This window comes from Poecile atricapillus, chromosome 10 (assembly GCF_030490865.1).
Source record: "Poecile atricapillus isolate bPoeAtr1 chromosome 10, bPoeAtr1.hap1, whole genome shotgun sequence".
Taxonomy (NCBI): Eukaryota; Metazoa; Chordata; class Aves; order Passeriformes; family Paridae; genus Poecile; species Poecile atricapillus.
In genome coordinates, this window is record NC_081258.1 from 13,771,282 (window position 1) to 14,325,855 (window position 554,574).

At 47.7% G+C, this 554,574-nt stretch overlaps 24 protein-coding genes and 6 non-coding genes across 61 annotated transcripts in view; 21 read left to right on the forward strand and 9 right to left on the reverse strand.

Moving 5' to 3' along the window:
• The first annotated feature begins 761 nt into the window (after positions 1-761).
• On the forward strand, positions 762-78,068 carry NUP93 (nucleoporin 93). Of its 6 annotated transcripts, none has more exons than XM_058846379.1 (22): positions 762-823; positions 6,214-6,427; positions 6,981-7,098; positions 48,129-48,191; positions 49,082-49,210; positions 55,671-55,745; positions 57,855-57,944; positions 59,280-59,419; positions 61,499-61,631; positions 62,597-62,754; positions 64,276-64,441; positions 65,290-65,383; positions 66,449-66,640; positions 66,868-66,994; positions 67,107-67,179; positions 67,510-67,554; positions 69,020-69,136; positions 69,767-69,885; positions 71,793-71,910; positions 72,285-72,368; positions 73,078-73,206; positions 77,835-78,043. In XM_058846379.1, the coding sequence occupies exons 2-22, from the start codon at positions 6,249-6,251 to the stop codon at positions 77,943-77,945; spliced, it is 2,460 nt and encodes an 819-aa protein (XP_058702362.1). In that variant the 5' UTR covers positions 762-823; positions 6,214-6,248; the 3' UTR covers positions 77,946-78,043. The 6 variants fall into 6 exon arrangements, 4 of the variants coding, with proteins under 4 accessions (XP_058702362.1, XP_058702363.1, XP_058702364.1 ...); XM_058846380.1 differs by having other exon boundaries at positions 773-828; XM_058846378.1 differs by lacking the exon at positions 762-823 and adding an exon at positions 917-1,242 and having other exon boundaries at positions 77,835-78,068.
• Positions 78,069-83,787: 5,719 nt separating this feature from the next.
• SLC12A3 (solute carrier family 12 member 3) lies at positions 83,788-92,398 on the forward strand. Of its 2 annotated transcripts, none has more exons than XM_058846046.1 (26): positions 83,788-84,127; positions 84,388-84,546; positions 84,776-84,851; positions 84,982-85,077; positions 85,228-85,367; positions 85,580-85,690; positions 85,897-86,008; positions 86,262-86,392; positions 86,646-86,730; positions 87,087-87,241; positions 87,567-87,674; positions 87,882-88,005; positions 88,103-88,204; positions 88,299-88,454; positions 88,532-88,631; positions 89,051-89,162; positions 89,713-89,853; positions 90,037-90,143; positions 90,287-90,369; positions 90,525-90,593; positions 90,773-90,874; positions 91,049-91,160; positions 91,456-91,542; positions 91,611-91,767; positions 91,864-91,931; positions 92,221-92,398. In XM_058846046.1, the coding sequence occupies exons 1-26, from the start codon at positions 83,834-83,836 to the stop codon at positions 92,360-92,362; spliced, it is 3,129 nt and encodes a 1,042-aa protein (XP_058702029.1). In that variant the 5' UTR covers positions 83,788-83,833; the 3' UTR covers positions 92,363-92,398. The 2 variants fall into 2 exon arrangements, with proteins under 2 accessions (XP_058702029.1, XP_058702030.1); XM_058846047.1 differs by having other exon boundaries at positions 91,632-91,767.
• Positions 92,399-93,020: 622 nt separating this feature from the next.
• On the reverse strand, positions 93,021-97,166 carry TMEM170A (transmembrane protein 170A). Its single transcript, XM_058846048.1, has 3 exons — positions 97,002-97,166; positions 96,742-96,912; positions 93,021-96,208 (listed from the first exon to the last, which is right to left on the reverse strand). Exons 1-3 carry the CDS (start codon positions 97,123-97,125, stop codon positions 96,078-96,080), a joined length of 426 nt encoding a protein of 141 aa, XP_058702031.1. The 5' UTR covers positions 97,126-97,166; the 3' UTR covers positions 93,021-96,077.
• A 240-nt stretch (positions 97,167-97,406) lies between these two features.
• Positions 97,407-159,611, forward strand: CFDP1 (craniofacial development protein 1). The gene is made up of 7 exons (XM_058845880.1): positions 97,407-97,564; positions 97,630-97,738; positions 98,450-98,681; positions 100,448-100,548; positions 114,663-114,767; positions 153,732-153,890; positions 158,879-159,611. The coding sequence occupies exons 1-7, from the start codon at positions 97,498-97,500 to the stop codon at positions 158,967-158,969; spliced, it is 864 nt and encodes a 287-aa protein (XP_058701863.1). The 5' UTR covers positions 97,407-97,497; the 3' UTR covers positions 158,970-159,611.
• A 6,224-nt stretch (positions 159,612-165,835) lies between these two features.
• BCAR1 (BCAR1 scaffold protein, Cas family member) lies at positions 165,836-172,599 on the forward strand. 2 transcript variants are annotated; one of them, XM_058846087.1, is made up of 7 exons: positions 165,836-165,955; positions 166,770-167,459; positions 168,652-168,813; positions 169,038-169,142; positions 169,562-170,710; positions 170,919-171,008; positions 171,324-172,599. In XM_058846087.1, exons 1-7 carry the CDS (start codon positions 165,944-165,946, stop codon positions 171,837-171,839), a joined length of 2,724 nt encoding a protein of 907 aa, XP_058702070.1. In that variant the 5' UTR covers positions 165,836-165,943; the 3' UTR covers positions 171,840-172,599. The 2 variants fall into 2 exon arrangements, with proteins under 2 accessions (XP_058702070.1, XP_058702069.1); XM_058846086.1 differs by lacking the exon at positions 165,836-165,955 and having other exon boundaries at positions 166,568-167,459.
• A 442-nt stretch (positions 172,600-173,041) lies between these two features.
• Positions 173,042-174,069, reverse strand: LOC131582666 (probable D-lactate dehydrogenase, mitochondrial). Its single transcript, XM_058846095.1, has 4 exons — positions 173,939-174,069; positions 173,698-173,810; positions 173,338-173,479; positions 173,042-173,254 (listed from the first exon to the last, which is right to left on the reverse strand). Exons 1-4 carry the CDS (start codon positions 174,050-174,052, stop codon positions 173,057-173,059), a joined length of 567 nt encoding a protein of 188 aa, XP_058702078.1. The 5' UTR covers positions 174,053-174,069; the 3' UTR covers positions 173,042-173,056.
• Positions 174,070-174,642: 573 nt separating this feature from the next.
• On the reverse strand, positions 174,643-176,796 carry LOC131582668 (chymotrypsinogen 2-like). Its single transcript, XM_058846097.1, has 7 exons — positions 176,730-176,796; positions 176,504-176,607; positions 176,305-176,384; positions 176,109-176,187; positions 175,435-175,615; positions 174,904-175,037; positions 174,643-174,826 (listed from the first exon to the last, which is right to left on the reverse strand). Exons 1-7 carry the CDS (start codon positions 176,794-176,796, stop codon positions 174,665-174,667), a joined length of 807 nt encoding a protein of 268 aa, XP_058702080.1. The 3' UTR covers positions 174,643-174,664.
• Positions 176,797-177,461: 665 nt separating this feature from the next.
• LOC131582667 (chymotrypsinogen 2-like) lies at positions 177,462-179,627 on the forward strand. Its single transcript, XM_058846096.1, has 7 exons — positions 177,462-177,528; positions 177,651-177,754; positions 177,874-177,953; positions 178,077-178,155; positions 178,649-178,829; positions 179,233-179,366; positions 179,444-179,627. The coding sequence occupies exons 1-7, from the start codon at positions 177,462-177,464 to the stop codon at positions 179,603-179,605; spliced, it is 807 nt and encodes a 268-aa protein (XP_058702079.1). The 3' UTR covers positions 179,606-179,627.
• Positions 179,628-180,200: 573 nt separating this feature from the next.
• Positions 180,201-184,999, forward strand: LOC131582662 (probable D-lactate dehydrogenase, mitochondrial). Its single transcript, XM_058846089.1, has 11 exons — positions 180,201-180,331; positions 180,460-180,572; positions 180,791-180,932; positions 181,016-181,157; positions 181,407-181,566; positions 181,643-181,842; positions 181,915-182,043; positions 182,704-182,831; positions 182,907-182,997; positions 183,076-183,187; positions 183,263-184,999. Exons 1-11 carry the CDS (start codon positions 180,218-180,220, stop codon positions 183,426-183,428), a joined length of 1,497 nt encoding a protein of 498 aa, XP_058702072.1. The 5' UTR covers positions 180,201-180,217; the 3' UTR covers positions 183,429-184,999.
• ZNRF1 (zinc and ring finger 1) lies at positions 183,874-204,018 on the reverse strand. Of its 2 annotated transcripts, none has more exons than XM_058846094.1 (5): positions 203,410-204,018; positions 186,257-186,352; positions 185,513-185,618; positions 185,329-185,419; positions 183,874-184,953 (listed from the first exon to the last, which is right to left on the reverse strand). In XM_058846094.1, exons 1-4 carry the CDS (start codon positions 203,852-203,854, stop codon positions 185,362-185,364), a joined length of 705 nt encoding a protein of 234 aa, XP_058702077.1. In that variant the 5' UTR covers positions 203,855-204,018; the 3' UTR covers positions 183,874-184,953; positions 185,329-185,361. The 2 variants fall into 2 exon arrangements, with proteins under 2 accessions (XP_058702077.1, XP_058702076.1); XM_058846093.1 differs by having other exon boundaries at positions 183,874-185,180; positions 203,410-204,012.
• Positions 204,019-204,731: 713 nt separating this feature from the next.
• On the forward strand, positions 204,732-259,828 carry WDR59 (WD repeat domain 59). 6 transcript variants are annotated; one of them, XM_058846081.1, is made up of 27 exons: positions 204,732-204,804; positions 208,984-209,033; positions 210,642-210,777; positions 213,925-214,010; positions 214,908-214,988; positions 217,037-217,074; positions 225,346-225,434; positions 225,901-226,017; positions 226,982-227,059; positions 227,778-227,934; positions 229,596-229,675; positions 231,831-231,963; positions 234,996-235,120; positions 235,992-236,156; positions 236,941-237,036; positions 238,451-238,607; positions 239,888-239,957; positions 240,228-240,381; positions 243,987-244,043; positions 249,978-250,111; positions 251,179-251,260; positions 253,085-253,197; positions 254,208-254,355; positions 254,448-254,520; positions 255,566-255,692; positions 256,115-256,257; positions 258,135-259,828. In XM_058846081.1, the coding sequence occupies exons 1-27, from the start codon at positions 204,751-204,753 to the stop codon at positions 258,368-258,370; spliced, it is 2,979 nt and encodes a 992-aa protein (XP_058702064.1). In that variant the 5' UTR covers positions 204,732-204,750; the 3' UTR covers positions 258,371-259,828. The 6 variants fall into 6 exon arrangements, 5 of the variants coding, with proteins under 5 accessions (XP_058702064.1, XP_058702066.1, XP_058702068.1 ...); XM_058846084.1 differs by lacking the exon at positions 204,732-204,804 and adding an exon at positions 205,060-205,196; XM_058846082.1 differs by lacking the exon at positions 204,732-204,804 and adding an exon at positions 205,113-205,201.
• Positions 259,829-263,980: 4,152 nt separating this feature from the next.
• Positions 263,981-276,111, forward strand: FA2H (fatty acid 2-hydroxylase). Its single transcript, XM_058846091.1, has 7 exons — positions 263,981-264,327; positions 270,266-270,361; positions 272,069-272,211; positions 272,326-272,432; positions 273,658-273,830; positions 274,318-274,570; positions 275,226-276,111. The coding sequence occupies exons 1-7, from the start codon at positions 264,061-264,063 to the stop codon at positions 275,303-275,305; spliced, it is 1,119 nt and encodes a 372-aa protein (XP_058702074.1). The 5' UTR covers positions 263,981-264,060; the 3' UTR covers positions 275,306-276,111.
• A 785-nt stretch (positions 276,112-276,896) lies between these two features.
• Positions 276,897-283,066, forward strand: MLKL (mixed lineage kinase domain like pseudokinase). The gene is made up of 11 exons (XM_058846090.1): positions 276,897-276,997; positions 277,653-278,213; positions 278,404-278,517; positions 278,620-278,794; positions 278,896-278,993; positions 279,116-279,251; positions 279,808-279,892; positions 280,285-280,433; positions 280,632-280,681; positions 281,162-281,302; positions 282,407-283,066. The coding sequence occupies exons 2-11, from the start codon at positions 277,757-277,759 to the stop codon at positions 282,457-282,459; spliced, it is 1,458 nt and encodes a 485-aa protein (XP_058702073.1). The 5' UTR covers positions 276,897-276,997; positions 277,653-277,756; the 3' UTR covers positions 282,460-283,066.
• Positions 283,067-283,678: 612 nt separating this feature from the next.
• RFWD3 (ring finger and WD repeat domain 3) lies at positions 283,679-306,618 on the forward strand. The gene is made up of 13 exons (XM_058846088.1): positions 283,679-283,712; positions 285,994-286,375; positions 287,804-288,054; positions 289,754-289,851; positions 289,947-290,144; positions 292,364-292,455; positions 294,557-294,671; positions 299,267-299,495; positions 300,696-300,846; positions 302,957-303,133; positions 303,751-303,965; positions 304,221-304,438; positions 305,045-306,618. Exons 2-13 carry the CDS (start codon positions 285,996-285,998, stop codon positions 305,186-305,188), a joined length of 2,268 nt encoding a protein of 755 aa, XP_058702071.1. The 5' UTR covers positions 283,679-283,712; positions 285,994-285,995; the 3' UTR covers positions 305,189-306,618.
• A 7,146-nt stretch (positions 306,619-313,764) lies between these two features.
• Positions 313,765-391,216, forward strand: GLG1 (golgi glycoprotein 1). Its single transcript, XM_058845663.1, has 26 exons — positions 313,765-314,102; positions 351,596-351,628; positions 354,322-354,408; positions 357,827-358,042; positions 364,604-364,807; positions 365,444-365,515; positions 367,691-367,874; positions 369,615-369,829; positions 375,202-375,323; positions 375,953-376,054; positions 377,930-378,083; positions 379,762-379,899; positions 380,691-380,777; positions 381,674-381,736; positions 382,400-382,513; positions 382,912-383,000; positions 383,863-383,980; positions 384,978-385,070; positions 385,608-385,745; positions 387,022-387,145; positions 387,491-387,633; positions 387,850-387,951; positions 388,589-388,696; positions 389,312-389,432; positions 390,336-390,442; positions 390,920-391,216. The coding sequence occupies exons 1-26, from the start codon at positions 313,791-313,793 to the stop codon at positions 391,085-391,087; spliced, it is 3,414 nt and encodes a 1,137-aa protein (XP_058701646.1). The 5' UTR covers positions 313,765-313,790; the 3' UTR covers positions 391,088-391,216.
• A 5,294-nt stretch (positions 391,217-396,510) lies between these two features.
• Positions 396,511-423,776, forward strand: PDPR (pyruvate dehydrogenase phosphatase regulatory subunit). 3 transcript variants are annotated; one of them, XM_058845581.1, is made up of 19 exons: positions 396,514-396,595; positions 396,800-396,969; positions 397,358-397,657; positions 399,944-400,077; positions 401,081-401,162; positions 401,253-401,416; positions 402,380-402,501; positions 403,325-403,442; positions 404,797-404,946; positions 407,924-408,116; positions 409,867-409,991; positions 411,639-411,794; positions 411,897-412,030; positions 412,415-412,563; positions 413,854-413,966; positions 414,318-414,412; positions 415,024-415,113; positions 415,385-415,567; positions 416,434-423,776. In XM_058845581.1, exons 3-19 carry the CDS (start codon positions 397,431-397,433, stop codon positions 416,836-416,838), a joined length of 2,640 nt encoding a protein of 879 aa, XP_058701564.1. In that variant the 5' UTR covers positions 396,514-396,595; positions 396,800-396,969; positions 397,358-397,430; the 3' UTR covers positions 416,839-423,776. The 3 variants fall into 3 exon arrangements, with proteins under 3 accessions (XP_058701562.1, XP_058701563.1, XP_058701564.1); XM_058845579.1 differs by having other exon boundaries at positions 396,511-396,969; XM_058845580.1 differs by having other exon boundaries at positions 396,511-396,969; positions 397,361-397,657.
• Positions 423,777-424,356: 580 nt separating this feature from the next.
• Positions 424,357-437,291, reverse strand: ST3GAL2 (ST3 beta-galactoside alpha-2,3-sialyltransferase 2). Of its 2 annotated transcripts, none has more exons than XM_058846035.1 (8): positions 437,145-437,291; positions 429,041-429,310; positions 428,543-428,968; positions 428,243-428,436; positions 427,830-428,009; positions 427,605-427,650; positions 427,339-427,458; positions 424,357-427,062 (listed from the first exon to the last, which is right to left on the reverse strand). In XM_058846035.1, exons 3-8 carry the CDS (start codon positions 428,873-428,875, stop codon positions 426,889-426,891), a joined length of 1,047 nt encoding a protein of 348 aa, XP_058702018.1. In that variant the 5' UTR covers positions 428,876-428,968; positions 429,041-429,310; positions 437,145-437,291; the 3' UTR covers positions 424,357-426,888. The 2 variants fall into 2 exon arrangements, with proteins under 2 accessions (XP_058702018.1, XP_058702019.1); XM_058846036.1 differs by lacking the exon at positions 437,145-437,291 and adding an exon at positions 434,134-434,366.
• An 835-nt stretch (positions 437,292-438,126) lies between these two features.
• On the forward strand, positions 438,127-445,736 carry FCSK (fucose kinase). Of its 3 annotated transcripts, XM_058846153.1 has the most exons (23): positions 438,127-438,199; positions 438,286-438,443; positions 438,561-438,611; positions 438,697-438,822; positions 438,944-439,016; positions 439,273-439,370; positions 439,520-439,600; positions 439,689-439,808; positions 439,989-440,130; positions 440,463-440,590; positions 440,693-440,794; positions 441,243-441,413; positions 441,487-441,554; positions 441,698-442,068; positions 442,302-442,512; positions 442,608-442,774; positions 442,875-443,102; positions 443,237-443,380; positions 443,537-443,656; positions 443,729-443,916; positions 444,094-444,193; positions 444,711-444,934; positions 445,121-445,736. In XM_058846153.1, the coding sequence occupies exons 1-23, from the start codon at positions 438,127-438,129 to the stop codon at positions 445,235-445,237; spliced, it is 3,261 nt and encodes a 1,086-aa protein (XP_058702136.1). In that variant the 3' UTR covers positions 445,238-445,736. The 3 variants fall into 3 exon arrangements, with proteins under 3 accessions (XP_058702136.1, XP_058702138.1, XP_058702137.1); XM_058846155.1 differs by lacking the exons at positions 438,127-438,199; positions 438,286-438,443 and having other exon boundaries at positions 438,589-438,611; positions 438,697-439,016; positions 440,463-440,620; positions 440,696-440,794; XM_058846154.1 differs by lacking the exons at positions 438,127-438,199; positions 438,286-438,443; positions 438,561-438,611; positions 438,697-438,822; positions 438,944-439,016 and having other exon boundaries at positions 439,025-439,370; positions 440,463-440,620; positions 440,696-440,794.
• Positions 445,737-446,060: 324 nt separating this feature from the next.
• COG4 (component of oligomeric golgi complex 4) lies at positions 446,061-461,199 on the reverse strand. The gene is made up of 19 exons (XM_058845535.1): positions 461,012-461,199; positions 460,462-460,544; positions 459,675-459,789; positions 458,685-458,859; positions 457,890-458,083; positions 457,344-457,449; positions 456,112-456,269; positions 455,516-455,574; positions 453,941-454,074; positions 453,300-453,418; positions 452,794-452,960; positions 452,029-452,194; positions 450,546-450,608; positions 449,978-450,094; positions 448,285-448,377; positions 447,891-447,974; positions 447,485-447,586; positions 446,992-447,120; positions 446,061-446,783 (listed from the first exon to the last, which is right to left on the reverse strand). Exons 1-19 carry the CDS (start codon positions 461,156-461,158, stop codon positions 446,649-446,651), a joined length of 2,346 nt encoding a protein of 781 aa, XP_058701518.1. The 5' UTR covers positions 461,159-461,199; the 3' UTR covers positions 446,061-446,648.
• Positions 461,200-461,325: 126 nt separating this feature from the next.
• On the forward strand, positions 461,326-489,973 carry SF3B3 (splicing factor 3b subunit 3). Its single transcript, XM_058845534.1, has 26 exons — positions 461,326-461,533; positions 462,194-462,306; positions 462,699-463,025; positions 464,121-464,293; positions 464,664-464,805; positions 465,782-465,894; positions 466,601-466,738; positions 467,894-467,997; positions 469,249-469,414; positions 469,845-469,940; positions 470,471-470,543; positions 475,808-475,959; positions 476,366-476,521; positions 476,881-477,036; positions 477,193-477,336; positions 478,199-478,321; positions 479,637-479,791; positions 480,898-481,072; positions 481,686-481,891; positions 482,788-482,944; positions 484,287-484,412; positions 485,423-485,635; positions 486,565-486,663; positions 487,081-487,224; positions 487,986-488,090; positions 489,067-489,973. Exons 2-26 carry the CDS (start codon positions 462,237-462,239, stop codon positions 489,205-489,207), a joined length of 3,654 nt encoding a protein of 1,217 aa, XP_058701517.1. The 5' UTR covers positions 461,326-461,533; positions 462,194-462,236; the 3' UTR covers positions 489,208-489,973.
• LOC131582852 (small nucleolar RNA SNORD111) lies at positions 463,343-463,424 on the forward strand. Its single transcript, XR_009278395.1, has one exon. It is a non-coding gene; the product is annotated as a small nucleolar RNA SNORD111 (small nucleolar RNA).
• On the forward strand, positions 466,050-466,129 carry LOC131582855 (small nucleolar RNA SNORD111). The gene has a single exon (XR_009278398.1). It is a non-coding gene; the product is annotated as a small nucleolar RNA SNORD111 (small nucleolar RNA).
• A 2,681-nt stretch (positions 489,974-492,654) lies between the features above and the next one.
• On the forward strand, positions 492,655-498,150 carry IL34 (interleukin 34). 2 transcript variants are annotated; one of them, XM_058846322.1, is made up of 7 exons: positions 492,655-492,736; positions 493,676-493,857; positions 493,950-494,053; positions 494,346-494,423; positions 494,511-494,684; positions 497,449-497,587; positions 497,687-498,150. In XM_058846322.1, exons 2-7 carry the CDS (start codon positions 493,830-493,832, stop codon positions 497,704-497,706), a joined length of 543 nt encoding a protein of 180 aa, XP_058702305.1. In that variant the 5' UTR covers positions 492,655-492,736; positions 493,676-493,829; the 3' UTR covers positions 497,707-498,150. The 2 variants fall into 2 exon arrangements, with proteins under 2 accessions (XP_058702305.1, XP_058702304.1); XM_058846321.1 differs by having other exon boundaries at positions 492,663-492,736; positions 493,516-493,857.
• TRNAG-GCC (transfer RNA glycine (anticodon GCC)) lies at positions 494,898-494,968 on the forward strand. The gene has a single exon. It is a non-coding gene; the product is annotated as a tRNA-Gly (tRNA).
• TRNAG-GCC (transfer RNA glycine (anticodon GCC)) lies at positions 495,565-495,635 on the forward strand. Its single transcript has one exon. It is a non-coding gene; the product is annotated as a tRNA-Gly (tRNA).
• TRNAG-GCC (transfer RNA glycine (anticodon GCC)) lies at positions 496,606-496,676 on the forward strand. Its single transcript has one exon. It is a non-coding gene; the product is annotated as a tRNA-Gly (tRNA).
• TRNAG-GCC (transfer RNA glycine (anticodon GCC)) lies at positions 497,306-497,376 on the forward strand. Its single transcript has one exon. It is a non-coding gene; the product is annotated as a tRNA-Gly (tRNA).
• Positions 498,151-499,541: 1,391 nt separating the features above from the next.
• Positions 499,542-502,250, reverse strand: LOC131582632 (C-signal-like). The gene is made up of 6 exons (XM_058846025.1): positions 501,870-502,250; positions 501,293-501,344; positions 500,868-501,055; positions 500,626-500,784; positions 500,401-500,511; positions 499,542-499,692 (listed from the first exon to the last, which is right to left on the reverse strand). Exons 1-6 carry the CDS (start codon positions 502,005-502,007, stop codon positions 499,579-499,581), a joined length of 762 nt encoding a protein of 253 aa, XP_058702008.1. The 5' UTR covers positions 502,008-502,250; the 3' UTR covers positions 499,542-499,578.
• An 83-nt stretch (positions 502,251-502,333) lies between these two features.
• Positions 502,334-515,243, reverse strand: MTSS2 (MTSS I-BAR domain containing 2). Of its 13 annotated transcripts, none has more exons than XM_058846020.1 (15): positions 514,911-515,243; positions 511,154-511,215; positions 510,973-511,046; positions 509,127-509,211; positions 508,853-508,944; positions 508,694-508,768; positions 508,428-508,436; positions 507,824-507,981; positions 507,638-507,745; positions 507,464-507,561; positions 506,759-506,885; positions 505,946-506,023; positions 505,551-505,727; positions 505,290-505,455; positions 502,334-504,584 (listed from the first exon to the last, which is right to left on the reverse strand). In XM_058846020.1, exons 1-15 carry the CDS (start codon positions 514,977-514,979, stop codon positions 503,812-503,814), a joined length of 2,151 nt encoding a protein of 716 aa, XP_058702003.1. In that variant the 5' UTR covers positions 514,980-515,243; the 3' UTR covers positions 502,334-503,811. The 13 variants fall into 13 exon arrangements, with proteins under 13 accessions (XP_058702003.1, XP_058701997.1, XP_058701996.1 ...); XM_058846014.1 differs by having other exon boundaries at positions 505,946-506,020; positions 506,759-506,966; XM_058846013.1 differs by having other exon boundaries at positions 506,759-506,966.
• A 1,654-nt stretch (positions 515,244-516,897) lies between these two features.
• Positions 516,898-554,574, reverse strand: part of VAC14 (VAC14 component of PIKFYVE complex) — a 57,706-nt gene continuing 20,029 nt past the window's right edge. Inside the window, exons 13-19 of the mRNA XM_058845987.1 lie at positions 547,719-547,872; positions 537,697-537,829; positions 522,737-522,911; positions 521,892-522,010; positions 521,009-521,088; positions 519,292-519,442; positions 516,898-517,775 (exon numbers count right to left, since the gene is read on the reverse strand). Of these exons, the coding sequence (XP_058701970.1) occupies positions 517,613-517,775; positions 519,292-519,442; positions 521,009-521,088; positions 521,892-522,010; positions 522,737-522,911; positions 537,697-537,829; positions 547,719-547,872 (975 nt within the window). The 3' untranslated portion in view covers positions 516,898-517,612. The remainder of the gene's footprint in view (positions 517,776-519,291; positions 519,443-521,008; positions 521,089-521,891; positions 522,011-522,736; positions 522,912-537,696; positions 537,830-547,718; positions 547,873-554,574) is intronic.

Sequence of the window (554,574 nt, forward strand, 5' to 3'; positions counted from 1 at the left end):
GACTACAGCCTGTGCCAGCACTGCCTCTGGCCTGGGGACTGCTTTTTACACGGGAAAATTGGGAAATAGGGACTGCATTAATGGGGAAATCTCTTCAGCTTTGAAGGTTTGATGGATGATGTTTTGGAACAGTAGCAAGGTTCAGACATCATCTCTTACACAAGCAGGCTGTCACCTTTCGTGTCCAAGAAATTCCGAGTTCCCGGATTCTGCCTGACAAATCCTGTCAGTGTCATTGGCAGTATCGTGTGTGTGGCCAAGAGGGGACCAAACACAGCGCACCCCTCTACACCCTCCAGACACCATTGTACAGGTGATGGTTAGAGTACCTGCTGGCTGTTTGTTTGCTAGCATTTGGCCATTGGAGGTAAAATCGGGATGAATTCATTATCCTCATTTTACCTCCCAAGGAATCAGCTCACAGATGGGGTTTACCAGCAAGAGTCAGCGCTGACTAAGAAAGGAGAGGGAGAATAGAGAGGAACAACCCCATGCACATTATTTCTGTCTGTATATCTCTTATTTCGGTGATTGCGGCGCGCGCAGCACGGAGAGGCGGGATGCAGCCTCGAACCCGCGGTCTCCAGAGGCAGCCGCCCCCCCACATTCGGTCCGCGCCCCCCTCGGCGCGCCTCAGTAAAGTTGTTCTCGCGAGGGGGCGGGAACCGGCACGCGGCGGAGAACGGCGGCTGGGCCAATAGAAGCACGCGGCTGCGGGACGCGCGGCGGCTCGGCCAATGGGAGCACGGGGAAGGATGAGAGGGCAGCCAATGGGGGAGCGCGGCGCGGGCACGGCGGGCGCGGCGGGCGGCGCGGAGCGCAGGTGAGGTGAGGGTGCCGCGCGGGCGGGCCGGGGCTCAGCGTCCCTCCGCCTCTTTCTCTCGCTTCTTCCCCGTCTCCGGTGCTCGCTGCCTGCTCCTCCCCGCGTCCGGAGCCCCCGGCAGCTGCCCCCGCCCATGGCTTCCTCTCTGGCCCTGCAGGCCGCTGCGGCGGGAGGCTGGCTGGGAGCGCTCCGGGCCTCCTCGTGGGGCTCCCCGGAAGCTGCTGCTGTCAGTAACCCGCGCTAAAGCAGCGGGGCCGGCTGTGGATGCGCGGGGAGGGCTCTGTTCTTCCGCTTTGTGCTGGTCGGCAGTGCCAAGCCCGGCTGTAGAAGGGGAATTTAGTGTTTAACCAAAGTGCAATGTTGGTGCTTCAGGAAGCAGAAGTTGATTGTCTGGGAAGGTTTCAGGAGGACGGGTTTGTGTATGTGTGTGTTTTGGTGTCTGTTTCGAGTTCTGTGCATGGGGGTCGTTCTTCCCCGCTGTGGGTTTGCTGGTTGGTTCCTAGGAATTCATAGAATATTAAGGGATTGGAAAGGACTTCGAAGCTTATCTTTCCACCCCTCCTACCACAGGCAGGGACACCTTCTGCTAGACCAGGTTGCTCAAGGCATTATCCAACTTGGCCTTGAACACTGCCAGGGATGGGCAGTCACAACCTCCCAGGGCAATGTGTGCCAGTGTCTCACCACCTTCACTGTAAAGAATTTCTTCCTAAATCTAAATTTCCCCTCTTTCAATGATTATCTATTACTCCTTGTCCTATTACTACAGTTCCTGACTCTGAGAGTCCCTCTCTGGCTTTACTGTAGGGACCCCTTCAGATACTGGAAGAATATATGAACAGTAAGTAGAAGGGCTTGAATTAAAGTCCAGGTGCAAAGAACGGCTGCTTTTTTTCTCCTGCAGTTTGGTCATGTTCTAGGGACAATAGTTAATGGTATGGAGAGCTAAGGTGATAGAAAGGAACACCAGTTCCTGTGTGCTTTAGTGCTGTTTCACTTACGTAGTGAAAAAAGTTTTCCTACTGCTTGGAAAAACTTACAAATAGAAAAACCTTAAAATTGCTTGGAAGACTGTATGTGATTCTGTCATGTAAATCCATAAGGTTTCTGTGGTGCAGCTATGACAGGAAATTCAGTGAGGGGAGAGGATATGGGTTTTCATGTAAGGAAATTAAAATACTGAACCAAATGCTCTGTCTAATGAGGGTCAGTTTGCCGCCCTGTGCAAGTTATTGCCCTGCTGAGCTGGGTGCTTAAAATAAAGACTAAGTGTTTGGAAAAGAGGGGAAGTGGTAGGATGGCAAAACTGCCTGCTGAGTCAGTTATTCAGAACAGTGGGGACTTGAGACCATTATGAGAAATTTATGGCAGATAAAAGGAAGTGTTGACAAATGTGTGATAGTGTGTTTTGGTAGAAATCACTTCAAATGCCTACTCTTCAGGTGCACTTCAAATAATTAACAGTGAAGAGAAGTGTTCTGTGCCCTTTCTTGTCCTTTCTCACAGTGCAAGTAACCCAATGTTACTGCCTTTAAAACTTTGAAAAAAGCCATTTTTGTTCAACATACCTACTGTAAGGGCTCTCTGGGGTCATAAGAAGGTTCGACTTCTGCATATCTACCTACAGATGAGATGAAGAAGAAAAAATCAGGACTGAAAGCCTTTTTATAGGAGGCAGAGGAGCATTAATTGATCAGTGTTAGAAGAAACAATAGGTTTCTAAGGTTGTGGGATCTACTCAGGGTTTTCCTGTATCTGCCTTTTGTTGCATGGAGATCAGGTTATTATACCAGATGGGGTGCCAAATATAGCTTGAAGCTTTTCGGTATTTGTTTTTAAGGTGGCCTGTTGTGATTTTATCTGGGTTTAGTGTAGTTAGAGTATAGAAGCTTTCCCTCTGTTAGGTTTGATAAACATTGTGTTTTATGGTGTGAAAATGTGCAGCCGGTATTTGGGTTGTACAATTGTCCACCTGCTCTTTGATTATCATCTCTGTGTTTCTTAATCACTTCTCCTGTCTCTAACACAGGGCTTGCGTTGCTGACTTCTCTGAAATGTCTGGATGTCTGCTTATGCCAAGTGCCATGCGAGAGCTGGGTATTATTGCTGCTGCTCAGACAGAATTCCCCAGGCCTGCAAAGTGGACCTTTTACTTATTCATGTTTAGCTTAGTAGACAGAAGCTGTTCCACTCTCTGTAGCAAATCAGGCTTGGAGCCTGTTGAAAAAGCATTTTTATCTCAGATCTTGGCTGTAGGAAGTAGAGCATTGCTGGCTTGCCCTTACTCCTTGAGCTCTTGTGTTTTCTTTCCACAAGAAGCTGATCCTGACTCATCAGACTGGGTCTTTTGAGCACTTTGAGGTGGGAGCCTCTTAGAGAAGCCAACACCGATTTCATCCTTTTTCTTTCCCATTTTGAAGAATCATTCTGCAACTTGTGGAACTTGTGAATGTAGTGGGTGAGGCTTTCCTTCTCCTCTGTGGCTTCTTCCTTTCTTTTTCCCAGAGTGCTGGGAAAACCTAATTTTCTTAGTGTTTCTCAAAGTTAATTGGTTAGTTTACACAAACCTTGTTAATGTGTGAAGTACAGCAGACATTTGCACATGCATTGGAGTATGTCAGCTTTGTGTATTTCTGAATCTAGTACAGTAAAATGTTCATCGTGGTCATATTTGGAGTAGAATAGCTAGTTTTCTTCCTAAGATAGCATTGTAGTGTTTTGAGGAGTTTTAAGTGTTTTTTTAGGTAAGCAATCATCAATTATAATCAGTCTGAATAGACTTAAGAAACCTGTCATATTTTCTGTTTTCTTTGTGGCTTAAACTTAGTCAACTTGTACAATATACAGTGCTTATGTGTGGTTTTAAATGTTGAGGAAATCAAACTGGGGTTTAATGGAATCATAGTCTAATGCAGCAGCTTCTATTGATAAGTCATCAAAGTTGTTTTACAGAGGAGCTCTTTCAGTCCTGGCTTTTAGCCCAAGGTCAATCTGGTTTCACCGAAGTTAATTTAATTTCTGAAGTATTTTCTTTCTCTTAGGTGTTGGTTGTTGCTCCTTCCCCAGCCAGACATGAAAATCTGCCATTGCTGTGCTCGTTACTGTGGAAGCAGTTTCCATCTTGCACAGCAGCATGAAGAGTCAGACTGCAGTCCCTTGAATGCAATAAATTCTTTCAGGGTGGAGACAAATTTGTGCTGAATATACGAATATTCAGTCTAAATGTTTGAATTCTGTCACTTAGAAAAAGCTATTTAGTGTTGACTCTCTCAGTTTTGAGATGCTGCTTCCAGTACTTGGTTATAATCACAGGTACTTTAACTTGCTCCAAAATAACCAGTTTATTCTGTATTTGCTGAATTAGGTTCCGTTTCACAGAATTGTTGCAATTGTCCTACACAGGCAAACTTATGTGACAGACCTTATATGGTATTAACGTGGTGTCTGCAGGTAAAAAGTGCAGGTTTGGGAGCAGTTCTGTAGCACTCATTTTTCACGTTTTTGGTTTCAGCAGCCTGAGAGGTTGGTGCTTCTGACACTCCCAGGTTTTTATCTTGGTAATGAAAAGAGGAGGTGGACCAGATCGGATCAAATCAAGCTGATGTCTGTGTTCTCCCAGTCATTGCTCCTGGAGGATCTGATCAGTCTTTGAATGTTCAGGAGTGTGGCTGTTCTGGTCAGTGTCTGCCAGCAGGGGCTGTTCCTGGCAGGGGTGCATCTGAGTTATTGCAAGTAAAAACTGGGAAGATGTTCTGTACTGCATTGCAGGGCATGAAACTGCTTATTTCCACCCTCCTCTTCCCTGTTCCACTCTGTCTCGGTGGCACGCTAATCTGTTCAAACAGATCCGGTCTCTGCTATCTCACCTGATTTAACAAGTCACTGCAAATACAATTATTCCCTCCCCCAGCTTTCCAGAAGTGTGTGGGGAGTGCTTGTGAAATTCTCCATTCCTGGATGCTGCTGTTAGAGTTTGTCCTGGCACCCAGGCAGGAGGGATCGGTTTCTCTCTCAAACTGCATAAGTCTGAATGAATCATCATGCAGTGCTTTTAAATCATTTGTCCAGATAGAGGAAAACACTGCCACTGCTGCTGGGTAGTTGTACTTGGGAATGGTGGTGAGAACGTGAGGAATGTTCAAATTCTACTGTAAAATTGCTTTGGTATGGTTGAGGAGTACAAAGACATACTAGAATTGCAGGCTATTGTTGATATGTAAAAAATCCCTGTTTTTCTTCTTAGGGGGCATCCCTGAACCAGATAGTGTTCACTGATACTACTTTTGAGCAAATAAACAGTTGGAGTTAGTGCTTGAGATCTGGTTTCTCTTATTTCAAGCCAGGCCCTCTGGGTTTGGGTGCAAAGACTGAGAGAGGGACTGTACTGAAGATTTCCATCTCTGTAGCACCATTCAGCACTACAGATTTGTGTGATCTTCTGTGGCTTAACAGAGGTGCATGATGCTTATTGCATGTAGGTGGTTTAGCTGCAAACCATGATTTGGTGTGTGAGATTGAGGTTCTGGGTTTCATATTTTGTTAAAGTGGACACCGTTGCAGCTACATGTCTTTTTTCACAGTGATCCCAAGCACATATGCTTTTGTCCTTTCTGTAAAAATAACAGGCTCCATTCTGAATTTAGAACTGCATGATGCATTTAATGCCTCTTCTGTTACAGCCCTTGCCTTGTGCTTTAACTTCTTTAATTATTTAGTCACTGAGTCAATGCAAGGAATTCTCACATTGGTAAAACTTCCTGCAGGCATTGAATTTAGACACAGGTCTTCTAAACTGGAAGAACATGCACTTATTTATTTTGTCTGGGGGTTAATGATGTGTGAAGCAACACATTTTAGCAGATAGCTAGTTATGGCTGTCTGTGTGCATCTATAGCTTGACTGTTTTGCTATTAATTTAACTTCATGTTTATGTGTGTTTTCAGCCCTTATATATTCCTGTGCTTGCACATATATGTATCTTTCTTCATAATATATAAAAATATAGATTCATAGAATGGGAAGGGACCTATAAGGACCATGGAGTCCAGTGCTCCAAGCAATCTATTTATGTGTGTATGCAGGTAGTTTATTACTAAATTAATACCAAATTCTTCACAGGTACTTCTCTGCTTTCACACTCCTTTGTTTTAAGGCAAAGTATGAACTGTGATATGGCATCTGCATTGCCACTTCTGACAGGTCCACAGACTGTAGTCCTGCAAGGCAAAGCTCTCTGAGACCACTTGAAAGGATTTCCTTGATGTTTAATGCCTGGGGAGGATAGACAGTGTATCCTGTTCTAGAAGACCTGCTCTTGCTGGTCTGTCTGTGACCCCACAAGCATAGAAACTCTTTATAGCTGACCAAGGATTTTTCCTTTTTCCCTAAAGGTTTCTGTGTGTCTTGAGCGAAACCTGCAGCAGAGATGGACACGGAAGGCTTTGGAGAGCTGCTGCAGCAGGCAGAGCAGCTGGCAGCTGAGACAGAAGGGATCTCGGAGCTCCCGCATGTAGAACGCAACCTGCAGGAGATCCAGCAGGCCGGGGAGCGCCTGCGTTCCCGCACCCTGACCCGCACCTCCCAGGAGACTGCGGATGTGAAGGCGTAAGTACAGAGCACTGACACTGGAGACTCTGCACACCGGCTGGAAGCTGTTCACGGGTTTGGTTTCCAAGGTGGGGGGAGTCCTGCTGGGAGAACTAGAATGACTGCAAAGCTGATTTTCAGAATGACTGCAAGGCTCGTGTTTAATTTTTTTTATTCCAACCTTTCTCCTACTTCCAAAAAACAATAGGATATTTGAAGGATTTATCTGAGGAGCTGCTGGTTTTGATTTTGGACACTAAAGCAAAAAGGTGCAGTACCTTGTTCTGGCTGCTGCTGAAGATGTTTACCAACATGGTGTACATTTTTTTCTGTTTGGAAGGACTTGGCAGCTGTGCAGCACTGCAGTGGAACAGTAGAAAAAGTTGAGCAGGGCTGAGATGTTTACATAGACACACAGGGCTGTTCAGAGTTTGGTTCTGTGCAGTTTTTGTAACACATCTGGGAGCACTGTACATGGCTAGCTGCTGACCTAAATATTGGCAATGAGTCTGGGTTTAGAGTTCTGTCTGTTCAATACTAATTTCTTATCTGTACAATTTCTTCCTTATAGATCGGTTCTTCTTGGGTCTAGAGGGCTTGATATATCCCACATTTCTCAGAGACTTGAGAGTCTAAGTGCAGCCACTACATTTGAGCCTCTTGAACCTGTGAAGGACACTGACATCCAGGTAGGGATATTTCTGACATGTGAATTATACTGCCCTTGCCACTGCCTTTCCTGTGTTGTGGTTCAGAGCTGCTCTAAGGCTTCTGTGGAGATAGTCTTGTGCTCTGTTTAATTCACTGGCTAGAGGAAGTGCATGGGGGAGATGCTGCTTTCAATGGTGAAAGGTGTTTGAGAAGCAGCATTAAGTACTAAGATAACAGAAGTACTTTAAGTTCCAAATGCTTGCTGAAGTCAAGAGGGACTAGTTACATACTTAATTCCCTGTGTGGGACCAGTCTTTGTTGGCCTTGCAAGCCTAAATTGTGCACGGATACCTCTCCCATAGTTTTGATACCTTTTCTATGTCTGATTGGAAAAAAACACACGTGGAACCATTTTTAAGGCAATTTTGAGGTGTTGGAATAGGGGGCATTTAAGTAAACAATCTAAAGAGGTGAGTGTAGCTATTTTCTTTCATTGTGTCACAGATGTCATAACCTTGTCTTGGTGATAGACTGCATTTGCTGTGGTTCAAATGCTTTACCAGATGATTTTATCTTGTAAAGTTTCCTGTAAATTTTCTTTGGTTGCCTGAGAAATTATTGTGACCCATCTGGTTTTGCTTTCTGATCATTGCCTGCCCTTGTGGAATATCTTCATGGTGAAACCTGCAATATTCATTACGCAGTTAAGAGCGGGTAATGGAATTGGTATTGTGGGTTGCATTGAAGGTAGCAGTCTGAATAACTGGTTAATCGTTTTGAAGCTCATCTTTTCTCTCATTTCTGGCAGATGGCTCAGGAGGGTCAGAAGAGTTGTAAGCTCTTTCTTTTTTTGCAGAAGTAGTATGCTAAACTACTTAACTTCAGGAGGGGAAGGGAGCCATGTGAAATTACCCCATTTTATCTAATGTACGTTTCATTTTTGCATTTGGTGCCATCCATTTTGGGTGCCCTTTGTTGAATCTCATTCTAGTGTTAGGAGCCCTGTGGTCTCATGTTTTCAGGCAGACACATTTAACCCCAGTTTTCTAAGGCCTCTCTTTCACTAAAGATTAGTAGTCTCTGGAGACTTCATCTGTTGCCTGATCATAGGGAGAGAGCTCTAAACCTCTGGTATTGTTCACTTTCTGTCTTTTCTCATTTTATCCCTTTGTCCCAATTTCTGATGTTGTTGTCTTTCTAATTGGTGATGTTAAACTTGGTACATGTCTTTCTTGACCTCATTCTGTCTAGAATTTTTTCAACAACTCTTGCCTCTTTTTCCCTTTTTTTTTTTGAGGTTTACTACTGCTGTTAGTTCTTTGATTTCTACTGTTTTTCCTTTCTGTTGCAATAAGAATCTTATTGTAGATTCTCAAGCCCAGAAGCAGTAGAGCACTTGACACTTGGAGTTGAGATTTGTGGCACGTGGGAAAATGGATATGATTGCATAATAATCGTATTCTATATTATTGCTGGTTACCTAACCTGGTCACCAGGTTTTATATTATTGCTGGTCACCTAAAATGTGAAGATTTTCTTCTTCCTTAATTATACCAGATCTCAAGGCCTTATTTGAAATGGTGATTCTGTTGTATTCTGGTAGTGATCTTGGTATGTTTTCTTATCTCCAGTACCTTTTTTTCATCACCCTTGTCAATATTTGAACGTATCCTCCTGTTCAGGAAAAGCTCCAAATTTAACATAAAACCAGTGGTTAATTGCAAATCAATGTGTTTAAATGGCCAAATCAGCCAATGAGATTCAGCCCTTTCTTCAGGAAAACAGCTAAAAAGTACAAATGAGAATCAGGATTAAAATCAATCATTTAAATCAAAGTTCCCTGTTTGCTGTGTTGAATCATGATTAACACTAGTGATTTAATCACTGATCACTTCAACAGCTCATCTCTGAGGTCTAATACTTGTGTGCTTTGAATCTTACATGTTTTTTTGCAGGCTACATTCATAGTCAATTAGCTAAAAGTGATTTGCAAGAGGAAGCATGGCAAGGGGCTCTTCTTCATCTTGGAGGCTCATGAACCGAGTGTCAGTTTGAAATGTCCCTGCTTGTTTTTGTATTTAATGGGTGCAAGGATTTTATGTCTTGCAGAACATCATCCTCTGGTCTGGGGATATTTGCAGTCACCTCAAGCTGTCTGGCTGGTGTCAATTTTCAAGTCTGTTCCTGAAAGTTACTTGCTTAGAATATGGACAAGTCTCTGCACTCATCTGTAGGTTCTGGTATGCAGTCATCAACACTTTTAGAATAGTTTTTGTTAGTTATGTAAGAGGACCTTTGTGTTAGACACAAATTCTCTAATTACCTCTGTTAATCAAGAAGGTATAAAATTATTTGATGTTTTACATAAAGATGTGCTACAAAAGTTTCTTTCTATGTTACTTTTTCTTTTACCTCCTGACACTTGTTGGGATTTCTTTTCCTTGTTCCTAGTCTTCTTCAGATGTGTTGTGTTTGTTTTGGGACAGATGAAGCTATCCCTATGTGCTGTGTAGAATCCTTCCTCCATAAGCTGTTCCCGTTGTATCTGGAAGGCAGTATGCAGAGTGATGTAAGGGAGGGGTCTGCTTTATTTCTTTACAGAACTTTACTGTTCCTCTGCTGATACTCAGTATTTACACAGGTATACTGGTAAACTTTAATTCTGTGGATTCAGAAGGCCTGTTCTGCATCAAGCCCTCAGCCTGTGCCTTCTGGCATTATCATTACTCTTTTTAAGCAGCAAAAATTTCTTCACATATTCTTAATGAACTTGGTCCACATTTTATCATCAGTGCTGTAGGCTCAACTGTCCTTCCTCAGAACTGTCTTCTCCTGATGTTCAACACAGACTCACAACTATGTTTGCAGCAAGTTTATTTAGCCTAAAATCCCATCTGAAACTTAATTAAAATTTATAGATGCTTTAACACTACAATTATTCTTGTCTGTGTGGTTCCTCATATCTGTCCCATAATCTTCAGTTTGAACATGTATCAATTCATAAATACTTTACAACATCATTTTTTTTGGGTAAGCACCTGAGGCTGGAGGTCTGTGCCCTCTTATCTCTGAAGAGGTGGTGGGGCTGCATTGGTGCAGCCTCTGTGTGCCACAGGACAGGAGAAGGTATTGAATATGGGCACTTGTGCCAGAGGCACAGACCTAATGCATAGCCTTTGCTGACTGTTGCAGTTGTGTGAAGGCTACAAACATAATTGAAAGTTTATTGTATGAATTTTAGGGTTCTGCTGACTTTTAAATTTTATCAGAGCTCTTACAGCATGAAAATACTCTTTAGACTTCCTGCCATGTGTTCCCACGTCACTCCTTTGCATCTAGAGATTTCTTTGGCAGTTTGCTTGAGCTTTCCCTGCATTCTTACCTAAAGCATTTATTTATTGTCTCTATTCCTTCTTCCAGTGCAGTCTGTTCTAGCAGTCTGTGGGAGGCCAACACAGAATGATATGCTAGAATCTAATCTCTCAAATGATGGCAATCAGCACTGCAGAAGGAGAATACCAGGAAATACCTTATTTCTTATATAGAGAGTAAAATAGCAAGAAAAATCAGAGGGGAGTGTCCTAGGGCATGAAGTCCCAGGATGTTGGTGTGAGACATTCAGAAGGTGTTAAGAGAACCTAGGAAATCATCTTAATAGAAGTCTTAGCTTGGGTTAACAAGCAGGAGAGACTTTCTGTACAGAACCTCTTTAAATGGTAGTCTATAGTGCTGACTAAAATGTGCACCAAATTGCATCTCAGTTAATTATCTGAATTATTTATCAGTTGTAAAATGTAGATTGCTTGCACATAAAAGGGTTGTGAGTCCAGGAAATATCTCCCACTAGAGCAGTAGGCCGGGAAGATTATGTAAAAGATTCTAGGCTTGCCATTAAATCATAGGAATTTGTATTTTTCCTCTCTCATTTCAAAGTTTGTGTTATTGAATTGCATGCAGAACAACAAACACTTCTTGCAGTAAATCAATTTTACAGTAATTCTTATGTCAGGAGTTTATAAAAATCAAGATTTTTCTATTTTATCAAAATGTCCTATTTTGGCAAAATCTTTTCAAAACTGGATGTGTTAGTCCAGCACTTCTTGGTGTCATATTTAGCATGTATTTATGTGCTTGGGTCTTTTTGTCTGTTTCTTTTTGGCTTTTAAAACTCCATGGTAAGGATTGATCATGCAAATCTGTATCCTGAAGATGGGTTATGTGCATGTAAAGATAACATTGTCATTCTGTTCAGAAAGGTATTTCTTCACTCTTCCAAAGATGCAAATTGTGATGTCCTCTTCTAATGAGCACTGTCACTGCAGATCCTCTCTCAGGCTGCAGTAATGGCAGCCAGAGGAGGAATTATTCTGAGATTGTGGATAGGCTGTGCTATTGTAATGTGAGGTGGGATGTAGCCCCTGCACTTGGGCTGTTTGGTTTATGTGTGGAGGTCAGAGAGAGATTCAGTACTGCTCTGTCCAACTGATTTTTGGGGTACCAGGTAGGAGTTAGTTGCTAGATCAAGGCCTGATTTATTCTTTCTAATATCATTTGACTGGTTACAATATATGTTATGCTTTATTGTGGGCTTTGTATTTTGAACATGTTACTTAGCTTGATACTAGATTTGGTACCCTGTATGCTTGTTTTGAAAAATGTAAGCCCAGAGTTGTGGTGGTAGTTAAAATAAAAATGGTTTTGCTCTCATTTTTCTGGCTCAGTCCAGCTCTCTGCTGATTTGTGAAATGAATGCTAGAAGCAGACACAAGCTCTCCTTGCATGCATTGCTTATCTGCTTAGAAAGTTTGAGGTGAAGGCCTAGCTCCATTACACTGAAGGAAAATTTTGTTGAATTATCTCATTTGTAGAAGTTTCACCTTGGCCTTCTGACCTAGGCAGAACTGAAATGAAAGGTTGCATGGGGTTTGGTTTTGATTTCTGGGTGTGGATATTCAGAGTATTGACTGAGTAGCTCTCTGGAGGTCCAGATGCAGAAATAAGAGCTTTTATCTAAATGAGGGCAGAGGGTTAGACTGAAATCTCTCCAAGTGGTAAGAGAGACAGATTGAAATGAAGTATGTGGGATATTTTGAAGCTTTTCAAAGTACTGTAAACAGGTTTTGTATCAAAGGTAGCTTTAACTTCTGCTTTAGTGTTGATAGAATCTGGGTCCTGGGATGCTCTCCCCAGCCCTGTATGTTCTGTTTGCGTGTATGTATGTCTATGACTCATGATTTAAAAATTCTTACTCTGACATCAGGTACTGAAAGGGTGCATTATTCAACAATTGAGCTCTTATTGCTATTTTATGTTACCATTTGTGATATACTTTGTGGTATCTGCTAGAATAATACCAAAGCCTGTGGTAATCTACTAGAGTGTAACTAAAATCAGAGTTTATAAATGGAAATGCTGACACAACCTTAAAGGGCCAACCTCAAGTGCTGTTCACCATCCATTGTTTGCATTAGCTTAGCCTGAAAATGCATTTTTCCTTTTGCAGATTTTGTCCTTTCTCATTTGCCAAACATTGATTTCTCCCCCCGCCCCCAAGTCCTTCAGTTCTAATGGAGCTTGAAATTAAGGTGGCTTTATTTTTCTGTTGCTTCCTTGTTCACCCTAATCAATGATGCCAGCACAGCTGTGGGGACCTCTTAACCATTGCAGAGCCACAGTGGTAAATGCAAGAGAACAACCTTTCACCTTGGTTTTTTTAGGATTGGTCATTAGCTGTTGTTGGTCTCTTTGCATAGCTGCAGTGCAAATGAAAAATACTATTTGTGGTCATAGTTGGGAATTCTTCAAAAACTGTAGAAATGTTTGGCTCCAAAAATACCTCTTCAAAGGTTCTTAAAAGTAATTTTTCTGTCCTCCATTTACTCTAGTGCATGCTAGTATCAAACCCTGCTGTCTTCTTTGCCTAGGTTGTCTCACTGATTGCATTCAAGATTTGAGCCTTAATGTACACATTTAGGCATGTAAATCAAGAATATAAATATCCTGGTAATTAAATGTGGCTAGAGGCAGTTTGCACACAATTGAAGAAAGCAGTGATGGGAAATGAATGAGTGTTTTGACATGCATCAAATGGAGCCAAGGGATGTAGACCTTGGAAATATAAATTACAGAAACTTCCTCAGCTCATCTCTGCTGTGTTTGATGTCTCCTTCTTCTCAGTAACGTGTAACAATTTTACATAAACTGCAGCCTGCTTGTGCTCTCTCCTGGGTGCTGTGGCTTGCAGGGCCTTGGGCAGCTCGCAGCCCTGGCAAAGCAGCCAAGGGATCAGTGGCCTGTCTGCCACCTCCCTGACACTGACAGTCTCCCAGGGCCCCTCTGAATGAACAGGCTGGCCCAGAGCCTCCCATGGCCTGTCCTGATTAAAGGATGCCCTGGGAAGTATCAAGGTGTATGTAGATTGGGATGTGACTAGGATTTAAGAGTGGAGGCTTCTCTATTTTATAGCCAGCATGCGGATTTGGAGTCTGCTTTGGCTTTAAGTTAAAAGGAATAAAACCCAACAAAACCAACCAAAACACCCCCTTCTTTTTGGCATAAGGTAGGTGAGTGAATAATGCTATAGGAAAAGAAAAAAAGAAGGAAAAAGAACCCCAAAACATTGGAAATTTTTTTTTTGCTTGTCACTTTTCCCCTCATGTTCTAAGCAGCAATTTTTTTTAGTTTTCATTACTGCTTTAGTGGCATGGTTTAGTGCAGTTTTAAATTACCCTGGTCTTATTAACCTTAAAAACAAACACACACACATCCCCAAAAAACCCAGACCATGGTATCTTTAATATAGAATACTCAGGTGTTTCATTAGTTGGCCAGATTGCAGTCATTCATTAAATACTCTGATACTGACTTACTTTAAATTTTGTTTGTTTGCTTGGTTGCATACTAATTGGAGAGTAATTATGTGGTGGTCTTCCAGTTCATCGTGGTTCTGATCATGGATTCCCAACCCTAAGGGATTTGGAACAGGGAGAGAAGATACATGATCTGCCTTTCTCTTTCATCGTGGGTAAATAATAGGGTAGGAAAGATATTTAAGAACTTTATGCTAATGCAAGGTCTTGAGATGGAAAAATTGGGATCTCTGCTTCTAGTAGCTGTATTTATTGATCTTTTTAAATTCTGATATGTCCTGGCACATTTCACATTTCATGTCTGCTTAATCCAGATATGTTCGTTGCATCTCAAATTGGGACAACTGTAAACTTTTAATAATTTGTAACAAAAACTTCAAACATGTTAAAAACAGATTTTGAGTCATAATGCTTGACTTCGTTCCCCCTCTCCTGTTTTTCTTCTTTTGCCCTGTAGCTTTGCACTTGTTTGAGAATGGTTCCAATTTCTGATTGAATGTTAACTCATATTCCTGTGAAGTAGCAAATAGAGTATAAAAAGGCAATTTGGATATCAAATTGGACACCAAAATGCAGCCTCTCTTGTGCTGAGGTATAGACATCTCCACTTCTCTTGTACAGGATCCTTTCGTAGCTGGAACTCAGGCGCAAACCTGCTTGTGAGTATCTGAGCCAGAATTTCCCCAATACCCAGCTTGTAGCAGTGTTACTATTACAGGAAGTACTGTGGGATCATTAATGACTTTCAGGATCTGTGTTGCATCTGACCAGGAGGATGTCATTTCTGGCAGTGTGGTACCTCTTAGTGTCACGCTGTCCCATTAATTTAGTGCTTACTGAGGTCTTGTATTGACTACTGACCTAGACAGTGTGTGCTCAGCATGTGCAAATGAACTGTTGGACCTGGTGTTTTCATGGTGCAGGAAAAATTTAATAGAATGGTTTCATCTCTGTGTTTATACAGATTGGTGAGAAGAAACAATGCTGAGATGCAACCTGGCAATTTGTCCCCTCACATATCATGTGATAGAGCACTTACTTGGATTAAATAAATGGTTTTATTTATTTATTTGAGGCTCAAATGTAGCTTTTGCAAAGCATAACTCCTGATTTGTTTTGTAACATTTTTCAAACCATTACAAATAAAGCATAGACCTTATAGGAGAGGATTTGAAGTTTTCCAGTACCTTTATTATAGCTCTGAAATGAAAGATTTGCAGGGTTGTGCTGGAATTTCACAGTGGAACTGATTATACAGAGAAGTGAACACAGTTCATCTGTGTTGCATTTAAGGGGAAAAAAAAGTTGTCAAAAATTAACAAGAAGGTAAATGAGATTTCTAATATATGAACACCATTTTGTGTAGCAGTAAAAAACTATAATTTGGAGGGCAGGTAAATTTTTTTTTTTTTACCTATTTATTTTTAAAGCAATCCAGTTTTCTCAGTGGACCTTGGTATGACCTTCCAGTGCCACTGTGGAAATTGGAAATGGAAGCTGTTGGCTTTGGGAAGCCCTGCTCACAACCATACGGAGGAGTTGTTGAGGGGACTTCTCACCAATGACAGAAGCTTTCAGTCCCAGTGTTGTAGTGGCTTAATGCAGTTAAGCCATAGGTGTGGGATCAAAAAGTTAACATGATTTAACTATTTAAATCAGTATGGCTTTTTAGCTCTTCTGAAAAAGAGGAGAAAGAAACTAAAGAAAGTTTCCCAAGTGCAGTAGTAAAAAAAGAATTCTGATCTTCAGCAAACTTGGCTGAAATGAGACAAGGGGGGCTTGGATCTGACCTTTAAGAGACGTAAAATTGTTAAGCTTTCTCCTGAGGTATTGTTTTTATGCAGTTTTTTACTAGTCTTTATTATGTGAGTGTTGTCTTGACCATTTTTCTCAACTAATCCCTCATGGTGCTGTGAGCAAATCACTCTTCCACAGGGGAAGTCTGTAATGTGAGTAGGCTAGACTCTCTCGCTGAACTCCTGTGGTCACAAACAGCATAAAACCCTGGACACTCTGTTTTCAGTGAGGCAGTTCATCAAATTTATTAGGAAAAGCAGCAGCTGCTGCAGCTCTCAATTCCCTCCCCTCCTCTCAAGCTCCCCTCATTTACTCAAGCCTCTTGAAAGTGTTACTCGGCTGATGAATTCCACTGGGGTTTATTACTAAACCATTTGCGTAATTTAGCAGTCTGGGAAAGGCCACAGGTATATTGTTGTGCATGCCCTCCTCTCCCCTGTCATAATTAGTCAGGTTGACTCCACATCCAAAACCTTAATCCTAGGCATTATCAAGCTTTGGTTTAAAACAGTCACTAACTAAGAAGTGTGTCAACTGTTTATCAGTGGCTGGGCATCAAACTGTGGATGTACTTAAGCTTCCCCATACAAAACAGCAGCCTGAAAATTTGGCAGTTTGCAGAAGAAATGTTTGTAGGGATGTTTTTTAAAGACTTTTCTTCTTGAAGTCAAAATGAAATTCTTATTCTTGCCAAGATATGTTCCTGAATGAAAGTTGCAGCCTTTTGAGGTACAACTAAGGATACATGCATTTGTTTTGCTCATTTAGATTTTTGGCACAACTTCTGTTCTCACTGTCTCCTGTTTTCTGTCCTTTCTTTCTCATCTTTCTTCCACTCTCTTTTTTTCTTACTTCAGTTAGAGTTCTCTTACTCCAGTTGTTCATTCTCTTTGCTTTTCTGCTCTGAATTTATGTATTACCTCCCCCCAACACTTTACTCAAGTTTCTGCTTAGACACTATTTTGGGTGCAAAAGAGTTATTTGTTTACTTTGAGCTAAAATATTAAACTGCTCAAACAAAAAGCAATTACTGCACGATGTCTCGTTGGTTTTCCATGCATGTGGAAATGACTGAAAGAAGCTTAGGGAGATGAGTTGGAAATTTTCTATACCGTTCCATTATTTGAATCTCAGTAAGTATGCAAGATGGCATGGTACTCCACAGAAGTACCAAAATGCTTACGCAGCATTATGAGCCACAGCTAACAGATCATCTTTTAAATTAACTGGAACAGCATGCTTAATTGTTGCTTGGTAAAAGTGGCTTGAGAAGGTTGGAGAGATCTAGTTTTAAAGTAACTTTATAGAGGAATGAAATATCTTGTTGTCAGGTGGTGTGACTGCAGTGGAAGTCTCTGTGGACTATACTTTTCGAGTATCAATTTCTGCTTTATGTGTTATCTTCAGTGTCTGCTGTGGGATGGAGGGGGGAAAGGGGAGAGAGGTTTTGTCACATGGTTTTTTTGAGGGAGCAAAGAGAAGGTTTGCCGGTGTCACACAAGTGCTGGCCAAAGGCTGATGAATGGGGAAAGGCAGTGGTAAACACCTCAGTGCTTCGTTTCAGTTTGAGCAGCTTTATTAAACCTTTTTGAATCCTTCAGTTGGCTGTCCTAGGCTTTCTTCAGGGATATGGGATTAGCCGATAGTAAAGTTGTCATAGTTGATTTCCTAGATTGCGTTTGGGACACATCTGTTTGGTCGCCTTTACATGTTTATGGTCAGCACTGGATAACTCGGAAGGGAAACACTGACAGGGATGTTCATAGGGATATCTACCTGCTCTATTAGGCTTCATCTTGTTCCTCGGTGGTTAGAGACTGGTTATCCTGAAGCATGAGAAATAATATTTCTTTCCACAATTTCAGTGTTAAACTCAGCTCTAGGTACTGTCAATATCAATATACATACTGAGTCAGTTCTTAATCCCATTATGGTTTTGGCCTTGCCATCTTCCTGTGGCAGTAAATTCCACAATCCAATTACAGATTATGTTAAAATTTATTTCCTTTTATTGGTTTTGAGCTTGGCATCATTTATACAGACATTGTTTCCTTTTTGTTCAGACCTATATGAATGAGATTCCAATATCTGCCCTTCCTAGAACACTTATTTCACTTAAAGTACCAGCTCTTACTTGGTTCCTTTTTTAAATATTATTCATCCCAAAAGTGTTCCCAGACCATGTCACATGCTTTTGACAATTCCCTGTGTCCTGCAGTTTCTCTTTTGAGGGTGTCTGTCCAACTTACAAAGTGTTGTTGATAACACCAGTTTATTCGGCTTTTCTGATAATGATGTTTGGTGTAGCCAGACTCGGTGTGAAAGGAAGAAGTAGTAATCTGTGAAGGATTTGATTTTAATCTTGGATAAATGGGAGTGCATAGGTCGGAATACTGTACAGTATCCTAACAAATCCTTATCTCTAAACACAAGTCAGTTGGATTCTTTGGGCCAGATTCTAATGTATGAGAAAATAAATTTCTGAAGAGTGTGGGGGAGGAAATGCAGAAGGAAAAAAACAAACCACATTTCAACTAGATGATAAAACCTGTGTGTTATCTCCAGATCCTCTAAGCAGTAATTGATTTTGCCTGCTATGGTTACCATACAGTAACTCTGAAACATTCATTATTTCTTTTCTGCCCCGAGGCTTGTAGCAGAAAATGGCATATTTAAATCCTTTTACTCTGTCTGTAAAGTGGATACAAAAACCTGAAGGTTTTAATGAATGTGAAATAAGTGCTAATGCAGTAGTCAAAAGACTCACCATTGTTTTGACTAAATGAGTCTGTGACCATCTTTAGGTTCTAGTAAAAGCTAAATGCTGGAAGCTGGATGCAGAGATCCATCTCACTGTGGAATTACACATTTGAACCTTGTACTCTGGTTTGTTTTCATTTGTTTTTCATAGATCTAACCCTGCTGTATTTCTTTCAGTCCCCCTCTATCTTGATTTAATTTTTCCAAGGTTAAAAATGGCTTATCCAGAAAATTCGCAGGTCATTGCTAATGGTAAGTATGTTGATTACTCAACAGATACAGTGAATCAATATTACTTCTCTTATTTTTGTTTTGCTGTTTGACTTGAGGTTAATATTTTGGCTTCGTATTTCCTGGTAAGATGAAGCGTATGACATTGCTGTGCATAATTAGCTAAAGTTATGCTAAATGTTTTGTTGTTTGTCTGTGGTGTTGTACTCTTAAATGCCTTATTCTCAACCTTTTCTAATGTCCTCTTGTTTTCCTTGTCTGAGGAAAACTTTGGTTTTGTTTTTTGTTTCTTTTTTAATGAATTATGAAAACAAGCACTTGAGGTGGACACCAGCTTGCTGCTGGAGCAGGGGGAAGCTGAGCTGGAAGTGATTCCAATCAACTAGTAGTGTGAAATCTTTGGCTGAGAGTTGATGTTAACTTGTCACTCTGTTACATCCCTGTTAGTCACTATAGCAGAACTGTTAGATTTCCTTTTTCCTTATTTCCTTTTGCCTTGTTTTGGCATTTTCTCTCAGAGAAATCTCTCCAGGATGTAAGGAGTGTTATACTTTGTCTCTTCAAAGCTATCAGAAGGCAGCTGGGAATCTCCAGGCCTTCCTACCCCATGGTGTACGCTGGGTCCACCAGTCAGCGGGGCAGTCTTCTGTGTGAGAAGAGTCTGGGGCTTGGTTTTGAAGGCTGGATAGTTCTTGCTGATATTTAGGGATGTTGGATTTGGGGAGGAAGCATTACATATGAGTCCATCTATCCCCAGGAATGCCAGAAATGGGATGCGTTTTGCAGAGCATCACCAGGAAAAGAGAAGCAAGTCTTGCTCATCATTCAGAAGTTATTCCTATAACGAATACCCAAAGTTAAACTTTGAGAAATAACATTCTTCTACAGCAGAATAGCAGTACAGATCTCATTCCTGCAGGGGGTTGAATCTGCAGTGTGTCTTATAGGGCAGAATTTAGTTGTTTCTGTCACCTAGTTATTTTTTCTCTTGATTGTAAGTTTGCTCTGTTTGTCTTAGAAAATTTCTTCCTTAAACTCTTCGGCCTGTATTGCCTCTGAAGAAGCTGCTGTAACATTTTCTCTCTCTGAGATTAAATTCTAATTTCCAGCCAATATATTATGTATTAGCAGTGCATCCTGGCAACAAATGTTGCTTGAAACTACATATTCAGAGAGGAAGGTGGGAAGCTCAATTCAAAGACTCATGTTGCGGAGACAGCTCAGCAGAACATGTTGCATGTGGGAAGTGCCCCTGTGGATCCAGAGAAGGTTCATCTTGCCATCTTGAAGGAGTTTCTAAATAGTTTGATTTTATGCAGATCTCTGAGGTGGATCCTTTTGCTTTCAGCACCCCCTGGTTGGTGTCATCTACAGGAAAGAACGTGCCTTAGTACTGGGCATTTGCAAACCAGTGTTTGTCTTGTGGCAAGCATGCTTATGGTCATCCAGAAAAAAACATGGAAACTTTGAAACTGAAGGTCAGATGCTGAAAGAGGAGAAGGATGGCCACTGCTTAGAATTCAAATGGCTTTTGCTGGAGCTCTTTTATATGCTGATTAATTTACTTAGAACAGTTTGTATGGGCAAAGACTTGCTGTTGCATTGCACCTGATGCAGGAGTTAAAATCTGATTGTCCATGCCATTGCAAGCTATGCCTTCCCATTAGTAAGGATCTTTCTAGTGTCAAAGGCAATGGCTTGCTGATCTCATCCTTTTCCTAACTGAAGTTCCAGAGTGAACTGAAGTTCCAGAGTAAATTGAAAACTATCATAACCAATATCCTGTACGTCTCTGCTTTATGGAAAATGCATGCAGTAGTCAGTGAAATAGAGTCTCTACCACATGTGACTAAAGAAAAGGTATTTTTGTGTCTCTCACAATTTATTTTTCAGAGGGTGTTGCAATTTGTTTTTGTAAGCTAGATGTGTAGCCAGTGCACTTCATTGAGACACTAAGGATTTCTAAGGAAGTATGTGAATTTGTGCAGGGAGAGTAGGTAGGCAGGACCTCAGAGTTTAAACAACTCCTGAACTTTTTGATTTATTTTACTCAAGTTTTTTACATCTTGAAACAACCTTTTGCTACAGTTATAGCACTGGATAATTTGCCTTGCTGTTTAGTATTGAGTTATTATCTTTTTAAAAAATGAACTTACAGCTTCCAGAGCAAATCAGGTGTGACGCCATATCAGCACCACTGGTGGCAGCCTCTTCCTCAGACAGACACTTCATGTAGTCACACAGTGATGCTGCTTAGTGTAAGGCTGCTGGACCTGAAAAGTGCCAGACCTGAAAGGTTGAAGTACTGACCTTTCTCATACCATTTGTGAAACCAGTGCAGTGAGTTATTGACTGTAACTTTCATTGATAGGCACAGGTTCACAGACTAAATCTTGCTTACTCAGACTGACAGTCTCACAGCTAATTCGCCATTGTGAGTGTAAATAATTTAAGTATAGCACTATCTTTGGAAGTGTTTGTATGAATTCAGAATGTTTTGATATACTGTGGTACATTCCATCAGAGTAATCTTTCCTGTGGGGTCATCAGAACTTCCATTTGCATTAATACCAAAGATTTAGTTAATTGTTACTTCTGATAGCCCAGTGCAACTGAAAGAGCTGGTTTTTGTCCTTTGGGTTTTGCGTATGGTTTGGGTCTGGATTTTTAATTTTTGCTGTTTTGTTTGTTTGTTTTTGCTATTAATCCCTGAACAACTTGCCTGGGCGCTACTAGAGGCATCCGCTGAACAAGCTGTTGCTACCAGCAGTAGAAGCAAAACTCTGCAGGTGCCAGATGCAATATCAAATTTCTGTGATTGGTAGTTAATGTGTTTATTACAGAAAAAAACTTAGTGATTTTTAGGATGTGTTATTAAAATATCTTTTAAAATACTTTTAAACTTTATTTTCAAGAGAAACTTCAGCTGTTTTGGTGCTTAGGTACATTGACAGACCTAGGGCATAGAAGCATGGGAAAATGAAGGCTGAGATAGAAGCAGGTTTATGCAAATCAGTATTGAGTGTAACTGTGGAGATGTCAGGATGGGAATCTCCAGCAGAGCTGCAGTTCAGTGGATTGAATTGCTAGAGTGTGCAGCCAGGTGAGTTATTGGCAGTGCTGGGCTTCTACCTCCAGTTACAGCAACTTCCAGCTTATTGGATGTCACCTACTTTAAAAGTAGGGGCTGACTAAAACAATTAGGAGGTTCAATTGCATATGTTTTCCCCTGGCCTTGCCTTTGACTCCTTGAGATCTATATTGAGATCTAAGCAGATGTATGTCCTCCATAGTTTGTAAGTGTCTAATGACAAATTGCATTTTACATTGTTTTATAGCACACTTTGTGAAAATAAATGAAATGGAGCCCAAGCAATTAGCTGTTGAAGACAGAGGTTATAAATGAGATGTAAAAATGGAGACTGTGCGGGAGTTTCAGGTTTTGATTTTTCATTTGGGTTTTTCAGGGAAACTGAGGGTGGATTTAGAACAAGAGCTCATAAAGAGCCAAGGATATAGGATTTCAGCACTTGAGATTTATCTATTTGTACTTGCTGACTGAAAGCAGCGCATTCAAATCAAGCCAGCAAACCACTGTCAGATGTGTTGTGGATGAACAGGGAATGGGATTTTATCAGAGGTTACACAGGAGAAAAGAAAGAAGGGAATGTCTGTTACAGACTTTGAAAGCAAGTGGCTGAAATACGTTCCAAGAGTATTTTGGAGCAAGAGTGCCAGTTTAAATATTTATGCAGTGTTTTATTGTACTGATTCAAATATTGAATAGCACCTGACCCTTGAATTTTTGGATCCTTGCCTGACTGGCAGCCCGTGATGCATGTATTTACTTAGAAAATGGCCTTCTGTGGCAGCTGCTTTTCATTGCAGGAAATTGGGAAAGCTGGATTTTGATCCAATTTTTGTCATGGTTTTTATGCTTGACTTTGAGTTCAAGAAATGCCTACCTATGCATCGGTTTCTTCAGCTGAGAATTGAAAGTTACATGTACCACTGGCTCACAAGATTGTGAGATTCTGTAGTGGAAGCTTATGTGGATGTTTTCCTTTCTGATATTTTCTCAGACCTCTTTATTGTTCACAGTCCTGATCAATACTGGGCAACATTTAACTGGCCTCCAATTTCTCTCGCTCGGATACCACCAGACCTTGTAAAAAATAAGGTTGTTTCTTTCCATCCGTAGTTTTCTAGTTTGGCAGTGCTAAACAGCACAGTTCTTGGCTGCCCCTGTGGTACAGACAGTCAGCAGAGCATCTTTTCACACGTGAAACAAGAAATTAAAGCTGTGCTACAAACACCTGTTCACTGGCAGCTCTGCTGAAACCACCCTTCTGACATTAAGACAGCTGCAGTGGCTGTCACCAGTCTGGTCTGGAGATCTTTAATTTCTCTGAACTGAAATTGTCCAAAGACTGCTATTAGTTGCTGCTCTGAGCTGGAGTTGTGGCCACGCAAAAACCCTTTAAGCTGGCAGCTCAGAGTTGTAGGCAAAACTTTGGTCAATGCAGCTACTGCCTGGTACCCAATGGAAACATTTTATGCAGCAGTATTTAGTAGTGTGGTCACTTGAGATGGATTATTTAGGATGTGCCTGATGAGAGAGTGAGCTGATGTAGCAAAACCTAAAAGTCAGAGGTCTGGGCTAGGCTGTTGCTACGTGCACAGCCTGTTCCTGAACTTGGATTGTGCGCTGGCAAACTGCTCCATGGTCTGTGAGAACTTGGGTTTTCCTGCCCCTTGCCTGCCAGGCTTGCAGTGTTGGCTGCTTTTGCAGAGCTCAACCTCAAGATGCAGATGTCCTGACTTCAAAATACTAGCAAAAAGTATTTCCCAATTCCCAGCCATACTCTGTGCTTGTTTATAGCTGAAACCCCAGGGACACAAAATGGTTTTAGCAAATAAATGTAAGGGATCTGTGGAGGGATTTCTGAAACAATCATTCTGTTTCCCTCTGTGTATTTGCAGACTCAGAGAAGAAAATGGAGAATTCAGTTGGCTTGTTTACCCAAACTATTAGGCTGGCTTAGCCATTCCATGATGAAGTTCCATTTCAATACTGAGCTTACTAGGCTGTGGAGATAAAAATGATCATTTTGACTGTTTTTGTCCTCCTGGTCTTACATTCAGGTTTTACAGGATTGGATCAATGTCTGCCACCATTTCTTCCTGTAAAGCACACCCTGAATCTTTCTGCAGACATACACAGCTGCTCCAAGCACCTAAAAATTGTGGGTTTTTTTCCACTGTTGAGAAATACAGTGGTGGCTCAGCATTATGGCCATGGCTCTGACTGGGAAACCAGAGTTAACTACATTTAAAGCATTTGTTCTATTGCAGAGCAATATGGCCTGATGGTCACGCTTTCCAGAGGGTGTCCAAAACTTGTGCTCTGCAGAGGTTGCCTTTGGCTTCATTTGATCAAACTGACAGGATAGAAATGTCAAGGGATTGTGCAGAACTGATGTTGTGCAGGCAATTAAAATCTATGAATTGGATTAAAACACAAATGTTAGTATGCTTTGATGGGATTCTTTTTGTTTTCTTTTGATTGAGATGCTTTTTGGAGATAAAGCTGGAAGCAGCTCCTAATTTGCAGTTGCTTGGGGCTTTGTTGTTTGAGGTTTCTTTATTTTGCTGCTCTTACCTATTGACCTGCTTGATTAATTTTGTGTCTGAACTTCTGTCTTTTTATTCCTGACTCTTCTGCCCTGTCAGAACACAATTGAAAAACAAAAATCTGTACAGTTCGGAGGACCAATTAGGTCTAGACTTGAAGATAAATGCTTAATGACTGTGAAATAGTATGTGCTTCATTTCTTGCTTCAAGACTCTTTTATTTTTTTATTAGGAGCTGAGCTTGACAAAGAAGGATGGCAAAGAGGCCAGTGGCAGTTATAAAGGGTGCATTGTATTTTTACTGCAATACTGGAGTATTGATTGTTGACTTATTGATAGGCTTAATGCACAAGCATTTCCTTAGTTAGTGTTTGAATGTCCATTAGAATGTGGCTCGGTGCCAGAATATTGAAATCCTACATTTATAATATAATTTGTCTATCCAAAAGTACTAATGTGGTTTGGATTTAAAAAAAAAAAAAAAAAAAAAAGAGAGAAATAGTCAAGTTTTGAATTTCCTTGTTTTGTGTTTGTTAACCTTCACATACTGAATTGAACCTCTGAAGCAGGAGATGCTGAAAAGAAGACAGAGGGAGGCTGACAGAAATTCTAATGTTTTGAGGTTTGTGCCTTCACCTTTGATCTTCAACATGCCCAGCATTTGCTGAGCTGCTAACAGACATTAAGGGATGGTCTAGTTTATTAATTTTAAACTAGTTATTGTTTTTTCTAGGGAAAAGTTTATTTGTATAGCTTCACAAGTGTGTTGCATGTTAGTAGCACTACTCATAAAAATATGCCTATTGTGGTCTAGCTTGTTTTGGTTTATGTATATCTGTGGGCTTGGGTGGTGGCATGGCCACACTTTCAGTGTAAAATGGCATTTTCAGCTATGTGGTTCTGTCAGGTAGTTTTGCTGTTTGCTACAACCTGCTGTGAAAACCAGTAATTACACAAATACTAAATACTTCACTGTGGCTAGAAGTACTAGAAATTAAGGAAGACCAAAACAGCTTTCTGCACTTCCAGATATGAGGGGAAACACTTGACAAAAGGTGAGGAGCCAAGAGTTTGCCCTCTGCCTACTGTCTCGAGTGTTATTTAATCTTTCTCATTGAGACTTGTAGCCAGGACTTGATGCAGTCCCTTTCCTGTCATTTCAGCTTTCCATTAAATAATAAAGTTTTGTAAGATAGGGTTTTTGCCTGTTAAAGAGTTCACCATTTTAAAATAAATCATTATGATACTTTTGCGAAGAGGAAAAAATTTTTCTCTCACTGGGAAGTAGTGGAAGTTGCTCCATCTCTGAATAAATACCAGTGTGAGTGGTATAATTACCAAGATGAAGCTCGTGCTGGTATTTGTGTTAAAACAGACTTTTAATCTGATATGGCATATCTTGAGTTTAGTGTTTGTTTCTCCAGTGATCTTTCTCCATTCCCCTGTTTCAACAGTCTGCCAGATCTGATACTTCTGTGCAGAGGTGGCCATTGTTACTGTTCACAGTCTTTCCAAAATGTACAAGGATGATGGAAAAAAACTTTCTGGTTTTTGGTTTCTTTTTTCCCGTATGCAGTTCATAGCCATTCAATTACTGTGGTTGGTCTGTGAAATTTTATGGTGATTTTTTGAAAATTTTGAGTTTGGGTGACAGATGATGAAGCAGTTTGGAAATCAGCCTGTTCTCTTTCATACCGAGAGGGAAAGAGAAAACGTAGCAAGCTACTTCAGATTTTCAGCTCATCTTTGTGTGAAGTACAATACAATATCTAAACATTTGTACTCACTGTCCCTGGACTCTTACATGGCATGGTCTCACCTTACCTGACTTATTCAGAGTTCAGCTTTAAAAGGTAGAAAGAAAGGACATTACTATATAGCAATTTAATTAACACTATGGCAACAACTATTTATAGATTTTAAATAATTGCAATGCCAATTTAAGTTGCTCTGTTCTACTTTTTTAGATACTAGCAATAGAAAGAGGTGATAAATTCCCTCTCTACAGGAGGGTGAATTAATAGGTGCCCCAGAAGGCCTGGAAGGGGCAGGATTTGATTGCATTCCTAGAATGTCGAATAACTAAGTCTCCCAAATTGGATAGCAAAGAATATCTCTTGAAAGATTTGACTTGCTAGAAAGGCCCCTGCTGATAATGGAAGACCCTAGGGAAAATGCATTTTGGGTGGTATTAAACTTCAGCAGCTGGAGGATCTTATTTGGAACAAACATTAATAAAAGTTTTCTTTAAAAAGGAAATCAAGTCTTCTATATCTTTGCCTCCAGCATGTCCTTGCTTCCAATAAATAGGCACAGAAATTAATGTTCTTTGCAGGATTCTGGTTCAGTAATGTACATAAATAATATGCTATATCATAATTGAGTAGCAACAGGTATTTTTATATAAAAGTATGTATTGATGTATGTAATGATGACTGTGCTACTTAAACTGCAGGTCTATAAGGAAGTGTTTGCTTAATAGTAAGTGAAGAGTGGTTTGACACAACCCCCCTGCAAATACATCTGTGACCTGTATTGTGGTGCCCACTAACAGTGAGAAGGGCAATGCTTCACTGGATGTCTGTTTTATAGCATGGTGAGGTATTAGAGCTGTGATTCCCTGTGAAAGTAGATGGGAGACACCCAAGTTGTGCTTGATGACCAAAGTTAAAGCAGCTGCATTCTGGATGTATCTCCTGAGTGGTAAACATTATGTGTTTGCTGCTTTTCATTACTGAAATGTATGTTTTGGAATCCTGTCTGCCCTCCTTGGATGTCCTCTGGAAGGATGTTCTGCAGTAAGGCTTCTCTTAATATATATCTGAGTCTGCAGTGCTGCAAGATCTCTAGTGATAACTGGAGCCTCTTCTGAGGCGTGTTGGGGCATTTGCTGGTCTCTTTTTCATGAATGTATAAGTTGTATGACATTAGTGAATCAGCAAAGTCTTTTCACAGGAAAATTCTCTGACAGAACGCTACTGGGAAACCTGCAATGTGATCTTAATGCTTGTTCATAGATGCTAAGTGGGTGTTGTTCAGTGCAATATCTCATAATATGTATCCAGCAACAAATATGTGAGCGCACTATGGTAGAGTATCATAACCAAAAGGAATAACTTGGCCATTTTAAGCAAATGGAGCAGTGCATCTGTCTCACTTCTGCACTCGCTAGGGACAGGCGCTTGGTGTGTGTGTACCCACCTAGGCCCTGGCTGTTCCTCTGGGGCTGGACAGAAAGTAAATTCTGCATTGCTTTCTGCAAGGATCTTGCAATATCTCCTGTGTAGCAGGAGCTCAAGGAGGATTAACAACACAGTTTTGTTTACATCACTAATCAGTCTTTAGATGCTTTAGTCTTGGCCACTACTGATCTAGTTCGTGTTTGAACTAGTGACCTCTATTTGAAAGTCACTTTGTCCTTTTAATAGTTTTCTGAGTCAGCCTCTGTCCCTTCCTGAGAGTCTCTTTATCTATACACTTGAAAAGGTTGTTCTTTTTTTGTGAAAGACTAATCCCCATTTTGTATGGCTATGCACATTGCATTAAAGGAAAGCTCTATGCAATCCCCTCGTTTGCCTGGAATGAGTCCTTGCTTTTCTTCTAATCTAAGAGCTGGTGACTCAGTTTCAGTGGGCTTCTGTTACCTCCAGTTTTGAAGGTTTGGGTGGACAAATGAGGAGAAGGTGGTGGTGAGAGTCTCATCCCCTGCAGCCCATTGTTTCCCAATCTCTACCAAATTTATGTTCATGAGTTTGACCTTTCTCTAGGCATTTGCTTTTACTAGAAGCATCTGCCTAACCCCAGCTGGCTGACCTTAAGACATGTAGCATTGCCGATCCTTCATCATCTTGATTGAGTCTAAGATTCGATCCCTCCCAGTTCTTTTCCTTTTAGCTCAGTGTTCTCACAATGTCTTTGCAAAGAATTACTGGGTTATAGCTCGGAAGAAATGGTGACCTAAGTACTTTTCAGCATCAGGAGGATAGAGATATATACATGGATTACCATTGGGAAAGGTGGAAGGCACATGAATACAAAAGTCATAATTATGGACTTCAGTCTTCTAATTTTGATATCCAGGTGAAACCTCTGTAGACTTAAGATGCATATTTTCTAAGGGATTTAAGGGCAGGATAAGCTGCTCATACCTTTGTTGTCCCTTTTACTGAAATTCAACAGATGGATGCTTTTATTTCCTCTGCTGGAAGTTGAATCCTCAGTATTATCTAATGTAAGATGACAAGGCAAGGAGGTTCAGGCAGAGAAATGAAATGATAAAACTCCAAATGATTTAATTTGGTCCACAAAGGACAGACTTTTGTATGTCTTCCAATCATGTCAATCCTGCATGGAAATGCTGCTGGGAGGAGACTTGGTGCTTTTAATATGTATAGCTGCTTAATCATTCTGCTGATGACTGTGATATAAAACCATTAACCAAGCAGACATGGCCATGCTCTGTGTGAGCCAGGGCTGAAAGAATCTCCCTTCCCATTCACTGGGTGTTTTGTGATCTGCTTGAACACTGTGTTTCCACTCCTCCAGAAATGGAGAAGAGAACAAACAACATTGACAGATGTTAGTCATGTCACTTAATGCAGGACTGGAAGGCACTTGGATATTAATGTAATGAGCACAGTATAAAGACCTGAACAGAGTAAACCTGACTTCTAATTAAGCCCGCTGAGATGCCAGTACTGATTTCAGTTGTACTTTCACCACAAGAACTACAAGGATGGTTTGACAAAGCAGCCATGCACTGCTGTTGTTCACTTTCACCAGCATGCTTGTGGGTGTTCATTTTCCATGCTGGCCAGCAGTTCTAGTGCCCCTTTCTTCAGAGCTGGCAGCTGTAATTAAAGGAAAAGCACAAACTGAGCTTCTCATCTAAGAAAAACCTAAAATGCTGTCTTCATCCTGGCTTTGCACTGCTAATTTCAGAATGGCATGGCACTCCTTTCCAAGCAAACATCCTTGTGCATTTTGGGATTCAGCAGATCTTTCTAGGGCCATCACTAGTGTTTGCTGCCTCTTGGTGCCTTGTGGTTTAATACGGGGAGCTGTCTGGATTCCTTTGGCAGAGAATTGAGCAAGTTGTTCTTCCTGAATGATGGGATGCTGCTAGGGGCCTGTATCTTGCATCCAACTGGCAGGGTAGGCCCGTGCCTTTCATAAGAAGGCTGGGCTGCCCTTTTGGGTAGCTCTCATCATCATAAGAGTTGAATGCATCTCTCTTCATCTGTCTGCTATTGGTGACCAGGCTGGGAGACTCAGCTGTTTCTATGTGCCCAGTCAGACCCTGGGCTGCAAACAGCTTGTGCTATGTGATGTAACATAGCCAAGGATGGTTCTGAATCTGCAGGCAGGTTTCTGTGACTGCATTTTATCCAGTCCAAGATGGATTGAATTGCCGCGGAAATTAAAAATATGGACTTGGTTCTGCATATGTGACTCTTTAAGTGTTGGAAGTCCACATATAATTGCTGTAATGCAGGTGATAAGGCAGAGCATTCTTCTCTCAGACCACTTACAGCTGATAATATAACCCTAAAGAAACAAAGGTAAAAGCATAGAATTGTTTCTGCTTTTATACATGTGTATGTGCATTTCTGTGTGGTGCCTTTTGGATTTTCTGATGGGGAATTTTGAGATATTTTGTGAGAAGCAGGAACATTGATAATTGCATTCTGGTTAATCATCAGAGAAGGCCCATGTTTGCTCCTCGCTGATGCTTTGTGGCTTCCACTGGAGTTAATAATTCATTGCTGGACTGTGTCAAAGCATGCTCTTAAGTCAGGTTCCTCCGTGGATTGCTGGCATCTGTAGGAGTTGGAGGAGATGAAAGATGGGCTTAGTGTTTTACAGCCATTAGTTTGGTGTGGGCTTCTAGGCAGTGTTAGGTTAACTTCCTCATCCTGTGCTTCCCTCTGTTTGGGAATGTGAGGGACGTGGGAATTCAGCTTCCTGTGAAGCTGTGTTAGAATTTCAGTAGCCAGACCAGAATAATGCTGAAATGAAGGTGTGAATATCAGTGGCCATATGGTTCTGGTTTAATAGGCTGTGGGTCAAGAGGATTTGCTTGCCACGATGCTGAGGTGACAGTTTTATAAAAGAGCTATTTCACTACGAGGCTGAGTTGCTTTCCAGCACACAGTGCCAAGCCTCCCAGGGAGAGTGTGCTTTTACCACCGAGGGTTGAATTTGGTCATGTCAGTGCTTACAGTCATCTGCAAGAGGGATTGACGTGCAGGGTTTGTACATAAAAAAGGGGTTAGCAATCTGAATTAAAAATTAACACATTCTCCTCATAATTACAGACTTAGAGCAGGCTAATGCTGTACAAAAGAGGGCTTTCCAGACAGAGTTTAATAGCCCCAAAGCAGAGCCGTCACTTCTCTCCCCCCTCCTTTTAAATTAGCATTGGCATGTTTAAAACACTCCTCAAATTCTGCTGCAAAATAGCTGTTTGGCTTTCAGTTGTGGTTTTTGGTGGTGTGGTTTTTTTTAAAGGTGATTATTCTTTTCAGTGCTAAAGATGGAAAGTGGTTTGCATATTCATGGCACATTATAATTTTGAAAATAATCTCCTAGTGGATATTTAACAATGGCTTTGGGTAAATGGACACTTGTTGCGCTTTGTTTAAACGATTACATCTCAATTATCGCTTGATGGTGAGAGCATGGGTAATACCCTCGGTTCTTTGTCAAACAGGCTCTAATTAAAACTGGTTCCTGCACTTGCCTCTTGGATAAATATGGACGTGAGGTAGTTCAATGACACCCTGTCAAATTGCCGAATTGAGTGCAAGTTCCCCATTCATCCGGACAAATGATACCACTAATTGGGGTGTGGATGGCAGTAACAGCACTGCCAGTGTTGGGGCTAATCCTCTCTGCTTGGCTGGGCTCCCCCCACCTCTCCCCTGCTTGGGACCAGCACTCTTCTAATTTTACAGGATTTGTGTTTCACTTCCCCCTGTATCTGCTTGGTCACACAAAGCTCTGGTCCTCAATCTGTTCTCTCAGGGGTGTTTCCCACTCTCTGCCTTTACATCCTGCCTCCTGTTTGGTACAAATTTAGTTCCAAAGCTGTGTTGAAACTCAGGTGTCCTTTGAGCTCTGAAACAAGCCAGCAGCTCCCAGTGTGAGTGGGTTTTTCCCCTGAAGGACGATGGCTGTCTGTGATGGTAATACTGGATGTGACTGGAGCTGGTCGCTTCCCAGTTCTGGTTTTTGTTTTGACTCTGGATGGCTCCTTTGTCTTAGTCCGTGTAAGTTAGCCCATTGCAATAAAGCCCAAATTCCCTGCTAGATAGGCCAGTAGCATCATAATACACTCAACCTGACTTTTTGCTCTGCTCGTGTGTATAACTGTATTGATGTTGAAGTGTTAGCCTGGGTTTTCTTCCTCTTCTCTTCACCACAACCTGAACTCTCTGGCTGTTCTTTTTACGTCCCTCTGAAGGGGTAGGATGAGTGTGCAGAGCTGAAGGCAGAGGAAGAGACCTCGCCTGTCATTAATGCTGGATAATCACCCTGCTGGCCTTGCAGAGAGGACCAGCTAATGCCTTAAGGCTTGCTCCAGAGCCAGTATGACAGTGCAGTATTTGCTGCTGCTGCTACAGCGCTGGATTAAGCAGAGGATAAATTTTGGGAAGGAGCTACCTATCACTGTTACAATTCATTGCCAGCAATGTCTGTCAGTTTTGCTGGCTAATGCTCACCGGCAATGGCAGGCATTGAAACTGTAGAGCTTCAAAACAGAATAAATACAGGACCAGATCCAGGGATGCTGGTCCTATTCTCCACCTTATCCCTGTTCAGTGAAAGACTGAAAGAAAAGGAGATGATATCATTGATTGCAGGCTACCATGTTTTATGATTTATTGGTGAGTTGTTTTTTTTTAAGGTAAGGGTGATCGCATCTTTTGATTTTTGTAGTTGTGATGAGGGAATCTCCTTCACTCCGGAGATGAAGCTTTACCTGACAAGGCAGGAGGTCATCGTGGACACCCAGAGATACAGTGAGGGAGTGATCCTGACCCAGAGAAAGATATTCTTAGTCCAATGGCTTCTGCATTCTCTTTGCATTGTCATTCTCTTAGAGAAATGATGCTTTCTACTCAGAAGGGTGACTTTTGCGGTTTTCCTCAGCCGGGGCCCAGCAGCCCTGAACAGTGGTTTTCCTCCTTCTCCTCCCACAGTCACATCAGAGTGCAGAAGTGATTGATGCGTGAGCTGACTGAACGCTCCACTAAATTGATTGCCAGTGAAACAGATAGCAGTTCCGACATCTTAGCTGGGTTAGCACTCACAGTTGTTTACACTAACAGCCATTTGGGGTGGGTAGTTCCTGTTCATATCCCTCAAAGCTGTTGCTTTAAGGAATCCATAGGTAATGGGAGACGGTGCTCCGCTGAGCTACACCGGCAAGGCTTTCCCTGGCAATGCAATATGTAAAACAAAGTACAGATATATAATTGTGCTGATTATAATGCACAGATCTGCAGTTGTAAGGAGCTTCTGCAGTAATGTTACATGGCCAGAAAATAACAGAGAATGTCTCTTGATAAAAGCAGGATTTTTAAAGTTGTGGCTAGCAGCTCCAGATGGATGATTGTGCTCCTGAAATCCCTGGGAGACTGCTGTCTGTCCTGAAGAGTCGACTGTCTCTCCAGGTATCTTTACCTGTTTCAGAGTTTGGCTAGGAAGCAACAGCTCTGTGTATTCTCGGTGCTTCTGTCTCTGCACCACTAGTGGGTTATGCAGACTAGAGGTAAGTAGGGGGAGAAGCCATCAAAACCAGAGCAGTGTGTGTGAGGTGAGTGGTAAGTTACTGAGGCAAGCCCAGCAGCAGGGATGATGCCAGACATGGATGCTCAGAAATGCAGGAGGAATGCCAGAGTTAAATTATCCCTGCAAATGTATTAACCTTCCTCTCCCAAAAGGGACTTTGCCTGCACTATGGGGTGTAGCTGGTTGTGATCAATAATTTTCCCTGCAATGCAACTGACTGCAGTTTTTCACTAAGAATGTTGGATCCTGTCTTCTCCACTCATGAAATGCCTGGTAGGAGGACTCAGATATTCAGTATTCATTTGATCACAAGCAGGCAGGGATTGCTCCTTGCACTCGCTTGAGGAAAATCACCTTTAAGATAAAGTTTGCTAATTTCTAAGCCAAAACACTGTTTGAGATCACTCTGCCACCTGTGAAACTGAGTTGTGCAAGGTGCAGTGATGCCTTTGGGGTAGGTGAGCCTGAGCCACAGAGCACCTTCTGCAGACATAACCCTGTTAATGGGAATTTTTCCCAAACCAGAGAATACAATGTTAATTCAGAGACTCCTGTTTTTTCCATATAAAATGTCCTGCACCATATTTTCTGATATTTCATGTCCAACATACACATTGCAGTGTTGTTTTAATTTAAACAGAAGTGGAAATAATGAATTGGTGGCGATTCTGCATGTATATCAGTGTTCACAGTGAAACACTCTTCTGATAGCTTTCTATTCTTCATTAAACGTAGACATCCAAAGTCTGGATTTTTTTGCCTGAGTGTGTTTGCAAATTCAAGACGTGCATTTGTGAGCAGAATTACTGAACTGTGAAATGAAGTAATGTGGCATCAGGGCTGTTGTTCTGGAATTTAAAAAGAATGAACTTTGAATTTGGGAGTGTCACAAGCAGTTTGCAGGCTGGAGATGGGTTGGCACCGTGGGTTAAATGTGCACTTGAGACCTGTGACAGTAACTTCCCAATAGTGCTACACACACGTTCTGTGAAACGCTTCTTCAGGATTGTATGTTTGGCATATTAGCAAGTGCATTCTTTATTCCTTTGGTGCTTCTAATTTTTTTCTTGAAGATGGGGGTGGTCTGTTTCTCGATTTTTCCGTGGCTTTCTGCACTGTAATGATGGCACCATCACCTGACTGCTGGAATACACTGGCCTGACTTTAATCATCGGGTGACTGGCTCTTAGCATGGTTTCATCTCTGCCGTTTTACATCTCCTCTTGTAATTGCATGATTGCTTGCAGCATTGTTTCTCTGTTGGTGACAGTGAAAGGCACACACGAGTATTTATGTAACCTTATACTTTTCCATTTGATGTTTAAAGTGTAGATGAAGAAGTGGTACTTTGCAAATAAAATTCTCTTTATTTGATTGTAAGCAGCATATTTTCATTCCTTACGTGCAATCATTTTATTTTCACACCTCATGTGCAATCATTTGTAAGACAAGGTTATATATACACTTACTCTTAAGTATCATATGGAGGAAGAAGTAGGTTGAGCCTGTATGAATAACAAGGCTGCATTTCTGTAGTGCTGACAGTTTCATTGATGTATATATGCTTAAAATTAAATAACCTGTGTAAAGCTAAAAAAAGAGTGATGTTTAACATAAGTAGTATCTCAGTCTTTTAACTGCTAAATAACCAAACACAGCAAAACAATGGAGAATCAAAGCTCCCCTTTAAAGAGCAACAACACTAATTAATATGCAGTAAAATTATCTGCCTGTACAAGTTGTACCAACAGCTCTGCAGGTCTAAAATGGCAGAAGCTTTCAGTTGCTGTATAAAAATCAAACTACCATTTATTTCAGCCTCATGGTATGTGCAAATTCATGCAGCTCAGTTAAGGGAATAGCTTCACAACTGGTGTTACAATCTGTGGCTGGAGTGCTGCATCACAATGCAGCAAATGCATTTTCCACATTAACCAAACATGACAGCTGAAACGATTATTAACCATGCAATATGTCGGAAGTCATCAAAAATTCACATCAGAGTAATTGCAGTGGCTCAGGGAAAAAAAATAGTAGCATCTCTCTCCTCTTGCCTGCCTGCCGCCTCACCCCCTCCTAATTCCTACATGGTACAGTCCGTTAACAATAAAATATCCTTCTGTAACCTATAAACTGTTACTCCCATCAGTTACTGGTTTCAGACTGATGCTTTCCCTAGAATTTGAATAAAGCACCACTGGAAAAAAATATATAGATGCTTTACAGGCAGTGGTGTTCAGCCGTGGAAAGCAGCTGCTTTCTTATTGTCTTGCTGGACTCTTGACTGTCTCAGCCATTTCAGGACTTGCAGGTTTGATTTATATATATATATATATTTAAGATGAGAAAACTTGAACATTAATAGAGATAGATACAGCTGTGTAAGCCTAAATACCAGGCAGATGAAGTGTGGCAGTTACAGCCAGCATTAACAGGTTTGTAACTCCTCAGTTCTGAGATCTACAGGTAGGAATGTCTATCTTTTAAAATATATAAAATGAGGGTAAAAAGCTTGCTTTAATAAGAGAGAATTTTCCTCGAGGTGTCTTTAATGGTGTTTTTTGTTTGTACTGTTGCTGCAGGTTGTTTTAATTTGTAGGTGAGTAATTAAAGAGAACAGGTGGGTAGTTTTGTAGAAAAGGTCCTTTGCTCACAGAAAAGAAACTGGAAGGTCTGTGCCTTTACCTTCCAATGTTCTTCTCTAGAGCAGCTGTTGGGTGGGGCAGTCCAGCGTCTGCTTTGGGTTTCATTTGTGTTGCCTTTTTAAAGACCCTCTTGACATTGCTGACTTTGCTTTTCATTTAAGCAGAAATACAGTAGCATAACTTTCTGAATGCCTTTATTCTTGTTTCTCTTCCCTAGGCTATGAAAAGTCTATGGAAGTATTTTAAACAAAAAATAAAGATGCTACTTGATTATGATTTTTTTTTTCTCTTGCTTTTCATTGTGGTGCAGAGATGTTGGTCCACTCTGTTTCCCCTGTTCTTACATATTCACTTATGATTTATTTAGAAGACATGTTAAACTTTCTTTAATTTTATTTTGAAGTAAGAATTTCAAATGTAGAACAAAAATAAGAGAGAAAATATTTCTATGCTTACAAAGCAAATGAAGATACTTGGAGATCTGCTTTTTTTTTTGTTGTTAATTTCTTAAATGAGGTGGTGAAGCATATTTGCTTAGTCAACTGGAGTTTGCAGCAAGATCCCACCTCTCTTTTGAGTGAATAGGATACATTATGAAAGGGGTTAATCCAGTAAAGTCATAGTAAAAGGAAGCAGTCAGGGAATTAACATTTATATAAATGTGGTGGCCATGACTAGCTGGGTGGGTGGCAGCTCATTTAATACTCTCAGATCTGGAGACTTAGAGGCTGCATGAAACTGGGAGCTCTGCCTGGCTTTGGTACGGGGACAAAAGTACAGGGTGGGTTGGTTTTTCTCCTTTCCTTTCAATTCTATTTTTGTATATGAAAGGAAGCAGTTTAATAAAACATACTGTGCTGGGTCGGCACCTGCCCTCTTTCAGTAGAGTGGCTTGCCTCCTCTGGGGCTCCCTCCCCAAATATTAAGGTACCTGTGTGCCATGTTCTGCACTCTTTGTCAACTGAGAAATGCTCAGAGGGAGGATGTGGAACAGTGGCATAGCATGGCAAAAAAGTTGCCTCTCTCCAAGCAGATTACCTGTGCAAAGGGGGGTCTTTCCACAAAAGCAGCTCAGCAAAAAATCAAGTAAAGGACAATGAAATCTGTGTTTTGCCTGTGTGAAAACATGGAGGAAACCATCCCATCCCCACTGGCCCCATATGGGAGACGGCTCAGTTATCCTTGCAGTTAGTATAGTGTGGCAAATTATTTTCCTTTGTTTGAAGTGGGTGGGAAACAGACTTCAACTAAGCTCCATAAATTAATGTATGAAAAAATGACTGAGCCAGTGTAATGAATAATTAGCTGTAGGTCTCTTATAGCAGGGTTTTCTGTGATATCTGTTGGCAGCATCTGGACCTGACATTTAATTTACATTAAAGTCCGAAAGCTTGTGTGCCTTGTTAATGCAAGGCGCAAATAAAGGCATGCACTGCTAGACAGTTCCTTAGCCAGGGTGGAGTACAGCCAGAGGAGAAAAATGGAAACCTATTGTCTCTGGTGTATCCTCAGCACACCGGCCTCATGCCCCAAGTCTGGAAAGTTTAAACCTTAGGTTTATTACACAGTAGGAGAAATAAGCTGAAAAAGAGTAAAGTGTTTATTGTAACATATTTATTGCAGCAGAAAATTTGGATGTATGCTTTTCTCTCTGAGCCCTTTAATGTCTAACGTTTTTAAATATAAGTTGTATAATTATAACAGGCGTATTCCAGACTTCTCTTTCTTAGTTTAATGATCTGTAATTAATAATTCATATGTAATTTAAATAATTAACTTTGTGAAATGTATCAGTAATGTAGTAAAGAAAAAACATTTCTAAAGACCATGGCATGTTTAAATTGAGGATTTAAAGATATCGTGACATGTATGATCTCCAAATTGCTTGCTTTCACTGTCGGTAAAATATTTATATTTATTCTAGGGGATAAGTTGTCATGTTGAAGATAGCTATTAGGTGAACAAAGTAGTTATGATTTATTTACAAATACTGAGGAAGAATGGGGTAGCTAACTTGGGCTTATTTTTTAACTCAGGTGGATGATTTTGTCAAATCATCTCATGTTATTTAAGAGGGCTGAACTTCAAATTTGCACATTTTCTTGAGATTCCAGTGTGTATTTAAAAAAAAAGTCTGCATTTTCCACACTACAATGAATGTAATCTTGTCTCTTTGTCATGTTAGCCACTATCAGCAAAATAAAGTAAATTTAACTTGGGAAAGATTTTCTTTCCCTGTATGGGTTTTTCTGAGAGACTTCAAACTGCAGTAGGAATGTTATAGGAACCCCCTTTGTGGAGGTACAGCACTGGGGAAAGCCACCTATGCTGGTTTAGGATTTGCATCCCAGTGTAAGTTGGTTGTCGCATTTCCAGGGCTGACAGGATTTTCATGTCTGAACCAGGCGTTGTCCCTTCGAGGCAATGAGCGCTCGCTGCCTGCATCGCTTTCTGTCTGTAATGCAGATGGAGGCTGGAAGATACTGCTTGGCATTTCTTTTCAAGAAGCACAAAGATAACCTGAGCTCCTAAGGAATGTTCAGGAAGGCAGTATGCAGGCTTTCAGCTCTGGGATGGGGGCATGGCAGCTGAAATCTTTCCTCTTGAGTCAGCCTGAGAACAGGGACAGTGTCAGACTCAGTGCTGCCAGGCTCACTACTTGAATCCAGGGGAGGTAAAGAGAACCAATATTTTTCATTACTGTTTTTTCACCTACAGTTTCAGACTAACTTAAAGGCATTTAACTGTTTCTACTCATCTGATATTGTGAAGGGAGAACTACGGAAATATCAATCACGTTTTGGTTTTCAAAAAATCCTCAGAGCATCCGTGTTTCTCACAACCAAGAAGGTTACATGTTCCCATATTTCATATTCCCACTCAGAGAAGCAGAAGCATAAAGCACTTAACAAGGGGTAAGGGAGACTGAAGGACTACAATAAAATATTTAGAAGTTAATTAGAGGAGGCTGGGTGCTAATGAGTAGCAGATTTGTTTAATAATTTGCCCCTCTTGCTGGTGGTCCATCAGAAATGTCATTTTAGGATAAGGAGTACTTTATTGATTGACTGGCATGGGTGTTTGGCTTTTGGATGTGATCCTGAGAAATTAATTTTCTGCTGCCAGGTTAAGTGGGTTTTTGTAGTTGCTATATGTTAATGCTAATGTACAATTAGTCCAGCAGCAGACACAGCAAGCTTGTCTGTGTGCCTCCTTTATGCCTTTTGCTTCTCTTTTCAAACTACTCCCTTACTAGCCACTGTTTTCTGTGGGGTTTGGAGAGATACCTCCTGTAACAGGGCTGGACACTCCCCTTTCTCAGTTGTATCAATTTTTTCTGTGGTGCTCATGGATTTCCAGTGGCTGGTTTCTCAGCTCTCACCTTCTCAGGAGACCCCTCACCAGCTCTCGGTACAGGGAATTGAGGTGTGGTCCGCAATGGCAACTGTGCTTCATCCCTGCCCCTGCCATTGCAGGGATGTGACACGGGCAGAAATTCAGCGTACAGGTTTCATTTGTCACTGTGTTATTTGAGCATGGTTTCCTCTTAGAGCAGGGAGAAGATACAGCTACTTCTCAAGGAAATGTGGAGTAACCACGATGCTAAAATGGCAGCGAAAGAAATAAGAAAATGGCGTCATCAGTGAAATTGGTTTCAATGGCTTGATTTGAGGGCATCCTGCCTGATGCGAGCCTGTTTCCAGCAAGAGGTATTACATTGCAGCTTTAGTTATGACTGTACAATAAAAGTATTAAATCATTTAAGTCTGTAGGTTTTTTCACAGTATTCCCTTAAAAAACATGATACTGGAGAGGCGGGTATAGCAGCTTATTCTAGTGGATGATCAGAAACTATCTTTGCATGCTATAAATATTTTTACTATGGGGTGGCATTGTGAATCTTGAGCCCACTGGAATTATCTTGTAATTTAATTTACTTATTTAATTTACTTAAATTCCAAAAAACAGGCAAAGCCTTGAGTTTTGTTTTGGTTGTGGATCTCTTGATGTGTTTGTGGTTTCTGTAGGCTTGGATTTTTTAATCACGGTCACAATGTGCGGACTCGTATAGTGCACAGGAGGGGCTGTAGTCACTCATTGTAGCACTGAGCAAAGCCCCACACTAAGGTCATTCCTCTGCATTCAAAAATACAAGAGAAACAGGTAACCATATATTTGGAAACTTGATGAATGAGCTCAGGTTTCAGACTGTGCTGATGCTGTTGCTGATGGTGAAAATCCAAAGGAGATGGGCTTCCCGTGAGTCCTGCTGCTGGTACTGCTGGCCTGATCTGTGTGGAGAGATTCCTTCACTCAACAAATGGTAATTCCAAGTGAGGTGCCATTGTGTTTAATTGCCACTGTAACATTTTGGTTTCTTTGTCTTAAGACAAATGGAAACACCATCTGAGGTATTTTCAGGCGTAATGTACCAGTGTTAGCCAGCTGAACAAGCTCCTTCTTGAGTAATGTCTCCTGCTGCCACATTGGCTGCAAGAGTCTGTCTACCTTCTTTCTAGTTCTCCATTTTTATGTTTATTCAATTAGTAAAACACAGAGATGTTTATATTCCTGATAAAAATATTCAGGAATGTAAAGATGGTAATATCTTTCTAGTTCTAGATTTTTTTTTTCATTGTTACTCCTCCTGTTCTTTGCATGACCTCCCAGCAGGTTAGGGCTATTCTAGACTTTCTATTTTTTATTATACGGATCTCCTTGATGCTTTGTACCTTGATAGGACCTGGGATTCTTGTTGAACCACTCCCAGTTATATCACAGGGTGAAGGAAAATGACTGTATGCCTGGGCAGAAAGACAGGATCACTAGAAAAAGTAGCACTGTTGTTTACATTACTTTTGTGTTGCATTAACATTTTCTGTCAAGAATGATCTGTGCAGTGGAGGCTGGTGATTGTATGTGAAAGAGAACCTCATTGTAATCAACTTTGCTGCAAAATTTTTGATTAAAAAATGTATTATCTTAGTCTTATGTCATTAAAGTCTTTGTGACTTTGAAAAAAACCTACATTTAAAGCATGAACAGGATTCCTATGTGCTATGCAGTCCAACATGACACAGCAACAATTTTTAGACTCTGAGAATGAGAAACTAACTTGTGCAATTGAAGTTATTTTGGTTTCACTGTGATGGAGGGGAGAGACAGAGCAAATAGTATGGATAATTACTAATATTTTAATAATTAGGTATACTGTATAAGTAGTGTATAAATTATATATATTGCAATGGTTGATACACTGTGGTGCTTTTTAAAAGTGTCCTACTTCACTCATTTTAATTGCACTTGAATTTGTTAAATCTTGGAAATGTCTCTGACATATTTTGTAAAATCTAAAATACACGGGAACACTGCAGTGAATTTTCATGTTATATTATGAGTTAAGCCACGTGTAAGTACAGTTTTAAATTAAATTAAATGCTGAAATCTTATAGTGCATGAAGTCACTGAGCATCCTGTGTTGAATTAGAAGAAAGTAAAATAAAGCAGAGTCATGTTTCTTGCCAGCAGTGATGATCTCCATTTATACACGGAACAAGCAGTGCCACATAGCAGAGAGTTCGATTTTGGCGCTGGTGAGTGCCTGGCACAATATTCCTGCAGGAAATCTGAGCAGTGGTATTTTTCTAGACATTTCCAGTATGATAAAGCTGTGCTCCCTGTATGTTTCATGGTAAATTTTGCTTCTGTTCACTGCAGATGCCTGCACTCTCCTTGCCGGCCACATGCTGCAGATGTGTTTTGGAGGACTGCGGTTGGGTGTGGGATGTGGTGGTGCCTCTCACTGCTGGGGATGGTTTGATATTAACTGCTGGTGCTTCCATGTTTACATAGATGGTGTCCTGGCTGAAGTGAGCGCTAGGAGGTGTTTGTATTTTTTCCCTTCAAGCCTATATGTCTGAGGAACACATTTCCAGTCTTCCCTTGCCAGATTCAAACAGGCCCAGCAAGAGTCAAAGAGCGTGCACCATCTGCCCCTGCTTATGTTAGAGCTGATCCGTGATTTTCCCAAGGAATGCTTCTTTCGGCAGTTTGAGTTTCTCCTGTCACGGCTAGAAGGAATAATGATATTTATCCAGCACAGCAAAATCCAATGTTCCTGGATACCATCTTAAGATGACTGTGAAAACTGCATGAGTTTCACAGATCAAACAGTCTAAACCAGTAAAATAATACACAAAAGAGTACTAGATCTTTGCACTGCGGGCACTAACCTGCGGCAGAGAGCTCTTTGTAAATATTTGCTTAAGGCTCACTCTGTAACACAGATTAAAGACTGTGTTTGAACCTGGGCACTGCATCAACACGTGCCGGTGGAGAGGTAGGGGAGACCTGTTCCTGCCCCAGTGCTTGGCTCTGGGAAAGGGTGCTGCTGTGCATTTTCCATGGTGCACACAGCCCCAGGGAGAGCCTTGTGGGCAAGTGGAGGTGCCCCTCTTGTTCTGCACTGCACGTGGGCTCCAGCCTGGCGTGCATCGACTCCTGCTGCCACTGGGGTGAGGCCCAGGTTGCTGCTTCTCCATCACGAAAGGAAGACGGCATTGCGGCTCTGCAAAATTTGATTTTGCTGGAGCAGGAAGCCACTTAAAAAAACCTGAAGTAATTTTTTAAATTGCTACTAGTCATGCAAGGAAGCAGAGATGAAGCTGGGCTTTGCATATTTTAATGATTTACTGCCACTCAAATGCTATTGGCTTGCAGGGTGGGGAAGAACTCCCGTACCTTGACTCTGAAACCAGCTGAGGATGAGTATTGGCTACAAGCATGTAGTGCAGTCACAGTGCATGGGGGGATGTGATTTTTGACCCCTGTGAAGGCAGGTAGCAGAGCAGCAGATCTACTCCAAGCCCAGTGTCTGGCTGTATTAGCACAGTTTTGCGTTCTAGCTATTGCTATGTGCTTTTCCGTTTTCATCTTCAGCATGGCTGTTGCTTTGAAAGTCTCTGATGCGACAACCAACTCTTAGGCCTTCTGGTTTTTTCCTGTTTCTCCTGTTCAGTCAACAGAGAATTAAAAATGTTGCAGGATTTCCCACTCTTAACATGATGGCAAAGGAAGTTGAGAAATGTATGGTGTAGTTTGACAAGTGCAGCTGTCTTAGGCTAGGGAAATTTTGTATTGCTAAATCCTTAAATTGAACAACGGATAGAGCTATGGGATGAGACTCGTCAGACCATCCTTTCCAGTGCGCTTCTTTGTCTGTGTACAGTGATGCATTCCTTGCCTCTCGTGCAGCTTTGAAGTGATACTGGTGAATCACCCTTCCTGGCGTTGTCTTCCTCTCTGCTCTCAGTATGTTTTGGCCCCATAGTAGTTTTGCCATCTGAAGCTCTCCAAGGAGGAAGCCAATTTCACAAATGCTCTTTGCTTGTTGTTCTTGCTAGCTGATCTTTGGGTATCTGGCTTGCTGCTTTGAAGGACACAGTACTGCACAGGCCAAGGTATGTAGTGAAACTTCTTATCTGCATGGCTTTAGCCCAAAAAACCTGATGCTATCTGAAAAATAAATCATGGGAGACCTGTGGAAGCTTCCAAGACACGATGGGATCACACATAGAAAGGAAGAGTGAATGGACTGAAATACTGCTTAGGCTACACTCGTGTCCCCATCCTTGGGAATCCAATAGTTGGCCATGGTTCTTCACCCTTTGGCCAGCCAGCAAGCACTGATGCTTGTGTCAGCACAAACAATAATTTAGATTTAAAATCTGCCAGGTAGTTTTGCCTCCTTTTCTGTTTCCAGAGAGAACATGGCCAGGAGGGTTGTGTACCAGGGTACACCACCTCAGGAGTGGGCTCAGATGTGTCCATGTTTTCAATAGGATTGTATTTAGCAGATTTGTTTCTTAGAATTGCTAGCAGAAATAGTAAATTCAGGTGCTTCACCTGGAGTTGCCAAAGAGTGATTTTTGTTAACTGTCCCTGCTGGATTCACTGGATCTACTGGAAATCCAGCACTTGGAAATATTTTAATCAAAGAGCAATTGACTTGAAATGGTCCCAGATTGTTCATTTCATTTTCTTCTTTATTTCTGTGCCAGTGAAAAAGTACCCATTGCTGTCAACATCCAAGGTCTCAGTATACTATTTGGCAACATTCGCCTTCTCTTGACAGCTTGAATACTAAGATCAAGTATTAAAAGTATGGCCTGGCTGATGAAAGTAATTAAGAGACTTCTCTCAGCCAGGAGAGTTTACTAACCTCATTTACTGCAGTAAATGGAAGAGACTTTCAGTCTCCTGTCAAAAAGAGACCATCGGTGCGTGCATGTGTGCCCTTTTGTACTGATAATGAACTACTGGAACACTCTCTTGCTGGAATTCAAGCTGGAGCAAGGCAGGTGCTGGTTTGCTGTCAAACCAGCCTGTGTCAGTCAGTGGTTGTCTGACATGAGAGGTAATACTGGAGCAAGCACAGGCTGCTGCCGGGGTCCTGTCCTGCCCTTCCACTTCTACAAACCTTCATCAAGTGAGGCTGGATTTCAGCAAAAAAGAGAATCAGGCTGAAATTTGAGGTGTAGGAGATCCAAGAGGATCTGGAATGTGCTTAGGAAAGATGCTGAGAGTCAGTAGACATGTAAGTGTAAGTGGGACTAACTGAGAAGCGGGAACCTGAAAGTGTGACGGTGGGTGTATTTCTATGCCTGTGTCCCTGTTTTGCAAACACCATCGCATCGGATATTGTACAAATGGTGTGTGGGAAACATTCAGCAGTGAGTGTGCAGAGAACTGGGGATGGAGAAGAGTTATGCTGCTTCCCTTCCAAACTAGATGCAGGAAGGATGTGTGGGAGTCAGACAGCAACAGAAAGGAAAATCAAAAGCCACTCACTGAAGTAGGGCAGGGTGATGTGGCATTAAGGCTCTGTGAGCTTTTTGCTTAAACCTGCCTCACGGAAGTAAGATTTTCATTTTCAAGTAAAATCCAGGCTACACTGGGATCCCTGCACTGGCAGAGCTTGTGCAAGGTGAGGTTTTCACCTCTGAGATTATAGCAGTGCTCGTGTTGGCTGTTCCTATCGTTGCCATCTGCCTCTGCGAAATAGCCTTTTGTCTTCTAACAGTCATCTCTGTTCTCCTCTCGCTTTTCTCTTTGGATGCTGAATATGAAGCAACTCGTTACTCGTTGTACAATCAGCAGCATCTCCCCCGAGAGGGCGGCTCCTGCTTTGTGGGTCGCGCACTCCCCGTGCGTGCTGAACGCTGCACCTCCGTATCCTCGTTACAGTCTGCCAGCGTTCGTGGCAAAGTCAAACCTTGCCTCTGGGATTGCAGAAAGCTTTTAGGGCAGATGTAACTGGCAAGCACAACCAGCACTGTTCACAGCCCAGCCTTCTTAAGAGATATGTGAACCCTTAAAGTTGTGACCTGGGATTTCTGAGGACAAAATTTCTCCAGTGTAAAATGCATCTCTGCCATCTTTCTGCCTATCCTTGTTCCGGAGCTCTGCTTTTTCATGCAGCAGAGGTGCATTTGTGTGCATTTTTGTATGTCCGTGAAATCATGTCTGGTGATCAAAGTGTAGTGCACCACTAGGTGGCAATGCGATAAATCCAGGGGATCCAGCAATCAGCCGGACACACCTCACTTTCTTAACGAGTGAAATTCTGGCCACCAAAGCCTGGAGTGACACCTCCAGGAGCTCTTATTTGGCCTAAGTAGAAGCAGCTCACACAAGCAGTAACAGGAGCTTCAGCATCAGTTACTGAAACTCCCTCTTCTGAGGTTTAACAATTAGTCTGTAATTAACTGAAGCTGAAACTGTCATGCTAGAGTCATAATGTTTAACACAAGACATAGGGCAAACTTTTTAAAATGTATTTCTCCTTAGTGAGGCATTACAGATGTTATTTTGAATGTGTGAGGATTTTATTTTGCTAAAGAAGTAGCTTTTGAGATTGAAAAAGACAATTATCATCCTCTAATTGGCATTCAGTGTAATGTGTTTCCTTAAATGGACCTAGTAGAACTCTCTGGGAGCTGGGCAGTTTCATTAAGATACTCAGCCTGGATTTACTGACATCAAGTGAAGTTTTAGCACATCTTAAATTCCTCTGTTGATTACCATCACTGCTGTGTACATTTCTAGGCAGATACCTGCTAGGGCACACAAGCCTGAAAGGAAAGACGGGAAGACCAAAGGCAGGAAAGGTAGGACTTACATTCTTCGGGTTTTCAGGAGGCCAGTGCTCACAGAGCAAGCAGGGAGCCAGGCATCCAGGACCTCTGTAAGCTCACACCCTCCATCACATGCAGATAGCTCTAGGTCTGCATCTTGGAGACAGTGGGCTGGTTTAAGCATTGCTTGTTTTAATTTTAGATAATTTTGCTCCATTTTAGGTTGGAGGGGGGAAAGCAAAAAAAAAAAACCCAAACAAACAAACAAACAAAAAAAAACCCAAAAAAACAAAAAAAAACCCCAAACCCAGAAAACTCATTGCCCTCCCAGCATCCTTCTACCCATGCAGGCAGGGACAAGTCTTACAAGGCACATCTCCACATCTCCATCCCTCTCCTGCACAGAGCCGAGGCTGTCTTGGCCCAGTTAGGTGACTGCGGCAACCCTTGTCTCAGTGACAGCTGCTGTAATAGCTGGTCCCCAGACATGTGCAAGGATCTGGATTTAGCTTCCTTTTTTTCAGGTTGTAACTGTGATTTCTCTGTGGGCATTGTCTAAAAATAAAGCAGGACCTGTTGGCTGGTGAAATGAAGAATAGGCTGGGTAGCAGTGACCGCTCTCTTCCGTGTGTAATTCAAGGGCTCTTTCTGGGGAGTTGCACCGCACGTATCTTTGAGGATGGCAGCTTGTTCTCTCTCTGGTGTACAGAAAGGGGTCACCTTCTTATTTCCAGCTAAAGGGGGTCACAGCCTGTCCCATGTACCTCAAATGCTTGTTCTACATATTTAGAAGGAGCGGGTGCAATGCCCTTTATTTCACATGCTGGTGCTGGGGAGCAGGCAGCCGGCAGCACTCCTGTGTGACAGTGTCCTGCCAGATTGCTTCAGATTGGGGAGATTCCTATTGCTCCTCAACTCCCAGAGCTAAGTATTACTCTGTGATACTTGTGGTTGTATGTATTACTGCTGCAGGGCAGTTTCTAAGACCTACGATAAGTATATTTTTCCAGAAGCCCAAATCTCTGTGTGTCACCACAGGAATTCTTTGCAGGAAGATGAGGAGACTAGAAGGCACAAAATCATCCTGATTTCTGATAAATTCAATTGGACACTGCTGCAGTCATATTTTCTCTTTATAAAAGCATAAAGCATGGTCCACTGAGTTCCCTTTCTCCAGGTTTGTTAGCAGCTTTTGGTTTTAGAGCTGTGGAGTGGGCGTACAGACTTTTAAGATATTAGTGATTAATGGAGTTGATAATTTATAGCTGATTACTTCAGAGGGATAAAAAAGCTTTTTCTTTTTTATGACCTGAATGATGATTACATTGAAGTCTGGGCATACAAATTAACTTGGTTTATTTAATTGGTGATGTAACAGTGAAAATTCAAAATAAAGATATGCATGTTAAAATGTGATAAACATATCCTGATTGTTGTCTGTGTGCTTTACTGCAGTTTACCCCGCAGCTATTTGTTTAAAGTTAAAACTTTATTTTATATTTCTTAGTATAGGTCATAAAAGTAATCCTTTGGGATAAGGACCTAACAGCTCATCTAAATCAATTTGTTCACACACACCTGACCTCTTTGAGATTTACTCATATGCTGAAAATTAAAAACACAAATCTTCCTTTTTACCCACTCCAGCTGTATTCATGGAGAGAAGCTGTGTGGTAAACTTTTTCTGTATGCTTTCCAACTGTTTAGTTATTTCCATCCTTCCTCAACTGACTATTTTTAAGGCTCTTTTTCACAGTTGTATCAGTCCTCCAAGAGCTCCACTTCTGCCTGAAGCTGCCAAGTCAAAGCCTGTTTTATTTTTTTCAGCATACTCAAGTCCAACAATCTTATCTTGGCTTATCGCTCCTACCAGCTTTCATCCTAGCTCCCTCAAATGGAGAGCAAGAGGAAGCAGATGCTGGGACACAGAGATAAAAGAGAATAGAAGCAGGACATTTCACTAGGATTTAATGCATATTAAAAGAGGGGATTAATGCATTTTCATTTTCATGTTGCTCTGGATGGGCATCTTACTGTACCTTTGGTGAAGTAAAGTGACCTTTAAACTTCCTGGGACTGGACTGCAGAGAGAGCTCTGAGCACTTTTCAGAGCTGAAAGAGCTGAGTACAATAATATGTATCTGATGTTAGTGCAAGGCTGATTTTTTTTGGCTGAAGCTCTGTTTCTCCTTTTCTGCAGGGATTCCTGAAGAATGAAAAAGATAATGCATTGCTGTCTGCCATTGAAGAGTCTAGGAGGAGGGTAAGTTGGAAGAAAGCACCATCATTTTTGCCTAAAAACAGGAGAGCTTTGCAGTTTTCTTCCCTTGAAAGGGATCAGTACTTAGTCTGTAAGAAAATGAATTAGCCTTCCCCTCTTCATCTCTTGTATCTTCACCGCTGAACAAATAGTTGTTTTGAAGCTCATCTGAGCAGCAACTTGTTTTCTGATAAGAAATTCATCTAATCCTGTTTCTGAATCGATTTGTGCCTTTGGTATCTGTCATGTTCTGGGACAGTGATTTTCACAATTGAATTATGCAGCATGAAAAAATGCTTCCTGTTGTTTGTCTTGAAACTCCTTCCTGGAACTGTCATTCCATACTTCCTAGTGCTCATGTTAGGATTGTTTCCCTCAATGTATACTGGGGGCATCAGGTTTAGAACTGACCCTGTGTTTCTTTCAAGTGATAAGAAAGAGTACATAAGCATTAATAAATTATTTCAGTTACATAAAATTATGCTGTAACTATTGAAGCATATTTAAAATCCTTTTGAAATTATAATGGTGAAGATAAATGGGTAAGACCTATATCCTGCCATGAAAATATAAAGTGAATTTTATAATGCAACAAAGAAACACAAAATTCCTGTGCTGCCATGCCATGGAAGAGACAAAGTTTCCCTCTTTTACCAGCTGGGGGTATGTGAGAGTTGTCTTAATTCCACATACACCTACTTTCTGAATCCCCTCGTACCTGAACAGGAAGCCTGTTAAAATAATATGCAGCACGCCATTAGCTCTTGAGGGCTGACCTGGTTAATTTGTGTAGTTGCTATTTTCTGTTTCATTTTTGGGCTTGTCTGTTAATAGCAGAGTTAGGCTGGTGTGTTTTGATATGTTTCTTAGCTCTTGTTCTTCTTCACCAACAGACTTTTGCCATGGCTGAGGAGTATCACCGAGAATCAATGCTGGTTGAATGGGAACAGGTGAAACAAAGGATTCTTCATTCTCTACTTGCATCAGGGGAAGACGCTCTTGATTTCACCCAGGAAAATGAGGTAACTCAGTCTTTCTAAATGCTGTGCACAGTCACACACAGCACTGTACACAGCTGGCATTCCAGCATGCTGAAACCACTTCTGAAATATTCTGCAACTACAACTGTGTGAAAATGAAAAATATAAAATCCCTATTTAATTCTAGAATGGCTCTGGCTAGCAGAATGCATTGTCTAGCAGAATATCAAACCTTTGTGATTATTTCTGGGTACAGGCAATGGAGCTGCTGTTGCTGAAGCTGTGTTTTGAGCATGTGTGCTGGCTGGAAACTTAGTCACAAACACATACTAGGTCAGTATACCCAGGGGACAGAAAACACACTGGAGACTTCAGGAAACCTTTGCAGTGTGACACCAGGGAGTTTCTCAGGTGCAACTGTGCTTACACATAGGTCTTAGAGCGTCTCTTCCCCTTATCATTGTGTGCTAGCCTGGATTTATGGCTTTTCTTAGGAGGCTGATGAAGTCTCTCAGGTTTCTTGGCAAAGCCAAATGAATAAACACCCCAAAAAAAACCACTTTCCTTTTTATCTTGCTGTCTCATGCAGAGCAGATAAGAATTTTGTGCTGCTCAGACCTCTAGTGTTCAGGTTAATCCAGCAATGACCAAATCCTTTGGGCAAGACTTACCCCATGTTTAACAAAAGAGATATTGACTATCATCTTAAAGCATTCCTTATCTTCTGTTACAATTTAAACCTTTACAGTTTATTCTCTTAAAGAAAATGTTTGAGTTAAGTGAATAGAACAAAGCAGAGTTACGTGCAGAGTGTTGGGAGCTCAGCTCCTCTGCGCTGAAAGGTTCGGACAGCAGCTGTGGTCCCTGGAGCACAAAGTTACATCACAGCTGCTGCTCTGTACTCCATGAAAATGCTCACCTTGAGAGGAGAGGGGATAGGAAGTGGAGGGATGCAAGCTGCCATGCTTCCAGGCCAAAAAAGAGACACATTTTTTATAGCCATGTTCTTCACCCATTAAAATGAATTCTTGTTCATTGGGATGACCTGCAATTTATACAAAAATAAAAAAAAGCCCTTGGTGCTAATGGGGTATGACCTGTATAGGGATTTGGAAATAATTAAAATTGTTAATGAAATGTCCCTTTCTGATTGCTGTTCTTTTAAATATAGGTTAATCCCAGCTAGCATACCTCTTTTTATAGAGGCTCTCTTCCCCAGAAAATATTTTACTGATTTTTACTGGGACTTCTCAAAGGTTGTCCAATATTAGAAATGCTAAATAATGCAGACTGAATTAATTTAAAACTAGGAACAGCTATCCCGTTATTTTAGGATGTGGATCTGAATACTTGGCAGTTGTACTGATAACTTCTAAGATCTTTGATTTGTGTGCTAGTTACTGGTATGGGGTTTTCCTTTCAGAGTGTGGATGTTAACTGCTAGCAGAAGTAATTTAATAACCCACTCTGAGCAGGTAAAATGCCTATTCTGGTGTTTGATTGTCAAATGGATGCTACTTTCAGTCCATGGGCAAGCGTCAAATTGGTGTGAGGGAGGAGGGGAGGAAACTCAGCTCCTAATGTTTTTCGTGAATGGGTTTAAAGACTCAATGTACACTATCAGTCAGTAATACTCCACTCTCTGTTTCAAAGCTTTCATAGTAGCAGTATGTCATTTCAAGAGCATTTAAAATCCTTGATATATTCTAGTCTTAGCCTCAAGAAGTCAAAGGTCTGAGAGGTTTGAAGTGCATCTACTGTGTTAAAAGCCTGTTATCTAACCTCCCCACAGCAGGTTGTTCTTCTAAAGCCTTGTTCCAGTCAAATAAGTTTTTTGTGTGTATGTGACACAAACAGACACAGCCTGTAGAATATAGTAGAGGTTTAATTGATATCCTCTGGAGATGGAGAATCAGCTGAAAAGGCACAGATCCAAACGCAGCAGGGGGCCGGTCTGCCTGCAAGCCAATTCTCAAGCTTTGGGCAAGCTAATTTGGGCAGAGTGAAATACCAACACATTATTCATGGAAGTAAGACCAATTAACAGGCAAAGCTCATGATTCAAAGAACCTAGTGCAGGACTTGCTGTTAAGGTTTTGTGTTCCCCCTTGTCTGCCAGCCTGGCCACCTTCTTGTCAAGGAAAACCAGAGCTGATAAAACAGTGCTTCTTGTGGGGCTGGAAAGGGATTAAAAGCCTGAATTTTGTCTTCAAGATATCAAACACCTATGGTCTGAAGGTGTTTGTTATGACTGTTGTGCCATGAGACATTTCTTTTGTCCTTTTCCAAGTTTCTCCTTATTCCAGGTTTTTCTTTCTTCCACCCTTGCCGTGAGCTCTTCCACTCCTGCTGTCAAGCAGCACACTCCTGCAGTGATACAGAGACACTGGCACCTCTTGGTTTCTGTTCTGCCTCTCTGTATCACGTCTTCATACCCCTTAAATCCCAGGCTCTGCAAGATGCTTTCCACTCCACCACAGTGTATTTTGATGGGATTTTTCCAGCTTGGTCTCCTGCCTAGATATTCACTGCGTCTACTGGCCAAGCCATTTGGAGTGCTGACAAAATGTCTGCCCAGACTTCTGCTGAGGAATGTGCATATGCATATGAGGGTGATGAATAATGCATCTTTACATGCACAGGGTTTGGTGTGCAAGTGAGGCTGAATGCTTGGTTGAGTGCAAATGAAGGAGGACTCCTTTGAAAAGCAGCATCATTTGGCTAAGTGAATTTAAAAGATAAAAATGTGATGACAGTGCAGCTAAGCTGCAGCTTTGAGAAATGGGTAATATTCTGAATAAATATTACAGTTCTGAATCATATTTTGGAAATACCAAAATTCAGGGCAGGGAAAAGCAAAACCACTCAAAGGTGGTTCAGAAAAACAGCACAAGCCATTTAAGCAGTATCAGACTAGAGACCCAGTAAGATTTCTGTATGTGCACTTACACTCCTGCAGTCCTTTGTGCATTCCCCCACTTTTCTGCTTTTCCTTTTGCTGCTTCAGTTCAACTTCAGAACCTGACCTGAAACACAGTTCTTCTCATATGCTCCTAGCTGCTGTTTTGAGCACAACTTTCATTATCTTTTTCATGCTTGAAACATGGTAAGTTCTTATTTGCTAGCAAAGGATATCCTCCCTCCTCCCCACTTTCCCCCCGTTAGTTTGTAGGGGATGTCTCCTCTTGGGAAGGATTGCCTGCACAATCCATTTCTGTGATTCAGGGGGAACAGTGGAAGTGGCCTTCCCCATGCTGATTCACTGCTTTAGTTTTCCTTTTGAACTTTCCTTTTAGCACAGCCATGAGATAGTTCAGTGAGCTAGTGCTTTTTTGTAGTTTAATAATTCAAAGGTGAAGCCAGAATGCATGCATGAGGTGGGAAGAAAATAGGAAATAAGCTTGCTTCCATGGCTCTTTTTCCATAGGAAAGAAAAGTATAAGAAATCTAGGACAAATTCTAGACTTCCTGATTTTTTTTTCCTGAAGTACTAAGTCAGTAGAATTTAAAGAATTTCAGTGTGGCAGTTCTCAGCTGTTGCAGATAGTTAAGAAGTGTTTCTAAAAGCATAATGGTTAGAGTAAAACTAAAATTGGAGAATGGAAGGGAAAACCCAACCCCAGAGCAGTTACTTCTTGCAGGCACGCCCTTTTGAATTCAGGTTCTTACCTGAATTGGTTTGAACCTGACAGTCACACACTACTCTCTGGAGTGGCGGCCACGTGGGTGCTCTTTGGTGCCGCAAAGCAGAAAATGGAACAGATTCACAAAACAAAGCTCCAATCCCTGTGCTTCTGGTGCTTGGGCACTGGCTGAAAAGTGACACTGAGTCACTATGTACTAGTCTTCACTTGCTTTAGGAGATGAAACCTCATCGGTAATTAATGACAACGTCCATAATTTAGCATTACTTTAAATAACTCTGCATTTTATCTGGCTCAGCACAGGGAAAGGCTGCAAAGCGCTATTTCTGCCATCATGTCTGTTTCCCAGGAAACCTGCTTTAACAGCTTCTTTGTTCTTTAGAACAAAGAATTTGTCGGGGTTTAGGTGGGTTTAAAGGAATTTGTGTCAGATGATTTGTCACCAAAATAAAAATGCAGATGCTTCTGAATATCAGTACCACTAAGAGGGACTCTGAAGAATATTTTTAGTGTAAGTTCAGTTGCAGAAAGAAAAAGTGAAATTGCTTTTGGGGTTTTTGTAAGGCGTTTTTATAGAGCCTAAGGTCTAAATGCACCTGCCTGATTTTGTAATCAGGTTAAGCATTATTTAAATTGCATTATTAGTGAGAAATTAATGCAGTAATAAACTAATTGCAACCATTTTAAAGAATTGTCCAGGTTCATCCTTGGTACCTTCATTCATTTATATTTCATTATATTAGGGGCAAACACCACTGAGTATTTTTTATTCTGTAATCAACTGTTGTATGCTGTGCAGAAAGCTGATATCACAAAGCTCTTAGAATTTCTTGATAGAGGTCAGTGCCCTTATCTTCATGTATAAATTCCTAGCCAATGCAGAACAGTTTCTTGGCCATTGCAACTGTGTACCTTTTTTTTTGTTTTTAAATTTTAACTTGTGAACACTTTACTCATCAGAACTCCTGGACTGGGACAGTGAGAAGTAGTTGTCTTTGTAAGGACACATGCTCCTGAGTATAAGAGAGGTCTGACACAGTAAAAAATATTCCAGGTTAAACTAATACCAAAAAAAAAAAAAATTTTGGAATTACTGAGAGCATGTTCAGTGCAAAACTAATCAGTAACATATCTGGAAGTTCATATGTTTGTATTATTGCATTTTGAAGTTGGGATACAGTTCCCAGAAAAAGTGAGATTCTTTTGAAGACTCTGCCAGTATTTCATCCTCATTTGAAACAAGAAACTGAATGATGGCACCATCTGGAGAAAAGCTATCCCTTTCTGGATCTCTTCCTGAAATCTGCACAAGCCAGGTCATGGCAGGAACATTGCTCCTGCCATGCTGCAGTCTGACAGGTGTCAGCAAAGCTGAACTCTAAAGCTGATTAAACTGGAAGTGAAAACAGTGATTTTCCTATTGCATTTGGGCTTCATGTTGTTTGTACAGGCAGGAAATTGGTCACATTTAAGTGAACTCTTCCAGGCAGGACTAGAGCACGTCCTTAAGCAATCCTTGGAGGTGATCCTGTCTGCACTGCAAAGTACTGGCATTCTGGGTAACAAGTGTAAGGAGCAGTAAAGCTGTTTGACAGTATTGCTTAGGTGCACTGTAACAGCTAATGAGGATGTGCAGCCAGTTGTAACTGACTTTGATGGTAAAAAGCTTAATTTTTAAACTGTGCAGATGTACCTGCCCTTTCTCGGAAAAAATTACTGATTCCAGTTTAGATGAATATCCATGGCCTTGAGTTATATGGTAACAAGCCTGGAAATCTTGCTTTGTTGAAAGTGTGTCTGTTCCTTTTTGCTTGCCCCAACTATGTCAGTTGTCTTCATAATAAATATTATGCTTCTGTACTGAGGTTGTCTTGCTTTGATCTTCAGACCAGCATGGCTTCTGAAGCAGCTGATATTAAAAGGACTGTTTACCTCAAAGGGATCTGTCTTTTAAATGATTGTACTTTATTTTTCAAACTCAAGACTTGCAATGTGGATGCTGAAATGAAGAATTACATTCTTTGAGAAAAAAGGAAATAGCAGAGAGTATTGTTGGGAGTATTCTTTCCTCCAGAGTATTGAACATCTATGTTCAGTGGTGGCTGTACTGAGAACATACCTGTGCCTTGTAGTGAATACCTAAAATCACTTTATGCAGTATTATACTATTTTGGCATGTTGTATTACAAGTTTTATAAGAGTATGAATTTTGTATGCCATGATTCCATTGGCTGTCTCTCCCTGCTCTACACCCAAAATATCTCAATCTTGGCATAGTCTCTGTGGGTAAAAAGACTATTTTTTTCAGGTCAGGATATTGCCAGCATACTTCCTCTTGCAGCAGACCAGCAGTGGGGCACTTTGCAGCACACAATTGAATGCTGCAGTCCTATTTTATGTCTGTATCATGGTACTGGGACAAAACTGGAGTATCAGATCTGCCAGACTGGATCTGTTTGAGCTCGTCCATTGAATTCTCTGTCCTTGCTGTGATGGAGGTTCAGAGTAGATGCCTCACAGCTAGACACTGACAAGAAGCAACCTTTCAAGAAAAGCAAAGAATTAAAATTATAAGGTGCTACCAAGAGACACTGATGTCCTAATTCTAGAGAGTTAATGGTTGGTTTGCGCACTGAATAAGGAGGATTTCTGTCACTTTAGAAAGTTTAAGCTATATTGGGAAGATAATGGGGTATTGCAGTGAGACTGCATTTTTCTCTGTAAATGGTTCAAAACCCTGTTCTTAGTTCTGTCAAGAACAGTGTTTTGCTGTTGCTCTTTAGGAGCAGATGTAGTGGTAAAATGCACTGTGGTAATTCTGTACTTTCATACCTTCCTATATGCTTCTCCTTCCACAGCCCAGCTATGTTGGTGAGATGGGTCCTCCAGGTCGCAGCTCTTTGGACAGTGTGGAGATGGCATATGCTCGTCAGGTGAGTGGAGGTGAAAAAACTTCATTGAACACTGTGTTCTCCATGGAGAGAGATCGGGAAAATAAAGATTGGAGATTAGTGTAAAAGATATGGTAAGTAAAACATGAAAATATCTGCCTGGAGATGAAACGCTATTGACAAACACATGAATCTTGGTGTTTTTAGAACCTGTTTGCTATAGGATATTTTTTGTCAAAAAGAGAACCTGAGCACCGTATATGACTGTAGAAAGCATTTATGCTTGTAAAGTAAACTGAAATTCTTTTTATGTTTTCAAAAGCAGTTTTTTTAGGATTTGTGTCAATGCATAATTGTTTACAAATGAAAGCTTTATATTCCCTTTTTTTTTCATTTGTGGAAGATCAGTTTTGTCATGTATGTGTGTAGGAAAAAATACACTGAAGTGTTAATCCTGATGTTTGTTGAATTGTATCCTATTTTAATGACATTGCTTATGAGAAGCTTTAGTGCATCCGCTATGAATTAATATGCCTGGTAGCATTAGACTCCCTCTGGAAATTTTCAGGGAAAATTGATAAACCTTTACATAACCAATTTGTCACTGTTGTTATTTGAGATTATCTGTTTACCAGCAGTGTTGAGAACAAAATGAAAGAAAAGGACTTGATTTTTCAAAATGGAATATGTGAAACGACATAGACGAAGTGTTGCCTAATTTGCACACAATTACTGTTATTGTGTGCTTTGGCTCAGTCTGTGCTGAGGCAGAGCAGCTTGTGCATCTGTTTTCCTACATCTGCATTCAGTTATTGTAACTGGGAAGAAACTAATAGCAAAAGGTTCATGATTGCACTGTTAAAATGTACATTTGACTGTGTGGCTGTTAATAGTTTGTTAATTTAGTTCATATCTACTCTAATATACGCACACCAAAGGTCTTCTTTAAAGCATAATTGTCTGTGCTTTGAAGCCATCAGTGTTATTACATGCTGGTTTTTGGGTATGGGAAGCCCAGTCTCTCTAGCAGTCCTGGCTCTGGGGTAGCTGTGGAGTCAGCATGGCTGGTGGGCCCTTGTCAGGGTCATGGGCTGTGCACAGACTGCTGCATTGTGTCCTGGAAATGCGGTGTTTGTGGCCAAGCTTCTGCTACCAAAACACTTGGTGCAGTCGCTGAGTGCTCCCAAGCTGGCGTGGCTGAGCTGTGCTTGTGTCAGCCTGCCGCAGTTCAGGAATAACCCAGTGTCAGCAGTCTGTGTGGGGCTCCTGTGGCTTTAGAGAGGAGTTGGGAGACCTGGAGGTCAGGCAGGAGAGCTGGAGATCCATTTATCAGCAGTCGTGAAATGTGTTTTAATTACACTGAAGTGATTAATTGTTCTTCGTGGGTAGTTGAGACTGCCTCACAGGAACATGGTGACATCCATGGACACAGTTTCACTGATGCTGCATTCTGTTTGCAGTCCTGAGCTCTACATCTTGTCTGTACCCTGGGCATGTTGTAGTAGTGCTGCGTGCTGAATGGAATTAAAGTACAATGGTATTGCCTTTCTGGTATTGAGAATTACTATTTTTGGACACAGTGGAAGGTCTTTGGACTGAGAAGAGAATAAACAATAGTAGATGAAGCTCAGTTAAGATCAAGAGTTAAAACGAGGAGGTATGTGTATACCTTTAAGGGCAGGCTCTGAAGGGTCAGATTTCTGTTCATTTCCCTGTCTCAGATTTCCCTGAATACTGGCACAAACCAGCAAAATCCTGTTTCTTTCACATCAGCAGGTAGGAGGCTGCTGTGCAGGGGAGCATCGAAGCCATCCACTTGTCAGGTCACTTCTGACTCTTTATCCTCCAACAATTAGCTGCAATTAGTCTAATGGGGCATTCAGCCCAGTGCTCTGCCATGCAGAACCCCTGAACAGCTGGGCTGCTGCAGGCTAGGGCAGGCCTGGGGCTTTGAGATGGTGTGCAAGCTTGGGTGATGCTGATGCCCATTCCTCTGTCGTTGGGCTGGAAGTGGCTGATGTGGGAGAGAAGCAGAGGGACTTGCTGGAAAACATTTTTTTTGAAGCTTGACTTAGATTTTGCTGCTGTGGCTGGGGATGGAACGGACCATAACATGTATTGTTAAACATGCTTACTTTAATTATGTTTTAGATTTATATTTATAATGAGAAGATAGTGAATGGACATCTGCAGCCTAACCTGGTGGATCTTTGTGCTGCTACTGCAGGCCTGGATGATAAGGTACTGCCAGTAAGTTAACATAAGGAAATGTATTCAAGCTGTTTTCAGGCTGTGCTTAACAGCCTGCTGACATTGGGGGGAAAAATACTGATATTGCCAAAAAAAAATTGCATGGCTCCACAGAAAACACAGAGGCAATACTGGAATTTTCTCCAGTGCAGCAGGGCCCACCTGCAATGAAGTTGGTCATGGTGAAAATTTCTTAACACAGCAAGGAAGAAATGAACCTGGTGTCCCATCATAAGTGATAAGCTGTTGAGGGGGAAATTGCTTTTAATTTTAAAAAGATTCTGTTGTGTTTGGTTTATAAAATGTGGTCTCTTAAAGTCCTTTGAAGATATTTAGTCGGGGATAAAGGGTCTTCAATCAGACTCTGCTGGAGCTGAAATAGGCTCTCATAGGAAAGCACAAAACCCCTAGGACTGACTTTAAATCAATGATCTGCCTACTTTCCTTTTTTTCAATTCCTTTAATTGTGTTGCCTTGATCCACCCCAAAAAAGAAAACACTTGCACAAACCTTGGAGAAATGCCTGGAGGAGAATACTGCAGTAGGGTCAAGCTATGAAAACACTGTGCAAATGGGGAGAGCAAAAAGCTGCTCAGAAGCTGAGGGGCAAACCCTTCACTTGGATCTGAATTACAGATGTGCATCTTCACTCTGAGCAGCTCTTTTTGTTTTGCAAGGGACAGCATGAGGAATTTTAGTGTTCTTGCTGCTTTGAAGCACCGAGATCAAAGAGCTGCCCTTGCCCAAGTGAACAGTGCTGTTAGTTCTCAGTATTTTGCCATTTCAGCAGGGACACCCTAGTCCTGTAAATACTGATAGTCTTGTGAATAAAGAAGTCTAGATGGTTTTCAACCTTTATTTATAACTGAGCCTTTGTCCAAGTGATCGGTGTCCTTTTGATCCTTCTTATCACAGCTGATCACACAGCTTTCCAACAGCAGCCAGAGCCATTTCCATTACATGGAAAGCTGATGATGCTGTGGTATATATTGAGTGGGAAGTGTGAACTAGAAATGAGCAAGAGACTGAGTACCAAGTACCCAGCCTAATTTTGGAAATAGTTGTCAATTTTTGGGAACAATTGCAGGTACAACATTAATAGCTATCTTCTTGCACAAGAATTATGCAAAAAAGACTCTGAAATTTGAATCCCATGGGACAGAGGCAGCTTACCTTCATGACTGTGTCCAGCATCTCCATTACAAAACTAAACTGACATGAATTACTCTTGTGTTCTTATGCTTTTCTTAAGCATCAAAACAACACATAGCTCAAAACATTGTTGCTTGTTATCTCTGTACTGAAGCATGGAATGACTTTTCATAGAACATCTCCGAGATGTGGGCCATGGTGAAACAAATGACCGACGTCACCCTGGTTCCTGCCAGCGATGCCCTGAAGGTCCGGACCAACATGGAGGTGCGCATGGAGTTCGTGAGGCACGCTCTGCACTACCTGGAGGAAAGGTAAGATGGGTGCTCTGCTAACAGACTGGTAGAGTTCCCTAATAATAAGCTAGAATGACCTTGTATTGCACTTAGAGTCAGCTACCTCATGCTGCTTACAGACATGTCTCTTGCCTGTCTTCTTTATTGTGCAGGGCTTAGAGGAGCCACTTAAAAAACTGTTCTAGTTTAACAGTGTTCTAGTTTAAAAGGCCTTGAATCCTTGGGGAGGTTGTTTAGAAAATGCAAAGACTTTTATTCTTTCTTGTGTGTTGCTTATAAATATTCTATATATGTATATATGTGAAGGTTTTTCACTTGAGGAAAGTGATCTGCTTCTCATCTGCAAAAGAATATCCTCTTTTCTGTATGCTCCCTTTTTGATTGCTGGCTGCTGTCAGCAGCCTGTGAGGACAGCATGGGGACAAACCTGGTGCAGTTAATCAAGTTCTGATCATGCCATTTCTACAGTGAGAAGTTTTTGTAAAATGTGAAGAAGCTGAAGCTGAGACACGTAGCAGTGATTTTCAGACTGTAGAAGGTGGTTTGCCATGTGTATTGGCAAGTACCATGGGGGCCTAAGCTCCTTGACCAGTGGAGTTCTCAGAGACCTGCAAGCTGTGAAGCTGCCCAAAGCCAAATGCCCATTCACTGCATATGTGGATATTGCAGTGCCTCTTCTCTAGTAGCTGCAATGTGATGTCAGCGGGCTCTTGCAGCCCATGCTAGCAATAACTGCAGGGTAGTACATGGGCATTTGTAGGGACACAGATTGCACTGGAGCACGGAAAGCACTGCACTCTGACACAGCACTGTGGGAAGAGATGCTTTCATCTCCTGGCACAGCCTCTTCTTGGCCCTGACAGTTGGTTGTCACACTCCATCAGCACTCGGTGTCACCGGGGGGTGGTGGCAGCTGCTGCCTGTGCACAGAGGAGCTGACACATCGGAAGGATCTTCTGTTCCCGGTTCCTCAGTCTCAGCAGAGTGCGATGAGCCAGTGACTCTTAACCTGATTTGCCACCTATCCAATGTGCTAAATTTTCACAGTGCCATTAACTGCTAACTGAAGCTAGAAGTTATTATATGTAGTACTTCCCCAGTGCTCCCCACTGTGGAGATTAGGCCTCTCAGGCTTGGTTTTTGTGGGTTTTTTAAAATTAAAACCTTGCCCAAACCCTGTGCCTTGCTTCGTAGCTTTTCTTCCCTGGTGGGAATTGGCTAATACTAGAGTGTTTCCATGGATCACCAGCCCCTCACTCATATGGAAGGGATGTAGTGCCACTCACAGCTGTTCATACATTAGTTCCTTTGGAGCAACTGTGATCTTAAGCCCAGAGGTGTGTGCCCTTGCCTCAGCCATAATTCTAGTTATCAAGATACTCTGATACCTGCTTATATAATCTTTCAGATTTCTGATGGTGCGCAAGTCTAAGGTGCTGAAGAGAAAGAAAAAGAACTTTGTGTCATTTATTGATGCTGCTTACTTAGGTTTTCCTTCAGTCTCAAATTCTTGATACTCCTGCTTCTAAATATGAGATTTGTTAAATTGATCTGCCTTGATTAAATGCTTTGATGGGTTATTTTAAAACGTTTTCTTAAAGTTGCCTGTGCCAGTTATATTTCTCTAAATTCCCTTTTTTTCTGGGATTTCCTTCCATTTCCTATGGTAAGTCCATAGGCCTAAGGTAGATATTTTTCCATAGGACAGGGAAGAGAGACAAACACATCTGTGGTATTTAACTGTTCCTTCATTATAGGATTAAGAGTTAAAGTGTTAGAGTGGGAAGGCTTTTTCCAGCTATATATTTGAGCTTAACTGTGTATAACAAGAATCTAATAATAGGAACTTCATAATTGAGAGTTGAACCTGGAGCAGTCCACCACAGACTTCAAACATGGTGTCCTCTGAGACTGCTAGATACAAGGATCTTCCTAAACTGACCAAAATTTGTGCTTCATTTTATTGTAATGGTAATTTTTGAACATCACATTAATTTGCTTTAAATTGTTAATTCTCTCAGATCGGAAAGACAGTGGATGTTTTTTGTCAGGTGTCTCTCAGTCTGTTCATGTTTGTTTTGCTTGTATTGTTTTCAGTTACAAAAATTACACTTTTGTGACAGTCTTTGGAAACTTGCACCAGGCTCAGCTGGGTGGAGTCCCAGGCACCTACCAACTGGTCCGCAGCTTCTTGAACATCAAACTCCCGGCGTCTGTCCCTGGTCTGCAGGTATGGCCAGCACTGTCAGCCACCCATCTAAAATAATACAAATCTGTTCACCCACTACAGAGTGGGAACCAGTGCAGCCTGCAGTAGCTTTTCTATTGAAAGCTGCTTTTAGGGCAGCAGGCTCCTAACTCCTCCTCTAGAATTTGTCACTAGGAAAATAAGAGATGACAGACAAAATCACTCTTGAGTTCAGACCTAATCCCAAAGCATGGTGGCTGCTCAGTAGTTTGAGTTCTAATTCTAGAAATTATGGTGTCTTCTGGTTGTCATCTTAGAAATCAACAAGCGAGAATTAAAATGCATAATGATGGTTCAAAAAAGCAGTAACCTAATCTCCCTGTTCTGCTTTTTCTCTTTTTTAACATTTATTGTCAAATGGTGAAACCATCACCAAATGTGTAATGAATTCATCTGAATTGTAGCCTGGGCCTTTTATTTAGGAATCTGAATACAACCCTTCTTACCTGCATGTAGTAAAAAGTGCATAGCTGTGCATCTACAAAATTATCAGATAAGCAGTTTGAAAAATTAAATATAAAAGTTAAATGAAGAAATAATAAATTGTAACACTGGAGCTGAGTCTAGCTGTGCCTTCTTACCTGCTGAGATTAGTGATTAGTTTGATATCTTTCGGTTTCAGTGAAAATGTTTTTAATACCTTGGTGGCCTAATCCAGATCAATCTCCTGTGTAGGGAGGATATCATATGCTAATTCTGGGATTCTCAAAACCTCCCTCAGAACTGAAATCTGGGCAAGCAGAAGAGAATCACACCTTTCACTGCTGAGATATGCAGAGCTTTGCCAGAACTTAACCTTCAGGACCTCTGGCTTCTGTAACAAATAGAATTTTTTACCAATATGAGTGTGGGTATAAGGGCAGAAATAATGAATGAGGCAAAGAATAAAGAAAAATCACTCAAATATGTTGCTTTTAAGAAAAAATTAAGTATGTCCTTCTTTTCAGGATGGTGAGGTGGAGGGCCATCCCGTGTGGGCTCTGATTTACTACTGCATGCGCTGCGGAGATCTGACTGCAGCCATGCACGTGGTGAAACGGGCACAGCACCAGCTGGGAGAGTTCAAAACCTGGTTCCAGGAGTACATGCACAGTAAAGACAGAAGGTAATTGGGAGCTAGGAAGGATCTTTGTGAGGGGTGGGAATTGCTGTGGAGTAGTGAAATTATCAATGGCTTGCTAGAAATACAAAAAACTCAGGTCTCTTCTGGTGGTGATGGCTGCCTGGTGTTTATATTACCTACCTAAATTACATGTAGAAGTTTGCATATTTTAATTTGTGGCTTTGAAGTTGAGAAGTCTCAACAGAGAAAGAGTTGTTTGAAAGCATTCAAAAATTTACATTTCAAAAATAATACCGGGTAGTGTAGCTTTTTTACAGAAGGATAAGCCCAGTGTAACAGTGAGATACAGCATACAATAGATCTGCTAGATCTATTAAATCAATAGATTTAATCTGCTGTCATCAGTCCTGTATCTTTTTATTTCCCCTGTTGTTTATTTTAGCTGAATTTCCTTTGGGGAACACTTTTTACTACACCTGTTTTTCATAAGAATGCTACACAGGAAAAGCAAGCAGTGCTTGTTAGAGGCCTTTAGAGGCATCACTCTCACATCTCTCTTGTGTTTATTCTCCTCTCCCAGTTTTTGCTGTCCAGCACTGAACAGCGGCCATTGGCCAAACTGCTGCTGATGTAGTTGAAAAGTAGGGCAGTTAGTGCAACCTAAGGTGTGCTCTGAGCTCCACAGTAGTTTGCTTTTTCCATCTTTCCACTTGCAGTGAATTTTAAAAAAAACAAACACAAAAAAAACCAAACAAACCAATAAAAAATAACTAACCAAGCTAACAAAATAAACTGAAAAGACAAAAATCCAAGTGGCATTTACCAAATATGGTATGCCATGATATTCTTCTATAAATCAACCTGCTTTGTAGAGAGTATCTAGGAGTGCTCATTATATCAAGGTTGTTGCAGAAACCTTGTTGAAGGTACTGTCACTGTTTTCATTACTAACACTTTCATGAAATACACCATAATAGATTTATTTTGTTTTTATTACAGCTATGGAAAAGTGCTCTGCCTATGGATTTGATGAACAATGCCTTAGAAGAGCACCATATTGATTAAATTCTGTAAAATTCTCAACAAGAGGTTGCAAGAAAAAAGAATGACAAAGAGCATTATGACAGTGTTTAATAATGATGAAGGTGTCAATCCTGAAAGACCTCATGGCACAATGATCTACTCATTAGTACTAGTTACTAACACAAAGACTTCCAAAGATGATGTGAGCTTTCTTTTTCTGAAATGATGTAGTAACAGAATCAGACAAAAATAGTCCATCTGCCACAGTATTAATGTACCCCTAAAGAGACTGTCATACGTGGTTTCTTTCCCTGCAGTGAACATTTGAAGATGATCCTCCATAAATTTAATTACGTGTTTAAATTCACATGTGCAAAATTTTTACCTACAGATATGAAGTGCAAGAAATATTGGCCAGTGCTTACTGTCATTATGCCTTTGCTGTGGATATGCACCTATTTACATTGATTTGTATCCAGGTTTCCTCATACAGGGAAAATGGGTTTCATGTCTTTTCCTTCAATCTTTTCTTTTCCTTAGACTGTCTCCTGCCACAGAAAATAAACTGCGTCTTCATTACAGACGAGCTCTGAGAAATAACACTGACCCCTACAAAAGGGCTGTTTATTGTATTATTGGCCGTTGTGACATTACAGACAACCAGAGTGAAGTTGCTGATAAAACAGAAGATTATCTTTGGCTAAAAGTAAGTCTGGTGTTGGGGTTGTGGTTTTTGGTTTTTCTTTATGCAAGGACAGGTCTCAGTGGTACCACATTTCTCCACTTTCTGCTTCTACCTATGCTACCCTTCCAACTTCTAGATCTGGTTTTTCACATTGATGTATTGCACACTGTGACCTGACCTTGAAGATAAAGCAGGGCTGGGAACTGGAATCCCAGAGCTGTTCTGTTACCCTCTGTACTATCAGGTGTCAGTTTGGGTACAGTTGTCTTCGGAAGTGTCATGTTCTTCATTTGACACTGATCTTTGTCAGCTGTTTTTACAAGTAGTATTAGCTTGCTACAGTGAGGATTCTTTGAATTCTCCTTCCTGGATGAATGTCTGAAATTGTGTGAATTGACCAAAGACAATGTTATCAATGTCTCTGAAGTCCTTGCAGTTTTGGTGAGGGCATAATAGATACTGGCTGGTACCTGTGTCCTGGTTTAGGGCAAATCTGGGAGAAAACCAAGCATCATAAAGTCACCCCAGGACAACCTGTTTCTGCCCTTTATCAGAAAAAGGGTGGTAGAATGATGTATCTGTTAATATTGTATTTGTGGCAAAAAATGCTGCTTGAGAGTGTTCAGAGTCTCAGCATCAGAGTTTGCTGGCATGGATGGAGACAGAACCCCAGGGTTATATCTGCATGGATTTCAGTTGTTGCTGCATTAGGGATCTTTTTTTCCCAGCAGTGGATGGAGTTGATGTTGTGACTAGATGCAGTTTCTAGTTAGTCTAGGAGAGGCTGTGATAGAATGAATTGTCTTCTAAGTGCATTGCTTGTGCAAGGGGAAATACCTGTGCTTCTCTTTTTTGGATGTGTTTTTTAGCTGAACCAAGTGTGTTTTGATGATGGTGGTACAAGCTCCCCACAGGACCGGCTAACGTTATCACAGTTCCAGAAGCAGCTGCTGGAAGACTATGGTGAGAAACCAGGGAGTGTTGTCTTACTTGGGGCTCTGCTTTTCTGCTGAGGACACTTTCCAGTTTTTACTACACAAGCCCTAGACGGAACAAAAACCCTGCAGCTCTACACTAGTGACAGGCATCTTCAGGGTGTCCACAGACAGCTGCTTCCCAGGAGTCATGGCAAACTTTAGTAAGACATGATGAATGAGTCCCATGTTTTCCCAGAAATCCAGAGAGTGACTACTCATTGTGAACACTCCTGCTGTTTCTCACTGATTGCTTTCTCTCACCATAAATATGCAAAAGTCCTTTAGCAGAACTTCCGGCTTTGGGAATACAGAACAGAAAAGCAGTCACTACCTGAAGTGGGCATGTATTTCCAAGCTTTTCCTCTGTGTGCACCTGGTGTTCATCTTTTCCCTTACATTAGTATGTCAAACAAATTTCTGGGGACCCAAGTCACAGTTCCTTCCACTTCAGAAGGTTTTAAACACATCCACAGCATACATTTTCCTATAATCATCTTCCAGCCAGTCAAAATTAAGTCACTTGGAACTGTCCAAAACATACCAAATTTGATTCTCCACAGCCTTCTAGTTTGTAGTATCACTCACACTCAGATAAAAATTTATGGAAAAGAAATATAATGAGCTACTGTTGGTGTCACTGAGTAAGAAAATCGAGGTTTTTAACATTATTTGTACCACTTGACATAAGTATAAATAGAGAAATAGACAAAAAGTTTGTGGTCTTTAGAGAATCAATCAGAGTTGATCAGAGTTGGTGGTTTGTTTGTATGAAAAGAAAAAGGAACTTTTCTGAGTAACTGTTTATTCTGTTTCACTTTTTGAATATGACTTTATGCTGTAGTCCTTCATGATAAATCTGCAGGGGCACGGTTGTAGGTGAGCCACTGATGTGTGGTTAGGAATTCAGTTTTGTGTGCTGTGTTTATTTTGGCTGGCACCTAATAGACAGTAACGTTGCATTGTGACAGGAAGCATCTATTGTCAGTCATCTCTGATTGCAAAATCATGAAAATGATGTGAAAAATGCAACATGTGTTGTGGTTTCTTTCAGGTGAATCACATTTTGCGGTGAACCAGCCACCTTTCCTCTACTTCCAAGTGTTGTTCTTGACAGCACAGTTTGAAGCTGCAATTGCTTTTCTTTTCCGGACAGAGCGCTTGCGCTGTCACGCTGTTCATGTTGCTTTGGTCCTGTTTGAGTTAAAATTGCTCCTGAAAGCATCTGGGCAGAGTGCACAGCTATGTAAGTCCCATTTATTTTACAGTAAAGGAATATTTCCTTACCCTTCAGAGTACCCTCTAGAAACTGTAGGTCTATGTGATTGATCCAAGATCTATCAGAACAATCTTTTAAAAGTTAATTGGTTTAGTTGTATTAGAGCTCTGGATCATGGTTCTGACTAATTTGAGACGAAGATCAGCGTTTTCCTGGCATTAGATTCTCTGACAGTGCTGTTTCTGACATTGCAGTAAGCCATGAAGCTGGTGACCCTCCTGGTATCAGACGTTTAAATTTTGTGCGGCTTTTGATGCTTTACACGCGTAAGTTTGAATCAACAGATCCAAGGGAAGCTCTGCAGTACTTTTACTTTCTCAGGTAGGAGCTAATATATGTCTTTAGATATTCTCCTAGTTATTACTGCTTCATTATTCTTATCTGGAAAGCTGTCAGAAACAGGAGTACCTTCCTCCCTCTCTTTCTTTTATAGGAACGAGAAGGACAGCCAAGGAGAGAATATGTTCTTGCGTTGCGTTAGTGAAATAGTAATTGAAAGCAGAGAGGTGCGTTTGGCCATGTTTTGCCTTCCTCAGTTAAACTGAAGTTCATTTCTTCATTAAAATCTTTATTAGTCAGGATGGTTGTAGAGTTGCTTACTCTTTCTGCCTGATGCAGACCCAGATGACAAAAGGTCTTGCAGTGGCCATATGTTTAAGACATTTAATCATGTCTTTTTGACTGTTATTTAGTTAAAAATACTTTTGACATTAGTCACTGTTTTTCATTCCATGATTTTGTCTTTGTACTTAATAAATATGTTATGAAATATGTGCAATTCATCTCTTCATTTTTGTTTTTTTTTTTTTTCCTACTTTACATCTATGTGGATGTAGTTTGATATGATTCTTGGAAAGCTGGAAAAAGATGGTAGTAGGAAGGTGAGTTCACCATTTATATTTTACAATAAAAGTACAACCTATGTATGATTTCCAAAGTAGTCATGAGGTTATTTTGCTTCTGTTTTTCACTAGCTAAATTGTTAATGTGTTTGAATACGTTCAAGTTCTTCCACTACAAGATCATTTTACAGAATAGTCTGTGACCTGCCCTAACCAAAGGCAGGTCAGGAACAGCAGGACAGACTATGTTCCTCTAGACAGCTGGTGTAACTGAAGGAGCAAATGGCACCAGGTAACTTTAGTGAGGTCAGAATTTCATCTTCCCAGCAGGAAGTGGAGTTTAGTTTAAGTGGGTGTTGTGAGAGTGTTCTGTTAACCAAGGTGAACATGTGAAAATGATTTATGATATCCTCATTCACCTCACCGAAGAAATGTATTGCTTGTAGTCCTTGAAAAATCCTTGTCATTAAAGGAGCAAGGGCTAACAGACCACAAGCATAGCCACAGCTGATCTGACCTTCATATAGGTGAGAGTATTGGATCAAAGTTCAGGCATTTTTACACATGACAGATCTTACTTCCAGTGTGTAAAACCAGTTTGCTAATAGTAAAATATAAAATTACACAGTCAGATGCTAAAGGAAACCTTAAGGTTTTACCTGGAAACAGGAAAGTGCATACAAATGATGAAAATTTTGATCATCAATGAGGTTCTTCTGTTTGCTGTGACAATTTTGGAAGATTTCTTTGTAAAGCAGACTGCAGAATCATTTACATCTTAATTTTAAGATTAGGGCTCATACTGCTGTCAAAAATGGGGGGAACTTATTTCTGGCAGGAATTTCTTTTAGATGACTTTATTTTGTCATGTCAAAAGCAGTGAGATTGCGTACAAGAGAGCAAAATAACTTGATAATCTTTAAAAATATTTTTTTGTTTTGCACTTTTTTTGGTGTGAAACCAACAATTTTAAGTTCAAAATAAATTCTTCTCGATTATACAGTCTTATTTTTGCATCCTCAACTACAGTAATTTCCAGATATTCTTGATTCCTTCATCTCTTTTATTCTACACATTTATTATTTGTTTTAAAATTCTTGTTACCCTTTCATTTATCTGTGTGAGATTTCACTCACAACCTGTCATGCCATTATAAACAAACTGCATCTGCCTGGAGCCCCTGGAATGTTATATGCTGAAGTCTTTTGTGTTTCCTTCTCTGTGTCATCAGCAATTAACAGCTCAAACTCTGAGTTATTTTATCTGGGTCATTTTGAATGAATTAGAAACCAAGGATGTCTCAGGGCTGACTCAATTTAAGAGGGAGTCCCTCTTGCAAGAGCTCATTCTATTTTTATTGTCTCACTTCTGCACATTCCCATGGAAATGTACAGGCCATTCCAATCATAAGCCAACATGTAAAATATTTGTTGCTTTGACAGAATATTCTGAAGCGTTTGAGCCTTCTGATTCCTCTTTTTTCATTTTTGTTTCACCTCTTTAGCCTGGCGTGATAGACAAGTTTACAAGTGACACAAAATCCGTTATTAACAAAGTGGCTTCTGCAGCAGAAAATAAAGGATTGTTTGAAGAAGCTGCAAAACTCTATGACCTTGCAAAGGTATGTGTTTTGTGTGCTGCCTTAAGTATTTACTTGGTTCACCTTTTTCCCTTCCAAACATTCTACCTGTGATTAGGAGGTTAAATTTCATCTCTGAGATTGAATTGCCCTTATTCAAGCAGCTTATTTCTGCTGCTGGAAGAACAGAGCCATAGGCTGCATGAAGAGATGTTTCAGTTAGCAAATCCAGATGGATTGCACTCCAGGGATTCTGATTTAGGACATTGTGGCTCCTGATCAATGTGCTCTTTTGAAGAGAGTGCCCCACACATAATTTAATTCTGTCTAGTGCAGTTATTTGCCTGAAGTGTACTCTTCCAATTTCATAGACATTGAACTGAGATCTAAAATAGTTGGTCTTTATACTGAGTACTCTTGTTTCCTTTTGAAATAGAAGTGGATGCAACCATAACCACTGTTTTAGAGGAAAAACTAGGGGGAAATGCTTCATCTTGTGACCCAGCAGCATTGTGTTGCTTGTAGCTAATATGATCTTGACTCTTTATGGGAGGGAAGTGGCTCTGGGCTTGCAGAAGGCACCACTGCATGAGACTTTTCTGCTTTTTCAGTGACATTAAGACACCACATTCCATCGTGCTCCTTTTATTTGTGTAACTTTATTGCCAACAGAACCCTGACAAAGTTTTAGAACTGATGAACAAGCTCCTTAGTCCAGTTGTTCCCCAGATCAGCACTCCCCAGTCAAACAAGGAGCGGTTGAAGAACATGGCCCATTCCATTGCTGAGAGGTAAGACTCAGGTAAGGGCAGGACTGGGTGGTTCACCTCGACATCACCTGGGAGTGTCAGTGCTGTGGGTGTTAGTTCCTGACATTATTTCTGCAGGTTGGACTGTGGCATCCACAGCAGTATATTTAGAAAGACAAAGAAGAGGTCAGAATTTACCCTGTCCTGCTTGTGATGGCTTGCAGAACTGAAATCAGAAATCTTCAGGGGCAGGTCAGGTAAATTTGGCAAGAAGTTTTATTTGTAGGTGAATCAGGATTGCCAGCTGAAGAGAAAGTCTGATAAGAAGCAATAAATATCATGAATTGTATGTTTTATATTATTTTTTAAGCAAAATATAGTAACAGTTGCTGAGTTGTTGCATGCAATTCACTTGTTTGAAGTAGTATTGAGAGAGCTACAAACCCAGTAATTCTGAGTTGTAACAGTAGTTCAGTAGCTGTCTGAAAACTGCTGCTTTAATGAAAGCCAAAAAGGGAGTATTTAAGATGAACTGTGCTTGCTAATGCAAGCAGTGGACCTCATTTCCATACCAAGTACTGTGTGGTGTCCAGAAAAGAAGGGAAGCAAATGAAAGGAGTGTCTCCTGCCATGTCTGTATACTAATTAGGGTATATGTTTGAGAGGCATCAGTGCTCAAGCTTCATTAGCAGCTAGAAGTTAGGAATAACCAATTCTGAAAAGCTGCATTTGCAAAATACTTTCATGATTTTTTAAAATTGTCACTTTTTGGTGCATCTTGTCACGGTGACTGCCTGGGACAATTCCTGTATTTTACTAGAGGAAAATGTGGATTCCTATGAAAAATGCCTTACTGGTTTTTATCAACCATTAAGCTGCAGAGAGAATAAAAATAAACCAAGCCCACTTGCTGGCACTTTGAAATTGGGAAGACAAATACAGAAATGTATTGATTTCCGTCAGAGGCTTTTGCCTTTCTTCTTTTGACAAGTGGCATTTGCCAGTTGCTCCTTCTAGTCAGCCTTTCCTTCATTCAGGCAAGCTGGGATCAAGTGAAAATTTGTGCCGTATTGACTTAGCGAGAGACTGATTTGGTGGCAGACATTAAAGAGAATTAAATCTATGGCTTGAGTTAAAGCTTCAGCAAAGGCTGTAATGGGCTTTTTTGGTTTGCCACATGCTTTGATGTGTCTGAAAGCACTAAATACTACTGTGCAATAATGCCTCTTCACAGCTGGAAACCTGGGTGATTGCAAAGCCAGAGCAGTTCTGACTAGCACATCTTCTTGCCAGTTAAATGTAAGACAGGGCTTTTCCTTCTGTACTGTCCTGATGACAGTGCTGTAGGGATGCAGCATTCCTCCTCTGTGTTCTTGTGATGCTTTTGGAGCAGGGGAGACACCCAACAAAAAGGCCAAGAGGCTACGTGGTTTCCTTATCTGCAGCACCACTCTTGGGAAAACAACTTCTTTGTGCCCTCATGCAGTTAGGAATGAGAGCAGGCAGCCCTCCAGTTCATCCCATAGCCAGTGTAGCTCCCAAGAGCGTGCAGGAGCTCTTAATCCATCTTTTAAGTCTTAACTTCTTGCCTGAAGCAGGCAGTTGTGCTGGAGGATTGTCTGCTGTAAAACAGCGTGTTAAACATGCTGGTACAGAGCTTGCCTTGCAGGTCTCTGCTGCCTGGCACTGTTTACCCATGAATGTGGGAAATGTAAACATTTTAAAGGAAACAAATGCTGGATTTGATGCAAAACTGGAAGTGATTAGCAGTGTTTTTAAAAAGCCACAACCTGTGAAAATTCTGCCTCCCGGTTAAGGAAAATGAAAGCTGTCCTTTGTTAAATGCCCTCTGTCCTTGAGTTTGATGTCTCCACTTCCAAGAATTGCAAGGGCACAGTTATAAACAGTTACCATTTTGCACAATAAAATTGTAACACAATTTCTTTCAGGTACAAAGCACAGGGGATAAGTGCAAAGAAATCCATTGATTCCACGTTCTACCTTCTGCTAGACTTAATCACATTTTTTGATGAATATCACGCTGGTCACGTTGACAGGGCCTTTGATGTAAGTTTCAAGAGTTCTGTTTGAAGTGTAGCCTTCCTAATGCCCTTGAAAGCCCAGAATGTCTCAAATAACATCGCTTTAAAAATTGCATTTAATGAGTTAGAAGGGACTGCAATGTTATAGTAATTTTAAAAGGTGTTTCTTCCCTGTTGCTTGATAAACAGGATATGATCTTCCTGGAGCTATTTTGTAGACATTAAGCAAAATATTCCTATTGCTCAACAAACTGAGGAGATAAACCAATAAATGACAATGAAATTATTTCTCTCAAATGGAAACAAAAGCATTTCATTAACACTTCAACATACCCTTTATTAGTATATGGTACATAGAATGCTGATTATCTGTCCTGATTCCTGCTATTCTTTTTGAAGATTATTGAACGCCTGAAGCTTGTACCTCTTAGCCAAGATTGCGTCAAGGAGAGAGTCTCTGCCTTCCGGAATTTCAGTGATGAAGTAAGTAATGTCTTGGGTTTAGCCTCCTAAAGCCTTTTGGTTTGTTAAAAGGATCTTAAAACGTTGTCATCTAATCATTCTCATTCTTTAGCAGAGAAAAAGGATGAGATTATTTTGATTTCATACAGGTAGACTCTTTGCTTGCAACTTTTTCTTCTTAATGCTGCTCTTTTGAGCACTAGAATTCCCTACCCAGAAATCCTGTCTCCATTTTGAAGAAGGTATCTGCAGATGTGAGCCTCCCTGAAATTACTGACTTTCATTCAAGAATTCAGAATATTGAAAACTTTTAGCTTGCTGGTGACTTAGTTCTTCTGTGCTCTTAATGGTCACTAAGCATTTGTAGGGCATTTCCTTCCCTCTAACTTACAGGAATTAATGGATTTGTGTATTAGCAAATGAAGCATAGTGGAAAGCTGTTACTGCTCTTGAGCTGTTTTAACTGGAGGGTGACACTTCTTTTTCAGGTAGTTGTTGTGTGTATTTGGGTGCTTTGGGTTTTATGTGACCTGCTGCTATCAAACCTGAAGGTGCAGCCACTGGGCATGTCTGTCTCAAAGCTCTGGGCAGTGTTTCTGCTGGGTGGTGCAGTCATAGCAGGGGTAACCATTACACCTATGACTGTTAGAGGAATCTGTATGGTAAGGCTCATGGTTCTGTCAACCTGCTTTTGCTGCAATGTGTCTTTTCCCCCCTCACCTTTGTATAGATCAAACACAATTTATCTGAGGTCCTGCTTGCAACCATGAATATTTTATTCACCAAATATAAGAGGATGAAAGGCACAAGCCCCACCACTCCTGCCAGACCCCAGCGGGTAATGGAAGACAAAGATTCGGTAAGAACATAATCCTCACTGTCTGACAAGTTTTCCTATATCCTATTCTGCTGGTTTCAAGAGATTGGGCTTCAAGTAACTGTGAATCTCTAATGGTCTTGGTTTTGGCTTGCTCAGTTACTTAGAGTCTTGGTCTACTGAGCTTGTCCAGTTACTTAGTCTCAAGGCTGGTCTCTGATGCCTTCAGCTTTGTGTAAAGAAGGGTTGGAACTGGGTGATCTTTAAGGTCCTTTCAGCCTAAGACATTCTGATTCTGTGATACTGCTTTAAATTATATTGAGCTAAGGGAGATATTACATCTATATTCACCTCCTAGCAAGAGAAAATGAGTGTTCAGTTTGCTTCTTAGTGGAATCTCTGATAGTAAAGCAAATGGGAACAGTGTAGTGTCTCTAGGATGGTTGATGTTGCTGCCTTGACAACTGAGCTGTTGGTTTTTAAGCACCTCATTGCCACTCCTTTCATTTGAGTAAGTGCCCATTTCTGGTGGAAAGGCCTTCCTTGACTCTCTCTCCCCTCAGCTTGCTTCTGTAGTGATGCAGGCCAACATTTTCCAGGTGGGTGGACCTGGGTGAACTGCCAAGATGCTTGAGCACATCCCCTTGGTGAATGCCAGCATAGTTCTGCTGCCCCTGCAGGGAGTGAGCAGCTTGCAGCAGTGCTTGGTCTGGCTGCTGTTGAAATGCATGACAACAGTGGGTTTGACTTCACTGCTCAAGCTAGTGCAGAGGCATTTCCCCAAGCCACTGATGGGACCCTCCACCTTCAGCAAGCTGCAGAATAGGCGGCATTTAAATGGCACAGCCAGGTTTGTGAGCACTCATCTGCCAATGTCTGGGGTTGAGCAGAAGGTTTCACAGCTTAATTCCAGGTTTGGTCTTGTACCTCTTAAATAAGTTAAAGCTGCTGCAGGCACTTGAAACCAAGGCCAAACCGTTCATCCTGCCTTAACAGATTATAAAATAAATATCAGCACCTTTTGAGAGTGAAAAACCAGCTTGGACCATAGCCAGCTTTATTCCAGGCTTTAGTTAGCTGCAGAAGTAGCTTTGATCTGTAAACTGTAATATTGGTAAAAGTCTTAGTAGCATTTTTAAATTACATAGAAAAATAAAAGGCTCAGGTAATGGTACAGCTTTTGTCTTTGAGACACAGCCTGTGAGAGCCTCACGGGGGTGCTTGTACTGCGGATCAGCAGCACTGGAGAAGGGTACACACTGCTTGGGCTTCTCCCACCTTAAACTCTGCCCATGTGAAGTCCCAGGCTAACACAAGCTGTTACCTGCTGTGTGTCTTCACAAGGCTGGCACTGAGCAAAGAGTGCCTTATCTCTCCTTGCTTTCCAAGTGAGCTGTTTGTTTTGATTTTGTGATTTCAGTCTTGTGCCTAATGTAGAAGGATTCACCATCTCCATAGGGGTGGAGTGCTGTCAGGCGTCAGCCCAGGATGAATGCCATGGGCTGATTGGGGATGGGATTAGCAGCTTTGCGTGGAAGGAGGCCACCATATTTTATCATATCCACAATGTGCTCAGTGTGAACACCATTTCATAAACATACTCTGCATTCTCATGCTATCACAGTTGTGGAGATGAACTGATGATGTACCTTGCTAAAAACCCTTGAAAGTTTTCTTTATTTCAGGTTTTGGGTTTTGTTAATCAAGCTCCAGGCCTTGTGATGGGATCTCATGGCAGCAGGGTGTCAGTGATGCTGGGAGCATGAGCTTTCTGAGTCACAGATCTCTGGCTGCTGTGTTCAGTAGAAGCTGTTCCTTGCCATCAGAGGGGACAAGTGTCCACTGCCTCTGCTTGTCAGGGAGGGGATAAGAGAGCAGCTATGTGACTGGATTGTCACAAGGGAGCATAAATCTGCTAATGTAGGATTTGCAAGCAAAAACAACTACCACCCTGTAGCTCCTGTCTACCTAAAGATTTGTATGTGCAAAAAAAATACCAGGCATGGACACATGGAAGGTAGGGTAAGAATGGCTTTACCATGTGTTGCCCTTTTTTCTTACCATGAAGAATTTCTTCCAAGACTGCGGGAGCAGGAAATTTAGATTGTTTCAGTTGGGAGGCAACTCAGGCAATTTTAGTGGGGTGAAGAAAGGAGAGCATTACAGATGTTAGGAGAGAGGCATTTCTTCAACAAAATCTCATTCACCTGGACAGAGATGGCAGACGTGAGCTTCAGCAGGCTGTGCATGACAAGAATTTGTCTCCTGAATTTCCTTGGGAGAAGGGCAGCTTTTCCATATTCTCTGGGGAAGCAAATTTATGGGGAAATCAAGCCCTTTCAGAAGCTTTAACAGCCTTGGCACATTGCCCAGTAGAGAATGCAAGTGAAAAATTACCTTTCCTTGAATAGGTCTTTGAAATCCCTGGCTTTTCTTTAGATCCATCAGAACAGGCAGATTCAGATCTCTCTGTTCATCAGAAGAAAAGATAATTGCTGTTTGTAACCCTGAGGTTTATTCTACATAGCAGGGAGCAGCGTCCCCCAGAGAGGAAATCAGAGCCCTTGAATTTGCCCTCTGGTGCCAAGCACTGCCCTGCCAACCACCCTGAGCAGGATTCTGCTGCCGTGGGTGGGACTTGAGCAGGAACAGCATGGACATGGCAGCAGGGCAGGATGGAGAGGAGTTCTGCTGGAGCCCCCCCTGAACCCAGTAACCCTCTGCTAAACATCTCCTGTCCCACTTCAGAGGAAGACTGGAGTTAGAAAAGATCAGGTTTGGGGTCAGAGCTGGCAGTTCTGCATTGTGTTTATTTCAGAATGAAATCACCCAAGCTGTGTTTTGAGTATTTTTTTCTTTTATGTATATAATAAGTTTCGGGAATGAGCGAACAAAGTCCTGTCCCACTTGGCCTGATCCATTTTGTCAGATTTCAGGCAGAGGTTGCAAGGAGCCCAGCCTGCAGTGTTGGAAACCATGGCTGGAGTGACCCTGGCCCAGATGCTGTGAGTGCATGACAGCAATGTCCTCGCCCCAGTCAGGGGTGGTGAACTCTCTGGAGCAGGCCAAGGGCATTATCTTGGCAAAATTAGGTCATTATTGCAATGGAATTATTTTTTTTATTATCTATGGTCTTATTTAAAATTGCAAGTAACTCTAATGTTCATTAAGTAATTACAGCAATAGAACATCTAGACCTCCAGGCCGCTCTTAACCTCTGCAAACCTCAGTTTGTTCTTCCCAAAGTATGGTTCTGATTTTTAAAAATAGGCCAGTTCTGGTATCATTGCTACTGTAAAGGTAAAGAACAGTAACTCACATCACTCCTCAGCCCTTTTTAGTCATGGTGGGAGCTTTTGCCTCTTAATACTTAAACTCCAAAGTCAGACACCTTGACATGCTTTTTTTTTTCCATCTACCACCTGTTTTGACCTCCACTGAAAAGCAGCAGCTCAGACATAATTACAGGGCCTTACTTTGTCATATTTGGGAGCAGGCTGGGAGACTGTGACTGGAACAGAATGAGGGATTTCCAGGCCACTTTCTCAAGTTGCCAGACCACTGGTGGTAACTGAGAGCTTGGGAGGGAAACTGTCCTGGAAGATGTTAGCAATTAGGTCAGTCTAGGGAAAACTCTCCCAGCTTTTCCATTATCAGCCACCAAAGCTTCTCTGTGGCTATTGAATAACAGGCTGGTTTAACATCACCCTGAAAAAGGGACGGAATTGGCCAAAGAGGCATCAGGGGTGGTGTTTATAACAGTTCCCAACCATGGAATGGGCTATGGTCACTTCTCAGTTTGTAAGTTCCTGCTATCAGATTTACCATCCATGTGCCAACAGTAACCTAAAAACCTTTGGGTTTCCCTGCAATCAGTAGGTGAAAGCAGGATTTGAACAGTGGGATCTTCTAGTACAGTAATTTTGAGATGCTTAATATTTAAGAGGAAATACCTGTTAGCAATCAAAGTAGTCTGAACAGTTTTCTACAAAGATTTGGGTTTTCTGCATTCTCTTGACTCCTACCAGTTATTGTAATGACTTTGCTTTTCCTTTAATAACAGTTTAAACAAATGAAACAAATTATTCCTGAATTCCTTCAGCTGTTCTGTAGTCTTCTGGTGGGCAGGAAGGGGTTTGGTTGCTTTGAGCGAAGGTCTGAGTGGGCTTGATGCCTCTGCTTTCATTGTGTTATTGGCAGGAAGAGCCTTTGAGGAGATTGGTATGTTGCAGGTGATACTGGAGAGCTCCAAATGTGTGTGGCATCTCTGATTCGTTTCTAGTGCTTCTGCTTTGAGAACATTAATGCTGCATTTCAACAGGATCAGCTTTATGTTTTGCAAGGTGGGAAGGAATCCTGTTGCCCTGGGAAAGCCCACTTCATGCAGAAATTACAAGATTGCTGCAGTACAGCAATGCCCCACAGGGCTGAAAAGGTTTTTTTCTTAGGTATTTTCAAATAAATGGGATTATTTTTTAAGCAAAAGGGTAACTTGACATGCTTTTATAATGCTTGGAAAAGGGAGTAATTGGATTTTCTTCAAAATGCAGACTCCTTTTCCAGAGAGCAGCTCTGAGAAATAAAAATTACATGTGCTCCTTTGAAGAGTATTGTATTATTGTGGTTTTTTTGATACTAAAGTAACTGTGCTTTGTTTTTCTCTATTTTAGCAACTTCAGTCTCAAGCTCGTGCACTGATAATGTTTGCTGGGATGATCCCATACAGAACATCAGGAGACACAAACGCAAGACTGGTGCAAATGGAGATCCTTATGAATTAGCAGAGCAGCTTTGGCTGGGGTTGCAGCAGCCTGTGCCTGTCTTTAGTATGTTCAGAGGGCCCATGGGACCAGTGTCATTTTGTATTCTGTATTTTTGTTGACAGAAATAAATTTCTTTGGTTTTGATATTTGTTTTTGACATTTTCATTTTCACTGATTCTTGTGTTTTTATGTTTTTATTAATTTTATTTTCAATTGGTTTACATTTAGAAATTTGTTCTTAATTAGTTAATAGGCTATGCAGAAAAAGAGGTCATAGCTCTGCAGCAGGGACACGAGTATGGAATTTTATGGCAGAAGAGGAAATAGAGAAGAAAACCTTGATTTATTGATTAACGAACTTACAGCTGAGACACTTTAGGAGGTTTTGAATGCATGTTAAGTGTTGAAAATGTGTCTGATGCCCCACCCACCCCTGTGACACACTGCCATCAGTCCATCCTGTTGTCTCATGTGGCGCATGTGCTGCTGCGGTGCTGCTGAGCTCTGTGTGCTGCACAGACCCCTCCATGCTGAGCCAGGTGCTCACAGCCCTGGAGCGCTGCTGAAGCTTCTGCAGGAGCAGCTGGGTTGGAAACAGGTATATTTTGGTAGGAGAGTTTTTTTGTGAGCAACACAGGAATTTTTGTCAGTTGCATTCCAAGTGGGCCCCTGTCGAGTTCACCAGAAGTGAGGAAGCTGAACCAGAGAGGCCCAGGTATGGGTGTGTTGGGTGTGGGTGGATATTACTGTTGGTTTAGCAGGAAACCTTAGCCCTACAAGGGGCTTTAAAAATGATTACCTTTGTTTTAAGCTGCAGTTAAATAAGAGTGAAAGCCCAAGAAGCATGTTACAGTTGAAGTTGTTATTTTTAATATAACTGCCTATCTTTGAAAAAAAATGGGAGGAATATTGGTGGTTACTCTTGCTGCTCCCCTGCTGCTGTCTCATCCTCTAGTGTTACTGGGATATGAGAGTGTGGAGTTTGGAATGCAGACCAGGCAGCAGAATGGTAGGGGCTGATTTCAGCCTTTGTATGTTAATAGCTATCATGGGAGAGAATTTATCCCCATTTTGCAATGTCTTAGTTTACTGGGATGGAGCAATATCTGACTGACATGATGACAATTTTCCTAATTACTTTTTTCACCAGCAATGTTGTAGCTAAGTTTTGTCCACCTTTTGGACAGGAAGGGGCTTGCCAGCCACCCCAATCAATGTCTCTCAGCATTAGCAAACCAGCTGCTGGGTTCTCAGAGGATAGAGCTAGGGATTGTGTACGGCACCGAGTGCTCCTGTAGCATGGCCAGGATTGTCCCAACTGAAGGCTGAGAGAGACTTGGACAACACCCTGTAAGTAAAGGGGAGTTGGTGAGTTACCAAGGAGTTTTTTGGGGGTGGGAGTAGGGTAGAATTGCTTAAAAAACTTGTCAACAGGTGAGTGTGGAAAGCTGTATTGACTATTAACATTTCTGGCATATTTGTGTGGAAATACTTCTTAGCATATCTCAGGTAAGAATTGATTCCACTAGAGAGCAGGGCCCCTTCCCTGTTGTGGACAGTCATGGTGGGGCCAGGGCTGCCCCACATGCAGTCCTGCAGGATGACCCTGCTCCTGTGTTTTCCTGGCTGGTGCTCAGCCCCTGTCCCTGAGTTACTCCCAGCATCAAACACCTCCCATACAGAGTCTGGTGAGTCTGCACCTGTCCTCAGGCAACCACTGACCTGAACGAGGGACAATGTTTGCTGGAGTCTGGGAAGGGTGAGGGCCACCTCCCCCGCCAGAATTCCCTCTCCCTGATCTGCCATTCATGCAGGGACTGAAGTCTTTTGGGGCTCAGCTCTTGCTGCTGCCATTTCAGGACCTTGTTCTCCTGTCTCTTGCCCATCCCCTGCTCAGGAGAGCCATCGTGCTGCCTCACTGGCATGGTCTGATGTCCAGTGTTGAACCTGGGGACCTTCTCTAAGCAGTACATTACCCTTTCTCCATCTGCACTTCGAGGAGGCCATAGCAGGAGCTTTCTGGTGCTTCTCAGCCTTCTTGGGTGTTGGTAAATGGGAAGGTTGATGTCTGCATATAGTTTGCTCCCTTTGTACCCAGCAGTTGTGACTCCAGCCTTTGGTCCTTTTTTAAGCTGATCAGAAACTGAATTATTTCATGCTTTCAAAATCCAAGATGATCCTTCTGTGATGGACAGACGGGAAATAAACCCCAGGGAGTCCAAGTCCCAAGACGAACCCTGAAAAGGTAAGACCAGCCCAATTTCAGTCAAGATACGAGATTGTGGTTATAACAGAAAGTGCCACAGATATTTGGAATTAATTTATTACTTGTTGATTGCCCTGTGATTTCTTCTTAGATGTGTGCAGGTGGTGAATATTACATCCCATCCATCTTCCCACGTTCCCCAGAGTGGCAGGTTCCAGTTCAGTGCCTGAGCCTGGCTCTGACAAACCTGACTCCTCTGCATGACTTCAAGGGCTTTGCTGCTTTGTGGTAGATGCTGATGCACATACTGCTTTCATCATGCTTTGCTGAATAAGGCACCCCCATGGTTTTCCAGATGTCCCTGTTTTCCCTCCACCTCACACTTATTCTACTAGAGAGAATAACCAGAATAATTCTGCTCCCTCAGGTTTTGCACCATCACTGACTTTGCTCATTTACAAGCTTAGCCTTTTCTAAATAGCTGATGTGCTGGAAGGTTTTTTTGGGGTGTCACTAAACTCATGCCTTGTGTTTGGTATAGCCTGCTCAAAGGTGGTGTCACCATGCACTCCCTTTACAACAGGGAGTAGTGCACAGGTGTGCAGCAGAGCTGGGACGTTCATCTGAGCTGAATTAATTCTGAGTAAAAACTGACAAATCTAAAAGTCAAACTAAGTCACTGGAGCTCTGCTCTTTATACACAGAGCAAGCACAAATTAAGTTTAGGATAATTCCATCTGTTTTTTCCTACTGTGAGACTAATCCCTGGCATTAAAGATCCTTCAGATAGATGAGATGCATCTGAAGGGTGACTCATTGGTTTGAGTCAAATACAGCTGAAGCTTGTGTTGCTGCAGGAGATTAGAGATAAAACTAGAAATACTTGCTGTAAACTTCTGCTCTGTGTTACCTGTCCAGTAGGGAAAAAATTAGTTCAAAGTTCTACCCAGGGTTAATCTGATAAAAACTACACTGAACTAAGGGAAGACAGTTCCTGTGGGTACTGACGCTGCTGAAATGGGCTTCAAGGGCCTCCTAAACAGTCAGAAAGCTGGTGTCAGTGGGTCTTGTCTTCTCAGCTGTCTCTGAGGTTTTTCTAGTCCAGACAACAAAATGAATCCTTTTAAGTATATTCACCCTTACCCCAGAGTGTACTGGTCATAGACAGGGCTGTGCCTATGGGTTACATTCCTACTCCTCTGCCTTTTCTTGGATTTCCCTGCTGAATGCAGATTCTGCATCTCAATCTGATTTTTTGTTATTCTACTCCAGACCCTCTGGCTGGAGTAGAACTGCTAAATGAGGTGGCTTCTCTGTTTACCACCATTTCCTCCTACTACTGTGTTTGTCTAAGACACTGCTTGGACCTTGTTCCTCACAGGAGCTGAAGGAATTGTGTTCAGAAAAGGTGAATTCAGTGAACTTCTGGTTTTGTTACTCTCCCAACCCTTGTCACCCCAGCCTCTCAAAGAAGCAAAATGTTTTCCTTCCAGCCTGGAAGAAGGGGATATTGTTAATTCCACTTCTGTGTCCCTGTGGTGGGACAGCACTCAAATACTGCCTCTGTTCATGTCCCTATGTCAGCATTTTTGGCCTGTTCCTGGGTTTAAAGTTGGAAGGATGGAAATGCTGTCTGGAAGAGATGGGAGATGGCCTCTGTGTTCCCACTGGGAAAAGTTACTGGCAGTTGGTTGAATAACCACCTCTTTTCTCTTTCCAGGTTTCCTTTGCTGTGATGCTGAGAAATTGAGTCTGCTCTGCATGGTGGGTTTGCAGTGCTGAGCCCCTGCATCGTTTGTGTGTCCTGTGTCACTCAGGGTGGTAGGTTCCCTCTTCCACAGGGATGGAAACAGGTCAATTAAAGCCTCATTAAAGCCTGTTGGAATATAACACTTTGGCAGTCTTCAAAAGAAGCTGTGTAATGCACTGCATCATGCTCTGCTTAACTCGATTTTGGGTTCATTTGATGCATTTAATATCCAGAACAAACTGGGGGATCGGCTGGAAGTGAGGGAAAGCCCTGCAGAAACAACTTGGCACCTCTTCCCTGTGAGTGGAGGGGCTGGAGGGAGGTGCTGCAGAGCTCCCCTCCCTGCCCGCAGCTCCCAGCGCCGCTCGGCCCGGTATTGTTGCTGCAGCTGGTGTTGTGAATCAGGCCGACGACAAGCGCTTCCTACAATCCGGCTATTTCACTACACCAGGGTTGCATCATACCACTCGCTTCGCTCTTCGCCTGCCTCTGGAGCTCTCCTGTCTCTTCCGGAGCATCTCTGACCGTGCTGTGTTTAACAGACCCCCCCACTCAAGAGACTGATTTGTGCTGTTTTGGGCAAATCAGCGGTTTTGATGAAACAATGAGGTTCTGCAATAAAGCCATTTCTGCTGGGTGTGAGTCTGCTGGTGCATCTGTTGTGAGATGAAGCTGGTGTCGGCTTTGTGGAGGGTGTTGAGTGAGGTGCTGGGGTGAGGCTCTTTCCTCATCCCCCCTGGCCCTTGTCCCCGCTCTGCAGGCTCCGAGGTGCTCTGCAGTGCTGCGAGGGCTGCACGGGTGCAGATCAGGCTGCCTGGCCTCAGCTTCCCGGGTAAGCAGCTGTGCAGGGCTCGGGTGACCACGGCTGCCTGCCCGCACAAACAAGGGGGCTGGAGCAAGTCCTCAAAAATCAGGTCAAAATTTGTGTGTGAATGCAAATACAGCCAGAGGCATCAGGGCAGGCAGGCCCAATTTTCCATTAACTTGCAAAGCCACACGGAGCTGAAATTCCAATGGGCTGCTGTCGAATTTTATTGCTGGCCTTGTTTGCTGTCTTTGCTGATCTTATCTGGAACTGTTTTTGTGGCACATGTGACAGGGGCTGCAGGGGTGTAACAGACCCCATCCCTCCCCCTGTCCTCGCCTGCTGCGGCTGTGGGGTTACAGGATGGGAGCAAGAGTTTAAGTGGCTTATTAACTCGGGGATGGGACTGGGGGCAATTCTGTTCTGGGTGCTTAGTGGTGTTTTGTCCCTGGGTAGGGAGGGGAAGGGGGCTGTGGGCATCTCTGCTGCCTGGTACTGAGAGCTGCCAGCTCCTGGCCCTGGACAAGCAGACTGATTTATGCCACTCTGCACCCTGGCTTCTCCAGCCCCCGGGAATCTCAGTCCCAGCAGGGGCATCCCTCAGACCCCTTGATGTCACATTCCCCTCTTCCCCCTGGTTTCACTGTGAGATAAGGGTGCCATTCCCCTCCTCACATCCGGCCCAGCTCAATGCCACAGGCAGCATCTTGGAGACCAGCCAAGATGATTTACGAGATCTGACGGGTCTGGGGCAGTATCCCAGGGAAGGGCGAGGGTGCGTGGGAGTCTTGCTCCCTTTTTCCATAATAAATCCCTGTGGGAACCGAATGTTCCTGGGTTGGGGCCGGAGGCAAACTCAGCGCTGCATTTCTCTGCTGATCTGTCCTTGGGACTTAATCTCAAATCCGTTATCGGTGCCCCCATCGAGCACTGGGAGGCAATGATGCCCATTATGGTGGTTTTGGTATCCCTTCCAGCTATTTTTTTCCCCCTGACCAGCTCGGGGTGGTTTAAGCTGATTCCTTTCCTCTATTAGCATCAGTGGTGGGTGTGTGCCGGTCACCTCGCTCCGGTTTTGCGGGGTATAAAGCCGGCAAGCCCCTCTCCACCCTGTCCCCCACCTGGCAGGCTCCTGGGCAGGGGCAATGGCCGAGCTGCCCATCCCAGATCTGCCCCCGGCCCGCTGCAGCGGCCGCTTCACCATCAGCACCCTCCTGGCCATGGAGGAGGGAGGCCGGGGTCCCTACACACCCACTGAGGGGTCCAGCTGCGACAGCGTCCAGCCCACCCACCTGTCCAGCAGCACCCTCTGCACCAGGACCTTCGGCTACAACACGGTGGATGTGGTGCCAGCCTACGAGCACTACGCCAACAGCAAGGGGGTGGGCGACCCCAGGAAGGGCAGGCCCTCGCTGGCTGACCTGCACTCCATCCTCAAGGTAACAGGGGGCTTGGCTGTACCCACAGCATCTCCAGAATGCCCTGGCCATGCTGCTGGTCCCCGTGATGTGTCTGTGGTGGGTCACTGTCTCCTGCCTCTTGCTGCCATAACTGGTGCTGTGCTGACTGAACATCCCCAAGAAAGCCCTGGGAGAAGCCAGAGAATCCAGCTGTTTCCAGCTGTGTGCTCAACCAGAGCATTGCCTCCAGGGACAGCTGCTCGAAGTCCACCCTCACCTGCCTTCCCCTCGTCCCACAGCCTGACCCGGGCCGCCTTCACACGCCAGTGTCCGACCTGCAGCAGAGCAATGGTCTGCCAGAGGCTGGGCCAGAGGCTGGGCTGGAGGAGGCAGAAGGGGAGCCAGGCAGAGACTCTGTGCCAGAACCTGTCCGCTTTGGATGGGTGAAGGGTGTCATGGTGAGTGTGACCCATCCCCCACAGAGCATCCTCCTACCCTCTACCCTGTAAGCATTTTACCCTTGTTGCATTTTTCCCAAAGTCTATATTTTTGTAAGCACATATGCTTTGAGCAATTTCCTGGCCTCCTCAGTGGGGTGGTTTTCTCTGAGGAGCAGCAGAGCTGGCACAGTTTGGCCATCCCCGGGTGTCAATGCCCTGATGGCCAGTTCCCCTCTGTCCCCCATAGATTCGCTGTATGCTGAACATTTGGGGAGTTATCCTCTACTTGCGCTTGCCCTGGATCACCGCCCAGGCAGGAATCGGTGGGTGCTGCGGTTCAGCGTGGGCTGGACAGTGGCCCTGGGCCCATCATCACCCAAACACCTGGGGGGTGGTGGGACTCCTAGGGAGGGCTGGAGGATACAGGAGTGATGCAATGCCCTTTCCCCGCAGCCCTGACATGGCTCATCATTCTCATGTCTGTGACAGTGACCACCATAACTGGCTTGTCCATCTCTGCCATATCCACCAATGGCAAAGTGAAGTCAGGTAGTGTGTTCCCTCCTGGCCACTCCAGGATTAACTCTTTATCCTTGGGCTTCCCCAAGGATGTGAGCATCCTGGCATGGGCTGTGAGGTGTGGGGGGACCCCAAAAACATGGGGGAAGCAGTAATGCCATGGGGTGTTCCCTGCCTCAGGAGGCACCTACTTCCTCATCTCGCGGAGCCTCGGGCCGGAGCTGGGCGGCTCCATCGGGCTGATCTTTGCCTTTGCAAACGCGGTGGCCGTGGCCATGCACACAGTGGGCTTTGCTGAAACTGTCCGGGACCTGCTGCAGGTAAGAAAGCGGCTCTGTGTCCTCTGGCTCCCAATACCCCTGCTACCCCTCCATCCCCACCTTCTCCTCGCACAACCTGTGTTGATTATCAATATTTGTGCTATTATTGGACCACTGATAATCAAACAGTGGCTGCTAAAACTCATGAGAAAAACAGTGATTTGGTAAGGAAGAGGGTTATTTCCACATTGTGAATAGCTCCCCTTCCCCAGGAGCACAATTCCCTCATCGTGGACCCCACCAATGACATCCGAATCATTGGGGTCATCACTGTGACGGTGCTGCTGGGCATCTCCCTGGCTGGCATGGAATGGGAGGCCAAGGTAACCCTCACTCCTGCTCACAGTTTTTTCCCGAACTGATAAGAGCTGTCCCTGCTGCCCACCAGGCATCTGAGGAGCAGATGTACCTGTGAGGAGCAGAGCACTTGTATCTCCCCAAAAATGGGCATGGTTTTCTCCTAATGCATTCTTCATTCTTTCTGTGCCCAAACACCCAATTCTTCAGCCGGCTCTTTCTGGTCTGACAGGCACAGATACTGTTCTTCCTGGTCATCTTGGTTTCCTTCATTAACTACCTGGTGGGAACAGTGATCCCAGCCACCACTGAGAAGCAAGCAAAGGGCTTCTTCAGCTACCGAGGTGGGTCCACCACAGTCTGGGGTTGCACTCAGTAGGTCCAAGTACATCTCTGGAGCCTGGCTCTTTGCTGCAGTTGGGGGAGATGTTTGCTGTGGGAGGATGCTCCTTGCTGAGAGATGTCACTAAAAGCACAGTGTCCACTCCCATGGGGTCCCTGCTACCAGCACTATGCCCCCAGCCAGTGCTGAAGTGCTTTAGCCAGGTAAAGTGTAGCTGAGAGGCCCCAAATTCTTCTCCTCTGCTTCCTCCACAGCTGATATCTTTGCTCAGAACTTTGTGCCCAACTGGCGTGGACCTGAGGGCTCCTTCTTTGGCTTGTTTTCCATTTTCTTCCCGTCAGCAACTGGCATCCTGGCTGGCGCCAACATTTCGGGTGACCTGAAGGTGCGTTGTGACTGTTGCTGCCTGAGCCAGTGTTTCTCAGGGCTCAAGCCCTATTTTCCCTGATACTTTCATTTTGATCCAACCGTTAGATTTTTATTTCTTCTGGAAACTTTGGGCTTAGTCAGGAGATGCTCTGTGGCTTTGTGATACAGTGAATTAAAATTCCTCTTGTACAGCAGCCACAAATAAACTGCCTACATTAGCAGTGCTGCTGGAAAGCTGTCTTACATATCTCTGCAACTCCCTTGGGCAGGATCCTGCCGTGGCAATCCCCAAAGGCACCTTAATGGCCATCTTCTGGACCACTATGTCCTACCTGGTGCTTTCTGCTACCATTGGTAAGCAGCACGTCCTCAGCTTCAATGGGTGAGTGGGCTGGGAGAGTGGGCTGGCCCCCTGCCAAAATGAGTGGCCTGGGAGGATGCAGGTGGGTAGGAGCCAGGAGCAAGCTGTGAACACTGGCGCTGATAACCCGGTGTGAGTCCACAGGTGCCAGGCTTTGCTCCTACCCTCACGTGGGGCAAAGTCATCCTTGCTGGGCAGTGGAGCTCATAGCATTGTTCAAAGCCATCATGCAGTGGGGCAGCCCCATGGCAGGAACTTGAGAGCTGTCACAGGCAACAGGATGTGGGGCTGGGCTTCATGAAACCGTGGAGAGGTGCCAGCCCTGCTGTAGCCCTGTGTGTCCCCCCAGGTGCCTGTGTGGTTCGAGATGCCTCAGGCAGCCTGAATGACAGCGTGGCCATGGGCTCGCCAGGCTGTGAGGGACTGGCCTGCAGCTTTGGCTGGAACTTCACCGCCTGCACCCAACAGCAGAGCTGCAGATACGGGCTCAGCAACTACTACCAGGTACTGCTCAGAACCATGACCAACTCCTGTTCCTGCTCCTGGCCAGATTTGTGCTGCAGCGGATGGCTTTCCCAGGGCAGCTGCATGCCTGGCACACCCCAGGCATCCTGGGGGGCACCCATGCTCTTGAAACAACCAAGTTTTAACAGGAACATCATGTTAAAGGATGGCACCAGGGAGTGGGCTTTTGCACGTGGCTGGATTTTGCTGCCTGGATAATGTTAAAGGAGATGTAGCAGGATGGGGCCTGGAAATCCCTCAGGGTAGGGGTGGAGGTTGGTGCACCAGGAATTCTGGGATTCCTGATCCCCTGGTTTTCATGCAGAGCATGAGCATGGTGTCTGGATTTGGCCCCCTCATTACAGCAGGGATCTTTGGAGCTACCCTCTCCTCGGCACTGGCTTGCCTTGTCTCAGCCCCCAAAGTCTTCCAGGTGAGGGGGTGGTGTCTGCACACCCCAGCTCCTCTCCCTGAGCTCAGCAGTGGGTGATGCTCCTTGGTGCAGGGCTCTGCATCCGTAAGCAGCCCTGGGGCATGTGTCCAGTTCAGCCCTTGCTCTTACGGGTGCAGGAGCCACCATGGCACTGCCATCCCATGTCCCTGGCAAAGCCTGCTGTCCCCACTGCGTCTCTCCTTGCAGTGTCTCTGCAAGGACCAGCTCTATCCTCTCATCGGCTTCTTCGGGAAGGGCTATGGGAGGAACAGCGAGCCCATCCGTGGCTACATGCTCACCTACGTCATTGCCATTGGCTTTATCCTCATCGGTGGGTGCTTGTTGCCCCAGTAGCCTCCTGGAGCTTGCTACCAGCAGGGTGGCTCAGTCCCCACCACTGACAGCTCACTCTCCTTCTCCTCCCACAGCTGAGCTCAATGCCATTGCCCCCATCATCTCCAACTTCTTCCTCTGCTCCTACGCCCTCATCAACTTCAGCTGCTTCCATGCCTCCATCACCAACTCCCCAGGTGGGCTGTGCCACGCCACGCCGTGCCCTGCGGTGGCCGGCTCCGCGTCCGGCTCCCCGTCCCGGCAGCGGCCGCTGTGTGTGTTTGCGTGCAGGCTGGCGACCCTCCTTTCGGTATTACAGCAAGTGGACTGCGCTCTTTGGAGCTGCTGTCTCAGTGGTGATCATGTTCCTGCTGACCTGGTGGGCAGCCCTCATTGCCTTTGGCATCGTCATCTTCCTCCTGGGATATGTCCTCTACAAAAAGCCAGGTGGGTGGTGATAACCTGGCACCGGCAATGCCCCAGAAGGTGTCTGGCCCTGTTGCTAATCCATGTTCCCTGTGCAGATGTCAACTGGGGCTCCTCTGTGCAAGCCAGTTCCTACAACATGGCCCTCAGCTACTCAGTGGGGCTGAGTGAAGTGGACGAGCACATCAAGAACTACAGGTAAGAGCAGCTCATTGCAGTGCTGGGCATGGAGGGAGTGGAATGAAGAGCCAGCTTCTGCTTGCAGTAAACCCATGGAGGTTTTGTGCCTATGGCCACATCCTCACCACCATCCTCAGTTACCAGGAGCTACAGCAAAATGTGTCTGTCTCCAAAATCCCATGTCTGTGCCATGTAAGGTAGAAAACTGGGCAAATCCTGCCCTCCTTGTACCAGGCAGACATAGACACACTGGTCTCATCTGATATAGAAAGACCAAAGAGTGAGACTGGACCCTCAGGCCACATAATGCTTTCTCATTCTAAAGACACTCCTTTAGTTGCCACTGGCCAAGCATGGGAGAATTGACATGGCTCATTCCAAAGAGGCTGGATGCCTCCAAAGTACCATTCCTCACTCCCCTTTTCCCCTGCCTGCAGACCACAGTGCCTGGTGCTCACTGGCCCACCCAACTTCCGCCCAGCACTGGTGGATTTTGTGGGGACCTTCACCAAGAACCTCAGCCTGATGCTCTGTGGCAACGTGCTGATTGTGAGTCACCTGCAGAAGCTGGTTGGTTTCTTGTCCTGGGGGCTCTGGCCACTGGTGGGTGGTGGGCTGGGAAATCCAGTTGTATCCAGGTGCACTCACAGGGTGGAGATAGAAGTGTGTCCACTTGTGTACTGCTGGATGATCAAATTTGTCAACTGGAAGCCTCTCTGAGTTGTTGAGCAGTATTGGTGAAGCATCAGGATGTCCCTGTGGCCTTACGGCTTCCCTTTTTCAATTAATTGCAGAAGATTTGGAAGGATAAAGTAGTTGCTCAGAGGACAGGGTGGGTTCTGCAGCCCTGAAGTCTCCAGTGTAATTGGGTGCAGTTAGAACCAGCCCATCTGCACCCACAGGACTGTTGGGATTGTGTGCACTGGCTGTCAACTCCCTGGATTCACTGGTTTTCTTGGCTGTGACTGCAACCCTCCATGTGTGCAGTGGTTACATCTACCTCTTGCCAATGATTTGGGAAGAGAGGAGCTAGAAGTCCTTGGTGGCAAGACCACCAGTTGGAAGGGGCTGCCTGAGCTCCTGCCCCTGATTCCTGCAGGGACCACGGAAGCAGAAGATGACAGAGTCCCAGCTGATGGCAGACGGTCACACTAAGTGGCTAATGAAGAGGAAGATCAAGGCTTTCTACACGGATGTGGTGGCTGAGGATTTGAGAAGTGGTGTCCAAATGCTCATCCAGGTACAGCCCTCATTTGCCTTCCAGCAGCAGAGTTCCTCCTCTTTGTCACAGCCTGGGGGAGCTCTGACCCCCCTCCAAAATCTCCAGGCACTTCCCTTTGTGTTGCTCCCCCACTGAGTGGACTGACACCACCTGTGTCTGTCTGTCCCTCCAGAGGGGTCTCATGGGGACATCTATCTGTAGGCTGCTGGCCTTGGGAAGATGAGACCTAACATCTTAGTGCTGGGCTACAAGAGGAACTGGCGGACAGCATCTCCACAGAGCCTGGAGGACTACGTGGGCATCCTGCAGTACGGCCACGCCAGCTCCTCTGCCTCTCAGGGACACTGGCACCTGGTGGTGGCCCCGCGGTCACTGATGGCTGCAGCCACGTGTGCAGGGTCCAGCTGGACAGTGGCACCCCCATTAACTGCCTTCTCCTCCCTCCTTCCAGTGACGCTTTCGATTTCAAGTACGGCGTGTGCTTAATGCGGATGAAGGAAGGGCTGAATGTTTCCCGAGTGCTGCAGGCACATGGTAAGTGGTTTTGGGCAGCCAGGGATGCACAGACGTGGAGCTGTGGGATGTGCCAGCCAGTACCATGTCCCCAAACAAAGGTCACAGTCCTGGCAGGACATCACTCCTGTGCTGGGATCAAAGGCACTGCCCTTGCTCTTCTCCTCCCTCCTCAGTTAACCCCACGTTCGAGGCAGCAGAGCACCCTGAGAATGGCACTGGCAGCAGAGCAGCCCCAGGCACAGGTAGGTTGGTCATGGTTTGTGACCGCCCAGAGCATCCCCAGCTCTGAGGATTATTTTGCAGGCAGGGTGGGTGTTTCAAGCACTGATGCAGAGTAGGGCTGGGACCAGGAGGAAGTGATTCCTTTAATCTGTGGCCAGCGGTGCCCTTTGCTGACATCAGGACCCTCTTGCCCCGGCAGTGAACCCCACCGCCTTGGCCAGTGAGCAGCAGGCGAGCACCATCTTCCAGAGCGAGCAGGGCAAGAAGACCATTGACATTTACTGGCTCTTCGATGATGGAGGTAACCTTCACCTTCCTCCTGTCCAGATAATGAGCCCAGCACCTCCATTGCAGTGCCCAGGAGGGCTCAGTCCCTGCCAAATGGGGCCAGGGCATCCCTGGCCTTTGGCACCTAGGAAACACTGGTGAGCCTGGGGGTCACTGCTGCATCTCCCACCGGGTGTCTTGGGGACAGGTCTCACACTGCTCATCCCCTACCTCCTGGGGCGCAAGAAGCGGTGGGGAAAGTGCAAAATCCGGGTGTTTGTCGGCGGGCAGATCAACAGGATGGACGAGGAGAGGAAGGCGTAAGTGCTGGCAGCCACTTCACCTCTTAGCCACTTGGCCACCGCCACTGTCCCATGGGTGGTGACACAAGCTGCTTCCCACCCTGCTGAGCACTCCCAGCTTTGTCATAATGGGATCTGTGAGCTCTGACCTGGCTGCTTTGCCTCATTTCTCTGGAAACCAATGTGGCTGCAGAGTGGGAAAACCCAAAGTGCAAACTGAAACCAGCAGCAGGGTTTTCTGCTGTGGCAGGTCCCTGTCAGAGCTACTATTCCCTGCTAACTTTGGGAAAATGTGTCCTTTTCCCTCCATTAGGATTGTCTCTCTGCTGAGCAAGTTCCGACTCGGCTTCCATGAGGTCCACATCCTCCCTGACATCAACCAGAAACCCCGGCCAGAGCAGTAACCACCCTCCTCCCCTTCCCTGTGCCCCCCAGCACCCCCAAATCTGCCCAGACCCTCTTCCTCAGCACTGTCTGCTTGTGTTGCAGCATCAAGAGGTTTGACGAACTCATCGCTCCCTTCAGGCTGAACGATGGCTTCAAAGATGAGGCCACAGTGAATGAGATGAGACAAGGCTGTCCCTGGAAGATTTCTGATGAGGAGGTTGATAAAAACAGAGCCAAGGTAGCACCAGTGCTGGGGGAGCTCCTGCATTTTAGACAAAATTCAGTCTTTCTGGAAACCATTACTTTGCATTTCTCAATGCTCTTTGCTCCACAGTCGCTCCGACAAGTGAGGCTGAATGAGATTTTGCTGGATTACTCACGGGATGCAGCACTCATAGCCATGTAGGTGCCAGTAATGCCCTCATACCCATTTCTTGCCCCGTGGGAATGGTCCCTCTGGATGTTCACCCCTCACTGGGTGGGGAGATACTGCACAGACACCCTAATGCTGTGGTGAGACAGTGCTGCAGCACAGGGAATAGACCCTGGAAGATACCTAGGGCTCCAGACTGGGTCCTGTTGGTGGGGGGAGGATGTGGTGTTGCCCCTTTTTAGGGAAATAACCTGCAATGGACTGAGAAAGGGGCTGTGGATGGCTCTGCCCTGCCTCACGGCCCTCGCTGTGCCGCAGCACTCCGCCCATCGGCAGGAAGGGCCGCTGCCCCAGCTCCCTCTACATGGCCTGGCTCGAGACCCTCTCACAGGACCTGAGACCCCCCATCATTCTCACACGAGGAAACCAAGAGAACGTGTTGACCTTTTACTGTCAATAAAACCTCCTGGATCCCTGATGACTTGGGATGTGAATTTTTCAGGACAGTTCTGATCCTGAAGCATGCTCTTCCGGAGTTTCGGGGAGCAGTGAAGGCAGGATTGTTACCAGCCCTCTTGAAATGTCCACCAAGCACAGCTGCCACACTTGTTTGACTCATCTCGGGCTCTGTAGGTTGTACGTGGATAAACAGCAATGCCAGCCCTGCAGTGCAGGCACTGCTGTGGCCTGGGGTTAGCCAGAGCCAGGCAGGGGAGCTGTGGGGTCCTGCACCTGCATGCCCAGAAGGGCTCAAGTGGTGTGCAGGGACTGAACACTGGCCCCAGAAAAGCCACTGGTCCAGGGTGGGAACAGCCTCAGGGGCTGGGAGCAGGTCAGCACCGAACCTAGGGACTGCAGGGTCCCAGCATGTCCCCTCAGGGACAGGGACAACAGCTAAGCCTGTCCCCAGCAACTGGGCAGCAGTGAGATGTCACCTCAGCCTGTGGTGCCTGGCTGTAGATGCAGCTCCAGCTCCCAATGGAGACAGCATTTACCACCAGAACCAGGACATTTCTGCTGCAGATGGCCCCAAGCAAAGCAGGAGTGCAGCTCATTTGCAAAAGCACAACCCAGGCCCCCTTGTCATGCTGCAGAAGAAACACACATTCATTCACCTCAAGAGTTACAGAATTTACTGATAATCACCACTGGGATTAGGAGTGTCAGTAGAAAAATAAAATGTACAGAATTTTCATACAAAGATTTGTTCATGACAGCTGCAGCTGTGAGCGAGAGGAAGCCAGGTGGGAGCAGGGGATGTCACACACAGGGAGCAGGGCCACAAGCCTTGGCATAAGTGGGTGTTCCTCCAGGGCAGGCAGCTTCTCCAGAAGGTGTTTCTTTAACCAGCACACTGGCTCGGCTCCCCAGCAGAGGCTCACAGCACTGCTGAGCCTAGGACACCTCAGTGTTGATGTTTTTGCCAGCTCTTTGCAGTTTTTTGGCAAGTTTTAGCAAAGTCTACCTGATGAAAACTGAAGGGAGTCCTCCACATGCCTCACTGGGAATAAAGGAATGGAAAGAGAAGGACAAACCAATGACAGGAAGAAACTGCCACTAGTGCTTCAACTGCCAGAATCTGGTGCTTCAACTCAAGGCTACTCCTCCTTTCTGTTTAGCTCTGGTTTTACTGGAGAGGGAGGTTGCCAGCAGCAGCCAGTGGAGTGGAGGATGCTCTGTGAGCATACGGTGACACAATGAACTTGCCTCCTGTGCTGTCAAGACAAATCAGCTGATTGTTCACCTTTTATGCAAGAATTCCCTGAAAATTTCACAGCATCCAGGCATAGACAGACATGGCCAGCTCCACACAGGGTCAAGCTGACAACTCTTCAAGTAAACCAGAACCCTTAAAACAGACTCTCGGAGATTCCAAGGGATAGAAAATGGGAGGTTTTCAGTTCACCCAGCACTGAGTGACTTTACCGAGCAATTTTTCACTTGTGAGCTCTGTAACAGCCCCATTTGTGTCCTGCACCTCTCAGTCCTGTTCCTGCAAGGAAACCTCCTCTTGCTGTAGCACAGGGCACGTGGATAAAGTGCTTTCTCAGTTGCAATCAGCTTAATGGCTATTGAGCGGTGCCAGGCACCGGGGCAGGGTAAAGGAGAGCACAGCAGGTGCTCAGGACATTGGTTTCTGGTGTCACCTGAAAGGTAAAGCCAGACCCACCCTATCCAAATTTCATGAGATACTTTTAATCCATCCAGTAAAACACAGGATAATACCTGTAAATTAAACTGCGCACTCTGTACACATGCTGAAATACAAAGTGGGAAGAGGGAAAAGAAAGAAAGCTTATTCCTTTTTTTTTCATTGTTTCTGCCCTGGCAGGAAGACTGGCTCTCTACAAGCAGCAAAGCACACAGGGCTCTCCACAGATCCAGGGTTTAGTGTATGTTACACCACTTGGACCTCACCCACCTAAAGAGGATTCACATTAAATTATTTCCTAAACTGTGCATCTATATTCCCTGAATTAACATAGGCTAAAATTTAGAGGAATCTCAGTAAGTAGCTCCTGCAAAACACCTCTCTCCATGGACAAACCACTCCTGAGAAGTCTGTGCAGAGAGAAACCCTTTTCCATGATAAAGACTGTCCTACTGAAGGATCACAGAATCAATTTAGATTAGAAAAGCCCTCTGAGATTGAGTTCAACCTTTGGCTGGTCAACACCTCATCATCCAGACCATGGCACTAAGTGCCATGTCCAGTTATTTCAGCACTAAGGATATGGGCTCACGGTAGATAAATGGCCCTAGGAAATGCTGCAGGTACAAAAGGAACTGATTTGGAAACCAGAGGAATTCAATGAAGACACAGATGGGAACTGTCCTTTGAAAGGCTGGACATAGACAGCACTTTCCCTCTGCAGCCCACATGGTGTGAGCTGGGTACAAACACAGACCACAGCAAACCCCTAGGGGTGGCTACACTGACCAGCCACATCCCTGGAATTCAACCTCAGCTTCCCCAAAGAACCAAGCCCCAGGAAGCACCCAATTAGCTGCTTGAGTGCCCGAGCCATGTGGCACAACCCTGGGCACAAGTGCAGAGTTACCAATTAGTTAAAAGTTTCTTAAAACCAAAACAAACTAAAACTATTAATGAGGAGACTACTGCCTGTGGAGAAGGGTTGATTTGGGGCTGTGTTCACATGGACACAGGAATCACCCAGGCTCCTGCCAGGAGCCTTGCAGCTCTCCCAACCCCTGGCACGCTGTTGGCTGGGTGCTGAAAACGCGGCACGCTCCCCACACCGGGGACACGCCAGGTCAGAACCCAGCCTGGCCACGCAGCTCGCAGCAGCATGAGGGATTTTACCCAAACTGGCCAGTGCCACTTCCAGATCAGTGCAGACACCCAGCTCCACCACACCAACATGAACAGCATCAGTGAGTCAAAGGAGAACAGGGTCATTTGAAAACATGAGTCTCCTTCAAAGCCTGAGGAGAAGCTGTGCACGCCCACATGCACACCTGGGATTTCTGGAGTGCCATTCCACTGTGCTTTGTCCCTGGGCAGAACATTCACAGGGCCAGAAAGGCTTTGCTGTAACAAAATTCACAAAATCTTTTTTATACCAGCCATTTCCCCTGTGCAGCATTCACAGCCAGAGCTCCTAAACGCAAATTTGCACTCTCATCCATCTAAAATGAGTTTTCTTCTTGCTGCTCCCAAATCCACTATGGCTGTGACCTGGTATTAAGAAGTTTGGGACAGGAAGAAAACAAATTAACATTTTAATTTAAAAAACAGACATTAAAAGAGCTTCAGGTTCACTCAAAACCAAGCCACAAAGCAGTGAGTGAGCTCTGAGGGCACGAAGTCACTCTGGTCCTGTTCCCACCCCAGCACAGCTGGTGTCACATTTTAGTCATGTCCTGTTACTACAATTCAACACTGGTGAAAGGTACCCGGATCTCCTCCCCTAGTAGCCATTTTCCAACCCTCCAGAAAAATAAAGTTTCACTTGGCACTTAATGTTACCAAAAAGTAACAAATTTCACAATTTTTAAGTTTCAAGCCAGGCTGGAGGCAGGAGCAAGTCCTCCCAATTCCTTAAATCAGTGGAAGAAGCACAAGGCTGGAGCTGTGCTCCCTGTAATTTGTTCTGAGGCAGCAGGTCCTTTGCTCCCCCTCTGGTTTGTGTTCTCCAGCCTCTCCAGAGGAGCTACAGAGTGGCCAGAATGCGCAGGAACGAAACCACCACCACACAGAACGTCTGGCCCACGCCAAAAATGAGGGCCTCAAAGGGAATCATTTTTTTCCCCGCAGCTCTGTAAACTCCAGCAATGGCAGCACCTGTGGAGAGGGGGAAAAGCCGAGATGTGAACGTGAGACAGCTGCTCTGCCACAGGGATGAAGGGAAAGCCTCGGGATGTGAGGCTGGGGCAGAGAACGGCGGTGTCTGAACCTCTCCCTGCACATCAGGGAACCCAGCAAGAATGTTGGGCTGGGGATGTCTGACAAAGTTCAGCCAGTAACCAGTGCATGCCGGTGGCAATGGGGAAACTGGTGCTGAAACTGCTGAGGCCTCCAGCAGGTGTTGGCGTTGGGGTGGTTTGGGACATACCCTTGTCACAAGACCCCCCACCCACAGCCCACAGGCTGCAAACATTACCCCGTTCTGGGCACTGACACCCGACCTCTGTGAGATTTTCCTCCAGGTGCTCAAAACGTGAAAGCCCCCTTGGCTCTGCAGCCGATGGGCACGTTTGCTATGCCCGATGCAGGGCTCGACACGGGCTATGGTCCAATCGCTATTCCACGCGCTCCCGAAGGTAACCTCTGATCACCAGAGCCCCCCGGCCGATACTGCCGGGCACTTGCCGTACTTGTGAGGGTGCCGGCGGTGATGGGTCCCACGATGCCCATCAGCAGGACGCTCACGGACATGAACCTGCCGTACTTGTGGTGCCGGAGCGTGAAGAGGGCGAGCAACGCGGCCGGGACGTGGAAGGCAAGGGAGGAGACGAGTGCCCACAGGAAGACGCCGTACCACATCTCTGCGGAGAGAAGGGCTGTGAGGGCAGCCCGGGGCCCGCGGGCCTCCAGCGGCCCCGGCGGGCGTGCCCCACTCCGAAAAGGGAGGTACCTGGGAAGGTGGAGAGCGGGCTGGAGTAGGTGGTGGTGCCATTGCCCACGCGGGGCACGAGACGAAGGCTGAGAATCTGCTGCAGGAGACCCCCGCCACCACCGCCCGCTTCGCCGCCCTCCATCCCCGCACCCGCCCCGCTGCCGCCATCCGTCACTGCCTCTTCCGCCCGTCCCCTTCCGCCCGTCGCAGCCAATGGGAAGCGTTATAAGATGACAGACATGGCTGTTCACCAATCACCGCTGGTCTGCGGGCAGCCGGGTCCCGCCCCGACCCCGCGCTGCCATGGGAACGGCTGCGGGCCGCAAGGACTGTTGGGAGCCCCGGTGGGGCGCTCTGGCCTCTGGCGGACTCTCCTCGCTGCTCCCCGTGCGCGGCGCCGCCTCGGAGGCGCGGCTGTTCTTCCCGTCCGCCAGGGGGCGGGCGCGGGCGGCAGCGGCGCTCTGGGCGGCGGCGGGCGGGAGGTGCCGTGAGGCGGCGGGGCCGCGGCCGCACCATGTCGGGGTCGGAGTCGGAGCAGGACCAGTACTCCTCGGCCGAGGATGACGACTATGTACCCTCAGGTGAGCGGTGGCGGGCGGGAGCCGGCGGTGCCGGCGATGGCGGCGCTCACTGACTATGCTTGCAGGTGCGGAGTACAGCGAGGATGATGAGAGCGAGCTGGTGCGGGAGGAGGAGCCGGCGGACGGCCCGCGGCCGCCCCGCGGCAGGAGGAGCCCCCGCCGCCCCGGCAGCAGGTACGGCCGCTGTGCTGCCGGGCGGAGGAACGGGAAACGCTGCTCTGCGTTCCGGTTTAGTGGCAGGAGCAGAGAACCTCGGCCCCGACGTCGTGCCTGAAAACCCTCCCCAGCAGTTGTTTATGTTAACCTTTTTCAGTGCAAAGCACGCACATACGGGGTTTCTTACGTTGAGATAAATATATACGTACTTTAGTTGAGGTTGGTTTTTGTCTAGCCCAGGTTCTCCTCCCTCCTCATCTCTGCGTTATCCCAGAAGCACAGGACCCTGGAATGGTTTGAGTTGGAAGGGCCCTTAAAGACCATCTTGTTCCACCCTTCTGCCATGGGTAGGGACACCTCCCACTAGACGAGGTCACTCAAAGCTCCATCTAAGCTGGCCTTGAACACTTCCAGGAATGGGGCAGCCACATCTTCCCTGGCAAAGCTGAGCCAGTGTTTCAGCATATTATATAGTCACAGAAATGCATACAAACGGGCCAGTTCACTTCAGGAGCACTGCCTGCATCAGTCTCACTCTATTTTCTGAGCAGCAGCATCTTTTAATAAAATACATACGCTCCCAAGGTTAAGAGAGAACCTCCCAGCTTGGATGTCTTAGTAAAAATATGAACTATTGTGTTGCTTCACCCAAGATTACAGTTCAGCTCTGGAATAGTAGTGCAGAAGCTCCATATACATTTTTTCTTCTTTTTTGGCATCTGCTTTCAGGAAGAGGAAGAAAGGCGGTCTCTTGCTAGAGCCAGATGAGAAAGGGGAAGAAGAGACCCAGCAGAATGGAGAGGAGCAGAAAGAGGAGGAAGTGGATAATGTAGAGGAAGTAAAAAGAAGCAGAGAAGAAGAAGAAAAAAAGAAAGAGGATGCTCTTTGGGCCAGTTTCCTCAGTGATGTAGGACAGAAGCCCAAAGCAGCGGCTGCCACGCAAGTGACACAAATCAAGAAGGTAACAGGGGCTTGGGCCTGCACACAGGGAGTGTGGGAAGGGCCTGAAGGTTTAGAGCATGCAGCCTTGGTTCTGGCTGGTATCAGGTGTTGGACAGAGCTGGGAAGAGTCTGGTGTTGCCCCTGCCCTCTCTGCTTCTTAAGATTCGCATCCCCTGATGTGCCACTCTGTAAGGTCCTGGTTTCCTTCCAAATGTGGAGGTGGTGCTGCTTTTGGAGCTGTTTGTCAGCATCTTGGAGTGTCCTATGCAGCCCTGTTCACTTCCCTTCCTGGTCCTGGATTCCTTTTTTGACACTGGAATGACGAACTTTGGTCTGAGTCGTGCTTGTGGGCACAGCTCTCCCTGAGGCTTGTGCCTTTCCTGATGCTTAAAAAGATAAATGGGAGGCTCTGTGTGTGTGGATGGGGAAACAAGAGGGGGGGGTCTGTGCTGGCATCTCTGTGCCTCCATCCCCATGGAGGGGGTCTGGAAGGTACTGCATGTTTCACATTTGTAGCAAGATTGAATCTGGCTTTGTGTCGTTTTTAAGCCCCAGTAAGGTGCTCTCAGTGTGCAGAGGTTTTTCTGGAGAGTGAATTCCATGTGTGGTAGTTATTTAAAAGGATTTGATTCTCAGTAAAACCAAGTGCATGTGTTTCCCTGTCAAAACCTTTCACACTTTAGGTGGTAGAAGGGAAGAACATACCACAACTGAGCCTCTGTTGCTAGAATTATCAGTTTGGGGTTTTGTAAATGGTCAGCCAAAATAAATATTCGGTGACAGAAGTCTGGAGTCTGCATGGTGAGTACAGTTCTGACTGTGTGAAGCTTCTTTCTGTGACTGTTGGAAGGTTGCAGAGCAAGTACAGTTTTTGTAATATTTGATAGCAACTTTTGGAAGGAGAGTCCTTTCATCTTAGCCCTCCTGCTTCTCGTTATTGCTAACTGAACAGCTGGGGTGGTTACTTGTAGAGTCAGGGAAGAAGAGAAGCGAACATTTTCTTCTTAGCAGTTCTACTTTTATGGGCACGTTGCTAAAATATGAGATATCTTTGAAAGTTCCTCCATAGCCTAGAATAATTCATAGAGACATGCAGTTCCTCTGTTCTCTTTGTGAACTTCTTGGGCTTGCATTGCCTGCTTGAAGATCTCTGTGGTGTGTGGTTGATTTAGAGCAAGAATTTGCGGTTTGTTTTGGTAACTTACAGTGTCTGAGCTTTTTTATGTATCCTCTTAGCATCTATAGCTGTGACTGAGTAAATTAAGAGGCATTGTTGACAAAATGCTTAATAAAGATTTTTCTTTCTCAAATAAAAGAGATGTTATAGATGACTAGGGAGATCATCGTTGCTTTTTCTGCTGATGAGTTTTGTTCTTCTCTATTTTTAAGTAAAAATAAACATACTTCAGTGGAATTCACCTTGGCAGCTTTCCTGCTTGGTGGTGCTTAGTTTGAGACAACCGCGTCTCCAGGCTTTTGCTTGCTTTGTGAGCCACTGCAATTTATTCGTGCTCCTTCCTACATTAATTACAATTTCACTTCTTGTTTTAGTTTGTTTTGATCCTAGAGCTTCAATGACAGCCTGGAACCAAAATGGGGAATTTCATTCTGGTGGAATTAAATTTATTTATTTCCTTTATCTTGTCTGTAGGTGACTTGCTTTGACCACTAGTCTAAATTGCAGTGCTACCCAAGGTCTGTGTTGGGCCCTCGGCCCTTTGGAATAATAATTTGGCTTGGCTCCACAAATGCATTATTTTGCTTTCTCCTTCATGTATTTTGTAGGCTGAAGAAGAGAACAGTGGGAATAAGCCTCAGGAGAAGCCAAAAGATTCAGGAAAAGTGACAATCACCAAAACGTTTGATTTTGCTGGTGAGGAAATCAAGTAAGTTGGCAGATGTGATATATCCATTGTGGGCCCAGTGCAAACTGGGTGCTGTGGTGCTGGGGGCAGGCTGGAGCTGGGCTCTGAAGCGCAGTGGGTTTTCTCTTTCCTTTACACTGTTTTTTTTCTTTTACTGTGAGCACATATAGATCTCGGGGAGAATGAGGCCAAGATTTTCCTGCATGAGAGCTGCAGAGTATTCTCATATGCAGACCTCAGCCTTTACTCAACTTCAAAACATTCATAAATGTAATTCAAATTCACTTAGGCTTCCCCATTTGGCCAGTGTTTTAATGGTTGGGACAGAGCTCCCTGGTGGCACTGTCACTGGGAAGGTTGAGACAAGGAAAGAAGTGCATCTGGTCCCACAGGGATGAGGGTAACACATTTTATTCCTTCAGCCTAGTCCAGGTTCTGTGCTGTGGCAGGATATTGGCTGGCACTTTCCTTGGTGATGTTCACAATCCACAACAAAGATTTGCAGGCAGTAAGAGGTGTTTTGCTGAGCAGACTTTGCCTCTGAAACAGCTGCAGCAAAGGGGGTGGGCTGGGTAAAACCATTCTTTAGGTTGAGTTTGGCTTACAAGAGGCCTCTCAGGCTGTTCTGCAAGAAGGGTCAGGTATTTTATAAAAGTGTAAGACCAGAACTGAGGGGCCTGGGTGAACCCACCTGAAATCTGACTGCCCTGTGAACTAACTGCTGGTCCTTACGATGGGGGATTTTATTTACATGTAGCAGTAAGCCTGGTTTTGTCTGACTAGCTTGGCCTGTTTCATGTGACAGCAGAGGGCAGCAGTTCCCAGCAGTAACACTCGCCCTGCCTAAATCTGCAGGAGGAGGCAGAGCTGGGGCTTCTGGTGCTCTTGCTTTTCATGTTAGCAGTGCTGCCTGAGCTGTTTGAGAAATCTGAGGAGAGCTGTGAGCCATAGTGGGGGCTTTGCTACTTCCCTAGGCAAACCAAACCATAGGAATACCCCTCTTTCATTGATGAGCTTCATTCACTTAGTTCACTGTCTTTTGAAACACCGGTTGCCTTACGTGAACACAAGTTGTTCAAGGCTTCTAAGATGCTGATTTTGTGCTTTTGACACCAGTATCTTATCTGTAATTTCTAAAGAACTGTAACTAAGAAAAAGGCATATTTTCCCGCACCACTTGCTTTTCTAGTGTCCTTTGTACTTTTGCTTACTGTTTTCCTTGGGAAACTGCAGAGGAATCACTAGAAATATCTTCTAATTCTTGATGAAATAGGCAATAGCTGGAGCCTGGGTGACAATGGGACGGCAATTCTGCAAACACCAAAGCTAATGGATATTTTGTTTACAACAGTTGTTATATCAATTGGTTGCAGGACCAGCAACTGAAGGTTTTCTGTGAGGTCTGGAGCTCTGTTTTCTGCTTGTACCAGAGTTATAACAAAGTTATGTTCTTGAGCTCTTTGATAACAAAAAAATCCTTCAGTGTTTTTTGCCGCCTTGATTTTTGTGATATGCAAAGTTGATTCTTTTATGTTGTTACATCTTGCATCTTTAAATGGTTACGCTGTTAGGGTACAAGGTGTACTTGTTACTCACAGCTGCTGGTACTTTCCCCTAATGGCAGTAGGTGAGGCCCAGAGGGCTGCTCTTTCTTCAGAATAGCAGGAGGTTGTCTTTGCACCACCCCAACGTCTGCAAATGCTCTGAATACCAAACACTGACTTCCTTGCCTGGGGAAGCAGCTGGCAAATCGTTGCTTATAAAAGGCCACCACATGGTAGTTGTGTGTGTGTGCATTTCTGGACTGAAGGAACTGAAATGAGAGCTGTCTCTGTTGCTTGCCTTTCTAAATGGTTTGGGGCTACTGTTGAGTATTGCTCTTTTGAAAGCTTGAGAAGAATTTAGATCAGTATTTATGCAGTGAAAGATTCAGGGCACAAATTTTCACAGTCTGGTCACTGAAGCTCTTAACAGAAGATCTTTTAGCCCTGATCGCCTGTTGCAGAATAATTTATTTTCTCCTATAAGAAGATGGTATGATTTTTCTGGCCTGATTGGAGTAGCAGAAGTGGCTTGAAAGTGATCTGCAGCTACAGTGCTGTACTGGAATAGTAAAGGGGCTTTGTGTTGTTACACAACCCCTGTAGGTTTTTGCTGCACTTAATGTCTGTTTGATGAGTCTGTGCTGGTATCAGTTGCTAGTGCTGAACTTTAGCTTTGGAGTGGTAAGAATTAGCAATTACCAAATGAAAATTTTCATTTAGTAGCTTTTAATTTTAGAAAATATATTATATAATTTTGCTTTGTAAAACTGTAGCTGTTGAATCCTGGAACTAGAAACCATCTTAAACTGATTGCAGTGCTTTCCAGTTGGGATTTGTTTGTCAGCTTTTCCTGCCTCCCTTATATTAAATAGATTAGGAGCAGCAGGTGACTGTCACCCAAATGGTTATAATTGTGGGTAGCAAGAGCAATTTGCAAAGGCAGTTCAGCATCTAAGTGGAAGTTCAAGCCATTTCTCTCTGGCAGAAGAGATTGAAGGTCCTTTGAAGCCTCTGGTTTATGAACTTGCCTCACAATGCAGGATGTGTGTTTGCATTAATAGGGAATTGCGTCCGTAGTGCCAGGGTTTAACTGTTGTGATTTGTAATTGCTTGTTTTCTCTTTGGCACTCCAAAAGGGTTTGGTCCTTGGCTTTCTTTAAATCTCTGTTGTACTCAGTGCATCAAAATGGTTCTTCTGTGCTCTTTCCATGAAAGTGAACTTTGTGTCCAGCTGGGACTGCAGCAGAGTGGAGCTCACATATATGGAGCTGGTCTGGCCCCATGGTGTCAGTGTGACAGCATGTGAGAGAAGAGCAGAGTTATTGATTGCTGTCAAGAATAGATTCTACTTTGAAACATCTTCTGTACCTTAATTTGGCTTTTGGAAGGCAAAACTAAGTTAAAAGGAGTGATGGCTTGGGTGCTAATTCAGGAATGGGAGGCCTGTGTTCCGCACCCTACCTCTTTCATACAGTGCAGATTCCAAGTCAAGGACTCCAAACTAGAAGCTTTGTATTTGTTGCACATGGTTTGTTTGTGTGATTTAAAGCCAGAACTTTACGCAGGTTATTCTAGTGGTGGGAATGCTTTCCTGGTACTGCAGAGTTGCTGTTCTGATGGTGCTGTATTGTGCTGGCAAAGCTGTGGCTTGTGCTGCTTCAGTGACCTGTTTGCTTCCCCATGTGCATGAACCAAGCAGCCAAAGCAAAGCCATAGTAGGGCTCCTCTCTCCATCTGTCAGTGGGAAGAGCCCTGCTCTTTTCCTGAAATCTGGCAAGGTGTTCTTGTCATCTCCTTTTACTTTCTCACAAGGATAGGTGGGGTCCACACTGAACTGGTGCATTGCATGGGCCGAATCAAAGTACGAAGGGCCAGTGCCAAATGAGCAGTGTCACACTGAGTGTGTGACTTGCTGCTGGATATAAGGAATACTTAAAGTTTATATAGTTCTGTAGAAAGAGGTGGGCAAACTCATGTCAAAATAGTGCGTTGAGCTGTTATACATGAGACATGAAGTCTCATCTGTGGATAAGGACTCTTTGTTGTTGACTTGTGAAGGAGACCACATTTGTGACTTGGAATAGCCCCTGGGTTGCTGCTGTAGGACTGCATTTACTCATGTGACCACTGTGCTCTGAGGACACAAGCTGTGCTGGTATGTGTGCTGAGCAGAGTTAAGTGGCAGCTTGTATTCTGGGTTAGGAACATGATGGTTCACAGTGCAGCTATTATATCCTAGAAGTGCTAAAGAAATACGTAAGGTATCTGATTTATAACCAAATATAGTTATAAGCTTAAATTTTTGTAGTAATCACTGAGGTTTATACTGGCTGAATTTGATACTTCATCTGCCACAATTAAAGTATGGGTTGAAAAAGAACCTGATTTTCATCTGTTACTGTTTGTAAGTGGTTATCATCTAGGATGTGCCTGGACAAAATCTCATTGCTCATTCTGTATTGCTGCTTCACAGGTTTTCAGCCTACATCAAGGATTCAAGAAAGATTATTTAGAGGTGATTGTTTTCAAGTTGAAATTCAAGGACCTTAATCTGGATCTTAAGTTGAGGGGTTTAGTAGTGAAGTTCATGACTTTGAGAAGAAGCAAAGGTGAAAGGAGGTGGCTGAGAGCAGGTTCTTGATAATGAAAGCCCTTTCTTGGCCAGTACCCCAAGTCTCTGTACAAGAATGCCATTGACAACGGGAATTGTGCAGGCAGAGCTACAGACCACAGATGGAATTTCTTTTTTTGGTGTCCTGTGAAGTCATTGAGGTTTAGCTTTGGCCTGATTGGGTGAGATGATGAGCCCTGAGCCCAGTCTGAGGTGTTGTCTGGGCTCCTGAACTCTTCGCCTTGGTGAGCTCCTCAGTAGAGTTGTGCAGAACTGGTGAAGGACTGATTTATTCCATTGCAGCAAAAAGTGCTGATCTCAGAGTGGAGGTGAGGTTATAATTCAGTTCTCTGCAGCTGTACAGTACTGCTGCTTTGGGATTTCTTTATGCTGCCTCTCCTAACTGAAATATTGATTTTCTGTTATTAATTTTAGCTCACCTCTATGCTTGTTGGATGGACAGCTGTGTCCTAGACTGCTCACTGTTTTAACTCTGGATCTGCTGTCCTCTTCCAGAGCTTCAGCCACTTGATCCCAGACCTGTTTTAGGAGATAGCAGGTGGAAAGGACTGCAGGAGAAACAGATCAGACACCTGAGAACAGCTTGAGCTTTCCACAGTCCTTGCTCAGGCTCTGATTCCTTATCAGTGGCTGTGATGTTCTCTCTGCTCCTTACATGACTACTAAGACCAACCAAATGTGACAAAGTTGGCAAACAAAGGGTAGGTCAGCCAAGGAGTTTGGGAGACTGTCACCTATTTTGTTGTTTTGCTTTGAAGACAGTTAAGGTCTGAGCAATAGCAGCTGTTTCTGCTTTTTCCTGGAAAGCAACAAGAGTGGAAGGAAAATCCTGTTGCTGATGGTGTATTTCAAGGGGAATGGGTAAAAAGAGCAGGGAACTGACTCTCACAAGTCTCAAGGTTTAGAGCTGGCACTGAGAGTAATTTTTAAAACGTGTAATTGTTCATCTGTATTCTTGCTCTGTGGTCTCAGCATGGCCCAGTCAGACCTGTCAGGCTAACAGCAGTGAGAGAGCATGTGACACCATTAACCCTCTCCTTATCTTGTGATGCTTTTCAAGGATCTCAGTGGATGAATCAATGCAAGGGGTTGGCAGCATGCTCACTTTTCTTGCTGGGTGTGAATCTTGGTCATTTGTTTTGTGCTTGTGGGGTTTTGAGCAATGCTGAGTGAAGCACATTAGCTTTTAAAATCAGGAGAAAGATCAGTAGTTTGGGAGGGCATCTCTAAATGTTGTAGGTGGTGTGGTGCACATCAGATCAAGGCTGATGTGCTTGACATTGTCTATATGTGCTTTTTTGAAAAAGCTTTTGCTGTATTGCTTATACCTGTGAGTGAGAAGGCAGGTGAGCATTACCAGATTGTGTATCTTGAAGCCTGATATTTGGAAAGCCCTGCCTTTTTTGTAGTGGATAGCAAGTGCTACACAGCTTCCACCAGGTGAGGTGGTTGGGTGTTGTCACGCTAGATATCAAGACAATGAACTGAACTAATAGGAGCAGAGGAAGAAACCACTCATATTTTGATCTGCTTTTTGCAGTGGCTTTGATTGCAGTAGCAAGGAATTGTTAGAAAAAGTAAGACAAATGAATTTCAGTGGCCCTTTGAAACACGGCTCCTTGAGGACTTCTGTTTTGTGTTGCTGACTGCTGGTGCCAGATGTCAGTAGGGTTTTATCCTCAGTCCTCCTTGGCTGTTCTAGAGAAATGTGTTCTAGCCACTTTCAGGTGACATACCACTTTCTGAAGGAGCTTGCATGGTGCAAAAACCCTGGCTTTTAAGATTTTCCCAGAAATTTAATCTGAACAGTATAAGCATGGGGATGATGCTGCGGGACCATAAGACAAATCAAACTGTCCATAATTACATGGAATATGAATGTGACCACTCTTTAGAGGTAGCAGACTAAAAAGTGAGTGGTTGCTTTTCTACCACCAAGCACCAAAATGCTGATCTTGGCACACTGGAGGGTAGGCAGCAGCTTGTTTCTGCCCTTATGCTATTGTTTTCCTTAGAGGTCAAAGCATACCTCAGCTATCCACAGTTTATATTGGCTTTTTCCAATTTAAAAAACAACTATTGATTTTTTTTTTTAAGGCAATAAGTGAAAATACGTTACCTTTCAAGAATGCCAGGATCTCAGGGGCCTGTTTTGATAACCTTTCCTCTGTGTGCATCCGTTCCCTGATGCTTCAGAATTTCCCTGGGGAACGCTAACGTTGTACGATGCCGATTGGCATGATGGTGGCCCAGAGATGAGGTCAGTAAGCGTGAGCAGGAGCTGTGCTGTGTGCTGGTTCACTTGTGAGCCATTTGCCTTTCTCAGAGGCAGCTGCAGAAACTGTAACTTCATAAACATCAAACCTAGCCAGGACTATAAGCCAGAGCACTTGCTTCTAAAATAAATCTTTGCTTAATGTGCTTGGGAAAGGGAAATGGGCTAATGAACAGCATCTAGCCAGGGTTTTTTCATTAATAGATGTGCAGATGAGGCGTCTGCTCTGAGGGGCTGTGACTTACAAAGTGTTACATAATAGCCCTACACTCACCAACATGCTGACCCCTGTTGTCTTCCTTTATCTCGACATGCTTTTGAAACTCCCAAAGTGACTGAGCAGATGCCCACCTGAAAGTCATCTTTGGCTTCTAATGTGGCTTGCTGCTTTCAAGGAATTAATTTATGTATGCTGGTTTAATTTGTGTGGTTTTGCTGGTAATCAGTGTTATGAAAAAGAAGGCTCAGCTGGGATCTCCAGAGGTAGGAGGAGTCCCAAAGCATCTCCAAAATGATGGATTGGCCTCCAGATTAACACAGACATTTCTAGGTCTTTTAAACCTGGGGTGTCTGGGTGCTGCATTGGCTTTGGGAACTGGAAGACAAACTGCATTGTCTCATCTTTAGGTTCTTCCATGTGTGTTCTGCCTATGTTCTGTGTAAGTCAGTGTAGAAATACTTCAGTAAGAATCACACCCTTCCCCAGCAGAAGATACCATTTCTTTTTCAGGCTCTCGAGTAGTTTCCTGGCTTTAAAAAATCTGAAAACAGAAGATACTCAGTGACCTATTCAGGTCTCACAGGAGCTCTTCTGCTATTAGTAAGGGGATCTTTGGTCCCTCTGTTCATGCCATCATCTCAGGGGCCTCAGATCCAGTCCCAGCATTTTGCTGCTTGGCCTGTTTCCCTTGTTTCCAAGCTGCTGCTCATTCCTGACAGCTCCAGGCTCAGAAAAGGGCTTTTGATGTCTGGTGAGATGCTGGCAGAGCCTGCTTCACAGGCATTTGGCCTGGGGTTTCCCCTGCTGGGAAGTGCAGCTTGCAAGATGCATTATTTTTTTTCTGTAACTAAGAGATGGTGAAGCAAGAGGGTTTCTGTGTTAGCCTGAAGGGGAGGCAGAGCTGTTTGCTGCCATACTATCTCATTAACACATTGCAAACTGAGCCAAGCTTAGTCTGGCCTTTTCCCCCATGGGGATGCTTCTGCTTTGTCGTGTGTGCTGGCTCCTGTTATGATCTGTGTAACCTTTGTGTCTAGTGTTCATAGCTCTAAGTGAATTTGGAACCCCTGGCTCTTAATACCTATGGTACTCCTGTCATTCAGTGGGAGAGGCATCCATGACATGAGCACTGTGCTGCTTTGAGGGAGGTGGAGGGTTGCAGGGATCTGTCTGGCTTTCAGTGTATTTGCAGGTCATGGTTAACAGGGTCAGGGGACTGTCACACTCACACATGCAGCAGCTCATCTGTTCACCTGGATTACTCAGATCAGAGGTGTGTTTCATAATGTGGATTTAATCCTTTTGAGAGGTACAAATTAAAACACAGGGATGCCTCAAAGATTGACATGCTAATGCGTGGTGGGATTTTGAGGCAGTGCAATGGAGCTGGCCAAGGGAATACTTATCCAGTGAAGCAAGAAGAGACGTGATACTTGGAGGTGCTTAAAACTGGGGTAAATAAAGCTCCAGTCAACAAGATGAAGGCTTGTGCCTGGGCTGTGGATCAGCTTCTCCAAGGAGCCATATTTGGTATGCTCCACCTACTGCAAACCCCAGTGGGAGCTTGGTAACTAGAGTGCTGCTACCCTCTGGATTTAGGGAGCCTCTTGCAGAGTCTGCAAGCAGAAGTCCAAAAGGGGCCTGACAGCTTGGTCAGCATTTCAGGAGGCAGCACTGTTGTTTTCTTTTCATCTGTCACAGAGTCTTTGTCATACAGGAGATGACAGAAAATTGGTCATTTCCTTCAAGGCTTACAAGGTTATGCATTATTGATAGTAAAATACCATTCACCTTTGCTTGTTTTCAGGTGAGCTGGTTTCAGATACAGCCTGGGCTGACTGCTTGGATAGCAGCACTCACCTGCTGTGAGGAGCAGCACAAGCAGGCAGCTTGGCCCTTGCCTGACTGCAGGAGAACTCTCATCACATTTGATTCTTTTTAGAAATTAGCCAACAACTTCTGTCTAGAAACCAGCCAGCTTCTTCTGCCTATCTAGTCAGCCTACAAAATTATCTCTATTCCAGCGTGGTCTTGTCTGTGTTGCTTCAGGGAATAGGCTGAGTTTCCCAGGGAACAGCTTCTCCCACCTGGTTTGAAGAGGAGTGCTGGTTTTTTTCTGAAAGGGGGAAAACTAATATTTTACTTTGAAACTAGAGAAGTGATGGGGACGTACTAATTTTAGCTCTGTCTGCTCTACACCAGGTAATTCAACATAAAATACATACATATGCAGTGTGCAGGCAGATGTGGTCTGGAGGTTCACTTGTGTGAGGATGTAATTCCCTCCTGGAAGGTACCAAACCTGTGCACTCCAGCATTTACAGGACCTTGCAAGCTGGAGGATCTGCCTCTCGTGCACTGCATCTGTCTGTGGAAGGCACCTAGGACATTGCAGGTCAAGCACAAAAGTCCACCAAAAAAATATTCAGAAAAATTATTCCTCAGCTGAAAAGGAATTAATTTTTTTAACAAACCCCTGTAGATGAATATTACTTTCTCCTTAAGTGATCATTCTAGAAAGCTGGAGGACTATTTATTGAGACTAAATACAGATGGGGAATATTGAAAAAGGATAATTAGCCTCATTTTTGTCCCCCTTGGTCTGTGATTCCCCAGAGCTAACAACATTGAGATAGGATGGAAAGTTTTGTAACTGTGTCAGGTCTAAACTGGGGCAGGTTTCCCAAGCGAGGAGTGTGTCCTGAGTAGGAGTGGTAAAGAGCTGGTATTTTCCACAGCTTCCACTCTTGTTCTCCCTTTCTCAGCAGGAAGGTCAGGTAACTTTGTGCTGCTCTGAGTAAAGACTTTAACTGTCTTCTCTGCTCTAAGTCCCCTTATACCCAAATACCAACATACGCTTTCTCAGCCTGATGTGCACCAGGTGTTTTGGTTAGGAGAATGTAGCTGTGTAGAACCACCTGGGGGTAAATTGGAGGGATTTTGGCACTTGGGATGCATAAGGTTGCTATTACATATCAGGCTACAGATAATTAACCTGCAAGCCTTCTTGATATGCTTGTTTGTCTTTCTCAGCTTGCCCTTATCCTGCCTCTGTTTCCCCTCTGTGCAAGGATGAAGTTCTGCTGGTGCACTTCTCCAAGGGCTTGCAGAGCACCTTGCTGCTCACTGCTGAGCTGGGCACTTTGCTGACACACTGCAGCCTTGGCATCCCTTATGCAAGTTCTGTTTCTGGCCAGCAGGACTGGATTCAGCTGTGCTGGAGTGGAGGCATCTGGAGGAAGTCCTGGGCTGTGGGTGTTGTCTTGTGCCATGGATGGATTGGGACCCTCCCCCCTGCTAGCTCTACATGTAGTGTAAGACACAGACAAGCAGCAGACAAGCTGGTGTATTATACTTGCTATGCCACTGAACTAAAGCATGAAAATTTGGATTTAATCCCCTTCTGCAGATTAGCTGGAATTGTCAGCATAATGCTCATTCCAGCATGTATTCTTCCTTCTTTGTAGCAGTTTATGTGGTTAAGGGCACTGCTGGGAGCAGATCAACCACTTGCTCTGAAATTAATCTGCTACATTTCAGTACCGTAAGTGCCCTGTGGAACCCCTTCTGGGTCAGCCTTGATAGCAGGTGTTGTCTTCATGTGGTTTGTGGCCAGCATACATAGCCTGGAGCCTTTTCCATGCACTTAGGTTGCAGCATTTCAGTTGGTAACTTCAAAAGGAAGGGTGGTAAGTTCTTCAGTGGAAGCTGGAACTAACATACCCACCACTGGGCACCAAACCAGCAGGCTGGGTGGGTATGGCTATGCCTAAATGTTTGGCTAGCTTTGAGCCAAAACTTTGAGCTTGGTTCAGAGATGAAGGGTCTTAAGAAGGACATCTGTAAGTGTTTGAGGCACTTAGTGATCCAGTTTCTAGCCTGTTTTCCTTATAATAACTTCTAAATATGGAAGACATTTCTACTTTACAGTTGCACAACACCTTGTACAGTAGCATCATCTGTGCTACCAGGCTCTGACATGGTCCAAAAAATTAATAACTGTTCTGTGTTTGGAAGTCTTATTATGCAGTTTAATAGCATAGCAGTGTAATGAAATCTCTGTGGCAAAGTGATGAGATTGAGTGGTTTTGTGTGTGAATTACAGGGGCTGTAAGTGGGCAAGACACTAGCTACTTGTTTTATTGCTGACAATATACTTATTTTCATGTTTATTCCGGGATTACAGTGTGTGAATAGCATCCCAGTAAACAGTCAGGCAAATTGTTATTTATCAAGTATTTAAAAGCGAAAGGTCTTGTAATTTTCCTTAGTAATGACTGTGATTTCTTCCAGCTAGATTAATGACTCTCATTTCTCCCCATGAAGAACAAGAATTGTTTTGGTTTCTACATGGAGAGAGTTATTGTCTCCCATAATAATGCAGACCAGAGGATTTCTTTTTCCTTCCTGGCCTGGGATCTGGGAAAGGTTGAAATGTGCATAACCTGAATTAATACCTTGTAAAGCTCTTTAATACTCTTCCGTCATTCCTGTTAGAGTGGTGCAGGAGTTGCTGCTGGCATCAGCCCAGCAGCAGCCTGCCTCAGAGCAGCTTTTGTTTCAGTTTATGAGGCTGTAAGTGGGTCTTGTGATGGAATTGCCTTGAAAGGTCACTTTTAATTACATTTCTGTCGAATTCCTCTGTCCCCAGCTGGGCAGTCCTGGTGGAACAGGTTGCATGCAGCTTTGCAGCTGAATTTCTGCAGTGGAAACTCCAAAAATATGTCAGAACAGCTGCTGGCAGGCCAAAGGGAGCAAAGAAAATGGAACTAAGTGTTGTATTTTGTGCCCAGCCATTGTTACTGGTACACTGAGGTGGAGGAGGGTGTGAGAATTGAAGCATAAGTAAACCCTTGGCAGCAACCTGACCTGCATCCCTGGGTAGCTGAAGTGTCTGTCATTGAAGGCCTGTGCATCATGTGCTTTTTGCTTTCTCACCCTTTCTGGGATTGAGCATCATCCTGTTCTGAGAGCTGTGGCTTGTAGTGCTGGTCCAGCCAAGAGTGTGCTCACTCAGTTGGAGTGCAAATCCCTAGAGCTGGTTTTCATTTTAGCCTTGTGCCTTTCTTTTCCTCTGCTGGTAGGGCACACGTCAGTTAGTTCTGTCTCCAGGCAGGAGAAGGCTGAAGATACACAGGAGGTTAAAGCCAAGGGCCCAGGGCTGAGATCTCAGCTCTGACACTGGCTTTGAAGACTTGCTGTTGTGCGTGTCTAGATCCTGTAAGCTGCTTAATTGCCAGATCCCTTAACGTAGGTTTGTGGGAGCTGAGCTGGGCTGTCATCTCTTAGCAGAGCCAGTGGGAAGGCATGCTTTCAGTGACCTCTGCCTCCTTTACCAACCCCTGCCTCCTCTTCAAGGCCCAGACATGTAGGGTTCAACAGCTGGCATCTAACCCAAGAGCAGGTTCCGTGGCTGTACTGAGACCAGTCTAGAGTTTGGTTTTTTCCCCAGGGCACGTGGTTACTATGCTACACCTCTTGGATTCCTGTACACTCCAGGTTGCCCGATGTTTCTCTCTGTGGCTCACGTGCTCCCTGCATGCCAGGGGTGCACCCTGATGGCATGGCAGTGCAGAGGGTGACAAGAGGAGAGGGACCCTGCCAGGAGCCAGCACTGCAGAGTGCACAAGAGAGGATGCTGCTTCTCAGCTTGGCTGGGGTCAGAGCTGCCTATTTAGATGTTGCATTTGAAAATTAATAGACTGTGTGATTGTATTGATCTGAACTCAGTCTCATGGCTGGGGGGAATTCTGTCTTATTGCTGCATGAAGACACCAAGTTTATCCTGTCAAATGAAATCCATGGATGTAGGGTAACCTTTGGTGTACCACGGCTACAGGACACGACCACTGTTGCCAAGGGCTGAGACTGGATGGTGTGTTTAGGGTGTTCTAAATTGTGATGATGCTGTAGCAAGGTTTTTTTTCTTCTTGAACTGTTTTTCTCCTTTTCTTACCTCTTCCCTTACCAATCTGATCAGCAAACACTTCTAAATATTCATAGTGTGGGATTTGTCTCTATCCGCATGACTGCCATGGTTTGAAAGGCATGTGACAATGCAGGGGGGAAATGGGGTTAATCTCCTCCTGCACTGGCAGAACAAGGCTGAGCACTTGTACAGCACAGGCATTTATTCTTGTGCCTTTTTCACTGCATTTGCAGTCTGTGGAGAAGGAGGAAGGAAGTTTCAGATGCTGATTCATTGTCAGGATGGAGACATGGATGCACGAGTTGTGTGCAAGCAAGATTTCAGGACATTGGTGCCTCCAGGGTTACCAGATAACTCCGTGTTGCCTTCCTTGATGCCAGCCCAGCAGAAACCTGTCTGGGGCTGCAGCTCCTGGGGTTTCTCCATGACTATTAGCCAGTTCTTTCGTGAAGGCATGGGGCCAGGTTGGTGGGTAGGAAACAAGCAGTGATTAGTCTGACTTGTAGCCAGGGGAGATTCCATGGCCGGCCAGGCCTTCAGCCCCCACCAGCATATGGTCTAGACCAGGGATGAGCCTGCACATCCCTGCTGGAGCAGATGCAGCCAGAGGCCCAAGCTGCAGGAGGGTGAGATGGAGGATTGTTTCTTCTGTGCTGGCTGAGCTGTGGGCCAGGCTGCCTCTGTGCCCATAGAGCTGCAGGGCCCTGGAGAGGCTCACAGACTTGTGCTCCATGGGAACAAAATTGTTAGCTTGGCAAATCAGGGCAACCTCATTAAGAGCTACTGAGAGCGTGAAAAGCGTGTTGCTGGAGGCAGGTCATGGTAAATGAAGGGGCTAAAGTAGCTGGGGTTTTCTAACAATTAATTATTGAGTGGTTTTCTAGAGATTCTTTCTCATGTTTATAATTCATTCCCTGCTGTAGATGCCATATTGATTTATAATTTTTTGAAGTTCAATATTTTGCACCCTCGGGGCCTCAAACAAAAATTAACTAGAAAATTAGAGTAAATTTCTACATTCTGCCTTGTCAGAGCTTGCTCTCCTGTTGCCCATTCCTAGAGCCAGTTTCCATGCTCTGGTTTGGGTTGCGGATGTTGCCAAGCCCGTGTGCCGTGGGCTGTGAGATGTGGGTGGCAGAAGAGCTGCCTCACTGACCAACAAATGAGAAAATCAAGAGCCCAATTAAGAGCCTGGAATTGCCCCCAGTGACCTGAGGAGAGCATTGAGTAGCTGCTAGTGAGACAGGCCTGTTTGAATGAATAAGCATTCCAGTTTGTTGGAAGGAAAAAAATCCCCTCCTCCCCCAGCTCTAATTAGCTACTCTTTCTTTTTTCTGCCATGAATGTAGAGGGTTTGTCACTGGAATGAAATCTTAAGTTGTGTGTTCTTCAACTTGCAGCCAATGAAGGTGATCTCTGTGCAGGCGATGTGGAGACTCTTGTACCTGTTTTCTGTGTTTCCTTGATGGATCTTTGATTTTACTGTTAAGTACAGATCTTCCTTACCCTCTGGTTTTTCTCTTTTTCTCCAACAGGGTGACTAAAGAAGTGGATGCAAACTCAAAAGAAGCTAAATCTTTTCTGAAGCAGCAAGAGAAACTGCAGTCAGCAGCTCCAGCTTCCTTGCCGACAGTCTCAGGGTGAGTATGGGGTTTCCCTGCCCGGGTATGGGCTTTAGTGAGAAAGATGGCACTCGAGCCAATAGTGCAGGCTCTGCAGTATTTAATGGGCGTTTGTTTTCTGCAGGATTTCAGTGGGAGCAAGACTAGGCCTGGAAGCTGTGATGATTTGGGCTGTATTGATGATTTGGGCTGGAGGGAAGCGGGGGAAGCAAGCCCTGAGTTCCAGTGACTCACTTCATAGGTTCAGGCTCAGATTTTTTTAATCCTCATAAATAATTCATTCTAGCAAGGAAATAGAGGTTTGACTATTTGTCTCAAGCAGCCTGATGAAACTGCAGGTAGCCAAGGAACATGCCTGAGATTTCCTGCAGTTCCTTTGACAGGTGCTTCTCAGGGCTATAAAAAGCCATGTCAGGCTGAGCTGTGGCTTCTTAGAGACTTTGGGTGGGCATTTAAATGAGAGATGTTTTTGCCTCTTTAATGTTTTCTGATATGATTCTGATGTGGATTTGTCAGTTTTCTGTTCAAGCTCTAACACCTAATTCTGAGATTATCATAATGCTTGTCAAAGATACAAGGAGGTCGGGTCCCCTGTGCGTCTTGACATGCCACTCTGGTTCTTGATGAGCTTGGGAGATCACCAGCTTCTTAGGAATAGAGGAGATGCTTCTGTGTTCCAGTGATGATTTGTATTTAAGTCAGTTGTTTGCATTTATATTTGAAAGACATAAGCTGCATATGATTTGATCACACAAAAACAATACCCGTCAAATAAATACACTGTCCTTCCCAACTGCTTAGAGCAGTTAAGGCTGCCTTTCCCTGAGATTCTGTTATTCAGTTGTTGCAGCTGGATTGTCAGTCATTTTTCGAGCTAAGTGTTGCATAGCTTGTACTAAGCTGAGGGTAGTGAAAGCATAGTGTGTGTGTGTGCATGACCCTTGACAGCTGCTGTTCTCTGAGCTGAATGAAGGCATAGATGAGCATAGTCTTCATGTTCTTGTTCACACTGCACAAGGGTTTGTCCCTGCAGGACTCATTAATTGTAACCTAAGTGTTGTGTACAGGGTTTTGTGCTGGAAAACTTGCCTTGAGTTGGGCTGGCATTCTTTGTGCAGTTTTGGTGGCTGCAGTTTGTTCGAGTGGCAGCTGAAGCAGGGGCAGCTCCACACTGTGCACACTGCTGGTGGTCCCATGTCTTCAAACCTGCCTTCCAGTTTCCCCAGCAATTGCCCTGCTGCTTTGAGTGCAGGCAGGTTTGGCAGCCCATGGGGAAAGCTCCAGGGGCTCTTCACCTTCCAGTTCAGCAGAGATCCATGTTTCCTCCTGTGTCTTACAGGCCCAGGGGAGGAGCTGGGTGGCCAGTGGGCCTGTGCAGCCTGGTCATTACCAGGGCGCATGGTTGCTTTTGCTGGAGCTTGGATTGCTCAGGAGTAATAGCCACAGCTTAGTTTGAGTTAATGTTGCAGATATCTGAAGAATTCACATCGAATATGGAAAAAAGTGGACTAAAATCAATATAAGAAATAATGAGTTCAAGGATTTCTTTAACTTTCCTTCAGTGTGATTATTTTGGAAGCAGCTTAATTAGGTCATTGTTCAGCTTGCTGATGTGTGATGTCCTACTGACAGTTGCTTGCCCAGAACATGAGGTGACCTGGCTGTGGAGAAGGGTGGAGGAAAAATATCCTGGGCTTGTATGTCTTGCCTTTCCTCAGAGCACCAAACCCCGATGCAGCACAGCCCCAAATGCCTTCCCTTTCACAACCTTCTGCAGCGCATCCTGGCTTTGTGCAGGATCCTACAGCAGAGGAGCAGCAGTGGTGTTTGGATCAATGTGTGGAACAGCCCAGCTCTCTTGAGGCTTTTACAGGAGATTCTCTGGGGCAATCTGGCCAGCATGGGCCCTCTGATCTGAGAGTGCTCCAGGGTGTCTTGGACTAGTATCCGACACTAATCCCTGAGACTGCAAACATGTTTGTATTTGGGCTTAGGAAGAAGCTTCCAGCTGGGATGCCAGCCAGGGTATTTTCAGGTGAGAAAATTACTAGCAGGCTTGTGGTATTCCTTAAAGCCAGAGGCAAGCCCCATATGTTAAGCAAATTACAAATGTCAGATTTTTAGACTTGAGCCAAGCTATACAGACCCTGCTGCTCTGGAGCAAAGAGTCACAAGGCTTGGTGACATGCCAGAGTAGTGCTTGGGGACTGATAGAGCCTGGCATAGCCTGACAGTTCTTTGCACCTTTTGTCTACTTAAGATAGAAGTTTTGGGGGAGAGGGTACATTTTTCCCTTATGCATTATGGGAGAGCCCCAGTCTATTGCCACAAGGCAGTGAAAAACATGATTTTGGGATCTTAGCTGTGCCTATGGACACCCACTGTGCTGTGAGCCATTGTCAGCCCCCAGGAGCTTTGTCAGCTATTTAAAAAAAAACTGCCTTGCCCTGTGTGCAGGGAATTTGAGCAGCTAAGAGTGGCCTCTCCATCTGGCTTTTCTTTCTTCACCTTGCAGGCAGCACGCATTATTTCTGAATTCAGCCAGCCTACCCTGCATTTATTGAATTTCCCTTCTCTAAACAGACAGAAGTAATCCAGAAAAGCAGTGGTCACAAAAGCAAACATCCGGCTCCATGTCTCCATGTTACAAACCCTTGCAAACTAACTGGTCCAGGGGAGGGGATGTTTGGGGCTGAAAGTGCATTTCCTGAATGTGTTTAACATCCATACCGGATGTGCTATAAAAAGCTAGATTTGTGCTTGTGAGGGACATGGGGGTGGTTGGAGGAGAATAACTTAAACACTTGGCTGTAATTAAAGCCAGGAGTACAAAACAACCCACCCAGTTGTCTCCGCAGGCTTTGCTAGAAAGGTCAGAAGCCCTTGGTTCCCAGGGATGTGATGGTTTCCCAACCTTCACATTATTCCCATCGTGTCCCCCTGTGACACACAACTAGGCAGTGTCCTGTCAGCAGCGGGTATTGGTTTGTTGGAGAGGTTTGGGGTTATGATATTCTGTTCCAGTTGTTTTTGTTGTGCTCTTGGGTTCTGTTAGGCTCTTGCTGATGCCATCAGAGGTATCAGATGTGGTGAGGGCACCCACTGATCCCTTCTCACTTGCTGCCCCAATAAATGGGTGGAAGGCTCCCAGCAGCTAAAAAAAGCCCTCCACCCACCCAGCTAAGCATTCTTGTCTGTGTGTTTTAGGGCTCATTTTCTATCCTTAACCAGTGCTCCAGAATCTTTTGGGGAAAACAAGAGCAGATCCTGTATGAATAATGGCTGTAAATTAAATGCATGACCTGATGGAGGGATCAGTGGGCATTCCTGGTACCCCAAGAGATGTTTTTTGCCCTCTCCTCAGGCCAGGCAGGACCTATGAGTAGGGTCCATCATCTCTGCACTAATAATCCCATTTTACAAGCAGTATTTCATATTCAGAGGATGTTAAAGCAAATTAAATCCTCCAAGCAGCTTACTGCAAAATGACTCTGTGCATGTAGTTGTGAGACTCGACAGGGGTTTGAGCTCCAGGCTGGGAAAGCCCTGCACGGACCCAGCCCTGCGGTGGGAGCAGCTGCAATCTGTCCGTCGGTCATTGGCGCTTGTCAAAGCACGGTGGCACTGCACAGGGCACAGTGCTGTTATAGCAGTCCTGAAAATGGAAAAAAATGTAGTTGGTGGGTCTTATTTGAGATTCTCTTCTAGGCAGCTGTTTTACACAGCCTGAACAGGAGCCAGCAAGAAAGAAAGGCTTTTCACTGGCTTTGTTCTTGCTTTTGCTTATTACTGAAACCATTTGTAATTAAACGTGGACTTGCTCACTCAGCCCAGCTGTTGCTTTTCTGTTTGATCCTGCCTGAAATTACAGTGGTGGATGTTTGACCTCCTAGGCCTTTTCATGCCTTGTAGGCTGGTATAAACACCAGGTACAATTTGCCTTTGAAGCAAGCAGGCACCGTTCCCACAGAGTTCAGGAGGTGCTGTGCTTGCCGACCCCTGGGCTGCATTGAGACTGCAAGGGTTTGGACCTCAGTACAAGAACCAGCAGGAAGAGGCACTGCAGGAAAGCTCTGACCTGAGAAAATATACTTGCCCTGAGCAAAAAAAGTTAGATAAACTCTAGCCTGTTCATGATGGATGCCTTCCTCCCAGAGTCTACTGCAGAGCAGTTCACATGGACTGACTTAAATGGTATGAAAAGCTTCATGCCTTTTCTTTTAGAAATCATTTACTCTGCTGCATGCTAATATTGAGTAGAGGGACTCCAGCAGGAAGACATCTGTCCATGACTTCTCACCCACCTTCAGTGTGCAGGAGGAGCCAAGGTGGCAATCTTTGTGGGAAGATAGGGATGGTGGGAGAACCTGGTGCCTGTTTGCAGCATCCTGACATGTTACTGTGCTTTCTAAGCTGACTTTCCTCTCCAGCCTGGCCCCTCCTAGGAGCTACTTTGCATCCAAAGCTTTTTCTTGCAAAAGATGCTCTTTCTGCATGAGTTGGCTGGATCCCTTGGCTATTATGACCAAAAGTAGTTACTTGAGATCATATGTGGACACTGACTGAGACAGTCACAGGCTCTCAGTTTTTGGAATCTTCAGATGATCCAGAGCACATGCTGCAGTACTTGCATGCCTTTAGGAAGCAATTTCATTTCATAGCAATCCCATGGGCTTTTATTCCTCAGAAAGCAGGAATTTACAGTCTTTAGTTCAGCATCAACTGCAAACAATTATTTAACTAAAACTCTTGGACATTTTTCTTGCATAGGATGAGTAAGAATGCCAGTAAAGCAAGTAATCAAGCTCTTTGTGGGAGCGGGAGGTGAGGTTTTTTCAGCAGTCGCTTAAGCACTTGAATAGTTCTACCCTTCCTAGTGAATTCAAAGCTTCCCATCTTTCTCCTGCTCTTCCCTTAATGTGCTCCAGAGAGTGCTGTTCTCCCAGACGGAGAGATCCAGCCCCTTGCACCACAGCCAAACGTCTGGGTGTAGAAGCACATGACATACTTTCCTGTGAACATGATGAACCAGCTAGAGGCAATACTTTGCGCCCCAAAGCTAGTTTTACTTATTTCCTATTCATATGCTTTTGTTGTGAAAGATTAAATGTGGCAATAGCTGTTCCAAGTAAATAATTTCTTTTCGAGTCTTAGATGCCTTGTTGTTATTAACTTCATTTTAATTATTCATTGATACTGTCTGTCTACTGTTTTACACTCCTTGAATCAAAGTGGTAACAAGGTTAAGCAAGTTTTTGGAGTATCTTGGTGTTATGTGCTAGTAGAACTGAAATCACTCTATAGGGATGAATGTGGAAAGGTGTTTGTATGTGTCAGGAAGGGAAAGTTTGTCGTTGGGAAAAATTACCTGTTCAGTGTTGAAGTGTTTTCATCAGCCATAGTAAATAAGATGCTGACTGTTGCACATTTGCAAATCATGTGAGACACCTCATCCTCTGAGCATCTGTCTCCCCTCTTGAAGTCAGTGTCACATGAAATGAGAACCCACAGCACTGAGGGGCGCCCATCTCAGCCAGTGCAGGTTGGCAGCAGTGAGGGCACCCGCAGGGGTTTCACAGCCCAGCTGAGGAGCCAAGTGAGTCTGTCTGAGCTGTGAGCTGTGGCCACACTACCATTGGATCCTGTGCTGGGGACCTGACTGCTTCCTGCAGACAGGCTTATCCAGGGCTGCAGTCACCTCTGAGGCTTAGCTATGAGTGGGGGAGCTCTGCCATTTTGGGACTTTGCCCCTTTTCTAAACAGTTCTTTCTCTTGAGCTTATGTTAAACTTCTTTTGATAAGAAACAGAGCCCTGAGTGTGGGAAGTTTCATACTCACTCTCCCAGACTCAAAGCAAAACGTGCACTAAACATCCTTGTTTTCAACTAGTCTCTCAGGAGCAGTTCTTTCTTGTTCTCAGGCCAAATGAGTCAATGCCTTCTACCCCAGCCTCTGTTTTACAACAGAAATGAATGAGATTCTTTCACTCTGTGCTGTGCTTTCCTGTGGCCATGCTACCACGCGTGCAGTTGCCTTTCTCTGGGGCAATGGCATCTTATTGGAAAGAAGTTTAGCAATGCCTGTACAGCTCTGTGTCTTACTCCAGTCCTCTGTCTTGATGTGGCTAAGCTGGATCCCTGGGCTGGGCTAAATGGGATCAGCTGTTTCTTTTTCTAGTCTCATTGGAGGTTCAGGAGAATGGAATCTCAGCTATTTGAGGACTTACTTCTCTAAAGCATCTGTCTTATAAAATAAAAACAACCCCCCACTAGTCTGGGGCCTTTGATAATTCCCCAATGAAAGTTGTGGGGCAGTTTTCCCTTAGGGCAATACAGGTTTTATGAGGCTTATTTTCATATTCTTTCATCTCTTGGATCATGAGCATTTCTCTTTCTCCCTCTGTGAAAATGATTGAGGAAATTAACTGCTAATGGGGAATGAAGCCAGCTGTATTTTTATTCCAGACCCCTTGCAAAGTTGTGAAGAGAAACCCCTGTATCTTCCCATGTTGGACTTGCTCTGGTTAGAGTGAGAGGTGAGAAGGGCAGCCTTGCTTTATGGATAAATCCTGGGATTGAAGGTGGCTGCTAAGAGCTCCTGTTCACAGCTGTGCCATGCCTTGGGCATGTGTCTACCAAGAAGATTTGTTTCCACTCCTGTTTTATTTTGCTTTCATAGTGCTTCCTTGCGTATTAACTGAGCTGTACCATGTCCCTTGAGTGTCTGCCCCATACCAGATGCTTATGTTACATCCTCTTGCTTTCCCACACTTGTGTTCCTCCCTTTTTCTCATGTCAAGGAGCAAGTTCAGCTGAATCATTCTTCATAAAATATGAACCAAGTAAGTAAGGCTGGAGTAGCAGTCAGAGTAGAGTGATGCTCCCTGCTCTCAGGCAGTCCTATTGCCCCAGGCTTTTCACATACTAGTGGCTTCATTCATGGAAAATCTCATACTAGTGGCCTCATTCATGGAAAATCAGCACACCGGTATTTTCCAGCACATTTGTTAGCCAAAACTTTGACCTGCATGCTATGTTGTCAGCCTTGTGCAGGACTGTGTTTAGAAAATGGGCATGCTCAGGCTGGCTGGATTGATATCAAGATGTGAAGTCAAGTAATTAGGATTAGTTACCAAATAATGCCAGCTTTCTCCCTTCCTGCCTGAAAGGAGGGGTTGCTGTGACTGAACTCTTGGAGGGTGCTTGGGCTCTCTTTAGAACTGCAACCTCTTCAGCTGGCACCAATCTCTGCCACTGCTCTTTTGTTTGATCCTAGAAAAAGACCAGGAGTGTCTGAGCAAGTGTCTGCCTGGTCCATGGGGATTTCCTCTGCCATGAGGATGGTTAGGATAGCTGGGATTCACTTCAGCTGTTGCTGTCCTGGGAGGGGGGCAGAACCCCCCATTTTTTCCACTGCTCTTATTCCTGTGGAAAAACTGAGCCTTAAGTGAACTTGGGGTCTGAGCAGAAAGGGCACCTTAAACAAGCTCCAGTCTGTCTCAAGCTCTCCAGGGTGCTCTAATCCAGTCTGCCAAGCCATGGAGTACTTTGTTTCCCTATCCAAGGAGTTTCAAAGCCTTACTAATGTGTTGGGTTACAGCCAGTCGTTTTTGCCCCTGAGCCCTTGCAGTTGCGCTTTTCAGAGCGTGCGTGGTCCTTGAGGCTGTTTCTGTACAGAGGGACCCTCTGCAGAGGCAGATAACCAGTCTTGTGTTGGCAGCAGATGTCCCTCCAGGTGTGCAAGGACATGTATGACATGCTCATGGTACCTGCTGAGGCAGGGAGTGGAGGGAACAGATTTATTTGACATTTCTGTTGGAAACCACTCTTTTTTTTCTGGGAAGCTCAGGGGAAGATGTATTTTGTGCCATCTCTTCTCATAACATCTACTGTTGATTCTTCCCTGGCACAGGCTGCCCAGAGGAGCTGAGGTTGCTCCATCCCTGGGAGTGTTCAAGGCCAGGTTGGATGGGGCTTGGAGCAAAACTGGTCTAGTGGAAGGTGTCCTTGCTCAAGACAGAAGGTTGGAATGAGATGATAATTTTTGAGATCCTTCCCAACCCAAACCATTCTAGGATTCTGTGGTTATCAGCAAATAATAGAGGATATATATGAGTGTGATCTGACTTTGTGCAAAAGCTTTGATACCCTTTCCAGAGCTCATACTTCAGTGCTGTTACTAAAAGCCCTCAGGCAGCCAGTGGACAATAATGATGCCTGTTCATCGCCTGACTGCCTGGCTGGAGAACAATGATGGCATTTCTTGAAGTAACAAGTCCTGGGCATGTGCAGGGTTGGATTGTAAAACTTTTTCTCCATTTAAGCTGCAGGCTTGAGAGCAGCAGGTCTGGTTGCAGCACCCATGAATGCAAGTACAGAGGAAACTTGCATCTCTTGGAAAATACTGAAAGAAAGTAAATGGCTGGTTTCTTAGATGCTGCCTGTTTTGCCCTGAGGTTGGGTATGGGTATGTTGTGTGTCACTAGTATGTGTTTGCTGTTCAGAGGTCGGTTCAGATGCTTGTTTAGCAGCAAGGAGGGGGTTAAAGAGAACTTGTGAAGGCTGGCTGATTGCTGCTCATGGCTTTCATAATGCAAAGCCTGTGGGAATTCAGCCTCTTTGGCTTCATCTCCCCCCACCCCCTCCCCTCTGCTAGAGGCAGGATAACCTTCCTGACTCCTCTGAAGCTGTGTCCCTGCCAGTATGGCTTGCACAGGGAAGCTCTGTGAAAACCCAGCAGAGGCATAAGCGTGTGAAAGATGAGATTTTTTTAACTTCTTGGGAGAACAGTGAACGAGTCATTTTTCAGCATGGTCGTGCTGTGTCCTTACACTGTGACTGGGATGCAGCATGTCTGCCTCTTCATCTGTGACCTGCAGATTTCCCATTGCAGGGCGGCTGAGGAAGCAGCTGGTATATGCGATATCTGTAACTCTCTGGAGACTGGAATGCGGGGATGTCCTTGGCTTTGCTGTAGGTTCTGGATGATGCCAGAAAAGTTGTTTAGACCAGAAAAATATGAAGGTGGTTCAGCAGTGGTTTTTACAGCACTCTGCACACTGACCTGCAGCCAGCACAGTGCTGCGATGTGCACCGTGCGACAAGGGGTTCTGCGTAACGTTTGGTATTGGAGAAGTGCTAAACAGAAGTGAAGCCCAGGGCCTTTTGTGTAGCATCTGCTTTAAGGACAAGCACCATTATGGTGTTTTTCCTAATGTGTGAAATCCCTTCTCCCTCCCTGCTGTTTGCAATAACCCTTTGGAAAGCTGGAAAGGCTCTCCATTTCCTTTCCCACTCACACGCGTGCGTTTGTGAGCCTCGCCAGCACTATTTGGCTATTTGCATTGGGAGGGATTTTTTCCTATTTTCCCAAGTCAAAGAAGAGTGTGTAGCATTTGTTTTGGAAACAAAAACACTTCTCGAGAGTTACATGGCCTCTACAAACAGATCAGCACAAAACAGGTCATGTGCTTTGGGCTGTCTTGGAAGACTGTACAGGATAGCTGTCTCCATCCTCATTTTATGGTTTCATGGCCGTTGCATTTAACAAGGACCCTTAAGAATCTTTTGAAGGAGTAGTATAGCGGCAGCTTTACAGGTCCTGTGGGACAGTCAGGGTGCTTAGCAGCTTTCCCCTGGTCAGTGTTGTGATTGCAGGGCAGGTTTTGGATTTTTTATGGCAATAGAATACCTGCACTCAAACAAATGGGGGAGGGTTTTTCATCCTTACTTTTCTTGAAGCCTTTGGAAGTAAAAGTTTATTGGTGAATATTAGTGAGAGGTTGTTGATCATAGCTGCTGGGACACCACAGAGCTGTCTATGTTCTACTTCCTTTGTTACAAACAAATCTCTCATGGAAAAAAGTTTCCTGCTGCCTCCTTCCTTTAGCACTAGGCAGGCTGGAGGGGAAGTAGGTAGCACTGTTGATACAAGAAGTGCTTTCCTGTCCCTGCATGGCACAGGGATCCTCTGGTCAGCTTTGATACCTTCCTGCTCCACAACCTGGCCTGCTCATGTTGAGCCAGGTCAGCAGGTATTTACACTGATCTGTCCTTAGCTACTGAAGTGGTCTTTAACAAGTATGTGACTCAGTGGCAGGTGTCACACTAGATCATTTGGAGCCAGATCTGTTCTTGAAATAAAAGGAAGGCTTTGAGTGCCATCCAGACTAAACCAGCACAAACATCTCAGCCTGAAGCAGTTTTGGGCAGCATGTTCAGCTGTGTTGGAACACAGCGCCTTTATGAGCCCACCCTGGCCTCTTGCTGCTGCTATTTCTTTTGAGTAACAATGAAAAAATGCAAACTGTCAGTGTCCTTTCTTTGTCAGGAGCTATGCTTTGCAGGAGAGACTCTAGGCTTTAGCACTGTTTTCTAGGTAATTTAAGCCAGAACTGGTGGGTTTGTGATGTGTGCTTGAGGGTACCAAAACCCTTGCTGGAATGGATGAAAATGTTTGGGGCCAACTGTCCTGTTAATGTACCCCCTGGAAATGCCCTTTGCCTGATCCTGATCACTGTGCCGTGGTTATTGTCTTCATTCATCCTGGCTGTTAAACAGAAAAGTGAAGGCACACACAGGCTGGCGTGCCTGAGGTTACCTGGGAAGCCTGGTAGATCCAATTTCCCAGATCTGAAGTTGGCCCTGAGCTTTTGGATTGCCTTTCTTGTAGCACTTGCTTTCCGTTTAGCCTTTGTGACTGCTGGGCTAAATACTGCTGCTTTTAGGTGAAAAGTCTGATTGTGCATGAAAAAAGGTTTTCAATAAAACAAAACAAAAAGGACACAACTCCAAAACCCTTTCTGAACTGCCCAACATGGCAGACCTGCAAACTTGCTCCTCAGTCAACTACTGTCAGCTACAGCCTCTGCCTGGCTGATAGAGCTGAAGGCCAGAAATGCTCAGGAGTTCATCTGCCTCAGCTCCTTCATGGCACACTTCTCCCCAGCCACCCCTGTGCCAAACCAGTGGCCTTTGTCTGGCCTCTCTGGTAAAGAATTGTATCTAATTTCAAGTTCTTCAACACAAATAAATAAAGAATCCTCCATTTCTTTGATCTTAATTAACAGCAGCAACTAATTGTTGAACAAATAATTTGAAATAGCTACAAATATGCCAGAACTTCCCAGAATACAGCCAATTTCTTGAGCTCTGATTTTGTGGATCTTATTTAGGTGTCACTAGGATGTGGTTGTGTTTATGCCTGTTTCATGTAGAAAAGATTGCTGCTGCCCCTCTTGCTCTCCAGCTCTCTTGAAGTGCCTGTGTCTGAATTTGAGGATACACAGTGGCTGATTTATGTCATTTATTGGCTTGACCAAGGGCAAACTCCCCAGCTGTATAGATGTGAGTGATTCATCTTTCCTCATCCATGGAGATAAATGTCAGGATGGATGTCAGCTGTCTGGCTGATGCATGAGTGAGTCTGCTTTCATATGTGCACCTTGAGCCAAATGTACACGCATGAATTTTTTACTGTTTGTGATAAACCTGGAAATGCAGATTGTGTTGGAGGAAGAGGCCTCTTGGTTTTAAATATTGATACCAATATAACAGGGCTGTGGCTGTGACAATCTGGGAGCCTTGAAGCATTGGCTCAGAGATTATGCTGAATGCCATGGGGAATTCAGTGGTGTGCAAAATAAAAGGAAGAGCTTTGCAAAGTGGTAACATGCTTCAGATGGAGAAATAACAAATGGGTTCCTCTTGGGTCCACAGGCTGTGGGGCTGAAAGTGGAAGATATTCAGGCTGAGTCTTTGGAAGAGGCCCCTGACAGGTTTTTTATTTACTTTGATTTGTGATGTAACTAAAAAGAGAGCAGCTGCCCAGAAACCTAGGCGCCTATGGATTGATTGCTGTGGAGGAAGAGGTGAAGACCCTGTTCCTTGGAAATGCTCAAGGCTTGGGGAGCTGGATGTGGTAGGTCATCATCATCTCTAGAGCCTCAGTTCAGAGAGTATCAAGTACTTCTGCTGTGTGGTTCTTCATCAGCTAATCAAGTTGAATAGTCATCCAGAAGGCATGCTGAGGGCTGAAAAACTTTTTAAAGTAACTTTAAGTGTTCTCATCTCTCCACTCCCTTTAGGACTTTGAGCCATGTGTGGAGCTAATACACAGTCAGACATGCTGAGGTTCCTGCCTGTGCAGTTGCCTGTTCCCCATCACAGCTTGTGAATAAATTGTAAGAAACCTGCAGACTCCTGAACTGGCTTCACACAGAGTGTACTTGCCAGTTCTCAGAGGGCTTGGTAGCAAAGCATGGCTTTGTGCAGGATGAGCTGTGCTGCTTTCAGATCTGAGCTGGCTTTGTGCCTTCCTGTACCTAGTCTAATCAGCTCTCTGCAGGTGGGATTTGCTGGGCAGTGCTTGTTGAGGTGCCTGGGCTGGCAGCACAGCAGTGAGCAGAGGTCTGACACTTTGAGTATTGCTGCCTCCCTTCCTCCCCTGATGCTGTAAAGGTGGGGAGCTGGCTGTAGGATATTTTCTGGCTTTAACATTAACTGGTTGTAGTAAGTGTCATCTATGACATAGCTAGTGGTGGGTCCTTATTTAACTTTTGCAGGCTGTTCCAATATAGAATGTAGTTCTTTCTACAATAAACCTTCAAAATAAAGGGGTAACTGTTGATGAGGGTAGCAGGGAACATCCAAGCACAACTGGGACTCCTGGACAAGATAAAGCTGTGCAGGAGGGGACTCGCCTTTTGTACTGTGCCAGAGGTATCTCAGCACCTGATGTTTTGGGAGCATCCTGGGAGCACATTGTTTTGAGTTAGGGTGTATGACGGTAGTGTACACAGCCCTGTAGAGTTTGAGCACCTCAGCATGGTTAGTTGGTAAAGGAAAAGCAAATTTATAAACATTTAGGATAACTATCTTCATGTGAAAAGAAAACACTGCTGAGAGGCTGCAGGAGACAGGGAGGGGAATAGCAACCCAGTCTCTTAATTCAGCTGAAGTTTCACTCAATGCAGAGAGAGTAAATGAGAGGAAGTGATTTTTCTCTGCCAAGTCCTTTATTTAAATATAAAAGCTTTTCATGGCTACTTGCAAAAGATACTGTTAACAGCGTGGTCCTTTGCATGACACTTCTTTCAGGCTTAGGCTCCTGCAGCGTCAGCCAGATGATCTGGCCACTGGCTGTTGTGTTCCTACTATTCCTCTCACATCCATGGTCCTTGGATCTTTTTGCTGAGCTATTTCGGTGCACTTAGCTGAAACTAGCCTGGCTGCCAGCATCGCATGCTAAAACAGCCCTGCTACAGCTGAGTGTTGGAGCCAGTGTTATGGAAGATGTATATAGATTTAAATTGTGAAGGAATTTCATTCTTCTAGTTAAAGAATCTAATCTTTCCAAAATGAGCTTGTTTTTTCAAGTCAGGAAACATATACCAAGGAAGGACCATTTTATACTTCCTTCTCTTAGGTGTGTGCTCTAGAGTAGTGGTTGAGGCAAAGTCCTGGATAAACTGGACCTGGATAAAGTGGCCCTTTGGACAATGGCTCACTTGCAGTGAGCAATCTCCTGTTTTGAAAGCTGTTCTGTCTGGGTATATGTGTTAAGGTTACTGTTAGGATAAGTTAATATTAGAATATTAGGATTATCATCTGCTGTTGCACAGAGTTGCAAGAATAAATAGGTCATGTGCTAGCACAGCATCTCTGGAGTCACATACATGCAGCTGCTGGTGCCTGTGGTCTTTGCAGTCAGAGCTCATTCAGAGACCATGATACATTTTTTTCAGCTTTTTAATTAAACAGAGGCTTGAATTCCATATATTTCTTTCCACATTACTTCAAAGCTCTTATGTTTGCCCTCTTCCCCCCACTTCAGCTTTCCCTAGTAGATTAGAGCCTGCTGGAAAACATAGAGCACATTGTGAAGTCCAAAGCAAAAGCTGACTCAGCGATCCTTCCCATTTAGGCTGCCACTTTTCATGGAACAGGAGGTTAGCCTTAAATTACTTCTGCCAAAAAATACTGCTGCCCATTTTATTAACTGTTGCTGTGTCCTTCAACTTTGTTTTTTTAAAAAAGTAGTCTACTAGTGCCTTAACAGTTTGAGTAAAAGGATTTTATTTTCATATTCTGGAATAATTCTCATTTTTCTGTAAGAAGCTTTTGCATCTGTTCTCCAGATCTCTGGAGAAAGGTGCCGTCCTAGGTGCCCCTGTCTCTACTAACAGTGTCCCCTGTCCTTGAAGGCTTTCAGCACATTCTCTCTTGAGGACAAGGGACATGGTTGTGGTGCTGGGCAGGTCCCTTTAGAGCACGCACAGGGCAGTACAGAAAGAAAAAGGCTTCCATGTCATTCCCATTATCCTTACTAGCTGGAGCAGATCCACTCATAACCTCAGAGCAGATGGGCGTCAAAACCTGATCTATGTGTTTGAGTGTGATCTCGCCAGTGGGTATGAGTCTGGTTGCAAACACAGCAGCAGTGCTGGAGGAGCTGGTACTGAGGTGCCACTACAAAGAGAAAAGTGAATCTCATGAAGTTCCTGTGTTCTTCATAAAGCAATCAGTGACAACTTGCGATGATGTTCCAGGGAGAAGGTAGATTTTGAGGAGGGAGCTGGCCAGAGAGCAGTGCTTCATGTGACAGTGGTGGGAATTCTGGATGTCTGTTGTTCCCAGAAATATGCCCAAGTGCCCTTTTTCCATTGGTGTATTAAGATGTTACGTAGACTTAGCCTAGTTTCATTAATGGATTTAAAACAGGTTTTGGCACAAGGCAGCCAAGCACATTAGGAGTGGAACAGAAAATATTCTTCCTCAGTCCAAGAGCATGGAATCTGTCTCTCACACCAACTAAAGCAAGTGACAAATGCTGGTTTTGTTGTAATCTAAAATCTTTCTCTTTTCTCCCTCCCCCACACCCATCGTGTGCATGAGTGCATAGACTATTTATTAGCAAATTTAAAGCCACAGGCACAAAACTACTGTGGAGTCACCCTAAGGCCCCTGCACTGGGGGAGGAACATATTGAATTAAAAGATACTTACCAAAGCAGCTGAATTCAGTCTCATGATTGCCTTGATTCCAGCTAAAGGTACTTATTGAAGCTTTTCCTTTTAACCCTTATTTCTTCTCTAGTCTGATCTGCATTTTTGACAGGTGATTATTATCACTGAAAGAACTGACAGCTCTGGTAGTCTCAAGTGCTGCAGAAGTCCTGATGGTGGTTTTAATGCATGCAGGTTGTCTTTGAATATTTGGAAGGAATGGCTTTAGAAAACTGGTAAAAAACGTATGAAGCGTGTCCGCGCTGCTCTGTTGGCAGGACCTACCCTGGTCCCAGAACAGCCCTGAGATCACAGGGTCTCTTGGACCTCAATGGGGGGCACTCCTAACTCTGAAACCTGAAACAAAGTGATGCCCATAACAACTAGACAACTTCTATCGGTATTCCCAGCACTTCCCTGGCTCTGTCCTTATAAAGGTGAGAAACTCTCTCAGCTTGTGCTTCTTAGCTCTACATCAGAAACCCAGCTTCTGGGTTTGTTCTTCACAGCAAGTGCCTCTTACAAAATTCATCTTGTTAGTGGGCAATCTGTGACTTGTCTGAGTCCAAAGGAGAAGCTCCTTGGAGCCAGACCCAAACCCAGGCTGTCACTGTGCAAATGCCTTCCTACTGTGCTGAAAGACTTCAGGGACGCTCAGACCTGTTGCTCAGAGTGTCTCAATTAAGCCATGTTCAAAGTTGAATACTTGTCATATTTCAAGACCTGTTGATGGGAAGAATATTCTTTGAATCCTAAAATGATTTGGGTTGGAAGGGATCTTAAAAGGATCATCTCATTCCACCCCCCTGCCTTGGGCAGGGACACCTTGCACTAGACCAGGTTCCTCCAAGCCAATCCAACCTGACCTTTCAGAGACAGGACATCCACAGTTCCTCAAGGTAAGCTGTGCCAATGCCTTTCCACCCTCAACAGTGAGCGATTTCTTTCTAGTAACTAGTCTAAACCTTTTTTTCTTTTAGAGCCATTTTCCCATGTCCTATCACTACATGCCCATCCACCATGATGGATGATGAATGTCCTGGTGCAAAGCCTCATGTGCAAGGGTTGAACAACTAACAAATGCTAGGATGAAATTAATTCCATGAAGGGCCCTATTTTTAACTTCTTAACTTACAAAATTCTTTGTAGCTGCAGTTTGGCAGGGTTCTGTCTCTTGCAACAGGGGTCACTGCTTCCATACAGTGCTAGAGTTGGTTTATCCTATTTTTACTAAGCTGCGAAAGTTGTTTTTCTAGTATGCTGTAACTCTGCTTGCTTCCTCACCCTTAGACTCCATCTGTACACTTTAAAATAGAAGGAGGAAGAGAGCAGAGAAAGAACAAAGGCTCATAACACGAATGGAAGGAAACTAGGGAAATTCAGGAGGAAATGGACAGTGAGAAATACAAAAAGATCCAGCTGTGCTGAATGCATGGGGTGTGAGTGCACAGAGATGCTTTCTGCTTGTATTCAGAGCTCAAGACCTGCATTGTGGAGCTGAACTTTCCTTTGAGTCAGTGACCTATTCAGACACCTAACAATGTCCATTATGTACAGTCAGCTTGTTTATGCCCTGTGCAGGGCTTTCATACCTTTTTTCCATGTACAATAAAACTATTTACAAAATGGCCAGGCTGAGCTCAATTTTGTTGTGCAAGCTCTTGACCATCAGCTTTCAGCAAGCATCTTGTAACTTCAGAAAGATTTAAGAGGACAAGTTGTGATGACAAGATGCTCAGGGAGAACATCCACTGATGAAAACACTTCCTAGCTGACTGATAACTAATGTCTTTTTCCTTTGAAGGACAGGGAGAGGGGAAGGATGTAGCTAGAACTGGGTCCCTGCCCCTCATGGAGTTGTAATAACCAAATTGATGAGGTGAGGCAGCCTGAGGAGGCGAGACCAGAGCAATGCTTGATGGCAGCCTGGCAGCAGTGCTTGTGCATTGCTGTGGGATGAGAACAGTGGAGAGGAGAAACCCTGGGAGCTGCAGGAGGACATGTCTGCCATGGACACCCAAGCAGTGCCGTTGCTGCCTTCATCCTTGCTGTAGAATACGTAGGGCTGTCAGCCCATGGGAGAGCTATGCTTGTGTTTGTTCTACAGCTGCAGAGGAACCAGCTGGCCCATGTTTAACATGCGAGCGGAACCCCCAGGAGGCTTTGTATGCTCTCTGTGGAGTTTGGGGCAGCAGCTGCAGAAGTGCCTAAGTGTGCTCCTCAGCAGAGATATCCTCTGTGACCTTGGGCAGCCCAAGGTTTTAGCCCTGTTGCTTGGAAACAGCTCCCACCTCCACTACAAAATTCAGCATGAATTTTTGGATCACATGGTGGCTCTGATTAACATGAGAGTTGATCTACAGCTTTTGAGGTAGGTAGGAGAAATCATTATTTGACCTTAGCCTGTAGTTTTCAGCACAAGGATGTAATTCTCCGTTGAAGGAGGTGCTCTTTGACCCAGCCTACCAAGAAGCAGCTGTAAGCAGTGACTGAAGGCTGAAGCTAGAAATAAGGTACGTATTCAAGGTGAGAGCAATTTGGGCATTGGAGCAAGTCTGTGCAGGTGCTGGTGCTTTCTCCTGTTTAAAGAGAGAAAGCATTTTGGCACCCTACTTGTTCTGTCTTATGCCCTTGTTTAACGACCACTCATTCAGTTAGAGCTACTTAGCAGCTTTTAAGGCATTTCTTTAGGGAAAAAAAAGAGAATTGTACACATTCAGGAAAACATCTGTCATCACTAGGAGCAGAAACTGTAGCTAACATGGTCCCTAGAGCATGTGAGAGAGCTCTAGTTCGTTACTGCCTCTCTGCAGTCACTTCTGAGAGAACAGAACTGGTTGTGAAGGTGAAGGAGGATTTAGCAATGTTGCGCAACATTTAGAAAAAAAAAATCAAGGGGTGCCTCTTTGAAACTTCAAACGTGTGCACAGCACATGACACACAAGGAGTGTTTTTATTCATGTTTGTTCTCAGGAAATTGTGTTGCTTTGTAAGCTGAGCTCTTTTAAGTGTCTTCAGTTTGGCACACTACAAGCTGGGCTTTAGCAGGCAGTTCTGGAAGTTGTCAGCCTGAGCTGTATTTTCCTGACTCAGATCATTGCAGTAAGAACTGAGGAATGGAGCGTTTAAATGGGGGGGGAAGTAGAAGCTAGAGTGCAGCTAGATAATGTCAATCTTGTCATTGCTTTTAATATTCATTGCTAGGCACAGAGATCACACTATGTCAGTTTTAACTTAAGCAACCCTTAGTCCTAGTCATCTTCTGCCTACGTACATGAAAGGGATGACTGAGCCCACAGCTGCTAAAGGCATCTCTCAATTACTTATATTTCACTGGGTATTTAAAGATTAGGTTGGGACATAGAGGATGAAAGGGTTTTTCTTCATCTTTTAATAAGAAACTTGTATTTGCAGATATGAAGAAGACCAAAGACTGAAGTGTCTAACATGCTTCTCTTTTCCCTGCTGCTTCCTCCAAATGGTGTGGGGGTAGGGAAGCATGTGGAGGTCCTACAGGGAATAGAACAATGTTCCTCTTGGTCTACTGCTTACCACAGCCCAACCCTGTTTCCCAAAATTGATGGGTAAGGATGTGCTGTGCTGGAGTTCTCATGACATAGCCTTGCTTGCAATGCAGGAGACCAAGCAATGTACCGGGAATTAAATATATGGGGCTTTGCACACTTTAAATATGAACAACAAAGGGGAGGATGTAATGTGAGAAGCACTGAGAGATTCCTCTAGTCTCTTGCTTTTGCTTTTTCAGCTGACTTTCAAACACTTTTTGGGAAAAGGACCTCTTCACTAGCCTTGTGATGCTCCAGCTCTTCAATCAATAAAGAGTCATGCTTGCAATCTTTGGAAAATTATTTGGCAAAATCAGGGAGGACCAGACTAACCTTGTTCTAAACTTAAAGAAGGAAGCAAGGAAAAGAGTTTGGAGAAGATCTTCTGTCTGTATGGAAGATGGTGGGAAGGGGGTTGAAAGGCATGGATCCCAGTGTTAAACAAAGCCAGCAGCTTTCATATCCCCTTTAAGGCAGACACGTGTGGCAGGAACAAAGATGCTTCTCGTGCTGTAGTTGCATGACCTCAGAAATGAGTAGTGTAGAGACTGCACTCGCCCCAGCGTGTGCTCAGGAGAAGGGTGTGACCTGTTCCCACACAACCATCTCTAGAGCAGCCTGAAACCATGTTTAACGTTCTCCTGCCAGCTATTCATCGTTATGTCAGCAGGTTGAAACAAGTGATGAAGTTGCTTGAAGAGGATTTGATGGTGAGCAGGTTATATGTGGCGTAACAGACCTACCCAGTGTCTCAGGACACTTGCTTTGTTAGTAGCTTAACTGGACATAGAAAACTCTGACTTCATGATCCATAGATTTGGAGATGTGGGGAAGAGCTGGGCACACTAGACTCAGCACCTTCTGTATTACCAGAGGCACACGATGTGGATGAGGAAGATGTGAGGCAAAGCCAGCCTGTCTGGAGAATAATGGAGATGCTGAGCAGCCCAGGCACAACGCTGCTTTGGGGAAGCTGAGTGAATCTGTGCCTCCTGCTGCTGGTGTGCTCCAAACCAACTTGGGTTTTTCATGTGGCTCTCGGTACAGCCACCCTATGCAGGGTGAAGGCCTGGGGGAAACCCTGCAGCTGAAAGTGCCCTTTGTTACTTGTCTGATTTTGCCTTCAGACCCTGAGGCTGTTACAACTGGATAAGCTAAAAAAGCAAAGGAATCGTGGCACAGCAAGGAAAATCCCTGATCTGGATTAGACACATAGCTGAGTTACCACCACTTCCACAGCACAGCCAGGCTTTCTCAGCCAAGCTGCACATACAGGTAGTGTACAATCTGAAGGAAAGAAGTGCAAGGTGAAAAGGGGGTGACCCTGGTAGTCAGGCATAGCTAGGAACCAGTACACATTGGCTCTGTCTCTGAGTTTGCTGTATGACTTCATCTCTGTGTACTGCTCTTTTCTTCCCCAAGTTTCAGGGTGTGCCTCACACCCACAGAGGGCTGAGGGGTTGTGTCTGTCCTCTTCTGAAGGGCAGCATCATTCCTTGTGATGCTTTAACCCTGAGAGTTAGTTCTTCCAGGTCACCTTTCCTGTTACAAACCACCATCACCTGTAACTTTGGCCTCTCTGCTCCTGTGTTCATGCAGTCTTTTGTTGCTCCTGAGTTTGAAAGAAGTGCTTGCTTCTTCCCACCTTCATCTCAACCAAATGTGCAAGGTTAGGAAGCCAGCAGGGAAAGCCAGCCTCATCTCAAAGGAGAGGAAAGAGGTAAAATAAACACTTGCCTTCTGAAGTTTCTACTTGGGACTATACCAATGCACTTTCCCATCTGCTCTGTTCACTGTGGAGTTGAGCACAGGTAAGCATCACCCCACCCGGGACATGCTCCTGTAGGATTTTGCTGTGAGTGAGAAGAAAACTGAAGGGGGTTTTTGTTCATAATCTAAGAATCCTGCTTCTAAGTGGGGCCTTTAGGCATATATTTAAATGGCAAAAACTGTCAGTTTTTCTTCTGTCAGAATTCATTCCTGTTGCTGCATTCAGGCAAGGGTATACTGTGAAAAATGATCGTCTCTAGTGGCAACTTCAGAGTCTTTTGCCATTCAGAATCAGTCTTGTTTAACTCTGCTGCTGAGAAAGGGCATTCAGGCAGTCTTGCTTTGTTTTTGTTCCCTTTGTACAGAGTCAGCATGGCAATGATAAGAGCAGAAAGTAAGCTTCAGTTTCTCTCTGCACATTGTCACCAGGCTGGCTATCAAGCTTTGGGCATCTTTGTATTCTTCCTGTTCTTTGGAACAGGAGAGTAAATTGGAGTCCCCAGGTTAGGTGTCAGCCTGCAGAGATGTTTTTGGTAACCCAGAGGCAAGGAGGAACCCTAATTTGATGTGCCTTCAGTTGACTCTTCCATATTGACTCTCTGCTGTGTCTTGAGTTTTTCATGTTGTGTCAGAAGAGTGTTCTTCTGAAAATTCTGTAGTTGTTTCCATGCTTCTTTGCCAGTATTGACAGTTTTCATACCCTGCTCTTGCTGCTGCCTGGAAGAAGTAACTGTGTTTTTCTGCAGTATGACATTGCACTTCAGCTTCTCCAGCACAGAGGATTTTAGAGGGTCATTCACACGGTCTGTGGCCCCAACATGGTCATTCAGAGTCCCTGAGCAGTTTAACCCTTTAGTTTTTCTGCTGAAACTCTTAAAAAAGGGACTTAGTGAAGAGCACTGATTTGGTGGCATAAACTTTTCCATCAGACTCTCCAGGCTGGGTTCTGGATAACAGCTCTGCTCTACTCTTAACCAACCAGCACAAGCCTCTTATTGCAAATTGAGTTACCCGGTGTCACATTTGACTGATTGTGGAAGGGGGTGATGCTAGCTTTGAATGAACTGCCAACTCTGCAGATACTTGGCATATTTTCCTTCAAAAGCTGAAGTCTTGGGGGAAAGCGATCAGGTAAGAACCTCAGCTTTGGAGCAAGGAAAAGAAAGTTTCTGCCTCTAAAGGCTGGAAGGAAAGGACAGCCACGCTGGCTGCCTTAAGCTAGGGTAGGAAACTAGGAGGCAAATTATTGCTGCTTCTGATTTTGTTCCTTTTCTGCAACGCCTGGCTTCAAGCAAACATCAGCTGGAGGGGGTGCAGAGGCTGACTGGGCTTTTGAACACTGGAGCTGGCAGCTTGAGAGAAGAGCTCCCATGTGCTCTTGGTTACGCTGATGTCCCTGTGCCTGTGAAACTTGGGTGTGTGCTCTGGTTTGCAGCACTGCTTGTTGCCAACATGTGGCTGGATGTAGGTGGCCTGCCCTTGCTGTAATTTGGCGGGTACTAAAACATCAACACTGCAAATCTGCCTTTAGTTAGCTCTTCCTCCTCCCAGATGTATAGCACTGCATGTGGGGTTTAGTTATCTGGAACTGCCAAGGGGGACCGTGCTGGAGGATTGTATCTTGCCCTAGTTCAGTTACATGCTCAGAGACAAGACTATATTGAAAAAGTTGGGGTTTTGCTATTGACTTCTCAGTCTATCCAGCCCCCCTCTAGTCTAAAAAAATTATTATCAAGAATGTTGCTGTCCTGGTTGGAATAAAACTGCTGTGTGACTTCTAACTGCATCCCTGCCTTACCAGCTAAAGAAAGAGCAGATCAGCTGGCTTGATTTAATAGCAGAAGTGGAGGAAAGCTGATGGTGGTGCGTGTATTTTTTTTGTTTGCAGTGATCTTTAGCTCAGAAGAGCACATCTCTGCTAATTGACTATTAAAAAAGATTGCTTGCTGAGGTGCGCTGGCTTGCCATTTCAATCCTTTAAGGAATAAGCCTCTGATCAGCTGCACATAGGGCTCTTAAATATAATCTGCCTAATGACTGGAGGGCTTTGACCTTATGTTATTAAGGCACTGATGTTTTGGGTTATAAACGAAACCTTTAGGGTGGGGGGCTGAGCAGGGGTGGGGTTTTTTTCTGAAATTATAATACTCCAAACAACAAAGGCTGCTTTTTAATCTCAAAGCAAGACTTGGAAGCAGCACAGAGCCGTTCTAGAGATAAGTCTCTTTTAGCTCAAGATTTCTAGGATTGCACACATGTTACCACATGCCTGGACCACCAGTTAGACACCTACCTGGCCACAAATCCTTTGTCCCAGTTACTGCAAAAGTTACCCAGTGCATGCAAATAATGTGTGTTTGCGTGTGTTTACCCAGTTTGGAAAAAATCTGAGCCCTAAGGGATTCAAGCTTCCTTTTGTGTTATGAAAGGGGCCATGCTGAGACCCAGCTGAAGCAATGCTCACTGCCTGCTTTGCAGACGCTGCAGGCTCCAGGAGGGTTTTGAGCCCATGCACTCAGTGTTTGAGGAAGGATGCTTAGTCTGGTGTTCCACGAGTATTCCAGCTGCCATTTTAAAGAGCTCTGCTGACAGAGGAAATCCCAACGCAAGCCTGAAAGATAGCAGCAGCTTGGGATCAGAGTTGGAAAAGGCTGGGAAAAAGGAGGGGCTAGCTGCAAACAGTGTCAGAGTGGCTCTTTCCCTCTTCAAATCTGTTTTGTTCAGCTGGCACCATCCTCCTCCACAAGCACGGATGCAGAGAAGGAATGTTCCTTGTCGTGGCAGGCTTTGGGTGCTCTCCCCAGGGTGTGGGGATGGCACAGATTACTTGGATGCTTTCTGGTCCCGTTTTCCCCCACAGCCTAGTTGGTTTATATGCATCATCCTAAAGCCTTAATACTGTGTGGCAGTGGGCTAGAAATGGCAAGGGGAACAAGATTCACACTTGCTTTTCTGTTTTAGAGTAAATGCTACAGGAACAGTTGGTATTTCATTGCTGATACTAAACCTGGATGTGGGGAGAGAAGGGAGAATGTGGCTAATGCTGAACACCTGCTTCTGACAAATAATCCACTAGAGACCCTGCAGTAATTTTGTAAATCACAAGCACATTTTCAGTCTTCCCAGAAATGTATACTTCTAAATGCTAATAATCAAATGGCCTAAATTACCGATCCAGCAGATTAATCTATAAATTGAGGTGGGTTTAAAATAGCCGTTGGAGAACAGTATTTAGTTAGTGGTATCTAGTTCAGTACTCTCTATCTCTTGTTGTTCTGACCTGACAAATAAAGCAATCTCTTCTTTGTGTTAAATTTATATGTGTCATAGGAAGGCTGTTTAAATGGTGTCTTTTTGACCCATCACACAGCATGTGTCTGTAGGAGAGAGGGCTCCTGCATGCAGCAGTGCTGCAAACAGAGTGGGAGACTGTGAAATGAATGATGCCTAGAGCATCAAAATCCAGCCTGCCTGTTTTCCTTGCCTTTCCTTTCTTACACTTGTAATCAGAGAATATTGGACGTTTGTTGGATTGCTCATAATAAAGCCTCAAAGCAAGGATCAGCAGTGGGAGCAATGTATTTAATTTGTTGCAAACTGAAGTAAAATTGCTCTGTGCATGTTTCACTAAGATGAGTCAGGTTGCCACCTCTTTCTAAGGTGACATTACAGGATGTCTGTCTGCACACTTTGGCCTTTTATTTGGGAGAGGAGAGGAGGGAGTTGGTTTCCTTTGCAGCAACAAGGGCAAAATAGGCTTTTAATAAAGCTTAAATTCTGCAGCTGCTGCTAAGTTAAAAAAAGAAGTGCTGGCACTCTGTCCTCCTGGAGATGAGCCTTTTCCAGCTCTCTGCCATGACCTAGGGATGTGAGCCATCCCTTCTTGTCTTTTTCCCTTTGTGCTGCTTTCTTGGATGAGAATAACGTGAGAACTTCTTCCCTTGGCAAGACTTTACCTTGCTTCACCTTTTCTGCCCATGGAAGTGGTTTAAGTTTGTGAATGGAAGGAAAAGAGTCATAGAAGAGGTGCTGTAGCATAGATATCATGGAGGAGGTTTTTTACTGGTTATAAATAGACTCAAATTTCTGATTATAGACCCTGAAGAGAACTAGAAACTCAAAAGTCAAAAGATAAGAAAAGGAGGAACTTGATATATAACACTTTCCACCAAGGTGCATATGGATCAGCTAAGTGTTGCTGGGGACCTGAGAACAGCCCTGCTGAAATACCAGATTACAGTCTAGATATGGGCAAGAACACTTTGTCCAAACACTACTGTGATTGAGCCAGATAAGGGAATTTTTTTGTTCATGCAGAAAGTTTCCTGCTTCTGACTGGTCTCCTGGGAGGTTCAGCAAGACCTCCTTGTACCTGGCTGCTTGCAGAGCTTCATCCTGGTGCTGGAGAGCCCAGCAGAATGAAGTCAGGAGCAGGGCAAAGCATCTCCCTTCTTCTCTCCCTTCAAATGTATTTTTCTCCCCATTTGCTAATAGTAGCCTCTGAAATGCATCAGGATTGCTCACAAGCAGATTCTCCACTGGAAACCACCAAATGTTTTGAGCAGCTTGAGGCAGCTGGTTTGACAGGAGAGGACTCAGAATACAGACGTAACTGGGTGCTTAACATCAGTGAGCACCCTGCAGTACCAGTGTAGGGATATCCCAAGGTAGCTCCTAGGCAGTGTGTGACAGCCTTGTTCCTTGGTGCAGTTGTCACAGATGAAGTTAGAGACAATGCGGAGTTATGCTATGAGTGAGATTCAGTCTCCTCTCTCTTGCCAAGGACTGCTCTCCAGGGGCTGAGAGTAGGCAGAATGGTGAATGACCTGACTCTAGCAGTGTGGGTCATTGGGTGCTGCATGCTGTGAAGGCTTTCACTAGTGCTTATCTGGGAGTTTTGCCAAGAAACTAGTGCTGAGGGAACAGAATCTCAAGCTATAAGGCAGAGAAACTTTTACTAGAAGATCCGGTTGTAATTGAAAAACAAGGAAACAAAACCAGCTAGAGAGGGTGACAAGGTTCAGAGGATTGCTCGGTAAGTTGGGTAAAAAGCAATTTAGTTGTCCTGAAGCAGATCACAGAAACAGCTGAAAAGTGGGCTGGACAGAAACATGGGAAAGGAGAGTAGCCAAGAAAAGTCTTGAATTTCTATGGCACAGTGCAAAGGGCAGGAATCTCATAGGTTAGGTGCTTGAGAGTTCTAAGTGCCTGCCTGGGTACCCTCTCTGAGCCCCTGCCTTCTCTGGGGTCATGGTGTTTTCCTGAGAGCTCCCTGTGAGCACTTGTGGTCAAACTATAGCCTGCATTTCTGAAAGAGGCATCCACCGACAATGGAAAGACTTAAAATTTAGGATCCACCACATCCTTTGGGAAGCTGTTCCCATGGTTAATGCATTTACCACGTAACTGTTACAGTTCCCTGAAGGAGTTTGAGTCCTCAGCTGGCAACCTGCCTGCCTTGCTCAGTGCTTTAAGTGCACAGCTTTCTGCCTCCTGAGACAAAAGTCTTGCTACGAGGGGGCTAAAGGCCTTCCTGGGATCATGCAGGCTCCTCTAGCCAGGGAGCTGAACCTGTTCCCTCCAACCAAGAGTGTGGAGTGAGTTTTTTGAAGCATTAGTCTGTTCATTCATCAGCAGCCCACTGATCTTGTCTCCTCTCTGGGTGGATGTGTGCCTTTCTGGTTTGCCCTCAACAGCTGGTAGGTCACGCAGGATTTGAGAAACAGCTCTGGCATTGTACCAAGCAGAGGCTGTGGGACACTCAACAGTGAATTCCAGAGATGATGTGTCATGAAAGCCCTGGCCCTGCCAGCCCCTCTGCATGAGGTTGCTGGAGGTAGTGGGAGCCTTGCCAGGTTGCAGTCCCCATGTTCAAGGAGAGCTTTGGCTTTCTGAGGAGATTTTGCTAAGTGGATGTTAGCTGCAAAATCTGTTTGGGAGCCTGCAGCTTTGTGTGGGCAGGAGGGAAGCCTTGCTCTTACCCCTCTGCCTGCCTCCAGCTGGAAGGTGACAACAGAGCTTGTGGCTGGGAGAAGTCAGCTGTTTCCATTTTCTTCCTCTGGAGACTTGAAATCTATTTCCAGTGAGGTGGGTCCCTGGGAAGAGAAAGGGCAGTTCTTCTAAGTGAGTGTTGCCAAAGCCAAAAGGCACTGGGAAGTGGGCTTGCCAGCCTCAGACATTTAAAACACTTCAGTCAAACCCTGGAAGAAAAACAGAGGATAATCTTAGTTTTTCCTCTTATGTATGTTTTGGGCTCTCTGCACTGTCCTCTGGTTTGTTATTAAGCTTTTCTGCAGCCTTGTTCTTGTTGAGAAGAAGAGCACATCCTTCCATCAGTTGACTTTCTATTGTCTGTTCTTTCCTAGCTGGACATCGTGTTTTATATGGCAAATATCTTTAAAGCTTTTAGGGTATTTCTCTTCTTTCCTTACCCCCGAAATGCCCTCTTTGATCTGGATTGTTGGACCAGCTCTTAATCTGGGCTGGAACAGGAGAAAGTAATTGTCGTGGATCCCCCAGTGATATTACCCTTCCCAAAAGCAATTAAATGTGATCAAACCCTCATTTATATTTTATGACTGCTTGTAGCAGTGCCCAAACATTTATGGTCCCCCAAAGTCCCACGTGCTGCCAGGCCAGGCTTTCCACTGGAAGATAATGTATTATATTTATGCTATTGGTTAACTTGCACAACACTGCAAAGCAACCACTCCACTGGGTTCTAGCTTGTTGCTTGTTGTAGTGATGCATTTCTGCTATGCAGCCCTGATTCTCCTTCACCCTCACTTAATTTCCTGGGAACTTTCCCCTCTCCTAGGCTGCTGAGCTTTGTGAACATGTGCCAGAGGAAGGCAGTGTATTTGTTTTAATCAGATCTATTCTTAATGCTGTCAGATTAATTTATGGGCTAGGAGGGGGTCCCTCCCTGCCTCTGTCCTGCCGTTCTCACCTCATTTTGATCAAAGCCTGGCATTGATCTGATACAGTGGGAAGCTAACCAGGACTAAACACTAAGGCTGTCTAGTAGCCACAGAGACAGAGGAAGGGACTCTGCAGTGCTTGGGGGGACACTGGGGGTTGTTTTCTCAAGGGTGATTGGGGTGTTGGATCCTTCTTGCTTGACACACTATGCTGTAAAGAGTGACCTGGGAATCACAGCAGCTGCTCAGCCGTGCACACTCATTCACTTTGAAATCCCTTTAGCACTGGAACAATTCCATTAGCAGAACTTCTTAGGCCTGATTTGGAGGGGTTTCTCTGCCGATTAAAACTAAGTCTGTGCACCAGTGTGGAGAGCTTGTCATAATCAAGACATTCCCTTCGTACCTTGGGGCTGCTTGCAGCTGAAGTCTTGAACAAAGGATCTGCTGTTACACAAAGGAGGAAGGAGTGAGCCTCTGAAGAGGGGAAGAACTTCTTCTCTGTTTGCCAGCATTTTTTTCTAACTATTCTTTTTTTAAGGATTGGTCACCAATTAATCCATGTCGTTTTGCAGACAAAGCTGTTAACATTTTTAAGGTTGCATGGTGAAATAACTTCAGTGCTGTTGGTTCTAGCAGCTCTGAATGTTCTCAAACAAATGCCTTTTAAGATAAAACTGGCCTGTGCTTGATCCCAGCCCAGAGCTGTGGTCGTTACTCTTTTATTTGAAACGTCTCAACTGAACCCAGTGAAGTCAGTGAGAGCTGCAAGTGTTTGAAAGTCAAGTCACACTTGTTTCCATGGCTAAATATGGGCGTAATACAGGGTGTTACTCTAAAATGCTTCAGTGTGTGGCCCAAGTTGGAGCCCAGCAAGTGTGCTGTATGCCACAGACACCACCTGCAGTAGATTCTGACAGCTTTCAAGTCATCAGCCTGTTGGACCTGAGTACCAAATGCATCGTGCCCTCTTATTTATTTTTTGCGCTTACCTGCTGTTGGGTGTGAGATGCCTCACACCCACATAGGAGTATAAGCTCACAGGCAGCTTGAATATGTGTGAATTTCTGCTGATTTCTGTCTGTTGGGTCCGAAGTGAGAATGGTAGAAGCAGGACACCTTCCTCCCCCACCCTTGCACATTTCTCACACAGTGTGGAGTGTTAAAGCTTTATAAGAGGCATTTCTTGCCAGTCTCAGTGGCAGCACTAAGATACAAAATTAAATGTAGCCTGCCACCTTGGCCTGGGGTAGCTGCACTAGTTCTGTGCTGGTGTAGTAAAGTCCATCTGAAGCTGTACATTTATTATCCATAAACATTTGAAGAACTTAAGATGAACGTAGAAGATATATGAAGAACATGCATGAGATTTTTTCAATAAAATTAATTAATACAAGCAGTGCTTTGCAAATGCAATTTAATCCATGTGGGAACAGTTTGGGGAGTTCTGGTGCATGTATGCAGTCCTTCAGTGGCAGGAGGAGGTCTGGTTTGTATTGCGTGGATGCCCTGGGTGGAGGAGAGCTCACATGAGGAGTGACTGCAGCTTCCAGCTGGGAGGGGGCAGCTCCAGCTCCATCAGCATTTGGCTGCAGCTGCAGTGCTGTGTGTAACAGGGGCGTAGCTTTGGCTGTAGACCAAGCCCAAGTTGCAGGTCCTTACCCGTCAGCTGAGCATCAGACAGGGCTGGTTATAGTGCTGGCCTGGAGTCCTTAATGTCTTAACAGTATCAGAAGTCATTTGAATGCTACAGTTCTTTCAATTAAGTTCCCGTTGAACTCCATGCACAGATATTGTAATATAATTGGCTGGCATGCTGCAAGTGCATTAGGAGAGTCTGCTGCTGAAACAGCCTCTGTCTGTGCTCCAGGCTGGAGGGAAGCCAGAGCGTGCCCTGGGCTCTGCACAATGTCATACTGATTAGGAGGGTGTGAGATTTTGTTTTTGCTAAAATAGTTCTGCCAGTAAGCCCAGAGGGCAGCTGCAGTTACACTGGTACAGAGAGGGCCTTATGCTGCTCTGAATTGTCCCTGGCTCTGGGGCGGGCGAGGATGCTGCTGGGAGTACCTTTATCCTGCAGTAACAGCCTGTGCGTGGCTGAGTGCTACCCAGCTCCACAAGTGCAACTTGATTTTGTTGGTATCCACCCCATAGCAACTTTGTCTCAGAGGCCCAAGGGAAATATTTTGCTTCCTCTGGTTGTTAGGAAGTGGGTTCTCCATGGCAGCAGTCCCTTCACAAAGGATTCAGTCCTGAGCAGGAAACCCTGGTCCAATCCCTAATGAGCCCTTCCTGCTGATAAGGGAACCTGCAGGTCAGGGGCTCTGCCTGAGCCGGTCAGCTCCCCAAGAACTGATGTGCCTTTTGATGAGCACATCATCCAGAGCCTGTAAAATGAGACTCCAGGCCCTTCAGAGAAGTGGGTGCAGACCTAGATAACACAGAATGGGACCTGCCTGAGGAAAGAAAGGCCAGCTCTGGCAGAGCTGTGGTATTGCTGCCGCTCTCTGACATTCCTGAGCTAGAACAGCCCATCTCTCTCCTACTCAGCAAGTTTGCCTCTTCCTGTACATGGAGACCCAGCACTGGTTTTATTCCTGGAATGACTGTATTCATGTGTGCAGTATTATATGTATTTACACCTGAGCTCTTCCCCAGTTTGGGAAGTGGACTGGAGAATAAGGTGCTGTCCTGTTTTGGAACAAGGAAGCTCTTAGATCTCTTTTTCCAGCTTTGCACTTTGGAAAGACCTATCCAGTACTGTCCATGACATGAAGATAGGATGAAGTATTTGTGTATCTTGGAGAGTGCACTAAAGAAGTCACTGACTGGTATCTCTGCTGGCAGCCCATGGCATGATGCTCTGCAAGCCCCTTAACCAGCTGCTGTGTTTTGCTGTTCAAAAGCTGGTTCCATGACACTTATTTCCCTCCTCAAGGTGAGGTGCTGTCTGCCAGAGCAGCATTGCACAACTTCTAAAGTCACAACCAAACTCAGTGTGCTGGATTAATAACGAATCCAGCAATAAACCTGGAATACTGGAGCATTACATTATGAAATACTTTTGTCAGGCAATGCTTGCTGTTGTTGCTGGGAATTGGCAGTGACATCGTTTTTTCCCCCTGTGACAAATCTTTGTTCCCCCACTGACTATATTTAGACACAAATACATCCAGAATCAACTGTGCCCATGGCAAACTGTGCTACTGCCTGCAGCAGCCCTCACCAGGGCAACATCACGTGGGCTTTTATTCTGTCACATCTGCCCTTGCCTCTCCACACGGATGGAAAACGCATCATCTCAGCCAGGCTTCGATTGCTGGGCTGCTGGGATGGAGTGGTCTGACTGTCCTTGCCTGATGGTGCCTGTTATTCCCATCTTAAACTTTTCAACATACAACCTGGCTGTGGGAAGGAGAGCTATCATTCTCCCTTCTGGACAGGTTACACCTTCTTTTCTGTCTGTCACACTGCTATTTGAACACTAGTGTGCTTTAGTTGTGATCCTCCTCAGGGATTACCTCCCTGACTCAATGGAGCCAGTGTCAAAGACTTCCTGCAAGTAGAAGGAAGTGAACATCACTGTTCATGTAGGGGTCTCCACCATAAGACTGTCTGAGGTCTCAAGGAGTATGGGGTGGCATTAGAAATCAGAAAGGATCTGGGGCTCGGCTTAGCTCTTGAGATTGCAAAAGCAATGATGACAAAGCAACTTGGGGTTAGCCTGGGTTGGCAAGCCTGAACAAAAGCATGAGAAAAGTTAACTCACACTATCAACTTGAGTTAAAACTCCCATTTCCTTGTTCCTTATTAAGTACTTGAGGCTGGTCCTGCAATAGTCAGATCATGCTTCTTCTGCAAGTGCAGTCAGAACGTTTTCACCAGGAGCTGACTCCTGTTAGCAAAGCCCTCCATGCAGCAGAAGTCAGTCTGCCTTGGTCTGCTTGCAGGATCACAGGCAGGGTAATTCCTGTTTTTCTACTGCACTTGCATCTCTTGCTGCCTCTTGCTGCCTTTGGACAGAGCTGCCCACTCTGCCATGTGCTGTGGGTTTTGTCCCAGCCATGGCTGCTTTTCCACAGTGGTTTTGTGCTTGTTGCTCTTCTGAGTGCAGGAAGTTTGACGGTCCTCACTACAAAGATATAACCCCGTGTCAAAAATCCCCTCTACTCCTAGAGCACTTCAGGCAGCTTCTTTGGCTCAGTTTGTGTGTGCTTTATGATGTACACGCTGGGTACCTGCTACCAGCTCAGCAAGTGGAGCATATGGACAGGCACCACTGGGTTGGCAGTGAGTTCCTTCGGTGGTGCTACCCTGGCTGGGTGGTGGGAACCCATCAGTCCTCTCCCTGCCAGCCTGTCTTGGGCAGTACCCTCCAAACAGGATCATCACCAACCCTCTAGCACCATCCACCCTGCTTTTATCTTCATTTCCTCCTTGCTTGCTTTTTCTTTCCACCTGGGATTTCAGTGTTTGTTTGTTTGGTGTTAAAGAGGCTTTCTTGTTTGCTTTTTTAAATACCTGTTGTGACAGGTAGAGCTGAGAACAAGCCAGGTTGCTCTGTGTATCCACCCGAGAGCCTGTTGGGGAAACAATGCCAAGTAGGGGCAGGAGGGGAAAGTAGAAATGAGGTTGGGTTTTTCCTGGAAGACTTTCTGTCCTCGGCTGGTTATGTGAGGCGAGGGGTGAGAAGAGCTGGTCAGTTTTAGGTTCTGAAGAACAAGACCTGTTATATCGTTCTGGGGAAGATTTCTGCAAGCTAGCAGTACCAGGCACTGTTGTTCTGCTGCTCTCTGCACCGTCCAGCCAGACCATCCTGACCTTAAGGAGCAGCTGGCACTGTGCTTGTCTTCCTGACATGCGCCCCTCTTGTTCCCTGCCATTGTTTTCCCTCTGTTGAGGAAGAGTGAGCAGCAGAGCTGGCACATGGGCACCAGCCAGGTCTCTGCATGCATCCCTCTCGTGCAGTGTCTCTCACACCCTTGCACACAGAAGGAGGAACAGCAGGGCGGTTGATCCATGGTGCTCTGGACAGGAATATCCCACTTTATTAAAATGAAAGTATTTACTGGCTGCATCAGTTGCCCAGCTGTGGTTAGTTTGCATGAGAACCATTTCCTGCACTTAAGGAAACTATTCAGTTTTACAGCAGATGGTGGAAGGAAAAGATACTACAATGTCCAAAATCTTCTCTTTGCTGAGTGGGCAAGTTTTTCACCTGAATCTGCCATCAAAGCACTTGGGGTGAAAGGAACAGAACAGCCATTGCTGTGCTGCAAGTAAATATCACAAGTCCAGTGAGGAAGGGGATGGCAGGGGCAGGAGAGGGACAGTGGGAGAGCCAGGGCTGGGTGGTCAGAATAGTGCTTTAAGGGCTTTGGGGCCTGAGATGCCATCTCTCTGCACTTGGTGACATCTACTTGCCAGCCCCCTGTCCTGATAGTGGGATTTGACATGCTGCTCAGCGCTGCAGGGAGCCAGCAGAGAAGTGGTTTGTTTTGTAGTGTGTGATTGAGTTGGGTTATTCTGCTTGAAGCTGTTGGAAAGCCATTCCTTCATGCTGGATATCTGGGAATGGATGCCTCCTGCTTATCCTATTCTGCCAGATGTCATAAATACACTCCCCTTTGCAGTAGTCTCATCATCTAACACACACGAAAAACTATCCATCAAGTTCTGAACCTTGCTTGAAAGTGGTTTTTTATAGGTTGTAGGTGTAACCTGCCTTTTTGAATGGTAATTGGTAAAGGTGATCTCTGATAATCTGCTTCCAAGGGCTGGAGCAGAAGGCACAGAGGCTTTTCTGGCCTTGCAAGTTTTCCTACTGATGAAATTATGTCATTTCTGTGAGGCCACATTTATTTCTGCAGAAGGAAAGATTGCTCTGCAGTGCCTCATGGAGAGTCACCAGATGTTTTGGATGGATGGTGGAATGTGATGGAGTGTCCAAGACTAAATTGGCTCTGCTCTGGGAGGTGCAAAACCTTGCAATCAGGCCAGAGAAGTTGCCCCACTCTGTTGTCTTGTTTCCTCTACCCCACAGCTGCAAGGTGTGTGGGATGCCATGATGAAATCAGCATAATCTAAAAAAACACTCTTCTTGTTTCAAGTCTTGCAGCAGCTGCTTTGTCACAAGACCCTCACTGGCAGAACAGGTTATTTGCCACAGTTTAATTGGGGCCTAGGGGGCTGGTTTTCATTAGTGGGGGAAAAACAAGCAACTCATTTGTGATTTGCATACATGAGTGACTGTCCTCTTCTGTGTGTTTGCTCGCATTATTTCCCCAAAATGTGGCATAACAAGAAGAAGGGTGAGGGAGCATTGAAATGTTAGCTAAGAATCAGTAATACTCTTTCATGTTCAGTGTTTTCTTACAAATTGATCCCTTCTTAAAACTATTGATAGATGACAGAATTAGGACCTTTCTGCTACAGAAGTTGTTATCCACAGCAAGGAGGATACAAGGCAGGTGAAGCAGCACAGGGTCTGTGGTCTGTGGAGCCAGCAGAAGCAGAGCAGCAGAGGGTTTGTGATCCCCAAGGGTGGAGGTCAAGATAAAGCTTGGGGACACTGCTGGCTCCTTGGCCAACATTTGAGTGTCCTTTGGGTTCAGTTTGTTCATTGGTGTTGGATGTGATCTGTCAGCTCCTTCAGTCTGACCCAACTGGTCCCTGTCCACTTCTGGCCAGTCACCTTGATCTTCTTAGGCCAACTGGTGCTGGTTCAGCTGTTAAATAGTCTCCATAGGTATTTCACAAAGACAGGAGGTGCTTTTTCTTCAACAGCTGCAGCATGGCTGCTGTGGGATAGGAGAAGCTGATTTGCAAAGACATCTGAGATCCACTGTGTCAAGGGAAGTGTGAGGGCAAACAGGAGGACAGGGCTCTGCCTCTGGATAGCAGGAATGTTCTGCATGGATGGAGGAAGAAAGTGGCTTGGCGGCAGTGGAGCAGACAGATATCTTGGTGAATCACAGGTTCAGCGTGAGTCACTGCTGTCACACGGTTGTGAAAGAGGCACACGTCATAGGGGGCCGTGTAAGGAGCTGTGTGCTTCCCAAGGCATCTGAAGCATTCCCCCTGCTCCCAGTGCTGGCAAATCCATCACTCCTGCTATTCCCCTTTTGGATGCTGCGTTTTGAGGAATACGTGGGCCAATAGCCAAGAGTCCAAGGAGAGCAGTGAGAGTCGTCAGAGGGCTGGAAACCATGAGGAATGAGAAAAGCTTGAAAGGACCTGGGATTGTTTAGTCTAGGAACGAGCAAGCTGGAGAGGGGAGCAATATTAAAGGCTTTCAAAGACATAAAAGGCTGCTGCAAAAAGTGAGTGAGTGATCTGTTTTTAGTAGCTTCTAGGAAGAAGATACCAAGTCATAGGCTGAGCAAGGCAATTTAATTATGGGGGAAGACTTACATAAGTGAAGGGCTTAGGAAGTACTGAAACCTCAGTGCATGTGGGATTGGTGTCAGGAGACCTTCAGAGCGCCTGTCTCTGGGTGGGAGAGGAACTCATCCTGCTTTGGCTGGTGGGATGCACTATGAAACCTTTGTAGCCGTGTTCCCAATTGCTGGAAGATTATTTTCTAAAGCTCGTGATGAATTCTGCCTCTTGTAAACCAGCATTTCCCAGGTGCTGCTGACCTTCCTGTTACAAGACATCAGGGATTACATGTGGCAGTGACACTTTATCATTGCTGTAGCAGCAGTTTTCCAAGCTCCTGGTCAGGCTGCAGGCTTGCACCAAGATGGGGGGGAAGCATCATTGTTAAGGACAAGGATACAGAGCATGCTCACCTGTGGTGGGACAGCAGGGAGCCCATGGCTTGCTGCTTGTCCCTGTGTATGACCATGCCAGATGATGCACAGGCACAGTCCTTGTCCTGACAATATTAGATAGTGCAGGGGAATCCCCCCACCAAGGCAGAGCTCCCCAGCTTTTTTCTTTCTTTCTTTTTTTTTTTTTTTTTTTTTCCTGGTTCAGGGACAGATTTTGGCTGTGCTTTGTAATTGTGAAAATTCAGAGCGTGTCTTTGTGTCCTAAATAGGCGATTGTCCTGATCTTCATCCCTGGGATCCATTATGTCTTAGCAAATTACTTTCTCTCTTTTAAATGCCTTAGTGATTAAAGATGCCACAGCAGATACCCTTAATGAGTACAAAAAGGGTAATAATTCCTCTTGTTGGCACTGAATGCAATTAATCAGGCCCCGTTACTTGCTTTTTAAACAGATGAGGCATTTAAGGCCAAGCAAGTTTTTAATTGGACTTTAATGTTTCTCATTTACTTCATTTTGGCACAAGCGTAGGAATTCCCACCCCCAGGTTTGCTGGATTTATTCAGGGTGATAAAAGGCTCAGCGTGGAATGAAGACTCAGCAGCAGACTCAAACATGTCCTTCAGCCTGTGCCTGGCCCAGGCCTGGTCCTGCTGCAGCAGCACAGAATTGTCTGGACAGGAGCAAAACCAGGTTATCCAGCCCAGAGCCAGTTTCCAGCATAGGGCTGACATTGGATATTAATAATATTTCTGGAGTAGTCATCAACACAAAGATGCAAGATAGCCTGCCCTTTTTTGTCAGGTTCCCTTGCCTTGAAGGAACTGTTGACTTGTGGGTGTTCTTGTGATTATCTAGATGCCCTTGATGGAGGTCCATATCATAGCCCAGACTCCATAGCTTCAAACAAGGAGTGAATTAAATGTTTTAATCAATATTCCTGAGATTCATAGCCAAGAGGACATACAGATGTCTTGAGCACCATTACAGATGGATATGAGCATCCAGATGATAATTTATGCCAGGAATTGCCATGGAAAAAAAGACATCATAAGCAGCCCTCATCTAATTTGTAGTTTCTGCTCCCTGAAACCAGCACCACTTCTTCTTCCACCTCTGGCCATGAACCATCTTGCCTTTGATTCCCTTCCCTCCCATCTATCCTCCACTGTGGTTTGGGGACAGCAGTGGCCTGTCAGAGGGTCCCAGTTTGTGTTTCACTCAGAGACGTGTTCAGCAGCTCAGCTTGGCTGATTGGCCCCTGTCCCAACTCAGCTCTTCCCCACCAGCAGCTAACAGCCCAAGGTTCAGCCAAAAAGGATCAGTCTTGGCATGTGTGAGCCTGCCTCTGAGCCTGCTTGTCACTCTGCAGGGCAGAGATTTCTCTAACACCCAGGAAAGATACCAGAACTTTCAGTTGAATTTTTCCAGGTGTGTGCTGTGTCCTTGCAGTCAGAACTGTCTGTATTTCAACTGACAGTGGCTGGACTTCCACCCATGGAAATGTCAGTGGATGTAGATGAGCTGTGGGTGTCCTTGGATAGGTGAGGTAGGTTTTTGGGGGTTTTTGTCCCAAAAAAAAAAACATTTATGAGAAATCTAGGGACAAGGGACAGCATGTGCCATTTCTACATCCCTGCTTTTCCCATTTCAAAGGTAGGAAAATCTTAAGTCCAAGTGTGTCAGGAAAATTAAGTGCATTCAGAGAAATGTGTTATTGAATACCTTGTGTCAATGTAAACACCTTCTGCCTGCCAGGCTTGGGACAGAGGAGCTTTGCCAGCTGGATCAGCCATAGCACTTCCCTAGATCTGTTTCAAGGCATCTTTAAGGCCTCCCAGTGCAGTGTGAGGAAGTGCTGTGCACGACCACCAGGCTCTGCTTTCCAGGCAGCTGCACAACAGGGAATGCCATGGGGGATGCTTGCTCAATGTTTTATTTGGTTCATCCTTATTCTCTGTCATATCTCCTTTCCTCTGACTCCCTCACATCTTGAACACGGCTTGTGTAGTCCTGGGTAGCCAGATGTGGGAACCAAGTCCCTCCAGTTTTATATTGTGCTGAGAACATCTTTGACCATTTTTCCCCCTTACACTATTTCCCTGCCACCTGCAGATAAGGATACCTGGAGCCATCATGCCTTTAAAAGTAAGACAGAATTGGAGGCTGAGGAAGAATCAAGGTTTTATTGTGTGATCATGGTGTGAAGGGCTGTAGACATCTTGATGAGATATTCAGGGATAAAGGCAAATCAAAGCATCCAACTTGTTCTGTGTCCACACAGAGTGAACTGCTGGCTGTTGGCCTGTGCTCCAGCCATGGGACTGAAGGAAATAAGAGGGCTAGGTACTAGGACATTTCTGCTCCTCTGGCTGGTACTGAGTAGGGACAGGCAGCCTTGTCCAGTTGCTATGGAGCCTGCCAAGATGTCCTTAATCCCCAATATATCTATGTCAGGAAGCTGAAACCCCAAGTGACTTTAGCCAGCCATTCTTTCATTGAGAGTCTTCTGGCTGAGGCTTACAGAGTTGTCATTTTCTTTGATTTAATTCCATATGAACTGCAGAATTATTTGCCTTTAGAGGCTTGCAAATTACGGAAGAATAAACCATGCTAATGATCCGATAAGGACAATTTTGGATACGTTCCCAAGAACAGCTACCCCTGGGCAGGAGTGTGCTCAGAGAACACTAATGGAGAGCAATTTGCCATGCTCACCTGGCTGCCTTCCTTGGGGCCCCCCTTCCCAAATTCCTTCATCTCTCAGGAACGAGAGTAATTTCCTCTCTGGCTTCTTGCAGAGGCAAAGGCCCTGCAGACCTGAAGTTATCTCTGGAATGTGTGTAAACATGAGTTCAATGGGATGCTGTTTGCCCCCCGTTCCTGGGGGGGTTTAAGAAGGGTTAATACAAGTTTGTTTTACGTGTTCCTATCCCTGAGAATTTTCTTCCTTAGAGGGCAGCTCGGCTGACCTGAGCCCCTGTGTGTGTATTTCCTGCATAAAGGGGAGATTTGGGGGCCCCACTGCACGGGTAGGATTTCACTCCTCTAAGAGCAAGGGATGAAAGACCAAAGAGATCTTCCTACCAAACAGGGACGCGGGAGGTGGTATGGGATCACTGCACGTGCACTGGGACTCAATGGGCAGCTAACAGGATTTAGATGATGCCTGGACAGAAACAAATCAGGAGGAGGGGGGGTGGGTTACAAGCAGTTCTGTACTCCCATTTTCAAAGAGCATTGAAACGTAAGCAAGGGGACAAAACCTTAGAAGTGACGTATGGGCTGGGGCAAAATGCATTTCAATGAGAGGCATAAGGAGCCCTATCTGTTTGCATAAACATAATTCAGTTCATTAGTGGTGTACAAATACGTCACTAATGAGACTTGCCTGAAGACCAAAGTGTTCTTGGATTTAGAATAAGGAGCAGCAACCTGAACCTAAAACTAGAGAAAATCAAGCATTAATACCAATGAAATAGTTAATTCCTAGATGTGTTGTCAGCACTGGTGACGCACTGAGGCTGGATGCCTTCCAGAAAACAACACTTTAACTGAAGACAAAGAACCAGACTTAGCACAGAGGTGATCAGTGGAATGGCTTGGCCTGGTATATACAAGAGGTCAAACTAGATGATTTAATGATCTCTTTTGGCCTGAAAGCTCTCTGTTCTCTTAAGAAGATAAATGAAAAAGCCCTTTCACAAAAACCAAGCACTTGAGATATGTGTGTAATGAACTCTGCTGCTTCCAGGGGAACAGCAGAACAGGATCTGCAGGAAGCATGACCTTGCCTCCTGCAGGCTGCCTGGAGTTGGTGGCCATCTGTTTGGTGGCAGTAGCTCACCACCATCAAGGCCACCACTCTCACGCGTGACGTTTCTCAGCTCTGTTTTTAATTGCCATCTCCCTGCATTTAACCAACATTTGCTCTTTCATCTCCATCAGGGTGAAGAGGCCAAGTGGTATGAGTAGCCTCCTGGGAAAGATCGGTGCCAAAAAGCAGAAGATGAGCACACTGGAGAAATCTAAACTGGACTGGGAGAACTTCAAGGAGGAGGAGGGGATTGTGGAGGAGCTGGCAATCCATAACCGAGGGAAAGACGGGTAAGAGGGACTTTACCTAATACTAGTCCAGAATTTCCCATCACTTCTTTTACATGTAGGAAGCCTGCTGCTGGCTACAGAGTTAAAAAACCCATGGGATTTCTTAAGGTTTTATTCTAGGGCTACATAAAGCCAGTAGCTGCTGTAAGCATCACAGGGAGACAGGTAAGTCTGTAAACACCTATCACTCTCTGCTAGCAACCTTGTGAGTTCTCTAAGTCCAGCCAGTGTCTGGCTTAATCATCTCTTCTGCTTGTGGCACAGAGCATGAACTGGTCTAATGCAGCCCCCCCCAACAAGGAAACACGGCTGCCTCTGTCCTGTTTTCTTTTTTCAGTTTGGGAGGGTTTTGTTCTGTTCTTCAAATGACATGTTTCAGCTGCATCAGTCCTCCTTTCTCCCGCGTAAAGATTTGTGTAAACCCATAACAGCTGGCAAGGTGCGTTAAGGATTATGGCAGTGCTGGGCGTTGGTTGTGTGCATCAAGCAATGTTCACTCCAATGAAGTTAATGGAAGTATCATAAAAGTAAATGTCGATGCTGTAAATAAAACAGAAGGTTAATAACATGCACTGCGGGAAGCGATAATGAGATCAGAAGCAGCATTTCCACTACAAGTGCTTTGCTAAGCTCTGGGAAAACATAACCAGTTTAGTGGACAGCTCATAAAATGTATATTTTATTATAAGCTGTTCTTTTACTCTGCAGGAAAAACTCAAAGCTTCTGCATTCCAACAGATTGTTTTTTCTGTTTTAAACATATTTTATAACTGTCAAACTATCAAATAGATATTTTCAGTTTGGTCTTGCACTCTTCCACAACACACCTCCATCAAATCTCCCCTGGTCTGTTTCTGGTCACATGCCCTTGAGAAAGGAGAACAATTCAGTAGGAATGCTGGAGAGGGGCAGCTGTTCCTCTGAGGTCCCTGAAGTTCAAGGAGGTGAATGATTTACACAACATACAGGTGTGACAGAACAGTGTTTTGTGTCATCTCTTGTGTGCCCAAATCCAGTATGTCGACTGTTCTTGGCCAGTGCTGTTTCCTTTCCCACCCCATCCAAGCAGGACAGCTTACTCTCCATGCCTGGCAAACCTTTCCAAAGACACTCACGTCACGGTCCTTGAAGGCTAAAGAAGGGATCAGCGCATGGAAAAGACGAGCAAAGCAGAGCAGCAATTTTAAGAGCATCGTTAATCTTGGACAGCTTTGGGTTTTGCTGCCAGTTTTGTCACATCCTAGGCTAGAAAATCTGCTGAGCTCTCTGCAAGCGGTTTTTGTCATTAAACGAATGAGGAACATAATGCCAGGATAACTTTAGACACTCCTTTCAAATATGTTTATACTAGTCAGGCATGTAGCATGAGGGGAATCAACCGAGCAGCTGCTCACTAGGAATTACTTCCACCTTCAAGGTAAAGGGAGAAGGGAGGAGCACCGATGAAGACACAACCCACTGCATTTCTGCTTACAGGCCACCTTGGTGTGAAGGGTGCAGTACCCTCACAGAGCAGCCATCCTGCCTGGGGGGCAGGTCACACAGACACAGCTGCTGCCCGCCTCAGGTCATTTCACAGGAGCCTGTTGTCCCTTCTGCAGCTGCCTCTTCTCCTTTAATAATGTCAACTGTGCTCACCCTTCAGTGGGCAATCATTTACACATCTCTATAAAAATTGTAATGAGCTGTTGTTAACCCTTCATCCCAGGCAGGCGAGAGCGGGGCGCTGCCTTTAATCTCTGGTGCTGTTAGAAACCTCTGCTCCCCACATGTCCTGCTGTGTGATTGTAAACGTCTGCCTGACAAGGAAAGCTACAGCCCACTCCTGGAAATATTTGCTCAATGCCACGCGTTTTGTGCACTTACAGAGATGGTCCGTGCATGTCTCGAGGAAGGCATGAAGCTTTTTGCTCAGAAGGGAGGACAGGCTGAATTTCTTCATTGTGCTAACTCTGTAGAAGTTGCTGCAGCCCAGAGCTCCTCGTACCTCCCTGACCCTTCTCCAGCAACCACACGCTCAGCCAGAACACAGCAACCAGTGGAGCAGTGGGGCTGTGGCCTCTTTCTGCTGCCAGTGCCAGTTATAAGCCAGCCACAGCCTGGGCCTAGAGTTCCTGAGACAGAGGGGACTTGTACTGCCCCATGGCTCTGTCCTCCCTTGCCTCTGATTTTCCACCCCTTGTATCCCCAGCCCCCATCCAGTGATTTGCATTTCCTTAGGTGTAGAATCTGGGCTTTTATAGCCTGGCTGCATCAGGTCCTGAGGGCCTGTCCTGGATTTGACAGGAGGGGGCTGGAGTAAGGAGCAGAGGCAGCTATCCCCTTTGCTGTTCATCTCTCTGATGTGCTTTATAAATGGAAATGTGTAGTGGCCTCTTAATTGGGCCACCTTTGTAGGGCAGCCCCATGGGGGAGCAGCCGGCCCCGTGCACTCCTGCACCGGGTGACTGATGGTGACTGACAGGGGACAGGCAGCACCAGAGACCCTCCCCAGAGCAGCTTGCAGCTGCCCTTGTTAGCAGAGACAGCCTTGTTCCCAGTGGATTTACTTTGCTCTGCTGTGGATCACAGCTGCCCTGTTTCCAGGCAGGTTGATAATTTACAGGAAGGTATTGATTCAGGTAGCAAAGGTTGTTTAGACAAGCGCAGGACGGGTGTTTGTGCCTCACTCATGCACTTTGCACCGTGTTTGGTGGTGCTTTGGTGTCGGCTGCAGGGAGCTGGCTGAGCACAGAAAGAGCTGCAGCTCCAGCACAGGCTTCAGAGCATGGAAGGGCTTGTGCTGACCCTGCAGCTTCCCTGCTGGTGTCCATCTGCAGCCCCAGCCCCTGTGTGCCTGCAGCACAAGCCAGCCAGGCCCCACGAGCCCCGGTGTATGTCCAGGTAGTGCCTGGGGGGTCTGCTCTGGTACCTACAGCTCTTTGCTGTGACCAGCCAAGGGCAACGCCATGGGATGACGTCGCAGTTCCTCCTCCGTGCAGCGCTGCTGGCTGCAGCTGTGAGACCACATTCCTGGTTCATGATCCATATGGATCCCACAGGAGCCAGGCCCTGCCCACCGGAGAGGCATGACAGTCAGGGAGGAAAAGGAGGAGAAAGAGACTGACCCATTGCTGGAGTTGATAGATGGGTGTCACAGAGGGGCCAGAAGAGCTTCAGATTCAGGAGGTTGGGCTGTTGCTGCCCAGGCCATTAGGTTGTTCCCAGATGAACACCAGTAATCCCTGTCCTTGTCTTCCCAGCTGGGGTTGTGGTTGGTGTTTAGCAGTGGAGGGGGAGAAAACCACACGCCCAGTATGACACTGAGAACATACAGCGTGACCCTCAGCTTCCTTCCTGTGGCCTCTCTGAGCCCAGCCCCAGGAGCCAGTCACCTCCCTGCTTACAGGGATGAAGGGAAGCGACACTCCCCTGCCTGCCTTTCCTGAACCAGTGTGGGGAGGGGGCCTCAGTGCACAGCCCTCCTCCAATGGTGAGGGGCAGGGGCCACAAAAATACCTCCTCCCAGCCAGCTCTTGGCCTGCATTGCGCTGTGCTGGTCCCTGCCCCTCACAGCCAGCAGAGATGAGCTGACCCAGTTGTGTCATCACGAGATGGGCTGGAGCTACAATGGGAATGGGGTGACAGCAGGGACGCAAGGGGCTGTTCACCCGCTTGGGGGAATCACTCGCTGAAATGAATCTGGATTAATTCATTTCCAATGATGACTGGATGGGCAGGAGTGTCAGGGCTGTCCCTTGCAGCAAGGGCAAAAGCTCCCTGCTGGGAACACTTTCAGTACAGGTTTGATAGTCTTAGCATAAAGAATTGCAGAATCATGGAATGGTTCAGGTTGGAAGGCACTTTTAAGGGCCAGCTAATCTAAGCAGTGAGCAGGGAGTCTTTATCTAGATCAGATTGCTTAGAGCCCCATCCAGCCTGACGTTGCAGGGATCTCATCACCAAATGTTCATCTGTATCAGAGAGACCGCTGGTAGGAGAGGCCTTGAACCTTCCCATGTGGGTCTTGGGCGCTTTCATGCACACTGCCAGCCACCCAGCAGGCTGGAAATCCCACAGAGCCTGAGATGCTCATCCTCCCTTAGGCTTTGGTCTTGCTTTCAAGCAGTGGGCTGCTCTGGTGAGCAGGAAAAGCAGTGACTGACAGAACAGCCAAATTCAGTGGTTCCCCACACAAGTTTAATGACCTTGTCATGGCAGTCCAGTGTTTGCCACCCTGGAACAAATGCAAAACAATTGTGATGATTCAATTACAGCTCCTGTTTTGAATTGCAATTTCGCTCCCTCTGTAGGTTAATTAGTAGCACAGCCCCAGGCTATCTGTGGCAAGGGTTTCCAGCAAAGTACATTAAAATTCAGCTGCATGCCATTAATGAGCAGCAAGGTGCTTTTCCAGGCGCAGGCGTGCCTTCTTCCTCACAGCACACACATGCCGTGCTGAGGGGCAGCACTGAATACTCAGTGGTGGTTAGAAGGTGGTCTGTGGCTGGGAGATCCCTGGCCTGCATCCCTGAGCTGTTGCAGGCTTCCTGGGTGATGCTTTTTGCATCCCTGATGCTCCCTGTGCCTGTTCCTGGCTTGTATTGTGGGCCTATCAGCTTGTATTGATGGTTGTGGTTGGGTTTGAGATGCTTTGCTGGGTGGTGCAAAGGTCTGCTCTGGTCTCCTTCAAGGTGTCTTAGCTGTAGGAGAAGATCTGAAACCAAATGTTTCTCAGCTGTAGGAAATCTGGAAACAGAATCAGCCAGTTCAGTTCTCTAGCCTGCGCAACCACCAGACCTCTGGGAGTCCCCCAGATGACAGCCAGCAGGCCACAGAGCAGTTTTGGTGTCCATAGATGTTCAGTGGAATGATCAGGAAAGAGAGGGAGGGAGACAGATGGTGCTTTCCCTCCCTGCTCATCCCTTTGGGTGGGATTTTTCTCAGGCTGGGGGTCACACAGGCTGCCACGGGCACTGCTCACAGCCTCTGCCTCTGCCTCCCTGCAGGTACATCGAGAGGAAAGCATTCCTGGAGCGTGTGGATCACAGGCAGTTCGAAATCGAACGTGACATCAGACTGAGCAGGATGAAGCCCTGATGTGCTGGGGTTAGCCATGGGGGATATTGCTCCCTTCTGTGCCCTAGGGCTGGCTGGGGGCTGCCAGCCACCGACAACCACCAAGCACAGAAACTGTTCTCTACCCAAGACTCAGCCTGTATGTCTCAACGTACAGGGTTTTCCTTTTACTGTAATAGTTTGGGGAGGGTATTTGTCAATGGACAGGAGGGTTAAATGGCCCAGCAGCTAATAGAAGACACTGGTGTATTTCTGGCAACAACTTTCCAAGGAGAAGAGGTGGTGGCACCTATTCTTTACCAATCCCAGGTGCTTCTGGCAGCAGGAGGAGCCGCCAAGGCTGGGAGAGTACTGGCATGTTTGGTGGTCAGAGTGGAGCTGCGGGAAGGTTTCATGGCTGCTGTGCATATGCAGGCTGTGGGCTGGAGCCCTTCTGCCTGCTCTGCCAGCCCCGCAGCACTCCCTGCCCCTCCGCCCTCTGCTCCTGTCCAGACAAAGCCAAACTGTCTGTACTTGTTTGTGGGGTCTGATGCTGGGGGGGGTTAAGCAAGCTGGTGAAGAAATCCTTCGTTGTTCACGCTGTCAAGAAGATGGGAGCAGCTGCAGCAGGCAGGAAGGGCCAGGATCTGAGTGTTCATGTGAATAAAGTATTCCATCCCAACACTCTTGCATGCTGGCAGTGTGGTTTGTGCGGGAAGCAGAGGACAAAGAAATTAAGGATCACGTACAGTAAGGAGTGTCTGACGGGGGTCATAAAAACCTCTCTCAGAGGTGCCCAGTGTGTGCCCTGATAGCAGCCTGGGGGTCAGAGCAAGTGCTTGAATCACTTTCCCTCCTCATTAGTGGGGCTGGTGGTGCAATGAAACCCAGAACTGGGGGAAACAGGGTCAGTGTAGTCCTGTAGCAGTGCTTCAGGAGAAAGGACACCCATCCAAAGCATGGCCACGCGGGTACATTCAGCAAGTGCAGCTGCTGGGGAGGCCAGGCCAAGGCGTCTGGGTGTGGAAGGAGCAGCTGGAGCTGGAGACCAGCAATGCAGCGTTATCCCAGCCACCCCTGCTGGCCTGGCTCTGGTGGAGTTGGGCAGCTCCTGATGTTTGTCCTGCGCACATCCTTGGGAGTAGAGGAACTCACCAGCATTTCCTCACGGGATGCTCTGGGCCCGCTTGGTGGGGCAGCCCGTGCTGGTGCTGTGCTGGGGGAAAGCAGCTCAAGTTCCATCCTTCCTGCCCACAGGGTGAGCGATGCCGCCACTGCCCATGGCAGTGCTTGTGGCTCTGAGCACAGTCTGAGCTCATGTGTCTGCTGCTGAGTCAGCCCCTGCTCTGTGGCCTGCAGGATAGACCAGAACAAAACACCATGTGCTCAGGGGAGCTGCAGCCTTTGGCGCCCTGTTCTGTAGAGGATCAGCTGTAATGGACCTGCTTAAACAAGCCTGAAATTGGACAGAAACAAAACAACGGAGTGATGACATGTTTTCATCTTCAAACACTTCCAAGCCAGTTGCTGCTCTGGCTTAGGTTGCAAAAACAACCAGAGTCCCTGTGCAAGGCACTGTTGTGGGGATGTCTCAGCTTGGGGCTCCTGAGTGGCAGTGAATGGCCCTGGCAGGACCTCAGTGGGGGCTGTGGAGCAAGGATGCTGCTGTTGCAGTAGTTGGGCTCCTCTCCTGCTCGGAATGGTAGTGCTGGACCATCTCCAGCGCCTTCTCTCCTTGTGTGCTGTCCTGCCCTCCTTACAGGGCCCCTCCCAACAGGGACCCTAAGGCAGCCTAGGCTTGTTTTGCTGCAGATCCCCAAAGATGGTGAGATGCTGAGGCAGCCACAAGCAGGGCTGGGAGGGCTGGGCCTGCTGTGAGGGCTGAGCAGTCAGGCGGGGAAACAATTTGCCTATTGCTCTGCTGTTGCTGAGTGGAGAAGGAATATTTGGGAACATCTCTGCCCTGTGTCCCACTTGACTCTGACACTGGACAGCAGCAGGGAAGGGTCATGTCACCCCTGCACAGGCTGGGACCTCTTCTGGGGGCTGCTGACCAAAACCTTTGCTGCAGCGTGAGTATCCCTGCTGCATTCTAGGGCCCTTTCTGCTCCAGCAGTAGGTAAGAAATGGAAAGTAAGGTACCAGGTAGGTAAGAAATGGAAAATAATTCTGTGCATTGTATCATGAGCAAGAGCAGAATGAGATTCACCAAGTACCCTTGGAGATCCCAAAGGCCAGAGGCACCAAACCCAGCCTTGTTTTTAAAAGCATTAAAGAGCTCCAGGCTGTGTCCATGGTGAGTCCTGCAGCTGCATCTAGCTTTGAGTGGCTTGGAGGCGGCTTTGGATTCACATGAGTGCTAACAGTGTGTTAGAGGGATATGGCCAGTAACCTCCCCTGGTATGCTGGTGAACTGGGAAAACTGATAACCTCCAATGTACAGATCCTGCCTGCCAGCCCCAGCTATGCTCTTCAGAAACCCTCCGGAGTTTTTTCTTCTCTTCAGCTGAGCAAATGTGGAAAATCTTGAAATCCTGGAAGCAACCTGACCTGCTGGAACAGTGCAGTGTAATGGCAATGGCCGAAGCCTCAACTCCCCTCTCTGCTGGGTTCCCCAGTTCGTGGCAGCATGGTGTGCCCAGCTCATCTTGAGGATGCTGGGCTGTGGTGCCAGCTCCTGGCCCAGCAAGCTGAGACAGGCTTGGCAGGATGGCCAGGAGGCAGTCTCCAGCCTGGGCTGATTCCTGGCTTCCTCCACACTCCCAAGCGTCCCGCGTTTTTGCTGGGTTGGATCATGTATTCCTTGCCTTACTTTCCTGAAGATGAGGAGTGATTTACAGGTCTCCAGAAAACAGTTTGGCTGCTTTTATAGGAAAAAAACAAAACACCAAAACCCCTCATCTATTGCTATTTCCATTGCCCAGTTGCCTTTCCACAAAGGGGGGTGGCCCCAGGACCCACCAGTCCTCAGTGTCCCCACCAGCCCTTGACGTCCCTGGCAGCCCCACACTTTCTGAAAGGAGCAATGTTCTCAGATGTGGGTCCATCTTTTGAGACATTCCCACGTTCAGCTGTCTTCTCTGGACAGCTCATGTGTTCTCCATTGGTTGGGACTCACCCTGGGCATTTGCTTGGGGTAATTTTGGCCTTATAAGGAGTTCCTCATGGCCAGAGTATCACCTCACCCCGAGGAGCTCCCCCTTCCCTGGCTGCCTGAAGGGGCCTCTTGTGCAGCCCCAAACAAGGCTCCAATTGTGTCCGTGTGTCCTGATGGTTGGGGCTTCTGCCGCAGCATCCGTGTGCTGGGGCCATGGTAAAACCAGCTGTGTCCAACCCACATCCACAGGCTCAGCTTTACTAATCTGCTGGGGTTTGTGGGGCCGCGGGAATCATGATGGGAGGTAACACTGTGCAGTTAAAGCTGCTTCAGTGAAAGGGACGCAGGAATAAATGCTGGCTCTCGATATAGGAGGAGGTTGAACACTGGCTGCCTGGGGGTGCATCCCATAGTCCCAGGCTGTCCCAAGGACCACAATGGCATTCATGGACAGAGCTGCCATGGGTCAAAGCCTGGCAGCTGGGAGGAGGGACCAGAGTGTGGAGCTGACCTTAGGAGCATCTCCCTGCAGTCAGGGAAGCAGTTCCCTGAGGGGCAGAGCTGATGCCTGGAAGGTGATGTTGGCAGCGTCATATCCTCTTTCCCAAGATGTTTTCGGCCTCCTTCCAGCTCTCCTTCAGAGCAATGTCCCACCCAGCAGCACAGTGGTATTCTGATTGCAGTGTGTTCAGAACTAATGGGGAGTGGCCTGTGGGTCTCCCACCCCATTTGAGGGTCTCCACCCCCGGGACATCCTTGTGCTGGGGTGGGTGCTGGCACTGAAATTTGAAGCTCAGCTGATGGTGATGGCACAGCCAGCCCTTCCTGCTGTCAGCCCTTCCTGCTCCCAGCAGTGAGCCCCAGCCAGGGCGAGGATCAGTGCCAGCCCTCACTAGGGGATGAATGGGGAGACAAACAGAGCCGCTGCTGTCGGGGCAGCCTGAGGCCTGCAGCCCGCCTTGGCTTTTCTGGAGATGAGGGGGTGCCCTGCCATCCTGCTCTTCAGAAAGGCAAGCAGCCTCCCCCAGCATCTTCTCTCCACAGCTAAGAACCAACCCAGTGCCACAGAGAAGCATGGGGATAAATCCTGGTTGTGATCTTATTGGGTCCCATGATATTACAAGCCAAGAGAAATGTCCTCATTATTTCCAGAATATTGAAGTCTAATAAATCCTGTCCTGCCTTATAGGATTTATTTCTTCATTCATTGCTAGGAGACTCAGTCCTGTGTAATCCTATTGCTGCTCTAGGAGGTGGGGAGTGGCTTTCTGAAGCACAGACCTGGCAGGGCTGTGGGCTGGAGCAGGAAGCCCCAGCCAAAGCTGCTGGTCCTGGCAAACATCCTAGTGCCAGGCCCTTTCCTGGTATGACCCCCTGTCCCAGAGCTGTGCCCGGTGTTTGAAAATGAATCTCATCCAATGGGTGGGGCACTAATGGGACACTAATTGGCTGCTAGCCAATTAATATGGAATGGCTCAGTCTGCTCCCCCTGTCCCTTGTACATCTGCCAAGTTCCCCTAAATCTCACTTTGGAGTCCTCCTACACCTTCTCACACCATATCCAGCAGGAAAAGCTGCAAAAAGCCAGGAATAGCCAGGCCCAGCACAGCCAGTCCCCTGCAGCCGCAGCCTGCCCGTGTGGAGCCAGCCGTGCCTGGCTCACCATACACCAGGGACTTTCTGGAAGACAATGATGGACACATGAATATGGCTGGAAATTTTGCCATTGAAGTGTTTTCCATAGCAACTGTTGCTGGGGCAACCTGCATCCTAAGGAGTATCCATCCCGAAATACCCAGCCCTGTGTCCAGTGGTGCTCGCAGGGAATCACAGCATGTGGGACTGGTGGGACCCTCACTGTACTCCACCAGCAGCAGCACAGGGATGGTCTGGCAGCCAATCCAGCTCTGGGCATCCCCAGTGCTGCAGGGCCCCTGTAATGCTCCTCTTTTCATCTACTTTTTGGCATTTCATTTTCTCAAAGGTAGGAGAAGCCAAAGGAAGACCTGTTGGTGCCTGTCACCCCATGGGTGCTTGGCTGTGGAAGCAGGGATGTGCAGGAACTGTTGCCAGCTTGGGGTGCTCAGCAGATGCAAGCAGTGATTTTTTGCTCTGACGGACCAAAAATGGGATCAAGTTTGAAAGTGAACACTTTGATGTGAGCATCAACACAGGGAGAGGGAAGAGTAAAATTCCCACTGGCTTTAAGTCCAAAAGCAGGAAGTTTATGGCCCCTCAGCACCTGCCTGAAATCATATGGTGGCAGCTTCACCCTGGGGACACCTCAGGGATCCCAGGAGACCCTCACTGCTGGCCAAGTGGACCCACACCAGACTCAGGGTCTCCAAGGCAAACACACCCTGGCTTCATGGGATCAGCTGTAGAGTGGCAGGAGAGAGGCTGGGAAGCTCGGAGTCCATCCCAAGGATGCTCACAGTGCTCAGTGTCTGCACTGTCACCACTGTCATCGAGAGGAAACCACAGTCCTCAGGCTGCTCCCGCCGGGGCAGCTGTGGTTTGTGGGCATGACCGCAGTCCCTGCCACCGGATGTCTCCCACCCACAGCCGTGCCTCAGTTTCTCTTTCTGACAGTGATACACAGGGACACTTGCCTCCAAGCTGGGGACAGTGGTAGTGGCTCAAGTACTGCTTTTTGGGAAGGGCATGTGCTTGCAATCTGGCCTCAGCTCTGCCCCACCCTTGTGTGGCCTGAAAGTAACCCCGGAGGATGAGAGGAAATGCGGTGATGGGGATGGTGGCTGGGAGGCACGTGCACAGTCAGGGGCACATTCCTGGCCTCTCCACATGCACCACTCGCTCACTGGCCTGGGTCCTCACTCAGGCCCACTCATTGCCCACTTGCCCATGAGCCCACTGGCTGCAGGCATCCCTTGTGTCCCTTCCCTTGGTCTCCTCCCTATGTGCTCTGGCTCTCGAAGGCTTGGGAAGCAGCATGGGTGTGCGTGTAGCTTCTGCATGGCCACAGGTGTCGTGCCTCCAGGCAGCTCACGTGTGCCTTCCACAGCTCCCAGCTGCAGCCCCATCCCAGCCTGCTTTCAGCTCTCTGCAGATGATGGCAGGGACTGCAGCACAGCATACAGTGATGCCAAACCCAGGCTTACCAGCTGTTGGGGTGCCCATGGGCCACGTGGCCAGGCTGTTGTAACAGGCCAGGCAGGCAGCCGTGGTGTGCCCCGTGTGCCAGGTGTCCCATGTGTGCCAGGGTGTGCCATGTGAACCATTGCATCTACAGCTACCCATTACCTGTTCCTTGTATCCCCCTGCTATTACACACCATCCCCATTACACACTGCACAGCTCCCCAGTTACCCGTTACCCTTTATTGCACACCCATCGCACACGTTACATACCCATTAACCTTTAATGACCTTTGTTCATTACACACCCATTCCAGAGCCTTTTTCCTTCATTTGCACACCCATTACACACTCATATAGCCTTTGTTGCACACCAAGTGCAAGCCCACCTGTTGCACACCCGTCTGTGCACAGCTGTTGCACGCCTGTTCCGATCCCCTGCCCTTTGTCGCCCTTGGTTACTCCCCTTGTCCCGTGTCACCCCCTTGTCCCGTGTCACCCCCCTGGCCGTGTCACCCCCCGTTTCACTCCCTTCACACACGCCTTGCTCGCCCCTCACAACCCCTGCGCCCCCTCCCGCCCCGCCCCTCGCCCGAGGCCCCGCCCCCTTTCCCGCCCCCCGCCTGGGCCCCGCCCCCCGGGCGGGCGCAGCCAATGGGGGCGGGCGGAGCGGCCGGGCCGGGCGCGCGCGGCGCTATAACGATCCCTACGGCGCCGCCGCCGCCCGCGCGCCCCGGCCCCGCCGCCCCCGGCCCGGCCCGGCCCTCGGCCCCGCACCCGGCCCGCCGTCCCCGCTGCGGCCGGAGCGGCCCCGCGGGAAGATGAACTACCTGGTGAGTGGGGGTACGGGGGAGGACATGGGGGCGTGTGCGGGGACAGGTAGGGCGTAGGGGAACGGCTGCTGGGGGCCCTGTTGGAGGAGGAGGACGACGAGGAGAAAGGCCGCAGCCCCCTCACCGCTCGGCCCAGGCAGGGCCTCTCCTGTGCGGTCGATCCCACTGGCGTGACCTTGGTCGAGCTCCCCCGCTCCGAGGCGGCCAGGCCCAGACCCCGGCGGGTCAGGGAGCTGCGGGACTCCCGGGGGGCCCAGCGGGGCCAGGGGCCTTCCCAGGCCTCCGCCACACCGGGTGGGGCGGCACTGGTGGCGGGCAGGGCCGCGGGACAGCCGGCAGTCCGGCCCCGCCATCCCGGGCGGGCCGCGACCTGTCCGGCCGCCAGGGCCCCGAGCAGCGCTGGCAGGTGCCGCCGTGGCCCGGCTCGGGGACCCCGCGGGGTTGAAGGAGCCCGAGCCTGGCGACGAGTGCCGTGCGATGGCCACGGCCACGGCTGACTCACCGCCCCGGCACTTCCTCCCAGTCGGCGGAGGGAAGGGGCGGGAGAGGCAGAGGAGGCCCCCCGAAACCGGGGAGGCGGAAGGGCCCGGCCCCTTCCCAGTACCACCTCTGGGAAGGGTGGGTTCTGCTCCAGCGAAGAATCCCGCGGTGGCTGGAACGGGGAGATCCAGCTGGTGGGAACTGCGCGGTGAAGCCCCCGGCCCGCAGGGCTCCGTCCCGGTGCTGAGCTGCCGCCCCGCTGTCGCCCGCCGGGATGACGCCCCACCGGCCGGCGGGGCCCGGCTCACCGTCCCGGCGCGGGGCTCTCTTCCAGAACGTGCTGGCCAAGGCGCTGTACGACAACGTGGCCGAGTCCCCGGACGAGCTCTCCTTCCGCAAGGGCGACATCATGACGGTGCTGGAGCGCAACACGCAGGGGCTGGACGGCTGGTGGCTATGTTCGCTCCATGGCCGGCAGGGCATCGTTCCCGGGAACCGCCTCAAGATCCTCGTGGGAATGTACGACAAGAAGCAGCCGCAGCAGCAAACGCCTGGCCCGGCTCAGGGGCAGGCACCGCCGCAGCCATCGGTACCCCAGCCGGCTCTGCCCTTCCACCACCAAGGAGGCTACACCCCCCTGTCACCCGCCTCGCAGTACACATCCATGCACCCTGCTTATGCCCCCCAAGGGGACAATGTCTACCTGATGCCAGTCCCCAACAAGGGACAGCAGGGTCTGTACCCGGGCTCAGCACCCACTGGACAGTTTCCTCCTGCCCCAGCTAAGCAGCCTTCCACCTACCCGAAGCAGGCACCTTCCCACACCTTCCCCAGCCCTGGCCAGGAAATCTACCAGGTGCCCCCCTCCCTGGGCCAGGCAGCAGAGGCATACCCAGGGGGCTCTGCCAGTCCCCCCCAGGATGTCTACCAGGTTCCTCCCTCAGCTGGTCAGGCTCAAGAAATCTACCAGGTGCCACCATCATTGGACATGAGAAGCTGGGAAGGGCACAAGCCCCAGGGAAAGGTAGGATGGGGAGACTGGAGTGGGGAGTGTGTTGTGTTTGTGGGGTGATCTGTGGTCCATGGGTGCAAGTGGGTGGCACAGCTTGGGCTTGGAGCAGGCAGCTCATGTGCCCACTGCTGGGGTTGTGTGGGTATCCTTGCCCACACTGCTGGCAGGAGTGGGTGCACTGGGAGAGTCCCTGCAGTGGTGAGGTGCTCCCGTTGGTGTGAGCTACCCCTCTTGGGGCTGGCACAGCATTTAGCACTCTGGTCCTTGTAGTCTCTTGTGTGGGCTCTGCTGGTGTCACCCAGGGCATGGCAGTGTGTCTGGTATGGACACAGTGTTGGTAACCCAAGAGCTGTTTTGAGTTGCCAGGTTCTGGAGCTGTGGCAGTAGCTGTGGTACCCAGCACAATGCTGTGAGGTTTTGCTCCTCCTTGGAGTACACACAGGAACAGACAGGCAGTGCCAGCATTTCCCGACTGTGCCAGGCAGCCTGCCAGTACTTGCTAGGTATACTGGTGAGGCTAGGGTGAGCCACCAGCCTGTCCCCAGCATGGAGGCTAACGGCTGCATCCCAGACACCAGTGTCCTTCTGGCTCTGCCCCTTCCCTGGCACGTCATCCTGGGGAAGAGGAGTGAGGTGCTTTCAGTATTGTGTTTTCTGGGAAAGCTATTCCAACTTATACCCCTGGGAAGTAGCCAGTGAGGGGAGGGAGCTGCCAAATCACAGCCAGGGCACAAGGAACATCCGAAAAGGAAGAACCAGCCCAACACCTCAGCCCTCCTTGGCACTGGTTGGGCAGGGTGCCATTACCCTCTGGGTTTGGTTATTTTCTGCTCTGGTGTCGCCATGAAATGACCCACTCAGGCATGGAGCTGTGGGCAGGGATCTCCAGGCGTTGGCAGACCCCGGCCCACGCCTGGATCGGCCGTGGCTTTCTGCACGCCAGGGCCGTGCCGGCCGGGCTTTGTCTCTCGCTGAGACTCTATCGCCGCTATAAATAACCGGTGATATCATCCCGTCCCCAGCATCACCGCACACCCGGCCGGGGAGCGCCCTCCCGTGGCACCGGGCAGACCCTAATTCCAGGCAATCCAGTACGGAATCCAGCAACCATCCTCTCTCTGGCCCCATTGCTGGGTTTTGGAGGAATGATGCAGGGCGGGAGATGCTTGGTGGTGCCCACATCATGTCTTTTCCCTATTTCCAGGTGGTGGTGCCCACCCGTGTGGGCCAGGTGTATGTCTATGACTCCCCCAAGGGTGAGCAGGTGGAATATGATTTCCCTCGCCACCTCATCTCCACGGGCTCCCAGGAGATCTATGACGTGCCGCCTGTCCGAGGAGGGGTCCCGAGCCAGTTCAGCCAGGAGGTGAGGTTGCTTCAGGTGTCAAGGGGGAATCTCTGACTCTGCCCTTAAGAATGGGAGATCATCTGTCACAGCCTGAGATCCATACCAGGCTAAATTGCACCCAAAACTGTACTTTATGGACCCCAGTGCTGCTTCTGAGCACCTTCACCTTTCCCAGCTGGTCCCTGAGAGGTGGTGGGTGGCCACACCATCTCTGACATATCGTCCTGTGTCCCCTGCTCCAGGTCTATGACACCCCTCCCATGGCAGTGAAGGGTCCCAATGGACATGACCCAGGGCAGGAGATCTACGATGTTCCCCCCAGCGTGGAGAAGAACCTGCACCAATCTGTAAGTGCTGCTGGGAAGCTCCCAGCTTCTTTGCGTAAGAATGACAGATTTTTACAGGGAGAAAAATAATTTACTAGATCAGTTTCCCCACAGATGTGGTGATGTCCCTGGCACTGGAGGCTTTCAGAATTACAAGGAATAGGTTGCTGGATGTTCATGTCCAGAAGATGAGGTTGGACCAGATGATCTTTGAAAGTCTCTTCCAACCTGGGCTTCTCTAGGACTTTTTGATTCCTGTCCCAGCGGACAGGGGAACCCCTGGGGTGTATGCTTCACCCCAGTGCCCACCCCGTGCCATCTTGTATGCCCAGTGCTGGCACTTTCATGCCCTGCAGCTCAGGGAAGCCAGCCTGCATCTCCATGCCTGCCCCAGGCTGGCTCTCCCAGAAGTGCTGACTGCCACTGCTCTGCCCTTGCAGGTGTACGATGTCCCCCCCTCAGTGAGCAAGGATGTGCCGGATGGCCCAGCACGGGAGGAGACCTATGATGTGCCACCTGCCTTTGCCAAGCAGAAAGCCTTTGACCCCTCCCGCCACCCCCTCATCCTGGCCCAGCAGGAGCCCTACTTGCCAGAAGATGTCTACGATGTGCCCCCGGCAGCTGGGAAAGGTGCTCCTGAGCTGCCACTCTCCCACGAGATCTACGATGTGCCCCCCAGCCTCAAGAAGCTGGGGGGATCCACCTTCCCCTCCCAAGAGGTGTACGATGTGCCCCGGGACCTGCACGCCCCAGGCAAGGGCTCTGTGGACACGGAGGGCGAGTACATCTATGATGTCCCACCACAAGTAGACCGTGAGGCCAAGGGCACTGATGCCAAGCGCCTCTCGGCCTCCAGCACAGGCAGCACCCGCAGCAACATCTCCACATCCTCGCTGGACGTGGTGCCTGTGAAGGAGCCGGCTAAGGGAGCTGGCAAGGAGTTCTCCCTGGACTTGGATGCCGCCATGGAGACACTGGCCAAGCTCCAGAGTGGTGTCAGCAGTGCTGTCTCCTACCTCATGTCCTTCATTAGCACCAACTGGCGCAGCCCCGAGCACATGGAGGTGAATGCTGCCAACATCCGTGGGGCAGCTGAGGGTGTCCGGACGGCCCTCCGGGACCTGCTGGAGTTTGCCCGGGGGGCAGTGGGCAATGCTGCCCAGGCCTCCGACCGCTCCCTCTACACTAAGCTCAGCAAGCAGCTGCAGAAGATGGAGGAGGTCTACCAGGCCCTGGCACGGCATGGACAGGTGCTGGACGCTTGCCACTGGGCCCCCAGTGCTCTGGCCAGCAGCAAGCCGGGCACAGATGACTTGGAGCACTTCATCATGCACTCACGTGGTGTTCCTGATGACACCAAGCAGTTGGCTTCCTTCCTGCATGGCAATGCTTCCCTTCTCTTCAAACGGACAAAGCCGGTGGTGGAGAGTGGTGGCCATGGGCCCCCTCACCCCTCCGACAAGGCCAGCAGCATCCAGTCACGGCCTCTGCCTTCCCCACCCAAGTTACTGGCCCAGGAGTCGCCTGACGGGCCCTACGAGAACAGTGAGAGCGGCTGGATGGAAGATTATGACTATGTCCATCTCCAGGTGGGCACGGGTATGGGGGCCACTTCCCACAGGGAGTGTTATCATGGTGGCTTCCTGGCACAGGGGGATTAGGCAGCTCTGCTTCCACCTATGTTTTGCTCTTACCCTCCAGCTTGAGGGCTGTGTGAACCAGGGATGTCCCAGGGCAGGTGGGGGCTCTCTGGCAAGGCTGATGTTGCTGACCCCCTTCCATGTCATGCCCCTGCAGGGCAAGGAGGAGTTTGAGAAGACCCAGAAGGAGCTGCTGGAGAAAGGCAACATCATCCGGCAGAGCAAGGACCAGCTGGAGCACCAGCAGGTAAGGGCACAGGGGCAGGCAGGTGGGTGCTGCTGCACACAATGCTTGGGGCACACAGGGCTCCGTGTCTTGCTTCTCTTGCTGCTGGTCTGACCATAGCCCTCTTCCCTGGTTGTTCCCATGGTGCATTCTACCTTGCCTTCCATATGGAAGTGTTATGCCAGTGAAGAGGGGCATAAGCACCTTGATATCCTGGAGAGGACTTGTACAGCTGTCCTGGGGCTGGTGGCAATGGCCACCTGTGCTGGTGGCTCCATGGAGGTCAGCAGATGCTGTCTCAATGGTCACCCTGGCCCACGCCTGTCTCTCCCACAGCTGAAGCAGTTTGAGCGGCTGGAGCAGGAGGTGACGCGCCCCATTGACAACGACCTGTCCAACTGGACCCCCCCCCAGCACTACAGCCCTGCGCGGGGCAGTGGGACACTGTGTCCTGCTGACCGCCAGCTCCTCCTCTTCTACCTGGAGCAGTGCGAGGCCAACCTCACCACGCTCACCAATGCTGTCGATGCCTTCTTCACTGCCGTCAGCACCAACCAGCCTCCTAAGATCTTTGTGGCCCACAGCAAGTTTGTCATCCTCAGCGCCCACAAGCTCGTCTTCATTGGGGACACACTGTCCCGCCAAGCCAAGGCCCAGGATGTCCAGCACAAGGTGATGCACTACAGCAACCTCCTCTGTGAGATGCTCAAGGAGATCGTGATGACCACCAAGGCAGCTGCCCTCCACTACCCATCTCCTGCTGCCTCCAAGGACATGGTGGAGCGCGTCAAGGACCTTGCCAACAGCACACAGCAGTTCAGGATGGTGCTGGGCCAACTGGCAGCCATGTGATCGCCTCAGGGCCACTGTCCCCTCTCTCTCTGGCCCCCACTCTTCCCCAGACATGCATTTCCCTCCATGCAAGTCCTCTCCACTCGGTGTAAGCAGACATGTACATAGAGACTCCCATGCACACCGGGGGGCTGGGGCTCTGTGGGAACAGAGGTGAGGGGCTGCAGCCATCGTATCCCTTCCCTCTGGCTAGGGGCCAGTAATGGTTTGAACTGTGCCCATAATGAAGCAAAGCAGGGTGGTGGATCTATGTCCACTCCTTCCCCACTGTCCTCTCTCCATTCAAAACCGGCAGCCAGTTCTGGGCTGAAGGGCATGGGGCCATGTCCCTGGTGAGGTAAGGATGTGCCTGGCAATTTGAGATGCTGTGGCTGCTCTGCTCTCTGGAGGACTCTACTGTGCACTCTGGAGAACTCCGCAGTGGCCAGAAGATTCTAATGGTGTGGAAGCCATCCCCTGTGATGGAGGGACAGTGTGACAGAGATGTGTTGTACTGTCCCCTTGTGTGCTGGAGGCTGGGGCTAAGGTTCCCCAGAGGAGTAAGGGGTGGTGGGGAGCTGCTGGGGTGAGAAGGGGCTAACCTGTGCGTTCTCACGTCTCGGGTTGTGCTACAGTACCAGCTGTAACCGAAACGCGAACCGAAATTGGTGCCTTTTGAACACAGGGGAAGCTTCCGCTGGTTCCCGGAGCTAACAAGTGGCAGCCCCCTCCAAAACTTGGCCCCAAGTCCCTCAGCAGTATAAAGATTTGCCTAGAAACACACCTTATCTCCTGGGTATCTGCATGTGCCTGCTGGGGTGAGGGAGTGGCCCTGTGGCAGGGCTGGGGAGATTGTGTCCTCCTAAAAGATCTCCTAGCCGTTAGAGACTGCTGGTGCACAGAAGGTTAATGGGGCACAAGGAATGGGCCTAAAAGAGTGTGGGGGGAAGTGAGGGATGGCACTGCACGGCAGTGGAGTCACACAGGCCCTGAAACAGTATGGGGAGGGTATCCCTCATACCACCTCCTCAGGGGCCGTGGCCACCATAGGAGCTATGGGTTTGGTGTGGCAGAGAGGATGGTAGCCCCCAACCCCAAGCATTCCTGGTCCTGCCTATCCATCCCTTGCAGAACCTCAGGAAGCATGGCACCCTCAGTCCTAGAGCTACCTCTGCTACTGCCCTGAATTGTAGCAGACCTATGGACACCCCACAGTCCACAGCTCCTCAAGTGTGTCCTCATCCCCAGCTCTTCAAGTGTTGTTGCCCCATGACACCCCTCTTGCCCACGGTATCAACGGGAAACCAGAGCCCGGTGCCACGCAGGTGCTTATTGAGGGCCTTGCGGGTGACACCGGGCTCCACGGTCACCGAGAAGTCCTCGAGGCTCAGCTCGGCGATGGCATCCATGCGGCTCAGGTCAAAGCAGACACCGCCCTGGCACAGGGGCACCCGAAGCTCTGGGCACGGCCGGGCACCGAGAGCCCCTGGGGTGTCAGAGGTGCCGGGGGAGCCGATACCTGCACGGCATTGACGCCTCCTTCCAGGCCGGTACCGGTGCCAAAGGGCACCATGGGCACACGGCAGCGGTGACAGAGGGCTGCCAGCTCCTGCACCTGCCCCACCGCCTGGGGCCACACCACGACATCTGGGGGGGCACAGCTGGGGGACAGGCAGCACCTCTGACCAACTGCCTTAACCACTTGACCTTCCCCATGGCCCTTCCCAAACCTGGGACTTGTCACATGCCCCTTCCTCTCCCCATGGCCCCTTGTCTACCCAAACATTTCCCACATCCCTTCTCTATGACCCTTCCCCCTCCCGTGGCCCTTCCCCTCCCCAGCCCCCTCCCCGGGGGCCCCAGCTCCAGGGGCACTCACGGGTGCATGGACTCATCGTGGCCGTGCTGCTCCCGCACCGCTGTGGCCGTGGAGACATTGGGGGCCCCAACCACGGCCCTCAGGGTCTCCACGAAGTCAGGGGACAGCGAGGGCTGCGGGGGGCAACAGGGAGGACCCGTCAGGGATGCACTGGGGAGGGTCTGATCGCGGCCACGGGCCAAGGGCACGAGGCCAAGTGGCCACGTCAGGCCCCGAGTGCCCTTCGGAGCCCCGGCCCCACCTTGGAGCAGCAGCTGCGGCGGCCCAGGGCTGCCCCCAGCGCCAGCACCCTCCGCAGGGCCATGTCGCGACGGGACAAGAACGGCAACATGGGAGCTGCACAGGAGCGGGACATTGCCCTCCCCTGCAGCCTGTCTGGCCCCCCCCACACTGGCACCTTAAGGTGGCTCCAGCCACACGCGAGTGTGTCCCTGGCGGAGGGACCTGGCTCCCGCCACTGCCTCTGGTCATGTTCCCATGCTGTGTCCCGCCTGCCCGGAGTCACTGCGTTCACCATGGCCCCTGTCCTCGGCCGGGTGTCCCCGTGCCTGCTCAAGTATCCCCGCAGCTGGTCGGGGGCCACATGTCCCCGTGCTCCTCCCCTCCCAGACAGGAGTCCCCATATCCCCCTGCCCATCTGTCCCCATTCCCAATCAGGGGTCTCCATGCCTCCCCCCGCCCCCGTCCCTCTGTTCCCATGCGCAGACAGGTTTCCCCATTCCCAGCCAGGTGTGCCCGAGTCCCCTTGTCCATCTGTCCCCGTTCCCAGCCAGGTGTCCCCATGCCTCTCAGCCTTCCTGGACAGGTGTCCTCATGCCCAGACAACTGACCCCAGTCCGCCGCACGCCCCCATCCTCGGACGGGTGTCACCCCGGCCACCCGCCTGGCCCGTGCCCCGCTCCCGTCCGTCCCGCCATGGTGACAAGGACACAGTGTGCTCAGCGGGTGGCAGCGTTTATTGCAGGCCTCAGTTGGCCTCCAGGATGGAGTCGATCCAGTCGCGGAGCTTGGTGACGCGGGCGTACACGGCGGGCGTCTCGGTGCTGCAGGTGCTGCTGCCCCAGGAGACGATGCCCACCAGGTTCCAGGCGCCGTCCTTCTGGCACACCAGCGGGCCCCCGGAGTCGCCCTGCACGGGGCAGCGGGTGAGCACCGGGGCGGGGCCCGGCGGCGCCGGGGGCAGCGCGGGGGACCGGGGGCACGTACCATGCAGGAGGAGACTCCGTCGGCGCCGGCACAGATCATCACGTCGCGGATACGGAAGCCCCAGAACTCCTTGCACTGGGTGTTGGTGAGCAGGGGCAGAGCCGCCTGCTGCAGCACCGCCGGCGTATGCGAGGCTGCGGGGAGCGGGGAGCGTCAGTGCCGGCACCGGCACCGGCACCGGCACCGGCACCGGCACCGGCACCGGCACCGGCACCGGGAGCGCAGCCGGAATGGGGAAAGGCCCGGCACGGGGATGGGGGGACGAGGAGGACAGGACCGCGGTGATGGTGGAGATGGGGACAGGGCCGGGGATTGGCGATGGGGATGAGGAATGGGACTGGGATGAAGATGGGCGTACGGGAATGGCTTGGGGATTCAGATGGGAATGGGGATGGGGATCTGGACGGGACATCAGCATGAGCATTATGATTCAAATGAGGACAGGGACTGACCATATGGATGAGGAAGGGGACGGGGATTTGGATGAGGCAGGGGACAGGAATGGGGATGAGGACGAGAAAGTGCAGTTACCGCTGGGGTCAGTGAGCCCCCAGCCAGTGGTGACGCAGGTCATCCCCCCCGGGAATTCATCGGTGGCCTTGGGCAGGCAGACGGGGGACACGCGATCCGACAGCTGCGCCGGAGTGGCCAGTTTGATCAGGGTGATGTCGTCGTGGATGGTCAGCATGTTGAACTTGGGGTTCTTGAAGACCTGAAGCAGGCAGCACCGCTCTCAGCACCTGCACCCCCTGCCAGGGTGCCGGGCACTGGGCACTCCACGGGGACCAAAGGGGACCTCGGGGATTGCTCCCGTGGGTCCCGTGATGGCAGGGTGCCCGAGTTGCAGAGCCCAGTCCCTGGGACGCAGGGGAGCAGGGACGCCCCAGGTCACATCCCCTGCGGGAATGAAGTGGACCCTGAGGCCTGAACCCCTATCCCTTGGGAGTTCCTGGGAACATGGGGACATCCAGGCGACCTGACCTGAAGGATGAGTGGGAGCAGGGACACCCCACCCCAGGGGATTGCAGTGCAGGGATGTGGGACACCGTGGACACCCCAAGGAACCCTGACCCTCAGGATAAGGGGAACCGGGGACTCCTCAGGAGCACAAACCCCAGGACAAGGGGAGCCCGGACATCAGCCGCCAGGCCGCCTGTGGCGGCCGTGGGATCCCGCAGGCACACGGACCCCGCACCCGGAGGTACCTTCTCGATTTTCAGTTTCTGCTGATCAGGGCCGGGTGCGTCCTGGTCGTAGGCGCCCACCACCACGGTGTCGGTTTTCCTGGGCACAGGCAGGCACTGAGCACGGGGCGCCGGCACGGGGACACGGCCTTCCTTCCCTGGGCACCCCGTGCCCGTGCCCAGCCCCGGCCCGGCGGGCAGCACAGCCCGTGCCTACCTGACGCCGCAGTGGGCAGCGGTGACCACCCAGTTCTCGCTGATCAGGGAGCCACCGCAGAAGTGGAAGCCGTCGTAGCGCTGGCGGGGAGAGCTGCCCTCAGCACCCGGCACCGCCGCCGGCACCGCGGCCGGCGTGCTCCGTGCCGGGCCGCCCGCACGGCACCCACCCCTGCCCCCGGCCCGCCTCGGGCTCTCACCTGGAGGGACACCTGCCACGGCCAGGACCCTGGCACCGCCGGCTCGCCGTTGACAATGCGGCTGTAGCCACGGATGACGGGTGGGATGGCGGGCACGCCGCACTCTGCGGGGCACAGGCGGCCGTGGGACGGCGGCTCCGGCCACCCCGGCCCCGGGTCCCCTCCCCACCACTGCCGCCCGCCCGAACCCCGAACCCGCCCCGCCAAGCCCCACGACCCCACGAACCCTCAGGGAGGGCAGCACGGGCAAAGCCCGCCAGCGCCAGGCAGCTCAACACCCACAGCAGAGCCATTGCCACTTGTGAGGACGGTCTGCCTGGCACCCGGTGGCTCTTATATGCACCCCTGGGCACCTCCCCGCTGCCTCTGGCCTTGCCACCCTGGCCTTGGGAGATAGCGTGGCACCTGGTACGGCTCCAGGACATGGCCTGGGAGCATGGCACCTGAAGCCACGGTGCTTGGCTATGGCTGTGGGACAGCACTGGCCTGGAGTAAGTGCTGGCTTCTAAATACCCTTGGAATCATTCCAGTTGCCCCATGTCATTCATAATTGGGGTCTCAAAGCTGGACACAGCACTGCATGCATGGTCTCAGCATGGATAGCGTGGCACCTGATATGGTGCTACTGCATATTGCCAGCCCTGGAACCTTCTTCTCACCCATCTCTGTGAGTACCAAGCACCTGGACCTCGATGAACAGGGACCTTGTCCCCCTATCGGGGTGGCAACCTGGAAAGGCTCTGCACACCCAGGCTTAGGTGAACTCCATGATCCTTCCAAACACCACCACTCCATGACACAGCTTCAGGTGCCATGCTCCCAGGCCATGTCCTGGAGCCGTACCAGGTGCCACGCTATCTCCCAAGGCCAGGGTGGCAAGGCCAGAGGCAGCGGGGAGGTGCCCAGGGGTGCATATAAGAGCCACCGGGTGCCAGGCAGACCGTCCTCACAAGTGGCAATGGCTCTGCTGTGGGTGTTGAGCTGCCTGGCGCTGGCGGGCTTTGCCCGTGCTGCCCTCCCTGAGGGTTCGTGGGGTCGTGGGGCTTGGCGGGGCGGGTTCGGGGTTCGGGCGGGCGGCAGTGGTGGGGAGGGGACCCGGGGCCGGGGTGGCCGGAGCCGCCGTCCCACGGCCGCCTGTGCCCCGCAGAGTGCGGCGTGCCCGCCATCCCACCCGTCATCCGTGGCTACAGCCGCATTGTCAACGGCGAGCCGGCGGTGCCAGGGTCCTGGCCGTGGCAGGTGTCCCTCCAGGTGAGAGCCCGAGGCGGGCCGGGGGCAGGGGTGGGTGCCGTGCGGGCGGCCCGGCACGGAGCACGCCGGCCGCGGTGCCGGCGGCGGTGCCGGGTGCTGAGGGCAGCTCTCCCCGCCAGCGCTACGACGGCTTCCACTTCTGCGGCGGCTCCCTGATCAGCGAGAACTGGGTGGTCACCGCTGCCCACTGCGGCGTCAGGTAGGCACGGGCTGTGCTGCCCGCCGGGCCGGGGCTGGGCACGGGCACGGGCACGGGGTGCCCAGGGAAGGAAGGCCGTGTCCCCGTGCCGGCGCCCCGTGCTCAGTGCCTGCCTGTGTCCAGGAAAACCGACACCGTGGTGGTGGGCGCCTACGACCAGGACGCACCCGGCCCTGATCAGCAGAAACTGAAAATCGAGAAGGTACCTCCGGGTGCGGGGTCCGTGTGCCTGCGGGATCCCACGGCCGCCACAGGCGGCCTGGCGGCTGATGTCCGGGCTCCCCTTGTCCTGGGGTTTGTGCTCCTGAGGAGTCCCCGGTTCCCCTTATCCTGAGGGTCAGGGTTCCTTGGGGTGTCCACGGTGTCCCACATCCCTGCACTGCAATCCCCTGGGGTGGGGTGTCCCTGCTCCCACTCATCCTTCAGGTCAGGTCGCCTGGATGTCCCCATGTTCCCAGGAACTCCCAAGGGATAGGGGTTCAGGCCTCAGGGTCCACTTCATTCCCGCAGGGGATGTGACCTGGGGCGTCCCTGCTCCCCTGCGTCCCAGGGACTGGGCTCTGCAACTCGGGCACCCTGCCATCACGGGACCCACGGGAGCAATCCCCGAGGTCCCCTTTGGTCCCCGTGGAGTGCCCAGTGCCCGGCACCCTGGCAGGGGGTGCAGGTGCTGAGAGCGGTGCTGCCTGCTTCAGGTCTTCAAGAACCCCAAGTTCAACATGCTGACCATCCACGACGACATCACCCTGATCAAACTGGCCACTCCGGCGCAGCTGTCGGATCGCGTGTCCCCCGTCTGCCTGCCCAAGGCCACCGATGAATTCCCGGGGGGGATGACCTGCGTCACCACTGGCTGGGGGCTCACTGACCCCAGCGGTAACTGCACTTTCTCGTCCTCATCCCCATTCCTGTCCCCTGCCTCATCCAAATCCCCGTCCCCTTCCTCATCCATATGGTCAGTCCCTGTCCTCATTTGAATCATAATGCTCATGCTGATGTCCCGTCCAGATCCCCATCCCCATTCCCATCTGAATCCCCAAGCCATTCCCGTACGCCCATCTTCATCCCAGTCCCATTCCTCATCCCCATCGCCAATCCCCGGCCCTGTCCCCATCTCCACCATCACCGCGGTCCTGTCCTCCTCGTCCCCCCATCCCCGTGCCGGGCCTTTCCCCATTCCGGCTGCGCTCCCGGTGCCGGTGCCGGTGCCGGTGCCGGTGCCGGTGCCGGTGCCGGTGCCGGTGCCGGTGCCGGCACTGACGCTCCCCGCTCCCCGCAGCCTCGCATACGCCGGCGGTGCTGCAGCAGGCGGCTCTGCCCCTGCTCACCAACACCCAGTGCAAGGAGTTCTGGGGCTTCCGTATCCGCGACGTGATGATCTGTGCCGGCGCCGACGGAGTCTCCTCCTGCATGGTACGTGCCCCCGGTCCCCCGCGCTGCCCCCGGCGCCGCCGGGCCCCGCCCCGGTGCTCACCCGCTGCCCCGTGCAGGGCGACTCCGGGGGCCCGCTGGTGTGCCAGAAGGACGGCGCCTGGAACCTGGTGGGCATCGTCTCCTGGGGCAGCAGCACCTGCAGCACCGAGACGCCCGCCGTGTACGCCCGCGTCACCAAGCTCCGCGACTGGATCGACTCCATCCTGGAGGCCAACTGAGGCCTGCAATAAACGCTGCCACCCGCTGAGCACACTGTGTCCTTGTCACCATGGCGGGACGGACGGGAGCGGGGCACGGGCCAGGCGGGTGGCCGGGGTGACACCCGTCCGAGGATGGGGGCGTGCGGCGGACTGGGGTCAGTTGTCTGGGCATGAGGACACCTGTCCAGGAAGGCTGAGAGGCATGGGGACACCTGGCTGGGAACGGGGACAGATGGACAAGGGGACTCGGGCACACCTGGCTGGGAATGGGGAAACCTGTCTGCGCATGGGAACAGAGGGACGGGGGCGGGGGGAGGCATGGAGACCCCTGATTGGGAATGGGGACAGATGGGCAGGGGGATATGGGGACTCCTGTCTGGGAGGGGAGGAGCACGGGGACATGTGGCCCCCGACCAGCTGCGGGGATACTTGAGCAGGCACGGGGACACCCGGCCGAGGACAGGGGCCATGGTGAACGCAGTGACTCCGGGCAGGCGGGACACAGCATGGGAACATGACCAGAGGCAGTGGCGGGAGCCAGGTCCCTCCGCCAGGGACACACTCGCGTGTGGCTGGAGCCACCTTAAGGTGCCAGTGTGGGGGGGGCCAGACAGGCTGCAGGGGAGGGCAATGTCCCGCTCCTGTGCAGCTCCCATGTTGCCGTTCTTGTCCCGTCGCGACATGGCCCTGCGGAGGGTGCTGGCGCTGGGGGCAGCCCTGGGCCGCCGCAGCTGCTGCTCCAAGGTGGGGCCGGGGCTCCGAAGGGCACTCGGGGCCTGACGTGGCCACTTGGCCTCGTGCCCTTGGCCCGTGGCCGCGATCAGACCCTCCCCAGTGCATCCCTGACGGGTCCTCCCTGTTGCCCCCCGCAGCCCTCGCTGTCCCCTGACTTCGTGGAGACCCTGAGGGCCGTGGTTGGGGCCCCCAATGTCTCCACGGCCACAGCGGTGCGGGAGCAGCACGGCCACGATGAGTCCATGCACCCGTGAGTGCCCCTGGAGCTGGGGCCCCCGGGGAGGGGGCTGGGGAGGGGAAGGGCCACGGGAGGGGGAAGGGTCATAGAGAAGGGATGTGGGAAATGTTTGGGTAGACAAGGGGCCATGGGGAGAGGAAGGGGCATGTGACAAGTCCCAGGTTTGGGAAGGGCCATGGGGAAGGTCAAGTGGTTAAGGCAGTTGGTCAGAGGTGCTGCCTGTCCCCCAGCTGTGCCCCCCCAGATGTCGTGGTGTGGCCCCAGGCGGTGGGGCAGGTGCAGGAGCTGGCAGCCCTCTGTCACCGCTGCCGTGTGCCCATGGTGCCCTTTGGCACCGGTACCGGCCTGGAAGGAGGCGTCAATGCCGTGCAGGTATCGGCTCCCCCGGCACCTCTGACACCCCAGGGGCTCTCGGTGCCCGGCCGTGCCCAGAGCTTCGGGTGCCCCTGTGCCAGGGCGGTGTCTGCTTTGACCTGAGCCGCATGGATGCCATCGCCGAGCTGAGCCTCGAGGACTTCTCGGTGACCGTGGAGCCCGGTGTCACCCGCAAGGCCCTCAATAAGCACCTGCGTGGCACCGGGCTCTGGTTTCCCGTTGGTACCGTGGGCAAGAGGGGGGTCATGGGGCTGGGCATGACAGCACTGGAGGTGCTGGGGATTTCTGTAGGCATGGGCATGTTGGGAGTGTTGGGGTGGTGTCTGCAGGGGTACCCATGCAAATTGAAGTGCCATGGCTCCATTGGTTTTGGGGATGCCCATAGTTTTGTTGTGGCTGAGGTCCTAGTGGTGTTCATGTGGGAGTGGACACCATCCCCAGCTGCCTCCCCTGCCCATCCTCTGCTCGCAGACCCTGGGGCGGACGCCTCTCTGTGTGGCATGGCAGCCACGGGCGCCTCGGGCACCAACGCGGTGCGCTACGGCACCATGCGCCCCAACGTGCTCAACCTGCGCGTGGTGCTGCCGGACGGGCGCCTGCTGCACACCGCCGGCCCCGGGCGCCAGCCCAGGTGGGCACCGGGAGGCCGGGGGGCTGCGCTGGGCCGGCCGTGTGCCACGAGGGTGCCGCTCACCAGCTCTGCACAGGAAGCGGGCGGCCGGCTATGACCTGACCTCGCTCTTCGTGGGCTCTGAGGGCACTCTGGGCTTCCTGACTCAGGCCACGCTACGCCTGCACCCGCTGCCTGAGGCCACTGCTGTCACTGTCACCTCCTTCCCCAGCGTGGGGGCGGCCGTGGCTTGCACCGTCCATGTGCTGCAGGCTGCCGTGCCTGTGGCCCGCATTGGTGAGTGCCCGTGGCCAGAGCTGGGGATCCAGGTGCCAGTGGTGAAGCTCAACACTGCCTCCTCCCACCCAGAGTTTCTGGATGAGGTGATGGCAGATGCCTGTGGCCGCTTCAGTGGGATGGGGCTGCCAGCAGCAGCCACGCTCCTCCTGGAGCTGCACGGCTCCCGGCGTAGCCTGGCTGAGCAGCAGCAACAGACGGGTATGGCTTGGAACAGGGAGGAGGAGGGGGTGTCTGGGGCTGGGGGCTATGACGGACACCCAGGGGTGAGGGATGGGTGCCCAGGGACAGGGGGACCAGGGTGTTTTGAAGCGAAGCATGGTGCTGGGGGACCATGATGTGGCACTGAGGTGAGTGATGTATGTCCAGGACATGGGACAGTGGGACCAGGCATATCCTGGGGTGAGGGATGGGTGCCCAGGGCTGGGTGGGTATTTGAGACCTTGAGGTCATCAGGACGAGGAACAAGTGCCCAGAGCCTAGAACTGGGGGACTGGAGTCATGGATGCCTGCCTATGGATAGGGGATGGGAGATGAGGGGTGTCCTGGGGAGAGGGATAGGTGCCCAGGACCACGGAGAGGGGACCAGCAATGGATGCTTGGGATGGGGACTGGGAAGACACTAGGGTGAGGGATGTGTGTGTATGCTGGGGATCTGCTGAGAGGCTCATAGACATGGGATGGGGGGACCAGGGGCATCACAGGATGGTGGACAGGGACCCAGGGACAGGGGCAGAGGGACCGGGAGTATCCCAGGATGTGGGATGGGTGCCCAGGATGGGCACTGGAGGTCCTGGGTGAGGGCTGGGTGAGGGCTGGGGGTGCCGTGGGTCCTGTCCCAGAGCTCCTGGTCACCATCAGAGGAGATTGTGCAACAGAATGGTGGCTCCAGCCTGGCCTGGGCGGAGGGGCTGGAGGAGCGTGAGCAGCTCTGGTCCATGCGCCACAACGCCTGGTACGCTGCCCTGGCACTGCGGCCCGGCTGCCAGGTGAGGCACGAGGATGGGGGTGATGGCATCACCCATGGTGCCGTGAGTGCCACAGCTCTCCCCTCCCTGGGCCAGGGCTACTCCACAGACGTCTGTGTGCCCATCTCCCGCCTGCCTGACGTGGTGGTGGAGACCAAGCAGGACCTGCAGGCCTCCGGCCTCACCGGTCAGCAGGGTGGGGACAGAGGGGGTTGGGGGTCACCACTGTCCAATGCCACACCTCATCTGACCCGTGACATTGCAGGACCCATGGTGGGACATGTGGGTGATGGCAACTTCCACTGCATCCTCGTCTTCAACTCCCATGACCCGGAGGAGGCCCAGCGTGTCCACGCCTTCACCCAGCGCCTGGGCAGGTGGGGCCAGGGTACTCTGGGGGCTGGGGCTGGATGGACAGACGTCCCCATCCCCTGTCCCTCCCTGTCCCACAGGCGGGCACTGGCAGCAGGGGGCACCTGCACCGGGGAGCACGGTGTGGGGCTGGGCAAGCGAGCGCTGCTGCAGGAGGAGCTGGGCCAGGAGGGCCTGGACACCCTGCGCTCCATCAAGGCTGCACTCGACCCCCACAACCTCATGAACCCCGGCAAGGTGCTCTGAGGGGGAGCACCAGCACTGAATTGGCAGTGAGGAGCCTCAGCCCCTGGAGTCAGGGCCAGGGTGGCATTCTGCTCTGCAGTGCCACTATATGTATCCCCTACAAATCCCTTCATCCCCACTTCTGGGGGTCAGGGATCCTCATATCCCAAATAAACCCTTTGGACTCACACTGTCCACGTGCTGTGAAGTTGTTTAGGGGGACAGGACCCCCCAGCCCCTTCCCAGGAGGCCCCTGTCACAGAAAACAGACACAGCGCAGGGCATCGTCAGGGTCCCACTTCAGCCACTTCTCCAGTGCTGCCAGTGCCAGGTGAGGCTCTATGGGACCTGCCAAGTACTACTGTGGCCATCCCCACATGGCAGGCACAGAGAAGGGGAATTGGCATGGGTGGGGGGCTCCAGCACCCCACTGGCATCATCTGCTTCACCAAGAAAGCCAGTGAAATAAAATAACAGTGAATATTTTATTGAACATTGTTTTAATACCATATCAAAACACCTTGACTAATGAAGGAAGCTCCCCCCAAGCTCTGAACTCTTTTTTTCCCCCGGTTTTTTTTTAATATATAAATACAGAAAGGTTTCCCGCAGGGGCACGGCCACCGGCAGGGGAGGTCTCACCAACGAAAACGCGCCCGCCGCGCCAGGAGGGGACAGGGATGGGCGAGGGGGGTCACTGCCGTGAAATGACACCATCTTGGCACCTCCAGCAAAGCCACCCCTGTGACTAGGGGTGGCTGGGGGCATCTGGGGGGGCCATTTGGGCCTTCCCCATACCCTCCTCAAAAGGGTTCAACTCAAAGCCGATGGAAAAGAAAGAGGGGAGGCGGTTTTGGCAAGAGGAGCCCGGCGAGGGGGCACAGGAGGGGCGGCGGGGATGCTGCAGCTCTCCAGTCTCTGAGTGGTTATAGCTGAGTTAAAGAGTGACCAGTCTGTAAACATCACCGGGGCAGGGAAGCTCAAATTGAAGAACACGCCAGTCAACACGAAGCTTCAGTTGTGGTTTGTTGTTTGGTTTTTTTTTGTCCATTTTCTCTTTTTTTCTTCTTTTTTTTTTTCTTTTTTTTCCTTTTTTTTTCTCATTGTAAACACTTGAAAGACGGACCCCTGCGACTCAGCAGGGGGGAGCAGTGGCCCCGCTCCCGGCGTGGGGCAGAGTCCCCATCTCAACACTGCCGGGGCCGGGGTGGAGATCTCCAAAAGGGAGATGGGAGAGAGGAGGAATTTCCCGTTTAGTCAGTGCAAAAAAACCGAGCAGAGCCCCCGGGCGAGTCCGGGTGGGAGGTGGGGGGGTTGCCGGTGAGAAATGCCGCGTGCTCCGTTTGGCCGGCTGTCCCCCGGCAGCTTTCCCCTTTCGCTTCGGGGAGAAAAGCCAAACATCATGGCAGGGTTTCGGCCGAGGGCGTCCCCGGGGCCTCCCTGGCAGGCAGAGCTCTCCTGGTGACCAGCAGCTGTGGAGGGGAGAGCAGGTCGCTCCGCTTTTCTCAACACTGTTGTCTCCTGGATGTTTCTTTTTGTTTTAAGTCTTTTAAATTAAAAAAAAAAAAACAAAAACCAAACCAAAACAAAAAGCAGAAAAACAACAGAACAAATAAAAATAATAAAATAAAATAAAAACTGCGCCGTTGTCCCAAGTGGATTCAAGTTTCTGGGTTTTATTTTTGTCTTCTTGAGGAATTTAAAGTCAGCCCAAAACTCCAGGCGGGGCGGGGGGGACGGGGAGAGGAGGTACAGCAGGTATAGCAAGGTGCCCTGCAAAGGCAGAGAGAGACCGTCCCGGGTGAGGAGCAGGAGCCCTGGCTGTCATGTCCCACCCTATTCCATGCCATCCTCCACTTCCAGCCCTGGATTTAAACCCAGCATGGGATTATCCCTTCTGAGCAGCCCTCCACAGGCTCACCTTAGAGAGAAGTCAGCAAGCACGCTCGGCGGGTCAATCAGAAGGATGCTCTGGGCAAGATCTGTTCACTTCAAACCATGAGTCTATACAGCTGCAAGAGGAGAGCACGTTACCACCATGCTGCTGCACCTCAGGTGTCCTCACCTGTCCCCTTGCCACCCGTCTGGCTGTCCCCTCATGGTACCTTTTGTGATAAATGCAGAGGCAGGGCAGCCTGGCTATCGTGTCCCCCTGCAGCAGCTCCTCCAGGCAGATCACGCACTCGCCAGCGTCCTTGGTCAGCACGTCATCTGGGAGGGGAGGACAGGACAGCAGTGAGATGGGGACCACCACAGCATTCTCCTCCCTGGGATGGAGGAGAGCCCAGGGTCACGGCTGCGGGGGCAGCTGGAATGGGATGGGATGGAATGGCAACAGTGCTGGAAAACACTGGCAGGAAGCTCATGTAGAGGCACAGGGGGGACATGGGTCTGGGGTGAGCACAGTGAACACAGCCCCTACCCCTGGCTTCCAAAAAAATCACCAGCCAGTACAGGGTGAGCATCACTCCCACACTAGTGGTCAGGAGAGAGGTGGGAGATGGCAGTGCTCAGCCTCATGAGCTGCCCTGCAGCAAGGAGGGGAGGAAGGCAATGACCCTTTGGGGGGCAGCCCAGGAGAGCATGCACCAGCAGGGCTCTCTCTGGCACAGAGGGGAGGGAAGGGGGCCCCCTTGGAATAGGGGGCTGTGTTACAAAGGAGCCTGAAAGCACAAGCAGCAGGCTTGAGCCATGACAGGGGAGCGGAGTGGAGCAGCACCATCCTGCTGCAGCACAGCCCTCGTTGGGAAGCCCAGCCAAGCCGCCTGCCTGCAGCAAATCTCTTCAGCCTGCCCAGAGCCATCCCAGGGTGGCAGGACGCCGTGTCCCCCACACAGCCTGGTCCTTACCGTTGTAGGAGAGGCGAGGTTTGCTCAGACACATGATAAAGTGCATTTCCATCTCGTCAGAAGCCACAGATTTGGAGCAAATGGGGCACTTGAAACCTGGAAGGAGAGCAGAGAGACAAGCCCTTAGTGAAGGCAGGAGTCGTCCACCCTGCATCCCAGGGAATCCCTGGGGCCGTGGTGGGGCACGGCAGCAGGGAGCCTCTCACCTGCTGCCTGCATGGTAACCCTCACCCCACACAGCACCCACTGGGCACCCACTCATCCTGTGCTGGTCACCAGCAGCCGCCAGCGTGGGGGACAGCCACCGAACAGGGGACAGCCGACGAGCTGGTGCGCTGGCCGTCCCCGTGCCCGCCGCGCAGAGGGCACACAGAGTGTGCCAAGACAGTGCACACGTGGCCATCAGCTGCTGCCAGGCCTTAAAGGGCGAGCAGCAGCCTAGGGCACGCAGCACCCAGCCTCTGGCAGTGCATGGGCACGTCCCTGTGCCTGGACAGTGCTGTCCCTGCTGCCAGAGCTCAGCACCACGTGGCTGAGCCAGAAAAGCTGCAAGGAAGGAGTTTTTTCCTATGGCTGCAGCAGGGGACTGGCAGATCAGAGCCTCAAACACAAATGGCTGCTTTGCCCAGCTTTCCACAGGAGTGGAGTGGGTGCTCACCCCTCCAGTGCCAGCCTGCCACCCCAGAAGCAGAGGGACACTGCAGGCTGATGAGCCAGCTTGACCTTGGCCCCGCCTGGTGATCTGGGTTCTTGGATGAAACTGGATGGGATGCCCAGATCTGCTCTGTGACCTTGCTTGGGGTGGTGCCAGGGTGTCACACCAGTGTCATCACCTGCTTGAGCCATGCAGACCACCACTGCATCGTCCCCTGCTCCACTGAGTGAGCCTGCCCCAAACGCAGTTTGTAAGCCCCAAACTCCTAAGGAGCAGAACCCCAAGCAGCCCTGTAGGTCACCCATCTGGATGCATCCCTGCCCTTCCACTGCAGCCAGCTCGAGGCCATGTGGTTTGTCACTGCCCAGCAGAGCAGCGCAGCTGGAGCCGAACACGCGCGTGCCACCACCACGGGTTTGCACCAGAATATCCAGCAATTCCCTGCCTGCAGAGAGGGAGAGGGTAATTTAAGGATCTGCCTTCTAAAAGCAGATCAGGTTTGACTGCAGTGCTGCTCAAGAGCTTTCTTCATATATATGCGAAGGCTGCTCAGGAACGAAAAGAAAAAGAATGTACACAAATTATCTAAGGATGAATCAGGTTCTTGTTTGCCACCACGAGGATGTGGACAGGGCATTTTGGTTTTTTGCTTCTTGTAAGGGAGAAAGTACAGGGTGGCTTTAAGGAGAGGCAGCTCAGACCTCTACTGTACAAACAGCCCCTGTAACTTCTCAACACCCCAGTGCTCATTAGCAGCAGTGATAAATACAGTTTACTTCCCAGGTCCTTGGATCCTGACCCTCCAGAGTGTTGTTATTTCCCAGGAGGGTGCAGCAAGAATGAGCACCATGGATGGTATGGGATTGGCTCTAAAAGGACCTGCTAAAGGAAGGAGCCCTCAAGCCCAGGGATCTTTCCAGTGGGGTGTCCTGCTGGTCTGCAGCATTGCCATGCTGGGAACACATCCCTGTCCCAGCCTGGGGACACAGGGTCTCTACTCTGAGTCCAGCCCCAATTGCACCAAGCCCCAGGCGATAGGGCAGTGCCGCAGCCAGGGCCTCGTGGGCAGCAGCACCGATCTGCCTTCTTCTCTCTCCAGCCTAATTTTACTCCTGACCAATTTATACCTTGTGGCAGCTGTGCCCATTAGCTGAAGTAGCTGGTTTTTTCCTCCTCCCAAGTGTTTACCCGCCCGGTGTATTTATAGAGTGGATAGCTCGGGTGGCCTCCCAGCCTGCCTGCTGCAAGACCCAACTGGCCTCCCCTTGCCAGACACCCTCCCGGTGCCCCGCTGCCCTGGCAGCCCGCCTGTCCCCGTCCCCTCCTGGAGCGGATGGGCTGCCAGCGCCACAGGCACCGGTCCCCACCGGGGGAGCTCTGGGCACTGCTTTCCAGCAGCAAGTCCCTGGAGCGGCTGTGAAGGGCTCCCTTTGGAAAAGGCATTTTGTCTGCAAACTCTGTGTCAGGGCACGGCATTTGTAGAGGTTCAGTACTGTTCCCTGTGCTGTGTGTGGGCAGACCTCGTTTCCTCCGGTCCCCCCTTTTCTGTGCCAATGTGTTATTTTAAACAGCTGTCCCAGATCTGCCAGCTCCGGCAGCACCTGAAGGGATCCTATGAGACGTGCAACCAACGTAAAGGGAAAAGGCCCCAGATGAAACTGCCTGGTCTGTGCCTGCCAGGGCACGGCTGCCAGCAAAGCAGCAGGGCCAGGCAAAGAGCAGGGTCCTTTGCGGGCTCCAGCGAGCGGCTGTTGCTGTATCTCCAGGCCTCTTTGCTAGCTGGGATAGCTTTAGCATGGTTATAAATAGCCAGCATGAACACTCCTCATTGCTCCTCACTGCTCCCTGGGCAGCTGGCTGGGGCACCGGGACTCCTGACACCGCCACAGCCCCGTGGCAAGGACGTGGGGACACTGGGCAGACAGAAGGGCCCAGGCTCAAGCCCCAACATGTATGTGGCATCCCCCAGCCAGACAGGTCTGGGGGCTGAGCCAAGTGCAGGAGCACACACACACTTTCCTGGCTCTGCATTTCACAAGATGGAGGGGCAAAAAAAGGAAAGATGAATATGCAGTTGCATAAATTCCCAAGTCTGAGCAGGAGTGAGGAGCTGATGTGGAAAGGGCGGGGGGCTGCCCTACACCCCAGCTGTCGGCACAAATACTTGACATTGCAAAAGCAACTGCTTGTGTTTCCCTTCATGGCAGGCACAGGAGCCCACCACCAGTGGGAAAGGGGAGGCAGAGGTGAACTCCCTCACCCCTTCTCCTGGTGACCTTTGGGTGAAGGTGACAGGCAGAGAACCAGTGAGGCCAGGGGACAGCCAGCACCAAACAGCAGCAGGCACCAAACCCGGTGCCTTGGAACATCCCTTCAGAGTTCAGGCAGGAGCCTGTCCCGAGGATGAAAGAGCTGCTCTCCACATGGCCAGCCCCCTCCAGGCCATGGTATTTTCCACATTCCCCGAAATCCCCGTTAATTTATCCTGCCTAAGCTGCCAGCCGGAGCAACGAAGGAGATTACATTTTGACAGCTGCTCATGGAAAATTCAGCTCCCTCCCTCCTCCTCAAGCCCTTTCCGTCCTCCTCCCACACGCTTAAAAAAAAAAGAGAAGGGCCCAGCTATTCCTCCTTGCCAGGGCCTCCCACACCCATGGGGAGGCCTGGGGGTTGCCCCAGGGAAAGGCCATGGACACTTCCTCCCCCCCAAGGCACTTGGTGCAGCTGGTGATGCTCCTGCCCATGGCACATTAAACCTGAAGCTGGCACTGTCACCTCATGCAGAAATGTGTGGGCAGCTACCAGCTCCCAACAAGAATAAGTGAAGAAGAGGAGGGTGCTGCAGGAAGGAGGCTGGCCTGGAAAGACAGGTTCAGGTCAAGACCTGGACTATTATACCTTGCAGGAGACTTTGAGAAAGCCAAGGGCTTTCCAGGGCTGCAAGACACAGGCTGGCAGGTGATCTATTCTCTCCAATGGCTTGGTCTAGAAACCAGGAGCAAGTGGTGCTGGTGCTCTCCAGGGGCTACTACCCTCTGAGTATTTTTAGGAAGGGTACATGGTTAATTTTAGAGAGTTGGGCAAAGTAGAGCTGGGAACCTCTGAAAATCCCACCTGGTCCTATGAATGCTGAAAAAGCCTGGTGGTTAACCCTCACAGTGCCAAAAGCACTGCCATAGAACTGCAAGGAATTCAGTGATGGTGGGAGGATTGAGACACCTTTCCAACCTACTTCTAAGTATCCCAAACAAAGCCAATTCTGGAGTTGGGGTAGGAAATTCCCATCATTTGTGTCTACTGAGCACTACAACAGGGTCAACCACAACATGTCCTGCGAGTGGAAGTGGCTGCTCCCCTCAGAGGTGGGTGAGACCATGTCCACAGGAGCTGCAAGCCTGTCCCAGATCCCAGGGAAAGGCATGTGCCACATCTACTTTCACCTGCCAAACCCTCCTCCTGCTGGCTGTGCCTCCAGGCAGATTGCCAGCAGGCGACAGCACCATCAGGAGTAGCCCTGGCAGTAGGACACCCTGGCTCTGTTACTGGTAGGTGGCTGAAACTTTTCTGCTGCACAGCACCTCCAGCAGTGAGGGAGACACCGGTGGGAATGTCTCTGAAGGCAAGAGGAAGCAGCAGCCCAGGCACAACACCAGCAGCTGACCCCACAGAGCATTCACCAACAGGATCCCTGGTTGCCCAGTCTCCCAGTACTGCCATGGGATAAACCAGGAGCCCTGTGAGTGGGAGCAGGAATGCAAACTCCCAAAACATGCCTACCACAGGAGCAATCCCTTCTCTGGTGCCCAGCCACCCCACAGGACACCTGGAGAACCAGGGAGCTTGGGTAAGCTCCAGGCTGCCTAACGATCATGGAAGATCTGGAAACCTCAGCTGCATAGCCTGTCTCTGTGTCTCTAGAGAGCATCCTGGGCTCCCAGCCAAGGGAACTGGCTTATACCAGGTGAGGATGCATCCAAACATGAGATAAAACCAGGGAATATTTGGTCCAAGCATGCAGTCCTGGTGCCTCCTACTTGCTGAGTAAACCATGAGCATCCCACCCTCCACCATGGCTTCCCTAACAATGCCAGCTGAGCCAGCAGCAGGTGGAAGCTTGGAATGCATGGATCATCTTGGAAAAACTATGACTAGTGATTGAAGAGGAGGGAAAGACTGAAGGACCAGTTGATCAGCCTGAAGCATGTGGGGTTGGGTGAGGCAAGGGGGTTCCAAGTCCTCCCCTTCCCCTGAGGGGCCCTTGAGAGCTCCATCACAGCCCCAGGATGGAAGAAGGGATCAGGGAGGAGATGTCCTCCAAGACTGTCAGCCAAGTGAAGGAAATCTGAAGAGCCAAGATATTCAGACCCAACATCTAGAAAATAAATTCCCTGTGCATTTAAAGCAGCCTCATTTTTTTAAAGCAACAGTCACAGAGCAGCACATGGAGATGCTCCAGCATCACTGGAGATGGCACATGGATACCCAGAGCACCTCTCCAGCACTGGGGCACAACAGAGACCTGGCAGCTGAGGACTCCATGAGTGTCCCCTCACCAGTGGAAGCCCGCTTGGAAGTGATGCTCTACCAGCCTCAGCGATGCAGTCGGGTGATGCTGCAGGAGGCAGCATCAAGTGCCTGCAGGCCAGGGCACCCAGCAGAACCAGGCCAGAATCCATTTCCCCCTGCAGAAGGAAATGGCATCAGCTGCATGGGCAGAGGCAGGAGCCAAGGTCCAAGGCAGCCCTGCTGCCCTGGCAGGACTCAAGGCACAGGGTGAACTCTACAATGGGGCTGGGCTATTGTGCAGCACAAGGGCTGACACCAGCAGGGACACGTAGGCAGGAAGGAGTAAAGCACTTAAGCTGCCTCATTTGCCAGCTTTGAAAAAGCAAGCGTCCTTCCTCCTGATTCAAGGCTGCAGAGAGGTGGGAGAGCATAAAGGATGGGTCCAGGGTGGAAATAAGATATCCCACCTTCCTGGGGATGGAAGGGAGGCAGGGCTGGGGGATGCCAGTGAACCAGCCCCAGGTGATCAGCCAAACGGGATTGTGGCTTGGATGGGACATCTTTGGATGGCAGTGCTTGGAAAGAAACTTGACTATTTTTGTTGCCTTGGCAGAGGGATGGTCTTGCTCCACCATTTCCTTGGTGATTGAGTCAGTTCAGCTTGCTGAGAAGGGAGAAAATAAATGTTTATAAGCAGCACCGCAAAGAGAAGCTACATCTGTGCAAGGCCAGGTTTCTCAAGGTGTAAGTAAAGCTGTCCCTGGTGTGCAGTAGCTCCTGGTGAAGTCCCCATGTAGCAGGTGTCTGCTGCCAGGTCAGCCACACACCAGCCAAGGGTGGCAGGGATGTGCCACGGAACACGAAGCTGGCTGAGGGTAGCACCATCCTAATGCTCAAAGCACTGTGTTTTGGAGACACCTCTGTCCACTTCCACCTGACTCAAGCCACAAAGAGGAGATGTAGCAGCAAGGACAAGGCATTAGTGCTTCAGGTGGGATGTAGGGAAGCCACTGGTGTCAGAGAGATGCAGGACACAGAGCAGAGGGGCTGGATGGCACCACGTTACAGAAGCCCAAGGCTAGCTTGCTGCAAGCCAGGAGGCAGAGCTATTTTTTTTTTTGCCAGTTGGGCTCTTACGGAGGTGGTGGGGGAGGACAGGAAGAAGGAGAACAGATTGCAGTTTCTGGGGCTGAGGAAAGCTGGAGAGTTGGAAAGGAGCAGAAGACATGGGAGAGGGAACCCCATAGAAACATTTGCTCCAGAGTACCCAAAGCTATCAATTCTCAACAGATGGATGCACCAAAGCCTTACAAAACACCTCCAGCACAGCCCACAGACACTGAGATGCAGGAGGGCAAAGAGGCCTGGTTAGATGGTCACAGGATCTCCAGTCATCAAGTACCCTCCTTGCCTGTCATTGTTGGAATATTGCCCCTTCCATGGCTGTAATTGCAATTTTTGAACAGAAGCACTTATACTAAGGCAGAAATCATCTCCCTCCTATAGCTCAGGCTATACTGCAGGATCAGTTCCCCGAGACCTGGATGAAAAAGGCAACTTCTCAGGGTCACCCTGTCTTCTGGCAAGTCCTAGTTTACTGCAGAAACACTCCCCCAGCTGCTGGGAACAGGTTTCATAAGGAAGAATGTGTAGCCCAAAGCTAATTTTAGCATCACAGAGAAGAGCAAAGTTAAGCAGAGGGGTCCTGGGTGATAGCCCAGCAAAGGCATTAACACCTCCAACTCCTGCTGTCAGGCTGCAGGGCTCAGATTTACCAAATTATAAGCTTATCCAGGGCTCCTGCTAGTCACAAAACAGGTCTGGGGCCATCTCATGGCTCAGGAGAACTGCAGGGATGCTCTGGTGCTGCCTCCACACCTCTCAAGGTGAATTTGAGCTCAGGTGCTCAAATTCACTGCCCAGAAAAGACAACGATCCTGCAGTCACACCTGGGAATTTCCAAAGGGTTTGCCTGAATGCCTGTTTTTTTCCTCCCACATAGTTCTCATGGGAAGGAGGAGTCCCAGCCAAAGCCCTGCTGTGGGCAGCAATCATCTGCAAGATGCACAGAGCCAGCAGGGTAATGAGGGGGTCCTAGGCGCTGAAATGAAGGAGCACAAGGGATCCTCTGGCAGCACAGTGGAAATCACAGCAATTTGTAAATCAGAGCAGGAAGGGACAGAGTTTGGCACTTTGGCTTGGCAAGGGCTGGGAGGGAGCAGCGAGGCAACGTCACGCGGGGACTGGTGGGGTGAGTCATTTCTGACTAAGACATCCGCTGGGGAGGCACCCACGGAGTCCCCACTGCCAGGCTCCAGCACTGAGGAGCTGCCAGAGGAATTCCCGCTTTTGGAAAGGTTGAAACACCAAAGCCTGACCTGAGCCACTCCCAAACAGAGCCGGATCTGACCCCAAGGGGTGATTTACTTCCTGACCCCTGGGTTTTTCCAAAGCAGAAAACTTGTGCTTTGATACTGCTGAGGCTCCATCACGCCTCAACTTCAGATGATCTCTTGGGAGGATGATGGGACATTCCAGAGGAACATGATGACATGCCCTGGCTTTGTGATGCTGGGAGTATGGCCAAGCGCTTCAACACTGAAGAGTACCCACGTACCTCTATGTGCCAGGAAGTGATCCCAAACACCTCCTGGGACACCTCCTCCCCAGGCATTCCACAGCAGCACTGCACAGAGAGCATGCTGGAGGCTGTCTTTGTGCCTCGGCCATGGTGGCAGGATCACTGAGGCAACTGTTCTTCATCAGTGCAACACTGCCAACCCTCAGGGTGCGTGGAAAGGATGACAAGTTGCTTTTTGGGGTAGAGAAAGGGCAATTTTTATGTAATGGGCAGCAATCAGAGCATAAAAGATACACAGAGCTGCACCCACAAGCAATGCGTGGTTGGGGAACACTTGAGGCCAGTTCACGGTGGTTATTTCCGCAGAAAGACAAAAAAATTTGAAATTTTTCCACAACTGGAAAAAAAAAAATCTTAGTGAGGAGCATGCTGCAGAGAAGCCCTGACCTCACCTGCCCCTCACGTGGTAGGAAGGGCTGCATGGCACAGAGCATCTTCCTGCTCCCCAGGAGGGACTGTGATTGCTGAGGGCTAGTCAGGACAGCAGGAAAAAGCAGGTGCAAAGCTGGGGGGTGATCACTCTTCTCTGTTGTACATGGTGCAGGAGGAGAGGGATTCTCCACAGCACCAAGCTGCCTGGCCAGGCAGCATGAGCACCCCTTTGACAGCCAAAGGCTAGGGATTTGGGAGGAAGATCTATGCTGAAGATGGGGATACACCACTCCAGAGCTTCCTGGCTGCCTTTGCAGCATGGAGGCAGCTGGCAGACAGAGCCAGCTTTCTGCAGCTCCAGGAGCCCTCTGAAACACAAGGCACAGCATCTCAGAGGAATGAGTCCCTCGGAGAGTGGCAGGGTCTGCCCACGCTGGATCCTGCTGGAGGAGGCAGGAGGGGCCACACTGTGCCACAGGCAGGAATAACCTTGCCCAGGTGTCCCACCTTCTCTGTCCCTTTGCTTCAACATGTGCCAACATCCAACATGAAAAGGGCTCCTTCTGAGGAAGGAGACAGTGGAGCTGCAGATGACAAAAATCTCAGCTGTGGAATTTGAAGTTGTCTCTTCCCCATCACAAAAGGCAACACCCAGAAGAGCAGAGTGTAACCCCACTTCCAGAGCTGGGCAGGGCCTTGTGAAGCATCATCCTCCCATGAAACATTCACCCAGGACTAGGTGCAGAGTGCCACCTGTTTTGTACCTATTTACAAAGAGCAAAAGGAAATCAAAGGCATCTATAAACCCCCTCAGAAGGGCAAGATCCAGGCAAATAGCAGACTTCAAGGGCTCTGAAATCAGGGGTGCAATAAGTAAGCAAATGGACATGAGTTTCAAAGCAGCAAGATCTGATCAGAGATAACCTGAAATGCCAAGGCAACCAAGGCAGGGTACTCAGCCTCAGCCCATCCTGCTCAGCACCAGCTCAACAGAGGGTTGGCCCCAAAACTGATCTCAGCCCATACTTACTTGACCTCTCTGCAGACAGTAATTTAAGCCACCTGCCTAGAGCCAACCCCCACTCCTTTTCCCTGGCTACAGATGTACAGGCCTTGAATGCATGGATTGAACAGTGGATCCAATTCCCCTGCAGCGCTTCTGACAAAATGTAGCTTCATCGTCTTGTAGGAAGAGCTCCCAAATGAATTACTGCAATTACCCTGGCTGCAGGAGAAACTGCAGGTTTTCCCCTCACTGGTGACAAAGACTTCTCCAAAAATCAATCCCCCAAACGCCCACCACCCCAAGCTGTAATGCAACCATCCAGGATGTGAAGAGCAGAGTCCCCAGCACCACCCTCAAATCACTGAGCTGTAATCAAAGAAGCTCACAGCCATGGTTGAAAGCCAGGGGAAGAAGGAAGAAAGCTGTCTTTTGAAGCAGCAACAGGCAAAGAGACAAAAAGGATATGGAAATATAAGTGGCCTCATCCTGGAAGGAAATAAAATGCTGGGCAGGGATGTGGGACAGGGTCAGCATCACTCAGTTCTCCTGCCTGACTGCTGTTTTCCCCCTCTTGTGTTGCAGGCAGCTGGCCTCTAAAAATACCCACTGTTGTCACGCCGTCCTGCCTGCTTGGGCCAGGAAACAGCTCTGAGCAGCTTTCAGTTCCATTCTTCATCTGCACTGCTGTGCTTCCCTCACCAGGATCTGCCCCAGCCCCTCTTCTGTGCCTGGCAGGTGACAGTGTCTCAAGAACTACGACCATAACTTGACATAGACTCAATGAGCCAAGGGTGCTAACTGGGAATATACAGTTTTCAGGGAAATTTTTACTAGGAAATTTAAATTTTTACAGGGAAAATTTACTCAAAACTAGCAAAAAGGTAAATATTTCCACAGCATCTCTGCTCCTCTACAAAGACTGTTCCAAGGCGCACAGTCTAGTTTCATGCCACTGATGGGAGCCCCACAGCCATGAGTGTGCATGAGCACAGGGTGTCACAAATTTCCCAAGCTCATTCAGCCCATGACACCACAACTGTCCCAAGGTCAACCTGGCGCTGATGCTGGCCAGTTCTGGTCTACAGGGGAGGGGAGAGAAGAGCCAGCCTCACCTCAGAGGAGCAGTACAGCCTCTCCAGTGGTGAGGTACCATCCCCACTGGCAAGATACACCCTGGATGGAACATCCCCAACTGCCCACAGACCCAGCGCTGGGTCTGAGTGATGCATCTGCTCAGGCTCAGGTGGTGGCACATGGCACAAACCTGGCAGCATGGAGGCACAGGGACCACCACCACAGGGAGCACACCAACATATCAAGCCCCATGCCAGCAGCACCAAAACCAGCCATGAAGATCTGCCTGCTGCTTCTCTTCCACCTTCCTCAAATCCCAGATTGTACAGACCTGCCGTGGGCTGGAAAGTTAAACTGTGACAAGAGAGAAGGAGCCCCTGTCCCACACCACAGGCACTCCCCTCCCCTGCCTGCAGCCCAGCAGGGCAGGAAACCTGCCAGCAGCTGGGCTCTACCCACGGGAAATGCTGTGCAGCAGCACGAGAAGAGGCCCCAGGCAGCAGAGCTTCCTGAAGCTACACCGCCAACAGCCTCCCATGAAAAAGCAAAAGTATTCAGCCAGGCAGCACCTGCAAGGGACAGCAGGAGCACCCCTGGGGGGTACCTCAAGCCCCTAGTGGGTTCACCCACATCTGAAACCTGCCTGGTAGAACTGCTGCAGGGAAGACATTTAAGGCCCAGCTTTAACGACTCTTGCTCTATCTGAAATTTAAAAATTGGTGTCTCTACAGAGGGAGGCTTATTGTACCCCGATGTATAGCCAGGCCAAAGCAGGTGGGCAAAGTGCTCTGCATCAGAGCCTGCTGCTTTACAGCATCACTTGGCTGCTCATGCACATCATTCTCAAGCCCTTATGATTTCAGTTTTCAAGGGAATCAGGAGAAAGCCAGGTCACATTTACTCAAAACCAAGTACTCAGCACATCTGAGGTTTTGATGTACCAGCAGCAGATGCCACAAAATGCCCCTTGTGGTTGCCCACTGTCTGCTTGGGGCACCACAAGGCTGGTCCCTGCAAAGGGAATTTATCTGAAGAGCCCTTTGCTGCCTGTCTGATCTGTCACATGAGAGATTATATCGGAGGGAGGGAAAAAAGCTTTTTTCTTTCTCCTCCTCCAAAGTGGGCTTTTCTCCCTCCCTGCGCTTCTCTTGAAATTAATTTTCAGCATTTAGCAGCATTTTCCCATGACTCTACGCGGCTGCCTTGGCCAGGCGCCAGCCTGATACTGCTCCTCCACCAAAGATGTCTGTATCTGATTGATCCTCCGGCCACTGAACGAGAGAGAGAGGAGAGAGAAGCCTTAATAGCACATTAATAAATAAGAGAAGCCTTTACGGTTATTCCAGTCACCGGAACAAACATCTCAGCAAAACAAACCAGCATGGGATAAACTTACGTCACAGGCCGGGAAGACAATCCTGGCTGGGAAGTGGGTCAGCCCAGGAGCACGAGAGCATCTTTCTCAGCATCTCTAGAAGATACATGTGTGGAAGAGGGAGAGGGCACCCACCTACCCTAGGCTGATTTATGCACAGGTTTATAGAGGAGAGAGCCCAGTTAACGTGCACAGGAATTAGTGCCGCGTTCCTGAGGAAAGCAGTCGGGATTTCATAGGACACTGGGGAGGCAAGGCAGCACAGAGACAGCCTGTGCTCACTCTCGCTGCGGAGACTGAAGATAACTGCCGCCACCGCTGGCTTCTCACGCACAACGCCAACGTTGATGCACTTAAACTTCATCTCCAGCTCTGGTGTGCATTAAAACTGCCTTTGAGTCTCCTGTCTTCAGGTGCTTAGCACTCTGCTCTTCCAAGGTAGCCGCTGCCTTTTCCCCTTGTCCCAGGTGGATGCTGCCCTGGCAGCTGGCTCAGAGAAGGCAGAAGCAGTAAAGCAGTCCTGTCAGACCTGGAGAGTCCAACATCTGAACATCACCAGTGTGGGGAGTCATCAGGACCATTTCTGCATCCGCTTCCCAAATGATCCACAGGTCTGGCAACGATGCAGGTGCTTGATCCGGCTGTCAGACAGCAACCAGCACCAAACCCACAAAAAGATGGTTTGAGGACAGTCATCTCTGGAAATTTCCACTAGCAAAAATAGATTCAGAATGGCAAGTTCGTGCAGACCTTGCGGTGCCCTTCCCCTGGCCTATCTCCTAGAAGTGGGGAGGGAAACACATATGATGTGTGCATGTTGAAAACTTCACAGATTCAGTTGGAAGGGAACTACAAGGATCATCAAGTCCAACTCCTGGCACTGAACAGGACAATCCCAAGAATCACACCAAATGCCTGAGAGCCTTGTCCAAATACTTCCTGAACTCTGTCAGATTTGGTGCTGAGACCACTTCCCTGGGGAGCCTTCCAGTGCCCAACCACACTGGGTGAAAAACCTTTTCCTAACATCCTATGTAAACCTCCCTTAGCACAGCCTCATGATGTTCCCTTGGATCCTGTCACTGGTCATAGCAGAGATTGGTACTGTCCCTCCACTGTCCCTCCTGTGGAAGCTGCAGCCCATGATGAGCTCTGTACTCCGTCTCTTCTCCAGGTGGGACAAGCCAAGTGACCTCAGCTCCTCATGGCTTTCACTCTAGACTCTTCACTATCTTCATGTCCCTCCTCTGGATGCTTTCTAACAGCTTTACATCTTCTTGTATTGTGATACCTAAATCTGCACACCAGACACACAGCAGTGGCCACACAGTACAGAGCAGGACGCTCACCTCCCTTCACTGGCTGGCAGTGCTGTGCCTGATACACCATGGGACAGGGTGGGGGCCCATTTTGGCTGCCAGAACACACTGGTGACAAGCTGGTGGCAGGACAGTCAGGGCTGAGAGCAGCTGACTAGCAAGGTAGAATTCAGCCTTCTCATCCTGGTACAGAGATTGCAATGGCAGAACTATCTGAGGAGCAAAGATTGCCAGGCACCCGTGAGAAAAGGCTCAGGACTAAAAGATGTCAAAGCACAGCAAAGGATCACCACAGACAGACCTCTTCCCAGTTTGCAGAGACTGAGGCTGCCCAACACAGGTGTTCACACACACCTTCACCTCACCCTCCAACAAACAACCCCTATTCCCACCCTGTTACTCGGGAGCCAGATTGAAGAACATTTCCAGCTTTTTTTGCTCTCAAACTGTGCCTGGAGAAGGACTCAGCCCAGCACCCTGGCTGCCATCTCTGCACTAAAAACCTTCCCATCTTCCTCAGGCTGAGCCCTCCTGCTCCAGGAAAGTGCTGCTGAGAACACAGCAGCTCACTTGGCAAAGAAGGCCTCCTGACACCAGCATCCAGGACAAATAGCTTGCTTTGTTAGGGCACAGAAAGCCTGTGACATTCCTGGTGGTACTGCACAGGAGGATGAGCCAGGCATTTCCTTGGGCTAGCCAGTAGACAAGGAGATATGGATTTATTAGAGCTTCAAACACTCAAGGGCTTTGGGTGATGAGTGGGATTTCCAGATAAACTTTAAGCTACTTACAGCCTCTGCAAACTCCCTTAGATCCTCTGATGAAGATGAATAACATGAGATATACTAAGAGAACCACACAAAGCTGGAGACATGAAGCACTAAATCACACATCTCCCTTTTCTCCCTTCTTCCCACTAGCCTTGGCTTTACAGAGAAGTTCTAATAGTCATAAACCTACAGAGGCAGAGTCAAGCGCTACAGGCAAACTCCAAAGTTGTGCAAGACATGTAATTTTCCACTCATGGAGGCCAGGAAGTGGATCTCAGAAACTCTGGGCAGACAGGGAAATCCCAGAGCAGTTTCAGGTGGTGTTGGAACAGTTGTGATTATGGTGGGCATGCCTTGGGAAAATCCCCATCAGGAAACAGGACTCACCCACAGAGGTACTGTCCACTCAAAGGGAGGGACAAGCTCCACCATAAAGGTCAGAGCTCCTTGCCTACCTCATTTGGAAGATACATGGAAGCTTCACTGTTCACAACAGCAGCAGCTCTCCTGCCCTCATCCTGGGACAGGCTAGTGGCCATCAGGATCTAACTGCTCCTGGCACCCCAGCAGCCATAGCGGAGCCCAGAGGGATTCAGCAGTGGGCTCTTCTCACTGATCATTCCCATGCACAGCACCTTACAGTGATGCTGCAGCATTCACTGGCCTTGGGGACCACTTTGCAACCTTCCTCTGCACACACCTTCCAGCACAATCATCCTCTCTTCCTCGCCAGGCACACCTAGCTCTTCTGCAGGCCTTCAACTGTAGAGAGGGAAAGGAGTGACACCAAGCAGGGAAAAGAGCTCATCTGGCCCCAGTCACTCCTGAAGGTCCCTGCTGAGGGGCCTGATGAGCTGGAGAGGCACAGAAACTCTGCCCTGCAGATACAGGGAGCAGCAAGGCGCCAGGACTATCTGTGTGCTCTCGTTATCACAGGCATGCTGCTGCAACAACAGCACCTTATCACTGCCCTCAAGTCAGAGCTCCTCACTGTCCCACTGAGAACTCCACAGAGCTCAGGCTGCACTTTGAGGTCCCAGCTCATCCCCCAAACACAAGTGCTCCCAAAAAAACATGAATGCAATCCACATGTAGAGAACAGCACCATCCAGGTCTCCAGAAAGGGATAGGCAGGGCAAGAATCCACCCTCCAACCCTGTTATCCACAGGGTTTGAGGAGCTCCTCTCCTTGGTATTAGAGCAGCTCAGGCAGATCCCAGAGATCCCCAGGGCGTGCTTCATCCTGGGTGGGTTTGGCACTTCAGTAGGTCCCCTCATCCCCATCCTCAAGTCATCCTTCAAAGGGAGCAGGGACAGTCACGCGCAGCAATGTCAAAGCTGCTCTCCATTTACCAGAGCACTGCTGCTTCAGCACTTTCCAGTGGCTAATGGAGTGGCTCAGCACCACGAGAGGAGCAGGTCGATGGGGAGGCAGGGGGGAAGACACAAGTAGCTCCTGACTGCCCTGCTGGAGGTTAACCAGCTGCAATGGGAGATTATCAGGAATTTCAGCAATCTTGTGGTGGCTTACTTCCCCCCTTCCCTGCAGTCTCCAAATCCTTCATTAACTTCTTACACTAAGAGAGGAAGAGCGCAAAAGTTAAATGAGCTCTGACAAGTTTTCAGAAGGGTCTTTAAGTATCCTCCACTCCTTTTGCTATTAATTAGCAATGAGGAAGAACCACCACCGGGAGAGGCTTCGGCACAGACTGAACAGCTCTTGCTGCTGGCCGCGCACGCTTCAGCTCAGCTCAAATGCTCTCAGAGGGCCCCAAAAGAGACACCAGAGAAACCCAGTTCTTGCAGCACTTCCCACAGCTCACGCTGCAATCTTTCAAGGGCATCATGTTTAACTTAGCAGCACTGCACTAAGTCGCTCAAGTGGCTGAAAAACAGCTTACTCCATTTTGCAGCTGGTTTATTTTTTCTGAACAGGTTTTTGCCTCTCAGCATTGCAGTTTAAAATGTAACTGATACTCTCAGACCAACCACTGTGAGCTGCAAGGTGTTTCTGTAATGAGACCCTCCTCACTCCAGCACCAGGTGCAGCAGAAGCCCCCATGGCACTCATTCCCACAGAGGCTTGTGGAATACCTGGAAGCATGCTGTGCCTCCATCCCTCTCTGTGTTTAGGAACCAGAGCAGAAGCAGCAGTCTGTGCAAGGTCACAGAGCAAGAAAGTTTGCAGGAGCGCTTGGTCTCAGCTCCAGTGCCACATGCCAGCCCTCTCCATCTGCCAGGGAGGATGGCAAGCGCCTGGCTCATCCGATCAATAGGAATTGGACCTGGGGCATTCTGCCACTGAGGATGCAATGCAAGACACACAGCTTCAATCTAATAGACAAGAGCAGCCCCTGGAGACTGGGCAAAGGGAAAAAAATCCTAAGATTTTTTTTTTTCCAAGAAGTAGGAAAACGGGCCCCACGAGACTCTTCTTGCACTTTGTTCTTATCCACTGCTTCAGTCTCAGGCCTTCCTGAAAATGAGGCATTGTCCCAAGGCATATTATGAAATTCCCAGACCACGTCACACAAGGAGAACACAGCATTTGCGAGGGGGACGGGTGGGAGAGAAATCCCAGACTATTCCAGGAAATGCAAGGAGACATCCCTGAAATGACTTCCCCCCTCCAGCCAGGAGGGGAAGGGAGGACCTCCCACCTCGCTCCCTGTACCCAGCCAAAACTAGGTCAGTGACACAGCCCTGCTCGCAACCAAAGCTCCTCTCCAGACACCAGGACACATGGAAGAGTCCAGCCAAGAGGGTGAAGGGGGTAACCTTGCCCCTTCCCATAGCCTTGACACGTTTCCTGCAAGAGAGTCCAGCTGGCCCCTCAGCCCTGTTAAAGAGGCAGGCAGTTCCTCCTCTGCTTCCTCCTCAGCACCACAACACTGCCGGCTGGCTTGAAAGAGAAAACCCACTTTAGCCTTTCCCTGGCCCTTTATCAGACAAAACAAAGGAAAAAATAAAGATCCCCACACCTTGCTTTCAAAGGCTTCTTCTGCTTCTTTTCCAGTTTCTACTGCTGGGAACTACTATACATGACTGGCAACCCTCAAACACCTTCAGAAGAGACACAAGGTGCTCAGCCTGGTTGCAAAACCCAAGGTCTTAAGCTACAGCACCCTCAAGACCAGTATCCCCCAAGTCAAGGGGGGGTGGAGTGGGGGGTGCCACATCCTCTGCTTCATATCCTTGAGCCAAAACACCTCCCTTCTAGAAAGCCTCCTCCCTTCACAGCCCCTTCCTCCCTTGACCTTGACACAGATGCCAGCTCCAGCATGCACCCACCTGTCTGTGCCGGGGAGGGGATGGGGATGAGGGTCCAAGAGGGGGGCAGCTCCCCCTTCCCGGGTGAACCGCGCCCACCGCCGCCCCCGGGCACCCACGGAGGGAGGGGAAGCCGGGGGAAGGCTCCGGGGAGCCGGCACTCACCGCTGTGCGAGCTGAACCACCGCGGTGCGATGTGAAGGGGCAGCGCGTCGGCCAGCGAGGCCCTGGCGCCCAGGTACAGCATCCCGTCTCTATGGTGACCGCCTCCCGTCTCCTGGAAACCGTTGCCATGGGCGTACGTGGAGTCGGAGCCGGGACCGCCGCCGCCGCCGCCCGGGGCCCGCTCGGCCTCCCCCGCCGCCCGTGCCGCCGCCGCGTACAGCCCGAAGGGGACGGCTCCGGCCGCCGCCGGGTCCATGCCCATCCCGGCCACCGAGCTGACGGAGCGGCTGCGCAGCCCCATCGCGCCGCCGCCGCCGCCCGCCCGGTAATGGCCGAAGGGGGGCGGCCCCCCCCCTCCTCCCGGCGGCGGCACGGCGCTGTCATCCGTCGACACCCCCGGGAAGGGGCCCCGCGAACGGGTCGCCGTGCTCTGCTTGCCCCCCATGTGGGCGCCGCCGGGCCGGAGGGAGCCGAGCGACAGCCCCCCGCGGGGAACGGGGCCGCGCCGCCCCCGCTGGGAGGCGAGAGGGGGCGGAAGGAAGCGGGGGGGCACGGGGAGCTACGGGCGAAAACCCATCCCCGCCCCAGGCATCCTCCCCCCGCCGGGCCCGCAGGGGCGAGGGCGCCCCGAGTCCGCCGCCGCCGCCGCCGTCACCCCCGGCGGAAGCCGCCGAGGGCTCCGGGGCCGCGGAGCGGGGAGGGAGCGGCGGGGGAGGGGGGGGTGGACGCCGGCAGGGTCGCTCCGCCCGCCTCGCTGGTGCCCGGGGCGCGGCCGGGAGCCGGGCGCGGATCAGCTGCGGCCCATGGGCGGCGGGGGCGGCGGAGGCGGCGCGCCCCGCTCCGCTGCGCTGGGCACGGCCTCGCTGCGGCCGCCGCCTGGTGCTGGGCGCCGCGCCGGAGACAATAGCGGCCGGCAGCACGCATGCTCCCGCCCCCGGCCCCCCCGGCCCGCCCGGCCCGCCGCCCTTAACCCCTGCACCGCCGCCGCCCGGCGCTGCGCTCGCCGCCGCCGCGGGACGCGGAGTAGCCGCCGCACCGACGAGCGGGCGCTGCCCCGCGGAACACAACCCGCGACCCACGCCACGCACACATCTTGTTCTGCAGCGGGGCTAAGACCACCCGCGGGCCTCCGCGGCCAGAGTCCCTCCGGAGAGGCCGGGCCCGCACGGGAATCACCCTCGGGCCGTGGGACCTCACCGAGCTCCCCGGGACTCGCTGCCCCAGTTCACCGGGCCGGGGGCGGGTAGGGGGTGGTGAGCGGCGGGACTACATCTCCCAGCAGTCCCCGCACGGCGCCCCACAGTGTGCAGCCGCCGCGCAGCTCCGCCGGGGCGGCCCAAGATGGCGGCGCGCTGGAGCAGCGAGAATGTGGTGGTGGAGTTCCGCGACGCCCAGGTCGGGGGGCCCGGGGGCCGCCGCATCACCGCGCCGCGGGGGCAGCCCCCGGCCGGCCCGTGACGAGCGGAGCGGGGGGAGGTCCCGGCCCGGGAGGGCTCGGCGGCCCCGCGGGGCCTTTCGGCGGCGATGGCCGGGGCTGAGGCGGTCTGGAGTCGTTTGCGCGGAGATAACGCCTTAATTCACGGGGCACTTAATTTCTAAACTGAATTAGGTCTTGTATTTTTTTAAAAAATACATTTTTAGGCCTAATATGCGATATTGCCACTTCCCACACGTCTTTCATCATTTCCTTTTGCCGGAGGTGCTCAAGGCCAGTGTGGATGGGGCCCAGAGCAACCTGGTGTAGTGAAAAACGTCTGCGAATGGCAGGGGTTGGAACGCGATGAGCTGTAAGGTCTCTTCCAACACAAACCTTTCTGTGATGTTTCTTTCTAGGTGTTTCCCGGAGACTGTTACTGATACTGTCTCACTGCCAAATAAATGACTGAGTGTTGCTCGATTGAAATAAAAAGTGGGTTATAGTTTTTTGTAAATAGCAAAAAGGTTGTGGTTGTGAAGCTGATGGTGACAGTAGAACTCTGCTCAGAGTTTGCTCACGTGCTGTTGTAGAAGGTGTTCTTACATCCTTGGAAGTGTTCGTGGCTAGACTGGACAGGGCTTGGAGCAACCTCGTGAAGGTGTCCCTGCCCATGACAGGGGCTGGGGACAGGATGATCTTTAAGGTCCCTTCCAACCCAAGCCATTCTAGGATTCTGTTCTAAGAAACATGGGGGTTTAAAGGTGTTTGCAATAGCTTAACAAAGCTGAATACAGTGGGTGAACTATGAACTACTTCAGCAGGAAACAGAAAGATTTTTTAAAAATAGGTCTGGAAGCTCTCTTGTCTCATTTGTTCTCTTGTGCTGGAGCAGTAACAGCTCTACCTTCACCATTTCAAACCGAGGCATTGAATCCTGAGTGCTGCATCCAGCCTACCCTCTGTAAGCTCACAAAGCTTTTCACTTTTGTACCTCAAAAGCTTTGTATTAGCTTTCCTCCCAGAAGCGTTAAAGCAGCCTTATCTGCTACTGAGGATTTGTCCTCAGGAAACCAGTCATGAGATACGAGGGTACATCTTCCTACATCACAGGTTCACGTTGCATCTGGCTCAGGAGATAGGAGGCCTCATGACTTTATTGCTTACTCATAACGTCTGGTGTGTGGGAGCAGAAGGGACAGGTGTTGCTATCCCCTGCTGCAGCTGTTGGTTTCAGTGTCGCTCCTGCACTGGCACAAACCTTGGCAGAGGGTGAACGCGGGGGTTTCGGTCACTTTGCTTTACTCTGGTGTGATCTTCCTGGAGCTGTTCTGACCTGCCTTCTGTCCCATATGAAACCAGAGAACAACTGTGGCTGGGGCTGCCAGACTGCTGCTTCAGGCTAAACTCATCTATATATTTATGTCTGAGATTTTTTTAGGAGTCTGCAGGAACATTTTTGCAGGTGGGAAACCTGAGCTTGAGAAATTGGAGCACCTTGGCTAAAATCATCCAGTACCAGTCTTGAGCTCTGCATGTAGGCCACACTATCTCCAAAATCCATACCCTAAAAACAACCTAAATGGAAACAAGAATCAAAAGAGCGGGCAGGTGTTACATTTATAACCAATACACCTCTGCAAGCACTGCAGTTGTCTTTGTTCATCATGCTGGAGTGTGTAATGAGAAAACTACAGCACCCACCCTGCACCACATCAGAAAATCATTGTGCTTTGGGGCCCATGCTACCTACAAGTGTCATTTTTCTGTACAAGCTGACAGAGTGGCAGTCTGTGTACTCTTCTGATTTAAACAAGACCCACAGGCCCTTCTTGGGCTGTTTGCACTATCAAAAGGACAGTGAAACTCATCCAGTGCTGATACAGAACCATTTGTAGCAACTCAGTATGTGGATGGGAGGTTAGGTATGCAGGGAACTGGTATTGCTTGTTAAGAGTTTGCAGCTCTTGAAAAACAGCATAGCTGTGTCAAATTGGGTTGGTGTGGTACCTTTCAGGTGGAGAGTGGAGCTAAATTGAAAGCTACTGAAAGTTCAGACATGAAGAGGAGTTTTCCTTGGCTTGCCTAGCAGAAATCAAGTGAAATGCCAAAGTAGTTGCTTGAAGTCTGAGAACATGCTGCCTGGGCTGTAGGTTCAGAGCAGGTTCTCAAACGTGCGGTGCTCCTGCTGTGCTTACTCATGTCATTGTTATTCCTGAGCAGCAGTTCTAGCTTTCCACAGTGGTGTTTTAGGATAAAAACAGCTTTCAGGTTGGTTCATTCAGTTTCAACTCCTCCCTTCTGGAAGGTTGTGCTGTAAAGACAGACATATGACTATACCAAGCACATTAAATGACAGCTGTTCGTTTTTTTTCCTGTGCCTAGATAAGACTCTTGTATCATAGGGAACTGTTTGTTGCTATAAAACAACTTGTGACCCATCAGAATAGCGGCCTGACATGTGAAACTTTTTACTTCATTCTGATTGTTCTTTACATTTTATGATGTTTGGTGCCTGGAAGAAAACAGTTTACCAGTGTTCATCATTGAAAACAATTTGTAAGGATTTATGAGATCCTGGTGCCAACACTAGAAAAAATAAACTTGTATATGAAATTATCAATCACTTTAAATTGACATGGTTTTTTTCTGTCTTGAGGAAAGATGGCCCCAGCTGTAGGAAGTATGTCTCCTGACTAGCTCTTCATCACATGAGAAAGCTCTGATTACTGTAGTGGCTTTAGTGATCCTCATTTTAATTTCTCAGAAGAAAAATGTGTACCATCTGGGAAAAGTTATTACTTCTGTTGATATGTTTGTTTGTTTGTTTGTTCTGGTTTTTTATAGATGCAGTAACCTACTTTTTTGCAGGTTTTGTTCTGTGCTTCGCAAGGTGCTGTGGAGTCTAGAAAGCTGGAATTGTTTGTTTATCATTTAGAGATCTTTAAACTAGCTGCTTATTTACAGCATTAGATTTAGGACTAGGGAAACCTTGCCAGAAAATTACTGCCTAGGAAAAAGTACTGAAAAGGGGTTGTTCCTGGAACAGTAAAATTGGTGAAATGGGGTTTGGTTTACCATGAGCTCCTGTTGAAACTCTGCAGGCAGCTCGAGCTATTTGCCATGTGGTCTCTAGAGAAGAATGGGTCCGTGATGCTGGTTTTCCCCTTACTTGGAATATTTGCAAGGAGGGGATGGGCCCTGGCTGAAAAAGCTCTTTTTTGACTATCCATCATTTGTGATGGGTATTCTGCTGTCAGATCTGACTGAAATTGAGTGGGATTTCTGTGTTGTCTGTCAGGTTTTAGTGGTGCTTGTAAGTAGTAACTGTGGGACATCTGAAGTCTCGTTACATCCATGCTGAGAGCACTTAAAATCCTGAACAGCATCAGGAGATACATCCTGAGCCTTCAGAGAGGCAGCTTTGAAGATGACAGCAGTTAGTGTGAAGAATGTGGGGCATATTCTGATTTTGTACTGTGAGTGCTCAAAACCCTATTGAAGTCATATCTATGTTTATGGGCTGAACTGTTCTGCTTTTCAAGTAAAATTTTCCTTTATTCTTTTGGCATTTAAACAAGATGGTCAGTCAGTTCATTCTGCACAAAAAGAGGGGGACACAATATCCACACAGTCCTTTTCTAAATTTTTTTTTTTTCCTAATGGCCTTTAAGTTATCTCATAGCCTTCTTTACAAGCAATGCTAAAGTAAATTCTGATGCTTCTTGGCCATCTCTCATTTTTGGAGACCAGCCATATACAAATGGTTGCACTTCTATCTCCCAGTACATATATAATTAAATCTGGCCCTGCAATGAAAGAGAGAGACTGAGAAAGTTCCTGAGCAGGAGCAGAGGCTGATTAATACAGATTATTAGAGATTGCTGATTGAAAGGCTGCAGCTGTGATTGCTGTAGCAGGAAGAAGGGAGCAAGGTCTTAGTGCTCATGATGTTGTCTGCCAGGTTTTGTCTTTAGTTTATGCTACAAAGGTGTTTCTGTGCGCTGTCCTGCATCCCAAAATCAAACACTCTGCCCATTGCCCCTCTGTACTTTAAGGGGATGTTACTTTCCTGAACTCCTCCCTAAAGCCATGTGTTTTGACTGAGCAGCTGAGCTGACAAGTATTATTTGGTTTTTTTCTGTGTTTTTCTTTAACAGGCAACTGCGATGTCGGTGGATTGCTTGGGACAGCGTGCTGTACTCTCGGGGTGAGTGTGACAGTCCCTGTTAGAAGTGACAGTCATTTCCACAAGCCAGACCAGCAGCCTTCAGGCTGACCTCAGCTGGAGGGTTGATGGATTGTTTCAGAAAGGTGCAGCTGAATTCTGTTCAAGGCTTAATGGAACCGAATCTGGGTCATGTTCCCAGTGGGGTTCAGAATGGAGAGACATCAACAATAGCACAATAAAATACTGGTGTGGCTTTCCAGGTAAATTATTTCCCAAATCTCCATATGGGAGATGGAGCATCGTGAGGTACTACTTGGATTGTCTTGAAATATGGATTAGATTATTTCTTAACAAAACTTTCCCCAAATATTCCCATGGGGCTCTCTGACCTGCTTCTCTGCTGGTTCAGTGTGGGATGATACTCATAAAACACAGTAGGTGCCACAGACTTCCAAGTTGCCCAAGTTTTCAGGAGATCTTGGTCTTATGTACCCACCTCCAGGGCAAGTCTTCAATCAGCTCAGCAGTGCCTTTCCAGCTCCTGCATTTTAGTACTACCAGCTATTCATGTCCCCCTGTCAGTGACACAATTGCCACACGAATTAGGATGTTCATTTCAGAATCATGTGAGTGTAGCTGATCTTTGGTCAGCCTTCAAGTAGCCAAATCCTTTGGTACAGCTTGAACCCGTGCTTGCTTCCATGTAAACCCTTAGTCTGGCAGCGCTGCACAGGAATAACAGGAGGAATGGCCAGTGCTTAGAGAACCTGTATGGTCACTTTGCAGCTGAGAGATGATGCTCATATGGTTGATTATGTAGGGTTCATTATGTTTTGATGCTGGTCTTCCATAGGGTTCAGGCACACAATTATTTCTGGGAAGTTTCTTTTGCTTGTAAGATGAATCACACAGGATGATACCTTGCTTTGTGGAGAATTGGCCACATCCAGCAGGATGTATGAGCTCAGGTTTGCCATCATGCAGAATTATTTCTGCTGCATTTAGAGTTAGCTAAGGTAAGTAATGGAACCAAATCTGTGCAGGACTGTGTCCACCCACGTTAACAAGCTGCTGCAGCTGAGCATGAGCTCTGTGCAGGTGTTTTTGTACTGTTGGTGGAACCAAGCCCTCAAACTGGTGTGGAAAGAAGCACCCACGTGGAATCATCTTTGTCAAGGCTCATTAACTCTTTCTCAGAGCGAGATATCCAGGCTGAAGCTGTTGCATTGCACTCCCAGGCCTGTGCCACTTAAGCTCTGCTGCTGCAGCATTAGGCCTGCAAAGCCTATTTGAATGCGTTTGCATCATTTCGCAGCACTTCCTTTTGTATCCAAGTTATCTGGATACTTTGTATCCAAGTTTTTCTGTGGTGTAAACTATCTATTGCATTTGAAAATCCTGTTTACTTTCACTGTGTCTTGTCTTTGTGGGGGGGGGGGGGGTTGTGTTTTTTTTTTTTTAAAGTCAATTTTGAATATGCAGTCAAATGTAGCATTTTCAGAAATAGTGTTTTCACTTGTCTAGTGAAATGCTTCTCCTCTTTTGGTTCTTGTGCATCTAGATACAAGGCTGTGAGCTCCATGTGATCTTGGGGTTTTGAGATTGGTCCTGTGAGATGCAGCCCCTTTGTGTCTGTGTGTTTTGCAGTCGCCGTTTCCTCTACATTGTCAACCTGGATGCACCAAATGAGGGTCACCGGAAGATCTCCCGGCAGAGCAAGTGGGACATTGGGGCGGTGCAGTGGAACCCCCACGACAGCTACGCCTACTACTTTGCAGCTTCGGTAAGTTTACTCATTTAAAAGCTGTAACTCATCGTCTTCTCTGGTATTTCTTTCATGGGTGAGCCTCTGCAGAGCTGGAAGGCTGTGTGGAGCTGGCACAGATGTGATTCTGCAAGTCACATTGCAAGATCAAGGCCTAACTCTGATTTACTGCCAGCGAGTTGTTCGGCTTGATGGCTTTCAGCTATTGGGCAGTCAGGGTTGAATCTAGTTTTGCTTTCTTGTCATTTACAAAACACTGCCAAATAAATCAAGCATCCAAATGGTCCTTTCCTGGAGTAAAGTGCTCTCTTTCTGATTTCCGGTCTGAGATTTGTGCACTTCTTGAATTTTTTTGCTCTGTGCTGTTTTGTTTTCACCTCCCTGTCTTGCTGCTCGGCTGTGGTGCACCAGGAAGTCTGTAAATCACATATGTCAATACTGGCGTGCAGTCTGGGGTTTGCAGCTGGGCAAGGACTGGATCAGTGGGGAGTTTCATGGGGCAGTGGGCTGGGCTGAAGAAGCAGTAATGGCTGTGTGAGACCAAGTGCAGTTCTTGGCTCTGCTCTATATTTGGTTGTCATGCTCTGCAGTTTGTTCACCCAGAGCTCTGCTGGTGGAAATCTCAGGCATCCCCCACAGCACTGTGGCAATTGGCACCAGCCAGGTGCAGACTGTTCCCAGGGTGAGCTGCCTTTTCTGATGTGTTGTGTCTGCTTTTGTAGCCTGAGAGTCCTGGACTAGCTAGGGATGGAGAAATCTCTCCATCTATTCTTTTGAGAAAACACCTAGTTGAAGGTGATTTCTTAGGATTTTTGTTCCTCTTGCTTCCTGGGTTTACTGTGTTTTTAATTAAAGGCAGTTTTAAAAGTGGACTGGTGCTGTCAGCTGGGAGCCTCTGCCTGTTTGCTCTCTGGAATTCCCCAGCCTGTGTCTTCCCAGCTCTGGCACATGACTGATGTCTTAAAGGTGCCTTCAGCAGTAGTCTGCTTCTGAGCAGAGAGTTAGTAAAACTGGCAAAAAGGTGTCCTTCAATGCCACTTCTGGATACAGCCTGTGGAAATGAAAACCAGGTAAGGAAGTGTACTGGGCAGGCCACAAGCGGAGCAGGAAAGCTTCTTTTCAAACACACTCTGGAGACAGTATCCAGTGATGAGTTCATGCTGATCTGAACAAGACCCTGCTGCAAAGGGGAGCTGTGCCCATCTTGGCCATCTGAGCACGCCTACTTCTTGCTGCTCTGAGTGGATACAGGAACCCATCTTGTTCGAGACTGAAACCAGGTATAGCTGGCATCAAACCTTGCTGCTTCTGTTTATAAACAAAGATGCTATGATGCTCTGGGGATTTGAACATAGTTGCTGACACACACTGGTTGAGGAATCCCCAAGATGAGATCAGGCAGCTTTTTCAGTTTGGGTCAAAAATAACACCTTTAAAGCCATTTCACTATGCTGAAGACAGACCAAGGATCTTATCCATCTGCATCCCTGTGGATAGAAAGGGATGTAAAATACTTCCATCCTGTTTGCCAGCAGCCTCATCTGGTTTGCAATCCTGTTAATTTGTAGTGGTACAGGCAGAGGGGAATCTGTCCTTGTGTTTAGCTTCTTTCCAGAAGAGCTGGAGCAAGTCCTTTTGCTGTGCTTGTCTGTGTCTGCCCTTTGGCTCAAGCATCTTTCTGGGGACTCCTAAGCTGTTGTTTCAGAAATGCTGTTTTTTTCAATTGTAAATCCGTGTTTTTTCTTTTGTGTGGCCACAGATTCTTGAACAAGGGGATGATGAAATTTTTGGAAGTGAATACTGATACTTACAAAAACCACAGTTTTTTAGAAAATGCTCCTGTTGGGAGGAGCAGTCTCTCTGGTGATCATTATCTTGTATCTTGTCTCTGGAGTCCTGGATAAATCCCACTGGGTAATTTCACTCTACCCGTTAAATACTTCTGTCAATGAGAAACATGCAAAGGGTTTTTTCTTGCCCTAAGCTCTTATGCAGCCCTGCTGTGAGCAGTTAGAGAGATGTCATATATTATTGCTGAGCTGGGATGAGACCTTCCTTCCATTTCAAAGAAAGCAGTAATGTTTTATCTATCTGCCGGTTGAAATTCACATGAAGCAGTTTTGGGGTAGGAAGAAAATCCACCACCACAAAAAAAAAACTGCCACAAAAATTGTAAAGTAACAGTTGGACTCAGTGATCTTAGAGGTCTTTTTCAACCTCAACAACTGTGTGTTTCTACGAAGTCTCTTATCTTTTACCTCATCTACCTAAAAGTCTGAAAAAAAGGGGCTAATGAAAATAACATTTTAAGGCCGTGTTCTTTCTGGATTTGCACAATCAGCATGAATTTCCAGCCATAATCCACTGTGCTTGGTACTCTGTATGCACCCACAAAGGCAGTTTCTGCCCCAGAAGGATTAGAGTTGGCCTGGCCTGAAGTGAACCTTGACTGAGACAGAACATGAACTTACAGCACAATAACTAGTTTCAAGTAACTTTGTGCGTGGCTGCATTTGGGCAAGGATTTATTCCTGGAATGAGTGAAGGAGCCCTAAGTAATGTTGTCATTGATACATCTGGTTTGCCTTTGTTTTTTACAGCTAGTGATAAACGCTTAAAGTTTTTCTCCTGGGTTGGCAAGAATGGGGGGAGTACCCTTGAGGAGGTGACCTTGAAAACATTGGACTGTATTGTTTGTATTTGGCAATCACACTCAATTATCCCAGAAGGGAATTGAGGGAGAGCTGAGGACAACCAGTGGTAATCTATCATCCCCCTCACCAAAAACTGCAGTTGTGAATCTAACAGACTGGCAGGGTATTCCTGCAGAGAGAATTTGTCTGCCTGTTGCCTGCAGTTACAGCATGTTGTTAGGAAATAAAGACTCTGAAAACATAATTTTGTGGATTTTGCAGTGTGGGATTTTTTTCTCCCGTTCTAGTTTATCTCTGGTTTTAAGTGGGTGTAATTAAAGTGTAAGCTTTTGAAAGTCCTTGATGTAGTTCATCTTTGCTTTCCTGCTTTGGGCAAGGACTTGGCTAATCACAGCATGACTCATTGATAACTGTGGTTGTTCAAAGTGAAGGAAACCTGGTCCTAACACACAGAACCATGTCCTGCCTTGGTGGTCTGAGACTGTCTCTCCTTTCTTCCATCAAATTGCAGAGCAATCAGCGTGTTGACCTGTATAAGTGGAAGGAAGGTAATGGGGAAGTTTGCACATCTCTGCAAGGACACACACGTGTGATCAGGTGAGGAACAAGCAATGTTGTGGTCTGCTGAGTGGAAAGAGATGCATTGTTTCATAGAAGCTGAATGTTTTGGTCCTGGCTTCACTCAGGCTCTGACCCTGTTTTTACTCATTTTGGATTGGACTGCCTTCCCATTTGGTGATGATGTTATGCATGAAGTGGCTCACCCCCTCATGGCTCCCTCAATATATCAACTTAGCCCTTGATGGCTTGAATGTCATTGCCTTAGGCTGCTGTCCTTGTAAAGAGCAGCAGCCATCATCTGGGAAACAGACAGCATGTTTATGAAGTTGAATCTCAGCTGTGTTTCTGTGTGATAGCAGCTTAATTAAGACAGGTAATCCCAAAGACCATGTTTAGAGAGTGTTACAATGGCGCAGGGGAGATTTTTACCTCTTGTTTTAAAGTCATATTTCAATGCTGTGTTGGAAATGCAGCTGAAGGACTGTTTTTACTCAAGCTTCTGACTGTGTAAAATATTTGCAGCCCTTGAAATGGCAGTTGTTTGGGCTGACTGGAGGCTGTTTGTGTCCCAGGTGCACTTGGTGTTCCCAACAGGGAGGCATCCCAGAGTGAGCAGTTGATGCCAAGGATGTGTGGTTACTGAGAACTCTTTGAGACAGTGTCCCTTTGCCTGGAGGGGAAAGAGCACACACACAGTAGCTGTAAAGTTCAGGGCTAGGAGGATGCTTCACTGGAATTTACTTAGAAGCATTTCATTGCTTCTTGGAATTTACTTAGAGAAATTATTAAGATCTTGATTTTTACTTTAAAAGTTTCAGTAGATGTCATGGAGCTGCTGTGAATTTGTTGGAAAATGTACTGACTGCTTGTGAGAAGTTGATGCAAACTCTGTGTGTGCTTTTCTTTACTGATCTATGATTTTTGTCATTGCAGTGACCTGGACTGGGCAGTGTTTGAGCCAGACCTGCTGGTCACCAGTTCTGTGGACACATACATCTACATTTGGGACATCAAGTAAGAATCAGTATGTTTCTTCATTTTGGGAAAATCACTGGACTCTTTTCCATAATTATCAGCTTGCAGGGCAAAGCACGCCCTGAAGGGTGCTGCTCTTTAGCTGTGCTTCCAGGGACTTCAGCTACTTCCCATTGTCTCCAAGACAACTTCTGCTCTCCTATTTTCAAGTCAGTTCAGAGTCAGTGATGGGCAGTAGAGTGGTACAGTTAAGCTACAATTGTCTGGCTTCACTCCCTCCCCACTTCAGCTATTTCCTCAGAGGCTTTTCCTGAAGCCCAAGGGTGTTCTACTTGTTGGGGTTTTTTAGCTGAATTAGTGAGCACCATTTCATGATCCTATAGCCATTTTCTACTAAATTCAGTGATTGTTGCTGGTTCTCCCTCAGTGGTGGGAAGACTGACAATGGTATTCAGGAAGGTTTTCCTGTTTGTACCTTGCCTTGTTTCCTGGTGCTGCTTTCTGCAGGAATATTTTCAGGGTAGCAGATATTTCCAACTCTGTGTCCAGATTTAAGCCCCACATTTTATACCTGAGAAGCCAGGAGCTGGCACTGTGACTGCTGGGATCTCTTGCTGGCTGTACAACTCTTTATAACCTGCAGCAAATCACTTTCTTCCTGTCTGCCTCCCTTGCTCAGTTATAATAGGAGGATAATTATATAACCCCACTGCACCAGGCTACCCGGAGGCTTGCTTAGCTCCTATGAACAAGCACTTAGATCTTTGGTTAAATGGTGCTTGAGAATGACAATATATTATTAATGTGTAATTAAAAGACATAGAGATAAAATAACTGCCGGTTGTTTTCCTGTGATACTATCTTAATACCAAGCAGAAAAAATAGAGATTTCTGAAGGTTGTTATCAAAAGTCCTCCTTTAACTCTGTTGTTCCCTTCCATTGTTTTGTGTCTGTATCACTTGCTTAGAACTGCTTCCTTAGGCAGTCTCTGAAAGCTTCTACATCCCACTTGTGCTAGGAAAGACTCTGAGCTTGCTGTGGCACTGAGGTCCTGGCACTGCTGGCCTCCAGCAAATTAACATCCTGCTGAAGTGACTGTCTTTAATGACACCCTAGGGAGGTAGCCCTGCAGTAAGGGCAGCTGGAAATTCCCCACTTAATTTTTCATACAAAATAACTTTTTGATTAAGCAGAAACTCTTAGAGGGAGAGATGCAGTCCATTCCGGAAAATGTTCTGCTTTTCAGCAAACAGAAAAAGCTGAAGACAATATTTCTTATTTTCACTGTAACTTACCATGAAAGAGCAGGTGAATTCCTGAAGAGCAAGGCCGGGAAGTAAATTATTGCCTTGATCTATGCCCTGGCTGCTAGGAGTTGTCATGGTGCCGCACTGGTTTCTGCCATTGCAGAATTAGGTTTGTAGACAGACAGAATTTGGTCTGCACCCAGCTGGGCTGATTTTCTACTAATTTTGTTATTATATGCTAGACATGAAGTTTTTACTCTGTAGTAACTGCTCCATCTGCTTTGAATCAGGATTTGCAAAGGCTCGACAAACGCATCAGCGGCTTTTGTCGAGTGCTTCCACAGCTCTGTTTATTCCTTTAATCCTCCTTGGAAAGGCTGTTTCGTTGCTTCCTGCAGCAACAATTTGTGAGCTCTGTTTCCTTGCCTATCCAGTTGCAATATGCCAGACTTCGTGTATGTTTCTCCTCCCTCTAGTCCAGTCCAGCTCTGTCCTCTGTCCTAAACTTCCTGCTGCATGTGCTGGCAAGACAGGATCATAGAATGGTTTGGGTTGGAAGGGACCTTAAAAATCTAGTTCCATCCCCCTGCCAAGTGAGGGGACACCTTCCAGTAGACCAGGTTGCACCAAGACCCATCCAGCCTGACCTTGAACATTTCCAATATGGTTGTTGTCCTCCAGCTGGTCACCTTTATTCCATTTAATGCTGGTGATTTTTGGTAAGCAGAAGGTACATTAAGTCCCAAGGCAGCAATAACGTTAGCACTGAAATAGCAGGGAGCTTGCTGGGAAGGGTGGACTATGCTGTGTATACTCACAGAGGCCACATTGTATTTCAGAGACACCAGGAAGCCCACAGTCTCACTTTCTGCAGTTGGTAAGTCTGATTTGTGTGATGCAGGCATTAAACAACATTTCTTTTGCATGCTTCTACTGTTACTCTTCCCTCCCTTCACACTCTAAGGCCAGGCATGGCAAAGTACAGATGTGCCACCATGTGTGATTGTCCCATGTAGGAGCAGGCTGAGAGGCTCCAGTTCACAACTCCTTTTAGAGAAGCAGAATTCAGAAGAGATGTGGAGCCCCTTGAGGTTTCCAGGCATGGAGGGCAGTTATAGTACTTGGACTTGCTGCCCTAATGTTGGTGAATGGCCATGTGGAGCTTCCTCCCTGCTTTCCACCTTGTTGGGCTGCTTGTCCTGGGTTGCTTGCCTGTAATTTCCTCACGTCCTTTTATGTTTGACTGAATCAGCCAAGGAACTAAACCATGCCTCAGGCAATTCTCTGTGCCAGCCTGTCCCCTCACTCACTCAGGGTTGGGTACAGCAGCTGGCTGTATCCACTTCCCTGCAGCACCTGCAATATGCAGGGAGCACACAGGGTGCTATCTTTGGGCTGTGCTTGTTCTGGAAAGGCTCTTGTCCTGGCTGCTGGCAAGGTGAATGTCCAGCCCCTGTAATACCACCTGCTGGCAGGTGCTGTGTATCTGTCCTCACTGGCTGCAGCTGGGACTGGGCACAGATGATGAGCAAAACGTCCTTTCCCTGAGTTACCATCCCCAGTACTGGAGCAATCCTCACAACGTGTAACTCTCATGGCTCTGCTGCTTACATCTCCTTAGGCTACACATCTGCAGCAGCTCCCGTTCCCCTCCCAGCCAGCAAACCTCTCTGTCACAGAAATGCAAAAGCCTTACTGAGTCAGAGAGAGGCAGTGGTCGGTTCTGATGTCTGGGGTGAGGTTTCATGGCTGAACCAGCCCAGTAGCCTTCTCAGAAAGCCTCCTTCCTTCCTTCCTTCCTTCCTTCCTTCCTTCCTTCCTTCCTTCCTTCCTTCCTTCCTTCCTTCCTTCCTTCCTTCCTTCCTTCCTTCCTTCCTTCCTTCCTTCCTTCCTTCCTTCCTTCCTTCCTTCCTTCCTTCCTTCCTTCCTTCCTTCCTTCCTTCCTTCCTTCCTTCCTTCCTTCCTTCCTTCCTTCCTTCCTTCCTTCCTTCCTTCCTTCCTTCCTTCCTTCCTTCCTTCCCTCCTTCCCTCCTTCCCTCCTTCCCTCCTTCCCTCCTTCCCTCCTTCCCTCCTTCCCTCCTTCCCTCCTTCCCTCCTTCCCTCCTTCCCTCCTTCCCTCCTTCCCTCCTTCTCTTCCTCCCTTCCTCCCTCCCTCATTTTTGGGGTTCTAGACTCTGTTTTGAGGTTCCAGGCCCAAATTTTTTGGGTTCTCATCTCAAATTTTTGGGGTTCCTGGCCCAAATTTTTGGTGTTCTCTACCCTAACCCTTCTCATCCCAAATGTTTTGGCTTTTAGACGCAGAATTTCGAGGTTCCATACTCAGAATTTGGGGTTCCAGACTCGGAGCTTCAGGGTTGTGGACTCAGGTTTCGGGGTTCTGCAGTCGGGGTTTGTGACTCGGGTTTTGGGGGTGTCCTAGTTTAGGGCAAATTAGGGAGGAAAACTCCAAATGGGGATTTCTCCAGGGAAATGCCCCCTCCCCACCAACTGGTCCGGGAAAGGGAAAAAAAAAATAAAATTCCTTGGAGAGAAGTGGAAAAAGCTGTTTATTTAACAGAAATTTGAATAATATTAAATAATAAAACCTCTTGCTGTTCGATGGGATGGGAAGTCTAGGAAGAAAAGTCCTTTTCATGTGGTGTAGCTCGGCTCGCTCAGGTTCTTATCAGTCCCTCCGGCGCTGGAAAGTGCCGAGGCCCAGGCCCCGCTGGGCCACAGGCGTGAGCTCCCGGGGTTTGGCTGGGTGTTCAGTCCAGAGCAGGCTTGCACAGATCCAAGAAAAGGAGAAAACAAAGGTGCAGGGAACTCCTCTGCCTCAGCTAGCTAAAACTAACTAAAAGCCAGAGAGAAGCTCTGTCCCGCTGTCTGTCCGTGCTGCAGACACCACAGTCCAGGAGCAAGATGTGTGGGAGTGATGTTTTTCTTTAACACAAACTGCGGCTTCTTCTTCCCCCTCTCTTGCTCTCAGAGCCAGTCTTAAAGGTGCAGAACTTAATATAGAACATAAACCAGACGATTGGGGATACCAGTATCATAAAGTCACCCCAGGACAGGGGGTTCTAAGTTCGGGTTCTAGACTCAGACTTTGGGATTCAAGGCTCAGGTTTCGGGGTTCTAGACTCAGATTTTTGTGGTTCCAGGCCCAAATTTTTGGGGTTCCTACCCTAACCCTTCTCATCCCAAATTTTTGGTGTTCCTGGCCAGAAATTTTGGGGATTTTATCCCAAATGTTTGGGGTTTTTATCTTAAATTTTTGAGGATCCAGGTCCAAATTTTTGGGGTTCTCATCCCAAATTTTTGGGCATCCTACCCTAACCCTTCTCATCCCAAATATTTTGGTGTTCCAGGCCCAAATTTTTGGGGTTTTTATTTTCAGTGTTTAGGGTTCCAGGCCCAATTTTTTGGGGTTCTCATCCCAAATTTTTGGGGTTCCAGGGCCAAATTTTTGGGGTTCCTACCCTAACCCTTCTCATCCCAAATTTTTTGGGGTTCCAGGCCCAAATTTTTGGTGTTCGCATCCCAATTTTTTGGGGTTCCAGGCCCAAATTTTTGTGGTTCCTACCCTAACCCTTCTCATCCCAAATTTTTGGGGTTCCAAGCCCAAATTTTTGGGGTCCCTACCCTAACCCTTCTCATCCCAAATTTTTTGGCGTTCCAGGCCCAAATTTTTGGGGTTTTTATCTTCAATTTTTGTGGTTCCAGGCCCAATTTTTTGGGGTTCCAGGCCAAAATTTTTGGGGTTCCAGGCCCAAAGTTTTGGCTTCCTACCCTAACCCTTCTCATCCCAAATTTTTGGGCTTTTAGACGCAGAATTTTCGAGGTTACATACTCCGTTTTTTTGGTTCTAGACTCGGAGTTCTGGGGTTCCAGACAACAGAATTTTGAGGTTCCAGATTCAGAATTTTCAAGGTTCCATACTCAGGTTTTGGGGTTCTAGGCTTGGGGGTTTCGGGGTTCTAGACTCAGAATTCGGGGTCCCAGACTCTGATTTCGGGGTTCTAGACTCAAGCTTCGAGGTTCTAGACTCGAATTTTTGGGGTTCTGGCTCGGGTTCCAGGCTCTAGATCGGGTTCTAGATCAGGTTCTAGGGCTCTAGATCGGATTCTAGATAGGGTTCTAGGGCTCTAGATCGGGTTCTAGATCGGGTTCTAGGGTTCTAGGTCGGGTTCCAGATCAGGTTCTCGGGTTCTAGCTCAGGTTCTAGGTCAGGTTCTGGGTTCTAGATCAGGTTCTAGGTCGGGTTCTAGGTTCTAGAATGGGTTCTAGATCAAGCTCTTGATCAGGTTCTAGGGTTCTAGATCATGTTCTAGATCAGGTTCTAGGTCGGGTTCCAGGGTTCTAGATCGGGTTCTAGATCAGGTTCTAGGGTTCTAGATCAGGTTCTAGGGTTCTAGATCGGGTTCTAGATCGAGTTCTAGGTCGGGTTCTAGGGTTCTAGATCAGGTTCTAGGGTTCTAGATCAGGTTCTAGATCAGGTTCTAGATCGGGTTCTAGATCGGGTTCTAGATCAAGTTCTAGATCAGGTTCTAGATCGGGTTCTAGATCAGGTTCTAGGGTTCTAGATCAGGTTCTAGGTAGGGTTCTAGGGTTCTAGATCGGGTTCTAGATATGTTCTAGATCAAGTTCTAGGGTTCTAGATCGGGTTCTAGATCTGTTCTAGATCAAGTTCTAGATCAGGTTCTAGGGTTCTAGATCGGGTTCTAGATCAGGTTCTAGGTCGGGTTCTAGTGTTCTAGATCGGGTTCTAGATCAGGTTCTAGGTCGGGTTCTAGTGTTCTAGATCGGGTCTAGATCAGGTTCTAGGGTTCTAGATCAGGTTCTAGGTCGGGTTCTAGGGTTCTAGATCAGGTTCTAGGTCGGGTTCTAGGGTTCTAGATTGGGTTCTAGATCAGGTTCTAGGTCGGGTTCTTGGGTTCTAGATCAGGTTCTAGGTCGGGTTCTAGGGTTCTAGGTCAGGTTCTAGGGTTCTATATCGGGTTCTAGGTCGGGTTCTAGGTCGGGTTCCAGGTCGGGTTCCAGGGTTCTGGATCGGGTTCTGGATAGGGTTCTGGGTTCTAGACTCGGGTTTGGGGGTTCTAGACTCTGTATAATTTTTGGGGGGTTCAGGGCCAAATTTTTTTTGGGTTCCAGGCCCAAATTTTTGGGTTTTTTATCTTAAATTTTTGGGGTTCCAGGCCCAAATTTTTGGGGTTCTCTACCCTAACCCTTCTCTTCCCAAATTTTTGGGGTTCCAGGCCCTATTTTTGGGCGTTCTCATCCCAAATATTTGGGATTCCAGGCCCAGATTTTTGGGGTTCTCTACCCTAACCCTATTCATCCCAAATTTTTGGGGTTCCAGGCATCCCAAATTTTTGGGGTTCCTACCCTAACGCTATTCATCCCAAATTTTTGGGGTTCCAGGCCCTATTTTTTGGTGTTCTCATCCCAAGTTTTTGGGGTCCCAGGCCCAAATTTTTGGGTTCCTACCCTAACCCTCATCATCCCAAATTTTTGGGGTTCTCATCCCAAATTTTTGGTGTTCTCGGCCCAAATTTTTGGGGTTCCACGCCCAAATTTTTGGCTTCCTACCCTAACCCTTCTCATCCCAAATTTTTTGGGTTCCAGGCCAGAAATTTTGGGGATTTTATCCCAAATTTTTGGGGTTTTTATCTTAAATTTTTGAGGATCCAGGTCCAAATTTTTGGGGTTCTCATCCCAAATTTTTTCGGTTCCAGGCACAAGTTTTTGGACTTCCTACCCTAAACCTTCTCATCCCAAATTTTTGGTGTTCCTGGCCCAAATTTTGGGGGTTTTTATTTTCAGTGTTTGGGGTTCCAGGCCCAAATTTTGGGGTTCTCATCCCAAATTTTTGGGGTTCCAGGGCCAAATTTTTGGGGTTTCTACCCTAACCCTTCTCATCCCAAATTTTTTGGGGTCCCAGGCCCAATTTTTTGGTGTTCTCATCCCAAATATTTTGGGGTTCCAGGCCCAAATTTTTGTGGTTCCTACCCTAACCCTTCTCATCCCAAATTTTTGGGGTTCCAGGCCCAAAGTTTTGGCTTCCTACCCTAACCCTTCTCATCCCAAATTTTTTGGGTTCTAGGCATAAGTTTTTAGGGTTCCAGGCTCAAGTTTTTGGGGTTCCTACCCTAACCCTTCTCATCCCAAATTTTTGGTACTCCCATCCCAGATTTTATGGTTCTCATCCCAAATTGGATGCCCCCAAAGCCCTTGGAGCTGCCGTTCCCAGCGGCGCGAGCTCGGGAAGCTCGGCCTGAGCACAAAGGCATGGATACAGCCCCAGGAATGCCATCAGGATCCCGGGAAAATGGGGAGAGGAGACAGGGAAAGGGAATCAGGGACCCTGGGACAGAGGGAAAGGGATGAGGGAACGGGAGAGGGGATGGGAAGAGATTCCTGCTGTAACCGGGGGGAAATCCATTGAAATTCCCTCTGAAATGGGGGAAATCAGTGAAATTCCCAGTGAAACGAAATCCAGCGAAATTCCCAGTGAAATGTGGAAAATCCAGTGAAATTCCCACTGAAATGGGGGAAATCCAGAGAAATTCCCACCGAAACGGTGGAAATCCATTGAAATTCCCACTGAAATGGGGGAAATCCAGTGAAATTCCCAGTGAAATGTGGAAAATCCAGCGAAATTCCCACTGAAATGGGGGAAATCCAGAGAAATTCCCACTGAAACGGGGGAAATCCAGAGAAATTCCTCCCAGCATTTGGACATCGCTTCTTTGGACTTCCAAAAATTCCCCGAAAAGCCCAGCGGGGTTTGGGATCTCGGGCTGTGCCGGGCGCAGGGAGGAGGAATTCCCGGGATTGCTCCAGGTAGGATCCAGCTGATTTCCAGCTGCCACCGCTGGAATCCCAAATCCTGGGAATTCCAGGGATCCCGGCCCTTTCCCACCCCGTAAATCCCGGGATTTGCAGCTGGGCTGTGCCCACAGCTGGGGCCAGATCCCAGGAATCGGGAGATTCCCTCTGGAATTCGGCTCCAATTCCCTCAGCTCCAGCCCGGGAGTGGGAAAAGGGAGGAAAAACTTCCCCAAATCCATGAAATCCGCGGGAGAGGATGGAAACCTCCAAAGCGATGACGCCACCGGCCTGGAAGGGCTCAGCCTCCCCTGTGTCCCACCCCCGGGATTAACTAATTAATTAATTGGATTAATTACCCGGATTAATCACAGCTGAGGCAGCGCTGGGACCGATCCCGTTTTTCACCTGGAAAATCCATCCCTGCCTTTATCCCAGCACCGCTTGGCGGGGAGGAAAATTTCTTTTCCAGCCCAGAAAATTCCATATTTTTCCCATGGAATTGGGGTTTTTCCCTGCCCTGCTGGGGGCTCCTGTTCCCCCCAGAGGGTGCCCAGGATTTGGATGTTTTTCCCCAAGAAACTTCCCAAGATTTTCCCTGAATTCCCAGCTCAGGGAGCTACCAGGCCTCGGACAGATGTTTTCCATAAATAACCAAACAAGGAGCGCACGGCAACAGGGAAAGCAGATCCAATTAGGCCGGAGGAATTCTCTGGAAAAGGGCTGCGCTTTCATTATCAAAATACCAGATTTTACCTCTAGATTCCAGTTTTTTTTCCCAGAAAGAACCCGGCAAGGAGCGCGTCCCTCTCTCCCTAAATCCCGGCCCAACCTCCTCATCCCAACCCCTCAGAAAAGAGATCGGGAACAACTGAGCCAAAAAAAATAAACAAAATAAAAGCAGGGAGAAAAGGCTTTTGCCAAGGGGAGGGGAAAAGCTCCGGAATTCGCTGGACTTCCTTCCTTCCTTCCTTCCTTCCTTCCTTCCTTCCTTCCTTCCTTCCTTCCTTCCTTCCTTCCTTCCTTCCTTCCTTCCTTCCTTCCTTCCTTCCTTCCTTCCTTCCTTCCTTCCTTCCTTCCTTCCTTCCTTCCTTCCTTCCTTCCTTCCTTCCTTCCTTCCTTCCTTCCTTCCTTCCTTCCTTCCTTCCTTCCTTCCTTCCTTCCTTCCTTCCTTCCTTCCTTCCTTCCTTCCTTCCTTCCTTCCTTCCTTCCTTCCTTCCTTCCTTCCTTCCTTCCTTCCTCCCTCCCTCCCTCCCTCCCTCCCTCCCTCCCTCCCTCCCTCCCTCCCTCCCTCCCTCCCTCCCTCCCTCCCTCCCTCCCTCCCTCCCTCCCGTGCCTGATGCTGTTTAATGCTGGTCCAGACATTGATGTACCCTTCAGTGAGTGGATCAAATCAATCAACTGTCAGTCTATTTGCAGCTTTTTATCCCCCAGAATAGCTTTTAGCTAGGTTGTCAGAATGAATCTGCTCACCATGCAGCAGGAGGTGGGTAGTAGAGGTGAGGAGTAGCAGCAGGCTGAGATCTGTTCAGCTTTCTCATGGATCTCACCTTTCTGATAGCTCAAAAGGTTTGAAAATACTGGTGGAATAAGGATGAGCAGATGCATTATGCTTACAATACCTGAGCAATCCATATTAACTGGAGCTGTGCTTTGTTTCTATTAGAAATAACAACACATTGTCTGATTTGACTGAGTCCCTCATGATATCACATATAAGTTATATCTAGACCATCATCTGGTTTCTTTACAGTGTCATTGGTGTCTTTGATTTCTGTGGTGTATTTTGACAGATGGACATTCTGGTCCATACAGTCAGTCCACCTCCAGCTGGCCACACCCAAGGTCACCTGCACTGCAGCTTTCTCCTACACCTGTATTTTAATCATAGATCAATAGCACTAGTTGCCTATGTAGCAGCTGATAGTATGGGGGGTGGTGGGGAGATGAAACAGGCCCTAAGCACCTAGAAGTAACTTGAATAAAAAGAGGGGATTTGGGAAGGAGGTGATGAACTTACATTTCTGGTCTGGAGGAGATTGTTCCATTGGAACTAATGGACCATGAGTATTCTAATCAGGTACAGCCCCCGGACAGAAGATGTGATAAAGAGCTCTAGGAATGCAGCTGGAACACTTGCTTTGCTGTCCTGAGGGTACAAATGATACACTGAGGAACCAGGAGTTAATAATTTTCATGCCAACCTTTATGCTGGCTTCTGGGATATTCTTCCTCTGAACAGCCTTTCCTGGCCTAAGAGCAGCTCTAGGTCCAGGTGATGGGACTACTGTGCTGTTTTCTCTTTAATTGCTTGTTTTGGCCTGCTCTATTTGTACTGCAGCTGGAGCTTCCCAGGTGAAATGGAACAAGAAAAATGCCAACTGTTTAGCCACAAGCCACGATGGGGATGTCCGAATATGGGACAAAAGGGTAAGCTGAGGGATTTTTGAGCTGTCTGTACATATTCCCACCTACCCAATACAGATACTCCTCTGGTGACAGATAAATACTGAGGAAATGTGTACTACTTTATCCCAGATCTCTCTTGTGGGTCAGTTTAAACTAGAGAGAATTTGGAGTCCAAGAACCTGAAGAGAGCATGTAGGTAGCCTCTTTCCTCAGAGACTGTACCTATTAACATTTTCCTTTTGATCTCATAGTACTTAACTGTTTAACTGAGCATAAAGTGTGGTTAGGGCTGCACTTGGTGACTGGAATTTGCCATACCTTCACAGGATTTTTTCTTCAACTACTTCTGCTGAGCTATTTGCCATTCCCCAGCAGGGGTGGTTGTTCTAACTGTCTTGCCCTGGTTAAAGTGTCTCCTTTTTATGCCAGAGAACTAGACCAAATTTCAGGTGTCCTGTGCTGAGAAGGACAGTGTCTCTCCTTGCAGAAACCCAGCACTGCAGTGGAGTATTTAGCAGCTCATCTCTCCAAAATCCATGGTTTGGACTGGCATCCTGACAATGAGTATACACTGGCCACTTCCAGCCAGGACAACTCTGTCAGGGTAAGTGTTGTTTCTGCGTTTCCTTCTACGAATTGGGAGTAGGAAGGATAGTGGAGCAGATCCCCTTCTGCTGCTGCTGAAGTTTTGGGGAGTGCTTTGCCATTGGCAAGATCTGGATCTTTATTGTTTGGTTTCTGGCCACCTGGTGTGTTGAGCCAGAACTGCACTTTCAGAGCAGGCAGAGGTCATTGAAGAATGGGTGCACATATGTTTGCCACATATGTGATGATTAGGGCAGTACTGAAACTGAAAACAACTGCCTCTGCCTGTTGCTTGCCAGAAAGGAACAGACCACACATGCTGGAAGAGCCTTTTTCCTGAAATGCATGTTGCCAGCCTCAAGCTGATTACAACAACTTGTGGGGAGACATACTTCAGCCCCTGGAGTTTCCAAAGTCATGTTGAACAGGACTATCAATAAGAGACTGCCTGCAAACACTGCTGTGCAGGGCCTCTTACTTGGGGGGAAAATAGTGTGCTTTGTATGTCAGCCAAGTGGAGTTCATTCACATTGAGCTAAGCTCTCAGGCAATTGATGTGTATTCTAGCAAAGCAAAAGGTTAGATTCTTCATTAGAAAATTAGCAGCAACAGCAGGGTGGGCCTGCCTCCAGCCTGGACTGGCACGTTGGCTGGCAGCCTGCAGGGTACCTTGTAACTCTGAAAGCCCAAGCAGGCTGCCTGTCTCCCTGCTCTAATTACTCAAGCTATGATCACTGTGAATATGACCCCAAGTAACTCATTTTCTAAGGGATGCTGCCAGATGCTGATAGCTTGGTATTTGTCCTTTGGGGCCGTCTCTGCTGTTAATGAATGGGATTACTAATGATGCTGTGGGCACCCTGGCATGCTTTTTGGTCTGTTCTATCTGCAAGTCACATGGAAAACTACAGTCTGAAAGTATAGCCAGCTGACTCCTGCCTTTGCTTGCCTTTCTCTTGGTTTGTTGCTTTTTTTTTTTCAAGTTCTGGGATTACCGTCAGCCTCGGAAATACCTCAATATCCTTCCCTGCCAGGTTCCCGTCTGGAAGGCAAGATACACGGTGAGTGAGAAACTCCCACCACTTGTGCTCTGAGAAGAATGCACAAAGAGACATTAAATAAAGAACTGCCATAGGGTTTCTCACCAGTTCTACTTGTGGACATTGTTAAGTTGATTTTAAAAATCCTTCTTGGTGCCTAAAAGGTGTAGAAAAGCAACATCCACAGTGGGGGCATTCAGGAGGAGTGAGCAAGCACCTACCCAAGTGAAGCTAAGGCACTTAACATCAATCATAGTCCTCAGAGATCTGAATGTGGCCTGAAGCCTGTGCTGTGCCTTGAATCTTGATCCCCTTTTTCTGTCCAAGATGAGGAGTGTAGGATTGGTTTCCATGTTCCTTTGACCCTGAAGAGCTGCTAGGGCTCAGTCCCCAGGTAGCAGTTCTTGCAGCTCCAGGCAGACTGCAGTAAGGATTCCCAGTGAAAAGTCAGTGGTGAAATCCCTCCAGCCTCACAGATGAAAAGTAAGGAAGCAGCAGAAAGGAGTTACTCATCTTAAGAGAGCTACATTGAGTGTCTCAGTGTACTACATCTTACCCCTTGAAACAGTTTTTTTGCACAGCAATTGCCTTGGACCTTCCCAGGTTTTGGCCTGGTTCTGTTTTGTGCTGAGCTCATTTAAAACCTTCATATTCGTGTTGGTGGGAAAAGGGAAAAATGAGAGTATGATAATAGCAGCATAACTCTCCCTGGCTAACTGGAAAGGTGTTTCTCTCCAAGCCTTTCAGCAATGGACTGGTGACAGTGATGGTCCCCCAACTCCGTCGGGAAAACAGTCTCCTCCTCTGGAATGTCTTTGACCTGAACACGCCTGTCCACACTTTTGTGGGACATGATGATGTGGTGCTGGAGTTTCAGTGGAGGAAGCAGAAAGAAGGTGAGTTGAATGTGCTGTCTTCCCTACACCGTGGCTGTCAGCTAACCAAGGGTGTGGAGACCTGGCTCCTGATTGCAAGGCTGTTGCTTTTTTAGTCTTGCCTTTCCTTCAAGTATCTCCTGCCCACCTTCGTGCCCTCCACTGCCCCCCTCAAAGTACAGCTGTTCTGAGCTGGTTTTATGGCAGTGCTTACAGAAGCACTGCCTTGTTTCCATGCTAACAAAGCAAATCCACCAAATGCTGAGTGGGTCAGTGGTGACTCTCATTGCTTCCACTCTCCTGGGAGTCTCTTTTTAACTTCCAGAATAAATTGTGCAAATTATTAGATAGGTGCCTGAGTGCAGGTACCCTTTCCCTGCTTGGAGCTGCAGGTTAACCGGTTAACTCCTCATATCATGACCTGGATCAGCAGCCTCCAGCATTTCCCAGACCACAGACCCAGCAAGCCCAACTTATTTGTATGCTGGCCAAGGCAAGGGAGGAATAACATGGGATAGAGAGTCTGCTGTTAGAGTTCAGTCCTGACTGAATTTTCTAGTGTAAGCAGCTAAGAATAGGAGATTCCATACCAGAGGTTGCATAACCACACAGAGCACAGCTTTGTTTCCAGCACCTCAGCTGCCACTGACAGAATGTGCATGTCTGGCTTTGGTGTCACTTGTGCAACAGCTTTGCAGTGCTGCATAAAAGTGCTGGTCCAGCCCTCTGCCATCAGCTGCTGGGGCCATTCAGTTAAGTCACCTCCTTCTCCATTACTTGATTTTCCTCTTTCAAAAAGAGGAGAGCAATGGAGAACTGTGTTAGGATCTGGAGGCATAGTCTAAGACAATTTGTGAACATTTCAGCAGGCTTGAGCTACAGTTGGTTGTCTTAGCTGAGTTAATAGATACATACCCGGGATTGGATGTCTTGCTTGTCTCAAGCAACATGTATCAATCACACAAACATTCCAAGTCTGCTCCAGTGTGGAGACAACCAAGATAGCACAAATTTCCTTCCACAGTTTAGACAGCCCCTATGCCTCAGCAGAGGGGTGTAGGAAGCAGCTGTGCAGCAGCAAATTCTTAAGCATAGCAGCTGTTTGACAAGGGAAACTTAAAACTGCATCACAAGACATAAACATGGACATAAATAGGTCTGTGTACCTCTGCCTGTTGATAGTATGTGGTTAGATTTATTTCCTTACAACCTGAACTTAGCATCATCCAACTCTTTCAGAAGCAAGGAGAGGAAGGGCAGAACCACCTTCTCATTGCTTAAAAATATTTTAAAACATCTACCTCTTGAAACTGACTTGATGAATTAGAAGATATTTTCACTTTACAGTTATAGTTGAGAAACATTTCTTTTTACCATACTATTTCTTCTACTTTAATAAATATTGTTGTGGGTCTTGTTTATTCCTGGTTGTTCATTATGCTTTATGCTTTTGGCTTGTAAATCACAGCCAGTTTAGAGGTGTGTTAACTGTGGTGTGGGGAGGCACAAAGATTTATGTACCTGGGTCAATCAAAGCAGAAAAGGACTTGCTCTGCCTTTCAGTTTGTGCCTTATCCATTTGGATGTGCCTGCTGGCTCGTTTGAATCTGTTTACCCTAAGCACAGGGCTGAGATAGTCTCTGTTTTCCAGTGGGGTCTCTAATTGTTTCTGTCCTCTTTAGGCTCTAAAGATTACCAGCTGGTTACGTGGTCCCGGGATCAGACCTTGCGCATGTGGCGGATTGACTCTCAGTTGCAGAGGGTATGTGGGCACTCTGGCTCTTGAACCACAGACAGATTTCTTACAGGCTGGATTCACGTCCCCTTCCTTGCATTCCCAATCACTCCTCTGGTATCACAGAGCTGCAGACACAGAAGCCAGCTGCTGTTTCACTTTCCTCTACAGATCTAGCCCAAAAACATCACCAAGGAGATCTGTGATGGGTCTTCTCTTTTAAGCCTGTGTCTCAAAAGTTTCTGTGTCTGTGCAAGGCTGCTTTGTTGTCTAACATTAAGTGCAGAAGTTTGTTTGGAGAAGGTGGAGGGCAGTTACTGCCTGCATTGCCTCTAAAATGCTGCGTCCGTGACTCCAAGACTGTATTTCTTAGTTGTTTAGCTGCCAGGTAAATGTAGGGATTGTGCCCTCCTCTACCTCCCCTTGTGTCCATTGCCTCTAAGCCTGGGGTGGGTGGTCTGAGTGTGTGGATCTGCAGCAGTTACAGATTCTGATGTAATTACTAGAATAGCTGTGCTGGCTCATACCAGAGGTTCATATGGCCACAATGGGCCGCATGGCCATGTCACGTCTTCAGCTGATGTCTTGGGAGGGGATAAGAAGGAGGCAGGCATGGAATGATGTTTTTCTCAAATGCCCTGTCAGCCTCCTGCCATTTGCAACTTATAGGCTCATTGAGTCTGTCATCTTTGTATGTGATAGAGCTTGATGAGTGTTGCTTCCATAGACATGTTCTGTTTTTCCTTGGACCTGTATAAATTTTTGTCACCTTAGACATCATAACAGCAAGGAGTTTCATGTTTTTTCTGCATGTTGTGTGGTAAACCAGCTCATTTGTTTATTTTGCCACCTAATTTTATTCCATTGAAGATTAAATGAGTCATATTCTCTACATATGTGCTACTGATGATTCTGTAGGCCTCCATCATATCCTTCTCAGCCACCTCCTTTTTCAAGTCAAAAGGTCTTGATTTAATTCATCCTTTGTACTACAACTTTGATTATCCTTTTGCCTTTCATGACCCTTTTTCAGTTCTAGTGTATACCTTTGGGGATGGGGATCTGAGCTTTGTTTTCCAAAGAATTCTCAGTACTCAGTTTAGTTTATAAGTTGTTTGGCATAATTCCATGAAATCATCAGCTTAGTCTGGCTTCTACCTCTTGTTCCCTCGGCTTTAGCTTGCCATTTTTCACAATGTATGTTGCTTTATATTTATCTGAGCCGAAGTTCATCTTTCATTTTAATACAGTTACTCTTGTAAGGTCCTTCTGTGATTGTTTGCCGTCAGCCACATTTGTTACTGCCCTGAAAAACTTGGTGGCATCAGCAAACCTGGTCATGTCACTATTCACCTCCTATTCCAGGTTTTTAATGAATATGTTGAGAAGCATGTGTCCCAGCACAGATCCTGCAGGAGTCCTGCAGGTCTGTAACAAACTTTCTCTGTGAAAAATGACCCTTTACTCCTACCTGATATATTTGTGAACATTTGTTTTCTTTCCTGTCTTTAAATCAATTGTTCGTTCATGTCAGAGCCTTTATTTTTCCTCTACTGGCTCCCACTCTTGTCCTTGTCTTTGTCTGGATCAAACTACATACATGATGGCATGTTGCTGGTGACCAATGCTGTAATTTGCTACATCACACCATTATCCTTTCTCTTCCCTTCATCTTCCCAGTTTTCTTGTGCTGAACTTAAAATCCAGGGGTTTATAGTCTCATTTTGATACAGGACCTAGAACAGTAAGGGCCCCTTGTGTGCACCTGGATCTCTAGATCCTACTGGAGTGTAAATGTCAAATGCAGAAAGTGTGCTACTATTGAATTTGATCTAAAAAATTAAACAAATTTTAACAAATTAATTCAAGGAATTAATGTAATATCAGTTTTAGTTTTGACTAAAGGTAAACCTGTATTTCTTAGCCAGGCCTTGTAAATTAAGTGGGTTTTAAAGTGAGCAGGAGATTTGCCCAGACTCTCTGAGGTGACAGAGTTGAGGGTGCTGGAAAGTGAAAGATCACCTGTCTTTGTCACAGGAACAGTGCAGTCTTAGTCATGACTGTTGCGTGGATAGACCTACCTTGCAAATCCATTTGTCTGGAGAAGTGAGTTGTTTAGTGGTGGCTCTTCCCACAGCTTGGATTCTCTTGTGCAGCATGTGGGTGTGTTTGTTCTTTTCAGCTCTGTGCTAATGATATCCTGGATGGAGTTGAGGACCTCATTGATGGGATTTCTCATCTGCCAGAGCCAGACAAGACCCTTCACCCCCAGGAGGCGGAGCCCCAGCATAACTCTGGACATGGGGATGAGGAAGGTGAGAGAAGTGATGGCTTGTGGAACCTCAACTTGTGGTGGCTTGGTGGCTCAACTTGATGGCTTGTGGTGGGAAGAAGATAAATCTTGGCATAAAAAAACATAGACAAAGCACAACCTGCCGCTGTTGCAGAGGTTAATGGATTCCTCATCAGGGAGGAGGAGAAACATTAGGGGTTCCTCAGGATGGTCCTCCCAAATTTTTCTCTTCTAATGCAATGACTCTAGCTGTAAAATGCAGCTCTTCCTTGTCATGATTTTCATTTAATTGCATGTTCCCTAGGTTGTAGTTGTGGCTTGTTGCCAAAAGTAAGACAATCAGAATGTAGGTTCTGCCTTTTGAGAAGATAGATTAAAGCTGAGAGATGAACCCACAGAAGAGGGAGTGTGTGAGTATGGCACTCTGACACAAGCTGCTTATATCACACCTGGTACCTAAACAATTCTGCTGGGGTCACTGTGTAAACTGATCTAACAAGGGGGTGTTTTCTGGTGCCTTCACCAGAAGTAGATATGGAGACAGGTCATAAATTTTTGGTCATGTACTGATGAGAGGTGGCTGAAGGCTGGCAGAGCAGAGGGAGAGGGATAATATCCCTGGCTTCTGAGATACAGAGGGGGTGGATGGGAGATACTTTGACAGAAAGTATTTATTTGTCCCTACAGAAAAGAAGGCATGCAAGGAAGGAATATAAAGGAGGGTTTGTGTGGTTAAGGCTGTGGCCAGGTTAAACATTCAGGGTTAGTGTTTGAACAGTGTAAGTACAAGAAGAGGTTATAGCATCACATGCTGATGTGCATGGAGAAAAGTTATCTAAAGGGATTTCTGCAGCTACAATGAGGAAGAAGAATTTGGTGCACCAGTGCCTTTATGTCAGTTTGGGTTTAAATTCACAGCTCCTTTCAGTGTTGTATCTGTGCCACAATGGATCCCCATGTGATGGGTTTATGGGGATGCAATTTGATTCTCCCTTTGGCTTGCCAATACACTGCAGAGAAGGGCAGAAAGTGGTCTAATGTCTGTCCCTTCAATAAAGGAGCAGTTGTGAGGTCCCTTAGTGAAAGCATCTCTTCCTAACTAAAAGTTTTTTGCTCAGCAATTGCCAGTGAAGTTCCTCTCTGCCTCCTGTCCTGTGTATCAGCAGAACAAGTTTCTGAAAGCCATCAGAACTTCTGTCTATGTCAGGGTTCTATAAGATTATAGAAAAAGCCCCAGATACCTGTGCTCCCCATGAGCAGTACATCTGGGGCAGCACAATCTCTCTTGTTCCTGCTGGGAGCATTCTCATTTTGGCTGCCTGACCTCTCTTTTTTCCACAGGAGAGAGTTAACTCTTCCACTGTGAGGCACATACAACCATCCCATGTGGTTTCTTCTTTGGTTCAGACTGTTACGGTTTTCGTCATGGCCAAAGGGAATGAATATAGCTTTTCTGTAGCAGGGTAGATTTTGCTGCAAGTAACATGACTGCAGGATTAGTGCACAAGCAAATTCCTAGGTAGGAATTTCAGTTCTTTCTAGCCAAAAAGCTATTATGGGCTGTTGATGTTTCATCCTGGGGGTGGCTGCATTTCAGCTGCAGACAAAGCCTCCATGTTATGTTAGTCAAGCACTTTGGGGGATCTTTTGAAGAGATCAGCGCTCTGCAGGTGAGTGAGAGAACCCCAGCTGTGCCTTTGCTGCACAGCTCTTGCTGCTGCTTATAGAGGAGCTTTAGGAATCTGTACCAGTGCGTGGCTTTGGAGGAATAAAAACTAATTGGAAGGGAATGGGAGGAGAAGACAAAGGGAGGGTATTGCCCATACTGGGAACCTTAGAGATGGCTTTTCAGTAAGCTATGTGGCGTCTTGAGCTAGAAATAATTATCTTCCCTGAGAGCCACTGATCTTCCTTTAATCTCCTTTTCAGCTCCCTTTTCTGGAATATATCTAAGTGCTGTAATAGAATTGCAAACAAGAATGATTGGCTAAGCATCCAACCTATCCAAATCCAGCAACCCACTGGGTAGTGGTAATACCAGATATCTGTCCCTGCAGCAAAGTCAGTAACTTCCAGGCAAATGCTTGTAAAAGGTCAACTTCTTGCATTTCTTTTCATTTGTTTGTTTTTGCCGGGAGTAGTCTGTGCAATGTGATATTGCAAGTGTGAGAATGACAGCTGAAAAATCAGGACTTCTCTTGTGTCCTTGGAACCATCATCAAAAAATAATATTTGACCTTCTTAAGAAGTGGTGCCACAGCAAAACGCCCTTACGGAGGTACACAGCAAGAAACGAGGCAAAACCCAGGCACAACCACAGGCAGAGACTAATTCTTCTGAAACTCAGTGAAGTTTGTTACCTTAATTCTTGTGTCCTGCAGCGCTTGCCTGGCTGTTTAAATGTGTTCTGGCCTTCAGGGGTTGCTGTCCTCCTAAAAGCTGCTGGAACTGGAGAGTTAGACCCAGTATTTTGATGAGTCTTTAAAGGCTGTTAAAACACTAGAGTGCTTTGCAACATTAAATGCAAATGGCTGCTGCAAATGAATTAAGCTTCTATTAGAACCAGAAATACTCCCTGCTCTTTCCCAAAGGATTGCTGTGCTTTGGAAGCCTTCCCTGAAAGTCAGGAGTGGTGGGGTGTTAGTCCCAAAGACCAGATCTCCTCCTGGAGACTGCTAGGGCTGCAGTTCTTTCCTGTTGAGCAGAGACGCTCCAGTTCAGCTGATTGTGACTCTGGCAGCACTGTGTAGGGAGGAAAAAGGGTCTCACATGATAGGGACCATTTAGGACTGTACAGAGTACAGGCAGGTTCTGTAACCTTTCTGGGAGCCCTCTGTGCAGAAAACTTTGGATTTTTAAAGAGAAGGGTCAGAAACTTGCTTCCAAACAACAGCTGAGATGTTCCAGCTCACAGGTCTTTGCCAGGTAAAAACTCATACCTCCATGTGCCAGAAGAGCAGAGGAAAACCTGTTGTCTTGGCTGCCTCCTGACATCATGTGAAAAACTCTGCCTGTTATAGCTTGTCTCAACTTGTTATGCATCTTTCCTGTCAGCCTTAAAAGAAGATTTCCTGAATGACTCCCTGGTGGGAAAGAAAACCGACCAACTGGGGCTGCCTCAAACACTGCAGCAGGAGTTTTCACTGATCAATGTGCAGATCCGAAATGTCAATGTGGAGGTACAGAGTTTCCTTTTGCTGGCTTGTTATGAGGGGATGTGGGCAGGCTGGCTTGTTGAAGCCTTTAGAGGGGAACCTTCTTTGCTGCAGTGACTGCTGTCTGTAAGCAAGTTTTATTTTGTGCTGTCAAGACCCTCTTGGCCAGGGGTAGTAAGAAAGAGAATAATCCCAGACACTGGTGTGAGAGAAATGTTTCAGCACAGTAAGTACACTGGCTGATTGTGAGAAGTCTGGATGGTGTTTTCTTCTCTGCCTAGACTGCAGAGTGGAAGGTGACTTGTTCCATGCAGTTGATTCATTTCAACTGGTTCTGAGTCCCATCTGCTGAGCCCTCCCTATCCTGAATTCTCTCCCTCACTTTTGCCCTCTCCCTTGCACTCCAAACTCTCCTCTGTGCCTAGAAGCTCACTAGAGGCACAGCCGTGAACTGGGCTGGGAGGCTCGAGGCAGTTGCCTGTCTCCTTTCCCCACCCCTGTGGTTTCACAGCTCATGGCATGATCCAGATGCAGTTTTCTGTGACAGTGGTGCAGGATGTTAGAAGGTGCCTGTTACTTCTGCACTGAGCCTGGCCAGCTCTCCAAGGCCAAGTGAGGTGGGGTGGGGTGCAGTGGCTTTTGGGAGCAGAGCCCCTTTCTTGGTGCTGCTTGGGCTGGCCACAGTCTCTGGATTCTGGAATGTCGGTCTGCTGGCATGAGCTGAGCCTGTCCCCATCTGCCTGGGGCGTTTTGCTGTCACTGTATTCCCTGCCCTTGAGAACAGCATGACTTTGTGTTATGTGCAGAGGAACCAGTCCCTCAGCATGAATTTAAGCCACGACAAATGTAAAAGTCCTGGGAGATCTCACTAGAGAGCAATTGCTTTTTCTCACAGATGGATGCGGTGAGTCGCAGCTGTACAGTGTCGGTGCACTGCGGCAACCACAGAGTCAGGATGCTGGTGATGTTCCCTGTCCAATATCCCAATAATGCTGCACCGTCCTTCCAGTTCATCAACCCAACCTCCATCACAGCTTCCATGAAGGCAAAGCTGCTGAAGGTCTGTGAGGAGTATAGAGTGTCTTTATAAATGTACAAATTATGGATACTTGACGTCTGGATTTTTGAGACATAACTAAACATCAGACCTTGCTAAAGACATACCACAGGTCATGTTGAACTGAAAAATTGTGAAGCCCATAGGATAAGGTTTTTGTTGATGCTGCAGTCCAGTATTTGCCTTTTTCCACTGCTCCTTCATTGCTGCTGTGTTCAGTGTGATGTGTATTGCCTCAGGATCCCTAACATCCTTCTCCTCATGCAGTTGCCCTCAGCCCAATAATAGACAAAATGACCAGTTAAGCATCCGGCTGCAGAATGATACTATTTTTGAGCTGGGATGTTGCTTCCTGCTCTACTACACAAGCTGCTTTAAAAATGAGGGGATTTTTTTACACTGGCCCTGCTAATTCAGACCAGGTGTTTGATCATCTGGTGTAGCAAACCCTATTGCTAATGAAATCCTTTCCCCCGCAACACATTGATGGATCAGTTTGGGTCTCTTCCTGAAAAAAAAAACTGATCCAGTTTGCCACAAACTGGTATGAAACATATGGGCTGCAGTAATATTGAAGCCTGGCTCATTGTGCTGCTAGGTGAACCTCAGTGCTCTGATCAAAGCACAAAGCCATTCCTCAGAGCAGACAGCACACCAGTGGCTCCAGTGGGTGTTAGCGGATGTCTGTTACCTGTTCAGGTCCTGGCATCTAAGCTGCTCTGCAAAAAGGATGTGGGCAAAGTGTGGAGGTAACCATGAATAAAGTTGCATCTTGTATGTATTCCAGATACTGAAAGACACTTCCCTGCAGAAAGTGAAGCGGAACCAGAGCTGCCTGGAGCCTTGCCTGCGTCAGCTGGTCTCCTGGCTGGAGTCTGTTGTGGTATGGAGAGCTGCGTGGGCTCTCTGCCCTAGTTTGTTGCCTTTTCCCATGTCCCACACTTCTGACTCTGCAGTGAGAGTCTGGCCTCGTTAGATGTGTAAATAGACCCCTGTGACTGGCCATTACATTTGTGTGAGCACTTCTGGTTAATGTTGAAGAGCTGGGTGGATGATTAGATGTGTTTTGTTTTCCAAAAATGAGGCCCTGAAGGTTTGCTGCTTTGGGGAACTCTGATATCCAGGTTACCAGGAGTGACTGGAGATTGGAGAATCTTAGTGCTGCATGGTAGCTTCCCAGCTCAGAATATATGTCACTGACTGCCAGGGCATGGTTATCATCTGTGAGAGAAGATAAGAGGCCTCAGGTTGTTGATGGATTAATTCTTGTTTGAAAGGCAATGGCAGATGTCTTTACCTCTTCAGTTTTAGTCAAAGATCCTGCTAGTCCTATTCTAGGACTATTTTATTTTCTTCCCTGAAAAAAACCCCAAACTGTGAAAATCTGTTTTTTTTTCTGCAGCCTTGTGCTGAGGTTTTGTAGGGATGATACTGCAGATAAATCCAAGTCACACTCTGCTCTTAGCTGAGAGATCTGTGATACCTACTCAGCATCCCAGTGTCAGGTATTAGGTCTTTGTGTGGGTGAAGTGTACTGGAGTGGGTGTTTTTAGCATTCAGGAAAAGATTGGAGAGTCTCCTCAGGTTTCTTTTCTGAGAGGTTTTGTTTATTCATCACAAATAAAGGGCTGGAGGTTTTTTTTTTACATGTGAAGGCTTAATTCTGCTTGGTTTCAGCAGTAATATTGTAAGAGTGGGAACTTTCTGTGCTGTATAGAAGTCTGATTACTTGAGCCACCACTACTTTCAAAGAATTCCTTTAGACTGAAGTTGTAGTATTCTTTATCCAAATAAATGCAGATTTCTGCCAAAATTCCTGTGGCTAGTCCTGAGGTCCCCCAGTAATTCACACCATCTGCCTTCCTCACTTGAAGACTCCCAGCCTGTGTTTGACACCTCACAGTTGCGTGTTATTCCCACTCAAGGAGATTTTGTGCATCATTGCAGTATCATGTTCAGCTCAGCTTGCTGTCTTGAGAGTCATATCCAGAGTCTGAAGATTGGATTTTCTGTATAGCTTCCTCCTGTTCCTCCCCAAGTTAAGCTCTGCATTTCTGCATGATTATGGTGGGAGAGAAGTCTCTGGACAGGCAGCTAGAGAAGCTTTTTCCTTAAAGGCAGATGTGCCTGCAAGTGCCATTGCAGTTGAAGCAGTAACTGTGCTCTGAGCTTGGTCTGTTCTGGCTCAAAGGATGAGCACCTCCTGTGAGGCTGCTTGGCACTGCCATGTCTGATGCTCTGGCTGGATTTCTGTCCTGTGACAGCAAGAGTGTGACCTTGGGTAACTTCTGTTTCAGAACCAAGAGGACAGCACGTCCAGCAATCCGTACGCTTTGTCCAACTCCGTAACACCCCCCTTGCCCACGTTTGCCCGGGTCTCCAATGCCTATGGCTCCTACCAGGACTCTAACATCCCATTTCCACGGACCTCTGGAGCCAGGTTCTGTGGTGCAGGTCAGCCCTGTCACTGATACATTAAAACAGGTACCTGGGGAATGGTCCTTTTAGATGTCTTGGGAAACATTTGCCTCTGAACAAGATAAGGCTTTGCCATGCAAGGAGTAAGGAATGGTGTTAAAGTAGTGATATTGTGGTAAATTTAGAGATGAGACTAATTCGCAACTGTTCACAGTTGGGATTGCATGTGGGGCTTTAGGATTTTCAAATGCAGGGCTAGCTGAAGAGATAACCTTTGGCTTGTGGCATGCCAGAGGCATTGACAGATCTCTTTTTATAGAACACTGGGAATAGCTGTTTTCCTTGCCTAGTCCTCTCCTACCAGCATCACATTACTGGGTGTATTCTGTCACTCAGTCTTCACAAAAGTCCTGTGATTTGGGGTTGAACTTACCCTCTGCTGAAACCATATTCATATTTCTAACCACTCTTCTCTCATTCTACACTCTTTCACTTGTCCAAAATAGCTTCCCAAGGTCATTAAGAAACTTCTCCCAAATGGGAGATGGGGTACAATCACATCCAGGTTTCCAGGAGAGCACATAGAGGGTGAAGATCACTAAAAACTAGGTTAAGATCTGAGTAAGAGCTGTTAAGTTTCACTGAACTATTTCAGATGCACAGATGCCGTCTCTGGACCTGACTGCATACCAGTGTGAGCATGTTTTGGAACCTGCTTTCCATACAGGCCTCACTGAATTCCCAAGCAAAAGTAAAACAGAATAATATCGCACTGAATAGGCTCAGTGAAACCTGCTGAGTCCTGAAACTCTTGCAAGAGTAGGTGGCCAAAGACACTTGAGAGGCTAACAGATGGGATAGGGCTTGTGAGAGAATGCTTTGGGGCTGGCTTCAGATGTCTGGGGCTCTCCTGTTGAAGAAGAGAGTTGTACAAGCTGCAGTTTCTCTGCATTGCCAGACATCACCTCACCTCTGGAGTAACAGTGCTTGGCAAGTTCTGGTGGAGAGTTAAAACACGAGCATATATTTGCTCATTTTCTTTTCCTGTCTTTTCTCTAACAGCTATAAACCACTTGACATTATGCATAAGAGAGAAACATCTCAAAAACCCCTTGCTTTGTAGTGGGTTTACAGGGAGTCAATTTGGGTTCAGAGAATGTGGTTGTCTGCTTTTAGTTTATAATCACTAAGGTTAGTGGATAAGAACCCAGCCTCTTGCCTCTGATACTCAGGGAAATGTGGTAATTTAAGCTGAACTGCCCCTGAGTAATCTACTCTTTGTTGCATGGTCTTTATGCCATGTCCTGTCTCTGCAGGGTACCTGGTGTATTTCACGAGGCCCATGACCATGCACCGTGCTGTGTCCCCGATGGAGCCCACGCCCAGGTGAGTGCCCTGTGTGGCGTTTGAGGTGTGCTGCTGTCATGGGCAGGAAAGCAGGAAAATACCAGGTCCTACATTAGAGCTAGTCCCCTCTAGTGTTAGCTGTGCCCTCAGCGCAGAGAGCCTGGGCCCTTACACCACAGGGCCTCAGCAGAGACTTCTTTTGAGACAGTGGCACCATTGCTGGCAGCTTGGGTTAGTGGAGATGTCAGTGTGAGCCTGCAGGACATTTTGATGGGAAAAACCCCTGAAAGCATATTCTCTTTTTCCCAGGTCTCTGTCGGCTTTATCCGCGTACCATAGTGGCCTCATTACTCCAATGAAGATCCGCACGGAGACTCCGGGCAACCTGCGCTTGTACAGTGGGAGCCCAACACGCAGTGAGAAGGAGCAGGTCTCCATTAGCTCCTTCTACTACAAAGAAAGGGTAAGTGCCAGACCAAAACACTGCTCCCAACACTTTAGCTTTCATGACCTGTTTTCCTTTCATTTAGCATTGCTTGTAATAGAAGCTTTGTATTCCTCTCAAAAAGACATCTTTTTACAGGCAGATATGTCAAATGGATTTGGTTCCTATTAGTAACTTCTTTATTGATCCTCTCTAGCATTTGACCTGCTTATTTTGATGTTTCTCTGTGCTGACCATCACAGTTCCCTTTAGTACATTATACTATCTCCCTTTGCATTATGTAGGGTTAAAATCTCACCCTTTAAGAAGTTTTAGTGTTCAGATAAATACATGTACACACCTCTTGCTGTTCTGGGTACTCCCTGATATATATATACATATATAACTGCACAAGGCTGTGACTGTCTGCAGCTTACTGCCAGCCTCTCCTGGACTAAGGGATGTGGTTGGTTATTTCTATTTCAGGTGTCTCTTTCAGGGATATGTGCCCCTTTGAACCTCTTTTTTTAAACAAAAATAATTTCTACATGATTCTCTAAAGATCTTTCAATCCACGTGATTCTGGTTTAGGTGCAGGTTTTGCTGTTGCTCCTGTTTACAAGGCTTCGGAGGAGAGTGGGATTGTTTCCTTCTGGGACATGGTGGGTGAGGAAGACCTGTTGTAATTGTAGAGTGGCTGCAGTGTTAGTTGTAAAACAGCTGTGAGGGCCTGATGTGCCTGGAGCAGATGCTGTGGGAGCAATAGGCTGAGCAGATTGTTAGAAACAAACTGTGCTTCAGCAGGGAGTGAGGTGGCTTTCAAAAATGCAGTAAGCTTCCACTGGGAGCCTCAGAATTTGGGGCATTTGAGTAGTTTGTTCACTGTCCATGCAGAGGACATAAATCTGTTGCTTCAGTAAAGAGCTTCCAGGTAACCCAGGGAAAGCCAAAAGCTGTCTGCACTCTGCTGGCAGAATAGTTTGGGAACTTGTGTCCCAGGAGCAGAAGTCAAAGCCTTGAACACCCATCCTTCCTGGGCACAGATAGAAGTCTTGTTTTTCTGGTAGTTCTGGGTGTGACAACCACCCTGTCTCTGGGACTGTGTCCTGCTTACATGACGACATTACAACTCCCAGCTGTGGGGAGAGCCCCTGTCCCCAGTGCAAATTCTGCTTCTATACAGACCCCAGAAGTCTCTTAAGTCCCCATCCTGGTTTTTTTTTCCCCACACAAACTTTTTTTTTATGGAAAGAGAAAATGGTGCTGCCTGGTACAGGAATTACAGCCTGTCCTAGTCTTTGTAGGAGAGTTTATTTAAAGAGCTACCTCTGTCCTCTGCAGCAGGCTTGTCTCCAACACACAGCCTCTCTAAGATGACAGACAAGGCTAAAAATAACATGTGGAACCAGCTTGGTGCAATTTCATGTGACCTGTCTCCCTAGCCGTTGTATTGATGGCAACAAGATTTTTGTCACAGGGTAAAAGAATTCAAGAGAACAAAGCATGTGTGCAGCCATGTCTGCTGAAAGCCAAGGGAAATTCCTGTGTTCCCCTTCCCCTGCTGAGCTATCTCCTTGCATGCTGGAATAAATGTTAGAACTCTAATGGTTCAAATCTTCTTGCAGATGAAAGAGTATTAAAAAAAACAACCAAAAACCTGTATCTCTCTTCAGCAGAGGTTTTCTGGTTATTCAGGAGTTGATGTCATGGCTCTGTTAGATGAGTGCTACAGCATTTTTGTTATTTCATTGTGACAGTTTTAAAAAGCCCAGACTCTAAGTTTAGTTAACTCCTTGCTCTGAAGCTTGGATTTTATGTTTGCCTTAAATAAAAGTTTAAATTTTGTGCATCAAACTGTGATATCAGACAACTTCATCCCCAAAACTGAATATATCAGCCATAACCAAGTATTTAAATCCACTGTAACAACAACTGGCATCCACTAAGATTAGCAAACCAATGGAATTTGCCCATTGCTAGACAGGAAAGATGTCATATTCCCATGAAGGTAGGGGAGCTGCTGGTTCCAGCAGAGAGCTCCTTACTAAGCCAAAATAAAGCTAAATCTGGCACTGAGCCTTTCTGTGCTCATTTAAGTATATATATATATATATATATATATATATATATATATACACACATATATATACATCTTTCTCACTTTTTATTCACATATGCACACTCCTCCTTTCTTCCTCCCTCTTTTTCACTTCGCAAAAAAACCCCACTGAAGAGCACTAGTCAGCAGAAAGGAGGAGCTTTATCTGTACCATGGCAATGCTGTCAGTGTTTTGAAACTGAGTGTCTCTTAAAGAAGGTGCCCTGGAGTTCTTTTTTCCCCCTACAGTTAGAGGGTCGTGCCAGTGGGGACCTGGAGACAGCTCAGCCTTGCTGTACCTGGGGATAGTGACAGTGGTGTCCTTATGCTTCCCTTCAGGGAACTGGTGAGGGGACTGAGCTTAGTTTTAATGCTTTTCTACTATGCTGAATTTCTTTTAACTAAACCTTTTCTCATTCTCTGCAAGGCCTGCTGGAAGAACCTTTACACATGGCTGCAGCCTTCTCCTCTCCTCACTCTCTTCATGGGGCCCTGCAGCCAGCCTGGTTGTAGGGCTCTTCCAGCAGTGAGATGCAAGGGGATGTAGAGGCTGTAGGCATGGTTGATGGTCCTGACTGTCCATCATCAGCTGAAAATAAAATGCAAAATGCATTGTACCTGACCCAAATATCTCTTTTTATTGTGTTAATTCTTACAGATCTGAACACTATTTTTCAAGTGAGTGTACAGTAATGTGCTTTGAAAAATTCCATTTGTTGTTGCTATAATACTGTGTTGAGTACCTACTGAAATACCTTCAAGTTCCTAATGAAAGCCTATTTTGGAGCTATTCAGCATGGTCAATCAATAGAGAATTTGATTGCTTACTCAATCTGAAGGAGTTTCTCAACCCATTATATTAACCCACGATACCCACATGGCCCTGCCAAGTAGCAGTGTCTCTGCATCCCTTCTAATATTCTGACATACATTTTTTTATTGTTTAAAGTGAAAGTGAACAGTTACAGCAGGTTTCAGTGAATGAAGTTCTGGAGGATGCCAGATGTTAAAGGGAATCTGAGTAAGCAGGAATGTCTATTTAGCGTCCTGCAGATATCTGTGCCATGGCACTGGACAGCTGTCTTAAAAATGATGCAGTTTACACTTGTCTGCCTTTCTGTTCAGGAAAAATGAGTAAAATATTGCAGTTTAGGCATGTGGGGCACTTGGGTGTTGTCCTCTGCTCAATTCATGGTATGAACAAGATCACACGAAGCAGTTCAGTGCTTCTTGCAGTAATACAACTCCATGTGGAAGACTTGATTCGGATTTGAGTTTGCCAAAGTCTTCCATAGAGACTGGTGTTGGGCACGACACAGCAGCCCTTGCTCTGCCAGAGCCATAGGTAATGCTGTGTAATACAATTGTGTTAGGATGAAAGTGGGGCTCATGGTTTGCAACTGTTCACTGTGTACCAGAACCATTGGGAACAGTATCTTTTACTCTGCTGGTTCAGGGCATTTTTCATTTCAGTTTATTTACCTTTGTCTTTAATTTTCTTGGTGTCTTTCTTCCCTTTTCCTGGGTATAATGTTTTCGCGTACAGATGTCTCCTCGCTCTGCCCGGCGACGTTGGTCCATACAAGCAATTAACGACTTCCCGGTACTGTGTGCTGTGCTAATACTGTCCTTGATATGACCCTGTCTTCTGCCCAAGGGCCCAAGAATAAAATGCCACCTGCCTGCCTTTGAGTAACCTGCACAGAGTTGGGGGACTCGCACTCCACGCAGGGCCTAGGGCTTCACAAGAGCAGATGCACGTGTAAGTGGGCAGGAGCAGACAGTAGTTTGCAGGGTGCAAGTTCTGACCTAGAGGATGCCTGTTTCACCTGGCCTTGTGGTCAGGAAAGGATGCCAAGGGGTAATTTGAAGTGTAAGAGAAGATTAACCTCTAAGAAACAGAGTTCACTGTAAAGGAGCTGAGTGATTATTATACATCATCAACCAACTGATGAGACTGATATTAGAGCACCTAATTTCTGAAAAGACAAAGCCTTGCTGGAGAGGGAGAGAAGATCACTTAAGCGCTGTGGAAGAAGCAAACTGGTTGAGTTTCTGACAACAATCTGTCATCTCATTAAAATGAACTGCCACTTCTCAGTGCAATCCATCATGCAGTCTTATATCCTGGGTCAAAAAAATACAATTTCTTCTTAACTTGTGATCTTCTCCCAGCCCTTTGAATGCAGGGTGGTGCAACTCTTTTAGAGTGGTTGCACTTCAGCCACCCTGGCAGGTTCTCTCCTCCTGGCACCTGCCCTGCCAAGTCTGCTTTGACAATTGTTTTCTGATAGTCAGGTCCATGTGTCCCTCAAACTCCAACATCATTCATGAACATCTTGATGATATCGGGATTGCTCAAGCTGTCCTGTAGATGCGGACATTTACTATTTCATCACTCATCTTCCAAGCATAGACAAAGCTCAGAAAACTCAATTTCAATTTAAAGATGATCTCTTTAAGTCTGTTTGTCTTAATGTCTGTACAAACAACTGTTTTTTCACAGCTGCTGTCCTTCATGCTTTCTCTTCATAAGACAGCAGGGAATAAAATAGAATCCTGTAACACCTAATTTAACTTGGTATAATAGGATCAAATTTTTGTAATTACAACAGAGGCTAAGACTGTACTAGCGAATAATAGGTGAAAGAAACCAGAAGTAATTTACTTGACTCCATCAAGGCTTTTGGCAAAGAGCTTTGTGAGCAGCAGAGGCAAGAAATGAAGTTCTGTCTTGAATCAGGAGCAGAATGAAAGAAAGAAAATCAAGCAATGAACTTGCCAGCTTGTGTGGTAAATTGCAGAGCACAAAGGCCACAGTTTAATTTACAATTATCTCTGTCCTGGAAGGAAGAGCAAGTAGTGATGTGATAAAGTTATAATTTTCTGTAACATATATTTAAAAGTGATACAGGGGTTAGTGCAAGCCTTAAAGGATTGATTGTATTTGTGGATAACCTTTGGATGAGGCTAAACTGACTCTCCAAAGGGGGAAGCAGTGCCTAAGGTGAAGACCCAGGCATACACAAGGAGAGGTATAGGTTATTAGTGCAAATCATGTGCCTTCCTTCTGGAAGAAGAGCTCAGTATTGCTCAAGGTGTTTGGGGAAGCAAGAGCTTAGCAAGTTTATAAGAAGCAATAATTCCTCTTTCTTTCTGGCCTCCTCTTCTGAAGTGCCCATCCTTCAGGGCAGGTGCCAGCTATTGATTGATGGAAGCTATAAAGATATATTCCTGCTGTGGGGCACTTGATTCAAAAGGGCCTTGGATTTTTTAGTGCCTTTGTGGCAGGTGCCTGATACTGTGGGAGATGCTGGAAATAGTAAATGTTTATTATTTTGAAGAGAAAATCCAGGCAGTACTGCATGAGCCACACGGGGGAGTTAATCTGTAGGCAGTTGTTTAGAATAAAGGAGCATAGCATTCTACAGGGAGGAAGCAATTTTTGCATTTTATTTAAAAAAATATGAGAAGCAGCTTGAACCTGACTTGAGCAGATTTAACTATTTTGTACATGTCTTACTGCAGCTTAATCTCTTGGCATTAAGTCCGTTCTCTTTTTGTTCACAACCTTTACCTTTGCCCTACTAATGCTAGTTTATACCACAAACCCTGAAATTTTGCATATGCTGATGTGAAACAGGCACTTTACATTTCAGGATCCTACTTAAAGCACTGCCTGCCTCAGCAGGATCCAAAGGCACACACACCCAAGTGTTCAGCATCCTTTCCAAACGGGCAGCATTTTGCAACTCCTGCTGCTGAGTATGCAGTGATGATGGTGGTTGCTACAAAGCAGTTGGTGGCTTATTCTTGGGCTATCTGTTTCTACATGTAACCCATTTACTGCCATCGTTATCACCTCAGATTGCAGCAAATTACAGCCTTGGGTATAGTAGTGCAGGTGCAGGCTGGCTTTTTTAGTCATTATTCAGTGCTGTTCCCTGCTGTCACCTCCAACCCCATGATTGCCATAAATGCTCTGGTTTCTTTCCTTCTCGTGCTCTGAGGAACTGATGAGTCTTAATTTACTTATCACTGTAGCTATTTTCTTTCGTGTCTTCCTCTCATTAAACTGAGGAGCAGCTGGGTAGATGCAGTTCTCCTTGGCATGGATTCTAGGTTTCAGGAAGAGCTAGCAATGTCATGGGCAGTGCAGAAGACCTGTGTCTTTGTCCTTCAGCTGCCAGCAGCTAGCTTGGTGCATGTTGATTTCTGCTTCAGCTCCAAATGTTATGTTCCCTGCTCTCCATCCTGACCTGTGCTCCAGCCCCTAGAAAGAGATGTGTTTTCTGCTCTACCCTAATGCCCCTGAGCCTTGGTGACGCCTTTTGATTACACCATAGTGGGAGCTTCTCCTGGGAGAAGAGGTGGAATTGGAGGGAGGTGGAACTTGGCCAGACAAACCCAACCTAAAGCTTTCTTTATCTCTGGTAATCCCTATTAAAAGCACTCAAATACCGCCTGGTGGAGAGCTACTCCTGTAATTAACACTAGCAATTATTGGATTCAAAGTAGAGCTTCTGTTGTCAATGGTGATGAACTTTACCCCATCCATGATAGTTCTCATACTTCTGATTGCAGCTTTTTTCCTAACTCTCACTTGCTGTAGCTGAGGTAAACCTGAATTGTAGAAAATCCAGACTTTTTTAATGGTGACTCTTTTTCGCTTTATGATTTTTAGCTTTGTAGCTTTATGATTTTTTCCTGTCACAGCTTTAGGAGCTGGAATTGGTGGACATGGAAGTGTAGTACAGGCAGGGCCTGTGGTCATCAACTAACTCCACTCCTGGAGACACACCAGTAAAGAATTAGGGTTTCCTTTTTTGCCAGTAAATAAGCAGAGTTAAAAAGAAGAAAACAGGACAATATTGGGTTTGAGTCCAGGTTTTCAGGGGGTTCTGATACATTTAGTGTTTCCATTTGTCTGGTGATATGCTAAAAGCAAGCAGTGGAAACCATTCATGAGAGCTCTTTTTCATTCTCATCTTCATTTGTTGTCATTCTCCAAAAAAAAAAAAAAAAAAGAGCCAGTTGCCTGTGGAAAATGATGTGTGTTGTCCATGTTTCTAGTCTTGAAATGCCTGTTGGGAGGCTTCTTCAGTCTGCTCTTGCAGGGGGCAGGAGCAGGTTGAATCTGTTTCCAAACACGGGGTAGAGGGAGATCTCCATCAGCTGTGAGTCCTGGGGCCAACTGGCTTACAGATGGTCAGGAGGTGGCAAGTTGCTCTCCAAATTACCTGCCAGGCTCTAGAAGCTCTTGTTGATAGCCCACAGAATGTGGTTCTGTGTCTGCAGGCCTGGGCTGAAACACCTGCTCAGACACAGCACAAATACAGCTTTTGCTGTGAGAAGCCTGGTAGCCCTTCCAGGACAATGCCTGAGCTCTTTCCTTCTGGCATGTCATTGTTCTGGGGCTCCCAAGCTTCGCTCATACACTGATTTTAGTAGCATCAGCAGCTCCTTGCCATACCTGTGAGACAGCATTTGCTGCCCTGAGAAGGAATGAGGTACAGGTGCCACTGTTACTTGGGAGCCTGGTTGTAATACAGCCTACATCCTTCAGCATGGAAAGGGCAGCTGAACTTTTAGGTGTTATCAAAACAGGATTAGCCTGCCCAATGTCAAGAGAGGCAGAGTTGATCCACACTGTGCCTTGATTAGGAACTGATGGGCTGAAGAGAGGGTGGGTCTCCCACCTGACCCCATTCTAGCCACCTTCCCCTGCATAGCGCTTTTCAGCTTCAGGGGACAGATAAGTACTGCAGGCAGATTCCTCTTCGATGAATTAGAATTTGAAGAGATGTGGCAGGGAACTAGTCAGTCAGCTTTTCCAGAGAACTGGATGCTGACAGTCCTGTTTCTACAAGTGTTTCACCCCTCTGAATGTTTGGCACCATGCAAAGCTCTGCTCTTCTTTACTCAGTGGAGTGGTGGACGATGAGGGGAATGGTGATGCTGTGTAACATGGGCATCCCTGGAAAAACCCGCCTTTGCCTCCTTTGAGGCAGAAATGCCTTCTTCACTTACTGTCAAACTGGAGCCACTGATCCTCAGCTGTGCAGTGTTCAGAGAAGCTTCAGGAGATTCTGTTTTGCTTCTTGTGGCATGTTTTAGTAGTATGATCAGGGTGGCAGGTCCTCCTCAGCACACTCGCCTAAGCTTGGGCCAGGCAGGCAGTGGCATTTCTTAAGGTCATGAGTAGTTTTTGAAGGACATTTTGTGTCTGATAAGCCTGCCCAGGTTTTCACAGGACTGCATGGTCATGGTCAAAAGCCATTTGGCACTCAGCCATCCCAGAGCTGGCCTCATACCCACAGTAAAGGTGACCCTGCTTGCAGATCCAAGTCCTACCTTTCCTGTATCCCGGTCTGCTCTTTAGGAGAACCAATGTGAGCTTGTGTGAGCTGTGTCTGCCCTACAGAGCCATCAGCACAGCTTTGCCGGCCTCTTGGGAGAGGGGCTGTTCTGCTTTGAGGTGTGGGGAAGCCCCAGCATGAGTGCCCCAGGAAAGCCTCCCTAACCCAGCATGACCAGGCGCTTCTGTGTGGGTCTGTCGCTCTGTGTGGCAGTGAGGGAACACGCCATGAGAGAGCAGCATTGCAAAGCATTGGAACCCTGCACAGCAGCCAGTGCTTCCTTCAGTAGAGCTCCAGTGCCTTCTGCCTGTTGCTGCCACACATCCTCTCATCCCTCCTCCTCACTCTTGTAGAGCAAAGAGCTGGAAGAGGTCAGGATACCAGACAAATACTCTACAGTGTTTCACACAGCCAAGCAAGCTTTATGCTTTAGGCAGCTTGGCTTTAAGATGTCCTCTGTGTCTGTTACAGGGAGTATTTGGGAATCTTGGCTTCTTGTTTCTGTTCCCTTCATTGGTTCCTCTCCTTTCTTCTCCCCCCTCTTACGTCCCGAGCCAGCTGTAAGTAGCTGTGAGCATGATAGCTAGGGATCCTTGCTAGGAAAACTTGGGCCCTGCTTTATCATCTGCCAGTTGTTTGTTTGAAGCTGTTGATAAAGCAGGACGTGGGAGCCCTGTGCTGGCACTGAACAGGGCTGTTCTCATCCTGAGAGGGCAGACCTAGAGACAGTCTGGAGCTGTGGGCTTGCCCTGAGGCGAAGGGTGAGCAGCAGCTGCCTCCAGCATGTCTCTGTGCTGACACTGGCTGAAGTCAGCAGTGGTCCATCTGCAGAGGGTTCCCAGAGAATGAGAACTGAACCGTCTTCCTGCCAAACTTGCCCAGGTTTGATTGGCATCCTGAAGATGACTTATTCTATTACTGGCTTTCACAGGGAAACTCACAAAATACTTTTTGAGTGAGTTTGACCTTGAGCTCGCTGCCTTGACCTGCTTTTCACTTCCTACAGATGGAGATGCTTGTTCTCCTGGGCATGTCATGGATGTATTCCAGGGTAACAGAGAGCCTTCTAAAAGGCAGGTTTGGGTGCTGCTTGCATTATTCCTGACCCTAGTGCTTTGTTCCCTGTCCCAAGCAGCCCACTGTCCTCTTCCCCAGTAACACTGCCATTCGTTCTGCAGAAATCAAGGAGGTGGAAAAGCAAACGAGAGGGGACAGATACCAGCAACCGACCCATCAAGGCTGCTGGCAAAGTTATTATCCAAGATATTTCCTGCTTGCTGCCTGTCCACAAGCTGCTGGGAGAGCTCTACATGTGAGTACATGTGGGTGGTCATCCCTTCCCAAATGAAAGTAGCTGTCTTTGGCATTGCTGTGCTTTAATCCTGGCATCAGTCAGCATGGATCCATGAATGTTTCTCTACCTTCTTCCTCTTTTCTTGCCTCACTGTTTTTTTTTGGTATCCCTCTGCCTGTGAGAGGGGTTTACCTGTCTCCTGTAAATTTGAAAAGTGTGAGGGAATAAATTTGTGATGAGGTGTGGTCAACAGAGTTTGAAGCGGTGCTTCAGTCTCGTCACTGCAAATGTTACAGGTTCAGATTTTCACCTGCTAGCAAGAGAAATTATTTTTCAAATCTCGTGTTAAATCTACAGGCTTAAAATCTCAGTAAATGCACATTTTCATTCTGTAAAACTATTAATAGCTTACAAAGCTTTTTAATTTCAGAAGTATTCTATATGTTCCCAGTTGGTTGTACATGTCTGTTCTGCAAGTTGTTCTGTGTTAATGGAAAGGATGGAGTTCTGTGGGCATTTTTGTGTTTTTGTTGTTTTTGGTTTTGTTTTTTTTTAACAAAGGGCTTCCTTTTTCCAGACTTTCTAAATTACATGGTTACAAAACCTCTGTTCCTGAATTTTTTCTTTCTTAAGTTTGGTAATACTGGCTGGTCCTTAATGGAATTTCCAGTCTATGGACATTCAGGGAAGATGTAGTTTTCCTTTCTGAGGAAAGAAAGAGAGGAAAGAAACCTTTCTTTCTCTCCCTTTCTATGTTATTTTCAAAAATATTCTTTAAAAAAACCTGTTGGACCTTTCTTCATGGGACATCTTGTGTAAACAGCCCTAAATCTGTCCCAGCTAGTGTGGAGTTGGACTCAATGTGTGGTGTATTAGTAAAAATGAATAGTGGGAGGAGGATGGCAGTGATCCCTGAATAACAGAGAAGGATGGGATGGGATCCTGGCCATGCGAAGAGGCTCATATTCATCAGGAGGTTCTGGGCTGCTCACTGCTGCCAGAGCCACGTTCCCCCTTCCCCCCATTCCTCCCCACCTTTGTAGGTAATGTGCCTGTCAGAGCTGAGTTACCTCCTTTCTTTTCAGACTGAACGTGAATAACATCCAGGAGACTTGCCAGAAGAATGCTGCCTCAGCCTTGGCAGTGGGGCGGAGGGATCTCGTACAGGTACGCCATGGAGCCAGACCTCTTCCTCAGCATGCTGTGCTACCCTCCAATGGCTTGTGCTGTCACTCACACCCAAGTGGCCACTGGGTTCAGCAGCTCTGTCAGGGAGTCTCTGGTTGGTGAACCAGGCGGGTGGAATGGCTACTGAGGTGCTCCCCACCTCGCTGACTCTGGGCATCGAGACTTTCATTCCCAGGACTGCACAAACTGAGTGAAATACATTTTTCAGGGAATTCCTGTAGGCAAAGTAAGGAATGCAGCCTGCTCTTGAGTCATCAAATGGAGTAACTGTGCACAGAGTTGCCTAGCTGCTGTCAGCATTTTGATCCATAATTTTTTTCATACTTATGTAATTGTTCCCATTGTTTGGCATTCATCTGTGTTGGCATTGAGTCCTAACTGCAGCTGTCTTCTCCCAAGAGAGCCTGGGCCCAGGGGCCCCAAAATGGGGCTGGCTATTTGACTTCAGATAAAAATAGGAGAAAAATGGCTATTGTGGCCCATGTTTTTCCCTGTGATTAGTCCGTTGCAACAGGCAGAACATTTGACAGGACATGGGAACACCTGAAAGAGATGGGAGTTGGCAGTGCCACAGGAGCTGTGCACATCTCCTCAGCATTTGGCTCTTACTAGAGCTGGACAGGCAACATGCATAGGCTTACCTGATCTAGGCAGAAGCTGACTCAAGCTGTTGTCTTGCTTCTTGGTGGGTTCTGCAACACTAGCAGAAAGTAGGTCTAGTTCCCCTTTGTCTGTTCTTCCTCTTGCAGTCTGGTTTGTCCACATGGGACCAGAGTTTGGGTGGAGTAACTTCAGCAAGATTTCTCTGAGATAACTCTGTTTCTTGCTTGATTTTTCCTGCTCCTTGTAACTCCAGCCTGTAGTGCAGCTCACAGCAGACATGCAGGCTTGAGTTGCAAGTTACAGGTTTGATGTGCTCTATAGCAGTGTAGGAAGTGGCATCTTTCCTGTTACCTTTCTGCACACTCTCTTACTCAGCCCAGTCCTTGTTTTGGTTTCTCTTCTGTTGCTCTCTCGGGTTTCATGTGGAGCAGCTTTGGGACTACTTTTTCTGGCTGTTTGTTCTTTGTACTTGGAGCATGTGGTTTTACTTTATTGTCCATGTTGTCAGTGCTCTGATTTCTGCTGGGTTTTTTGCACACTTTTTCCTTTCCTGCTCTTTTTTTTTTTGTGCTAAACTAGGGGCTTTCCTTTCCCCTAGAATATTCTAACTGTCCCATTTTTCTAGGCACAGCAGAAAAAGCAGTCCTAGATCAGTGGTATAGAGACTGACAAGATGGAACCATTTTCAGAGTAGAGGATGATAAATGAATGAGAAATTTCATGTGGTTAAACTCTGAAGTAGAAAAGGCAAACAGTGTTCTATCTGTGCCAGGCTGCATGAGGAGAATAGTGCTCAGTGACACCACTAATGAATATTTCTCATGCAAATAATGATTTACCAGTAAACTTTCTGCCATCAGACATCTCTGAACCCAAGAACTGTATCAAATCTAAACCCTTTTGAGGCTTGTGAATATAAAATGCACTAATAGACCATAGACTGTTCAGCTTTTGTGTTTAACCCAAACACAAAGCAAGTGGGACAGGGAAAGCTTTGGTTTTGTGTTATTCTCTGTATTATTTGTGACACAGAGACCGAAACTGTTCCCTGCTGTCAGGGGAAAAAAACTAAAAAACAACTAATCTGAAACAGACAAGCTCCATTATTATCTGTCTATGTGTGAATTTGTGCACACCTATGCCCTGGGAGTGTGGTTAATCCTAATTGTAGCTTTACTGCTTTTCCTTCCTGTCTGCCAGGTTTGGTCACTGGCCATGGTAGCCACTGATCTCTGTCTTGGACCGAAGTCTGACCCAGATTTAGAGATACCTTGGGCACAACATCCATTTGGACGTCAATTACTGGAGTCCTTGTACGTGTCTGAATGCTGGGGAGGGGTTGGGGAATGGTTGCTGAAGCAGAGCCCTCCCTAACTATCTGTATGTAAGGGGTTATTTCAGATTTGGGGTAGTGCCACAGCATGGATTTTTTTCCCATCTCAAGCCTGTGATGCATCACAAAGGGAAATTCCAAATGTGTTTCTGGCATAGAGGAGGCAGCCCTTGACCTTCCATTTATCACTCAGGTCTTCCTTGGCCAGCATTGAGCAACAGGCCAGGCATAGGTGGAGCACTATTTCCATGCCCACAATGCCTGCCTTGGAGATTTGGGTTTCCTGCTCTCCACTAAATCAGCCTGTTGGTTCGGCACCTTTTTTCCATTTTCAGATTCCCTGTTGTCACCTAACTTTACTGGGAAGTTGTTCCAGTGGCTTCAAAGCCGAGTGTTAGCTACAAATGTCTTCCAGGTGGTGAATCTACTCAGGAGGGCACATAATTAGTGACTATTATTTGTTGATCTACACTGTTTGGAAGTGCAGGATTTGTGTGCTGTGCTTTCCATACAGTTGCTTGTCTGAGCTCTCTCCTGCTGCATGACAGCAGTGGGAGCACAGCACAGGTTGTTCTTTATCACTCTCAGCCTTCAGAGAAGACTGGAAACTTCCTAGCCTTCTAGAAAACCTGCACCTGCCTTTTGCCTTGTGATCCAGGTGCAGGATGCTTGCACCCAGATGGCTTTGTCAAAAAGATATTGTGGCTGGGAGTGAGTCTAATGGCGCCAGCATTACATCTGAGCCCAAGTACTGGTGGATTTCCAGAGCTCACATCCTTCTTCCACCAGTTAGGGCATGAGTGTTTTCAGAAGGAGAACTTGGCTTCTCAAAGGTGTGACAGAAAAGCCAACCCAGTCCCTCAGTGCACATCTCCTTTGGGCAGTCATGGCACCTATGTATGCAATAGGCTTGAAATTAGCTGTCCTCGAGTCTCACTGGTTTTGCCATTGAATTCTGCTCAGTCTCACACTGTCTTTTTCATTTCCCAGGCTGGCTCATTACTCACAGCTCCACGATGTACAGACCCTGGCCATGCTCTGCAGTGTGTTTGAAGCCCAGTCAAGGCTCCAGGGGTGCCCCAACTCTTGTGTCCCCTTTCCTCAGCGTGCCTCCAACCTGGCCTCCCACAGCCGATATGTATGATTGCCACTTCTCTCCCATTTGTCTTGGATATCTTTGAACGTCTCTCACATAGATAACATGTTTTATTCTCCTTTCCCCCTCAACAGCCCAGCTTTACTTCCTCTGGCTCCTGTTCCAGCATGTCAGATCCTGGGATTGGCACCGGAGGCTGGAGCATAGGTATGAGTCCTGGCTAGTAAATAAAAGAATCTCACGCCCTTCCAGCCAAGGTTTTAGATGGCTCCCATGGTGGGGAAAGGAGGGAGTTAGTACTGGCTATGATTGCAGATGTGTTCTGCCAGAGCAGCTCTGTGGAGTTTGGCCAGCATGGTGTGACTCCATGGCTGGAAGTGAGCAGGCCTTGCAGTATCTGTGTTGAGGCTCCTGCAGTCCTGCACCTTCTGATTTCAGTAGGTACTTCATTCAGTGAGTATTGAAAATGGCCTCAAAATTAGCCAGCTAATTCCACAGGGTTCAGGGGAAAAGCAATGCTGGGCCTTCTTCTCTCACTAGAAAAAACACAGCAGTTGGAAAGACTGGGTTCTTGGTGCCCTGAGTATTCACAGAAGTTTTTCAAAGCTGACAAAGGTGACAATGGGAGGCTCTGGTGTCAGAGTTGAAAATTTTTGCAGATTCCTAGTGATATACACAGCCTGGGGTAGCATCAGCCCTGTTAGCACCACAGCTGTAACTTTTCAGTGTGATATCATGGTACGTGTGACATGGGGAAGAGGATGGGGTTTAGGGGAGCGGATAATCTTTTGTAGCAGTTATTAGCAGTCATCTCCCTGCCCCCAGGGCAGTACTTTGCATGCAGAGGTCCCTTTATGTAATAACAGCAGTCCTGGTGATGAGAGTCCTCCCTGTCTCAAGGAGGAAGGAGGAACCCAGGTCCGCCTGGGAAAATGTTCCCAAGCAAACTCCATGGGATTGATTGCCTGGTTACTTTTTGTCTAAAGCAGAAGGCAAAAGGGATTCCTCCACATCAGATTTCTCTGCCTGGTGATCCCCATTAAGTGCTGTCACCAAAAGTGTAGTAGAAGCACTTGGCAAGTAGAGGCTGGCACTTATATCTTGGAGGTGGGGCAGTGTTTGTTGGAATGCAGAGGGTGGTAGGACAGAGATAGGACTGAAATGTGGGGTTGCAAACCTGTGGTCTTTCATGTCCCTTCCTGACCCCAGTTTTGAGGGGGGAGATGCACTCACAGCCTCTTGGTGTTTGCAGCAAACAAAGACACGGAGCAGACCTCCACTCCCTGGTGCGAATCTTCTCCAGATGACTTTCGCTATGGAAACCTAATGTATCCTGACCATCGGGAGCGGGAGAAGGACCAGCATGAGAAAAACAAAAGGTAGGTTATTATGGGCCTCAAGGGTATTCAGAGATGCCTTACTTGCAGCTCAGTCATGTGGAACTCCATGGCCAGGTCTCTCATGGTGCTGTGCAGTACCACACCTGCCCCTAGACCTTGTCATTCACACAATTACTTGAAGAAGCATCATCCTGCAGATCAGCGCTGCTGGGATTACACATGATGCATCCCTAAGAGGCCATGGTGGGGGCCCCAAAGGACCCACCCACAGAGTGTGCACCCTGGAGTGTAGAACAAGTCAAGGCCAGAGTAGTTTGTGTTCAGCAATGTTTCAGCAACCTGTGAGAAGTGCCCTGCTGAATTTCCAGCAATTTGAGCTGGTTGAATAGCCACCACTGGACAGAGGATTGTAACCAGAGTCTCTGCAAGTGAATCAGTTACAAGCCTGTTTGTTCCTCTAGGCTGCTGGATCCTGCCAATACTCAGCAATTTGATGACTTCAAGAAGTGCTATGGAGAAATCCTTTATCGCTGGGGCCTGCGAGAGAAGCGGGCTGAGGTTCTGAAGTTTGTCTCATGTCCTCCTGATCCCCACAAGGGAATTGGTGAGTGTCTGGTCTAGTTGCCCAGGCAGAGCCACAGCTCTGCCTCAGGAGCTTAGGAACGTGCAGTCTGCAGGGCAGGATGTGTCATGGACAGAATGGACAAAGTTTATCTGAGAAACCCACCCAGGGAAGTCACAAAGGTTTAAAATTCTTACATAGGTGTAATTAAATGTTGGAACAAATTGTTCCACAGGGTTAATGATGGCAAACCTATTATTTAATATGAATAAAATATGAAGAGTTTATTTAAATTTATGAATATAATGATAATCATTAGACTGAAAAGGCCTTAATCAGAATTACTTACCACACAGTATAGAAAATTAAAACTAGTAATACAACACACTGGTTATTAAATAAATAATATTAAAGCTAGCTTAATAATTATCAGGTCGGCACTGATGTTTACCCATAGCAATGACCATGGGCAAATCTCTCTCACTCAGCTTTGAGGATTGACCTTGATAGGTGTACCCAAGGGTAAGGATCCTCACACACACCTAAGGGAGGTGTGTTAAAAATTTTCCCCATTTAAAATTGGAACTGGTCTTTATGGTATGAAGTGACTGACTGTCAGTCACACCATTTTAGATAAAATGTTGCCTTGCCTGCTCAACAGAACGTGCTTTATTTTTGAGTAAGATGCTATCAGCTCTTTGGTTTCTTCTTCTGTAAACATCTGCCTCTCCCTTCCCTACCAGGCCTTTCACATCTCTGTTGATGCCAGCCTTGATGAGGAAGCATTTGCCCTACCTATCCACGTGATGGGTCTAATTTGGGGTAGTGTGATCAAGCTGGTTTCAGCATTCAACATTAAGAGCAGCAGCCCCCCCCACTCAATCCATCATTGATAGATTGCAAGTAAAGCAAAATGCAAGCTGTTTTACTCTTGCTTAGACAGAGCATCCTGCTACATAGATAAAGTGTCCATTGGTTACTGAAATGTCACTGCAAATGTGGCATTTAACCTCTGAGAGAGGTTACCTCTTCAAGTAAATGGGATTGACTTCTTCACAGTTCTGGGTGGAGATGAGGCTTACAGGTGTTGGTTAAAGGGCTTTGTAACATCTCTCCAGGAAAGCTGGAAAATTCACATACTGCCATGCCAGCAATGCTCAACTCTGTGCTGATGAATGTTCTTTGTTCCCTGTGAGATGTCCTGTCTTCGTCTCTGATCCTGGGCTGAAGTGTCCTTATGCTAGAATTGCAAGATCTCTAACTAGGTGAGCTAGCCAGCAAATAGGTAAAAAGAACTTCTCTCCTTGAATACTTTCAGCAGTGTAGATACCCAGCTTAAGGACAGCTGCCAAATTGTCTTGTTCACAGACCTCTGGGAACAGTTGTCCTTGACCTGGGAGAAGAAAAACAGGTGAAGGATGCTAGAGAAACAGCAGTAGTCTCACCTTGTCACCCAGGACAACTTCTGGGGAGTAACTGGAGTGTAAACAGGTGCCCATGGCTTTTTCCCCTCCATGGCTGACAGTCTGATCCAGGGGGCATCAGGTGGGCTCTCTGATGAGAAATGGAGACTCTTCTTGCTCGCTTAGTGACACTTCCTAGTGGTCAGAGGTGGATGAGAACAGCAGGAAGCCTTAACGAGTCAGTGTCTCCAAAGCTTGAAATCCAACCCACATTTCCAGCAGACAGCTGTAGCCATCCAGGGGAATTGGTGGGCCGGTTCAGTGCCTCAGTGCTCCAGTTGCCTGTTCGTTTAATTGCGTATGGACAACAAACCAAGTTCTCTAAACACCATCCACTCTCCCACCCTGATGGAGCTTTGAGGCAGTTTAAGGGGCTCATCTGCTGAGCAAAGGGCTGCATGCAGGACTGCTTTGTCTGTGATTCTGCCAGCACTAACCGTGTGTTCCCTCTGGCAGAGTTCGGCGTGTACTGCAGCCACTGCCGCAGCGAGGTGCGCGGCACTCAGTGCGCCGTCTGCAAGGGCTTCACCTTCCAGTGCGCCATCTGCCACGTGGCCGTGCGGGGCTCCTCCAATTTCTGCCTGACCTGCGGACATGGAGGCCACACCAGCCACATGATGGAGTGGTTTCGCACCCAGGAGGTCTGTCCCACGGGCTGTGGGTGCCACTGCCTGCTTGAGAGCACCTTCTGAGCAATGGGGACAGCGGGCCACCCAGGAACCGATTGAATATTTAATTCCCAAGACATGTTGAGTCAGTTCTGCTCCTCTCTGTCTGGAGGAGATCACCGCAAGGAGCTGAAGCAGGACGTCCTGGTAATGTGCTGTGGTGATGTTTACAAGTGCTTCCATTACTCCTATGCTTCCCAGGTTGCTTCCAGACCAATTTGACCAAATTCCCTGTGTCCATTGCTGGCAATGGATGCCAGACCAGAAAAATTGCTCTTTCCTGCAGAAGGGTGTGTGAATAATATTGGTTAGTTTGGGATTAAGAGGTTTTTGAAAGCTCCCCTGGAAAGGGTCCACCTGGCAGAGCCAAACTCGTTCAGCAATGTAGAGTCTTTTCCAGGTGCCTCCTTACATGGGCTCAAACTGAGCAAAACAGTTGTTTTACACAATTAAAGCAGAAATAATTCTCAAGCAACAGTAAGTTCTAAAGGTGAGTTGTAAATGGTGCTTGAAGAGGAAATAGTCCATGGAACTGTGCTCAGAGTTTCTCTGGAAGCAGCAGTCCTTATTTTGAATGCGTGTTTACATTGTTTAGATTTCCCCACAAAGCAAGAGAAGGAAATGGCATATTTCAGGATTACTTCTTAAGTAGATTTCTGCTCACTAGTCAGTACCTGCAAAAAGCCCAGACAAGCACCCAAGGTCCCTGGGATTAGTTGCTTCCAGCAGTTTTAGTACTGTTAGGCTTTAAAGTGTCTTCATCTCCTGCTCTGACCAGGTCATAAAATGCACTTTAACTTGTCCCTGTCTTGTTGGTGAGACTTCCTGGTGACTGGGAAAGGCCTTTTGAGTTTGGGATCTACACTGTCTTTTCACAGATGTGTTGCTTTGGAAAGCCTTTTCTCCCTCACTGAGAAAACACAGAGGACACTTACTCCATACAGCTCCTTTTGGCTGTTGTCTCCAGGCACTATGGGGAAAATTATGGGTAATTTGAGATTTGCTGCTGCTGAAGTGACAAGGCTCTTGAACAGGGAGGAAGCAGCAGTTTCTAGGGAAAAAGGGGGTTTGGAAGAATGGTGGGATTCACAGAGGCAAAAGGTTTATGACTTTTCTTACTGTGGAGCATCAACTGGAGAATGTACTGATGGATCTGTTTGGGGCTGTGCCTGCAGGGCACTCCCAGTGCAGGGACACTGCTGTGCACTGTGTGCACACCTGGAATGTGCAGCCTCTGCCTCTCCAGGGCTGGCTTCAGCCTGAGCTTTGGATTTGAGCAAATGTGTGGTCAGGGATGAGCCAGCTGGAGCTACCCCCACCTGTACCAGCTCTGATCCCTTCTCTCATGCTTGCCTGCTGAGTGGGGCCATGTGCCATGCCCATTCCCAACCCCTGTGCTAGCTCAGGCTGTGGGATCCTGCTGTGGAATAAACAGATGATGTATCTTAAACAACTAAAACATTAAAATTATTTTTTTTTTAAGCGCTGGTCTCATAGAATGTGGTGTTGTGTTGCTCTGATGGCTCTCCCTCTGTGGGGGGCCCCCAGCATCTCTTCCTCCCAGTGGGTGGTGGGTGTTGCACCCATGGCCCTCTCCCTGCACCCCAAAGCAGGGGGCTCGGTGGTAGCTGAGGGGTGGCTGGGTCCCCAGCCCTGGCTGGGACAATGTGCTGTCACCTGCCACACCGGCCTGGGAACAGACGGGGAGCTGCCCGCGGTTGTGAGACACCCCTTGGGAAAGTGAAGCCGGGCGGCGTCTGAGCTGCGGGCAAACCAAAGCCCACATCCTGCAGCTCGGGGAGGCCGTGGGCAGCGTCTGCCCCCAGGAAAGCAGGAGGCTGCAGCGGGGTCCTGCCCGGCGCCGCCGCAGCCGCAGGGCCAGGGCGCTCCTTGCCAGGAGCTGCAGGGAGAAGGCTCCCGCCCTCCGCCTCCCTACGTGACAGCCATTCAGCTTGGAAGTATTTTCATTTCCATGCTCGAGTGCTCCTGTAGCTTGGAAGGGAAAGGAGATTTGTTATTTAAAGGTGGCGGACCGACAAATCGTGGTATTTAGTGTGTTATTACAGTCCATTACGGTCCATCTCTGTAGTATGTGAATGCCCCTGAGGCGGAGCACGGCCGGCACTTCAGAGGAAGGCGGAAAAGCCCTTGCCGTGGCTGTTTGTGCAGCCCTGCACAGGTATAGGTGGAATTTCTTCCCGGATGCTGCCAGCATTTCTCTCACACCCTGCAGCATGTCTGGTGGTTCCTTTGGGAACAGCCCCACTCCATGCAGAAGTGATTATTGCAAGGAAACACGAGCGGCTGGTGGTGCCCCATGCCAGCCACTTCTGTGCTGCACACCCCCGACTGCCTATCCCCGCATCCCCCTGCGCTTCCGAATAACTTGCTAAAGTGCAAAAAAGTTCCCCATTGTGGCCAAATCTCGCTCTGAATTGCAGGCTTTAGAGAAGGGAGAGGAGGCAGGGACTGCTCAGGCAGAGTCTGGGCCAGGGTGTGCGCCAGACCGACTCTGGGGATGCTGCCACAGTCAAACCAGGTGAATTGAATAGAGCCTTCAGCTGATGCACAGTGCTCAGGAGTGTGGTCAGTCATGCTGCAGGGGATGACCCATCCATGGTTTCTGCTGGAGCAGGATCAAGGGGGCATTGGATTAAATTGGCTGCTCTGCATGAGGCAAGAGCTCTGCACACCGTGTGGGAGGGGTGTCAAACCACTTCCCTCAGGGCATCACTGGTGCCACGGGTTTGCCGGGGCTCCAGGAATGTTGGACACTGCCAAGGAGAGGAGCTCCATCCCAGGACACCTCCGTCCAGAGAGCCCAGCCAGCAGCGCTCTGCAGAGATGCCCACGCACCCCACAGCTGCTTTGGCACAGGCCGGTGCAGAGGAGGATGCCGAGGGCAGAGGACCTTTGGTCCGACCCTGAATAGCTGCTTGCCAGAACTTGCTTCAGCTAGCTGTCAAATGCATCCCAAGGGCTGTTACCTGTGTATCCATTAGCTTTCCTAAGGATGGGACTAGAAGAGGGAGAGAGCTCCCACAATTCACGCTGTGCCCTAAAGGCCGCTGTCAGTATTTTAAACCCTATTTGTTTTCCTACTGAGGGTGAAACAAGCATGGTGTGTCTTCCTTATCCCCACTGAGGCTTTATGTGCAGAGAAGGAAGTTTAATCCCTGATAATCGAGTTTGGCAGAGAGACAAGGAGTGTTTAACAGAGAGGGAAGACCTTTCGCCATGGAAGCAATACCAAGCAGAGTCTGTATTGGCCTCCTCCTCCTTGGCAGCCACAGCTCCATTATCCCAGCATCAGCCCCTCCAGCACTGCAGGGCCTTATCCTGCCCCAAGCCCAGCAGCACATTCCTGCTGTCTCCTGTGTGCCAGCCCCAGCGTCTGTCCGTCTGTCTGGTGGGGAAACCAGTTCAAGAACTGATGAGCCAAAGCCACTTGGCTGCTCTCATTTCAGCCAGGCTGATCAGCAAACCAGCTACACTTCCTGATCCTGCTTGTCCTGGGGCTGGCACAGTGCAGGGACAGGGATGGGGACAGCAGCAGGGACAGGACCTTGGCACAACCCTCTGCTGCCAATTTGATGCTGTAACACTGGTGTCTGCTGTACAGTTTGGTTCCAGTACTGTCCCTCTCCCAGTGCCACCTGTGCTCAGTGCATTCCTGCGCTGCAGGTGACAGGGTCCCCCTGCTGCCTGGTTCTCACTGCAAAGATGGGGATCGGCTCATCCACTGTGGGGACACCCTTGTGCCTTGCACAGGGGGACAGAGCCCCACCACAGCACCCAGGAGGTAACATGGGAAGATGAAGTGTCAGCTCACAAGAGCCTGGCTCATACCCCTGGGGCCTGCTGTGGCACATTTGAGGACCACAGTTCTCTGTCTGCTTGGGAGAGGATGGCAGCAGGGACCCACAGGTCACCTGTCAGCTTTGTGGGCTGGCAAAGGCTGGACCCACCTCTGCCATGAGCTGTGATTACAAAGGGTGGCCCTGGGCAGCCTGTGTCCCCAAAACCCAAGGTAGGGCTGGGCTGCATAGACAAGAGCATCCGGTGGGGACTGCATGGTGGGGTCATAGCCAGGTGTTCTCTCCATCCTCTCCAGCATCCCATAAAGGGATAGTGGCCATTGCACCTGAGCATGCTTGAGGTCTGGGGTCCCTGGTTTGGGATTGGGTGCAGTGGCCTCCAGCTGAGAGCCCCAGCCCATTCAGATCTTCCTCTGCCCCCCACCTTGTCCTCATGCTCATCAAAAAATCCTCAGTGTCCGTCCAGAAGCCACCCTAATGCCCCAGAGAGCTGCGACAAGCCACTCACCACAACGAGGACCACCTTGGCCATTGAGGGTATTGGGGAACCCCCTTGAGAGAGTGTCCCATTGCAGCACCTCGTTTGGGGTCTCTCAGCAACCTCTCAGGACATTTCTGGCCCACCGCACCCCTAGAAAATGTTTTTATCCTCCACCTCAAAGGACTCCCAGTGCATCCCAGGTGCCCTGCAGCAGCGTGGCCAGGAGCATGCTCACCCTTAAGCCTTCTGCTCCTATTGGGGTGCAAAATCAATCTGCCCACCCAAAAAAGGACTTTTCCCTCGAGCAAGTGGCAGGGCCATTCCAGGAGCTGGGGAGAAGGTGGAGCCAACGCCGACCGCCACAGCAGGTTTTGCATCCACCTTGATTAAAGGCCTCAGTGAATGCCTGGCCAGCGCCCCACAGCACCCCAAAGCCGGGGGGCTGAGGTGGTGTGATGACCCACCCTTACAGGTGGGGCTGGGGGGGGCTCCCCATTCCTGGGATGGCAAACCCCACCTTAATCACTGGTTGCAGCCCAGTGTGGCCGGCAACGCCAAATTTGCTGGCACGTGGCCAGCCCCTGTGGTCAAGGGTGTCACCCCAAAGCAGCCCCCCTCACTTCAGAAGGAAATCTTCCCAAAAAAAATGCATAGGAAACTCCTTTCTTGTCATTCTTTATTAATTATTTGGCTGTGATTCTTTGGGGTGTTTGAGGCTGCCTCCCGCCCCCCTGGCTAATTGCAAAATTAATTAAATACTGGAATAGATCTTCAGACAGCTGGGAAGGGGATGTGGTGCCTGGCAGCAAGTGACACTGGGGTGGGTTGGCCTCTGGGTGACCCCAGGAAGGACCCTGCTCTCCTAGGGCACTCTGAGCCAGGACTTGGGTGTCCCCTGCCTTGGTCATGGAGGACCTTGGAAGGGGATTGATAACTTGGGACGGGTGATTCCCCCAGGGGTGCCCTATACCCCCCAGCTGCTACCCCAGCATGTCCTCAGAGCTTCATCCCTGTCCCAGGGGTGTCCCAGTGCCCCCCCCATAACCCATCCAAGGTTACCCAGACCCCCTATTCCCCCTCCCTGACCGTTCCCATGGGCCCTGGGGTGCACACTCCCCTCCCGTGGGGGTCGCCTCATTTCCCCATTTCCTGTGGGTGTCCTGTGCCCCCTTCTCCCCGTTCTGCCTCTCCACGGATGCCTCATTCCCACTTTCCAGGGTACCTGCGGTGGGGCGGAGCCTCCCCACCCCGTCCGTGCCTGTCCAATGGGCTGTGGCGGGGCGCGTCCCGGGGCGGTGTCTGGCTGCATATGCATGTATGCAGATGAGCAGGTGCGGGCAGAGCTCGGCGGCGGGACGGGACGGGACGGGACTTGGACGGGGACCGGGACCGGGACCGGGAGCGGCGGCGGGGCCATGGCCACGGCGGGGCCGCGGTCCTTCAGCGCCGCCGAGGTGCGGGCGCGCTGCGCACAGGGCGCCTGCCTGGTCTCCTGCCACCGCCGCCTGTACGACCTGAGCGGCTTCGTGCGGCTGCACCCGGGCGGGGAGCAGCTGCTGCGCCGCCGGGCCGGCACCGACGTGAGCGCGGCGCTGGACGGGCCGCCACACCGGCACTCGGCGAACGCCCGCCGCTGGCTGGAGCAGTACTACGTGGGGGACATAGAGCCCGGAGACGAGCAGGTACCGCCGCGGAGCCGAACCGGGACCCGGCTGGGCACGGGCTGTAGGGGAACCGGGGGTATATACAGTCTCTGTGAGGTGCCTCAGGTGCCGGGTCCAGGGTGAAAAAGGGCTATGGGGTGTCCCGGGTCCCGGAACTGCCAGATACAGAGGCTATAGGGTGCCCCAGGTGCTACTCCAGGATGTGCAGGATCTCTACAGGTGGCCCAGGTCCTGATCCGGGATATAAAGGGTCTCTCTAAGGCACCGCAGGTCCCAGGGCTGGCATGTACAGCGTTTCTATAGGGCCCCCCATGTCCAGGGTCTGGGATGTACAGAGATTATAGGGTACCCTAGGTCCTGGGTCGAGTTGTGATAGGGTGCTCCAGGTCTGTGCTCTCTGGAATCTGAGCAGTGTTGGGTTTATAGAGCATCTCAAGTCCAGAGTGCACAGAGTCTAAGCTGTGCAGGGTCTGTAGGGCACCCCGGATCCAAACTGTGCAGGGTCTGAGCTATACAGGGTCTGTAGGGCACTCCAGGTCCAGCTTCTCAGCATCCAAGCTGTTCAGGACATACAGAGGCAGGATAGGCTTTGGGGCGTACATGGCAGGAAGTTTCTGGGGTGCATGTAGTACATAAGGTGTTTAGTGCACCCAGATCTCAGTCTGAGCTGTATGGGACATGGTGTGTGTTGGGTCTGAGCAGGACAGGACCCATAGGATCAGACTCTGTAGGGTCTGGGATCTACAGGGAATGAGGGGTGAAGGGGACAGAGGGTGTTTGAGGCTCCTGGGATTTTGTGTGGGTGGTGCAGGGTGCTGAGGTCCCATGTGCCTCCTGACTCCCAGGAGTTCTGTGGAGTCTGAGGTGCAGGGGACCCTGAGGCCAAGGGTGAGGGTGCCAAGTGCACAGAGCCTGGTACCTACAGGGTCCCATTCCACAGCTGCATCCCACCCTGGCCATGCTAGGAAGCAGGGCTGATGGATGGACCTGGGGTGCCAATGTGGCATGGAGGAGTTTGGGTCTTTGAAGGGATGTAGGAGATGGAGCTCAGCATCAGTTTTAGCAGGACTGTACGGCACAGGGTGGGCAATGGCACAGGACACCCTTCCTGGCACTGTCAGCACTCAACCAGGGAGCAAGGTGCTGGGCATTTGGGTTTGCCAGTGGTGAACAGCCACTGCTGAGGAGAGGAGCACAGCCTCCCTGACTGCCTGGTGTGGGGCATGGGTGTCCATGACACAGCTCTGTCCCCACTGTGCCAGTCCCGTGCTGTCCAGGCGGAAGGGAATGTTCCCTGGGGAAGTTCCGCAGCCTCCAGGTGGCACTGGGCGCTCCTACCCAATGAGCAGCCCTCACCAGCACTCCGTGGGCAGGATGCTGAGCAGCGGGGCCAGCCCAGCCCCCTTCACCAGCCCAGCAGCGGCGTCCCCCTTCTAGACATCTCAGCGAGGTCGGTGACCGGCCGGTCCCTCTGGCTGGTTGTTTGCTCTCGCTGGGTGTCCTCCCCAAGGCGCAGCCTCGGCCCCAGCGGCACAGACAGGGCTTTGTTTCAGCCTCGGTGCAATGCCTGCATTTTCCCCGGATGGATCCCGGCGATGGCACCTCCTCTGTTGGGACACTGGCTGAGCCGCCGCCTCCTTGCAGGCGTGACGAGCCCAGCGGGTTGGGGCGAAGGCCGGTACCGGACGAACGGGTTCTCGCTCCGCAGCCCGCGCCGAGGGGAGCTGCCACCATCCATCCCAATGCAAATACACGGCGTGATAACGCCAGGGCGCAGGGAGATCAGACACTGCCTGGTGCCAGATAAACCATCCCAGGCTGTAACACACAGGGGAGGGATTAGAGCTGCCTGCTGCATGGTGAGGCAGTGTCCAGCATGATGTGTGAGCTGCTCTGCCCTACTCTCAACCCTCCAAAATCCTCTCTGGTGAGAGGTGATGCCCTCGGTGGTGCTTGGGTTCATGCTTTGGGTGCTTTGGGACAGGTGTAGCCCAAACAGCTCTTTGAAAGAAGTGTTACATTGCTCCAGTCTGGTTCCAGATCCCCACAGTTTTGCCAGTGCCTCTCTCTGCCCGTTGGATGTCCCAGGGCTGCATCATTCCTGTATTGAGGGATTCAGAATGCTGTGGTCTCACAGGCATCCAGCATCCTCCCCTGCTTCCCCCAGGAATGTCCAGGATTTTGGAAAGGGTGAAAAATGTGTTAATGCAGGAGAGATAAAGAAGATCCAGCCTTCATCCCGCTGGCCTCTCCATGCCCTTCCTGTGGCTCTCTCTTTCAGCCACAGATACCTTTTCTGTATCACCCAAATCCTTTCGGCTAAGGACAAATTAATCCCTAAACATTTTATCTATGCAAGCAGGACATACAGGGGAGATCAAAGTGACCAATAATTACCTAAACTAGACAATGGATTTAACAGTCTCGCTAGAAGGGAACTGGATCATCTAATTACCCTTCCAGTTTGAGCAATGAGAGACTTTAATCACAGCCTCTTTGGGGTGCATGACGTGGCTGTGAGTCACAGTAAATCTTCCATCCTTCTCAGGTTTAGTGTCCTTCTCTTCCTCTTGCCTATATTGCTGCACGTCAGGCTCGCCCTGGCTTTGCATCCCAGCCTGAGCACGCTTGGATGTAGGCGGGACACCTGGGGCTCCTCTTTGGTGGTGATGTAACAAGAAGTGGCTTTTTATATTGCTACTATGATTAGGAGTTAAATTCACCTCCTCTTAATAGTCCTGCTGCACCCAGTGTTTAATGGGCTAAGACACAGCTTTGTGGGGCTCTGCCAGCTAGAGACCACAGCCCACGATGCCGGTGGGATGGTAGTGCTGGGATGGTGCCCTCACAACCAAAGGCTTTGCTTGGGCTCTCTGCACCTCCTGGGGTGTCCTCATGCTACATGCCTGTACCTGCACTGCCAACAGAGCTTGTCCCATGTGGACATCAGCAAACTGAGCCTCTGAGGAGCTCAGTGAAGGTGCTGGAGGATCTGGAGCAATGCAGAGGTATGATAAGGCTCCTCTGGGGTTTGACTCACTGGGAAAATGGGTGGAAAGTACCCCTGGGTCCAGGCTTTTGGCAGAGCAGCTGTCTGCAAGCAGCATTGCCCTGTCTGGGCTAGGGGTAGGTTTCCAGCCTCTCTGCCCGTGTCCCAAGAACACTGAACCCTGTGCAGGACTACCCCTTCTGTCTGTATCTCTGTATCTGCTCACATCACAGCTGCATTTTGTTTTTTTAATGCCCCAAGCCCTGATGCAGGAGGGGTGGCACAGCCAGTGCTCTCCAGCTGGTGCAGGACCGGTGCTGAGCTCCCCGTCTGACCCACGCAGGGCAGCCAGATAATCGCAGGTGGATGCTGGGTCACCCAGTCACTGGATCACGCCGTGCCCTGGGTGTTTGCCCCGATGTGCAGCACCTTGCTGGGACTGCTGCTCACTTACAGTTGCAGTGCCTTGTAGGCGTTAACTTTCCCTCCCTTACATCAGACCCCTTGTTCATCTTCACTGGCAGGACCTGTTTGCCTGGAGACAGCTCAGATTCATCTTCACCACTCACAGGTGACAGCAGAGCCCAGCTCAGCACAGCCCTTCAGCCTCCTTCCAACCCACCTCCTATTAGGAGGAGAAGGGGCAGAAGCCCCAGCACTGGTTTGGGTCCCATGGGGCTTGATCCCAGCAGGGCCCCTGCGTGCTTGGGGCAGGCAGGAACAGGCCACCCTTTGGGGAGCCAGTTGGGACATGCCAGCGTGGTTTGCATCCCGGTTGCGACACTGCTCCGGGTCCTTTCAGTGCCAGCCCCAGGGTGAGCAAGGGGAGAACCTTCCTCCTGCTCCCCCGCTGAGGAAGAGGAGGGGTAGGAGATGATTCACGTGCTGAGAAGGAGCTGCCATATCACACAGGGCAATGGCATCTCACTGATGTCACCCAGCCCAGGTGGTGAGGTGGGATGTGAGCCCCACAGTCCATCTCCCTGACCTGGGAGGACCAGAGAACCTCCAGCCATGACAGGGTGCTCAGGCATCCATGGGCAGGGGAACTGGAGGTGTGTGAACATTTCGGAAAAGGGAGGAGAGGTGCCGGGCATTGCGTCAGCCCAGCTTTCTTAAGCATCCTTCCTGCTGCTGGCTAGGTTGGTGGTGCAAGCGTGAAGGTGGAGAGCACCAGCCCATTTCTCAGGGCATGGATAAGCCGTTTCACTTTCTTAAAGCCAAATTTTCTTCCAAAGCACCTGCAGAGGGCAGAGGCAAAACCATAAATTCACCATGCTTCACTGGATTTTAAGACATCCCACTTGCCCTAGGGTTTTGGAATGTCTGGCTGAAGGAGAGAGCGTGCAGTGTGGAAAATAGCAGTGGGAATTGTCACAGAGAGGTGTGGTGGCACATAGCATCAGCTCCCTCACGCCATCCCTCCCATCCAAGAGGCCAGCAGAAACATGGCATCAGCTCATATTGGGGCGCTGCCTGCAGTAAAATTGATGCCAATGGGATTCCAGCCTGGAAATACTGACTGGGAATATCCCCTGTCCTTCCCTGCCCTCTGCCCCGGGCAAGGGGCCACCTCAGAGCTGAGTAATGGAGTTCCTGGACAAGCAGAATGAGGCTTGAAATCCATTTAGCCCGGGAAATGGGGTGGGAGCACAGCTTGCAAGGAGTGCCTGCTGTCAGCCAACAGTGCCTGAGCCCTGCCTCGGTGTCCCCAACAAGGCACAAAGTCCTGATGTCCTGGCAAGGTGACCTCGGTTTTCCTGCATCCCAGACCCTCCTGCAGCTGCCGGGGGGGTATTCCCCTCAATAGGGTGGCAGTGCATCCCTCCCGGAGCAGTGGGCAGAGCATCCATTGAGGAGCTGGGAGAAAACCCTTCCTCTCTGGAAGCGGCACAGCTGGAAGCCCCGTCGGGCACGGCTGTGCTGCGGCTGCCGGGCCACGCCGTACCCTGCTCCGGGTTAATGGGTAACTCAAGGTGACAAAGCGGGGGAAAAGGCATGTTTGGCACGTCCTGCACGGGGAGCCGGCGCTGCTGCCGGGGGCACGGCTGCCCTGGGGTTTGCATGGGCACGCTGCAACCTCACCGAGCCCCCCATCAGCGGCACGGCCGGCGCCAGAGCTGGCGCAGCTACAGGAAGGAGGCTGGTGCTGGCAGCTGGCAATGTGTTTGCTTCCAAGCATCAGACAGGGCAGGTTTCTCCTGTTTCTCAGCCCGCCCTGGCAGTGGGACTGCAGCTGGGTCTTCATCCTGCCACCAGTGCACCAGTGCATCCCCTGTGCTTCAACGTGCTCTCCTGAGCCACAAACAAACCCCATGCCTCAGATTCCACAGCCCACGGCAAAGGCACTCAGCCCAGGGTCACCCTGTGAAGGACACTTTGCCTTGTACCCTGGACAAGGTCCCTCCTTTTGTGTTTTTCCTTGTGCTGACAGCCAGGGCGGTGGCACCAGCTCTACCACACTCCCCAGGTCTGCCAGCCCAGCTTTCTGAGGCACCAAAAAGCCAAGCTGGACTTTTGTTGGAGATCAGTGGGGTGGGAGGAGAGAGCATGAACCTTCTCTTTACTGGTGGTGGCAAGGTGACCTCTGCTATGGCACTGCTCATTTGCAGGGGAAAATGCTGCCCCAGGGCCCAGGGTTTCTGCCTTGCCACCCTGAAGCACCCGTGCTGTCCTTGCTGTGGGCAGGGTATTCCTAATACTGGGCTTGACAAGAGGTTCCCAAAGAGCCCTGAGCCCACGATGCTCAGTGCACAGTCCAAAGGGCAGCACAGCTCACTGGCAGCTGCTTTCCTCAGGAAACCTGCTCTGCAGGAACTGACTGACTGAAATTCACCTGAATTCCCCCCATATTTGTTTAATAGGCAGGAGCTCACTCTGGCCGAACCCCTCAGTGCTACAGGCATCACCATCCCCAGCTGAATCCGCCACTGGTGCTTCACCTCAGGGTTTTCCTTCTCTTTTCAGAGCCTCTCTGACACAGTGGATGAGAAGGAGGTGGTTGCTGCAGCTCAGACTCCAGAGCAGACAGACCTCTGCTACAGAACAGTGGATGTGGAGAAGGTAAGAGCTCTGGAGTTTCTCCAGCTGTTTGCCAGAGTGCTCCTGGGAAACACTAGGGCTCCTCTTCCCTGCATGAGTGCTGGATTTCTGCTGGCCTCTTGGATGGGAGGGATGGCGTGAGGGAGCTGAACTGATCCAGCCACTTCTGCCCTTTCTCCTGGTGTGGAAGGCATTGCTCATGCTTTATTGCACAGGTGTGGCCACGCTGGGAGGCTCCCATTGCAGCAGCATGGGAGAGATGCCTTTCTCTGACAGAAGCTGTGCCCTGCCAGAGGGAAATGTTGCCAAGCCACACCTTGCTTTCTTTTATTTCTTTCTTGGTTTATTTATTTTATTACTTTATTTATTTTATTTTTTTCCCTTCCCTGAGCACTTGTAATGAGCAGGAAGGGATTCCCCAGCCTGGGCAGGGTGATCTCTGTGTGTGCAGGGTGCTTCTTGCCCTGCCAGTTGCTTTTCAAGCATGCCACAACAGTGGGGATTTGTCTCCAAGGTGCCTTTGGCTGTCCATGCCCTCCATAGCACCACATGGTCACCACATCTTGCATGATCCCAGTTGGTTGGTGAGCATGCTTTTATCCTGTAGAAAGCTGGGCTTTTTTCAGAGCAGGATAACATCTTTCACCCCACCTTTTAAAAGGTGGGATGAGGACCTTTGAAAGAGAATGTGCCATTTCAAAGTGACCTTTTTAACTTTCCCCCTACCTCCCCAGTGGAGAAAGGCTGTGTTCCCATCCCATACACCAACAGGGGTTGTTTCACCTTCTCTGTGATTGTGTTCATCCCTGCCTGCAGCAGAACCCACAAAATGCCCACAGCCACCCCAGCTCCTTGCCCTGAGATGCCCCAAACTGAGCCATCCCCACCACTGGCAGCACAACCCCAGCTGCCAGATTTCTGTGCCAGTGCTGTGTGGCACAAGCAGCCCAAGGAGAACTGCCAGGCCTGGGGCTTGGCCAGGCAAGCATGGCTTCAGTCCTGGCACAAGGGTGGGACTGAGACCCCACCTTATCTGGCCAGGCCAGCAGATGATGTGTCCAGGGATGATGAGCAGTGGCAGAGGTTGTGCTGCCAGTTGTGCCTCCCTATTTTCATGGCATGCCAACATCAGTACCTGCACAGGTCCCTTCTTACTCTTGCACCTGAATTCAGCCATGCACAACAGCAGTGCTGGAGTTTGTGTTCCCATCCTGTATCCCTGCTCCCCATCCCTTCCCACTTTACTCCTCACTGGGGTGCCCAAACAGCGTTGCCGGTCCATGTGTCCTCTGCACAAGGAGAAATGTCCTTGGCTGGGGCAGTGCCACGGGGATGGGATCCATGTGCCACGAGAGGTGTTCTGCTGGGGAATATCGCTGCTCACTATCTAATCTTGGCAGCAAAGAGCCTCACTTACCAGGGCTGGATGCTGAGCCAGGTCTGGGTACAGCCACCTTCACCTTGATCCGCTGGCAGGTACCCGGTGGCACAGGGGTGAGCTAAGCCCCGTGTTTGCAGGTAGGTGGGGCTGATGTGTGTTTGGCCCCTCATCTGCCCTGTGCTGCTGCTTGTGGGGAGCTCAGGGCACCTTGGAACCAGAAGCAACTGCTCTTGGGTCATGACAAGGGGTTTGCAGCCCAAAATCCTGCAGCAGCAGCTCAGCTTTGTGCCTGGGACTGGGATGGTTTGTGGGTTCCACAGCACTACAACCACTGTCTACTCCCCCAGGACCTGGTAGACTGGCAGAAGCCCTTGCTGTGGCAGGTGGGCTACTTAGGGGAGAAGTACGATGAGTGGGTGCACCAGCCTGTGGATCGGCCCATCCGTCTCTTCCACTCCGATTTCCTTGAGTTCCTCTCCAAGACAGCATGGTGAGCTCACAGGGTCTGCACTGTGCCCTGGGTGGTGCCTGCCCAGGGAGGAGGGGATCGCTCACCAGCCAGCAGGACTGAGCCATTCCTCTGACATCTCCTTCTACCCCATAGGTATGTGGTGTTCATGGTATGGACGCCCGTGGTGCTCTATCTCAGCTGGGTCAGCTACACCTCCCTTGCTCAGGGCAACACCAGGCTCTTCTCCTCCTTCACCACAGGTATCAGCAGCACCAAAGCTTTTGGGCTTCCATTACTCTGGACCCCACTCTGGGTCCAGGGGCAGGACAGCCCTGTGTGGGCAGAGACCTGCATCCCTTCCTCATCCCTCCTGTACGTGCTCACCAAGGCCACACGCAAGAGCACAAGGTCAGCACCTCTCCCTTGTGGCCACCAGCATTTCCCTGCATGAAGCCACCTGTGCTTGCCCACCTCCATCCCCTCCTCTCACCACAAGATTTGGTCCCCCCAGGAGATCCGTAGAGGCACAGAGCCTGCTGACCTGGGCTGCAGTCTGCTGCCTCTTGCCTCCGTTCCCTCAGTCCCCAAAACCGAGCCCTGCCGGTGCTGGGGTGGGTTCCAATCGCGGCTGACGCCCACCCCGGGCCATGGCTGAATGCCGCCGTGGCGGGCGAACAAACCCGGCTCTCAGCGCCGCCGGCGCCTCACAGTGCGAGGCTTGTTTGCCCGAAACGCCTGCCCTTGAATCTCCCACTGTCTGCTCCCTGCTCCCCCGGGAATAACAAGCGTGGCCGGGGCAGGCTGTCTTCTTTGTTGTCTTTTTTTTTTTTTTTTTTTTCTGGGTTCCCTATTTTTTTTGCAAGGTGCCACCCAGTGCCAGCTGTGCCCGGCTGTGGGGTGGGGAGCGCCTGCTGCACAGCCAGCCCCTGCTCCTTGTGGCATTCAGCACCTTGCTGCCGAGTTTTGTGGGTTTTTTTTCCTAAAAGTAAGTGGGTTTTGGGGGAATCCAAATTTTGCCAGGAGGGACACAGGGCTGGCAGCCAGCCCTGAAAGGAGGTGGCTGAAAAATGTTCTGCGGGGGAAAGTGCCCAACAAATCTATTCTTTTTCCCCCCAAAAAATAAACACCAACACCAACAGCACTGTTTTACTGTCACGAGTGCTGCCTGTGCAACTAAGGTCCCTCCTGCCTTGTTCTGGTGGGTGAAGCAGCTTTGTAATGATGACGCAGTCCCTAGAGTGCACATCCAAAACCCTATTGGCATCTGGAATGAAGGGAACTCCCCTCACTGGCTCCCTGAGGCAGCAAGAAGCTGACTGTTCCTGTAAATTAATGGCAATCAAAGGAAAACATGTGCTTGGGCAGGTAGTTCCCTAGAGAAGCTCAGGGCAGGAGGTGGATGAGGGGTGAGAGGGAGGGATAGTGATGGATAAAAGCACCTGCACGTTGCCTGCCCTGCTGACCACTGCACATCTTGTTGTGTAGAGTACTCCATCCCCGTCCACAAATACTACTTCCCCTTCATCTTCCTTCTGGGAATGATCCTGTGGTCCCTGCTAGAGTACCTCATCCATCGCTTTGTCTTCCACATGAAGCCACCTGCTAGTAACTACTATCTCATCACCCTGCATTTCTTGCTGCATGGTCAGCATCACAAGGTGAGTCGCAGTTCCCGCCTCCGCTGGCGCCTGCTGGGCCGTGGGAATGGTGGCCTTTGCCCCACTGGAGCCTGTTACTGCGTGGCCTTTGCCCAGGCAGAGCCTGTTCGTGCCTGCTCAGTGTGACTGGTGGCATCTCAAGCGAGGCACTTACCCAATATCAGCGAGGGCTGCAAAACAGCCTTGGAGAAGCTGGAGTTAAGTTTTCAAGCTCTGTGGTTGGGCAAGAGGGAAGACCAAAAGAGCCACAGGCTCCCTCTAGCTTTTCTGGAGGAAATGGCCCTGTGGAGTTTGGGCACCTGCCAGACAGAACCACCACCTGCCTGGGCACCTTGGCACGCATTGGGGGGCTTCTCTCACCACCGGGTACAATTAAGGGAGGGTTTTTGGTGTTGGCTTCTCCCAGATGGGTTTCCCTGATGCTTGGCAGGGATGTGCTGGAGGGTGAGCTAAGAGCTGCCTGTCCCACCATCTTCTCTGCTTCCAGTCTCCCTTCGACAGCTCCCGCCTGGTCTTCCCTCCTGTGCCAGCCTCGCTGGTGATCGGCTTCTTCTACGGTGTCCTGCGGCTCCTGCTGCCCGAGATGCTGGGGCTGGCGGTGTTCGTCGGGGGGCTCTGCGGCTACGTCATCTACGACATGATGCACTATTACCTCCACTACGGCTCACCCAAAAAGGGCACCTACCTGTATGGCCTGAAGGCCTATCATGTCAAGCACCACTTTGAACACCAAAGATCAGGTAGCACCATGTTCCCCACGCATGCTGGCAGGGGCAAGGGCTGTCAAAGATCAAGTCTACCTGCATGTGTGCAGCTGATTGTTCCAAAATATTTGGGATTTGGGATGAGGAAAGCCAAGCACTGCACTGCTGGGGAAGCAGCATGTGATGTGCTGTAGCCCACGGAGAATATTTCCTGGCTCCCAGGTTGAGGATGGGGAGCCAGAGCAGTGCAGGGGTGAAAGCAGCAGCCCTTCTCACTGGTGGGTGTCAGTGCTGCTTGGAATGTCAGGGCAGAGGCCAAACCCCCACAGTGCTGGGATATGGGTGCCTGTCTCTCCCCAGGACAGCATCTCTTCTTGCTGGGAGGCTTTGGCAGGTGTAGGGTGTGGCCCTGGGCTTCCCCAGATCCACTCCACACTTTCCCTAGCCCAGTGCTTGCTCAACTTGCCCTTTGCCCGGTTTCCTAGGAGAAAACGCCCCATCCAGATAAGCTGTCATCCATGGGGCTTGTTGGCATGGCCCAGCCAGCTCCTGCTCCCTCTGCTCTTTCTCCTTGTCCTCACTTTGCCTTGCTCCCTTCCCAAAATATGGACAGTCTTCCCTCACCATTTAACACAGAGCTCTTGCAACCTCAATGATGCCATGGGCTGAACTCTCTCTTCCCTGCCCACAGGTTTTGGCATCAGCACACGCTTCTGGGATTATCCTTTCCGGACACTCATCCCTGAGGAGACCTTCAAGAAAGAGGACTGACAGCCCCAGTCCAGTGCTCAGCTGCTGGCTCAGTACCCCCAGCACTGGGGCTGGTGTCCCTCCCCAGCCCCCAGCGAGGCCAGCTGGTCCCTGCCCCCTTCCTGGGAGCTGTGCCACAACAGTGACTCCAAACACAGCATCCCTGTGGAGTGCTGTGGTCCAGCTGTGGCACTGGCAAGGGGATGTGGGGCTGAGGATGGTGAGGCAAGGGGAGGAGGAAGCTGTGGGGTTCCCTGATGGACTCCTGCCACTACCTCACTGCCCTCCTGCTCCAGGCTATGGATGCACGGGCAGATCTGCTGCCTGAAAGATGAAGTGCCTGATGCTGCCCTCCCTCCTCTGCCCTGGCACCTTGCCAGAGCCCCTGTCTCTCCTGGGGTGCCCTCTCCCCAGGGCATCCAACACGCTGCAGTTACCCCTATTGCCTAACTCATGCCGAGGGGATTCCCTGTCCTAGGTCCTTCTCCTGGCCTGATCTTGGCACAGGGTTTTCTTGGCCTGCAGCCCTTTCGGGGTGGGTCCTGCAGGTCTGGACTGTGCCTTTTTCTAACCAGTGCACCCATATCTCTGCCAGATTTATCAAGTTCATGATTTTCATAGACATTGGCTACTTGAAACTCAAACTCCAATGAAAAAAATTACTGAGATGCCTTTTTTGCTGATCCTGTGATTTTATTTTTTATTATTTTTTCCCTAGTGTTTACTGCAGATATTTAAACATTTGAAATAAATTTATATGTAAAACTATAGACACTACAATTGTAAATAAGCTGTATATTTTGAAAAATAAAACTTTCTTAAAAGGGTCTGGCAAATGTATCCCCCAGGGCTGTTCTCCCACCCTTCGTGTATCCCTTTTCCAGGTGCTGATGGCCCTTGGAGCCACCATTCCTGGCTCCCCTCATCAGCCACGGTGAGGTAGGAGATTTGCAGGGGATATTCTCAGCAAACCTGTGTGACGCTGGGGCTCTGGGTAAGCAGAAGCTGCCACTCACTTCTCTGAAGTTGGGCAATAGTGTCGCGTGCACCCCAGAGTTTCCCAAATCAGCCTGGCCCTCTGACGAAGCCATCTGCAAAACTTCCTGTGCTCCCAGCAGAGGTCAAGCCCTCTTTCCAGCACTGGTGTCCACAGCCCGCCTCCTTTGGTGTTGGGGCCTCCTGGGGCTCAGGGATGGGGAGAGGAGCAGGGCTGTGCTCTGGAGGGTCTCACTGCACATGCAGGAAGTTCAGCAGGTCACAGAGACCTTGCTGTGAGTGTTCCAGTGCCCTGGGCAAACCTTCCCACAGCTGCCAGCACAGCAGAATGGGTTGTGGTGCTCAAAATAGCAGAAACATCAATACAGGGGGACACAACTTCCCCATCCCCTTTTTCCCACTGCGCTTCCTGTGGGCAATTCCTTCTTCCATCAGGCAAAACCCAGCACAAGGGCATACAGCCCTTGGGAATACCCCAGGCAGCTTTCTGGGAACTGGGAGCTGTGATGGCGTGGGAAGCTGGGTTGCACAATGTCCCTTCCGCTGTGACACCCTTTAAACCCGTGCTCGTCCTGCCATGCCCCTCCAGTCTGCGGAGGCAGCCGAGGCCAGCCAAGCAGGACCAGGTAACAGACACTTTCTCTTGGACAGTGGAGATCCTTCCTTGGGGGCAGTGCTGGAGAGAGCCTGAAGAGAGTGGCTGCAGCTGCATCTTGGGTGTGTTTCTATCTCATTTCCAGCCAGTAGAACCTGGCACCCCTCTCTTAGTGCTGGCTGCATCAGAGGGGCTGCTGCTATTTCCCTGCAACAGGGGTGGTTTTCTGTCCTTGCTGGCTGCATGTGGGCTGGGGAGCAGGCACCATCCCTGTGGGGATGCTGAGCGCATAGAAAGAGCTTGATTCAAATTTTTATGTGGGCAGAACAGAGCTATGGGGAGAAAATGTGGAGAAGCTGGGGCTGTGAAGATGTGCAAGCTTTTATTAGATGGTTGGCCACACAGAGAGACATTGGACAGAAATTAAAATAGATCTTTACAGTCAAAGGTACGGACTCTGGGGGCAGGAACCCAGGGTGATGCAGGGCCCAGAGCCAGGAATGCTGCCCCGGGGATGCTCCTTGGGTCATTATGTCCCTGCTCCTCTGGGTGGAAGATCTCTGGGATGGTTCACACTAAATTAATGTACATAAATCAAGGCAAAACATCTCTTGCTAATGCAGAGAAAGATGTGCCACTACTGCTGCTACTGATGTCTCTGTGTGCCTGCTCCAATCTGCATGAGCAGGTGCAGTGCCAGGCAAAGCAGGGAAAGCAAAGCAGCTGGAGAAGTGAGGGGCTGTGGGAGGACATGTGCCATATCAGGGTGTTCCTTAGGGTGGAAGAGCTGCATCTAGCTGATCTCCGAGCAACGCCTGAGGCTTACCTGCACCAGACAGTGCCAGCCCACATCCCCAGTGGCCAAGCCCTTTGCTGCAAGCATGGACATTTTGGAGAGGGTCCTCTCTGTGGCCCAGGCCATCTATGCCCAATTCGAGCAGGTGAAGTGCTGTAAGCACCAGTGCCAGCGCCTCGTGGAGCGCATCCAGATTCTGCTGGAGCCTGTGAGGATCCTTAGGGCTCAGCCACGACAGCACATCTCCCACCATGAAGAGGAACTGATGAAAAAGCTGCTCCAGGCACTGGGGGAAGCCCAGAAATTGGTGATGAAATACAGCCAGACCAGCTGGATCCAGAAGTTCCTGCGAGCCCGAAGTACTGGTGAGGAGTTTGTCTGGGTGAATGAAAGCCTGGAGGACATTGCCCAGGGGCTCTCGCTCCTGCTGCAGGCAGAGCAGAAGCAGGCTTTCCTGGAAGCTTTCCAGTCAAAGATATGTCGCAGGCAGGATGCTGAGGACCTGAGGGATGACAGAGCTTTCTTGGACCAGGTGATTGCAAGTGAGTGCATTTAGCAAAACCTCTTTGCCTGTGACTGGCGGTTGGCCCCTCTCTCCAGCTGCTGCCTTGATCTGCCTTGATGGCCATGGCCATGAAGAGCCATAAGGACATTTAAACCACAAAAAAAACCAAACTACACAGTCATGCTTGTTCATCCAGTGGCCCAACCTCTGCTTGTTTCTCTCCCTAGGTACTGAGGAGCCCAAAGATGTGGTTGAGAAGATCTACAGTGACAGGGAGTATATAGAGAGCAAGGTGGACTGGATGCAAAGCGAGCTGAACAAAGTCATTCGTGAGATGGAGCGTAAGTCGGTGTCACACCACCTGCACCCTGTGCACTGTGTCCTTTCCCCACAAGCCCTGCCTAATGTGTCCCTTGTTCCCTTCTGGCACATGGTGGGAGCAGGCTTGAAGAAGGTCAATGTTGGTAAAAGAGAAGACATCACTGAGATCAAGAGAGACCACCTCACTTTCCACAGGCACCTGCAGGACACAGAGAGCTACGACCTTTATGAGGGCGAGTACCTCAAGTACCCTGTTGCCATCAAAACCTTCAAGAGGCCACTGACCACTGACCCAGTGTGAGTTGTCCTGGGTGGGAACGAGTGTGGCCCCAGAAGGGTGGCACAGCACTATGTCATGCCTTGTTTCAGGGATCTCACTGTGCTGTCCATTTCTACAGCAAGGTGAGAGACATCTTTGAGAAGGAGATTCAGACCCTAAAGAAGTTTGAGTCTCCAAACATCCTGCGCATGTATGGGATCTGCATTGAGGAGAATGGTAGGGCTGTCACATTAATGTCACCCTTTTCCAACCCTGCCATCCCCGGGGCTAGCTGGTGGCACATGCCTTGTGGTCCCCTCCCAAGAGGTGGCACAAGGCAGGATGCTTTTGCCTTGCAGATGGGAGCCCCTGCTTCTCCATCATCATGGAGTACTGTAAGCATGGGACACTGCGGGATGTGCTGAACAAGCAACAGCATCTTTCCTGGGATATCCGAATTCGGATGGCCTTGGGAGCTGCCAGAGGCCTTTACAGGTGAGCACCTGTATAAATCAGTGAGTAACTCCACCTGATAATCCAAAAGCTGAGTGCAGCTTCCTGGCATCTCAGAGTAAGCCATGGTATCCTGTTAGACACTAATTCCCAGTGACACCACCTTGGGACACTGGAATGGGAGGCTGGTGAAGGGGTAGGATTTGGATGCAGTAGTTCCCATCTACTCTTGTCACTGTCCCCTACATATGGCTTCAAGCCTGCAATGGCCTGGAAGGGGAAAATCCCCTTCCCCAGATCTACAGGGCAGATTTGGAAGTACCCTACAGCATGGCCAGTTATCCTTACAGGTCTTGCTCATCCACAAGGCTTGTGGTTTTGCCCACAGCAGCTCTTCCAGCCCCTGCTGGAAAGGTTGGCTTGGCACAGTTGATCCACCAAGGCAGGCAGAGAGCTGCTGGCTTCTCTGGAAGCATGTCAGTCATTCCCTTCACAGCAGGAGGGAGGGCCAAGGTGGGGATGGGTCAGTCCATCGTTGTCATCATCATCATCATCACCATCATCGTCATGTTTTGCCCTTGGTTCCATCCATCTGCAGGTTGCACCAGACAGGGGAGAAGTCCCGACTCCATGGCTGCATCTGCAGTAGCAAATTCCTGGTGGCTGGGGATTACTGTGTGAAGGTAAGCACCACACCTGGAGATGCTTTTGTGAGTTTTAAATGGTTTTGTGGATGTCTCCACCTAAGAACACTGAAGGGAATTGTGATGGTCCGGGATAAAACAGGGTAGAGCCATCTCCCCAATAACTTTAGGTACTTAAACCTCCCTATCTTGGTCTTATCATCAGCAAAGTGAGTGTTCCTAAACCATCCAGCCTGGGATGAGCTGAAGCTGGGGCAATTCACCTGCCTTCACCTCTGGTTTTGCTTGCAGGAAGAGACCTGTGCTGGGCAGCACACACAGCTGCACACCAGCCTTTGCTGCCCAGGGCACCTCACTCTGCTCTCTCCATCTCAGGTGCAGTCAGCTGCATCACAGGTTTCTACTTCTCTTTTTCTCATTCTCTCAATCAGCTGTCAGGATTTGAGCTGTGTGAAACAGAATCATCCATCAAGAGGAAAGCCAAGAAGGAATGGAAACAAATCTCTATGTTGGCTTACATCGCTCCAGAGAACCTGAAAGACATCAACTACCCTTATAAGAGGCCCTGTGAAATATACAGGTGTGTCTGTCCCTCCCAGGAGATACCTGTGAGTAGGCAGGTGTCTGGCAGAGTAGCTGCTGAGCTATGGAAGGAGGCCAGTTTTAATCGGATACACAAGCAGGTGCTTCCAGTTGGCATAGCCCAACAGTCCTCTCCATTAGAAAGGAAGAATATATGGTGGAATGAATACTGAGACTCTTGCTTTTCTCCTTCCAGCTTTGGGATTGTTCTGGCAGAGATTGCAACCTTCAAAATCCCATTTGAAGGTGAGACAGAAGAATCTGGTTCCCTGGGTAAAAGCCACATGTCACATTGTGGTTCCTGTCCGGCACTGGATGCTCCCTGCTCCTTCCCTGAGCATCCCATGCAGGTGCCAGTTGCAGTGCCTGGTGTGCCTGATTCTGCATAACAGCTTCATAACTTCCCCTGAAACTCCAATATAGTAAAGTACAGCTTATAGTAAAGCAATCTGCTTAAACCACAAACATGCAAATAATTTTTGTTTCTATTGGATGGTCCTGTGCATTTAAGCGTAAACACATCTTGCTCTACTGGAGCCCAACAGTGTCATGCCAAATTCAGTGGGATTCATTGCAGATGGAGTTTGGGTCACTTCCCTGCTGGCTGCTCCCTGCCAAAGGCTGCACGCAGGCTCTCAGCATGGCTTTGCTCTGCGCTTCCTCCCCAGCACCCTCCTGTGGCAGCAGAGTTCCATCCTGACACTCCTGCTTGCACTTCTTGTCTAGGCTGCACTCCTGAGGAGATTGTGGAGAAAATCTGCAATCACCATTACTGGGACCCTCTTGGGGAAGATTGTCCTGAAGACCTGAGGAAAGTCATCGAACAGTGCCGGGCCTTTGACCCTTCTCAACGCCCTTCTGCCGAGGGTAAGTGTCCCAGACACCTGCCCCACAGGCCCTTTGCATCCTTCAATCAGCTACTTCAGCAGGCAGTTTGCCCCTTAATTCCCACATGAATTTGCCTGGCTTTGTGTTTTGGGATCCTGCCTTGACCTTCCTTTTTATGCTAACAAGTTCCCCGGTTCCAGACCTCACACATTAACATGTATTTACCCATGCCGTGACAATAATCACCAAGCTGTTTGTTCATTTGGTATCACATAAAAGTAGCTTTTTCTCTCAGACAAGTACTGAACTGGAAATAGGGGTCTGTGAGTTAATCCCCACTCAGGTCCTGCAGATCCCATAAGCTGGAGGAGCAGCCACAACGCTCTGCAGGAACATCTCCTGCCTTGGCCTTTGAGCAATAAGATGCAGTCCTGGGCATTGCTCTATGACAGGGAAGTTTTCACTCTCTCTGAAGCTGGTTTGTGTCTGATCAGATGAGTAACTGGTCTCCATCAGAAGATACAACAGTTACATCAAGAAATTAGAGAGGAATGCATCTGGTGTGTTTGAAGTCAAGGAGGTCGTACCCTTCCCTTGGTTCATCTATCTAATGGGAAAAAACTTCCTTCAGTCTCACCCACTCCATCCTACAGAACCAGATCCACACCAGAGATGTGGGAAATGTGCCCAAGAAACCAAGTGTCACACCTATGTGCTTCCATTTCCCACCAGCACCTTCCTCAGCAGACCCTGGCACAGGGAATCACCCTGGCTGAAGCGAAAACACCAAAATATCATTAGAGACATTGGCAAAGCCACACTGAGGAAACAGGATGGCTTTATTAGTCTAATATGACCCTAATCCAACACCCACCACTGTGTGGAGCTGAGCTGGAAGGACAGCTTATTGCAGCTGTTCACAAAGGAGTTTCCATAAACACTGCTACATCTGTTTGGGCTGTGCTGTCTGCTCAGGCCTGTCCCCTGCTAATCCCTGCCCGTCTGTGCTGGCCCGAGGAGAGTGTAACTGCATGTCCCGGTTGTTACCAGTGAGGGAAAGCCATCTTCTCATCTGTTAAAAAAATCCAAACAAGCCCACAAGAAATCCTCTGTGTTGATTGATGCCGTCCTTGTGTTTTGCAGAGATTGTGGACTCGCTGGCTGACCTGGAGAAAAGCAGAAACCAAGGAAGTTAACCGTGGAAAATGGGGCCAGGTGACCAAGGGCAGCAAGCCCAGGGTACCACTTGTCCCTCTTCCCCCTCACAGAGACCGATGGTTCAATACTCCTGCGTTTGTTTCTGTGCGTGACAGATTCGCCTCACCAAGGGGCCGTGCCTGGGTGGCCTCGGGGGCAGCTGGGGAGTGAGGTGACTTGAGGAGAGGCTGTCAAGAAGCCCAGGGGGACCAGAGGGATGGAACATATCTTCTTTTACAAGAAAAGGCTGAGGGAGCTGAGCCTGTTCAGCCTCGAGAAGACACGGCGACTGACAGGAGAGCCCATCAGTGAGTGTGCCTATTTGAAGAGAGACTTCAGAGCATGGACCAGGCTCTGCTGGGCGGCACCCAGCAATAGGACAAAAGCCAAAGGGCAGAAAACGATACATAGGAAGTTTCACTTGAATATGAGGAAGAATTTCTTTTCTGTGCGGGTGATCATACACTGGAACATTGCTCAGAGAGGGTGTGGAGTTTTCCTCCCTGGCGATATTCCAGAAACATCTGGATGCAATGTTGTGAAACGTGCTCTAGGACAATTCTGCTTGAGCACGGAGGTGGGACCAGATGACTCACCGTGCTCCTTCCGACCTGACCCGTTCTGTGATTCTCCTCGGGCCCTGCCCACGGGACGCCGGGGCCCGGCTACCCTGGGGCCACCTCCGGCTCCCTTTGGGCTCCCCCCGGTTCCCCCCAAACCCTTTCCGGTTCCACTCGCCGCCCCTCGGGTTCCCCTTGGTTTTCCCCGGGCCCCTCCCCAGCTTCCCCCCCGTTCTCCCCGGTTCCCCCTGGACTTCCCCAGTTCTCCCCCGGTTCTCCCGGGCTCACCCCGGGCCCACCCCGCGGCTGCGGTCCCGCCGCCATGGCAACGCCCCGCCCACCTCCCCGGTTTGAATGAATTTGCGTTCCCGCTCTTTTCTCCCCGCGGCGTTTCCTCCAATGAAAACTCGCTCTCCTGCTTTTGCCCCACCCCCAGCCATCAGGGGCCTCCTTGTCCAATCAGCCGGCCTTCACTGCGGCGCTTTGACCAATCAGAGCACGCCCTACCTACTTGCCTCTCGGCCCTGTCACGCCCAGTTCCGTTGAACAGACGGACAGAGGGACTGGTCAATGAGAAGGCGAAAACGGCTCGGACTCGCCCAATGGCAGCGGGCGCGGGGGTCACAGCGGGCCAATAGGGCGGCGGGGGCGGGGCGGCGCGGCGCTCGAGCGGGCGGCTGGGCCCGGCGGAGGTGAGCGGGGGGCGGAGGGGCCGCCGGCTTGTTCCGGGCCGAGATCGGGCCGGGATCCCGGCACAGCTCGATCCCCCCGGGCTCAGGCCGAGTTCCCAGGCACGCCCTGTTCCCCCGAGCGCTCGGGCTGCCTGCGGCTGCCGGAGGAGGGATATCCTGCTCCCGTGTCATTTTTGTGACGGGTTCGTCTTTAAAATATGCAAGCTCTGTGAAAAAGACGGCAGAGATTTCTCGCTCGTGCAGCGTGTGTTTGGTTTGGTTTGGTTTGTTTTTCTTGTTAATTTCAGGCTAAAGCAGGTACGGCAGAAGCCCTGCGGGCGGTGCGGAGCGGGCCTGGGTGCGCTCCGCCAGGGGAAGCTGCTGCTGCAGCCCTCAGAGCCCTCACAGCCCTCGGCTGCGAGCCCTGAGGCTGCCGGCCAAGCTCGGCCCTCTGGAAGCGCTCGGAATTTCTCATTTGGGCCCGGGAAGGCTGTCTGTGGGGACCCTCCATCTGCGGGCTCTTGCCGGGCCTGCCTGCTAGGCAGCTGGCTGGCTGGAGGAAGCACTGCTCCTTTGGGCCGGATTCCAAGATTTAACCGTGAAAATGCCAGTATTAACGTTTTTATAAATCTCACAGTTAATGCAGGCAATGGGACATGTTGTCCGGGGAGACTGGATGTCCCGACCCTGGAAGTGCTCCAGGCCAGGCTGGATAAGGCCTAATGGGAGGTGTCCCTGCCTATTCTTTATCTTTAACCAATCTCTTCCAATTCTCACCCAAATTCTTCAAATTCTCTCCCATTATGTATCTTTAAGCCATCTCTTCCAACCCCTTAACGTCATGGTTCTATGTTTGGTGAAAATAAAGGGTTTATTATGGTTATATGTGGCAATTCTATCATGAACACGAACATAGGGTTAGAGATGCAGTACTTGATTGTTGCCTATTACCATGTCTTGGCCATGCAGCTGTTCTGGAGGGAGATGGTAGCATCTATTTTTGGCCTAGCTTAGGCTGAATTGATAAACAGGATAGGAATGATGAAATGACTCATAATTTAGAAATTTTTAAAATTTATAAAAATATTTGAGCCTTAGTACAACCTTTTTTATTAATTCTTGTATACATTTTCTGCTACTTTTTATACACAACCAGCATTTGTTCTTTGTATACAGCCCTAGCTGTATACCTTCACCAGGCTGGTAAAACTGGTGTTTGTGCTTTGGGCTTCTAAATAGTGCTAAAAGCCAAGGCTTTTCAAGTTTATGATTGCTTAAGTACTTTTTGGAGAATGTGAATGTTTTCCAGCAGCTTGCAGAATTTAATCCACACACCTCTTCCAATAAAGGACTTGTGAGTTTTTGGTGCATGTGTTCATTCAATGAATTAAATAATCTTGAACTATTTTGTGTGTAAGAACAGTGTGACTAAAGTGCTCTTAATTTGATGGTGGACAGCAGCAAGAGAATTAATAATGCATAAGCTGTTGTCTCTGTTTTTCTTCAAACCCTAAGGTAGCACTCCTGTTCTGGAGGTAACCTGAAATCCATGTGCCAAAGATGTAGAAGGTCAACCATCCTTAATATATTTGCAGTTTTAGTGCAAATTTCATGTTTATTAGCATTTCATGTTATCCAGTCTTGGGGTGAATATGGATCCACAAATGCTGATGCTGCAGATAACTTGGTACCAGTAATTTCTCAATCATGTATGCTGCTGTCGTGCCCCTTCTGTGTTTGCCTGGTGTTGGTAAATACCTGAAGGGCTGTTCAGTGCACTCCAGGTAAGGGTCACAGTGGTCTGTTACAATAAGGCAATTTTATTTGAAGAAACTTAAACATCAGTCCACCTTCTGAGAGCAGTACAGCAAAGGACTGTGTCATAGAGCTTGTTTCTGGCTGTATCTGCAGGTGCTTGTGCAGTGCTGCTCACCTGGGAGAGTCTCACAGATATTCCCAGCTGTTCTTCAAGATCCACATGAATTTACTTGGCAAGTAAATGATGGCAGCAAGAAAACATTAACTTTACGTACTCATCCAAATGCTTATTTAAGTTGATTTTGCAATGTGCCTTTGGTGCTAGCTGCTGTCGAGCCAAGGACTTTGAGCCCAGGACTCTGGGAGGGTGCTCCCAGCTCACATTTGTGTACTGACTTGTGCTTTAGCTCTGCTGCAAAGGGCAGATTTTCTCTTGACTGAATTGTAAAAGCTTTTTTAGTCACCGAGTGCTGTACCTGCTACCCTCAGGCTACAGGTAGGGTACACTTATAATTAAATACTAGTTTTCTTCAACTCCTTGCAGAAATGGCTCAAGAAGAGATGGAAGTTGATCTTCATCCAGTGGCTGGTTACTCAGTGGAGACCCTCCAGACACATGCCCCAGAGCCCTCTGGTCACCCAGTGCTCTCATCCCACATTCCTGTGCTCGGGGAAGGAGGAGGCAGCGCTGCAGCCTTTCCTGCTGACGATGCTGTTGTCACACCCGACGCTGGTACAAGAGAAGCAGCTCCAGATCCTGACCTGCAGACGAGTCCTGCCACAGCCCCCAGTGGGATGGAGAGGCTACAAGGGGTGTTTGATCTGTACCAACCACTGCCTGTGCCACAGCTCACACAGCGTCCGCAAGTGAGGAGAGCTCGCAGGCAGCAGAGAATTGGTGGTTCCCAGAGGACAATCAGCACCAGGTAAAGCAGAAATGAAATTGGGTCTGAACTGCGCTCTGATCAAGTCCAATATCAATTCAAAACTTTCCTTGCTTCCTGGCTTACAGAGCCCAGCCCTAGTGTGTGGCTGGGGCCAAATCCAATCTACCTTTTAAGTTTCAGTAGTAGCACAGTGACTTCTGGTCTCTTCTGGCAGGTTCTTTGCCCTTGTTCAGTGAATCCCCCTGTTTCATGTGTTAGCAGGGGTGATGTTGACTTCTGAGCCCCAAAGCATTTTGAATTTTGCTTGCAGAGCCTCTGCTGCTGTTGCCTCCACACAGACAGATTCCTGTCCATGATTCCTGCAGCAGTGCTGATTCTCAGCAGTTCGAGCCAGCATTTAGCTCAGTGTAGCTTGAGCTCTGATTTACATTTCACCTTTGATTTGGGATCTGCCTGATTACATTTACTGGTGACAGTTGTTACAGAAACTTTCACAAACATACAAACTGATACTTTTCTGTAGGTTGTTTTTCTATTTATTTTGTTCTGTTGGGGTTTTTGTAGTTTGTTTGGGTTTGTTTGTTTGTTTTTTACTTTCAGACAAAATAAAAAATCCTCTCCATTTAATACCATTTGTACTGGGATTAAAGGGGGATGAGTGGGGATGCTCTCTAGCCAGAAAGAAATCCCAATTCCTTGTTTATTTGTTTTTTGTCTCGTCATTCTAGCTTTTGTATGTGCCAAGGGTGAAATTATAATTAACTGAAGCATTGCTTTTAAATTCAGCGAGACCAAGAGCTCCTCTCCTCCCAGTTGATTAAACAAAACTGTATTGTTTGCCCTCGGATTGCCTGTGAAGGTCACTCACAGTTGTGAGGGCTGGAAGGCAACCCAAGAAACTCCTTTGAATCTGAAGGATAATTGAGATGATAGCTGAACTGAAGGGGGGAAGAGGGGAGGATGTTTCTATCTAGGGATGAAGTTCCAGTAGAAAAGAAGAGGAAAGTAGAAAGACTAAGAACAAAGTAGCCAATGGAATGAGGCTCTGATCCAAATGGTGTGCATTTCACAGTACCAGTTCCTCCAGGACCCAGGGCTGAGTTAGTGTTGGAGAGAAAGATTGGGAGTTTCCCTTAGGCTTATTAGTTAATGATACTACTTTGTTTTTCTCCTCTCTAACCCCACCATCCCCTTCTCCTCCAAAGAAGACCATATCATTGTTGTAATGAGAAGGTTTTCTTTGAACTGAGCAAAATGAATTGTTGCTGATCCTGCTGATTGTTCACAAAGTGGGCTATCCTATGTGATTGCCCCTCTACTAGAGAAGCCCTGATGTGATAACAGTGACACCTTCCTGCTGCGGTCAAAGCCTAGGAATTTTCCTGCAAGCATTCTTGGAGAAACATGATGAGTCTTTAGCTTACCTGAAATGACTGTGGCTTTTGTTTCTTACTTTTCTGGACTCAGGGCAGCATTGGACCATTACTTTCAACTCAGTAGGACCCAAGAGCCATCTGCAGGACCAGTTCCACACCTGGAGTTGCCCCATATTGCGAGGGGCACCCAGGAACAGCACCCAGATGAGACCACAGAAGTGAGTGACTCTGACAGCAGCACTTCTGAGGAGGAGGAGGAAGAAGAGGAAGAGGAAGCAGTGGAGGCAGCAGCACCACTGTTACCATCAGCCCAGGAGGCGCCTCCAGCAGCGAACTCAGGAGGTTTGTGCTGTATTGGAACTGTGTAGAGACTGATTGCAGACACTTTCCTTGCTGTTTGAAAACACAGCAGGGAAATCCTTTCGAGCTTCTCAACAGACGGTGCTCAGAGATCTTTGTGCCCACAGCTGACAGGAGCAGGCTGCTGCCACACGGCTTCCTGGCAAGCAGCTCCTAAGAGCAGCAGCAGCAATGGGTGATTGCTACCATAATGTTAAATACAATCTTTTTGCTGTTTGCAGACTGCTGCTTATTCTGAACATTTCCAGGATTATTTGTAACTTAAATTTAGAGATTATTGCTTGCCATGCTTCCACTGTCATATATTATTAAGAAATACTATTGAAGACATCAGGTCACAGCTTGGATATCAGCAAGAGCTTTCAGAGAAGGATCTGATTCATTATTTTTTAATTATTTGAAAGTCCAATCTGCTTCAGTTTAGTTTTCATTCCTGTAACTTGTGACACGTAGCTGAGGAGATGGAGGTGCTTTTTCTTTTTCTTTCCTCATCTCTTTCTGTCTCCCAACTCTTTATCTAAACTCGTGTTCTCAGGCTGACACATACTTCAGTGACATTGTTTGTGATGAACATGCACAGTTTATTTAGGAGTGACAAATAGTTGACTTGCTAGTCAAGGTTATTGATGCCCAGAGAATACAAGAACAAGGATATCTTTTTACTTCAGTCTCTAAGGAATGCCCTTCTGATTCACTCTCTGCCCTCAGTTTTGGTTTGATTGGCTAGCCCACCACGTTGCTTTTTTTAAAAGGATACATCTCTGAGGTGTCTTTTGAACAGATCCATTCTGCTTGCTCTGGGCTAGTTTTACACATGACAGGAGCTCAAGCTGTTAAGTGCTGTATATTATTGTGTGAACATATGCTCTCTGTTGGATTTTCTGGAATTCCCTTGTTGCTTATATAAGCCAGTGGCTCCTCTTACAGCTCAGAACCACAGAGGCTGAAAACTTTATTGACATTAGCCAGGGTTAGGTGATACTTCCAGTGGATGGAGAATATACCTGCCTTGATAACTAGATGTGATTAATAACTCCTGTTTTGTCAGGAGCTAGAGGGGAGGCAGTGATTTCTGCTCCTTTTTTACTGTGCTAGTGGTGATCTCCACGTTCAGTGTGCCCATGCCTCAACAGATGGGCTGACAGGCCCACCACAAAAACACAGGGAGAGTACTAGCAGAATTGGTAGTTCAGGCAATTACCAGCTGGAAAACGGCTGAAGTCAGAGTGAATGGACAGCCAGCATATGGGAAATGCTTCCTTGGCACATGAAATATGCATGCTTAGATCCCTTGGCAGAGCAACTTCTGATATTGCTGTCTGTCTTTCTCAGGGGACAATGATGCAGAAACATAACCTTACATCAGCCTAACTATAGACCAGGTCTGTTTGTTTTGTGCAGGTCAGAAAATTCTGATAACAATTGCTGTCCTTAAAAGGTATCTCCTTTTTCACTGAAATTCTGTTGCTTTTCATAAAAGAGAACATAAAATTCTTCATCACTACTGTACATGTATAGAAGGCCTTACACACAGACTGTGTCCAGGGCACTGATCTGAAGCTTTATAAGTAACCTGTGGCGTGTCACTACTTAACCTGTGCCCTGATGATTTCAGGTCAAAGCAGGAAAACTCCTTTTCTCCCCATTATGAATCAGGTTATTTAAGCAATGCTTTCTTTAGTTTCCAGTCAGGTACAAGCAGAGCCACCTCAAGCTTTGTCTCAAGCTTCTGCAGAACACGAAAGTCATGAAGATGAAGCTGAAGTCCAGCAAAAGCAAGTAAGGTGAACTAAATGCTTTTTGAAACAGATTGTATATGATATAGCCTGCATTTGCTAAAATGGTTGTGTTGTTTTTTTAATTTTTAATCCTAGACAAGTCCAGTAAAGAAACTGGAGCCATCAGTTCCTGTTGCACCCCTGGATGAGGAGGAAGGAGATACCTGTGCAATCTGCTTTGAGCAGTGGACCAATGCTGGGGACCACCGTCTGTCTGCGCTGCGGTGTGGGCACCTCTTTGGCTACACGTGCATTGAGAGGTGGCTCAAGGGACAGGCAGGGAAGTGCCCTCAGGTAAAATGGGTGTTTATGTGCACTGGAAAGCACTTATACCATATGTGCCTAATTTGTGTCTCAGATGTGATCACTGTAAGTGTTACAACTGGCTGCTGTGTGAAGCTGCTGTCAGAAGTAGCAAATCCCACCGTTATTTTGATGTTATTAGGCCAGTAACAATTAGCAGTACTTTAAAGGATGAGTTGTGACTTGGATCTTCTCCCTCAAGTAGAGTATCTGTGAGTAGCAGATGCAAAAGTTTGAGAGTTCAAGTTCTGAACTTGGAAATGGTTTCAGAATGCCCCACTCTGGTCCTGGAGAGAACCACTTGGAATGGAAATAGCAGGTGGATTCCTAGAAGCAATTAACTAAGCATAAAGACCATGTTATTGGACAAGAAATCTGTCTGAGAGCTGTTTTGGAACCACGGAATGGTTAGAGTTGGAAAGGACCCTAAAGATCATCTAATTCAGTTTTCAGCTGATTAATCTTCTGTTTTGAACTGCGTCAGCTTTTGCAGCCTTTTAGAGGACCAGGTTGTTCAGAAAGCTGCAGAGAGCAAACTGAGAACCAGGTTACATCTTTTAATGTCCCTTTGCAAGTGGTAAATTGTCTTTTGAAGGTTTTCTTTCCAGCTTTCTTTACATGCTTAATACTGATCTCCTTCGATGAGGTCTACACTTACTTTTCTGTGATGTATTTTCATTCCTTACTCCTTTTTTCTCCAAAGGAATGTTGACAAAAAATAGGTCAATGAGTACCTTGTAAATAGGATTCAGTTCTGCCATTTTCTAAGTTGGTGGTTGGAAGCCCAGGGTTTCTTTGGCTTTGTCATTTTGAGAGCTTCTGTATTCTTGCTTGACTTTGCAGGATTCCCTCCTCTCAACAAGAAACTTCTTCTTGACGTGTTCTGTGACTAAACCTAAAGAATCCTTGTTGCCATAGCAAAGGCCCAAAGTTGATTTTTCTTACCCCTATCAATTCTGTGTAAGCTTTTCTTCCCCCACTTCAGGCTCACACAGGATTCTGAGAGACCTGTCTGGCATATTTACTCTTTGGAGTTTTTTTGGACTGCTTTCTTCTTGAACACTAACGTCTTAAGGGTTGCTTGCTCCCTCTTTCTCTTCCAATGATACAAACACCAAAAAGTTCCTGGGAGAACATGCTCTGGAGAGAACCTTGAAGCTAAATCACCTACCTTTCATTTTCAATCGCCATCCTTTGCAACTGGGTGTTCTCTGGTTGAATAGCCCAGAGTTGCTGTGCATGGTCTGTATACTAAGTGGCTTGAGTGCAAGTTACTGTGAAATTGCAGCATTCCTGATCCTGCCAGTGGCAGCTGCTGGCTGCCAGGAAAACTGTCTTGGCCATTTATTTACTGCTTGGCAAGGCAGTTTTTACAAAGGGAGGGAGATTGTCTGCTCTGTGACTATTGTTTGTGATATCTTTGTGCTGCTAAGTGTTAGAGAAGTCTGCATTTGAAGCACACATAGTAATTTAATATTTAGCAGAGGTTACTCAATCTGAGTATTCACTGCCTCTTTTCTCATCAAGAGTATTTGCAAAACAATAAACTTGGAAGAAGTTATGGTATCTGCAATTCTAACTTGCCTTCTTTTTAAGGTGGATGTAAAGTACTATATGGTTGCAGCTTGATACGAAAATTATTGAAATATCTGACTCCCTGTGTATCCCTGAAGTCAGTGAGATGTCAATGTTTCATACAACACTGGAACATTTTTATGGATTTGGGCCTGTAGAATTTGATTAAAGGAATACAGTACAGAAATAAGAGTTGAGAGTATACTCAGGGGTTCCTAAATACTTGTCTGCTGGCCAAGCAGCAAGTCTTGGTGTTTTCAGACCTTAAGCTGGGCTGGTGTTTTGTTCTAGATCCTCTTGTTTTCACTATGTCTGATTTGGGTTTTTTGACCCTGGAACTTACCTGACCATGCTGCCTTGCTGATGCATTAGCAGAATCAATTTAGTGGGAAGCAAGGAGATGGATTATTAAAGGTGCAATAGGATATGCAATTTTTGTTGTAGCCCTGATTAGAGCTCTGGTGTCTGTCTGAGGGAGCATCTTGCAAACATGCTTGTAAGTGTTTGAGGCATTGTTTTCCAGCAGGCAGCCTGTCCCTTCAGAGCTAAATAAAACAATACCTAAGGATTCATAGGGATGCATAGTTTGGACAGTTAAATTCCTGCAGATCAACTGAGCTTGTGTTTGATTTTAGTGCAATAAGAAGGCCAAGCGTTCTGACATCGTGATCCTGTATGCCCGCACTTTGAAAGCGCTGGATACCAGTGAGCAGGAGCGCATGAGAAGGTATGGAGTCTCCACATAAAGATACCTGACCCTGAAAGCTCCACTCTGGCTTCTACTTCATGCTTTCATTTCCTGTACTGTCTAAAGCAATTTGTGCATTCCCTTGGGGTTTATCAGGAGTGTAGCTACCTTAAAAAGCCAAGGCCTTGCTGTGTTGCATGTCTTAATTTTCTTTTGGAACAGAATTCTTGAGTTTGCATTTTGTGGCCCAGAAACAGCAAAACCTATCTTGTGCTATATCCTCAAATGTTATCATGGGAGAACATGCAAAGTTAATGCCAAAAAGCTGTATATTGCTAATTCATCATTAGATGGGAAAAGCAAAGCATAGTTAGAATGCAAGGAGGGTGAATAGCTGACCTTTTCTGCCGTCTTTTCTGCATGCATTAAACAGAGTAATACCTCATATGAATCACTTTCCATCTTGCTTTGTCAAACTCTTTATGTAGCTTTACTTGCAAAAGGTCAGCAAGCATTAATATGACTCCCACTTTCCTTTCCCGCTTAAATGTAGACTTTGTACTGAAAAAAGGGAAAAGCAGGTATGAAAATGGGGATTGATTTCTTTTCAGTAAGATGCTGTCACAGATATTATTCTGGAATTAAAAAGCTGCAGATATCTGAGTTCTTCTGAGCCTTGTGTTGAACAGAATTTAATTGGGGTTCCTTCACATGTCTACAGCTATTCTTTCAAGGCAGTCTTTCAACAGAAACCTCACTATCCTGGTAATTATAGATCAGAAATGATTGAGGAGTAACAGGAAGGGAAAAATCTCTCTTCTCTCCAGATTGTCACAGCCTGATGGTGTTTGAAGTGTACCTTTAGAAGGGTCATGCTTCTTTTACTGGATTAACACAGAAAAATAAATGATATATTTTTTCAAAAGTACAGAAGACATTTGGGTGTGTCATGAATTGGTAGTGACTTCTGTTTGTGTCTCAGAACCTCACTGCAGCCATTCCCCACAAGCCCTGCCTCTCCTCTGCCTCCTGTTTTTGTTGTAAGGCAGGGAGCAGTGACTGCCTGTGAGTCCATGGAGCTGCTGGCAGTGGCTGCCTTGTGGCACACAGCCATGAGTGGAGCACAGATGTGTGTGCGCATGCATTAGCATTGTTTGCACGTAGTCTTAAATTAGGTATAAGATCATGGGGTTTGTTTCTCACATTCAAAAAACTCCACCAGCCTTCAGGCTTTGGGTACTGATATAAAGAATGTGTTTGTGATGGTTAAATAAGCATCTCACCTGTTTCTTCAGGGAAAAAAAAATCACATGAAAAAGCTATAAGGAAATTACAGAATTCTGTGCTTTGGAACATGCAAGGCTAGGTCTGCATTTGCAAAATACTCAGGCAAGCTGGAGCTCCCTGCACATGAACGACAGAAATAACTGGAATATTGCAGCTTTTGATGTACAGAATGCAGTGGGCAACGTAGACCAAGTGTACAGCTAATTTTAAGGAGCGTTGGTGTTTCTTTCCCCACTTTAGCTGTTCCTTCATGTAAGCCTGTATGAAAGAGAAATAAATTCAAGTAACTTATCAAAAATGGTGCTGTTAAATGGTATGTATGCACTTTTGGGCCCTAGGTGAGGTAGTAAGTGGGTCTTCTTCATGGGCATTCACAGAGAATTTATCTGTATAATTTTTTCTGGTACAGATATATTTTCCTAAAATACAAGATTAGCTACTGGTAGTAGAGACAAGCTTGAAGATCTTGCTGTTATATAGTTATGCTATGATGTGCTGTGTTACTGACAGTGTATTACACGGACAGGATGATACAGAATTTGCTTAAGTGTTTCTGTAGGGGAAAGAAAATTGGTTTCTCTTTCACTCTCCTCTGCTAAATTAGTCCTTTTGGAGAGGGTGAGGAGAAAGGCTGTTGGAACAATACTTGAAGTGAGTCATTCAGAGCAATTACATAACTGAGTATCTCAAGGTGAGTGTATTGGGTTAATGCAGTACCAGGTTTTCTGTTACTTGTGGATTTGCCTGAATAGGATTTGTGGTGGGATGAAGTCAGAGGGCAGGAGCTGACAGCCCAGAAAAGCATCCTAGGTAATACCTAGTCCTAAGGATTACTTTCCTCTCCTTCCTCCAGCTCTTTAGAAAAGGAGCAGAAGTTGCGGAGACAGGCAGAGCTGGAATCTGCACAGAGCCGTCTCCAGCTCCAGGTTCTGACAGATGAATGCAGCAAACTCCGCAAGCAAGTACAGGTGAGTCTCATACTACAAATACACAGAGTATTTCTTTCCCTTCAGCCTGCCTTTTCCATGTTCCCTTAGTAATCAGAAAGATTTAGTAAACTCAACTGGTGAATCATCCCAAGCTGGTAAAGACACCCTGAACTGGATGTGTGCTACAAAAACACTGACTTTTTCTTGTGCTTTTAAGACTTAATTGAACTTGCAGCCCAGCAGTGGAGTTGTTTGGCTGCTGATGTTGCAGGTTTCTCCTCAGGTTTTGTGGTGCCTGGAAAGGCATGGTAATAAAGAACCAGACTTATTCTCTTTGTCTTTCTTGTAGTTGCATCAGAATAAGCTTTAGAAATCTCTATAGTAAACCTGTAATATGACCTACTATCACTAGTTAGTCAAGAGCCTTTGAGAAGCAGTTTGTGAAGAGGCATGGCTACTTGCAAAATCAAAAGAAAACAAAAAAACCCTAGGGGTATGAGTTTTTTGGAAGGTTAATCAACATTTCTGTTTAACACCTTCTGGTACCTGGCCTGTCAATAGAGGAGGCTGTATATGGGCTGAGCAGCTAATGAGAGGCACCTCTTAGAGCACAAATTACTGAGTATAAACGATGAGTTGTTAAATGACTGCTTCCTTCTCGCTTATGCAATTCTGAGATATTTTGTAACCCATCCCAGCTGCTTTTGCAGGATTCCTATAAATTATGGACTCTGCCAGTGCTTCCAACTGTGAATTAGCTGGCATATTCCACCAGTGCTAGGTTTTCCAAGAGCCTGTTTCATTGCCAGTTTTTGTTGAATTCACCTTTTGTTGAATGAGGCAGATGATACCCTCTTGCTGTCTAGAAGCCTGCTTAATTTTATTCTTTTCTTTATTCCTGGATTTTTTTTATAGCCTTGGCTATTCATATCTGTACATTAAACAACATCCTCTTTGCTGAAGTCTTCCTGTGTGATGTAAGATAAGGCTTTATAAATTCCCTAAATTCCTTCATGAAGCCATATGCTCATCATCACTAATAAGAAAATTGGTCCACTTCAAACTTTGGCTTAAGAAAAATGGAAATGAGCTAAAATTGCAGGTCCATAATGTTTTCCTGCAATTCATTTGGTGTTAAATGATGGAGTATCCAGTCTAACTGAATTGAAGTCACATGTTATGAAGATTAAGTACCCTGTGTTTTTTAAGCTCTGTTTCAGTATTTATACTGCATTCATCATTGTCCTGTAGTGGTTAATGCAAATGCTGGAAGCAATTTTAAGGTGCTTGTTTATACTATTAATAAACTGAAAGCAAAACAATATACTGGGGAGCAAAAAAGTCAGCAGGAAGTCTGCAATAAGTCTTTAACATGTTTGATTGCATTTTGAGCAGATGCCTAATGAGCTCCTTGTTTTATGGGAAGTCATATAGTAAAGCAACTACTTGCCTAGAAGTATTTAGGTTGGGAGGTTTCTAGCCCAGCCCTGGTTGGGTGATTGCAGTGTAGGGTTGGGTTTTTCAGGGTTTTTTTCTTGCTAATGCTCTTGAGCTGTGCCCAGCAGCAGTCATGGCAGTAGTTATGACCCTTTTTTATGTTTGTATGCAGTTTTCTGTGTTCTTACCCATCAACAGTCGTGTTCATTGTACTTTGTTATTGAAGTATGTAACGTTATTGAGACTAGGAAATTGTTTTTAAGTCTTTAGCTATATGAAAATACATGAGAAAAGGAACTTGCAGATGAGGAGAGCTCTGAAAGAAAACCCTCAGGAGCAAGGGCTGTGCTGAGCTGTGTCCTGCCCACCACATGGAGTTTCAGGCTTGTGTTTTGCAGCCAATGCTGCTGACACCTTACTTTTACCTAATATTTTTCCTTTGGGAGCAGAAGGAACTTGGGAATGAAATGTGAGCTACTGCAGTACTCTTCCTGAATCTGCCAGCATTTTCAGTAAAAGTAGCTAATGATAAGCAAATCACCTCTGCCTTCTGGTATTAATATCACTGATCAGGTAGGGTATGATATCTGATTTTGCACATGGGAAGCAGTAGCTCTGTTTGGGTATGGGGCAGGAAAAGGAGAACTGGCAGGGAAATTATAGGAAACTGCATGCTGCTGTGGAGAAGAAAGCAAATGTAATTGTGACCCTTGCAGAGATCAGTTTATATTGTTTGATGTAATGGAAAAGCTTTTTTAAAATAGGATTTTCAGAGCATCCAAAAAAAATTAAATGGAAAAATATCAATAAAAACCTTGTGTATCCAATACCTCTAGAAGAAGAAAATAAGCTAATTGTTTTATTGAACAAGAATTGTTCATCTTTGTGATATCTCTGTTCACCTCCTGTTGATGTCTGGGGAAGTGAAAGCTGGTATTTTGTTGCTATTGTTTATAGTGAAATGCTCAATGTCCATTAGATTGAATTTGAACCCAAACCCCAAAGGGAGGTGGAAGGTGTAATGTCTGCAGTGGTGTACCACAGCTTGAGGTTGTCCTGTCCTGTGTTTCTCTATTAAAGGCAGGGCTGGGGCTGTGCAGTGCAAGGTGGCAGGTGTGGCTTCTCTAAGAGCTCTGTGGGAAACAGGCAGAGAGTGACAGTCACTGATACCTGCCTTTGTCTTGAAAGCAGCTATTAGGGCCATAATCTAATAACTCAAAACTGTTCGGAATTTATTGTAGCTGGTGGTTTTCCTTTCCTGTTCATTGTGCTCTTCTGCTGCTCCTTCTCCTGCATGCTCCTCAGGAAGACTTGTGCTATATAGCCCATTTTTTCCACCTGGTGTATTCATGTTCATTCATCACTGCAAAGGCAAGCTGAAATCTAGAGACAGTCATAGCATGTGCAGAGAGAGGAGTCTGCTCTCAAGGCCTTTAGCTGACACCAGGCAGCAGGAAAACTCTACAAAGCATCTTAAAGGAAAGTATGGCCTTGTACATAATGAACAGAATGTTCTTTTGAACACAATTAGTGGAATTTGTCTGCAGTGCAAGGTTTTTAATCACCTTGCTAATGTGCCTCCAGTAAGACTTCCTGGTTCTGCTCGGTTTGTCCATTGTGTTTAAATGTAAACATTGTACTAATAGTCCTTGTAATTTTAATTGCCTGGTTTCCTTTTTAATAACTTGTGTGAAAGTTGAATGTTGAGTGTAGGTGACAAGGAGAGTTTTATAAGGTCCCCAGAGCAACAGATAATTTTAATCTCTTCTGGTCCCCAGTGGTCGTGGTCTCCCTGCCTCCACCTTTTAGAAATAATGAGTTTATTAAATTTTTGATTGAAAGTTACTTTCTTCTAAGTTACCTGTGTTTTCATTGACTGCTTACTATAAGCCTGAAGCTACAACTTTCATCGTAAGCATCCTGACAAGCCCTCACACCCCTTCTTCCTTGCCCAGGTTGTTTTTGTCTTTTATTGCTCTAATGGGATCATCTGAGGTCTCCAGCTTCCTTTTTTTCTTTTCTTTTTTTTTGTTAATAATATTCCCATGGGACATTTGCAATGTGTTTGATGCCAAAGAGATCAGACCCCTGTAAAGAATCAGATCTGCTCTCCTCTTGAGCAGCTTCCAAAAGTTATAGGTCTTGATAACTATTAATGTAGAGCTTGAACTTTGATCTTGCCTTTTTGAAAACTGCTGCCTATGCTTCGATGTAGGTTAAGTGGTGGTGGCTGTTTCAGTATTGAAGCTGACTTGCAATTACTGATATATTCATAATGTCACTCTTGTGACCCTTAATTGTTTAAAGATTACACAGTGTTTGAAGCAGAACCTGCATTGCTCAGACAACAGAAAACAAATAGCAATTTTCCTTTGGTATACCTTCCCTCTTAAATATCCCTGAGATTCTGTATTGTCTGGTTTTGACCTTGTATTACAAGATAGCCCTTTTTGGGAAGGGACACTTCTAGTGGACTCACAATATGCTGATGCCACTACCTTCATTCCCCTGGTGATCTCGGCAGGAAAAGGAATTCAAGGAATACTTTGTTCCTCACAGAAGCTGTTCTTGGCCATGCCTTTGCTGAGTATCCTTCAGCATTCATCAACTGAGGTGGAGGAAAAGAGAGGAGGAGGTGGTAGAAGACAGGGCTGGAGCTCTTGAGAGTTGTCTGTGTTCCTGGAATTTGCTGCACAAGGTTTACAAGAACAGGGTCATCATCATTAAATAGACTGACTTGTTTCCTGCAACACCCTTTATGTTGAATCTTGGGCTTTTATTTTTTTATGGGGTATTCTGGAATTCTGGAAAATGGTTTTAATTGACTTTCTCTTGTGGTTTAAGGGCACATAATACTTGGCAGTTCATTCTCTTCTAAACAGCATTGATCTGGTAATAATTGTTACTGGCTTTTATGTGTTGCCCAAGAGTCTTCTCTTTCAGGGTGTAATACATACAATAACAGACTTTGAATACATTCTGCCAGTATTTACACAGCATTTGAATGCTTCTGTTGCTCACTGTCATAGGCCATGGACTTAGAAATGTAGCACTTAATAGGAATAGTGTGGAAATGGGACTGTATTTCTCTCTTTTATCTGAGAACAAGTACAAATTGGAGCACCTGAAGCAGAGAGCACAGAAGGTTACACTGCTGGTTATGCATTAAAGCTCTCTGGATTTATTTTTTCTTGCAGGAGCTGAAGGCTCTGGTGGCCCAGTACAATGCAAGCAGTTCACAGCAACCTGGCAGCTCCCGCACCTGCCTCCCAGGCAGCCTCCCCTCCAGCCAAAGCCAGCGCAAGTACCACTTGGAAAAGGCTTTTTTGGTGTCTCAGACTGGGAACTGCAGAGTAATGGCATACTGTGACTCACTGAGTTGTCTTGTGGTATCACAGCCTTCTCCACAGTCTACTTTTATTCCTGGTAATTAAGCAAGTCAGCATTTGGGGGTTAAGAAGTACAAATTAATGTAATTTCTACTTTGTCCCTTCTCCCTGCTTTTCTGATTGGCCTTTGCATGTAAACTTGCCTTGTAAACTGAGACTACTCATAAGGCTGCCCATAGTTCATCTGGCCCCTGCATTGGTGGCTTCTGCTTAGCAAAGGAGCTTGTTTTCCCTGGCACTTCTATGGCAGAGTCCCAGCAGAGAGTCTCCAGATCTCCTGCTGGAATGCCACATCCACAGGAAGTTAAAAGATGTGTCTGGTAATCCTTGCAAAGGTGGACTTTCTGAAAGAACAAGGGCCCAGGAAGTTGACCAATGGTCAAGTGAGAAACACTGCTTCCCAAATTGTAGATGGATTGATGCACATGCAGCTGATTTGTCAGTACACTTAAAAAAAACCAACAAAACAACAGAAAACAAACCAAACCAAAAGCAGACTCCTTCTAATGAGAATGCCTGAAGCACTATTCACTAATGAGGAAATAGGGATCCAAGAAGTCACAGGCAGCCCTGGTTTTGTCTCACTGTTATGTCCAGAGGCCAGTGACCTGACATCTGGACCAGTGCCAGTGGCTTTTTCAGTGTAATACATGTGGCATTAGGAGTCTGAGAGCACTTATGTGCAAAATGCTTTCTGACTGATGAAACTTACTTTATTTGGTTAATGGGTTTGAGGTTAATATGCCTTATCTAGGCATAACAAAGTGGTTTTCCACATTTAACTGGTCTCATTTTTCTGGCATTTGTAGCCAGAGACTGAATCTCTGAATGGAGGCTTTGTGGTGACTCTTGTAGCACACAGGTTAAGTTCACCTGTAACCATTCTTTGCTGTGATGCTTGTTCTCTTAAATAGCCATGTAATCCTGCTCTTTGTGGTTTTATCTGGGCAAGAGTCTCTTTGAAGACGCTGGCTAAAAAGCAGCAGGCCTTGTAACAGAATTGTAATGCTGGTACTAAATTTGCTCTTACTGGCTGGGATCCTTAGGGATTTAGCTTTGTTGCCATTTGAATTAAAGAATGATTTGTGGCAGTTCTTATCCAGAACAGCAAATAACTTACATGTTCATCCCACCACAGGCTTCAATACAGACTTCATAGTTCTAGCATAGAACTGTGGCCAGTTCTATGCATATGCTGTTTTGCAATAATTGTTTTTTTACCCTTCTTCTGTGGCAGGTTGTGGTGTTAAGATGATGAGCTTGGCCAACCTGAAGAGCAGTCAGTACATCCCCATCCACAGTAAACAGATTAGGGGCCTGGCTTTCGGCACTCGAGCAAATGGTTTGCTGCTCTCTGCTGCCCTGGACAGCACTCTCAAACTCACCAGGTGAGCCCTGCTGCCTGTCCCTGCAGAGTATGGCTGTGTGCAGGAGGTTAGGTTGCATTTTGTTCTTGCTGTTCAGCTTTCTGAAAGACGCTGCAAAGATGAGATCAGGTCTGCATATTCTCCCTGCATGTGAGAACTAACAGAGGGAAGGACTTATTGATTGATTTTGCATCTTTAAGGTGGAGGTGTCATGGAGCTACCTCTCTCTGATTATTTTCCCATGGAAAACAAGTAATTCAGCATGGATTGTCTGTGTTGAGAATAAATAACATAATATATAGACATGACATTTACTGTCCACTTGGTTTTCTGTTACAGCAGGGAAATGTGAAGCAGAAATAAGGGGTGGTTAGGCTGGGCTCCTCTTTCCTTGAACTGATGTTGGCTTCTCCTATTTTAAACTTCTTGCAGATCATGGAATTCATCTAGGATATAAAATGCATAAACAGCATGGTTGAGCATGTTCTAGAGGCTCTCCAGAGCTAGCAGAGACTTAAAGCAGCGGGTTAGAAACTAATTATGCAGAGACTGAGAAAAAAGTATGTCCAGTCCTGTTAGAATTTACGGTTTATGAGTGTTTTCTTGCTGCTGTACTGCTCTTCAGTCTTAATCTTACTGTTCTTCAAAACTTATTGGCTGTTTGATTCTTATTGGGTTATATTAACACCTCTGTGCAATCAGTCTGTCAGTATTGAGTTAGGCAGGATAAGTATCTGTTGTTTGACTAATTGGTCTCAATTCTTTCCCACAAGTGAAGCAATGAAGAGAACTTACTCCTGCAACAAACGTTTCTTTCCTGTAACCATGTTGGAAGTTTGCTAGACTAGCATATCTCTGATGCTCAAATCAAGGTGTCAGATTTCTGATTAGGCTGATAATTCTTTTCATGGTTTAATCTGAAGAGTGAGGAGACATTGCAGCAAGGAGCCAGACACTTCCATGTCTACCTCTCACTGCCTGGTGGGCTGCTTCAGTGCTTGTGATCCTCTTATTTTTGTGCTTGATCCCAAAATGTCTTGGAGTTAGATGTTTGCTTCAGCAGCATATGCATACTTGTTTCAGTCTCCCTCTGAAAGAATAGTCCTTCTTTGGCTATCTGTCTTCTCTAGTTACTCATTTCATTGTCATCCTCCCCAAAAGAATTCTCCAAGATGTCTTTATGTCTCCTGCTCTGGATTGCAGTTGTTTAAAATAGCACTGTGAGTTTGTTTTGGTTTTGGTTTTTTTTTCATCCTGTAGTTTTGACCCAATCACTTCTCTGATATCAAACTCCCTATTTCCCCAGCTAGATCATTGTAATTGTTCCCCTTACACTTACCTGGGAGCAATTATATGTTTCTCTGTAATCCTGAGCATAACCACCATTCCCAGGGAGAAGCACATGTGTTATAAAGGATATCCAGAGTTACTTGGATATGTGCAGTCTTCTGTCTCTTGCTGTTCTCAGGTGCAAATGCATGTTGACAATGCTGCCCTTTGCAGATACGTCCTGATCTGATACCAACTTCATCTTCATTCTGGGTTGTGCCCCTCTGTGTACTCTCTTCTTTAGAAACTTGATTTGTAGACAGAATAATTAATATTATAACACTTTCAACTGTCCTTAGCCACTCACTGTCTCACTCTTGCTTAAGATGGATTCTTCTGAGGCATAAATATTGTTCCTCTTGTGTAAAAAAAGGGGAAATAATTAATGAGAGATGTAATCTGAAAAGATGAGCTCTGTGATCTCAGGAATATGTGGTATTACGGGACTACATCAGAGTTGTTTCTCCTAATTGTTTCCAGAAAAGTAACTTAGCTTTCTCTTGCCAGTAAGGCAGCTGAGACCCTGCTGTGAGATTTCCTCTCCCAGTCTCTAAAGATCAATCTGGAAAAAGAAGCATTGGCCTGGAAGAATTATAAATCACTTGACAATATCCAAGGGATTATTCTGTTTGGGTTTTTAGATTCATGTCTGGAGTAAAGGAGGAGTTAATTGAGAATTCAGTCTAAAGAGAGATGCTTTTGTCTGAAGACTTTAAAAAGCTAGATTAGCTTACTTTAATTGTGCTGTTTTCTCATCAGTAGATACTTGTGCAACTGGTCAACACTTTCTTTTCTTCTGCAGCTTGGCAACAAACACCGTGGTGCAGACATACAACGCTGGCCGTCCAGTGTGGAGCTGCTGCTGGTGTCTTGATGATACAAACTATGTCTATGCTGGATTGGTCAATGGCTCTATCATGATATATGATCTGAGAGACACAAACTCTCATGTCCAAGAACTGGTCCCTCAGAAGTCGAGGTATGGCAGAAGGGTTTATCATTCCTCTCAACTAATATACATCAACTTGAACACAGCTTCTTCCATAAATCACACAACAATTACAATAGTTTAAACTGTATTATGTGAATCCCTTGTTCAAAAATTCACATTTAGCACAAATGTGAGAATTATCTCTGAAGGTTGTATGGTGTTCATATATAACTTATGCAGGTGCCAAACACTTGTGCTCTTTTTAAGGCACACAAGGGTCAGAAATAGACCCACTGGTGCAGTATAAACAGAAGACCTGAATTTGTTTTAGAGCTGGGTTTAGTATTTAATTTTGAAAGGACAAATCACAAAGAGGTGTGAAATTCTGATGCTTCTGTTTCTTATACTCTGGGAATCAAACACTGATTTGTGCTCATCTGATCTGTGCTGTCTGCTGCTTCTGTAAAACATAAGGCTCAGTAGTTACACTGGATTTAATTTATACTTGACACATTCATTGGCTCTCCTTGCTTGAAGGACCATCTCACAGCCTGCTTAGGCCCTTTCTTTGCCGTGCAGCTGGGGAACTGGAGCTCTGCAGCAGTGAGCAGGACACCAGCAGAGCTGCAGTTGACAGCACTGACTCTTGCCAATGACCCTTCCAGGTGCCCCATGGTATCGCTGTCCTACCTGCCCCGGATGGCCTCAGCGTCGCTGCCTTATGGTGGGATATTGGCTGGGACCTTGGAAGGAGCCTGCTTTTGGGAACAGAAAGCTGGCAACTCCTACCGGCCTCATCACCTGCCCCTGGAACCCGGAGGCTGCATTGATCTCCAAACAGAGATCAACACACGGCACTGCCTGGCCACGTACAGGCCTGGTACGTACTGGGGTGTCCCTGCAGGCTCTGACCACTGCTTCTCACTGCTCTGGGCTGAGCTCAGCAGCAGCTTTGGTGCTGTGTGCACAGCAGAAACATAGTGCCTGCTCTTACTAGAGCAATGAGCATCTGCACATAGAGAAAAACTGGGAATGGGCAAAAGGAGGCAGCTGCAGGCTTGTGCTGCTTGTATTCTTACAGCTAAAGCCTATCTGTGAGTTTTTCAAAAGTTACCTTTTTATTTCTACTACACAGGTAAAAATAACCCATGTGTGCGTTGTGTGATGATGGAACTGACTTGCAGCCCACTGACAGAGGGCTCAGAAGATGTGGTGTGCTCTTCTAACCCAGTTCAGACTTTCAGTGCTGGGCCCACTTGCAAGTTGCTGACCAAAAATGCCATTTTTCAGAGTCCAGAGGATGATGGGAGTGTCTTTGTGTGTGCTGGTGATGAGGCATCCAATTCTGCTCTGGTATGTCTTGCTCCTTTCAGTGTGGTGTAGGGGTTCATTGCAGTTTTTAGGACAGAAGCCTTATCAGTCGCAGTATCAGTGTGATTTGGTGGGAATTGTCTTGTTATGCACATTACCCTGTGCTAGTTGGTCTGTTGTACTGCTGTGGCAGATGTAACTTCCTGATAGCATGGGACTCCCGGTCCTAGCCAAGGCCTGTGGTCCCTATCCATCAAAGGGCATGTAGGCAGGGAGCCCCTGTTGTCCCCCAGGGGAATGGGGTTGAGCAGATTGGCACGATTGGGCCCTCTGAGTGGTGTAACAGACTCAGCAGGATAGTTAGTGTGGTAAGTGCTGTGGGAGAAGAATGCAGGCTTTTTAGGAATGATGGGGAAGAGAAGGGTTGCCCTTTGTATGAAAAAGTATGAGAGCCCACGAGTGGAGTCAGAGAGGGTGATCAGGGTGGTGTTGTGCTGCAAGTCTGTTAAAGACCAGTCAGATGGGGTGTGGAAGTAGAGAAAGGGTCCTATGAGTAAATTGAGGAAATCTTTTCTGGAGAGAGGAAGGTCTGTCCTGGGTAGGAGGGGAGATTCCTGCATTCCTTGACCTTTTCTGTCCCTCCCGCAGCTCTGGGATGCTGGAAGTGGTTCCTTGCTGCAGAAGCTGCCAGCTGACCTGCCTGTACTGGATATCTGCCCCTTGGAAGTGAACCAAAGCCACCTCTTGGCTACTCTGACAGAGAAGATGGTGAATATCTACAAGTGGCAGTGAGCTGCCCCTACCCTTGCCACAGACTGTCCAAATATGCTGCTGATAACCCTTCACAACTGCTCAGTCCTGCACTTGCTGCTTACAGGAGACAGGATCCATTACATCACCTTTTTTGCAGTGGGGAGGAACTGGGATGTGCTGGTGCCCAGGGCAATTCCTTTCTTCTTCTTTATTCCTCTTTAGGCCTGCCCTTATTTCTTCTTTTGTGAATTTTTTTAGTCAACCTCCACAAGCTGCCTCAGCACAGCAATAATTCCTGGAGTGTCTTCAGCATGTGTTACTGCACTTTTTTTTCCGCTGTGAATACAGCACAGGGACTAAATCTCGGCTACAAGTGAATAAAATAAGAGGAACTTGAAGACCTGAGACTCCCACGGCACTGTCTTGTGGAATCCTGCCGTGATTACTGGGTGATGAAAAGGCATCTCATAGCATTGCTGATACACAGTGTGAAAGCAAGTTCACTGCCATGTGGAGCACACTCCCAATGTTCTGTTGAAGGTCTAGGGTCAGTTCGAAGATATTCCCTAACAAGGATGAACCCAGTTTTGGGGCCATGGAGAGAATATGCTTGGAAAAATCTCCAGAGAACCTTTTTCCTTTGTGGTTTTTTGCCATGAGTATATAATTTGCACTGTAATTCCTTAATTCTCTGCCTTCTTCTTTCCCTTCTCTCCTTCCTGCTTTACCTGTAAGCAAACTTGGACAGTTTAGTCATGGAAAATTAAAATACTACTGGAGAAATACAGGTAAAGAAGAGGGAGATGATTCTTTTACTTCCCTTAAAGACAGGAATGTAGTGAAACAGCCAGTACATTGGAAAAGAATGCTGGCTGCTTCTGTTGTTTGGGGGTAGGGGCTTGGCTTTTTTCTGTTTTGAGGAACCAGTGGAAGCTCAGGGATTTCATCAGCTTGTTTTTACTGACCTTTTGTCTTCCTTAAATGGTAGTTTGCAGCTTCACAACTGGTCACAGAGAACTTGCAGTTGTGTTTGTGTGAGTGTGCTGCAGCCACTGGTTTGTGTAAATGTGAGCCCATGGGGTGGGATCACAGCCAGGGGATGTGTGTGGGCAGGTGTGTTCTTACCACCTTACTGTAAATAAATACTCTGTGGGCTGGGGCGTTCATCTCCAGGTCACATCGTGGAGGGGGTCTTCAGTTCCATTTTATATGTTGCAAAGTCAAACTTGTGAGGATGTTGGAAGCTGCAAGACAAGTTCCCTGTGCTGGAAGGTTATCCCTTGGCACACCTCTGCCTCTGGATGTGGTGAGCAGCAGCTGTCCCTTTAGGGTTGAGTGTGCCACCACTTCAGCTGCCAGGATAATTTTATTTGCTGAAGTCTCAGGCTTGCACAGTGTGATCCTGTTTGTCTTAAATGGGACTGAGAAGATCACAACTTAACTTTATATTTTTCTGTATAATATTTTTTCCTATATTTTTATACTGTAAAAATAAAATGTTTATAATTATCAAATATAAGTGGTGCTGCTGTATTTTGAAAAAAGGTCTCAGTGACATTCACTGCATGTCTTATGAAAATTACCAAGGGTTCCCTTACTCTGGTGAGGTTTCTCTTGTATTATTTCCAGGTCACACTGAGCTTGAGGCTGAAATAGTTAAAGGTTTTAGTGAAAACTAAAAACTAAAAACTTGAACCATCCTGATCTGGCCAGGTGAGGGGAAAGAAAAGGGCTGAGCAAGGGCAGGCTACACACATGGGACATCTTTTAAATGAAAAAAATAACTCACTGACATGAGAACTTTTGGCATTTTAACAATGATCAAGAACTAAGGGTTGGTAGAATGATATTGTGAGAAGGTCTCTGGTAACAACTAAACCAGAAGGAGCAGGATCTCTCTGCCATATTAGCACAATGAACTTCTTGTTCTCAGCTATTTTGAGGCATCATTTTCATTCTGTCAACTCCAACCCCATCTTACCACAATAAATTTGGGAAGTTTTAAACATACACAGGAAAAAGAATTAAAATGGTCTGATTTTTATCTAGGTAGTCTTTTGATTTTTGGTTTTCTGGATAACACTTGTTTCCTACTTTATACCACCATACAGGAATAAAAGATACAAACTTAAATGCTATTAAAATAATGGAAGATGGCATTTTCACATTCTCAGTTTTCAAACCTAGAGTGTTAGAAAACGCACAAAGATAGGTGAGGAAACCTTGTAACACTGTCCTACTCCCAAGTTTGCAACAGGCTGCAGGAATGCGCACCTAACTGCTGTGCAGAAAGCCATCAGCGTTGAGCGCTGATAAAAGGTCAAATGTGTTAATTAAATATTTGCTCATCTCTGTCTGGAGTCAAAGGGGCAGATTTGGGACTAAAGGATGAAAGAAATCAGTGTCTCTGCACTGTGCAAGGCAGCTGTCTTGAGAGGCTGAACTGTTTTGCCGGTGTTTCAGGCACGAAGCCACTGTGTGGCTATTTCTGCCTCTGTCTCTGGGAAGATTCTGTTATCGTGGTGCAGGGTGGCCCCTTGGCAATTCCTGTAGTAAATCTGGTGTGAAGTGATAGGTAAAGCCAGGCAGTGCTGTGGCTCCTGCAGACAGGGCTTTGCTCTTAGCTGTGCATGGGCATTTAAAAATAATTTTCTCCAGGCTCTTGCAGGGCAGTACCTTTCTAAATTTTAGTTCCTTTAAAAGCAGGCCTGGGGGACAGTGCAGTGCTGGCCAGAGCTGGCTGTGGTGGCTGCTTGGCTGGCAACAATCCAGCCCCTGCTGCTCCCTGCTGAGGTGTGGTGTTGTGTTGGGGGCTGGCTGGTGAGGAAGAGGAGGCTGGAGTTGGACAGCCATGCTTTTGGAGAAGGGCTGTCCTCCAATCTTCCTCTAACAGGGATGATCTGGTCTTAGACCGTGGTGATCCATAGGGTGAGGAAGCAGCCAGCTTCAAGCCTCCATCCGCGTCAAGGAACTTTGCTCCTGTAGCACCTACCCTGCTGCTTTAGCTGTTGAGGGGACTCTGGTGAGATTTTGACAAATAATCAAAAATGTTGCAGATGAGAAAATGTCATCTGCAGAGTGTGAGCCGAGGAATTTGCACAGCTTGGTGTGGGAGTGTGTGTGTGTGTGTGTGTGTGTGTGTGTGTGTGTGTGTGTGTGCAGGAGAGGCAGGAAGGGCCAGTGCTTTGCTTGGCTCTGACCATGTCCGCTGCCTCCGGGAGGGCAAAAAAGCAGCTACTTTGTGTCCCACATCAAATTGGATTAAACCCAGGCAATGTAGCAAGTGAAACAAGCAGCTTAAACTGAACTTTGTTACACTGAGGTAGCCAGAGCATCCCAGTGGGATTTCATTTAGTTCTCCTTTTCGGTTTGTGAGGAGACGTGACAAGATTTTCTGCTTCTGTAGATTTGCAGATTTTCTACCAAGGCAGTAAATTCCTTAAAAGACCTACCTTTGTGCTGGTTTGTGAAAGGAGAATATGGGGAAAAAACAGTTCAGCTGCCTTGCAGTCAACTGGAAAATTGAGCAGAGGGGGTCACAATACCTCAGCAGCAGGACTGCCCTTAGCCAAGCTGCTCTTAGCCCCTGTGAGCATTCAGGCATGTTGATGTCAACAGCCTCCCTCACTTATGATAACGATATTTATCATTGTTTATTTGCTTTTATGGTAGTTAAAGATATTTAGACACTCCGCTGAGAAGGCAGAAATGCCTCCTGCTCATGTTACTCCTGTTTACTGAAAGAGGTGGGCTGTGCTCAGATGGCAGCCAGAGCTGTGGGTGCCCTGGTGTTACAGAACACTGGATTCTATGGGCCCGTGGGAAACTGTCCTGGGGTGCGTCAGGCACAGCATCACCAGCCAGCTGAGGAACAGGATTGTTCTGCTCTGCACTGCTGCAGCTTCACCCTGAGTCCTGTGTGCAGTTTTGCTCACTGCAATATATAAAAAAAAAAAAGCTATTAAGCTGTTAGAGAGTGTCCAAAGGTGGGTAAGGAAAATGGTGAAGGGCCTTGAGGGGAAGCCATATGAGGAGTGGCTGAACAGTCTTAGCCTGTTCAGCCTGGAGGAGACTGGAGGCAAAACTCATTGCAGTTGCAACTTCCTTGTCAGGGGAACAAAAGGGACCCTGATCTCTGTGGTGACCAGTGACAGGACCCAAGCAAATGGCCTGAAGTTGTTTCACGGGAGGTATAAACTGGATATCAGAAAAATGTTCTTCATCCAGAGGGTGACTGAGCACTGGAACAGGCTGCCTAAGAAAGTGATCACATCACCAACAGTGCCAGAGTTCAAGAAGCATTTGGCCAATGCTCTCAGGCACACAGTGTGTCTCTAGGGGGTGGTCCTATGTAGGCCTAAGACTGGGACTTGATGATTCTTGTGGGTCCCTTTCAACTCAGCATATTCTGTGATTCTGTGAAAATAGTGCCTTTAATTGCAAAAGAAGGAGGAATTTGGGGATCTATATCCTGGAAAGCTTATCTAATCCTTGGGACAAATTTTACAGGTAACAGGCTTTCCCCAGCATGTGCTGGTCAAGAGAAATGTCTCAAACTAATTTCAGTGATTATCCCACCCTGTGAAGCATAATTAATTTGAGGGTTCAGGGGCTTTGGTCTTGCATCAAGTCCAATTTGGTGCTTCCGCTAGCAGCAGAGGTCACAGAATGGGAGTGAGCCCCTTGTGCTTCTGATGGCGTTAAGCTGGCAGCAGCACTGAGTGCTTGGGAAAGCATAAGTGGAATTGGGAAAGAATTGTGGCAGGTTGGAGGATGGGCTGGAAAATTGCCCATATTTTTTTCCTAAAGGTAGGTGCTAACTGCAACACAGATCTGCATCCCTATGGGGGGAAACAGTCTCTGCAGTTATGGCCTGCGGCTTCTGAGGGTTTGTGAGGTAAAGATGTGTCAACAGCATCACTCTTTGGGGAAAAACAAAGGTCACCTCAGGCTGAAGCTTTGTGCCTAAAAGGAAGATGAGTATTTCCATGGTCTTCTGCTTACTTCCAAATGTAGATGAGCAGCAGCACTGCAGGACTCTGATCTGCAAGAAAACCTGAAACAGTGGGGCTGAACCTGTGTGTATCATGCAAATAAACTATGAATTACCAGACTAGGGTTGTTGCCTTAGCCAGCAAGAAATACCACTGAACAGCAGCTCGACTCAGCTCTCTGCAGCAGGATTTGTTGGTGGCAAGGATCATCCACTGGGAAAGGCAGTGCTGAAGTTTTGGGGGATGCAAAGCTTTGGAGGGAGGCAGCTGAGCCAGGCTGCATGCAAGGGAGAGGGCCTCAGGGCACTGCATGGAGGCTAGGCTGGGATTTGGAACTACCACATGGGACCAAGCAGTCTGTATCAAATTAAAAATTGGAGCAGCTCCTCTGCAAGGACTGAGGAAGAGCTTTTGTTCTCCCTAAAGTGGTGAGCTGGAGAGCAAGGACACTGCTGGGAAGGAGCGAGAGTATCCCAGTAGCTCAGCTCACCCTGGCCTCGCTCTGCAAGGCTGGGGGCCATATAAATGGGGTTTATTACTTAAGGCAATGAGACTGGAAAGTGCTGCCCACTACAAAAGCAGGGGACAGCAAGCTCATAATGCAACACCCAGAGGGTGAATGCCTTGCTGCTGAAATGCTTGAAATGAGGCAATATGGGAATTTCTGCCAAAGGAGAGGGGCTGTAGTTGCAAGGAGCTGCTGGGATTATCACATGGGCAGAGATGTCACTTTGCCCGAAGAAAAACCTCCTCCTTGTTTAACTCATTGTGTGGACATGGTGAGCATAGGACTCTTTTATGAAATGCCAGTTTAACAGTGGGTAACACAGGATGGAAAAATCCAAGGTTGGGAGGTGTTCCTTGAAGAAAAAATGAGTCTCTGGAGATCTCTCAAAGGTGTGGGAAGAAGTAAGCTGTAATCCAGCTCCACTGCTCCATTCTGTCTTCAACCCCTGATGGATGAAGGAGCAGACCCAGCTCTTGCTCCGGGCTAACTCTTCAAATAATTCTCTCTAAACCAAATAGGCTGCCAAGCACGGGCTGGATTTTGCTGGCTTTTGTTTTCAAGTGCTCCCAGCTGCACAGCCCCTGAATGCCAGCACAAAGCCACTTTCCCAAGCGCTGTGTCCCAGTGTAACATTCAAACACAAGAATGGAGACCTTGCTCCTCCAGCTCTTGCCCTGCCTTCATCTGGATGAGATAGCTGCAAGTTGGTGGCCACACTGGGCTCCAGGGGTTGTGTTAGCTCTTGGATTGGGTAAGACAGAGGCATTCCCAAGAGAGGAAGGTTTCTCCCAGGCAGGAGAGGCAACCTGGGACAGGAAGGGAGCAGTCCTACAGCTGTGCTTCACACCACCTCACCGAGCCTGGGAACACCCATGGAGCATCCTGACATGCAGGCAAAAGCTTCTGACTTGGCCTGATGCCAGCTTGTGCTGGGAAAACTGCTCCTGGAGTCAACAAGGAGGGGAATGTAGGTGGGATTCTTCCTATCCCTCTGTTCCTCTGTTCTTCCGTTCCATCTGCTGATGGAAGCAAATTTGATGTTTGGGGGCAAACCCATCCTGTGAGGGTGCTGTGAGCTAGCCCAGTGAGATGCTGGCGGGACATCTGAAGAGTTGTTTTTGCTGAGCTGGTGGTGGACTTGTGTCCTGTTGCTGCCACTGCCCCAACACCTGGACAGGTATTGTTTTACTATTAAATTTTGGGTCTGGCTGGCTGCTTGGGCACATTGTACAGCAGCATTCCCAAAACACTGCTCTGAGGGGGACTCTGGGGTTGCAAACACTGCTTTTAGATGATCCATCACCAAAATCAGCATCCAACCACCACTTATTGCTCTAGGAGGAACGTGCAGATTCCATCTACAATGGGACCAGCCATTGTAGATCCTGTTTTGGAGACCTGATCACACCTACAGCCTATTTCTCTCCATTCACATGGACAAAGCCCAGAGCCACTATGGAGCGTGACATGCCAAATCCCAGCAGCCAAAGCAGAGTGTCTGGCACTGACAGCAGCAGGAGGTGCAGCCAACCCACCAAACTTGAAAATGAGCTGTCTCATGGCACCCCCAAAATGTGATTTTTCTGCCATCTGCTCTCTGCTTCCTGCAGCTACCCCAGGGCTGGGCCACCCTGGTGCAGGCCCTCAGACTTATCCCATCCCCTCCAGCCAGCCCAGTATCCTGCGCCAGGAGAGGCGAGGAGTGCATCCGTATAAAGGCAGAAGATGAGTCCAGCTGATAATTTGGCACTCAGCATGGAGAAATGACAGCAGGAAAGTTGAATGCCAGCACTTTATTAAAGATTTTGGGTGGTTTTAGCAGCCAGTCATTTTTTTGTCTTAATTCTTACGTAGTTTCCCTTTGTTCTTCCGTATTTTTTCTTCACTCTTTAGTATTTTCTCTTTGGTTTCCTGTGGTTTCCTGTGGTTGTTCTTGTGCATTTCTTCTCGGATCTCCTGTATTTTTTCTTTTATGTTCTGTATTTTTTTGTTGATGTCATGTACTTTTTCCTTGTTACGTATTTTTGTTTCATTCTCTGTTTTTACTTCATTCTTCTGTATTTTTTCTTCATTCTTTGGTATTTTTAATTTGGTTTGCTGTATTTTTTCTTTGTTCTTATGTATTTTGTCTTTGAGCTCCTGTATTTTTTCTTTGTTTGACCATACTTTTGTAACATTCTCTTTTTGTACTTCATTCTTCTTTTTGTTCCCTTCGATCTCCTCTAGTCTTTCTTTCTTCATCTGTATTTTCATTTCGTTCTTCCATATATTTTCCTTGATCTTCTCTATTTTTTCTTTGTACTCCTGTATTTTTACTTCATTCTTCTGTATTTTCTCTTTGATCTCCTGCATTTCTTCTTCGGTGTTCTTAATTTTTTTTTTGACCGCCTGCATTTTCTCTTCATTCTTCTGTAATTCTTCTTTGAATTTCTGTATTTGTTCCTCCTTCTTCTGATCTTGTTCGTCATCCAGGTCGCCAGCACTGACCTCCTCAAAGGTCAGCTTCCCCATTACGTCTCCTACCTCCTCAGTTGCTGGAACAGCCGAGGTGCGAGTCGGAAATGAGAGATTTTGGGCAAAAACTGACCACAGCTATTGGACACCCGCTGAGGGAGGCGTGGGACCGGCTGCCGCCTTCCCGGCGGGCTGAGCACGGCCGGGCTCGCCTCCCCGCGTCCCGGGCACCGGCGCTGGCTCGGCAGTGTCGCCCTGCGTGGCTGTGGGGTCGCGGAGGCCGCTGAGGAGATCCGGAGTCCGTTGAGGGGCTCCGGGAACCGTTGAGGGCCTGCAGGGCGACTGACGGGGTGCGAGGCCGCTGAGGGGTGGTGGGGTATCCTGAAAGGCTGCGGGACCCCCTGAGGGTCTGCGGGGCCGCTAGGGGGGTGCGGGACCCCTGAGGGGCGGTGGAGGCCGTCGGAGCCGTAACGCTGCAGTGGCCCCTGAGGTGGCGCCTCGTCTTCCTGAGGCGACAACGGCCGGGGTGGGGCCACGGCGCGTGCTGGAGGAGGGGCCAGTAAGGGCCACGCCCCCACCAGGAAAGGGGCGCGTCCCGCTGGGGCGACGTCACGGGCGCGCTGATTTGCATACGCCGTGCGTGCCGCGGGGTGGGCGGGCGGACGCCGGAGGTGGCGGATCCAAGATGGCGCCGTGCGGACGTGTCCGGAGCCGCTGCCCGGGCCCGGCGCTGCTCCTGCTGCTGGCGCTGGCGGCGCGGCCGGCGGCGCCCGGCCCTGCCGCCGGCCTTCCCGGTCCTGGCGGTGCCCAGCCTGGAGCGGGGCAGCCGGCGGGGCCGGGCGCGGCTGCCCCGCGGAGTGCCCGCGGCGGCGGACCGGGCAGCGGGTGGAAGCTGTCGGAGGAGGCGGTATGCCGGGAGGACGTGGTGCGGCTCTGCTCCAAGCACAGCTGGGCCAACAACCTCGCCGTACTCGAGTGCCTGCAGGACGTCCGCGAGGTGAGGGTCGGGCCCGGGGCCGGGCCGGGCCTGCCCGCGGCGGCGAACAAAGAGCGGGCTCCGCGCCTCGCCGCGCCGCCGCCCCGCGTTTCCCTCATGGTTTATGTTTTAAAAATCGGAGTTTGCTGTGCGGAGCTCCGTGAGGGCAGCGAGCTGTCTGCGGGGTGGCCGTGTGGGCTCCGGTGAGCAGCTCCTCTTCATCTGCACCTCGGGGCTCGGCGCTGCCGCCCGCGCAGCGCCCTCCGGGCAGGGACAGCTCTCGGGGGCTCTGTGTTCTGGCTCTGGTGCCTTGCGGGCTTATTCGTGTCTGGAGGTCTGGGAGAACCCACCCTGCTTAGTGCTGAGCGAAGGCGCCGTGCTCGTAGCAGAAGTGACCTGAGGAGATGTTTTTTTTCACGTTCAGGTTTCCACCTTCGCCTGGAACTCGGCTGCATAGGTGGCTGCTCTCCAGTCCTCAGTTGTGCGTGTATGAAACTCGATGTATAATCATTAGATTTAACTGACTTTATGGGGAGGTTAACGGGGCAACCTGTGTTGTTCCCAAACATCTGTCGTGAGCAGTTTTAAGTCCAGTTCAAGAAAAAACTGAGTTTCCACCTCCGGGTCTTCCAGCTACATCTTTTCATTCATTCCTGGGCTCAATTTTAAGCAGCCTTTGGGAGACTGTCTTTGGTGAGCCGTCCCGGTTTTGAGGTCTGTGTATTCTTGGCTTCTGTGCTGTAGAGTCCAGGAATGCCAGGCTGGGTCAGTTTTAATGGTGTTTTGCCCAATAGGGGCTGCGATTAGAAAAAACATTGGGCTCGTTTCTCATCCGTTATTATGGGGACAGCAGATGGCAGTGGCAATGGTTACTCTGATCGAGGGGAGTCTTGAATCAGTAAGTGTCAGTGATTACTTCTGGCTTCAAATGCAAAGCTAATTTAGATTTTAATCTAACTTCGTGTTTTAGTTTTGGCTGGGTAGTTAGTAAGACACTCATGGTAGGTGTTTTAAATGAGTCCTGCTGCAACATCCGTCACAGTCGTGAAACACTTCTGTATGTGCTTTATGAATAATTTGCCCTTTGCTTTTTCTTTCACCTGTCTGGGATCTTTTGGCCCCCTTTTAGGGAGGCATCCTGTCTGAGAGGATCTCGGAAGCTGACCTCACAGGCAGTGGCTCACAAGCTGCCAGCCTGCCAAAAAGGCAAGCTCTTGTTCCTTTCTTTCCAGTTGCATAGCTCCTCCCTACTCTTTTCATAGTTCCAGTGCTTGTTGGTTTTCTGCCATTTTAGCGAGGTGAACCCTTTTGTGGTCTAGTTTATCAGTTTTCTGCTGGAATAGTTTTGTCATTTTTCTGAATTAAAGCACAGAGGGGGGTGAGTGCAGGGTTGGTACACAGGGCTGTGCAGGAGAGGGAAAAGATTAAATCGAAAATGAAGGGTTGTTTTGCATCACACTTTATTTTCAGCAAGTACAAACCCTTATGCTGGCTCTGCATATCTCATGAGAGCTCCAAAGAACACTTTGAATTCAGTTAAGTCTGCTTGTGGTTTTCCTTTTCCTATTCCTAAGCCTGCCTTGATGTCAGTAGTTTGCTGGCTGTTGGTTTTGTCTAGCTGTACTGCTGTCTGACACCCAGTGCTGAAGGTGAACTTTTTCCTGAGTGACATCCCAGGCAGCGACAAGACATCTCAGGCCTCTTTTGGATTGAATTTTCTCTCTGAAGGTGCCACTCTGTGGCCTTGTCTTTATTTGTCTGTCAGCCTGCACAGAACCCTCTCAGCTGGTCTTAACCCTCAACAGTTTGCTGCCAGTAATGCCAATGTGATGGGCTGCGTCCTGATGTAATGATGACTTCACAGGGTGCTGCTCTGAGAAGTTAATTAAAATAGCTGACTTCTGTGTATCCCTACTGTTTAACACTTGATATTTAGACTGTGAATAAAAGTTGTGAGTTGTAAACATTGTGTAGCATTTCAGCTGATTGGGAATGGGGTCAGATGTTGTCTCAGACATTTCCTTTGCATTGGAGATGACAGCAGTGGAAATAAGTGACCGACTGCCTGTTGTTGATATAACTTTTACTTTTGGCTCTAGAGCGTCTCACTGCTTGTTTGGACGATACCAGAAAAGTGACAATTATGTTTTAAAATGGGTGAGGATCTAGTCTGAGTCATACAACCCACTTAAAAACAGTCAGACTATAGTTAATGGAGATTTGGGGGAGTTTTGTGTGTGATACTGTCAGTGAGGATTGTGGACAGTGCTGCAAGTAGCAGTTAAGATTTTTAGATGCAGTTAGGCTGCAAAAACAGCCTTTTTTCTATAGGTGTTTAGGGTAATTTTTCTCATAAGAAATGTTTCTCTGAAGTGGAGAAAATTTGTTACTATAAGGAATATCCATTGATTTTTTTCTTAGTGTGATACAGGTATGCTAGCACACTTTTAAATATGGATAACCAGGAGAAACAACTGCTTGAAATGTTCCTTTTGAGTGCATAAAATACAGAGAAAAGAGAAGGTGTGTTTGTTTTGTTAGTCAGTGTGAATGCAATCACATGGTTTCAGTATGTGCTGATTTCTAGGTGTGGATGTCTTTGCAGTACATCCTCCCTTGCTTTCATTGGCTAGCTCTGAATCTAAAGGAACAGGAGTGTTGAGTTCATGGTTGACTGGTATAGGAGCCCAGCTTGTAAGGCAAATGTTGAAAGAAGCAATTTAACACAAATATTTAGTACTGAACAGTCTGACACAAAGAGTGAAAAAACACCCCAAACTCTACACCCAAAACCCTACACAAATGAAAAAACCCACTCAAACCAAATCTCCAAATAGTAAATTTTCAGGTTTTGTTTTTGAGAGGTTATTGTCTGTCAATTCAAAGTATTATCAAGAGTTAGTTAGGCACTGTGTATTTTTAGAATTCTTGAAGAAAAAATAGTCAGATCCCCAGACTGACTAAATACTTTTTACCGCTGATTTTTCCACTGAGTCAAAGAAATGTTGAATTAATGTAGTGCAGAGTCCTCTTTCCTTTTGTAGTAGAAGGATGGGAAAGATGCTCTCTTGATTGGAGAAGGAAATAGTCATGGTCAGAGCTACTCAGCTTAAACATTTTTGGCCATAATCAGAAAACAGAATAAAGCCTGTTTTTTTAGGTGCATTTTGCACATGAATTAACTTCATTTTAGTTAGAAGTATTCGTGCACTGGATATATTACAGTGTGTTTTTGAGTGACTTAAATTTTGTCATCAAGATTTTAACTATTATTCACATAATTCTATGTCACATGTAAAAAGAGTAGAATGGGGTAGTGTATATGAGTATTTTTAAAAATTGTGTTCCAAAGTGCTTTTTTCCTCAAAGGATTTAGGTGGCGAACCTGTTTCTGGAAGGACTTCAGAGCTTGTATTTCATGAGCATAGACTGCAGCCTTTAAGCCCTTTTTTTGTGGGTTGCCTGTTAAACTGATTTACATGGTGGTTAAAGTCTAAATAAACCCATGAAATATTAATATATTTGCTAAGTAACGATTTTTGCCTGATTAATGATGATTTGCATTTGAAGCATGACTGAGTTTTTGAATTTGAGGTGGGAAACATTAAAACATAAAATAATCCTAACCAGTGTGGTTCTCTTATCTGGTTTACTAGTGGAGCATAATTTTACTTTTAGAACCTACACTACATCTGGTTAATTGGTGAGTGAATTTGATACCATAATTGTTGAGCATTGTCCTTATAAAGATTGTGTAATATTTAAGGCATGTTCTGTACAGTGTACATGCATTATAGGCTAAGTATTTTTTCTAAGATTAAACAGTTGTGGTTAAGATGGGATTAGAGATCAAAGTTTTGGCTTCCTGCTACTTTCTTCATCCTGAGTGGTTCCGTTTCTTTGGTAACACCTTTATGACAAAGACAGTGTAATTGAACCTTAATGCGCTGTCTTCTGTAAAAAATAGGACTCTCTTAGTGTTGTGGATGGAATTAAGAACAAAGCAAGTTATCATGAAGGTTGTGTATTTCAAGAATAGTATTTTTCATTAGTATTTTATTTCAGAATTGTAGTTGGTGTAAAAGACCAGAAAATTCATTTGATCTGGCTTAATGGACTGAGGAGCTTGTATCATTTGACAGGCTGGGAACAGTCATATTTCTTCAATTTAAATGTTTTATTCCTCCCTCTGTATGTACCTGAGCTCCTTAAGTGATCTTATAAAATAGTGTCAGTGAAATTACTTGTTTTAAAATTATAGATGGAGAATAGAAACCAGATAGTAATGCATGCTTGGAGTCTTCATCTCATTGGGTTATACTGTAATTATAGGAAAAGTTGTGTGTGCTCAGTCCCTGTCCTGGTTCTGTAGTGTTTCTACCTTTTTAGTAAATGGATTGGAAATATAAAGGCTTCCTTAAAGCTTTTTGCTTGCACTGAAATAGATGAGTGTGATCTGTCACAGTAGCCTATTTTATTTTATTTTGTTTTGTTTTATTTTTTTAAATTTTATTTTATTTTTCCTCTTTTTAGCTCCCTAATTTGAGTTAAAGGTCAAAGGTTTTGTTCAGACTCGACATATGACGTTATGTTATATTTGAGCACATTCTCCTTTTATTCCATCTCTCTCAGTTTTCCTCTGCACAGGTGGAGGCTGGCATTTAAAGTACCCTTTTTGAGATGTCTCATTTGTGGCAGCAAATGACTGGTTACCTGTCCAGAGCTGTAAGTAATTGAGGGCTGTGGATTAAACATAGCATGAGGGTAGGTTAGTTCTTAGGAAATGCAAATGATGAAGAAATTCCTGGCAGGGTTGACCATTTCTTATAGCACTTAGAGGTTTTTTCCCCAAAATCTCCAGGCATTCTCCCTGGCCGTTAGGTGGACTGTTTTAAGTAACTGCCTGTTTCTCAGGTTGATAAGTCCATGTTTGTGGGATGGAGGCTGTTCTGGTTCTCACATCATTACTATTGCAAAGGAGCAGGCAGTTAGTATTCCAGTGGTACTCTTAGAGTGCCTACAGCATTATCATCTGGTTCAGATACCAACACTCAAAGGGTTGGTTTTTTTTAAGGGCAATGATCAGAAACTTGAAAGATATACCTTAAGCCTTGCCAAGGGCTTTGCTTACATTTTCCCTTCTTTCTAAGGGATATTGACCTGGTGATCGTTCACAGTCTGAAAAGGACACAGGAGTTTAAGAACTGTTACATTCCTGAGAAAAATAAAAGGAGAATTTTTACCAGTATAATTGAAGTTGAGCTAACTTAAAGGAAAAATGTGTTGCAATGTAAGAGATTGAATTAATTATTGCTCTATAACTGGACTTTATGGGTTGAAGCCTGTGACATCTGAATTAGAAATTTTCAGATTCCATTCTGTCTTAAATGGAATTTAATTAAGAATTTACAATGCTTTGTGGTAGATGCAAATTAATTTGAATGGTTAAGATCGTCCCTCCTGCTTTTAAAATTCATGAAATGGAAGATGGACTATCCAACGAATGGAAGAGAATGGCTGGACCTAGGAGAAAGGATTGAGATTATTATGTTTTGAAAAACACATGAGCAACAGGAAGACTAGGCTGGAGCACTGAAGGTTTTTCTCCTGAGGCTTGACTTCTTACCCGAGATTAGCTGCATTTTTGTTCAGAGGTTCTCTTTTTCCCTTGTGTTTGGATAATGTAAGCCCAGTTTCCTCCTGGCTTTTGTAGTTAAGTCTTAAAGTAAAATACTAAATATACTTTAAAAGTTTGATTTGTTTTTAGGTTGGTTGCTTTGGCATCAGCCTTTGGCTTCATCTCAGGATGTAGCAATATTTAAAAGTACTCTTTTCTTCTTGCTGAAGCCGTGTGAGCTGAATAGAGGGGAAGATGATCTCTCTCATTCCAGGTGCTGGACTGATTGTCTTGTGAACAGAGGATTGAGCACAGGTCCTTAGTTCTCCATATCCTTAGCTGTACTTTTTCTTATCAGAGAGAGTTGTTTTTGTGGGTTTTTTGGGGATGGGTTTGTTTTTCTTAATTCTGTGCTGTTCTTGGCAGGCTGGTACTTGTGGTAGCTGGTTGTATATCAGTTTGGCCTGGGATATTTGGCTCAGTAAAAGAGATTATCTTACAGGTCTGCTTCCTCCAGCGAGCTGGCACTGCTGGCCTGCTGTGGCTCTGCATACCAAGGAGAAAAGGAGTGGAAGTACAAGGGAAGAAATAAAGTTCAGTGTGAGCAGTGCAGCCTGGGCTTGGCTCAGGGTGCTGTGAGAAAGCCGTGTTAGGGGGAGGTGATTTACTGAGCCAAAGAGCTGAATATATTGAAAAGCAGAGACTTGGTCAGTTGTTACAGTAGAGACAGTACAGCTAGGTTGTGTTTTGCATGTACTCTCCCTTGTACTGGAGGAAAGGAGATCACTCTGGTGCTGCTTTGGGTTGTCATGGTTGGAACAGAATGTTTTGAAGAGGGATTATTCTTGGCAAATAAAGTGCTGTATTTTTCTTCTAGTACAGAGATGACTAGGTGTTCTTTATAGTGTAGCTTTCCTGCGTGCATGCACCACTTTTCCAGTGGATTCTGCTTCTTTGGTCTTTGGAAAATGCACACTTCCTTTGGAAAAAGCTTTGCAGTTATTCTTCCTAATGATATACCCCAAAGAATTAGATGAATAAAAGGTCTTGGTAATTGCCTTTTTATTTGAAATCTTGGTTTTAAATAGTTTTTTTCTTTTTGATCTTCTGACTAATTCAGTTTTAAGGTCTGTGAAGTTGGTTGCTATGGCACTCAAATTTTTCAATTCTGTTAGCTGATAATTTTCTGTTATCATGGGATACCTGATTTTCTGGATGTTCAGTTTATCAGTATCCATCACAGTGCATTAGGTGAAGAACAGACATCCTACTTTCCCTGGGTACCAGCTTGTGGCATAATTGCAACCTTTTTTCATCAAGACAGATGAAAACCCATCCTGTTCCACTTCTGAGCAGGGCTGATATTCATAGACACCAGATTCCACTACAGTTTTTGAATGTCTGCAGCTCTGAACTGAGGAATCTCCTTCCAGAGTTAGAAGTGTCTTTTTCTCTGTGGTGTCTTTAGCAATTTTGTGCATGAGTTTATTTAAATTTTTTTCTTTAGATAAATGTGTCTTGTACATCTTACAGCTTTGTGAGCTTAGATTTCACCTGGTAGCATTAGAATGCATTTCTTGCTTGTAATGTCTGCAATCTTACCTTAAACTGAATACCTGATGTCTTTAGTAACAGTAGGTTAAAGACTAATGGTACACATGGAATGTCTCTTTTGCCAAGTAACACTATAGAGAAAAACGGCCATCATCATGCAGGACAGAACTGACAATTTGCTGTATTTGTTATTTCTTTTTGCATCTTTCCTGAAGCAATGCATTGCTGAGAATTGCTGACGTGGGAAAAGGTAGTTAATGTAGTAAGTTTTCCTGGTTTCTCTACATACCTGAAGTATTTTACTCCTTTCCAATTAGTGGTAGAACTGTGTGCTCTTTTGTGAAAAACTTCTTGTAGTTTCCTTAGTTGATTTGCAGGAGTTTTGAGTCTCTTTTAGAGAATGCAAGTGGTTATGCTGATGTAATTAAGTACTCATATGTAACAGTGTGGGTTAATACGAAATAGCTCTTACAGCCTGCTATGCAAAATCAATCAGGCAAATGTGCTGTCTTTTGTTTAAAAAATAATGACTAGCTTAATCTGGTAGCAAGTTTGCTGTCTAGATCTTTTGAATCTTAATAGGAAGCTCACCAGCCTTCATCATGCTCAGTAGTTTGCTAATTGAGGCTTTCTTTTCTAGACTGTTCTGTTATTGCAGGGTAAAATACTTTGCACCAAGTGAACTGCAAAACAAACTCAGCAGAGCATGCATTCTTCTAAGTGTTGAAGTAATTGCCCTACAAAAAGGTTTTGATGGAATTAAATAAAAGACAACAAACCCAAACCTGCTTGGCTTGTAGACTTTCTGCAACAGTCCAGACTTTATTTGAGTCAACTTTTGCTAGGCTGTTCTCAACTGAGTAGAAATAAGATCTGGAAGAAGCTTGCAGTAAGCTATTTCCTTACCAAATTGATGTTTTTTTATTTTATCTGTCTCTGTGGCCTATCTATGTATGTCACAAAATCAGAAAAAGTACTTTCAAGGAAAATCATTGCAATGCTGCAGTTGTCATAATTTACAACAGGAATTGTTCATGAGACTGCAGTTCTTCCGCTGTGTTTATGGTGATCTGAAGAAATCAATATTAATGTGATCCTCTTGTAAAATTCAGACAGGCTAGTCAAAATTATCTCCATTTATACAAGGCCCTGATTAAGTGCCAGTGCAGAGAACTGTTAACTCTAGTTTTATTTGTTAAACATTTTGTTTTGTTATTGTTACACAATATTATGACATTGTGTTGACTTGGATGCTTTTTTGGTCATGGAATTATAGAACCATAGGGCGGTTGGAAGGGACCTTAAATCTTGTCTCATCCTAAGGCCTCTGCTATGGACACTGACACCTTCCACTTGATGAGGTTGCCCCAAGTCCCTGCACGATTCCAGGGATGGGGCATCCACAAATGCTCTTCAACCATCAGCCCCAATTCCTTTCTTGACTTTTCCTTTGGAACTGCTTCTAGGAACACACTATATTTTTCGCTTCAGCATCTGAGATGTGTGAGGGTTGAGGTGCTGGATCTGTCACTGTGACACAGGTATTCAAATTTGTGGTGACATCTGTCTTAACTTACTGAGGCTTATAGAGCTGAGTCTGCAGCAGAGGTCAAAGATTCTGTGAATGTAATAACATTGCTTACTTTTTTAACTGTAGGCTTCCAGACAGTGATCAGCAGCCATCTTCACTTGTTTCTGATCAGTTGTGTGAAGCAACACCAGGTTTTAAAGCCAAAAAAAAAGAAAAGGCTGAAACAATTTTTTATATCTTAAATCTTTCCTGCATTTTTATGAAACAGAGTACTGGAATGGGACTCCAATGATGAATGCTTGTTCTATCTCTAGGAATCACCTGGGAAGGTGTGCTTCTAGGGAACATTTCCTTCAACTGATTCACATCTCTAAGGATGTACACTTGTTTTAATGTTACTGTTAATAGCCTTAATTAGATGTATATGTCCTACTAGCTGTAGGAATGATGGGATTCTGTACTTCCCTCACAGAATACAAAGCTTTGCAGTGTTTCATATTTTTGCTTTGTGGTCTGTGCTTTAGCAGGCATCAAACATATGGTGAACCCTCACTGATAATACTCTCACCTCTAACTCCAGAAATAGCAGCACTGTGTCGGGCAGAGTTGCCCGGAATAATGCAGGGTTTGTTCCAGCTCAGGCACTCGTCAATGTGGCTTGAGCTTGTCCACATCAAATCCTTCCCACGTGCTCTGAGGCTGTGTTGGCTTCCTTTCCATGAGCAACTCACAGGTAAGGCTTACACAAAGGGGAAAAGCATACAGCAAACCAAAAACTACAGGGTTTTTGGTTTCCCTCACACCCTCCAGGCATTTGTGAAGACTTCCAGCATCCTTTTGTATAAAACCATAGTCTAAACTTGTTCTGCTAGGGAGGGTGCTGATGGAATTTAAATTCTTCTCTTTGTATGTCAGCTCTTCCCAAAGTAATTTCCCCAAATACTTTCCTCCCTGGAGGCGTTCCAGTGAAATCCATTATAAGTGTGTTGCTCTCCAAGATTATTTAGTAAATGTTACCCCCCTAATGTTAGTTTTACTCACCAGAGTCTTAGACTACTTGAATACTTGAAAAAGACATTTTCTGAAAACTTTCTAAGAATGCTGGGGAGCTCAGGTAGAATGTGTGGTGCTGGCATGAAGCTGGGAGGAGAACTGAACTTCAATTTCTCTGTTGTATAGTTAGAAAAGAAGATGAGAATCAGTGCTCTAGTTACTTAACCTGTTGGATTTTGCCCCACCACAGCTGTGTTATCCAGTGTGGTATCTGGATTAGTTTAGGGAAAATGGAATAGTCAAAACATTCCTATTGCTTAGAGTTGTACATCATGAATAACTTTAAATAACATGGCAGCATATTGTTGCTATCTTAAAGTGATCATTTGTTGAGAGATGGATTTTGATCTCTAGTTGTAAAGACTTCTGCTTTGCCTACTGGGATCACAAATTTGGAGTTGGGATCTGCATAGAAGATCAAAGTTTTAAGTTAAAAAAAAATCCTTTCTGTGAACCTAATACCAAGTTATTTAAGCAACAATGGTAAAAAAAGGAAGGTGCTAAGAGAAGGTAGCAGAGTAGCTTAGAGGCTGTTAGTTATTACAATACTCGAGAATATTTGTGGATCTTAAAATCTTTGTCTCAAGTTTTAAGGCAGAGCATTATTTCATACACTCTGATTGTTATGGCTTTAAATTGAGCCAGTAGAGTCTTTCTGAACTGATCTTTTTTCCTCAGGAGCCATTTAAAATAAACTTGTGGAGTCTGACTAATACTATGATCCACTACTTTGGGAACCAATGTTGCTGAAAGTACTCCTGGATAGCCCTTTTGGGCTTTGGAATAGTTTTCTAAGTTCTTTCTTTGTATGTTACACACATTTTGTGTCATTAAAAGCTGTAAAACATGTCAAGAGATCGTATTTGAAGAGTATCTAAAATAATGCCTCAAAGCCATCAAAACATTTCACATGAGTAAAATTTGGACAGTGTGACTACAGTGCTATTTGCTCCCACGTTTATAAAGCTTGTTGCTTTGTTCTACCTTCTTTTGGGGCTTGATCCATTGGTAGCACTTCACACCTGAATCCAGGCCTTCAACAATGAGCTTCCTTCTGATGAATCTGAAGGATATGGACAGGGAAGCTGCATGGATTGTTAGGAGATGAGCATCTTTATTGAAGCTGGTTGGGGAAGATGGAGTGTTGAACAGCACAGCCACTTCCTCAGTAATGAAGCCACCTGGAAACAAAGGGACAGACAATGATGTCAGGGTTATTCTCTCCTATAAGCTGCTGTACAGAAGCTGAGAGGATCCAGTCACAGGCAGACAGTGTTCTTTCCTGTTGTTTTCTGGCTGGGACTCTTGCTTCTCATGGGATAGAGCAGTAGGCTTGTGTTGAGCATCTGAGCCTGTAGCCATCATTACCAGCCAAGGTGGACGCTGTTCTTGTTTGGTTGTTTTTTGTTTTAGCTTGGAATTTTTCAAATGAACAATCCAAAGCTATACTAGTGAAGTCATCTAATTAAGACTTTCCAGAGCAAGGTACAGGAACAGTCATTTTACCTTTTTGTTTGGACAGTACATATTTTCAGAGAAATAGACTGTAATATTCCTGATAACACTGATAAAATCACAGAATTGGTGATGATGGTGAAAGCAGTAGCTGGAAAAAAAATACTCATTTTGCAGAGAAACAAATAAGAGGTTTTTATTAGAATTTCTTGGATTCCATGGCATATTGCTGGGATTTTGACCATGAAAGTATTTATATTGAAGTTCCAAGGTTTTAAGTTGGATGTGGTAACAGCAGAAAGATGTCGCTTTTCCCTGGAAGAGGTACATGATGAGGTGAAACTTCCAGAATAGCAGTGACTTGGAGAGTATAGAAATCCTTTCTGTCCTGGTGTTCCAGCCAGCAGTAGTTGTTAGCAGCTCCCTCACTCTACAGCATATCTTGCACCTTGCTCTGAGGGTTGCTACAGCCCTGGTGTGAGCAGAACAACTTCCATGTCAGTTATCATTCCTGTGGAGTTACCTGTGGAGCCATCCAGTTTGCCTGGATGAGGAGTGTGTTAGGATCCTGCCACGCTTTGGGAGCTTCTGGTTCAAATAACTGTGGTTTGGTTTCCTGAGCTACAGTACTTGGCAGCAGTGGAATGCTGTACAGGCTGAAAAGTGTGGGCTGACAGCGAGTCTGTCTCCCTGCCGTGAACAGAGGTGAGGTTTGGTTGAGTTTGTTGTTTTTGCTTTTCAGCATGATATCTTCTGTAACAGTTGAGCTTTGCCCCTACAGTCTTGGGAATGAGTACATCTCCTCTTAATCATGACCAGATTGCATTTTTATTTTTTTATTTTTTTTTTTTTTTGTTAGTCTCTCACCTCAATGATTCTATAATTCTTTGTTTTTTCTTCCTTACAATAAAAGATGTGAACATCTTTAACATTCACTTGCAAGACTTGCTGTATCAAAAGATAACAGGACACTGGGCGTCAATCTGAGTTACTCAATGTTCCACATCCTTTCTTACAGTCTGTTGCTTGCTTTAATCCATGAAAAATGCTTTGTAAAAATGTGGAACAATTTATTTTGCCTGTAGCATCTCAGAGTCTTAAAAACATTGTGGGATTGAAATGGTACTTTATCCCTCTTTTTGAGCAAATGTGCTTCATATTTTAGACCAAAAGGAATTTTAGGACTAAAAGAGTACTAATATGCTATTTCTGTATGAAAATGCCTGAGGCTATAATGAAATAGAAGTGTGGAGTAAGATGTTACTGACCTGAGGTATGTATTTGTTCTTAGTTTTGATATTCACATGCCTGGTAAATATTTGGGATTTGACTGCCATAGGCATTCTTCTTTCCAGAAAACTGCAACTCCTCCTTTTAATGCAACAGAGATACCCTGGGAATAGTTGTGGTGGAGGGAGGGGGCACAGGCAGCTTGTCCTCAAATTCTCTAGACGATGTTTCTGGCAAATGTTTATGAAGTCACATTTAACCTGCAGCAGTCGCAGGATCTACTTGGGAGTGTAAGAACTTGAGGTACATGTGTGATGAATACTGCTCATGACTTTGGGAATTCTGCAGTGCTCCCTTGGCTGTAACACTGTGGATGCATTTGGGTGGTTTTATCAATGAAACTCCCTGTTGAGAAGAAAGTGCTTTCTGAGGAAAACAACAGATAAAGTTCCAAAATAACCCTTGCTCCCTGGAGAGGTGCTGAAGGAGGGAAGAGTTGTCAGTCACACTTTGATTTGAATAACATGACATAACATCCTATCAAATGGTTTAGGGTGAATGGAGCAGGGGGACTGCACTTCCAGCCCCTCAGGCTTACTTTGTGTTTAGAGCTTGATTGCTTGAGTAGGATGTGTGGGATTGAAATGTTAAATTAAGTATAATAGTTTTAAATCTTGGCATGTGTCAGGCTTGTCCAAGCTTAAATAAATTGAGTGCAGAACTAAAATGATGTGCATCTCTTACGTGGATGTGCCATAGTTGAATAATTGGTACATATGTGAACGGGGCCCAATTTTACCTAAGGTGTTTGAATTTTTGCAGCATGACCTAGTGAACCTGAATATATTTTCTTTCTCTGAGCTATTAAACAAGTTGTGAGTAATCTGTTCTTTTTTTATTTCTTAGGGAAAAAGATACTCCCCAGTTGACTTTATTTATGCTGTTTAACCATGTAATTTTTTTTTGATGAATGCGTGTCCTAAATGGTGATTTTGTGGGTGTTTCAAATAGTTTATGCTGTAAATCTGAGGCAGTACTCTTGCAGAGAGCAGAGGCAGTGGCTCTGTCTGCAGAATGACATGAAGGACCATACTAGTCCATCCAATTCAGTAGTGAGTTTTGTGGCAGGTGGGAAATATATTCTAGAGATGTGTCAACAGTTACAGCTAAAATTGCTGTGTGAGGATTTGGGATTTCCCTATTCCCAGAAGGAGAAACAGCTTTAGCTAGGATATCTCTAGTACATTCTCTCTTTTGTTTGTTTAGGGAGTGAGCTGACCTGTCTGGTCACTGATGCAGAAATGTTTCAACATAAGTTTCTGAATGAGGTGATCAGGTGATCGGCTCTTCTCCTGGGAGTGATTTCTCTGGATAAAATAGTGCATGTTTGGTACATCCTTTCAAGTATTGGATACAACTCTTGCAGCCTAAGATCTTGCTGCAGTGGTTTGGAAACAAATGAGGCAAATCTGTTTGATCACAGAGCTTTTCTCTGTTTTAATGCTTGTTCTTGAAGAAGGAGTGGTCTCAAAGATGTATTTTGCTGGTTTGGGGAAGGAGTGAATAGCACACAATTTCAGCTGATAGAAAATTTAGTTTGTCCCCTTCTAATGCTGCACACCATGGCATTCAGTAGTGCCAGTAATATGGGCCAATTGTATGTATGTTTATTTTAGGCTTTTCCTTTCTGAACTAAGTATTTTGTTTATCCTGTGTCAGGGGAAGATGATTAAAAGCTTCTAATGAACTTTTCCTAGAATTTTTTTGTGCTTTTAGTAATAACTTGTTTGTAAGGTCAGCATTCCCTGGAGGTTTGCATGCTGCAGCCAGCCCTTGATATATGTTTGTAGCTCTTGTCCCACTTTTTATGCTGTCTTTGTGATGTGTTAAAACCTCTGCGGAGTGCTTTGAGAGAGCATTTCTGGGAAAGCCATGTCTGGCTTTATTCTGTCATGTCTTGTGACACTCCTAGGAAGAATGTTTTCAGAAGAGGCCTAGGTGTGATGGCTTGCTGGCTAAGTGAGGTTGCTTCAGGCATTCACCTCTCTGGTTAAGAGTCTTGGAGCTGAGCGGATAGAGAAAGGTCCTCTAAGAGAGCATGTCACCACAAACACCCTGGAGGGGAAACAGAGACACGGTGTTAGAATTCTGCATTGCATGTCACCATCATAACCCACGGTGATGGGTAACAGTTGGACACCTGGGCACCTGATAGAGTGAGCACTGTTCTGACTCAGAAGCAGATTAAATCCATGAGTAATAAGTTTCTAACAGTTTTCTGCTTCACTGCTAAAGGCTGCTGCTCCCACGGCCAGGGCAGCTGAACAAAACAACAGCTTTTGTTCAGGGAAAATGGGAGGTGGTTCCAGCGTGCTTGAATGTGAGTGCCAGTGCTTAGGAGTACTTCAGGTGTTTCAGTACTCCCTGTTCATACTTGGAGAGGTTTTTGAACAGTGTCAGCTCATCCAAGTAAAAGCTCGGTGGCTGAAGTTGCAAGTCAAGACCTTGTGGGAGGAGCGTGGTAGTAAAGTCGAGGAGGAGATGTTTCAGTTCCATGTAATGGAAATGGGGTGAAGACTTAGTGAAGCCTTGATGGGAAAAGATGTCCATATTATAGGAAGCAGGGCTGAAGGGGGTTAAAATTTGTACCTGGGCACGTGGCTGGATAAATGAATTCAGATTAAATATCTAGGGAAGCTAATGGAAACATGTTTTAATGAACTCTGGCTAATTACTCTATTTAAAGTTCTTGATCAATACTCAGGAGATCTCAAACTGCTTGCAGATGGTTTTTTTAAAAAAAACTTGCACATATATATATATTTTAAGTCTTCTGCATAAAATCAAAACAACTGGAGTCACTTGTTTTGTAGACTTCTGGTTCACCAGGGCTTTAGAATATTTGGAGATAGTCTGTAAATTAAAGCTGAAGACTTAAGCGTTTTTAAATGTTGATTGTGAATTTTCAATGTGAGGTGCAAAGGAATAAATGGGCTTGAGGGAGCAGATACCAGGACAGAACAGAGTTTCTGAAATAATCTATGGTATAAGAGTGTGACAAGGCAGCTGGTTGCGGTTTTCTAAGAGAGCAAAGAGTTCTTGTAAATAGTTGCTGGTACAAGTGACCTAAATAAATACCACTTCTTACTCAGAACCTTCATTTTCTTCAGAATACTATGTATGAATTTCAGTGCACTCAACATTAATGTTAAATAGAAATGTCAGTCAGGCAGCCTTACCCTGAAGGGATAAACTACTGTCTTTAAATTGATTCATATTAAGGAAGTTTGGATATGTTTAGTCTTTTCTGATTGAGCTAATTAGCACAACTGCATTGTGTGTTCATAGTTAATACATCCCTGTGTGTGCAGATGGATAATGAATGCATAACTAAGTTTAGGAAAGGTAACTCTTTAGCAAACAGCCTGCAATACTGTCTCCTTGAGGCTTGTTTCATGGATTCTTCTGGTGTTCTGTGACAACTGCCAAGTCTTCAGACAAATGGCTTTTATTCATGTTTGTATTCAACCCAGTGCAGCTTTTGGTCTCCCCTTGGTAGCAGCACTGATTGTATCAATGGAAAAGTATCTTTGCACCCTGCTTTGGCTGGCAGGGTGAGGGGCTGGCTATGCACAGGAAGGCTTCAGCAGCTGTCAGATGCACTAATGCTGTACTGCTTAAAGCCTTGCCCTTTTCCTCTACTTTGGTGGCAAAGGGGTCCAAGAAGCAGCATGATCCTTGAAAAAGAAAGTTAGGAGCCTAGTGATCTCATTCAGGAAATCCCAGGTAGAGAGTTCTCTGTACTGATGAACGTCAGGTCACACTGACTTAAAACCACCCACAAACCCCACACTGTAGGTCTCAATGAAGATTGTAAATCCTCACAGGCTCCCACTGAAATGATATTTAATGGTTAATGGGCCGACTGAGCAGATTGTTTGCCTGGGAGCAGTTTCAGAACTGAAACTGGCAATTAGTTTGAGGAGCTATTTCTGAGGTATGAACAGTGTGCTCAAAAGCTTTTTAATTACATCCCAAAATTTGTTATATGGTAGAAAACTTGAGATGGAAGTTGTCACTTGCAGCCAGAGAAACCAGAGCTCAGCTTGGTCTTGAATTTTGCAAGAGGAAAGTTCCTGGAGCAGGCAGTGAGCAAACAGGGGCAAAAGATAACATGGAAATCATGGGACTTTGTGGCAGGATCCTGTTATTCCCCCTTTTACAGGAAACCAAACACACCCTTCTCATAAATTTGAGATCCTCCATTCAGTGGTATCTGAAAGCTGCAATTGTGTAATGTTGTGTTAGCATACTGTTTCCTTGAAGTTCTTGGAAAGATCACAAGATTAAAAAATAGTCAATAAACATGGTTCTCCATACTTCTCCAGAAAAGAGTGGGAAAGAGTCATTGTAGAGCTGGTTTTCCATCTTCTTTTATCTTCCATTTGATGTTGCTGCTTTTGTGCCTAACTCTTGTCTGCTTTGTTTCATTGCTGGTACATCTGTTGTTTAAGTAAGGAAAAATTCCCTGTTATCAGGAGATTGCTCAAGCATGACTAGAGATAAAATTAGCTAACAAGTCGGTGCTCTGTGCTTTGAGGGGTGGCTTCAGATGATGGCTCACATTCCCTGTACTAAAAATGACCTAAGGCAGTGATAAAAAAAGACAGGGGTGTGCATGGGATATCAACTGGAGTGAAACCTTTCATCCAGTGGTAGATATGAAAGGACAAGATCTAACCTTAATCAGAAAATGTCTTTCTTTGTATACAGAAGCTTAACAATTCTTCGACAATTATCACTCTTCAGACCTTTCTGTGCTCATGTAATTCAAAGCCAGTCTGGCTTGTGGCCTTTATGGGGCCATTACTGAAGAGCCTCAGTAAATGATTGTAATCACAGTGATTGTTTCCTGCAATCTTGTTAGTCTCTAGCAAAAAGGTGGGGATCAGATATATTCAGGGTTTCTAGCTGCTGGGTTTACTGATTTTTATTTTTTTTTTAATACCCTTTTCACCTCAATTCTCCTGGGTGTTCTAAAGGCAAAGAAGCTGCTGTATAGCTGTGATCACATCAAAGCCTTCAAGTATACCAACAAATCTTCTGAGATCAGGCAAATCTGTTCTGTAGTTTTAGTGCAGTGAATTCCTAGTGTAGATGCCAAGTACTGGCTGAAGGATTTTCTCTCTGTGTGATTTGGTGTCTGCTTGGATTTCCAATGGCAACTGTTGTGCTAGTGAAAAATCATGTGTCTATTTGATGTGTTTGTAAGAAACATGTAGAAAAGGCCATAGCCATTCAGAGATCCTAGGAACAGAAGTGATGAGTTAACAGAGTAATAGTACCTGGTTTTCGTCCTTTACTGCTTAATTTTCTGTAGGCCTGTGGCTAATAATATTACAGAATTTTACATTTTCCCTCAACCTCTTAGGTAGTTGAAAAAAATGCTTTTTTTTATTAGTGAGTCATCTCCTGGCAATTGTATTCATTGATATAAGTATTATTAAAGTGGCAGCACAACTGGTGGTCCACAGGTTGGTATATTGATGGCTGTGTTCAGATATCTGCTTAATTCAGTGTTAAAGCCAGATGTCTGGATGTGTTGGTATAGGCAGATTCCTTTGCAGGGTGTCTGCAAGTAATTCAAAAGTTGGTGCTTCTTAAAAATCAAAAGAACCATACAGCCAACTCAGTATGAAATTATTTTCTTGGATCTCACAGCAGCTTTACATTCTCCTGCAAGGTTATCCTGGACCACATCTTTGGAGCTTTAGTTAATTCAAGTAGTTTGTGTTTACATGCAATATTTCTTTTGCTGGTTTATGAGGAGCCTTTTGTGCCACTTCTTGTTGCTGTGCTTAGTTAAGCCAGTTGAGCTGCTGGCAGGAGCAAGCTGTGAACTGAACTCCTGATGGAGCAGGAGGTTAGAGGGTGGACCCAAAACTTTGATCAGCCTTTAACTTGAATAGCCCAGCTTCTCAGACAGTGGCACTGGTGATGGTGTTCAGGATGAGCAAAGATGGGGATGCATAAAGAGTGGAGCAGAGTGGATCCTAGAGCCTGATTTGAACTGCTGCGCTTCAGTGTTTGGTCTCCAGAGCAGCATCTGAGCATCTGAGGCAAAATGGGCAAGGAGCTGGGCAAGACTTCTTAGACCAGTCTTAAACACTTAGGAGTGCCTGTTAGAAGCACAAAAGTTATATATGAACCTCAGCATCTGGAAATCTTTATTCAAGTCTATCAGGTTATGGATATCCTGAAAATTGAAGATATAGTGTAGTGTTAAAATGAGGTACAGCCTTGTAGTAGTACTGCTGACTGTTTTGAAATAATTTGGAAGTTATTGTCTGATATGTCAAGTGATCAGTCTTGGAAGTTCTGGAGAAATTTAAATGTTTTTCAGAAGCTGAGGTGCCAGTGAGTCTAATGTATGACAAACAGCGGCAGTAATTCGATTTTATTAGGCATGGCAACATAACACCTCTACGACTAAGCTGAAGGGGCATTTGATTTAAGCATAACACTCTTAAGTATTAGCATATAAAAGAAGTTTCAAAGAGAGAGGATGCTGTAGAGTGTGTTTCCAGGTAGTTAAAATGTCCATAACTCCACTTCTTTCCTTGCTGCCTTCTGTCTTCTTAATCCTGCCACTGCCAGTGAATGTGACTGCTGAGCAGAACCGGATGAACGTGCAGACTTGAGAGCTGCACAAACCTAACCAGTTGCTAAGCTTTCTCTCTGGCATACTCTAACAATGCTTTCTTTCAGGCTTACTCTGTTTAATTTTGTGCTGTGGTAAAAGGAGGCTTTCTGGTTAGACTAATTTACCATTATTTTCTCAAGCATTGCACAGACTTGCATATTTGTTTTGCACATCTCATAAGATGTCTGATATTAAACCAGTTTTAGTTTTTCCAGATCTGAGATAAGCATGTATTGAAATGGATGCTCAGTCAATGAAAGGAGAACCCTGATATACTGTGAACTTCTGGATGGGAAAATGTCCTTAAAAGAAGGATATAGACTTTATGGAAATGCATCCTTGTCCTTTCTAGTCAATACAGAAAGGTTGTCTAGTGCAATTTTCTGGTGACCTGTTTCTAATTAACATGCAAATTAACTGCTTGGTGCTGGAAATCAGGATTGCAAATACGAAGTGCTAATATGTGTTAGGCTGGGAAATCCCCGACATCTGTTAAAGCTCCAGCACTGTCTGCCTTGTGTTTGCCGCTGCCTGCAGAGCAGTTCCCTCTGGAGAAAGAGCTACTGCAACCTGCTGTCAAACGGCTCCTTTGTCTCACTTTAAAGAGAACAGGTTTTAATTTTGTGATGTTGATGCTTATTGCCTCACATAGAGAGTCGTTTGAGTGCACTTAGAGCCCTGGTTCACCAAAACTGGCTGTGGTGAAAACACTCAAGATGGGTTACTTGAATTATTTCCCCAGACAAATTGCAGTGTTTCATGAAATAACTTACTTCTTTGTACTAGTGTTACAAGTGCCAGCTAAATGAAGAAATTAGCATATTTATTAGTGCTTGTCATCACTTAAAATTTGGGTTTTCATTAAACGCAGCTGTATGATTTTATATTTAGAAAAAGTGACTTTGATCTAACTGGTAGAGGTGATTAATTTAGTAAAGGTCTAGTCAAAAGTGGGGTTTTGCCTTTGTCCTTGAAGCATCTGCTTATTTTCATGCCACAAAACATCTTATTTTTCCTCTTCAGCATTTTTGTGCCAACATTACCTACTACCAATGATCGTAACAGCTGATTTAGTAACACATTTTGCCACAAGCTGTATAAGGTACAATAAAACTCCACTCGATTTTTGCATCACAGCTTGTTTCTAGCGCTGGCAGTTAAGAGAGAAAGAAACCTTTTGTGCAAACGGGGCAAATTTCAAGTGAAAAAAATGAAGAAAAAAATGCTTAAAACTCCTTTTCTACATCAAAATGCAGCTAAAGCTCATGCTTTGTCAGAGAACTATGTTGAAACATTGAACTGTCAACAAATTTTGGTCTATTTTTAAGTGGTGGAAAAATGACTTTTAGTTGTGCAGGTCAGTTCAAAGAGTTAATAACGAAATGTTTTGGTTGCAGACTCAGCTCTTTGAATTCTCCCAAAGCAGGTTGTTATCTGGTCACCTGTGAACTGGCTCTGGCAGAAACAGTGTGAGTGTGTGAAGTCAGTCCTAATCTACCCCATCCTCATTATCACTAAACTGCAATAGTAAAGGCATTTGGAAGAATCTGTCTGAAATTTTGACCTATCAAGGTGGGGCAAAGTAGTAACAAAACTACTTTTGTAAAAAAATTGTACCTCAGATTAACATGGAGGCTGTTAATGAGCCTAATTAAAAAGAAAGACTTCTGAAAAAAAAGCATAAATTGCTTTCTAATTCAGTGGTGTTTCTTGCCTAGACTGTTCCTTTTTTTCAGAAGATACTGTAAATCTGCCTGAGAAGAATTAAAGCTTTTCAGCAAACCGCCTGTCTGCACTTTGCACTATGGTGCTGCTGTGTAAAGCCTCAACACCACACACCTTTCCTGTCTCTCCTTTACAGTGCTAAACCTCACTCTGCTAATCCTGCTTCCACCAAAACTTTAAATAGAAGATGAGGAAGAGGGATCAAGTCTTCAGTTCGAATAATTGATGGATTAATTCTGATTTGCTTATCTCAAAGAACTGGCTTCCAGTGGTGAGCCCCACCTGCATTAGTAGGATCTCACTTGTCCTGACAAGGTTTCCTGCTGTACATTGAAGGAGGCAGGCTTCCAGAAATGTGTGGGAAACTACCTAGGTGTTTTAGAGGATGTCTTACTCCAAAAAGTCAGCAAACTTAGTGCCAGGTCTGTGCAATTGGTTTTGTAGGGAAATTTCCTGTTCCAGATGTGTGATACTGCCATGTTGAATCTTGTCCTCCAGTTCTGAAATTGAGCTAAGTACTTGTAATAGCTTGCTGAGTTAAAAATAAGAGCTAGTATTTCCCCTTAGACCAGGCAAAGCATCTTGCATCCACCTCGTCCTTCCCTAAAAGCAAGCCATAATTAATCTTGGTTTCCAGAAGTGATTTTTATTTATGGAGTTGCAGAGCTCTCATTTTCATGCTGCTGGTTGCATGTTCATCAGGTTATCCTTGTTCAGCACTTCACTAGGAATGGGAGTGCTGGGGTCAGTGAAGGACAGATCACTGGAAAGCGTGAGAGAAAAATATATGTTTCAATCATTCTTTATCTTCCCTATTTTGTGTTGCAAGAGCAAGTGGAGCAGCTTGGTTTTCTGTTGGCAGTTGTCTTCTTGTGCAGTAACAACTGGTTACTTGAGGAAGTAGGACCTTAGTTTCTGCAACAGAGTAGCATTGCTTGCACTCAGAGAAGCAGCTTTGCAAGTTGCAATGAGCCGAAGCCTCGGATGTCTTAAATTACTTGCAAATGTGTGAATTTGTGGGAAACTACTGATCTAGTGCTTGTGGTTACAAGCCTGGGAGCTTAGAGCAGAACAGCCTTTCTCACAGGGGTTTAAGTTGGATTTGTTGTAGGGGCTCCCTTGTGGTTGTTGCATATTTCTGTCAACTTGGTGGTTGCCTGCAAAACGTTGGGTTTACAAGTCTCGTGCCCTAAAATGTAATGACAAATATAACTGATGAGGAACAAACCAGCTTTTTTGCCACGCAGTACGTTTAGCACAGCAAGGTGTGTGCAGTACAGTGAAAACTTCAGAGTAAGTCCTGAAACACATTAATCTACAATTCACTCTCATTTCTCATCCAGTTTTCCTGAAGAATTGGGAGTCACTCTAGCACATTGGGCCTTTTTTTTTTTTTTTTTTTTTAATTATTTATAAAAATCATTCTGTTAAGATTGTCAGACAAGCTGTTCTGTCAGCCTGTAAGTGTAACTTCCTTTCAGGTTTGTGGCCTTTGTTTCTTTTGGTTTCTTAGGGTGAGAGCTGCTCCCAGGACTTGAGATAGACAATAAAGAGATTTTTCTTGTTAGATTCTAGCCTGCTTTCAGCTTGAGCTGGGCCTGGGGATTGTTTTTGAGGGAGCAGGTTCATGATGGCTCTGGCTGATCCAACTTAATATTGCATTTACCCTGTGTCATCCTTTCCCCCAGCACCACTGACCCTGGAGGCTGTTGTGTGTGGAATCATCTCAGTGGAAAGCAGGAAACCAGCAGAAAACTCCTTACAGAAGTTTGTGAGGAGAAGCGAGGAGAGTGGTTTGAGGACTTTTTTTGATCCTCCCTTGCCAACCACTGCATGTTATAATTCACCGACTATTAATTTGCTTCCTGAGTCCTGACAGACTTAAGTCCATGTAAAGCACCAGAGACATTTTGCTTTGTAACACAGATGCAGTGGAAAGCTGTGTACCACTGGCCAGGGTTAGATGGACATTTAATTGTATTGCACCTCTGTGCACTGTGAACCTTCAGTTGCTGCTTGCCAAACGTGGGTGACAGTGGGATGTCAGCGCTTCAGCAGCTTGAGAGGTGTGGAGATGATCGGCTTGTCGAATGCTCTGCCAAGCAGTTGTACCACCTTAGTTGTGTAATACTCTTGAGTGTTTTATTTTGAATTTAATTGCTTTGAGGTTTGTCTGGGGAAAAAAAAAATCATTTATTGTGCATAAATAGATGAAAATTAAAGTTATTTCACAGTATTCTCTTCTGGCCTCAGTGTTTAGGCTGGTTTGGTAATTTACTAGATTATCCATTATAAAAATATCCTTGTTAATCTGGTTGCCTTAGGTAATCTGGTAGATGCTACATAATAGTCAGAAATGTAAACCTGAATCTCCTAAATTTGATTTTTCAGGCTTCAGGAAGCCTGAAAATATTACTTCTGGAATGCCTGGGTTGTGATTAAATGAAAATTGTCTGATCATGGCAGTTCTTAATTTGCTCTAAGGCTTTTCTGTCCTTGCTTCTTGTTTTGGAGGGCAAAGAGGATGGAGGTAATGTATTGCTATGTGCTGTAGTCTGGGCAAAGAGCACTGAACCACGCTTGCTGATGCCAAGCCTGGCACTCACCATGAGCTGCATATTTAAAAATGTAGCTGGTAAAAATGCATACAAAGGAAAAGAAAAATCTTTAAATGTCCCTTACAATCCTGGACTGTTCTATGATCCTATGATCATGCTCTCACTGTGTAAGACATATCTCTTCCTTATTGTGCCATCTGAGTTCAAATGTAGTTTGTAGAAGATTTTGTGTGATAACTTTCTAATTACTGGGGGATTGGAAAACCCCTAAGGATTGTCTCTGAATGCTGAGTAGGTGCTGGAGAAGATTCTGCTCTTTTAATTCCTTCTCCATCTGCTCTTCTTTTTTCTAAGTGCCCCAAACTCTTGTTGTGTCACATTGGGATTCTTACTCAAGTGATTCCATTGGACTGTTGAATGCTCACTTTCAGTATATATTTTACTAAGACTTAATCTTCACTAAAAATAAAAAAAAGTAAAATCATAAGTGTCTCCTAAGAGGTAATATCTGTTCTTACTGTGCCAGGTTTTCTTTCTTCATACACATTTATCAGGGATACTCCTACTTCTTGATGTTATTTGGAAATATCCGGCTTCTTCCTGAAGGAGATCTGTTTGATAAATGTAATACCTCTGGTGTTCTGGGGTTTATCTCTCCTTAAAAACTGCTTTGGAAGAATTGTATGTCCATCCTCTACTCTGAGTACATTTTAAAGTTTTGTTTTGCTTTTGCATGGAGATTGACCAGGTTTTTCAGGCATCAGAGTTGATTCTCACCCTGAACAAGAACTCCTCAAGGCTATTTAAAGACATCTCAGGAGACAAAAGCAGGTAGATTTGGTTGCAGTGTTGACCTGTGCTTAAAGCATTCAGATCTCATCTTGCTCTGAAATTTGCACTATTCCAACATTTTTTTCTTATCATGCAGATAGGAATCTGCATACAAGGGATTTGAAGGCTCACATGGGGTGGAAAACTGCTTACCTGAGGGTACTGCTGTCACCTCTTCCCCCGAATGTCCCCAGAAATATGCCACTGCCTTTATGTGGGCATGGAAACCACATCAGCTACATGTGCCACTGGGATAAGAGCAGATCTTGAAGTCCCATTCTTAAGCATTATCTGTTGGGGAAACATCTTTATTCTGCTTATTGATTAGGGCAAAATAATTTTCCTACATTACCAGGTTCTTCAGTGAGGATTGTCTGGGCTTTACCATCAGCATACTGGAATAAACTAGAAAACTTGGTATTGCCTGTTGGGCGTTTCTCTGCCTTCAGAGATAAGAGATTTCCAGCCATGTTTATTTCTTCAGCCACCACCAGGCTTCAGAAGTTGTGCAGCTTGTTTGAGTATGTGTCTTCAAGTATTTTAATAGTGAGTGTGTGACTATTGAAACCATCACCATTCACCAGAGACTAGAATGAAGTGTTTTCTATCAAGTGGTAATCATTGCTGATTGAATGCTTAGACTTTGAAATTCTCTTTTAGACAGAACAGAAAATTCTGTTATAGCAAGAAGACAGCATAGTACTGCCTGAGTAAGTACTCGCTTTCAGCCTTTCCAGCCTGCCCTAGATTTTAGGTCGTTATTCCTCAGCCTTGTAATTGATTTTGTTTGTCAGGAATAATGGTGAGAAAGAATAACCAGCTGTTTCCAGAGCAGTTGAATTGTTGATTTAATTCCTGTGTTTTGACAGGTGAGAATTGTTCTGCAGTGTTGTTGGTGGTGGTCCTGCACAGAGCATTGTGCTGTGTGTTGTTACAGAGCTGTGGCAGTGATGAGCTTATTGGTGTGCTCCCCTCTGTCTCTCTCCCCCATTATTTTCTCTCTGTCGTTATTAGCAGAAAAGCTGTAGGTGTGCTCAGTCTTTTTAATTGCAACTTGTCTTTATTCATAGCTTTTTAAGTAGGAGTTATGGAAACAGTAATTGAGAGGATTTGCAGGCAGGTGTCTGGCTCTCCTGCATCCCAGTTAGACATTTTTCTACTAACATTGCTTTCCAGAAAGCTCTTCAAGCTAATTTCTAAAATCCAGCATCAAATGTGGCTCTTTTTTTTTTAAGTTGCTCCTCTGTACAAGGCTAGTCAGCTATAATTTCTTTGTTTAGCTTGAGGGGAACTGTTACTGACCTGGCTGCTTACCATGGTATCATTTTAAATCCCTTGAATTACCATTACAGTTCAGAATTTTCAAGCAAAGTGCTTGGTTTTATGGCTCTATCTAACTATTGAGCTGAGCAGTTGAAGCTGAAAAACCCTAGTGCTTTTTGGAGAGGAGCTCTCAAAACCACAAAATATGTTAAAAGCCAAGCTTCTATGGCAGAGGAGACCTGTGGGGAAGTGTGCTGCAGCTCAGTGCCCTGGGCTTCTTCTGGGAACAAGGTTAACAACTTAAACATGTGTCTGACTTTGTGAAGAGCTGCAAAACTTTAAATAAGAACATTTATGTATAGTTTTATTTTTATCCTTTATTCCACGAAGTGAACTGAAGAGAGGTACTTGATTTGTTCTTGTAACAGGGCTTTTGTTTGGATATTCTGAAGGCAAGCAGAATTTTTATTTGGTAGTTTGTTACTAACCCCATGGAAACCTTTCCTTAGCACTGGCTGTAAAGACTTATTCAAGTTCATTTTTTCTGTTGAACAAAATCCAAGCTGTTTTATCCAGGGTTTGCTTTTCTTTCAGTTATATAAAGAAAATATTATGATTCATCCAGGTGAAAAGTTCTGCTGCTGTGTACAGCACCATGCTGGTCCTGTGCTTTTGAAGAAATTGTACCTAAGCAAAGGTAGGAAAAAAATACATTTAGTTGGCATTTCAAAAGTACTGTCTTTAAATGACTCGTGGCTTGCATTTGCCTTTCCCCTGTATTCCATACACAGATTCCTAAATAGCTGAAGTGCACCGTGTGCTATGAATCAGGCCTGCCAGTGGGTTGATGACTCATTTCCTTATTGGTGCAGATGTGTATAGTAAATGTTTCTGGATAACTTTTTTTCATATGAAATGTGTCTCCCCTGTGGGAAATGAACACACAGCAATCACTTTCATTAGGTGTGCACAAAAACTTCATCCTGAAAAAAAGCTCAAATATCTTTTCTTAGTGAAGAAAAGGTTATCTTGGAGCAGTGGTTGAGTCTTGGAAACTGCTGTGTGATCCCACAGCATGTGAAGGTTTTTTTAATCTTTCTTCTCTGTCCAGCTTCAAAACAAGCTGCCATTTATACCAGTGCAATTCTTTAGGTAAATGCTATAAGCATTTATTTAAGTTTCAATAAGATTCCTTTTGAGTGGCATGCTCTGCCTTTTGGCCAAGAAGGAATGAAATGCTACTATATTTTTTACATCAGTAAAGGCATTAGCACGGCAGGTTTGCTCAAATTTGTTTCAGATAAAATCTAGGTGTGTGTTGCTGAAGTATAGCAGAAATGGGGTAGTAAAGTAAAATAAAGTGCATTAGCCATGTGACACTGCTGGAGTCTCCAAGAAGAAAAATTGCATTTCTGGTTTGGTGGTGAAGTCTGTGACTGAGCACTGCACCTGGCAGCCCTGCTGTGAGTCACTGAGCCTGGCCGCCTTCACTTACCAAGACATTTATAACTTGGTCTAATGTTGTGATGTATAATCTGTCTGAATGCAGAATGCCTAATGATGTTGTGAATCAGCTGGTTTCATCTTGTCTTTCTGGTCTTTTTCTTGTCATGGCTCTTGCGAAAGGAGAACCAGACACTAGGGAAATCAATTTACCACAACAATTTGTGTGGCTCCCAGGCAGATTGATTTAAATAAGCAAGAAGCTTAGATTTGAATAATTTCAGTCTTGCTTGAACACTCTAGTAATCTTTCTAGAGCTTTCTAGTTTGGTGATATTGTTTTGCAGCTAATCTTAGCTTTTATTGCTAAGCTTGGTGTGTTTCCTGACTAAATTGATATGATCTGTAATTATTTAAATGCTTGCATGTTAATGTTTCTATCTTTTTTTAATAATGTTTAAAAATGGTAAGCCATTATGCACTGAATTACTTCTCCATACATTAAGCTGATTTTGGATAGAAATGGGAAACTTAATTAAAATGTGGAAGATGAGTATTGTTAAAGTAGAACTAAAGTACTCAAATACTGGGTCAGAACAGTTGTTTTACACAGAAAAATGCTTAATACATCAGTTTAGCTTTCCTGGTCATTGTGACCTTTGAGACTTAAGAACAAGGAATTTTTTATTTTTTAAAATTTCTTAATTATTAGAAAGAATTACTCTTTTTTCCTCAGTTCCTGTTCAGAGCCTCATCTTCAAGGCACTGATGTGAATGCAGCTGTAATTGAGAATCTCTTTTGTCTGCACCTGTGGAAGGGGCTCATTTGTCAGAAGCTGGCAATGAGCCCATGGAGCAGGAGGGAGGAGGGCTGCCCTGGAAGTGTGTTAGCAGGTTTCCAAGTGGTGTATTTATGGCTTCAGGAGCAGAAGCACCCTCTGTGACTCCCTTGTCATAGAGCAGTCCTCCAGTATGCTTATGGATTTTGAATTTGGTCTTCCCTAGTCGATTGGTGGTGCCATCCCTCTGTTGGATTTGGTGGTTGTTTTGGTTCTCCAGTGCAAGGCAAAAGGACTCATATTCTGGTTGCTTGTGCTTCCCTGAATTTCTTCTGTTTCTTGCTCAGAGGCAGGTGGTAGGTACCTCTCTGTGACTAAGGCTGCAGTTGGTTTATCTTGATGAGTGGTTTTTTTTGTCTGATCCAGAATACGTTTGTCTAAAATTCATCTTACTGAGGACAATGGCAAAAATGGTAACTAAAGCTGTTAAATTGTGGGTACAACAGGATGGACACTCTGCCTGTCTGCCTTAAAGAGAGTTTCAGAACTTTCTGTTGAGTTCCTTCTAATTTTATTTATAAGGGACTTAAAATTGACGGTAGGTTGTTTTCAGCTGTTATATAGGAAGCACAGCTCAGTACTGCCTTCTGAAGTGCAGGGTATCATAGGGAGCAGGGTTTATTTTGGATGTGCATCTCATGGGCAGCCCTTCCTGTATGGGAGGAACTTGAAATGGAAGCGGGGCATTGTGCTGTTTCTAGGACTCCCTAAAAATAGCCTACAGATCTTTCCTGCTGAGTTCAGCAGGTGATGGTGAGAATCCAGCAAAACGGATCTTGTGGGGGAGACTCATCCAGGGTTGGAGAAGTCCTCTGGACTGCTGAGGCAATGTCCTAATTCTCTGTTGCAGAGTGCTGCTGCTTGCAAGCTGCTGTTGTGGGCTGTGCTGTGAACCTTAATACACGCTAGCCCTTTGTGCTTATTTGCTTATTCCCACTGTGTACAAGTGCAGTGTTGTTCCCTAAGTGAATTTATATTGGCCTCTCTAATGGACTGCTTTTTTTTGATAACCAGAAAGTTTTCAGCAGGGAAGTTTATTTGGAAGAATTGGAGAATGAATAACGTAGCAAGTCTGGCTTTTTCCTGGCATGGGGTGGTCTTGTAAAGTATTTTAAAATCCTGGCTTCTGGCTGGATTGTTAGTGGTGTCAAGTCAAGAGCTTGTGTGGCTTTTGACTTGACATGGCCCTTCTCAGCTCCCATGTTATGTTTGACATAATGAACTTACTTATTGGGACGTGTCCTATCAGTGTTTGCATTGCTGTCACTGTAGCCTTGGGGAGTCTCAAGCTGCCATTGGATTCTCTTGGCAGCTGTGCAATATCTACATCTTTTCCAGTGAGCTTGTGAATGTTATAATAAAGAAAGGATGGACTCAGCTGAGGAAGGGTGATGGCTGGCCCTGGTCATTGAGCATTTGTCATAGATTTTTTTTTTGGTGTGTGTGTTTGAATAGTACTGTGATGAGATTGACACGTACAGGGGATGATAAAGTCAGTGACTGAAGTTAGCACTTAAATGAGAAGAACTGAAACAGTTTATTTTAACAGCAAGGAGTTTTCCTACTTGGGACTCTTGTTCTTCACCTGCTTCTCACTGCAGTGAAGAAGCGAGTGATGTGCTGGGCCCCTGCAGATCTTCTGAAGAAAATTCTAGTGTTATATTTCGAATTCCAGCTGTTTCGAATGTCTGAACACTGGCTGTGTACTCAGGCTGCACTTGCTTTTGAGGAAGACTTCCCCATCACATTTCATCTCACAGCCAGGGTCCAGGAGACTTAGTGCTTTCAGGAAATCTCTTGTAGGGTAATAGCACTGAAAAGCTGGTATGTGGGGTCCCTTGGTACATCCTGCCCCTCTTGTTGGCATTGCCAGATAGCAAAACAGATGTTGAATATTGCATGGGAATTCTGGATGACATACATCATTCAGAAGATTAAAATAGTCCTGTTCTTGTGACAGCCAAGGACTAGTGCTGGGTGTTGTGTAAGAACCTCTACAGGCCTTTTCATCCATGTGTAATGTAACATCTGTTATGTTTTGGATGTTAAATGTAATTGTGCCTCTCACCACCGTCCTGAAGGAAGAAGGGAAGACTTTAAAATAAAATTGTTCTTCTTGTGGTTTGTGGTTAAGGCTGAAGTGGCTTCTCTGAGATATTTGATTTTTATTGCCTTGAAACAGAATAGCTGGCAGGAGTTAAAAATAGCAGAGTCTGCTTCCCACCTGTTTGGATGCTCGTCTTTTGGTTCGGAGGTGGAATGCATGAATGTAAATTGTTAGGATTAAGGCAGTGCTGCTCATGCCCCTGAGCACGGGCAGGAGATGCTTATTGTGCCTTGGTGAGGATGGGCGCCTGATTGATGTGACACATGTGCCTTACTGGAAGAGGGGGAGGAAAATGCTCCTGGGGAGGGATCCTTGGGAGCACTGTATGGCTTTCAGCATGGAAAATTGGAGTCACGGGCCCACATGTTGAATAACAAAGACAAATATGAATATTGGCTGGTGGAGTGTTTAGAGCATTGTTCACTCTGCTGACTGAAGCAATAGCCCTTGGCTGGGGAGCCTAGTACTGGTTAGAGGTGCTCTCCAGCAGTGATGGTGTAATGGAACTGCCAGCAAGAGAGGAATTATAGATGCTGAAAGCAGGCAGGGTGCACAGAGCCTGTGTGAAACTAAGTCACACAAGGTTCTCACTCTGGCCTGAGAAAGCATAAGAAAGAATCTAAACAGTCCTTGGTAAAGGACAACAATCTTTGCAGGTGTTGTTTAGGAAAACAGTCAAGAGGTGGTGTTCCACTTAACCAGTGATGGTGATGTGTTGCATTAATGACCAATAAGAGTTTTACCTCTCGGACCTTCTTGAACATGTCTATGAAAGAAGATCAAGATCAATAAACTTTACTCTCATGGACAATGCAGCTAAGAGAGTCATGTCATACTTCTCGTCGTTCCTAATATAGTGCGACAGGGAATGTCAGTGCTTCTTGGCTTTGCTCTGCAGCACTCCTTCCACTGGGTTGTGGGAGTGGGGCAGTGAGTAAGCAGCATTTGCCCAGAAACCTGCACTTCTCTGCTTTGGTACATGGAGCTTTTGGTGTGAACTGTTTTCTTAGCTCCTTTACTAAGCTAATTTACAAAGGATTTCTCTGGTTCCAGGATGTGTAGCCAAAACATGATTTGCTGAAGAACAAAGCATGGTTAGAACAATGTTTTTTTCTTGGGAGACAGGGACTTTACCACTCCATGTACAACGGCCTTTTATTTTGTGTGAAACTGAATATTGCTTGTGACTCTTAGTGGCTTTTTGGAAGCTTTCTATAAAGTGAAGCTCAACTTGGGGTACTATAGGGTATGTATTGTCAAAAGATATGAAGTCTCTGTATTGATAATAAGTAACAGAATTTGATTTACAAAGCGATTATGAACATATTTGATAAAAGTTCATTAGCTGTTGCACTGAAATTACTTTTTGGGACCTGCATTTCCTTCTTTGCTTGTTTGTCCTCTGCATCACCAGTGAATGCTGTGCAGTATTGCCAATACTCATGCTATTGATCCTTTACTGGAATACTCTAAAGTTTATCTGGGATGTTTCTGGTTGGGGTTAAGGCAGAATGCCATCCAGAAAGGTAGGTTGAAAGTAATGTTGTCTCAGCCATAGCTTGTGGCCCGCTTGATGCTGCAGGTGGAGATGCCACTGTGTGTTCCCAGGAAACTCACTGGTGCTGGGGGGACTCTTCCATAAGCCCATTTGTACTAACCTGGCAGAAAACTCTAAAATGACCAACAGTTTTCTGTTGATTTGCTGAGTTTTGGATGGTGAGATGAGCTCGAGTCAGCTACAGGGGTGAGGAAGACAGCAGTCTCCCTGCTGCCTCAGTTGATGGGATAACAGTTCTTCTTCCCTTGTCCTTTTATCCTCTCTTGTCACTCTACCAGCATCTTTGCATGCCTTTTGGTCTCTGAAGCTTTTTGCTGGCACTGTGAGATCTTTCCAGGAGCAAATCCTGAAACCTCCTGGCAGGATCTGTAGCTCATTGTCGGTGCTATGCTTAGTAGGAGAGCTCTGTTGTGGAGGAGTGTTGTGGGAAACATTATATCTGGTAGCAGTGCTGCCAAACTTAGGTGGCAAACCCATAATTTCAAGGTCTGTCTTGTTCCACAACTCACTGGAACTGCCTGGAAAGCCTTTGAGAGGAGGAGGAGAGGGAGCTAAGGGAAGAACAACCAAGCATCTGGGGCAAATTTGCTTTGATTGTGCTGACTGTTGGAATATGCTCTGATGTGTGAATCTGCGTTGAAAGGAGAAAGGCTTAGGGGCTTTGGAGTCCCCTGTGCAGGGAGGCAGAAGCACCAGGGACAAGAATAGCTTGTGTGAGAAGGCTGTGGCATTTCCAGCACAGAGCAGCTATGCAGCCTCTGAGCACCCACCCTGCAGCTTTGCATTGGTGGGAACAGCCAGATCAAAGAAAGTGATTTGCTGGTAAGAGCAAGCAAACATAATTGGCAAATGGAACCCTTGTTTCCTTAAAATTGCACCTTGGTCTGTGGTCATTTCTGATGCACTGGAATTAAAACTTGAACGTTTTCTGTGCTTTTCCTGCCTTTGGTATTTGCCCAGGGAGGGGTCTCTGCTGTGCAGGAAAGGTACACAGCCTGCTGAAGACCTTGTTTAATGTCAAATGTGAAACAAGCAAAACCACTTTTGACTTCCTATCAAAGCTACAACAGAAAGAGTAGGACTTGCTGAGCTTTCTTGGTGTTTGAAGTAGATACTGAACAGTGGATCCTCAAAGTACCAGGGGACAAGGCCTGCTTCATCCTTGTCTCCTTTTTACGTGGCTGCTGAGGCAGAAGGACACACATGTTGTGCTGTGGTTTTTGATGTTGCTTTGTGCTCTTTTCTGAATAAGTGTACTTTCTGTAATAGTGTCATACCCCTGAAGGATATAAAATGTCAGCAAAGGTGGAAAAGTTTGTGGAATGTAGAATTCAGTTAAAACAGATTAAAAAATAGCAGAATTTGATATTTGGGGTGATGTGCCACTTACTGTGTGTGTGCCATATGAGTAAAGAAATTGCTGCTGGTCCTGATAGTTTCGTTTTTATACACATAGTTCTGTGTATGTTTTGGAGGTGGTTTGGTGTTTGTGTATAGCTTGTGCTAATACATTTGCTTAAAATAGGAACACCTAACCAATGTGGACATAATTATTTGGGTAAATGATTTGCTGCATTGCAGACCTTAGCTCTGTTTGTAACTGGGAAATTTTTTTTTTTAAATAAGCAAAGTATGTGGAAGCTAGGAACTTACAACTATGGTGCATGATATATCTACAGTTAGCAGGCTTTAAAGTGGCTCTTTTCAAAGCATGGATGTAAATATAAAGCTCTTTTGCTGACATGACAACACGGGGTTTGTTTTTAGTACTAAGAGTTCACTGGCATTAGAGAATATTTCAAGCTTGGCTTAACAAGTTTAACTTCCATTGCTCACTAAATGTGTAATTGACATCTCCTCATCTGTTTTGTTCTTAAACTATCACTGGTTTTAACTTTCCTATCACACATGACTTTTTCAGGATTGCAGGATGTGTGAAAACGGTTTACTGTAGCCATATGCTTCTTGGCTCAGAGCTCCAGGATGTTTCAGTAGGTTTGAAGCATGGGTGGTTGTGTGCTGTGTGGTTTTTCTTTTACAAAGCTGTGTTGATTCTTGCCTAGACTACTCTATCTCCTCATGTTTCCAGAAGTTCTTCTGCAGAATATTTTCTAGTGGTTGCAGTGGAAAGGGATCAGGTTTGCAGGAGGGTGGCTTCAAAGTCTGTTGTCTTCAATGTCTGAAGATTATCCATAGTTAGTATTTGAAATATGCCTGTTTCTTGCTTTTCAACAAGTTCACTACTATTCTTAACTTAAAAGAATAGTGGAAATGTCTGCCATCATCCCCATAAGAGTAGTGGAAATGTCTGCTGTTATCTCATCCTCTGCTCTCAGGAGGGATTAAATTTTCGGAATTAAGGCACTTGGGCGGTTTACTTTGTACTCTTTCATTTGCATGACTTTTGCAAGGATGCATAGGAATCTTAATGCTGGAGATGGAAAATAATCCCTGCAGAGTTTTCCCAAGACCTTGACTTTCACAGAACTGTAGAACAGTTTGGGTTGGAAGGGACCTTATAGGTCATCTCGTTCCAACCTGCTGTCATGGGAAGGTACTAGACCAGGTTGCTCCAAGCTTCATCCAACCTGGGCTTGAGCATTTCCAGGAACAGGTCATCCTCAGCTTCTTTAGGCAACCAGCCAGCCTTACCATTCTCATCCATATCAGTTGATGAGGATACTTAGCTTGCTTCTCAAAATCCCATGGTGTGGGTTATTTTTCCTTAGGATGTGATGCAGTAAGACTAAATCAAGTGTTTTGTATACCCAGCTGGAAGGGGCTCTGACTGTCACTGAGGGAGGGGCTCTAACTGCAGCCCAGACAGTGTGCTGTGCACTGGATGGTGATGCATGACACTGGTTCAGTCACTATTACCTGTTCCTATGGCTCCCAGCGTGATGATGGTCCATTTCTGCTGCTAAAGCATTAACACCTTGTAGCCCTTTGGGCCTGGGTAGCACTGGTGGGCTGCTCACTTGCTGTATAGTTTTGACCTAGTTTTTTACTGCTGTCAAAGCAGAGAGATTTAGAAAGGGATGAGGGACTGTCATGGTTTGCTTCAGTGAGTTGAGATTCGGTGGATGGGAAAAGGCACTTGTAAACACAATGGTGTTGATGACTTCAGTCTGGTGGTGACAGGACTTCCCACAAACCTTTTAATTTTTCTGTAGGGTTCATGACACTAATGCAGTGTGATTTGTGGCTGTTGTGTTTGTGGTTGCATGGAAGAAAATGCTTTTTCTGTTCAGGTTTTCTTATATGTGGTGGTACTTGCTCTAAACTCTGCCTTCCCAGGGAGGTAGGAAGTGGTGTTCGTACTCTGGAATGTGAGTGTTAGTGCGTGAAGGAGTCTGGAGAACTTTAGAGAGCTGTAAAGGGAGGCAATATATTCCCACTGAAGCTGCTAAACAGCAAGAGCTTCTGTGAGCCCAGAGGAACACACATTTTCTGTAAAGGCTGTTTTTAATCCTTCAGTTCAGAGATGTATGAGGAGTCCTTCTCTCTCACTAATCGGTGGAATGTCCTTGCCATCAGCTTTCTCTTCTAAAATGCCTTGACTAACATGTGGTGCTGTCTAGGTTGCTCTCTTTCTTCCCCTTGCCCTGGGGGTCTTCTGAGCATCCATGTTCCACTAGCTCACCATGTGGGACTGACACAATGCAGCTTTTCTTGCTCTTCGACTTCCCTTAGTGGTAATTTGAAACTTACTTTTCTCTCACTGCATTCAGCAATTCTGAAACTGCTTGTTTGGAAGGTTTCTTGGGTGGATATAGTGGACATTGGACAGAGGGCCACAGGCATTAGCAAGGCAGAACATGCATGGGTTTCACTGGGGATATTTTTCTTCCCCTTCTTCAATCAGACCTTCATTATATCAGACAGAAGCTAAAAGGTTTGTTTTTCTCCTGTTGATTGACTGTAACAGGGAGAAGCAGGACAGCATTGTGTGAACCCACCTCTCCAACACTTCCAGTGTTAGAGAGAGGAAGGATCACAGCTCTTAGCTAGCAGGGGGTCATCTTGTTCCACATTGAAAGGATTATTGGCTAGATAATATACTTTGCATATTTAAATACTGAGCTGTGAATGAATTCAGTATTGAAGCTTAGTTAAGGTCCCATTTAAGTTCCATTACTCTTCTCAGAAAAATAAGGCTAGATTTTATTTCAAAGAGCTGAGGTTTGCTACGGAGCACAGAGAAGTCTGGTATTTCAGTGTGTAACATTTTATTGTCGTGTACGTCAAGAAAAGCTTGCTTAAGCTTCTCAAGTCAGTGAGAGCCACTATGTTATCTTTTTGGGCTCATCTTTCCAGAAAAAATCCTGAGCTTTAATCTTTGGTGGATCTGAAGCAAAGGTTACCAGGTTGGAGGGTACAAAAATAATTGAAGTGACCCTGAAGGGTTTTGTAGGAGTGCTCTCTGACCCTTACAAATTCTCCTGCCTGCAAATGTGTTAGGAAGTCCTGTCCTCTGTAGCAGAATTCCAGTGCTAGCCTATATATTTTTATAAAGAAACTGTCCTTGACTAAAAGACTGAGACTGCAATTTCAGTGGGGGGCACTCTGCCTCTCAGCTTTTGAAAGTAGTCTAAAACCTTCATCTGTTGCTGAAGGATGTGGGATGAGTGCAGAAAATTAAGAAAAGTACACTTGGTAAGTCACAATAGTGTTGGCCTTAGAGTCTGCTGTAAAATAGAGCCATTTGGGTGGCATCTTAGTTTTCATTTGAAAGAATCAGTTCTGCAGTCTGAGGATAACTAGCAGACATCTGCTAGTCTTTTTAAAAAAAAAAAAAGTTGATATCCAGATTTTCAAATTTATAATTACTTTGGGAGATACAGTTTTAGATCATGTCAGTCTGACCAAACTGCAATTAATTACTGTAATCCTTCAGGTACCATTTTTTATGTTCAAAGCAGAGAGGTGATTTCTTCCACTTACTGCTATAAAAAAAAAGTGCTTTAGTTAATAATGGCTGCAATTAAAAGCTTGGAAATGTTTTCCAGGCTTGCTTTTTTCCTCATAAACTTGCGTTCACTTTCCCCAGAGCACCAATGGTACAAGTGTTGGTGTAACAGATTGTGCAGCAGCAAATGCTTGCACTGAAAAGCTCTGCTTGCTTCCAAAACTGCTGAAATGCTGGTTCTCTTATGTTAGATCCCTGAGGTCTAACATCTTAGTGTCAATGATGTGTTTAAGCCTAGAGTGGTTTTGTGTCTTGAGGCTTTTAAAGCATGTCTGGCATCTTAAGTATCAGTAGAAGCAGATACTGTGAGTCAGGGTTGATTTTTCTGTGGGTGTGACAGCCAGGTGATTTTGTCCTGCCTTTCTGCTGTTCTGCTGTGGAGAGGAGATAGGAGTTTGTATGATTAATGTTTTTCAAGGAACTCTTCACTGCGAGAGCTACTCAGGCTGAAAGGAGAATGGGATGGTTTGCACTTGGAATTCTTTCCAAAGGAGCTCCCCAGGAGAATATAGTGAATATTTTGAAATGATGTATGAATATTGGATGTCACCAGTTTCCCACAGTTGAAAGTATAAATCTTGGGGCTCCTTTGAACCAGCCCTTTTATGTACAACTGAAAGAAAAGATGTTACTTCTCAAATGGGGAATATGAACCTTTCAGTCTGGGGGAGGGGAGCGAGTCCTACCATTCTCCTTCGGTTATATGCACCAAACTAATTTTTCTTTAAAATTCTACTCTTATGTCTTTGTTTTCCCACAGGTGCTATTTTGCTTTCTTATTTGGGCAATTGTGGCAGATGCCAGTGCATTCATTATATTTTTGCTGTGTTTACACAAATTCTGCTAGTCTTGTGCTGTTTTGTTCTGTTAATACAGCATAGTGTCTAAAGTACCTGTTTGTTTTTTGGTAATTAGGTATCATTGCTCTTGTGATGCAGATTTTAAAATTTCCTGTCAATTGTGTCAAGTTGTTTATTACAGTGGAAAAGAGTTGACGGTATTTTAGTTTCAAAAGTTTAGATTCTGTTAAATGCATCACATTGGTAGTAAACTGACACTCCTTTTCTTTCTCCTTTCAGCCAGATAATGAAATCTCTTCAGACTGCAATCATGTAAGTATTGCTTTGTTTATTCTCTCTAGCTATGGCATTTGCACCTCCTATCCCTTGTGAACCTGAGGTATTTTGCATAGTTTGGTACTTTGCAAAGGCTATTAATCAAGACACATTTGGGTTTCTGGCCTTTGGAGGAGGAACACAAGAACCCAGTATAACCACATTGGTCTCAATGGAGACTTCATAGTGGAACATTTTTAAGAACTTCATAAACTATACTTCTGTATCAGGGGAGGACAGCAGACGTCTTTCCTGTTTTATAATTGGGGGGTGGTTCCCGTGAGTTACTGGGAGCAATGTGATGTGTTCCTTTTGGGAAAGATGTGAGCAGTACTCAATTTAAACTCTTAATTTCAGCTGTTGACACCTTCTGTATTACTTTCACAGCTGCTAAATTTTTAGACTCGCTTGGAAAATGCTGTGGGGGTGTGATATTTAGAGGCAGTTTGAGACACTTGGCTGGTTTTAGAACAGATTTCCTCTCAGTACTGTGTTTAACTGTGAGCAAACTATTAGCCAGTTCTTGGGCTGTCAAGCTGACTCTTCAAATCCCAAGACTCTCAGAAAAATAAAAAAAGGAGAAAAAAAATTAATTGCTGAGGTTGGTATTAGGTTTCTTTTGGTTTTTCTCATTTCTATTCTGTCAGCGTACACCATATCAAGATCCTTAATTGCTTGGTTAGCCCTGAACACAGACAGACAAGTGCATGCCTCAGTGACAGTCTTGATTTTGGATGCTTGAGAAGCTGTATTTTGCTTTATTATTGGAAGATATATTCCAGAGATGAAACCTGGCTGTGCTGTACAACTAGTAATTTCCAACTGTGTTTATAAATTAACCTTTAGCACTGCCTGACTTTGTTGGCAGCTGTAATTCTGTTGTGCAGGGTTGGATCAGATGAAGGGCGCAACATGTTTCTGTTTAAGTCTTTTTAAAAAAGAGAAAACTCCAGTAATTAAAATATATCTGCCTGACATTTAAATGTGCCAGCAAAAATTACCTGAATGAAGAAGAAATTGAGAATTCTAGAAATCAAAGTTGGATCTTTCTTCTGCTGGATTAATGATGGCATGTCTGCTTCAAGGCAAATATTGGGTGGATGTGGATTGTGGAAGCCATTCACAAATAAGAACTGTGGGCTAAGTCTCATTTTCTCAGGCAGAAATTGAAGGGAGGTGATAAAAAACTAGACCACAGAGAGATTGTCTCATGTCCAAATGTTTTCTTTGCCTCTCTCTGCAGTACAAGTGCCGATCATCCCCTGGAAAATACTACCTGGTGCTAAAATCAGTTTTAAGCTGCAAGTTTAACCTTCTTCTTTCTGTTTGTGGGAAGGTTCGTTTGGAGAGCATCTCATTTTGAGACTCTCCAAAGTGTGAGATTACAAATGCAGAGATGTATTCTCATCTTGTGTCCTCCTTGTACTTCCAGTTCTGCCTGGGAGAGACCTACAGCACTCTTTGCAAGGACAGGTTTCCTATTCATTCACTTTTACCCCTTAAACACTGTGTTTACAATTTACTCTATCTGTAACACCCTAGCTTCCCATCACCTCCTTTTTTAACTTTTTGCAGCTCCAAAACCATAAGAGGTGTGGATGTCATGCAGCTATGCTGATTCTGATTTTGGTTCTCTCTCTGTGCTTCCACCCTCCTGGAGCAGATGTGAAACTTGTGTAGAGCATGTGATTGTTTTCCCAGTGTTTTGTCTACAATTGAAACATCAAAGTAAAAATTTGACCAAACTTTATCTTTTTCATATTAATTTGTCAGGAAGGCAGAGTTTTTAAAATTAATTTTTAAAACTTCTTAATCTTTAAGTTAATGAAAAATATTTAAATGCAACTTAAGTTCTTGGAAAAGCAGATGAGCTAATAGAACAACCAGGCAATACTTCAGCTATTAATTTGTTGAGGTTTCGTGACCCTACCCTGTATTTTCACTTTATGGTGCCTTAGGAGGACATCTGGGATGTGTATATATATCTACAGGGTGTGACTTGCCCAAGACTGATTCTTGCACATTGACCCTGTGCATTGAGGCTCCTTCATGAGCTCATTGCTGGATCCTGGAATAACAGTCATCCTTACAGAGGCATTTTTGCAGTCTAAGCTCTAACTGTATCATTTTGCTTAGCAAGAGAGAACCTCCTGTATGTTTGAAATATATCTACAGCTAGAAGGTTGTCTGGTTGCAGCCCTCAGAGAAGGATCAAGCTGCTTTGTCTCCTGCCTTTTTCTGCTACGTTTTTATAACATTTTCAGCATGACATCTGCTCGTATTGAGGATTTAATTTGTTCAGTTCACTTGCATCAGACACACACACCATGGCACACAAAGGTGTGGTGGGCTAAAGGTGTTGCTAAATATGCCACAGGCAGCAAGTTAAAGCTTTCATTGTTTTATCCTTTCAGTTATGAAATATTCTTCATTTGTTGTCTTTGCCTTTAATGAGTCAGCTCATGACCTTGCAGAGATTTTTGACAGCCTGAATTTGTTCAGTAGGAGAAAATTGCAAAAATGAAGGGACAAAGGTGTTGTCAAGGAGACTTATTATTGATCATTTCACTGTAGAAGGATGATGATAGAGATTGGGTATAAGTGATGCTTCATTGTTTTCTGAAGCAAAATGTTTGTTATTCTCCACGGAAAGCTCTTAAACTCCTTTTCTACAAATGCTTTCTCTATAGCTCTTGTGGAACTACAAGCTGAACCTGACTACAGATCCAAAGTTTGAATCCGTGGCCAGAGAAGTCTGCAAGTCCACTATTGCTGAGGTAAGCTAGGAGGAAGGCATGGCTGCTCTTGTGACACTGAGGCTTATCTGTTTCTTTGTGATAGCAAATTAATGTGTGAATAGTGATTTGGGGAAGTTCTAGTATCATATACCAAATTTGTACCTGTAATTCATTCAGTCTCCTTGCTGAAGAGGCCAGATACCTTAGTGGTACCTAGGCAAAGGAATGGGAGAAAGAAACGCTGAACTAACAACCCACCAGCTCCTACTAAACCTTTTGTCAGAAATCGATTGTGAATTGTATTTGTCCCCTCGTTATCATGTGTTTGACATTTATAAGAGTGTTGTTGAAGCTGGGGTTCTGCTGAATTTAACATAAGGCTGGTTTTGGACTGTGTGTTGCAAGCAGAAGGGATAAGCACACAGACATCAAATGATGATCAACTTGAGGGGTTTTTTTCAAGTTTCAAAGGGTAGTTACTCCAAGGAGACTATGTTAGGAGCTTCCCCTTTTTACCTTGTGCTAGGAATTAGTGCTCTGTATCTCAGGCATCCACTCACCTTGGTCCAGCTTCAAAGATGACTTGATCAATCATTTCTTTCCTTGTGCTCATGCTCAAGCTCTTGAGCCTGTGTGCTCATGCAGTAGCTAGCTGAGCTGAGGTCTCTTCCTCAGTTTGTGGTGGTTTTCAGTTAGACTTCAGAGAAGCAGTGGAGGCAAGGCTCTCTGCAGCTGTACAGGCTTCAGCTGACTTAATTCAGTCACTAAGCCATGCTCTCAAAAACATCATTTGTATATCCACCAACATAATATGACCTAGCCCTAAACTTGCCTTTTAAAAAAAATTTAGTCTGCTCTAATGTAAGTTGTTTAGTGTAAGGAGAGATTAAAAAAAATACTTACTAAAAGAAGGCTAGAAGATGAAACACTGGAGACAGCTTGCATCAAAGGATTGTGTTGTATTTGGAGTTTGGTAACTCCCAAGAGCAAACACTGCCAAATCTGTTGAAACCCACTTTTTTGTGATCATAGAAAAGATCATGTTTTTCTGGTTTATGTCATATGGCTGCTGCAGAATTTTTACAACCAAGGCATTCTTGAAAATGTTCTTTTAATAGTCTGTTTAATTATCATTTTTATACAGTAGCCGTCTGGCATTGCTGTAAACGATGCCCTGTAAATCTAGGATATTATGTTTAAAAGCAGTGGGAAGAATATACATAATTTTAGAGTTTTGCCATTTGGTGAGTAGTTTTTCGTTAAAGAAAAAGGTTAGATAGGGAACAATAATCTTATGTTTGATCTTCTGGTGTTTAATACTGAGGCAGGTGCCTAAACCATTCCACTAATACTTTTGACAGGTACTTTAAAAGTCTTTAAAAGATATATAGTGGGCACATGTTCCTCCCATGCAATATTAACCTATTAATATTTTCCTTAAATTGCCACTAACAGTTATAGATGACTTTTTGGGTGAATGAGCTCTGTTTAAAGTATTGCTTTGCACTAACAACAAATAAACTAGAAGACCAATTCCTAGAAAAAGTAATTTGGGAAATGGTGACTGACCCAACTGGGTATGGGTATGTTCTGAAAAGTGCAGCTAAATACAGTTTTAAATTCCAATTTATTCTTTTCTCAGCTGTTGTGGCTTTAACAAGTTCTGGCAAGAGCTTTAACCTAGAATTATAGTTGGCAACCAGATAACAGTGGTAGCTTCAGAAGTGGCCTGGCAATAACATGTTCGCTTGGTCGTTTCTGCAGTTCAGTGGCTCAGACCATGGAGATCTGGAGCTGTTTCCAAAGCCAGGCTCTCCAAAAACAGCATGTTGCCATTGTGTGCTGGTTTGGCTCACGGTACTTGAGCTGAAGTAGGGCCAAGCCAAAGATGTAGCTTTCTCTGAGAGCACTTGCTCAACTCTGTCCTGTTCACCCTGCAGTGATCCTATGTGTTTTCACTTTAAAATGTATTTTACATCTTATCTGTAACAATTACACTGACCTTAGTAACTGTGTAGTAGCTATTTAGATTAAATATGTTTTACACATCTGACTTCAAATAGTGATGTTTTAAATGCTGAATGTTTTATTTATCACACAGAAAGTAATGGCCTCATAAGCTGAGGCAGAGATCTGTTTTATTCATCTAGTCTGACCTGTGTGAGTCTGTCACAGGGTGCCCTGAATTATTTTTGTTTGAATTAAAATATATCTTCCTAGAGACAGCTCTCCATTTTTTAAAATTTCCAATACAAATATTCCAACTTGGTATTTGAGAACCGATAAAATGGTTTCCTGCCTGTTCCCTTAGTGCTGCCCTTGCTTGTTATCTGAAACTGCCAGAACTATTGATTGCCATAGATCTTCCTTGAGATTGATGAGCCCTTCAGTATTTTTACAGGGACAAATCTTTGATGCAATCAAGTCAGCCCATGTATCTATTCCTGCAAACCTGTCAGCACTGAACTTAAGTGTCTGCCTGCCAGAGGTTCTTTCTGCAGTGTTATTACTGCAGTTTTCAGCACACTCCTGAGCAGGGGCCACCAGAACTGGGCAAGTATTTCAACATGGACTTGCCAGGGTTAAAGAGTTGTGTAGTCTCGGTGCTCCTTGGAGCAAGGCATTGCACTGCTCCTATCGAAAGATTCCTCCAGGGACCATCCTTAGCTGATAAGTAACCATGTTTTCCCCTTCCTTTGGAAAGACGCTGTCAAAACTGCCTGCATCTTTTACTTCCAGAGGTGGCGGCTTCGGCCTGACTGTCTGCTTCCCTGAGCAGAGCAGGCTGTGATTTATATTGGGGACCTGTCTGTTCTTGTATGCTGCTTTTCCAATCCCTGCACAGCTTTCAGCTTTGGTTAGCTGTGATTTTTACTTTTTTTAGGACAGAGAGTAAAATGGTTTTGATACCAACAGTCAGTTCATGCAAGAGCCTCATAGAAAAGCATTTGACGAGGATTTTCCTTTATAGTATTTTTCATCTCCTAGCAAGTTATAAACAGTTCCATAAATAGTGTTGACTTTTGAATCAGTCTCACTTCTGGCCAAAATCTTATCTTGTATGAGGTCAGGTGGCTAATGGGGGTGTAAGTATGATTTAGAGATTTGTAATATGCTCAGCTTTCTAAATAAAGGTTTGTCAAACTAGCATTTTCCCTACAAGTCTACTTGATTGCAGGGGTTCAGTGTAATTATAAAAGACGATTATTGAGCAATAGAATTTATAATCCTCAAGGTCGCTGTGTTTGCTTTTTTTGGATGCTGGCACACATGAGAATTCTCATTTCTGAAATATTTTCAATTATTCTGACTTACCGAAAATCAAACTAAAGCCTAGAGGTTTTCTTTGCTAGCAGATTTTGAAGCTACAGATGCAAGTTTCTTTGAGGATTTTCTTATAAGGTTAAATTCATAAGCTGCAGCCACTGTAACTTTCTTGTTTTTTTTTTTTTAACAGATAAAGGAGTGTGCAGATGAACCAGTTGGTAAAGGGTTCTTGGTGTCATGTTTGGTGGATCACAGAGGTAACATCACTGAGTACCAGTGCCATCAGTACATCACTAAAATGACAGCCATTATCTTCAGTGATTATCGGTTGATCTGTGGCTTCATGGATGACTGCAAAGCTGACATCAATCTCCTGAAATGTGGCAGCATTCGACCTGGAGAAAAGGTATCCAGAGAACATGTAGATTGCCAATAGATTTGTAAAGTTCATTTACTTCAGGAAACTGATGTGGAGGTTCTGCAATACTATTGCTATCTTGCAGCTGAGAAAATACATGGTATATCTTGTCTGTCTGAAAAGGGTGATGTCATGATTGTTTGCAGTTCCTTTTTAATTAATGTGCGTTTGTTCCTCTGTAAGGAGCTGCTATGCAGAGACTTCTGTCTTTCCACACCCCACTACAAGTGATCTGGCAGGTAGCTGTCTTTTTGATGAGGTCCTCTCAAATTTGACTCAGTACAATGAATCCAAGCAATAGATTTAAGCAGCCCTTTTGCTTGGCTTATTTCACAGTCTGGTTGGGTCTGGCAGAAGGGTTATCAAGGTGATGATGCCTGTGCTATAACCATTTCTGCTTTCTCAGGCTGTAGTTGATAGACTGGATCATCAGCTTTTATCTGTTTGCTTCTCCTTTCCTCTGCCCCTACAAAATCAGTTGAAGGGCACAGGGTATGTGTTGTCACATTTTAGTAGAACACACTTACCAATACTTAAGCAGAGGTTGGTGCAAAGAATAGTTTATAGTGACTAGCTGTGGGATTATTTTCAAGGGACTGTTTTTGCCTGTCTACTTCAGCATAGCTAATGCAGGCAGCAAATATGTAGTGCTGAAGTGTGACTTTTCCTATGATAAGTTTTTATGTTTAGGGGTAAAGTTAAAATTAGCCTATCAACTTTTTACAGTGCTTTTTAAATTATAGCTTTTACGCTTATAACAATTAGTCTCATAAATGAGCTATTAATGAAGGCATTTACAATAAGATGTACATTCTTTGGTTAAAACAAAAGAAACCTTCCTAGTTGTTTGAGATATTCGGAGTTATTAGCAGCTAGTGTGTTAAATTTAAGTTCTAGTGTATTCCAGAAGACTTAGCTGAGCCACAGAAAGCACAAAAATAAGGACTTATTTCTGGAAACAAGAACAAAAGCAACCACAGAAGCAGGAGTTACTTGGATGCACTATAGGTTTAGACAGGTAACAGCTGAGTAACTTGCTTTCTCCATAAAGTAAAGACTCTTTTCTAATACTGGGCTGAAAGACCTCATGAAATGAGAATGAGAAATTGCTTTTAGCAATCCGTATAGAAACAGAAGTGTAACATGAATTCCGCGTGTCAGGTCTGTATGTTACCTGTGGCTTGACCAAATTTAAATAAATTAAAGTACTTACAGTAGCACTAAAAGGATGCAGCAGAGGGGATTTTGTAAGCATGAACAAAATCTCACGTGGTGGGAGTGAAGCCAGTGTGGGCAGGCCTGTGTAGAGAACTGTGCACAACCCACCATATTGGTCAGTTCAGGTGGGTGAGGGAGGAGGATGGCTGGGGTAGCTGAGGTCACAAGGCACCAGGGAAGGGGGAACTTCGGGTCACCAAGTTTCTGTGGGCTAGCAAAGTGATCACTAACCAAACTTCTATGGGTTTTACGATGGCTCACGCATATTCCTCACTTTCTTGGTACCGAACCCAGAATATTGTGCCTTGGTTTGTAAAAGCGTTGCAGCCTGTCATATATCTTTTGTTATGCTGTCATCCTTGGCACTTGGAGCAATTGAAGTACTCTATACTGCTATGGAAACAGCTATAAATGGCTATGCAAGCATTTCTTTTGTTGGTATTCTGTTCTATCCCTTTGCTGCTTCAGAGAAATCTAATTTGCTTCCATCAGATGCTGGTTAAGGTTTTATTTCCACTCTGTAGCTTCTGAGTGTTACCTGTAGAGAAACAGTCATTACTGTTTTGTATGACTGAAGGTAACTGTGAATTTATTAAATAGGACCTGGACACCTGAGGAGGAAAATGAAGGAAGAGATTCTCTTTCTCTCTATTTATGGAAATAAACACAGCTAGACCATGAACTCCATCTACATCAGGCAGCTAGGTGATTGCAGTATGATAGCTTCATCAGAGTAACTGGGGTAAACTGGCATTTTTAACTGTGAAAGGCACGTATGTTGATAATCTGGAATTACCTTGCCCCTTGAAGCTTCTCTGCTAACTATGTTCCTTTTCTATACTTCATTTTTTTTTGTTTCAACTTGCTTGATACTTCCTAATTGAATTCTGTTCTTACTGAGTTTGTTGCTTCTGATGTGGTGATTTCACACATTTCTGGTTGAGTTTCTGCTCTGTAAGAGCATTAAAGTTCAGCTCAGAGGTCTTGATCTGACCCTAGACCTCATTTTGCTGTATGTACAAGAAAGGCTATAGATGGGTCATTTGAAAGCATTGTTTTCTAATATGCCTGTGTTCGGGATGGGGGCTGTGTCTCTTTTTCCAGCTAATGGAGAAACATTTAATAGTAGTTTTAGTCACCTCTCCCGTTTGCTGTTGTGTTTCATAATTAATTTGGTCTCCTGGTATTTAAAAGTTGCTTTATCTTCATGCAATGGGGATCTCATTTGAAATTGAAATGGGTAATTGCGGTGGAGCTTTTCTTCTTCAGCTGCTGATTGAAATGAGCTGCTTTCCCAATCCTGTCGTGTCCAGGATTGTATCAAACTCTAGTGGGTAGTGTGTAGTTGCCAGGGTACTGTTGAGCTGTGATGTCCAAGCAGTAGTTGATTATTTGCCATAATGAAGGCTACATAAGTGTCAATTGTACATCTCTTGTAGTACTTTATCAGATAACAGCATTTTTCCTAAAGGAAGACACCTTAAGAGATTGTTGTTTTCTTGGTTTGGTTTTGTTTTTTACCTCTTTAAATGCTTTGAGTACAGTTGCTCTCTTTCCTTAGTTTCACAAAAATACTGGACACAGAAGAAACTGAGTGTAAAGGAAAGAGGTAACATTCAGCTCAGTCTTTGTTTACTCAGTGTATAGTATAGCAATGTACTACCATCTGAAGTACTGGGAATTAGCTAATCCAGGAGACATCCCAGCATCCCTGGTGTGTTGGTTAGCCAGGTGGAATGCTGAACTGGAGCTCCCAGTAGACCTCTTGGGTGCTTTTCTATAATCTGGCTGCTCGGGCTCCAGTGGGTTGGCACAACTGTCCAGTGCAGGGTGCTGTGCTGATGAGACAGGTTATATTTTACCCTCCTGCCTGCTGCTTCTTTTTACTCTTCATTCTCTCTTGGTCACTTTTCTAGCTTCTATCTGCAAGGCTACAGCTAGTAGCCTTCAAGTACAGATGTGTACTTGAGGCATTGTCAGGTTTCAGACATCCTGGGAAAATTCTGAAAAATGACCAAAAAATCCCCAACAGTTTCAAAGCCTAAACTATACTGGGGGAAAGTGAAATTTCTAATGGAAAATAATATTAAACCAGATGTTTTTAAAATTCTGTTTGGGCTTAAAGCTGCATGCCTAGAGTTTGAATTTTAGGAATTAAAATCTCCCAGTGTTGTGCTGGAGGGGATTTGCTTGGGTACATTTAGAACTAAGTTCCGTTTCTCTGTGGCTCAAAGTGCTGTGGGACAGCACTGGAAAGTTGCTTGTATCTTTTGTGGATCTAGGTATATCCTTTCATAAAGCTATCAAGAGTTTCAAGGCTCTCCAGACTAAGTAATTATCTAGCATGTTTTACAGATATTTGCAACTTTCAGTTAAAATCCTCTATTTAAAACTTGGTAATGGTGGTAAAACTGGGTTCCAAGAACCACATTTAAAACCAGATGGTTCTTAGATTTAATCTCTTGTATTTCAGTGTGTATTGCTCCAGAAAAAATAAGGCCTAGACTTTGTCAACAGGCAGCAGTTTTGTGGGAGTCCTGACTTCTGGAGTGAACTCAGGGGTTTTCAACTCTGCAATGGAGGTTTTCTGAGAATGGGTGCTGGACAGAGGAAAATCCTTTATAGGATTTATTCCACAGTTGCAGCAGGTGTTTCACCCTTAGACACACCAGGCAGCTGGTGCTGGAGCAGGACTGGGAGAGCTGATGCTGTGGGATGATGACCCTTGACTTTGGTGCCTCTGGAGATGAGCTGACTGCCTATGACTGTTGGCACATGGAATGCAGGTGGGAACAGGCATCTCTTGTGGTGGAGAGCTGGGTAGTGTTGCAGGTACCACCAATGTGTATCAAAGTTGTCCTGCCATCCCTGGGAGAGGCCTTGACTGCCAGCTGCCTTAGGGTGATTGAGTGCAGCTGTACACACATTTGTTTTCCCTTCCAGTCTGCAACAAGGGACTGTACAATATTAAATACAGTAGGTGTTACCCTATAATTAAAGCTTGAAGTGATATTTCTCTAAACCATGTTTGTAGAGTCCCATGCTCTGTTTGGCAGTAGTGTGGGTGTCTTCATGCACTTTTGAGGAAATGAAGAGTCAGGCTCTCCTTAAAATTGCTTAACTAGTCAGCACTAGCACACCAGGGACCTGATCTGCCTGAAAATGAACCCTAGATTAGGCCAATAAATCTTCCAAACAGTGTCATGTGGGCACGGGAACCTTAAGGGCACTGCAAGGAGGTGTGTAAATGCTTGATGGTTGGAGGAAAGAGCATGTTTCAGGAGCCAGATGGGTTTGTTTGTGTGTGTTTCTATTGAATCTGACATGTTTTAAAATTGCTCTTAACACAGGGCAGCACTAGCCAGCACTTCAGGATGATCTGCCCAAATGGGAAAACTCTATTAGCAAAGTAATGCAATAAATGAGCCTTTTCGTGTTGTGTCCCTAAAGTATAACAGCAAACTGTCAGCATCCAGCATATGGAAACCTGCTTTCCAGATTTCCTATTAAAAATAGGTTTACTTACATATATAATATCACTCTGATCAGGAATCTAAACCCACACTGCTATGAACCAGGAAACTTCTGATTTTCCTAGCAGGAAAAGCTTGCCTTCTGCCCTTCTTGCTAGCTTGCAAAGGAAAGCTGCAGGTGAGTGAAAGTAAGCTTGGTCTGCCTTGTCTCCCAGCTGGAACTTCACTTAGGCAGGAGCAAAAATGAGCCACAGGAGCTTAAAATTATTGTTTTCATTCACGCATGACATCTTCTCAGCTGTAGTTAGTACCTGTGACTGACCATGAGAGTTTGCAGAACAGTGTTTGTGTTTGATGAGGTTATGGATAAATGGCAACTTTAAGTGATGTGGCAAATGTACTTCTGAGTAGTGTTCCTCAGAATCCACATTTGAGGTTCCGTCCTAAAGGGACTGTTGATATATAATTATATTCTTGAAAGATACGTACTCAGTGTATGGAACTGGCCAGTTCTCACTCAAAGGAGCAAACCAAAATAAGGAATTTTGTAGGGTGTGGGTTTTAGGTTTTCTGCTTTCTTTTTTTTTTTTTAATAGGGGAAAACTGCTTTTAGCCTTTTTAAACTGATGATATTTCTGGGTTGTGTTTACAAGTTAACAAGTAATCAACCAATTCTGCTTGTGCTCAGAGTGTAGCACAACTAAGACAGGCATCAAAGACTGCCTATGTAAGGAGACATGTCAGAACAAAAAGATTGGGAAGAGTTGCATGGCTTTGAGTAGTCATGGACATGTTTTATGGAGGCTGCTCTCTTACTCATGCTCCTGTAACAGCAGTGGATGATCTGCTTGACAGAGCAAGCTGAAGGGATGGCTCTGAAATGGTGACTGCAAATGCCAGGCTGGGTGATTCAGCTGAATGTGAACATGCATGCCTTGTTGCATACTTAGTGTAAGTTTAGTGGTAATATCCTCTCTCAGCAAAGCAGCATAAATTAAGGTGGCCTTCACATGAAAAACTTGCAGAAGCCTTGAGAAATCTGTACCAGTAGAGTCCTTTAGAGGAACCAGACCTTCTAGAGATATGTAGTAGGGAGGCATGGTTCTCTTTCTAAACACATAATGAGGATATAGGAAACTAAATGAAGCTTTGCTGAGCTTTGTCCTGCCTCTTCCAGGCTTTTGAATAAATCACAGGCTCTCTGTGTTTATTGGAAATTGCTGCTCACAGTCCAAGATTGTCTCCAGGCCTGCAGGACAGTGGATGTGGTGCACAGCACTGGGCCAGAACCACTTTGTCAGAGATCTTTGTCTACTCTTGAATGCTTTGCATTTTTTTTATTCTCTTAGTGGAGGAATTAGCATTGAGAAGCCTAAATTGGTCAAAGCTCCTTTGTGGCCTTTTTTACATCACAAATTTTCACCACCCAAACTGAAGTCTTGTCTTGGTGTGGCAAAACTTATGATTTTTCTCTCCCCAAGCATTTTCTTAATGTGATGCTGTTCCTTGCTGTTGCTATGGTTCCAAGAAAGCTGTGTCAGATTAAAGATAATTTGGCTGTTTTGGTAAACTGCTCTGAGCAGTGTGACTAAGTAGTGATAATCTCATTAAATCACATTAAAACAAGCCCAGAGCATCGGAGGGGAGGATTTCATGGTGACCATCAGTGGGATGGTGATGTATAAAGTGTGGTTAGCTCAGGTCTTAATTGTTGCCTCGTCTGAACTTAAATGTGGTTTAGGCTGAATGTTGGGAAGTCTACATGTAGACAGTTTGTCGCTTAATTAATGTGGTACTTAGAATCACAGTTCACTTGATTATGTAAAAGCTTGGTTACAGGTGTCTTGTTCTCCCATAGGATGCTCACTCACAAGGAGAGGTGGTGGCATGCCTGGAAAAAGGCCTGGTAAAAGAGGCAGAGGAAACTGATCCTCGAATCCAGGTTTCTGATCAGTGTAAGAAAGCGATTCTTCGTGTAGCTGAACTCTCTTCCGATGATTTCCACCTGGACCGGCATCTCTACTTTGCATGCCGAGATGACAGAGAGCGATTCTGTGAAAATGTGAGTGCTTTCCTCTTCCTTTCTCTCTACATTAATCCATTTAAAAAAACCCAAAACCTCTGTGGAAAAAGCAATGGAAGGGAACTGTAGACTGGTGCCTCAGTGATATTGTGTAATACAGAAAACAGACACCCTGTAACTGTCATTTTGCAATAATTCCAATATTAGATTCTTTCACCCAACAAACACACATTATTTCCAATGGGTTAATAAACTGAATTGGCATAAATGGTTTAGGGGGCATCAGAGCTGGTGTGATGGGGTGGGGGAGGAGAAAGACAGGGGTGAGTGACCACTCCTTTCTACAGCTGTGAGCTATTGCACAAAGTAAGCCTGCTCTGATTGTACTTGCAGCACTTTTTATGCCTAGAGCATGAGCTGAAGAACTGCATTGTTCAGTCTCAGTTAGCTTGTATTAGCTGAGAGATGTTACACTAAAAGGGTGATATGACCAGATTTTTTTAATGCAATAAAGTTTAAAGGATTTTTATTGCATAGAAGCTATTGCTGTAATTTGAAATATTAACTTGAATATATTATTAGTATAAAAGAAATCTCTTTATGTGTAGTTTAGGCTGCTAGTCAAGTGTTACAAGTATTATCTTTAAGGGCAAATGTTACTGTTCTGTTTCACAGACTCAGGCTGGGGAAGGCCGGGTATACAAGTGCCTCTTTAATCACAAGTTTGAAGAATCAATGAGTGAAAAGGTATGTATCCTGGTGAGACAAATTCTTACTGCAGAAATCATCAGATCATTCCTCGGTCCAGGCTGCATTAATATTTTCCAACTTTAAGGAAAATGTCATCTTCGTAGCCAGATAATCGGCTGCTTTAACAAATGCTTTTACTTTGATATTTTTGTGTTTCAAGTTTCAGTCTTTAAAGTAAAGGATTTAAATAAATCAAAGCTTTTGGTGGGTAATTTGGGGAGGCAGACATGGAGCTCAAGTAGTAGCATTGTGATTGACTGTTTAAAGTAGCAGTCACAGCATGCTGTGGTAAGCCTTGGATAAATGGTGTTCTAATTGTGCAGATTAGAAACAAAAAGGAAGCTGTATTTCTTTCACTTGTGTTTTTAAGGCTGTTTTCAAGCATCACATTCTGTGTGGGAAGAATGCACAGTTCAGTGACTGAAGTTTTCCTTCTGGTTATCTTGAAAATGGGGTTTTCAACAACAGCAAAAAAAAGTTGTTCTAGAAAGCTAGTCCTGAAAAGTTTGTATTAGTATAGGTGCTTTGTTAAGGCAGCAGTGCCTTCAGTGATTTTGGAAGCAGCATCATAGTGTTTACGATTATATGGAATTATAATCTGTCAGAAGGGATATGAAGATGAGTATCTGTAAAGATCTCCTCAAAGAAGATCTGCTGAAGGAGCTTGACTCAGAGTGCTGGAGGGATCAGGCTAATTTATTTTTTGTTAAATGCATTAGCTGTCTAACAGCTTGGTTTCAATTAACAAATTCAAATCTGAACAAGTGATTGCTGAGGGCTTGAAACAAAGCTCCATTTTGTAGAAGTGTGTTGCTGAAATTAATTCCTGCTGTTGCTGAACCCCTTTTTAGTTATACAGGGACACTGGTAGTTTTTGAAGGGTGTTTTCCATGATCAGCTTCCTGAGGTATGAATGTAAGATGTAGAAAGGTTACACCAAGCTGCAGCAGATGACTTTGGAGAGAGAGAGAGGGGTGGATGCTCTGAGGACGCAGTTTGCAGAGCAGAAGGAACACTAAATGTAGTTCTCACTCTTGTAGCTGCCAAGGTTGGACCATCTGCAAAGTCACTGGTTTTGTAGAAGCTGTTACCCAGCAGAGTCCCTCCTTGCCGGTGGCATCGGCTGCTGCATACACATGTAGCCAGCAATAGCTGCTGGTGGGTGGCTTGCTTTGTGTCATCCAAAACTTGCTCTCAGGCTGTATCCAGCCTTTGCCTACTTCAGGTGATGAGGTATCTGCAAGCCTGTATCTCCCTGTGTCCAGACCTGTAAATTTGTCCAGTCCTGGGGTCTGGGACTGCACAGGAGCATGAAAGATGGAGTGGGAATATCTTGGTGTAGGGCTTTCCAGGTCCTCAAGTAGATGTGGGAAGGAGAGGGTGAAGTCAACACCTGATATAAGAAAGTGGGGAGAGGGTTCTAGGACTTTCCTGTTCCTTGTGCCAAGATTGCTCCCTCTTCTCCCTGGTCTATATAGTCACTGTTTTCTTTCCTTTCAAGTGGGCTGGGAATGGACAAATTTGCTTGAGCTATTCTGAGATACCTGCTGCCCTCAAATTTAATTTTCACATAATTTAAACCAAAAGCTATGAAGTGCAGCAGTGTTTTTACAGGTCCTTTTTTTGGATTAAATTTAGAGGGTTGTTCTAGCAGCTGCTGGGTACAGGTTTGGCCACAGTGCATCCTCATGAACCTCACCAGTTGTGGAAAATGGCTAGAAATTCCCATGTTTAGACTGTTTTATCACCTACTCAGCTCATTGTGGAACAAATCCAAGAAATGCTTTATTTTGTAAATGCAACTGGAAAAAGTTATTTCTTGAGGGCATGGGGTGAGATGTACCACAGCTGGGATAAATATCAGCAACCGCTCCTAGTTACCATGAATGAGTCACACTCTTCACAAAAAGCTGGATGAATGTGCAGTTTTGAGAACTGCTCTGCAGGGAGCTGCTCCCTTTGAAAGCCCTGATCTGTTGACCTCAGTGTGCATTGTTAACTGTGTGGTTTCAAGGAGACAAATGAAATTTAGCTGCAGTCCAGCTTAAACACATGAATTTAAAAGCATTGGTTGTTTTCTGAGATGCAACTTGAAAACTTGACAGCAGCAGGTTCAGCTCTCCACCACCAGTGCACAGAAGCTCATTCCACCATCCCGTGTGTCTCCTGCAGTGTCGAGATGCACTGACGACCCGCCAGAAGCTGATTGCCCAAGACTACAAAGTCAGTTACTCTCTGGCCAAGTCCTGTAAAAGCGACCTGAAGAAATACCGCTGCAATGTGGAGAACCTGCCCCGCTCTCGGGAAGCACGGCTGTCCTATCTGTTGATGTGCTTAGAGTCTGCTGTGCACAGAGGTAAGTGGAATTCAAGACTTGCTGGCACCTCGATCTTAAAATCAGGGGCCTTCAGCTTCAACATGTATTTACAGTTCCCTTCTCTGTTTTCCAAACTTTGTTTTAAAGGCAAATTTCCTCATCATGGTGCTTTCATCCCTGTTGTTTTGATGATTAGAATAGCTGAGTAAACCCCTCTGCCACTGACTCCTTTTGTGCAGACAAGAAGTTTAAAATGCAAAAGAGCAAATCCCACTTGGACTGCTGATGTGTAGTTGCAAATCCTTCTATTCACTGTGAATTCAAGCAGCTCCTTTCCTTCATTGTGTAGTAAGCATTAAATATGCTACAAGGTTAAAACTGAGAATAGAGAACCTGTTTATCCTCACTCTGGGAGAAACAGGGATACTCAATCCTTTTCCTGCTGTAAATAATGTCTTTTCTTGCAGTTCAGTAGCTTGAGTAAATACCTTAATTTCTCTGACTCTGGTTTTCCCCTATATAGAAAGAAGGTAAGTGTGAGAATATTATTTTTGATCACTTAGGACACCTCCATCTTACATTAACACGAGCTGCTGTCTCCAAAGGCATTAGAAGGCTCAATGCAGCTGGTCCATGCTAAAAGTTCTCTGTGAAATTGCCATAATGTGAAACAATGTGTTACATCCTCTAGATCTGCATTGGAGGACTGCTTGTTTTTCATCTTGGCGTGCAGCTGGGTGGTTTTAGAGTGAGCAGCAGGGCTGCATGCTGCAGTGCCTCTGGCATGGGATGGAAAGGCTGCCGTAATTCCATAAGCAGTCTGCATTTGTGAGTTTAAATACCTCATTGCTTCTAATTGATGTGGAAATGATGAGCCCTGTTGGTAGAAAAGTTGTGGGTTTGTTTTTGTTTTTTTTTTTTTACTTCTCCCTGCAGTAGGGCAGGTGGTTTCCTGAATTGCATGCAGAAAACTGCCGTTCAGCTATTTCATTTCATGATGGAACAGGTTCTGCAGTGTCTCATGCATGAGGCATAACCCAGGAGGAACACTAATTATTCCACACAGCACCACGTGCATGTGTTACAATGCCTGGCAGCCCCTGTTGGGGTGTCCTCTGTTCCATGGGATGTTGTGCACATATAAATAGGTTGTGATGGGGACTGCAGGAAAGCTTATAGCAGATCTAAGTATTTATCACAGCAAGATTTCTGTGCAGCTGCAGTGGTTTGTTGGACACTCATATACACTCTTGTTTAAGTCTGAGTTTTGTCTTCCTGAACATTTATGTGCTATTGCCCTAGAGAACCTTTTCTGCGGAAAAAGTGTTTAATCTGCTATCTGAACAAATTCCTCTCCCAGTAACATACCAAGCTGGTGAACCTACCAAAGGTGACTTTTGCAGTGGAAAAAGGAGCCCTTGAAGATATGGGGAAAAGCTGTCTTGTGCTACAGAGCTGTGGATCCATGAGTGCTTTCAGCTGTTCTTCAGAAGCAACTCCTATAATGTGAAATTCAAAATCAGATTTTTGTAATCTTTTGGCATTCTTTTTAAAAAATGTGCGTTAAATCTACAGACTGGCTATAATTTGCAGGGTTGTTTAAATGATGGGAGCTACCACAACTGCTGGTTTATTCTCCTGCACGAGTGCTCCAGCACATTTTAGTCTGGTGTTCAGAGTGTTGAAGTTGTGCCTGCTCTTCCAACACACTGGTAGCACAGGTCAAGAAGGGCTCTGCTGAGCATTGAAACTAAATCACATCATCTTCTCTTGACTCAGGTCGACAAGTGAGCAGCGAGTGCCAGGGTGAAATGCTGGATTACCGGCGCATGCTGATGGAAGACTTCTCACTGAGCCCAGAAATCATCCTGAGCTGCCGAGGGGAGATCGAGCACCACTGCTCCGGCCTCCACCGGAAGGGCCGCACCCTGCACTGCCTGATGAAAGTCGTGCGGGGTGAAAAGGGAAACGTGGGACCCAACTGTCAGCAGGCAGTAAGGAGCTTTTCTATCACTTCACTTACAGTTTGCTCAGTTGGTAGAAGCACTGATTTGTCTGTCAGTGTTTTGCCTTGCAATGGAGGTTCTGCTGAAGTCAGCCTGGCTCTGCTGGGTGCCACTGAATGCTGGAAGCAGTTGTGTAATTGCCATGCTGTGAACTTGGTATGTAGCAGCACATCAGTAAGGGTGGTGTTTTTCCCCTCAAAAAATACATTTTGGATTGTTGTACTCTGGGTTTTTTATTGGATCTTCTGTAGTTTTCCACCAACTCTGAAGTCATGGAATTGTCTCCGGGGTGCAGGATGTAGGGGAAACTTGCCTTTTATAATTCTAAAACATTCCTTGTCCTTCCCTTTTCCCCCTCTCTTTCCCTTTTCCCCCTCTCTTTCCCTTTTCCCCCTGTGCCCTGTCTTTGGAAATGCACAAAACCTTTCATGGCACCTTCCCACTCAGTTTTATTTTTGCTATTTCATTCAGCTTTAATGATGGAAATGGAAGTTCAGGGACAGGGAGGTACAGCAGACTGCTGTGCATACTTGCAGCCGGTGAAGGAAATGTCATTTTCCTCCAAAATGCCTCTATAAAAAGGCATATTTCTTTTGCCTTTCTTAAAGTCCATTTGGTCCCAAATACATCCTGCTTATCATTCTTTAAGTTGAAAACAATTTAATTTTTGTTCAAAGTCATTAGTGCTTTTTAATATGAAATTACACTTTTGTACTTAATGCTTGGTTTTAAGGACCCATGAGCCCAAAAAAGTGACATCAGTGATAAAAACGCAAGGGAGTTTTAGTGCTGATGTAGGAGTTTTGGGAGACGTGTGTGTGCTCTTGACTTCTTTTAATAAACAGAACCACCATTCTGTATATTTTTGTTTTAAATGTAGCTTAAAACTTGAGCCTCAGATGATGCCAATTTGTGTGTATTATCAAAGAGAAATTAATATCTGCTAAATTTTTGTAAGTCACAGGGTGCTTTTGTGATGAAGCTTATTTCTGCATAAATATCAGGTGTACTGGTGCAGCAGCTGTACAGTTTGAGTCATTCCTGCGGGAATCTGTAGTGCATGACTTATGCTTTGCAGCCTTTGTGTGAAAAACTGAATATTTGTTTCTGTTTAAATATGAATTTGAAACTGCTGCTTCAGAATTTCATTATTTTCAAATATTCATAAAGATCAGTTAATCTTGGGACTAACTTTTAGATCATGACATGCGTGTTCAGAACAAGTCATAAGTCAAAACTGGAGGCCCCCAAAAGTTATATGGAATTTCAAACTTTCAGAGCAATATATCTTTAGAAATTTAGGGCAGGTTTGGAGGTTTTTTAGTTCCCTTATACTTAAGCTGCTGTTTTATTTTTTTACAGTAAGCTGATGCAATAGTAAATAGTCCATTAGTCCCTCTTCAAGTTACCTGTATTTTGTTCTCTGGGCACAGGACAGCAGAAAGCAAATTAAGTGTTGATTTTATAACTACATTTAGCTTGTCTGGATTTTTATGGGCAAGAGAAAAAGATGATTTCAAGAACAGGATAAACATTCCAGTGTTCTGAATTTCTGAACATTCTGTAGTATGAATTTTGAAGTATGAAATTTGAAGTACTAAATAACTTATTGTTCTTACTTTTTGCATTTGAATGGTAAAGATTGCCTCAGCTGTCAGTGGCCTTGTTGTGTTTTGACTTATTGTATTAGAATGAGCTTTCTGCTTTTACCTTTAAAGGCAGATAAATTATCTTTGCAAGGAAGAGAATATTGTGCAAAACTCTTCCACATACTGTGCAACTTGGGCTAGAGACTTCAACTACTTGTCACATGAGGTTGGCCCATCTGGCAAGCCGTGAAGAAGGGAAGTTAGGGATCCATCCTTTAGAGTGAGCTGTATCCATTTCAGTTCCTTTTGGGTACCTAGAGAACACCTTTGATGTGTGGTTCTTGTGTGGCTCTTAATGGTGGAGCACTTGTCTATGGCACCCCTGCATTTTCACCTGCAGAAAGAGAAGATGGTCCAAGCAGAGCTTGCTGCAGTGTTTTGGGTCCATTTCCAGATGTTATCTTTTCTACAGAGTCAAAAACTTGCATCCTTGTGCTTTTAGCAGTATCATTAGCTAATGCTAGTACAGCACCTTGATTTCTTGGCTAACTCAAAGCAACAGGTGGTGTCCTGAAATTCTTCCTTACAGAAGCTCTATGACCAGACACACCTGCCTAGAAAGTTTGCCGGAGGCAATTGGAAAGGGAAATATCCAATTTAGATCTGGTTTTACTTACTATTCTGTCTGTGAAGGTTTGCTCTGATTCTGTTTGTCTTATGAAAGGAAGATGTTTGCCAGAAGCAATATAAGTAATCCTAACCAAAGAACCTCCATTTTATTTTCCTGTGAGAGCATTGACTCATACCCTTTCTTGAGGGTGGATTATGAGCAATTATTTGTATTTAAAATTTTGAACAAAATGCATTCTTAGACATTCTCAAACCCCAGTATTTTGAGAAGTTCCATTTCTTGTGAGATACCTCAGCCAGGGAGACCTTGCATGTGAGGGTCTGTGCTCACACTTAACTGCTGCTGTGCAGGAAGCACATCTAGACCCAAGTGTCAGAGCTGAGTGGGGGTTTAGCTTAGTTGGAGCAGTGAATTTGCCAAAATGCTGAAGCTCTGTGAATGGTAGAGGACCAGTGGCTCTCTGTCAGCAGTTTGGTCTAAGTTAGAGAGAACCCCTGGGTGTGTGCTGGGCCTCATAGTGCCAAACCATGCACTTAAGGGATCCTGCCCACACGGAGGGTGGGTGTGTGCTGTGGGAAGTCATCAGATAGGAGATACAGTGTCACTTAATTTGAGCATCAGCCCTTCAAAGGTCTGCAGGTGTACTGGCAGGGTCTAGCACCTCTGGTGTTGCTTGGTGGAAGCAATAGTTGATATTAGAGCTGTTGACAAATTGTTTTTCAAATATGTGGATTCTGTATTGCCCTGGTGTTACCTTTGGGTTTTTTTCTGTTCAGACCTTTGAGTGTATAAAACTCCAATCCCTGCTTAAAGGGCATATATTTCTTGCCTCCAATTTCTAATACAACTGTTAAATTGGTAGTTCATTGTTAATTTAGTTCCATGTCCAAGATAAAAGTTCAGAGCATTATAAAGTTTATCCAGCTGCTTTTCAGCTGTAAGGGTTTGTTGTGTGAGGGAGGAAAATTCTATATAACCTTCACTTTCATCACTATCACCAGTGCCAAATTATTCCTTCTTCCCTGCAGTCAGGGCAGCTGGCTTGCTGCTGCACATCGTGCATGTGGTTGAGAATTAAGATCGAGATTTCTTCAGTAGTGCCCAAAACAGGGTGGAGGGATAAGGAGATGCTTCAGTGCTTCTGAGCTGTTGTACCTGGTGTGCTTTGGCTTCTTCCACTTGATAGCAACAAAAATTAAAGTGAGACCAATTAACTGAGACCTGAGAAAGAATCATGCCTACATAATGCTTTGGCAAATTTATTTAATCTGTGTGTGTAAGAAAGTGTTGGGTTTGAGGTTCTATTCACCTGTCTTTTTGATATGTAAGCCACCCGACTTGAAGTAAACCTAGCGCTTTACACACAGAGTATTTCCCATCCATGCAGGCTGTGTGAGTCTCTGCACCAGCAAAATCACAATATTCTTCTTCATTTTGCAGTGATTCTTACCAGGTTTGTAAAGAACACATCCAGTTAAGGTTTGACTTTAAGGTTCTGTTTGACCATTGTCAGAGATGTATAAAATGCTGCTTTTATTATTATTACTTAATGAAAATATCCCAAGAATTTTTGATAGACAGCGCTCTTCTCAGCTGCCTGCATCCCTTAGAAGCTGAGGCTGGGCATAATTAAGAGTGAGTCACAGGAAATCCTGTGTTCCTCCCAGGCAATCTGTGGTCTCTCCTCACGACTACAAGTTTCCTATTGGATAAATAGTTCTAGCTTGTATTTTCTCCAGTTCTCTGATGCTTTTTTCTTGCCTGAGTTGTGTGATGTTAGGGCTTTGCCCCTGAGAGTTTCCTGGATGGTATTTAGGTGCAGACTTTGAAAGGTGGAGGATAAAATTTTAACTGTGCTTTTGATTTAGTTGGGCTGGGGGCCAATGACAAAAACCATTAACTAAGCATCAAGATGTTAAGAGCATATAGACTATTTGATGTTGGTGTGCAGTTGACTTCTCAGCAACCTCTTCCCTCCTCCCACCCCCCCCTTTGAATTTGTCAGCTTAAAATGTTTGCCTGCCAAATGATGATACCAGTCTGCCTTTCATCAGTCCTTGGAAATCCACAGCCTGATGGAAAAAATTAAGTGGGGGATGAGGATCTTTAGCTGAGTTATGGTCCAGAAGCTACCCTTGCCCCTAAACAGATTTACCCAAATTCTTTTCTCCTGGCCTGGCAGACACCTCCCAAATTAATGTTCAGAAGATATGGACTGTATCCACATTTGATTTTGTAACATAGTGCTAAATTTTGTTTTCTTATTAGTAAGAGAGAATTGTTCTTCTGCAGCTTTTGTCAGAATAGTTGTTTCCCAGGAAGAAAAGATCTGATGGAACTGTTCATAATGTATTTACCTATGACAGCTGAAAGTATTTAGAAGTCATGAAGGGAGTGCTGGGATATCAGCTTTGGGTTGGCACACCTGGTCTCTAAACCTTTGTAATATTTTTTTCATCTTTCACTTACACTATGACTTCTCTTAAGTAGTTAAAACGTGGTGTCCTGGATTTATTTTATACCTTAGACACACACAAAAAAAATGTGTACTATAGACCCTGACTTCTAAAAGCTTGAGTAGGCATCCCTGAGGAAATGTTACTTCATGGGATATCAGAACAGGACATTTTATCCTGTATTTCAGTAAAATTTTTGTGTCCTTTCCAGGCAATTAAAAAACTAGTTTATTCTTTGTGGATATAGGCACACAATCTTTAGACATTGATTCAGTATTTTTGATTCAGGTTTCAGTTGTAAATAGTATTCATGAAAATACAAAAAAATTGTGTGTTTTGTATTGTCAGCCTTATGGAATGAGGCTACCATCAAAGTTTAAGATAGATCAAAAATACTGTAGGCAAATCAAATTTTACCTGTTCTATTCTGTTAATTGGTATGGAAGTAGTCTAAGTTCTGTGTGTAACTGGTCCCATACAATGTTCCTGGGCTACTTCATGATGATAATTAGGGTCCAGCAGCGCTAGAGTTGGCAGCACAAGCTCTTAAAATGAAACACTACAGAGCAGAGTTCATGCATCATGGTGTTGTTACCAGCATAGAATTGCCACACTGAGAGGTTGCAAGTGCTCTCATTTATGTCTTTAACATTTGTTTTCCTATCCACAATTCCTTTCTTCCAGCTTCAAACGCTGATCCAGGAAACGGACCCCGGAGCTGATTATCGCATTGACCGCGCGCTGAACGAGGCCTGTGAGTCGGTGATACAGACAGCCTGCAAGCACATACGGTCTGGAGACCCCATGTAGGTGCCTCTCAGTCAAAACTGGTGCTTTTTTTCCTGTTGGCCATCCATCAAGGTTGTGGCTGACCAGTAGAGACACTAAAACCTGTCCAGACCAGTCATACAGAGCTGCACTGAGCTGTCTCCATTCTTGCTGTACAAGCAGGCCAGTATTTTTATAGGAGGATTGGTTTAGCTCTGGTGAAGGATGTAGCTTTCACAGGGACTTACACTTAAATTTGTTACCTTTGATGTGCTGATTTCTCTAACTATATAAGTCTCAAGCAATGTCACAAAGTGACATACCTGGAAAGGCCAGGTAAGCAAACCCATACTGTGGAAACAGGTATCTTCTTTGTCTTCAGGTCTGATAACATATTCTCCCTTGGGCCAGATTTTCTATGGAGTAGTCTTTATGATTTTGTTGTGTATCAGACTTGCTGAGATAACTGAAACCATGGAACACAAGAGGGTACAAATCTGATACACGCTTGTTTTAGATGTAATCTTTGTGAAGAAAGAAAAAGATCTTCACCAAGTTTCACATCATATCTATGGTTCACTGGAGGACTGATTTGGCAACATCAGCTGTTACAAGGGAGCTCAGCATGATTTTAAGTCTGTGGCCTGGCTTTTTCTTCTGTTTGCAGGATTCTGTCTTGCCTGATGGAGCACTTGTATACTGAGAAAATGGTAGAAGACTGTGAGCATAGGCTCCTGGAGCTCCAGTATTTTATATCTCGTGACTGGAAGTGAGTGGTGTAAAACAAGATTTATCTTCACTTGATGTTTGTATTAAGTGTTTGTATGTATTAGCAGTTCCTTGTAAAACAGTATAACTTGTGGTTGTTCAGAAGAGAACTTTCAAGTATGCCAGGTCAGTAGGGTGTTAATGCTTGTGTAGAACACTAAAAGCAAAAGCTACTTAGAAAAGGTGTGATGCCACTTAAATCTGGTACTCTTTTAGAAGTGATGCAGCCTTAAAAAGTGCTCAAGTTTGAGCTCTAAAATTCATTGCATCTTTAATTAAAGAATTCTGTCTGACCATATTGAAGTCGAAGGTCACTTTTTCTGCAGGTGGCAGCCAGTTGTATCTGCTCTAAGTGCTACAATAAAGAACATAAGGAAACCAAGTTTTTAAATATAAAAAAGAATCACTGTGAGAAACTTCCTGCCTCCATTTCTGCCTTTTTTCAAATTCTCTAAGTGTGATTACAGCCTGTAGAGCAGATGTAATACCCTATAGAGCACTATTTTTCCATCTTTCTCATCCAGACATGGCAGTGCTTTGTTTTAAATATATACAAAGTCCCTTGTGTCAGTGTTGGTTAGGATGAGTAGAGAATAAATTTGATAAACGTGACCAGTGAGGAAAGAATAAGTGTTTGGCTTGTCTTCTAAAGAAGATTGAGAGGTGAGGAGATAGACTACATTTAATGGGGTTACTGCAAGAAATTGAATAATTGTTCTCAGTGGCCACAAAGAGTGTAAGGCAAGAAGTCCTGGGCATTGATTACTGCAAGGAGTATTCAAATTAAACATTAAGAAAATCTTGACTCGCAGCAAGTTGTGTATTTATGGACAGCATTGCCAGTAGCTGAGAGCTGATGTGCTCTGTGAACCTTCTTATTTTAAACATAGGGCTTCATGGAGAAGGGAGTTTAAGGCTTTTTGGCTGTTCATTTAGTCTTCTCAATAATTATCTCCATAGGTAGACAAGAATACCTAATTTTTTCCCCCCTTCCTGTTTGTCTTCATTGCTGGGTCTCCTGCCTGTACTGTTTCCAGCAGGTAATTAATTGTTTGAGTCAAACTTAAGTGATTGGAAGAAGGAAGACTGATTATTTGCATTTTCCTGGGAGTAAGAATAATTCTAATTCATAATGCAGGCTGGGCAGCATTAGCTTATCTTTGTTTAACCACTGTTCCCCAGAACTGGCTTATAAATCTGTTGCACTGACTGTGTGTCTCAGAAAGATGCACAGAGTATAAGGGGTTTTGTTGTTACCTTTATCATTATCTATATAATTGTGTCCACTGAAATCAATTGATTTTTTTTCCTACAGTGTTAGTAAGTATGAAGTTTCCATTTTGAAAGGTTAGCAATAGTTTTCATGTAATTAGACTTCATCTGAAGAGATCTGCATTTACATGCAAAGCAAGGGGCACTGAGTTTGCTGTTGGCTCAAATCCAGAGCAGACAATCAGTCCAACTCAGATTTTTATGGAATTGGTGTTTCAGAATGGCAGCAGTACAAAGTACGTGTAAGATATTACACAAGCAGAGTGTGGTATGTACCTGCCTTTCTGCTGCTTCAGGACATCAAGGAGATGATTTCTTTTCTCATGTGTCAGCATTTGGCTGGCATGCTGCAGAAGAAAATGGGAGGTGCTTCAAGAAGTGTTTGAAAATTTGATCTGTAATTAAAGATTTTGGTGTTATTTAGGGTGTTGATTCCAAGTTGAATTAAGGCTACGTGTTGGTTCAGTTGGTCAGATGCTGCTGCTGAGTGGTGTCCTGGTGGTGCCTGAAACTTGAAGTGGATTTTCTGCCTCCAAAGCATTTTAGGATATGAAAAACATTCCCTGTTTGAATGAAGTGCCAGTGATAACTCCTCTGTTTGCAGACTGGACACAGTCCTCTACCGCAAGTGTCAGGGAGATGCCTCCCGTCTCTGCCATACCCATGGCTGGAATGAGACCAGTGAGCTGATGCCTCCAGGGGCTGTTTTCTCCTGCTTGTACAGGCATGCATATCGAACAGAGGAGCAAGGAAGGAGGGTAAGTGCTAATGGGTAACTTGCTGCTTGTTGATTTGTGGTAGAAGGGTTGCACACATGTTTGGAAGTTTGACACATAATGCTAAAACTGCCAGAACTCAGAAAAGCTACTTTAAATCATTTATTGTCGGTGGTAGTTGCAGTGCTTCAGATGCCCAGCTCCTCCTCAAGGGTGCTCTGAAGGTCTAGGTGGTGGTTCTGGTAAGGCAAAGTAGGCCCAGCAGGATGACTGACCCATGTCAGAGGCCTATGGAGAGAATTGCGTGCTGACACCAACTTATATTTCTGTTCAAGCTCAGTACAAGTCCTCCCTCATGTCTTTCCAAAGAGGAATGTGATTCTTGCAGATAGCCAGCATAGATGCAAAATTGGTTTTATGCGAAAAGGAGTTTCAAGGTCAGCTTTCCTCGGCTGTTTCTAATGAAGTTTTGATTTGTGCCCAGCTTCAGATTATATTCCATTTAGATCTTCCTATTCATATAATGCACACTTTCAGTTCTTTGGAGCATGCTGTACTGATAAATGTGCTTATGCTGTCTTAAAGAAGACAGCGGGGATCTGACTTGCTGCCCTGCAGTGTGGAGATCCACCATAATCACATTTGTGGTTGAGAGCTGCTCTTTTCAAGTTTGCTGCCCTCTCGTGCCTTTAGCAGGGCACTCAGGTGAAAGCACCTGGGTACTCAGTTCCATTTCTTTTGGCACTGTAGTGTACACAGTCCCTAGGAGCTGATGGGTTTACACAATGGCCCAGTTTAAAAATTAATTTCCACAGCTTGATTTAAAAGGTCTTTTGTGGCAGAGGTCAAGTATTGACTGAAAGCATCTCTTTTAGGAATATTTTTTTTAAAATGCAGTTTCTTAGTCTGCTGAGTTGAGACTTTTTCATTCCATTTTATATTAGTGCTGACCAAAGAAATCAATAGCCACCCTGCAAATAATCTATCAGGGAGAGAAAAGGTTTTTAAATGTGTTTTTCTTTTGGAAAGGTGGCTGAGGGAGCAGCTGTCATTTTGAAATTTAGTCTTGGAAGCAAACTCATGGGAGGTTAGACCTGTATTTGTTTCCAGTGCTGTTAACAGAATGCTAGGTAGCTTCCAGTGGTTTGGATTTTTAAATATATGAAGCTTTAAGCTTCAACTGGTGCATTTCAGGTTGGATAAGCATCACACCAGTAGCCCTTGGTTTCCTACAGTTTGTTTCTTCCTGTCTTGCAAGTGCTGACTCTGATGTGCTGCAGTGGGGATTGCTGAGAAGAAATTACAGCTGGACTATGTTGCCTTATTCTGGGCTTTCATTTGGTATTAAGGACATGAGCTGCTTTGACTTTCTTCTCCAGAATCTGTCTGTAGCCTTGAGTGAAGGTGTAGCAGATAACCTGGTGACCTCATCTGACATCTTTCATAAAGCAAAGTAGAGTTTTAAGAATATAAAATTAAACTTAGTGGAATGAGAGGAGCCTCTATCTAAACTAAATGACAGAGCTCCAAGTTCTTTTGGAACCCACATTTGTTATGGGGGCCCTGGCAGACCTGTGCTGAGCAATGCAGGACTTCTGTGCCTTCTGGAATTGATGATGGCATTTGTGGTCACTCTCAGAACCTTACCTGACAGCATCCCGCTTGCCCTGTGTGGATTTAAGGAACCCCATATGCCAAACATTCCCTGTTCTCTTCGCAGCTATCACGAGAGTGTAGAGCAGAGGTCCAGAGAATCCTCCATCAGCGAGCCATGGATGTGAAGCTGGACCCAGCCCTCCAGGACAAATGCATGATTGACCTGGGGAAATGGTGCAGTGAAAAAACAGAGACAGGGCAGGTACTGCACACAATATCACTGCTACTTTGTTTGCAAAGCTGGAGGGGTGGGAAGGACAAAAAGGGAATAAAGGGACGTCTTGCTGCCTCTTATAGTGGAGAACGTGTTAAAAATTAGTGCAGGTTGAAACACAACCTGCACCAGACTGAGACAGGCGGTGCAAAGAAGCTTTGCGTGTTCAAATGTTAGTGGAATGAGAAGGGAGAAGGGAATAGTTTACCAGAAGGGCTTTAAAGAAGCAACCTTACCTGCCTCAACCTCTTATTTGTAATATTCTATTACAAGCTTGATATTTCCTACTTAAACTTTTGCTCCATTTCCATTTGGCAAATACTGACATGCTTCCTGTGTTTATAGAACTGAACTAACATCTGCAGCTGCTTAACAAAGTTTCAACAAATACTTTCATGTTAAATTGCTGTGCCTTAGGGAGGCTGTAGCAAAGGGACTGTTCTGCAGCAGATGCTGTAGACACCACAGTCTTTTTGAAGTGCCCATCGTAGGCTGGGTAACTAACCTCTCTTTAATGTTATGGAAAGGGCAAATTAAATGGGATATTCCAGAAGTGAAAGCACATCATGGAGCTTTTGAGAACAAGTGGTAACATCCTAGACCAATATTTTCAATCATGACTGTATATATGTGTTCTGAGAGTGCTAGTGGAGGAGTGGGATTAAATGAGATTTAGGACTTCACAAAAAGGAGGGCACTTTCACATGTGTAACAATGTTTTAAACTCAAAATTTCAACTTGGGTTCTTGGATAACACACTGAAATGTCTGTTTCTGTAGGAGCTGGAATGCCTTCAGGACCATCTTGATGACTTAGTGTCTGATTGCAGAGACATAGTGGGAAACCTCACTGAGCTGGAGTCTGAGGTGAGTGGTTTTCAGCCTGGCGTAAAGGGAATAGATGATCATGTCTAGTTAAGCATGCCATTTTAGTAGTGATGAAAAAACCTGAGGTTAGAGGAGCTGTAGAAATGCAGCTAGGATCTGGGATCAAAATACACCCTTTTTACCCCACACAATGGTAGTTTTCCTGGAGGTTCTTGAGGAAGAGAAATGAACTACAGTTCAGGATTTTAGGCTGTTGATGGCATTTCTCCTGCTTTAAAGATCAATTACAGTACTAAAACTAAAATTTGCACAGGAACCCAGTTAACTTGAACACAAGTCAAGATATGTGATGGGATTTGAGATTTTGGTCTTGCTTGCAAGTAGTTTTGAGTACTGTATTGCAGCTTCTCTCTCAGTCACAAAAATTTTGCAAGCAATAACACCAGGTACATCAGTAGAGATTTCTAGTGATGTTGGCAGCTTTACTTCTTTTATGAAGCTGCATATTTGACTGTTGAGACCCAGACTGTTCCCCACATCTTTTCAAATTTACACTGTGCCCTAGGGAAATTTTCCTTCCAGCAGTTAAAAACTTGGTTTTCTCAGAACTGTGCCAAATCTTCAGCTCCTGCTTAGGCGTAAGGTGATTTCTAATGCTCTAGCAGCCAGTTTGGAGGAGAATGACTGAGTTATCCAAGCCAGGAGTTTCTTTGGAGACCAGGCTCTTCCCTTAAGCTGGAGGGCTTGTCTTGCATTTGCCATGGTGGCAAGAGTGAATCCTGGGATTTCCAGAGCTAAAGGGCAAAGCTGTTTGGATTGTATTTTTCAAAACCCTGTAAACTGGGTTGAGTTTGAGTAGTTATCACAGTTTTTTTCCAGAATATTTTTCTCTTGTGCATTCACTGTGAAAATGAAAAACTGTGTATTTTCTGCAGGACATTCAAATTGAAGCCTTGCTGATGAGAGCATGTGAGCCCATTATCCAGACATTCTGTCATGTGAGTACTCTGTAATAGCGTGAATATCTTTGAGGAAAAACTCAGTGGGAAATGTTAGAGTGTTTTAGTATTAGTTCCTGGTACACTTCAAAAGTAAAATCAGAGGTAATCATTTCCAAAAGTCTTTAATTAAAAAATCACCCTGAAATAAAAATTCTTAGCTCCACCTGGTGTTTCTGCTGTTGTCAAAGTCCTAGCATAAAAGCTAGTTTGAAGATGAAATTTGCTCTGTAATTGGCAAAAGTCACTCTACAGTGAGTTAAATACTAGACTTTTTTCCTTCTCCTTTACATGCAGGCAGTGTGTCTAACCACTCTACTCTGTGCAGTTTCTCAGCACTGCTGAAATATCTTCACTGGTGTAGGGCTGAGTAGTTAAGGAGCAGTGAAGGCACCTAATTATAATGTCATGTAAGCACTGTGTCTTTGCAGTGTGTTCTCCTGACTCTAAAGTGCGTGTGTTTCTGAGATGGTTCTTAACTGTATAAGCATAGTTGTGTACTGGAGTTGTGTGGTGCAACTCGAGGGTGGTCAGTTAATAGTGAGCTCCCCATGGAGAGTGGGACTGTAAGTTCCATATTTCCTAGTCACAGTGGGCCAAAACAGCATAAAACCCATGACTTGTAAAAGTATTTAATTTTCATGCCTTTCATCTCTTCTTCAGGAGGTTGCAGATAACCAGATTGATTCTGGGGACCTGATGGAGTGTCTAATACAGAACAAACACCAGAAGGAAATGAATGAAAAATGTGCAATCGGTGTTACTCATTTCCAGCTGGTGAGCAATGCTTTTCTCTGCTATCAGTGGAAGCCTGTTCTGTTTTTTCAGGGGGTTGCTGGGAATTAGCTAATTATGAAAACGCTCCTTTGAAATAGATTTTCCACTGTATTTAAAGAGCTCTTGTGAATTCAGGCAGTTGTATTTGCATGCCTGGTCATAAATGGTCATTTCTGGACATGATTTCTTTTCAGCCCTTCCTTCCTCCCTGGCATTTGGTAGACAGGTCCCAACTTCTTCAGCATTGCAGCATTCCCCTTACTTCCACATTAATATGTTTGAACAAAAGTATGTGCTAATTGTGTGATTCAAAAAGTGTTCTTTTGGCCAGCGCTTTGCTTCTTTTTTGTTAACTCCAGATGACCAGAATTGTTTTTCTCGCCATTTTTCTCTTGCAGGTTCAAATGAAAGATTTTAGGTTCTCGTACAAGTTTAAAATGGCTTGCAAGGAGGATGTGCTGAAACTGTGCCCCAACATCAAAAAAAAGTATGTAGTGCCTGATCAAAGAGCAATCTAATTGTGTAAATGTGTAATTAAGTGGCAGGATACGTCATGATAGGACAGAAACACTGGACTTCCTTTAAAGGCTAATTGGTTTGTATGTGTTCCCTTAGTTGACTGTGTTTTGTAGAAGATTAAGGTAGAGGCCTGCCTCTTAAAATTACTTCTGCTTTACTCCTGGATAGAAGCCTGTCCTTCTTATTTTATATGCTGTGAAATTAGCTAATTATTACAATTAGTGGATTGCGTGTCCCAGGATGTCTTATATCCTTGCTAGATTCGTTGTCTTCTAAGAGGCAGGCTGCTGTTGTTCTAGGTGCTGATCTGGGAAGGGAAAACATCCCACTTGTTTTATCTGGTTTATTCACTGCAGTCTAAGGGATTTTTTTTTAATGTCCTACTGCAATAGTGTAAAGCTAAATTACACACAAGGTCAGTCCTGTTTATGGATAGCAAGACTATTTGCATTTTATGAGGTAAATGCCCTTCCCATAGTGTAAAAGGATTACTTGCAGTGTTATGTAGGTATTCACCTTCATCTGTTTCTGAGATGAAGCAAAGCTTTTCTGAAGTGCTGACATGACTTAAGAGCAGAAGTCTTGCTGAGCAGAGGGGCTGGTGGGATTTTGAATGTCTTCCTGTTTGCTGATCTAAACTCCAGTTTAAGTTCTAATTTTGATCCAGTTACTCTACATAGAACTATACCCAGAAATTAGCACAGACGCACAAGAACTTTATACTGTGTTTGGATTATTCGAGTCAGTTTCTCTGGGGTGGTAATCCAATATCAACCTTGGCTGGCCTTAGTGAAGGGTGTATGAATAAAAAGATGTGTTCTTTTCTGCAGGGTGGATGTAGTGATCTGTCTGAGCACAACTGTGCGCAATGATACTTTGCAGGATGCCAAGGAGCACAGGGTCTCTCTGAAGTGCCGCAAACAGCTGCGTGTTGAGGAGCTAGAGATGGTAAACATGCCTGAAACTCTTGTCCTCCCCACTCTTTTAGTGAGGTCCTTCAGTTAAAGCTTCCTGGTTTGTCCACCTTTGGGGGGAAAAAAGGAAGCTCATTTGCAAGATGCATCTTATTTATTTTTCCACTTTTCTTACAATATAAGGCTCAATTGCCCTTCACGATGAAAGTACTGATTGTCTGCTTTAACGCCTTAAATATAGTCTCACAGAGGCTAAGGCAGGCTAAATGGTTATTGGAATTTCAGCTAGAAGTGATTATGTTTAGTGTTAGACAGCAACGTGCTACACATTCTGATGCCCTTAACATCTTCTAGGAGAGAACAAAAGCTTCATTTTACAGACTGAGGAAACAAGCACAGATGAAGCAACTCAACTCCAGCTGCTCCAAGTTGCTCAATGGATAAATAGAACTAGTGTTTGTTCTGGTAGGCAAAGCTGCCTCTCAACTTCCTGCTGCAGTGCTTGCAGTAATAAACTCTTAAGGTCTTTGTCCTGTAGATACTGTTTAAGTGTCAAAGCTTCACCTTAAGTAGGTCCATATCGGAAGAGGCAGCACTCTTGCCTTTGTATGGAAAAATGCAGATGTTTGGCATTACCAAAACCATGAAACTTCATTCACATCCTCCAGGTCACCTGCTAGATGGGTGGCTGTTAATGCATCCTTTAGCTTTCATGTGGAAAGAATTTAGTTGTCTTGGACAGGTGTGATGATGCCCTTTTAGGAGAAGCAGTGGAAACAACTTGCTAGCTCTATAATTTGATTTAAATTCTTTCTTCAATCTAAAAATCTGACAGATCACTGCAGAGAATTTCAAAGCTGATTTCCTACTAACACCGCTTTTCATACCCAAGATCCTTATATTCAAAGAAACTGAATACCTGTTGTGAGGGTTGCTTGCTTTTTGTGAGTAGAGGTCTTCAGTTAAGAGGTTAAAAAAGTAAAATAATCTTGAGTCCTACTTTAAGGCTCATATTGTAATTTTTCCTGCAGACTGAGGATATCAGGCTTGAACCAGAACTGTATGAGGCTTGTAAAAGTGACATCAAGAATTACTGCCAGAACGTGCCCTATGGCAATGCTCAGGTAATGGAATTTATTAATAATTTACAATTTAATTTGTACTTTCATTTCAGGAAACTTTTGAAGAACACTTTTGCCTGTGTAAGTGCAGCTTGAGATTTTCATTTTGATATCACTCAAATATTTTGGTAGTACTTTGGAATGTTAATTTCTTTCTTTTCCACTGGCACACAAGCATTAATACTGGGTGAATGCAATGCTGTGAGCTCTTTATTCTTCAGTTTATGCTGGTTTTAAGCTGTTAGCAGCTGGTTACTGCAAATGTTGCTAAAGATTTCATTGGCATAATGTCTGCAGGATGAGATTTGTGGTTCTGGAATAAGTCCAAGAGACCCTCTTCGTCTTCTTAAATCTTTGTGAGAAAAGATGAGCTTAAAGCAAGTCCTGGAAATAAGCATTGGTAATGACTTCGATAAAATCTAGGCATTGGGAACTTAACTGCCCAAATGAGATGAAGGTGATAATTAGGGAAACATATGGCTGTGTATGACAGAATCATATCAACAGTGTGTCCATTATGCCTGCAATATTGTGTTGTAGATTATTGAATGCCTGAAAGAAATCAAGAAGCAATTGAGTACACGGTGCCACCAGAAGGTGTTTAAACTGCAGGAGACAGAGATGATGGACCCAGAACTGGACTACACTCTCATGAGAGTCTGCAAGCAGATGATCAAGGTAATGGTCGTGTGCTCATTTCAGAGGGTGAGGTTGGGATAAAAGAGCTCAATCAGCTTTGAGCTTCCCATAGAGGCTTGTTACAGCATTGCTGTGCTTTTTCAGAAGTATGATTGCTTTTTTGCAAAGTAATCTGTTTCTTAACTCTCAATCAGGCTGAGGTTTCTTCAGGGCTTTTCTCTTTCAACTTCCTAATCAAAGCGTGTGCACTAATAAATTTGTCTTCCTAACTTGCCAGCAGAATTGAGGAGGGAATCTGTGCTGAGGCTCCTAATACAGTTCTCATCCAGTCAGTTTGGATTTGGATTGGCTTTTAGCAAGGATGAAGAAGTTAGGAGTACAGAGAAGAGTAAAATGTTCAGGTCACTGCTGACCTGGTGCACGCAGACTTTTATCAAACTGCTAAAGCAGGCAAAATCATGGATAACTTAGAATTACGCAAGTGGTACCATGTAGAAAGCAGCAGTGAATGTTCATATAAGACACTCTTTCAGAGCAGCCAGAATTCCAAGCCCTGAAACACTAGTGTGTGTGGTCTGTATGCGGTGCCCTGCCTTCATATTTTGGCTGATGAAGAACATCTTGAGAGTTATTTGCTCTCCAGACACAGGGTTTTAAAAAGAGACCTGTGATCTCATCAAAATAGTGAGGATTTGAAGATGCAAAAGCCTTATCTTACACCCATGGAATTAGTTTCTAACAAAATAAATTAGTACCTTATCTGAATTTTGGGTAAGCTGGTTCACTTTTGACTGTCTGATTCAAGGTGGGATGAGCTAATTACTGTCAATGAGCTTCTCTCTGCTATCTCCTTGTATGTGGTCTTAGTTTGCTCTGAGTGATACTGATGAAGTCTTTACTGTTGCTTTGTCCAAGCAGCATTTACACAGAAAAGCAGTATGTGTATAGTCTTAAAAGATTGTTTCTTTAATTTATAAAATAAATGGAAACAAAAGTAGTTGAGAATGAGACCTAATTTGGTGGGTATTTCTTTCCAAGTGCGGTGTTTCTTAAGAATAGAAAATAAAGGCAATTTGCTCTTGATAAGGCCAGTCAGTACTGTACATTTCGGTGCATAAGCAGGCACATTAATGGCCATAGTCAATTCAGGGAGTAGCACTGGTATGTTGGGGCTAGGCAGTGTGGCTCTATACCTCTCTGTTGGACAGGTGATGATTCCCTTCCATGAATTGGAAGCTGCTTGTTGGGTTTGGGTTTGTTTTTTCAAGTGCTTTAAGTGATGCAACTTGTTGGGTTTTGGGGGATTTTTTTGTAGCGGTTTTGTCCAGAGGCGGATTCAAAAAACATGTTGCAGTGTTTGAAACAAAACAAGAACAGTGAAGTGATGGATCCTAAATGCAAGCAGATGATTACAAAGCGCCAGATTACACAGAACACAGGTATCTTCTTCTGAAATAAAACCAGAACTTGCTTGCCTGAGGTGTTCTGCATGGCTGGAAGAGTATCAGTTTTGTTTTATTCTCCTTTGTTGTTTTCTATGTATGCACTAACCTTAGTCAAGTTCTTGAGGGTCAGCATGTGTTGTTGAATCTCCCTTATTCCTGAAGCTCTTACCTCACAATTTGAAATTCTATTATGAAAAAATACTATTTTTCCAAAAAATTATGTTCCTTGATGGTATAATGTCATCCAGGGAATTTCTATCCTATCTCTTTCAGAGTGTTATGCTCTGTAATCTGAAGAGATGTGTACTCTAATGAAGTTCTGTCATCTCTCCTGGTTAGATTACCGTTTAAACCCTGTGCTCAGGAAGGCGTGTAAAGCAGACATACCAAAATTCTGCCAAAATATCCTGAATAGGGCCAAGGATGATACAGAGTTGGAAGGACAAGTCATCTCATGCCTGAAGTTGAAATATGCAGACCAGGTGAGTAGAACTGGTGCCTGCAAATGAGAAAATGTGTAGACTGTGCTGATCAACAGTCATTGAATAACAAATCAAATTTGGGCTTGTGGTGTGTTCAGCGTGTGTATGAAGAGGCTTTTATGTTCCTATAGAAATATTATAGAATACAGGTTAATGTACAGCGTGGTTGATTTCCAAAGATCATTGAGTGAGTTAATGACTTTCTCCCCCAAATAGCGTCTCTCTCCAGACTGTGAGGACCAAATTCGAGTGATAATCCAGGAATCAGCCCTTGATTATCGGCTGGATCCCCAGCTTCAGATGCACTGTTCTGATGAGGTAGGAGAGTAACTCCATAGCTACTTTTTCAGGATGAAAGCTCCCTTTTCATGTAACACACTTTTGTTTCTCAAAACATGCTTTCCTAATAAGTAAAACAGAAAAATTCCTTTGAGCTGCTTCTAGGTAGTCAGATTCTCTGCTTGTGACTCTTGTCTAGTGCACAAGAATTGCAGTTTGCTGTGCAGTGCTAATATGAAGTTAATTTTTTCATCTGGGATCTCATCAGTATTTGTGACTATGGACTTCTTTCCTGCTGTCACAAAAAAGTCAGTTCTCTGGTCTTATCAACCTGAACTGGAATACCATCAGGCTTTTTTAGTTTTCACTTTGGGTAACAGAGTTGGTCATCTTCAAGGGTTACTTATTTCATACTTTCATATTCTTTCCCTGCTGTTTTCTTCCCTGCCCTCCTCCTCAGTACACAGATATTGACTTCTTGCTGCTGGGTTTCAAAGGGTTATGCATATTGCATGAGCCAGGCTGCATTTGGCTTTGGGGATTTTGGGGGGAAGGAATCTCATCATGTATTCTTTAGCTGCACCCTGCGATGAACTAACATATTGAGATATAAATGTGCTAAAAGGCAGAATCATTGTTGTGAACTACTTATGTTAAAACACCTCTTTCAAAATAGATTTCCAGCTTATGTGCAGAAGAAGCAGCAGCTCAGGAGCAGACTGGGCAGGTGGAAGAATGTCTGAAAGTGAATCTTCTGAAAATAAAAACTGAGATGTGCAAGAAGGTAAAGAAAATAAATTGGATGTGCTCTAAAAAGCTCCTATCCCTGCAGAAGTCTGTGATTTTTCCAGATCACAGCCTAGGTCATCTTCTAGCTAGTATGAGGACAGAATGCTGAAATTTCCCTACACATCTCAGTTCTGGCCTGCAGTGATTCAATTCCATTTCAGTTTGCCAGTGAAAATTGTGTTGAAAGTTCCTCCTTTGCAATTCCAGACTTGAATCCTTTCTTGATTATGAAAGGTTGCCAAAGGTTCTTATTACTAACCTGTTTCTTGATGCTGTCTCCATTGCAGGCTTTCCTAGGCCCAGACTGTGTGCTTGAGGGCTGTATGAATTGTGCCATGGCTATGGCACCTCATTTCAGTTCTAACTGAAGTAGTCCTGGCATACTGACTTTGTCTTTTAGATTAATATTTTAAGGAATGTTACAAACCAGGACACTTAATTAAGCCTAAACCAGCATTCATATTATGTCTTTATCTATATATGTCCTTATTGAAGGACAGTGGTGGATTTTCTCATGATCCTGGATTTGAAAAGATGATACTCCTTTCAGAGACATTGATCAGCATGCATTTTGTCTCCTTTTTCTGAGATGCAATTTCCTCCTCTGCAGGAAGTGCTCAACATGCTGAAGGAAAGCAAAGCAGATATATTTGTTGACCCAGTGCTCCACACAGCCTGTGCCCTAGACATCAAACACCACTGTGCTGCCATTCCACCAGGGAGAGGACGCCGTAAGTGCCTGTGCTGTACTTGTGTAACCTCTCAGTCTCGGGATACTTACCCTGCATTTCTTACCAGTGTAATCTTACGTACAAGATATTTCCACCAGTCATTTGTAGGCAGCAGGATGGAACAGCAGAAGTGGTAGATGAATGGGTGTCAAGAAGTCTTTCCTTGTGTCCAAGTCTGTAGCTTAGAGAGGGCTCTGCCTGTAAGTGCTTAAATTGACAGTTGTGCATTAAAAGTCTGGGGTTGGTTTAGCTAAGTCTGTGGCCTTTTTGCTACAAGCTAAATAACTCTTCACTGCAAAGCAGGAAGCATCTAATTAGGGATTAGTCAAGTATGGTAGCATGAATAAAAAATACAAAATTTTATGTCTGTGTCTTATATGAGCATTTAAACAAGCTTATGAGTTAGTTGGCCAAGTCCCTCTGTTGGCATCAGAACACTGTGATCCCATTTCCTTTTCACAGGACTGTGTGAAAAGTCAGGAAGTTAAACCTTTCAAAATATATTGTTCAGAAGAAACTCCTAACAAGCCTAAGGAGATAAGACTGTGTTTTCTGAAGTGAATTTGATCTTAGCTTTCTCTAAAGGCTGGTGGCATGGAGTTCAGGGGGTACAGATCATTGAAAGTGCAGATTTATAAGATTACATAAAATCTCATGTAAACCATGTGAATTATATATTGGATACGTACTGTAGTTTCTTTTTGGAAGTCAAAATTCCTTGCATCTCCAAATGCAGTACTGATCATGAATTTTGGTTAAATTGCTAGCCTCAGGGGTAGTCTGCCAGGTCTGTTTAGAAAGCCTTGTAACCATAAGCCTTCATGAGAATGGAAGAGCCCCTCTCTGCACTGTTATCAAAGCCACTGTTTCTGTTTTGTAACACCCATCTTCTGCACATTACAGAAATGTCATGCTTAATGGAAGCTCTGGAAGATAAGCGTGTGAGGTTGCAGCCTGAATGCAAGAAACGCCTTAATGATCGTATTGAAATGTGGAGCTATGCTGCAAAGGTGAATATATAAACTATTTCCATTTTTCATACCTTTGATCTCTCTGTTGCAGGGTATTTATGAAAAACTTCAGCTGTAATGAAATTCTTGTTTCTGAATGAAGTTTAGTATTTTGAATTTGGTGCAGAAAAACTGAAATCAGGTTGTCTTGGAGGTTACATCCTATTATCTCTGTGTCTCAGATGCGTCCCTAACAATGCAGAATTAAACTATCTTTTGTGCACACAGGGCTTAATCTCCTGCAGAGAACGTGCGGGGCAATGAAATAGGGGAAGGAAAACTTCCTGTTATAAAGATGCCTCCTGAACAGCAGTTCCTTCAGGTGACTCACTGCAGGCCTGCTTTTTTTCTGGTTCAGGACAAGTCTGACAACGACAGGAGGCAATAGCAGTACCTGACACTAAAGCTGGTAAATGTTGTGGCTGAGGGTTGCATGGAAAGCACAGCTTGGCTCATTTATTCCCTTCTCACCTCTAGGTTGCCCCAGCAGAAGGCTTTTCTGACCTTGCCATGCAAGTTATGACCTCTCCTTCCAAAAATTACATCCTGTCTGTGATCACGGTTGGCATCTGTGTACTCTTCCTCATCGGCCTGATGTGTGGACGCATCACCAAGCGGGTGACAAGAGAGCTCAAGGACAGGTAGAGCCTGGATTGCCTGCTGAAGAAATGCCTGCCCAGTGCCCAGTTTTGTACAGCCCTCCTCTGTATAGTCTACCCACCCCCTCTTGTGAGAGGAGAAAAAAAAATTAAAAAAAAAAAAAAAATTAGAAAAGCAGCAGGTGTTGGCTCAGTTTTCCCATCCTGGATCTCATCCATGGCATCTTCATCCTATGAAAGTTTGTGTGCAACATTGGCAGCCCAGCCAGCAGCTTTTGTTACCCCTTTGTTAGCAGACTCTCGTTTACCTGCCTGTAGACAAGTCTCTGTTGTACTGTTGGAACTGCCTTCACTCTCCAAATCAGACTGATATGACCTGCAGCTCAAGCAGTTTTTAAGTAAATTTTTAAAGACAGACATATTCTGCATACCGACTATATGATTTAGGTTATGGTTCATACTGAAATCTAGTCATCCTCTGTGGCTGGGTGAAGTTGAGGCAGGAAATTAAAGGGTAAATTGCATCTTACACCACAGTTGGCCTTGTTTTGGACATCTTGCTCGTCTGTGTAAAGCATCTTCAGAGCATAGTCTTGGACAACCTAAGGACACCAATCACTGGTGTCATCTCCTAGTGAATATCCTGCTTATGTGACTGTGGATTTTTTGGCTGAAAAGATGTCCTCCCTTTCTTCCTCTGCTGCTCGCAAGATAGAATAAAATACTGACCAGGATTGAATTCTCATGTGAACTGTACAACCTGTATTTCAGTAGATTAAAGACACAATGTAGACACAAGGTGTGTAGAGCCTGTCAGTATCCAACAGTGTCAGTGGACAGGAAGTGCTCTGAGCACTCTGAGCTCAGTCAACATTTTATTAGCAATGATGCAGTAAAATTCTAACACTCCTTTTATTTTACCTTGCTGCTGCTAAGCTATTACCCTCCCAAATTAACTATGTGTAGATGGTATTGACAAACTTGACAGTGCAGTGCTCTGTCAGTGATGCAGAAAGCACCGGACCACTCAACATCCTCTCTCTCTGTATAATGGTTACTTGTGGATTAGCACAGTGGTTTGTAGCCACACTCTGGGTCTTACTGGTTTTCATCATAGCATTGAAGAGTGGCTTTCATTTCTACAACTACAACTGATGGTGATAACACCTGGAATTTTCCTGGGATGTAGGACACAGGTGCTGGTCCAGAATGCCAAGCCAGAAGTGCAAGGAAGAATGATAGTGTGGTATGAAAGGCAGAAACATCTGAATTTTTAAGGGAAGTAGCTTTTAGCTTTTGCATAGTTACCATCAACATGTGCATTTGTGCTATGCATAGTTATACTTCCAGGACCTGATACTTGCACCCAAGAGCCCAAAGAAGGTGTTTTGGAAAAGCTGCACCAGTAGTTGTGGCCTCTTCTTACCATCATCTGTGTTCCTCAAGTACAAAGAGGTGTGGAGCTCATAAAACAGGTGCTTTGACTGAAGCATGGAATGTGTTGATGAAATCTAGAAGAGGCTGCACAAGGGTCAATGTGTACAGGAGGATATGTTTTATTCACCTTTTAGATGTGCTCACCTATGTGTGCTGTGGTAAAAACCATGTGCCTGAAACTGTCCAACTTAGGCTGATGCTTGAACCATAACTTTATTTTCCCGTTTAGCACACTGCTAGGTAAGACCTGGCGTTTCTGGTTCTCCGTATTGTTCTCTAGAAGAACAGTGGAGGTGGTTTTGAGACACTCTTGGTGTGGACCAGCTGATTTTGATGATGCTGTATACACAGAATGGCATATACAAAATACTGTGAGCTTTTGCTAAGACTTTTTGCTGAAGCTTTTTGCAAACATACCTTCATCCTGCTCTGAGGATGGTGGCAAACTAATATGGGTTTAGACTTGCTATGCTAGTGAGTCTCAAAAATACTTCTGGTTTTGTAGTAAAATACTATGAACGCAAGCAAGCAGCAGTGAAAGCCTGAGTGATGAAGTTTCAGTGGAGTTAGTGTATGGTAGTATTGCAGTTAAGTGGTGAGGTAGAACTGAATTTAAGCCTGAATTCCTTCTCTTGCCCCTCCTCCCTGGTGCTAAGGGAGCTTACCTGGCTGTCTGTCAGCATGAAGTGGAGCAGAAGAGAAACAGTTAATCGGGTCTCTTGAGGTAGCACAGGTGTGTAACTCCACAAATATTAGTTTGGCAATTAGAAGTGTGTGTTGTATCACTTGACTGAGTGTTGAAATGACTGTTGTCACGATGGGTGTGCTCAAAGAGCTGCCAGCAAGGGAAGTGGGATCTTGGTGCAGCCTTGCTTGCTGGCATGAGTCCTGCTTCTCCAAAATGTCTATCTGGCATAATTAAATTGCCATTGGAGGGCTTTTTTTAAACTGTTATGACTTTTTGAGAAGGCATTTTGTAACCTTATTAGCTTAAAAAGCCTAATTAGATGGTTTGTTGTTTAGAAATAGAATCTTCCATTAAATTCCAAAAGACATTGCCGTGAAAATTGTAGGTTTGTAGCCATAGTTCCAAATGTAAACCCTGTTCAGTTCTGAAGGTGACTTTCTTTACTTTCAAATATAAGGCTTTCTGGTTTTTTTTCTTTTTAATTTGGAGGAGGTTATGGTAAGGGTGCCTGGAGCATGGCATCAGGAGTCCATGCTCTACAGTGGTGTTAGTCTGTGGTTGGTGGTGTTTCTGCCTTTGTCAGGCTCACAGTTTCAGTGTGAGTGCAGTGTGATGGTGTGAGAGGTGTGTGGCCTGAGGCCTTTGGAAAAAGAAGTAGGATACTAAATAAACCTTTTGTCACAGTAGACACAGATCCACCTTTTAAAGGTTGGCAAGGGGCCGAAGCCATTTTATCATTGAGCATGTTATCTTTTCATGTTTTAAAAAGGGGTTTCCTACCACTTGTGATGACCAAATCTGCTTTTTTTCGATTAAAAATCTACCAGTCATTCTTGAAACATTCTCCTCCTTTTCATGCATACCTTAAAATCTAGAGGTTTTGCAAGCACAGAAACCCCCAGGAGTACTCTTCCAAAAATAACCTGGTTGTGCTGTTGCCGACACATCATCTTGCCTGCAGGTAACCATTTTCCACTGCAGGTAAAGAATGGAAGAGTCAGAGCCATAGAACGGTTTTGAGTTGGAAAAGACCTTAAAGCTCATCTCATTCCAACCCCTGCCTTGGGCAGGGACACCTTCCACACTAGACCAGGGTACTCAGAGTCCCATCCAGTCTGGTCTTGAACACATAAGGGATGGGGAAACCACAACCTCTCTGAGCAATTTCTGCCAGTGTCATACCACCCTTGTAGGTAGGTGTGAGAAAGGGTTGTAAGAAACACTACTGTTGCCTTGAATTCAAGAAAGCCTTTTTAACTTCTCTGATTTAACAGGGAGTGTTAGCAGTAGCTGCAGTCAGCCAGGAGAAGTGGGTTAGTGTGGGAGAGCCTGTGGTAGTCTTTTCATGACCCTTACCTCTCACTGGAGAAGTCTGCCTTCCACTGAATGCTGTTTAGGAGATGATTGTTGGTTGGGGGTTTTTGTTTTTCTCCTGATCATCACAAGACCTTCTCTTGGGAGAGCTTATTCTAGACTTGATGATGATGCTGGTGCTCAGGGCATGGATGGAAGAGCTGGATGTTTGTGATCTGGCAAAGCATGCAGCTCTCCATTTGCTTGCTGCTGCTGCAAGGGTTAACTAGTTAGGCTTCCTAAATGATGGCATGTGTGTCCCCGTGTCAGGAACTGTGCATGATGTGCACCTCTGTACTCCACTTCTGCTAGCCTGTTACAGTTCATTCTCATTCACAGTAATAAGCTTATTTATTGTTTACCTTGTGAGTTTAATCAAGTCCTTTTGAGAGTTTCAGCTTGGGATTCTCCTGCCTCACTTTTGTCATTAGGCTGCCTGGAGTAACTCATCTGGGTGGGAACAAAATTCCTGGCACCTGAAGTGTACTGACCAACAGATTGGGTTGAGTATCCCTGTGTCTGTGTCACTGCAAAGGGCTGGAAAGACCCTAGTGAAGGTTGAATAATTCTGTAGCAAAATATTAGCATTTCCTCCAGAATCTGACATGTGATATAATCAGTGTTGCTCTGAAAGAATCCACAGTAAGTGCGTTGTATGGAAAATAATAGTTGTGACTGTCTCAAGTACAGAAACTAACTGCAGGTAGGTAAAGAGGGAAGAAATGTGACAAGCCGGAGGGATCACTGGAATCCCATAATGTTGTAGAGGAATTGTGTTCAAGTTAGATGGCAATTTCTGTTAAACCACAATGTTATTACTTAGTGAAAGAAGATTGTAGGGTTTTTTACTTTATCAGTTTTGTTTGGGGGGGAAAAAAAAGGTAGTTTTGAGGTGTGTACGAGTGCATGAGTGTGGTATGAAACCAGAATATTTCATCTAGCACTTCTGTCCATATTTAAAGTACAGCTCTGTGGACTTAAACAGCTGTAGTGTGGGTTTGTGTAAGAGCACGTTCCTCATTCTGGGGTTCAGATCCTCCAGGCAGCTCCCAGGTACTCATCTTTGCGCAGTGTCCCTGTTTGGGAGCCAAATCTGCCATTTTGCTTCCACCGATGAGTCATGAGAGGGGACCCGAATCACACCTGTGCCAGAGAGAATTCAACTGGCACTGTGCTCTGTCCTGTGCTGGTGGAATTCTGCATCTGTACCGTTGAGTTCCTGAACGCTGCCTGGATAGGGATAGGGAGGAGTAATAACGTTGCTCTTCACTAGCCAGAGGCAAGATTTTCTCCTTGCACAATACCCAAATCTGATTCCGTAGCTGGCCGAACGCAAAGATCCCTGCCAGGGTGAATCGCTGCACCCTGAGATCCCACCCCTGCTGCCCTTGTGTTGACTGAGTTAGATAGAAGTGCCCGCCTAGATCTCGCCTTGGGAAATACTGAACTAGGAGAAAAGGGAAAGGTGTGCCTGCCGCTGGTAGAAGCGGGGGATCGGAAGCTGTGAGTAACGCGTGTGTTGGACTGGGCACGAGCCGGGTGCAGGGGAAAGGGGCTCCCCAGCACCCCGCAGTGTACAAAGCACACCCAGCGGATTCCTATTGTACAGCAGATGCTGTTTGAACGTAGTCTCTCTTTTTTTTTATTATAATTATTTTTAAATGTGACATTAACGAGACTTTTTTTTGTAAATTGTTTCCCCTTTCTGTGTATAAATCCTGGCCGCTCCTTGTTTCAGTTGGTTTTTTTTTTTGTTTGGTTGGTTTTTTTTTTACATGTCCATGCTGTGTAATTTTGAGATGTTACTGAAATTCTGAACATAATAATGTGCATTTTTTTTTTCTGTACAGATGAAATGGGAGAATTTAATAAAAAGAGTCTGCAGGTTTGTACTTGTGGTGGTTTATTTCTGAGGGGACGCGGGGCGGGAAGGGGCGGTTGGTTTAGGGGCGGGGACTCGTGTTGGCCACGCCCCCGTGGCTGGGCGGGGACGGTGACGCACGCTCAGGGGCGGCTGTCGCGCGGCGGCCGCGGCCGTAAAGCGCGGAAGGTCAGCCCGGCCTCCCCCTGCCCCAGGTGAGCCGGCGCGGCCCCGCCGACCCCGGCCTCGCTCCGCGACCCCGCTGTGCCCGCCGCCGGCACCGCTCCGGGCCCTCATTCCCCTCCCGGCCGCCCCGCAGCGCGGGGTCGGGGGCGCCGGCGGGGGCGAGCAGGCCAAGGCGGAGGCCCCTCGCACCGGGGCTCCCTGACACCCCGCGCCCTGACACCCCCGTCCCTCAGGCTCCCGCCACGGACCGGAGGCTGCGGGTGAGGGAACCTCCGGTGCTGCTGCTGGTGGAGCTGCCGCAGCCAGGCCCTGGGCTAAAGCTTATGGTAAAGCTGTTCCCGGAGGGACCTCTCCAGAGCCCTGTGCCAGTTACTCTGACCACAGACTTCGTTTCCTTCTTCAGGTAAAGGCCTGACAGCGTTAATAATCAAGCTTATTTGTGCCCTATTAACTTCTGGCTTTAGAAAACATTCCAGAGCATGATCCTTGCCTGATGGCTGCTTCAGCTCTCCTTGTCACTGGCGTGAGAGCTTTTCCACATCTCTCTGGTTCTTTGCTCATTGTCAAGTTGCACTGTGTCACCAAATGTATAATGCTCTGTTCCTATTTCATGATCTGAATTTAAATCTTAACGGCAAGGTTGTTGTTTCAGGAGTAACTGCCCTCCTGTTTGTTTGCTCATGCGCTTTCTCCTGTCCACTTAGACCGGACACACCACGTGATGTTTCTTGCTGCCAGCCTTATGTGTAATAAGATAAGTGGTAATGTGAGTCTCATCTTTTCCTTCCTAGAAGGAGTGGTACTGAGGTAACGCCTGAACACATCTAGGTGGTGCTTTAGGAAAAGTGACAAAAAGCTGCCAGAATGTTTCTCCGATTGCTGTCTGATATCCAGTGGCGGGCAGCTCACCCGAAGTGGAGGAGAATGACCAGCTCCCAGCGAAGTACCTCAACTACAGCAGAACCTCATCCCCTTTCCCTGCCAGCACAGGCACAGGTTGTCATCTGTGGTGGTGGAATCGTGGGCACCTCTGTGGCCTATCACCTTTCCAAGATGGGTTGGAAGGATATAGTCTTACTTGAGCAAGGCAGGTAAGGATCTCTGGATAAAAACCCAACAAAACAAGACTTCTGTGCAGAACAATATCTGCGGTAATGTGTTGTTTCTGTCTCTTTACCTGAACTAAAGTGAAAACCTGGAAATAATCTTTTCCCTGAGGGAAATAAGGTTATACTGAACATTAATAACACTTAGCCCCTTCCCAAGCACAGGGCTTCTCTGCAAGGTGAAGAGTATCCCTTGTGTGATTGTGGTGGGGTAGCCATGGCTCAGGGTCAGACTCCCACACAGATGTGCCATTTCCCTCTGCAAGACAGAGAGAAGGTAAGCTGAAGAAACTTGTGGATCAGGATAAAGATTTGGAGATTGTACTGCCATGGGCAAAACTGACTTATCCTAAGGACAATTAATTTAAAATAATGACTTTATTCCATGACAGTTGAAATAGATTCAGGTAGTGAGAAACAAAAAACAAACATTAAAATAACGTGGTTTTTCCCCTCAACTTCACTTCTGCACTCCAGGGTTTTCTACCTCCCCACAGTGCCCTGAGAAACATGGGGGTGACACAGTGGGGTGTGTTTAGTACTGGGCTCCAGTGTGTGTCCTGCATGTGCTGCAGTTCCCATCAGGAGAACTCTACTTTGGTGTGGGTTTTCCATGCACCACAAAGTTCCTCTGGGAGATACCTAGCTGCTCTGCTGTAATCACAGGTGATCATGTAAAACAATGCAGCTAGCAAAGATGATGGACCATTTTAAGAGTACTAAAAATCCATATTACTCCTACAGCCCCTGTTGACCTGTCAGAGCAGGATGCCGTGTGAGTCTAAAGCATTACACAGCCAGCAAAGCTTCAGAGATTGCAAGAGGTTATAAGCAGGCATCACTAAAACATCACCCTGTAAGCTGGTTAAATGCTCAGATTATCCAGTTTGTCGGAGGATTTAGTGCGTTTCTGTGGAATAGCCAAGGCTGTTACAGTTTTGCTGAGCAGAAGTGCCCTCAGTGAGTTGGGTCAGCTCTCTTGAACAGAGCACACAGTTCCTGTTGAAAGCTGTGCATCCCAGCACTTCCCCTGTTCTTTTAGACATCCATTTCTGAGGGGCATTTGTGATGCTTTTGTTAAGCAGTTTGGGGATCCTGGGCATAAGACCACTGAGACTTTAGGGTTTGAAAACGTATTTATTGTAGCAGCTTCTAATGCCCTAAATAAGTGCTGGACTGTATATTTATAATCTACTTTAGAGCTTCCCACCTGATACTGCCTTCAGGAGTAATAAGCTGTGGTTCCTGGAGTTTGTGTGGCTGGGAAGCAGCAGGTTCTTTCTAGCTGCAAAGAAAATAAATTGGGTATTTTCATCTGAGACCTTGCAAGTGGGGTCCTTCTGAGCAAAGTGGGGTGCTGGGCTGTGTTTGCAAGGGAATGTCAATTTTGCTAGCTTGCAGTAGGGTACAAACAGCCCATTAAGGATCTGCAGTGAATTAAGATACTGTGCAGTCTGTGCATGCTCAAGCATGAATGGCTGAATCATGCATGCAATAGCAGAAATGTCTAATGAGGAGCACAGCATGGCAAGACTGCTTTGGCTCTTTTGGTTGTCATTGAGTAGGGGTGTAGGAATAGTAAATATTCCTTACCCAACTGAATCTTATGTTGAATTACTGAGAGAATAAAGACATGCTAGGCTGAAAGCAGTTGTGTCAAATGGAAAAATGCAGGATGGCTTTAGCAGCAGCGAAGGGAATTATTGTGGAAGCAGGCTGCAAGGGAGATGCTTACATCTAATTGCCTTGTCTTCCCCTGTCCATGCTGCATGGAATTGTGTAGGTTTCTGTCTCTAGAGCAACCCTTCACCAAATAGCTCAGTGGTAGAAGGGACAAGAAACATGTGCCTATCTATGGCAAGTGAGAGGGACTTGCTCATACTGTAATCATCCAAGATGCAAGACTCAAAACCAGGATAATTTTGATTTGAGGGGAAATCTGCTTCGGAGAAGGAAAGAATCAGACAGCTCAACTTAAGTGTAAGATTTTTATTTTTTTTTACAAAAAATGTTTTATTTGAAAAATGTCAGTGTTTAGGACTTGTTGAAGAGAAATTGTCTTGGAATGCAATGTTTTTTGAAAGTGAGCAAAAGGAAAATTATTCTAGAGGTTGTGTCATCCCTGCATTGTCCAACTTCAAGTGTTGCTCTGATGTGTTTGGGGAGAAGTTGCTGTGTGGTTTGTGCTGACAGTGGAGCTGCTGGAGCAGCCTGGTGTGGAGTGTGTACCTGGCAGCTGTATGAGGCCGTTCACTGTACCTTCTCCTGCAGGTTGGCTGCTGGCACCACTCGCTTCTGTGCTGGCATTGTGAGCACAGCCAGGCCCGTGTCCATAGAGCTGAAGATGGCACACTATTCAAACAAGCTCTATGAGCAGCTGGAACAGGAGACAGGAGTGCAAACAGGTACTGAAAGTGTCATCATGGAGTCATCTTTGGGAAACTGAAGTACTGACACTGAAATGTGACTATGGTTTAACAGTGTCTTAAGGCTTGAAAGTCCTGTTCAAAAACAATACATATGGACGTAGTCAGATGCAAAGGGATGTGACTAGTGTAATCAGAGGGGGGAGAAGAATATTGGATGGGCAAACTGAAGGCAGACTACCTGCAAATTGTGACAGTTTGCATGTTGTCTGTAACTTGGGCAGACACAGGAATTGTCACAAGAACATGGAAAATACGTTGCAGTGACTGGAGCAAGTTTGCCTGTTCTGTGCACTGAATCACATCTCAAAAAGAGTAGGTGGTTAACAGAAGCATTGAAGCATAGACAAAGCTGTGTCAGACTGTGTCTTACTGCAGTCTAGCCCTGGAAATAACAAAAAAAGTTTATGTTGAAGTTCTCCCTCTCCTTCCAAAATGTTTGGGCATGTACCTGGTAGGAAGAACTTGGTCACTGAAAGTTTTCTTCTGACAAGAGCTTGTGATGTATGTCAGACTCAGTAGAGGTTAATAACTATGCCTGCAATTAAGATGAATACTAATTTAATGCAAGTGTTGGAGTGGCATAATATATGCTTTTAGTTGTTGGAGTGACATAATATATGCTTTTAGTTGTTGAAGTTTTATTCTTCTGAGTAGTCATTAGATCACTTTTTTGGCCAGTAACTTCCTTCTCTTTTGATAGCTACCCTGTATGAAATTCAGGGGTTTCTTTTTTATAAACAGGAGCATATGAATTAGAAAGAGAACACAATTAAAAATTAAATTGCTTTTTTGAGAAGTTCTCTCATGCGCATTTTAGTTACTAGCTCAAAAGTGTTTAAAGTTGTTTGAGGATGTGGGATTTACAGGCTCCTGAGTAGTGGAAACAACAAGTCTGCAATTATATTAAAGCAGTGAGTCTGAGATGGAAAGGAATTCAAGATCCTGTCCAAATCTGACTTGACTTTGGTCATTGTCATAGGGTACATGAAGACAGGCTCTATTTCACTGGCTCAGACTCAGGACCGACTGATCTCTCTGAAGCGCATTGCTTCATCGCTGAAGTACGTATGAGCAGGAAATACAACTGGGCTTCAGTGTGCACCAGCTCTCCTGCAAGACAAATGACATGGTGTTTCTTTGTTCTGTGGCAGTGTAATGGGAATACCATGTGAAATTATCAGTCCAAAGAAAGTCTTACAGCTCCACCCACTGATCAACATCCATGACCTTGTGGGAGCCATGTATGTGCCAGAAGATGCACTTGTGTCATCTGCCAATGTGAGTCTGGCTCTGGCAACCGCTGCCTCACGGAATGGTAGGAGCTTTTTTTATCTATAGAGTGCTCTCCTGCATGATAGCTATGTTCTGCATCTCTTTTGATATTCTAACTGAGCACTGAAGACCGAAATTCTGTTATTTCTGTGAAGTTTAGATTCTTTAAACCTGTTTATTTCTGAAAAAAACAGGCTGAATTTTTTACATGCTGAATCTTTACAGGTTTCCTGGGATAGTTCAAGAACCTGTTTGTTCTCCTTAGTGGTTACTTATTTCTCTGAAAAAGCATACACTCCTTCCTTCCTAGAATTGACTCATAATTACACATCAAAATAGTTAATTACCTACAAATGAAAAGGAATGTCTGAATCTTGTGGAATATTTAATTGAGCGTATATGCTTTGGAAATGGGTTTGGAAGTGTACTAATAAATGCTGTTTGCCCAGCACTTTGGCAAATTTGGAGTGGTTTAAAAGCAGGGGGAAAGGTTAAATATGATAAGAGAAAATAAAGGTCATTAAAGATGAAAGTCCATCAGATTGAAAGAAGCTGCTTAGGAAGATACCTCTCCTAGTTTATTTCAGCCCAGCTTGGTTTTGCGTACTGCTTACTGATTTTTTTTCTACAAAATTACTTATTTCCCATAAGAGAACCAGTTATGCCATCTGAAACTACAGATTTGTTGCATAAAGAAATGGTAATGGGAAGAAGTCCATAGCTGAGATTCTTTTTTTTCATGTTGTTGATACTGGGGGTCTGTTTATCACCCAGATTGTCACATAGGAAAAAAACCTGTATCTCTTCACAGTCTCAGCCTGTACAAATTGCACATGTGATGTTTTACAAATAATAGGGTTTTGCTTAAGAATTCCTGGGTCAAGTATAGAAATTTTGTCTCCAAGAGAAAATAAGCATTTTGGCTGAGTATAAGGGTTTAAAGCTAACAGTCTGACACATTAGAAAGAAGGCTCATGGCATATTGAATTTCTGATGTCCTCTCCAGGTGTCCAGATCCACGAGCGGACATGTGTCAGTCATATCACAATCCAGAAGGGTCAAGTGACTGGGGTCGAGACTGACAGAGGGAGGATTCAATGCGAGTACTTTGTCAACTGTGCTGGCCAGGTTGAATTATTTGAATTTTTTCTTTCTTGTTGGTTGCTTAAGAATATGTACACTTCCCTCTGGTTCATTTTTTGTTTTCCTTTTGGGTTTTTTAATGGTTTGTGCTTTGGCTTGCTTACTGCAGTAGATCAAGTCATGTTGTTCGTCAGCTTATCACAGTGGGAGTGTGAAGGAGGAAAAGCAGTGCTTGCCATTTGCTGTGCACCAAAGGCTGGCTGTTCACCTGCTGAGCAGTACCTGCAGCTTGTTGGTACAGCTCTGTCCATGGTGTCTCTGTTGGGAGGCTCACCCTTCTGACAGGAAGAACTTTGCGCTGGCTGTTAGGGAGACAGCCCCTTCTCTCTCACTTCCCTCCCCAGAAATTTGTTTGCTTTTACTCCTTAGTGCCATGTCTTCTCTGCTAGAAAATACACCTGACAATTGCAGTTTCTCAGCTAGCAGCTGTCCTCCTTGTTAGTAAAGGGTCTTAGTACAGGCACCTAAATGCTGACTATTCTGCTTCTAGATGCTGAACCTAGTACTGATTTTGGTCTACAGATCTTATTTTGCTTTTGTTTTGTAAACTGGTACTTCTTAGTTTTGAATTGGTGCCCCACTTTCCTAGTTCTTGTATTAGGGAACAGAAAAACAGTCATTATCCAAAACAATTCAAATTCTAAGAAAAGAGAAAAAAATCACGTCTATTTAATGTCCAGGGGTCTGAACCAAATCTTGGTGTTTTATGAAAGCAGAATCAGAGAGGTGATCTGTGCTTATGTTCTGCTCTTTTCCTGGAGCTGTTTTTTTTCTTTTCCATTCTGACCTGCACTTTTTTTGATTTCAGTGGGCCTATGAGTTGGGCCACTCTGGGGAGGAACCAGTCCATATCCCACTCCATGCCTGTGAACACTTCTACCTCCTGACACATCCTTTTAAGGAGCCTCTGTCAAGCAGCTTACCAAGTAAGGATTCTTCAGCTCTTCTCACTTTTCTTGGTGAATTATACCTGCCTTTCCAAGGTGACCTGTATTTTGTGACAAAAAGGCCAACCTCAGGTTATCGGTTCTCAGCTCATTTGGGATTGTGAAGTCCTTCTCTCTGATTTGCTTTGAATATCCTTTTTCAGTGGTAGAAAGAATATCTTTCTTTACTCTTGGGAAAGCCTTTTATGCAGAAAATTATTTTGAGGGTTCATCAGCTTAGCAGGAGACTGACCTTGACTCTAGCTTGAGTAGTAGTTGTGTCTGAGTCTTGGATTGTTGCATTTCTGGGCTGGAGTGTGCTAGCCTTGGCACTATGTTTTCCTTGCAGGCTGCTGGCCCCAAATGGCCCATCTATTCCTTTCTTCCAACTGAAGCTAAGGCTTTACAATGGCATTTACATGTCTATGAGCTGTAGGGGCAACCAAACACTTGAGGTAATTGCTCCTCCCCCATATTCTGGCTTCTGGATCTCTGTAAAAAAAAAAGCCTTTGAGTTTGAAAACCGTGGTTGAGAAGTAGAAAGCTTTACTTAATTACTCTCAGTTGTTAGCAAGATTTTCTGTTTCTAGTAAGTAATGTATACACTGTCCAGGGAATTGAGATCTCCGGACGGAGTCCAAGTGCTGAACTTTCAGTTGACTAATTAGAACCCCTGTGTGTGTGTATATATATATTTATATATTCACATATATGTATTCTCAGCTTTTCTGTACATGGCAAAAATTGCTATGGAACATGTCAGGTGGAGTAACATAAATACTTCAAGTTGACGCACTACCAGTGGAAGGAGCAATCCAGTCCTGACTGCTTGTCCTCACCCCAGTGTTGTCCACCTTCCTTGTGCTGGTGGCCTGCAGTAAGCTGGATCTGTTACAAATTAACTGTTCTTAGAATAGGAAGAGAAAGAGGGGCAGGGTAGGACCTGTCTTGGTGGAAGGTCTGGTCTTGGGTGCAGTTTCAGTGGAACTAAGCCAGCATAAGAGCTTATAAGTGCCACAAGGATTCTGAATCCCTCTTGTGTCCTCTTGCTCCTGGGAACGCTGTCCTGCTGGCTTGGGGCTCTTCAGGTTTAGTTCAGTTTACTGGACTGTCTAAAAGTTAACAAGTGTGGCTGTGGTGGGAGGTAATGGTTTAATCTAAACTGGCTCACCAGGGTGTCACATGAGAACCAGAATGGGGTGGGGGACCTGAGACTGTCCCTTCTCATGTTGGGAGACTGCTGGCTTGGGCTGGCATGTCACTAGCCCCACATCGTTAGTGTTTGTGGGACAACAGCCTGAGACAGATATCCCTTCTCTCAATTCCCTTCCTACCTCTTTTCTTCTCTCTGCAGCTGTTGTTGACCCCGATGGCAGGATCTACATACGCAACTGGCAGGGTGGCATCCTCTCAGGAGGCTTTGAGAAAAACCCCAAACCACTCTTCACAGAGGGACGGAACCAGCTGGAGATCCAGAACCTTCAAGAAGATTGGGATCATTTTGGTATGTTGGGGAAGAAGGTTCCCACAGTGAAACACGTGGCTTCAGCAGAAGGTAGAGTTCGCAGCAGAGACAGCTGTCATTGGTCTATGGAAAAGAAGAACATTCTCTCAAATTCACTGATCTCTTAATTTGTCAGTAATTTGCTGAAAAACCCTTTATCAAGGCTGCAGCACTTGAAGGGAGCCTATAGGAGAGCTCGTGAGGGACTTTTGACAAGGAGTGCCAGAACAAGGGAGAATGGCTTCAAATGACAGAGGACAGAATTAGATAAGATATTGGGAAGGAGTTCTTTCCTGTGAAAGTGATGAGGCACTGGTACAAGTTGCTCAGTGTTCAAGGTCAGGTTGGATGGGACTTGGAGCAACCTGGTCTAGTGGAAGATGTCCCTGCCCATGGCAGGGGGGGTTTGGAATGAAATGAGCTTTAAAGTCCCTTCCAACCTAAACCATTCCAGAATTCTGTGATGCCCATGTAATGTTTAAAAACACCCACTAAGCTTCAGCATGTATTAACTTCCTCTAGAGCAGTAAGGTGCTACATGAGCTTCCCAGCACTGCTCTTCCATTTTAGTTGGTTTTTGACTGTCAGTGCCACATGCTGCTCCTCTTGTGATGCTGTAGATCAACACTGTTGACCTGCCACATAGCTGTGGTATTTTGTTTCTGCAGCTCTCTTCAGCAGGGACTGACAAGTGCATTTCTCTCAGTGACAGTTGCTTTGTGGACAGAAATTGATATTGTGGCTTCCCAGACTTTGTCCCACCATTGGCCGTGGTGGTTCATTATATTCCAACTGTTCTATCTTTCTCTTCCCATTTTATTTGATTCTGTTTTTATATTCCACTTGTGTTTTTTACATGGAGGCTCTGTAGAAAAGAGCATAGCATGGTCTGTGAAATACCTTTCTTCCCCAACCACTCCTGCCTCTTTGATACCTGGTGATTTGGTGTGTGCCCTCTTATCTTCCAATTTGCCATGTATTCAGGAATCCAGCTTTTCCTTGTGTCAGAGCTCTCTGCATCCCTTGTAAATGCACGTGCCTCTGTGACTCTAGGCAAGTATGGAATTTCACTGATTTCTTTCTGCAGTCATAGTATGTTTTTCCAGCTGTGCTTCAGGTTAAATTGAATAATTTTACTTTGATTTCTGAGAGACACCATACTGATACTGTAAAAGTTTAAACTCCAGGGAATGGAGCCAGGATGGGGTACTGTTTTGTGCTGGCATATCCTAAAGGTTTTTAGATCCCTATATGCCTACAGACTTGCTTTAAGATAGTGGCTTCAGTAATGAGTTGCTCAAGCTCTGCACCCACTTCATTTTTGGTTTTCATTTGGATAAAATGAAAAGGCACTGCTTGCTGGCACCCCCAAATTGCTTAAGCTTCTGAAGCAGCTGCATGCTATGTTCCAGCATTGCCCTTTTATCCGTTCAAATGCGCTGAACAGTTGAGCAGAGTCAGAGCTTACTCAGGCAGTATTTGATCCTTTTCTAGGACTACAGTTCCTGGGGTTTGAGCTCTTGTATTACTGCTTTGATCTTTGTCGTTGGAACACCTTTTGATTTTAAAATAGTCTGTGGAGTTGCTTAAATTGGTCTGGGTATGAGAACAAATCTAGCACTGATCTCTTTTTATCAATAAAAAAATAGCCTATAACACCAGGCTCTCACTCTGGAATTCTAGTGCTTGAGAGAGGGAAGAGAAAGAACAGGTCAGAAAGACTCTTTCTGTTTGTAACTTCTTAGGTAATGTGAAATCTGATTATTTTACTTCTTGTGCATAAAGCTCAGGAGTGTTCTTAGGGCTGAATCTTGAGGGCTTTTATCTGGAGTACTAAGCAGAGGTGGCTTGGGCAAGAAAAGCCAAGTAGATATCTTACCCATTTATTAATGCTCTCAAATGTCAAACTGTGAAGAGTTGCTGAAGGACTTTTCCAGCATGACTGGGTAATGAAGCAGTGAGAAAATTCAGTGAGGATGAATGTGAAGTGACACAAATGCATGGGGGTGTGTGGGGATGGGCTTGTTTTCACGATGTGACGTGATGGGCTTTGAGCAGACCTTGGGGTTGAATTAGTTCTGTTAGTTCTGTGAAGACATCAGCACAGCAGCAGTCAAAGCAAAAGACAAGTTAGCAATTACTGGGAAAGGAGCAGAAAACACAGTTCATGATGCAACACTAAATCCTTGGTTTGCCAGATGCTAGTTCTTGTTCTAGGCTCCATGTTTCCAGAAGGTATCATAAGACTGGAGAAGGCCTGGTGGAAGAGCAGCAAGAGACTGATCAAAGCTTGGAATAGTTTCTAAGAATGGAGTGACTCAGTAGGCTTGGGGAAAGGAGATGACAGAAGGGACATAGAGGTCTATAGAATCTGGAATGAGATAGGCTAGAAGGGGGAACTCCTGACCACTTTCTCTTCTAATGCTGGGAGACATAAAAAGAAATTGAGTGTGAGCTTTAAAACAGAAGGCAGTGATTCCTCATACAACAAATTTTAACATATGGGACTCTTTGTCTGTGTCTATTGGATATTTTCATGAGACTGGGAAAGACTGGTCTAGTACTTAAAAGAGAGACCAATTTAGGGGTTTCTAAATAGAGAAAAATATACCAAATTTTTATGAAATCCTCTGACCTGGTAGTAGGTGGAGGCTTGCAGAGTGCATGGGACAAGAGTCATATACATTTGCCTGTTTGTATTTCTCAGTGTGTATCTATTTGATGTCTGTTCCTGTTGTTTTCCCTAACAAAACTGAACAGTGCTCTTGCACTGTTGAAAGCAATACTGGGCTCTTGGTCTGGATCAATATGGGTGTTTTTATGCTGTGTGATCCATTTTGAGTAGTGTGATTCCAGCAAGTAAACCATTTCTGCTGTGACTGTATCAAAACATGGAAGCAGTTTCCACCTGAGGCAGCTGAAATGTGTTGAGGCTGAAGGCTATAACTTTTTGTCTCTTTATTGTCTTGGGTCCTAGGGCCACTTCTGAGTGCCCTCCTGCGCAGGATGCCAGGTTTGGAGGCTCTGCAGATCATGCAGTTGGTGAATTGCCCAGAGTCCTTCACCCCAGACATGCGATGCATCATGGGAGAGTCGCCCACCGCGCGGGGCTACTTCGTTCTGGCTGGCATGAACTCAGCTGGTGTCTCGTATGGTGGGGGAGCAGGCAAGTAAGTGGTCTATCACTGTTGTGTGTAAGTAAGGCTTTAGCCAAGAGATCGCTCAGATGTTCCTTCTGTGTAGAATGTTCTGGTTGGTATTTGTCACCTCCTCTTGTCACCTCCTCTGACAACTCCTGAAGTCCTCTTTCATTTCTGACTTGAGGAAGGAGAGGACCAGTTGCTGTTTTCTGATTATGTTCTTCAGTGTGTGTTTCAAAACTATGTTGGATTCTCCTCCTGTACTGCACACCTCTCCTCTGGCATCACATCTCAGTGAGCAGCTGGAGACCAAGTAAGCTTTGTTAAAGCTATGTCAGAGGAGGTTTAGGTGGGGCGTTAGGAAAGGGTTCTTCACCCAGAGAGTGGTTGGATACTGGAACAGGCTCCCCAGGAAAGTGATCACAGCATCAAGCCAGCCAGAGTTAAAGAAGCGTTTGGACAGTGCTCTCAGGCACCTGGTGTGATTCTTGGGGTTGTCCTGTCCAGGGCCTGGACTCAGTGATCCTTTTACGTCCATTCCAATTCAGGATATTTTGTGATTCTATGTTTCTATAACTGATACGTGTTTTTTTAAACTACCATGAAGAGATAAAAGCTTAGCAAAGCGTATATTCCCTTATCTCCTGTGCTTCATGATCCCCTTTAATTTATCATTTGATTGAAGTCTTTAGATCATTCAGGTTGACACAGCAGTTAATTCCTCTGAAAGTAGCGTGAATCTGTTGCTGATGAAACACCATGTATGTAGTGCCACTGCTGACAGTAGTTTAAGACTGTCCCCTACAGTAAGATAGGGGTGTAATAATTTAAGGCATTTAAGTGTGATCTCAGCAGCACAGTTGCTGAATGATCATTTTTCCCTCCTATTGCCATTTAGTTTCAGTGACTGAGCGTTCCTTCTGCCGCACAGCCTTCTTAAACTGCTCATTTTCATGCTGGTGTTAGTATCTGCATTTGTCTTCACTAGCTTATGTCCATTGTCTAATAATTTAACTCACAAGAGAAACAACTCATGATTATTTTTTTGTTGTCACATGAAATACAGAGAATCTTTGCAGTGAGGTTCTCTTAAGAATCAAAATAATTTCTGAAGGTAAAAGCACTATTTGTCCATTTGTTGCTACAGCCCCAAAATAAACAGCTTTGCTTGCTAATGTAAGTTTTCATTATCAGTTCCAACCCCCTTTGTTTTGTTGTCTACTGGCTGTGAACAGAACCTTCTGCTGTGCTAAATTCTGAGTTGCCTGTGTCCATTAGCTCTGGAGAATGCCTTCCTCCTTCACTGCTGGAAGCGTAGCTAAACATAGCTTGGCTGGCACCTTGTGCTAAATGAATGCTGTCACTGGTGATTTGTGACAGAGCCTACACCAGGCAATGAGAAATGAGAAAGCAGAAGCATCAAACTCCAACTGAAATCTATTTACACCTCCTTTTGTATCGCAACCCAAGGATTTGACACAGTGTCAACCAGGTTACCTGTCCAGGCTCTGGCTTCATTTAGCACATGTCCTGAACTTCCTGCTGCCCTGTATGCTTCATCCTAATGGGCAGTTAGTAATCTGGAAATCTGGTGGATGCATTTTATAAAGGGAGACTTTTACAGATTCTGCTAGTGTTTAGAATACCATGTTACATGTCTTCTCTCTCCCTGTTGTAAGAAACTCTCATGTCCAAACTGCTTTCCTTCTGACTTCAAAGCTACACTCTATCCCTTAAGATGTTGGCCGATATCTCAGTCTGTCTTTATTTCTTCCATCAGGTACCTGGCAGAGTGGATAGTAAATGGGTATCCATCGGAAAATGTCTGGCCCTTGGATCTGAAACGTTTTGGAACCCTTCAGAGCAGCCGCACTTTCCTCCGTCACCGTGTGATGGAAGTCATGCGTAAGTGAGGTCTCTGCGTTCAGCTCTGGTCAGGCTGTTGAAGATTTTCCCCTTTGCTACACTGTCTCTCCTCTGCCATCTCTCTGAGAAACATTTCCTTCTTCCTGACCTCCTTCATGGCAATACAGCCCCTTCCCAGGAGAATGGAGAGGATGAGGGTTTTTTTGTATGCCAGCATTCTTCTTAACTTTTCTTAAAAAATGCTGTTGGTACCTTGCTCTCTGCTATTTCTGTGCTTTGCCTGTTAATAGGGGAATTTGTATGTATCTCTGTAGGACTCCAGCCTGAAAACGCAATGCCGAGGTCTTAACTGGGAATGCTACACTGTCTCAAAGATTGTTATTCTTTGCACATCATTACAGTGTGGAAATACCTTCACTTCCAACTTACAGCTGGATGACCCAGTTATCTTGCATAATTCGGGAAGTCTTTGTAGACATACTGCTTTCTCCTGTCAGAGTTTGCGATAAATACCTTGCAGAATAGATTAGAGGTGCCATTTTTCTTGTCTAAAGCCATGCTTTGTTTCCTCCTGTTGTTTGAATATCTGTCACATTGTCTGAATATTGTGGATGACTTCTTTTCAGGTTTGAAATAGAAGTAGGAAGTGCTCCACAAGTTGCATAACAGGAACAATTACTTGAATACCAAGTCTAAACTAAAAACATATGTTTGGGTGAAAGCAGAGGAGCTGGGTAAACCTCTTAGCCCTGCTGTATCTGGGGAATAAAAACCTTATGCTGCTCTGACCTTCTTCCCAGAAAAAATCACTTTATACTCTGGGCATTATTCTGCAGTTGCTTTCCAATACAAAACTCAGTTCTGATAGCTACAGAGTCCCTCTAGATTTTACAGAGTGAACAATGTATCCCATTTTTGAAGTTATGTTCCCATTCTAATCTAGTCTTCCCTATACCCTCTCTTTCAGGAGTACCAATTTGAGATATTGCTAATAAATTCATTAAATTATTATCTATGAGGCAGAAATGATGAAAGGGTTCAATAAGAAATATTTGGCTTATCTTCAATTTTAAGCAGTTTCTGACCTAGGTATAATCTTAACATTTATATAGTACTCAAGCTTCCTTAAGTTATTACTCTCCACTGACAACTAAGGAAGATGCTCAATGTTTATTAGGGTAACTTGTTTTCTAAATAAAAATATTCTATACTAGCTGAACAGATACAGAAGCCATTTGGAAAAGCTTCAATGATTACAAAAGGCTGAATTGCCAGTATTTAAGAAGGCAAATTAGATGGTCCCTGTAGCTATGGGCTGACTACCCCAGCATTAGTGTTGTCAAAATATCTGATATAGTGCACTGCTAGGGAAGAATCCTGCATAATTAATGCTAGCCAGCATGACATCATGAAAAATAGAGGTTTTGTTATCTTGCAGAATTGTCATGAGACCATAAATATCTATAAATATAAGTGTTCTGTGCAAATATTGTTACTCTGATTTGAAGAGCTATAAATGGCTCAAAGCAGATTTGTGGATTTTCAAAAACAGGAAAAGGAAGGTTGAAGCTGTTTCGAGGGAGTTTTATTAATGGTTCAGATATTAGTTAGTATTGATAAGCTGGAAGAAAAGTTTAGATAAAGATAATCACTTTGCCTAATAAAGGATGTTTATGACTGTTGCAGCCCTCATGTGTGATCTGAAAGTTCCCCGCTGGGACTTCCAGACTGGCAGGCAGCTGCGCACTTCACCACTGTACGACCGCCTGGATGCACAGGGAGCCAGGTGGATGGAGAAGCATGGATTTGAGAGAGTCAAGTATTTTGTCCCACCTGGGAATGGTATGATCATATTTTCCTCTGCCTAGTGCTTCCCCATTGGTCTATGTAAGGTCTTAACTCATCCAGTTTATGAATTTTTCCTTCAATTTTTCTTTGTATTAGATCTGCTGGATTTGGACCACAGCAAAACCTTTTACAAACCAGACTGGTTTGACATTGTGGGTTCCGAAGTCAAGTGCTGTAAGGAAGCAGTTTGTGTTATTGACATGTCATCTTTTACCAAGTTTGAAATAAGTGTAAGTACCTAGGAAGGGACCACCTGGTAAAGGTGACCTTTAGTTTATTATTGCCTGCCTTTGCAAAAAGATGTGTCCTGTTGAGGATAGATAGAGGAAGTCACACTGTATGGCTAAATTCAGGTTGTACGACAGTATTTAGCACAGATTGGGTTTTGTCTGGCAAGGGCCCAGTTTATAGAAATATCAGCTTAGTCTATACATAGAATTTGACCTCCAGCACTGTGCCACTGTTGTACCCTGTTATGCTCGAGACGTCAGTGTCACAATTGTCACAAATTGAAATAATTTAGGCCAGGATGTTGATGCGATCTTAAGCTGTCCCAGTGGATTTGTTTTGCTCAGGCAGCTTGTCTGACTTTCTCTTCCTTTTGATTCATGTAGTCCACCGGAGACCAGGCCCTGGAGAGTCTGCAGTATCTCTTCTCAAATGACCTGGATGTGCCAGTTGGGCATGTCGTGCATACAGGAATGCTTAATGAGAAAGGAGGGTATGAGAACGACTGCAGCATAGCCCGGCTCAGCAAGCGCAGGTGGGTGTGCACACAGCATCTTTAGCCATCACCCTTTGGGTGTTTGAGCCTTTAAGGACTTCTTCATGAAGATCATAAACTTTCATCACCACCCTGAACTAAAAAGTCTCAGTTCTCCACTAGTATTCCAAATTCAGTAACTCAGGTGAAAGGGAGCTTCTGAACTTACAAACATTGGGGAAAATAAGCCTTTTTCTGGGATTACAGATGAACATAGATTTCCTCAGAATGCTAGACCTTCAGATGTTTAATTTCTTAATTGAGATACAAACTGGTTTTAGCGGTCACTGGATTTGTTAATTTAGGTAACCATTTAAAGTGCAAACTAACTCCTGACCAATGTCCTTACTGGAATTCCACATTGAAAATACTTTCTGATTATTTCAATTTTCATTGCAGTACAATTCTCTAATTCTCTATTCTGCAGTCTTTTATCATTCTCTTTGTACTCCTCATGCAAACGGACACAATCACAGGATTTTTCCCTTAGACTCACCAGTTTGGGCTCTCTTTGGCATCTGATAAAAAACTTTCTCGTTTTTAAGAACTTCATGGCCATGTCCCAGCTGCACGTTGGATTTATTTTTCTGGATGGTTTTCTATGTGTGTTTTCATTGTATTGGTGTGAAAGCATTTTGTTGCTTCTCTTTCAATTAGAAACAGCTTTTCTTTCTCTTCCACTTCCATCTGCATTCATGTGTTGCTTGAAAGTATTGTTCTTCTCTGTGTGAAACCAGTAGCTTCCCTCCTTGCCTAGTGATTTCTACAGATGTTTATGTACTTTAACTCACAGTTTGTATCAGACACACACACAAGCAGCTCATTTTCCCATATGAAGTGGTTTCTGTTTTTGGAAACTGTTGATAATAACCACCATTGTGTGTGAAAAGACTTCTGTTAAAACAAGAAATTGCTGTGTGAACCATCTCTACTCTGACTGTCAGAGTAGAGAGAATCACTGATGGTGAAGAGCTGCAAGTCCCTTCTGCAGACTGGTTGTGACCTTTGAGATATTCTGTCAAGTTTCTGCAGAACTGCCTGTGTTCCACATCTAGTCACTTCTTGTTGCCAGACCACTGATAGTGCTTGAAGTGAGGGATTTATCTTCATGACAGATGTGATGGCATTGATCCAAAGACTTTAGCTGTGGTTTTCACAAACCAGATTGTTTTGGTCTCCTGTTAGCTTGGAAACTGCTGAATGACTCAAGTAGTTGATGAATGAAGAATGAACTGATTCACTTTGTGGTTGTTCTTTCATTGTTTCTTTGGTTTGATTTGTCTGCTCCAGCTTCTTCATGATTTCCCCCACTGACCAGCAAGTTCATTGCTGGGCCTGGCTGAAGAACCACCTGCCCGATGACAGCAACCTGACGATGGAGGATGTGACCTGGAAGTACACAGGTAAGAAATCACTGAAAGCAAACCTTCTCAGATAGCTCAAAATCACAAATGATGTCTCGTGCTGCGTGCCAGTTAATTGTTTAAAGTGCCTGGAGTTATGATTTAGTCTCCTTTCCAAACATTTGGATGAAAACAGCAGTTCAGAGACTTTTTTTTTCTGTCAAGCCATGAGCTAGAAGATACCATTCTTTTACTGTGGATGGCCAGGAGAGTTTAATGACTTGTCTCCCCTGTCCTTAAATGTAAACACAGCTATTAGTTCAATAAGATTTCAGAAATTGGAGCAGCACATTAGACTCCAGGCAAGACTTCTACAGTCTCATCCTAATGCTGTTTTGTTCCCCTCTTTAGCTCTTAATCTGATTGGCCCCCGTGCTGTGGATGTCTTGTCAGAGTTGTCCTATGCCCCAATGACTGCAGAACACTTCCCCTCTCTCTTTTGCAAGGTGAGTGACTTCTGTCCTCACTCTGCTAGGTTTTTCAAAGCATGTATGAAAGGAGAAGAAAAATGTTTTGCATAACTGAGAGAAGAATTAAGATTTACAGGAAGGTTTGCTGCAGTTACTGAGCTAGGCTGGTAAAGAACTCACTCGGCTCACTTGTCTTTGGGTTGTGTTTGCTAAATATATAGGTGAACATGCATTTGTTTTCAGTATTCCTCTCACTTGTAGACTTGTCAGCATTTGTTATCTTGACATGTTTCATATAATCAATTATGAAGCTGTCAGAAGGGCAGCTGGGATCGGGGACTCTGACATCATTGTCTCCTGTCAGCCTGTTGAAAGGCTGAGCAGATAGTTGCTATTCAACTTCTGTCTTGTATCTAGAATACAACCTGTGTCCTGACCTAGTTCCAGGGCTTACTGCCAAGTGTCAAGAAATGATTAACAAGTTTGGATAACGTGACATCACTATTTGAATTTGGAAATTTAAATTGGTTGCAAGTATGTGCAGGTGGCAAAGGGGAGAGGGCTGGGCAGTGCGGATGTGTTGTGCTTCTTCTGGATCTCTGTGCTGTGTTCCATTTGGGATGATTTCACCCCCTCTGATTCTGCAGGAGATGAGCGTGGGCTATGCTAATGGCATCCGTGTGATGAGTATCACTCACACAGGAGAACCTGGCTTCGTGCTTTATATCCCCATAGAGGTAAGAATGCACTGTAGCCTGAGCTAATTAAAGCAGTTGCTTGCATGCATAAATCGGAAACATTTTCCAAGTTGACTCCAGGTGATGAGATGTCTGATTTGCACCACGGGAAAGCTTCCTACAGGCACCGGGGGAGTTTTCCTGCTTAATATTGCATTCCAGTGGGGCAGAACTCTTCTGCTTCAGTGGCAGGGGACAGTGACATTCCTGGTGGTGTCAGATGCTGCTGCACTCTCCTGGTACCATTTTGTGTTTCGCCCTTCCACTGCAGTATGCCCTTCACGTGTACAACGAGGTGATGAACATGGGACAGAAGTATGGAATTCGGAATGCCGGTTATTACGCGCTCCGCAGCCTGCGCATTGAGAAGTTCTTTGCATTCTGGGGCCAGGATCTGGATGCTTTTACTACTCCTATGGAGTGTGGACGCGAGTTCCAGGTCAAGCTGGATAAGGTACACCACCTTCTGCACTGGGGTTGGTGGGAGAGCAAAACCAGACTGAAAGGCTGCCAGCCAAGCAGATGCATGTGTATTTTTGGAGCTGTGAGCAGTAGCTGTAACATACGTTCTTGTACTTCAGAAGGCTGCTAGAAATACAAAAATGCTCTGTCTTCCTCCTTCCTGGGCAGCATTCCCAGTGACCTGTGCCTGATGCTGCTTATGTGTGCAGTGCCCAATGTGGCAGACGTGCTCTGTACCTTACAGATGATCAGAATTCTTGCTTCTCCAAGCAGTTTTCCCAGTCTGATGAACAAAAGTCGTCCTGTGAAACAAGTGATGTTTTAATGATGTTAAATGTGAGGCTAGGTACCAATAACAGGTGTTCTCTATTTTTAATAAAACAGAAGAGTTTGTAGAACAGTGTAGAGTTATAGCATGGTTTTTTGGTAGCAGGTGCTGTTGCTATTGCTGTCATGTTTTCTTTCTTCCATCTTTGTGTGAGCCAAAACAAATGTTTGTATCAATTCAAGAAAATAATGTAGTGGCTAAGGATACAAATTTCATATTAGTTTCAGTTTCCCTCTGGTTTGTAAAGAAGGGTAGACTTCTGGAACAAGAAAAATGGAAAGAACTGGAATTGAGACGTGATATTTTTAAAGACCAGCTTCACAAACATTTCTGTGTCTTTTAACATCTGGAGCAGCAAACATGACAGAAAAGCTGTCTGAGCTGGGTTTCTTATGTATGGAGGCAGCCCATTTTGATAGGGCACAAGTTCCAAGTGTAAAGTGCCCTTGTTGGCAACCTGGTCTGCTGCAGCTCAGCAGCTGCCACAGTTCATGTCCCTCACATCAGCTGATGCTCCCTTTTCCCCACAGGGAATACAGTTTCTTGGCCAGGAAGCGCTGTGGGAACAGAAGCAGAACGGGGTGTACAAGCGCTTTACCATGTTCATTCTTGAGGACCATGACACAGATATGGACCTCTGGCCCTGGTGGGGGGAGCCCATTTTCCGCAACGGTCGCTACGTGGGCAAGACCACCAGCAGTGCCTACAGCTACACCCTGGAGCGCCACGTCTGCCTCGGCTTCGTGCACCACTTTGATGAGAAGACAGGAGAAGAGCTGGTGGTGACAACTGACTTCATCAACCAGGGAGAGTATGAGATCGACATTGCCGGGCAGCGCTTCCAGGCCAAAGCCAAGCTCTATCCCTTCAGCTCCCTCTTCACACAACGGCGCCGCAAGGATGAGGTGGAACTGAGTGGCTACCAGAGGGAGTAGTGGCTGAGTAGACTAGACCCGCCCCTTGTCCCAAGCTGGAGTCTTCTCCCACCATCTTCCAGCCCTTTCTCCTCACCTCATATATTTTTTCTTTTCCTTTCTTGTCTTGCAACTTTTAAACTTTTTCCAGTGTGTTACATTTTGTATATTTTAAAACTTTAATTTTCAAGCCTTCCCAACCCTGTCTGTCTCCCTCCTTCAACCTTTGCCAGGCTTCCCTGTGCCCCAGTGGATGAAGCACAGTGCTGAACATGCAGGGATGCCTGTGTAGGAGTGAACCCCACCAAAGGCCTTGGCCTTCTAGCGATGGGAAGGGTCGGGGTGAACCCCTGAAAACGGCACCCTTCCTCTCTTCTCTCCAGCACCAGGCATGGGACAGCAGGTCTTTGCGGCCTGTGGTTCAGATGATGGCTGTCCTCACCCTGCTCTCCACATACCATGTTGTAGAGGGGTTGGTGTGTTGATGCACACAGCAATAGAATGATCAGCTACCTCACTGGCATGAGACAAAGCATTGTGTGAGCACAGCCTAGAGACAGGTTTTGGTGTTGTCCAGCCTGTCACTGCCCTCCTTTGTCCACCATTTTGGTTTTTTCCCTAGCAGGGAGTAGATTTAACATCAGAGTACTGAGATGAAAGTAGCATTGCTATGTGCGTTGTTGGTGGGATTGGATTTTTTGTGTGGGTCACTGAAACTAAATGGCCTTCTATAAATATAGTCAAAGATCAACATACGCATTTCACTTCTGTAAAGGAATGTTGTTTTTTCTCTTTTATTAGCAAGAGTACTGATTTCTAACAAGGATAGTTGTTAGTGTTTAATGTTAAATAGCAGTGTTGACATGCTGCTTCTGTTTAAGCTGCACAATATACAGTCTCTTTGGGGATTGTCTTTCACTTTGTTTATGTTACTTGGTCAAACTCATCTGGCAAGGTTCATAGAGAACTTGTGTTGGTTTGGGGAACTTGAGCAGCAGGAAGGGATATTATCTTAGCTGGTTCTTTTGAAATTATAGGAAAAGACAGAGCATTTACCTCACCCGTAGTGCAAGAAAACACTGGGTTTTCTACTGGTGGTGAGAAGATGTCTCAGCAGCTCCTGCTGGACTCGGAAGAATTTGTCTTCTGTTTTCTTCCTCAAATCTGTTGCACTTCTTTGACTGTCATTAATACCTCAGCTGAAGGGGTTGAATAAGGGAGTGAAGGGAGCATGGTAGTGGGATTATAAATTGCTTTTCTTCAGCACTGCTCTTTGCATCTGGCTTCTCATACAGATGCTCCAGATGGTGCAGCTGGAAATTTGCCCCTTCTTCAGGTGTCAAAATGTGCCAGTTCAATCAGTGATGGTAAATGGTAAAGAAATGGGGAATGCTGAATTGCCTTGTACACATTTGCATCATCTTTTTCTTCATGTTTTGAGCACAATCAAAAATCAAGACTCTTTTAATTTACTTGAAAAAGATCAGTTAAATGTTTTCCCTGCCTCTGATACCACGTATTTCTCATGGTCTTTCTGCTTCAGCATCTGTTTTGGACTTCAAACACAACCTTGCACTGATGTCTGCCCCGTTAGCTGTGGTGAACACTTTCTCTATGGTCTAGAACTAATTTTAGGCACTTTATTTTCCAGTTAAATGGTGAGCATCAGTAACGTAAATATGAGCTCAAAACCTTCCCTGGTTCTTGTTTTAAGTTTGCTTCTGCTGCTTGTTTTAAGTTGTTTTAAGCTGTGCCTTCAGTTGGGTCTGTGTCTGCCAGTTCAGGAAACTGTAAGGGAATTAAGGATTTGAGCATATGGTATAGTAGGTTGAATGTAGATGTCACTTCTCTGAGCATGCGTTCCTTTGTCTGTGGCAAGTTCCACTGAAGTGTGTGGCTTCTTCCAGGATTTCAAACCTAGTTCTAAATTGACATGCAAAATTTTCCAGTTTCTCAGAAGGAGTGACCACACTGGGGCAGCTTTTTGAGATCTCACAGCCCAGAGTACTCTCTGCAGCTGCTGTAGGCGAGATTCCGCCTGCTTGTCATTTCTTCCAAATTTCCCTATTATTGCTCTCTGGACTGAAATTTTGCCTGGTGTGTTAGAATTAATTGCTTAAATGAAAGGTTCATAAAGCATCTAATAGCAGTTTAAACTCTATAATTACTTCTTGCATATCTTTTCTGCTTAGAGAGCTACCACGATCCCATTGTTCCCATGCTGAATGTGTGTACCAGGGAGGACCTTGGTCCTTCTCCGTTGGTTTTATGGGACACTGCTTTGCCTTCCTTACCCATGGAAACAGGCATTCAACCAAAGAACGAGTGTTGTATGTGATATTTAGGATGTGGAGTAGCCCTTCTGCTTAGGGTTTATTGATCATTTGTTGTGGCTGAGTACAACATGATACTCCTTCAGGAGAAGGCAAACTATAGGGCCAAGGTGTGCTGAAGTTTGTATTGAAACTGCTGAAGAGAGATTTTAGCTCAAGCTGTTCAGTTCTCTGTGGAGTTAGAACTAATTAAGACCAAACTGGAAAGCTAGCAGCATGCTGTCCTTTACCAACCACTTGTTCCCACTGCATTATGTTCCTCCATGTGATTATTTTTCCTTTTGCCTAATTTATAGGTGCCTGCTAGTTCCTCAGGCAACTTTTCATACACGGGTGTCTCTTGCCCAACAGTTCTGACAGTAAATTGTGTTTTATGAGCTACTTTTGTCATTATGTCTGCTAAGGTTTATTTTATGTCTGAAAGGTTTATTTTATGTCTAGATCTATTGACTTTTCCATACCAAAAATAGAGAGTGGAAATAGTTTTCCACCATGATGGTAGATATAGCAACACTTCTGTAATGCTGTGTTTGCTGTTTGAGACTTGGGTGGTTTGGTAATTGTCAGTCTTGCAGCTCATTAACGCCTACTCCAACCTTCCCTGCTATGAATTCTGTTCTTGTTTTATATCAGAACCTGAGAGGTCTTTAACTGCAGTTCAGGCTTAGTCAATATAATTTCTGGTGTAGCTATTTTGAAACTTACAATGTAAAGAGTAGTTTGCCTTTACCGACTTGAACACCCATCAAGAAGACAATTGGATCACATTTTAAAATAGTGATACTGAGTTGGAGGAAGATCCTTCTAGCGTAGTGTTCTCATCTCAAGGTATTAAAGAGTGATGTAAGACTCTAATCCCTTTATCTGATGATTAAAGTAGAGTGCCTAAAACAGAACAACTAAATCTGTTGAAGAGTTACTACCTTTAGTACACCTTCAAATTAGAAAATTAAAAATCAGATCTCAGAAGCTGCTGTAGCATAGTCTTAACATCTAAGATGGTAAATAACAGGGGCTGTAGAATTCTACATCCTGATTATCATCATTAAAACTGCCTTAAAATGCTTTTTGCTAAAAAAGGTGGTTTGTTCTCATTCTGCACAGTAAGGCTATGAACCTTGGATTGGGCAACACAAAAATAGCATCCCTCTCTGTGGCAGTAGAAGGGGAGATGGCCTCATTCTGTGCTGAAGCAGCAGCTGCAGGTCTGCTCTTTGCACCTTGTGTGTATCAGTCACAGGGTTGCTACCAGTTCTGTGAGTCTTGCTATCCAGAATGGGAACAGCACTGTAGATTCTGTTCATACAGGCATCTTTGGAGGGAAGGTAGCAAATGAATCCATCTAAATGTGCATCCATGGGAAGGGCTGGCTTGCCCAAGTGTCATCTGGAGTCAGGGGAACTTATGGAAGACATAGCACTTCCTTCCATTAAATTATTTTTACAGAGATATTATGTTGTCTTAAACCTTGCTGTGTCCTTTCCTAAGTTCTCGTGTTAGTCCTTGAGTGAGTACTGCAAGGCTTGAGTAAAACTGGTGCTAGAAAAGCAGGAGTATATTGTTCATATTTAGTGATATAAGGATAAAATTAACAGTCTATTTCTAGAATTATGTTTTCTGTTTCAGGAGGATGTGTTACAGTCATTTTCACATCCATTTTTGCCAGACTTAAGTTTCTGTTTGTATTTTCCAGTATCTAGATTTGACAGGCCTTGTTGGACAGTTTCTTATTTTGTGGCAAGGAAGGGAGGTTGTGTGACACTTCTGCTGCATCTCCACATCTTGATGTAAGCTTGGATTCCTCTTTTCTGCTGTTGTATTTGAGTTGCCATTGATCATGTTGCTCTTATTGTAACACCTCCAAATTCTGCTGCTGTAGAATTTCTCATGCACAAGGTTCTTCTCTTCCTTCTACCTGATGCTTTGTCATCAGAGCCAGGTTTGCTCTAGATCTCTGTTGTCTCTGCATCAACTTAAGTTATTCATCTTTTAGATGGTGCTGATACCAACATCAGAACTCCAGGCAGGTTTGTGGCTGCTGTAAGTCCCATCATTTAATCCTCCCTTTCCTTGCGCCAGGATTTTCCCATTGTCCTTAACACTTTCTTAGTCTCCTTCCTCAGATGTCTGAGTGCATTAGCTCCTTTTGCCATCAGAGAGTGAGGCATGGCAAAATAAAAACTGGTGAAGGGATGTGAGTGGCTGAGCTTAGGTGGAAGGAGAGGTGCAGTGAAGGTTTGATCCTTTGCTCATTACTCAACTCTTTAAGCCCAGCCTTTTGGAAAAATGATCAACTTCTATTCCCAGCTCAGGGAGCATCTTCCTCTGAAGCCTTGATGTTGGATAGGTGAGAGCCATGGCTCTAGGCAGAGTTGGGACAGCATTAGCACTTCTTTTCCAGCACACATTTGCTCTTCTCATTGGGATGAAGGAAATGGTTCCACACGGAGGAAGTGGGGACTGTGTGCACTTGATTGCCTGGAACACTTTTGTCTCCCTGGCACTGTCTTGTAGCTGTAAAGGTACAGCACTGACATCACCACCCTCATCCTTCCAGCACATTTGAACCAGAATGGTGACATTTTGGGAAGAGATCTGTAAAAATGAGGTAGTTCCCATGTCAGGGGAGTGAGGGAGTTGCTTGCAAGGGCAGAAGTAATTTTTATTTGAAACATAACTCTTGGCTGCTGATAATGGTGAGCAAAATGTTCACAATCTTCATATTTGTCTTCCCAAATGAGTTTATTATAATACTGTGTCAAAATAATTTCTGCCTATTTTAGGATGTTTTCCTGTTTTAAACTAACTCTTCCTTAATTGATTGTTTGGATTAATATTAAAAAAAAAAAAAGGCATTCAGTCATGGAACAAAACTTGGGAAAGGCAGAGGTTGATGTCAGTTTGTGACTTCAAGCTGTCACTAAAAAGCATTTGAAAATTTTCTTTGCACTTTAAACTTTCCTTAAGTATTATGGTTGTAGCAGTGTGCTTATAGCCCTTGGCATGAGTAGTCCTTGCATTTGAGAGAGGAAAAAAAGACTGAGTATTTATAAATGCCTTAAAGCTTTAGGTGAGGTGTTTGGGCACTGGCTGTGCCTGCCATTTGATTTCCTTCCTGGAAAGCTCAGTGCTGTGCACCCAGAGATGGTAATTTTGAGCAAGCACTGGGGGATGGTGGAAGCTGCTGTTGCAGTATGAGCCTGGAATTTGTATGGAGCTGGGAGCCCTTGTGCCTGTCCAGCTGCTGGGCTGACACTTTCCTGTTTGTTTCCCCCTCCCAAAATGGATTTGTTCACTTCCTCCTTGTGGTGTAGTGGTTTTCTTCTTTCTCTAAAGAAGCCTGGGCTGGTGTAGGTTACTCTGTGGGTGTCCCATTGCATTAAAGGAAACAGAATTCTCAGCACTTCCCTGCTGTACCAGCTGACATTTGCAGGCAGGAGTCATGAGAAGCGGGAGGGGAGGGGATCTGCTACTGCCTGGCATGTTTGCTGCGATGGCTCTGAGATTTCTCATCTCCCATTTGTCTCAAAGCTGGACTGGGTTACTGATGTCAAGCTGGCTTCTGGATTACAGCACAAACCAGAGCTGCTTTGCAAGTGTGGCATGCTGGGCTGATGTTCTGTTAGAGATTTTACCTGCTTGGAATAAGGAATCCCAACAGAGAGTATTACGTTATAAAAGAAGAAGTTATAATGAGTACGTTATAATGAGGAAAGTGTTCACATTAATATTTACTGATTTAATACTGGTAACAGTTGATCTTCCCACACAGATCCTTGACACCTGCTACAAGCAGAGCACGTACTTGGGAGTTGTTAGCTATCCTAGGTAGGACCTGATCCATTTTGTGTGCACGAAGAATCTGTGCTGTTGCCTTTCACCATGGCACTGCTGAGATTTTTTGCATGCTAAAATTCCCTCCTTTTCCCGTAGTGGGACAGTATAACCACAGGCAGATTAATATCTCTGAAGTCCTTGACAGGTTCTCCTGCATCTCCTGGTCAGGCTTGCAGCAGGACACTCATCCAAACCTCCCTTCATGCTTTTGTCTCCTGAGACCAGATTTTAAAAGGGCTGGGAAGATTTCTGATGCGTGCTGCTGCCGGAATTTTAAGAACAACAGAAGTTTGAACCTGTGAAAACACTTTTCTAGTGCCTTATGCTTGTGAATGTTGTACAGTGGATGTAGCTGAGGTGGGACAGAACAAGGAGCAATGTCAGCAACATGGCTCCCCATCCACTATGGCCATTTCCCTCTGCCCTTGCAGGGCCCTGGCAAGCAGGTGCCAGCAGGCTGTCTCCAGCAGCACAGCTTCTTCAATCCCTTTGCCATGTGGGGTCAGAGAAAGCCTGTGCCAGGTACTCTTCCATTGAGGGGAACAGTGGTCTCACCTCTGCTGAGTTTGGATTTGGAGCAGTTTACAAGAGACAAAGCTGCTCTGATAGCCAGACCCCATGGCAGAGGATGGTGGTTCCCAAGCGCACAAGTCAGGGTGAGTTTGCTGCTCTCCGCTGAGGCCATGTTGTCATGGATGCTGTATTTATATCATGCTTGATTTCATTTCATATTTTGGTTGGCTTAAATGTTGCTAGGTTTGTATATTAATAAAGAGGCATTTTAACTACTTCTGAATTCTGCCATTAGTTATGCAGGACCCTTGTGTGTCAGAATCCAAATGCCCCTGGTTGTGTGGGTGGGATCCTGCAGGGACACTAGGTTTGTTGAAGAGTCCAGCCCTGGGAGTTGGAGTGAGTTCTGGACATGCTGCATCACCCTGGGGAATTCCCTTCCCTGCCTGTATCCACATTCAAAATTATGTCCTTCAGCAGCTCATCCATGTCATTCCCTGTGCTGTGGTGGGGCTCAGGGACACAGGCTGCGTGGGACCAGAGCCTGTTTTGGGGTCCAGGGTGGGTGGGAGATGGATGTGGGGTCACCAACTGATGGGCTCAAGCTGGAGGGGCTGTGCTGGGACTCTGCTGCTGGGCACCCAGGCTGCCATGGGGTCAGCCTCTGCTCCTGCCCCAGTGAGGGGATATTAACCACAGCTGGAGGCTGGTGCCTGGCCTGGCAGAGGAGATCATCATCTGGGCCCAGCAACCCTCTCATTCCCTTTTCCTCCTCTCCTGACCCCACTGCTGCGCAGGTTTGGGTGCAGGCAAAGTTACAGTAGACAGGGTTGTCAGAAGAAAACCACTAAGCAGATTTGATGCATGATTTTTATTGACTTTAAAAAAACCAGTTGGTTTAAGACAGTTGTGTGCAGAAGTACCCATGTACACAGAGGCTACGGGCCAAGATGCTCACCGGCGCCTAGCCCTAGGTCAGAGCACTGGTCTGTCTCTCTCCCAGCGGGGCAGGAGGTGCTCGGATCAGGTACTGTGTGATGCAGACAACCTCTGCCAGGTGGGCCAGCCCAGGCACCTCCTCCCTGCCTGCCCCCCTGCCCGTAGCCTGTGCCTACATCTCCTCTATGTACAGTACAGTGGTGCGCCGGCCGTGCAGCACGCGCCTGCCTGCGGCCGCCCTGCCAGGGAGACACGAGTGGTCGCGAGTCCTAGTGGGACAGCTTAAATAAAAAATAATAATATAATAATAATAATTAAAACAACAGAGAAAAGAGGAGTAGGGGGAGGAAGTTAGCAAAAAAAATTCCTATCAGGGCAGCCAGGAGCCGCAAGCGCACCTGACACCGGATGCCAGTACTGTGCTGCCGGAGGGTTTGGTTCCTGGGTTTGGTACCCGGCATCTCCGCTCACCCTGTGATTGTCAGGCCTGGCCCTGCTCAGCTGCAACAGGAGCTGGTCCAGCCTCATCACACTGGATTTGGCCTTTCTAGCCACCAGCATAGTGGCCTGAATGTGTCTCTTTCTCCCGGCAGCACTTCCCAGCTAAGATCAGTGTGGTGCAAGGAAGGAAGCGGGTACAACTGCCAGATACATCAGCCACGTCCCTGCTGCCAGCATGGGCACAGCCTGGCGTCGCTGATGGGAGATGGTCAAGGCACTCATTGTTGCTCGTGGTTTTTAATTTTCTTCCCCGTTAAAAAAAACACAAAACAAAAAATCAGCAAAAACCACCTGAGAAGGTGGAGAGCAGGGCTTGCAGCAGCCTGTGTCCTGGGGCTCAGGGCTGCCTGCACCAGGGTGGCTCCACTTCTACAGACCAAAACCCACCACACAACTCAGGAGTTTAAATCCCTGTGGACAGAAAAGCTGAATTTCCCCAGCCCGGGGGCTGCTAAATTGCCTGTTCCATGGGGTCAACCCACACCCTTGTGTTTCACAATTGCAGAGAAACCGCAAAAAATAATAAAAGATCTGAAAAGCAACCAAACCAAAGTGGAGAAACAGGTAAGAGGCTGCTACAGAAAAGCCAGATACAAAAGGGTAAAAAAACATCTCCAAGCCCAAAAAACCCTACAGTGATTGTTCCTCAAATTAACTATTGCAATCAGGCAGCATGGGCAGAGCTTCCCCAGATGGGCACTGCCCCACAGCCCCTGCTCCACTCTCAGCACTGGCTGTGCAGGCAGAGGGTGCCTCTCTGGGGGACTTTTTCCATGGTTGCCTTTTCCTTGAGCTTTCCAGCATCTCCTAAAAAAAACACCCACCTGACTGACCCAAACAAAGTGGTTTTAATGACACCTCTGGGGAGGCAGTTTCCTTCAGCATCTCCCCATCCCATGTCATAGGCTGTCCAGCCTGGGAAGCCTGGGAACCCTGAGGGCACCAGCTGGACCAGACTGGTGTAAACCAAGCACCACCCTGGTAAATGGAGCAAAGACTTTGGGATTTCAGCTTCTCACCAGAGCTGTTTAGAGCAACACAAAAGCAAAAGCACAGTTTACTCACCCACTAATCTCTGATCTATTTTTTCCCAGCCTGAAAGCAAAGGAAATCCTGTCTCCTTGACCTTGCTGCATCCCACAACCCCTTGAACATCCTACACCTGCTTGCAGAGCTCAGTCAGAGTGACCAGGCTGCTGCTCATGTAGGTTTCTTAGCTGCCTCCTGTACAGTCATTCCTGAAATCTGTCCTACCCTTCCCCAGTCCTCAGGTAGAAGAGCAGGGATGCTGCACCCCAAAGCTGAGATTCCCCTTCATCTCCCTGCACAGCTGTGGCAACAGTCACCAGCCTGCAGCAGAGCATGGTCAGCTTCTGAAGCTTCTGGCTCCCCACCATGGATCCATGTGCTGAGACCTCTGTGCCAGGAGCCTTCCCTGGAGAAACGATGACATCGGCTGCCCCAGGGGCGTAAAAGAAAAATACCAAAATAAAGGAAAAAAGAAGCAGCTGGTTCCACTGGTGAGGCTGCGCAGCCACCACAGCTCCCTCAGCCCCCTCGACCTGGACACGATGCTTGAGGGGCTCCCCAAAGTCACGCAGCTTCGGGGTGGGGGGGTTGTCTTGTTTTAAAAAGAGCAGCATTTGGTTTGACTGTAGAGAGATGCAAGGCAGCCACTCCTGCCGCCTGGTCAGTCGCTGATTGTGTTTATAAATCCTTTCTCAGCTGGATTTCTTAATAATAATTAAAAAAAAAAGCAAAAAGTCTCCTTTAGCTCTGAACCTGATTGGCTGCTGGAGGCACCAAATACCACCGCGGTGGCTCTGTCAGCAATGGGGAACTGTGCTGCCCATCCGTGCTCATTGCCTGAGGCCACCAGGGAGACCCTCACCCTCTGCCCCTGCAGGCAAGCAGGACCTGCTGGAGCAGGGAGCTGGAGACTCAGCCCTCAGTTTCCCCGGTAAACCTCGATCTTGCTGGTTTTGGCCAGCATGTCGATGATGTGTGCCTCGAAGTCAGCATCGTGCACGCCCGTCTTCCTGAACTCCCCAGCGTAGCGGTTGTTCTCCCAGTAGTGGTGCCAGTTCCCCCGGCTGTCAGCACCAAACCCAAAGACGTTCACCTGCAGTAGCAAGGGAGGGAATGAACCAGAACCCTCCACCAGGCTGGGACACCCTTGTCTTAGGAGCTCCTGCACTGGTGGGGTGATTTTCAAAGGTGCCCATCCATCTATACAGCCTTCCCACCCTCGAGAGTGTTCATCACTGTGGTGTCAGGCAGCCAGAGTGACTGCTGAAGTTTGACTCAAAGAATCCACCTCCTTCCTTAACCCTGCAAGGTTTGGGACCTCAGTGAACCCACTCCATGCCAGCCAGGAGCTGAAGGAGCCATCACCCACCTCATCGCAGACATGGAGGGCAAAGAAGAGCACCAGCATGCCAGTGGAGGGGTAGCGCCCGTGGTGTTCCGTCCAGCGGTCGTGGATGTACTTGAAGAAGGCAGGATTGTAGATCTGCACCTGGAAGGACAGACCAGGGTGAGCACAGGAGCCCCTTTGGCATCAGCACTCTGTGAAAGAGCACTGAGAACCCTGGGGAGTGATGAGGTAACGGGGCCACGGCCATGGAGGAGCTCGTGGCAGTGATAGGGATGAACTCCACGTACCTTTTCTTTGTCCACACGCAGAAAAGGCTTCACAGGTGCGTATGTGCTGGGAAAAGAGCACAGAGGCAGGTGAGTTCTTAGGAGTCCTATGCCCCCAACTCCAGTCTGACTGGCCAAAGGGGACTCAGAGGGAGTAACAAATAAATCCCCACTGCTCCCAGGGGATCTGTCCTCAAGTTAGGTGAGCCATCAGCCTGGTGCTGCCGGTGCGCACTGGGTACTTACAACCTGATCTGGCCGGTGGAGAGGGCACTGGCGATCCAGAGCAGGTCCAGGGTTTTGAAGGGCACAAGCACAAAGCTGACGTTGGCGGGCAGGTTCTTGGCACTCTCAGGATACATGAAGTGATGTGTGGTCCGACCACCCACATCGCCCTCAAAGCCCACCGTGGGGGCCTGGTTCATCCTGGGAAGAGAGCAGGGAGGATGACACCACCCTCCCAATGCCCTGTGCCTTGCAGACCACACGGGTGATCCCTATAAGCTGTTGAATGCTGCCAAACAGCAGATTCCCACCCAGGGGAGATGGTAAGGCTGGACTCACTCCCGCTCATCCCAGTACCCGGTGGTGCCAGCACCGCCCCGTGTCTCTGTGCTGCCCGGGTGGGCAGGTCCCTGGCAGTGCTCTCTGGCTCTCACCGCATCACAAAGTCGTGCGCGTCGATTTCCGCTCCGTAACCAGAGCCACGTAGATTGCCTGAGTTGCCAACCACGGCGCAGCGGCGGCAGCGGCGTGGGTCACGGGAGCGGTAGGGGTCCTCGCCCGGCACGATCTGGAACAGCTTGCTCAGGACCTCGTGGGTGTTGTGGGACTTGAACTGAGGCTGCAGCATCTGCAAGGAGGGAAGGGGGGCAGGGGTGAATCAGCCAGCGCCCCCTCCTTGGTGGAGGAGAAATCTGTGCCAGAGCACACCATGGCACTCCCGTCCCTGCGCTCACCATCCACCACCTCTGGACGTCCGGCGGTAGGTCCATGTTCTCCTTGGTCCACACTGGGGACACGGTGCCGTCATAGCGCCCGTCAAACCAGTCGGTGGCCCCTGGCTCCTCGGCCGGGCAGCGGCGGCAGGAGCAGCCCCGGGGGTACGGCCCCCCTTTGCTGAGCCGCTGCATCCCGGCATAGCCGGGCACCAGCTTCACCCGGTGGATGCCGCCCAGCCCGCCGGGGTCCAGGTAGGCGATGCTGTGGTGGGAATAGGTGAAGAGGAGGGACATGACGAAGACGAGCAGGAAGGCGGTCGAGAGGAAGCAGAAGCGCAACGAGCACTTCATGGTCGTCGGGTGGCTGAGCCGGGGACGGCGCCCGCTCCGGCATAGGGCGCGGGCATAGGGCGCGGGAGGGCGTCAGCCGGCCAGCGAGGCTCCCTGCAGGAACGAGAATTGTAACTCCCTGCCGTGGTGGTGTGGGGAGGGGGACCCGCCGCACCGGGCTCCTACCTGCTGGGCTGCAGCTTTCCATCCGCGTTGTCCGGCCGCGGCGAGGGCCCCCGGTGGCTCCACGTGCCAGGCAGGGAGCATCTGCGGGGGGGTCCGGCACAGCTCTGCGCACCGGCCTCAGCCGCGGCACCGCGCCCCGGCGGCTCCTCCAGGTCCCGGCCCCGGCTGGCGCTCAGCTGCGACGGTGCTCATCATGCCCGGGGTTTAGCTGATCCGCTGGCACGCTGCCCTCAGCCGCTGGCTCGGGAACACGGCCACCACGACACCGGCCTGGAGCGGAAAGGAGGAGACGGCGGGTCAAGGGGTGGTGATACAGATAGCTGACGGGGGCTGCGCCGAGCAGGAGGAGGGTGCTGGGGCTGAGGACTTTATTCTCCACTGAACGCCCCAAAATGCGTCCCAGCCCGTCCCAGGCACGGGGCTGCAGGGTATGAGCCATCCCCGAAGGGGACAAGTAGGCGCAGGGTGCGCAGGGAGCTGAGATGCCGGCATCGCTCTCCGAGCCTGGGGAACTCGCAGCAGCTCCCGGACTGTGCCTTCCCCGTCTCTGCCAGACAAAGGCTCAGCCATGAACTCGCCTCCGGAGCCAAACAAGCGGCTCCTTTCTGTAGGCTCAATTCTCCTTCTCTATCACGCCATAAGCAGCCCCTCCAAAACCCTCCTCGCCGGCTGCCGCCGCCACCGCGGCAGCCGGGAAACAGCGGCTCCGCAGCCTGACGGGCACCCCGGGGACGGAGGCTGGCGACTGTCCCCCCCGAGTGGCAGCGTCCCTTGGGGAAGGTCACTCGCTCGCTCGTGATCCTGGCGGGTAAAAATAGCCAGGGCAGAGGTGCTGGCGCCTGCGCCCGGGGAGGGGCGGGAGGAGCTGCCAAGCCCCCCGAGCAGGGGGGAGGGCAAAGCCAGACAGCGCTCCTTGGTCAAATTAAGGAGAAAAAAAAAAAAAGCCGAAAATTCCCTTTTAACCCAGTTACTGAGTTGGGGCAGGATGCAGAATCCCAGGGGTTTGGAGACATGAGCTCCCCTCCAGGCCTTTTTGGGGAGGGGTGACCCCGCCCCAAGGCAAAGCCCTGCAGAGGCATCACCTCTGCGCTGGCCCCAATTAAGCCAGTGCCGATGCCGGCAGCAGTAATTAGGAGCTGGCAGGCACCAGGATGCTTCTTCCTTAGGAAAAAACATCTTCTGGAAGACGCTGGCTTGCTTTCCAGGAATGGACTGCTAAGCGCCCAAAAATCTCCTTGTTGGGATGGGAGGAGAACATGGACCCCAAAGGCTCCCCCCGCCCATTGCACTGCCAGGCATGGACACCTCCTGCTCAAACCATTAACCCCCTGTCAAATATTTGTTCAAGTGGGAACAGTCTTTAAAGGAAAGAGCCAAAAACCGAAGGCACATCCCGGTTCAAGTGTTTTCCTGGGCTCTGGCGGGGAATTTTAACACGCCTACATGGCACACGCATGGCTAGCAGTGACTGCAACCAGTTCCTTGGGCTGCTGCCAGCGGAAAAAGCAGGGTGGTTGTTAAACAGAGGGTTTGCGTTTAGGGAGTTTGGGATAAAGCCAGTAAAAAGCTGTAACACCTCTCCCCGCCCCCCAGATGCAAAACGCTGCAAAGATTCATAGGTAAAAGGCAATTTAGGGGCTTCTTTCAGCTATGATGTGGCAAGGCCACCAAGCAGGATGGGTTGATCCCTCTCCCCTGCTCCCGCTGCTTACCATCCCACGGGGCTTTTTAAAGGCTAAAGGAAATGAGCTATCACGTGCTTGTGTTATTTTTGTTCCTGGTGAAAAGGGGAAAATCCCTTTCCGGCTCCCCACCCCAGCCTGGTTCTGCCTGATGCATCCCAGCCCTGACACCATCTGGAGCACATTTTGTACGGCCCCCGTCCTGGGGCCTCCTGGAGCTGCCCTTGACCACAGCGGGGGGAAAGCCCCCCTCCAGCCCAGCTCATGCGCGATAAAAGAAGCCTTAAATCCCAGTGGCTGGTTTGAGTCATCATTTTCCTAGCAGGAGCTGGCAGCTATTTCCATCTGCACTGGTCCTTACAGCCCCCAGCAGGGACAGGGCACCCACACATACAAACATATCCCAGCAATATCCATGCCCTCCCTGCCCAATCCTAATCCAACCCACCTTCACAAATAAAACCCCACTTGCAGGAGCTTTTTGCACCAGATTTGGATGTTTCCTTCTTAAAATAATCAGGGATTTCAGGATTTCTTCTGTGCAAGCTTGGTAACTCAGCGATACCACTAAATACCCTTCCATTCCCAAATTCATCCCCAGGATCTTGAATTGTCTCCTGAGGACCATGTACTCATCAAACACAAGTTTCTCTTTGATTGCAGGAGATAATGAAGCAAAGCTATTAAAAGGTCCTGGTAAATTGCTCTGCTGCTTTTACAGGTGGATGTTTTTTTCTGATCATATAATCTTTCATTTCAGGATGAATGCTGGAGTGGTATAACTGATAACCCCAGGGCCTGGAGGATGCCTGCCCCTTCTCTGTCAGACAAAACACCATCAATACATCCCCACTCTGCATTTTTAGGTCTTGTTGGCTTTGTTTGCTCATTTCTAAGATATCCTGGGGTTGTTGGCATGAATTTCTATGCCAGTAAATGGCAGGGTGGGCAAAGGAAGGAGCCATCACTGGGAGATGGGATGTCATCATGTTTGGGGCAGGGAGAGAAGGAAAGTGGAGGAGCAGTGGCAGCATTATCTACCCTAGCTGCTGCTCTTCCCAGGTATGAATGGTCTGAAAATTCCCCCAGGAGTCTTTGGGAAATGCCACCCTGGTGACCAGGTGCTACTCATGCCATGATCCCTGTGCAGAGAGGTCACTCCTGCCACCACCAAACCATTCACTGGGTGAATGGTTTGAATTCACTGGTGAACCATTCACTGGCCAGAGTGGTGCATGGCTCTTGCAGGTGGAGGAGGGGGAAGCACACAGAGCCCCCTTGGACTGGACTGGCATCTCTGCCATGGATGGAAAATCTGAGAATTAGGGTTGGGTTTCCTTGACAAGGAAGGAGCAGATCTAAACTGAGTCTTCTCCCACCTCCTTCAACACCAGGCAGAAACAGCGAGTGGTGACCCATCCTTGTTTCAGGCACGGCTTCAGTGAGTGGGATTCCTACAAAATATCATAAAACCGTTCCAGTTTCTTTTTGCCCACGGCCCAAGCGCTGCCAGAGGTTGCAGCCCCCGGGCAGGGTGCCGAGGAGCCGCTTGCCTCCGTGGGGCCGTCAGCTCGTGTTAGCTCGGAACAGCACGCGGGAATCTGCCGGGGGCAGCGCAGGAAGGGGCGATAGCCTGTCCCTCTGCATCACTGGGCTTCCAAAGCCAAAGCAAGGCTTGGCGAGAAAAGTGCAGTTAATTAAGAAGGTCCTTTCCTGCAATCCAGAGGGATTATATTTTTCCCTTGAATTTTTTTTCCTCCCTGGAAGCTGGATGGGAAAGGGAGCAGGTAGCAGACCTGGTGCTGGCACAAGGATGTTCCTCCCTGCCATGGGGTGATGCCATGAAGAACTGATGGCCAGCAGCAGACAAGCACCAGGTATTAAGAGAAGAAGCCAATGCCATGCGTTAAGCCATCACCACATCCTGACAGCAGTAAGGACCTGGTAACTTATTCTTCACCCTTTTAATTAATCATAGTCTTATCAGCCAGCTCAATCAGCTAATGGAGACAAGTTAATTTGGTTTCCCATCTTTTAAACCCTATTCGCACCCCTGACTGCCAATGGCAGCAATTCCAGCCTTTCCTCGTGTCTGGCCTCCAGAGGGGTTATTTCAGGCTCATCCCTCAGCGCTGGGATAGGGCCAGGAAAGAGCGTGGAGGCCAAATCCCCAGCACAGAGCTGGGATGGAGCCAGCCACACTGAGGCCATTTCCCATGGGATCTGGGGGCACAGGAGAGTGCCAGCAGTGGGAAAAGAGAATGGAATACTCCCATCCTTGCTGGTAGATGGGCCTGCAGGGGCTGGTCCAGCAGCATCCCAAGCCCCTTGTCTCAATCACAGTGGGAACTGCACCAGCCTGAACACCCTGTGCTGCTCAATGGGGCAATGCTGGGTGGGCACTCTCCCCCCCCAAAATTCACACTGGCAGAAGCAGCCAAGGCAGATGCCCATCCCTGCAGCTCACAATCCCATTGGGCCCACCCAGCCACATGTACCAGCCTGTGTGGCTGATGTCCCTAAGCATTCTCCAGTGCCACAGTGCCATTTCTCCCACCCTCTGCCAGACATTCTGGGTCTCCCCAGGCTGCCATGGGGAACAAGGGACCCTGTACTCCAGGGGTGTTGATAAGCCCAAGGCCATGCTCACAGCATGGCTTTGTCACACTCAGCTCTTTGTGTCAGGAGCAGCAGCTCCCTCCTTGAGGCAGGACAGGCAGGGAGGGGAGTGGGATTCTCCCCCCTGATCCTGAATGCCTGAGAGGTAGAGACAGCCCAGCTGCTCTGCACCCCTGAACCCCCTGTTTGCATCAGCTGCCTCAGTTTGCACCAAATCAAGTCCCACCAGCTCAGGTACCACTCAGCTGGGTACCACTGAACCCTGGGTCACGTACCACCGCACCGGGTGCCACCAAGCTGAGTCCAACCAAGCAGCCAGGTTTGGCCAACAAACCCAGCAGAACAGAGGAGGCAGAGCCTGGGGCTTGCCACCCACCACTGCCTAGTCCTCTCTCCCATCCTCACCCCAGTTCCCTGAGCAAAACCATCTGGTCCCATGGGTAGCCAGCCCCTCACTGCTGGCAACATCTCTGTCTCATCCTCCCACAGCTGCAGGCTGGGTCTGCCTGGTCCCTGTCCCCACTCCTGCCTGTTACAGCAGGGCTGCATCCCACAGACACCCCTGAACCAGTCTCCCTGCAGCCTTAGCTGCCTGTGAAGACGTGGCCACACCGCAGGCAGACACGCTCCCTAGGAAGGGCAGGACCCCTGCTCTCCTTTCACCACCAGCACTCGGTGAGCTGCCAGCAGCACCCTGAGCCTCCCCTCCGGCTGGGAAAGAACCACTTCCCCTCCACCACTGCCGCTGGTTTTACCAGCCTGGGCCCGTTAGGTTCATGCCTGATGCCTCACCAGGAAAATATGTGCAGGAGCGCAGGACAGGCGGATGCTGCACCAGGAGGCGCCGCCGCCGGTTGTGGCCCTTTGCCCGGGGAAGGCGAGAGGAGACACGGGGCCCCCCGCACTTTCTCGTCTTCCTGGAGAGGATCGGAGGCAGTAGAAAACCAAAGGTTCTTCTTTGGCTCTCGAGGGCTGGTTGATGGGTGCTGTGCCCACAGCCGCCCTCTCTCCCCCGGGTAAACCCAAGGTGAGAGCTGCAACCTCAGCACATGCTGCGGGTGGCCCCATAAAGCCACCCCTGTTTGCTCTGCCTGCGGGCAGCACCGAGAGGACATTGAACTCGTTAGGGAAATTGCACCTATGAGATTTCATTGCAGGGAAGTTACGAAAGGCTCCTGAGGCCGGAGGGCATCAATCCCAGCACAGCCCAGTTACAGCAAAGAACTCCCATTAAATGTAAAATTAGAGCAGTTCCACTGGTGACAGCCCCTGACTTCTTTCCACTAGCTGGGGCTCTGCTCAGACACCTGAGGAGAAAGGGGAGCGTTTGCAGCTTCCTAATTAGCCCAATTACTGCTGCAGATCCAAAGTCCTTTGCTGGGGACACGGTGGCACCCGGAATCAAAGTGACTGCAGCTTGTTCTGGTTTCCCAAGAGCAACTGTTGAGGGTGCTATTTTAGAGTTCAAACACGGAACTATCCATCTCGTAAGAAAAAAAAAAAAAGTAATCTATACATCACAAATGTATATATATAAAAAAAAATTATATACATTCACCACTCATCTGGGGGTATCTTTGGGAACTTTGCCTTGGAGCTGGGACCCAAATACACTTGTACTTTCCAAAAAAAGCTTTTGGAAGATACCAGTGGCAAAGAGCGACATGAAGCCAAGAGATACCCCGGAGCCCAGTGCGGAGCCCAGCAGGGCAGAGAGAGGAGGCTCCCAGCCTCTCCCATCGCATCGCAGCCCCTCGGGGTCAGGCGGACTCTGATAAATCCTGGCTCACGAAGAAGCACTGAAGCCGGTCAAGCCACTGGAGAGCAATTAGCAGCTTGCAACCGTGTAAAAATTAAATGCAACGGGAGGAGATGAAAGCCATCGAGCTGCCGGGACCTCGACGTGCCAAACGGGGCGGCATCCGGCGTGCCGAGAGCCCGCAGCAAAAGCACCGAGCCCTCAGTGCCATGGGAGCCTTTCCCCCAAAAGCGGCAGTTTGGAGCTTGTTTGGGCACGAAAATTCGCGCGTTCCCGCAGCATGCGGCTGCCGAGGCTCTCCCTGCCCGCTCTCCCTGCCTGCCTCCGGCGCCGGCGAGGCGTGGGCGGTGAGCGGAGCGCGCCCCGCCGTTCCCAAGAACCGCCATGAGCTCCTCGGAGGAGAGAGAAGCGCTTTTGACGGGCAGCTGCCGCACACAACCGGCAGCGGGGCCGCGGTCGCTGCCAGATGGGGACAGACAGACAGACAGACAGACAGACAGACAGACGGGCACGCGCGCCGCGGCGGGGGCAGCGGGCAAGGCACCCCCCAGCCCAGCCCTCCCCGCTGAGGTCGCGGCTTTTGCTTCTGACAGAAGGGGGAGAAAAAGGAAGAAAAGGAAAACCAAGCCCAAAGCGTTGAAGAACTTCCCGTTGGCGCTCACCGCCAGAGCCACGATGTGGCCGGGGCGGCTGCTCTGGGCTGGGTAAAGGAGAGCCCGAGATAACGCAGAGCAAAACTGCCTTCACCAGCTCAAAGCCCACACGTCTTCCTGGAGGGAGGCTCAGCAAGTTTTGGGGTTTGGTGTGATTTGGTTTCCCCCAGACATGTTTTATGATTTTTGGCAGCTGGCGGAGACGTGGCCCTTCCTCCAGTCTGAGCCTGCACTCTGCTCAAGTCCATCCTCCCCCCAGTATTTTCCTGCTGGCATGGGAAGCCCTCACTCTATGGAAACTATTTGGAATAAGTGCTCTGACTCTGAAGCTGGAGCCTGAGAAAAACCTTCCCTTCCTCCTGCGCCAGCAGTACTTAAGCCCCCGGCATATGTGGGGACCCCTTGAATCTCCAGGCCCTGAAATACGGGCTCGGGTATCAATCCCACTCCGGCAGCCGTGCTTCAGCCAGGGAAACACCCTGGAACAATGGGACAGGGACACCGATGAGCTCTCACACCAATGCCCGCGTTAGTGCCCCCCCCCCCCCCCCCCCCAGACACAGAAGCAGGCAGGGGACATCCCCTGCTCGGTGACACAGTTTTCTACCCTGTCCCCAGGGACGCTCAGGCTGTTCGTGAAATCCTGGCTGCCACTACCCATGCAATGGATGCCGTGTGTCACGCAGCCATGTGTCACTGCTGCTGAGGGACCTTACACGCACATTGGCACTGGTGGGGACCGGGGCCGCTCGCAGACAGCCCTCCCACCCTGGCCCCCGGCTCTGGCCTCAAGATCCCCAGGGCACACGGCTGGAGGGGAGCAGCTGCATCAGCCCCGGCCCCGATAGCTCTGCTAGGGCAGCAACCTCCCCGGGGCGAGCACATCCTCCCCGGGCAGCACACCGCGGCGGGGGCCAGCACATCCTCCCTGGGGACAGCACCGCAGGGCCCGGGCCAGCGCTCCGGACCAGCGCAACCTCCTGGGTCAGAACCCAATGCAACCCGGGTGGACGCTCCCGGCAGCCAGCACCCAAAACCCGGACCTGTACCCCGGATAGGGGACAGCACATCCTCCCGGGGCTGTTCAGCACCCCCTGCATGCCGGGTGGATACTCCCAGCCCCGAGACCTGCACCCAGCCCCGGGAACTGCGCTCAGCCCCGGGACCAGCTACCGGCACCACCACACCGGGGAGGAACCCAAGGCATCCCGTGTGGGTGCTCCCCGAGGCCAGCTCCCAGCACCGGGACCAGCCCGCAGCAGCGGAGCAGCTCCCGGGCGGGCTCCCCCGCCGCCGCCCGCTATCCCCGCCGCCTCCCCGGGACCGGCATCCCGAGCCGAGCCGGGCCGTGCCCGGATCCCCCGCCTCGGGCCCGCTCTCCGCCGCGGTACCTGGCTCAGCTCCGGCATGGCCCCGCCGCCGGGCTCACCCGGGCCCCGCCGCCACCGCCCTCCGCGCCGTGCGGAGCCGTGCCGCGCGGGGCGGGGGGGATCACGGGCCCGGCAGGCTGGGAGATGTAGTCCTGGGCCGCCCGGCGGGGCTTGTGGGACTTGTAGGAGGAGAGAGGGGCCGCCTGCGCCCACTCTCCCACCCGCGTCTCAGGAATGTACGGCGGTGCTCAGCCCGGGACTCACCCCGCCACATCGGCACCCCCCAGTCCTCTGCCCAGCATCGGCATCGCCGGTACTCATCCACCGGGATCCACCCCGGTACCCACCCGGCGCATCGGCAACGCCCTGAACACCCCCGGTACCCAATGCGATACCCAGCTCAGTACCCATCCCGGTACCCATCCCGGTACCCATCCCGGTGCACCGGCATCTCCAGACACCGGCACCCCAGTACCCATCCCCCGTTATCCACCCTGGTATCCACCCGTCGTACCGGCATCTTCCGCTACCCTCCCTGGTACCCATTCCGGTACCCAGCCCGGCACCCACCCCAGTGCATCGACACCCCCCCGTACCCACCGATCGCATCCCTGCATCCAGCGGGCGCCCACCCTGACAACCCACCGGGAACAGACACCAGCGCCCACCGCCCGGGCACCCCTTCTCTCTGCAGAGAACACTGCGAGAAGTCGGACTCTTGACAGGGGTGACCCCGGGCACTTAGGGGTACGCACCGCCGCTAAAGCCCATTTTAGGGCAGAAAACGTCAAACCCCCATACCCCCTCTGCAAGCCCCCGAGATGGGGTAAGGAGGGAAGCAGCATAGGGGTGCGCTGTGCCTTTAAGGGGTCCGTTCCTCGCCGCGCAGTGCACACTGGGAATTATAGTTCTTTAGCGACAAGCGCCCCGGAGCGGCTGCGGCGAGTGGACTAAACATCCCAGCAGGCCCCACGGCGCCAGGCTGGGGGCGGAGGAGGTGCTTATGGCGGCGGAGTGGAGCGCTCTTCTCCTCACCTGCCGGCGGGGCCATGGCGGGGTGTCCGCCCTGCAGCGAGGCAAGTGGCGGGGCGGGCGCTCCCTCTCCCTCCCTGCGGGCGGCAGCGGGACCGGCTCTCAACCCCGCCCGCCTCTCGTTTGGCAGAGCTGGAGGTGCGGCGGCTGCGGGGCGGGCTGGGCCCACGCCCCCCAGCGCTGCTCCTGGCCGTGGAGGACCCCTGGGCCCACCTGGGCAGCGGCGGCGCCACCCTGAACGCTTTGCTGGTGGCAGCCGAGCACCTCAGCGCCCGGGCCGGATACACGGTGAGAGGTGACGGCCTCCGGTGGGTCCAGGGAGGCTGGAAGTCAGGAGGGGATGCTGGAAGTGAGGGGGGGTGCCTGTCCTGTCCCCACTGACTTTTCCCTGCTGTCCTCTCCCAGGTGGTGACCGCTGACGTCCTGAGGGACGCCCGCATCCTCATCTTGCACATGGTGAGAGCCGAGTGGCAGCCCAGCCTGGGACCTCTCATTGCACCCACTCCGTCCCGGTGACCCTCTATATTCTCTGTCCCACCAGGGCCGCGACTTCTCCTTTGACGACTGCGGCCGTGCCTTCACTTGCCTGCCCGCTGAGGAGCCCGGCGCCGCAGCCGAAGCGCTGGTCTGCAACCTGGACAGCCTTCTGGGGACCATGACACACCGGGTCTGTGTAGCCTGGGGATGGGGCCCTGGGGATGGGTTTGGCTCCCAGCAAGATGGAAACAGTGTTGGGATCCTGGGCTCCTTCCCTGCTGTCCCTGGGCACATGGTCCTTCTCTTGGCAGCTCTGTGTGGGCTCCCCACCTGGCGTCTGGGTCTGCAGCACCGACATGCTCCTCACCGTGCCTTCAGCTCCAGGTGAGTGGATATCAGCTTTGGCGTGGGACAGGTTCCTAACAAGCAGCACAGCTGTGCTGTGCTCCCATGAGGGTTTGGATGCTCAGCTGTTGCTGTCCTGTGAATGAATGGGAGCATCTGTTGTGTCTGCGGCAAGGTGGTCAAGGCTGGATGCTGCTGCCACTTCTGCTGCCGTGGTCCAAGTTTTCAGACAGTTGTGCCCGGTGTGAGTACGTGCTCTGTCCCAGTGGGCACTGGTTTCTGTCCCTCCCCCCAGGGATCAACTGGGATGGCTTCCAGGGTGTCCGAGTGATCGCAGTGCCTGGGAGCCCAGCATATGCCAGGAACCATGGGGTCTACCTCACCAATGAGCAGGTTGGGGCAGTTCCCCCTTCAAGAGGCATCTTTGGGAGGTGCAGGGATCCTCAATCCTTTGATCCCTTGGGTGCTGAGATCTCAGCACTGCTGTGGCTGCTTGGCTTGGGGTTTCCAGAAGAGCTCACTGGGGTGGTTTTTGCTCCCAGGGGCTGGTGCATGACATCATCTACAAAGGCACAGAGGCCCAGATCCATCAATGTGCGGGGCCAGATGGCACTGTCCCACTGGTATGGCACAACTCTGGTGTTGGTGACCCTGCCAGCCTCATCCCTTGTGTCACCACAGCTGCAGCCTCAGTCCTGATATGCCTGGCAGGTCTGCGGAATTGTTTTCTTCTCCTCGGATGCTGCCGAGCAGCTTCTGGCCACCCATGTCATCCCTCCTCTGGACGCCTGCACCTACATGGGGCTGGACTCGGGGGCACCACCCATCCAGGTGAAACCCCTTCTGTGGAGGACAGGACCCTTTGCCACTTGGGTGTCGCTGCTGGGCATCTCTGTTGGGTCTGTGTGCCCTCACACCGCCAGATTTGGGTGGGAGAGGTAGTGGGAGGGAGCACCTAGTAGCAGAGTGGGGTTCAGGATGGCTGCACCCAACAAGTCCCTTCTCTCCCAGCTCTCCCTCTTCTTCGACATCGTGCTGTGCATGGCAGGGGGGATGACAGAGGAAGATTTTGTGAAGGGTGGTGGTGATGCCAGTGTGAGGAGTGCCCGCTCTGTGCTGTGGACAGCTCTCCGTGGTTTCCCACTTACCATAGGTGAGTGCTTCCTTCCAACTTCTAGTGAAGTGTCCCTGCATGTCCCTGTAACTAGATGATCTTTAAGGTCTGTTCCAACCCCAACCATTCTATGATTCTGTGCTGTGGTGAGTGCCTGTGATGTGACCCATTCCTGGGCCACCTTCCCTGCATGGAGAGAGATGGGGTGGTCAGAGCCTGATGGTCATGTGTGTCTCCCCACAGCTGTGGGTCCCCAGGTCTTCACTCCCCACCCCTTCAACTGGGGGTGTTCAGCCTAGCTCACATGAGTGTAAGACACACACACTTTTTTTTGTCAATGTGCTAAAAGCTCTCCTGCCCCCCCCCCCCAGCCTGCATTCCCAATGCGTCCTATGACTACATGACCACCTCTGCGAGCGACCATATCCGCAGCCTGACCCTCCTGCCTGGCTCTGCCAGCCACCTCCGATTCTGCAAGACAGCCCATTCCCACGTGGATGTATGTCCTTCCATCCCCAGCCTTGCTCGTGTGTGTTTTTTGGGGGTTGCTCTGGGGTGTGTGCCCAGACCCTGGTCCCATGTGTCTCTATGCCCTTGGCAGCAGCCCTGTCTCCTGGAGGATAACTCTTCAGTCACCAACTGCCTGCTGGAAGGAGCTGTGCAGCTGGCAGCTGGCAGTGTCATCCAGCACTGTCACCTCCAGGTACTTGACTAGGATGGGGGTGATGCACAGCTCCCAGTGCACTGAATGGGCAGCAGGGTGATACGTTGCTGCCTAAGATGGAGAAACCACAGCTGTGAGATTTGGGGTGCCCTTCCTCTTTGGGGCTGCCTTTTGGCTGATGCTGGGCACCCTGGTGGCTGTCATCCTCTGCAAACAAGGGGATGAGGCTGTGGCTTCTGGCCCGTCCTGAGCTGGGAACCAGGGCAGACCCTCTTCTTTGGGGGCTCTGTTATGGCTGTGAGTCCTGGAGGCTGTTACCTAGCCTGAATTTCTGTAGTCTGTGTTTCTGCAGCCTTGTGACAAAATTATGTCCTGCCACCTGGCATGTTCTGGCACCAGCTTGTCTCTCAGGGTGGTTGTCTCATTCCAAGGTCAGGATTTGGCTCTGATTTGGGGGCCAGCCATGCCACTGTTGCTTCTTCCTCAGGGTCCCCTGGTGATCGGTCCTGGCTGCCTCCTCTCAGGCCTCAACGTGGGCTCCTCACCAGCCCTGCGTGGCTATCCCCTGCGTGATATTGTCCTTCAGGGCCACCACGTCCGGCTGCGTGACCTGCCCTGCCGCGTGTTCACTCTCACCGGCCGCCTCGACGACTGGCAGGTGCGGGGGCAGTGAGGTGGCGCAAGGCTCCCAGCAAAGCCAAAGTGTGATCAGCCCCTCTGTGTCCCTGCAGAGCCCTATGGAAAAAGCCACCTACCTGAACGTGCCCTGGGCTGAGTTTTTCCAACGGACGGGTGTACGGTAGGTGCCACATGTCAGGATGGGACAGGAGACCCAGCTCCTGGAGGTGTCATGACCACCCCAACCCATCTCCCATTACAGCTCCCCTCATGGAAGGTGTCCTCGAGCCCCAGGGCAGTGTTGATGGTCTCTCCCTCCATCAGGGAAGGGGACCTTTGGGATGCCGAGATGCCGCGGGGGAGCCGCTGCCTGCTCAGTGCCCGCCTCTTCCCGGTGCTGCACGCCCGCGAGGCGCTGGGGCTGGAGGATGTGCTGTGGCTGCTGGGCCTGGCTACTGTGGCCAGTGAGCAGCTGGCGCGCTGGCGGACAGCCTGGCGTATGTCCTGGCAGGAGCTGCTGCCCTGCCTGGACATGGAGGCTGAGCTGGGTGCCCGCCAGGCCCTGTTCTTCCTGCAGGGCCAGCGCAAGGTGCGGCGGGTGCTGCTGGGGTGCCAGGACAGCAGCCTCCTGCCGCTTGCCCGCAGCGCTGTCCATGAGGGCTACCACGAGGCTGTGCTGCGCACGCTGGATGAGGGTGAGCTGGACTCACGAGCCGCATCTCTCCTTATCAGGACTGTTCAGTGCTCCCCACCCCCTTCATTGATCCCCTCCCTTACTGCAGGACCCCATGGGGGTGCACCTGCAGGGTGTCCAACAAGCCATACAAGCCCTGCTCCCCTGGGGATATTTTATGGCAGAAGTGGGCTGGTTGGGGTGCAGCCTGCAGCCTGGGTGTGCTTTGCAGCCTCCTTCTGTTTTATTTTTTAGTTGCCTCCACAGCCAGCGATGCTGGTATTGCAGCACGGGCACTTGCCTGTATTGCTGAGGTCCTGGGCTGCATGGCACAAGGGGAAGGGGGCTTGCGGAGTGGTCCTGCTGCCAACAGGGAGTGGGCCTCAGCTTTTGGGCGCCTGGAGAGCGGGGACATCGCTGGCGGTGTCCAGGAGCTGGCTGCTGAGCGGCAGAAGTGGATGAGCCGGTGAGGCTGGGGCTGGCAAAAGACAGCTGCCCCATTCCAGGCATTGGTGCTGTCATGGAGACATGGAAATGGGCTCAGCATCTCCCTTATCACAGGCCGGCTCTGCTGGTGAGAGCAGCTCGGCATTACGAGGGGGCCGAGCAGATCCTCGTCCGGCAGGCAGTGATGTCCTCATGCCAGTTCGTCAGTGTGGAGCAGGTGGAACCGCCACCCTTGGGGCACTGGGTGCAGGTGGTGTGTCCAGCCCGCCTGGACCTCTCCGGTGAGCGCATTCCCTGAGTCAGATGATCCTTGTCTCACCCCTGTGGTGCTGGGGGAGATGGAGTAAGGTGCAGTAGGAGGCTGAGGGTGAGTGTTGGCAGGTGGCTGGAGTGACACACCCCCCATCACCTACGAGCACGGGGGGGCCGTGGTGGACGTGGCGGTGCTGGTGGATGGGTGCCGGCCCATCGGCACCCGGGTGCGGCGCATTGTCCAGCCAGAGCTGCGCCTTGTCAGCCTCTGCGGGACACCACGGAGCGAGGTGGTGGCAGAGCTGGTGTGCCAGGAGCTGGAGCACTTACAGGACTACTGCCAGCCACATGCACCAGGTGAGGGGTCACCTGCCAGCCTGGTTCTGTACCTGTGATGTCCCATTGGTGCCAGGATGGCCCTTTTTGGGGCCAGTGGGATGAGGGAGCAGGTAGCACAGCAGGCATCAGCTTTACTTCTTTCTTGATTTCAGGAGCCCTGCTCAAAGCTGCCTTTATCTGCACCCAGGTTGTGCAGTTCCCCTCACAGAGACCCTTGCGGGCCCAGCTGATGGAGAGTTTCGGGGGTGGCTTTGAGGTGCACACCTGGTCCAAGCTGCCCCATGGGTCTGGCCTTGGTAGGTCTGCAAGGAAGGGGCTGGGCAGTCCCTCACTAGTGCTTGGGAGTCTCTCCTGCTGCCAGCACTAGAATGGGGGAATCCCCCTTGCTTCCCCCCAGCCCTCAGGGACACAACAGCGTCTCACTGCCCTGGCCCCACCTGTGCTCGCTGCAGGCACCAGCAGCATCCTGGCAGGAGCAGTGATGGCATCCCTGTACCGGGCAGCAGGGAAGGCTGCCAGCACAGAGTCCCTTATCCATGCTGTGCTGCACCTGGAGCAGAGGCTCACAACAGGTAGGGCCTGGGGGAGCATCTGGCCCGTGAGGTGGGGGTCCCAGCAGTGACTGTTGACCCTCTGCCCTGCAGGGGGTGGTTGGCAGGACCAGGTCGGTGGGCTCGTTCCTGGCATCAAAATTGGGAGGTCGAAGGCTCAGCTGCCACTCAGAGTGGAAGTGGAGCAGATCCCAGTCCCTGATGGTTTTACCCAGACCCTGAACGATCACCTGCTGCTGGTGTACACGGGGAAGACTCGCCTGGCCCGCAACCTGCTCCAGGTAATGCCTCTGGGTGTCACAGGCTGGCCTCTGCTCCCCCTGTGGCCTTTGGTGGCATCCCCTTCACTTGTGCAGAGCTTTGTCACCCCAGAGGAAGCTGCCATGGGTGCAGCACTACCTCCCCAGGTGCTTCCAGAGCCAGGAGGACAGTGACAGGGACACTGTGGCCTCTTGCAGGACGTGGTGAGGAACTGGTATGCCAGGCTGCCCTCCATTGTGCAAAATGCTGACGCGCTGGTGAGCAATGCTGAGGAGTGTGCCCAGGCCTTGAGGCAAGGTGTGAGCCCCCTTCCCTGGGCCAGGGTGACCCTTTTAACAGCTAAAGAAATACAGACTTTCTCGGGGAGAGGCTGTGCAGTCTTGGAAGGGAAAAAGGCTGGGGGGTGCAGGCTCTTGCAGCTGCAGGAACTTCAAATCCTCCCCTGAGCCCACCCTCACCAGGCAATCCCTCGAAATTCAAGCTTGAACAAAGATTTTGAGGAAGAGGGGGTTAGACATGCTGAATCTGATTGATTAGCAGTGTGCCATTGGTGACAGGGCTGGGGGCCATGCCTGGTCAATGCAGCGGGTTTATGTGGCTGCTGCAGAGAGGAAGCTGGAGCATTAAAGCAAGCTAATCCTCCCCCTGTGGAGGATTAAAAATAGCAACGTGACAGGGCTGGGGTTGCCTGCTCAGCCAGCAGAGCTGGGAGGAACTGGAAAAGAGAAGGCAGAATTTAGTTTGGGCTGAGCATGTTTTTGCCCTTTGGGTGAGAAACGGAGACAAGCAATTTGTAATATTCCCTCCTCTGCAGGTGATCTTCTGCTCCTTGGCAAGTGCCTGGACCGCTACTGGCAGCAGAAGAAGTGCATGGCCCCAGGCTGCGAGCCGCTGGCTGTTGGGTGCATGATGGACGCTCTCCGGCCCTACGTCTACGGGCAGTGCTTGGCTGGGGCTGGTGGTGGTGGCTTCCTTTATGTCCTAACCAAAGCCCCTCGGCAGAAAGAGGCTCTGCACCAGATCCTGGCAAACACTGAGGTGAGCTGTGAGCCCCACACTGTTGCAGGCAGCTTGCAGCAGCTGTATATAGAGCACCAGGAGCATCTCTCCCCACCACACATGGGGTGTGATTGCTTGTTGTTCCCATGCCCTCCCTGGGACCTTGGAGGTGAGAAGGGGTCCTTTGCTGGCTCCTGGCCCAACCTGTGACTTTCTTTTTTCTAGGGACTGGGCAACTTCAGCATCCACAGCATTGAAGTGGACACAGGTGGCTTCTCTGTGGAGGTTCTGGGATGTGATACAAAGGACAGTGCTCACCCTGGAGGGGACAGGGCTGTGTGAAGGCCTTCATCCCTGGCAGATAGCCAGAACAGGTGCAGGGAAATCCCTGCTGCTTTAGGGGCAGGTTTGTCAGCCAGCTTCAGCAGGTGCCTTAGGCCTCCATCTGGCCTTTTTGTGTTGCTATTTGCCCCAAAAGCCAGAGCCTGGAGAAGCTGTGACAAGTTGTGCAGGCAGGCAAAACTACCCCTGCTGGGTGGCCTTGCTGGAGGGACAGTTTGCCAGGGCCTCCACCCTGATTTTGGTGTTTCACTTCAGTTTTTACAGTTCTTCAAAGGGAACAAGCTAGCATTTGTGATGCTGCATCTAGCAGGAACCTTCCTGCTCTACCAGCAGCAGGGACCCAAGCTGCCTGTTCATCATGCAATGCTCCTGCACCAGGGATGCAGCTGAATGTAGAATTGAGACCTGCTCCTGTCCTCAGGCACTGTTACAGCAGTGAAATAGTGAATACTGAAAGCAAATTTCTAGTTGTGCAGTCTGTCTGAATAAAAAGCTTGTTCTCAGCATGTGTTTGCACCCCTCTGTCCCTAGCAGGGCTGCTCCCTCTTCACAGGGTAGCAAAGGCGCAGCAGTGCATGGGAAAAGCTTTTCCAGGGGTGGGAATGGCAGAACCTGCCTGCAAGGGCTGGTCAGCTCCCTCTATGGCCCTGGCTGAGGGAGACAGCACAGGACTGCAGCCGCAGGAGGCAGCCAGGCAAGACAAAGAAAATCCTCTGGATGCCCTGGCACAGGGTAGGAGAACTGGAGCAGAGCAGAACTCTTGTCCCACATCTCTCCAGTTCCCTCCCGGCCCACAGCTGAACACACCACTGGAGACTGCAGCTCAACCAAGTGAGGTTTATTTACAGAGTAACTGTACAGAGCCAGCAGGGACACAGCTCCACTTCCTACAGAGGCTTTCTAGTGATTTTCAAGCACCTTCCCAAGGAAATCACTCCTTCTCCCTTCCACAGAACAGTCCCCATCACCACCTGGAGAGAGCCAGGGCTCAGCATTTGTGACTCCAGTAGCTGACCCTTAAACTAGGGGCATAGAGGGAACACAGCTGCAGCAGCAGACCCATATTTGAGCCACACCAGCCCCCACCTGTCCGGGCCTGTGGCCTCCTGCAGGGCAGCAGAGCACAGGGAGTCAGGAGCAGGCACTGGTTTGTGGTCTGAGAAATAGCATCATCCTGCTCTCAGCATGAGAGATTCCTCTGTGCCTTGTTTTTGCTCCCACAGAAGGATGGCAGGTCTTCTTGCCAGGCACAGGAAAACCCTTTGCTCCAAGGAATGTGAGCAGAAGGGCAGACATCCTCCCATCCCCACACCACCAAACAGCCAGCCCCAGGCCAGGTTCTGGGCAGGCTCCAGGACTGCAACCTTCCTGCCCTTAGCTCCAGCGTGGTGCTGATCCAAGCACCCACCAACTACAGGCGCAGCCGCTTGATATCCTCACTGCGGAAGTCGATGCGGAGAGCCAGCACCTGCCGGACCTCGGCGGGAGTGAGGCGCCAGGTGAGTGGACCCGAGTTTGGGCCCCAGTAATCCAGAATCTCTGTCACCTGGGAAAAGAGAGGAGCTGTAAGAGATGGCTCAACACACACTGCCTTCACCGGTACGTTTGAACCCGAGCACAATCAGACATGGGGCAACTTCAGGTTCTCCACGCCCTGTAGGTGTGACAACATCTGGATGAACTCAGTAAAGCCACGTGCAGTGCAGCTGGTGTTCCCACAATCCCCCGGTAGAAGCAGAGCGAGTGCAGCTCACCCTTTCCAGGTTGAGGATGGTGGCCATTTGGGAAAGACGGGCAAACTTGTCACGGATAGTCCACGTGGTGACTGTGGTGAGATAGGCTATGAGGGACCTCAGCTCCTTGTCGAACTGCAGACCACCGAGCTGTGAGCACAGAGGGAGATCTGTTAACTCCCCAAGCAGACCCAGGGGTTGTGCCAAGACACCAATTAAAATCACAAGGAGGCAGTCTATGAGCAGGTAGGTCCCAGTTAAACCATTTATTGCAGGTTTAAGTAACTTATGTTTAGACCCACCTTAAAACCCAGTCCCCTTATTGGTGCCAGCTCTTCTCAGTCCCATCACCAAACCCATTTTGTCCCTGTGGGTGCTGATGTACTGGTGTCCCTGAGCTGGTCACTGGTGGTTGCAGTTTCTTATAGGATAATATTTACATCTGCCCTGCCCCATCCTTTACTGAGGATTTGCAGTCAAGACAGACTACACGGCAGAGGAATGTTTTGCTTACCCTGCTGAAGGTGGATTTGAGCAGCACTTTCTCCAATTCAATGGCTATGAGACTGGTCATAAGACCAGTGAGAGTATCATAAATCACTGGAGACAGTCCAGCCTGGAAGCAGAAACCTGTGTCATTCTGCATTCAGGAAAAACTGAGCAGACGTCTCTAAAGCCCAAGGCTAGAAGAGCTTACAAATAAGGACTTGCAGGCTTGGCAAGAGGGGAGCACCACAGAGGTGATCCAGGTATGTGGGACCTGCAAGCAGGCTTTGAGAATTGCAGGAGTAGGGCATGACTGGATCCCTAAGAGCCCTGCAAGGCACTGAAGTACACCTCTGCTTGCTGAGCAAGGAAAGAGCTGGAGGATGCCACATGGAGGTCTGGCCAGAGCCTGTCAGGCTTCTGCCTCCTCTCACCTTGAACTCTGTCATCTGCTGTTCCAGATTGACGATGAACTGCTGGACCCAAGGATCATTGGCCTCATAGTCGCTGAACTCCTCCTGACAGTGAAATGCAGAAAGGGTTGTTTATGTGGCCTGAAGTAAGCCACAGACAGAGCACAGAGGACAGGAAGGTAGGTCCTTCCTGGAGCAGCAATTCATCTCTTCCATTTTCTCAAGCTCCTCTATAGCCAATTGTCCCTTTCCAAGCTCAGCTGCAGAGCAAGATGTGGGTATTTTACTGATACTCTGTGCCAAGGAAACAGCAGATAACTGAGGGGAAGGAAACAGTGATTGCTCTGACTGTGCTGCTGAACAGAAGACGGAGAGTACCCAAGTACAGCCAGAAGCAGAGAACACTGAGCCTCACCTCTTCGATGTTGTGGGAGACAGAGAGAAATAAGTTGATCCACGGCTTCACCTGGGGTTTGATGGCTGTGCTGTTGAGCTCGTTGAGACCTTCCTGAGGGAGACAGCAAGCAGAGGGGACAGTGAGGCACAAAATTTTTACAAACAGGCTGTCTTGATGCTGCTTCCCATTCTCAGCTGGGAAAACTGACCCACAGACTTGCACAGGAAACTGAACCCAGAAGGCCCAGATCCCATGCTCTTCCGGTGCTGGAAGGCTCTGAGGACAGCATGACAAGAAGAGGAGGAAGGATGTTGGCCCAGAAGCTGCTGTTGTTATGACTTGTGGTCTGGTCTGAAGGGCTTGTGCTTCCCCACCCCACCCCACCCCCCCCCAGCTACAGATTTCCTGGCAGGAGCGAGGCACACAGGGTAGAAAACGCATACTCTGTTTTTTCACTCTCCACCAGCCAGGGCTGTGACTGAACTCAACTGATGCCTCCCACCTCCACTGTAGCTTAGCTCAGTAGGAGAATCTAAAAGGAGGATAAAAGCTGTAACCACAGTTAGTTCCCTGAATTAATCATAACCCCTGCACATGCTATCTCCCCTGAGCAGCAGGCTGTCAGCAAAGGCTGTTTGGTCCCCTGTGATGAGAGCTCTTAAAGCCCTCTCCTGCCAGCCACCCCTCTTTGGCTCAGCAAGGTGTCACGAAAGCTCACTCAGCATGAAACTACGTCGGTACCAATTCTGACTGGCATTTGATAGAAGTTTTTAACTAAAACTGGCATTTCTGAGCAGGGCCTGCTGGCAGTTGTCCTTTTCTGAGGCAAATCCAAGCGTGTGTTACTCAGGCAGCACAGGAGCTTCCTCCTCAGCCTCTGGATTGCTTTGCAGCCACTTTTAAAACTGCATTAGAGTCAGACTGGAGAGTTTTACTCCTTACTGATGAGCTCTTTGGTTTTGACACTGACCACAATGCCCAAGAGGGTTTGCTGGCAGTGCTGAACAGAAAGCATCTGCCTGCCCTAAATGGCAAAGCCAAACAAAAAATAACCTGACCCCTCTGTGAAGTAGAAAGGCAAACCTGGTTCAAAATATTCTCTTTTGCTTGGTTTCTCTCCATATGCGATACCAGGTCTTCCTGCTTCTCTCCCTACCAGAGACCACTGTGAAATTTTAGGACAGCAGGCCCCAGCATGCCACAGGATGCTGGGTTTAGCCAGAGAGTCTTCTGCTCCATGCTGAGGACTATTTGCATTTGGGAAAGAAGGAGAAACCTGAGAAAAGAGCAGCTTTTCTCTACCAGCAGCCTGTCTTCAGCATTACTTAGTGAGGCTGTGGACAACTTGACAGTGTGCTGTGCCACGAGGGAGAATGGAGGAGATGGAAATGCTATTAATATTTCTTCTACTAAAAATGCTGAACCAACTGCAAGTCCATGCTGAGTGAAGAGAAATGAAGCAACATTCCTTCTGGCTCTGCAGCTGCTTCCAGTGCTTTTTATGCAGCCGCCAGCTGGTGTGGCTGTGTAAACGGGCTGGGGCTGTTTCCATGCCTCAAAGCCGATTGATTTGCTCCCTCCTGCACCCTACCCAGCGCTCCTGGAGTCAGACATGGCCTGGCCCTGGGCTGAGGTGACTCCTGCCAGAGTTCTCCCTGAGGACACCAGCAGCCTGTGTTGGAAGCCAGCAGTAATTTGGAGAGACACTCACCTGCAGCAGGTCACGGAATTTGTTGGAGACAGCAGCCATGTCTGAGAGGCAGCTCTCAATCTTCGCCTGTGCTTGCTCACCCCCGAATCCTTGGCTAAGCAGTTTGCTGCAGTCACTCTGCAGGGAAGAGATCCACGAGCAAGCTGCAAATTAATAACCTGGGCAGTTTTTATCCCTTTGTGTTGCTGAGCTCTGGCTGCCCACCAGTGTGTGGGCTAGGACAGGAGCCCAACTCTTACTCCTGCAAAGGCAGAGGCTGCTGGCTCCAGCTGCAGGGAGAAAGGACAGCAAGAAAAGAAGCCAGGGGCTGTCTAGCCTGGCACCAGAGAAATGCAGACTCTCCATGATGCACCAGGTTAGTCAGGCTGGAGGAACTGGTATTTCTGGCTGCTACTATCAGCCGGAAATTGCTCTGCCAGCTCAAAATTGCTTCCCTAAGGCTGGAGGGCAAAGACCTCAGGAACTCGCGCTTATCAAAGTCCAGATGGTTTACTTGACCCCCACCCCCGCCAAGGGAGGATATTACAAATCTGATTTAGGAAAAACCAGTAAGGAATACAGACTGCACCTCCAAAGTCTTCTTTAGGGTCATGATATTTTCACTGCAGACTTCCACATTGTTTAAGGTCACCTGAAAAAAAACCCAAACAAACCCAAGTTGGATTAAATGAAATTTCCCAGCACTTCATCCTCAAATCCACATATTTAATCCATTCCCTGAAAACAGGACAGACTGAAACACAAGTAGTTGAGGGACAGAGTTGCTAGTGAGATCAAAGCACTGCAGATTCACCCAGCTGCATGCAGCTAAACTACAGCAACTGAGCACATGTGCTGAACCCCCAGCTAGTACAGAGTTCAAGACAATTTACTGTTTTTCCTCATCATCCTGTTCATGATGGTGTAGTGAGCCCCACTTGATGATGGATGGAAGTCACAATGTGCCCCAAATTTTCTGTAAGTGTTATGAAGAAGGGAGCAGGAGGGGCTGAGAGTGATGTTTTATACCCTGTGTCCAGAGCAGCAGGGGAGACAGGGAGGCATGGGCAGATAAGTATCTGTTCTCCGCTGAACAGACTGTTCTCTACCTGCTGAAACTGAACTAAATGTCAGTGTAAGGCTGGGTTTGTGCAAACAGGGAAATAAGGCAAGGTGACAGGTGAATGAGGAAATTCAGTGGAAGAACTGACATTTTAAGCCCTTTGCTTCAGAAATGCAGAAACCTGTAACAAAGAATTCTATGAGATTAAGGAGTTCAGTCCCTCCTGCTCCCTTTGTTGCCTTCTCTCTTCATACAGTGAACGTTCCAAGGAACCTCTTCAGCACTTTCTGTTCACAACAGCTTAGAGGGAAACGGATCATGGTGATCCAGCCCCTCTCCAGTGCTCTGTCTCTGCCCACAGGTCTGCTCACACCTGGAGAGACCAGAGCCAGAGATGCTTTCCCAGTGAGTCCACAGTGCAAAGTATACACAGCATCCCAGCATGGGGAAGGACGTGTTACGCTGCAGAAGACAGGAGTGACAAGTGGCCCCTTCAGATGCTCTCCGAGGGGTCTGGAATGCTTCCTGTGCCTGTTCAAGCAAGCACAGAGCTGCAGTTCTGCTGTTAGAAGGCAACAGGAGGATCTTGCAGACCAAACAGCAGACTGCTCTAATGAGAACTCTTCAATCTGATAAGTGAAGGACTTTTTAATCTGGAGGAAGGTGTGGATGAGATGCTCCCCCACCACCTCTGTGCAGAGCCTGTGAAGAGGATTGGCAGACACCTCAAAAGAGCACAGACTCTTCCCCAGCCCAGAAGAACTGTTATCACAGCAGCCCAAGAGGCACTCACAGGCCCCCAGTTGCACAGGCCTGGTGTGGAAGCTCTACAAACGTGAGGTGAGGCAGAAGCATCTACCAGACATCCAAAGGCAGACCACCCACCACACCTGAACAGGTTTTCAGGTTCTCTGAACATAACAATCACACCAATCCTGTTCCCAAGAGTTCCTCATTGTCTTTCTCCCCACCCCAACTCACTCTACACCAGAACAGCCTCTAAACCTACCAGAAAGGACTGCTTGGCTTCGTCGGTGCTTTCAATGCCTTTGGTGTCAAACTTGCCCTGCTGCAGGCTGCTGTGCATGATGTTCACAGCACTGGTCACCCCTCTCTGGAAGTCCTGGAAGGTTGTGGCTGGGAAGCCCTGCTTCAGCTTGTTGTACAGAACCTCTCTATAGGCAAGCAGAACATACCAGGGTTTAGAGCAAGCAACAAAAAAATTATGCTCTGTGCCTGGGGACAGCATTCTGTCGGAGATCTGACCTGAAGAAGGTAGTGGAACTTCAAAGGGGAAAAATAGGCTCCTGACAGCATCTGAATGTTGAAAGAAAAATGTAACCACCCAGTTTCTGAGCTTCTCTGAATATCCTGCCTACAGCTGGATAGAAATGGAATGAAAAACAACAGGACAGTTTCTGCAGTCTCAGCCCAAGTTTGGGTCATTAAGTAACCCAGAGGACAACTAGGAGTGATCATGTACCCTCATGCAGGGAAGGACCCCAATGCTACAAGGCAACTCCATCTCGTAGGGATTGTGAGCCATGAGGTTCTTTTTTCTGTTTGTCTTGCAGGTGGATCACCACTACTGTGAGAAAAGATGCCCAGATCCAGCTTCCCATGCCTGTCACTGCTTCCTATGAGCATCTTCCTTGGAGGTGACAAGCCAGAGGTTCAAAGGCAAAGAACACAAGGAAGACCATCTGACAGCAACCAGTGTTTGCAGAATGTGAGGTGGAGGCATATTACAATGAACCTGGTGTATTTTCATTACCTGAAGTCAGACTCCAGCTCAGTGGTGGAGTGGTTGATCATAGCACAGAGACAGTCTATGCTGGAGCTGGACAGAGCACGCCCAATGCACTTCTTTACTATATAAAACACATCATCCACCATGCTGGAGGTGAGCTGGCCCTTCTCGTAGCTGTCCATGGCAACAGCCTGCAAAGAAAGCTGTCTCAGTGCCCTGAGCTCACTGAGTGATGCCACCCCAGCCGTGCTGAGACCAAACTGTCTGTCTGCCCACTTCACCCTGAGTGGAACTGTACCTGAGGGGCTGCTACCACTCAGACTAGTTTGCAGTAGCCCATGGACCTGGAAGATACCTGGGGTACATCTGAAGTCAAAGTTCAGAAACAGCCACTTGCTTTTCAAGGCCAAGGGAAACAAATGACTTTCCCAACAACTGCAGATTTGCCATGGACGCACATTCCTCCCTTGGGATGCTGACCAGAAGACTGAGGAGCACACACAGAAAAGCATCTAAGAGGTTTTCCCTACCTTGTTGACAGTCTCCCTCATGAAGTATTCCTCCATGGTGATGTAGTAGCCAATGAGTTCTTGCATTGTGCAGCTCAACAGACAGTTGTTGAGGAGCTTGTCCAGGTATTTTTGATGCTCTGTGGAACACAAGAGAGATCCATGGGCAGGAACCCAAGGCCAGGAGGTTCCACCAGGTCCCCTTGCTGCCTGTCTCATGGGACCCAACAGACTCACACCTGCCAAGCCCAACCTAGAACAAATCACAAGCCTCAAACTGTGGAGCTGAATTTGCTGAGCTGGATTTTGCAGGTGACAAAAGTGATTTCCAGAACTCTACAGAGTACCAAGACCTTGAGCCTGTTTTTTCGTGACCTCCACCTTTAGGATTTGTGCCTGCAGTGACCAAATGGCTCTTCCTCTCCGGGGACTTGACTTTGTTATACTCTACAATCATTCTTAATGTTCATTTCCCTGTTAGAGGGAACAACCAGTGCTGAAAACAGGTTTGCAAAGTCTAGGCTACACAATTGTGGTCCACAGAACACTCCCAAAGTGCCTTTGCAGACCCTGTGTCACTCTGTTCTGACATTAATTCAGGTATATCTCCATTTCTGGCTTTAATGAGCAGATCCTATCAGTATTGGTACTCAAGGTGTTACCTTGCTTTACCTCCTCTGAGGCCATGGCATCTCCCACCTCAAAATCAGCTATTATTCGTCTCTTGATGAACCTCAAGTAGAGCTCACTGCGGGCATTCATCAGAGTGACTTCTGTTAAAATAGGGTCAAGCTCCCTGGAAGAAATAGCAAGAATCAAGACAGCAAGACAAAAGGAGATGCACTAACTTAATTCAGTTAAGTTGTATGTTCTCTGTTCCTTTACTATGAGATCAGTACTGCCCCTTTCCATCTGTGCTGTTGAGTGGAAAGGCTCAGCACAATAACTGGTATGTACAAAGCATGCACACACACACAATCAAAATATCCCCCAAAACCATCTCCAAGGAGGTATCTCTACAATATTGCTTTTTTCTCACAAACTCTACTCCAAGATTTAGCAACATTCCCCCTCTTTTTCCTCATAGATGTGAGGAAATCCACGTTGAAATCACAGTGGTAAGGACTGCAAGACGCAAAGCAACCTGATGTAATTTCAAAATGAGCCCTGTTTTGAGTGGGAGGTTGACTAGAGACCCTCACCAGTCCTTCCGTACCTCAGTTTTGCTACAATTCCATGAGCCCTATGTTGCCAGTGCTAGAAATGCCTGGTCCCTGCCATCTCCACATATGTGTTTTTGTGCACAGATTCACGTGTTTCTCTGCAGATGATGAAGAATCTGTTTAAGCTCAACAGCTCAAATGTGAGACAAAAAAAGCATGTTACAATGCAGAACACAGTGTTCAGATCAGAGATGACTACGGAAAAAAGACTGACACATCAGCTTTTTCATCAGCGTGCACAGAAGAATTTTCCAAATGCTGCTTGAAGCCTCATGGTGCACAAGTGGGAGAAGGAAACATCACCTTCATTTTACAGATGAAAAAGAAAAAAAATCAGAAAAGTGGGATGCATGCAGAGTTACTCTAGGCAAATAATAAGTGGATATTACTGCTGAAATATTAATTATGCAGGCTCACATACAGATCTTCCTTGAAGAACCTAAGTTTTCTTTCAAGGCATGTTTGTAAGTCAGGCAGTCCCAGAAAGGCTGGGTGCACTTTCAAATGGCCTTGCTTAAGGGTTATGTAAATATTCACAATAAGGAAAAAAAGAGGGAGACTGAAAGCACTGCAGTTCATTTTTAAGAAACTGATGGTATGGAGCTGCTGCAGCAGCAGTACAGATTAAGTAAGACCCAAAGATTTATTCCTGATTCTGTCACAAATTATCTGTCCAGGGAGCTGCTCTATTTTGTGGGCTCCAAGAACTGTACTCTGGCCATGAAAGGGTAGTGGGCACAGGCAGTTAAAAGCTCAGTCCTTCATGTGCAGTGATATCGACAACCCTCCAGGAATGCTTAGAGCCAAGGCTTAGAATTAATGACTAAGCAAAATAAAGCCCCACTACAGAAGCTTCCTTTATAGAAGGGCAGTGAAGGGCACCTAACAATTGGATTTTATGAATTAATACCCATAAAGTTTCTGGAAGAGTGGGAGAGTTATCTAAATGCTAAGTAGTGTTAATAACAACTCAAGAGTGAAAGGTTAGAGAGCATAAAGAGGTTTTTTTTGTACCTTGGTTCAATCTTCTCTGCAGAAGAACTTCTCATCATGCTATTCTGGACTTGCTGGAACTGCAATCACAAAAGAAAGGGAGTCTTTGCTGATGACTTGGAGTTACCAGACACTTCTTGTGCTATCACCTCAGGAAGTGCTTACTCACTGGATGAAAGGAATGCTTCGCAGGAAGCACAGCCAGAGAAGGGAATCACATAAGTTTATTTCCTCCTCCTCCAAGGCAGGAGATGGAGGATCCTCCATCCTGCCAGGAAGGGTGGTGGGATGGGACTTGACCGGAGGCACCAAGGTATGTGACCATCATAAGCCCTGCATCTAAGCAGGAACAAGTCAGTGGGGAAGGTGTACTGAAAGCACCCTACAGACCTGCATAGCAAGGAGTGCCCAAGGTGCATTTACCACACTCCAAATGGATCTTTCCCTACATCAGCAAGCACAAATACAGGCTCAACCCCTTCAGCTATCAGGGTAAATAAGGAGTAAAGCAAGGTTTCTCTCAATACACAAGGTCCAACTCTGCTGTCTCTATGAGCCCCACAGATCTGGATGGAGGGCACAGCTGGCTGCACCAGGCAGCCCCCCACTGCTCTTACCTGCCTGTGATAGTCCCTCTCCTTAATGAACTTGTCCACCACCTTCTCCACCTGCCGGTCACACTCCACCTGCAGGTGCTTGATGAGGGTGTAGAGCCTCCCGGGACCATAGTAGGTCTCCACAATGGGCTGGTGGGTCTCCACAATGCGAGCAATCCCTGCGGGGAGAAGAGACTCAACCAGCAGTTCCTAGAGCCTGGCAGAGCTACACAGGTCTGCAGAGCAGACCTAAAAAAGGATCACTCATTCCACAGATTGACTACAAATCTCCTGGAGCAGAAGCCATTTTTCTGTCCCTAAAGAGAACTCCTGCCATGCCTTGTGTGCCAGCTGCCCTGCAGCCCAGCAAGATACAAGGTATGAAACTTCCCCAGGACAAAGCCACACAAGCTAAATCTGGCAGGGGGCACAACTACTATCCAAACCCAGTCCCAGCTCTCAGCACCTGCGAAGTTACAGGGAGAAATCAGCCTAGGGATGGCTCTTGGGCACACACTTGCTGCAGAGAGCAAGCATTAGCAAAGGCAAGAACTCCTTGGAGGAAGAGCTCATCTCCAAGGAATTATCTCTACAATATTGCTTTCCTCTCACAAATGCTCTACTCCAGAAGTTAGCAATGCTCCCCCTCTTTTGACACTACTGCCAAGAAAGCTCTACTGGTGCCAGGCGGGGAGAGTAACTAGGCAGGGGTGCAGCCTGGAGCTAGAACAGATTTCACAGAGAAGGTGGTTAATCACCATGGGATCTTAATTACTGTCTTTGGCAACATTCCCACAGAGCATTCATATTCCCTTCTCTCCCTTTCTTCTCTGCTTTCAAGTTCCCATGGTGCTTCTTAAAGAGCCAGGCCTGGAGGCACCAACAGCTGCTCATCCCGAAGGATCTGATTTGTTTGTCTGGAGAGCTGCAAGTCTGAAGAAACCTCCAGGGAATACTCATTTGTTTTGAGGATGCAGAGAACAGGAAGAGTCTGATTCCTGGAGGAAGCCAACAAATCCTTCGCAAATCTATTTCGTGCCTGTACAAGATGTACATAGGAAAATCTTATTGCGATGCCCTCTCCTGGTTAGAATAAATCCTGCTCGTTGTGTCCCTGTCCCTCCAGTGTGAAACACCTGCAGCTCAAAGCAGAATGAAGCATTTTGTGAGCTAAAATTAAAAGCATTTAAAATGATGGACAGTCTCATCATGGACTATTTGCAATCAATCAGGAAAGAGGAAAAGAAGATTACCTTCGAAGAGGAGTGTCAGGGTGTCTGCAAAGATGACAGCAGCTCGACGGTCACTCATGTCTGTCCCCATCACCAACTGCAGGTTCTCTTCTGCTTTGTTGGCCACCTGCATGACAACAGGACCAGTCAGCTAAATACCCAGAGGTATTCTTCATCCCACAGGTCCTCTGTCCTTGCCCTAGAGAGCTTTCATTGGCCCTCCCAAAGCAAGAGCTATTGCTGTTGTTCCTCTTTTGAACAGGGATCCTTTCCTCTCTTAGGGAAAACACAAGCCTCAAGGAAAGGCAGAAACTTGTTCTCTTTCCAGGCTCGCTGGATGATTTTTAAGCAAGTGCAGAGAGCAAGACACAGAAGAAGTCAGGCAGCTCCCTGGATCTGTACTCAGACACCAGAAAGCCCATCCCAGCATGCAAATGTGGGGAAAGATATGAACTAAGGCTAGTGCTATTTTTTAAGGTTAACAAGACACTGCCAAAATCTCCTTCCACAACATCTGTTGACAGAGACTGGATTTTGATTTCCCCTGGGTGTCACAGAGCTTGTTACCTGCTTGCAGAGGTACTCAGAGAACTTGCTCAGCCCATCTTCATGTAAGCCTAGCAGAGGAAAGATCTTGAAGAACCGTTCCACCTGGGGCAGATCACCCTGCTTCATAGCTGCGTCAAATTTCTCCGTAACAATTGTCTTCAGACGCTGCTCTGCTTCCTGCAGGAGCTTCAGGTTGGCATCAATTATTCCTCCTGGTCAAAAGGACACGAAAAAAATGTAAAAGCAACAGCACAATGTTAGTACTGTATCAAGGGCTACTTTTTTTTTCCAGGAGAGTGACCAGCACTGCACAGACCCAAGCTGAGAAGGCAGAAGACACACTAGAGTTCCTCTACAGGCACAGACAGACAGGTTGGTGTGGGATGTGATGTTGTGATTTTGCATGGATGATGACAACACATCCACTGGAATTTTCCTCTTAGGAATCTAGCAATTTACTCCCTCATTTCCAGTTGCTCTCCTTAGTAGCACACCATATCACAAGAACAATTCTCCTTGACAGAGCCTTCTCTCTCACTTCTTCTGGTCTGAACATCTTGTCCTTTTTTTAGTTAGCACCTGAAATACTATTACAGCTGTGTGCCAAGAATTTCCTTTTCAAGTAATGCTAATTCTGGTGTAATAACACTTCAAAAACGTTCACCCCTAAGTCAGTCTCTAAAATGCTAAGATCCCTGGCCAGCATTAGATCTGCTTTGTCTGTTGGGCTGAGGCAATCAATGGGAAATGAGCAGCCTCTAGACATTCATTGGAAAGGCGACTTTCCAGCATCTCCTCACAAATGGTGCTTACCTTCCTTGCCTTGACGACTGAGCTCAATCACTGACTTGTCCAGAGACAGATAGCGATGGATATGAGCTGCTGCTTGTTCATAGTCCTCATTTCTCAGGGCTGTCTGAACTCCATCCATGCAGAACTTCAGGTCAAGGATGTCATCAGCTCTCTGAATGGCCTGATAGAGTCGGTTCTGCAAGAAAGGCAACCAGTAATGCTTCCAGCTGCAGGATGGACCAGAGAAAGGGAATTGCGAGAAGACAGTGTGACGGAAAAGAAGAAACAGACTGAAGCAATACTTCTTTACACAACAAAACTACAATGTAGCAAAAATCCCACACTACTTAAAAAGTGCCAAGACCAGTGGCTCTGCAGGATGAACAGCATTTGTCAAAACTGAGGCTGAACTTGGAGGACACAGTCCTCTGTAACAAACAGGTAGAGACCAGAGACAACACCACACATTATCTGTTTGATCTGAGCAGTTGTGCCGAGTGCTGGCATCGACACCCCTCAGCTTGTCCCCAGACAAGGAATAGAACAGCCAGATTCCTGACCTGGCTTGGGTGACAATGGACATTTCCACTGTCCTCAGTCCTGTGTAGTTGCCAAGATTGCCAGTCACCCTTTTCAGGGTATTCTACCAGGAGCTGCATGCTCAGAAGGGGATGCTGGAGATCCAGCTGCTGTATGGATGAGCATTCCTGGAAGTGTTCAAGGCCAGGTTGGATGGGACTCTGAGCAACCTGGTCTAGTGAAAGGTGTCCACGTCAACAGCAGGAGAGTTGGGAATGAGATGAGCTTTAAGGTCCCTTCCAGCCCAAACCATTCTATGATTCTATCAGTCTTATACCATGCAATATCCAGGAGCCCAGAAAAACACATGTGAAACAAAGAGCATAGGAGTTTCCAGCCCACCTGCCCTCTGAAGGCAGGGCACATCTGTTGTGCTGTGAGCACAGAACACAGCTTGGTGGTGACAAGCTCCAGCCCCCTCAGGCCAGTTACCTTGGCAAGGTCGAGCTGACGGACTTTACTGCTGACGTTCTCAGCCAGGTTGCAGGTGAAGGTGATCATCCCTGCCAGCTGCTGGGCATCCCCCTCGATCAGCTGCAGGTTAGGGCTGGGAACACACAGGAACATGAGATGCACACGTTAACCAGCTGGATGGTGTGCAGAGAGAGTGACTCTTCCTCCAAATACAGCTGGTGCTGTTACAGTACTCTCATTTCATTCCCTTCCTCTGGGAAAAAAGCAGGAGAAAGGAACAGACTGCATTGGGAGAGGCTGCACAGACCACTGTGCCTTGCTACCATGCATGGCATGAACAAGCCACTGGGCCCTTATGACATTCTCCACTTCTGAAGTGGAGGTGAAGACTGCAAACGTTTCCTCTGAGCTTCTACTAGACACAAGGCCATTTAGGATGACTTTCCAGCCTGCCTGTACAAGTTCACCCTGATGAGGCAGTGATATTTGTTCACACCTGTAGACAGCCTGGCACAAGACACCTGATGCAACAACTGATGCTGAAACCTGGCAGCCTCTGAGATGACACTTTCAAGGCTTTTGAGGCTGCTCGGCCTACGCCAAAATTGGTCAGCGTGAGTGAGGGCACAGCTGTCAGTGCTTCTGAAAAGAACTGGGCACCTGGGGACGAGGATCCAGCTGGTGTTCTCTACACAAACTGATTTGAAGTCTGACATTTTCTGAGAATGGATGGGCTTCCCCTACAACAGTGAAAGGAGCAGCTGGGTCATGCAGCAAGAAGGAAGAGGGGGGATGGAACACTAACCCCATGCGATGAAGAGCAACCATCTTATTCTCTATAGTGCTTTGCTGCTCCAGGAGGGCATCCAGCTCTTCCTGCACGACTTTCTAGAAAAAAAAACCCAAAAAACTATGAAGGAGGTGTTGTGTGACTCTCCTCCAGGCCAGCAATTTATCACAGAGCCTACATCCAAGCCAAAAACACAGAGCTAGCAAGGCATTAGTGTTTCCAAGAGCTCATATGACAAATTAATCCTTTCTAATCGCTCTTTAATCCTCTTAATCTTTATGTTTTGCCATTTGAAAACCTCGGTTTTGGAATCCTCATCACACCACTTTTAAGGCAACCCACAAACTCCTCCCCTGGCCGGGTTTCCACTGCACGAGATCCCAGAATCTCCAGGCTACTCGCGATTCAGGGATCCGCGGAGGCGACACCGACCTCTGGCCGGGCCCCAGGGGCGGCTAAATCCGTATTAAACACCTCTAGAGAGTATCCAACAACGACGGGCACAGTGACAGCGAGGCATCCGCTTTAAGGAGCCCCGCCGCCTCCCGTGCCCGGCCCCACACACCTCCTCCTCACACAGCCGGCTGTAGGCGGCCTCCAGGTCCGCCAGATCGGTCAGCGACTGGATCCGCTCCATGGACAGGGCGGAGGCGGCGGGGCCGCCACCCTCCCCTGACGGCGCCTTCGGTCCCGGCGCCGTGGCCGCCGCCATCTTGGCACGCAGCTGACGCGGCCGATATCACCGTGAGGCCCGTCGGGATCGGCAAGGCGGTGCCTGAGCCTTGGCGCCGCTCGGCCCCGCCCGGCAGCGAGGGAATCTAACTCCCCTCCAGATCTCCATGCTAGAAGGGGGCTGAGAGTTTTCTTGGGGGGGCTCTTGGTGCAGGGAGCAGCTGCCATAGCGCCGCAATCATTCAGGCAACGCATTGGCCAACCTCTCCCGCCATACGGCGCGCGCGCGCGCCGGACACGCAGAAAGCCCCGTGGAGAAGGCGCGGGAGGGCAGCGCGCAGGCGCGGCGCTGATGGCGGAGGAGGCCGGCGGCGCGCCCGCCTAGGCCGGAGCAGCATCCGCCGCCATCCGCACGGTGAGCGCAGCTCTGCCCGCCCGGCGGCGGCTCCGTGCCAGGGACGCGCCGGACGAGCCGCTGGTTTGGGGAGGGGAAGCGTCGCGGAGCCCTTGGGGCCTGGGCCGGGTGAGGGCGGCCGGGCCGGGCAGTGACCTGTGGCCGGTTCCCGGGGCGAGCGTTCCGCAGGGCGCGGGGAGGTGCTGGCTCAGTGCCGGGACCTCGGCAAGGCTGAGGGCCGGATTCCCCGGCCCGGGGCGGCCGGTTGGTGCTGGGATTCCTGCCGCCTCAGCCTCGGGGAGAGGAGTCGGCCCTGAGCAGCTGCGGGTGGCTGCACTCACGTTCAATGGAACGGCGGCGTCAGGGATGCGTAACGGCGCGGGGATCCCGCAGGGCTTCCCTAATTGTGTTCGGATCCTGAACAGCTAAAGCCGCGACTAATTAGCAGTAATTACTGGAAGTCCTGCTCAGCCGCCCGGCAGTAAGGAGTTCAGCTGGCGCTCGGCAGCCGGGACACCTTGGGAGAGCCTTTTGCCTCGTCGCGCTAATAAATACCAAATAGCGGGGTGGCAGCCGGGCTCCTGGTGCAATGATCCGTGCACACACGGGAGGGCAGCGGTTCTCTCTGCGGGATGAAAGGCTTTGAGAAGTTTATTTGTGTGTTTGTGTTACTTGTTGCAGAATTACCAGAGCTAAAATAAGCTGAAGCAAATCCGTTGCCAACATGTTTCTGTACAACCTAACGTTGCAGCGTGCCACAGGCATTAGCTTTGCTATCCATGGCAATTTCTCAGGTAATTTTCTCCTCCCTCTGCATGTCTTGGCTTGAGGTTTTTTTTTGATAGCACAAGAAAAAAATATGTTTTACAGTTTGCTTTGGTACCTCTGGGTTTTTTTGCTGGTGCATCATCATTTACTCTTGAGTGTTACTTGAGCCGTGGTAGCTTGTGGAAAGATGATTATTTATCAATGTAATGTGTCTATAGATTTAGCTTAGTATTCTGATCAGTTTTCTGGTATGTTAAAAGATGTTCAGTGGTGGTATGTTCAGTGGTAAGTTTCTTTGAACTTCTGCACGGTAATCCTAAAATTGGCGTTTGCAAGTTTCCCCTTCTTCCCTTGTAGCACTTGTTGAAGTTGCATTGTGCTCTGTTCCTGACTTGTGCTCCTGTTTTGGCTTCTTCAGGAACCAAACAACAAGAAATTGTTGTTTCCCGGGGCAAGATCCTGGAGTTACTTCGCCCTGATCCCAACACAGGAAAGGTTCACACTCTGCTGACCGTGGAAGTGTTCGGAGTCATCCGGTCCCTCATGGCCTTTAGGCTGACAGGGGGGACCAAAGACTACATTGTGGTGGGCAGCGATTCGGGGCGCATCGTCATTCTGGAGTACCAGCCCTCCAAGAATGTGTTTGAGAAGATCCATCAGGAAACCTTTGGCAAGAGCGGATGCCGCAGAATCGTTCCAGGCCAGTATTTGGCTGTGGACCCAAAGGGCCGTGCCGTCATGATCAGTAAGTCTCTCTGTCAGCTTGCGTTATTATTTTTATCTTTTGTCTTGTGGATATTTATTTTGAAGCAAGTTTCTGCCAGGTATAATTGGAATTGTTTCTCAGGTAGTGTTTTAGGCTGAGTTGTGTCAAGGGGAATGCAGGTATTCAGAATTGTTCCTTGATGCTGGTGGACTTGCAAAAATAAATTGTAATGCTAACCAAAACAAGTAGGAAAGAAACCAGTTTTCCTAACAGTGCACAGAGCTCTGAAGTGTGGTGTGTGGGAGAGAAGATGGGATTGCAGGCATCAGTGCTACAGTGTAGCCAGTTAGTTCTCATGGCCTGAGATGATGTTCTGAGTTCATGTCTCTTCTCTGAGATGTCTTGTGGAGACAGCCAAATTCATTTCTGATCAGGCTTCACAGGTAGAAGGACACTTGGGAGAAATTTTTTGGTAAGAGTTAGCATGAGATATATGGAACTTTCTCAGTTTGCTGAGGGCAGCTCTGTACAGTGCTGATGGCAGTTTACCAGTATGTCTTTATACTTGGAATAGCAATAAATATTGTTTCTTTTCTAACATGTCTGGTCTTCCTGGGTGAGAAAGTAGCACAGTCATGGTTGTGCCATTCGTATTGATATCTGAGTGGTGGTTTTTATGTTGTGGATGCTATATGTCAAGCAAGGATACATTTTCTTAGTTAAAATATTTCTATGGAGAAGTTGTCATACCAGCTGGCTTTAAATAGCAGAACATCTGGCTGCTTCTTTCCGTTTGTCTTTGCTTCCTTGCAGTCTGTCATCTCTTGTGTTGTAAAAGGAGTGAGTAGACCTGCCTTAAGCCATTGTAGATGGCATGTTGGGCCAGGTGAATGTAGCTCAAAGGGTCAGGCTTTGGCTTTAAAGGGCTGAAGTTGTCGTTTTGTCCTTACAATCTGAAAGATTTAAAATGAGACATTCAAGATTAATTGGTGGCACAGAGATAAACACCAGTAGTGAACTTCAGCTGAAGTAATGCTGACATTCTCTTGCCAAGTTACAGCTCGATTTTGGGCTGCAGGTATGGTTAGATTTGATCAAGTGATGGGCTTCATGTGCTGTTGTCCTTTTTTGCAGGTGCCATTGAAAAGCAGAAGCTGGTGTATATCCTGAACAGAGATGCTGCTGCTCGACTCACCATTTCCTCCCCACTAGAAGCCCACAAGGCCAATACCTTGGTCTACCATGTGGTAGGAGTCGATGTGGGGTTTGAAAACCCAATGTTTGCTTGTCTGGAAATGGATTATGAGGTGAGAAGAACTTCATCTTCCTTTGCTGTCTTTTGACCTTTGTTGTTCCTATTCTGTTCTTCATCTGTCATTGTGGAACATTGGCTGCTTCTGCTGTCTGAGGCAGTTTCCATTTTTCAAGTTTCCATTTCCAAGCTTACTGGCTTTTTGTCTTGCCTTCAGCCAGAATGGACAAGTCTCTTCGGCCTTGGTGATTAATTTTGCTTTTCAACTGAAAATATGCTTATTTTCTTGGTCTGAACTTCTCTTGTGCAATTTGCAGTCTTGTGGCCTCCATTCTGTTGTTACTCAAAACTGTTTCCCTACATATCAGCTTTGCTTCTCCTTTTAATACTTTTCTTCAAAGACCCCTCCATGTGTTCTGTTTCAGGAAGCAGACAATGATCCCACAGGTGAAGCTGCAGCCAACACACAACAGACATTGACATTTTATGAACTGGACTTGGGTTTGAACCATGTTGTCAGGAAATACAGTGAGCCCCTGGAAGAGCATGGCAACTTCCTCATAACAGGTACTGCCTACAGAGATGTTTTTGCATGGGTCTGCTTGGTTCCCGTTCCCTAGGAAAACAGAGTCAATACTCTTTACATCTTAGGAGTTGTTTCAATTGTAGTTTGAGCCATTAGTATAAATTAGTTAATTGACCTTGCAGTCAGGTAATGAGGGGTGGTTCACACATGGAAATACACAAGTATTTGTAGAAGCAGCTGCAGTTAGAGAGGTCTCCTGAAATTAGCTGATAGCAATGCAAAAGGACTTAGTTTTAGTTAATGTGTAGGTGCTGTTGTACTCTCGTGAATGGGATTCCATCAGCTAAAGGCAGTAGGTGAATCCATGGACTAAAAGCCCACTTTGAGGGGTTGGATGCAGGGCCAATATAACACCTTCAACCAGGGAAACTGCTGCAGGTTCCTCTCCAAGCACAAAAGATGCTGAGCTAGGAGAGCATCTTTGTATGCTTGCCCTGTTGCATCTTCTGTAGGCAGCTGTCAGACAGACACCAAATATTTTGCTGAATCTGTTTGGTGGTATTTTTTGTTACATGAGATCACAAAGTATGGTTTTAGAAATGCTTCTATTAACTAAAGATGTTAATTCATCTGATGGATGTTTCTACAAGCAAATATGCCAGAAACCCAGGGGTTGTGTTTAAGTTGCTAGTGTGGTATTTTGGGCATGGCATGGCTTTCTAATGAGAAATAATAATAAATAATAATAAATTCTAATAAGAATAAGCCAGAAAGGGTAAAACTTAAGCAATTTGTCAGAAGCTGCATCCTTCCAGGTCCCCTGGTTCCTTCTGCTCTGTTCTCATGGTGGCGCAGGCAGCTTGTACTCAGTCTTCTGTCTTTTCAATAAGAGCAGATTCATACATGCAGGGTGATGGAGAGTACTGGAAACTACATTGCATTAAAGAAAACCGAATGTTCTGCAAGCAGCGAGTCAGATCTGTGGTAAAGGCTTTTCTCCTAATAATTTTCTTTCAGTTCCTGGTGGTTCTGATGGCCCCAGTGGGGTACTGATCTGTTCTGAAAACTATATTACTTACAAAAACTTTGGTGACCAGCCTGACATCAGATGCCCAATTCCCAGGAGACGGGTGAGAATTCTTTAAGATTATGAATGCTTGGAATTTGCTTTTCAAGGTTAAGGGCATCAAGAAGGTTTTAAAGTAAGAAAAAAGGATTTAAAACCACATTGGTTTATCTACCTCACTGGCTGTATGTTATCTGGGAGGGAGGATGGAGGTGGGCATAGCCTGAAGTGATGAGTGTGGTTCATGTCTCTTCTCTGAGATTTATACTGGAGATACTCCAAAGCCTCTGATCAGGCAGCATGTCAGTGCAAGATAGGATTACTTGAGATGCTGAATGGTGGCAATTATAGATGCAGATGAATTCAACAGCAGCTCTGTTGCAACTAAGGCTGCTTCCTCTCCCTTTGGTATGGGGAATTATGTGCTTTGGCAATGCTTTGAACACCTGCCAAGGTGCTCAAAACCAGCTGTGTCTGGGTTACAGTCCTTTCCTGTGTTTTTGGCTTTGATATGTGAGAGTTGCCTGGAGAGGAGAGCAAAACAGATGAGGGATGATGTTTAGGCAGTGTCCCACAGCTGTATTTCCTTCTGGGGCAGAGATGTACCAAGGGTGACTACAGGTGTAACGAAGGGATGTGCTTTGTGTTAAAAGCCTTCTTCCATACTGTGAGCTCTTAAGGTACCTGGGAAATGGAAATACTTCAGTCAGTGAAATAATTTCTGTGCTTGTCAGGTAATTCTACCAATGACCTCCTGTCTTTCCTTACAGAATGACTTGGATGACCCAGAGAGGGGTATGATTTTTGTCTGCTCTGCTACACATAAGACCAAGTCCATGTTCTTCTTCCTGGCCCAGACAGAGCAGGGAGACATCTTCAAAATTACTCTGGAGACTGATGAAGACATGGTGAGCATCACATGAATGCAGAAGCATTAATTGAGAGGAGTCCTTAGTTAATTACTTTCTTTAAGGTGATACGTATTTACTGCTGTGAGTTCAGCTGTGTAAGGGCACATGCGTTATGTGATTTGTAATACAGTTAACACTGGTCACAATTGTGGGTTTTAGTCATAGACACAGTGCAAGGTTTGCAAAATCCTGTGAGGATTAAGCTGCAGTCACTTGAGCATACTTGAAATGTTCTAGAGGTGGTCTTTTCCTTAAAAGATGTAAACTGTGGTCCATGAACCTCCTGGAGAGTATTTCAGTAACTCTTTCTGTGGAATTTAGCTTCCCTGGATTTTAGCAAGTACCCTCTAGTCTCTTAATTGAGTATTTATATCAGTCAATATTTTTGCAAGTTGAAGAAACTAGCTTGGTCTGTGAATTGAAATAACTGGCTTGCAGTGGCTTGCTGCTGCTTGTTTTAGTATTCTGCTCTGAAAAGATCTCTGCTGAGTTGGGTTTTTTGAGTAAATGTAGAATGTTAATTTATTCATTTAAACATGTCATATTTGGTACAAGGGGTGATTGTCTAGCAAGCACCAAGCCTGCCAGAGTTCAAGGAGTGTTTGGACAATGATCTCAAACACATGGTGTGATTTTTGGGGTTGCTCTGTGCTGAGCTGGGAGTTGGACTTGATAATCCTTGTTGGTCCTTTCCAGCTTGGAATAAACTGTGATTCTGTGATGTTCAAGTGCCTGAAGATTGTTCTTGGATGTTTCACCAACAGCTGTTGAGACCATATCAAATTTAGAAATTTGCTCAGGACGGTTATTTTTCTAGTGCTGGAGAATGGTTAGTGTTCAGTGAAGCAAATTTTTTTTTCTCTTAGGCAGCTTGCTATTTTTACAGCTTTTGTTTTGCAAATTGACTCAGTGTTACAAAAGGCAGAACATCTTGGAATAAAACAGGCAGCCTGGCTTGTCTGTTCAAATAGTCTGTTGGATTTTGTGATTTATAACCTGGTGCCTCAAACTGATGTGTAGCCTGCTCACATGTGCAAGCCTAGTCTTGCTTCATTTCTTTGGAAAAGATAATTACGCAAATGTTTTTTATTAAATCACACACATGGAGCTCCAGTACTTTACCATCACAGTCACATCTTCATCTGCTTTCAGGTAACAGAGATTCGGCTGAAGTACTTTGATACTGTTCCTGTTGCTGCTGCCATGTGTGTGCTCAAAACAGGGTTTCTCTTTGTGGCATCTGAATTTGGAAACCAGTGAGTAAACAATCTTTTGTCAGTGTTTTTCCCCTGTTCTGTTCAGGCCTGCAGACTGACCCTTGAACTTAGTGTGCATAGAAAGACAACACCTCTGATTTAATGGGTAAATTAGTGCTTTGTTCAGAGGGCTTGAGAAGGATGGTTGGATTAGACTATGAATGGGGGAATTTTCTTCTTGTTTGAACTCAGATTAGATGATGACATGCAGAGAACAAAAGGTTACTTGCTGTTGCAGCAGGTTTTGGAAAAATTGAACATTTCCTGTTTGTGTAGGGTTCACATATCTAGGTGAATTATCTTTTCAATTAGTTTGATAGTTTTGAATTTTTGTGTCTGTGGCCCACTCAGAAGTAAATAGGGTTTCTTATTAGTAGCTGTGTTCCTTTCCTTACTTGATGTATACTTGAGGGCTTTTTCTTAATTCATGTTGGGGCTTCTAAATACTCTAAAGGATCATGCACACCTTTGAAGATTAGCTTAACTGTGTCTGATAGGGGATTCACAGGAATTGAGATTTTCCCGACTGTGTCTCCAGTCAGCCACCTGAGGGAGCCCCCCAGCCAGTTTGCTGGATTGAATCTGAGTTGAGGAAGCCATATTCAGGCTTCATTAAAAACTCAGTCTATCTTTCTGTGGGTTTTTTGGGGAATTTTCTTCTCTGAAGTTTTATTTGATTGTTGTGTTATTTAGACTCATAAAGTGGAATAGGGAATGTGGTTAAAAATAGTGTGGTTAAAAAAGTGAGAGTATTCCAATAAAATAGATAACTGTGGAGTTGAAGTCTTGGCCATTGGCCTTGATTTTGGCCTCAGCTATCAGCTGGTGCTTTGGCTTTAACACAAGAATATCTAAAAGGCTCAAGGGCAAACAAAACGCCGAAACTCTGGGATACCTTGCCAGTGACCGCTGAAAATGTGAAGGGCTGAAACTGGGAGGTTGTGGGGGAATTCTCTTGTTTGTGGGTTTTGGGTTTTTTTTTCTTTGCAGGCCTCTGATTATTTTTAAGTACTTTGTCACACAGAAGACAATCCTTAGAGCCAAATATTAATAACTGTGTAATGTAGGGTTGGATTTCTTTCTTCCCCACTACACCCAGAAGACAATCCTTAAAGCCAAATATCAATAACTGTGTAATGTAGGGTTGGATTTCTTTCTTCCCCACTACCTGAATATCTGGTTAAACCTTACTTAAAGAAGGCTATATGAGCCTTTCTCTGAACATGCTGACACTTTTCTTTCTGTCTCAAGTTACCTGTACCAGATAGCTCACCTGGGGGATGATGATGAGGAGCCAGAGTTTTCCTCTGCCATGCCTCTTGAGGAAGGAGATACATTCTTTTTTCAGCCACGACCTCTGAAGAACCTGGTGCTGGTGGATGAGTTGGACAGTTTGTCTCCTATTCTGTGTTGTCAGGTATGTTGCCATCATTAAGTTCCTGTTTACCACAAGTGTGAGTGGAGTCACCAGCTATGTTATTTCAGGTTTCCAGAAACCCTGCTCCAAGTAAAGACTCATAGAAAGGCAAATCTGTACAGTTCTCACACAGCTGACTCAGATTGGTACTTGGCCTGGTAGTTTTGATTCCTGTGGCATTAAATACATATCTAAACACAGGGTGTCAGCCTGTGATTCTGTGATGCTTCTCTGTTGACCATCAGACCAGATCTTACCAAAGAGTTTGGGTAAAACTTCATATTCTTTCAGGGCAGCAGCTGGAACACCTTATGGCATCTCCACAGCTTTTGGTGTTTGCAAAACATTATTAAAGCAGTAGTGTGATACATAGATCTAGTTTTATTTTCTCATTCCATAGAAGTTGTTTTGACACTTTTTCTCCACACAGATAGCAGATTTGGCCAATGAAGACACACCCCAGTTGTATGTGGCATGTGGTCGGGGGCCCAGGTCATCCCTGAGGGTTTTAAGACATGGACTTGAGGTAAGACATCCAGCACCTTAGAAGAACAGCCTGAGAGGTGAGGGTGGTGTGAGGAAATCCTTGAAATAAAGGTGCTGAAATGAGGGGATTCTCCTTCTGCTGTACTCTGGAGAGCTACTTTCTCTTGCTTCTTGAGAAATAGAAGAGAAATAAATTGTACTGTTTATTCTTACAGTCTCAAAGGCTTTTTTGTTTACTTGACTTCAACAAAACCTGCATTTTGTCTCTTCTAATACTTGAGTGTATTGAGCTGGAACATTCCTGGTGTCTGCCAGCTGCTGCTGATCTCTGCTGGGGGTGGATGACCTTGTTTTAAAGCTGATCATCCAAAGCAATAATGTTACCATATCATTGCTGACCATATTTTGCCCTGTAGCACATCTGGCATGGGCTGAGAGCATTAGAATTGGGAATTGTTAGCTTTCCTGTCCAGTTGTGGGAAAGCGTAAAAACTGCTGGTGGTTTGATTGCTTACTTTATTAAGTCTAAACATCTGTTTGCAAAAGAACCTTCTTCCTGTTTACTGTTAGGTATCTGAAATGGCCGTCTCAGAGCTGCCTGGTAACCCCAATGCTGTATGGACTGTGAGGAGACATGTTGAAGGTATGCAGTATTTTCCTGAAGCACAGGGAGGCCATAATGTTTTTGTGTGTGTTTTGTTTGTTGTTGTTTTCTGGTTTTCTGTCCAAGGAGATAGGAATGGTGCTGTGTGATGCTTGTGTGCCGTTCCCAGAAATTGTGGTTTGAGTCAGCAGCCACCTGCTTGTCTTTAGAAGCCACCCACCCTCTGGTCCCCTGGTATTGTCACACTTCCTTTTGACAAAGAGACAGTTGCCTGCAGCTGCATCCATCACCCAGTATGCTGTGTCAGCTGTACATTTGCAGCCTGAAGCTGTTGAACTTACAATGAATTTCCATTTCCCATAAGTTTTTTGCCCATAAGTTCTTGCTCAAACATCAGCAGGCAACAGCTATTCTTGTTGTTGGAGCATACTCACTATTCTTCATGTGTGTGTTGACAACTGTAGTAATCGGCTCTTTGTGAGAGAGTGGGATACAAATTATGGAACAAAGATGATAAATCAGCAACACTGTCTTCATTTATTACTTCCTTCTGTGCATATCTTTGAAAAAAACCACTCTGGACTAGGACATAGTCTCTATTCAAGAGCCAGCAATACATAGAACGTTGGCGATTCCGGGAAGATTAAGATTTCAGGTTGGCAGAATATACTGGACTGGGGGTTTGGTTTTTTTTAATTTTGTGATCTGAAATAATAGCCTTACTAACATACAAGAGGAAATGTAGTCCCTTCTCCTGCCTTTCTCTTGATGGTGAGAGCAGAATTGCACAGAAACACCTAAAACGCTTGTAGGAAATCTGTTCTGGGTACTGGCAGGCTCAGGAATTATTTCCCAAGCAGTGCTTTGTGTAACTCTCACAAAGACTTCCCTAGGTTTATGCACGGGATCTAGGAAGGCCAGATTGTTGCAACAGAGGCTTTAGCCTGCTATGGTGACATGATACCTTACATTTAAGCAGAGTAGCATGTCTTCTTGGGAACCAGTAGCCCTGTGGGAATTTCAAATGCTGCAGTGGGATTTACATACATGGTTTTCTGAAAAGAGGCATTCCAGTTTGTTAGAAACCTTTTCTCCATTCTGGAAAAGAAATTGGTAAGAATTCCTCCCTCTGAGGACTGAAGGCTTCTGACATCAACTTACAGTTTTAAAATCTTTTCTCTTGGGGTTCCAGAAGAAGACTTTGACTTTTCAGGAGGTGGAGGACCATTGATGATCTGCAGGAAGTGGACCAGTCTCATTGCCTCCTTTGCTTTCCACCTTCCACATTCTCCAGGTTTCAGCATGATCATCTCCATGATTTCAGAAAGGCTGGAATCTGTAGCTGTTAAGCTGTGCTATTCACTGTATACAGTTTATAGATCTGTGAAACTGATCCCCAAGTTCCAACTCATGGAATTCAGAAATTAATTTAGTGTGTTTTAATCAGAAAGAGTTCAGAACCTTTACAGACGTGTCTAATCTTTAAAGTGCCTTTGAGGGCTCAGTTGGCAGTGTGGGGTTGCCCAGCTCTGCCTCGATGCTGCAGTATGTGTGTGTGCTGCAAGGCCTCAGTAAGAAACACCCGGGTCTGCAGTCTTCAAAGCAAATACTAACCTTGGCTGGTACGTGGTGATACTCACTACCAATACCAAGCCTTTTTTTTTCTTCCACAGGTGGCTGGTGGTGGAGGTGCTGATCACCACAGGTGTGTACCTACTGCTAGGGGCTACTGTACAGTACCACAGGTTAACCACAGAGAATCCCAACAGCATGGGGCTGCATTTATGCTAAGCATTTCAGTAAACAAATTCTAGAAACTGGTGTGTAGTTGAAGATTGTTGTCTTTGAAGTTCAGTAGCTGAGGAGTAGAAAGCAGATCCCAGTCCATCTTGCAGTCCTTGGGAAGCAAAACAATCAACTGTGTCTCTGTGGGACAGTCAGTTCTTGCTAAAATTGGATGTGTATGGTTAAGGGGTATTTTCAGCTCCCTGGTAGACCAAATTTAGGCTCCCAGCTGCTTTGTGCAGACCTCCAAGGGTAAAAGATCAAGTGTGCTTGGAGCATTTGTAGGTATTGCTAGCATGGGAATGCCCTGTGGTTATGAGAATCATCTGCCTGTGAGACAGAAGTGGGTAGGATTTGCACCAAACCCTCTATTCCAGTTGAATATCTGTGGGTGTAGATGTGTGCTCTGTTGTGTTGACAGATGAAAGCTGGGAGCTGAGAGTCAGCATTCCCTACCTGGCACTCTTACTGGAGGAGCAATGTGCAGTGAGTCAGTGCTGCGGAGTTGCCACGCAGTAGTAAACAGAAGCCCAGGAAAATGTGCTGTCATCCCCTCAGAGTCAGAGTTAACTGAGAGTGGTCCTGAGCTCTGCCACTGCTCACCAGTTTGCTCACCGAACTCCTCTGAGCTCATGGTGACTGCATTTGTGTCGATGCAAATTCAGATGCCGCAGAGCGTGAGAAAACTGTTAGGACTGGACTGGCATATAAGAATGGAATTCTCATGGACTAACTCAAACTGAATCCATGGCAAATAATAAAAAGCACAGTCGTCTAGAGTTCACAGACTGAAATGTCATGATTTCATAACTGGTTGTGATGTGTGCATGAAGCTGCAGAAAACTTGTAATGCATGTGTAGGAGAATGAGTCCAGCTGTGGCTCTTCAGAGTCATTAAAATGTCTCTGTTACTCACTGAAAGGAGCTGACTGGTGCAATTAGAACAGTAATAAGCATCTCTGAAGTCTTGTGTCTGCATACAAAATGATGTCTATCTGTTCAAAACTCTAGGGAGCCTGATGTTTTGCTTGGGATTGTGCAGAGCTAAGTAGATAGCTTTTCATATTAAAATCTATAGATCTTTTCTTTTTCTAGCTGAGAATACTCTCAGTGTGCCCTAGGGATTTAGTCTTCTTAATTTCAACTAGGCTGCTATATTTTCTAAACCAGAATTTTATTGTTTGAACCTAGATGAATGTGTCTTATTCACTGACTTAATTCTGGTAAAGCAAACCCTTTATTTCGAAAGCTCCAGCAGAGAGTCATTAAGCAACACAGACTTCAAGCAGAAATGCACTTGTCACCATTATTGACACAGACTTAAAGGCATGCTCTAATATAAATGTAAGCCAATGGAAAGAAAGAGCAAAAAAAATATTAAGAGGTAGGAATGAGTTTTCATCTAGAGTAGGACTAAGGGAATCTGTTTTGTTTTCAGATGGGAGTTCTTTGTCCTATTCCAAATCACATGCTTAAATCTCCAGCTGGGACACAGTGGTTTATCATGAGAATTGACAGCCCCTAGGGAGGAAGGCAGCAGCTCTGAAGTAATTTGGAAAGCAACAGTGGTCTTTGAAATGGAATTCTTAGAACATCCTGTCTATGGGATATTTATGAATCAAATGCTTAGCCTGTGAACTGCTAGAAACTCCATGATCGAGGAATTCTTGTAGACTTCTGGTGTTGAAAAATTTGTGCAAATTTGTAGGAGAAGCTGCTGTTCAGTGTAGAAAATAAGCAGTGTGTAAGTGTGTCTTGCTGAACTCTTATCATCTGCTGTTAATGTTGGAGGAATTCTCCGGTTTAGCCAAGCGTGCAAGTAGTTGGCTTTACTGATGGGGCTCTCTGCAGATTCAGTTCTTACTTTCTCATTCCCCCAAATGGACTGGTTCCTGTTCGTAGGGTTTTGGAGCTGTTGGAGGTTATAGGCTGTGAGTAGTTAATAGAGTAGTAATGGAGTTCATGCCACAGACTTCTATTGAAATTGCTTTAGTTACACAGAACTTTTTCAGTTTGATCAGAGCTGCGGTCTGTATACCAGATGTTGCAGAGAAGAAGGATGGATTTTTTAATTTTTCACTTGCATATTTTCAACTGTATGTAAGAGCTTTTTGTTATAAACGTGACACAGCAGGTTTGGCAATGCTTCCATCTAAACAGGGTGGATAAGAAAAGGATTAGTTCTTCAAGCTTTTGTTTTGGTTAACCCAGCTCAGGTTCTTTAGGCTGCTGCATTGTATTTTGTGGCATCCTGTTTCCATCCCAGTGAAACTCCTCTATTTTCCTTTTCTGTTAAAGTTATTAACCACTTCTCCATGTCTCCCATGTTTGAAAACTATGGAGAATCTCCTTTCAAGGGCAGAAACTGACAGCTCTCTTACACCCTCACCTCCACTAGATATGCTGTGGTGCCCAAATCTGAGCTTTGGGTTGAGTTGGGTTAAAAAGAGGAATTTTCTTTTTAAGAAATAGCAGTTGCATGACAACAGCAGCAGAAGTGGAGTTGCTTCTCTGAGGCAATCTTATTTGTCTTCCAAGGCTCTTGGCTCCATTTCCCAATAGATTTCATTGTTTCTGTTGCTTTTGCTATTCTGTTTTAATGAGATTGTCCTCTTCCCCTCTTAAGACTTATTACTTTCTGCAGAGTGAAAGCAGACAGCAGTAAACTGGGACATTTGCTTTACCCAGTCCTACTACCCTCATTTCCCACAAAGTTTCCCTATTTCCAAATGAGCTCTTTAGATTATTTTCATTAGCATAGCTCCTCCATGTCCAAGCTACAGGAGTCTCCCACGCTGTCCCCTTTGGGAGAAGCCAGTACTGGAGATAATAGAGCAAACACTGACCTTTACTTCCATTGGGATAAATGACAGTATTGCAACTATCTTTAAAATTTAATTGTTTCTTATCCCAGGAGATCTCACAGTGTGAGTAGAAGCCAGTTGAGCTTTTGGAGGAGGGTAGAGCAGGTTTAACCCTGAATTCTGCTGCAATGCACCCTAATTGTTTTCTGCAGCCTTTTATTGCGTGGCTGCTAGATAGAGATTGTGGTACTGCAACCTCCTGTGTGCAACAGCTGTGGTGTGGTTTCTGCAGATAGATTCCTTACGTTCAAATTTTTGGAGCAGAGTATTTAGTTTGACTTTGTTGGGTGTTAAATCTGGATTCAGCTCCTTGGGTGAGGGGGGACAACTGTTTTAAAAGCTTTGAGAACTTGAGCGTTCTTTGAAAAAAAATAGATGAGAATCTTTCTTGCCAGAATCCAGAGTATCGTGAATTGACTGTGGATCTGGATCGTGGTTTGATCCCTGGCTCAGTCTTGCATTGTTTGGAGTCCAGCAGTGGCTGGCTTTTGGACAGCATGTCCTAGAGCGAACTTGTGCAATACTGTCAGCAGCTGTAATTGTCACAGGAATTCTGCTGAAGAGCAACTGCTAGACATTTGTCAGACTGCTGATTGTGTTGGGAAGCCTTGTATTTATTAAATCAATACTCTTTTTTTTGTCTCCCTTGACCAGATGAATTTGATGCTTACATTATTGTGTCCTTCGTAAATGCCACACTGGTGCTGTCTATCGGAGAGACTGTAGAAGAAGTGACAGACTCTGGATTCCTGGGTACTACACCCACCTTGTCCTGCTCTCTTCTTGGTGATGATGCTTTGGTACAGGTAATGGAATAAAAAAATGTTCTTTCTGACGTGTCTACTATGTCTGCCACTCACAGCTTGCTGCACAGATGTGATTTCTGCAGTAGTGCAACACATGTCTAAAGATGCAGGTTGGCAGGGAATGATGCTGATTTAGCCTTTCCCTTTTTATATCTTGCTAAGTGAAACTGGACCACTCCAAAATGGTCCTAATCTCCTTCAGTAGCCCCTTGCTGTGGTTAAAAGATGAAGTTCTCCCAGCTGGCAAATATCTTCCTGTTGGTTCAGCCTGGTGCGTAGCTGATGGATCGCTGGCTGCCAGGAGCAGTTCTTGCCTCTGGCTTCTGCTGAGTCAGAACCACTAGTGAAAGGGGAGTTGTGAAGAGATGGTAAATACAGAGTTGATGGGACCTTTTTTTTCCTTCAGGTTTATCCAGATGGGATTCGGCACATCCGAGCAGATAAGAGAGTAAATGAATGGAAGACACCAGGAAAGAAAACCATTGTAAAATGTGCTGTGAACCAAAGACAAGTAGTGATAGCACTGACTGGAGGAGAACTGGTTTACTTTGAGATGGACCCGGTATGTGTGTTAATGTTGTGAATGAGTTTGGTAGAGTGAGGTATGGGTTATGCCAGTGATTGATCCTTGATCAGACCTGTGGAAAAGGATTCAGTAGTAGAGCATTCTTCTAGAATGGATATATCGAAGCCCTGCATATCAAGACTGTGTCTATCTGGGATAATTTAATGGCTAATTAAGGTCTCTGAAAGTCATAACTGAGGCTGAAAATTGTGTATTTGTACTCTTGCTCTTCTGGTCCTTCCAATTGTAGCTGAAATAAATGGTTTAAAAATTGTGATGTTGTTTATATAACAAATCCAAATAATTGTTTGAAAACAAAGTATCTAATTAGTAAGTCATATGTTTTTCTTTCTCAGTCAGGACAGCTGAATGAGTACACAGAGAGAAAGGAGATGTCGGCCGACGTCGTTTGCATGAGCCTGGCCAATGTTCCCCCTGGGGAGCAGCGTTCCCGGTTCCTTGCTGTTGGACTGGTGGACAACACTGTCAGAATTATTTCACTTGACCCTTCGGTGAGTAGCTGTTGTGACTTTCTCCTTTTTTCTGTGCTGAATACTTCTTTCTGGAGACCTAAAAGGGCGTCTTTAAGCTCCTTAGATGGAGCTTGAATCCTGTCTTGCTATGCCAAGCCTTGCTGACTGGTGTTTTCTCTCTCCTGTTTCCCTCAGGATTGCTTACAGCCCCTGAGTATGCAGGCACTGCCCGCACAGCCCGAGTCACTGTGCATCGTGGAGATGGGTGGCACAGAGAAGCAGGATGAGCTGGGAGAGAGGGGCTCCATTGGCTTTCTGTACCTGAACATTGGACTGCAGGTGAGGGGTTCCTCATGCCTGGCAGGCACGTCTTGAGGAGCTTTTGCTTGAAAGTTGGATTGTTAAAATAGCCCTGTCATCATGTAGCACAACACAAAGCCTGATTTCCCTCTTTGTTACAATGTGTTTGACAAGGGTGACTGGGGAATTCACTCTGTGAGTTTCCCCACACATTTTTTTTTATACTAAAGACTAGTCAAAAGACAGTGTATTATCCCAGATTTTATGTAGGACAGTCTGTGCTTTTCCCATTCAAGAAGGAAGGCATATTTTAAGAAATATTTCTGGGTGAAATGTTGAGCAGCTCTTTAAAACTGCCTGTAGGGCAGAGTATCAAACAAGTAACTGCCCCCTAACAGAGGTTCTGCTCTAATAACTCTGCTATTACACAGCTTTTTGTTGCATCCAGTACAGACGCTCTGATCTTTGACCAAAAAATGTTGTTTTGATAATTCCACATGTAGTAAAAATAATCAGCACAGTTTAGGTTCTTCCTCATGCCTCAAGTTTGATGTCAGAATGCAAACTTTTTTTAAGGAGCATGAGTTTTTGGGTAAAATCTTTGTGCCAAGAGGGATGAGAATCTGGAATCCACCCTCAGGTTCTTACGGCTTGTGTGATACACTAAAATCCTTGGTCTGTTTTTTATTCTGGAGAGGGTCCTTTCTGCCCTGTAGCACTGTGCAGGAGCTGTGCTTTCTTTGCTATTAAAAGTGTGGCCGTAGGGGAGAGTTGTACTGACAACTAGGAAAACAAACAGCTAATTCTTCCGAAATTGCCTCTCTCGATTGTTTAGAATTATGCATGTAGTAAGTTAACTTCTTACCTTCAACCTGGATCTTTTTGTTTTGCTGCTGTCAAGAACGGTGTGCTGCTGCGAACCGTCCTGGACCCCGTCACCGGCGATCTCTCTGACACCAGGACCAGATACCTTGGCTCCCGGCCTGTCAAACTCTTCCGTGTCCGAATGCAAGGCCAGGAGGCGGTAAGGGAGGCGAGCTCTTGCAGGGGTACAGATCCACTCTCCAGGCATCACATCCCAACTTTTCATATGGGTGGGCAGAGTGGGAAAGCGCATCCCTGCAGCACAGCAGGACCCTCTGGGTAGTGGTGGGAAGTAAAATGACTTCATTATGGAGCTGCCTGGCTCGCAGCTTGTTCTTTCACAAACAGCCTTGTTCTTATTTCCCTTACTGCTGTGTAGTGCTGTCCTGCCTTCTCTGAACTAGGATTCATCTGACCCATAGGCTGTGTTTACAGTGTGCTTGGAGAGATCTGAGCAGATTCTTGGGCTTAGAGACACATCTTGCCTGCTTTAGCTGACAGAGAGATGGCGAGAGCTCTGTGCAGAAACCTTACCCTTCAATGCTTGATGCAGAGAATGGTTGTGTCCTTGCATGTTGGGAATAGCTTAGCCAAAGGCTGGACAGCTGCCATACATGGTTCAAGGAAAATATTTGCAAGATTTGGCATAGAAGGAAGAATGTGTTTCATTAGAAGTGCCAATTCCAGGCCTTCTGATGTGGCACTGGGGAAATCAACCACCCCCTGCTTGACTCATTTTTGGATGACACCTTCAGAGTTGAGAAATAATGCCGATCAGCCTAGGAGACTGGATCTGGGAATTTGAGCTCTGCTGTAGTGTTAAGGTACACTGGGTGAATCTCTTCAACTTGCTCCTGCCAGCTGTAACTTGGAGATGGGGAGCTTTGCAGCTCTATCTGCAGAAGAATACCTGTAGAGTAAACAAGTGCTTTTCAGCTTTGAGATCAGTTGTTGTCACTCAGGCAGAAACTAAGGCTGCACTGAAACTCATTTAGCCAAATATTTAAAGCTGAAAAGTTTGGAAGTCAATCTGCTTCCTTTGTTTCTTATAATTTGATTTAGGTTAGTGATGATTTTCAATAAATTTCACTAAGAGTGGAACAGCATTCAGATTGTGATGAAGCAGTAAATATTTTAAAAGACCTGTTCCCGTTAGAACAAGCTATTAAAAAAAAGGAGATATGATAGTATTGTTGGTCTTGACGTTTACAGGTAATAGTTTTAGTGCACCTCAGTTGGGGTATTTGTTGTCTTGATAGTGCTTTAAAGTTCCTTTTCATGCCATATGCAGTTTCCAGAGAAAGCTGAAAGTAAGGAGTGTCTCTCCAGGTGTGCTCTGAACCGGGTGGGGTTCACCCACAAGAATTCAGTTGTTGCAGTGGGGAAGAGTTGGGCACTGTACGTCCATTCCTATTGCATGAAGTGAGCTTGCGTCCATTCCCAGACCTAATAAATTTGCTTCCTGTCTTTTTCAGGTGCTGGCCATGTCAAGCCGTTCCTGGCTTAGTTATTCCTATCAGTCACGCTTCCACCTGACTCCCCTGTCTTATGAGACACTGGAGTTTGCATCTGGTTTTGCTTCTGAGCAGTGCCCTGAGGGCATTGTGGCCATCTCCACAAACACATTGAGGTAAGCACCAGGAAACACAAATGCTTCCGGGCTGGGGTTCCAGGTAGATGAAGTGGTGAATTCCACCTGACATTCAAAAGGAAAGAGGTAAAGTGACTAGACTTCAAGAAGACTTTTATTATGCATAGTGATTAGAATGATAGAATAGAATTTGAATGATGATAGAAACACTTGGATATGTTTCAGAAAACAGACAATTTAGGGAAAGTTAATGCTCTCAAGAAGAGATGGGAGTGTGCTTCTCAGATTTGTATTTTCTAGCTTTTTAAAATAAGTGTAATTCAAGTTATTCTTCAATTCTCTGATCCTGAGAGAGGGGAGCTTTTAATAAATGTGGACCTGTTATGTATTAGGATCTTGTGGTTTGTGATCTGAATTGGCTGCTTTGCAGGAAATGAACCACGTGATTTCAGAAACCAGAGGCATGACAGGGATGTATTTGTTGCCTTTCTTAAAGTTCAGCTGAGATACTAAAAAGATAAATGAAAATAATGGACCACAAATTCAGATGCTGTGCTGTATGCACTTGAACAGGCACTTTTTTCATATCTGTCCTCATTGAAATATTTACAGCATTCATTGCTTTTAAAAGGAGCCATTCTTTCTGGAAAGACTTGTGGTTTTTAGACACCAAATGCCAGAAGAACTGGCATTTCAGCTGGCAAGTCGCAGGAAGAAAGAGCTGGCATTGGCTTTTTCATACTCTTTTTAACTGAAGTGCCTCTGAGGAGCGTTTGATTGTATGTCATTGTCACATTTAGATTCAGATGATGTGTTCCCCAAACGTACACTTTCTTTCTTCCATGTGCTCTTTGTTCCTCTTGGGATACACTTGTTTCAGCCCCAGTCAGAATGCACCCTGGGACAGCAAGAGCCCTCAAAGACCTTGTGCTGCAGCACACACCTGTCTCACACCATGGGCTCCCATTTTAGGGTGTTAGTTTTGCTTTGCTCTCTGGAGCTGTTTTCTAGTTGCTGTCTGGCCTGAGAAAGGTGCTGGTTCTCTCTAGCACTAGGCAGTTTCACAAAAAAGTTCTGCTCCAGTTGTATTTTTGGGCATCTGTTTTTAGACTGTGTTCAACACATGTTGCATCTTTGTCCCCCAGGATTTTGGCACTGGAGAAGCTGGGAGCAGTCTTCAACCAGGTTGCCTTCCCATTGCAGTACACACCCCGAAAATTTGTCATTCACCCAGAAAGCAACAACCTGATCATCATTGAGACAGACCACAATGCTTACACTGAAGCCACAAAAGCACAGAGGAAGCAGCAAATGGCTGAGGTAATTGGGGTGGGGGACAGGTACACCCATCTGTTCCCCAGAGGGCAGTTCTGCAGCTGGAAGTGCTCCCTGCTCATTAGTTCCCAGCTGCCATTACCTGCAGGGCTTTCTACCCTGTGTGAATGCAGGGGCTGGAAGACGAGTGGAGATCTGCCTCAAAACACAAATTTCAGCAGAATGCACCACTTCCCAGTGTTCCTTCCTTTGCCTCTTGTGCACCACCCTAGTGGAGGACAGTCCTGCTTGTGTAACACCTTTCTGTGGGGTTTCTGTGGTTGGTTGAGGATGCTTGCATTTCAGTGGATTGTTTATTTTCTTCTCAGGTCTGTTTCCAGGGTTGTTGATTTGAAGAAACAGCTCCCCAGACAACTGTCCCTTGGGCAGGGCAGAGCTGACAGAGCTGTGCTCTGAGCTATAGAGGCTCCCTGGGAATAAGCTCAGGGTGGGTGGAACCTTTGGGACTTAATGGGTTTTGTGTCTTCACAGGCAGTACCTTGCCCCAGAATACCTGGGCTTAGGTAAAACAGGGAGGTTGTATTCTATGCAGAGCATCAGCATGCTGGGAAAGGAAATCACTGAGCTGCTCTTTTCTCCTGTCCCTGTAATGCTGTAGGAAATGGTGGAGGCTGCAGGCGAGGATGAGAGGGAGCTGGCTGCAGAAATGGCTGCAGCCTTTCTGAATGAGAATCTTCCTGAGTCCATCTTCGGTGCTCCCAAGGCAGGGAATGGTCAGTGGGCCTCTGTTATCAGAGTGATGAACCCCATCCAGGGAAATACATTAGATCTGGTCCAGCTGGAGCAGAATGAAGCTGCTTTCAGGTAAGAAGCATTGCCAGATGCAGGAAGAGTCCCTGCTTGTGATGAGTCTTAGGTGCTTTTTTGTCCTTTTGTTTATCTGTTACTGAGCTGAAATTCAGGTGGAACATGTTATCAAGAGACTGGCTTGAAATTCCAGAAGTGATTTGTCTTGCCTTTCCTTCCCTTCTAACCTTGATCTTGTCCACATGTGGCATTAAGAGCTGGTGGTGCTCCAAATGTGGTTGCTGTACCCCAGTGCCTAAGGAACAACACAGGGATGTAAATGGTAGATAAGAGAGCTAGGAATAAGAGAATGTGCTGTTATCTCTCACTTTTCCTTCTCATCCAGATAAACTGAGGATAGATTAAATGGAAAGGGAAGTGTTAAAGGACTGGAGGGGAAAACCAACACAATAACCATGAAGAATAGCAAGTGCCTCAGGAGGTGAAAGTAGAGTTAGGTCATGTTAGTCCAAAAGGCTGACCTGCCATTTCCAACCTGCCTGAGCTATTCACTGAGCAGGAAATAACATGGAAGATGAGGAAAGTTATTTGTGTATGTCCCAATGGGAACAGCCTTTGAAAAACAGCTTCTAGTAGATTTTTGCACATCACTAGGCAGTGTCCAGCCTGTCAGAGTGTAAAGTAACACTGGGCATTGTGAAAACATAAAATGCTTTGGGCATATGTGACAGCTGGAACACTCATGGAGAGTGTGGAAGAATGAACAAATCTGTGTTAAACATTTCTACAAAGAGGAAAAATGACCTCTTAAAAGGAAGTGTCAGTTTTGAAGGGTTGGATTCTCAAACGGCTGCTGGGCCAGGTGCAGGTTGTGTTGTCAGGGAATCCAGTCCAGGTGGGCAGTGTTAGTGTGATGATGACACTGATGTCCTGGTGTGTCCTGTCGTTTCCAGTGTGGCTGTGTGCCGGTTCTCCAACACTGGTGATGAGTGGTACGTGCTGGTGGGAGTCGCCAAGGACCTGATTCTGAACCCACGCTCAGTTGCTGGGGGGTTTGTCTACACATACAAGCTGGTGAATAGTGGTGAGAAGCTGGAGTTTCTCCACAAGGTGAGGGGAGTGATGGCATCATTGCCAGGCTGTGTTGGAGTAGCTCTTGCTTGCCTGAGTGCTGCAGTGATATTGCAGTAGTTGGTGCATCCTGGGCAAGGTTATCGTGCTTGTGGTACACACTGGAAGCAGCCTTGGAGAAAATTAGCTGCCTCCTACAAAATAATTTGGTACATCTTTTGCAGAGCTGAGGATTGAACACAGATACCACAAGAGTCACAGTTTTACCCATTTAATTGGGTAAATTGGAAAGGAGCAGTGTTTTTCGTGCCCCTGTTAGGGAGGGGAGGGAAATGGCTCTGTTTGCTTTCTGGAATATGAGCTCAGAGAGCTGCTTAAGCACTTGTTTACAGAGCAAATTCATAGTTGGGTCACTTGAACCCTGGTGCTAAGACTATCAGTCCTTGGCTGACCATGTGCAGCTGTTGTGAGCTGTCATCTTCCTTGGATGCTGTTTGATTGTGTGTAGAAATGATTAGTGACCAACTTGTTTGATAGGTCTCGGGGGCTTCGGCAAAGGTTTCAGCAGAAAAATTACTGCTCTTTCCACATGCTTCCAGCATGGCTAAGATTTGAGCAGATGAACACATGGAAAGGAATGTTGTGGCTTACTCACTTCCTAGAGTCCTGATGCCGTGAGTGGGTTCTGTCTTGGACTGCAGCCTTTTCTGATGCCACTGAACACCCACTGGGAAGTTGACAGAGTTGAAGTTGTGAAATAAACTTCTTAGCCAGTGCAGTCAAGCTAGGAATGCTGTAGCTGGAAGCTCTCTACATTTTCCCCTCCTCTGCTGTGTCTGATCATTTTGGATTGATTAGCAGTGGGAGATTTTTCAGACAGTAACCCTGTCTGAGTTACTGAAATGGTGGACACACTGTAGTTGTTCATAATTTCTTTGGTGGCAATGTCAGATGGCTGAATTACATTCATGCCTTCCTTTAAAAACAGTCTGGGTAGATTCAGGCAAAGTTTTTCTGTTGGATGTAAACCAAAACTAAGAACTGAGGCAAGCAGTCCCTTTTCTTCTTTTGCTGCCTGCCCAGTATGAGGTTCTTACAGCAGTCCTGTGCTTCAGTTAAGGTGTGCTGCCAGCAATGTGTCATGTGTGAGTGCCCACGGCTGTCTTTGCTCTATGTGTGACATCTGCTGCTGTCAAAAGGCCTGCAAAGGACTGACCTGTTGCCTCTCCTGTAGAAAAAGATTGTTACTAGCCTTTTACATTGAAAACCTTGGAACAGGCCAGTGAACCTCAACCATACCATTAGCTGAATCTGGTCTGAAGGTTTATGTATGGCTAGCTGTCTTAATGAGAATTTTATCATCTTCCTCTTCCCTCTCTAGACCCCTGTGGAGGAGGTCCCTGCAGCCATTGCTCCATTCCAAGGCCGTGTCTTAATTGGAGTTGGAAAACTCCTGCGTGTATATGACCTGGGCAAGAAGAAACTGCTTCGGAAATGTGAGAATAAGGTACTGCCTTCTGCTCCTGACCAGAGTCAATTTGGAATGAGTGGTACTTTGTAGCAAGAGTGAAACATGGGGGTTAGCTCAAGTGTGTCTGTTTATTTGGTCATCAGAGCTGTGTGTTTGCCTTGCTGGGTGCATCTGTCCAGAGTAGTGCTGGACTAGATTGGGCTGCTGTGCTGCCCCTCTGCATCCCACACCCACACAACATTTTCTGACAGTGGTGTTGCAAGTTCCTTTTTGTCCCTGTTACTGACCATGTACAGGGGTCTGTACAGACTGTTCCTTTGGCTGCTGCAAATGTGAGAGGTCTTAACAAGATAGAAGATGATCGATGGAAATGTTTCGTTAGCTTAAGTGATAAGCAGCTGAGGGACAGAAGCTGGAGGGGGGTGCATATGACCACCTCATCAGATCCCCAGAATGCTGAAAAGGGGATTTTCTCTTTCAAGTAGACAATCCTCCTTGCTGAGCATCTCTGGTACTTCAGGGAAAGAAAAGTGTGATTTTCTAACTCTTAATTGCCTGCTCCTCCCTCTCTTGTGCAAGCTGCAGAACCTGTGCCAGTAGCTCATTATTCCACAAAAGAACTCCAGCAAGCTAATAGACTGGGAACTTGTAGGGGATTTTTTTTTTCCTAAAACATTACTCACATCTCACATGAAAAATTGAAGCTTTTGTTCTTGGGCCTTCCATGACCATACAGTGAGGAGACATGGAAGCAGTGCCTGCTTGTAGGGATGTCCTGGCATCTCCAATCGTGGGCTCACTTCTTCTCTGGACAGTGCTCATAAAGGGAAGGCTGTGAATGCCACATGGTGCTTGTTAGATTGCCCTGTGTTGATGGTGTATTTAGAGTGGGACTGTAGTATGGCAGAAATGAGGGGTAGTTTTGGAGGAAATGATGGGGAGCAGGAAGCAAGCTGTAGTTCACAGCGGGAAATAGTGTTTCATCTGGAGTAGGGTGATGCTTCTCTATTTGAAGCACTGAGGTTTTGTCCTTTCTCTCTCAAAAGCACATTGCCAACTACATCTGTGGGATCCAAACCATTGGGCACAGAGTGATTGTCTCAGATGTTCAGGAGAGTTTCATCTGGGTGCGTTACAAAAGGAATGAGAACCAGCTCATTATCTTTGCTGATGATACTTACCCCCGGTGGGTCACTACAGCAACGCTCCTGGATTACGACACTGTGGCTGGAGCAGACAAGTTTGGTAACATCTGTGTGGTGAGTGTGCCTTGCTGAAGTCGGGGCTTTTTGGACATATTTTCCCTTAAAACATCCATGATTTATCTTAAAAGAATGAGAATCTGTCATTAGCTGGAGACAACGCCCTGTACCACTGACTTGTTTTCATGGGGTGACTGTCATCATAGTGGGCTGCAGTTTATCTGTTTGTTAAATGAAGCAAATAAGTTAAAGCATCAGCAAGTCATAAACATTATTTCTGAGGTATCCAGTAATTTATGTTTATATTTATATTGCCTCAAAGCTTACTGTCAGTAAGCCTTGAAAAGAAGTTTGTTGCTGTGAGAGGGCCCATGAAAACTTGAGTCAGGGTTATCACTCTTTCTGACTAAGCCTCATCGCTGGCATTTAGCTTTCTTTGTCACTTCCTATTCACAGTTGGCTTTGTCAGCCAACACTTCCCCACTTGGCTGGATTTCAGCAAGGGAGGAGGAAAGAATAGATGGTCTTTTTGGCAGAGCTTTGATCTCTTTCTGAAGCGTGCTCGGGTGCTTTGGAGTGCAGAGTTCAGCAAGTGTCAGATGCTGCGCCTGCAGGATTTGGCCAGCGCACACAGATCAGTCCTCTTCAGTTTTCCTGCCCCACATCCATCAGACTGTTTCCTTAGTGGAAACCACCTTCAGATCAGTTTGACCATACCTCTCAGGGTGATCTATGAGTGCTAGGCCAGGCAGAAGCTGGTTGTGAGGCTCTGCCTGTATTTCTGAGTGATGGGCTATTGGTCTTGATACCACAGTTGTCATGTAACTGTAGAGGCTGTTTTGAAGAGGCACCTGGATGATTCTACTGTAAGTGTAAAGTGGTTCTTGTAGAGTCCAGAAGAGCAGCCTTTCCAGCAGCACAAAGGTTCTCCAGAGACGTGCTGCTGCTCTGCAGCTTGCTATTTCTTCCTTCCTCTTTCAACGCAGGTGAGATTGCCTCCCAACACCAATGATGAGGTAGATGAGGATCCCACAGGCAACAAAGCTCTCTGGGACAGGGGCCTGCTTAATGGAGCATCACAGAAGGTAATACTTTGTGGGGAAGCACATGGTTATTGTAAGAAAAGAATGCACTGCTTTTCTGTGAAGGCCTTTGCAGTGTCATTCAGGACATGTATTGGCCGTTCTGCTTCTACACAATCTGCTGTGCTGTGGGTGATCTGTTTTCACTGTTACTGCAAGCCAAATTTCTGAAATCACAGCTGAAGCCTGTTTGGTGTGTTTAATGGAAGTAGCTCATTTTCTTTTGCTGCTTTCTCTCATTACTTACATCCGTTTGTCCAGCTGAGTTCTGCCATCTGGTCACAGGTGGAAGGCACTTCCTCTCTAGAAAGGCATTTCAGAGCTAGCAGTTGGCTGAATTTATTCTGCTTTCCTCTCTCAAGCCCTTTGGTGCTTTTATATAAGCTTAAGAAAAAACATGCTTCTGTGCTTTCCTTTCAGGCTGAAGTGATTATGAATTATCACGTGGGAGAAACGGTGCTTTCCTTGCAGAAGACCACACTGATTCCAGGAGGCTCTGAATCTCTTGTTTATACAACCTTGTCAGGGGGGATAGGAATCTTGGTCCCTTTTACTTCCCATGAGGTAAGCAAGCCCAAGCATCAGGCTGCAGTCTTGCTGCTTTTTGTGCACCCATCTGCAGCCAGTATATTAAATATACTGCATTTCCTGGAGGGCTCCACAGTGGCTGAAAACCTGAGCTACAGGAGAGCCTGCAGCTCCAGTGCAGAAGGGAAGAGAAGGAGTTTGTCGAATCCTGCATTGGTTCTATAGAGTTTAAAGCATTCTTTGTTGCACTGTTGTTCTGAATCTGTTTGTGCTTTCAAGGAGCTTTGGGTGTTTCAGTGTGGAGGGAGGAGTCCTTTGGCATGTTTTGTGTAGCCTCTAGGCTGTTGATGAGGCAGTGATGTTTCAAGTCCTGAGGATAGTACTCTGTTCTGTATTTGTTGTGGCCTCTTGGACCACAGTGGATGGCACGACATTCCCTGTTGGAGCTGCAGCTCTGTGCTGCACAGCTGCCCTGTGCCTCGTTTCCTGGGAGGCTGATCCTGACCTGGGTGGCTGTTTAGCTCTGCTGTGGGTGCTTCCCAAGTGGAAGTGATGAGGGGGTAGCCGTGACTTTGGCTGCCATGTGCAGGGCTGCTCTGGCAGTCTGTTAATCACAGAACCACAGAATGGTTTGGATTGGAAGGGACATGTAAAGTTCATCTCGTCCAACTCCAAATGGCCATATAATGGCAGTGTTTCAGCCAGTGCAGGAGCACCTTCTGATGGGTGTTGTCTTGCCTTGCTAGCAGCACTGATGTGTACCAAACTGTTCTCTTATCAATCCTTTATCTCCCCAGGATCATGACTTCTTCCAGCATGTGGAAATGCACTTACGGTCCGAGCACCCTCCTCTCTGTGGACGAGACCATCTCAGTTTCCGTTCCTACTACTTCCCAGTGAAGGTAAGCCCTGAGCACGTGGGTCACCTGGTCACAGAGGGCAGAGAGTTGTTTTGGAGCACAGAGCTGCCTTGAGGCTGGCAGAAGCAAGGCAAGGTTATTGTGTTGGACAAAGCAAAGTTGCTGTTTAGTGGGGAGAACTGAGGTGCTGTCAGTAATGGCTTGTGTAGTGCCTGTAGCAGCTGGCTCTTGAGCAGCAGTCTGTAAGGAGAACAGTACTTAGCTCTTAATACATGTCTGGTTTGGTTTCTTAGCTCTTGTAATGAGTCTCCTGAGGGCTGGTCCTAAGACCCAAGCCCAGAGGTGCTGTAGTTGCATTTCTCCACTTCCCACAGCATCTCCGTTTTCCACCAAGAGAAGCAGCATTACGTAGCTGTTGGTGTGGCTGGGTCAAAGTGAGTGCTGCCCTGGGTTATGTTTTTTCCACCACCACTGGAAAGGGAAATTTAAGTTCAGAAGCAGCTGTTCCTGCCTATTCCTGCTTTTGAGGAACTGTTAGAAGCTGTGAGCTACTAAATGCTCGACCAGATGGATCCCAGTGGTAGCTACTACCAGAGTAATGAGTGTGGAGTCAGCCAGAACACTGTCTCAGCAGATGGAGCTTTCTAGGTGTGGAGGGTGGTGGTGGTCTTGATGAGCTTGAGGCTGGTTTGCAGATACATGTCATCCCTCACAGCCTCCCCCAGCCTTCCCAGCGCAGGGCTCAGACCAAGGCGGATCTCTCTTCCTTTACCTTGTGTGATTCTTCTGCTGCACCCAGGCCTTTTGGGTTTCTGTTTCGTTAATCAAGCTGGCCACTAATTAATGTGATGCTAACTGCTGCTATTCAGCAGATGAGGTCACCAGGAGTGGTCTTGTTTCCAGGACAGGATTAAGAAACTCCTGGGAACAAACTGTTTGTGGCCATTTTTCCTTGTTTAGGCAGGGTTCAGTGCCTCTGTGTGGTTTCGATTCAGTTCTCTCCTCCTTGCCTCTCCAGAATGTGATTGATGGGGACCTGTGTGAGCAGTTCAACTCCATGGAGCCTAACAAACAGAAGAATGTGGCCGAGGAGCTGGACCGGACCCCACCCGAGGTGTCCAAGAAGCTGGAAGACATCCGCACACGCTACGCTTTCTGAGTGGTGGCTGGCAGGGGCAGAAATGCTTGCAGCTCCTCTGGGTGCTCTTTAGGCACCTTGGGGAGGAGGAATGTGTGCTTCCCCCCCCCCTTTTCTAATATTGGTTTGGTCCTCTTGGTTTATGTTTCAAAGTAATGTGACTCCAGTAAATACAGTATCAGTTATTAGGTTTCCCCACACATCCTGCTGCCTATGTGAAGGCTCCTGACATTCTGGCTTCTGGCCAGAGCAGTTCTCTCTTGGGAAGTGCCCAAGGCAGGATGCCAGCTGACCCTCAGTCCTATCTCCTTGTCCTCCCTTTCGAATGGGGAGTCCCAGGGTGTCTTACTGAAAGTTCTGTAGGGCAGCTCCAGCTGAGTCTTTGTTGGGTCAAGTGGGGTTTGTGATTTTGCAGCGTTTTAGAAAAGGAAAGAGCTGTGGCATGATTCAGGATTACCAGGCTCCTCTTTCAGTAGCCAGTGGTGAGCGGCTCTGGGCTTATACTAGTCCAGGGAGCAGCCAATGGGAAGCTGGCTGTGTGGAGGGTGTAACTGTCACACTTGTCTTGAATGTTTTCTTCTGAATTGCAAGGGGGTTTTTTGGACTCGCCATTTCTGACTGTTTTCCCTGTAAATAGAGTTTTGTACAATGTTGACTCTCTTGGGGGTGGGGAAGAGCGAGGCCTGAGTCTGGGACTTGATTTGTTTCATAATAACTTTGGCAAGAGAGTGTCTCCAAGCTGTGACTGTGAGCAGCACATGAAGAATAAAAGCCTGTTTTTTCACTACCCTGGCGCTGGGGCTCTTCTCCTTCGTGGCAGCTGCTGCTGACCTGGCGGGAGCAGGAGGGGAGGAGAAGGAATACAGAAATGTGCACACCCTGAGCCCCTGTGCTCCTGCAGGCCCCTCACTGCCCCCCTGCCATGCCTGGAGCTGGTCTCCTGCTGCTTGATCGGCCCTGGGACACACACAAAGCAGGCTGTGGAGAGAGGGAAGTCATTTCTGCAGCCATTCCAGCGTATGGGGGTGCTGTGTTGCCCAGTGTAGCAGCTGCAGCTCCGGGAGGAGCAGCTGGCTGCCGGGAGGGCTGGGGAAAGGTCCTTGTCCCAGAGGTTTGGTAGCTGGCTGCAGAGGGTCCAGTGGGACTTCCACACAGCGGGAGTGCAGCCACACATCAAGTGCTTCCTGGTTCTGCTGGGTTGTTCCCTGCTTGGGGCTTGGAGGGACAGGTGGTCCTTTGATGCCTGCGCTCCCTTTGAACAGCTTTTACGTTCTCTGGTGCATGTACTGTGTGGGATGAGGGCAAACACACCCTCCTGCCCTGTCCTTTGCACTCTCCTCTCCCCTCCTGCCTTGTCTTGATCTCGAAGGCCTGCATTGGCAGGGGCTTACAGCGCAGAGCTGCACCCTTTGGCTCTGGCATGGCATGTGGAGCCCCACCCATCCTCTGATGGCAGAGCAAAGGGCTTTGTGCTCCCTTCCCTGGCCTGAGTGGCGGCTGTATCCAGGGTGAAGGGGAGCTGAGCTTTGTGGGGTCCAGCTTCTGGCTTGCCATGGACTTAAAGTGCTCGTCCTATGCTCACTGGCCCTCGTCCTCCCCAAGGGACTGATGCTTTGGATCAGAGGCCACTTCCAGCGGAGCTCCAGTGACACTTGGTATTTGTCATGCTGGTGTCCTGAAAGTGAAAGCTGGGAAGAGGGGTGGCTTGAGATGTTCCCAAACTGGTTCCTCGGCTGTGCCTGGTGAATAACCTGCCTCCAGTAAAATGCAAAGCCTGGGAGAGACCAATTCCCAGCGATAAGGAGCTGGGGGCTTGTGGCGAGCTGGCTGAACCCCCAGCTCCCCTTCACTGGGACAAAGAAGGTTTCTCTTTGAGGGTTCCCCCCTGGAGCTGCAGGGGACCAGGATCCTACCGTCCTGTGGGAGCAGAGGTGCCGAGGCCAGGCACGGGAAGCTGTTTGCCTTGGGTTCATCCCAGCACTGATTTCCAGCCCGGAGCAGCCAGGGAGCACAACCCGCCCCCAGCACAGTGCTGCGCAGCTCCGCACTCCCTCGCCCCATCCCGGCTGCCAGGCTGATGAATACGTGGGCAGGGACTGCTATTAAATGGCTTCCTTCCTCCAGCGCCTGCAGCAGCTGCGGGCAAAATCCCTGCGGACACCTGAGTGAGGAGCTGGAGCAGCTCCTTCCCTGCTTAGAGCTCAGCATCTCGGTCCCCGACGAGTGCTGGGAGGGAGGCGAGGGCCTTGCCCAAGACTGGCCAGGACCTGGGGAAGCTTGGCAGGAGCACGGCAGTGGCCCTGACTCCATGCCAGGGGAATCCCAGTGCGCTCTCACAGGCAGAAGTGCATTCCTTCCCACGCGTTTCCCTGGGAGCATTGACCCATTCTTTGATAGCCGATGCTTCTTGCTGACCCTTTGGATGCTCAGCAGCTCTGAGCACAGACACAGTGACTCTTCCAAGGGGCTCTTCAGGGTGATGTGGGGGAGGACAATGTCCCTTGTCCCCTACTCCTGGCAGGAGCTCAGCTCTGAAGCATCCTGAGAGGATGATGTAGGATTGGGCCAGAGGGAGCAGAGTCCTGTTGGCCTGGAGCCAGCTGAGAATACCTCAGCCCCTCTGAGATTAGTGCTGCAGTGCAGCCCTCCCTCGGGTGCTTCCTTGGTTGCAAAGGCTGGGTATTCCCAAGCACTCCCTCTTGGATTGCCCCAAACTGTGCCCATGGGTGCTCAGCCCAGTATGTGCCCTGGGACCCCTGGCCAGGAAAGCCCAGCACCCTGGGGGTGCCGGTGCTGGCAGAGCAGAGCAGCCCAGAGAACCCAGGGCTGTGCAGAGTGGTCAGCTGGGCACCCCAGGGGTGGTGTGGCACCTGACTGGGTTGGGTGGGCACCCTGCAGCCACGGCTCAGCACTCTGAGCAGTGGAGGAGGCACACACCGTAGTTAGACCAACACCCAGGGGCTCCCTGCTGCTGCAGCGCCGCACCCTGAGGAACAGGGAGGGACCCAGCAGGATGAACCAGGTACCCTGGGGCCACGCAGTTGGATGAGCTGAGCACAGCGGGGGTACCTGGCTAGGTGAACTGAGCAGCTGAGCATCCCGGGACACCCAGCTTGGGCTCGCTGAGCCCCCCCTCGGAGCCACCTGCCTGGAACAGCAAAACACTCTGAGGAACTTGTGAGGGTCAGCCAAGCACCCTGGGGCCACCCAGCTGAGGCAGCAAAGCACCCCGATAAACAGGGAGGTACCCACGAGGGCTAGCCAAGCACCCTGGGGCCACCCCAGCCTGGGCTACCTGGGTACCCTGGGGCCACCTCCCGCTCTCGCTCCCCAGAGCTGGAGACACCCACCCGGCTGGGGGAGCCGGGCACCCGCGGCGGGGCAGGGCCGGACTCTCCCCGGGCCGTGCGGGGCGGTCGCTCTGTCCCCGCTCCCCGCCCGGCCGCCGCCCCGCCCGCTCCCCGCGCCGCCGCCCCCCGCCCGCCTCCCGGGAAGCGCGGGCACGGCCCCGCCGCCGCCGCCGCCCGCGGGTGGACGCGTCCCGCGCCAGGTGGGTCCGCGGAGCCTCGCGCGGGGGGCGCGGGGGGCGGTCGGGCACCCACGGCCCCGCTTGGGGACGCGGCACGGGACACACACGCCCCGAGAGCCGGCCGTGTTCGCTTGGGGACATTTTGCAGGGACATGGCACAGAGGTCCCTCCACCGGGGATTGTGGGTGGCACCCCTTTGCGCTGGGACACTGCACGGAGCCTTTGCGTGGGAGCACGGCTGCTTTCCCTTGGGACACGGCACCGCGTGGGGACACGGCGTGGTCCCCCCGGCACCGGGACGCGCTGCTGGGGACGCAGATGGGGCCCCTTCTGTGCTGGGGTATGGCACGGACACAAAGCACCCTCCTTCGCAAGGGGACACGCTGTGGAAGATGTGCCACAAGGACATGCTATGGTCTCCTTCCACAGCTTGGGGGCATGGCAGAGCCCCCTTCACAGGGGTGTAGGGACAGGACACCTCTGTGTGGGGACCCAGCATGCGGTGGCTTGGCCGTTTCAGCAGCCCCGTCTCCCAGCGTTCCTCGGCTGAGGCCGGACTAACTCACCGCTGGAATAACGGGGCTGGGTTCATCCCCCTCCTTCCCTGGAAATCCCCTGAGGGTGTCATCAGGGAAGCCCTGGTAGCCCTGCCCCAAGTGGGACACAGGCATACACGGCTCCACGGCTACCCACAGTATTTTGGCCACCCGAGGCTCACGCGGGACTGTCTTCCCTGCCACCCCCGGGGCTCGGAGCGGGTGTCCTGCCTGGGGGCTGCAGCCGGGGCTCTCTTCCCCCAGATTCCCTCTTGCAGTCCGGGGGTGCTCCTGCACCCCTGTAAACACATCCCTGCCAACACGCTGTGACGGCCCCGGGACCTGCTGCCTCCCTGCCACCAGCTGGAGAGGAGAAGCCAGCGGGGACTGCCGGGAAGGGGGACTAACCCCCCATCCATGGCAGGGAACAACTGCCCGGGGCTACCGGAGAGCAGCCAGTGCCCGGAGCCTACACCTGTCCCTTGTCCCCATACCATCCACGCCACTGCCCTGGAGGCTCCCGGTGAGCCCCAGCCATGTAGGCACAGCCTGGGGCTCCACTGACGGCCACCATCAACATGCAGCAGGGCTACGCTGCCGTCCTATGTGAGTACAGCTGGGGGACAGGGGGGATGGCCTCGGGAGTCACCTCAGTGGTGTCCCTGGGGGAGCTGATGCCGCTGGGTTTGGCTGCCCAGGTGTCCTGGCTGTGCTGGGGCTGGAGGCTGCGGCGCCGGGCGAATGCGAGCTCACCCGCCTGCTCCAGGACAAGTTGCAGTACGAGATGCGCCTGCAGTACATGGTAAGCCCAGCTTTGGGAGGTGGGAGGGACATGTGGCATTGCAAGGCCCCGATTTGGTCCAGGGGGTACATGGTGGGGGGCAGCACCCACTGCTCTACACTGGTTGGGTGCTGCGTGCTGTGTTTTTTACCAGGGACAATTTGTGCCAAATTGTGCCCAGAGCTACTTCTGCTGGGGGCTGACCACATCAAAGGGCTTTTGCACCGGCTCCCCGGTGTCATGCTGAGGCTGGCAAGGATGTGCCCATTACTTTGCCCTATGCCAGCCCCCATGCTCTTCCTTGCCTTTCCAGAAACACTACTTTCCCATTGACTACACAGTCCAGGTCCAGTACGAAGAGGTGCTGAGGCCATCCAACATCACCCGCCTGGTAAGATGGTGGCAGGGGAGAGTCCCATGATGGGAGCACTCCAGGGACCCATGGGGGCTGCATGGCTCAAACCCTTTTGCCCTTTAGCGCAATGGGACAGTGTCGGAGGCAGCACTGCGGTACCTCTGGTTCCATGTCAGCTCCCAGGCAGTGCTGCGGATCCGTGAGGTGCTGCCAGAGAAGCACCCATCCTGGAAATACACCCAGGAACTCTGCCAGCTCTTCGATGCCCTGGGTGAGGAGTACAGCAAGTACCGACAGGTGAGGATCCCCCCTGGCACCCCAGCCCAGCCTCACGTCACGCACTCGTGTGCTGGGAGGACACACACTGAGCCATGAGCACCTGGGAGGGCACAGCACGGCCATGGACATTTTCCCTGCGTGTGGGTTCCGTGGAAAGACTAAGTGCAAGGACAGAATTTGGGAGCAGGGTTCGGGGCCGTGTGGCAGTGCCTAGAGAAAGCTGCACATCTGGCATTGGTGGTTCAGTGGTAGAATTCTCGCCTGCCACGCGGGAGGCCCGGGTTCGATTCCCGGCCAATGCAATGGCTGCTTTTTTTTTTTTTTTTCCTTGCCTGCAACCCATCCCCCTTGGGGGATAGGTAGACCTGGAAACAACGGGACTGTCACACACACCGACCTCCGTCATGGGGTGGCACTACCACAGCCGGCAGTTGCAGGGGATCAGGCAGAAGATGCCCAAGAATTTTTCCCTGTTTTCCCGGTGATGGTCCTGCCTCTCTGCCCAAGCCTCTGCTGCCTCGATGGAGCTGCTGAACCCCGAGGCAGCTGCATTTGGGTGCTGGATGTGGGTGGCCTGTCATGGCTGGGTCACCAATGTGAACCCAAAGCGTGATGTTGTCCTGTGCCACGGGGCAGGTTCTGCAGCGCCTCTGAGGAGAGAGCGAGCTTTGCTGGGTTGTTTCATGAGAGGGTTAACTGTGCAGGCTGCTGAGAACCCCTCGTTGCTGTAGGTGATGTGGGGCAGCGGGAAGAGGCGTTCGCATGTGCTGGAGCCGCGGTCTCAGAGCTGTGTTGGGGTGCTCAGTGAGGGTGTTCAGAGGTGACAGGGCCTGTCCTGCTGCTCGCAGGCCGCTGGGTTTGGGAGTGTGGGGGAGGGCTGGGATGCTGTGCACATCTGGCATTGGTGGTTCAGTGGTAGAATTCTCGCCTGCCACGCGGGAGGCCCGGGTTCGATTCCCGGCCAATGCAACAGCTGCATCCTTTTGCACCCTGCTGTCCTTTGGCTGTTACCAGCGTGCTCAGGGAATAGCAGAGGTGCTCCCGTGGGTGCTCCCTTGGGCATCTCTGTAGAGGTGCTCCCTCTGCATCTCCCCGCGTGGCTGACTCTGTGCTATGTGTGGGTGCTCAGGCCCTGAGGGTGGCAGCAGCAGCCCTGCCTGCATTCAGTATCCTTGGCTTGGCGGCACCGGGGACCAATAGGAGAAGATGGTTTGGTGAATGACCAGCTCGTTTGGGTGGCAGAGAGGGACACAGGCTCAATGACAGCAAGGCGTGCTATGTTGGTGGCAGTGAAGGTCCCTGCTTTAGGAGCAGTGGGAGGTGCTGGTTCCTGTCAAGGATGCCCAGGCCATGGAGGCAGATGGCACCTGTGGGCAGTTCCACATCTGACATATGTAGTTCAGTGGGACAATTATTGTGCTCCCCCTCTTAAAAGCCAGGGTTTTGTTCCTTGTCGGTGCAGCCCAGTGTCCTGCCTTTCAACTCTGCAGCTCCCAGCCCCTCCACCTGACTTGGGCTCCATGCGGCCTTGGGTTGCTTGTGGCTGGGAGGTGCTGCTGCACCCCAAGGCAGAGGTGTTTGGCTGCTGGATGTGGGTGGCCTGTCACAGCTGGGTCACCACTGTGAACCCGAAGTGTGGCTGGGTTGTCTGGTACCACGGGGCAGGTTCTGCAGCCCCTCTGAGGAGGGAGGGAGCTTTGCTTGGTTGTCACCAGAGGGTTAACTCTGAAGGCTGCTGACAACCCCTCCTTATTGATGAGGCCGCAGAGGAGACACTTCCATGGGCTGGAACCAGGGTCTCAGAGCTGTGTCTTGGGGTCCCCTCTGTGTGTGTCTGTGGTGTGTTCATCGGCAGCAGTGCCTGCCCACGCTGCACTCACTCCGCTGGATTTGGGACAGTGGGGCCGTGTGGGAAGGGTGACAATGCACCCCACATCTGGCATTGGTGGTTCAGTGGTAGAATTCTCGCCTGCCACGCGGGAGGCCCGGGTTCGATTCCCGGCCAATGCAGGGAATGCACTTTTTTTGCACCCAGTCTCTTGGGGGACCACAGGGACTGTCCTGGGGTGCCTGGAGGGATGGCACATCTCTCCCCCTGCGTGGACGTGAGGAGTGTCATTGTCGGTGGAACAAAGCCAGGGCACCTTGGTGACCCGCGGGGGACTTGGTGCCTTATGGGCAGTAACTGTCCATGGCTCGCTGACAGTGAGGGTTTCTGGTTTGGTGGCAGTGACAAAGGGCTTTGTCTCGGTGGCAGTGAGGCCCAGGGCAATCGGGCAATGGGTCTGGGAGGTGCTGCCCCATCCAAGAGGCAGCTGTGTTTGGGTACTGGATGTGGGTGGCCTGTCACACCAAAGTGTGGCTGGGTTGTCCTGTGCCACGGGGCAGGTTCTGAGGAGAGAGCGAGCTTTGCTGGGTTGTTTCATGAGAGGGTTAACTGTGCAGGCTGCTGAGAACCCCTCGTTGCTGTAGGTGATGTGGGGCAGCAGGAAGAGGCGTTTGCATGTGCTGGAGCCGCGGTCTCAGAGCTGTGTTGGGGTGCTCAGTGAGGGTGTTCAGAGGTGACAGGGCCTGTCCTGCTGCTCGCAGGCCGCTGGGTTTGGGAGTGTGGGGGAGGGCTGGGATGCTGTGCACATCTGGCATTGGTGGTTCAGTGGTAGAATTCTCGCCTGCCACGCGGGAGGCCCGGGTTCGATTCCCGGCCAATGCAACAGCTGCATCCTTTTGCACCCTGCTGTCCCTTGGGGGACCTTGGTGACATCCTGGTGGTCTGTCCCTGCAGACAGATGTGGAGACAGTGGTGGCCGATCTGGTGAAGTTGATCCACAGCGCGGGCGCTGAGAGCCGGAGCAAGGCTGTGCGCCCCAAGGCACTACTGGACAACTGCCTCAAGGTCATGCGGATGCTCTATGGGGTGCCCTGTGAGTTTGGGATCAGGGTGGGGCGTCCGACCTGGGGGAACTCAGATGCCACACAGGGGGACCCTGTCCCACGCCATGGCACCTGTTCCCTCTGTTCAGGTCGGTGGGAGTCCACCTAACACTGTGGAAGACCCCTCACTCGACACCTCCTTGCCCTGGAGCCTCGGATGCTGCGTCTGCTCTGCTCCTCCCACAGCCCTGTGGGGGGTTCCCAAGGAAGGTGCAAAGGTGGGACAAATGCCACTCCTTCCAGGACCAAGCACAACCCCTTCCAGAACTGTGGGACTGTTTATGGCTGTCAGGTCTTGTCCATCTGAAACGTCTGGCAGCCTTTGCATGGGTGTGGGGTCAGACACAGCCCCCCCATAGCAGGAATCTGTTGGGGGGACACATAGCCCTCCCTGCCACAGGGCAGGTGAGGGCATCACCCTGTTTCTCTTGATTTGTATTTTTTTCCTCAGCTTTCATTAAACACCAGTTAATTCTCTTAGCATTGCAGCTCAGCTTCCGACTGGGTCCCGGGAGCCTCCAGCCTTACCCGAAATAAAGGACCAGCAAACAGAGCCTCCACTGCCTCCTCTTTTGGGGTGCCAGCCACCTCCCTCACCACTGTGGGGGAGAGACTCCCTCTGATAAGGGGACCCCTGCCGAGCTGCCTCGGTCAGCCCCGGCTGCTTCCCCTGCAAGGAAACATCTGGATTTGTTTGTTGTGCTTGGCGGCATGGTGCAGGTGGCACACTGGAGGGGCTGGGGCTGCCTGGCTGCATCCCCTCTTTACAGCTTAGTTAATTACCTTCATCAGCTATTAGAGACCTGAACTGGTGTATTTGTGGCTTAGGCTCATGAGTCCATGGGCACTGCAGAATGAGTGGATGAACATCTTCTTCCCCCTCCTCCTCCTCCTTCTCCTCCTCCTCCTCCTCCTCCTCCTCTTCCTCCCCCCTTTCCTTCCTCCCTTCATGCCTGGTGATAATTCCTGTTGATATAAAGCCCACGCAGAGCTGATATAAAACCCGCCAGTAATGATCCACTGCTTGATAAGAACTTTAACTAGAGGAACCCACTCTCCCATCCCTGCTGGCTTTAACAGAGCCCCTGTGTGGTCCAGGAACCCACCTGGGGCTGCCTTAGCCCTTGGGTTAAGGGAGCCCCAACCTCCAACTCCCTTGTGTCAAGTGTGGGAATGATCCTTCATCCTCCTCCAGTGTGGGAAAACTGAAGTTGTCCCTGCAAAATGACCCCTGCCCAGCTTCCCAGAGCATCCCCACAGCAATGGGCTTGCCAAAACCCTGCGTGTCCAGCCCACTTGAGATATTGTGCATTTTCTTCTGATCCCTCTTTTGAGAGATGGCTTCAGAAGCATCAGCTGAGAGCCTCTACAGGAATGCACTCACAGGATCAAGAATGGGAGCCTGTTTACAGTATCTCCTGGTGTTCCATGAGGGATGTTTTTAGGGAGGGTCAGCCCAGGATACCCTGCCCAGGTCTCAAAAGATATCTTTAGGTGTGTGCTGAGACTGGGAGATCTGCTGTGAAATCGTTCAGCTGCTGGAATAGGAAGAACCTTTTCTGGCCTTGAATCAAAAGAAAAATGCCTGGCAGCATCCTTGGGGTGGGCATGGAAAGGCCAGATGGTTTTGGGGTGGGCAGACTCAGCAGGACAAGGGCGAGTTTGGGGGCTGTCTGGGATGTTCCCCTAAGCAGTATGGCTTATGGCCCTAGAGTGAGGATACCCAGGGGATCTCAGTCTCCAGCCCCAGGGAATGCCTTGGATTCGGGACCACACTTGGAGCACCCTTCCTTATGCTGCCCTGGCCCAAATCATATCCCAGACCAGGGGGGCAGCGAATCCAACTCCCATTCCCCAACCTTTGCATCCCTGTTTCTATTCCCCCGCCCATCCCTCCCCCCACCCCCCATCAGAGTGAGCCTGGAAATGGCAATTAATTCACTTTAATTAATTATTTAAGCTCAGTGGGCAGATGCTGCTCTCACCAGGGCAGCCTCTGCCCTCTCCAGTCCCAGAAGGTGCCATTGCTGGTGGCTGAGAGCTGGGCCAGCAGCTGCAGGACGCCCCTCACACTCTCCTCCAGCGTCACCGGGCCCTGTCGCACGCAGGGGCAAGGGAAAAAGTGAGCCAAGATTCTCCATCCCAACACCCCCAATCCCACCCATGGGATGGTGGAATGCCAGCTCCGGCTGGGTTGGTTTGGGAGCAGCTGGAGATGCTCCAGCGGCCAAAGGATGCGGCTTTGCACAAATTGATTCTCCCTCATTTGAGTCCTGTAAGGACGGAGGTTAATTTTTTCATTTCTAATTAAAAAGTGACTCATTTGTCAGCCAGAGCAGGGTAAGGGACAGCCAAGTGCAGGACCGGGCTGCCCTCTGCTGACACACCATCAGGATGGGAAAGGAAATAAAAAATAGGGAAGAAATTGGGTGATTTGAGGGGAGAGTTTGGAATTATCCCTTTGCTGTGGTGGCACAGCCACTGTGGGACCAAGGGACTGCACAGATGTGGGTGCCCAGGGAAAGGATGTCCATAGTCAAGGATGCCTCAGGAAAGGATGTTCATGGCAAAGGGATGCCCATGGGAAGAAATGCCCTGTGAACTGGTGCCTGTGGGAAGGGATGTCTGTGGGAAGGAATGTTTCTGGGAAGGGATTTCTTTGTGAAAGGATGAACCCTGAGAAGGGATGTTCATGGGATGGGGTGGCCTTGGGAGGGGATTCTCCTGGGAAAGGATGCCCCCAGGAATGGATACCTATGGGACCTTGCTGAGCTAGGATGGCCATGCACCTCCTGTCACTCACCATCCCCTGTTCCAAGGGAGGTGTCACATGTCCAGGATCCACAGACACGCAGAGGATCCCTCTGTTCCCGTACTCCAGGGCCAGGCACTTGGTAAGCATGTTCAAAGCAGCCTGGGAGGACCAATTCCCCTCCTCATCATGACCTGGCAATGCCATGGCCAGTGGTGGGGGAGATCCCAGAGGAGGTGACCCCCAAATCCCTCCCCATCCTCCCAGTGGCAGTACCTTGCTGCAGCGGTAGCAGATGTCCTGCCTCTCTTCCCAAGCCTGTGCAACCTCGATGGAGCCCAGGATGCTGGAGATGTTGATGATGGCAGCTCTGCTGCAGCTCATCTCACGCTGCCCTCCGGCCTCAGCTGCCTCCTTCAGCAGGGGCAGGAAGGCCTGCAGGGGATGGGATCTCAGGCGTCACCATCCTCCTCCTCCCTGTTCCCACTGTTTGGGGCAGGGGTTGCCTGTGCCCTCACCTGGCTTGTCTGCAGGGGCCCGATGGTGTTGGTGGTGTAGACGAGGCTCATGTTCTCTGCTGTCTCAGTGGCCAAGGTGCTGCGGCGCGTGGTGCCGGTGTTGTTAATCAGGAGGTTGAGGCCAGCACTTCCCACCTCCTCCCTCACCTTCCTGACTGCTGCCTTGATGCTGTTGGGGTCTGTCACATCTGCAAGGGGACAGGAAGGCCGGGGGACAGGCTGGTGGCTGTGACCCTGGCAAGATGCTGTAGGACATGGCAGGAGGCAACTCCCAGCCACTGAGCATCCTCCTGGTCCCATCAGTGACCTGGCTGAGCTAAGCCAAACCAAAGGACCCACCTGCTTGGTGGCATTTCCTGGAGCCACCCACGATCATCGCAATTAAATCCTGAGAAGCTTCATCCCTTTCCCGCCCCAGCACTTACCTAGAGGCAGGATCATGACGTTGGGAAAGCCCAAAGCCACCTCATTGACAGCCTAGGTGGAGAAAGCGGGGGACGGGGGTCACGTGGGGAAGCTGACTGGAGGTGACGCCAGCACCGTGCCGGGGTGGGAAGAGGGTGGCCCCTCATGTCACAGCCAACAGGTTACAACAAGATCCAGTGGGAGCCATTTGGGGCGAGTCGCTGCTTCTCTGCACCTGGCTGAGCTTCAAAGCTCCCAGCAGCGATGCCCCCGGCACAGGGGCTGCCAGCAACCCCCCCTGCACTCCCCATCATGCACATACCTGCGCCAAGAGACGCCAAAAAATTAAATACATACATATTTAATACATACATAGGTATTTTTAATATTTAATACATATATATGTATTTTTGTTTTACAAAATGTATGTACATATATGTACATACATACAGATGTATTTTTCCATGCCATTCATCGTGCAGGATGCTGGCACTCAGCCTCCCAATTCCAGGTGGGATTGTGCCATTCCCAGGCACCAATCCCAGAGATGACTCCCTCCCGTCCCCCCCCTCGCCCCCACTCCGGTGCCCTCCCTACCTTGCCCTGGGGGTCCAGGCAAGCAGCGAAGAGGTGCCGAGGTGGGCTGGGCTGCTCCAGCAGCCCCTTCAGCAGTGCCAGGCCCAGCCCCCCATCACAGCTGGTCAGCAGGACACTGCCCACGCTGAGCCCCTCCATCCCCACTGCTCTCCCCAGCCGGTTGTGCTGCCCAGAGAGGTTTGGCAATCGGCCTCAATAATCCGGGAGGTGGCAACGCTGCGGGTGCTGCTGGGATGGGTGGAGGTGGGGGGAACCGCCTGCACCCCCTCTTCTGGAGGGGATGGGGCAGCAGGATGTTCTTCTGCATCCCAGAGTCACCCATCACCTTGACCATGGGGTTGTTGCATTCCTCCATACCCCAAAACACCCACTCCCCTCAAGCCATGGTGGTACCTTCCCACCTGTTTCCCATTACTGGGGTGACCCAGAGAACCAGAACATCCACAGGAGCACAGGCAAGGCTATTAATTACAGTACAACCTTTATTAATACTGGAATCTTCACAGTGCATTCGTTACTTGTAGCAGTGACTATGGAAAACGGGGGAGGGGGGAAAGAGGATAATTACCACCAGAAAAAAAAATAATAATTAAAAAAAAAAAAAAAGAAAAGAAAAGACGGAATGAAAGAAAATGTGGCAGAGGGACAGGGAGAAGGGAAGCGGCGGCAGAGGTGGGAACACAAGGGGAAAAATAAATTAAAAAAAAAAAAAAAGAAATAAGGACCAAGTTAACAACAGCACCAGAAAAGTTACTTCAGTCGAAAGACAGGTCAGTTTTTTTTCTTTTCCAAAGAATTTTTGTTTTCTGTACAAAATAAGAGACACACCCCCCCCCCCCCCCCTCAAACCCAAACATTTGTCACTTGGCCTCAGTGGTTCTGGGCAGGAGAAGGGGAAAGGGGAAGAACTAAATTGTTATTCCTAAGGGGGAGGGCTGAGGGGCTGCGATGCGACAGACAGCGGGGCGGCGGGGGCTATGTACAGCGGGGGGCCGGGGGGTTGTGCTTTCCTCCAGCCGCCGGCAGAAATCAGCTGCTTTGCTTGGGGGTCTGAGCCAAACCTCCTGTGCCTGGAGCCACCTCTGAGCAGACCCTGCACAGGGTCTGTGGGTGCTGAGGGAGACCGAGGGGGTTTGCAGGGCGGTCCCAAGTGATCCTTGTGAGGGGGGGCAAAGTGGACGTTCAGCATCCTCAGTCCCTGCACCTTGGTGTCCCTCCTAGACAGAGGGGATTGCAGTGCCTTTACCCGCAGCCCCCCACCCTCTCACATGTCCCCCACTTCTTCTTCCCCCTCCTCCACCCCCAGCCCATTGCTTCTGCCCCCTGGAATGAGGCTGAGCTGTGCTGGCCCCAAGCAGGCAGCTGGGGGGAATGGGGCCAGGGCCCCTCACTCCTGGTGCTCTGGGTGCTCCATGGCTGCCACAGCCCTGCTGGCACCGTCCTCTCCTGCTGCAGCTGGGGCCACCCGCCTGCGCCCGGGGGAAAGAAAACAGAGGAGAGGGAAAGAGAGGGGAAAAGAGAAACAAAGGGAAAGAGGTGAAAAAAAGGAAAGGAAGAAAGAGGAAAATAGAAGGCAGGAGAAAAAGAGTTAAAAAGAAAGGAAAAGAAAAAAAGAAGAGGAAAAGAAGAAAAATGGGAAAATGAAGAAAATAAGAAAAGAGAAGGAAAAGTGACATAGAAGAACAAAAGAAAAAAGCCAAAAGAAAAAAGCAGAAAAAAGAAAAAGAAGAGGAGAAAAAGAGGAGGAGAGCCAAACAGAGAGTAAGTGAAGGAGGGATGTAGGGAGAAGGCAGGTCAGGAGGAGACAGAGGGGCAGGAAGCAGGGGGCACCAGGGAGGGATAGGGCAGCGGGTGCCGGCGGGTGGGGGTCCCGGGAGGTGCAGTGGCTGCCCCCGGGGGTCCATTGGCCACAGCGGGCACGTCCCCTCTGGCCGGGGCATCATCACGATATCCGCGGGGCCGACCTGTCATTGGTGACGGTCCTGCGCAGGCGCACCCCACGCCGGATGGCCACCAGCATGTCTTCGGCCGGGGGGTCCATGGAGGCCGCGGGGGGCGGCGCGGGGGTCTCCTCGCTGGGGCCGGACCCCACGAGGGCGGTGGGGAAGGGGAACTGGCCTTCCCCCAGGGCATGGGCGCCGGCCACCAGCTCCCCAATCTTCTCCACCAAACTGTGCCGGTTGGCAGCCAACTGTTGGTCCTCCTCTTCCTCAGCGGAGAGGTGCTGGCCGGCCCCGGGGTAGACAGAGATCTCCATGGCACCGCCACCCCAGGCAGTGTTGGGAAGGCTCAGCCGCTTGGGCGAAGCTTTGGCAAAATCCAGGGGGTTCGGAGAGGCATCATCAGCATAGAAGACGCACTCTTCACTGCCCACCCGCGTAGGGCCGGCATAGCCAGGGGAGTCGGGCACTGTGGGGGTCTTCACGGGGACGATGGGGGGTCGGATGGGGATGGGGCCAGCATTGGAGAGCGTACGGCGGACCGAGGGCTTGGTGGAGGGCGTGCGGCGGATGGTGGCCACCCCCGGGGTGGTGCCGGCCGGTAGGTTGGTGCCGGTGGGCAGCCCGGCGGTGGAGGCAGGACGCTTGGTCTGGATCATCCGCCGGTAGTTCTGGGCGATGTTGCTGTTGCGTGGGATGGTGGAGGACTTGTCGAAATCACTCTGGGGGTCGCACTCCACGTCACCGTTCACCGAGTAGCAGTCATAGTCGGAGCCTGGGGAGGGAGCAGCACCATCAGTGTGGCTGGGGGGCAGCGGGTAGCCGAGCCCAACCATGCCATCAAAGCCAGCCCCAGCCACCTCCCTCGCAGCACAACAACCAAACTGAACTGCCACGATCGTCACACAACCACTACTGTCCCAATCATTGCTGACACAACACGCTCACCATCAACCCCAAATATCTCTCTGGAAGGACACCACAATCACCCCAACCATCCCACTGAAATCACAACCAAACCCAACTGTCACCATCACAACCACCCCAGCCACAGCCATCACAACGTGATCAGAGCCAATCTCCACTGTCACCACCACGCGCTCGTAACTGGCTCAGCCGTCATCAGACCAACATCATGACAGATGTGGTAATTTGATCTCCAGCTACCAACTCACCCACCATCTGCCACCATCTCCACCTGTACTCAGCCTCTGCACACAGACACATCACCACAAATCATAACCTGTTACAGCACTTCCTGGCACAACTGCACCCACTGAGTCCCAGCAAACACCCAAATAACCAGGAAAAGCTGTAGTTATTTGTGGCACCACACCAGCCCCTACAAAGTATGACCACAGCCTGATGCTACGACACCCAGAGCACACAAATGTGCCCCAGGACCACCAAAACCTTTACTGTGCCCTTCCCCACCCTAAGTGCCGTTTCAGGTGGTCCCAGGTACCTCCAGTGCCAGTACCTTGGGAAGGGATGGTGTCCTCAGAGCAGGAGGGGGTGGTGGTCTGCGTGCTGTAGCCACTGGAGTACTGCAATGAGTCCCGGCTGCTCTTCTGGTGCTCCAAGCTCAGCCCACGGGTCAAGACCATGGCCAGGTCACTGGCGGCAGGGGACACCTCCTCCCCATGCTGCTGGGGCAAGGGGCACTGTCAGCACCCTGGTTCCTCCTTTGGGAGTCCCCAGGAGCCCCCCACCTCTGTGCCCTCCCTGCTGCAGCCGGTACCTTGGCAGCGATTGTAGCTGGCGACATCCGGGGCCTGGGAGCATCCTCGCCACCGATGCCCGGGTACCCTCCAGCAGGAGAGCCCATCTCGGATTCCCGCAGGTGCTCCACGCGGTCCTTGCGCCGCTGCAGGGTAGGCACCACCGGCTGGTCATAGGGGCTGGCCTTGGACCAGTCCTGCAACGGGCAAGGCATGCAGTTCATGCTGGTGACACTGGGACCAGGAGAGTGGCAGGAGGGGTCTCAAGCTGATGTCCCCCGTGTCAAGTCACAGGTGTTGCTCAGGATGCTCTGCCCCATGCAGGAAGGGAGGGGAGGGTCCAGGGGTTGAACCCCATGAATTGAGGAGGGAGCCACGTGTGAAATGCAACCCTGGTGGGATGGCAAGGACTAACCGAGGTGGGGGAGCTGCACTCGCTAACTGACTGGCAGGTTTCGGATGCCTCTGAGGACGCCGAGCTGGAGGACTTCTGCTGTGCCGTGACGAGCCGAGAGCCGGGAGGTGAGAGAAGAGGCAGTTAGCAAGCAAAGCCAGAGCCATGACACCAGTTAGAGCAGCACCCACAGCTCCCCTGGCTGAACGAGGTCCCCAGCCCTCCTCCCCTCTGGCGGTGGATGCAGGATGGCGAGCAGGATGTGACCTTGGTAGTGGGGTCAAGGACTGGGATGATGCACTGCCTCAACCCTTCCTCCTTCTCACCCCAAGCCATGCAAAGCCAACAGGTATTTTGGGGAGTGAGGACCTTGCTGGGTTGGTGATGCCAGGTTAGCATGCACAGGCAGGAATAACAACTCCCTGGGGATCCTGGAGCATCCTTGGCACTGGGGATGGTGCAGCATGAAAGGGAAGCTTTGCTCCGTGCTGCCTGGTGGGTGACTGGCACAAACTGGGTATTACAGGGCTGTGGTGATTGGAAGACACCCTGTTCTCCTGGCACAGGGAGAGGGATACCTGTGCCCCATCCCTGGGGGAATTCACAGATGGGGTTTCTCTGCCACGTGGCCCAGGATGCCCCCAAATATGGCAGGCACCCTCAATACTGCCAGTATTTATTTCCCATGATGCCAACACAGGTGGAAATACTTCTGAGGATGGGTCTCATCACCTCTGCACTGGACTGTTGTGTTGCACCCAGCACCACCCACCCATTCTATGGAAGAGGAAACTGAGGCATGGAGGTCAGCAGCACGGACCACCCTCCCTGTACCTGGCTAGTGATGTCCGAGGGCATGGGGGAAGGTGGTTTGGAATAAGCGGCGTCCTGGGAGATGAAGCCGGAGTCGTGGGAGGAGACGCTGGAGAGGCGGGTGGCGGCGGCGGGGGGCTGCGCCAGGCTGCGGTAGCGATAGGTGGAACTGGGTGAGCAGGTCTGAGCCCCGCCGGGCCACGCCATGCCACCCTTGGCACTGCTAACGCTGCTGGGGGGGCGCCGGGGGGACGGGGACACGCCGGTGGGGAGGACAAAGGAAGGAAAAGAGAATTTAAAACAGAGGTTTGGAGGTGGCAGGATGGCCAGCGCCCTGCCACGCATCCCAACCTGGGGAAACTGAGGCACGTAGTCCTCCTGGAGGTGTCCCTCTGCCTCCTGGGGTGGCCCTGTGGCAGGGAACAGGCTGGGGGACACGACAGAGGTGGTATGCTTGCGCCCAAACAACCATGCACAGCACACATTGTCCTCAGAACCCGAAGGACAGGGCATGTGTCGGGCCCCCATAGGTCCACCAGGCCTGCCCAGTGTGCCAAGACCAATTCCTCCATATTAATGGGAACTGCTTGCCCATATGGACATGAGAAGGTGGACATGCACCTTGTGAGCATCCCCAAAGGCCGTAAGCATCATTAACCCACTGAGGTTAATGAAGAGGGCTGGATTTCCTGGCTGTGGTTGGGTGTGGAGCCCACCTCACCATACCTGCACATGCTGGACTTGCGGGAGCTGGAGCTGCTGGGCGAGGACGGAGGCGTCTGGTAGGACCAGCTGTAGTCAGAGCCCTTCAGATCCTTGATCACCTGCAGAAAAGATGGGATCTAAGTCCTCCCAGAGATGCTCCCCTACTCCCCTGACGCCTGGCTTGCCCCTACTCACCTGCTCACTAGCGGGGGGCAACTTGTGGGGCTCAGCGGTGAGCACCACCAGGTCCTCAATGATGCCCTGCAGGTGGGTGATCTCTCCCAGCATGGTGAGCTCCCCATTCTGAGGATGGACAAGAGAGACCATCAGCACCCACTGGGCAGAAGGTACAACCCTTGATCCTCCCAGCCCCCAACTCACCACCACGGGCTGCAGGAAGGTGATGAAGGTGCAGAAACGGCCCCGCTCCTCGATGAGGGCTTTGCGGACCGCCTGCTTCTCCGTCTCCTCCAGCAGCAGGTACATGTCATTGACGTCCTGCAGTGCATTGTCCAGCTGGGGCTGCAGGTCCCCCTTCCCTGTGAGATGGGGCACTGTCAGTGCTGGCTCTTCTGACACTCTCCCCAGTCTGCTGGCGGTGCTACTGCCAAGCTGAGGCCATTCCCCCAGCATGGGGAACATCACCCCATCCTCACATTCCAGCAGATACCATAGGTCTCCCACTGTGCCCATATCCCTGGAAGGTCCAGGAACACCCTCACCCCACAGCAGCCTTAGGCAGGGGGCTCCTCTGCCACCCCATCCCCAACCCTGGCACTTGGGACCAGAGGACCCCTTGGGCTGCCACATGGTGGGGCTGGCATTGCCCCAGGATATGGGGTGCAGGCTAAGCTAAGCTAAAAGCGGGGCAAGGGTGGGAACAGGGAGCGGATGGACGGACGGACAGACAGAGGCTGGGGAGACTGGGGGGAGTAGATGAGGAAGCAGAGAGGGGGCCGGTGGTGGGGGGCAGCGGTTCACTTACCAAGTAGCTCTACAGGAAGGATGTGGAGGGGAGGGAAGAGAGAAGGAGACAGAGAAAACGTGTGAAAAGAGGCCGAAGGCTGGGGCGCATGCCCCGCCTCCCCGCCACCCCCGGGGCCGTGCCAGCACCTCCCTTTCTACAGGGGGGCAGCAGGACCCCCTAGTGCCCACCCCCCTGTTGGCAGTGCCACAGCCGGGATACCGGCCCTGGCTGGGGGTGCTTTGGAGGGGCTGGTGGGGGCACCCCCCCAGGAGACCCCTTCTCACCTTTGCGAGCCTTTTTCTGGAGCTTGAGGGTGTCAGAGGACTTCTTCTTGATCTCATGGCGTGCTCGCTTGTACTCTGGGGGTGCAGAAGTGCTGTCAGAGGGGACCCCTGCCCAGCAGTGCAGCCACCCTGCACAGATTCATCCCATACCCCCCATACCTTTCGCATGGTCCTTGTCCAACTGGTTGGCAGTTTTCTTCCAGTCCTCAATCCTGTCCTGCAAAGGGTTTATCAGGCTCTCCATGAGGGCGCTGGAGCAGGGAAGAGAGAAACAGAGAGTGTGGGAGAGCGCTGGTGCCAGGGGGAAGCCATTCCCCCATCCCATGCCCAGCCAACATCCAGCATCCCTTTCTTCAGCAAGGAATGAGCCTGGCCAGGCTGTGGCAGCGACGCCTGAGGGTTTGGAGGCAAAGCCGATCCTGGTCCTGCTTACTTGGTGAACTGCCGGAGCTTGGCCTCGATGCTGCGGTGCCGCATGCACATCCGGGTCAGCGCCGAGCCAATGTCCCTTGTGGCACCTGGTGGGGAGCAAAGCGCTGCTGAGAAGGGGCAGGGACACCCCCACACCAGTCCCAGCCCAGTTTGTACAGTGGGAGCAGGGTTGTTTGTGACAGGAATGATCAGCGCTGGGATGCACTGGGCATCGGGGACACCTCAGGCAGGGGGTGGCTTGTTTTTTCCCCAGATAAATCCACAAAATAAAAAAATCATCATCCACTAACTAATACATGAAACTCTAAATATCTCTTCTAGAGGCTTTGAAATTAGAACCCTCTCCATTTTTTCCTGGTTTGTCTTAAATTTGGCACTGGGCAGCCAGGGCAGGGATGAGGTACCCTGGCTTAGTTCCAGGCAGTCAGCTCTGTCCCACACCTCCAGGCACAATCCCGGGTGGATAAAAAGGGAGTCCAAACTCCTCGGGCGGGATATTTGCCAGCAGTAGACAGCAGGAGCATCCTTTTTAGGTGAAACCGCCCTTAACTCTGAAGCCTAAGGATGGCCACATGGTGGCAGTGCTGCTGGCAAATCCCAGGAAAAACGGCAATCAAAAATCCTTGGGTGCAAACTAAGGAGTGACATTCAGCCTTTCTCTCCCTGAAAAAAAGCCTCCAAAAACACCTCCCACCCTTTTGCAGGAGTTTTGGATGCCCCTCAGTCCGCCAGTGCTGTGGAAATAGGGGAGCCCATGGGCCAGGGCCTTCTGCACTGGGGTAGTCTCCTAATCCAGCTCCTAATGCTCTTATCCCAGCTCCTGCTGCTTCTAATCCGATTCTCATGCACTATGTGCAAGGCCAGCAGCCAGCCCCCACCCAGTGCCTCAGTTTCCCCATGCTGCTGCTCTGCCTCCCACCCTCCCAAAAAGCCCTGCAGGTATAGCAGCACTACAGGGTCACACTGACTCCTGTAGTGCTGGTCCCCAGCTGTCCCCAGCATTGCTCCTGTACCTCCTCCTTGCTTTGGCTTCCTGGGCTGGCAGGGAGTTGGGGGAGCCCTAATCCCCCTGGTGCAGTGGGCTAGTGGGTTTGGAGGCAAAGCTGATCCTGGCTCAAGCTGCTGCCTCCTCCTCCTCCTCCTCCTTGCGTGGCTCCAGATGGCCTGGATGCCGCCGGTCTGCAAACCAGCCCGGGACCATCTGCTTGGCAGAAGCCAAGCGGTGGGAAGTGGCTCCTCACTGCCAGCGGGCACCCGGAGAGGGTCCGGGAATCCTTCCCCCTCATTCCCCAACAGTTATGGGGGACCCCACATGCAGCCTTGGCTCTTGAGTCACCTCCCTGGTGAGTTGGGGTTTGTCCCCAGAACAGTCGAGCTTGGACTCCTGAATCTCCCTCTAGCTAATTCCCCTTCCCTGGAGACCCCCAGAGCAGCTGGGACCCCCCCGGGAACTTCCCAGATGGCTGCCAGGGACAAGGAAGGTGGATTGTGCATCCCAGGAGGCAGAGATAGGTGCAGGAGACCATGGCATGGGGCTGAGCCACCCTGAATGTCCCAGCCCCACCAGAAAATGTGGCTAAGCATCCATGGAGGGTGAGGAGCAGCAACCACATGGGTGCCCACCTCCTTCCCCCTCTCCACTCCATCTTCCCAATGCTGCTTCCTAGGGAATGCTCAACCTTGGTGAGAGAGGGAACAGGTTGGACATCTCTCTGTGGATGGTGAAGCTGCTGCTTGAAGTCCACCCCAGAAATGTGGGCAGGGGCTACCCCACAGGAGACACTGACCACCTGTCCCTCTGCCCACAAAAGCCTGGGGGTGCCCACCCCTAGGAGAGAGGACCCTACCTCGGGTGTTGGTGGCCATGTCGGCCACTTTCTGGAAGGCATCCAGGAAGGCAACTGCGGCCAGCACCGTGGTCCTGAGGTGGAGAGAGAGTGAGGGGGAACTCAGTGGGTGCAGGTCACACTGGGATGTGCCAACAAGGAGGGTGGTCCCCCATGTCCCATCCCCCCTTTAGCCACTCACCTGAGCTGGGAGTGCAGCTTAGTGGCCTTCGAGTTGAAATCCTCCCATATGGGGTAGGAGCTCTGCAAGGAGGAAGAGCAATGGTGAGAGACACGGCCCTTCACCCCCTGCATCGCTTCCCAGTCAGAGCAGGTCCCCCATTCACTGCTCCAGGAGACAGGGCAGCTCAATAGCTTCTCTGATGGCTAATAAAGCCTGAGCACAGCTCTTTTCCCTCCTGTTTTTTTTCCCTTTCCAGTCTGGCCACCCAAACTTAGACACCACAGAGACCTCAGGATTTTGAGCGATCTCTTCCTCATGGGGGGTCAAGCTAGGTTATAGGTTTGGAAATTTGAGGGCATGAAATGAAAAATCTCTAAGACTCTGGCCAGCCGTAGAGGAGACACCCCCAGCACCCGCAACTTCCCCCCAAAGCACTGATGGCCAAGTCCACCATCATGGAGAGCTCCAGTCCCACAGATGGGAGCCCCAGTCCTCACCTCCCCTGAGCCCAAGAACCGACAGGGCAGGAGGGAGGTTGGGGTCCCTGAAGCCGTGGATGGGGCAGTTGTTTGGGGACAGGCACAGGGCACAGGTGCTTGCGAGGCTACTCCAGTGCTGTCCCAGTGAGGCCACTCTGGTGCCATCCCAGCAAGGCCATCTGTGCAAGACCAGTCCCACTGTCCTTGTGGTGAAGTTATTCCAGGGCTGTCCTGGTGCAACCATTCCAGTGAAGTCATCCCAGTGAGGCCATCCCAGAGCTGTGCTGCTGACACCATCCCAGCGAGGCCATCCCAGTGCCACTATTTCAACAAGGCTATCCCAGTGCTGTCCCAGTGAAACCAGTCCCAGCAGACCATGCTGGTGCAATTCCAGCGAGGACTCTCCCAGTAATGCCAGCTGCAGTGACATCCCAGCAAGGCCATGCTGGTGTCATCACGACAAGGCTGTTCCTGATCCACCATACAGCGAGGCTATCCCAGTGTCACTATCCCAGCAAGGCCAGTCCATGTTGTCCTGGCGAGGTTAATCCTGGTGCTGTCTTGACAAGGCCATCCCAGTACCAGCCTTGCATGGCCGGTACCAGTGCCACCATTCCAGTGAAGCTATCCAGGTGCCACCATTCTGGCACGGCCATCCCAATGCTGTTCCAGTGAAGCTGGTCTCAGTGTTACAATCCCAGCAAAGCCATTCCAGTAGGGCCAGTCCTGGTGTCATCATCCTGGTGGAGACATACTGGTGCTGCTATCCTAGCAAGGTCAATCCTGGTCCTGTTGTCCCAGTGACAAAATCCTGGAGCTATCCTGGTGTGGGCATCCAATGGCAGTGACAGGTGTCTGTAAACTCCCCTAGGGCAGCCACCAAGCTGGGACATGTACATCACCACACATCCCCATGGGCACTATGGCTTGGTGGCAGCTTTGGGGATAAGGTTTGCACTGAGGGGGCAGGAGATCAGCCCAGCATTGTGTTTTGGGACCCTGAAAACCCTTATTTCCTCATGAGTCACCAAAGAAAGGGTTTGAGGGTGCCACTTCACGCACCACTTGTGATGGTGAGCCCCTGCTTGTGGGTCCCCAGGGACTGTCATTGCCAGAGGGCTGGGCCACCATTCCTGGGCCATTGTCCCCAGGCCATCTTCCTTGGCCACCCTGGGCAGGGCAAGTGAGGCTCTCCTGTAGAAGGGAGCAGGTTTGTGATGCCCCCAAACCCCTGTGATGCCAGGCATGAGGAGGATGGGGAAGAGGACAACGGGGACAAGGACATGCCAAGGTCATTCAGGGACACTGAGCACGTGAGGAGCAGCAACAGGAATAACGCCAGCTTAGGGACTGTCACCAACAAAAAAAGTCTCCCCATCACAGGCCAAGGGGTGCTGAAAAAGCCATCCACCACCAAAATCAGGTCCCTTTGCTCTGTGACCAGCACAGGGGTCCCAGCCATAGGACCGTAAGCACATCACTGCCCTTCAATGCTGGCAGTTCTTCAAGCAGAGAGTTACTTGTCCCCCAGTGCCCGTGCCAGGACACCTATGTGGCTGGGAGATGGGGACAGCACACCCTCAGGTGCCACTGACACTCGGCTGGGGCTGTGCAGGGCATGAGCTGAGCCCCAGCTGTAGTGTGGTGGAGTTTTCCTTCTTTTTCATAATTTTTCTTTCATCTTTCCCACCTTCAAATGGTACGAAACTGAATCCAGCCCAGTCTCCTCGGGTAAGGGGTTCCCAGTCCAACCGCATCCGGATGGTGCTGGGCATGTCACTGGGAGGTGACAGTTCTGTGCTGGCTTATGCCCTCTGACGCTTCAGCAGGGAAATGGGGAAACTGAGGCTGGGGCTGCCCCCACCTCTCCCCTGGGAGTGTAGGACTCAGTCAGGCTGCCAGGAGAGAGTGGCTGGGATTAAGGCATTTGAGGGAGGGAGCTGATCACCCCAGCAGCCGTTTCCCACCAGCCCTGGATCCCACTGCCCTGGAAAGAGTTGAGATTTTCTCCCTGGAGCCTTTCTCCCAGCCCTGAGCCGGAGTCCGGCTGCAGAGCCACCACCACCCCTCGAAGGGGTTAATCTCCTTCCCAGCAAGGCTTTTATTTTTTTTCTTATCCCCCCTCCCCTGCTTTGGCAATGACAGCATTGTCTGGACCGGTCTGCAGCATGAAGGGAGGAAGAGGAGGAGGAGGAGGAAGACAGCTTTTGCCTCCCAAAAATGACTACGGCTAAACCCCAGTGCTGGAGCTGGCTGAGGGAATTTCGGCCCCCCAGGATGAAGAAACATGGCTGGTCCCCTCCTCCCCACTCAGCCCCTAGTCAGAAAAACCCCCCAGCATTTTAGATTTTTTTTTTTTGAAATAAAAACAAACAAACAAAAAGGTTTTTTTAAACATGGCCCCATCCTGCTCCCAGGGAGGGTGGAGGCAATATCCTCTTCCCGGGTTAGGAAATGGGATCAAGGAGCTGGGGGACATTTTTGTTCCACTGGTGTCAACCCCACTGGGTCCGGCAGAAATCCAGGCTGGGCATGGGGTGTGGGGGGCAGGGAAAATATGATGCTTGAAATGGGTGGCAATGCCCAGTGTGGGGCCAGTGGTACCTGGTGAGGGGCTGTCATGCCTGGTCTGTGTCACCCGACAAGGGGTGCCAGCACCTGAAGATGGATACAGGGCTGATACGGAGCCAGGATCCCCAGTAGGGGCTCCAATGCCCAATGCAGGGCCCTGATGCACATTATGGGGTTGATGTGGGGCTCTGGTACCCAGTGCCACGCTCTGACACCCAGTGTGAAACCTCGATGCCCGACATGGTGCTCTGATACCCAGTGAAGGATAACAGGGCAGATATAGGGCTGCAACACCCGGAACGGGGCTCCGATAGCCAGTGATGGATGTGGGGATGATGTGGGGCTGCAATCCCCAGGATGGAACTCCAATATCCAGCGCTGGATATGGAGATGATGGGAGACTCTGATCTCCAGGGCTCTGATGCCCAGCACAGAGCTCCGATGCCCAGTAAGGGGCTGATGTGGGGCTCTGGCAACGCGTGCCGGGCTCTGACAGCCGATGTGGGACCCCGACACTCGCTGTGGGGCTGATGATCAGGCTCCGACACCCGATGCGGGGTTCCAATCACCATCTCGAGGCTGGGCAGCAGAGCCTCGGTACCTACCGCGGGACCGGCACCGGCGGCGGCAGCGCGGGGGCTGCCTGGGGAAGCCGGGTGATGGGGGAATGGTGCGGGAGAGCGCTGTCACGACAGCAAAACCGGGGTGCGGGGGGAATCCCCTACCTTCATGTCGTTGATGATGGCTTGGAAGAGGCCGCCGAGGGCTCCGCACTCCTTCTCCGCCGTCTCCATCGCGGCGCTGCGGCAGCCCGGGGCGGGCGGCGCCGCCGGGGGAGGCCGCGGCGGCGGGCCAGGCTCAGCGGCGGCGGGGGGCGGGCGGCGCCCGGGCGGCGGCGGCGGCGGGGGGGGCAGAGCGGCGGAGCGGCGGCGGAGCCGGGCGGGGCATCGCCTCCCTGCCTCCTTTCCTCCCTCCCTCTCGCCCTCCGCGGGTGCTGCGCGGACCCGCCGCCCCCTGGCAGCGGAGCGGAGCGGGGCGCGGAGCGGAGCGGGGCGCGGGGAGCTCCGGCCCGGGGCGGTGGCGGGGGCGGGGAGGGGCGGGCGCTGCGCGGCACATGCGCCGCCCGCCGCGGGGCCGGGGGCTGCGGGCGGCGGGGGGGATGATCGGGGTCAGCCCCGGGGATGCTCCGGGAGCCGCTGCGGGCAACCCGGAGGACGCGCAGGGATGACGGAGCGGGGGGGCAGCTCCGGTGGTTCTCAGGGATCCTCCTGGGGGGCGATCGGGGAGCAACACCGGGTGCCCCAGGACTACAGAGGAGGGAGACCCGAGGGATGTCTGGAGATATGGCACTGGTGGGGCAGCACCGGGGTTTGCTCCCGTGGCGGCGTAGGAACCCCCGGCATTATCTTGGGGTGCTGGGTGAGGAGCTGGAGAGCCCCAGGGAGTACCCGAGGACACTGCAGTTGGAGATGCCATGGAATGTCCAGGGGCAGTCCCAGACCTCTGAAGGTGCTGGGGGGGGGGGGGCGGATGCTGCCTCTTCCCAAAGGGTGTTTGACTCCCATTGCCTTCCTGACCCTCCAAGACGTGCTGGAGGGTTAAGTCCCTCTGCAGTAGTTACACGACAGTTCTGAAATGTGTCTGTGCATGCACTCGATTATCAGGGAGCCATGGGAAATGCATGGCAAACCCTTCCCAGAGCCACCCCAAGGCCCCAGCCCCAGCCTCCCGGGATCTGGGGGTGCCAGGCTGAGCCCCGACAAACCTCCCTACCCCTCGCTGGGCAGTAATGCTCAGCTGGGGCAAAGGTTTCAGCCCGAGCCACCTATTCCTCCTCCTGCCAGAAAAGTAGTCCTGATCCCAATGCTGATGATGCCCACACTGCTCTGGACGATGTTGGTCAAGAGCCACCCATAAGGAAACAATTACGGCTCAGCACTCCAGCAGCCGGCTGGAATTTCTCTCCATAAACGCAGTCCCTCAGTGTGGAAAGAGGCTGTTCAGCAGCAATGAGCTCGGCAGGAGTGAGGCAGAGCCCGCCCTGGCCCACACTGACAATGACTCAGGGGTCCAGCAACAGGTACCCCCCAGCACCCTGAGAAACTAGCCAGCTTAAGAAGCCACTGCTCACACATCCTGGAGGGCTGGCTGTTAAAATTAACCCGCCGTGACTGGCTCTGGAAAGCCCTTTCCCGGGAATGACAGGAATGTCTTTATCCTGGCCAAAGCAGTGCCGGTATGGGGCTGTTTGGGGAACCCACTGCCAGAGACAGTCTTCCCTGTAAACAGGCTAGAAGCCATAAAAACTCCACAAATTGCTCCAATCCCCCTTTTCCTGGGATCAACTGAGGGTGTGAAACATGCAGGGGATATAACGGTGTCCCCCAAACTGCAGCCTGGAATGTGCCGGGGTCCCTTGCTGCCACAGGATGGGATGAAGGCAACACTGGCAGCTGCTCAGGGCCAGGAAAATGCCTGTCAGTGTGCTGCGGTTTCGTGACCATGGCCTGGAAGAATTTCAGTGCTGTTTTTCCTGCTGGGAAGAAGAGCAGGCAGAGAAGTCCTGCTGGCTGGTGAGCCAACGTGGCAGGGCTGGGCCAGCTTGGGGCACAGGGTCACGCAAGATGCTCCATGCCATCCCCTGCCCTTGCTGGGTGTTTGGCTCCACTTGGGAAGAAAACTATGATGGGAAGCCCAGCAACAAGGAATGGGCTGTTCTGCACTGCTTGTTTATTTTATCATGGGGAGCTTAATGCAGGAACAAGGAACGGAGTCTGGGGTTAGGTCCACTGCTCCCCGTGTACCCCGGTGCCGGCTGGGAGTTGAAGCTGTGCAGTTGTCCCTGCCAAGAGCCGGGGACTCAGAGAGGATGTGTGAATGCAGGGAGGGGGCCGAGCATCAGGCACAGGAGTGTCTCCCCGAGTGAGATGCCACTGGCCACCTCCAGCAGGGCCTCGGAACCAGAGGGTGGAAGTCAGGGTGGTGAGAAGCCGCTGGCAGCCCCGCGTGCTTGTTTTCCAGGGCGGAAGGCCAGGGGTTGCTCCCGTCTTCCCCTCCCCTCCTCCGGTGCTGCTGGCAGCAGGCTGGGCGCTCAGCTGACAGTCACGGGGAAGGCATTAGCAAAGCAAAGGGGAGTTTCCTTGCCCCATTCCAAGAGAAGATGATGTGTTTTACCCTGGCCCTCTCCTTGGGCAACCCTTCCTCATGTCCCCCCAGCACCCACAGGAGAAGCTGGGCACAGCCTGAGGGTCCCCCCTTTTCCATACACACAGTGGGGGGAAAACCAGCCCTGTGTTGAGCGCTTGCCCATCTCCATTAAACCCACCAGATCCTCCAGTGGCCAGTAACCGGTGTGCCTGTTCCCTGGTCTGTGTCCCCTGGTCCCTGCCCCAGCAACTGTGCACACCCGTGGTGGCCACAGGCGTGCTCAGAGGACCACCCGCCGGTCCAGCTGCTCTGCCCGCCCGGCTCGCTGGTGTCTTGCTTCCAGGTGCTTGTTTTGGACCTTCTCAAAGTGCTGCAGCAGCTCCGTGTAGTCGATGTTGGAGGCTGCAGTTCTCTTGAAGCTGGTGCTGGGCTTGGTGTTGTCCCTGCAGGGTGGGAAGAGAGAGAGAGAGTGAGGAGGAGATGTGGATGTTTGGTACTGTGAGCATCCAGCACTGGCAGCACCAAAAGCTTGTCCTGAAGAAGCTGAGCTCAGCAAATCCTAGTCATGCTAGTGCCTCATAAAGTACCCCAAAAGACACATTTTCTTCCTCCAAAGGTGTGAGACAGACCCCTAGAAATCCTGGGATAAGGAGGGGACAAGGGACATCTGCATCTTGGCCCCACATGGAAGGTTTAATTCCTCTGACATACTCCCCTCTATCCCAACCCATTGCACTCAAAAGCAGTGAGATAAGGATGCCAGGGTCATGTGCTTCAGTTCCTATGTCTGTTTTTTTGAGCAAGCAAAAAACATCCAGTGGCAGCAGGTACAGTCCCCAGGGATGAGCACCTATGGCTGGAGCTTCCAAATGCAGGCTCCCTAGGCTTCCAGCCATGGTTACTCATCCCTGTGCTGTCCCCATGCAAGGAAGGAGGAGACACCAGCCACAGGATGCCCATGGGAAGATGGCAGGCAGCTCTGGTGGCCCTGGTATGTCCCTGGGGAGGGGGCAGCTGGGACTGGCCAGTTATGAAAGCCGGCTTCGGTGTTTGAAGGAATGTAGGTCAGAGTTAATCAGATGCTCAGGCCGTCTGACAGCTCGGAAAACCCCCACTGCCAGGGTTAGTGGGGAGAAAAAAGGAGGGGGAAGCACATGCAGCCCCCTCTCCGCCCCCCCAATTAAATATCAGTGCTGGGTTGTGGGTAGGAGCTCAGCGCCGGAGGCCATGAGGGATAAAAGCCATCCCAGGGAAGCAGTTAAAAGCCAAAGAGCGACAACAGCAGCAGGGGGTTAATTCAGAAACCTGCCCATCTTGGGAGCTCTTTTTGTTCCCAGGGCTGCGCCAAGGCAGAGCCAGCTTTATCATCAAGCTCCCCCACTACTCATTAGCCAAGGGTTGGAAAGCAAATCCCACTGGCAGCACCCCTGGGCAGGGAGCACGAGGATTTCAGCTGGTCCCCAGGGAGATGCTGCCCTTGCACATTTCATGGATCCCCAAAGGCAAGGAGTGGGAATGGAGCAGCCATCCAGAGGCATTAGCAGGGTGCCAGGCTCCTTTTGGGTGCTGTGAAGGCTGTCCAGGCTGCAGGGGGGATGCTTTGGGAGCCCCCCCCAGCTGCTGGAGTCTTTCTCCATAAACCTCCTTCCCAGCTCTGCTCGTTTCCATAGCGACCCCACAAGTGAAATTTTCCATCCCGGATGCCAAATGCCTGTGGATGAGGCACAGCCCTCCCAGGGTTACCAAATATAGACACAAAAAACCCCCCGAGCCAACACTCCCGGCCATGGGGACAAGGAGCAGCCACGGCCACAACGGAGCGGGGAGGGGGGGTGAAAGCCAGAGCATGGGGCTGAGCCCGGGATCGGGGCTGAGCCTGGAATGGCAGGGATGCTCAGCTGTGGGGGAACAGCTGATCCAGCCCCGATGCTGATGCTGGTCCGTCCCCCCAGCACTTACGTGGTCTGCATGAGCTCTGGGTTGGGCACGCACTGGAGGCGGTGGGAGAGGAGCTGGAAGGCGCTGCTCTGGGGCAGCAGCATCAGCAGGCCATAGAGAGCCTTGATCAGGTAGGGGTTGTTCTTCACATCCAGCAGCTGCAGGCGGAGATCTGGAAGAGAACAGAAGAGGACAGGGAGGCAGGGGAAATGCATTTCATCTCCAGCTGCAATAGCAGGTTTCTCCCACCCCCTCTGATAATACTGGAGAGGCTCTAAGCCTCTGCCAGCCAACCCAAGGGGCACTTGATGGCACCTCTCTCCCCTTTCATTAACCCATTCATCTTGGTGTCCCACATTGTCCAGAAGTCCCTCTCCTTGACACAGCCCCCTGGGAGCAATTGGCTCCCCAGCCTGCCACTCCTGATACCACTCACCCCTGAGGCTGTCCATGCTGTCTGCCTGAGAACACACATGCAACACGGGATTACTCCTTAGCTTCTGCAGATGTATCAGAAATACCCACCCTGGACCATCACAACTAGAGGGCTGGGTGACACCCTCCTGGGGACTCTCTGGAGCAGATGGAATCCACTCTGCTTGGTTCTGAGGGTTACATGTGCTGGGCCTCAATTCTGCTCAGTAGAGGCAAAACCACCCTCTGGCTCCATCCCTTACTGTGCACATGACAAAAGAATCTTCTGGAGCTCTAAATACAACTGAAGGGGCATCCCAGGAAATGGGGCAAGGTCTGTGTCTCAGCATCTCACCTCCTGGTTGTCACTTGTACCTCTGGTGTCTCCCAGTGAAGGGAGCCATCATCAGGGATGTCACTTTATGGGGGACATGTCTGTTGCTTACCCTGAGATGTATGGACTAAGGTGAGTGGGCTGGGAAGCCCTCAATAAATAATTTTGGGACATGTAAAACCACCACAGACACGTGGGTGCCTCACACATTGGGACAGTCATCCTGGGGATACAGGACAGGGTCTACAGGAGGGAGCAGGACTGAAGGTCTCTACTGCCCAGCTGCTCTAAACCTCTTCCCTTAAATATTCCCCAATATCACCCTGGACCTAATACAGGTGCCCCAGAAAGTCCTTTCCAAGACATTTACCAACAACCTCAGTGCCTTGCTGCACCTTCAATGACAAGCCCAGGGGCAGCAAATTGACATGAGAAATTCCCCCACAGCCACAGGTCACCCTGCCACATCCTGGTTCCCAGTGTCACACCCCTGAACCTCTCGTCAGGCACTGCTGCATTACCCAGTGGGGGACCCACATTGCTGGATGCTGAAACATCAGCTAGCTTTTTAGGGCTCAATTCTTCATTTCTAGGAAGAAAAATCCCCTTTTTTCTAGCTAAGGGCCCCAGCAGCACCCACAATGCCACCCCGTGCACCCGAGGGTGGCACAGAGGGTTCCCCCCATCGGACACCCTCCTTGTGCACCCCTGGAGATGCTCAGTGTGATCCAGCCCCCTCCATCCCTTCCCCCATCCCTTTTGTTGGATGCCAGTGCTGCTCGCTCCCTTAACCTATATCTGGGGGGCAAGGCTGCCCCCCCGTGCTGCCAGTGTGCCCTTTTCCCGGCGGGCAGCTCCAGCGCCGGGCAAACCTCCCGGCAAGAAGTCTCATAACTTCTGCTCTATTTATTCGTGCGGCAGCTGCCGCCTGCGATGGAGGCGCGGGGAGGGGGAGCACCGCCCCTTCCCCACCCGGGGTTTCCTCCTTACATGTGAATATGGGGCACTCGATGAGCTGCACCAGCTTGTCCACCTCGGTGAGGAAATCCACGGTGACCTCCAGATCCCCGCTGGATGTGGCTGCTAAGGATGTTACCTTGGGAAAAGGTGGCCTGGCAGCAGCAGATGGCTCGTGCAGGTGATGCCTGCTGCAGACCACGGCTTTGCCAAAGCCTCCCTGCATCCACAGCTCCTGTGGGATGCGAGCGGGCAGGGAACGTGCAGGGCTTGCACGCAGGCAGGGCTGAAAGATCTGTAGGGTGGCCAAGGGATGACGGAGAGAGACAGATGAGCAGGCAGGTATAGGGGAAGAGGCAGGCTGCCCAAAAAGCTCAGAGCAGGCAGGATGAGTGTTCAAGGGAGGATGCTTGCTTTTACCCTCCTGATCCACAGGGATGGTGTGTCTCCCAGAAGGAGTGCTGGTGTGCACTGGGAAGGGAAGTTGAGCATATTATTGAGCTTCTTCGCCTGGAAAACTACTCAGGGAGGCTTGGGGTTAGCTGGCACATGAAAATAATCATTCTGCTGCAGGCAGATGGTGAGCTCACTGGGGATTGTGCCGTGCTGGGCACTGCCTGCTCCTCACCCGGCCAGGAGGCCAAAACCTTCATCTTCCTGTGAGGAAGGGGAGCCTCCCCTCCTGGGCAGGGGAAGGTCAAGGCTCAGTCAGTGCACGCCTTCCTCTCCTTTCACCACAAAAAAAGGGATGACACCAGGGGAAGGGAGCTGGCACATACCCAGCACAGGCTGCCCTGCCCTGGTAATGATGGGCTGCAGGCAGGAGGCTGGGCTGGCCTGCAGGGTGACCTTGGATGCCACAGAGGGACCAAGGCCAGCTCAGGCCCCACCCTGTCAGAAAATCCCCAAAGGATACAATTTCTGGATGAGGTCGTAGGCATGCTTATAGTTCTGGGTAAGGAAGCAGAGGGACACGGTCGTCACAGGGTTGTGACACCAGGATCGGTACAGGCAGCAGAAGAGGTTACGGCTTTCCTGGGGAGAGAGAGAACCATTGGGGTTTGGTCACCACTGAGAGCACAGACATGGCATAGAGAGCCCCAGGTACCCAACACCAACCTGCCAGGCTGGCAAGTGCCACCAAAACATAAAGGGGTGTTCCTGGACCCACCAAGTCCACCTGGCACTGGCATCAGCCTCAGCCTCAAGAGATCAGGTGGGCTTTGGGGTGACAGCAGGACAATGTGGCCCTCAGGGATCCTGCATCCACCACAGGATGAGGGGCTGGAGGACAATGCTGTCCCACCCAAGGGGACACCCCTGCATCACTGGTTTTCAGCAGGAGAAGGAGGAGGAGAAATCTTCCTCCTCTCCTTCCTTGGGTGTCACTGGTGCTGGTGGCAGCTGCTCAGAAAATCCTGTGGGCATGCTCCTGGGAGGGACAGTTGAGGGACTGCAGGACTCTCCTCCTGCTGTCACCTGGCCCATGGCCCATGGGGGAGCAGATGGAGGGAGGCAGCAGCTGCTTGAGGGCTCAGTAAGCTCATTCCCATTCCAGGGAGAAAAGCAAGAGTTGGGCACATCCTCCAAGCTCATCCTCAGCTCCTGAAGGGTGAATGAATAAAGAAGCTGCCCAAACTCCAACTCTGGGACCTACCAGGCAGGGAATGAGCAGCAAGACACACTCCCAGGTGGCTGCCAGGTCTCCATCACCCCCATTATGTCCCCTCCCGCTGCTAAGCCTGCTCCTGCTGTCCATACCGGGGTCTTCAGGTCCTTCAGTTGGTTTCTCAGCTGGAAGAGTTCGGAGGATGTCAACAGGATGGTATTGAGGGTGTGGACCATGGTAGAGGCGAATTTGAGGTCCTCCTCCCTAAGCAGTATGTCTGCCATGGAGTGAAAGATGTTCTCTGCATTCAGAAGTAGACAAAGCTGCCTGTGTATCACAGAGGAAAGAAACCAGGGGGGAAGGACAGTTAATGAGCACAGTCAATACTCTGATGTGAGCCCACCTCTCCAGAGAGGACCAGGGAGGAGACCTGGATGCATCAGAGGTTGGGTGAGTTTGGTGGCACCAGAAGGGAGATGCTATGGGGCAGTACCAGGCTCTGCATTTGGAGGATGCAGTTATTCACACCAGGACAAGAACAAAAAACCATAGCTGGGCTAAGACATGCCCCTGGTCATACTGCTTTGTGACCTTGCTGGCACCCACTACTATGGCTTGTGCCACTTCAAACCTTCCCATGACCTCTCTCAGGAGGTTTCAGTGTCGCTTTCCAGGCTGACCAGTGTAGTGAGTGTGCAGCAGCACCACTGCAGATGGCATGTGATGGCCCAGTCAGACCACTATGCCACTGACACTGAGGAACATCCCAGTGAGTGCAGCAAGCGGGGCGAAGAAATTCCTCCTGGCATTGTGCAACCCGGCAGCCCTGCAGCCAGAGCCTGCTCTTTGAACTCCTCCATGCTCCAGCTGCCATGAGATCCGGTGCTGAGTGGCTCCAGAGATACAGCTGGTGAAGCTGGAAGATGTTTTTGCTCCACTGGATATCCTACCAGCAGTGCTCTCCCCAAAACAGTGTAAGCAGCACTGTGGCCCACGCTGATCTGCCTGGCTGGGTCACAGCAGGAATGTCCTGCTTAACAAATCTTGTGGCATTCCCAAGATTTTCAACATTTTTTAGCCCAGAAACAAAAAAAAAAACCACATTAGATTTTTTTTTCCTCCCACATTTGTTTGGATTTGGGGATTTCCTGTTTTTCTCCAGGCTCTTGCCTTCCTGGGCAGTTTGTCTGAGGACACCTGAAATGCTGCCCAGCTCCAGCTCAGATCCCCAGCGTGGGGACTGGAGAGACACAGGAAAGCTCACCTGGCTTCCCAGCATCCCAGCTTCTTCTGAAACTGGGATGGTCCCTGGCTCACCACATTTCCCCATGGCCTGATATGGAACTGAACCTTGACCCAAGGCATCCCCCAGAGCAACTCTGCTTTCCCCCAGCTCCTACCAAACACAATTCCCCACCAGATAATCTTAGCTGGATTCAGATTTCCCCCTGGAGGCATCTCTCAGAGGATTAAGAGGCAAAACAAGGAGCAGCTGCTTGGGATGCTGGGTGGGAGGTGTCCACTAGCTGCCAGGTTTAGCTGGGAGGTAGGAAGTACACCTGAACCTCCCCTGCCTGGAAGTCATGTTTTCACCTCCTGGGGTAAGGAGGAGGAAGGATGTGAGTTTCCAGCCCCTGTTCCTGTGAGGACAGACCAGAGGAAGACTATTTGGCTATAGTTAGACTCTAAAGCCTGTACCCTAAAGCCTGGTGGTTTAGGGACGCAGGAGGAGAAACATACCTTCCCTCCTCAAGACGTGGAGGAAGAAACCCCCCATCTTCCTCCCACCTCTTCATCCTGCCAGATAATCCCTTCCCTCCTCACCCAGCCCTGGCTGCTCTCCATCGGCAGCTCCCGCATCCCGCGTGGCTGCTGCCGGACAATGAGATGCTCTGTGCGGGATTTTATGTAACCCAACCCGGCGATCGCCCTGGACCCCGCTAAAATGGAACGGGCCGTGATAAATAAGCTCATTTATCCCAATTATTCTTACGTAACCAGCTGCATTCATGGGGATGAAAACGCTTCCCTGATTTCTCGCTGCTTGGACGCGGGCTGGCTGGAGGAGGGAGAGTGGTGGGAAAGTGAGGCATGGAGGGAGGAAAGGGGAAGGCAGAGGCTTTTAGTCCAGCCTGATGGAGCCAAAAGCAAATCAATAGCTCAGCATTGCAGGCAGGATCCAGTCACTGCCAGCTGCAGCAAAGCAAGCCCAGACTGGGTAGCACCAAGCCCAGGCTCCATGCTACCCTTCTCCAGCAAGGGACGATAACTGGATGCTCCATCCTTGCCAAGCTTCCTCCAGCAGCCATGCTGGGCACTTGAACCATGAAGTGGGATGCCCAAAGAAGGGATGGGTTCTCCAGGGACAAACACTGAGATAGTTTTAGTCTCAACAGTGAAGTGGTTGGTGCGCCAGTACAGCTGGGACTGGCTGGTGGGGAGCCGGTGTTTTACACCTTCCAGGCAAGAAGACTATAGCAAGAGCTTATACAAGAAAAACAGTGTCAGGGAGCATTGAGGGCAATTTGGTGACCTCCAAAGCTCCCCCATGACAAAAAGGATGTGTTTCAGCTTCTTCCTCTGCCAGTCCTCCATGGAAAAGGAAGGCTCTTGCTTTCCATAAATAGGAGCTCTGCCATTTGGCTGGTGAACACTGTGCTTGCAGTGAGAAGGGGGCTGAATATCAGCTGCTTTCTAATTTCAGGACTGGTTTTGGTTAGTAGGGAGGGGTAAGGATTCTCCCCGCTTCCTTTAAGTGGCATTGGGGAACTGGAAACTCTGGGGGTGTTAGAAAAGTGTGTGGAGACTATCCCTCTGCTTCAAAGCTGTGTCACCTCACAAGGATGCTGTCCTGCTTGGGCACCGGCCCCTCAAGCTGCCCCCAGGTTCTCTGGGATCCACCAGCAGAATGAGATTGCCAGTGCACAGCATCCTCCTATGGCACTGGCAGAAACCTCAAACTTCCCTCCATGAAGCCCCTTGGCTGGCATATCCCAAAAGCAGTCCCCAGAGGAGGGGACAACTGGCTGGTCCTGCAGCTGCTGGCCTCCGTGACAGGAGCCAGCAGCTGAGCCCAACTGCCAGCACCAGGCGGCTGCTGGTGGGGTGAGAGGGTCCCCAGGAGCTCATTCCCTGGGAGGCTTTGATGGCATGAGGGGAACGCCAGGCTGGCTGGGAGGAGGCAGGGAAAGGGACTGAACAGAGGACAGGTGGCTTCAACTCAGATACCAGCTGAGTGGCTGTGGAAGAGAACAGGGCAGAGGGGACAGAGAGTATGAGCCATACCCCTTGTATGTACACACCATAAATATATCCTGGATATATACATCCCATAAATAAGTGTGTATATATATACATACACCCCTTAAATATATATATCTCCCCATACATACACGATGTGATGATGGAAGGAACTGGCTAATCTCCCGAGGCATCATTTCAGTAAGATGTCTCTCCCTGCATCCCTGTGGGTGATGTGCATCCCCTTGCCCATGGGGAGCCAGAGAGTCCCCAAGGATCTCCTGGCATGGAAAAAGAGGGCAAGAAGTGTCCCCAGGGAGACACAAGCAGCAGAGCATCATGGCACATATTGGTAATGTTACACAGCTGGCAGTGCAGGCACATGGCGATAATGAAATGTGGTATTCAGGCCATTAAAATTTAACTTCTTAAATTAAAAGGGTTATTCAAGCCTTCCTGATGGAGCCAAGAAATATGGCTGCAGGCAGATGGGAGGCAGCATCCACCTGCAGCATGACAATGGGGGACACCTTGAGCAACCGTGGGGCTCCCAAGGGACCCAGCACATCACCTCCAGCCCCCGCTGCAGTCACAGGACCCTGCCCGCTCCCATTGCCCACAGGACTCCTCAACAACACAAGGCTGGCCAATGGAAGAGCCACAGAGGTCACCACAAGCTTTGCGTGCCCATGTCACCCTGGGGTCCCCCTGTGTCTCTGATGTGGCAGCCACCAAATTGCCAGCACAGCAGTGTCAATCACAATGAATTCCCATCACGCAAATGGTTGGTGGAGTGGGATGAGGTATGGGAACAAGTGGAACAGGGATTGTAAAGGGGCAGGGAGCTGCTGCAGGGCAGTGCACTGGAGTCCAGAGGATGTTGGCGAGATGGGGTGGCTTTAGAGCCACATCTCCAATTAAGGACAAGCCCCGGCGTCCCTCCCAGCCCTCTTGCTTTGACAACTCGATGCCTGGAAACCGGCTAATCTAAACATCATCATTTCAGGGAGCTGTCAGAGTTCCCATCCTGCCCGCTCGTCCCTTTAACCCCTTCAGCCCATCTGCTGCCCTGAGCCACCATGCAGGAACAGGGTGGCAGAGGCTCAGGACAGACTTGCTCGAAGAGGGTGAACATTTGTTTTTCCCTAAAATCTAAAAAAAGTAAGATGAGATCCAGTCTCACTGCAAAACCATCTCCTCCTCTGGGATCTGTGGGGTGCCTGGGGGAACACTGGTCCTGTCCTGTTGCCTGGCCATGCTGAGCACCATCCCGCTGTGTTCAATTAAGCAGGTGCTTCTTCATTAAGCACCAGTGATTTGCTTTATTAGCTCTGGGCTAATAGACATGGGGCCCCAGCAGGGAGAGGATCATGTCTTGTCCCACTTCCAGCAACTGGGACAGAGCCTGAGCTGTGGAAGGAGCTGGCTGAGGTCTGGGAGTGATGCTCTGAGGGGTTCTGCTCCACTTTTCTGCTCATGGTTCTCAAAAAAACTTCCACAGCTGTGAGGGCAGAGCCCCATCATACTTCCTCCCAACCCTCCTCTTCCTCTGCTCCCTTCCTCTCTCCTCCCAAAGGCTTTCCCCCACCCTTCCTCCACACCCCAGGCTCCCCAGCAGATGTCCTGGCTTAACCCACCTAACTAGGGAATCCACAGCTTCTGTGATACCCACTGCCCATCCCCATCCCCCTGAAATTCTCGGGCCAGGAAAAGCAGCATCCCCAGCCTGGCCCAGCAGCTGGGATCCTTTAGGAATTTGCAGAGGAAGCATAGATAAAATTAGGATTGGAAGGGGCGAAGGAAGCAAGTGGGGAAGGCAGGAGGATGTCATTGTCCCATCCTTTCCCTCCATATTAGCAAAGAAAATCCCAGTCCTACATTTTAACCACCCCCCCCCCCCTTTCTGAATCCAGGCTCCAGAGCTGCTCCTCTGGGCAAGGGAAACCATGGCAACTCCAGCAGCTCCTGCTTTACAAAATTCATAGCATTTTATGTAAGGGATTTGAAGGGTTTTAAGGTTTAGGAGCAGGGGAGCTCCTTCTGCAGGAGGCAGGTCTGGGGAGGATAAGGATCCTCAACAGCTTCGGTTTCTTGGAATGGTTATCAAGCTCCCCGGGGAAACTCAGCAAAAGCTGCAGACCAGAGATGTGCACATCCTGGGAGGAGATGTGTGGATCTGGGAAGGAGATGTGTGGATTCTGGGAGGAGATGTGTAGATCTCGGAAAGCTGGAGGAGACAAGCCCTGCGATGCCTTGAAAAGGGAAAGGTGCAGAGTGTTTTACAGCAAACAAGAAAACCCTCCCACGGAGCGTCTGCTTGGCAGCAGCCGTCAGTGTGACAACTGCCGAAGGAGCCGCGATGCCAGCTCAGCGCTGGGCTGCAGCCGCCTCAACGTAAGGCGCTCCCCAGGCATCCCTGGGGATCCCCAGAGCAACCAAGATGGATGCCTGAGAGGAATACAGCTCAAATGTGCATTAGTATTTCAGACCAGCTTCAACTGGTGAAACAGCACCTTGATCCTGCAGAGCCTCTGCCCATGGTTTCTGCTCCTCCTGATGCTCTCCCTGGACATCAAGGCCACTGGGAGGTCCCTGTCCTGGCTGGCAGGATGGCTTCCCTATTGGCCACTAAAGCTGACAGCCCAGCCTGAAGCTGGGCACATCTACCCTGACTTGTGATGAACCCAGCCTTGTTCCCACCTTGGACATGCCTGGAGAACAGTGTCCTTCAACGAGATCACCTTGAGTTCTCCAAGCAGATATCCAACACCTCTGGACATTTTTATGATCAGTGAGATACCCTCAGCTCTGTACCAAACAGGAGAGGGAAACAGTGCTGTAGCAAGGAGGAGTAATATCCTTTGGAATTGGCCAGAAGGTAAAAGACAACTAAATCTGGAAACCTGATGGGCCACTCAGCCCAAGGTATGGCCCAACTTTTAGCATAACACGGACGACGTGACAGCTCCTCCAAGGCGAAGCCCGCTAGACACAACCAGTACCAGTCTCCAGCTGCTAAAGCTGGTGTGTGCCAGGAGTTTCTTGAGGAAACTTTATAGTGACTTATGGATAAAGCTATCCTGCCCATAGAATTCTGGAATGGTTTGGCTTGGAAGGGACCTTAACAGCTATCTCATTTCAACCCTCCTTGCTCCAACCCCCATCCAACCTGGCCTTGAGCACCTGCACTGATGAGTCACTGATGACCTGCAAAGCCTACAAAATCCTGTAGGAACATCTGACCATCTACAAAAGGCTCATCTGAAAAACAGGCAAACCTCCCCCTCCAAACACTCCAGGAAAGCAAAAAATTACCTCCCTGAAGCCAAACTTGCCAGTGACTCGATGGCAAAATAGATGGCAAATGCAAGTCTTGCCCTGGGCTCTTGGGGCTTCAAGCCCCAGGCAAAAGGCACCAGCAGCAGCATTAGAGCACGTGCCTGGCTCCAACCACTAGCCCAGCTGAGAGGAACAACTCATGTTCATCTGAGCCCTCCAGAACCTGTTCCCAGAGGGGCACTTACATTGGGCACTGATGCTTTCAGGCAAGCTCTGTTTGGAAGAGGAGGAAGGGTAGGGGCTGGTTTGGGAGTGAGGGAAAACAGTAGAGCAGCAGCAGATCCTTCCTTCGAGACGTCCGCTTCCCTTTCAGGCTGACAGCTGTGGCCTAATTTTCAAGAAAACTGACAAGCGCCTTATTTCTCCCCCTATAATTTCTCATCACTGCAAATAAAATAGGTTAAAGGAGTGGGTGCAAAGCTGTGGCAACAAGAGCTGGGAGAGGCTGATCCTGTTCAGGGCGTGCACAGCTTGTACAAAGATGGGAGCTGTGGTCCTTGCTCACCCTTCCCCATCACTTTGCTTTAAGATGAAGAAATAAAAGTGCTTTTGTTTCTAAAAGCATGGCCAGGGAGCAGGTTGCTGCTCTTGAGGTGGATGAGCCTTTGGATCCCCATGTAGGGAAGGCAAACTTTGGGGAAAATGGTCCTGCTGGCTATCTCCAGACCTCTGAAAGCAGAAGGATAGACTATGGCAGGAATACACTCTGTGTTTGAGGGTGAAACTTTCCAGAAGGAAGAAAAGAAGGGACTGGGAAGAGGTGGCAGTGTCCCATGGCTCAGGGATAAGCGTACCCTGGGGTGGAAAGTGAAGCGGCCTTGTCTCTTCTGCCAACAACTCAAGCACATCCTGGAGCTCAGGGAAGGAGGTGCCTGTAATTCAGTGAGCCCTGCTGCATTTCCTACTCAAGTATCGCCTGAAAAAATACCCCATTTATGCCATGGTTTAGTCACCCCAGGTGCTATTTCAGCTTTAGTGCAGGCTTGCCTCCATGCCCACTGCCTCTCAGCACTGCATTGGATCACAACGCTTGCACTGCTTTCTGAGCCAGGATCCCTGGAGAGATCCCAAGGAGGGACACAGCCTGAGGAGCCTTGCTCCCTCAAACCCTCCAAGGCCCATAGATGAATGAGAGGAGAGCAGATGGATGCTCCCTGCCCTGCCAGGACCCTAAGAAAGCACCCAGTGCTATGAGGGTACCAGCTCCAGGTGTAGCTGAATGCGAAGAGCATTTCATACACAAAGGGAAAAAGCCCTGAATGGCAGGAACTTCAACCAAGGTGGCTTTTGCACAGCTCTATGCTTTCAGTGAGAAGTTGAAGATGTCCCACCCAGAGATATCTCATCTGAGGACATCCCATCCTAGGAGCAGAGTGCCCAGCTGGACCCACTGGCTGAGATGAGCTATTCTCAGTTTTTAACTGAGTGTGCCCTGCGCTTGGGGGATAACTGAGCAAGATCCCCTGGAAGACAGGTAGAGGAAAAACACTGTAAGTCAGCCTGATTTCCTGTTCTGGCTCTTCCCTCTACGAAGTTGAATAAACTGAGTTGTCACAGCTGCAGAGCCAGAGAAGGAAGCACCATCATAACACCTGAGCCCAAACAAACAGGATCAGACAGGTTAAGCTGCTTTTCCATGATTAGGGTCCTCACTCCATCAGCCAGGCAAAGAAAATTTGGGAGACACTTCAGAAGCTGCTTGTTCTGAATCCCTGCTCTGCAGAACATGACAGTCAGCAAGCAGGGAAACTGTGGGCTCCTCTCCCCACTTGTCCAGTTCACTTTCTCCCTCCTTCCACAGCCTGCTTTTCCACAACATTCCTGCTGTGATCCTAGGGAAAGTGCTGGGAGGAAGCAGGTATCCCTACCTGGGGACCTGCCCTTTGAAGGAACTTGGCCATTTTGTGAGGATTTTCCTCTCCTACGCACATTTCCCCTTCCTCCCCTCCACCCTCTCACTGACCCAAATTAGTCCCAGCCTACGCCGGCAATGCCGCTCACATGTGGTTCCCATTTTTCTACAGGAAAACCCATCAAATCCTTCCAAGCAACTCCAAGTACACCTGGCCCTGGAGCAGCTTTGGTGGGTTAGCACAGCAAACTCATTTCCAGGACCTGGTGCACCCCAGCTCATCCAGCCCCAGCAGCTCAGTGGAGGCATGTTCTGTCCTTCCCTGGAGGTACAGCCCCAGAAGGGAGCTGGCCAGGGCTGGCCCAGCTCCTGCTCTCCCAGCAGGGATAATCCTCTGACAGGGCAACCAGACTCCTCCCTTGCAAAGGTCACGCTGTTGGTGACTGCTGGTGCATTGCGACTCCAGAGCCAACCTCTACCCTGGGGGAAGCTGGGTTTCCTCCCTCTTGATTCCTACTTCATGGGGCTGGGAGGGTATCAGAGTGTCCAGAGTGATGTCCCAGAGCCTCAGTGAATTAAAATCTCAATAAGCACATGCTCCTGTGGGCTTGTGGAGCCCACTTTGCAATGTAAAAGAGGAAATTTGAGAGCTGGGGGCTTTTGGAGGTACAGTGGGGTTGCTGGCTTCCTTCCAAAATCCCACAGGAGCCAGAGAAGAGCCTGGAGGGTGCTCACAGTGAAAGCCTGGAGCAGAGGGAGAATGAAGGAAAGCAGAGCCTATTTGCCACCAGATCACTGTAGCACTGCTCTGGATCTCCAGGCATGGGGTTTTACATGGCAAACTGGGGAGAGGAGGTTTTGGGTACAGAGAGAGTTAAAGGGAGGCACAGAGGAATGGGCTGGAGATGAGCAAGGAGAAGCCCACTGACCTCAGGGCATGTTCACCACCCTGCTCTATCACCCTGTGCCTGGCTGGGGCTTTGGATGGGAGGGAGTCCTTCTCTCTGCTTTGCAAATGGACAAAAAAAAAAGCAAACTAAGAAGCTTTCTCTGGTTCCTCCTCTCGGCGAGGCACGAGGAGGGGGATGGCGAGTGCACAGTTCGTTAAAGCCGGAGGGCAGGCGGCCAGCGAGCATCCTGGCAGGCAGAGCAGTGGATTTTCGCAGGCTCGCTGCCTCCTGACACAGAAGCTTCCCTTGTAGCACTCACAGCTGTTTGGATTTTACCCGAGTTCATATCACAGTTTATCAAAGAGGCTCCATTTTTTCCCCCCTTCTTTTTTTTTTGCACTTTGCTGAGTACAAGCCAAACGGTTCCCGCAAAAACAAACGCAGGTTTTGTTCTGCAATGCAGTGGCACGGAGGGTGGGAGAGAGGAAGAGGTGACACGTGTCCCCCCTCCAGTTCTGATTCACTTGTAGAGGGATTTTCAGGGCATGGGTTTGGCAATGGGAGCTGGAGGGGGCACAGTGGCTTCAGCACATCCAAAGGAAGGACCAGGAGTGGGTCCTGTATCCCAGCACTGGGTGCCTGCAGATCATCAGGAGGTATTGGGGTGTTTGGCCAAGGAAAACGTGTGTCCAGAAGAGCTCAAGAGCATCCAGGCTTGGGGAAGAGGAGGGTTTTGGTTAGCCCCAGCTCCTAAGCCCCTTCCATTGAGGGGCTGGGAAGTGAGGACAGCACAGCAGGGGGAAAGGACAAGGTTAGGGATGAGGTGGGAGCCAGGATGGGGCTGGGGGGACACTGGCTCACTGCAGTATAGAGGCATCCTGTGCTCATGGCACCCCCTTATTACCAAAACAAACACCCACTTGCTCCATACAGGATCCCCAGTGCATCCCTTGCTACCCAAACCTGTGGCTAAACCCCCATCCCACTCCCTCCTGACAGCCCTGCTCACTGGGATGCTGGCAGGCAGCCCTTCCCACTCTCCCAGACAGAGAGCACAGCCCTGGGAATGCCAGGCAGGCCAGTGAAAAGCGATTTCACATGCACCTCACTGCTGGCCTGCCAAGAGCATCAGATGGATGTCTGTGCTCCTCACTCCTCCAGCCCTCTGCTCACCTCCTCTGATTTCTCATCCTGGTTAGCAGATTCAAACTCACTTTGTGTCTTTTTCACTACTTTTTTTGGAGAAACTGGTGTTGTACAGTCAGCCACAGCCTCTCAGAGGCAGAAGAGCAATGTCATGCCCCAAAAGAGGGACTGGCCACCCCAGCCCCAAGGGCATCACGTACAGCCCTCCATGCACCCAGTATGACCTGCCAGTGTTTGTCCTCAGCTCTGCCTTCTTCGTTATCCAGCTCTCCACTGGCCTCATCCCAGCAGGGCTTTGAGATCTCAAGAACAGTCAGAATTTCCAGCCAGGTGAACTTTTCCCGTCTGCTGGAACTATAAATCTGTGGCCCCATCACGAGACTTGGGATTTTCCAGCTCTCCAGCTAATGCCATAAATCGGCTGAACAACCTTATATGCTCCAGCCTATGTCTTCCAGAGTGAATGGAGAAGCAGCCAGGCCCCCTGGCCAGCCCCCACAGGGTTCAAGAATACCCCCAAAGGCCAAGGACCATCTCCAGTCAAATGGACAAGTCCCACTAGATGTATCACATGGGAAGTGGTTGGAAAGTCATGCCAGGGCCTCTTCCAAGTAGTTTAACCTCAGAAAACACTCTGTGAGAAGGTGCCAGGCAGTGGGGAGGTTTGTTTAACAGCTCTATAAAACAAGCTGAGACAACCCCTTAGTGCGGGCCTGCCTGGGGAGCAAAGTGCTGACTCAGGCATCCTCTCTGCCTCAGGGTGCCACTGCTCTTCGAGAAAATGGCCTTGCTGGGCTTAAAAGTTAAGCCCTGCACTTCAAAGCATCCACACATGACATGCATAGGGATGTCTCCAGCCACTCAAGCACATCCCATACCCTGGAGGGCTCATTTGCTGTGGCAAGGTACATCAGCCATGAATATCTGAGCTGTTCCATCTCAGAGAGCAGCAAAAAGCCGGCTGCTTTGGTGCTAGACTTGACTTAGCCAGCTGAACCGGCTCGGATTGACCCTGGGGACAGCACAGGAATTGCACAACCAGCCCTGGGGAGGTACAAGAGGGAAAAAGACAGCTCCTTGCAAAGACAGCCAGCCCTATCCTCATGCTATGCTCCGAGCAGCAACACTGATGTTCATGCAGTAGGGCTTAACCTCTCCCTTAATCCCCACATCCCACAGCGCTGGTACCAACCAACAGGCATTAAATCCAGCCTGTAAATCTCGGTGTGAGCTGAAAAGCTCGGTGCCGCTCTGCTGCCTGCCTCCTGAGTGGCCAAGCAGCTTTCCCTCCACAGGGCTCCTGCCCGGAGGACAGCCGTGCGGCTCCAAGGAGCCATGTGATGCTTTGGAAGCGCCTCCACATTTTTCTGCTGCTCCAAGAGGTCAGTACTGAATGGGAATATTTGCTTCTTGCTTAAGGGCTCTGGTGAATCCAGGACGGCCACGTGCCAGCCAGGGCAATTAGTGAAAAGGGTGGAAGGCCTCAGATCCACTTATCAAGGTGGGAGGTAACACTGATGCTCCTGCCTCTGACAACACTTTGGGAGCAACCTTGGAGTGCAAACATAGCCTGGCTTGAGAGAAGGCAGCACTTGGTATTCTTAGTTTTGAATGCAGACTAATTTTATTGGCTTACAGCCTAAAAAAGGTCACAAATGACAGTAAGAGACAACTGACCCCCTAAGGAACACTGTCAGCTGCAATGCAGAAAACTGATGCCAAGCCAGAAAAAAAATTTGGAAGAGATCATGGGAGCAGGTTTCCCTCCTTCCTCCAGGGGAGCATGAGACTCTGTGGGATTCGTACCATTGGAATCCCCTCAGCAAATCCTTTACCCAGCTATTCATGAGGCATCTAAACAGCTTTGAAGAGCCTTCTCCTGGATGTTGCTCTTCCTTTCTCACAGATCATAGATGACAGCGAGTTGAAAGGGACCCACAAGGATCATCAAGTCCAACTCCTCCTGCTGGGACTCAGCTTGGCATGTGAGGTCCACCAGTCATGGGCTTTCTCTCTGTGAGGTCCCCTTGGGTTGAGGGGATCCCAATCCTATAGCCCTTGGCACAGTTGAAGCATCACACCAGGGTTTGATGGACACTGGATCCCACTTGGGAAGGCAGCAGACCGATCCATCCCTTTGAAGCATGACCAGTGCTGGCAGAGGGACCATGTGCCAGTGCTGGGTTATCCGCAGCCTGGTGGTCACAGGCAAAGAAAAAATTCTCTGGATACTTCCTTATGAATGATAGAAGTTTTTGGAGCTGTTTCCCTGTGATTTTGAAGGAAGTCTGTGTTTCCACTTAGCTCCACCCTGTATTTTCTGGCGAAGCATCTTGAGATACCTACCTTGGGACTGGGGTTACTGATGGTGAGACCACCCATCACAGCCCCTATCTTTGCCTGAGCCAGGCTTGGAGGGTGAATTCTGCCAGCGAGGGCTGCAGGTACTTCTCCCACCCATCTCCCAGCATCAGCCAGGCTCTGGAGCAGTTCTACATATCTTGGGGAACACAGGTCCTTACAGAGCAAGAGACGGTCCCATCTCCTGCAGAGATCACTGGTCAAACCTCACTTCCATCCTCAAGCACACAACGTGCCATAACCTCTGTCTCTGGGACTCCGAGGACATATCAGGAGAGCGACTAAAGTCCTTTCAGAGTCAACAACCAAGCATGAAAAAACTTGAGTTGGATTAGAAATAAACTACCTTTAATCACACACCCCCTGTGTGACCTCATGGACCTTTGAATTTGCCCACCAACGTGACAGGGAAAACTGCTGTGCTGTGCTTGAATAAAACCCCTGTCCCCCATTTCCTTTTCCTGTGAACACTAATCCTTCAGCTGGAAATCATTGCCTAAATGCAACAGGTCTATTTTCCTTCCCTGTTCCAGTGTTCCCAGGCTAGCCTGGGAAAGAGGCAGCAGTGGTCCTGGACCACACTTCAGCAGATGATGTCCCAGTCTCTCAAGCATCCCCCTTGTGCTCTCCAGCTCAGGATGAAACATCCCCAGCATCTCTTAAGTCGAATATGAGATTGGCTTCTCACCCTGCTGTGCAAAACAGCTGAGCTGGCTTGTGGACAGGGGAGGGATGTAACGTGGGAACACGCATACGGCTTCAATTTGAAAAGTGGCTAAAAATAGCTCCATGAGGCTCCCACGTTCACTGAGTCTCTCCAGCAAGAGATCAATCTTTGCCAGAGAGTCCTGTAAAAGTTTTTTTCCTCTATTCTCATCTTGATTTTTCTGGAAGCAGCAGAGATGTAGTCTACACCAGTCTTTTACCTGCCATCAGTAGGTTTCAGAGTTAATCACTGGTACCTGAGGGCATGGCTCACCCTCCCAGAACGACCACTTTGGCTCCAGTCCTGCATCAACCCCATATGAGCAACAACGTGACTTGACAAAGGACAGAGTCATCTGTTTTTTAATTTTTTTTTTTTTTTGCTTTACCAGATTTTTTGGGGCATGAGTCACTGTAAAAAGCCTCAGCTTGCTGAGCTGCTGTGAGCCAGTCCTACCGCACCTCTGGCTGGCTGCTGGGAAAGCCGGGCTTGCCAGCCAAGGCTCCTCCTGCCACAGCCAGAGGGAAAAAGTTGGAGGTGGCTGCAGTACAGGAGAGCTATTAAATGGACCCTGCCCAAGTTCACTGTCACTCTGGTCACTGCTTCCCTAACACAGCATGAGGCCACTTCCCTGCCAAGGGTGGCTTATTCTAGGGGCTGTGTTGACTGGGGAGAGGGAAGTGGACACTGCGAGTGGGATACTGTCTCTAAGATTAATCCAGACTTGGGCAAAAATTACTGCCCAAGCAGATATTAACTCCATATGAAGCTCAGCTTAGCAAATTTGGGGAGCTCTGCATGCTGTATTTTCCCACTGCAGTGATGGGAGCCCTTCATCAATACCTGGCACACCCCTGTGCCTTTGGAGAGGTGGCTCTCTTCTCCCACAGAAGCATGGCTTGTATCTCATGCTCTCCCCCTGCTCATTTTGATGCCACATCCCCGAAAGCAAGATAGGAAAACCCAGGGTCCCACCAGCTGTTTCCACCAACCTCCTCACTGATTTCTCCACCCTGCCTCAAACATTAACCCTGTTATTTCCCACCGAGCTGAGAAATGGATATCCAGATTTTATTGCAATAAAGATGACTCCCTGCCAGCTGCCATGACACTTGACATTCCAGCCTTCACAACATTTGGCTCTCCAGCCTCCGCCTCAGCTCCTTAAAAAGCTGAAGCAAAATCTACCAACTTTATGCACTGAAACACATGGCTTTGGATGGGTGAGCACCTCACCAAGCTGGCTGGAGAGATTCACTCAGCTTGGCACTCCGAGTGCGAGCCTGTCTTCGTGCTCCGGCTGGTCTAGTTGTTTCTTAACGAAACAGGCTCTGACAACACTATTAAATAAGGAGCCACTTTGCCTCCGGGGATGGGAGAGAGAAATATGGTGCCTTGACATGTGAAAGGCAAATCCTGTTTGCTCCAAAATCGTTTGTTGGGAGAGCAAGGGAGGCTTGAGCAAATTGTTTTGGCTCTGAGTGAATGCAGTACTTGGGCTGCTTGACCCTGCCATCCCTGTCCCACCTGTGCCAGGGGTGCCCAGGGGCTTCAGTAAGGCTGGTGGGGTGCTCTGACCTGATGATGAAGGCTCCTCTGGTTTCCAGGAGTTTCCGTTCACTGCTGAAGCGCTTGAGCAGGTTGATCATGAACTTGTAGAAGTAGGAGTTCATGGTGGGGGTGGAGGGTGAGCACTCCAGGCCTTTTGTACCTGGGGAGGCAAGGGGAGAGCAAGTAAGAGCTGCCAAAGCCTTGATGAGAGAGCAGACACCCAAAACATGGCCACAGTACTGAGAAGATGAGGGCAGGGGCATGGAAAGATTTTCAAGCCTCATATAACATCTGGTTGGTTCAAGCAGAGCCAGCCCTGTCTTAGCTCTCTTCAGCCCAAGGGAAAGCATATTATGGTGGTTGCAGCCCTGGAAGCAGCACCTGGGGTTAAAATGGGATTTTTGGGAGTTCATTCCAGAGCTATTTAGCTTCAGTAGCTGTTAGAAGGAGTGCCTGAGGCTCTAAATTGAGCCAATCCCATCTCCTCAGATATGGCATGTACAGCCATCCCAAAAACAAGAGATTGCTGGTGAGTTGAAGAGCCTGTAATCCAACCCCAGAAGCCACAGATGTCCCAAGCCCAGTGTGCATGTAGTGGCAAACACACACAGGCCACAGCATGGACATGGGTTTATACTCAGTGATGTGATTTTCCCTGAGCAGGAGCCACTTGGTGCAAGTGTCACATACAATGAGCCCCAGGGCTAGCATAAAGCACTAGTCAAACCACAGCAGAGCTCTGGGCTTAGGGATTGCCCTGGTTTGAGACTCTTGGCAGGGAGGGCAGGGAAAGGGGCAGCCTCCAGCTCAGGAAAATATCCCTTCCAAACACAAGAGCAGGGAGCTGGCAGGTAAAGATTGCTTTTCCCACAGTGAAACCCCAGGGGAGATGGTTTATTTAGCAGGACAGCGCTCAAAGCAAATGTTTGGAGAGAGCATTTCAAAGGCGACTTTGCAGCTAGGGGAGTTCTCTCCCTTAATTTCTCCTTTGGAAAGGCCATGTCTAACTGTGGTAAGGAGGGAAGCCAGCACACACGAGCACCCCAAGGCTATTCCCCACCCACTACTTCCATCAGATAACCGAAGGAAACCTGAGCAGTTTGATTTATGGATGTTGTCTGCTTCTATGGACACTCAGCGGAGCATGGAGCAGCCAATTAAAGACGCAATTAAGCTGCCAAAGCCCAGGAAAGCTGATGGAAAAGCTGCTGGTCTGTTTTCTATCCTGCCTCTCCCAGTGATACACAAGAGATACATGCAGGGCAGCTTCCCCAGGTTTGGATTTAGCATCTAAGAGAACATAAAGAGTCAAAGAAAAAGGAAAATGAAATATGAGGTCATTCTGACCAGAACCCGGTGTCCTCTTCCTGCTGGAGCTGTGTGTTCACCCACCCCTTGGTATATCTGTAACCCCAAGCCAGGCTTTGAAGCAGGCAGCTCCCCAAGCACAAGTGTTCACCATCGCATCATGTTTCCCCTCAGCTGCAGGGAAGATGATCTGGGCAAAGGAAAAAAAAAAAAAGGGATCCAGCCAAGCCAATGTGCTCCAAAACAAAGGTGTGTTTGTTTGAAGGCAGAGAGTACCCGGCGTGAAAACACAGCCATGCCCCACGTGTCGTCACTACAGCTGCTCAGCACTGCCCAGAAGGGAGCAGAGACACGGTCTGGAGGTGACATGGGGCAACTCAGCCTCAAACCTCCCAGCAGAGCCTGGGAAGACAGGTGAAGACCAGGCAGAAACTGTCAAAGTTGCAAAAGTGATATTTTTGCCCATTTTCTCAGCAACTCTGAGGCATCCAAACCTGGCTGTGCTGCAACATGAGCTAGCAGCAGGTAGGACATCCCACCCTCGTTCCTACCAGCTAACAATGCTCCACTGCTGTAGCTGGTCTGGGGGAAGGTCTGATCTTGGAGGTTTTCTCTTCTCAAGACCCCAATGGCACAGTGTTCCCTCCACAAAGCAAAGCCAGGTTTGTGCCTCATTGCCACCTTGCGTATCCTAAAACACATCCCAGAGAAAAAACAGGAGGAAGAAACAATTTTTCTCCTCCCTGACAGAAGCAGCACTTTTGCTGTGCACAGGACAAAGCCTGGGAGCTGTATGGCTTCATGACAGACCAGCCACAAGCACCTTCTGATATGTGCTCTGTGGTGCAGCATCTCCTGCATCTTCAACTGGACACTGGCAATGACCTGTTGGATCAGCTGAGTATCCAAAAGTCAGAATTGCCTTGGAGATCAGATCCCAGCTACAGTCTGCAGGACTTTCAGTACTGCTGTTTTCTTCCATCGACTTTCCTGAACCTTGGACCCTTCTGCCCAGCCTGGGAGCAAGGAAGAACTGGGATACAGAGACGGTGAAAACAAGTCTGTGCCCTGTTTTTCTTAGGAGAAGAAATCATGTGAGTCTGCCCACTCCAGGGAGCCTCTTCACCATCCTTTGCCTCTGGGAGCACTGAGACTGAACTCCAGAGGGATCATTTCTCCATTCTTTGCCTACCCCATGCATATGAGCTATGCCTGCAGGTCCCTAAGGAAGGTTTCCACAGTGGCACACCATGCCAGAGAAGCTTTGCCAATGCTCTCCAGGGCTAATGTTGGGAGTGAGGAACCAGTGTGTAGGAGTCTGCCAGGCTGTAAAAGGCTCAACCAAACCTCAGATGGAGTTTAAACAGGCAATATTTCCAAGCAAGCAAAGCAGTTATTTTCCAAAGCCTCCCAATCCTCAAAACTTCCCGTTTGTTCTGTTTACAGGATGTCTAGGAAGTGGCTGGCACCTTGTGTGCCATGGTGTAACCCTTCCTGGCGTAGCCCGGAGCTCAGCTCGCTGCCCTGCGGGTTACAGCTCAGCACAGTGGCATTCCCAGCCCGACAGAACTGTAGGAGCAGCTTGTCAAGTGTTTCTCTGAAGCACGAGAGACAAGCAGAAAGAAGTGTTAAGAAAACTGTGGCATAATTAATTGAAGCTTGCACCTCTCCCCCTTTCCCTGAAGCAAGACTTTGCAGATCCGTAACCTGCCAGATCTGCTGTTAACGTAGCTGGGGTTGGTGGCACGTCACGGCTCTGCTTTTTCTTTTTTTTTAATTTGGCGTGGAGGAGGGAGCTGGAAGAAGAAAGATCTGTGCTCAGAGGAATGATGAAACTCACTCCAGACATCCACTAGAATAGGAACAAATGGGAATTTTGGGCTCAGAGGAATATCAGAGCAGTGAAACATGAAGAAAGACATGTGAGAATTGCAGCTCTATGGCTGCAGTGTGTCCACATCAGCCTGGGTCCTTGTAACTGAATCACAGAAGCGACATTAAAGCTCATCTAGTTCCAACCCCCTGCAATGGGCAGGGACACCTTCCACTAGACTAGGTTGCTCAGGGCTTCATCCAATCTGGCCTTGAACACTTACAGGATTCAAGGTTACAGGTTACACAACCTGTGCCACTAACACATCACCCTCACAATAAAGAACTTCTTCCTAATATCTAAGCTAAACATATTCTCTGTCAGTTTTACACCATTATCCCTTGTCCTATCAATGACTACAGCAACCTTTTGCAGCCCAGGACGCAAGGCTATCAAATCCTTTCCCCAGATTGCCTTCACAGACTGGGGTAGAGCCAGGGACACAAGTGGGCTCCTTGGATCATCTAAGTCAATACCAACATCTGCTCCCCCAACCATGGGTGCCAGCTCGAGCAGAGCACAGTGAATGTCTGCAACCCCCCAGTGCATCCCTGAGTGCTCACCAGCGGCTCATGCTGTTCCCATCGCTTGCGTGGCCACACTATAAATCAACCAAGACAGGCAATTAGGGATCTATATTAAGGCCCTTATAAATATATATTGTACATCACCCTGGAACATTCAGGCTGTCTGGCTGTTTGATGGGCTGAGCTGTGTTGAGACCTACAGTATCCAAAGTGTCCCCACATTACTCCAGGTGAGCCTGGAAGACTCCGACACGAACTTGGATTTTCCTATCTCAGCCACAAAGTTCTGAACTTCATCCTGGCATAAAACATAACTTCTATTAATTTACTATAATTGGTTTCAAACTAGTCTTAATTAAAACCGGTGTGGACTTGCTTAACTCCACTGAAACCAAATTGAAATAAGATTGGAGCAGAATTGATTCCTTTCTGAAGTGAGCTAAAGCTGGGTAAGCTGGTTAAAGAGTATCCACAAGGGTATTTGCGGTGGTTTAGCTAAAATGATTTACCGCAATCTCTAATTGAAGCAATTTCAGCTCGGATATAGGGAGGGTAAGCTAAGAGTTGGCGAGGCCAAGCATCCTTCCCACCCGAGTGCTTTCCCCAAGGCATCATGTTTCCAGCTCAGCCCAGAGAATGATCTCCCTCAGCTCCTCTGGGAGCAACAGGGATAAACCCGGCGGCAGCCGGAGCTGGTCCATGAGCCTTCAACCCGCCCGAGCGCCAGCGGCGTGGGAGTCGGCACTGCCAGATGGTGCTCGGCGAAACCCCGGGCAGCGACGTGGGAATCTGTGCAGCGTCTCCCCCCGGCAGCCTTCCCCAGGATGTTTTGAATTTTAGCTTTTGCAAACACCGAGTGGTGAAGCCTCGCGGAGCAGGATAAAAATAGAGCCGTAAAAAAGGCAAATCCTCCCCTCCTCCTCCCAGAAAGCCGGCGCAGGGCGTAGCTGGAAACAGATGTGAACATGTCGGCAGCTCAGCTGGGCTCTGGAAAACCTCCACTCTCCCCTCTCCAGAGCACAGGATGCTGCTGACGAAATAAACCCATCAAAATTCTGGATTGCACAGCCAGGGACTGTGCTCAGCCTGGTTTTGCCTGGGCACACATGCATGTTTCTCCTCCTCCTACCTGGCTCAAGAGCCATGGGTTTGTAATTCCCAAGACTTCAACCTCTTGACAGAAAGGGGATCCCAGATGGGTTGGGATACATATTTTGATGCCAAATGAGGCTTTTGCTGCTTCTGGTTCTCCCCACCTTATGCAGGGTCTGTGCTCACAGCTGCCTTGGAGGAAGGTAGCAGGCAATGATAATTCTGATGGTTTTCCTAGGAAGGTTAGCAGTCCACTACTGCCTCATTTTCCTTTGCTAAGGTAAATCAATAAGCAAAAATGCAGCAGGGGTATAGCTCTACCATTGCTCAGGAGCATGAAGTACCCAGCAGAGATGCAAACCAGAAACAGTTAAGCTTCATGATGAGCTTAGACTGGGTTGAGGCTCCTGCATGGAAAGGTGAAATGTAAGGAAGATAACCTGCAGGAATGAGCAGACATGGGTTTTGCTGGGCCATTTCCACACCAATATTCATTCTGCTAGTTTGTTTTTCACCTCATTCCTCACCTCATCCAACAATTCCTCCCTCTTGGGGAAACTGAGGCAGCCCAGCAAAGGAACTCCAAGGGAGGGCTTGGCTAGGAGTGATTTATCTATGCCATCAACTTCTCCTTTGTCCACCACTACAGATCAGAAATCCCAGCTGTTAACTGGGAATCCCCAGGCTTTCTGGCTGGCTGTATGCTGTGACCATCTCAGGAGGGATGGATACCTGGAGGCACGCCAGGCGAGTTAATGCTACATCTGGATGGTGTCTCCTGGGGTTTTCCACAGCATCCCAGCTCCGCTATTACACTGCATCTAGGAAAACAAACAGATCACCCTTTCCTTCAAATTCCTCTCCTCCCCAAGAGGCAGAAGAATGTTTTTGACAGACAACCCTCCTGAACAGCTTCATATGCCCGTGGAAAAAGAGATGCCACAGACACCAACCATCAGGAACCAGACTGCTGAGCTCCGAGCACTCAGGAACAGGCCTCTTTTCTCTTGCCTGCTTGGCTCCTCTGCTCCCCGCTGTCACACTCCTGATCCTGCAAAAACTGTTGCTCCTTCAAGAGCAAGTGGTTGGTGGTGTGATATCAGCTGCCTCATTGCCTTTTGTGGGGAGGATGAGTAAGGGAGGGTTTCACTTTTTTCCTTCTCTAACACTGGAAATAGCAGTTTAGCAAATCTGAGCCACCTGACAAGAGGCCACCTTCTCTTTTCTACCTTTCATGGACCTCCTGTACACTACAGACTCTCACCTGATGTTTGCAGAGGCTGCCCTAACATTTTACAGACTGTATGGAGGTAGGACCTGTCATACATTGCCACCTCTGCAGATCTATGACTACACAAATGAAGCAACAGACAACAAGAAAGGAGTGGTTTGGCTCACTGAGAATAAGATCCCCCCCAAGATATTTCAAAAGCAAACCCCTAACATAGAATATCTCCACTCTAGAATGTTGCATGTTCTCCAGGGGGGATACAGCAAGACTGAATAGACTACATTTCTCAGGGTCTGTCTCCTCCAGAGTAATCCACTGACTCCTGGGATATCCATGGCCAGCCAGTGGAAACCAGTGATCTCAGGCACATTAGTGAATTCACATACAGAGTCAGACTCCCAGTAAATATCCTATATATAGCGTGAGGTGCTGAGAGGGTACAGCACTGTCCCTACCATCTCCGGCAGGAAGCCAGGCGGGAGAGACCGGACCAAGCTGGAGAGGAAACAAAGGGCTGTAACTGCTTCACCTTACAAAGCTGTGCAGAAAGGAAGGAAGAGATGTGTGCAAGAGTTACCCTGTGCAAGGCAGCAGCTGGTCTGGCATCCTTCTGGAATGAGCTTTTGTCTCTCGTGCAGAGCAGAGCTGTAGACCAGGCTGGAGGGTTTCCAGCTATGGTTTCACGGAATGGTTTGGGGTGGAAGGTACATTTAAAGGCAATTTAGTCCAACCCCCTTGCCATGGCCAGGGACACCTCCCACTAGACCAGGTTGCTCAGAGCGCCATCCAACCTGGCCTTGAACACTTCCAGGGGTGGTACTCATATGTTCTCTGGGCAATCTCTTCCAGTGCCTTGCCAACCTCACAATGAAGAATTTCTTCCTAATACTTAATCTAAAATTACTGTCTTTCAGCTTGAATCCATTCCCCCCTGTCCTTTCACTCCATGCCTTGTCCAAAGTCCCTGTTCAGTTTTTCTGGAGCCCTTTCAGGCACTGGAAGAGGCTCTAAGGTCTCTCTGGAATCTTCTCCAACTCAGCTCTCAGTCTGTCTCCCCAGTAAAAGTGTTCCAAGCCTCTGACCATCTCTGTGACCTCCTCTGGGCTTGCTACAACATGTCCATGTCCTTCCTGTGTCTGAGGATCCCAGATCTGGATACATTCTTCCAGATGGGGTCTCACCAGAGTGGAGAAAAAGCACAGAATCACCTCCCTTTACTCACTGACCTCGGTGACAATCACTCTCAGGTCATCTGCTACTTGTCTCAACTTCTACAGGGTTGGAAAAGACACTCCCAAAGCAAAGCAGGCTGGACTCGCATTGTACTGACCAGACTGGCGTTTGCACCATCACTCTGAGGACTGGGAAGCTCTTCGGCACTGCCCTGTAGCCCTTGTCCCCGGAAAAGTACACAGAAGGTACCAAGGAGACACTCCTGGAGGCCAACACCAGCCATCCTCTCCCAGGGCAGTCAGAGCAGGTTGGGAGGAGATGCTGGGTCTCCCTGACAGTGCTGAGCTGGGCTGGCCCCAGTTCATTGTGCTTGGAGAAGGCGTCGAGGGCAGCTGACCTTACGTAACCGGAGAACAAAGCAGCTAAATAAAAACTGGAGCTGGGAACGGGCTGCGGAAGTGGGACACGGCTTTCCTGACTAATCAAGCAACATCTGAAGGAAACCGAACTCAATGGCAGGGAAACAACTGCATAAACACATCCCGAGGGAAGAAAGGGAGAGAGAGGAAGTGTGGGGAAGACCATGGGGGCACTGGCCCCTTCCACCTCAACTCCTGCCCTTATTGCTTGGCTAGCAAAGCCTGGAGCGCCAAGACAGAGAGCACAGCAGGAAATCTGCCATGAGCTCAAGGATTTCAAAGGGTGACCTTGCTTGTTTACCTGCAAAGCCACCAACTGCACACTTGGAAGGGCCTCTGGGATAGGAGAGGATTGGGGCTGGGATAGCTCAGCAGCTCTCCTCCCACTGCTGACATCAATGGCAACTCAGTCTGAAGTGGATGAAGGGAATGGAGAGATTTAACCCCGGGGACAAAAGCTGGAAGCCTGCAGCCCCCATTCTAATGGGACAAGAGCACTCATCCTACTGCCAATACAGCACTGTCTGAACCAGAGCACCCTAGGGAACCATCCCATATATCCCAGTACAAAACCAGAAAGGGGTACACCCTCTCTTTGGGGCCAGCACCTCATGATTTTTGCCTGGGAAGGGCAGAGTTTTGGCTCACTTGCTCTCACCACCCGGGACCATGCTCAGACATGGGGATTTCCATTGGCCACTGTCCTGCTCCAAAAAGCCTTCCCTTCAAGCAATCCTCTGACAAAAGGAGTATTTTTCAGGAGCTTCTGATTTTCCAGGCATAATCCACGAAGGTCCTGGCCCAGCTGTGACCCTCAGTTTCCCTGGGGGAACTCCCCAGCAGCCCATCCAGTCTCAGCCTTGGGTGGTCAAAGCCAGACGGACTGGGGCCATGATAAACGTCCAAGGCCAATGAACCAGCTCCTTTTTCCCCTCCCCAAAAACATCTGCCTTTGGTTAAAAGCCAACAATCCTGCAAAGCTCAGCCCCAAATATATTCTTAAGGAACAATTTTCTGGTGCATTATAGGGAAGAGGAAATGAGGTGAGGAAGCCAGAGCCCACTAGGATCTGTGTAGGGGCAAGTTGTCCCACCCTGGGGCAACGGGAGCTCTGGCTCCAGCAGATCTACTCCAGGAGGGGAGAGCCAGACTCTTTTTAAAGGTTACGCTTGAGTAAGTGAAGCCAAGCTGCTCTTCCAGATAGCTAACAGGGGCCACGGCAGCCGTTAGGATCCACGCCATCCAGCCTGCTATTTTTAGATCATCCAGAAGGAAGGAAACCTCAGACAACCATCAGTGTGAGCTGAACTGCAGCTCCTCAGCTGCTTGGCCAGCACTGCAGGAGCCGCTCCACCCAGGCAGTCTCACTTCTGACAGTGGGAGGATGGATGAGACTTGCAGAGAGCTTGGGGAGGTCACCAGCTCTGCAGCCCTCACCTCTCCATTGCAGAGATAAAGACGCCAGCAGGAAACAGGTAGATCCACAAAAAAAGCCCCACCCTGAACAGCCCAAAACCTGAGCTGGTTGCTGGTGCAGACATTTATAAGACCAGGGAGGGGCGAGTGATCCAGGATCTTCAAAGAAAACAAGGCCTGGGGATGGGAAAGCAAAGCCTCTCTCTCTGGTGGTGATTTTGCAAGGCCCTGTGGCTGCATCCTGCACAGGGAGAGGCAGACTTGGCTCAGTGCTTGGATTGCAATCCAAAGCCCACATGAAACGTGCTTTTGGCTGGGACAACCTGGCCTGGGGAGTACAACAGGGAGGCCCTTAAATAGCAGTGGAGGAGGAGAAGGAGCAGCCAAGCAACTATAAAGCATGAACCACAGACAAGGGAAGGTGAAAAAAAAATTCATGTGCCAGGATAATTAATGAAAGGTTGTTTTTTTTTTTTAATCTCTCAAGTCCCCAGAAAATAAGATCGTCCCTCTTCATCTCTCTCCTGAGGTTTTGCCAGACACTCAGAGCAACATAATAGTTCATAGCCAATGTGGGCAGCCCAGCACAGGGATCCCTCTGCATCTATGGATGTTTTGGAGACCTGGGATTGCAGCCAGCATCTCATCCTGCACTGATTCTAGAGCTCTGAGGGCTTTTACAAGGAGAAAAGAGGCTGGAACCAAAGGACCCATGAAAAATAGGACAATGACATCTCTCCACACTGGCCTGTGGAGCATCCCACTGCTAAACCCCCAACACATAAAAAAGTAGGGGAAATATAAAAGTAGGGGAAAGGGCAGTTAAAACAAAAGCAGTGCCTTGGTCTGCACCATGGCAGACCCAAACTATGTTGGATGGGGATGACGACATTGATTTATTACTGTAAAAGAAGCTTCTCCTTTTGCCTGAGCAAACCTGACTGGTGCTATGGAACATGAAGAGAGCCCAGGAAGGGGGAGGCATGGAGCTGTGGCACAGGGGCACTCACTGGAGGAATTCAGCTGGCCAGCCCTGGCTGGGACATGAAGTTCCACTGGGCCAGGTCGCACGTCAGAGCCATCAGAGGGACCATGACCCTCCTCTGTCTGTCCTGCTGGGGAAGAAGCGATCTCAGCCAGCAATTCCAGGTCCTTCAGGATAACCTGTGGAGAGAGGGATGGTGCAGGGTGAGCTTTCCTTTCCAAATTCACATATAGAGAGGGTGAGGTGGGAAGCAAATACCAAATCTCAGCACACTAAGAGAGGTATAGTAATGCTTGCAGAGGTGATGGGGCAGAAAAGACAAAAGAGAAAAAAACCCCAACAGTTTCTGCTCTGAGAGCCCAAGGAAGCATATAAAATAAACCCAAATTTACACAACCAGGAACAGGGCTTGCTTTCCCCTTGTCCCACTTTGTGGAAGTCTGGGTTTTGCGTTCCCCTCATAACCACAGATTTGGGACAATCTCAGCTAGAGCACAAGGGTGTTCTGGGGGCACACGCCAGTCAGCTCCCCTCCGCAAGGCAGCATCCCAGGGAAGGCTCAGCTCAGGATGTCAAGGCAGAGCTATCATTTGGATTTCATAGCTCTTTCTTTCCAGAAGTCACCAAATTGGTCTATATATAGCATTTCTGGAGAAGTTATTACTGGGTGGGTTTTTTTTTCCGTCCTCAACCCTGCTCAAGTCTCAGGCTATTTTGGGTCCCCCTTCATTCAAATGTCCTTGGGTCGAGATGTTTCATCAACTGTCCCTGATGCTCTAAGTGCAGCATGGCTGTGCAAAAAGCCTGCCAAAAAGGGTTGACTGCCACGTCTTTACTCTTCAACATCTGGCAGAGCACATCCCAACCACCCTTTGCCCACCAGCACAGTATCCCAGGCTTTCCCTGTGTTCTCACAATGCATCTTTCTGAAGAGCTGCAGTTATATAGGAGTTTTAGTTTCTGAGCTAACACAGAAAACCTCTCCCTCTGGAAAAACAAAAAGCCAATTATGTCTTTTTTTTTAATCATGACTTGAGGTCAGATTCTTAATCCAGCCTCTCAGAGCTGTGTGATGAGCCCCATCTCTGAGATCCTGCTTGGGGTCAGGATTCTCTGGCCAGGGTGGCCAGGGTAGCCAGGGCAGCAGTGGCCAACACTACTGGAGGGTATGCATGGACCTCTCAAGCTTTGGAGAGGTTAAGGGGTCTCCCCCTTGTATAGGTTACAGGTAGGAGGTGGAAAAAGCAGCACAGGCTGAATTTTACAACTGAAAAACATGGAGGAAGTAACAAGCAGGAGTGATCAGTATGCGAGCACTGCGAGGAAGAGCAGGCAGCCGCAAAGACCTGGGGTTTTCCAGCCGTGGGAATGAGGCAGGAAGCTCCAGCTCCCGCTGCTTCTTCCCAACATGCTCCAGAGAGGGTTCCCAGCTGGGGACAGAGGAAAGACAGGAGTGCTTGGTATGCACTGCACATCCCCGTGCTAAGCAAAGCTGGAGCTGGCGGCTGGCTTTGTGCGAGCCAGGAGGCTGTAAGAAAGCAATATCCTGCCATTGCCATGGCAACGACCGGCTGCGCCAGGAGCGAGCTGATCCCATCCGTCAGGAACCCAGCGGCCATCGGACCTGACAGCGTTGGAGCACGAGGGCCAGAGCTCTTCCCAGCTGCCAGGTGAGGGTGTGATCCTGACAGCCAGCCTGGAGGATCAACCCCCAAGGGCGTTTTCCTGATTCCGAGGGGATTTCTGGGAAGGTTTCCCAGTGGTGATGAGATGTAGGACAGTATGCCCTGCTCTGGGCAAATGTGTGCCTGGTTAGTGTAAATAGGAAGCAGCATCATGATGGATGGGGAGACTTGTCCAATGTCTCAAGCCATTCCCAGCACAGGGATGAAGAGCAGCATGGAAGAGGACGAGCTCTGGGTGGCCCAGGAATGAGAAGCAGGTTTTCAGACAGTTATAAATAAGCAGCTATTTCTCCTCTCTGAGAATAGGCAAGATTTCTCCCTGCATTGCCTCCAGAGCATGGATTTTGAGGGCACACACAACTGTCAGCTTCTCCAGATCTAGGTCAGGTTAATTTGCCGCTTGTTCTGGTTGAACGGAGCCGAGACCAGCTCTGCTGGCAGCAGCACGGGGGGAAAGCAGCCCCTGGATCGTGTGTGCCGGATGGGATGCACCTCCCTGTGCGTGCAAAGCCGTGCTTGGTGCTCCTGGAAGGGGCAGGGGCGGGGCATTTGCCTTTCATCAGAACACTGGGCTGGCCCCAGCCCAAGGCAGAGGAAGGGGAGGTGATCCCAAATGTGCTGCAGACCCCTGGGAGTGGGACTTAGCATCCCACAGCACATGATGACTACTAGGACACCAGAGCAGGCTGCAGCAGCAGCTCCTGGAACACAGGCAGGCAAGGATATGGACTAGCTCCTCAAGGTGCTGTCCTTGCTGGTATTTGCAGATAAGCTGGGAAAAAATGAATAAATTAAAATGCCTGAGTGCAGCAGGGAGATGCTCCTGGGTGGCCTTGGATGTCCTAGTGGACATCTAATATTCCCTGGGCAATGAAATGGGGCACTCAATATCAGGTTATTCTTGCCAAGGAGAAGATGTGAATTCAGCTGAAGCAAGATATTACCAACACAGAAAACAAGAACATTAAGAGCTGCAAAGCACTTCAAAGGGGTCCAAGAATCTGGGAGGCTGTGGAAAACCCCATAGCATTTCAAGGATGGGCAACACAGGTGGTGGAGACCCAGTGGGAACAAGAAAAAGCCAAGGATGCTGCTGGGTGCTTCCTCTTTCTCCACAACATAAACACAGCCCCATTTGTTTTATATTTTTCCTCCTTCCAACACTTTTAGCCATAGCCAGGGAAGGAGGTGAGCATGGGCAGGCAGTCCTGGAGTCAGGAGTGGCCAGGAGTGAGGCTGGCCAAGTCCCAGACACACACAGTGTGAAAATCAAACTTGTGTCCCTCCTGCCTCCATCAGCTTTAAAGACAGAAAAAGAAAAGAAAACCCACCAGTAATCTTCTCACAACTATTTAACCAAGCCTCTTTTCAGGTACCTGACACAGCAACTTTCATCCTCTGATCTTGCTAAGATCTACTTTTTTTCCCTTTCCAGAAGAGGATGGGGAGCAGAGGGAAGGCAGAAGGCCTGGGGGCTTCTCCTTTCCTCCCCAGGGCAAATCCTGCCAGGTCATGCTGACACACGCTCACAGCACCAGCAAATACAGCTGGCAGTGGGGGAAGGCGCTTGGTAATAGAGCTACAACCATCCCAGAACAAGCTGGAACCTGAAAACTCCCTGCCCAGCCTCCTGCTTTTGTAAATCCCTCACTGTCCCTGCTGCTGGGGGTGTGAGGGCCAGGCCTGCAGTGCCCAACACTGTCACAGTTCAGAGCACCTCTTTAAATATGTTTAATTAGTGCCCGGGGAGCTTAACATGCCACCTGATGTCAGTCAGGGCAGGATGCCAAGCAGGTATTTCACAGAATCATAGAATCCCAGAGAATGCTGAGTTGGAAGAGACCCACAAGGATCACTGAGTCACGGAATCCTTTACGTTGAAAAAAAAATCTACAATCACTGAGTCCAACCACCATGCTCACAACCAAGCTATGTCCAAGTGCTATTTCTTCATGCACTGAAGGGTAGGGAAGGAGGCAACACAGGTCCAGCTGGTGGGATGGGGCTGGAACAGCCCTGCAGTATCCCTTCAGGCCATGTTGTGGGAGACTGGATGCCTGCAAACCCTTCAAATTCAACACCCACTGTTCCAGAGCTTATGACAGGCAAAGGGTTTGCTTTTACTTGCTGTCTCCCATACACAACCTCCATCTGCATGCAGGGAATGAGGCACCCAAAGCCCAACTCACCAAATCTTGCATCCCGCATCTCCATCCCACCCTACACCCTCTGCCAGCTCCCCAGGACAGAGACTGCCTGTCCTCCATGGCAGACAGGTTTTCTGTGGTTTTAGTCTGCTCCATAACTTCACCCAGGAATGCTACAAGCACCAGATTGCCAGTTTACCCCCAGTTGTTCATTGTACATATAAACTGTATATGTATACATAAGTTAGGAAACTGTGGTCTGAAACTGGGGCTAAGCCAAGAAGCTCCCTATGGATCATACTCCCCACAACGAAACTTCCCATTTCTGCAGGATGCAGCACAGAGATTATTGTTCAACCAGGTGGTCTTGAGTCCTCAGGGAAAGCATCACCCCACTTCTGCTTACAGGCTGCTTCCACTTACAGCTAACCAGGCTAACTGAACTTTCCACTAACCAACTGGAATTATACACATTTCTCTGTACCCTGTTTCAGTCCCAATCTCACCCTCAGGGTAACTTTCCTCTTGAAAAACAGTTGCCTCCTTGCTTCAGTACGTCATAGCTTTGAGTCTCACTCCAGAGAAGCTTTACCACCAAAAAAAGTTTAAATAAAGCCAGGCATACATATATTACAGTTTTCCTCTTTGCAGTCTTTAGCTTACACCCTCTGCTTTGCATCAGGTCACAATATTTCAGCTGTGGCAGATGAAAGGCCAGGAGCTGGAGGACAATGGCTCTAAACCCAACAGAGCAAAGCTCCAAACCAAGCCATGCTAAGACAGCTATTTGCTTTGGCACAAGCCTTTGTTCAGTTTCATTGTACTGGGATCGGGTGCGATAGGAGAAGTTCGCCAGGATTTAGTGAGACAGCAGAGCTCAGAGCAGGGCAGAGACCTGGCTTTGAAATCCTGCAGTGCTGCAGCAGGACACTGCAGCAGAACATGCAAAGGAAAGAGATGACTATCAGTATACCACCATCCCAGGGTTTTCTTCTCTTCTAGTTTAATACTGGAAACCCAAAAAAGGGTAGAACGTTTCAATTTCTTGTGGGAAGTTGGCTTGAGCGTCATGTAGAGGTTCAAGTTCATCACAGAATCAGATAATGGTTTGGGTTGGAAGGGACATTTAAAGATCATCTGGTTCCAACCCTCCTACCATGGGCAGGGACACCTTCTGCTAGATAAGGTTGCTGAGAGCCCCATCCAACCTGAACACTTCCATGGATGGGGCAGCCACAGCTTCTCTGGGCAACCTGTGCCAGTGTCTCATCATGCTCTTCTTAGTAACTCATCTAAACCCGCCCTCCAAAGTTAGTGGCAACCCAGGCTCAATTCACTCTCTCTAGAGAAGGTCACCAACTCTAGAGAAGACGTCTGAAGGAAGTAATTCTGTACTCAAAGTCTTGCCCACCCACCGCAGAATGAGCAGGTTTTCACATTAGCAGAGTTGAGGAAGCCCGAGTCTATCCTGCTTCACATCAGATACCAGCTCCACCTCATGCGTCATTCCTGCATGACTCAGACAAAAGTCCCAGCACAACTTTCAACCCCCCCTTCAACAAGATTGAGGGGAGCAGATAAGCAAACAGGAACATGTTCAGCCATAAAGAAACCATTCCATTTTGGAGCCGGAAAAAGGAAAACAAAGCAGAGAAAGAAAGCGAGTAGCGTCACTGCTTCATGTTTTTCTCACAGATGCCTTGTGGTGGTGAAACAGCAATCCACAGAAGCCTCACAATGCCTCAGCTCCTGTTGTCTTCAGCTCAGCGCCTGGATCCATTCAGAATCCAGGGAACTGAAAGACAACATCCAAAGCCGCCTTTGCACCATGAACTTGCAGAAGGAGGCAATTTGAAGAACATGTCTTCTTTTCAGCAGTGCCTTTAGCCTGCTGGTGGAAAGGTCCTACTCACTGCTCCCAAACAGAATTTCCTAACTTTTCATCTTTCCCAACATCAGTTTTTCAACCAGGGCAGCAAGACTCCTACAGACAAACCGAGCAGACAGTGTAGAAAAACCCACTCCCAGTAGGATCCGGTTACATCTTGTAAGGAAGTTTTCAAGCACATCAAATTTTAAGCAGGGCTTTTATAGATTGCCTTCAAAACCAGGTCTCAAATGCAGGATGGAACATCTCCCTGTCAGGGAAGCACAGGAAGCAGCACGAGGTGACGCAGTGCAGCAGCACAGCACCTGACAGCCAGGAATCCTGGATCCTGACTTGTCTACATATCAAAGGGATCTGCCTGCTTCAGCTTTGCTCCAACTTCTCTGTGCTGCCTTTGTGAATCTTAATGAGGTCTCTTGACCATTTCTTTACTGGCACAGGAGAATAGGGTAGGAAGGGGAATAGGAGAGATGGCAGAGATGACTCAGGACACTGCAGATGCATCATGAGATACTGGCCCCTGTTCAGCACAGTGGAGGTGGTGCAACACCCTGTGCTACTTGAATGACAAAAACAGGCGTGAGAACTAAAGGGGCACGGATCTGGCTCCATCCAGTGTGAGTCTTTCTTTGCTTTGGGCTTGATTATTTATGGCAAGTGTAGAGAGAGACTGAGAGCAGCTCAGCAAGACAAGACCTTAAAAGTAAGTGCCTGAATACAGTCTTTCAGTCTGATGCACAGACGAGCACTGATCCTCCAAAGCCGGAATGTCCTTTGGTGATGAGCTGGTGGCAATCAACTGCTCCAGGGCACATCAGCAGAGTGACAGGTAGCCTCCAAACTGTGTACAGGGGCCAGTGAAACTTGGCACTACAGAAGGATGTTCAACCTTCTTGGGAACAAAGATGATACCGACACTGCTGCCCAGCAGGTTCCCTTGGGGAGGGCAGCATCACAAGACAAAGACAGCACAAAAACCCTCTGAAGATGTGTGTGCTACACCACACAATATGCACAGCCCTATCTGGAAAGAGGAGGGAGATGCTTACTCATCAGAGCTGATGTTTAGCTCACATAGGCCCTCATGCTGGGTGATCCCCAGGCTCTTATCCAGGAGCTTCTGTGGGGGTCACAGTCTGCAGGTGACGTGGGACAATATGA

Excerpts from the sequence above, each read along its gene's own strand:
- NUP93 (XM_058846379.1), top strand. The coding sequence starts at position 6,249 with ATGGACACGGAAGGCTTTGGAGAGCTGCTGCAGCAGGCAGAGCAGCTG. Across the intron at positions 66,641-66,867 it reads TGGGCAGAGTGCACAGCTAT|TAAGCCATGAAGCTGGTGAC; the intron begins GTAAGTCCCATT and ends CTGACATTGCAG. Across the intron at positions 69,137-69,766 it reads AACTCTATGACCTTGCAAAG|AACCCTGACAAAGTTTTAGA; the intron begins GTATGTGTTTTG and ends TATTGCCAACAG.
- SLC12A3 (XM_058846046.1), top strand. The coding sequence starts at position 83,834 with ATGGCCGAGCTGCCCATCCCAGATCTGCCCCCGGCCCGCTGCAGCGGC. Across the intron at positions 85,368-85,579 it reads CTGTCCGGGACCTGCTGCAG|GAGCACAATTCCCTCATCGT; the intron begins GTAAGAAAGCGG and ends CCCCTTCCCCAG. Across the intron at positions 91,768-91,863 it reads TTGATAAAAACAGAGCCAAG|TCGCTCCGACAAGTGAGGCT; the intron begins GTAGCACCAGTG and ends TTTGCTCCACAG.
- TMEM170A (XM_058846048.1), bottom strand. The coding sequence starts at position 97,125 with ATGGAGGGCGGCGAAGCGGGCGGTGGTGGCGGGGGTCTCCTGCAGCAG. Across the intron at positions 96,913-97,001 it reads CCCGCTCTCCACCTTCCCAG|AGATGTGGTACGGCGTCTTC; the intron begins GTACCTCCCTTT and ends TTCTCTCCGCAG. Across the intron at positions 96,209-96,741 it reads CACCGCCGGCACCCTCACAA|GTGCTGCCATTGCTGGAGTT; the intron begins GTACGGCAAGTG and ends CCCTCTCCACAG.
- CFDP1 (XM_058845880.1), top strand. The coding sequence starts at position 97,498 with ATGTCGGGGTCGGAGTCGGAGCAGGACCAGTACTCCTCGGCCGAGGAT. Across the intron at positions 100,549-114,662 it reads TTTGCTGGTGAGGAAATCAA|GGTGACTAAAGAAGTGGATG; the intron begins GTAAGTTGGCAG and ends TTTCTCCAACAG. Across the intron at positions 153,891-158,878 it reads CATAACCGAGGGAAAGACGG|GTACATCGAGAGGAAAGCAT; the intron begins GTAAGAGGGACT and ends GCCTCCCTGCAG.
- BCAR1 (XM_058846086.1), top strand. The coding sequence starts at position 166,710 with ATGACGCCCCACCGGCCGGCGGGGCCCGGCTCACCGTCCCGGCGCGGG. Across the intron at positions 169,143-169,561 it reads AGAAGAACCTGCACCAATCT|GTGTACGATGTCCCCCCCTC; the intron begins GTAAGTGCTGCT and ends CTGCCCTTGCAG. Across the intron at positions 171,009-171,323 it reads ACCAGCTGGAGCACCAGCAG|CTGAAGCAGTTTGAGCGGCT; the intron begins GTAAGGGCACAG and ends TCTCTCCCACAG.
- LOC131582666 (XM_058846095.1), bottom strand. The coding sequence starts at position 174,052 with ATGTCCCGCTCCTGTGCAGCTCCCATGTTGCCGTTCTTGTCCCGTCGC. Across the intron at positions 173,480-173,697 it reads CACGATGAGTCCATGCACCC|CTGTGCCCCCCCAGATGTCG; the intron begins GTGAGTGCCCCT and ends CCTGTCCCCCAG. Across the intron at positions 173,255-173,337 it reads GAGGCGTCAATGCCGTGCAG|GGCGGTGTCTGCTTTGACCT; the intron begins GTATCGGCTCCC and ends CCCCTGTGCCAG.
- LOC131582668 (XM_058846097.1), bottom strand. The coding sequence starts at position 176,796 with ATGGCTCTGCTGTGGGTGTTGAGCTGCCTGGCGCTGGCGGGCTTTGCC. Across the intron at positions 176,385-176,503 it reads CGTGGCAGGTGTCCCTCCAG|CGCTACGACGGCTTCCACTT; the intron begins GTGAGAGCCCGA and ends TCTCCCCGCCAG. Across the intron at positions 175,616-176,108 it reads AGAAACTGAAAATCGAGAAG|GTCTTCAAGAACCCCAAGTT; the intron begins GTACCTCCGGGT and ends TGCCTGCTTCAG.
- LOC131582667 (XM_058846096.1), top strand. The coding sequence starts at position 177,462 with ATGGCTCTGCTGTGGGTGTTGAGCTGCCTGGCGCTGGCGGGCTTTGCC. Across the intron at positions 178,156-178,648 it reads AGAAACTGAAAATCGAGAAG|GTCTTCAAGAACCCCAAGTT; the intron begins GTACCTCCGGGT and ends TGCCTGCTTCAG. Across the intron at positions 178,830-179,232 it reads GGGGCTCACTGACCCCAGCG|CCTCGCATACGCCGGCGGTG; the intron begins GTAACTGCACTT and ends CGCTCCCCGCAG.
- LOC131582662 (XM_058846089.1), top strand. The coding sequence starts at position 180,218 with ATGTCCCGCTCCTGTGCAGCTCCCATGTTGCCGTTCTTGTCCCGTCGC. Across the intron at positions 180,332-180,459 it reads GCCGCAGCTGCTGCTCCAAG|CCCTCGCTGTCCCCTGACTT; the intron begins GTGGGGCCGGGG and ends TGCCCCCCGCAG. Across the intron at positions 182,998-183,075 it reads GCAGGCCTCCGGCCTCACCG|GACCCATGGTGGGACATGTG; the intron begins GTCAGCAGGGTG and ends GTGACATTGCAG.
- ZNRF1 (XM_058846094.1), bottom strand. The coding sequence starts at position 203,854 with ATGGGGGGCAAGCAGAGCACGGCGACCCGTTCGCGGGGCCCCTTCCCG. Across the intron at positions 185,619-186,256 it reads ACCTCGCCTCTCCTACAACG|ATGACGTGCTGACCAAGGAC; the intron begins GTAAGGACCAGG and ends CTCCCCTCCCAG. Across the intron at positions 185,420-185,512 it reads CTCTGCATTTATCACAAAAG|CTGTATAGACTCATGGTTTG; the intron begins GTACCATGAGGG and ends CTCCTCTTGCAG.
- WDR59 (XM_058846081.1), top strand. The coding sequence starts at position 204,751 with ATGGCGGCGCGCTGGAGCAGCGAGAATGTGGTGGTGGAGTTCCGCGAC. Across the intron at positions 227,060-227,777 it reads TCTGGAAGGCAAGATACACG|CCTTTCAGCAATGGACTGGT; the intron begins GTGAGTGAGAAA and ends TTTCTCTCCAAG. Across the intron at positions 244,044-249,977 it reads AAGCAATTAACGACTTCCCG|AAATCAAGGAGGTGGAAAAG; the intron begins GTACTGTGTGCT and ends TTCGTTCTGCAG.
- FA2H (XM_058846091.1), top strand. The coding sequence starts at position 264,061 with ATGGCCACGGCGGGGCCGCGGTCCTTCAGCGCCGCCGAGGTGCGGGCG. Across the intron at positions 272,212-272,325 it reads TTCCTCTCCAAGACAGCATG|GTATGTGGTGTTCATGGTAT; the intron begins GTGAGCTCACAG and ends TCTACCCCATAG. Across the intron at positions 273,831-274,317 it reads TGCATGGTCAGCATCACAAG|TCTCCCTTCGACAGCTCCCG; the intron begins GTGAGTCGCAGT and ends CTCTGCTTCCAG.
- MLKL (XM_058846090.1), top strand. The coding sequence starts at position 277,757 with ATGGACATTTTGGAGAGGGTCCTCTCTGTGGCCCAGGCCATCTATGCC. Across the intron at positions 280,682-281,161 it reads CTTCAAAATCCCATTTGAAG|GCTGCACTCCTGAGGAGATT; the intron begins GTGAGACAGAAG and ends CTTCTTGTCTAG. Across the intron at positions 281,303-282,406 it reads TCAACGCCCTTCTGCCGAGG|AGATTGTGGACTCGCTGGCT; the intron begins GTAAGTGTCCCA and ends TGTGTTTTGCAG.
- RFWD3 (XM_058846088.1), top strand. The coding sequence starts at position 285,996 with ATGGCTCAAGAAGAGATGGAAGTTGATCTTCATCCAGTGGCTGGTTAC. Across the intron at positions 286,376-287,803 it reads CAGAGGACAATCAGCACCAG|GGCAGCATTGGACCATTACT; the intron begins GTAAAGCAGAAA and ends TTCTGGACTCAG. Across the intron at positions 304,439-305,044 it reads AGGCATCCAATTCTGCTCTG|CTCTGGGATGCTGGAAGTGG; the intron begins GTATGTCTTGCT and ends TCCCTCCCGCAG.
- GLG1 (XM_058845663.1), top strand. The coding sequence starts at position 313,791 with ATGGCGCCGTGCGGACGTGTCCGGAGCCGCTGCCCGGGCCCGGCGCTG. Across the intron at positions 314,103-351,595 it reads GCCTGCAGGACGTCCGCGAG|CCAGATAATGAAATCTCTTC; the intron begins GTGAGGGTCGGG and ends TTCTCCTTTCAG. Across the intron at positions 383,001-383,862 it reads TGCCCCAACATCAAAAAAAA|GGTGGATGTAGTGATCTGTC; the intron begins GTATGTAGTGCC and ends TCTTTTCTGCAG.
- PDPR (XM_058845579.1), top strand. The coding sequence starts at position 397,431 with ATGTTTCTCCGATTGCTGTCTGATATCCAGTGGCGGGCAGCTCACCCG. Across the intron at positions 412,564-413,853 it reads GCCCGGCTCAGCAAGCGCAG|CTTCTTCATGATTTCCCCCA; the intron begins GTGGGTGTGCAC and ends TGTCTGCTCCAG. Across the intron at positions 415,114-415,384 it reads TGCTTTATATCCCCATAGAG|TATGCCCTTCACGTGTACAA; the intron begins GTAAGAATGCAC and ends CTTCCACTGCAG.
- ST3GAL2 (XM_058846035.1), bottom strand. The coding sequence starts at position 428,875 with ATGAAGTGCTCGTTGCGCTTCTGCTTCCTCTCGACCGCCTTCCTGCTC. Across the intron at positions 428,010-428,242 it reads GCGCACGACTTTGTGATGCG|GATGAACCAGGCCCCCACGG; the intron begins GTGAGAGCCAGA and ends CTCTCTTCCCAG. Across the intron at positions 427,651-427,829 it reads TCCACCGGCCAGATCAGGTT|CACATACGCACCTGTGAAGC; the intron begins GTAAGTACCCAG and ends CTCTTTTCCCAG.
- FCSK (XM_058846153.1), top strand. The coding sequence starts at position 438,127 with ATGGCGGCGGAGTGGAGCGCTCTTCTCCTCACCTGCCGGCGGGGCCAT. Across the intron at positions 439,371-439,519 it reads TCTACCTCACCAATGAGCAG|GGGCTGGTGCATGACATCAT; the intron begins GTTGGGGCAGTT and ends TTTTGCTCCCAG. Across the intron at positions 443,381-443,536 it reads GCCCCATGGGTCTGGCCTTG|GCACCAGCAGCATCCTGGCA; the intron begins GTAGGTCTGCAA and ends TGCTCGCTGCAG.
- COG4 (XM_058845535.1), bottom strand. The coding sequence starts at position 461,158 with ATGGCGGCGGCCACGGCGCCGGGACCGAAGGCGCCGTCAGGGGAGGGT. Across the intron at positions 460,545-461,011 it reads GCCGGCTGTGTGAGGAGGAG|AAAGTCGTGCAGGAAGAGCT; the intron begins GTGTGTGGGGCC and ends TTTTTTTTCTAG. Across the intron at positions 448,378-449,977 it reads AATTCCGTGACCTGCTGCAG|GAAGGTCTCAACGAGCTCAA; the intron begins GTGAGTGTCTCT and ends TGTCTCCCTCAG.
- SF3B3 (XM_058845534.1), top strand. The coding sequence starts at position 462,237 with ATGTTTCTGTACAACCTAACGTTGCAGCGTGCCACAGGCATTAGCTTT. Across the intron at positions 467,998-469,248 it reads GCATCTGAATTTGGAAACCA|TTACCTGTACCAGATAGCTC; the intron begins GTGAGTAAACAA and ends TTCTGTCTCAAG. Across the intron at positions 481,892-482,787 it reads CAGAATGAAGCTGCTTTCAG|TGTGGCTGTGTGCCGGTTCT; the intron begins GTAAGAAGCATT and ends TGTCGTTTCCAG.
- IL34 (XM_058846322.1), top strand. The coding sequence starts at position 493,830 with ATGCAGCAGGGCTACGCTGCCGTCCTAT. Across the intron at positions 494,054-494,345 it reads AGATGCGCCTGCAGTACATG|AAACACTACTTTCCCATTGA; the intron begins GTAAGCCCAGCT and ends TTGCCTTTCCAG. Across the intron at positions 497,588-497,686 it reads GATGCTCTATGGGGTGCCCT|GTCGGTGGGAGTCCACCTAA; the intron begins GTGAGTTTGGGA and ends CCCTCTGTTCAG.
- LOC131582632 (XM_058846025.1), bottom strand. The coding sequence starts at position 502,007 with ATGGAGGGGCTCAGCGTGGGCAGTGTCCTGCTGACCAGCTGTGATGGG. Across the intron at positions 501,056-501,292 it reads CGTCATGATCCTGCCTCTAG|ATGTGACAGACCCCAACAGC; the intron begins GTAAGTGCTGGG and ends GTCCCCTTGCAG. Across the intron at positions 500,785-500,867 it reads GGCCCCTGCAGACAAGCCAG|GCCTTCCTGCCCCTGCTGAA; the intron begins GTGAGGGCACAG and ends CATCCCCTGCAG.
- MTSS2 (XM_058846010.1), bottom strand. The coding sequence starts at position 514,979 with ATGGAGACGGCGGAGAAGGAGTGCGGAGCCCTCGGCGGCCTCTTCCAA. Across the intron at positions 508,945-509,126 it reads AAGCTCCGGCAGTTCACCAA|CGCCCTCATGGAGAGCCTGA; the intron begins GTAAGCAGGACC and ends TCCCTGCTCCAG. Across the intron at positions 506,024-506,758 it reads CCTCGGACATCACTAGCCAG|CAGAAGTCCTCCAGCTCGGC; the intron begins GTACAGGGAGGG and ends GTCACGGCACAG.